The sequence below is a fragment of the Choloepus didactylus genome, chromosome 5, assembly GCF_015220235.1.
Source record: "Choloepus didactylus isolate mChoDid1 chromosome 5, mChoDid1.pri, whole genome shotgun sequence".
NCBI classification, from domain to species: domain Eukaryota; kingdom Metazoa; phylum Chordata; class Mammalia; order Pilosa; family Megalonychidae; genus Choloepus; species Choloepus didactylus.
In genome coordinates, this window is record NC_051311.1 from 152,766,874 (window position 1) to 153,232,024 (window position 465,151).

At 40.4% G+C, this 465,151-nt stretch overlaps 1 protein-coding gene across 3 annotated transcripts; it reads left to right on the top strand.

Moving 5' to 3' along the window:
• Positions 1-55,952: 55,952 nt before the first annotated feature.
• On the top strand, positions 55,953-458,421 carry HECW1 (HECT, C2 and WW domain containing E3 ubiquitin protein ligase 1). Of its 3 annotated transcripts, none has more exons than XM_037837142.1 (29): positions 55,953-56,121; positions 179,252-179,309; positions 241,439-241,763; positions 252,367-252,474; positions 273,383-273,477; positions 310,402-310,477; positions 317,571-317,740; positions 342,601-342,743; positions 346,284-346,384; positions 347,997-349,355; positions 353,299-353,400; positions 358,070-358,220; positions 363,155-363,309; positions 365,737-365,858; positions 367,781-367,966; positions 378,677-378,811; positions 386,916-387,021; positions 387,948-388,044; positions 395,209-395,292; positions 396,105-396,214; positions 398,795-398,915; positions 399,668-399,781; positions 400,581-400,733; positions 435,564-435,662; positions 441,070-441,199; positions 444,121-444,267; positions 445,371-445,485; positions 447,697-447,895; positions 454,505-458,421. In XM_037837142.1, exons 2-29 carry the CDS (start codon positions 179,283-179,285, stop codon positions 454,614-454,616), a joined length of 4,842 nt encoding a protein of 1,613 aa, XP_037693070.1. In that variant the 5' UTR covers positions 55,953-56,121; positions 179,252-179,282; the 3' UTR covers positions 454,617-458,421. The 3 variants fall into 3 exon arrangements, with proteins under 3 accessions (XP_037693070.1, XP_037693071.1, XP_037693072.1); XM_037837143.1 differs by having other exon boundaries at positions 55,955-56,121; positions 348,000-349,355; XM_037837144.1 differs by lacking the exons at positions 55,953-56,121; positions 179,252-179,309; positions 241,439-241,763; positions 252,367-252,474; positions 273,383-273,477 and adding an exon at positions 290,503-290,682.
• The last annotated feature ends 6,730 nt before the right edge of the window (positions 458,422-465,151 follow it).

Genomic DNA, 465,151 nt, shown 5'->3' on the forward strand with positions numbered 1-465,151 from the left:
GGAAAGAAATGTTAGATGATGGCCAATAAAACATATTTAATTGTTAATTCTGGGCTCAGGAAAAGAAAATGTACTAAGCAGGAAGAAATTAAATAAGGACTATTTCAAACAGGTTTCATGACAATCACTTGGAAACATAGTCATTTTCTAAATCAGTTCACATTTTCTCACCGCCACTAAGGACTCCACAACAAGGAAGCTTGGCAATTCTAGCAGCAAAGTCTGTAATTCTGCCGGCCTACCTTCTAGTCTTATTGGCAATATAGTTAGTTTGTAAAGCTGGAAAAGAATCTTCCCGCATAGCTGGCTAATTAACTGGACTCCAGGGTAAGCCTTAAAGAAGGGGGGGTGGGGGGGGTGGTGTTCATTTCCATGCACCCCTCTGTAAATAAACCTTTGATGCTGTTTTTCCTGCATCCAAGTGAAGAGTTCATATATCACAATAAGGTAGAGTCTCTGAAGACATATTCTTTTTCAGGAAACACAAATGCCTTTGGAGAATTTAGGCTATATACTATCCCACTAATGGTGCAATGCACAAAATAATTATGTGCACAAAATCATTACATTTATAAGATGTTTAAATATTTTGGAGATGAGGGCTTGTTTTGTTTTTTGGTTGCTTCAGGCACTATAATGATCACAACAGAAAGGAGTCTTGTGGCTTCACTATTTGTAGTTAAATCACTATTTTTTACTTCCAACGGGCTGATTACAATTTCATTAGTAAAGCATAATTAGATTCCATCTCTGCCAACCTCATGATTTTGACTAAATGGAAACAAACTGGCAGTTAGAGACCAGGGACTGTGCCACCCACCATTAGTAAGGTGGGCACATGGAGTTGTTTTGGTTGTGGCAGAAGGAGGTATGCACTGATATATCCGCATTTTCTTAATAATATTTAGCTGATGGCTGATTGCATTTGGGGTGTATATTATGGCTCATTCAGCCAGCATTTTAATCAATCAAACTCTTAATAGATATTCATTGAAGTATTTTACTAGGCACAAGAGGCATTCAGAACATAAAGAATAATTCCCACCTTCAATAAGATCATAATCTTACATTCTAACCAATGAAAAAGAAACTAAATACCCAGTTACCTTCTGATTCCAAGTCAGGTCACCAGTCTTGGAAAATTTAACCAGAATAGTGCTAGAAATGAGAAAGAGAAGCAGTTCAGTTCTAGACATGCTGATTTTGAAGTGAAGAGAGGTAGGAACATTTGAACGCTAATATCCTGGAAGCAGCTAAAAATATAGCATTGTATATATACATCCATGAGTAGTCAGGAAAGAAGTGATCAAAGGAAATAAGAAAGCAAATGAGGATCTTGAACAGCCAAGTGTAGTGAGAGACAAACAAATCCCTAGAGAAGAGCTGGGGTGACATGGGGTGGAGGCTATTCTTAGAGGATAGTGTGATGGTGAGGTTCATGTGTCAACTTGGCCAGGTGATGGTACCCAGGTGTCTTGTCAAGCAAGCACTGGCCTAACCATTGCTGCAGGGACATTTGTGGCTGGTTGATAAAACAACAGGCTGGTTTATTGAATCATAAGTCAATTGGCTGCAGCTGTGACTGATAACTCAATGAAGGGCCTGTCTTCCACAAGAGAATGCAGTTGGCTGGATTTAATCCAATCAACTGGCTGAAGACTTTTAAGTGAGACAGATAGATGACCTTCACTTCTTCTTTGGCTGACCAGCACAGCATTTCCTGGGGAATTCATCGAAGTTGCCAGTTCATTTCCTGAGGAGTTCATTGAAGTTGCCAGTTCGTTTCCTGAGGAGTTCATTGAACATCTTCATTGGAGTTGCCAGTTTGCTGCCTGCCCTACGGAATTTGGACTCGTGCATACCCACAGTTGCATGAGACACTTTTATAAATCTTATATTCATAGATACCTTTCATTGATTCTGTTTCCTTAGAGAACCCTAACTAATACAGATAGGAAAGAAGAAAAAACAAAAAACACATGAGAGAAGTTAACAAAAGAATAGTTTTTTCCAAGTTGAGATCCTAATTTCCCTTGAGTTTTAAATAGTTATAAACTACTGTCTCTACAGTTACACAAACAGTGCTTTAGTCTCAGAAGATCAAGGGCCAAGAAGTCACTTAATGAACTCAATTAACATGAGTGATGATGGGAACCAAATAAAGTCTGGTGAAACAAAATGACTGAGGACTTACTCACTTTGCCATGTAAAGCTGTGCATGTATAACACTAGTTATTGCCATGGCCAGAGGTCCTAATGACACCTTAATTATAGACTCCATCTCTGAAAGGGATGTTTATTGGCATTTTGTTTTCCAAGGTTTGAGTAATAAATAAAAAAGTAAATAAGTGAGTGTCACACCACTGGTCATATGTACTGCAAGAGTCAGATGAAGGAGCTTAGTTCAAATCCATTTCAATGAGAAAAAAATCCATTTCAGTAAAAAAAAAAAAAAAAAAACACCTCATGGTATATGTCCCTTTATAAAAGCCGATCCATTTCTGGTGTTTTTGCATTCCGACAGCATTAGCAAACTAGAACAGATGTTTAGCATGTTCACTTGAATTATAGGAAGAAAAGAGCCTTCTCTGAGGCAGGATGACTGTTTATTTTGGTGTCTGTAAACCACTAATGGAATCTTACAACTATACCTTTAAACCCTTCAGCAGCTCAGGTTTGAAGAAATTGTCAAATTGTCAACCTATCTACCTTCACTACATCCAAGGATATCAGACCACTGTTTCAGATTCCTAGGCTGCTCAAGGAAATACCATGAAATGGGTCAATTTAAACACTGGGAATTTTTTGGCTCACAGTTTTGAAATTAAAAGAAAGTCTGATCAAGGTGTCATCAAGGCACGCTTTCTCCATAAAGACCGTGGCTTCTGGGGCTGGCTGCTGGTGATCCTTGGTCCTTAGCTTGTCCCATGGCAAGGCACATGGTGTCATCTCCTGGTCTCTCCCTTCTTTTCTGAATTCTGTTGATCTTCAGCTTCTGGTTGCTCATCTGCAGCTTTTTCTGTCTGAATTTCATTCTGCTTATAAAGGACACCAGCAAGAGGATTAAGACCCACCCTGATTGAGGTGGGTCACACCTTAACTGAAGCAATCTCATCAAAAGGTCCTACTTACAACGGGTCCACACCCACAGGAATGGATTAGCTTTAAGAACATGCTTTTCTGAAGTACATACAGCTCTAAATATTTTCTGGGAGACTGTGGCATAATTTTGGTTAAGTCAGACAAAGTAAGTCGCAGAAGCTGTGGGTAGCTGACTAAGAAGGAGTATGGAAATGGGGAGAATCTGGCTAAATTCTACCACAGTTAAATACATGATGGAGCCAAGTACTCTCTGCAGGGCAGCCTGCTCTGGCTTTTATTCCACACAGTCCGGGCTCCTCCTGTGTAGACGATATGCTCAAGATCCCATGGCGAAGTCCTTCCCGTTGCTTGCTCAAATGCCCCCCAGTTGTATTTCACTTTTCTTATCTCATAAATATAACACACCTCGAGGATTTTACTAATTGGAAATAACCTTATTATAATTAGCCTGTAGGAAATTACCATTTCACAGACTGTATTTATCACTCTCAAAAGACTAAGCAAAATATTATTTTTAAAAATGGGCCCCACCAAGGAACAGTTCTCTGAAAGAAGAAAGTTTTCTTTCCACCCTGCACAAGAGTTCTGGAGTTGTTCTTCATGGTGCACATTTGTTTTGAGGATAAGTGAGGCTTTGGGGATAAAAAGCAAAAGGAATAAAACTAATATTTTAAAACTACACACCATGGCTAGATACTGGAGTAGATACTTTGAAGATATCTATGTTATTCCATTTGTGGGGAGCTTTCAAAATATTTGCAGTTGGCAGAAATTTCAATTTTCATCAGAGAAAATTGAAAAGGAAATGGGGATGAATGGAAGGGCACGGTGGCATTGAAAAAGATATTTTGAGCCAAGGTGCATTTGGCAAGTGACACAGAATTGATTTTGAGAGGGATCAGGGTCAACATCAACTGTCATCTAAGAGCAAGCTTGCTTTATGAAGAAGTCAATAGCAAAGGTTGGTGGGTGAATCATAATTAGACAAGAGGAAACACAATTTAACCTATATTAAAAAGGAAAGGTAAAGTAAGAAATTAAAGATGTAAAAGGGTGGGTTGTTTGCCAAATGATTACATAAAGATACACTCCTGCCCAATGTGAAGGAGAATATTTTTTCCCCAATATTACCATCACTTGATGTCACAAACTCAAAATTAATCTATGTTCTTAGAAGTCAGGATGACAGTTGCTTTGAGGATAGGGCAGTGACTGAGCCAGAGTCTAAGGAGGGATTTCAGGAAGCTGGTAAAGTTCTGTTTCGTCATCTGGCTGCTGGTTACACATGGGTCAGTGTTCAGTTTGGGGAAATTCATCAAGCTGTATCTACAATTATGAAATGTGTACTTTTCTGGATGCATATCATGCTTCAATAAAAAGTTTAAAAAGTTTGACACTGTAGATAAAGTATCCTGTTATTGTTTTAATTTGGGTTCTCCTGATTACTTCTGAGATTAACCGTCTTTCTTATTTTATCAGTCATCTGTATTTCCACTTTTGTGCTTTGATAAAAAGAAACCTGAATATATCAGGGTGGAATTTTGATTTTCAAAGTTAGCGAACTTGACCAAGTGTCCAGACCCCTCCCCAACAAATATAAAACACACACACACACACACACACACACACACACCCAAAGGAAAAACAAATTCTACTTCACTATGGCAAAAATCTCACCTAACTTATCCATAAAGGAAAATAAAACCAGGCTGGCTTCAGATTTCTCCTTCCCAAATTAAATGGCACAATAATGTAGCCTAAAGAAGGCATCAGAAATATTATCACATATGAAATAATTCTGAAATAAACCATATATGTAACTTTTAGGTAAGAATTTCTCAAAAGCATGTTCTAGAGAAATTAATAAAAAGATTAGGAAAACTGTGGTATAAATAAACTGCAGGTTAGCATTAACACTTAAGTATAGAATTTAAAACTAGAATACATCTCAAAAACCATTCTTATGGGCACACTTCAGGATGCTGACTCCTCATCCCAGAAAAAAATAGAACATAGAAAATGCATGACAAAAGATGGAAAACAAAATGAAATGAGAAAACAAAAATAAAAATGAAAAAACAAAACTAAGATAATAGAATTGGATTGTACATGTAATTGTGACAAGGTATAAATATATTAAATTCTCCTACTAAAAAATAAGGTAAAGCTTAAAATTACATGAAATAGTTTCAAAGAAGTCATCAGAATATTCCTTTCAGCAAGAAGCATTAACTCCTCCCTTCTCTCTTCATCTTGGTCTGAAACAATTGCTGGAATCTTTTTGACATCATTTTTTTTTTGACAGAGCCATAGCAATTCCCAAAACATCAGAAACGGAATTTTCTCCAAGTAATGATGAGCAAATAGGAAACATAAAGTCATGAAAAAATGCAGTAGTTTAAAGGAAGTAGCATGATTCTGGTTTATACAATGGATCTAACGTACATACATCTAATTTTATTCCTTCCCCAACTCCCACAAAAATTACATACAAAGGATATTTCCAAAGAACACATATATTCACAAGGACATGGGGAAAGGGGAGGAGACAGCAGCAGCACGCTTCTGGAAAATGGATGCACGGGCTGTTCATTGCATAAGGGTGCCCAATCAAGAGACTGAGCTGAGGCTGGAATCCCGGCCACACTCCTCCAGCCAAGCAATTCACCCTTGCCTGGGGCCACGTCTGCCCAGAAGAAGAGGTGACTTTGGTAATTCATATAAGGACCCCCTCTGCTCACCAAGCTGCTTCCACCCAGAAAGGTGCTCTTTTTTATTTTGCACAAAGGTGCATATAGTTATGGAGGCTTTGCTGAGAACACAACCTGATGTACACTATGAAGTCCTCAAAAGCTTAAGAGCCATCAGTATGAAACCCTCTGTCTCTGGGGGCAAATAAGGCTGCTAAAAGAAGGAGGCTCAGATAAGCTGGTGGGAAAGCACCTAGATCCCTAGACACCCTTCCTCATCCAATGCCACAGGGTAGCTGCTCCTCCTGGCTTCCTGGCCCCCACTCCCAGCAGATGTCTGGAGATTTTCCCCCTAGAAAGTAAAAACAGGTGTTCTGGACCAGGAACACCTGGTCTTTGGATAGGTGACTTTGGGCCTTATCAAAATCAGGGGAATTAAGTGAGTTCACGCTTCAGGATGCTGATGCCTCATCCCAGCCCTGTGCCTCTCTTTGCTCCCTGAAGACTTGCAAGCCAGATGTTTGCCTCCCAGCCAAGGGTTTTGGAGATTTCTCTCTGGGGAACGCGATCAGATCAAAAGAAGAGATCTGAAAGTACTGGCTTCAGGGGTTGCCCAACCAATGATAAATAAACTAAAATAACTTAAAGTGAATCTCAAAATTCCTAAAATAACTTAAAGTGAATCTCAAAATTGATGTGAACCTCTGCATCAGCACTGGTTTAGAGTTTTCACTTGGCTTTTATTGTCCCACTCTTAATCATCAAGAATTACCATCTATATGAAGAAAGCCTCTAACATGGAAGAATGAGAAACACTGTCCAGGGAGAAAGAAACATAAGAATAAAAGATAGCATTATAATATATTAAATCTACACAAGAAGAATAAGATGCCAAAAAAAGGAACAGTGAGAAAATTCAGAAATTAAAAATTATTACAGCAGAAATAATGTTATAACTTAATAGAAGTGTTAGAAAATAAAGTTAAGAAAATCTTCCAGAAGGAAAAAATTAAACAGAATGGAATAAAATGGTAAAATTATAGGCCAGTCTAGAGTGTCAAACATCCAAATAATTGGAATTCAGAAAGAGAGAACAGAGAAAATGGAGAAAAGATTATCATCAGTGCACAACTTCTCCAATAGAGAAGGATGTGAGCTTGGGTAAAATGGATTAGAATAGACCCAACCAAACACATCACTGAGGAATTTCTGAATACTGTGGACAATGAGAAGATCCTCATGGAGAGGAAGGAGGATGGGGTGAGAGAGAGAGAGAGAGAGAGAGAGAGAGAGAGAGAGAGAAAGAGAAATATGTTCCTAATTGAATGGTTACAATGAACCCATGAAGCGCTTAAACAAAAATTAGCAGTAGCCTCTGATCCCTTCAGATTTCAATACAGAAAACAAAAACAAAAATGAAAACTAAAAAATCTGTTGAGGAAGAGCCAATTAGATTTGGACAATTAAACTATTTCTGTACCATTAAACTATCTTTGGAATAACACACAGAAGTTGTTAACTAAAAACGGTTACCACTTCAGAATAAAACCGGGTCTGAGGGAGATGGACTTTTTGTTGTTTATCCCTTGGAATGTTGTACCACGTGGATGGAACACCTATTCAAAAATGGACATTGTAAAAATACAGTTTTTACAGAAATAAATTAATAAAAATAAAACAAAGGAACAACTTTGAAGAACCAAGCAAGAAGAGAAATGACTAAATAGACAAGAGAAATTACTAAAAGCCTATAATTTTTACTCCTGAGACTTGAGAAACATTAATTAAAGAAAAAATTTGTTATTAAAATATTAATTCATTCAACATTCTGTTCTAGTGATAAGGATTCAAGTGACTTCTGTAGACAAAGTCCCTGCCGTCATGTATAAATCCATCCTTGGTAGAATAAGTCTTATGAAGGAAAACAGAAGGGAAAAATGGGAGATAATTTCCTCATTAGGGTGGTATGAAAAGGCATCTCTGAGGAGGTGACTTTAGAATAAAGTCTTGAATGAAGTGATAAAAGGAATTATGAACTTATTTGGGGAAAGAGCTTCAGGCCAAGAATAGAGTGGAAATCCTAGATGAGCCGCTGCCTGGTGTGCCCAAGGAGCAGCTGGTTGGCCAGCGTCACTGGAGTCACGGAAGGAGAGTGAGACCAGAGGCGGCTGAGGGGGGAGTGTCCCTCAAGCCGGGGCACCTTGGACATGGTCAGCCATGACAAGGGACCTGAAGTTTTAAGTGTAATGTGAAGTCGTTGCAGGGTGTCTAGTAGGAGAGTGACATGACCAGATCCAGATTTTGGAAGGATCACCTGACACATGAGTGGAGAATGGACGGCAGAGAGGGCAGGAGTGGAAGGGGGGAGACTTCCGATTATAGAGTCTAGTTTAGGCTAGAGACGATGGTCACTTGGACTCGAGTCAACGTGTCAGAAGCAGTGAGTTGAGTGGTCAGATTTGGGTTTTATTCTGAAGGTAGTGCCAACTGAATTTGGCAATGGACTGGATGTGGGATTTGAAAGAAAGACGAGTCCAGGATGGCCTCAGGGTTTTTGTTGTTGTTGTTCTAAGTTCTTTGTTATAACAATTACATGTAGTCTCCCATTGAACAAATAGAGAGGAAGAATCGAAAAGTATTATTTATTGTCCCAACCTTCAGTAACTTCTGAATTAACTTAATGTTAATCTTTCCGGTGTAGCTGTGCTACATGAGTTTAAGGGTGAGGTTTATACTAATTATATCTACTTAAAGAACAAATACTTTGTTTCATTTCTTATTTTAACATATTAATGTTACTATGGAAAATTTGGAATTACTGAAATCTCTCCACATTTTACACTTTATTTTCTTATTGACCTTGTGTATGCATATGTATTTGTTTCTTTCTTTCTTTCTTTCTTTCTTTTTTTTTTTTTTTTTGAGATTGTTCACATACCATACAATTATCCAGAGATCCAAAGTGTACAATCAATTGCCCCCGGTATGATCATATAGCTGTACATCTGTCACCACAATTTTTTTCAATTTTTAGAACATTTTCATTACTCCAGAAAAGAAATACAGACAAAAAAAAAAAAAAAAAAAAGGAAACTCAAATCCTCCCACACCCCTAACCATCCCCCCTCCATTATTGATTCATAGTGTTGGCATAATACATTTGTTGCTGTTGATGAAAGAATGTTAAAATACTACTAACTGTAGTATAGAGTTTGCAATAGATATATATTTTTTCCTATATGCCCCTCTATTATTATCCTCTAGTTACAGTGTCATACATTTGTTCTAGTTCATGAGAGAGATTTCTAATATTTGTAGTTAGTCATGGCCATTGTCCACTACAAGATTCACTGTTTTATACATTCCCATCTTTTAACCTCCAACTTTCCTTCTGATGACATACATGACACTGAGCTTACCCTTTCCACCACATTTACACACCATTCAGCATTGCTAGTTATTCTCACAATGTACTACCTTCACCTTTGTCCATTTCCAAGCGTTTAAGTTCATGCTAGAGGAACATTCTGCTCATAATAAGTAACCACTCCCTATTCTTTAGTCTTGTTCTATATCCTGGTAACTTATATTTCATGTCTATGAGTTTAAACTTTATAACTAGTTCATATCAGTGAGACCCTGCAATATTTGTCCTTATGTGTCTGTCTTATTTCACTCAATATAGTGCCCTCAAAGTTACTTCACCAACCCATTTTTTTAAAAGAAGGTTTTGTTCACACACCATACATTCTGTCCTAAGTAAACAATCTATGGTTCCCTGTATAGTCATGTATTTGTGTATTCACCACTATCACCACTATCTATATAAGGATATCTCCATTTCTTCCATAAAGAAGGAGGAAGAGTCAAAGAAGGCAGAGAGACAAAAGAAAAAGAAAAAAGACAGAGAAAAAACTAAACAAAACAAAACATGACTGCTAGGAAGCAACAAAAGGAAAGACAGCATTAAACTAAAGTAGAATAAAGAGTCAGACAACATCACCAATGCCAAGAGTCCCACACCTTTCCGATATGTCACCCCCATATGCATTTAGCTTTGATATATTGCCTTTGTTATATTAAAGGAAGCATAATACAATGTTTCTGTTAATTATAATCTCTAGTTTGCATTGATTGTATTTTTCCCCCAATACCACCCTATTTTTAACACCTTTCAATGTTGACATTCATCTGTTCTTCCTCATGTAAAAACATATTTGTATCTTTTATCACAATCGTTGAGCACCCTAGGTTTCACTGAGTTATACAGTCCCAGTCTTTATCTTTCCTCTTTCCTTCTGGTGTCCCACATGCTCCTAACCTTCCTCTTTCAACCATACTCACAGTCATCCTTGTTCAGTGTACTTAACATTGCTGTGCTACTATCTCCCAAAATTGTGTTCCAAAGCTCTCATTCCTGTCTTTTCCTTTCTGTCTGCAGTGCTCCCTTTAGTGTTTCTTGTAGAGCACATATCTTGTTCACACACTCTCTAATTGTCTATTTGTCAGAGAATACTTTTTTAATTCAATTTTATTGAGATATATTCACATACCATGTAGTCATACAAAGCGTATGATCTATTTTTACAGTACCACCATATAGTTGTGCATCCATCACGAAAATTAATTTTTGAACATTTTCATTACCACACACACAAAAGTAACAAGAATAAAAATTAAAGTGAAAAAGAACAATTAAAGTAAAAAAGAACACTGGGTGTTATTTTTGTTTTTTTTTTTGGCTGTTGTTTTTGTACTCATCTATCCATACAGTGGACAAAGGGGAGTGTGATCCATATGGCTTTCCCAATCACATTGTCACCCCTCATAAGCTACATTGTTATACAATCGTCTTCAAAATTCAAGGGTTCTGGGTTGCAATTTGATAGTTTCAGGTATTTACTGCTAGCTATTCTAAGTCATTAGAACCTAAAAAGGGTTATTTATATTGTGCGTAAGAGTGCCCACCAGAGTGACCTCTTGACTCCTTTTGGAATCTCTCAGCCACTGAAACTTATTTCATTTCATGAAACGTCAGACATTTCATGAAATTTCAGAGAATATTTTAAGCTCTCCCTCATATTTGAAGGACAATTTTGCTGAGTATAGGATGCTCAATTGGTGGTTTTTCTCTTTCATTATCTTATATATTTTATCACCCCACTTCCTTCTTGCCTCCACTGTGTCTATTGAAAAAGCCTCACATAGTCTTACCAAGCTTCCTTTGTATGTAATGGATCGCTTTTCTCTTGCTGCTTTCAGGATTCTCTCTTTATCTTTGATGTTTGATAATCTGATTATTAAGTGTCTTGGCATAGGCCCTATTCAGATCTAGTCTGCTTGGGGTACACTATACTTTTTGGATCTGTAATTTTATGTCTTTCATAAGAGATTGGAAATTTTCATTGATTATTTCCTCTATTATTGCTTCTGCCCCTTTTCCCTTTTTTTTCCTTCTGGGACACCCATGACATGTACATTCTTGTGTTTCATGTTGTCATTCAATTCCCAGAGATGTTGCTCATATTTTTCCATCCTTTTCTCTATCTGTTCTTTTGTGTGTAGGCTTTCAGTTTTCTTGTTCTCCAGTTCCTGAGTGTTTTCTTCTGCCTCTTGAGATCTGCTGTTGTATGTCTCCATTGTGTCTTTCATCTCTTCTGTTGTGCCTTTCATTTCCATAGATTCTGCTGGTTGTTTTTTTGAACTTCCGATTTCTCTCTTACGTACACCCAGTGTTTTCAGTATATGCTTCCTCTCTTTTGCCATAGCTTCCCTAAACTTTTTGAATTGATTTAGCATTCATTGGTTAAATTCCTGTATCTCGGTTGAAGTGTAAGTTTGTTCCTTTGACTGGGCCATAACTTCGTTTTCTTAGTGTAGGTTGTAGTTTTCTGTTGTCTAGGCATCTGGTTTCCTTGGTTATCCCAATCAGGTTTTCCCAGACCAGAACAGGATCAGATCTCAGAAGGAGGCAGTAGTATCAGGTTTCCCCAAGGGTGTGTCTTAGAAGATTGGTGCACCCTGTAATACCTCAAGCCACTGTGTTTTTCTGCCCAGCAGGTGGTGCCTGTCAGCCTGTTACTCCAGATTGTTATAATGAGTTGTGGCCTATGGCTGTTTTCCCCCAGGCTCTGGGGTCTGGTTCTGAATGGTAGGCAGGTAGGAGAGATGGGCCCCACCTCTTTCCTTTTAGGGAAGATATACCCCCTAGGGAGATATCATTTGCATTTGAATAGTCTCTCTGACTCTGCTATCTACACCCTTGTCTGGGTCAGAGCACTGGGAAGTGAAAATGGCTGGGGCTTTCTCCACTGAGCCAAAAAAGGGACAGAAAGCTCTCCTTCAGGGCCAGTCCATGGCCACCCTCAGTTTCACCCACCAGCTAGAGACAGCACCTGGTCCTCTGGGCTCCCCCTCCCTCCCAGAGAGGTCCTCTTGCTCCCCAAGGTCAGTCATCACCAAAAGCCTCTGTCTGCTTGTTAGGGATTCATAGCTTGTATTGAGCAGTCAACATTAAAACCTCAGTTGGAGTTGGGCTGAAGTATATTTGCTTGTTCAGGAAATGCCACTATCTCAGCAAGGCTTTGCAGTTTGGGCTGCCATGGAGAGAGGGGACTTTTGGCTTGGGTCTGCAGTTTTTACTTACAGATTTTATGCTGTGATCTTGGGCATTCCTCCCAATTCAGGTTGCTGTATGATGTGTGGACCGTCACTTTTGCCCCTAGCAGTTATTCCAGATTATTTACTAGTTGTTCCTGGTAGTTTAGTAGTTGTTCCAGGGGGACTAACTAGCTTCCACTCTTCTCTATGCTCCCATCGTCTCTTTCTCCACCCCTCAGGGTTTTTGACCTGAGGAACTTGATAAATGTATGTGCCATTTCCTGTTAGTGGGATGACTGGGAGGAGCAGATTTGGAGAGAAAATATTAAATACACCTTTTAGTTTTCGATACATTAAAATATGGCTATTCTCAGATATCTAAGTGGAGATATCAAGTACATGATTGTTTATAAGATTCAGCTATTTTGGAGTAGATTTGTAGGCTGGAGCTAAAATTTAGGACACATCAACAAAGTCATGGGATTGGTTGAGTATATGTAGGGTAATTGTAGACTAAGAAAGAATAGATTGAATGGCTGGGCCCTAGTGCACCCCAAAATTTAGAGGAAGTTGAATATGATTCCACATGAGCCAGAGAAAGAACAGAGAATGAGGTCAGAGGAAAACCAAGAGTGGTATTCTTGAAGTCAGTATAGCAGCTGTGAAAAAATGTGATTGCCCACCTTTAAAAAAATTTTTTTTTTTAATTAGAGGAGTTGTAGGTTTACAGAAAACTCATGTAAAAAATACAGTGTTCCCATACACCCCATTTCAGTTTTGTTGCTTTCAGCTTCTGCAGGTGTTTCTCTCTTAGCATATCTGGGGCTTTTCTCTCTAAGCCCTCTCTAGTTGTTTCTGTCTTAGCTCTCTGGGCTTTTTCTGTCTTTTACCTTCATAGAGGACTCCAGTAAAAGATTAAGACCCACTTTGAATTGGCTGGGTTACATCTCAGTTGAAACAACCTAATCTAAAGGTCCCACCCACAATAGGTCTGCACCCACAGACATGGATTAAAAGAACATGGCCATATGAGAAAGTGGGGCTGTGTGTAATATACTTTTCTTGCTGGAGAGAAGGTAAGACCAGATAGGGATATTTGCAAATTAAAATTAAATTTGGCATCCAAATATCCTTAGGTTTACAGGTTTTGATCTGTTGATTAGCCATGCAAAAATATATTGCTGTTTCTTAATCTGATCATAGTTGCTTCTGCCACTGGAGTTATTTTTACCCCAAACTTTGATGTGATATATTTTATTTTTGAGTGCTCATTTCACAAAGATGAGCAAACAAAATAAGATTTCCACTTCCCTCCTCCATCAGCCATGTTTAGTTGGCTAACTTCAATGGAAAGAGATTACAGTGATTCATCCTTAAATAAAAAAAGAACATGGCCTTTTCTGGGGTACAAAACAGAATCAAACCAGCACACCCACCCTCCATCGTCAACGCTTCGCATTAGTGTGGTACCTTTGTTATAACTGATGAAAGAATATTAAAATAGCACTATTAACTATCATCTATAGCTTACATTAGGGTGAGTTTTTTTGTTATAATTCATGAAAGAACATTTTAAAAATTGTACTATTAACTATAGTCCATCATTTACATAGTTTTCATGTGTTGTACAGTTCTATGTTTAATCTTCTAATTTTTTTCTAGTAACATATATAAGACCTAAAATTTCTCCATTTAACCACATTCACATATATAATTCAGTGATGTAAGGACCCTCAGAATATTATGCCACTACCATCACAATTCATTTACAAAACTTTGCAATCAACCTAATAGAAATTCTGTACTAATTAAGCATTAACTTCCCGTTCCCTACCTAATTATAAATGCCAGTATTGCATTGCTTGGTATATAACTCCACTTCTTATTTCCCCCAGATGCTAAAATGTAAATGCCTAAAAAGCAGTAATAAGTATAGGTTTTTGGATAGGTAATGTATGAAGGTATAAGTGGTCACAAATATAAAAAAAAAAAAAGGTGGGGGATAGAGGGCTATAGGAAGAGTATATGTACATGCTCTTGAAGTTGAGATGGGATCAAACCAAATATAACTGTTATATATTTAGGATGTTAAATTTTAACCCTATGGTAACCACAAGGAAAATAGATGAAAAATATATCCAGATAGAAATGATAAGGCACTCAATACAGTACAACACAAGAAAGCAAATAAATATAAAGGTAGGCTTTAAGGGAAGTCAGGGACAAAAAAGGTAAAAGACTTACAAATAGCAAAATGTCAGGAGAAAGACCTGTATTATTAGTAGTGATTTAAAATGTAAATGGATTAAACTCTTCAGTCAAAAGGCAGAGATTGGCAGAATGGATTAAAAAAAAAAAAGCATGACTGAAGTATATGCTGTGTGCAAGAGACTCATCTTAAAGTCAAAAATACAAGAAGGTTGATGGTGAAAGGATGGAGAGAAATATACCATGCAAGTAGTAACCAAAAGAGAGCTGGAGGGGAGGGGTCTACTAAAATGGATAAAATAGTCTTTAAGTCAAAAACTGTTAAGAGAGATAAAAAATGGTCATTACATACTGATAAAGGGGACAATTCAACAGGAAGATGTCACAATTATAAATATATGCACACCTAACAGCAGAGGCCCAAAATAAATGAAGCAACTAATGACAGATTTGAAGGGAGAAATTGATGGTTCTACAGTAATAGAAGACTTTAACACATCACTCTCAATAATAGATAGAACATCTAGTTATGAGATGAATAAGGAAGTACAAGTCTTGAATGATACACTAAAGCTACCCAACAGAGATATATAGACTTGACAGAGATATATAGGATACAGCACTGAATGACAACAGAATACACTTTCTTCTTGAATCCACATGGATTATTCTTATTATTGAGGATAGTCCATATTTTGGGTCACAAAACAAGCCTCAATAAATTAAAAAATATTGAAGTCATACAGTTCATATTCTCCAATCACAATGGAATGAAGCTAGAAATCAATAACAGAGGGAGAAATGGAAAACCCACAAATATCTGGAATTAAACAATGTTCTTAAACAACCAATGAGTTAAAGAGGAAATCAGAAGCAAAATAAGTGAGATGAATGAAAACGAAAATACAACATACCAAAATTTGTATTTGTTGAGCGAAATTTGTAGCTCTAAATGCTTACATTAAGAAGGAAGACTTCAAATCAGAGACCTATCCTAAAAACTGAAAGAACTAGAAAATGAAGAGCAAATTAAATCCAAAGCATGCAGAAGGAAGGAAAACACAAAGATTAGAGTGGAGATAAATAAAATAGAAAAAATATAAATATAAATAGTACAATTATAAAAACAATATAAATATAAATAGTACAATTATAAAAACATTATAAATAATCAACAAAAGCAAAAGTTGGCTCTTTGAAAAGATCAATAAGATCAACAAGCCTTTAGCTAGACTGACAAAGAAAAAAAGGGAGAGGATAACAAAAATCAGAAATGAGAAGGAGGACATCACTACCAACATCACAGAAATAAAAAGGACTATAAGTGGATACTATGAACAACTGTATGCCAATAAATTAGATAACCTAGATGAAATTGACAAATTCTTAGAAACACACAAACTACCTACATTGATTCAAGAAGAAACAGAAGAGCTCAACAGCAATTGCTAGTAAAGAGATTGAATCAGTAATTAAAAACTTCCCAACAAAGAAAAGCCCAGGACCAGGTGGCTTAACAGGGCAATTCTACCAAACATTTCAGGAAGAATTAGCTCAATTCTGCACTAACTTTTCCAAAAAATTGAAGAGGAAGGAACTCTCCCTAACTTATTCTATGAGGCCAACATCATCCTCATATCAAAGCTATGTGAAGATACCACAAGAAAAGAAAACTACAGAACAATACCTCTTATGAATATTGATGCAAAAATTCCTCAACAAAATCCTAGAAAACTGAAACCAACAGCATATTAAAAGAATTATACACCATGATCAAGTGGGATTTATTCCTGGTATGCAAGGTTGGTTCAACTTAAGAAAATCAAATGTAACACACCATATTAACAATGAAGCAAGGAACACCATATTATCATCTAAATCAATGAAAAAAAGGCATTTGACAAAATACAGCACCCATTCTTGATAAAAAGAATTAGAACACTAGGAAAAGAAGGAAACGTCTGCAACATGATAAAGGGCATATATGAAAAGTCCACAGCTAACATCCTACTTAATGGTGCAAGACTGAAAGATTTCCTTCTTATTTCAGGAGTAAGACAAGATGCCCACTGTCATCACTGTTATTCTACATATACTAGAAGTTTTGCCTGAGCAATTAGGCAGGAAAAAGTAATAAAAAGCAGCCAAATTGGAAAGGAAGAAGTAAAACTTTTCTTATTTGCAGATGACATGATCCTATATACAGAAAATCCTGAAAAACCCAACAAAGCTCCTAGTGCTAATAAATAAATTCAGCAAAGTGGTGGGGTACAAGATCAACACCCCCAAATCAGTAGTGTTTCTATACACAAGCAATGAATAATCAGAAGGATAAATCAAGAAAAAATATCATTCACAATAGCAACGAAAAGAATCAAATATCAAGGAATACATCTAACCAAGAATGTAGAGGGTTCATACACAGAAAACTACAAAACATTGATAAAAGAAATTAAAGAAGACCTAAGAATGGAAGGATATTCTGTGTTCATGGATTGGAAGACTAAATATCATAAGATGTCAATATTACCCAAAGCAATTTATAGAGTCAATGCAAACCCAATCAAAATTCCGATAAACTTTTTTGCAGAAATGGAAGATCCAATCATCAAATTTATATGGAGGGTAAGGTGCCCCAAATTCTTGAAAAAAGAAGAATGAAGTTGGAAGACTCACACGTCCCAATCTTAAAACTTATCATAAAGCCACAGTAGTCAAAACAATTGACTGACACAAGCGCAGACATATAGAGCAATGGAAAACAACTGAAAGCTCAGAAATTAACCCTCACATTTATGGCCAACTGATTTTTGACAAAGTGGCAAACACCACTCAGTTGGGGTTGGGAAAACCCCATTTGGAAAAAAAAACAACTCAAAATGGATCAAAGGCCTAAATATAAGAGCTAGAAATAACACACTCCTAGAAGAAAATGAAGGGAAGCATTTTCAGGACATTGTGCTAGACAATAGCTTCTTAGATTTTACACCCAAAGCACAAGCAACAAAAGAAAATACAGATAAATGGGAGCTCATCAAAATGAAAAACTTTTGTTCCTCAATGGATTTTATCATGAAAGTAAAAAAATAAATAAAATAAAATAACAAGTGTTGGGAGGATGTGGAAAAATAGGAACACTCATTCATTGCTGGCAGCAATGTAAAATGGTGCAGCCACTGTGGAACACAGTTTGGCAGTGGCTCAGAAAGCTAAGTAAAGAGCTACCATATGAACTGACAATCCCACTACCAGGTATATAGCCAAAAAAATTGAAAGCAGGGACTCGAACAGATATTTTCACACCAATGTTCATAGCAGCATTATTTATAATTGCCAAAATATGGAACCACCCCAAGTGTCCATCAGTGGATGAATGGATAAATAAAATGTGGTATATACACACAGTGGAATATTATTCAGCTGTAAAAAGGAATGAAGTCCTGATATGTGTTACATCATAGATGAACCTTGAAGACAACATGTTGAGTGAAATAAACCAGACACAAAAGGACAGATATTGTAGGATATCACTGATTTGAAGCAATTAGAATAAGCAAACTCACAGTCAGAAACTAGAATATAGGTTACCAGTGTATGGGGTGGGGATAGGGAATGGGAAGTTAAGGCTTAAAATACACAGGGTTCCTATTTGGAATGATGGAAATGTTTTGGTAATGGATGGTGGTGATGGTAGCACAATATTGTGAACACAATTAATAGCACTGAAAAATGTATCTGAATATGATTAAAAGAGGAAATGTTAGATTGTATATACAGTAACAGAATAAATTCTAAAAATCTATGGAAGTACATTCAAGAAACAGTGAACTCTAAGTTAAACCATGGACTTTAATTAATAGTACAATTATAAAAATCTGCTATCGTCAATTGTAACAAATGTTCCACACCAATTCAAAGTGTTAATGGTGGGGTGGTATATGGAAAACCTGTATTTTGTGCATGATTGTTCTGTAAACCTATAACTTCCCTAATAAAGAAAACAAAGTTAAAAAAAATCAATTGGCCAAAGCTGTGAGGGTCTATTTCTAAACCCTCAATTTGATTCCATTAATCAATATATCTATCATTATGCCAGTGCCATGCTGTTTTGACTGCTGTAGATTTGTAATAAGCTTTAAAATCAAGAAGTGCGAGTCCTCCAACTTTGTTCTTCTTTTTCAAAATGTTTTTGGCTATTCAGGGCCCCTTACACTTCCAAATAAATTTGATAATTGGCTTTTCCCTCTTTGCAAAATAGGCTGTTGGGATTTGGATTGGGATTGCATCAAATCTATAAATAATTTTGGGTAGAATTGATGTCTTAACCATATTTAGTCTTCCAATATACGAGCATGGAATGTCCTTCCATTTATTTAGATATTCTTTGATTTCTTTTAGCAAAGTTTTTTAGTTTTCCACATATAAATCCTTTACATCCCTTATTAAATTTATTCCTAGATATTTGATTCTTTTAGTTGATATTTTAAATGGAACTTTTTTCTTGATTTCCTCCTCAGATTGCTCATTACTAGTGTATAGAAACACTACTAATTTTTGTGAGTTGGTCTTGTACCTTGCCACATTACTGAATTCATTTATCACCTCTAGTAACTTTGTTGTAGAGCCAATCTTTAATGTTTGTTAAAATTTGCACAGAAATACCTGGTCTCATACCACATTAAAAAAATAAACCGATATAGACAGTACAAAGTAAAAGTCCTCATTGTGTGCCAATCTTATTCTCTAGCACAGAGGTAACTTCCATTAACTATTCATTGTATATATATTAAAGTCCATTTCTGCAATTTTATGTGTGTGTTTATAATTTTATGTTGTACATAAATGAGATCATTTGTTTATATCACCATGAAATTTGATTTTATACTTAATGTATTTTGGGGTGGTTTTTTTTTTTATGTCAATATGTATAAATCCATGTCATTTTCCCTTAACTTCTACAGATTATATTACAGTATGGAGGTACCATAATCCATTCAAGCATATTCCTGTTTATAAATATGTATGTTGTTTCCAGGTTTTCACTAGTACAAACAATGCTGCAATGAAAATCTTTGCACATGTTTTCTGGGCACTTATTCTCAAGGACTGAGATCTAGGAGTGAAGTGTCACATTCAAGGATATTTACAGTACAGGCTTTTAAAATGTTGATAGATACTACCATATTGCCATTCCTCAACAATAACAAATATTACTGATTTTTGCATGTTGCCACTCTGATGATATATATTTGATATTATTTGCATTTCCCTAATTACTAGTGAAGCTGAGCATCTTTTCATGATTCTATTTTTATTTCTTTGGGAAACTACCTATACCTTTTCTTTAGATTTTTCTAAGAAATTGCTCCTCTTTTTTCTTATTAACGTTTTTCAGCAATCATCATTACATTTTCAGGATAGTCTTCTTAGTGGAGCTCCTTTTTGCTGAGAAAGACGTTACTGGAGCTCCCTTCCAGGCTCACCTTCTCGTCGCAAGAAGGAATTTAACGATGAGGCAGGTAGATATAATAAGTGAAAAGAGATTATTGAGGAAAGTGAAAGTACATGCCTTAAGGGGTAATTGTGGGGCGTGCTAAAGAGAGAGACTTACAGCACCTGGTTTGGCACAAGGGGTTTTTGTCAAATCAAACAAAGGGAGGTGGGGTTTGAGACATTGGTACATTTAGCACATTGTGGTTGGTGAGTAATCGTTCAAATTAAGTAGTGTAAGTAGGCTATCGTGATTGGTTGTCTATACATTCTTGTGACTGGTTAATAAACATGCAACCCAAGCTTTGTAAGTAAGGTATTGCAACAGGCTGAATAAACATTCAAACCAAGAATTGTGAACGGATTATTGTGATTGGTCCATGCTGCATGGTTGAACAATGTGTCTTGCTTTGTTCAACCTCCTCTGGTTTTTGAAGCCTGACTGTTCTCACCAAACTCCCTCCCTCCCTGCACAGAGTCCAAAGGTGCCTCGGAACTTGCAAGATGTTTTTCCCATGTCTACTCTGCCTCAGTCTTATCTGTTATATATTTTATAGTTAGTTTCTACTATGTCATTTGTCATTTTTTTTGGCATCTCCCAATACAAAGAAATTGCAAAGCTTTGTGTAGCATCCCTGTCTACCTTTGTGATGTCTGGGTTTTGGGTCTTACCTAAGATGACCTTATATAACCGGTGATTCTAAAACTGTTTAATGAGATTTTCTCCTAGTTCTTCTATAATTTTATTTTTCATTTTTAGGTTTTTAATCTTCTGGGAACTGATTTTACATATGATGTGATGAAGGCATCTCATGCTGTACTTTTTTTTTTGTTCAAACGCATAATGGATTTTTCTAACATTTCAATTGGCATCTCTGTACCTCCTCCCCTACTCACTTGGCTGCTAATGGCTCCTCTGGAATTGGAACAGGGCCAGGACTGAGCAGTAAGGGACAAGAAAGTTCTGTTGTTGGTTTCCTCTGGCCATGGCATGGTTTAACACGAAGTCTTTCTCCATGGTACTTTTGTGAGCTGATCAGAAATTCACCTGCTAGGCTCCTGCAAATCCCATGACCTGTGGCAGTACCTCACCTTTACAGGCCACTTACAAGTCACCCCACCTTTGCATCCAAAGTTGCATCTCTAAGCTCATCCAGATATGCACACGATTATCCTTCCAAAGAGTAACAGTGCCATCTCCAACATGACTTTTGAATGTCCCACCAAACATTCCTGTAATTGAAAAACCTGTTCATAATTATATAATTCTACAACATACTTCTGATTTACATAGATGTACAAAGTATTTTTGCATGCTTTTGAAAAACTGAATTATCTAGAAATGAAAACACTAAGTAAATCAAGAGAGTGTTGTGTTCAGCACCTTTCCAAGAGTTGTTTGACATTTCAAATATCATAGCATCAATGAGAAGGAGGAACAGGCAGGCCCTTGCTTTAAAGAGAGCAGCAAGGATTTTTTTTTAACAGTTACTTTTTAAATATTTTTCCTTTTAACATAAATACTACATGCTCTTCTGTGTAATTTTTCTGTAAACCTGCAAATGCTCTAAAAAAAAGAAAGTCTATTAGAAATGGTACATGTTTCTTTGCAGAAAATTAAGAAAATCCAGGCAAGAGTGATACATGTTACGAATAGGGAAGGTATTTTTTCTTTGCTCTTTCTTTGAAGAAGAAAGAAATGCTATGAGTGTCTCAATATAATTGCACAGTACTTACATACAATTAGGACATGATGCATAAGAAACCATTCTGAAATTGCTGCACCGTGTTCATTAAGTCACTGTAGGTTTTCTGAAAAGCAGCATGGATGATCCATTATTTTAATTAGATTACCCTAGGCTACTGAGAGTGGTAAGAGAGAAATTACTATACCTGGTAGTGGGAAATAGTGGAAGGAAATAAGACATTGGCAGTTAAACGATATCTCCTGGGAAGAGCAGTTTTTACTATCATTTTCTTTTCCCAAGAGGATTTGGCTTTTAGAGGCAAAGAACTGCAATTACTCCATGGCAACTGACTATTCGCACTGGCTTCATTTAGCTTCATTTAGTGATACCTAAGCTTTTATAGAAACACTTCCAATGAACAACAGTAGATGCAAAACTCAGCATTAGGTACCACCAGTACAAAGCAGCAGTCACTGAGGACTAGAGAAGAGTGGTAAAGAATTATCCCATTATTGCAAAGCACCTTAATTATCTGGCCTCAGGGTTTCAGTTCCAAACTGGGTCTCTGGTAAGGAGACAAGGACAGAGAGGCATCCCAAAGACAAGAGTGAAAACAGAGTAACAATCCTCTTAAATAATCAGGGTCAGTGGAGGAAAGAATCTGAGCAGGTGTTCCAGCCTCCTCTGCTGACATTTGCAGTTCTAGCAAGTCATTTATTTAATATGAACCATTTTTCAGGTTTAGGATACAGGGCACAGCTGCAAACTGTAACACTACTGAAAGGCCACGAGCTGTGAGAAGTTTTCTAAATTCTGCTGTGGAATTTGGGCATCCCAAGCGAGTCCCCATCTCTGAGTGTAGCAGTTGGAGACTCAGGCACAAAATGCAGGCAACCAAGGGAGTGAGCTCAATTAAAATGTCCCAGTGCGGGGGAAAACGTCCCAGAGAAATAAGCTATAAGTTGGACCCTTAACCCCCTTGGGTTGGTGGGCAGAAGAAAGGCAGGGCTCAAGCTGGGATTTGTACCAAATGTGTTTTTATAAAGAGAGCAGGCAAGATGGACTATGAGGCAGAGGAATCAAAAGCAGGATTCGAGAGATTTAGAGATGACACTTGGGGGCCAACCCGTTCATTCCCCTATGAATTAATGAATATGACCTTTTAACATTTTCACAGGGTGGCCCCAGAGGGGTCAAAAGGAACAAAAGCCACAAGACTTAAGGGCTCCTGAATCTGGGAAAGGCTCTCATTTCACAGAGGAGCCTGGGGATAGCACTGTGATTCCCAAGGGAGGGGAATGGAAACTCATTCTGTAATCCATTTTCTTTACTGCTGGGTTATTTCCATTCATGTTCTTGAAGCTATTTACAGTATTCCAAAAGCCACATGCAAGACCATTTATGGAGTTCCTGGCTAAAAGGTTAAAAACAAAAAACAAAAGCAACACCATGACTTTGCCTATTTTCCTACTGCCAAGAGTAGGAATCCCTGGCCAAGACGCTGCAAACATTTCATGGGGTGTGTGTTGGGGGAGATGGACCTAACAAAAGCTTCCAGGTGAAAAGGTTCTGGTCAGAGACTTCCAGGAGAAAAGGGAATGGCAAATGGCAGAAGACCACCCCAAGAAGGAACATGCAGACAGGTGAGGGCCTGGGTTAACCGTAGGAGAGAACTGTGGATGGAGGGCTGGGATATAATCCTTTATTGGGTGCAGCTCTGGGAAAGATGGGAAAAAAAAAAAGCAAACGATCAAAATTGTGCAAGATGATGTCTGAAAGTTCTGTTTACAGCAGTCTTATTATTCCAGCAGCCTAATCTAAATTATAAAGGAAGAAATTTTATCCAGGAAACCGGGGCTCATGTGCCACAAAGAAATGGATGTGGGGAGTCTGCAAACAGCCCCAGTATGTCAGGGATGTGGGTGCTGGAATTTGGAGTCCTCGGAGCCTTCATGCACCATCTCAGCAGCCTGGTGAGACGGCTAATGCCACGCACTTTCTCTCTGCCTCCTTCCCAACCTGGCTACCTTCCCAAACGCGCTGGAGAAGGAGAGTTAGAGGGAACCCAGAACACCAGTGAAGAAGACAGCAGGGTTGAAGTTACAGAATAAGAAAATTAAGAGTGAAGAAACAGAGCCAATGGATGGGGAAAAACACAAAGAAATAATAAAAGAAATTCTTGATACTTCTGCATTGAAGAGGTTTTCAGAATATTGTTTTTTTTTTTAACCTTAAAAATGAAAAGAGACTCATACCTAAACTGGAATTGATGAAATTTCAGACTTACAAAGACAAAAGAAAAATCTTAAAGGATGCAGGCAGCAAAACCAGATTAAGTGGTGTGAGTATACCATATATAGTCAAATACAATCGTGCCAAAAGACAGTAGAACACAATTCACAGAGTTCTGAGGGAAAAGGTGTGGCCTAAGAATTCTAAACCAAGCCAAGTGATCATCACGGCACTGGGAACTGATAAAAACATTCTGAGACATGCAAGGATTCAGAAAGTGAACCACCCATGTACATATATTAAAGAAGATAAGCAAAAATAGTGCTAACAATGAAACAAAATAAAGTATCACAGTGAATAACTGCTGTTTATATGGTTATGATATATAATTAAAATGCCAAAGTGGTTTTCAAAAAGAAATTATATAGTGACAAACCCAATTGTAACACCCTGATTTTAAAATCAGAGATAGTTCTAACAAAATCTGACAAGTGAAGAAAAAAGCTTAAAGCAAACAAAATCCCTCATCTTATATGAGGCATTGAGACTTTATTGTTACTATTGACAGAGAAGTAAAGGTTTGCATATATTTTATGAAAGATGCTCTCGAATAGACTGAGTAGAAAGCATGTCTTGTAAGTTAGAAAAAACATAAATGCCAATACACACAAAAAAATCAGGAAAATATGATAGTTAATTTCTTGCGTCAATTTGGCTGGGTTGTGGTGTCCAGTTGTTCAGTCAAGCAGTAGCCTTCTTGTTTCATGGATGTGATCTGCATCTATAAGCTGTTGACTGTATCTACAATCAACAAAGGAGATCACCATCAGCAATGTGAGGAGTCTCCTCATTCAATCAGTTGGAGGTCTTATAAGCTAGAACTGAGGATTTCTGAGGTCAAAAGAAGAATTTCTGCCTCTAATTTAGTATTGGCCTTTGCTGGAATTTCCATCTATCTAGCTTCCCCTTTATCCTAGTTTCCAGCTTGTGGCTTGCCCTACAGAGTTTGGACTTGCCAGCCCCCACAGTTGCATAAGCCAATTTCTTATAATAAATCTCCTTATTTATATACATATAATGCAATATTATATGTATAAAATGCCGTATTATATATATATATATATATATATATATATATATATCTCCTGTTGGTTCTGTTTCTCTGGAGAAAATAAAATAGCATTAACTAAGATAATGCAAACAGGTCAAACTCTACCTTTAAAAGATAATGTTTTTTAAATTGGGTGGGAAAAGCAAATCTAGCTAAATGTTGTTTTCAAGAAACAAATGAAACATATTGAAGTCCCCGAAAATTTTTAGAGATGGGCAAAGACACATCAGAAGAATGCAAGTAGAAAGCAGAAGTGACAATATTAATATTAGACCAACTAGAATTAAGGAAAAAGGAGTCATTAAGCAATAGGGGCTGTTTTATAAATAAAAGGCAGAATCCAAATTAAAGATATAATGTCATGAATAATTAAGAGACTAACAAAAGCACAGCACCAAAATATAATATATGAAGCCAGTTCTCATAGAAATCCACTTAGGATGAGCAAAACTAAATACACAGAGGGAGATTTAAATTACCTGCTCTGAAATTAAAGCAATTCATCATTTTGGTTTTTAAAAATATATTAATATGTAATACTATTTTCTTCCTTATAGTTTCTTATATTCATTTGTGACTTCTTATATTCATTTGTGACCTCTTGAAATCAAGCACTTGCCTATTGAAAGTGGCATTTTGGTTCTTTACTTATTGATTTAAAAGGCTAGAAATAATTCAAAGGAAGGAATAGTGCATTATAGTTTTACATTGTGGGAATTAAATCCCAGATACCAAAATATACTCTTGGAATACAAAATGAGAAAGTTTTCCCTCATGCAAGCACAGAAAAACTAATTTAGCTATTTGTAATATTCAAATTCTATTGTTTTGTATAAACCATCCATGAATTGACATTTTTAGAGCTCTATTAGGTCTCTTTCAGAAAGCAAAGCTGGAATCAATGTGATCTTCTGCTTCTCTATTCCCTTTCCCTGAAATGTGCCTTGGATTGCTGGGCCTGGTACAAAGTCCTTTGAAAAATATATAGCATTTCAAGGCAATAATTTTCCAGATCTAGCAACTAATAAATTGGAAAGATACTTCTGTATAGAAAACCAATTATTACATACATACAATTGATACTACATAAATGATTTCAGGTATAAATTGGAAAAATATATAAAGATAATACAGGAGAAATGTTGCTAAATAATTCCAGGGACTGTAAATGATAACTACAGCAATTAAAGAAATGAATAAATCTTTTCATATGATTTGTTGTACTCTAAGTTGTACTGTAATGTGGTTGTTTGGAATACAGAATGAACTTTCATTTAAGGAAAAACAAAACTTCCAAGCAAGCTCCAGAAACTCATTTAACCCATAATATTATTGAACCATGTTAATGCACTAATGAGAACATGTATCAGGATGTTTCGACAGGAGAATGTGCTTGAAGTTCTGTTCTAGATCACCGGACCACATGTCGTCCCCTGCAGGCCAGTCCAGGCAGGGGACACTCCCATCATCCCTCTGGCGTTTCCTTTGGTCTATGGTGGGCGTCTGTGGGCAGGGCCTGGGAAGGTACAAGTGGTTGCTCAGGGAGGCTGATTCTCTCTCGTGCCCTTTCTTGACCCAAAGGATTGGTACTCTGTTTCTTTTTCCTGTGCTCCTTCTTTATAGGGGATTTTCCATGACCAAAAGGTGGAAGCCACTTGAGATTAGCTACTCTCTTGATCCTTGTATTTTTTAGGGAAACACAGAAGCATTCTGAGTTTCTTAAATATGCGTGTGCACATCCATACATATATAATTTTGAATAGAAGTGCACCAAATGTTAAAATGTTGACATATATTTAGGCATATGAGGCGCATTTTTGAGAGCCCTTCCCACCTGGACATGTGGAAAAGTTTCCGAGGTACCTGCTTATTTTCAAGACGGTCCAAGGGACTGCTGCATCATGAGTTCACCTGAATAAATACATTTTCCCAATAACTTACTTAAAATGAGGCTAGATATGAGATAAAGGACCAGTAACATGCCTTCCTGAAAACCAATGTCACGTCAGTACTCATCTGGACCTTTTTCCCAGCTGCATTTCCCAAGTCAGTAGGAGACACATTTCCAATTCAAACCACACTCTCTCTCTCCAACATTCAAGCTATCATGTCTTTTCCCTCGAGTGTTCTCCTTTCTATATTAAATATTTCCACTTCCTCAGGGTCTGCATTGCAGGCCTCCAACCCATCAGCCTCTTCAGTGTACCAGGCTAACAAATATTTTGTGTCAAATGAAGCAGGGTGTTCATTCGCACTGCATCCTCCCTTGATGCTCTTTCATCTTTGAACTATGCACCCTGTTGTCTCTCTCCCGTTCATCAGTAACATCTGATGGAAAGGAATGTCTAAGACCACAGTGCCCAGGGAGAGAAGAGGTGATGGAAGGGGAATTCTGGCAGAAGTGTAGGTCATATACCCGACGCCTGGTGGCAAGCCAGAGCCATGCCCAGGGTGAGGATGTGACACTGTTTGCAGATCAGGCACACCTCCCTCCCACTTCTTCCACTCCCCAGCCCACAACAGCTCTGCAAGGAGACACTGGCGATAACAGAAGCCACGGGCTGGCTGGGAAGAGAGGAACGAAATCATTAGGGAGACTAAAATCAAGAAAATGGAAAGTAGTAGAAGAGAGGGGATGAGACAGTGACAGTGAAAGAAACCAAGGCCCCTTCTCTTTGTGCAAAATGGTGAACTTGGGGGGCAGACAAAATTCATGCTGAGGGAGCCATAACCAACAAAGTGAGAAAACTAAAGGTGGCAGAAGGGAGAGTGGGCCAGAAGGCTGCCGCAGCAGCAGGACGTCAGGATGGAAGCACCTCCTCCGTATTCAGTTGTCCCTCCCCAGAGACAACACTGTAGCGCACCGGGAGTGTGGCGGCCTTACGACAGAGACCTGCAAAGGCACTGACTTCATGTCATCCTCGATGATTTGTCTAAATTAAATGGACACAATTCTCTATAGTTAACAGTTAACATAGCCTTTGGCATACTTCATAGTCAAGAAGTAGGACTGTTAGTAAATTCCTATCAAGGTTTTTGCATCCGTCATCTTAGGAACGCATTTTACCAAAGTAAGAACTTTCTCACTCAAGGTTGATTGTTCTCCTTCTGATGAATGGAGTTTTCCCACTGCTGATCATGCAAGTCTAGTTGAAATTTGTTTTAGTTGTTGTTTAAAGTCATTTTGAAATTTGAAACCTATGATGATGATTTTACGGATTTTGAAAAATGGCATACTGCCTTTTATATTTTTAAGATGATATCTAAAACTTTTTCATCTTAAGTTTAAATAGTTGCAAAGGATATGATGTTGGGCATATTGTAAATACTGACATTTTAAAATAAAATGTCACTGTTACATCACGCTGATAAATATATACAGTGGGATATAAACACCTTTACAATTGGATATCCACTATCCATTTTTAAAATACCTGAACTTTCCTAACTGTTTTACATCATTCATTTGCCCTGTTAAAATAAATCTTATTTCCATATTACTTCCTCCATAGAATTGTATCTTAAAACATAAACAATTTTTGTTTAAATATCTTTCTTTATCCTACCAAAATTTTTAGAAAAATATACCTATAAATTAATATTTATTTTTCATTTCCTTTGATTACAAAACCCTAAAGTCAAAATTTAGATTTTAGATTGAGTAATTATTAATACAAAAATTTAAATTTGTTATTCATATAGGATAAATAAGAATATATTAAATAAATAATAAATTTTGATAAATAACTTTTAAACATTAAAAAAATTCATTATAAAAATAGCTCATAATAAGATGGTTCAGAGGAAGCTTATGAGGCCTTAATTAAAGTGACTTTCCTGAATGACACTGGCAATTATATCTTTGTTTGGAACCCAGAGATTTTCATATCTGGAGCCGCTGTACCAGACTTGGATTCCAGGTGGGCGACTCTTTTGTAAGGGGCATGAAAGAAAGTTCTGGTAGGGGATGTGAGAAAGCATTGCTGCTGCAGGTGAGTTCCCAGGCGGTTCAATATTAGAAGAGAAAGCATGTGAGAGTTGGGGATCTGAAAATGGATTCCCGTGGGAAGTCTTCACACAAGCCCAGGGGACACGGACCTCGATGAACACCACTGCTCTAGGGCAAGTGTCTCCAAGAGCAAGTGGGATGTAGCCCAGTGGTGTGTGAAAGGAAACTCTTGAATTTTTAAACTCACACTTCTAAATTTTCTATTTTTTCTATGTTATAGAATATTTTGAGCTTATTTTCTAATGCATTGGTAAAGTAAAAAGGGGGAAGGAATGTGAAAATCACTTTTCTGGAGCAAGACAAGTGCACATTATTGTAGAATCATATCACTCCATCTCAATTTGAAGAGATATTTAGCTTATGACTGGGCTTTGTGGGGCAGGATTTGGTAGGATTTGAGGTGATATATTCACAGATATATCACCAGGTTCTGTGAGTTCTCTGGCAGAGCACATAAATTATGTCCTCACTTCAATGACAACTTAGAAACAGTGTGAGTAGAGCAGGGTCTGGTCGTTCTGGATGATGGCTTTCTGCCCAAAAATTCTTGCAGGATTTCAGTGAACGTGTCCTCTGTGATTCTGAGGGCCCCGTGGAGTCTTGATCTTTGGTCCTCTTTTCTCTAGCTACATCTACTCCCTGGGCATCTCACTCATTCAATCCTTGGCTTTAAATTCCACCTATAGATTCACAAACTCCTTACCTTCTATCTCCAGCCCAGATCTATCTCTCAAACTCCAAACTCTTGTATCTAACACATACTACACTTGGATGTCTACCGGGTGTCCCAAAATTAATGTGTCAGAACTAAGCTCCTTATCTTCCCTGACCCCCGAACCTGCTCTACCTGCAGCTTCCCCTCCTCAGTGGAAGGCAGCTACCCACTTCCAGCATGACACTTCTAAACTGTAAATCAGATCATGCCCTGCCTCCGCTCAAAACCCTGCTCTGGCTCCGCACTTCACGCAGAGTAAAGGCCAAACTGCTTACCATGATCTCACAAAGTTTACATCATCTCCCACGACTCTCCGCCTAACTCCCTCCTGTGCAGTACACAGACTTCTGAGCTATTTCTTGAACACACCAGGCTCATTCCCACCTGGAGGCTTTGCCTAGCATTCCTTCTTGCCCTCAATAGCCACTTGGCGCCCTCCTTCACTTCTCCCAAACGGTTTTCTCCCTTCTCCCCTTTTGTACAACTCCTACTCTGACCACCCTATTTAATACTGCATTCTGCCCCCAGCCCCAGCCCTGGCACTTCCCGAACTTCAACTTCTCTTTTTTTTCTTCCTTCTTAGAAGCATTTATCTTTCTCTAATACACTAAAAGTTTACTTATTAATATTTTACCTCTTCTTTGATGCCTCCCTCTGCTGGAATGTGAGTTCCATGGAGCTGAGGGTCTTGTCTGATTGCTCACTCATTATGCAGTTGAATAAAATAATGCCTGGCCCTGGTGTACACTCACCAAGCACTTGATGAATAAACGAGTGAGTGAGTGGAATGCAGGCCAAGTTTTGGCATCACTCACCATTGAAAGTTTCACCATGCTTTAAATAGAGAACAGTGATAGAAGACTTGGGACCTCACACAGCACATGGTAGCAGGGGCTCATAAGACCCAAAAGGACCCACCCACCAGGTCAGCAATCTGCCCCCACTCACCTTTCAGGTGGTTGCATGGCACACAGCTCGGTCCACCTTGCTTTGTACTAACTTGCAACACTTCATTAGCAGCAAGGACAGGAATTCTATAACAAGGATGCTTTTCTATTTCTAATTCCATAACAAATTCTATTAGTTACTCATTTATGGTAGATGCCATAACATCACAATGCCATCCTTATTTTCAGAGGAACTGATCAGTTTTACAAGTCACTATGGGACATCTCTTCAAAATGGACATTTAAGGATTGCTTGCTGGCAGAATTGTGGTTAAATATGAGGTCTCTTTATCCTGACCTAAAAATGCCTTGAAGTTATTAATATCACTTTGCCCATCAAATGCATGCAAACAGTCTCTAAAATTAATATCAGTTAAGTTAAAAATAGAAATGGCTTAAAGATAGAAACGAAACTAAGCCGACACCTTTCTTTCATTAAACCCAGCTGGATGATTTTGTTTCACCAAAGCAACATCAACTATTCTATTACATTAATGCAGTTAATGAATTTTTTATGCCTGTACTTAATTCAAAATTTTGTTTTAGATTCATGGTTGTATTCATAGGGCTTTTATACCTGTTTCATGTTTGTCATGCCAACTGGGTCCCAACGTGGTTTCCACCCGTCATCTACCAGGGTTTGGGGCAAACTCCATGAGGAAATAAAGAAGGAATAGGCTTTACTGGGGAAAGGAAAAGTAAACGAAGCTGGATTAATAAAAGAGATGGCGGGGGTCTCCCATCTTCCCATCACCCCATGGAGAGGGTCAGGTCATCTGTTGGACATGTGATGTGGCCTGAGTCCTGGTGGAAGGAGCTTTCTCTACTGCGGCTCTTTCTCTTTATAGGACAAGTGTACTTGAACATAGTATCATCATTGGAGGAATAATCAGGGGCCTGTGAAATGCCCCAGGCCCTGCTGTCAGGGGAAGGGATTTGCTGGTCCCATGGGCCTGTTCCAGACCACCCAAAGTGTGCACAGGATGAGTCTGCTCCTTGCATTGCAATGTTTGTCATATTTTAAGTAACGCTATAATAAAAATAATTTAAATCAATAATAGGTGTCTGTTACTTTCTTTTAACAGTTTCTATATAATACCCAATACCCAAAGTGCTGCCATATTTAAAAATAGCCTCACCCCACCAACATATTTTAGTTTGCTATTGGCAAATATTTTAGGAGAGCTGACCACTAGGTAACACAAAATAAACCCTTCACTGCAGGCGAATTGCCTTTTAGGGAACAAGGACAAATGCATTGTGGATTTAAGTCCTTAGCTACTTTCTCCTTCATGACACAAATATTTTCCTTGGAGAATTCTTCTGAGGCTTTGAAGTTGTCCAAGGATCAAATTAATGCCCTTCCAGGACCTTCTCAGATAGGAGTTGACCCATTTTTAGCTTCAAATTCAAACATACCACATCCTGTGGTGCAGTCAGTAAAGAATGAATATTTTTTCCCTTGCCACAAGGCACTGCCATGAGCCCAACTAAAAACCAGACTTTTATACAACACCTGCTCTCTGACCATATAAGGGCAGTGAAATCGGTGAAACTGGCATTCTCTGAATTGTGCCTTTTTTAAAAAATAATTACCTTTCAAAAATGGCTTTCATTTATCTGACAGATGCAAATCTTAAAGGCTAAGTTTTCTCTCTTCTGTTTTCCAATTAGACATGTAAGGGACTATACTCCAATAGCTAGGACACTTCTAAAGTTAAGATGATCAATCGCAAGGCTAATTAATTGAAGGTACATTGGCCCTTGGGTTCCAGGAATTGGCACAACTATTGCTTTCCTGAACAAACAATTTCCCTCTCCATGGGGCATTTTCCACTTCTTTGTCCATTATTTTGGCACTGTCACATCAATGAAAATTGTGTGCAATTAACTAGCATTCATTTGAAGCCAATATATTCTGAGGAAGATCTTGTGGCAGGCTACACTTTATGATTACTTTGCACGTAAGCAAGAACTTTTTGATGAAGACTTCTAAGGATTTCCTCTCACCATACCTTTAAGAGTTTAGTGTGCTTTAGAATAATGTACCACAACTGAAAATGCAACCTAGCTGGCAGATACTCTCTCCGCTTCCAGCAGTGAAGTCCACCTCTGCTCTTTAGCTGACATCATCATCCCCAAGGGTGAGCATCAATCATGGAAAGAACTTGCTTTATTTGTAGAGCCCTTTGGCAGTTTACAAAGCACTTTCTCCTGTGACTTGATTTGTTCCTCCCAGCAGTGCTGGGAAGAATCTATTGCTATTTCCATCAAAACGTCATTAATCAAGACTCAGAGAAGTTGAAACTTAAGTGACAAATAAGGGCTCATGTATTCTATGTCAGGATGTAGGGTCTAGGGTGAGAGGCAGGCTTCCTAACAGCTTTTACACACACAATGGCTACGTGCTGATGGTGGCTCCCAATGGTGAGAATTGAAATGTCCCTTCAGCTATACCACCAGGCGAGAATCTCATGAACAAGGTAAGTAACACTCCACTTAAAATGCGTTTTAGAGTGAAAAATAGGGTCCTCATTTAAAAACACCCTGAAGGTTTACAGTGCTGAAATTCTATCTAAAAAAATCATTTTGTTTTCATTAGTAATTTATTCTGGTACTATTCAATTTCTCCCTGAAGGATTTCTGGTTGAGAAAAAGATTGATTTACAAAGCCAAAAAGTAAATCAAATGCAAATTAATAATAAATATTGTCATCACGCATCTTCTGATGTATGGTAGTTTTGTGGCCCTTGGGCCATGACCACCTTCTACAAGTAGACAAAAGATTCAGGAGAGCAAACTGAAAGATTAAAGGAAGCTAAATGAAAGGTCTGTAAATCCAGTGGCTCCCAATGGGGTAAGGACTATTTAAGGGGTGCAAAATTTAAGGGGGTGCCCAAAGACTCAGTAACAGAGATAAATATCATTTCAATGCAATATTTTGAAAAATAAAATGAAGGCAGAAAATCCATGATGAACCAAATATAAGAACTTTTAGATAAAGAGAGAACTGGATATTATTGACATTTCCTGTTGCCACAGGCTCCAATATCCTCTCTTTATTTAAAATTTTTACATTTTGTCCACAGTGGATTTTTTATTTGTGAGTTTTCAATAATACTGCATTAAAATATTTTTTATTTTCATTACTGAGTCTTTCATTAACATTTTCAATTTTGTGTCCTAAGTGATTACCCTTTTCAATTTTGTGTCCAAAGGGAGAGCCTGACTTGCCTCACCCTAGACCTGGCCCTGGATCTCAACATGCAAACCGTCTCCATCCCTGGATGCCTAGGTCAGTAATAAAAAATGAATTCTGTAAGTAATCAGGAACATGAAGGAGTTGCCACCTCTTCTGACACTTTGAAAGCCCTACTATTCACCTGGCCTCTCACAGCCATTGAGACTCTGTCTTGCCAGATATAAAAAGCTGAGGAACCAAACAAGTAGCAGGTGAGTAACAAATGCCATGTCCTTCAGACTCTCTACAGACCGAAGAGTGAGTAATTCGCATGCACCAAAAGCCATACTGTGGCTCAGTTATATGTTTCCATGGATCCATTAATGAGGATGCAAACAGATTTAGGACTAAATATCAACAAATGCTGCCCCTCTGCATATGCAACAAAAAGGGTTGGCTTTTTTGTTTTGTTTTTTTCTTTTTTTTGGTTGGTTGGTTGGTTTTAGTTCAGCAAAAGTTCTCAGTCTTTGGAGTCTCCCAGGTTATCTCCAACTCAAACAGTCTTGCAGAGACCAAACAACTGGCAGCAGAATCTCCCACAGGGAAGTGTGACGATCCCTGTGGAACTGAGCTGACGTCAAGATCAGGCCACACAGAACTGCACACAGCAGAGAAAGGAGAAGGGGCATTTACTGAGCTGCTGAGATGGAGTTACCTGGCACTGTTAGGACTCAGGTGTGGGGAATAGGGACACAATGCAGTGTTAATAGTGGGGTGAGCAAGATTTTCAGAGCAGGAGACAATGGCTGTGAGAGTCTCAGCTGAGGAGTCGCTTGGGGGAGAAGGTAAGTGAGAAACCAACAAGAAGAGCAGTCATGCCACATGATGACATGTTAAAATTATAGGCTCATGATGGGCATGAAATGGGGTAGCATTTGGCCCAGGTGCTGGACTTCAAGAGCACAGAAACACCCTGAGTGCCAAGGGGTTGGGCCCTGCCAGTTAAGGTGTCATGTGGCCAGTGGCTGAGGGGCTGTATTTGGCACATGGATAGCTTGGTTGGTTAAGCTGGGTATCTTCATGAATTCAGTGACCCCAAGGGAGATGGGGGCAGAAGGTTTCGGGGAGAACAACATCTTCATGGGGTGCCTCAGAGTCAACATGTGCATGCTGCCTCATTTCTTCCCCACAACCATCTAGAAGGTAGGAATTATTATCCCCAAGTTACAGAGGAGGAAGCAAGTTCAGAAAGGTTTAGCAGCTTGCCTAAAGTCATGAAACGAATTAGTGGCAGGGGTGAAATAAAAATGCAGTCTGTTTGACCCTGGTCTTTCCACCATATGACATAGCCTTCAAAACTTCTACTTCAGAAGTGCTTAAAATACAAACAAATATTTATAACCAGTAGGGCTAATTGAATATAGAGAATGATATGTATTAAAAGCAAGCAAAGGACAACAACAAAAACATCAAGTTCCAAACTGGCAAAATGTCAATAAAATTCAATGGCTCCAAATTAGACCAAATCATGAAGTAAAAGGTATCAAAAAGGCCCAGATATGCTTTGAATTCACAATAAACTTGATTTCAAGAAAGGAAAGATACCAACTAAGGATGTTTAGAAGAAATAAATGTAATAGTAAAATATCATTGAAGCTTTCCTTTAAAGTTTGTATTTTGCTTAGTATTTTGTTGTGAAAAGTTTAAAGCATTGCCCTGTTTCTGCAAACGCATTTCATTGCCTTCAGGTTGGAATCCAGCACCAAACTTACAAACCACAAATATGTTGAGATTTGGGATGGAAGAAAAATATTTATTGGGTGTTTCATGGATTTCACAGGAAGAATTCCAAAATTCAATTTGACAAAACAGAAAATCCACATTTTCAGTGAATAGAGCATGTGGCAGTAGTGAGTATATACTGTGCAGCCCCAAGAACAAGGAGCGTAATTGACAAGGACCCCCAGCTGCTTGTTCCGAAATTCACCGCCGTGTTTGAGAGTCAAGGCCACACTTCCCGTGGGCCATTTTTAGACAGTAATCAAGCACAGCAGGGAAACGCAGGCAGGCCCATTTCCGGGAGCCAAGGCAGCCTTCTGACGGGCTTTTAGGCTCCCTGACAGTCTTATGGAAACCTCCTTAGACCACCTGGCATCTAGGACTTTTCCCACCCAAGCTTCCTTCCCTGTCTCTCAGTGGTAATTAGGCTTGCAATGTGGTCTCCCAGCTGTTTCCAGCTGCCCCTCCATTTCCTCTCACAGGTGTCCCACCTAATAAAATCCTAGCACGTTTAGTCCTATTTTAGTGTCTGATTCTCAAAGGCCATGGACTGACACAGAGCATAAATGTGGGAGAAACCAGGATAGCTTACTTTATAAAAAATTGTATTTAATTATTTCTGAAGTATTAGAGCCCAGTGCAGTTCACTTTACACAGTGGGTATCCAGCCAAGTTTACAAGAGAACACATGAATCAATAAACACTGCAGTAAGAAATGAGTGGAATGTATGACTTCTAAATACTACTAAGCCTTGTGTATTTGTCATCTTTTCTTTCTTTCTTTTTTTGTCATCTTTCCTTTCTTATGCAGAGCCTAAGAGATATATCTAATGGAATCTTGGTCAATACAAATCGTTTCTAATACCTAACTGGAAATCAAATAATGTTTGGCATTAGATAAAAAAGTTGTTCAATTCGCCACTTCAGTATAGATGGATGGCAAGTTAATTTATATTACAAACAGGAAGTCCCAAGTATTTGTGTTATCTTATTCTTTCTTGTCAATTGTGATCTTATGTCCTAAATGGGTGACTCAAAACTCACCCTTCATTGTCCAGCAGAGCCCAGAAGTCAAATCTGTGTCTACCAATTGAGTGAGTGCCTCAAAAACCCTGTTGGAGCCTCTACTCTCCTGATAACCATCTTTTTCTTCTTTCTGGCAATTCTAGGATGATTGCAAAGAGCCACATATTATTACAGTTTAGCCTAAGCAGAAAATCAAAATCCCTTGAGTGCTTACCTTATGGTTTTTAATAAAGTGCTTTCTCACTTTCATACAAGCTAGACAGAGTTAATGAGCTTGGATATAAGAAGCTGTTCCCTGTCTTCTTTCCCCTTGAAGCACTAATTAATATTAATGAGTAAGGGGATAAAATTACTAAGTACTCCTATAATTGTACTAGTGGATCATTTCCATAGGATGATCCTGAAATCCTTATAAATGGGACTAAATGTGGACTATCAACCATGAGAGAGTTGACAGACCTTGGTATAGATGTCACTCAAAACCTTGATAAGAGGGTTATTCCCACCTTCAGGGATGGATTTAAGAGGATTATTGTATGGGAATGGATTGATTTACTAACAGGGATGTTCCCCCTTTCCCTTCCTTCTTATTGCTTTGATTTTTTTTTTCCTGTTTGGCAAGAAGCAGCACAGGATTTGATATTCAGCCATGCAAAGTGTTTTAACTCTTTCAGATGAAAAGACTTCAGGCTTTCATTCCTACTCTTCATGAAGCTGCGACAAAAGAGAGCACCACATTTTTTTTTTCAAGCTCTTGAAGAAGGATGCCAAAGAATGTGCTAAAACTGCTCGGGAAACCAAGCAACAGGATCAAGATTTTTAAAAAGCAAGGCCCAAGCTCATTTGGCTGCTCCTACAGGCAGCTGGAAGTCATCTTCTGCAAATGTCTGCCCACTTTGAGTTGAGAAGGTGTTTTCAGCATATTAATTAGGATGCTGAGCCTTAAGATGAAGGAAACCTACAGTCTCTAAGGAGTTGAATCATTCAATTTCCTGGCCACATTCACTTCCTACTTCTGGGACTGAAATGGGACACAGAGATATTTCATAAGGGTTAAACATTACTAGGTTACCACTGAATAATAAATTAAGGCATTTCTAGTGCTAGGTCTGAAAAATGAGAGTAAGTTGTAAGGAAATGAAGAGGTAGGCTTCTTTTTAAAAGTAAATCTATTGTGTTAGAATAAAAACAATAGTAATTTATAGTGAAATGTATAAATAATCATGAAAGCTACAATTATATTTAGTGAGAAGTCTTATAAAGAGTGGGAAAGTCTTCTGTGGATGTATGTCCTTGGAGGGTTTTAAGTATCTCGGTCATCAAAACAAATAGAAAGAATGCATATAATTGACTGGAAGAAATGGAGAAAAGATGTCTCAGATATATTTACAATAAGGATATAGCTAGATTTCATCCACATGGGAAAAATTCTCCACCATATTTGAGGTTTGCATGTCTCTCTCATGACCGTGTTTATTACAGATACTGGCCTCACACTAATAATATATCAGGAAAGCCACACACAAATGAAGTGACCCTGCAAAAGGGCAGGGAGAGTCTGGGCAGGGTCTGAGGGATGACCTCAGGCGTTACATATACAAACAATGGAGTGAGGCTTGAACAACACAGATCGTAGACTATTACAGCAAATTGATGCCCACGTTGTCCTATGTTTCTCCTGGTGGCTATTGCTGCATGGAAAGAGACTTAGGACAAGAAGATGTCTGAGCTCTTCTTGTGCTCAGATGGCTTCTGTGAACTGTCTCTGCTAGGAATTTAGGGAGCCTCCTACTTTGATAGCTCTTCCTGTCCCTTGCTACGCCAAAAACAGCAACAGGTGGCCGGAGAAGTTAATGCATACCCCATTTTTCTTTTCTAACCACTTGAATTGCTATTCAGACAAGACTGAACTACAGATCACAAGAAGTCTTGCCCCAAACACTCTTAAAAGGAAGAGTCCAGGTAGAATAAGCATTTATTTACTATAAATGCTAATGATGCAACAGTCCTTTACTGAAGACTATTTTCTCCGCCATACTATAATAATTCTTGAGGTCAGGGTTAGCAGAATAAGTGATCAGAAAGAAGGCATAATTTCTGCAACTCTAGAAATTACTTCTTGTCCAATGACCTTTTATTCCACAATTAAAGACACAGTTTAAGAAGCAATTATTCCCAAGAGAGGGAAAATATTAAATTCATACAAAGTCAATGACATAAAATCTCCATGTTAAAAAATAAAAAGATGAAAAAGTTCTTAACTTGCTTTCGTGCCTTTATCCTTTTGTTGGAATTCCCTTCCCTTTTATTCTTTTCCTATTACAATCTCACTCTTGAATTTGACTGCCCTAACTGAAATCTACATTCAGTACACCCATTTGTTTCCGCTTCAACCCACTGCCATCTGGCTTTGCCATTAGTAAAATGCTCCTGTCAAAAGTTACCAACCATGTTCTAACTTCCAAGTCCAGCAACCATTTTCAGGACTCATTCAGTGGAAAGTTGGCTGCATTCGACATTGGACAGTCTCTCACAAATTATAAAATTCTGCCTTTCCTTAGTTTCTGCAACAGCACTTTCTCCTGCTTCCCGTCTGTGGTAGGTTGAATTATGTTCCCCAACAAATGTGTACTTAATCTTAGTCTGTGTCCTTATGGGTATAAACCCATTGTGAAGAGAACCTTTTGAAGATATTATTTTTAAAAGATGTGGCCAACTGAATCAGGGTGGGTCTTAATCCACATTACTGGAGGCCTTATAAAGAGAACCCAGAAGTCACAGAAGCTGGAAAGGAGAGGACATCACCATGTGATGGGAGGAGAAGGTGCAAGCCAAGGAACCCCAGGATGGTGGGCATCCAGCACCATGATGCTACAGACTCCATGAGTAAGCAAGTTTGTTGATATTTTGATTTTGGACTTCTAGCTTCAAAAAGATGAGCCAATACATTGTTTAGGTCAACCAATTGTGTTGTATTTGTCAAGACAGACTGGCAAACCAAGATACCATTCTATATTTGCGACAATATTTTTATATCAGAATCCCAACTCCAATACTCAGGTTTCTAATGGAAGGAAGAAAGGAACCCAAATGCAGTATCCTCAGTGCCATTCTTCCTTGGATGAAAGTAAGGAAGGCTGTGTGTGTGTGTGTGTGTGTGTGTGTGTGTGTGTGTGTACATAAGAAGGTGCTAATGCCAACTATTTCTCCCCATTTCCAAAGTGAGGGGAAAGTGAGACTGGAAAACCCTACCATTTCTCAAGGAGGTTCATACACGAATAGACCTATAGCTCCTAAAAGATGAGAATGTAGGGGTTGAGTGTTATACCTCTCCAACAGTCCTCATCCATCTCCATCCTCTGCCCTCCCAAAATATTTTTGCTAAGAATGTCAAGGAACCCAGTCTCTGCTGCATGGAAGTCCTAGACCTTGTCTCATAGCTAATCTGCCTACCTTATAGGTTGCTGTTGAAAGAAACACAGCAGCACACACATGATGAGCCTTCTTTTCCAGGCTGTCATATCCCAGAATAATCCTGGAAGATTATTGGCTCCTTGGAGTCGCAAGCATTTCAGTGACACCTGAGGTTCTCCTGGGACTTGGTGTGTGTGGCCAACAATCCTCATTACCACTTAGTCAGTTCTGTTGGGAGAGTTCAAAGGAGTGGGCGCTCCTAAGTAACACTTCAGTTCTCTCTGATGTTCTTTGATGGAATTGTTCATCTGAAGCCCCCATTCACCTTGAGCTCACCTGCCATTTACAGATGCACTTAACATACAGCAGAGTAATTTCCACCAAGTTCCCTTTTGTCCAGTATAGTGTCCTGGAAATTGTGAAAATCTTTCTGACTGAGAGTTCATACATACTTGCGCAAGAAAATGGTTTATGAGCAAATAATCACTGCAAGGAATTTTGGGCCCTCCTTAGGCATATTTCCAGTAGGCATCAGAGATGCTTGGGTCAGAGATATCGTGGAGGCAACAATCAAAGCAGCATAAAGGGTAAGAACCATGGAAGAGGACTGGATTCAAATCCTGGCTCCACCTCTTATTTGCTGGAAATAGAGCAAGAAGTTTTAGAAAGTGAAATTTCAGGGTTTTTGTAGGCTCCCAAGTCTTAGTAGATAAATAATACAATGATGGAAATCTTGGGATTTTTTGCTGGAAGTTGGAACATTTTGGTCTTCTGCTCATTCAAGATGACCTAACTTCATTATATTCACCTTTTAAATAGTGAAAAAATAGTGGAAATGTTATAAATGTTTGCTATATTATCATTACTATTATGGCAACCTATGCAATTAAACAATCACGGATTACACACAAATTCAGAAATATGTTATTGAAATATGCATTTGTCTATTTGAGTTCCAAGGATTTGGGTTGAAGCAGAATTTGAACGGCAAATTTTCGCCAAGTACTGAGGCCAAGGTATAAAACTGACAAATTTCCTGACACGATGGATCAAGGTGAGAGAGAAATAAAGGAACACAAATAAACAAAATTAAGAATGATAGGAATGAAAAGGAACATAAAACTATGAACAATTTTATGCCAACACACTCTAAATTGTAGACAAAATAAACACATTTTGAGAATAATATAACTTACCAAAACTAATTCAAGATGAAGTAGAAAGTCTGAATATTTCTATAACCATTAAAGAAACTGAAAGTTTTCCCACAAAAACATCAGTCTCAGGTAGTTTTCAGTCAAGTTCTACAAAACTTTCTTATAACTAGAACAGATTTTTTCAAACTTTTCCAGTGATTCCAAAGAGGGGATGCTTCCTAACTCATTTTGATACTGAGCCCAAAAATTGGCAAATGAGAAAGAAAAAATATAATGTAATAATTTGTAAACATAAATGCAAAAATCCTTACAACATAACAGTAAACAGAAGCCAGTGATGTACCAATATAGATACTACAATGAAACCAAGTTTAATAGTTATTTCAGTAATGCAAAGATGGTTTAACATTAAGCAATCTATAAATATTGTACAATATTCCTTGAAGAAGGAAATTTAAAAAGAAGAGATAATCATCTCAATTGGTTTTAAAAAAGCATTTGATAAAATTCTGCAGTCATTCATGATAAAAAATAGCAAATTATGAATATAAGTAAACTTTCTTAACATGACAAATATGTCCACAAATCTTATTATAAATTTCATAATTAAGGCTGAAACATTAGAAGTCCTTCCTTTAAAATCCAGAATGAAACAAAGATCCCTTCTACGGCTGCTTGTATCCCTTATTATAGTAGACATCTTACCCAGCAGAATAAGAGGGAAAAAAAAAAAAAAAAAGAAAAGAAGGCATAAGGATAGAAAAGAAGGAATGAAACTGTCATTATCTGTATAAGATATGATTGTTTACATAGAAAGTCCAAAAGAAACTGCATACAAACTACAAGAAATAATAAGAGAGTGTAGCAAAGTATGTGGATATAACATCAACAGACCTAGTCAATTGCACTTCTTTACACCAGTCAGAGGGGGCGCTGCTTGGCTGGTGCCCCAGGAATTTTGAAGATGGCACACACTGAAGGAGTCCCAGGCCTCTGTGAAGGGCCAGTAGTCAGGGGGTAATTATACATCTAAGGGAAGACCATAAATTTGGTCTGAGACCAAAGAAAAAGCTGAAACTGGAACCAACTATCCTGGAGCCAGCTGCTCCCGTCGTAGTAGAGATCCATTGCTAGGGTGACGCTGACGAGGACAGCTGGGGCAAAGATCAAGTCTTGTCTCCCTCTTCCTGTTTTCCACCCTCCTTGTACTGTCCCTACTGCAGAACCTCAGAGGTAGCCATCTAGCAAGGAGAAATACAGTTTTCAGAGGCCCCGTTCCAGCACTGCATAGCAAAATACACAAGGGTGGGCTTGGACGAGAGATGACAGTTTAATAATCCAACCCATCTTTATACAGAAAATTTTAATATTTACTTTCTAAAGAAGACAATCAAATGGAGAAAAGTACTATTTTCACAGATAAGATGTCACTTCCTCCAGATTTATCTCTAAATTCAGTGTAATTCCAATCAAAACCCCAACAGAATTTTTTTTGATGGAATTCATCAAAATAGGATTCTAAAATTTATACAGAAAAAGTAAAAGCCTGAGAATAATGAAGACATTACTGAAGAAATATAACAAAATGTGAAATTATTATTAAGCATTGGAAAGTTTTCTAAGTTAGTTTTACTGAGGTATAATTTATATATCTTTTTAATACAGTTCTGAGTTTTGACAAATGTATATAGTTCTACAACCATCCCCACAATTAAAATATAAAATATCTCCATTTCCTCCCTGCTCCACCCCCACAAATTCCTTTGTGTCCATCTGCATTAAATCCTTTGCCCAATTCCAAAGCCCTGGCAAACTCTGATCTGACTTCTGTCCCTATAGTTTTGCCTTTTCCATAATGGAAATTTTTCAAAAAAGTTTTTGATGGAGATTTAAACATATTGACCAAGGCAACAAAATCAAGAGCACAGAAACAGACCAATGTTTATAAGAAAACTTGGTATATGACACAGATGAATTGGCCTCTCAGTGGAGGAAGGATAAACCTTCCAGTAAATGATGCAGAGATAACTGATTTATCCACATGGAAAACATGAAAGTGGATTTCTGTCTATTACCATACACAAAATTTTAATGAATTGATGACTTAAATATAAAAGGAATATTTTTTAAACTTTAGAAGAAAGCATAGGACACTATTTTTCTGAACTAAAGGCAAAAAGACATTTCTTAAACAAGAAATTTTTCTTCAAAAGATACATAATGAAAATAAGATAAACCACAATCTGAGAGAAGATATTTGCAACACATATTATTGATGAAAGATTAAAATCCATAGTTATAAAGAAACCTTATGATTTAGTCAGAAAAAAGATAGGCAATTAAATGGGAAAATGGGCAAAGCACAAACAGGTACTTTACAGAAAAGAAAACAAAAATGGCTGACAGATTAGATAGACAGATAGATAGATAGATAGATAGATGACAGATAAAACAATGTTTAGTTGCTGGGGATATACAAAGCAAGAACATATTCTATCAAATGGGTAAAAACGTAAGAACTCTAATAAAATCAAGTATTATGAGAATGTAAAGCATGAAAACACGTATGCTGTTTGTAGGAGCATAAATTTGGCATTACTTGAAAAAGTTGAACACCCAAGTTTTCTGAAATCCAGAAACTCCACTCCCAGATACCTAACCAAGAGAAACTCTAGAATATGTTGTAGAAATCACGTACAGAAAAGCAGCATTATTTGACCTTTCAAATAACTGGAAACAACCCCAATGCTCACTGATAAGAGAATGAATAAATGTATCGTAGAATATTCACATGAAATACTATACAGTGGTGAAAATGAATATTGTGCAGCTAAATGGAACAAAATGGACAAATCTTAGAAATAATTACTCAGCTTAAAATATTGAGAAAATAAAAATCAAATTGCAGAGCCGTATAACATTGTTTTAAGGCTCAAAAACAAGTAAATGAGAACAACATATTGTTTGGAGAGCCATGCATACATGGAAAAGTATAAAGGAGGCTCCCTTAGGATAGCGTTAGGTGGTGGGACAGTTGAGTATCACACCAGTAACCAGTGATACTGCGAAGGTGTTAGTTCATAATTCGAGTAGAGGGTTCCCAGGTATTTATTTAATTATTATGCTGATAGCTTAAGTAAATGTTACATAGACTCAACTATTACATGAGAAAAGCAAGGCAGTGAGAAGCTTTATTTTCTAAAAGACGCCTGACTTTAAAAAGAATTTAATCTGTCAGTTCTAAAATATCTTGAGACAGAAAGATGTTAAACACCTGAAAATGAGATTTAAATTTGCATTGGATAGGACTAATTACTCATTTAAGTAGTCAATAATTTTACCTCTGAAACTCTGAGTGAACACCAGAGTGGCAGGAATCTGCAGAAGTGGTTTTCTTTTGAAATTGGATTACAGTGTGCTCTGAGGACACAGAGAACTTTCAAGAGGGCTATTGGCAGAACACGCCTTCCTTTTGATAGAATGTTAAATTTGCTGCATTAAAACTCTGGAAAAAGATCTTCTATATTCTCCTTTTGAATGCTTCGGGGACATAATTATAACTCCCCTTAAGAAAACAGCATTTCTTAAAATATGATTTTTTTTTCAATAAAGTTTACTTGTTGGCCCAAATCTGTCAAAACCTGGTTAAATATTCTTTTAAAATTCCTGTGATAAATGCCAGCACACAAATTCATTTCAGTGTCATATTACTCTATGGATCAATGAGTATAACAGATTTAAGTGTGAAATTAATATGAACTGCATTATCTTTGAGGTGTTTTTGGACATATTTTCACTTGCTGGGTAGCAAAAGACAAAAAACAACAACTTTAATTTGAATACAGTATAAAAATATAATTAAGATTATTATTAATACACTTTATATATATTTGACACATTTTTTTCCCAAGCATGTTCAGTGTTTTATTGAAACCAGCTGGCATCCCAATTCTCTGCCTTATTTTCCTTCTGCTTACCTAGTTATCTTTAAAATAATTGCATCTTGTTTATTGATACATATTTATATACATAAGTATCCTTACACCCCTTTTAAGAAGATATCAGGTCTAAATGAATAAAATGATAAATACACTATCCATACTGTAGATATCTTTTAAATCAGAAACTAAAAATAAGGAAAGGGAGCCTCTAACTCACTCCGGGGCAGATTCCAAATGAATTCCAAGGTGTTCTTGAGGAAAACAGAATGGCAAAGCAGCCCACTCCCAGATCCAAGAGAACCCAGTATATAAAATGATGAGACAGTCCCACCAATATAATTGGTGTACCTGCATAAATGTATGGTTACAAATGTCTGTTAAAATAAACATGGGAGAATATAAATGCTTAACAGCAAGTGATGACCTTAAAATAACAGTTGTCGCTGAGACCAACTGGAAGGAGAAAATCCTATAGAATACTGTTTGAGCATCATGTGTTGAGATCTACTGGTTGAACCTCCACTTTGTAACACATCCAATCTCTAATCTCCAAAACAACCCTCCAAGGTCAGGATTACAGCCCGGTTTTACAGATGTGGAAATTGAGATAAAAAACACAAAGTGATTTGCCTAAAGTTTCATAGCAAGATTAGTCTTAGGAATTTTACTCCATCATGCAGGATGTAGGAAATAATATTCTCTTAATATTTTCTAAATCAAATTTAATTGCAGCGCTGGCAGACGTTTCAGTCTCTGGCATTGCCCAAGCTTCTTGACTGAACCACACTCATGCAGAAGTATCCAATGGTGTTACGCTGCCCAAAATAGTCCACAGGATCCCGTGGTCTTTGGTTCATACTGAGAACGAGAGATGTGCTACTGTTCGCAGTCTCGTATTCTCTTGAAAGTAGCACAGCACTACAGGGTCCTTCCCCAGCCTGCGCACCCTGGTGCCCACTGATCATTATCCCCAACGTCCAACACGATACTCCCCTCCTGTCTCTAGCTCCCAGGTATTACATGGCAGGGAGCTCACTTCTGTTCCCTTCCCTCTTCTGCCGTTAGCTCCTTCCAACCCAAGTGGGGTTCTTCATATTCTACATGCATTCAGGAATCCAAGCCACAGAGAAATAGCAGTGCAGGAAACGGGAGTGACATGGAAGCAGGCTACATCCAGGTGGGTGTAGAGTATGCAAATTAAAAATGCTCTTTGAAAGTACTGCATGCTAGACCCTAGTTCTATATCTTAAATGACATTCTACCCAAATTCACTCTACCATAATCCTGGTGCATGGGTTTGAAGATTCAGAGCAAGAGAGTTTGGCAAAAATTATACCTTATTCCAACCAAGCCACCCCAGAAAAATGTCAATTGGACAAGGTAAAGTGCTGTACACTGGAAGGTGGGGATGTTTCATCAGAATCCATTAATGTACATTAATGTATCCAAAAGTACAATTTCAGGTATTTGGTATTTGATCTTTTTTGTCCAAGAAATGAGGGACTTACGGATAAGAGTTTTTGCTCACTATTTAGCCAATTCCTATTTGATACTTACAAATGTTCATATAAATAGTATGTATGTTCTTTTTCTTTAAAAAATGTGGTAACAACATACGTGGAGGATGAAAAGGATGAGAAAGCAAGTCAAATGAGAGGTCTGAAAATAGCCCCCTTTGGAGGATGAGTTCAAACCCTCATTAGGGAGGGGAAAACATATGTAGAATCAGGGAAATGGAAAAAGATCATAAAGTCCAAGAAGAAGACCATTTTAGTGAAACTTTCTGTTACTGAAACCAGGAGAACTTCTTTTAACTTCTGTATCCTCAAATTAAATTGAAGATATTATCTCTGAAATAAATCCATGACAGAATAGGCTAAGAAATCTTTAAAGATGCAGAATGAGATTGTTAAAACAGGAAAATCATGGAAGGAAAACCAAAATGCAATAGAAGAACTAAAGCACATAAGATTGAAAAAATATAAAGAACAAAAAATAGTACCACAGGGTAAGCGATATAAGGAATAAACCTGATTAAACCTCTCAAAGTACAGGGCAAAAGGGCAAAAATGCAGAAGTGGTGAGTGTAAAGTCTGTATATGATATGCAAGGAACAAAGATCAGGTCAAAGAATTAAGTTTCTCTTAAGTAACAAACCGGGTAAATGAAACAAGGCAATAATAACAATAATAAAAACATCATTCAAGAAAACTTTAAGACCTCCAGCCAGCAACCAGCACTGACTTGTCGTGCATATGAGGGAACTGTTGGGGATTGACTTGTGTCTCCCACAAAAGGCAAGTTCAGGTCCCAAACTTTGGTCCTGTGGGTGTGAATCCATTTGTAAACAGGACCTTTGAAGATGTTATGAGTTAAGGTGCCCAAACTGAATGAGGGTGGGCCTTCGTCAAATAAAACTGATGTCCTTACAAGCAAAGGGAATTGGGCACAGGAAAAGAAGCCCCCCAGGGAGCAGCCAGAAGCTGGAAGTCAATGGATCCCGGAGGAGAAAGAAGACACCCCTGGGTACATTGCCATGTGATGGAAAACCCCCAAGGCTGTCAGCCAGCCAGAAGATACTGAGTCCTGGAGGAAGAAAGCCTTCTAGCCTCAGAAACTGTGAGCCAATAAATTCCTGCTGTTAAGCCAACTCTTTGTACGGCATTTGTTTTAGGAGCTGGGAAAACAATACAGGAGCCACGCTGAAAGCAGAATATCCAGCCCCAGTCCAGCCTTCAGATAACTATGTGGGCAGACATATTAGTGTTGATTAGACTGGAATTCTGTGATTGAATGTTTCCATGGAGATGTGACTCAATCAACTGTGAGTGAAAATGTTTGATTAAATAATTTCCATGGAGGTGTTACCCTGCCCATTCAGGGTGGGTGTTAATTGGATCACTGGAGTCATATAAAGGAGTTCATAGACAGAAGGACCTCAGAGCAGCTGTTAGTGACATTTTAGAGAGCAACTGAGCAATATATTTTGAAGAGGAGCTGCAGCTAAGAGAGGACAAAACTCCCCAAGAGCAACATTTTGGAGAACGCCATTTTGAAATGCCACTTGGGAGCAAGTGGACGCCAGCCACGTACCTTCCCAGCTAACAGAGGTTTTCTGGATGCCAGTGGCCTTTCTCCAGTGAAGGTACCCTATTGTTGATGCCTTACCTTGGACACTTTATGGCTTTAAGACTGTAACTTTGTAACCAACTAAACCCCCTTTATAAAAGCCAATCCATTTCTGATGCTTTGCATAACAGCAGCATTAGCAAACTGGAACATTAGCCATGCAGCATTTGGAAGCCTATTAATTCTTTTCATAATTATAAAATAAAGGAGAAAACTGATTCAATAATTTCAACTATGGTGGAGAAGCTGTCTTTTTTGTTGGTCTTGGCATCAGAACCCTGTTCCAATGTTTGGGGATTTCTGTACCTTATGAGTATCAGCCGGAGCTCAAAAATGAAACCAGAAGTTACCTTATCTTCCAGCTTCTGCATGAGTCCAAGTCCTAGGATTGGCCAACCAGATGCAGCCACACCAGACTGGAATATAACAATAATTAAGCAAAGAAGTAGAGTCAGTTGTCAGTGGTCGTGTCCAGGTCAGAGGGACTGCAGGGTGGCTGTCAGAGGGGCAATCCAGGGTCATTGTGGGTTCAGAAGTGATCTCACTGCATGGTGACGGTGGCTGTCATCCTGGCAGATGTCTTGCCCTTCTTGGTGACTTTGCAAGCCTGGTTCTCCGTCTTCCCTGGCAATGACTGAGGCTACCCAGGATCCAGTCTATAAATTCCCTTTCTGTTTAAATCAGGCAGAGTCAGTTTCTTATACTTGGAACTGAGGTTCCTGAGTCATAGAGGCTGAAATAGCATTCTATAAAATTAATCATCCATTCCCGATTTTAAAAATAAATAAATAAATTCAAGTACACGCTTAGGAGGCCAAGAATAAAAAGTGGTCTGCTCAATGCAGTAAATATCTGTCTAAACCAAACAGCCTACATTTGTACGTAATGGTAAAACAATAAAAAAATTCCTATTAAAATCAGGACAAAGACCATGCCTACTATCACTGCAATTCACAACATATTTGAGAGATATTAACCAGAGCAATAAGAAAACAGAGGGAGAAATAATGTAAATACTGAAAAGGAGAAGATAATTATCATTATTTGCAGATGGTATGATTTTGTATTTGCAAAAGCCAACAGAATTAACTAAAAGCTATTAGATCAAACAGATAACAACATAAAGGGCCAGTTAAAAAGTAAATATTACAGAGTCAATAAAATTTCTTATATATCAGTAGTATCTGGTTAGACAATATAATGGAAAAATAATCCTTTGAAAATAATTCCTTGAAATAAGGTTAATGAGAAATCTCTAAGATCTATATTAAAATCTATAAATATTTATTTAGAAATACTATAAATAATTATTGAGAAATATTTAGTAAGAAATTTATTGAATAAAGAGGCATATCCTGCTCTCAGATGAGAAGACAATATTATAAACATGTCACAGCTTCTTAAACTAGTCTATATTTTTAATTCCATTCAGAACATGTTTTACATGAAATTTTTAAGAAAACCTGACAAAATTATTTTAAAGCTCATAGCTGTGAATGAATATTCTAAAAGAGGCAAGGAAATTCTATGCAATTACTTCATTCATTGAAGAGGGTCTTGACTTACAAGCAATTGAATCATGTTATAAAGTGAGGAAGAGTAAAACAAGGCTGGACTATTGCAGGGACCATCAGAAAAATAACAGAACCAAAAAGAAAGTCCAGAAAGAGAATCAAATATATGCAAGGATGTGGCCATTAAAAACAGTAAAAATAAAGGGATTTCTACTTTGGGACCAAGATATTAACTTATGTCATAGAAAATTTGTTAAATGCAGCTAAAACTGTGTGCAAATGAAATTTTATTGACTTAAAAGACCATATTAGAAAAGAAGAAAGTCTGGAAAACAATGATCTAAGCATTTATATAAAGAAATGTAAGAAAAAGAACAGCAAATGAAACCCAAAGAAAGCAGATAAAATGAAATAATGTAGCTAAGTGTAAATACTAATGACTTAAAAATAAAACCCAACTAAAAACAAATATAAAATAGAAAGGACCAATAATTCCAAAAATTGGTTCTTTGAAAATACTACTAAAATTTGTAAACTCCTGGTAAGGAGATCAAGAAAAAAACAGGGAGAAGGCATACATCACTCACAGCAAGAAGGAACATTACATATTCTGCAATTATTGAAGTGGTAAAAGAGAATATTATAAACACATTCACACACACAGAGAGAAATAATTTTAAAAACCCAAAATATTGGTATATATTAGTAATATATACAAAGGGTAATGCATCACTAACAAGTTGATTTATTCTGGGAAAGTAAGTTTGCTTTAACATTCAAAAATGTAAATGTAAATTAACAAATTAACAAGATAAAGGAAAAATTATATAATAATCTCAATGAATGTAGAGAAAGCATTTGATAAAATTCATCATCCATTCATCAAAAACAATAAAAATTCCCAAAATGAACTATCAGCAAACTAGGAAGAAAATTAATTCAACTTAGAGTATCTGCAAAAAACCTATAGCAAATCTCTGAATGGTAAAATGTGGGAAACTTTCTGAAATTGAGAATGAGATACAGATTCCTGCCCTCTTGACTTCTATTCAGTATTGTTCTGGAGTTCCTAGAAAGTATAATAAGAGAGCAAGAAAAAGAAATAAAAGGTTAAGAATTGGAAAGGAAGAAATAAAACTCTCACTATTCTCAAGTGGCATGATTGTGTATATAGAATTATCTATAATAATCTACTGATAAACCATTATAATCAATAAATGAATTAGCAAATTCTGTGGAAACCAGGTTGAAAAAAATATATTGTATTTTTATATATCCACAATAAACAATTAAATTGCAAAAAAAATTTAAATACCATTTACAATAATATCAAAAGCATTTAGTACTTAAGAATAAGCTTAACAAAAGATGTGCAAAAGTCCCTCACAGAATCTAAAATATTATGAAGAGAATTAAAACAACTTAAAAAGGAGAAATACACATATTCAATATGGTAAAAATGTCAGCGTGGCCTTAAATTGATGAATACATGCAATACAATGCCAATCAAAATTGCAGGAGGTTTGGGGGGAAATTAAGAAGATTCTATAATTTTCATGGAAATGGAAATGACCATAAATAGTCATGATGTTGTTGGGAAAGAAGAAAGAAAGCTTCCACTGCTGGATATGAAGACATATAAAGTTACAATAACTGAGACAGCATGGAAATGATTTAAGGACTGACAAGAGGACACATAGATAGTATTCTCAACAAATGATGCTGGAACAATTAAATATCCATATACTAAAACAAGCAAGCAAGAAAAAAAGCATGATCCATACCTCACACCTAAAAGATAATAATAATTCAAAATGAATCAAAGGCTTAAATTTAAAATATAAAATTATAAAATTTGTAAAACAAAACATAGGCCAAAACGTCTGTAACCTTAGAAATGATACCAAAAGCATGATTCATTGAAAAAAAAGCTGATAAACAATTCCATCAAACTTAGAAACTTGCTGTGTGAAAAAAATGATTAAGAGAATGAAAAACAAGCCACAGACAGGGAGAAAATATTTAGCAATCATATATCTGAGCTAAAACTTGTATACAGAACATAATTGAGAACTATCAAAACTTGACAATAAAAAAGCAAACAACCCAATAAAAAATAGGCAAAAGTTTTGAAAGACACGTCCTTAAAAATATATATACCAATAGAAAATAAGCACACCAGATACTTGGCATCATTATTTGTTAGGAAAATGCAAATTAAAGCTGCAATGAAATACTACTGCACACTTATATAACTGACCACATTTCAATCAGACTGAAATTTCCTTGAATATAATATGGACTTCTACCTGTCTTTTGACCTTGACATATTAATCTGATAGTCTCATTCACCTGCCCATTCCTGCTGCTCCTTTAAGACTCAAACTGGGCACCAGAAATCTGCCCTAAGTCTCCCTATCTCTCCCCACCCTCACTCTCCTCACTTGGGTCTGGATTAGAAGCCTCTGCAAGGTATGCTGATGGGCCCTCCATCCTACCCATCCTTGCACCTACCAAATGTACAGTGCTTGCTTATTTAATTAGCTTCAATACCCTCAACTTTAATCTCCATGAAGACAAGGACTCTATTTTCTTCAAGGTTAAATACCCAGAAGCTAGCACATTCACAAATAGTTTTGGTGAATGAATGAATGAATGAATGAATGAATACAAGAAAAGTCCCGGCTTCCTTCATACAACCTCTGCCACTGCTTACACCCTGATCCAACCTGCTAGGGCAGCCACTGCACACTGCCTAGCCACAGTCATGTATGGCCACTGTCTTAGCTTGTGATGACAAGTATCACTAATGGGGTGACTTAATTTATAGGCTCATGATTTTAGAGGCCAGAAGTTCAAATCAAAGTACTGGCTAGAAGACTTTTCTCCTCCTGGGGTTGGTAGCCTTCTGGTGCTGGCTGCCAGCAATCCTTGTGTTCCTTGGCTTTCCCCTCACATGGCAATGTCCTTTCCTTTCTCTTCTTGGCTCCACTGACTTCTGGATTTCAGCTCCTCTCCATGCCTTTCTCTTTATAAGGTCTCCAGTAGTAGTCTTAAGAACATCCCTGACTCAATTGGGCCACACTTTAACTAAAAATAGCATCTTCAAAAGATCCTATTTTATAATGGGTTCACACTCACAGGAATGGGATTAAGATTATGTTTTATTCTGGGGTACATAATTCAATCGATCACACTCAGCCTTCAAGTATGAAAAAAATACTTTTTGCCTCATCAGAGCAAGGGCTGGCTGGTTTTTCTAGGTAATTTGCTCGGCTGACTGAAGTCAGACAGGCTGCCCTCTGAGTTACTGACCCAAGGCTAGGCCCAGAGGTGTCCTCAAATGACAGTCTTGTACCACCGGTTCCAATTTGCCCTTCATGGAGAATCTGTGTCAGACATTACACCATGAAAGCAGCTCCAATGGCTTGATCTTTTTCCTATTTTACCTAGAAAGCATTCCCTTCTGACATTACCGTGAATGTCTGTTCCTGAAGATGAAACCCTTTAATCAGCCCAGGTCACAGCTTTATCAGCATTGTAGGGATAACTTGGGAATGGCCCTCTGTTTGCTTATCTTCGTCTGCATGTGACATGAGGTGAATCAGCCTGCCAGCCCTCCCTGGGTCCTACCTGGCCCTGAGTTATGACAAGTGGAGATACAAAGTAGCACTGACGTCATGACAACTTAAATGCAAGCATTTGTGTATGCTTCCCAAGATTCTTTCATCACCTGATAAGATTAGTATTGTTGGGGCACTGGGACTGTGACTTAGTATTTTTGAATTTAAAAGTATTTGGTGTATAATAGATGCTTGATAAATATGATTAATAAATGGATGACTAAAAGCAAGTCTTTAAAATTCACAGCAAGTCTTTTCATTTCTTCACCGAACTTTAAAATTCTTGCTTTAAGGTCAGGTCAACTGAGGTTATTTAACTCTAGGTTTGAGATCTTGTGCTTGCTATGAGACCTTAAGGAAGCTGTACAACCTACATAGTCTTGGTTTTTAGCTTTCTTTAAAAAAAAAAAAAAAAAAAAAAAAGAAGGATGCTGCTACCCAGACTGCAGAAAGGCTGTGAGGATTAAACAGTGCAATACATTTTGCCATTGTACCTGGCACATAGCATCTGCTTTAGAAAGAGTATCTTTATCTAGTGAAAAATTTTAAATTCAAAACTTTATGTAGTTGCACATTCATATCTTTTGTCTCCAGTATAAAATGAAACTCCTCAGGGGGCATAAAACACACCCCAGGATTGTTACCATGCCCTTATAAGAGAGGTTGACTTGTCAGGTCATTGCCAGGATAGATAAAACAGAGAAATATCCCTGAGCCACTTTGATGTGCATCCCTGAAAATAAGGAGATGAACACTGAGGTAAAGAATTTGCCTTCACTGTACTCTGGTGGCATGGCGATCATTCAGAATCCATGGATGCTGGCTTATGGCAGAGTTTTTGCTTTCTTTCAAGTCTCTGGTTGGAAAAATTCACAGGGTTGGTTAGCTAATGTTGTTTACTGCAGCAGGAGACTCAAGTCTATTCTGGGGATGGAGGCTGGGGGGTGGTTCTTCATACAGGAGTAAATACCATTTCAAGTGTAAAATATCCTGGAGAAACGTGTGTCCAGCTTGGTGCATGGATCCTAAGCTGTGTTTTGGGGAATCTGACAGCTGTCAGGTAAGGAGAAGGTGAGGGCCAAAACCTGGCCCCAGCCCCCACCCCTGTCCCCATTGGAATGAGGACAGGCACGGTGGATGACGTGTGCCTCCCGGGAGACAGGGGCACAGATGGTGAAGCAGCCTTCAGATCTTTCAAGGCCTTCAGTTTTGGAAAGTTCTGGTTGTGACAGAGAAATCAATGCCAAGAGCTGGGTCAAGGGAATGGGAGCCTGAGAAGCTGCCATACATTGCAGGGAGGGGGTTAGGAGACTAGGTTTGGGGAGGTCTGTGCTCAGCCCTTCAAAAAGGAGTTCTGGAGTCAGGATCAATCCTTCGTTTATTTCAGAGGAAGGATGGGTTTCCCGTACGATGAAGAAGGTAACTTAGGATGGGAAAAATTTCTTGTGTGGGGGAAATTGGGCAGGGAAAACGGCAAAAAAGAAATAAGTATTGTGAAGAACGCAGTTAGATCACAGAATCACAGACTATGGAGTTTATATGCACAAAACCACCGCATGGAATGTGAACTCAGAGGAGCCAAACCCTGACCAAATGCAGTATATTTACATTCACGGAGCAACCAACACCAGGGCTGACTGCAGGGCTTCCAACAAGTCACTTCTCTTCTTATCTGGGTTGGTGGTACAAGGAGGGCTTTAGACTTCACTTCTTCCAGTTCCCGCATTCTGACACTGTGTGCAGCTTAATATCAAACCAGGCTAAATCTGCCCAACAATAGATATTCCGGGGTGATTTTCATCCTTTGCATTTGTAATGACGATGTCTGTTTTGTGTCTTCGCGGTGCAGACAGGACCGTGCCCGGACCTGGGTTTGTGAGCGTTCATAACTGCGTGTAAGGCAAGTGGGGAAAGTGTGTAAGACAGAGGCCAAGAACACCTGTCATAGGGTGCATGCCTGGGGTGTCGGTACCGCATCCTTTCTGAACACGTTGTTTGCTCATACACAAAAGGGCTGATGGGCCAGGGCTGGTTCCGGATATGCCCAGTACCTGTGTGGGGCGCTGGAAGGACCGAGCCGGCGGTAACAAGAATCAATATATATTTATAGTGGCGGTGGTGTTGGGGGTTGTGCGCGGAGGCCTCAGGGCGGGGCAGCGCTAATGAGAGCGAGCCCCGCTTGTGGTTGGTTCGGAAGTCTGGTACCCACAGAAGAACAAGAAGGGAGGGAGAGGATGCGGGCGGGAGGATAAAGCGATGAAGAGTGCTGCGTTACCGCGCGTCAGGCGCCGTTGTTGGAGCCGGAAAACCGTGCGTCTCTGAGCAGGCCGGCCCCCTCCTCGCGCACACACTCGCCGAGCCGCGCTCGTCCCTTGGTGGTGGCCGTGGCTGTGGCTGCCGCTCGCTCGGGGCACCGGCGGCAGGAGCGCAGCGAGAGACGGCGGGCGCCCTGGGACTCCCCGGCAGGTTCTGGCGGCCAGCGCGCCATGCGGGGCACGTGCGCCCCCCGGCTCTAACCTGCGCGCTGACTGGAGCATGATCTGTGCCTAGGCCGGGGCTGCCAAGGTAAGCGGGCGCCGTGCGGAGACCCTGACTTCCGCCCTTTCCCCCGCCCTTCTCTGGGCGGCTTCTCCGTGGCTCTGGAGGCCAAGGCAGCGCCGTCCCTCCCCAGGGCCCGGGATCCACCCTCTGGCTTCTCCCGCGAGGTTCAATTGTCAGCCTGGGGCGCGGCGCTTCCCGGGCCAGGCAGGCACCCCTGGGTGGCGTCTCCTGCTCGGGTACAGCCGGCACACCGGACCCTCCTGTGAGGCACCGAGAGAAACAAAGAAGCCCCCAAGCGGGGTTGCGGCGCCTCCCCCACCCCCAGTGGCCGGGTAGTGTCAGGGAGGAGGAGAGACCTACGTAATCCCCCTTCCCAGCCCGCACCCACCCCTTGTAAACCAAAGCTCTGGACTTGGGTTTTGCTTTGGGCTTTTGGACAATTGTATATACTATGCAATGTCTGTGGTTAGCCGAGCTTGTGCCCGTAGCCTCTGCGCGAGCTCGCGGGTGCCCGCTCGGGAGGCTCACGGCCAGGTCGGATCCCTTGCTCCCCAGGGTGGTGAAGGGTTATGCGCGGTGTGAGCTCTCCCCCAACGCCTCCTGCCCGCGCCGGCTGTGCCGCTCAGTCGGGCCTGCCACCTGAGTTTTCGCGGGAGCAGCCGATCTGGTCGCCTACCTGCACACGGGCGGGGAGGGAGCCGCTGGGAAAAACGCGTGCGATCCATTGCTGACAGGAGGTGCGCTTCCTCCTACCCCTATGTTCCCGGACCGTGACAATGCAGCAAAATCCGAGGGCTCAAACAATGTGGTCTCTCCATCACCCTTTCCAATGCATGCTTTTGATTGCTCTGCCGTTTTGACATCCAGGCCACTTGGCCGATTTGGGGAGTGTGGATGCGTGGTCGGTCTGGATGTCTTACAAACACAGAGGCTGGGCACCATAAATTCTTCCCTGCCGGATTTCAGCGCGTGGGGGGAACTGGCAGGGACACAGGCTGCGGAGCTGCCCGGCTTCCTGTGGTTCCAGGCTCAGCGCGCCCCAGTCTGCATTGGGTTGACACCAGATAGCATGTGGGGATTTTCCTAGTTGCTGAAGATTCTATCTGACGTCGCTGTAGTTTTGTGCTCACTTCTCCTGGGATCTGCATTGGTGCAATCCGTCCCCCTTTTTCTCTCTTTGAAAAGATATCAGTGCTGTAATCAGCAGAAATGGATACAGAAAGAGCAGCAAAGTTAAAAGATTAAGGGAAGCATCATCTTCTTTTCCTGGGATTTATACGCTCTTTAGGAGAGCAGATGCTCTGCCCCAGAGGGCCAGCCTTTTAAAAACCCCAGCAGTGTTGTGGTCCAAGACATCTAAAGCAGGTGGCTAGATTAGGTTTCTGATCAGCGGACTCACTCCGGCTGTGGCTGTTACGGTAATTCATTCTAGATTAGGGATTCATTTTGAAAATGTGTGTTTTCCACTAAGAAGGGATTAGTGTCCACATGCCTACCCTTGTATAAATGTTTGTGCCTGTTTGGCGGAGAAATAGAGTGTGGCAGAATTCCCTGTTGCAGTTCTTTCTGTTTTCTACTTCCTGTGGAATCTGATGTTGGAAGAATGTTGCACTATTTTAATTCCTAGACCTACCTGCAGTTTAGGCTTTAGTGAATTTCATTTAATAAACCATGTTCTGACTAATTCTAGATTTCGAGTCTAGTGCAATTTGCTGCTTTATGGATGACAGTTCCCTTTTTGTCCAGGGTAGTGATTTCATGAAGGAGAATTGCCTAAATTTGTTCAGATTATGACAGTCTTGACTTGGTAGGGAAGCTACTTCCTGAGCCAGGGTGGCGTATCAGTGCATCACATCCAGGGACTGCAGCTGTGTTTGGAGCAGCATTTGGCTTGGTTCCTTTTACACTTTGGTTTTTAAAGATGGTTGCTTTAAGAGATCACTTTAAACTTTATCTTCTTCAGTACTAGCATCAGATATGACTACTGATGAGGGAAATACAGCAAGACTGGATGTGATCATGGGGATATGATCTTCAGTCTCTTTCTTTATCTGTAAAGTCAGTGCGGTGGATTAGCTGATTTCTCTGGTTCCTTCTAGTTCCAACATTCTATGATAACTGGGGGTGGAGTCAGAAAAGTTCCCCATTTAGGCAAGGCAAATAATTAACTCAAATCGTATCATCAAACTGGGGACTGATTACAGAATTTATGGTTTATTTTTACACCTTGCAAAAAATATTTTTACCTTTAGTATCTGCATTTTTCCCAAATATGATATTAGCCAACAACTCATACAGGTCATTTTATTACTTTTTGTCAATGATAGTAAAAGATCTGGTGTGTGTGAGGGGAGGGGAACAATAATGAATTGGATAACAGGTTTTGTTCTTATTTGTAGACTTAGTTATCTATTCCAGCCCTGACTTTTGTGGATAATCAAGAACGTAGTTCACTCTCTCCAATTTGTTGTTTTGTTTTGCTTCTAAGAAAAAATTCCATGTAGGTGTTTCATCCTGAGCAGTATAGGACAATAGTGTCAGACTTATTTTCCCTAATATAATTTGATACTGCACATGAAACTTGCTAGCACTGTTGCTTGTTATAAAAGCGAGTGAGGCACTGATTGCTCCAAACAGGCAAACAATGTGTTTTTGGCAATTTTTCCAGTTTAGAGATAGTTGAAATATTTGGCCATTGATTCATGTTTATCCACACAATTTTTTCACAAGAGTGCACTCATGTTTCGAAAGTTACTACCAAAATAGCTTCTAGAATAACAGTACTTGCCAGCCATAAGGGATCACATCCTTCTCCATTCTCCCATAGGCTTTTCATTCATACTGCTAAGGTGGCACTTATATTACCATTACCTGAGTTCTAAATCTGCCACATCCTCCTTGTTTTAACTGTGGTATGAGCTTCTTGTGGACAAGAACATTGTTATATTCATCCCTCTTCTCTCTAGCACCCAGCACCTTGCCTGGTATATGGAATATTCTCAGGAATGTTTACTGAGTGGATTTCAGGTCATTAAAAATATCGTCTAATTGCATAGGCAAGAGGTTGGTGGGATTTCTTAGCCTCATGAGTCAGAGAGGTTATATAAGATGCTTAGGGTATGGCAAACCTTTCACCATGCTGCTCTGAGAAAGGCTCCACCTCACCCTCTGTAAAGAAATGGTGTAGACAGCATGCTTGAACACTGTTGGAGTGGGTTATTTATTTTTCTACTTAGTGATCTAGATTGCCTGTTTTGACAAAAGTTATCTGGTATCTGTTTTGTCTTGATGTGGCCTTAGACGGAAACTTGTTTGGCCCAAATGCTTCATGCTTCATCCTTTAATCTACATTAAATCAGGAGGGGCGAGCCCCCTCTTCCTCCAGCTGCCCAGATCCTCTCCAATCCTGGTTCCATGCTCCCAGAGCTTGCTAGGTTGATGGGCTGTTCGTCTGGAATGCCACTGATGGCCCCGATACTTGTGCACATCACATTTAACTACCCTAAGCTGTGCTTCTGAAATGACCCAGCAGTTACCAGACAAGTTAAATGGCCCTTGTTCCTGGGCCAGCCTAACTTGACTGTGGCTTCTGTCTGGCAGTTTCTGTGCTAACGGGCGTAGTTTACAGATCAAGAGACCCCTGCTTCCTTCCCCATCAGCTCCCTTCTGTCCTGTCCCATCCTTAAAAGAAGGACAGGATGCCCTTAGGAAACCAGGAAGGTCAATACTCACATGTCCTTTTTGTAATGCATCCCTGGGTCCCTTTGAAGTCCGTGGGAAACTGGGGGAAATGTTCTGTGTGGCTTTTTTCAAGTCATTTTTCTTCTCTGAGATTTAGTTCCTTCCTCTTCAAAAGTGGGGAGTTGAACCAGGTAATCCCAACGTCCATTCTAAAACCGTGGTTCTGTGATTTTTTTTTTTTTGTAGGTTTATTCAATTGAGCAAGTTCAAGGGTGAAAAATATTACTGACAACTTAACTTTGCGATAAATGTAGCAGTAATACTCTAGGGTCTGTGTGTCAGCCTTTGGATTATGTAATAATCTCATTGAACTCTCAGTTAACTTGATTCCCTGTACAAAAATACGTTATCTATAGTAATTCTTTTTTATGTATAAAACTATATCTACTATATTAATGGAAAAATTTGTGGCATTTCCTGTTCCCAGTGAGCAGTGGGGAAAATGTATACAATTCCCAACTCTTATACAAACTGTTTAAAATTTTAGGATTTAATAGTCAAAGTTCCAAGACGTATAATACAATATTTTTGTTTTCACTGTTGAGTGTATTTCACAGCTGGATAACTCTTGCTGTCAAAAATACTCCTTGAGATTCATCCAACATTTTCCCTTTCCGTTTCTTTCTGGTTCCTCACTAAACTTTTTTGTTTTGTTTTCTTTTTGGCCACTTCTTTAGCCCCATCCCACCTCCTGTAATTCTTCACACATGCATAAATCTATGCCAGGCTGCTAGCACTGCCTACTCCTTTTATCCTTCACTGTCAAACCCAGGGCTCAGAGTCTTATCACTTTTCTCCTTGTCACTCTCTTTTCTATTTCCTGAGATTTATTCATAAGCATTGCCTCTTCAGGGTAAGATACTATGAGGCATAGCAGCAGACCGAATCTTCTGAGGATCTCTTTCATTGTTTATTTATATTTCTCATACTGTTTGTGACCACTGTTTGAAACCTAAACTCCATGCATTTGTGTTGTAGAGCCTCCTTAAGTACTTTAGGAAACAAGACGGTATATCGGTAACTTTATATGTTTCCTACCATCATGTTTGGATGTGTGAGTTTTGGTAAGTGGCTGTCCTGTTCTGTGGCATGGGTGCTTTCGGGAACATATTAAGTAGTCTGGTTGACAATAATGTCACTACTTACCAGCAAGATATCACAAAGATCACTAAGCCCCCAGGTCACTGAATACAACATCTGAATTCCCTGTGCAACAAGTGATGGTCATGTCATTAGCACAGAACCCACACTTTCCTGGTTTTAGTGACCCAAAGCTTAATGGACATGGAGGACTAAAATACAAGGAGATAGTGAACAAGCAGGCTCTTCTGGTGTTATTAAACCTCTGTTGCATCGTTAACATTTTTTAGGGGAAATTTGGCAGATGAAACATAAGCCGGCATGGGTGGGAGAGCTGGAAAAGGACACCATCTGTGCTCATGATGACAAATGCTCTCATGGAGGCTTCATTTGGGGTCCCTTTTATATATTTAGTAGAGCAGATTTTTCATTTCACACTTTCTAGATATATTTGTATTGCACAGATGTCAGGGAAATCGTGTGTGTGTGATTGTGGGGGGGGGGGGGGTGTGGGGAGACCAAAATTCACATTCATGGCCAGGGATTGTAATTCAATCACTTTGTCCCTAAATTGACACCCGTTTAACTGCTTTTACTCTTGGCGGTTTAAATCAGAACAGTTAGAGAAACAGAAACTTCAGTCTTACACATTACTTAAATTCAGAGATTTGGGTTAAGAAAAAAATAAGGTGAGGAGACTAGAATTAAACATATAAGATTCTGTTTCCATGCTGTCAATTCCAGAGCAAATGGAACCCATCAGTGATTTGCCATCTTCCTTCTTGTAAATATGCTGACCGGCTGAAAAAAAAAAAAAAAAGCAAAACTACAAGATGCAATGAATATATTTTTTTCCTAAAAGGACTTAGTTTTTTTACTGTTATTCATAATTTCTTTTACCATAAAAAATTTAAAACCACTCGATGAACACTTTTTTCCCCTCTATTTTGAGCACACCGTATTTTCATGGAAATTTCCTTGGTAGTTAAGATGGGAAAAAAATAGTTTTGAGTAGTTTTTGCTGGCATGATTCCACCTGCTCCACACCTGTCCTTAGTAGCCCCCCCTGTTCTGGTTTGCTAATGCTGCTGTTATGCAAAATACCAGAAATGGATTGGCTTTTATAAACGGGGTTTATTTGGTTACAAAGTTACAGTCTTAAGGCCATAAAGCGTCCAAGATAAGGCATCAAGAAAAGGTACCTTCACTGGAGAAAGGCCACTGGGGTCCGGAAAACCTCTGTTAGCTCAGAAGGCACGTGGCTGGCATCTGCTTGCTCCCAGGTTGCATTTCAAAATGGCATTCTCCAAAATGTTGCTCTTGGGGCATTTTGTCCTCTCAGCTGCAGTTCCTCTTCAAAATGTCACTCTAGGCTGCTTTGAGGTCCTTCTGTCTGTGAACTCCTTTATAGGACTCCAGTGATGCAATTAACACCCACCCTGAATGGGTGGGGTAACACCTCCATGGAAATTACCCAATCAAACGTTTCACTCACGGTTGATTGAGTCACATCTCCATGGCAACACTCAATCAACGGATTCCAATCTAATCAACACTGATACATCAGTCCCTGCAAAATTGCATCAAAGATAATGGCATTTTGGGGGACATAATACATCCAAACTGGCACATCTCCCATATATTGTCAGGCTCAGAACCGTGCAAGAAAAGGTGATGATGATAAGGGTAAAATTAGCATACAAACATACTTTATTATTTTTTTTATAGAACTTTGAAATATTCAAAGAACTTTTATTATTTTATGCCAGTTAAACTTCAGACTAATTCTATGAAGTGGTTATTACCAGCTCCCATGTAATAGTTAGAAGAGTGAATTTCATGAGTTTAAGTGTCCTAAGTTCTCACAGCTTGGAGTGGCCACAACTTCAATGGTGAGCCATCTAACTTATGATTCTGTGCTTTCTGCCCAGTAGCACCCCGGAACAGGCTCTGCTATCACAGTACAAGGAGCTCACATATTGGGGTAATCTGGAAGGCAACCCTAAATATCATCTCTCTTCTCACTCAACTTGCAGCTCAACTGGTGAGATAGAAGCCCTCTATCTTTTAAGCTATCCAAACATGCTTTAATATATTACCTTTTACAAAGTCCATTCCCTCTTTCCACATCCCCCACAATTGGATTTCTGTTTCTTGGTGTAGACTACGCCTCAAAAAAGTTGTCTACACTGGCTTTAACTTTCTCTCCTCCCAGCTACTCTTTGAAACACATTTTATTGTGTAACATTTGATTTATACAAAATACTATGTTTAAATATTTGTAAATTATGAAGCAAAATAAAACAAATGCCCACCATCGAATTTGAAAACCAGAATACCGATGGTTCATTGGAAGCTACCTCTGTGTTTCCACCTGATTTCCCTCCTTCTGCTGCCTCCTGAGACCACTGCAGGTGGGTCTTGTCCCATCACCCCTTCCTCTGCTCTCATCAAGGTTCCTAGTGGTCTCTAGGTCCCCCCCCCCGCCCCAGTTTTGCTGACCTCTTGGCAACATTTCACACTGTTGGCCGCTCTCTCTCTGTCCAGCCACTTGCTTCCAGGATACCAGAATCTCCTGGTTTTTCTGCTGTTTCCCTGGATCCCCTTTCTCAGGCTCTTTTGATGGTCCCTGAATTTTGACCTCCACAGACCTCTCCTCGATTTTGACTTCTGCATTCTGGAGTTCCCCAGGGCTTGGCTCTCAGACCCTTTCTCTTCTTAGCCATATTCCTTCCTTCGCTCTCAGTACCTTCTTCCTGTGGTTGATCCCAAGTTCATTTCACCAGCCCTGTTCCATTCCCAGGATGCCAGGCTTGCACATCTGACCATCCAGAATCCCCCTTGAATGCCAAGCAATCTTCTTAAACCTAATATGTGAAAACTCAACTCCCTATTTTCACTACCCAAACCTGCTGCTCCTCCGGTAATCTCCATCTCTGAAAGAGGAATGTCTACCCTTCCAGTTGCTTATGCCGAATTCCTTGGAGTCCCCTCCTGACTTCTTTCACTCTCTCAATCACATTCAGCAAACCTTTCCCCATTCCACCTCCCCCCCACCACCCAATCCATCCAGCATGACCACCCTGCTCTAGGCACCATGATTTCTAGACTTGCACTCACCTGTTGACGGACTTCTGACATTCCTTGCCCATGCCCAGTTTATTCGCTATGCAGCAGCCCAATTGATCTTTTAAAAATGTAAATGTATAATTCATTCATTCATTCAACAAATATTGCCTAAACACCTGCTGTGTGCCAGGCACCATTTTTGGTGCTGGGATGTAGTGTGAACACCACACAAACAGTCCAAAATCCCCATCCTCTTGGCATGTACATCGTGTTATTTCTTTGCTCACAGCCTTCCAGTGGTTCCATCCCACTCATATGGAAATCCAAACTCATTATTTTACCTACAAGGTCCTACGTAATGGGGCTTCTAGCTACTTGGCCCCCATTCTCCCCTTGTTGCTGCATCCTGGTCCCCCAATCTTCTTGTTCTTTCTAGAACATTCCAGGCACACTCTTATCTCACCTGTGGTCCTCTTGACTTGCAGGGATCTTCCCCCAGCTTCTTGCCCCTGTGTTACTCAAATATCACACCTTCAAAAGGTTTTTGCCTCACCACCCATTTGCAATGTGCTTTTTTCCATTTACCAGCTTTGGTTTTCTTCATACCACTTATCATCACGTAATTTATTATATATTGTCTTGCTTAAGCATTTATTGTCTTTCTCCCCTTATAACTTTTTAAATGCATTGGAGCAGGGACCTGTTTGTACCAGACACTTGATGACTGAATGGTACGAGGCGAGCTCCTTAACCGAAATTTCACTTCAAAATTTTCTCTGTATATACCTTATGCCAGATAAAATTCCTTTAGAATCTGCTGGATTTGCAGAAGATTCTGTCTCCTTCGAGAACACTCTTTTTCTTTTCCACAACCCCTATATGGTAGAGTTCAGGCGTCTTCAGTACCTGGGCATTTTGCTGGTGCTGAACCTCTGTGTTCACATTTATTCCATTTGCTTTCTCTAACAGCAAGGAGCAGTAGGTCACTCAATTACTGTTGAATTGAATCACTTATTTATTGCTATTATTGTGCTGAGACTTAATAAAACTGCTCTTTGCCTTCAGTCACTGCCTCCTCTGGGCTATTCTGACTTTGTCATCTTGAATGGGAGCATGCCATCCCTCTGTTCAAAACCTTTGGCAGCCTCCCATAGTCAAGAACCAACTTTGGCTGCATCGCAGACCCCTGTCTATGGTGGGTTTATGTCCCCAGTAGAATCCTCTGCTGCAGCCAAATGGATATGTATTTTTTCCATTTCTCCAAACATGCTCTGTGTTTTTTTATAGTTATCTTTTTTTTTTTTGTTATGCTTTTTCTTCTTCTGGATTCCCAACTCCTCTATAAATTCTGCCCATTTTGGGGGATCCAGTTAAATCTCAGCTCCTAGCAGAAGCCATCACCTGGTTTCCCAATAGGTTAGGATTTCTTCCCCCACTGAATTTCTCTTTGACAGCTTTTATAGTGTACTCTTTAAATTAGTGCTCCCATCTTTCTTCCTTCCTACTGAATGATGAGTGTACCAAGGTTAAGGATGTAGTCATATTTTTCTTAGTATTCCCCAAAATAATTACCCCAGTACCTTCTACAGCAGGGGCACTTCTCTGAATATTAAAAGAATGCATAATCCAAGGGGCAGCCTATGAGTAGAAAAGGTCTGTATTCCATTGCTTCTAGAATGATATTACATGCAGGATATGGATCTGAAATGTGTATCATAATGATGAGTAGAGGGTTAGAAGATGTAAACTGGAGGTGGTGGGGATTTTTATCTGCTTTGTTTCTTGATTCTCTTAAGTGTCAAGAACAGTGCTTTGCCCCTCAATAACTACTAAGTCTGAGTGAAGTCTATAGCTGGAAAGTATCTCAATTTCTCATCTCTCCCTTATATAAATGAGCAAGCCTGAGGACTGAAAAGGACAGGAGGTGATCACACAGGTAGAGATAAAACCTAGATTCCTGGAGAGTGAGTCCTCTTCTCTCTCCCTGCTCTGCATCGTGGCATGGCTAGTGTCAGACCTGAAGGAAGGCTGCCTTATAACATTATCCATGATGATGTTGACCTGTGTGACTTACTTCCCAGTATCTGAGTGACTTCCTTCTTTAGGGGAGACCTAATTCTTAGATCTTTTAAAACAAGTACCATGGTGGGAATTTCAGAGTTTCAAAGGACTTGGAGGCTGGCAATGTGAGACAACATTTACTTATTTCCGCACTGGTTTCTCCCTCTGCTGGTCTGGTTTGTTCTTGGAATTCCGGGCTATGGAGGGCAGTTTGAAGCAGTTTGGCTTCAAAATGTCAAAAGGGTGAAGTGGTCAATGCCTGTCAGAACCTCCCCATGATCACGTCCAGGGTTTATCAAGAACACTGCCATATTTAATGACAACTTCTAAAAGCAAGCTGCACAGTTTTGATGCTGTATCTCTCAGAGGAATTTTGCAAGTATTATCTGTCTTTTTGTTGCCGTAAATTAAGATTTCTCTTTCTTAGAAACAATACATTTACACTGTGGGGTGACATCCTTGAGGAAAATAGTTGAGAGTCACAAATTGTTATTTTCATCCTGTTCCCAGGATAGAAGAAAAATATTCTATGTGTATTGAAGGGCTTCAAGCTTCTAAAGGAAAATTTGACCAAGGGATCCTGGAACATAAACCAAAATAAAAACGCCTTGTATGTATGACCAATACACACAAACACACACATATATGCACATAAATACATGCATATGTATATACAAATGTATAGAAATATAGATATAATTTTTAAAAAATTCTGATTATTTTCAAGAACCAGTCATTGAATAAGATATGCATCAGAAAACATTATTTCTTGGGGTTTCTATTATGTGGCAAGCATTTATATTTGTTTGTGTGTGGAGTTTTTCCATCTAGACAAAAATCTAATAGTTTAAGGTGAAACTATCCAAAAGACAAAAAAGAATTAAACTAGATGGAAAAGCATCTAGTTTTAGAAATCAGTTGAAAAAGTTGTGAACTTCAAGAAAGATGATTTTATTGTTTACACTCTTTATGGATAATGCTTGCAAAGTTCCTTTATGTACCAGACATGGTGTGGGACCAGGGGTTTCTTTGATGAATACACAAACCTTGTCCTCACAGAAGTTAGAGTGATGTCCTCAAGTTTGCAATATTGTTTCCTGAGAAGCTACTCACACTGCCTTCATTAAACAGAACATTACCCTTGTCAGGGGCTCAGAAGCCAATGGTGATATTCTAGATTAAACTTAATATCATCAACATCGAAAGCATCTGCCATTGATCTTGGGCACTTTAGGGCTAAGGCCTGGGTCCTTTTCCTGAGAGCCCGCTGCTCTAGAAAAGTGCACCCTCATGGCTTGAAGCTTCACCACCAGTTGTCTTTATCCCACTGGCCCGGAGAATCTTTTGGAGCAGGAAGCACTTTTTTATCTAAATACTCCTTTTGGACTTTAGCCGACAGCTGTGCTCAAGGACATTCTGCAGCATAGGCTGGCCTGAAATTCAAACATCTGTGGTTTCGCTGCTTGGGACCCACAGACTTACCAGAAGTAGATGAAATGAATGGCCTGACTTGGTCCACCTTCTTAGCAGGTGGCTGAGGGTCACCGACTACAGGGGTCCCAGCCTGGCTCATGCTCCTTGTGCAGTGGAATGGTGATACCTTTCAAACAGGGTGGGTTGGGGTTGGAGTTGGGTGGGAGCAAGAAAAGGAAAGCCAGGCACATCTGTCCAGAGTTTGCTGCCCTGCTCTGGGTTAGATGGCATTTATGTTGGACTAGGATTTTTTTTTTTTTTTTTTTTTTCTTAGTTTCTTGCAAAACACCTTGAATGAACCACACCAGCCATAGAGAGAAATTTGAGGGTTTATGGCAAAAAATATGTAAATAAATAAAATAAAGCAAATCTAAGCTCAAATTGTATCTGTGGGTGTGGAGTGATGGGGCAAGAGTGCAGGAACGGGGTGAAAGAAGTGCCTGAGCTTGGAGATGGGAGACACACAGGGGTCCTCAACCCTCTCTTTTGTCTAGTGTTCATTTGTTTGTACTGAACAATGTAATCGATGCCCTGATTTTTTATAAAAAGCTTGAAGTTTGCAGTAGGCATGTTTTTCTTAATTGTTAGACCGCTTGCCTTTGAAATTTCATTTTAGAGGCAAAAGAGAGTAAACAGCTTTGTTTTTACATTTAGCACATCTTGGTATGAATTTGCAAATGGCCTTTGAGGGATCTGGGTATTTTATTTTCCAAATCTTTTTTTTTTTTTTTTACCAAAGTGCTATTAGCAGGTGGAACTCATGACTTCAGGCATTTTTCAGGCGCTGAGCTCAGTGAGATTTGAAAATTAGCTAAGCCATTTATAGATTCATAGAATGCTGGGTGGCTATCCTCAGTGACGTCCCACTTAACTCCTTCGTTTACCAGGTGATGAAACACATCCTGGCAGCAGTCGTCTCCCAGGGTCACAGAGCTCACGTTTTGTTAAACCTCGCATTTGTTAAACCTTCAGGAACCTGTCTCAGGACTCCTAGTCTACAACCCTGCAGCACTCTCTACTAGCTCATTTTAGGGCAGGGTGGGAAATGCAGGTTACAGGCAGATTATATAAATGAGCAGGTTTATGGGGGATCAGCATTGGTGTTTGGGGAATCTAGGAGTTTGTGCTCATCTCTACTTAGTTTGAAACCAATTGGTGACTCATAAGAATGTGAGCCAGTGCAGCTAAGTCTTCTAATTTTTCTAAGAAAACCAAAAGACTGGAGTTTTAAGAGAATGGTGGTGATTTTAAGACATTATTTGCTCATTGAATTTAATGATTTTACAATTCTCTGTGAACCAAAGCAGGCATAACTATAAAGCCTCCAATTTGCAATGTCCTCCTTAGAAAAACTGTGCTTATAAGATTTCCGTGGATGGAAACGAAAAAACTGTGATCATGGCTTCAAATAACTGAAAATCTGAAAGGTGCCAGAGGGACTTGGCACTTTTAACTTTCTCTGAGTCCAGAACTAGAATTAATGAGTAGAAGATTTTGATTCAAGAATATGAAACATTTTCTGTTACTTAGAATTATTCAAGAAGAGTGAGCTTGCCAGTGTGATATGGGGCAGAGGCTGTTGACTCTTTATTGGGGATGCTGGAAAGGTCTGTGCTGCAAGGGAGTCTTGGAGTATGTGGTCCTTTCCCACTCTTTTCCTGACCTCCTGGTCGAGAGGCTCCAAAAGACCTCGTAATCTATATAGTTTGCAATTGTCCAGAGGGCCTCCAGCTATCTCTACATGCCATGTGAAATCGTCCTAAAGCTCTAGGACAAAATCTGTTTAGATCAAAGGTATACATATATAGTTTGCTCTCATTCTTTCCTTTTTGAATAAAACTCTACCAACCAGAGTGTATTCTTTTCCTTCTTCTGTGATTCTATTTCCTGCTGTTCAAGGAGGAACATTGCACAAGGCTGCTTAAGCATCCTTCATCTTCTATTTTCCCATCCCACACTAGGAAAATTCCTCTCTTTTCTTGATTTTTTTTTATACCACCTAAAAATTATTTTTTAGATATAATATATATGCCATTCTCTATAGCCAGGGTCTGCAAAGTAGGGCAGGTTGGCTGTCTGTTTTTTTAAAGTTTTATTAGAACACAATCACGCCTGCTCATTTACATATGGGCCGTGGCTGTTTCAAGCTACAAGGGCTGAGTTGAGTAGTTATGACTGAAATCGTATGGTCTGCAAAGCCTAAAATATTTTCTAATTGGCCCTTTAAGAAAAGTTTACTGACCTCTGAGCTATGTGAAAGCAATTGCATCAAATTTGAAATTTGAGAACAAAAAAATGTATTAATGATAAAATAATAGTCACTTGAAATGCAATGAGCAGATGTGAGAACCATTGTATTTTCTCTAAGCACATAGGCATTATAACATTGAGATCACAACAGAAATACAATTTTGTGTCCTTGTTTTTATTTAACAATATATCAGATGTGTTTTCAAACATTTTTTTTTAGCTGTGGTTTTTTTTTAAATTCAGTTTTATTGAGATATATTCTCATATCATACCATCATCCTTGGTGTACATTCATCTGTTCACAGTACCATCATATAGTTGTGCATTCATCACCCCAATCTATTTTTTTGAACATTTTCCTTATACCAAAAAAAGTAAAAATAAGAATAAAAAACAAAAGTGAAAAAGAACACCCAGATCATCCCCCTCTCCCACCCTATTTTTCATTTAGTTTTTGTCCCCATTTTTCTACTCGTCCATCCATACACTGGATAAAGGGAGTATGAGCCACAAGGTTTTCACAATCACACTGTCACCCCTTGTAAGCTACATTGTTATACAATTGTCTTCAAGAGTCAAGGCAACTGGTTGCAGTTTGCTAGTTTCAGGTATTTATTTCTAGTTATTCCAGTACATTAAAACCTAAAAAGGGTTATCTATATAGTGCGTAAGAATGCCCGCCAGAGTGACCTCTCGACTCCATTTGGAATTTCTCAGCCACTGAAATTTTATTTTGTTTCATTTCCCATCCCTCTTTTGGTCAAGAAGATGTTCTTAATTCCACGATGTCGGGAGTCATGTCTTGCGTTGCCAGGGAGATTTACGCCCCTGGGAGTCAGGTCCCACATAGTGGGGAGGGAAGTGAGTTCACCTGCTGAGTTTCGTAAGCTAGAGAGAGAAGCCATGTCTGAGCAACAAAGAGGTACTCAGGGGGAGACTCTTAGGCACAGTTATAAGCAGGTTTAGCCCCTCGTTTGCAGTGACGAGCTTCATAAGGGCAAGTCCCAAGATACAGGTCTCAGTATACCAAACATCTGGTCCTCCATGTTTGTGAGAACATCATCAGCAATCCAGGTGAGGAAGTCAGTTCTTCTGCATTTTCCCCCTGGCTCCTTGGGGGTTCCTGCATATATATGTTTAGTCTCTGCCCAAATTACTTTGGGGTATGTGTGGCTATTTCACACTAATCTGTACAAACCTACCAGGTCTCACTTCCTATGCAAAGTTCCATGTAATTATGGTATTTCAACAAACTGTACGAGTTAAATTGTTTAGGAAATATATATCCTGCACCAAATAAACATCTCTTCCTTTGGTCTCACATGGAAATTGAAGTTTTAAAACACAGTCAGTATTGTCCTTTACTGTTTGGCCCAATTTGCCCTAGTCCTAACTAGATCTGCTTCATTCATATCTCTGGTTGAAGTCTGGACTCTTTTTCAGCTTTTTTAACAGTTGCTGTATGTGTACTATACTGACATTCATATCTGCCGAGCTCTGGCTCTGAATTTCAGGTGTCACACAGATATCCAAAGTTCCAGGGATCGATCAGGTTATACACAAAGGGATCAACATCTCGGAATCTGGAGATAGCCACTACAATTCAGGAATAGATGTGACTGCTGTAAGAGCTTACAATCTGGGGACCGTTTCAGTAAGTGTTCCCCTGATAAGCTGTGCTCTAAGATTCAATTCTGAGTTTACACATTTGTAGTTAGTCCATACTGGTGAGGAATTGTAGTGTTTGCCTTTGTTTCTGGCATAGTTCACTCAAAATGCTGTCTACAGGATCCATTCACCTCGTTGTCTTGTGTGTCTCACAGCTTCACTCCTTCTGGTAGTTGCTCAATATCCCATTGTATGCACACACCACAGTTCACCATCCTGTTCCTCAGTCGATGTACCCTTAGGCCACCTCCACCCATTGCAAATCATGGGTCATACAATTTTTTGATATGTACACATGCATTTTAATTGGCTATATTTTACTGTATATACTACTCCATATGTATATATGGATGTATGTATAATATATATGTAATCATGCTTTGATTCTTGATTGTGGCATATGCTAAATGTTTTATATTTAAATTTCTTTTAATCCCTCTAAGCTTGCTTGGGAAGAATTATTAACCCTGTTTTACAGATGGAGCACTGAGACCTTCTGTGTTTGAGGGACTGGCCCAGTTCCCACAGCTAAGCCATCTGACAACCACCCTGCATTCCCAGCCATTCACCAGGTGAAGCATGAATTGATGAATATCTATAAACACAAATTTTTGACTGGGTTTCTGATGATTTCACAGAAGAGATTCCCAGTTTCCTCATAGTCACTGAAGAGTTGTTTTTCAGAACACTTTCCGTCACCACCAACAGTCTGTGAGGGTGCCAGTCTCCAACCTGGCAGCACCAAGTCCTTCCATTTAAACTGTTTTATTTTTTGCTCTTCTGTCAAGTGAGGAGGGAAACTAGAGGCAGAGTCCTCTGCTGGTAGGTGTGGCCAGGAGATGAAACCAGAAATCTGCTGCGTTGTGGCTTCTGGGAAAGCTGCTGTTTTCCTCATAAAGAAGGACAGACTCAGTTGGCACAAGTGTTTGCTCCAGCCCTTCTGCTTCTTCCCGCTCTCTTGGGCCATGGGTTAAAGGCCACATGCTGAGGGTGGCAGAAGGGAAAAGTGTGCTGGGAACCCATGTCCACAAGGGATTATGTGAGAAAAATACCCCTGTTTAGTAAAAACTCTGTTACTGGGGTTTCTGATACCTGCAGGCAGGTGTAATACTCAACTGCTGCTGTTTTCTCTGCTAGTGAAGGGGCAGTGGTTGCCTATGTGTTTCTGCAAACTCTCTTCCTGTATTTTGCCTTTTCTTTCTCCTTTGTAGGGTGTTGCTGATTCTCTTACCAATTTGCTTGAAGTGTTCATATATTAAATAATTATCATATTTGATATGGTTTATAATGTATCTTTTAATTTTAATAGTGACCTCTTGGTCAGCTTGTGATCCTGAGGTGTCTCTATCCAAAGGTACATTTTTGTCTTCACAATTAATAATTTATGGGGTAGAACTCTGACACTGTGTATCTGATTCCCTAGTAACCTTTCACCTTTGGATCCTTCATCTTCCAATGTAACCTTCCCTCAATCCATTATTAAACTGGCATTGCAAAACAGTGACTTTCCACATTTATTAGCTGTCATTTTTCTGTGAAAAAAGAGCTTTCCTTTTCTCTTTCTCACTCTCCCTTTTTGGGAGGGGGCAGAAGATCGTTGTGTTCTCATAGATTTTTTGTATTCAGTGTGACAAAATCAATTACAGTCATTATTCTTTTTGATGCTCAAATTAACCCAAATTTGGCCAGTGGGCGCCTTTTACATTATCTCTAATGCAAGAAATTGTATGCTCATGTTTCTTTTCAATTTTTACCCTTTTTTCTTTCCTTTTCCTCCCTCTCTCCTTCCCACCTTGCCGTCCCTTTCTCTTTCTCTCTCTCTCTCTCTCTTTCTCTCTTTCACAGGAAGTGCTCACCACGATGGCTAAAACCAGAGCCATAGTAAGTGATAGTGGTGAAAGCAGGTCTTATCTTGCCCTTGTTCTTAAGTAAACTGGATTTAGTGTTTCAGTATTAAATGATAAGGCTGTTTATTTCAGTTTTTTAATTAAGGAAGTGACATTCTATTTCTAATTTAGTCAGTGTTTTATCATGTGTAAACATTGAATTTTGGAGGAAGTTACTGAAGTTAACCAGTATTTTTTCCTCCTTTGACATATGTAATGATCAATTACATTGATAAGCTTCCTATCACTTATCTGTTTTTATAGTCTTCAAATACATCCAACCTGAAATTTATTATTCTTTGAATACTGTGCTGATTCACTGTGTTTAGCAGTAAGTTATTTATGTATATATATATGAATGAAACCAGTCAGCTGTTTTATTATACTATGTATTTGATGTCGAGTTTATACTAAAGTTATTAAATGAATTGTTAAGCCTTTGTTTCAGTTCTCTGGAAAAATTAACATGTTGTCATGATTATTAGTCCCTGAAATTCAGAAAGTTTTTATCTGTAAAATCCCCTAGGGCTTTATGCCTTTTTCAGGATCAGTCTGATGAATCAATTCATTAAGCTCAGGATTATTGTAATATTTAGAGTTTCTACTTCTACCAGAGACAAATTATCTTTTCATAGAATATTATTTATTTGTCTAAATTAAAATTAGTGTCGACCATTATTTTGCAAATTTTAAGTTGCCTCCTAATCTGTAGTCCTTCTTCCTTTTGTTTTCTTACATTTTTGTTTCCCTCCCTCCATCCCTCCCTTTCTCTCTTCCCTTCTTTCTTCCCTTTCCCCCTTTTATCCTTCTTTCCTTCCGTAGTTCCTCTCTCTCTTCTTCTCTTTTTAAAGTAAGACTGGTTAGAGGTTTGTTTAATTTGTTGTTGTTATTTTTTTATTAGCATTCATTATTGTGAACCTTAACATATATATATGTATATATAACAGTGATATCTTTCAAAGTATGATTTTACAAGTATTAGAGAGCAAATATTCAAAGAATGTCATGGGTCACAGTTCCAAAACTTCATACATACAGAAAGGTGTTAACTTTCAGTGTACAGCTCAACAAGCAGTCATATAGGTAATTTAAAAAATTGTTATGGGTTACAGTTCCACAGTTTCAGTTCTTTCCCTATTATTCAATACAAGGCATAGGCAGAAAGGTGAAGACCTTCAAGGCACAATTCAATGAGCAGCTACAGAGCAAATCCTAAGGGAAGCTATAGGCTATAGGAAAATGCTATGCTATTTACCTCCTTCCAGCCATTCCAACACCCCAGCATCCAAATACATATATATATATAATTATATAAAGTTTCAGTATTTATAGACATTTATTAAATCTTACCTTGTTTGTTGCTGCTCCTTCCTCTCAGTTAATCTCTTTCTCCATCTTCAGTGGTGTCTAGGCAGTGAGCACCCTAACTTGTTCATATTGAAACCAGGTACTGACAGTATGGGGAAAGGGGCCACATCTGATAGTTGATCTTAAAGAGGCTGTTGCCTCTGGATTTTAGGACTTGTCTGGTATAGGAACACTCTGGTGGATTTAAGTGTCTGAGAGATAAAACTTAGTGAGTGCATCTTTTATAGAATCTCAGGTAGGGACCTAGGTAGTTGGGGACTACTTTTGGTAAGGGCATGGCATACTGCGACCATTTGGGATGTCTAGCTGGAGTTTGCCTAAGAGAAACCTCCAGGATAGCCTCTTGACTCTATTTGGGATATTTCAGCCACTGTAACCTCAGCTTTCTTTTTTCCCCTTTTGGTAAAAGAGGTATTTTCAATCCCTCGCTGCCAGGGCCAGGCTCATTCCTGGGAATCATGTCCCGCGTTGCCAGGGAAATTCATTCCCCTGGGAGTCATGTCCATTGTTGGGGGTTGGTTCATGAATTCATTTGCTGAGTTGGGCTTAGAGAGAAAAAAGCCACATCGGAGCAACAAAAGAGGTTCCCTGGAGGTGCCTCTTAGGCATAATTATAGGAGGGCTCAACCTCTTAGTTACAACCCCAAATTTCACAAGAGCAAGGCTCAAGTCAAGGGCTTGATTTATTAAGTAGTGTGTTCCTAACTTCACTTAATATATATTCTATTCCAAGATAAATGGTCAGTTTCTTACATCATCTTCACTTAGTTATACAATCATCATCACTCTCAACTTTAAACAATTGTCATAACATAATACATCCCAGAGCTCTTATTAGCTGCCAGTTATTCATCCCTAGTATTAGTGTGGTGTTGGTAAGATATTCCTATTAAATACAGTCTTTAATATGTAATGGATAGTTTTTCCGTACACTACTCTGTTGCTAACCCTCTGCACCACTGTCATACCTCATAAGTATATCATGCTAATGCTTATTTAGATTTGTGGTGCTACTCTGTGGGTTACGTGCCTTTAAACAGCCATTTATAAACATGTTCGCCTTCAATCATACTTATAATTCCATTAATGAACCATAGTCACACCTGACCATTCCCACACCATTAAGATTACTCTCATTATCATTTCTGTACATCACAACAACCATTTTATTATCTTTCATGGTTGCTTGGGGTCCGGCATTCCGGGAGGCTCTGACTGGGACTCTCTCACTGCAGTCAGGAGACAGCTGGATCTGGGGTAGCAGGGTGGTGCAGGCGGGGCTGGAGCAGCGAGGTGAGGCTGGGGGGCTTCTCTCTCTCTTCCCGGAGTGCCAGAGCTGCTTGCTGCATGTGATCTCTCTACAGTGGGCCAGCATGGACTACCTCCCAGCCTGGAGGCCCCAGGGCAGTCTGACTGCTGGGTGTTCCAAGTTCAACTATTGCAGCGAACAAAGTGGAAGCTGCATTGTCCTTGAGGATGTGGCCTCAGAAGTCACATAGTATCACTTCTGCAGCACTCTGTGGGTTGAAAGAGTGACAAGAGTTCACCCACTTTCAAGGGAAGGGGACATAGACCCCACTTCTTCATGGGAAGATTATCAAAGGCACATACATTGTCATGTGGGGATAGAAGACACCCTTGTATCCATCTTTGGAAAATAAAATTGGCTACAAGACCTCTGATATGTCTAAATTTATCCAAGTTATAGTCTTTTGTTCTCCTAAGTAGCCCATTCTTAAATTTTTATTTTGGGAAAAATCTGCCTTTAAGTAATTTTTTTTTTTTTAACCCTACCTCTAGCCACAAAGATACGAGGAATATCTTGAGGACATGTATGTAATGGGTTGTATCCACTTAGCTACATAGAAAGGGTGAGCTTTCTGTCTTTGTAAACTTCTTAGCAGATTGCCTGTAATGCATCACATTCTGGTTTAATGCTTATTCAATAATAAAATCATTTTTCTTTCTCTTCTACCTTTGTAGAGAGGTTTTCTGGGTTGAGAGCAGATTTGGTTTTAATTATATTTCCCCAACAATTTCTAGGAGTGTAATTACTGGGTTGTATGGCAACTCTATGTTTAAACTTTTGAAGAGCAGCCAAACTGTTTTCCAGAGAGGCTGCACCCTTTTACATTCCCACTAAATAAGTTTTTTTTTTTAATTAAATTCAGTTTTATTGAAATATATTCACATACCATACAGTCATCCGTGGTGTACTATCAACTGTTCACAGTACCATTATATAGTTATGCATTCATCACCACAATCTATTTCTGAACATTTTCCTTACATCAGAAAGAATCAGAATAAGAAAAAAAAAAAAGTAAAAAAGAACATTCAAATCATCCCCCCCCCCAAATCCCACCCTATTTTTCATTTAGTTTTTGTCCCCATTTTTCTACTCATCCATCCATACACTAGATAAAGGGAGTGTGATCCACGACGTTTTCACAATCACACTGTCACCCCTTGTAATCTACATTATTATATGATTGTCTTCAGGAGTCCAGACTGCTGGGTTGGAGTTTGATAGTTTCAAGTATTTACTTCTAGCTATTCCAGTACATTAAAACCTAAGAGGTGTTATCTATATAGTGCATAAGAATGTCCACCAGAGTGACCTCTCAACCCATTTGAAATCTCTCAGCCACTGAAGCTTTATTTCATTTCATTTTGCATCCCCCTTTTGGTCACGAAGATGTTCTCAATCCCACGATGCTGGGTCCAGGTTCATCCCTGGGAGTCATATCCTGTGTTGCCAGGGAGATTTACACCCCCTGGGAGTCAGGTTCCACGTAGAGGGGAAGGCAGTGAGTTCACCCGCAGAGTTGGCTTAGCTAGCGAGAGAGGCCACATTTGAGCAACAAAGAGGTACTTAGGGGTGACTCTTAGGCACAATCATAAGAAGGTTTAGCCTCTCCTTTGCAGTAACGAGCCTCATAAGGGCAAGTCCCATGGTAGAGGGTTCAGCACATCAAACCACCAGTTCTAATGTTTGTGACAACATCAGCGTCAGTCCAGGTGAGGAAGTCCAACACTTCTGCACTTTCCCCCAGGTCCTCAGGGGGGCCCTGCAAATATATTTTTATTCTCTGCCCAAATTACTTTGGGATGTGTTGCTATTTCACTCTAACCTATACTAACTGAATAGTAAGTGAGATATGGCAAGTAAGTTTTTAAGTGGTATATTTTATGACTCTTTTGATGTATGGGGGATATTTTTCTCTTATTTTCATTAACAGTGTTTTGATTGATACTTTTATCTTTATCTCATAACTTTTTCTCCAAAACTCTTGAGATATTATTTTCTTATCCTCCACCTTTGGGGATTATGAAGAAGTCTGAGGATGGCCTAAGTTTAAGTTTTTTGTAGATAATGTTTGGATACTTTTAGGATTTTTTTTTTGGTGGCGGAGCATTTCGATAAGATATAGGTTTTTGTTGTTGCTTTTATTGGCCTTTGTCAGGAACATGCTGGTTACTATATCCTGCATACATCCGACTTCCATGCTCAGTATGGGAAAATCTTTACCTACTCTACATTTGCATATTGCTTCTGCTCCTTTGTTATTGTATTCATCTCAGGAATTTTGTTATAGGCTGCTAGTTATCTACCAATATTTCTTGCCTTTTTCCTTATTAAGGGAACCCTAACTTAATTTGGGAATGATCCCAGCTTTTATTTCCCAGTCTCCCTTGCAGGTGGGCATTATCATACTTGAGGCCGATAAGAAATATTTGGAAGCTGCTGGGGTAGCTTCTGGGAAAGCTCTTTAGGGGGTGCTGGCTCATGTGGCGTGCTGCATTTACTCCTTACTCTTCCTTCATATGCTCTATGGAATGCGGTCCTGCTGGCTGGAAGGTCAGCAGCCATCTTGTCAGCTGGGGAAGAGGGTCACCCACTGAAGATGGTGGAACAATAGCTAAAATATGTGTAGATCCCCGATGACATCATGTACCTGCTTTGCCAGCTTAGGTCTATCTCTGGGCTTCTTGGCCACTTAAGCCACTGTTAATGGCTTGTTTTGTTTTGGTATTATTGTTGGATGAAATTCCTCTTTGATAAATACCCCTTTCCTAAAGGTGAATGATCTGTCCAGAATAATTGTCATTTCACTCGTTTTTCTCTCAGACCCATTCTTTTCTGTTCTTAGAGAGCTTTTTATTTATTTTCTACATCTCTGATTTGATTTTCCTCTCCAAAGCAGACTTTGTTTCTATTATCGTCTTTTAATTTTTCATGATCTATTCCCCTATTTAAGCCATATGCTTTTTCATTTTAACTTACATTTCACCAGCCAGAGATTTCTTTTGATCTCTGAATTTATGTTTCTTCTTTTTCTCCTCATCTCTTATCTGGCTTCACAAGGTCTTTTGTGCATTTATACTATTATATTCAGAATGCAAAATAGGTACAGTTCATCCTTTTCTTCTATTTGCTAGTAATTCCTTTCAAAGTGTGCTTCTTCCCGACTCATTAAGGTTGTGCTACCCTCATCTGCTTGTTATAATTTTATTTTTTAGTCTATTAACCTTTGGACAGGTAAGTCATCCAGGCCTCATATCTATCAAAAGATTAGAGATGCATACCCCTGTCTGTTTTCCTTGGTTTGTGTGCGCCCTGCTAGAATTAAAAGAGATTGGATGTTAATTAGAGGGTTAATTAGAGGGAGCTAGAGGTGTCTAACTCGAGCCAAATTTTAATGCCTAATTGGCGTCTATCTACTGGTGTTTATCTCCTGGGCTTACTTTGGATTTGCAGCATCCCAAGGTTGTTGTGTGTGGTTCTCTGATCTTAGGAATCTGTTTCCTTTTAATAATATAAGGGAATGGACTCTCAGGGCTCTTTCCCTCTCCATTACCAGGGGAGGCTGATTGAAGCTACAGTGCAGAGAACATCCCTCTTCCTCAGCTGAGTTGAACTATAGGTTGATGCTCTCATTTCCCAGCCTACACAGGAGACACACTTAGGAAAGCGAGATGGCAAAGACAGGTCCCTTGAGGAAGCAGTGCCTCGTGAGTGGAGGAGAGCTGTTCTGGCTGGATATGTACTTGCCTGCATAATATATATAACTCCCCTACAGTTTTCTGGCAGGATAGGGCCAGAAATAGACTGATATGTAAGGGGTGGAAGCTTCCACCTCCCTGCCTTCTTGAAAGTCACCCCATCAGCAGCCCACCATTTTTTTGCAATCCAGCCCATTCACACAGTAGCTATGAGAAATTACTCCTAAGAAGCTGAAAAATATTGATCAGAATTATCAATTTTCAGTGCTGTGCTTTCAGGAGCACTGCAGCAGATGAAAGCCCACTCTCACATGGCACAGAGGGTTTTTTTTTTTTTTTTTAATTCAGTTTTATTGAAATATATTCACAAACCATACAGTCATCCATGGTATACAATCAACTGTTCACAGTATGATCATATAGTTATGCGTTCATCACCACAATCTATTTCTGAACATTTTCCTTACATCAGAAAGAATCAGAATAAGAATAAAAAATAAAAGTGAAAAGAGAATACCCAAACCATCCCCCCATCCCACCCTATTTGTCATTTAGTTTTTACTCCCATTTTTCTACTGATTTTTTTTCAATTTTTTAACTTTGTTTATCAAAAAATTAAAAACAAACAGGCAAACAACAACCAAAAAACCCCACAACATTTCAAACAAAGCAATGGATTAAGGAAAACAAATAACCTAAAATAACTACTTTGCTTCCAATATGTTCCTACCATACCCCAAGAAAATTAGTAAACCATGTCCAAACAGAGGAGTAAGAAAAACAAATAATCTAAAATAACTACATTGCTTCCAACATGTTCCTACCATACCCCAAGAAAATTAACAACCCCTAAGAAAACAAAGGAATAAGAGAAAAAAAAACCTAAAATAACTCTATTGCTTCCAACATGATCTTACTATATCCAAGAAAGTTTACAAACCATAATCATTCCTGAGCATTCCCATAACATTGAGATTACCCTCCATAGTTTATCTGTTCTTATTAGATTATCATTCCCCCTCCACTAATTGGTATCTCTAGGTCCCCTACATTCTACAGTATAAAACATTGTACATTTTTCACAGAATTCACATTAGTGGTAACATACAATATCTCTCTTTTTAGCACAGAGGTTTTGATGATGGCCAAATCTAACCCAGGATTTTCCTGACCTAAGTCTGGTCCCACTGAGGTTTTAAGGTTTAATATGTCTAAACCCAAATTTATAACTTCTCTTGGTAATGACATAATTCTCTTAGACCTTAAAGCTCATAGTTAAGCAAGCAGACCCATATCCAAGTTAACAGATTGGAGTTAAGCAACCAGACACAATAAGTAACAAATAAATTCTAACTATTCTTGAGGTTATTCCAGAATCCCACGTTCTCTCCTTTCCATTTTCCTTGCTGCCACTATTAATGCAGGATTTATTCACTTCATGTATGAATCTAAAAGGAACTCATTTCCTACTTTCAATCTCTCCTCCCCTCCCTCTCAACATGCACTGTCAATTCCAAGTTAATCTTCTGCACAAAACCTCAGTCATGCAAGACTTTGCTCAGGAACTGACATCTCCTCCCTGTTATCTGTGGTGTCAGGTTCAGAGACCTTGACCTAACGTTAAAGGGCTTTCAAAGTTTTATTCCACACTCACATACCCATCCAATATTGCTTTCCCTTTTCTGCAAAACGGAGAGTCCTCTCATCTGTTACTGCTTCATTATTAGATTCCACCCATGCCATTCAATGCCCATCCTCAGCTTTTGCATTTTATGTAGGGTATTTTTTTCCACCTGGAATGCTTTCCACATTTTTTACCACCACTTTAACTCCTACTCATTCCTGCTCAAACCGTGTTGTCAGATTGTTCTAACATGATACTATTTTATTTTATTGTGTCTATTTTATTTTTGTTTTAAAGATTCTGGCTGTCATAAACTGAACAAGAGTTATATAGTTTGGAAAGTATGTCATTGGATTTATATGTAATTTCTTTTATGTCACTCTCATCTAAGCATCTTGTTTGTGAGTTTTCTCTAAAGAATGTGCAATAAATAGATGCTTTTTTCCTCCATCTATAAAAGCCAGAATAATAACCATCCATCTTTGGGAGGGAATGTAAGAAGGTATGTTATTGTTCTCTGTAGCTTCTCTGTAGCTGCTTCCTGGCTGCAGCTCCGATTGGCATAATCCAGTTGTACAGGGACTGTTGAAATACTGGGTAAAAACATCGTTTCACGTGTCACACTTTCATGGCATATGTAGTCAGTGGTTTAATCTGTTCAGATTATGAAATATATTTTTATTGGAAACAGTTTTTCTCTTTTTTTGTTTGGTTTGGTTTGGTTCCTAAAGAACAGATTGTTCTATCATTGCCAATAAATTCATCATGAAGTACAAGGAGTTTAGGATTACTTTGGTGGAGTTCATTTATCATGTCCTTTATACATTTCTTATTCCTGAATTGTTGTTGTAAAGGGTCTGACTTTTCTGCCTGAATGTATACTTGCCCGCATGATATACTTACCTCCCCCAAAATCATTATCTTCCTAACGTATGCCTATAATACTTGCTTTTAAACATATTGGATGATTCGGATAATGGTCTTTACCATAATAAAAGACTGTCTCTTAGACCAAGTGACCTGAAACCTCAAACAACATTGTTAGAACAGTGTTTTCCCAACTGCTTTCCATAGGACTTAGCAATTATTCAAGAAAAAGGTGGGTGGCATTTCCAAAGTCATCTAGGAACAAGACAAGATGGCTTGAACAAAGTGAAATGGGATAAGAATACTGCAGGACTTTTCAGTGCCTTTGGCATGCTGGCGTTTGCTAGAAAGCTCACCCAGGGCATGGGCCGGGGCTCTAACTGCATGGCTCTGATTGAAAGGCCCCTCAGGAGGAGGGCAGTACTGGACTCCTGTAGCCTTCCCAGAACCATCTGAATTGAAGCTCTTTGTATCCAAAGAATATCTTTCGGGGTAGTGTTTAATGGGAAACACCATGCACAACCCTCAACCTGGGCTCTTGCAAATCCTGTAATCAAGGTAAAATTAGAGTTTGCGATACTGTTTGGCTCAGAAGTACTCAAAAGACCCCTTGATAGTGTATGGGAGTGTAAGATGCCCTTGTTAGTCCTTTGTGTGGCTCTTGGGTCCTCTGCTTAGGATAAGCTCTGCCACAGGGAACCAACTGCCTACTCAGAGACCCCTGCTTATCTACTTTACTAATGTTACATTTTCTGTTTTAACACACTTCGTATTTCGGCATAGTCTTAATAAATAAGGTATTTTCATGCAATTTATGCCGTTTTACTTTTGTAAAATTTATGCCGTTTTACTTTTGTTTACTCCTCCTTTTTATTATATATCTTATTTGCAATATTTCTGTTTTTAAAAAATATTTTCCTTCATTAAAAAAGTTAACATACTCTTTTTTCCTTATATTTCTGATCTTTTAATTCATTTTCTTAATTCAGCCATGGTTCAATTTTATCTTAATTGCTTTCTTTCATTATTAACTTTGATGTTTTCAGGTTTGGAAAAAAAAAGTACAGCAGGCTTTGGGATTCGATGTGATCAAACTTTTTTTTTTATTATTAACTTTCTATTTGGAAATACTTTCAAATTTATGGGATAGTTACAAAAATAACACAAACCCCATACAGAGAACTCCAAGATACCCACATTCACCAATATTAACACTTTGCCATGTTTGCCATATCATTCTATCTACCCATCACTCTATCAATCTATCTATCTGTATATGTATCTGATGAATCCATTTTGGAACACTTAAGTGTACATTGCATGCACCATTCTCTGTGAACACTTCATACTGCCATGTACATTTCCTAAGAATAAGGTTATTCACCTATGTATCATTTTGGTTTCCTAGGCAGCTCAAGAAAATGCCATGAAATGGGTTGGGATGAATGGGATTTTGTTTGTTCATGGTTTTGAGGCTAAAAGAAAGTCCAAATCAAGGCATCATCAAGGTGATGCTTTCTCCCTGAAGACTGTGGCGTTCTGGGTCTGGCTGCTGGTGATCCTTGGTCCTTAGCTTCTCACATGGGAATGCATGTGGTGGTCTCTCCATTCTCTTCTGGATTTCCTTGATTTCAGCTTCTTACTTGCTGTGGCTTTCTCTCTGTCTGAGTTTCACTCTGCTTATAAAGGACTCCAGTAACAGGATTAAAACTCATCCTGATTGGCCTGGGCCACACCTTAACTCAGTAACCATCCAAAGTCCTACTTACAATGGGTTCACACCCGCAGGAATGGATTGAATTTAAGAACATGTTTTTCTGGTCTACATACAGCTTCAAACCACATGTTTATACCTTTAAGTGCAGTTATCAAGGTCAGGAAGGTGAAATTTAACATTGATATAAAGCCTACAGTCTGCATTCCAGTGTTTTCATATGTTCTAATAATATCCTTTAGAGTCTCCTTTCCTCCCTTGTTAGATCCTGTCCAGGATCATGCATTGCCTGTAATTGTCATTGTCCCTTTAGTTGCCTTTCTTTTCTTTTCTTTTTTTTTATTGTGGGGACATGCATACTACATGAACTTTTCCATCTCAGCCACACCCAAGCACACCATTCAGTGGGATTAATCATGTTCATAATATTGCAGTACCCTAACCACTTTCCATTACTAAAACATTCCCATCTCTCAAAACAGAAATCTTGCACCCATTTTTTGTTAACTCCCCATTGCCCCTGCTTGCCTGCCTTTGGCAACCAGTTTTCTGAATTCTGTTCTCTATAAGCTTGCATATTCTCTGATATTTTCTTTGTAGTTATCTTGGGGCTTAAATTTAACACCTTAAAACTTCAGCAATCTTGTTTGCTTTGATATCAACTTAACTTTAATAATATACACAAACTATGCTTCTATACTGCTCTGTCCCCCAACCTTTCGGTAGTTTTTGTTAAAATTACTTGTTTATACATTATGAGTTCCAAGCCACTGGTTTCTCATTACATTTTATGCATTTGCCTTTCAGTTCCTGCAGGAAATAAAAAATGGAGTTACAAAGCAAAAATACAATAGTACTGGCATTTACATGTACCCCGTCATTACCAGAGAGCTCTATTTCTTCATGTGGCTTTGATCTGTTTTCTAATGTCCTTTCCTTTCAACCCGTGGAACTCTTTTTCGAATCTCTTGTATAGCTGGTTTAGTGGTGACAAATTCCCTCAACATTTGCTTATCTGGAAATTTCTTAATCTCTCCTTCATTTTTGAAAAGTTTTACCAGATATAGACTTCCTAGTTGGCAGTTTTTTGCTTTCAGCACTTTAAGTATTTCATCTCACTGCCTTCTTGCCTTCATAATTTCCAATAAGAAATTGTCACATAATTTTATTGAATCTCCTCTGTATGTGACATGTTGCTTCTCTCTTGTGGCTTTCAGAATTCTCTATCTTTGGCATTTAGCAGTTTGATTACAAGAAGTCATTGTGTGGGTTTATTTGGGTTTATCCTGCTTGGAGTTTGTTGAGCATCTTGGATGTTTATCTTCATATCTTTTGTTAAATTTGGTAAGTTTTCAGCCATTATTTCTTCAAATATTCTCTCTTCCCCTTTCTAACTTACTTCTCCATCTGGGACTCCCACAATGCATATATTGGTACACTTGATGTATCCCACAGGTTCCTCAGGCTGTGTTCATTTTTCTTCCTTCTGATCCTCAGATTGGATGATTTCAGTTGTCTTATCTTCAGGTTCACTGATTCTTTCTTCTACCAGCTCCAATCTGCCATTGAAAACCTTTAGGGAATTTTTAACTTCTGTTATTGTGGTCTTCAGCTCTGTTGGTTACTTTACATAATTTCCATCTCTCCACTGGTATTCTCTTTGTGTTCATCCATCATTTTCTTTATTTCCTTTAGTTCTTTGTCCTTGTTTTCCTTTAGCTCTTTCAGCATATTTTTTCGAAAGTCTTTGAATGGTATGTCCCAGGTCTGGTCTTCCTCATTGAGGAGGGTCAAACTACTTAACTTACACTGCCCTTGCTACTGCAGTGAGGTTCCCAAGGCAAGTGGCTGTGTTCTTTGGAGCCAGTGGTTCCCCAGCATGGGCCTGTCTTTGAATATAGCTGAGAGTGTTGAGTTTTACCTAGTAAAATCATTTTTACTATGATTTTAATATCATAGCCTTGTGAGAGATTTGGAGTGTAGAAAACTAAATTCTATGTATGCAAGGAACTTTTCCATTGAAGAAATAAAAACCTTTGGTATTAGTAGGGTTTATGGCCCCTTGGTTATGTCAGCCCCAGTGGTAGCACAGCCAGACTCCCTAAATCCTACAACAGGATTTTTATCTCTGGTCCAAATCAGCCTCTGACCATTTGGATGAAATTCACTTCAATGTTTTATACCTACTGAAAACATGAAGGCAATATGGTTGGACTGGCATCATTTTTAAAAAATCGCCTTTATATCCCATTTTTTCTGTGATGGAAAAAATTCTTTTGCGATCTGAATACTAGGATTGATTAACATTGGATTCTGATTGAGGAGTGGGGTGACTACCTTTGTCTCTTAAAGTGTGGCAGGGAGATCCTGCATTGGAATTGCTTTGGGGAGCTAATTAAAATGCAGATTTTGGGCCCCTGGGATGGGGCTCTATATGTCCTGCCATGAGAATTGGGCAACACTATATGGCCTAAAATCAGAATTTTAAAACTCCTAGGGTGTATTAGTTAGGGTTCTCTAGGGAAACAGAATCAAAGAGAGAGATCTATAAATATAAGATTTATAAAAGTGTCTCACGCAACTGTGGGTATGCAGGAGTCCAAATTCCTTAGGGCAGGCAGCAAACTGGCAACTCCAGTGAAGATGTTCAATGAACTCCTCAGACAGCGAACTGGCAACTTTGACGAATGTGTTCAATGAACTCCTCAGGCAACTTCAACGAACTCCTCAGGAAACACTTTGCAGGTCAGCCGAAGAAGATGTGAAGGTCCTCTGTCTGTCTCATTTAAAAGTCTTCAACTGATTGGATTAAATCCAGCTGACTGCATTCTCTTATTGTGGAAGACAAGCCTTTTGTTGATGTCATCAGTCACAGCTGCAGCCAATTGACTGATGATTTAACAAATTAGCCTTCTGGTTTATTAAGCAGCCACAAATGTCCTTGCAGTAACAGTCAGGCCAGTGCTTGCTTGACCAGATACCTGGGTACCATCACCTGGCAAAGTTGACACATGAACCCAACCATCACATAGGGTAAGTCTCAATACACATTAAAGTGTGCCTCCAAGGCAGCTTTGTCACTCAAACAGAAAATCCTTAGAAATATATTTCTAACCAGAGTCTAATAGCACTGAAGCGTAGCACCAGCGACCAACCTGGGGGAGACTTAACTCCACCATGTTGCTTTGAGGAATCCACACTGTCTCACTCTTGCTCAGCAAACTCTATGTAACAAGCCAGTGCACCATCATAATTTCAGCTCAGGAGTAATAGCACGCCTGCCCCTTAGCTTCCCATATCCCTTCATCCCCATGCCTGGCTTCTCTGCACATCATCGGTGGTTTCTTTCTTTTCTTTTTTTAACTCTTGGAATTTGACAACACAGTTTGGAGGTGATCTACCAAGCTTAAAATGGCTCTTTTAGAAACCAAATTTCAGAAACCACTTTATATCATGTGTTCCAGCTCAGATGTGAAGCATCCCAGCTTGTCTTGTACCCAGCTCCCATCTGTTGGGGAAGCAAGTGAGATAAGATCCATCAGTCTCGGCGCTTACAGCCCACTCAAGGTGACAGATGCTGGGTTGGCTATACTTTTGACTCCACAACTGGAAGGTGGAATTGCAATGTTAGATGCTAGCTCTCAGCCCTGGGTCGAAGCCGCAGGTGTGATTGCAGAAGCTTAGCCCTGCACCCCATGCAGGTGCTCCTTCAACTCCATGAAGAACTTTCCAGAAAATCTTCCTGGCCACCAACTGCTAGCTCAACCTGCAAAAAACTTCATGGCTGTTCCCAGTACCTTTCCTGGGGGGACTGAGTTATGTGCCTCATTGGATCACTACTTTTGGTGAGTAATAGATATTGATTGGGTTATGAGCTTTTTGCAGCTAGCCATCTGTAGAGGGAACTAGGTAGTCTTTCTTATCATACTAAAGAGCACACCTCGCAACCTTCTTGGCCAAGATTTGGTCAGTGTCTTGACCAGGATCCTTTTGGTTGGGTAATGGGGGCAGGCTGCTCCAAGTTCTACCTTATTGTCAGTACCTGAAACAGAATGGATTGCACTCTTGGCCAATCTTTGAAGGCCTTGGAAGGGTCTTATGAGATTAATTGGTGAGGGCACCTAGAGCTCTTGCTTTATGCTACCTCTTCTCTCCTCACCGTAATGTGATATGCCTGGGCGTTTTTCCCACAAATATCTGGCACATGGAGAGAGTATCACTTATCCACACCCAGAGACTTGCCCAGACCCCTCATTACACAACCAAGAGACAGAAGGCCACATCCTTAGAGCTTAGAGCAATGGGCACTAGTTTCTAGTTTGAGTCCACAAAAGATTTCAGGATATTATGCCGTTTTTAGCCAAGCACTGGTTTGACCTGCCCACCTCCCCAGCTGAACCAAACCTGCCTTTTTGGATGTGGATGCAACTGATGAATGAGCCCCATTTAGTGGTCCATGGTGCCATCCTTCCAAATCAGGCATCCAGAGGGAGGTGGGGCTATAACTCATTGCCCAGGTTTTCCTTAATCCTCAACTCCACCCTTGCCTGGAAGACCCATGCCCTCTGCCATATCTCAGTGTTGCCACTTGTTATCACTAAATGGTGGCTCTTGTTATCACAGCTGGTGTGGATTCCCTCCACAGCACCAAGATACCACCTCTGGTGGATGTGCTAACTCCACCAGTTCCCCAGTGCTGATCCTGAAGAAGAGAAATGAGGAGCTTTACCTTGGTTAGGACCGGCTGCCAATTCTGATGACCCAGGGATGCTCGTCTTCATGGATCTGGGTCTTGAGAATGTCTAGATCCTTGTATCAGGGAGGCCTCGTGTGACCCTCTCACATCTGCCCTGCCCTCAGCTAGCTCCGACACCTGCAGCATTGGGAGGAAATGGGAGCCCATGGGCAGTGTGCACTGGAGCCTCTCTCTCCTTGCTGGTCTCAGGGGCCTGAGAAGAGTGGACTCTCTGCTCCGTTTCAGCCCCTTATATGCAGTAAGCGTGAAGTCCAGAAAGTGCCCCTTGGGAAATGTGGAGCTGTACTCTGGATTGGCTCTGGTTTCCTCTCTGCTGTCTCGGCTGTACCACCCGTTGACTTGAATGTTGATGTATCAGCGCCCATCTTTTCAGTAGTCTTTCTATGAATGTCCTTCTTTTCAGACCTTCTTTCTTCCCCTTGGGTCCTTCCCCTTTGAGCCTACCCACGGGATCACCCACCACCTGCCCTGCATTGCTTCTTGGTTGTGGGAGTCAGTCTTTGTGCAGCCTTTGCCTGTCACAGGTCACAGATTTCTCAGAGCTATTACAATATACAGGAGTGTAACGTGCTTTCATAAAGCGGAATAGCATGGCGGGAGAGAGCCTCGGCTGGAGTGAGACAGACCTGCCCATTTTAGCCGTGGGCCTTGGCCAAGTTTAACACTTCAGTTCCTTTATTAGCAAACTTGGAATAATTATTGCCCTCATTTCATAGGGTCGTTATGTGGTTTAAATGAGAAAATATGTATAATATGATTAGCATAGTGGCTGGGCTATAGTTAATAAATATTAGTAGTTGGTGTCACCATTATGAGTATAACCTACACACAGGCTTCCTGGCTTAGAAGAAAGAGTAGGAACAAGAATCTTCCAGATTCAGTTGGAGACATTTCACTCTCTGAAGAGCTCTTAAAGCTTAAGCTGGGGACCTCAGCTTTTATCTCTTAATAATTGAAGGTTTATCCACTCCGCTTTGAGACAGACTGGATGCTTTATCTTCTAATTCCTAATTTGAGGACTATTGATGAGCTAATGCATGCCCAGGCACACACACACACAAATACACACACGCCTCACCCACCCACACCCACACCCAGAACCAATGACCAGGTTAGTGATAGGGTGTCTGAATCAGAAGTTGAAAAGGGGACCACTATTTCCAAGCAAATTTATATCTTTCTTAAAACTTCCTGTCACTTTCAAAAACCATGAAATAAGCATGAGTATATGGGAGATGCTGGTTTTTGGCTAATAGCAGTATGGCTCATGGCAAACCTAAATTTGGGTTGATCCCTGGATAGTTTAACTTTTTATTTTTTTTAAATCAGCTCTAACTCAAGGAAAACACTTCTGATTAAAAAAATTTTTATCAGCATTCTAACTGAAGGAAATCTCGTTGCTTTGAATATTGTAGACCTCTGATCCCTTCCCGATTAAATATTAGTAGCATGGCCTTACCTAGCCCAGTTTTTTAGAAAGCTAGGAGACAAATAGAGGACCATAGGAAGACACCTTCCACAAGCAGTGCTCAAGAGTAATCTGAGGGCCAGTTCACTTATCCTTGTTATGATGAGTTGAATTATGTACGCCAGAAAAAAAACATGTTCTTAATCTCATTCCTGTGAGTGTGAATCCAATGCAAAGAGGACCTTTTGAAGGTGTTATTTTTAGTTAAGGTGGGGCCCAACTGAATGAGGGAGGGTCTTAATCAGATTACTGGAGCCCTTTATAAGCAAAAGGAATTCAGACATAGTCAGAGAAGGCCACGGGGAGGAGCTGGAAACCAGAAGTCTGCAGGGACCTGGGAGAGAAAGGAGAGGACATCCCCATGTGAAAGCCAGGGAACCCATTTTTTAAGCCGACCCATTATGTGGTATGTGTCATTAACTCCAAAAAGGAAAGGTTTGCGGAGTATATCCTCTTCCATTTTTTTTCAAAGGACGCTCCTCTGCTCCCCTATGCATCCAGTCATTGATTTGCTCAATATGCCACCCAAATGGTTTGCCACTTAATGCTTAACACATTTCAAGCCTGTTTCCGCAGCTGGAGCTCAGTTTTAGGAGCAGGAAGGCCTCAGGAAGACTTTATCACTGGGTGGAAAAAAATTGTCAGGATAATATAATATTGATTAAAGCTTTTGTTATTTTCAAGTAATACTTTTCTCCACATAGAGATAGTTCCATATTCGTTACACAAAATTTGGAAAAAGATATCACAGTGTTTTCTCTGTTACCATATGAATACACACATATATTTCAATTGTGCAGACCTTTATGTAACTTGTTTTTTCCCCACAATTCATGTGGTAACATCTCCAAATAATTAAAGTTTATTTGGACTCCATTGCCTGTTTATTTAATTAAGTCCTTATTGTTGGATATTTAGGTTCTTAACAATTTTCACTATTTTAAGAATGATACAGTAAACTTCCTTCTAGATAAATCTTTGTACCCGTCCATTATTAAATATTTAGGGTAAATTCCTAGAAATGGAATGAATGGATCAAAGTATTTAAGTATTTTGGAAGCTGGCCATTGCAGCTTACCACATTTCCCTCCAGAAAATTGCACAATTTTTTTTCCACTAGCAGCGTGGGAGCATGGCTGTTCTCCCACACCCTCAAAAGGATGTGTGAGCGTCTGGTGAAATCTTTGATGATTTTCTAGACAGATGTTAAATCATGTTTTGGTTTTACTTCACTTTTCTTTGATTACTAATGGAGTTGCATATATTTTATATACTCATTTGCTATTTGTAAATTGACCCTTGTATGTCCTTTGCCCATTTTTGAATTGGAGTATTCATGTTTGTCTTCTTATTTTAAAGAGCTATTGATTTGTTATAAATGCTAGTCTCTGGTCATGTGTGTTGAGTGTTGCAGATATTTTTCTGATTTGCTTGCCTTTTCCTTCTGTGGTATTTTAAAAATAAACTTTTTTTTTTAAGAACAGTTTTAGATTTATGGAAAAATTGAAAATGTAGTACAGAAAATTCCAAAGTACCCCACACCTAGCTTCCCCTATTTTTAATATCTAACATTAGCATGTACATTTGCTACATTAATGAACCAATATTCATTTATTTATTATTACTAACTAGAGCCTAGACTTTACTCATATTTCCTTAGTTTTTAATTAGTGTACTTTTTCTCTTCCAGGATCCCTCCAGGATTCCACATTGCATTTAATTTTCATGTTTCCTTTGGTTTTTCTTAGCTGTGACAGTTTTTCAGACTTCCCTTGTTTTTTGGTGACCTTCACAGTTTTAAGGAGTGCAGGTTGGGTTTTTTGTAGAATGTCCCTCTACTGGGATTTGTCTGATGTTTTTCTCATGATTAGACTGAAGTTATGGGTTTTGGAGAAGACGACCACAGAGGAAAAATCTCATTATGTCACATCAGTGTTACCTGCTATCCACACGCCATCTCTGTTGATGTTGACCTCAATCACTTGGTGGAGGTAGTGTTTGCCAGGTTTCCCCACTACAGTTACTTGTTTTCCTCCTTTCCCTACTGTACCCTTTGGAAGGAAGTCACTTTGCACAGCCCACACTTCAGAAGTGGGGAGCTATGCTTCTGCTCCTTGAGTGTGAAATGTCCACACAAATTATTTGGAATTCTTCTATATGGGAGATTTGCCTCTTCTCCCCTATTTGCTTATTTACTCAATCATTTATGTCCCTATGGACTCATGGATATTTGTTTATACTTTGAGCTATAATCTATTGCTACTTCATTTATTTTGTTGTACAAATTGTTTCATATGAGAGCTCTTTCATTAGGCTTCTTATCTTTTGACATATCCCATCATTGGAGGTCTTTTTTTTTTTTTTCTTTTTCTGGTATTACAAGATGCTCCAGGCTTATCTTGTATACTTCCTGCCCCAGTCCTAGTATCAATCAGCCATTTTCTACAAGGATCCCTGATTCCTTTTATCAGAGAATGGTATTAGAAACCAAGATCTGGGTGGTAGGTCTTATGACATTCCTGATGTTCGGAAAACATATACAATTAAATTTCATGTAGTAAAATCTATCAACGAGTACTTAGCATTTTGTTGCTCTGCTTTTTCCCTTAAAATGCCTGCTCCTTCCTGAGGGTGGATAGGTGGATAACTATATGAATTGAGACATAAATAATCAGTACATATGTCCTTTTAATTATTGCCTGGTTTTATTTTTTAACACTGAATCTTTTAGTGCATGGTATAAAGTGGGTATTTTACATTTTTTTCCAACATAAATTACCAGTTCTCTCAACAGGATTTATTTTATACTTTTTAAGTAATTTTCCCTTGGCCTTTGAATCTTGAAATACCGATTCACTGGATTATGGCTTAAGCTGTATGAATTCAGTCTAGTCTGTATGGTGCTTTAATTCAGTTTAGAGAGTGTGTGTCACTGGTACAATCAGATTTGTTCTGTCCTTCTCCTTTTTCTTTACATCTTAATGGACAGTTTCTGTCTATTAGGAGGCAGTGGATTTGGGTTCCCCTTCTGGAGAAGTCTAGGGAATATGCTTCTGCCCTTAATTGAAAGCCTGTCTGCTATAATTAATTTTCAAGGAGATTGCAAATTCTCTGCTGCCCAAGTGTTACCCAGAATGTAGTTGTGAGAACAGGGTAAATGAAGCACTTTCTGAAGGATATGTAAGTCTATGTGACACTGTGTATAATCTGTGTTACCTCCAGTGAAGAAAGAGCAGAACAGAACATAGCAGAAGTTGACTTGGATCTAGTCATTTTGATCCTTTGTAGAATTGCCCTTTGGAGTTGCATTTGTTTTTTGCCCATTCCTTGCGTTGAGGTGTGCAGTTGAGAAGCAGCCACACTGAGAACACACTAGGATTTATCATTTAGGTCCTTTATGATGAAAGATGAGGTCCTCTCCATCACCCTGTGTCTCATTGGTGCTAAGCCTGGGAGGAATTCCTATCAGGCTTGCTGGCCAGGAGGTACTTCCCCAAGGTATTTGCTGCTTAGTTTTGAATTCATGGTCACTGTGTCTCCTCCAACTTATGGTGCTCCCCAATTTAGTTTTGCTGATCAGAGCCAAATCTGAGGCCCATTTACAGTACAACGTTTGCCTCCAACTGAATTTTACTATTTGTTGGAGATTGAATCATGTCGCCCACAAAAGGCATGTTCAGATCCAATCCCTGGTCCTGTGGGTGTGATCCCATTGTAAATAGGACCTTTGAAGATGTTATGAGTTAAAGTGTGCCCAAACTGAATGAGGATAGCCTTCATCCAACATGGCTGAAGCAAAGGAAATAAGCAAAGGAAATTGGACATAGGAAGAGAAGCCACAGGGAGCACCCAGGGAGCACCCAGAAGCTGGAAGTCAATGGAACCTGGAAGAGAAAGAAGACTCCGCCATGTGCATTGCCTTGAAAAAGAAAAGCCAAAGACCAAGGATTGCTGACAGCTGGCTTCTGAATGCCAGAGTCTTGGAGGAGACAGCATTACTTTGCTGATGCCTTGATTTTAGACTTCTAAACTCAAAACCATTAACTAATACATTCCCATTGTTTAAGCCAACCCGTTGCATGGTATTTGTTTTAGCAGCTGGAAAACTAAAACACTAACCTACCTTTAAGTTTCCCTTTCCACTTTAATTTCTATTATTGGATTCAAGATTTCTCATCCTCAACCTTGGCAAGACTGACATTATGTACTGGATAAGTATTTGTTGTGGGAGGGCTGTCCTGTGTCTTGTAGGATGTTTAGCAACATCCTTGGCCTCTGCCCTCTAGTAGCACCCCTAATTAAGACAACCAAAAATGTCTCCAAAATTGCTGAATGTCCCCTGAGGGGCAAATCACTTCAGAACCACTGAATTATATGTATTTATGCCATCATTAAATTTTTTATGGTTACAACACAATGTATACATTTTTTAAAATTTATAAGAAATAATGAAATGAATAATCCTCAACAGACAAAAAAGATGGGAGAAGAAGAACATTTCTATTTGGGTCTATGAATTAAAGCCTTATTAAGTTCTCTGATTAAAAATGAATACTGCACAAGCATCATGGTAAAAGTTCTGAAATACTGGGAGTCTATGCACCTGGTTGTTCTGAAGCGGGATGTGGCCCATGGAGGGTATCATGTTTGCAAAGATAGAAGCTTCTAAAGAGGAGACAAGCGTTTTTGGGTTATGCCCACTGCACTTGTTTACAGTTAACGAAAACGAGCTGGGAGTTTCAGTAGTCAGTGATGGGAGAGCACAGACCAAGTCGTGTGTCTATTCACAGACTGCTAGTGAATGGCACATAATTCAGATCATGTGAGCACGTTATTATGAAGACGGAGAACAGGTGCAATTCGGGGAGGTCATCAAATTGGAACACAAGAACAAGTTCATCTGGAACCTTTGGGGGCCTTATAAGCTTTTGAAGACTATTTTAAGTCTGCTTTATGTGCTGTGCCTCTGGATTCTTGCCTCTGGCCAGCCGTGGATAATGGAGATTTTCTACTTTAAAATTTTTGGTGAAAGACCATTGAAGTTGTCTATCATCCAAGGAAACTTTTACTAGGCTTTCAAAGCCAGAGGTAAAGAATATGAAGTAGCACCCAGGCAAACATTTTAATGTGCCTGTTCTGATTTTTCTAATGGAAATACAGATTTAATCATGAAAGAATGTGTTTTTTTTTTTTAAACAACACTCCAGGCTAAGAGATCTTTCATCAGAGTAAATATTCACAATATTTCAGCCTATTGAAATAGCGACACAGAGTGCATTTTGCCCTTTGCTTGAAGAAACATGAATCCACTGGGCTTTCGGGGCACATTCCTTTGCAGTGGGAGCATAATGTGGTTTTTCTTTTGTTAGGGCAGAGTAGCTGCAATAACGGTGGAGAGAATATTTAAGAAGTACTTTTAAAAGCAGAGCTATAAAACTCAGTTCCACATTCTTGATGACTTGTATATCCAGGACTTGCTCACACTTACTTGTGGACATTTTTTGGGGGTAAGCAAAGAGTACATTTTTAAGGAAACAGTTTTTCTTTAGATTAGAATTAGGTCGTGTGTTTTTGCTGTTGTTATTGTTAAAAGGAAGTTATGATCCTCTATCTCCGGTGATAGCCCTTGATGCAGCTCTTTCAGATGTGCACATTTGGAGAAGTTGTGCTGAGAAGGCACTGACCACTTTCACAGTGTTCTTGAGAAATGGTGTCTTGTTGAACTGCACAATTTTGTTTAATTTTCAGTTTTCTCTACAAGATAGCAAGCCGTGTTTTGCCACACTCTGTATCCCTAGTTATGCCAGGGAGTTAACACATATTTGGGTTAACTCATACTTAGTGATTGTGGATGATTGCAGAGGTTAGTCCCACAAGTCATAGCAGGCACACTCATAAAAATTGATCCCAGTTGTTGAGAACCTATTTGGCGTCCTGTCAAAGTTTGGGGTCTCCAGGAATGGAGTTTGGAGTTCAGGATGTTGAGTAGGAAGTGCCCTTGAGGTCAGTACCTGTGAGGGGAGGGAGATGTTGAGCTGAGAGCCATCCAACAGCCTCAGCCCACCACCTGGGAGAGTGCTGTGGAGCTGAGATGTTCCAGCAGGTTGGTCCCATGTCTGAGCCTTTATATCCCTGCCTCTATCAGCCTTTGGATGGGCGTCACCAATGGGAGAGCATGGCCTTGCCAAGGCAGCTCTCTGCCTTGGGGGCTCACCTTGCAGGGGCTGAGAGCTGAAGGTTCTGCTCCGACAGCTGGGGCCACAGGTCCTTCCCGGAAGGGGGATGCATGGTGCACATCTTGATGTCCACTTGGCTGGCTCTGCTGCCAGGTGCTCTCTGTGCATTCTCTTCTCTAAGCTGTTTTCCTTAGAGTTAGTTAATATTTACCCCAATTTTCAGATGAGGAAACTGAGGTTCAGAGACTTAATAGTTGGCCTAAGTGTGGTGAAATGAGAGCACCAACTTATGGTTCAACCCAGCTGAGGAAGAAGCATCCGAGGGATGTTCTCTGCACAGGAATTGCGTTCAGCCTCCCTTGGTCATGGAGAGGGAAAGAACCCTGAGAGTCCATTCCCTTATATTATTGAAAGGGAACAGATTCCTGTGGTCAGAGAACCACACACAACAACCTTGGGATGATGCAAATCCAAAGTAAGCCCAGGAGATAAACACCCGTAGATAGGTGCCAATTAGACCTTAAAATTTGGCACACACACACACACACATACATATATCTATGTTTGTGAGTGTATATATAACCCTGTATAAACCTATATAAATCTATATTTAAATTAAATATTAAAATGTGTTAAATATTTAAATTCAGGTCTGAGCCCAAAGCCTGTATGCTTTGGACTTGTTAGGGAATAGATTAACTGAGTAAGACATGGGGGATAGAGAGGGGAGTATTGAACTGGGGTCAGGAGACCCAGGTGTTGTCTGCTCTGCTGCTAACTCCAAATATGACCCCAGTTGGTGAAGTCCCCTAATAAATGTGGAAGTAAAATGACCTCTGAAGGACAAATATCACTTGGGGCACTTGTTAAAATGCACAGTCTGTTAAGGTAGGTGTGGGGTGGGGCTTGAGTTTCTGCATTTCTCACCAACTCCCAGGTAATTCTGATATGCTGGCATCTAAAGTCTCAAAAGTCCCAAGTCTTTTCCAGCTCTGAAATTCAGTGGGTCTTGAAAATGGAGGCCTGGCTCCTCTTTATAGAAGAATTCCTGTTGATAAATATATAAAAAAAAAATTAAGGAAATAGGAAATCACCAGTGGAACACCTTAGTAATATTCTTTCAGGAAAGATCTGATAAATTAGGTGCTGAAATTTTATGGTGAAATTTTCTGTGGTATTCTTGCCAAAAAATGGATAACCTCAGTATAATCATGAGAAAACACCAGACAAACCCAAATTGAGATACATTCCACAAAATACCTGACCAGAACTTCTTAAAGTATCAAGATCGTGAAAGAGAATGAAAGATTGAGAAATTATCACAGATTGGAGGAGAACAAGAAGACATGAACAATACACTATGAAATACTGAATTGGATCTAGAAACAGGAAAAGGGCCTTTATAAAATGTGCAAATAAAGTCTATACTTTAATTAAGAGTATTGTATCAATAATCGTGTCTTAGTTTTGACCAGCGTATCATGGTAATGTAAGGGGAAGCTTGGTAGAAGATAAACAGAAGTTCTCTGTACTATTTTTGTAATTTTTCTCTAAGTCTAAAATTATTTAAAAGCAAACAGATTTTAAAAAGCACAAAAAGATCTATAGACATATTTTATTTATTCATTCATAGGTTCATGAACACTTAGGTTGCTTCTATCTTTTGGAATAATGCTGCTGTGAACATCAGTGTGCAAATAATCTGTTTGAGTCCCTGCTTTCAATTCTTTTGGGTATATACCTAGTAGTGGGATTGCCAGTCATATGGTAGCTCTATACTTAGCTTTCTGAGGAACTACCAATCTGTCTTCCACAGCGGCTACACCATTTTACATTGCCACCAGCAATAAATGAGTGTTCCTACTTCTCTGCACCCTCTCCAACACTTGTTGTTTTCTGTTTCTGTTTTTTTTTTTTTTTTAAATAGCAGCCATTCTAATAGGTGTGAAATGGTATCTCATTGTGGTTTTGATTTGCATTTGCCTGATGGCTAATGATGTTGTGCATCTTTTCATGTGCTTTCTATTTGTATAGCTTCTTTGGAGAGACATCTGTTTAAGTGTTTTGCCCATTTTTTAATTGGATTGTCTTTTTGTTGTTAAGTTGAAGGATTTCTTTATACTTATCAGATATTAATCCTTTATCAGATATGTGGTTTCCAAATATGTTCTCCCATTGTGTGGGTTATATTTTTTACTTTCATGATAAAGTTCTCTGAGGAACAAAAGTTTTTTTATTTTGACGAGGTCCCATTTTTCTATTTTTTCTTTTGTTGTTTGTGCTTTGGGTATAAAGTCTAGGAAACCATTGCCTAACACAAGGTCCTGAAGATGCTTCCCTTCATTTTCTTCTAGGAGTTTGATATTTTGAGCTTCTCTATTTAGGTCTTTGACCCATTTTGAGTTGATTTTTGTATATGGTGCAAGGTAGGGATCCCCCCCCCCCTTTTTTTTAATGGAGATCCAGTTTTCTCAGCACCATTTATTGAAGAGACTATTCTTTCCAAATTGAGTGGTCTTTGCTAACTTTTCAAAAATCAGGTGGCCATAAATGTGAGGGTTATTTTCTGAGCTTTCAGTTCTATTCTATTGGTCTGTATGTCTTTCCCTGTGCCGGTACCATTATTTTGCTTACTGTGGTTTTGTAATAAGATTGGGAAGTGTGAGTCCTCCACTTTCATTCTTTGTCAAGATGGCTTTAGCTATTCAGGGCTCCTTACTCTTCCATATAAATTTGATGATTGGATTTTCCATTTCTGCAAAGAAGGTTGTTAGAATTTTGATTGGGATTACATTGAATCTATAAATTGCTTTTGGTAGTATTGACATTTTAATGATATTAAGCCCTCCAGTCAATGAACATAGAATATCCTTCCATTTATTTAGGTCTTCTTTAATTTCTTTTAGCAATGTTTCGTAGTTTTCTGTGCACAAGTCCTTTACATTCTTGGTTAGATTTTTCCCAGATATTTGATTCTTTTAGTTGTTATTGTGAATGGAATTTTCTTCTTGATTTCTTCTTCTAATTGTTAATTGCTTGTGTATATAAACACTACTGATTTTGGGGTGTGATCTTGTACCCCACTACTTTGCCAAATTATTTATAAACTCTAGGAGCTTTATTTTGTATTTTTCCAGGATTTTCTGTTTAGGATCATATCTTCTGTAAATAGAGAAAGTTTTACTTCTTCCTTTCAAATTGTATGTCTTTTATTTATTTTTCTTACCTAATTGCTCTGGGAAGAACTTCCAGTACAATGTTGAATAACCGTGGTGACAGTTGGCATCCTTATCTTGTTTCTGATCTTAGAGGTAAAGTTTTCAGTCTTTCACCATTTAGTAGGATACTATCTGTAGGCTTTTCATATAAGCCCTTTATCATGTTGAGGAAGTTTCCTTCCATTCCTAGTGTTCTAATTGTTTTTATCAAGAAAGTGTGCTGTATTTTATCAAATGCCTTTTTTTTTTTGCACCAATCAAGATGATCATGTGGTTCTTTCCCTTCATTCTGTTAACATGGTATATCACATTAATTGATTTTCTTACGTTGAATCAACTTTGCATACCAAGGATAAATCCCACTTGATCATGGTGTATAATTCTTTTAATATGCTGTTGGATTCAGTTTGATAGTGTTTTCTTGAGGATTTTAGCATCCATATTCATAAGAGATATTGGTCTGTAGTTTTCTTTCTTGTGATATCTTTACCAGCTTTGGTATGAGGATGATGTTAGCCTCATAGAATGAGTTAAGGAGTGTTCCCTTCTCTTCAGTTTTTTGGAAGAGTTTGAGAAGAGTTGGAGTTAAGTCTTCCTGGAAGGTTTGTTTGAATTCTACTGGGAAGCCATCTGCTCTGGGCTTGTCTTTGTTGGGAGGTTTTTGATTACTGAGTCAGTCTCTTTACTAGTAATTGGTTTGTTGAGAACTTCTATTTCTTCTTGAGTCAGTGTAGGTAGTTAATATGTTTCCAAGAATTTGTCCATTTCATGGAAGTTATCTAATTTATTGGCACACAGTTGTTCATAGCATCCTCTTACAGGCCCCTTTTGTTTCAATGGGATCAGTAGTAATGTCCCCCTTTTTCATTTCTGATTTTTGTTATTTTTATCCTCTCTCTTTTTTTCTTTGTAAGTGTAGCTAAAGGGTTGTCAATTTTATTGATCTTGTCAAAGAACCAAGTTTTGGTTTTGTTAATTATTTCTACTTTTCTTTTTTTGATTGTATTTCATTTATTTCTGCTCTAATCTTTGTTATTTCCTTCCTTCTGCTTGCTTTGGGTTTAGTTTGCTCTTCTTTTTCTAGTTCTTCCAGTTTTGAGGCTAAGTCTCTGAATAAAATTCTTTCTTCATTTTTAATATAAGCATTTAGAGTTCTAACTTTCCCTCTCAGCACTGCCTTTGCTGCACTTAGAAAAGTAGGACTAGAAGGAGACTTCCTCAACATGATAAAGGGCACATGTGAAAAACCCACTACTAACATCATGCTACTCTTTGGTGAGAGATGGAAAGCTTTCCCTCTAAGTATGCCCAAGTGTCCATCAGGTGATGAATGGATAAACAAAATGTGGTATATTCACACAAGGGACTATGATTCAGCTGTAGCAACTGATGAAGTTTTGATACATACAAAAACATGTATGAAACTTGGAGGCATCATGTTGAGTGAAATAAGCCATATACAAAAAGATAAATATTGCATGATCTTACTGATACAAAATAATTAGAATAAGCAAACTCATAGAGTCATAACCTAGAATACGGTTTTCCAGGGGATGGAGTGGGGACAGGAAATATGGAGTTAATGCTTAAATTGTACAGAGTTTCTGTTTGGGATGATGAGAAAGTTTTAGCGGTGGATGGTGGTGGTGATAGCACAGCAGTGTGAACATAACAGCACTGAATTATATATTTGAATGTGATTAAAAGGGAAATTTTTAGGTTGTGTATCTATTACTAGAATAAAAATTAAAAAAAAAATCCACAGGAATGTTCAACTTAAATAGTGAACCCTAAGGTAAACCATGGACTATAATTAATAGTATAATTATTAAAAAGTGCTTTCATTGGTTGTAACAAATGTACCAAACCAATGCAAGGTATAAATAATAGGGTGTTATATGGGGACCCTGTATTTTATACATGATTTTTCTGTAAATCCACAACTTCTCTAATTAAAAAAAATTAAATTAAATTAAAATATTTTACATTAGAAAAAAACACACTAGGAAACATTTAAATATATCTTGATTAGTGATCTCAAGGGGATTTAAGTGGTGGGGATATTGTGTCAAAAATGTAGACTGTTTGAGAAAGGAAACTCAGTATTGTTTTGCAGAATGAACCTTGCCAGTACTGGCAACAAATACCAGTTAAACAGTGCTAAAAATTTAATTAAGGATTTAGACACTAATGAGGAATTTTCATGAAACTTAGAGTGAAAATAAAAATAAGTGGAAATCATGAAAGATAAGTGACAGAGAGGACAGATTTAATGTATCCAAAGTGTTTATTTTCCTTATCAGAGACTCTAATTGGTTTAGATAGAGAAGTAGTAACATTTAAAGATATATAAAAAGAAAATTTACCTGAGCTAAGTAAAGACTCAAAATTATAGGTGAAAAATTCCTCCCAAGGCCACAAAGGATATTGAAAAAGGCATACAAATATATACATCCTAACAATATGTTGTAATTTCATGGATAAAGAGAAAAATTCTGTAAATCTCTAAAGTGAAAAAAGAAAAAAAAAAGGTGAAAGAGTCCAAAAGTGTTACCAATCAACTGATTTGCCACACTAAATGTTCTTATAACAAAGGAGCAAGATTTACCAAGGTTGTGAGCCTAGAGTACTTTATGTAGACAAACCAGTATTTGCATAATCACAAAAGAAATATACTTTGAGGCATGAAAATTTGTAGTAAATATTCTAACAATACATTATTTCAGGGTAAAGTCCTCCAGGAAGTATACCACTCAAATCGAAATCCACCAGAACGCAGAACCAACAAAAGGGAAAGATAGTATGTATATGAAACAGTGATTAGCATTGAAACTGGGAATCTCATAGATAAGCCAAAATACTTTTTGAAAATACATCTTTTGTAGAATTTTAATACAACTGTGAACAAAAATCCCAAAGTAAGAAGCATAAATTAACAACATCATAATAACAACGTGGAACTAAAATTCCAACTTTTTAAAAAAATTTGTATGGTGGGAAGAAGTATTCTATTATTAATACCTGAAAGCCTTTTATTGCTCTACTGTTCTTTTTTCTATAATCCTCTTCTTGTTTCATGTGTGAACTCTCACATATAAGGGTATAACATTACTTTCTTTTTGTTCTTCTTAGTTTTCTTCTGCTCCCTGATGTGCATCTTTCTTCCACATTTTTATCTCCTTGTTTATTTGTTTAGCTCTCCATATTTCCTGGTGGACGCTTTCTTCAAAGGCTTGGTGATCCTTGCTGTTTGGTCATGTTTAAGAGTGAGATGATATATCATTTGGTGGACTTCACTTCATTGGAAGTGCCCTGCAATCCTAGTACCTGTTGGTGTTTCCCCTTGGGCTGGTCATCTAGTTCAAGCTTGACTGGAGTGTTCTGGGAAAGGGGCTGGGGTCAGAGTATCTCTGTTTGGTCATATACTTCATCCCTCCTCTATGCCTGGTGCCCTTCATCTGGAGCTTGTTGTTTTCAATTCCCTGCCCTGAGAATAAACTTCCTATTCATTTCTCTGTTGGAGATGAGCATGTGGAAACCAACTTTCCGTATATCCACATTCAACCACTTTTCTTTTGGTCTCTCTTCTCTCCCCACCAGTTCAGATCCTTCTGGGATTCTGTGATTTGAAATTGTTTGCATCATGTTGACCACCTTTCTTTGGGCTAGCTCTCTGTTATGCTGTGGTTTTTTTTTTTTTGTTTGTTTGTTTTTGCCACTTATCCCCATGCTGTCCATTGTTCAAAAGTGCACCATATCTCTTACCCATTCATTTTTGTGTGCTTAAGGATTTATGGTTCCATCAATGTTTGAGTGGGGAAGCAGAAATAAGCAGGTGTAGTCATTCCCTGTTAATGCATACCAGCAAACTTTGGGGTAACATTTCCAACATTTGGAGGGTAAAGTACCCCCAAAACAGTCCCATTAGGATTTTGGTTGGTGTAACATTAAATTTGTACATTATTTTGAGACAAAGAAAGACATTTCAGTATCCAGTTTTTCCATATGGGTATATAGATGAGTATACTTAATTCAAGTTTCCTTTCTCTAGCATTTTTCAGTATGGGTCATGTGTCTAATCAATAGATAGTGTGGAGTGGAAAGACTTTGAAGAGACTTTGCAGACAGACAACAAGCTCCAAGTTCAACTCTGCCCCGAGCTGCATGACATCTGTCAACTTAATTGTTCTGACCTCATTTCCCTCAGGTCTAAATGGGACATTAGTACCCACATGGTGGGGTTGTTGTGAGAATCAGAAAGAATCCATGTAAGGCATACAAAATTGGGATAATAAGAGTTCTTATTTTCTGTTTCATTGTTACAAGGTACATGCCTGTGTATTTTGTTTTGTGTTGTTAAGGTAAATGGGATGTTTACATTCAAAATTTTATTTGCATTTTGATAGCTTTTAGAAAAGCAATTTCTTTTTGGACATGTGTCTTAAATTCTGATATGTTAACACAAGTTCCATATCAATTCTAACAGATTTTTAAAACGAATTCTCAGGTTTTCAAACAAAGATTGATCATCTCCTTATTTTCTTAAGACTCTCTAATCACAGTTTTGATTTTCTTTGTGGTAAAATACTTATTTAGGAAAGTTAAAAGCCTTTCCATGTAGTTGTGTGTTTGTATCTAAAATTTTATTAATAATTTCTAGTATTTCTACATGGTGATCCAATGATGTGGTTTATCAAATATATTGACACATTTGAGCATATTCCATTTACAAAGAAGACGTTTTTCCTGTTTACTGAGTATAAATTTGGTATTTAACTCTATTTTATCCTTATTAAATAACAAAAGACTTTGTGATTTTTAAATTTTTGATTAATTAATTAATTAATTAAATTTTACCTACTTGAAAAGAAAGACCCACTGTCTTTTCCAATCAAAGACAGAATGAATTATGGTAAAAGCTCCTCAGACAATTTTGTTTCTATTATTTCCCCCTTGCATTTCCAGAGTAGTGGAAGTTTGTCCTGGCATTTTTATAGGGTATTTCATGTCATTATTCTTCTCTCCATCCTAGATGTATTTGTTTGGGGTGGTGCATAGTGTCTATCAGGAAATGTTAGTAATGAAATGTTCACCCCGTCTTAGTTTGCTAGGGCTGCTATAAAAAATACCACAGGCTGGCTGGCTTAAATAACAGGCATTTATTAGCTCACACTTTAGAGGCTAGAAGCCCACATCAAGGTATCTCTAGGCCATGCTTTCTTCTGGAGTCTGTAGCGTTCAGCAATTCTTGGGGTTCTGTTTTAGCTTCCTAAGCTGCTCAAAGCAAATGCCATGAAATGGTTTGGCTTAAACAATGCGAATTTACTCACTCACAGTTTTGAAGACACATAAAATGTCCAAACCCAGGCATCATCAAGGTGATGGTTTCTTTCCTAAAATCGGCTACTGGCAATTCTTGGCTCCTCTGTCACATGACAAGGCACAAGGGGGTGTCTGCTGATTACTCCCTTCTCTTTCAGGTTTAGTTGCTTTCAGCTTCTTGCTTCCATGGCTTTCTCTCTCTTTGTCTAAATTTCATTCTCTTATAAAGGACTCCAGTAATTGGAGTAAGACCCATCCTGTTGAGATTGGACACATCTTAACTGAATAACCTCATCAAAAGGTCTACACCCACGGGAATGGATTAGATTTAAGAACATATTTTTTTCTGGGTACACACAGCTCAAACCACCACAGGTTCCTTGGCTTGTAAATACATCTCTGCCCCCAGCACATGGTGGTCTCTCTCTCCTTCTCTGGCTTCTGCCCCTCCTCAGTCGTCTCTTTCTCCGTCTGGATTTCCTCTCCTTGTAAGGAGTCCAGTACATGGAATTAGGTCTGTCCTGACTGAGTTTGACCTCATCCAACTAGAACCTTTGAAGAACCTGCTCATGAGGGAATCCACACCCACAGGACAAGAGGTTAGGCTTGACCATGTCTTTTGTGAGAGACGTGATTCAACCCCCAACACACCCCTAGCATTTAAAAGAGGAAATTGCAAGAAATCCCTATATTCAGTGCAAGAAAGAGGGCTGTTTAAGCCATGCTGTGGAGTTTGTTAATCGAGGGCCAGATCAGAGTCCTGCTATAGAGGACTCTCTCTGCTCTTACAGCATCTGTCTTTGGTAGGTTCCAAAATGCACTTAGAATAATGTTTCCTACATGGTGGAACAAAAATAATGTTCTGTGCAAATGTTATGGCTTATCCTTTTGTTATCCTTTTTGAAATACGAAATATTTGATCCATATAAAGAGGAAATGTCACCTCAGAATCAGATCATTCTTAACACTGAGTGGACCTGGCCACTCCTTCCTGGCTCCATCCCCGCCCCCCGCCCCCCCAGCTGCCTTCGTGGAGATAGACACCATCTGAATTTTGTCTTTGACATTGCCTACAATTCCACGGTGTGGCTGGCTGTACTTAACCAGTACCTCTTGAAGAACACCCCAAGTGGCTGGCAAACTTATAAGCTTCAAAATAACAAACCTGTGCTTTGCTCTACCAAATAAAATAACATATAGGAAGGTTCTTGGAAATTAGGAAATTGCACATAAATGGAAATATTCTTATGAAGATGCAATCTACTGACACCAAATGTAACAACTCTATAATTTCCTCAAGGAAATAAAATTGTTTCAAATAAACAGTGAACAAAGAATAGACGAGGAGAGCTAGGGCCCATGGCAATTGGAAGTGAGAGGGGAAAAAAGAGACTTTGGGGAGAAAGAGGTTCAAAAACATTTTTTGGATAAAACAGAATGTGAGAAAAGGAACACACAAAGAAAAGTATGGAGTGCAACTAGTGAACAGGGAAATATAGATATACAGTATAAGAAATTTGAGTTCAGATTAAAAATGAATATGCAGTGTTTGTAGCGTATTTTACTGTAGCAAAATAACTTTAAATATTATTTAAATGCTTTGTGTATTAAACATGAAGAGAGCTATTAAAAATGCCATTTGATAGATTTATCTGGTATGAATTCCAGTAGTTACTGAGTATCAAATTATTGTTTTGCTCTTTTCTACAATAATTGTATTGTTTACAAGATAATAAAAACTGGTGGGCATTTGTCATGGGATACCAATGAACACCTACTTTGTGAAACTGATTTGGTAGGAACTCTTGGAGCTTGTTTGCTTGCTGCACCCAGGTAGACCCTGTCAACTTCCTGTTTTCAGGGCCATTTCACGGGTGTAATGGTTAGTGAATTTATGAATGAACGTGAGAGGTGTATGTTCAGTAAGGCCTTTTATTCAAGCGTGAAGCCACTTGAACTGGCAATACTCTACATTTCGCTTGTCCTCTTGTTTAGGTGTGTAAAGCAATATATCCAGAATGAATCCTATGATAGCTAGGCAGGAAGAAAATTAGCCACTGCAATTAGAATATTTAATTGGGGAAATATTAAATTATATCAATTTTAAATTCTGATGAAAAGAATAGATAATTATAATATTTTTAAAAATCTTTTTAATAAAATTATAAAAACAGCATGTGATAAAGCAAATGTAATACATGAAAGACTGGAATATAAAGAAACAAAGGTTTTCATTGTAAATGGGCTAAAATTTTGGAGCCTTTTTTCAGTTTTCTCCCCAAGAATGAAAATGTTTTTGAATGAGCAATTTTATGCTGTTTACAGGGTATATTTTTAAATTAATATTATGTCATAAGCATATTTCCATAACATTAACATAGATATTTGTAAAATAGGGTTCAAAAACTGCTTTTATTTTGGCAAGTCAAGGACACACAGATAATCCAGAAGAATGTGTAAATGGGCTTTCAGATGACCAGAGAAATTATAGTTTATTTAATTGTTCTTTGATATTGAAGAACTATTTAATGTCATCTTATTTTACCATAAAAGACTTTGTAATTTTATTTCTCAGCATACTCAGGAATTCTTGGAAATAAATAAGAATCCAATTTATAAGTTGTTTTCAAATAAATGAAACTTTCACGAATATTGAATTTAACAATTATGAAGGCAATGATATTACATCTTATTAAATATTTAATTGAAGTGTTTATTTTTATTTTTAATTGGCATAGCTCTTTCTCTTTTCTTATTTGGAGCCAATATTTTTAAGATTGCAAATATTTCATGGGCTCTTGAAAACCTGTTTTAGGTTTAATGGTTGAAACTGCTGTGAGAGTATCGACCTTTCTCAAATGTTAATTGTAATCGCCTGGACTGCCTATAATTCATAGCTCTGTGCTTGGTTTTTATCTTACCTATGGGTCCTGAGTGAATTTCATGGTTCTTAGAGTTTGCATTAGTTTAACTTCAAGTTTACAACTTGATAATGAATTTCACAGTCATACCTCCAATGAAGTTGTGTTTGAGTCCTAGTACCACTTCCTGGGAAACAAGTAAACTAGAGTATATACTGGCAGGTTCTTGGAGATGGGATCTATATCTTAGTCTCTTCATATTCTCCAGGTCTCTCAGTATTTGGGCCAGACTTGGCCCTTAAAACACGTTCACTGAATTGAATGAATGAATTATGTTGTGCCCTCAAATTATTCTTTCTTCTCTCACCTTTCTTATTGGCCATTTTTAATCAATAGTTATTTAATTATTTCTTTTATCTGAGTGCCTTTGGAAAGATGAAATGGATGAATAAATGTGTAATTAATATGAATTTTGCTAAACATAATTAAAGAAAATCAAGAAATTAATAGATAATTAATCGTAATACAACCTCAACCTCAAGAAGATATATGAAACTATCCATTTCAATGCTTGGCTAAATTAGTATCAAAGAAGATAAATTGACATTGTAGACCATAAGCACTGAGTAAATGAATTAGTGAGTATAGTACTAATTATTAAATTCATGATTCATTCCCCAAATCTTTTGTGCTAGCCCTTAATACTGCTTATCAAATATTTCTGCCTCTCCGTCTTCCAGACACATGATAGGATTCCATGTGAAGTTAGATGTAGCCATATAACTTGCACTGGCCTATGACATATGAGTGGAAGTGATATGTGTCACTTCTAGGTTGAAGTTTATAGAGCCACTCACCACTTTCTGTTTCCACATCTAAGGTGACTGTGTCAAGCTGAAGCTTCCATCAATGTCTGTTCCTATTAAGCATACCTTCCCTATCAAATCTGGTTGGTCATGTGATATGATTGAGAAAAGAAACTTTTGTTGGATAAAGTCAGTAAGGTTTGGGGGGTTATTTGTTACCACAGCATACCATTGCCTATCCTGACTGATACACGCTCATTCACAAACTTGTGCATTATGCTAGGCATAGGAGAAACTAATACTAATAAAATCTGAGTCTTTACTTCAAAGAGTTTGAATCACTCAAATAGTGGATGCAATGTGTACAAAAAAGTACCACAGAGCCTATATGCACAATAAGGAAAATATTTATAGGATGATTAAGTTTGTGGGAAGTATTAATTCAGGTACTTGAATTTCAAAACCTTCAATCAACTCCAGAGATTTCATAGTTGAAAATTCTTTCTAGTAGCTTCTATCAAACAGAAATTTTCTTATTGATAGCTTTATTCCTCTGATGGTATTATTTAAGACTAGAGTAAGAAAAATTAAATTTTTTTCATATTTGATATATTAAATTTTCTCTGAGTAGAATATTAAAATAGTAATTGTGACTGTGACATTAAAGTTCATATGAAAACCATTACTCTACTCTTCGAGTAAATGAACTACTGAGTGAAATTTTGCAGCAAATTACTCTGTCATGGAGTTTAACTTTATGAAGCTAGAATCGATACGTTCTTCTCAAATCAAATTCACTCACATCCACTGAAATGTCGAGCACAGATTTTGGCCTTAGTTCTGATCTGAGTTCTTGTTTTCCTTTTGACTAGATGTGACAACTTAGGTTTTGACTTCATGTATCTGAGCTTTAGTTTCTTTATCTGTATAATGGAAGTAATAAAGTTCCTATCTTTTAAGCTTCTTGCAAGCATTGATTGTGTAAGTCATGCAGGATTTTGTGCACAGTTCTTTATTCGGAATAGTTACTCAATAAATGTTTATTAAACAGCACCAATTTTTTATTCTTCACTACATCTTTTTCTTTCTACATTCACATTGTTTCCAAAATTTTTTAACATAAAAGGCAATGAATGTCTACCAATATAGATGACTATTGTTCATAAACAATAACAAATTAAGATATTAGGAAAACATACCAGAACCATACCAGTTTCCTAATCTTTACTGGAATTCTTTCATTGGTGATTTTGTGTAAGTGAATGCCTACAATTTTTTTCTTCCATGTTTATTGTAAAAATTTTAGAAAGTGTAAGACTAGCAAAAGGAATCTAGTAATGAGAACTCACTCATTATCTCAATTATCTAGAAATAGCTACTATTAATATTCTGATTTATATTATCCTAGAAGTATATTTTTCATGTATATGCGTGTAGGTGTATATAAAATATGCATAATCTTTTTAAATGAAAAAGGGATCAAGTACCACTCTTTAAAAATTTAATAATGTTTTATGAACACTTTCCTTATGGATATTCTCCTGCACAATCATTTTAAAGGGCTTCATGTACTGCATGGCTTCCTCTTGCCCCTCCAAATCCATCCTCTGCCTTTTCATCCTGCTTGGTAGCCAGGACACTGGTGCGGATGGTAGCAGTAGGCTGCCTTGCTCATTAAGTTCAACCACTGGAGAGCACAAGCAAGGGACTGGATGGGAAGGAAAGCGAGGTGGGAGTGTTTATTCCATTGGTTCTTGGGGGTTGACTGAACCCCCCAACTCAGATCACGGTTCCAGCAAATCGTCGCCACCCAGCTCCCTCTCTCTGGGTTCTAGTTACCATTCCCTCTCAAGATGATACTGGAGCCCCACTGCCACCAGCCTTAGGATCCTGTACTACACCTTGTGGATTACTTACCTTCCTAAATAGTCCTTTTGAGTTCCCTTGGGATCCAGATTAGTACACTTAGAGTAGTTCTCAAACTTTAGCATCTATCAGAATCCCCTGGAAGGCTAGTTAAAACAAGTCCTCTGAATTTCTGATTCAGTAGGTCTGGGAAGAGCCAGCAATTTGCATTTTTTGACAAGGTCCTAAGCGATGCTGAAACTACTGGTCCAGGTGCCACATTTTGAGAACCACTGCACTGACACTCAATTCCACTGCACGAATATGACAGTTTATTTAACCAAACACTTCTCATGTCTCTTTGATATTTGTATCCTTTTAGCTAAGTCTTTATACACAGACACATTAGTTACCTTAAAAAAAACCTAAAAGTAGCAGTTGTGTCCATGTATACACAAAATTTTAAAGTGTTTGACCTTTATTACCATATTGCCCATCAGAAAGTTTTCATGAATTTATAATCTACAACATATATGAAAGTAGGCATTTCCTTGTATCTTAGTGACACAGTATGGTTTCTTTAATCATTTATTAAAATCTTTGCAATTGATAAAGGAGAAAATTAAGCTATTGTTTTACTTTAAGTTATTCTAATAACTAGTGAGCTTAAACAGTTCTGCACAGGCTTTGGTTCATCTGTAATTATCAATTTGTGGGTTGCATCTTCATGAGCTTTGCTCATTTTCCTGTGGATCTGTTTGTCTTTGTTTCATAATTGAAGATACCCTTTATTTGTTAAGAATACCAACCTTTGCCTTTTATACATGTGTCCAGTATTTCCCCCCAGTTGGTTTTTGGCCTTTGCATTTTGTTTATTTCATACAAAGAATTTTTTTTCTTATGCATGGTAGTCAGAGCTCTGATTCTTGTTCTTTATGGTATCAGGTTTTGGCCTCAGGCTAAAAAGGAAAAAGCCTTCTTCGCTGCCAAGATGATATAAATATTCACCTAAAATTTTCTACCAATACTTTCATGATTTTGTTTTTACATTTAAAATGTTTAGACTTTACTTTGATGAGCTAGAGATAATAACTTTTTTCCGTCCATAAGAAGGCTACCCCGTTGTCCTAGGACCTCTTGATGAGTAATGCATCCATTCTCCATGGGTTGGAAATGCCACTTTCATTAATAGCAAAGCCTTAAATTTACCGGGGGTTGTTTTGAAATTTCATTTTGTTCCATTGTTCTGCCAATTCTTGTGCAAGGCCTGCATGGTTAATTATTTCAGTTTATAATACTTTTAATACATCTCCTTACTTTTCTTCAGAATTTCTTTAGCAATTGTAAAGATTTACTACTTCCAAGTAAAATGTTATTTTGTCTAGTTCTTTCAGTAAGCTCAATAAAATTGTGTCAAATTTACCTCAAAAGCAAGCTCTTTGTTTTCATGAGTTTCAATACTTGTTCTTTGTAGTTCTCGGTTGTGTACCTCTTAACATTGATCACATTTGATTTGTTTATCATATTCAATTTATTTACCTTATTTAATTTATATGCCTCATCTCTCTTTTGTTTCTATGACTTATTTCTCCTTTTAAATTGTGAGCTTTCTTGAAGGGGCTCTGGGCTCCAGGTGTGTGTGTCCCCTGGGCCCTGTGAGGTGAGGGAAGGTGGAGGGAGGGTGGGCCCCTCTTGCTCAGGTCCAAAGATGGAATTATATGTGGACATTGATTGGAAATAAAGAGTTGCAAGAAAATTTGATATAGTGTTACTTTACCAAAAGGGCTCCATTTAGCATTTGTCATTCACTTCTATGATACTGTTTTTGAGGTTCATGGTTGTTTTTTTTTAACAACCATTATTTTCTCACTAATCTGTTAATAACATCCTAACATCTGGATAAGTAACATCTTAGACTTGGCCTGGGGTAAGAAGTCGTGGTGGAGGGAAGTTAGGATGGTGCCCTCAGATATATTGTGGGCCAACATGGGGGACGTGGGGAAATATTCAGCACAACTTTCCTTGTACTTCTCTCCAGTTCATTCTTCCCTCCACCAGACTCTGTCCTATTTAAAATTAACCCCTCCACCTCTATGACACCTAGAATGAACTAATGCAAGAATGTCTTATAGTTTTAAAAGCAGAACCAGCACCAGTGGACTGCCTGATACAGGCAGACATATTTTATCTTTCTTCGGCTAAGAAAGATAGGTCAAATAAAGCCTTCAGATAATGCAGGCTTGTGAGGTGGACTTCCCTTCCTGAAGATACTCCAAGCAGAGGCTGAATAACAGCTGTTGCTGTGTTTTGTGGAGGTGATTGCTTTCGTTCTCTTTGGAGTGTGAACTAACGAGTTCTAAGATCCCTTGTGTTACTAAGATTCAGTGATTCTGTTATTCCTGGCTAATTACTCCTGTGTTTTTAATTTTTCCTCTTCATTTTTATTCTTCTGCTCATCCTTTTTATTCACTTCTCTGCAAAGTTTGTTTCTGTAAATGGCTTGTGCACATTTGTGACCCCCTAAATGCTGGCTGCAGCTATAATCTGTCTCCTGTTAATTCAACCGGAAATGGGGCTTTTCATCTGCCTGCACCTTTAGCCACCCGTTTGTCTTTGTTGACTGTGCACATGGGATGGAAGCATCTGTCACTTGCTCTGTGATCTGTCTTTTCACATAAATGATGGAAGGAAAAATGATTCCACATTATTAAACACCATAAGCAATTGGATAGGTACTTCACTGTGCATCCAAGTTTGTTGATGAGCAAGTTTACCTAGCCAACTATCTAATCCCTCCAGGATAATTTTTGTTTTATTTTGTTTTTAAAAAAGAAATGCGAGATAATTTTTAAAACTTGTCAGTGCATTTGTTTCCTATGGCTGCCGTAACAAATTAGCACAAACTTAGTGGTTGAGCCACCAAGCAGAAATTTATTCTTTCACAGATCTGGAGGCCAGAAGTGTGACATCAAGGTGTGGCTGGGTCCGGGCTCCCTCCAGAGGCTTAGGGGACAGTTGGTTCCTTACATCTTCCAGCTTCTGATGGCCCCAGGCACTCCTTGGCTTGTGACTGAGTCACTCCAGTCTCTGCTTCTGTCACCAACTGCCTCCTCCTCTTTTCTGTGTGTCTCTCCTTTCTGTGTTCATTTAAGGACACTTGCCAGTGTATTTACAACCCACCCAAATAATCCAGAAGGATCTATGATCTCAAGATCTTTAACTTAATTGTATCTGCAAAGACCCTTTTTCTAAACAAGATAGTGTCCACAGATCCTGGGAACTAGCACATGGACATATCTTTTGGAGGTTACTTTCAACCCGCTGTAGTAAAAATGCCAGGATGTCTTGCAGGGAGATAAAAACCAAACAGTGTGACATCCCATTTAGAGATGCTGGGTGTTGGAGGTTGACTCACGTATCCCCACAAACTGGACTGTCCCTTTGGTGCAGGAGGAGAGAGAAGACAAGATGGAGCAGCAGGAGAGACGGGTGGGAGAGGGGGAGTGAGGAGAAGGCCGTGTCATGGAATCCGGTTTCCGGGACTGACAGTACGTGGGTGGTGAGTCAGTGCGGGCAGCAAGTGCAGGCTCTTCTCCACAGGATTAAAAAAGGAAATGCTGAGAGGGGAAGAGCGCATACATTTTGCATTATTTAGGATATTTGTCATGCCCTCTGCAGGTCGTTTCAGTATAAACTCATTGATCAGGGAGTGTCCTAGGAGGGAAGCGTTGCGGTTGAAGGCAGAAGGAAGGATGACTAATTCTGAAGGTCCCGTCCCCTTGGAGTCAGGGGGTGTGCTTTTTGTCTTTTATTTATCTGCTTGCATGTTTCAAAACTTTTCTTCTTTTTGAAAAATGCTGTAAGTGAGTCTGGCTTGAGGCAGTTTCAATATTGAGTGCCTCTCAGTCCTCAATAATGAAATAATGAAAATAATGAAGAGTTATTTTAATTTTTCACTGGCACATATTGCAACTGTGACTTTGCTTAACTGTCTGTTATGTTTGTTGTGTGTATACATTTCTCTTGGTTCATTCCTGTTTTATAAAGATCCATGCGTTCACAGTTGGGGATTTCAGTTATGTGAAATTCCTAGTTTTAGACACTGTGTATGAATTATCTTTGAGTACATTGTGAGGTTAGAAAAATAGAAAATAATACACAGGAAACTGAGATTTTAAGTGTCTGTGTCTGTCTGACAGCCAGGCCTCTTTTACTCATCATAGGTTATTATTAACAACTCAGTAAAAGATTTCTTCTGCAAAGTTGAGGTTATTTTGAGGACACAGAGTGTTTTTGTTTGCTCTTTGTGCATTTGAAAAAGTCATGGCTATCCTATGTAGAGGTTTTTCATTTCTTTGGGTTTTTTTTAATCCACAGACAGGCACAGTGATCCCAGTCTAATCATTTATTCTTTGTTGGTAATGGTTTCACTGCCAGTCAGTGATTCCAGGAGGTATCAAAACATGCCATGAGCTTTCGATTCAGACAAATAAAACTGAGAGACTATATCTCTGAGAGAAATAAAGAATTTCCTTTGTATTTCTTTTATCAATATATCATACTGGAAGGTATGCAGACATGCTCTGACCCACAAGCAGGTGTTGAGATTTTGAGACTCAAACCAAATTTTAAAAGGGAACAACTCCCTCCCTTCTGCTCCATGCCCCTTTCCTCATTCATTCATCTATGTATTCATTAAATTATTCAGCCAAGGCCCATGAGCACTCATATAGTTCAGGCACAGTCCGAGTTACTGGGTTCCAAAGATGAATGGATGCTAAGGGTGATCCTGGGAGGATCCCATTTAATGCTTAAACAGTCTAGGGTGGCAGGTGCTATCATGATGACCCCCATTTTAAAGATGAAAAAACAGAGAGGTTAAATAACTTACTAGTAAATAAATGCCAGAGCTTGGATTTGAATCACACTCCAAAGCCAACACTCTTGAAGACTCATGAACACAAGTCACTTGCTACATCAACCCCCACCCTCCACCTGCCCAATTGAAACTCTTTCTCCTTTCTTTGAACCCCCATAGCATGCAGTCTCTATTTCTCTTTTGGCCTTTGTCCATTTCTAACTAGCTCATTTTTTTATGAATAGATTCGGGGACATGTCTTGAGGATCTGGGGTGTGTTTCATTTGTGCAGGTGCCTTCGAGTATCTTTCTTCATGCTTTGCACAAAGATCATGCTCATAAGTGTTCACTGAATAAGAATGATATCATTAATACAAACCACAATGATATGTGCAGCCTGTGCTAAGATAGACAAGGGAGCACACAATTATTCACCAGTATGTTGTATGCTGGTATAGAGGTATGGATGGGGGCCTTGGGATGTACTTAGGTCAGGCTGGGGGGGGCTAGAGAAGGGCAGATTCCTGACATGAGGCCTGAGCTGCATCTGAAAGCAGGGATGGCTAGAGGAGCATCCCAGACAGAGAGGGCAGGTGGGCACTGAGGAAATGTGGGTTCTTTTGGGGCCCCTGCAGGGAGCTAAGTATGGCTGGAAGGAGGCCAGGGACAAGCTTGGGCAGGTTGGCATTGGCAAAACCTCCAGAAGCTTTTCTGCCATTAAGAGGAATCTGACCTTTATCAGGAGAAAACACCTGAAACATTTTGAAGAGGAGAGTAAAAGAATCCAACTCAGATTTTGGAGAGACCCCTCAGGAGCACAGGGAGGATGGTTTTCAGGGATCCGGGCTGGAGACAGGGAGATCAGTTGAAAGGCAGCTGTGTCTTCTAGGAGGAAAATGTGGGTGATGGGAAGCAAGGTGGAGACAGCGCAGGTGAAGAGGAAGGGAGAGAAGTGGTCATGATTAGAAGGTAGAATCAAGAGAACTTGGCGACAGATGGCAAATGGCAGGGTGGTGGAAGGGAAGGGTCAGGGATGACTTCCATTGTCTGCTTCAGGAGAGCATTTTAGCTGAAGGAAAGTTAATGGTTTGGGACCTGGTGGGTTTGTGGCTCCTCCAGGTGTAGATGTCTGAGAGATGGCTGGGTTTTGGGGTCTCGCATCCTGGGCCCCCTGTCATGGGTTCCATGCATTGCAGGAGCTGTTTGGAGAGTAGTGTTCTGAGAGAAGGAAGGAGCCTTAGAAATCGCCAAGCTGGGAAGACTTTAAAGAAAACAATGAAAGCTATACTTTTAAGGGAAACAGTTGGCAAATTTGACTCCATCAGTTTCAAAAACTTCTGTATGAAAGAGGACAACATAAACAAAAAGAAAAGACAAGTGAGGAGCTGGGAGAATCTGCTGACAACGTATAATTGCCAAAGGATTTATGTGCTAATCAATGGGGATAAGGAACACATTTATATACTGATTCAAATGAGCAAAGGAAATGATAGGCAATTCTCAGAGAGGAAGTAAAAATAGTCGATAGATACATAAAAAGATACTCAATTTCACCTGTAATTAGAAACACACAAGTTAAAACAACAACAGGATATTATTTTACTCCCACCATATCGGCAAAATAAAAGGTTGAAGTGGGGCAGAAAATTTGTCTGCTTTGTTCACCACAGAAAAATACACACCAAACAGAATAAACCGGTGTGGTTACTTCTGAGGACAGAGGGAGAGAGCCGGTACTAGGGAGATTCTACCTTTATCTGCAATGTTTAATTTTATTTTTATCAGGAGAATGTGTTCAAGCATTACTTGTGCATTTGAAATTAATAAAGAAAGAAATCATATGCTTCTCCTCATTTTACATTTTTGGGTAATTACACAAAATCATGAGATGCAAAGTTCCCGGCTGTTTTCCAAGTATTACAGCAGAAGGAGAGACTTGGGCCTTCAAATACCAATTCTGTCATCTTTCTGGCATGTTTGTTTTTTTTAATGCAATTTTATTAAGATATAATCACACAACATACGATCAAAGTGTACAATCAGTTGTTCACAGTATCATCATATAGTTGTGCTTTCATCACCACAATCAAACTTTGAACATTTTCATTACTTCAAAAAATAAAATGAAAATTAAAATAGAAAAGAACATGCAAAACATCCCACTCCCCTACACCCCCCATTGTTCATTTACTTTTTAAAGACATTTTAATTGAGATATAGTCACACACCCTTCAGTCATCCGCAGTGTACAATTCAATCATAGCACTATCATAGCTGTGTGTTCAAGTTTTGAACCTTTTCCTTACTCCAAAATAAAAATAAAAGCAAAAAAGAACACCTGAATATTTCTATCCCCTCCATTCCACTCTATTCTTCATCTAATTTTTGTCCCCCTTTGCCCACTCATCTGTACATATGCTGGATAAAGGGAGTGGGAGCCACAAGTTTTCACAATCACACAGTCACACTGTGCAAGCTACATAGTTATACAATCATCTTCAAGAATCAAGGTCACTGGGTTGCAGTTTGACATCTTCAGGTATTTCCCTCTAGCCATTCCAACACACTAAAGACTAAAAGGTGATACCTATATAGCGCATAGGAACACCCTCCAGAGTGACCTCTCGACTCCATTTGAAATCTCTCACCCACTGGAGCCCTACTTTGCTTAATATTTCTTCCCCCCTTTGGTCAAGAAGATCCTCTCAATCCCACAATTCTGGGTCCAGGCTCATCCCCGGGAATCATTTCCCACATTGCCAGGGGGATTTACAGTCCTGGGAGTCACATCCCACGTAGGGTAGTGAGCTCACTTATCAAGTGGGCTTAGAGAGAGAGGGGACAACATCTGAGAACAAAGAGGCACTCAGGGGGAGATTCCCCAGCACAATTATAAGTGGGCATAGCTTCTCCCTTGCAGCAACTAGCCTCACAGGGGAAAGACCCCAGATCGAGGCCTCGGCCCACTAAATTGGCAGTCCTTGGTATTTGCGAGAAAATCAGCAAGAGCCCAGGTGGGGAGGTCCAACACTTCCACATTTCTCCCCAGCTCCTTGGGAGGATTCTCTTTCCATCACATTTTAATGATTAGTGAGTTGACATCTGGAAGTAAAGGAAATACTTTAGTAAAGGAAATGTAGAGTCTTCAGCAGGGTTTTGCAAGAGTGACACTATTGATGTTTGGGGCCAGATAATTTCTGGTTGCAGGAAACTCTCCTCTGCATTGTAGGATGTTTAGCAGGATTCCTGGACTCTGCACACTAGGTGCTAGTAGCCCCAGTAGCCCAGTTGTGAAAACCCAAAATATCTCCAGACATTGCCAAATGTCCTGTAGTGGACAAAATCATACCCTTCCCCCACGGTGAAATACTGTGTAGGAAAAGCCCAGTTCCACTTCTGCGAGAGAAAGAAGAATGGACTTCATTATTATGTGTGAACGCTGTGCTATGACCTACGCTATGGCCACTGTTATAAATTTCTCGACAAAATCAAATTTTATTGCTACACCCTCCCCTTCCTTCCCATGTTGCCCCTCGCCCTCAGTCAGGGGCCACCCCACCTGGCCAGGCTCCCTGGCTTTTGGCCCTTGAGGGTAGCCTCGAGCTGTGCAAGTACAGAGAGTTTGTGGTCATTTTGTCTGCAGAACATTACCTGTACTTCTGACCCACTGGACAGAAGATCATTATCGTTTCAGGGCATATGTTTGGTTTCCAGTTAGTATTACAGGAGTTAGGCTCTTTTTTGTAATAGAAATCCACACAAAACTAGCTTAAGTCAAAAGAGGGTCAGTTGCCACAAGATTTCAGCCTGTGAAAAGGCAAAGATCAGAGTGGCTTGAAAACAAAGCCCTAGTGGTGGCAGGGTTGTGTCTTGAAAAGCCTTGCCCATGGTGTTAGGGAATGCACTTTGTTAGTCCAGAGTAGGGAAACCTGTGGAGGGGTCCCCAGGCCTGGAGGACAGGGTGGGGAGCAGGAGCTGGGGTGGGAGGGATCTGTTAAGAGGATGCCCCTGTTTGGGAGAGTTGAATGTGGCCCAGCTGACCCTGTTGACAGTGGAGACAGAGCGAGTCCACAGATCCTAAGGAAATTGGACAGTCAGTTCAACTGAAAATAGAGATGGAGCAGATCATGTGTCCTGCTGAACACAAATGAGGAAAGGAAAAATGTTTATGCAAAACGTGGTGTGCTGGCTTGTATATATATTGTGTCCCCCAGAAAAGACCATGTTCTTTGATGCGATCTTGTGGGGGCAGATTGATTAATCTTTTTGATTAGGGTGTGACCTCTTGATTGGATGTTGTCGTGGAGATGTGACCCACCCACCTGCGGGTAATAACCTTTAATTGAATTATTTCCATGGAGATATGGACCCTGCCCATTCAGGGTGGGTTTTGATTTAATCACTGGAGTTGCATAAAAGAGTTCACAGACAGAAGGAGCTCAGAGCAGCTGCAGCTTAGAGAGACATTTTGGAGAATGCCATTTTGAAATGCAACCTAAGAGCAAGCAGACCCTAACAGAGGTTTTCCACACACCACTGGTGTTCTTCAGTGAAGGTATCCTATGGTTGATGCCTTTGTTTGGACGTATGCATGGCCATAAGACTGTAACTTTGTGACCAAATAAACCCCTGTGCTGGTTTGAATGTATTATGTCCCCCAAACGCCATTATCTTTGATGTAATCTTGTGGGCAGACCTATCAGTGTTAATCAGTTTGTAATTCTTTGAGTGTTTCTGTGGAGATGTGACTCACCCAGCTGTGGGTGATGACTCTGATTGGATAATTTCCATGGAGGTGTTGGACTGCCCATTCAGGGTGGGTCTAAATTAAATCACTGGAACCATATAAATGAGCTGACAAACAAAAGGAACTCAGTGCAGCTGTGAGTGACATTCTGAAGAGGAGCTACAGCCAAGAGGGACACTTGGAAGAAAGCACAGGAGCTGCAGATAAGAGAGAGTTTGAAAAGTTTGAAAGCAGACTTTTGCTCTGGAGAAGTCAAGAGAGGACAAATACCCCAAGTGCAACTAAGAATGACATTTTTGAGGAACTGCAGTCTAGAGAGGAACGTCCTGGGAGAAAACCATTTTGAAACCAGATCTTTGGAGCAGACGCCAGCCTTCCCAGCTAACAGAGGTTTTCCGGACACCATGGGCCATCCTCCAGTGAAGGTACCTGATTGCTGATGTATTACCTTGGACACTTTATGGCCTTAGGACTGTAACTGTGTAACCGAATAAAACCCCTTTTATAAAAGCCAATCCATCTCTGGTGTTTTGCATTCCAGCAGCATTAGCAAACTAGAACAACCCCCTTTATAAAAGCCAATCCATTTCTGGTATTTTGCATAACAGCAGCATTAGGAAACAGGAGGCTAAGCAAAAATATGAATGAATTGGGTGTCCTTTAACTTAGAGGAAATGTTCCCACTTTGGCTTGGTGCACATTTCATTACTTACAAACGGTCAACAATGGGGCTCTGTGGTTGGCTAGGTGGGGTGCCCATGCAGGAAGACCCAGGGGTTTGTGTATTTGATCCTTCTTTTCTTCAAATTTTAATTTTTAAGTTAAAGCAAATGAAAATAAGTTTGTGATTTTTTATATGTAAAAAAGTGCCTTAGTTTTCTGCATGTATTGAAGATTGAGACTCTGCAAGAAGGGCATTTCCAAACCATTCTGAGTGATGGGAAGTACAATCCCACCAAATTTTGAGCGTCTCCAAGTGACTAAAGATGCACACATACACACACAGACACACACACACACTTATGTGGTTAAGTTACAGTTTGCTGTTTTTATAAAATCTCATTTTTCACAGTCATATTTATCACCCTATGAATCTGGTATTTCTTTAGGTCTTTCTCAAAGTTTTTATGAACATTTAGATATTTAAGCACCATGCTTTCAGTAAATCCACTGTATGCTGGCCATGGCTAGGTCATTTATGAGTTCTGTGTCATCGATCTAGTGGGAACCAACAGTCTGATAAAAAATATTGTCAATGCAATGGGCAATAACAGACAGGTGAGAGGCAATGGAAGGAAAAAGGCTCAAGTTTTAGCTCATGTACTAGAAAAATCTACAATCCTGAAATTTTGAAGAATTGTCTGTGTATGATAAAGTATCAGACTTGAAAGGTCCTCAAAGGATTGGCCATTATTATCCCTTGTCCCTGTTTCCTCCTACATTGCAGTTCTTTTTCAGTACAATGATGCTTGTAGATAATAAAAGTAAAATGCCTTTTTGGGTATTTCACTTGACAACTTAGAGAGTAGTTTAATGTCACTTGTGAGCTGTGAGCTTTAAGTTCTAATGAGTTGACTCTTCAAGCACATGCAAGTTTTTTTTTTTGTTTTTTTTTGTTTTTTTTTTTTACGGTTACTGGGTGTTATTTATTTCCATTATAAGTAAGAGGCGAAATCAAAACCAAACACCACTCTGCATCTCTTAGTATTTTTAACATTGGACTTAGAGACTCTTTTTTCATAAATTCTTTCATACATATCTGCATTTTTATACCATATACATGTACGCACACTTAGAGACATGTTTAAATTATACTTATGTTTACTATTTAAAGAATCATTATGTACATTGAAAAACAATGTGTTGCTTAATGTTTAATGCCACTTTTTATAAACATGATCTAAGCTGGGGGAAAATAAACAATCGAAAGAAACACAAGGCGTCAAGGGTTCAGCCCTTTCTACCCTATATCTTTTCCCCAGAACTCAGAATCCTCTTAATTGGCACATCTCTCTGTAGGGAACCAACGTGACAATTAGATGTCTGCCCTCATTATCAGAGACTCCTAGGCATGCATTGTGTTGGGAAATACTCTTATTTTCCGAAAAGCGTTATAAGTAACCCTTGGGCACAGCATGCACAGGCTCTATGGAAAGCCATGGGCATGGCCAAAGGGACTCTTTTCAACTAAGAATGGAACAGGGAAGTCACTGGAATGACACGAACAACTAGACTATTTCGTGCCCCCCTGGCTTGTTTGATTTGCCATTGCCGCAGCCTTAACGGTGCTTTTGAGCACCTGCTGTTTATGGTTCCTTACCTGGATTCCTTCCAAAGTAGTGGCTTTCATTCTGTATTCACAGAAGCCTGAGGTTCTGGGGGAGAATCTAGACATTGTACCCCCTACACCTAGATGTGCTTCTGATTCTCTATTTTATGTATTCTGGTTTGTTGTAAAATTTAATCAAACTGGGATCCTCTGGGATAAGGAAAACACACATCACAAATACAACAGACCCCGGCTTTCAGATGAGTGAGAACATAAGTGGCCATATAAGTGAGAACATAAGGGCTACCTGGGAAGGTTTGCAGGTGTGGGGTAAGAGAGGCATGGAGTGGAGACACCTCCTCAGTGAATAAGGCAGTATATCTCAGGACTAAGAAGAAGATATCAGCTTTCTAATTCTCAGGGGATGGGATGTGGTGGGCAGAAGCAGGGAGAGGCTTAGGCTCTAGGATTAGATAAATCCAGTCCCCTTTTACCCCTGCAGGAAGGTAAGATAAAAAGAAAGCCAGAGGAAAATTAAATGGCCACTCTGCATGGCCAAGCAGGACAAAAAGGTTTTGCTATCTGCTTTCTGGAAAGAAAGGTTCCTTTCAGGGCCAAATATAAAGTTTCCAAATAGGTTGTTTCTCCCTTGGCACCCAGTGGATATCCATTCCTAACCATGGGTTAGGAAAACAACCTGATTAAATCAAGTTATCTAAGGTATGAGGAACTCACAGTATACCCACTGCCACTTAGATGCCTGACAAGGTGGGATTTCATGTATTATTGAGAAGATATAAGTATCCTACTACATATGGAAAGGGACTGTCTCCCAGGTTCTGACAAATCCAGTATCTGAAGCATCGACCTTGGCAATGGAGGTTCCAAAGACATCCCTTTTAGGGAAGCTGGAACTTTATCAACCTGGGTTTCCTGGGTTATGCATAGGAGATCCCCTCTCCCCAGCCAACCTCCCAAATGATGTTTCTTTCTCAGCTTTTACAGCTGTTCCCCTCCTTGATTCAAACTTGTGTCTTTGTTCTGCTTCATGATGCTGGGACTCAGAGATAACCCTAATTATTTCTCGGCTAACTCTCTCAATGTCAGCTTCTACCAAGAAATAACTGATTCAGCCCTGGACCAGGGTCCTTACCTCTTAGGAGCTAGAATTAACTCAGAGGAACGCCTCCATCACCACATCAAACCTCCCCAAGTCACTGATTTCTCTCCTTTGCACTCAGTCTTGGTTGCTTTTGGTGCTCATGTAACAAGATCGCCAGCTCTCAATAATAAAAACACCTCTAGGGAAGGTTGTTTCTGATAAAATCACAGGATGTACAAAATTATTTCAAGCAACTCATTGACACATTGGGGAGTGTTATCACAATGTCACTTCTGTGCTGTCCATGGATAGTAAGCAAAGGAGAATGGTTTAAAATAATTGACATTTTGCTCCACCCCTAAAACAACTTAAGTGGAATATACTTAATTACCTTGAGGTCAATCATCTCATTTTTGTTCTAGTTAAAAATTTTATTGTGTAATACTGAATAAAAAGGAATATATCCTATATGCATATGTAAGTGATGAGGCATATTAATAAAAGACACCCATCTCCCCACTTAAGAACTAGAGCAGATGAAATGAGCCATGTAGCTCCTCCATCCCATCCCCTGCTTTCCTGATCATTATTTCCCCAACATTTTATAATGAAAATCTTCAAACATGCAAGAAGGTTAAGTGAATTTTATTATGAACACTATTTTTTAAAAATAAACATTTCTTTTGCAATTTTTGAAAACTAAATTTTAGTAACATAATACTCCATCAATGCTGGCTGGTTCTTCTTCACATTGGTAGTTAGGAATTTCCTTCACTTTGCAGGTTGTGAATTTTCAAATGAAAGGCTCTTTATGAGCACAACAAATCACTGCCTAAAATGCAACTGATTGGAAAGCAAGGAGAGGAAATGTAATATTTGCTAGAACTTGTCCATGGATGTAAGATGAAGTATTTTGGGAAGAGCATTAAGTCTTTTATGTAATAAAAAAGTGATGGAGGTGCCAGTGAAGCATTTTACTAAACTCTTTGCACCAGCTGCCTCACTTTGATAAATGCAGATCTTTCTTGGCTGGTTTTTGATATTCTAGTCACTTTTCCTTCTCACAGGCGCACCTTATTTTCATGCTTTCTCCGTTTGCTACCTTTTTAATATCTAATTAAGTCTCAAGTCTTTTCCTCCTTGCCCATTAGAGAACACTTCTTCCTAATGTTTACGGTGTCTAATGGCCTGCTTACATTCGAGTCATCTTTTAGGTAATTCTGCACAGTGAGCCACATGGTATTTTCTCAGCATAATGTTTACCTATTTTGCAAGCACTACTTGGAGAGGAAAAATGGATTACCTGATAGAGTAGACAGCATTTGCGGATAAAGAGTGGCAAATGTGGGTAATTATTGAGAAATGACTGTGAATTGCAGGTAGCCCTGCATTGGAGCATGGAGTCCATTACTGTGTTCAAAGTGCCTTGGAGTTCTGTAAAAGAGGGCCCTGACCTCTCGTTTTGCTGTGCCATTTTTTTTATTTTCCCAGAAAGAAGAAAGAGACAAATTTTAGCCAGAAGAAGTATAAAATGGAGGTGTGGTGAGGGGCAGTCCTAACTTTGCATTTGGGGGCTATTTTTAGTAGATGTGTGTGATGCTCAAGAAGAAGGATTCTCACTCTGGGAATTGGGGACCCCCTAGGTCAGAGTTTCTGGAAGCTTGAGGCAACCTGCAAAAGAATCACCTGGCAGTACCTGTTAAGGTGCAGATTCCTGGGCCTCACCTCTAGATTTCCTGGATTACTCTTTGGGGGCCGGAATGTGGGAATCTACATTTTAAACAAGCTCTTCTGACTATGCGTCTACGTACATTACAGTTTGAGAACCTCTTCCCTGCAGCTTCAGGGTTGGAAATTTCCTGAAATCATATGCAGATATTTCGGGAGTGTGTTGAGGAGAGGGTCTGAAAGTTTCATCAATTTCTCAAAAGGGCCCAAAACAGTCAAAGTATTTGGAACTACTGCTTTAGCAAATAGAACTCTAGGATCCTGAAAAAATTACTCCTATCAGCTTACAGATCTGGGACTGTGTGGGAAGGGCACTCAGCAAGTGGTAGTGGCTGGGAGAAGTGCTCCAGCTGAGCCACACCCCACCACTGCCTTCTCTAGTCCGTCTGATGGGGTTTTCACAGGTCCTTTACCAGTACCCAGTTCTGATCCTGCCACTCCCACCACCTAACGACTAACACCCTGAGGTCTTAGCCTGATGTCAAGCAGTCAGGGCTGGGCTGGTGCCTCACCTAGTTTTTCAGTATCCTCCCCACTGTTCTCCTTCCTGTACTCCACCTTCCAGCCAGAGTGAGCCACTCAACCGTTTTATTCCCTGTGTATTGTGGTTAAAAAATGCTACAGTTGCAAAGCAGAGGCTAAGCCTACTCATAATTATGCCTGAGAGTCACCCCCAGAGGGCCTCCTTTGTTGCTCAGATGTGGTCTTTCTCTCTGAGCCCACTCAGCAGGTGAACTCACTGCCCTTCCCTCTACATGGGACATGACTCTCAGGGGTATAAATCTCCCTGGCAACGTGGAACTTGACTTCTGGAGATGAGCCTGAACCATGCATTGTGTGATTGAGAAAGCCTTCTTGACCAAAAGGGGGAAGAGAATTGAAACAAAATTAAGTTTTAGGGGCCGAGAGATTGCAAATGGAGTTGAGAGGTCATTCTGTAGGTAACTCTTATGTGTTATATAGATATCCCTTTTTAGTTTTTAGTTTATTAGAATAGTTAGAAGGAAATAATGAAACTTTTGAACTGCAAACCAGTATCTTTGATTTTTGAAGGCAACTGTATAACTATATAGCTTAAATGGTGTGACCGTGTGATTGTGAAAACCTTATGGCTCACGCTCCCTTTCCCAGGGTATGGACAAATGAGTAGAAAAATGGGGACAAACAGTAAATGAATAATAGGGAGGGGGAGAGGTATGGGACATTTTGGGTCTTCTTTTTACTTTTATTTCTATTCTTAGAAATATTGTTATTTTTGTAGTAATGAAAATGTTCAAAAATTGGTTGTGGTGATGAATGCACAGCTATATGATGATACTGTGAACAATTGTGTTGCACTTTGGATGATTGTTTGTATGTGAATATATTTCAATTAAAAACAATTAAAAAAAAATGCTACAGTCACATAAGACAAACCTGAGCTCCAGCACTGGCACTTATCGACTGTGTGATTTTATGTAAGTGACTCCATCACTATGAACCACAGTTTCATCCTTAATAATATGAAAATAATGGCACCCGTCCCAGAGAGTCTTTGGGAAGAGTAAGTGAGTCATTGCAGATATGGGTCTTATCACAGTGCTGGGCACATAGCAAAGAGCCCAGATGCTTTTTTGGGTACCACTCCCCATCCCTCTGTCTTCCTCCTCTACAAGTCCCAGTGCTCTCCATCTCCTTCTGGAAGTTTCTTGGATGTCCCCATTTCTCCAGTGTGGGAGGCACTCTCTCCCTCTTCTCAAATTTTGTACTGTTGGATTCTTATCTTTCTTTAGCACTTACCACTCTTCACATTATGCAATTTTTTAGGTACCTGTCTTATTGCTCCTGCTTCCTGTGGAAGGACTCATGTCAGCAGATCCTCATGTACCTAGATGAAAGTCTTTGCCTAGAGAACGGGCCAACTGGGGCTTGGTTTCAATGCTATTCACAGAGAGGAATTTTGTGTAATATGTCTCCCAAATTGCCCAGGAATTTACAAGGATTAAGTAAGGGACTTTGTAATATGGAAGAAAGTAGCAAATATCAAATGGTTCTACAGCCAGAACTCCAGACCGCTTTCTACCAAGCTGCTGCTTTATACAATAGCTGACATTCACTGAGCTATTTGATGTTTTATGTGCATTACGCAGACACTGTGTGAAGCGCTGTCTCATTTAATTCTCACAATAGCCCTTTGACTTGGGTTCTCTTTACCCGTAATTTAAAGGTAAGAAAAGGGAGGCTGAAAGAGGTCATGAAAATTTGCCCAATGCCCCAAAGTTAGAGGCTGTGCAGCCCAAGGAGAATTTATACCTTGAACCATTCATTGCTTTGATGCTTCCCCACTCAAGCCCACTTTTTCTTTTAAGTCTTACAGAGGTCCTTTCCTTGCATGCTATTTAAATTAGGGAGGATTCCGTGAACTTCTGGAAAACTCAATTTCAAAAATGCATTTTTTTCCCCTGAAAATATCTTTCTTATAGATGATAGTACCAGTTTTAAAAGACCTAAAACTCTGAGAACAATATTGTCTGGAGGATAAGGCCTTGGAGAACATGAGCCACTTTCTTGGAAGTGCCAGACCCTTCACAAATATCACGGAATAAAAAGAAAACCTTTTCTCTAGAATAATTCGTTCTCTTTGTTTTTTCTGCCATGAGAAACCATCAAAGTCTTTGACACTCAAAAGAGACTGAGATTGCTGCTTTCCACAGGAAATAAAAAATGGAAAATAGTCATGCTAGGATGCTGGAGAGAGTGGCTGACAGCTCTGCCCAAGGCTTCTGGTTTGAATCAAGCTACACTATTTGTGTGACATCAAAAATGAAGCTGAAATCTATTGCATTGAGGCAAAGGAGATTGTAACATAAGGCTCTTACTCCAAAAGATGCTGATGCCAACCCCTGCCTGGGTTATGCTGGGTGCAGTAGAAGTTCCTTGTGTTTAAGAGCCCAGATGTGGTATGAAAATTGCAGACTTTACATTTTATTGCTAGTTCAACCCCCTAGCATGGTTACGTTCACCCATCAATATGAAGACCAGCAGTTGTGTGTGGGGAATCATATTTGCTTTATTTTTTGCTAAGACATAAAGTACATTTAAATGCAAAAACAACACTTCTGGTTTTAAGAATAGATGATGTTAAACATATTTAGTATTTTATATTGTCTGTGTTAAATACTGTGGCAAAGACTAAGGCTACCCTACTTAAACCCTAGGGGAGTTTAAATAACATCTGGATTTTGTTAATCAGAAGGCCATACATCAAGGATTATGCAGAAGATCCTAATCAACTGTTTACTGTCCAGAGTATGGCCAAGCTTTATCGCCACTGAGTTCAGACCATAAGGGTTCAGTAATTATCACAAGGGATGGTAGAAAGAATTTCTCATTGGTGAAATGAGTGAAGGTTCAACTTGGCCAGCAGTGTTCTACGGGCACCTTTGCCTTTGTGAGAAAAGGGTTAAATTATCAGACGTACACAGCAACCTCGGGTCTAGAACTTTGGTCCTGGGCTCCCACTGTGCAGAGAAGTCTCTCAGTAGCCAACCAGAAGTTGACCTGATCCCACCATCAGCAGAGTTGTTAAGATTATCTTGAAATGAAGCATATAATATTATAAGATTTTTTTTTTAATTCAGTTTTATTGAAGTATATTCACAAACCATACAGTCATCCATGGTATACAATCAACTGTTCACAGTATGATCATATAGTTATGCGTTCATCACCACAATCTATTTCTGAACATTTTCCTTACATTAGAAAGAATCAGAATAAGAATAAAAAATAAAAGTGAAAAGAGAATACCCAAACCATCCCCCCATCCCACCCTATTTGTCATTTAGTTTTTACTCCCATTTTTCTACTGATTTTTTTTCAATTTTTTAACTTTGTTTATCAAAAAATTAAAAACAAACAGGCAAACAACAACCAAAAAAAACCCCACAACATTTCAAACAAAGCAATGGATTAAGGAAAACAAATAACCTAAAATAACTACTTTGCTTCCAATATGTTCCTACCGTACCCCAAGAAAATTAATAAACCATGTCCAAACAGAGGAGTAAGAAAAACAAATAATCTAAAATAACTACATTGCTTTCAACATGTTCCTACCATACCCCAAGAAAATTAACAACCCCTAAGAAAACAAAGGAATAAGAGAAAAAAAAAACCTAAAATAACTCTATTGCTTCCAACATGATCTTACTATATCCAAGAAAGTTTACAAACCATAATCATTCTTGAGCATTCCCATAACATTGAGATTACCCCCCATAGTTTATCTGTTCTTATTAGATTATCATTCCCCCTCCACTAATTGGTATCTCTAGGTCCCCTACATTCTACAGTATAAAACATTGTACATTTTTCACAGAATTCACATTAGTGGTAACATACAATATCTCTCTTTTTGTGCCTGGCTTATTTTGCTCAGCATTATGTCTTTTTTTTTTTTTTTTTTTTTTAATCTTCATTTTATTGACATATATTCATATACCACACAGTCATACAAAACAAATCGTACTTTCGATTGTTCACAGTACCATTACATAGTTGTACATTCATCACCCAAATCAATCCCTGACACCTTCATTAGCACACACACAAGAATAACAAGAATAATAATTAGAGTGAAAAAGAGCAACTGAAGTAAAAAAGAACACTGGGTACCTTTGTCTGTTTGTTTCCTTCCCCTATTTTTCTACTCATCCATCCATAAACTAGACAAAGTGGAGTGTGGTCCTTATGGCTTTCCCAATCCCCTTGTCACCCCTCATAAGCTACATTTTTATACAACTGTCTTCGAGATTCATGGGTTCTGGGTTGTAGTTTGATAGTTTCAGGTATCCACCACCAGCTACCCCAATTCTTTAGAACCTAAAAAGGGTTGTCTAAAGTGTGCATAAGAGTGCCCACCAGAGTGACCTCCCGGCTCGTTTTGGAATCTCTCTGCCACTGAAGCTTATTTCATTTCCTTTCACATCCCCCTTTTGGTCAAGAAGATGTTCTCTGTCCCACGATGCCAGGTCTACATTCCTCCCCAGGAGTCATATTCCACGTTGCCAGGGAGATTCACTCCCCTGGGTGTCTGATCCCACGTAGGGGGGAGGGCAGTGATTTCACCTTTCAAGTTGGCTTAGCTAGAGAGACAGGGCCACATCTGAGCAACAAAGAGGCATTCGGGAGGAGGCTCTTAGGCACAACCATAGGGAGGCCTAGCCTCTCCTTTGCAGCAACTGTCTTCCCAAGGGTAAAACCTGTGGTAGAGGGCTCAACCCATCAAACCACCAGTCCCCTATGTCTGTGGTCATGTTAGCAACCATGGAGGTGGGGTAGGCGAATACCCCTGCATTCTCCACAGGCTCCTCAAAGGGGCACTGCATCTTTTTTTTTTTCTTGTTTTTTTTTTTTTTTTTTAACTTTCCCTTCTTTTTTAAATCAACTGTATGAAAAAAAAGTTAAAAAGAAAACAAACATACAATAAAAGAACATTTCAAAGAGACCATAACAAGGGAGTAAGAAAAAGACAACTAACCTAAGATAACTGCTTAACTTCCAACATGTTCCTACTTTACCACAAGAAAGTTACCTAATATAGCAACATTTCTGTGAACTTGCTCCTACTATATCCATCAGAAATTAACAGACCATAGTCATTCCTGGGCATCCCCAGAACGTTAAATAGCTTATCTGTTCTTCTTGGATTATTGTTCCCCCTTCCTTAATTGCTCTCTATTGCTAGTTCCCCTACATTCTACATTATAAGCCATTTGTTTTACATTTTTCAAAGTTCACATTGGTGGTAGCATATAATATTTCTCTTTTTGTGCCTGGCTTATTTCGCTCAGCATTATGTCTTCAAGGTTCATCCATGTTGTCATATGTTTCATGAGATCGTTCCTTCTTACTGCCGCGTAGTATTCCATCGTGTGTATATACCACATTTTATTTATCCACTCATCTGTTGAAGGACATTTGGGTTGTTTCCATCTTTTGGCAATTGTGAATAATGCTGCTATGAACATTGGCGTGCAGATATCTGTTTGTGTCACTGCTTTCCGATCTTCCGGGTATATACCGAGAAGTGCAATCGCTGGATCGAATGGTAACTCTATATCTAGTTTTCTAAGGAACTGCCAGACTGACTTCCAGAGTGGCTGAACCATTATACAGTCCCACCAACAGTGAATAAGAGTTCCAATTTCTCCACATCCCCTCCAGCATTTGTAGTTTCCTGTTTGTTTAATGGCAGCCATTCTAACCGGTGTTAGATGGTATCTCATTGTGGTCTTAATTTGCATCTCTCTAATAGCTAGTGAAGCTGAACATTTTTTCATGTGTTTCTTGGCCATTTGTATTTCCTCTTCAGAGAACTGTCTTTTCATATCTTTTGCCCATTTTATAATTGGGCCGACTGTTCTATTGTCATTGAGTTGTAGGATTTCTTTATATATGCAAGATATCAGTCTTTTGTCAGATACATGGTTTCCAAAAATTTTTTCCCATTGAGTTGGCTGCCTCTTTACCTTTTTGAGAAATTCCTTTGAGGTGCAGAAACTTCTAAGCTTGAGGAGTTCCCATTTATCTATTTTCTCTTTTGTTGCTTGTGCTTTGGGTGTAAAGTCTAGGAAGTGGCCGCCTAATACAAGGTCTTGAAGATGTTTTCCTACATTATCTTCTAGGAGTTTTATGGTACTTTCTTTTATATCGAGATCTTTGGTCCATTTTGAGTTAATTTTTGTGTAGGGGGTGAGGTAGGGGTCCTCTTTCATTCTTTTGGATATGGATATCCAACTCTCCCAGCCCCATTTGTTGAAAAGACCATTATGACTCAGTTCAGTGACTTTGGGGGCCTTATCAAAGATCACTCGGCCATAGATCTGAGGGTTTATCTCCGAATTCTCAATTCGATTCCATTGATCTATATTTCTGTCTTTGTGCCAGTACCATGCTGTTTTGGCAACTGTGGCTTTATAATAAGCTTCAAAGTCAGGGAGTGTAAGTCCTCCCACTTCGTTTTTCTTTTTTAGAGTGTCTTTAGCAATTCGAGGCATCTTCCCTTTCCAAATAAATTTGATAACTAGCTTTTCCAAGTCTGCAAAGTAGGTTGTTGGAATTTTGATTGGGATTGCATTGAATCTGTAGATGAGTTTGGGTAGAATTGACATCTTAACGACATTTAGCCTTCCTATCCATGAACATGGAATATTTTTCCATCTTTTAAGGTCCCCTTCTATTTCTTTTAGTAGAGTTATGTAGTTTTCTTTGTATAGGTCTTTTACATCTTTGGTTAAGTTTATTCCTAGGTACTTGATTTTTTTAGTTGCTATTGAAAATGGTATCTTTTTCTTGAGTGTCTCTTCAGTTTGTTCATTTCTAGCATATAGAAACATTACTGACTTGTGTGCATTGACCTTGTATCCCGCTACTTTGCTAAATTTGTTTATTAGCTCTAGTAGGTGTATCGTTGATTTCTCAGGGTTTTCTAGATATAAGATCATATCATCTGCAAACAATGACAGTTTTAGTTCTTCTTTTCCAATTTGGATGCCTTTTCTTTCTTTGTCTTGCCAGATTGCCCTGGCTAGCACTTCCAGCACAATGTTGAATAACAGTGGTGATAGCGGGCATCCCTGTCTTGTTCCTGATCTTAGAGGGAAGGCTTTCAGTCTCTCACCATTGAGTACTATGCTGGCTGTGGGTTTTTCATATATACTCTTTATCATGTTGAGGAAGTTTCCTTCAATTCCTACCTTTTGAAGTGTTTTTATCAAAAAGGGATGTTGGATTTTGTCAAATGCTTTTTCAGCATCTATTGAGATGATCAATTGATTTTTCCCTTTTGATTTGTTAATGTGTTGTAATACATTGATTGATTTTCTTATGTTGAACCATCCTTGCATGCCTGGAATAAACCCCACTTGGTCATGGTGTATGATTTTTTTAATGTGTCTTTGGATTCTATTTGCAAGTATTTTGTTGAGGATTTTTGCATCTATATTCATTAGGGAGATTGGCCGGTAGTTTTCCTTTTTTGTAACATCTTTGCCTGGTTTTGGTATTAAATTGATGTTAGCTTCATAAAATGAGTTAGGTAGTGTTCCATTTTCTTCAATGTTTTGAAAGAGTTTGAGTAAGATTGGTGTCAGTTCTTTCTGGAAAGTTTGGTAGAATTCCCCTGTGAAGCCATCTGGCCCTGGGCATTTATTTGTGGGAAGATTTTTGATGACTGATTGGATCTCTTTGCTTGTGATGGGTTGGTTGAGGTCTTCTATGTCTTCTCTGGTCAGTCTAGGTTGTTCATATGTGTCCATTTCTTCTACATTATCCAGTTTGTTGCCATACAGTTGTTCATAATATCCTCTTATAATTTTTTAAATTTCTTCAGGATCTGCAGTTATGACACCTTTTTCATTCATTATTTTGTTTATATGGGTCTTCTCTCTTTTTGATTTTGTCAGTCTAGCTAGGGGCTTGTCAATCTTGTTGATCTTCTCAAAGAACCAACTTTTGGTGATATTTATCCTCTCTATTGTTTTTTTGTTCTCTATGTCATTTATTTCTGCTTTAATCCTTGTTATTTCTTTTCTTCTACTTGGTTTAGGATTGGTTTGCTGTTCATTTTCTAGCTTCTTCAGTTGATCCATTAGTTCTTTGATTTTGGCTCTTTCTTCCTTTTTAACATATGCGTTTAGTGCTATAAATTTCCCCCTTAGCACTGCTTTTGCTGCATCCCATAGGTTTTGGTATGTTGTGTTCTCATTTTCATTCGTCTCTATATATTTAGCAATTTCTCTTGCTATTTCTTCTTTAACCCACTGATTGTTTAGGAGTGTGTTGTTTAACCTCCAGGTATTTGTGAATTTTCTAAGTCTCTGATGGTTATTGACTTCTAATTGTATTCCATTGTGGTCAGAGAATGTGCTTTGAATAATTTCAATCTTTTTAAATTTATTGAGGCTTGTTTTATGTCCCAGCATATGATCTATTCTGGAGAAAGTTCCATGAGCACTAGAAAAGTATGTGTATCCTGGTGATTTGGGATGTAATGTCCTGTATATGTCTGTTAAATCTAATTCATTTATCAGATTGTTTAGGTTTTCAATTTCCTTATTGGTCTTCTGTCTGGTTGATCTATCTATAGGAGAGAGTGATGTGTTGAAGTCTCCCACAATTATTGTGGAAACATCAATTGCTTCCTTTAGTTTTGCCAGTGTTTCTCTCATGTATTTTGTGGCACCTTGGTTGGGTGCATAGACATTTACGATTGTTATTTCTTCTTGCTGAATTGCCCCTTTTATTAGTACGTAGTGGCCTTCTTTGTCTCTCAAAACATCCCTGCATTTGAAGTCTATTTTATCTGAGATTAATATTGCTACACCTGCTTTCTTTTGGCTGTAGCTTGCATGAAATATTTTTTTCCATCCTTTCACTTTCAGTTTCTTTGTGTCCCTGTGTCTAAGATGAGTCTCTTGTATGCAACATATTGATGGTTCATTTTTTTTGATCCATTCTGCGAATCTATATCTTTTAATTGGGGAGTTTAATCCATTTACATTCAACGTTATAACCGTGAAGGCATTTCTTGAATCAGCCATCTTATCCTTTGGTTTATGTTTGTCATCTTTTTCCCCTCTGTCTATTAATATCCTTTATTGTACCCATACCGAATCTCTTTAGTACTGAACCTTTCTCCAAGTCTCTCTGTCCTTTCTTTGTTTCTCTGTCTGTAGGGCTCCCTTGAGTATCTCCAGTAGGGCACGTCTCGTGTTAGCAAATTCTCTCAGCATTTGTTTGTCTGTGAAAAATTTAAGCTCTCCCTCAAATTTGAAGGAGAGCTTTGCTGGATAATGTATTCTTGGCTGGAAATTTTTCTCACTCAGAATTTTAAATATATCTTGCCACTGCCTTCTCACCTCCATGGTGGCTGCTGAGTAGTCACTACTTAGTCTAATGCTGTTTCCTTTGTATGTGGTGAATTGCTTTTCTCTTGCTGCTTTCAGAACTTGTTCCTTCTCTTCTGTGTTTGATAGTGTGATCAGTATATGTCTCGCAGTGGGTTTATTTGGATTTATTCTATTTGGAGTTCGCTGAGCATTTATGATTTGTGTATTTATGTTGTTTAGAAGATTTGGGAAGTTTTCCCCAACAATTTCTTTGAATACTCTTCCTAGACCTTTACCCTTTTCTTCCCCTTCTGGGACACCAATGAGTCTTATATTTGGACGTTTCATATTATCTATCATATCCCTGAGGTCCATTTCGATTTTTCAATTTTTTTCCCCATTCTTTCTTTTATGCTTTCATTTTCCATTCTGTCATCTTCTAGGTCGCTGATTCGTTGTTCAACTTCCTCTAGTCTTGTACTATGAGTGTCCAGAATCTTTTTAATTTGGTCAACAGTTTCTTTAATTTCCATAAGATCATCCATTTTTTTATTTAGTCTTGCAATGTCTTCTTTATGCTCTTCTAGGGTCTTCTTGATTTCCTTTATCTCCCGTACTATGGTCTCATTGTTCATCTTTAGTTCTTTGAGTAGCTGCTCTAGGTGCTGTGTCTCTTCTGGTCTTTTGATTTGGGTGCTTGGGCTTGGGTTATCCATATCGTCTGGTTTTTTCATATGCTTTATAATTTTCTGTTGTTTTTGGCCTCGTGGCATTTGCTGAACTTGATAGGGTTCTTTTAGGATTTGTAGACCAATTGAAGTCCTTATCTCTAATTTATCAGATCTACAGCTTCGTGGAGTACACTTTCTCTAACTAACCAGCAGGTGGCGTCCACGAGCCACCTGTTCTCCACAAGCCAGTTCTCCCCTGCTTAGCCTTTTTGGTGAGTGGGGAAGTGAGTCTTGTGGGGTCCAATTGGTGTACCAAGCTTGCGTGTGTAGTTGGTGTTGCCCGCCCTGTATATGGGGCGTGTTTCTGGGCAGTCAGGGAGGGGGGTGTGGCTCTAACAATTAGATCTCCCTGGTGATCCTAGAGTTTTAAAGCTGCTGCAATAGTCTAATCCTTCAGTTCAGTCCTGCCACAGTTTGTCTCTGCCACTGACCCACAAGTCCTTGGTATTGGCGTATGGCTCCTGAGACTTGCAAGTGGGCCCCTCTTCCAGGCCGTGCACCCCGGGTCCTCTGTTGAGGGATGACTGTGCTATGTCACAGGTGAGTGCCGTCCCCCCAGGGCAGTTCTGGGCTGCTGGGCTGTGTAGGGAGGCTCCCAGTCTGCTGAAATGATGGCTGAATGGGGCTTTGTTAATTCACACTGCTCTACCTTCCCAACTCTGGGACAATCAGCTGAGGTTGCAGGGAAGGCTAATGTCCACGCCCAGTTTTGTGGTGTGTGCCTGTTATTTGAAGCACTTCCGTCACACTGGGTTGTCTGGGGCAGTTCTGGGCTATGGGGCTGGCGATGGGCAGGAGTGTTTCCTGTCCACCAGGATGATGGCTGTGAGCGGACACCCCCCTTTTCTTGGGAAGTTGTGGTGTTTAGTGAATTTTCTCAGCCACTGGATTATTGCCTTTTGTCTCAGAGCTCTCCTAGTTCTGCTCTTGACTTGACCTGCCCAAATAGCAAGTCTTTGAAGCTTTCTGTATTGGGCTTCTTAGAGTAATTGTTTTAGAAAAAGAAAAAAGGATTAAAAAAAAAAAAAAAAAAAACGGGCCCTCCTCAGAGATCTAATGGGTTATTGAAATGCTAAGAGACAAAGCAACCAGGGCCATTAAGGAAAGGTCCACAGGGCAGAGAGATCAGCTTTTCTTCGGGATTTGCATATGCGCCTCAGGGCCCTTCCCCTTTCTATGTTCACCAGAACTCCAAAAATCCTCCGCTTTTATTTTGGAGTTTTTCGTGTTGTTTTTTTTCTATGCCTGTCTCCTCTCTGCTGGGCTGGCTGCTCTCAGATTCTCTGGTGTCTGGTCTCAGTCTATCTATGGTTGGAGTTTGAATCAGTAGAATGAGTTTCCGATAAGGGCTGCCACTGCAGTTCTCCCTTCTCCTTCCTGGAGCTGACAGCCCCTCCTCCCCCGGGACTGAGCCTGGCAGGGAGGGGCGCGGGTCCCCTGGCCGCAAAAACTTACAGATTTCGCTGATCTCATCAGTTCCACGTTTTCATGAGTGTTGTATGAAGTATGCCCAAAGTCAGATTGCTCTGTGGTGTCCAGTCCACGCAGTTCCTGGCTTTCTACCTACTTTCCTGGAGGAGTAACTAAAACATACAGCTCACCAGTCTGCCATCTTGCCCCGCCTCCCCTATAAGATTTTAAAATAGGAATTGTACATGACTCGTGGGTTGTGTCATGTAGGGTAGGCTGTAAGCTGGGAACTCTGATGAAGGTATCGATGAATTCCCCAGAAGCCGGCTGGCTGAAGTAGAGATGGAAATTCTCTCTTCTGGCTGCTGAAATCATCACTTCTCCTTTTAAGGCCTTCACATGATTGGATGAGCCATCTCTCCTTGTTGAAGGAATCTCCTGTTGATTGCAGACATCATCAGCCATAACTGCAGTCTACTTACTGATGATTTAAGAGCATGAAGCATACTGACCATAACAATCAGGCTGCTTGACCTGACAGCTGGACATCTTCAACTGGCCAACTTGACACCTAAACTTAACCATCACAATAACTGTGGACAACCATAGATTAAAAATCTTTGTAGGCCAATAATGATTCTCCCTTTGTAGAACACTCATTTGAATCATTGAAGATTTATTATTTGCTATGTCTCATACCTTTATCTCCTAAATTCCATAACATAGACAAATTTCAGCGAGCTATTCACTAAAAGTAGTAGCATTGTCTCAGTCAGGATAGACTATGTTCTGCTGCAAAAACCAAGAATCTCGGGGGCTTAAGATGTCACAGGTGTTTCCTTGCTCCCCCTCCAGGCATCCAGGCCCAGGCTGACCAAGAAGCGGGCACCTCTGATATTGTTGTTCTCTGGGGAGCTCACACTACAAATTAAATGTTCGGGCAGAAACAGCACAGGTCAGTTGTGCTCATTGGCTAGAACGAGCTTCATTTCCCCATGCAGCCAGGAGGGGCTCGGAAAGAGCAGTCCTGCAGCTGCCCCAGCGTGGGAGGACTGGAGGTCCTGGGGGAAGTGGAAATGGGGAGAACGGCATAGTGCCTACCGCAGATGATCTTGCAATGCCATCGTTAGGGTGAAGGACAATTCATGGAAAGTCATCTGTGCGTACTAATTGTCTCTGCAGTCCTGGTTCTTTTAACCATTTAAGCAACTCGTGGATCAATAGAAGCTCTCTCTGCCCACTATAAAACACCCGAGTGATGCCCAGAGCTTGGTGAGCACTCGGTGAATCCCGTGCTCAGTCGCCTCCCTTCTCACTGGCTGAGTTGAATGCTCGCGAAGAGTCGGTTGAACATTTTCCTGAACTCGTTTATGCCAGTTATATTTATTTTTAATTGCATAATATAGTTAAATATTAATGTTAAATATAACATAACGTTATGCAATATGAGAACAGAACAAATAATTGATCTCTCTAGAAACTGCTACTGAATTAGGTATGGGCCAGATCAGTGTTTCTTAAATTTTAATGTGCACACAAATCACCCAGAGATCCTGTTAAAATGTAAATTCTGACTCTGTAGGCCTGAGAAGGGGCTTGAGGTTCTGCATTTCTAAAGAGCTCCCAAGTCGTGGCAAAGATGCTGGGCCACAGATCAGACTTTAAATAGCAGCATATGAGACAGTTACAAAGGCTTACTGGAAAACCATTTATTGGGAAGGATGTTGCCTTCCCATTGTAGTGCTAGTGCTTTACATTCTCCAGGATCTTGCTCTGTTCTGAAGGAGCTAAACCCAGGAATTATAGAAATGCATTAGAAAGGTGGCTCTCATGATAAAGATGGTATCAATTCCAGTCAGTAGAAGCGTAGTCAAGTAAGACCACCCTCTTTTGAAAAACAAGTGTTTGGCGCTAGAAGGAAAAGTTTAAGGGTTTCAGTTATCTTTATTAAGTGATTCCCTCCTTTAATTACTTTTTCTGTAAATTGACCAATCACATTGGAGAGGAAGATTCTACCTTACTGTATTCAAAGAAGGATTCTTTCAGAAGTTAGCCAAGGTTTAAGTAGATGCTTCTGGCGATATCTCAGTCAGAGCCACATCATTGCCCAATCCCATTAGTGCCTTTTACATAGCTGCAGTAGTGACGTATCGTGAAACTTGGGGCTGTTTGTGTATTGTTTTGTTTTTTAAAACAGGAAGATTATTAACTATGGTAGATATTCAACCCTTCAGATTAATCTGGGGAGAGAGGGAGACTTGCTGAGTGGATTCAAGGTGAAGAAATGCTCTACATTCTGACATTCCCTTTGCACACCCACCCACAGTCACAGCTGAGGAAATGTATCTTATAGCCATGGGAAGAAAAGGAAGGGATAATGTATTTCTTCATTATACAATAAATCCTGATAAGCTTGAGAAATTTTCAAAGGAATAATGACAATGAAATACATTGGTAGAGAAGAGCCATGGCCCAAGAAATAATTTAGTTGATTATGGATGTATTTACAACGAGAATAATTTCAATCCTCATCATCCTACAGTCTGTGCAAGGATAAGAGAGTGTGCCACTATGGAATAAATGTTGAGAAATGGCCCCTCTTCTAGCTTTCCTAAGTGGGGCAGTCTTAAGGTTTGTAAGCAAATTCATCTGAAAGTAGACCTTTTCCCACGAGGCTCTACCTTCCATATTTTAAACTCCCTTTCCACCTTGTTCAGTTGCTCTAAGTTTGAAAAAGATTATATGACACAAACAATTTATTCCTTCCTGATTTAGGTTCAGTCTTGGTTTTTGACTGTTGCTAGTTCATTGTGTGAGTCCATATCAAATCCCAACTCTGGGTCTGTCTCAAGTACTGTTTTGAAAAGGGTTAGAATTGTTGTGTCAGGAATGATCTTGAGGCTGACAGATACCAGGCAAACCATCCCAGAAGCTCACAAGTCAAATTAAGATGCTTGCATCCCACTGTTAATTAAATCAATTTAAACCACATGCAAGGGGAAATGATTGGGATGCATTTACATACTCTAGAAGGGATGTATGTAGGTGGAAGGGCCCTTCCACCTGAATCCTGGGCTAGTAGAGTCCATCTGTCCTATCTGCCACATCAGCCATTCACAGGACAATACCTTTAAGAGGACCAGAGTTGGGGTTTAAGTAAAGGGACCTACAGATAGAAGGTGCCTGAGGCCAGTGACCCCCACTTGCACTATCAGAGAGACATGGGGACAGGTGTGGCTGGTCCATTGCTGTAGCTTGTCAGCTAGCTGCTAAATAGCCATAGTTTTAATTGCATTTCTTGGGCAAAGCTCCAGTGAAGCCGGAGTTGGGGTATCCTGATTGTCGCCAATGGGTGATCGAGCCAGGAGTGACCCAGCATCAGCTCACGGGCAGCATGCTCAGGATTTGGTCTGTCCATCCCTTTCTAGTTCTAAGTAATACATTTGTGCTGTCACATATGCCATTTTCCATCTATTTTTAACATTCCAGGTTTCTAACTTACTGTCAGTCTGTAGCACATTATGAATTCTGCCCATGCCTTGCAAGCCGCTAGCTTATTCATTATCTGTGCTTAACACATACTATGAGGTTCTCCAATGGTTCACGAGCCACCTGCTAACTTACCATTCATGCTTTACACTGCTTGTGCTTTTCAACCATTTTATTTGATTTTCTTGTCTTGTATTGCAGAATTGTGTATTATCAAATAATATAGTAAACTCACATTATGCAATTGAATAGGAGAACATGGATTGAAAAATACATTTTTGATAGCTTAGCCAATAATTGCCACTGCTCTCAAAAATGGTACATTACTGAAGACTCTTTTTAAAGAAGTTCTTCAATTAGCCTAATTATAAGGTACACATATACATTTTAGAAAATAGGAAAATGCAGAAAAGTATAAAAAATTGTCTTTAATGCCACTACCTTGTAGCAATCAATGTCACCATTTTGGTGTATTTTTTTAAGTCTTAGTTATAGATATCTTTCCTCAACTGCAAAGATTATACATGTATTTCTGTATTCTGACCTTTTTACTAAATATTATAGCATCTGCATCTTTCAATCTTGCTATAAACTCTTAATAAATACCTTATAGTAGTGTAAATATTCTTTCTTAGATTTGTAATTTAACAAATCATATCTTTTTTTCTGACCTATTGGCTGTTTTGAGTTTACCATGGTATATGTAAGTGCATGAATAGATTTTTGCATAAGGATCTTTTTCTGTTCCATATTACTTATATAGAATGACAGTGGAATTAATATGGGAAGGGGCATGAATATTTTTAAGAAAGATCTATATTTAAAAATTAAGTTTGAAAAGCATCATTACAATTTACATACCCACGTAAGAGTGTCTGAATTTAGAAACATCCACTGAGGATGTAGTCTAATTTCTTTACTTAGTGGACACTTAATCTTGTGTGATTAATGATGAACTAAAGTGAGATTTTCTCTCTAGTCTTTAAGAATCTGAGATAATTTGTAATTCTTCTCTGATCAGATGCAGTATGTGAAAAACCAAACCCTGGTGTGTGTGCCTCTGGTCATCCTTCATTCTTTCCATAAAACTTGGCCAAATTCAGAGATGACTATCTTTTCTTAGCTAGGCCTTTTTTTTAATTCCTTAATACAAACAGGCTTTACTTGGGCACAACCAGGTAAAGCCACCAAGCTGGGATGTGTTCTTAACCTTTTATTACCTTGCCTGAGCCAAAAAATGTGGGCTCCGGGAACCAGCGTTCAGAGCTCTGCTCCCTTGTTGGAGGCAGAGTCACTGAGAAAGCTTTCTTTAAAGGAGACATTAAAAAGAGCAAACAAGAGATTTCTCCCGGGAGTTTAACAATCATTGGATTCCCCCTACTTCTTGCAGTATGGTTAATTTATTTTCTAGATAGAGAGCATCTGGATCTGAACAGTTACTTAAGAACAATAGATAACTGTCACATTTTGCTAATTCCATGTATTTCTCAAGAAAAAGAAAGCATCATTATGGCATGGTTGATTATTACCAGGACTTCAAGCCCATGAGAGTGAATTTAACTTGGATCTCCCAAAATGACATAGCGGTTATACCGTGCTTTCTGCAAGAAGGTTAGAGTGTCTGGGACGCATTGTGTTGCTTCCTGCTGGGTCTCATGAAGGAGCTTCAAATGCACAAGCAAAGGTGTCTCCAAGGCCCGGATGTGGGCAAGACTGGCTGTCCCAGAATGCAAGGTCCAGACGGTCACTGAGCTGCCGATCAGCCTGGTCTGAGTTTGGGAAGGCACCCGGCTGGGCCAAGCCTTTTCCTCCTTCCTCTCTTGCCACGCTTCATAATATTTCTGCTTCAGATGGAAAGCCCTGAGACGCATCGGTTATGTTTTTTCAGGCCAGAACCTTCAGTACTGTGGTTAGTGCAAATCCCTCCTAAAGGCAAATGACTGTTTCCCTTCCTTTCCACTTCTATTAGGGGGAAATTCTTTTTCCCTTTGTTTCTTAATTTTGACATTTTATGGTGTCTTAGTTCCCTGGGGCTGTCGTATAAAAGTGCCACAAATTGGGTGGCTTAAAACAGCAGAACTTTACTGCCTCTGAGTTCTGGAGGCTGGAAATCTGAAATCAGGATGTCAGCAGGGCCCTGTCCCCTCTGAAGTCTGTAGAGAAGAATTTGCCCTCTGCCTCTCTTCTGGCTTCCATCAGGTAGCGGCCATCCTTGGTGGCTCTTGGTTTGTGGCAGCATAACTCAAATCTCTGACTCCATCGTCACATGGCCGTCTTTTCTCTCTGTGTCTGTCTGTCCTCTCCCCTTCTCATAAGGACCCCAGTCATATCGGATTAAGGGCTCACCCTACTCCAGTTTGACCTCATTTCAATTTGCTTGATTCCATTTATAACAACCTTATTTCCAAATAAGGTCACATTCTGAGATACTTAAGATTAGGAATCTGACATTTGTTTTGGTGGGACACTAACCCATACCATATGGGATTTAAATGTTTCGCTTTCAAAAAAATTTTACATTTGATGGGTATTTTAGTTTAAAACACTGACAGGGCCTCCATTTTTACCTGATGTTATCTTAATCCAAATGAATCTGGTTATTTCTAGGACAATTAGTTTGTTAAAATATCTGGGACCTGGACGTGACTCTTCAGTTGTTTGGCTTTGCTTGGAGTGATTCGTGCTCTGATGATAAACAGCCGGCACTTCTCTGACTGTCTATTTCAGCATTTTTGTCCTAGGTAGTGGCTTGCTCCATGCTCTGGCTCAGTGTTGGCTCTGGCTCTCAGGAAGGAATTACATGTGCGTGAAATCTCCTGCCCCACTGATTTTACAGCCTCAGCTGTGAGGTTGTGTGATTTTGAGAGAGTGCAGTGGGACAGCTGTCTCTGAATGCTTATGGGTCACATGCTTCCTGAGCTGGAGAGAGACTCCAAGGATATGTTTTTTAATGGTTTCTTTTACTGTACAGAATTACTAAAAAGTCGTTCTGCAAGTTTGGAATTAAATTTTGGAGATAGGTTGCATGTCTTTATTAAATTAAAACCTATAGTAGTTTTAAAACTCAAATGAAGACTAATTTGTCATCTTTTACATTTATGCACATCAGTGAGTAAGAAAAAATTAAACAACATTTAAAAGAAAGAGTTTTATTTTTTCCTTTCTATTTGAGTATGGTTTTTTAAAACATATATACATGTGAGTAAGTGAGTGATGGAGTGTGTGTGTTTATTTTATAAACTGCTCCTTGTACGATGCCAGAGAGCTAGTTGGAGGACAGGTTCATATCCCTTGAACCCATTCATATCATCTAAGAAATTCAATTTTTAACAAAAAGAAAAGAAACAAAAAAGCATCTCAATTCCTGATCCATACACCTTTCTCTAAGGTGGTGTTGTCACAAGTAGACATTTTAGGAAAATATTTCTTATTCTGTGAATATATACAGGGAATTAGGAAATAACAGAAAGGAGGAAAGAAGAGAAAAGAAAATCATTTATAGCAATACCACTTAGTGACATCACCATTCACGGTCTACCTTGGGGTATACGAGAAGGCTGAGTGGGGTATACAAGAAGGCTGAATGTCTCACCATAGCAGACATGCACTGAGGACCCCTCTCCCCAATTCATACAACATTTGGCTTATCTACATAATCTTTTACGAAGGTGCTGCCTCCTCAGAATGCTTAAGTTATGGGAAGGCAGTGATAACACCTATTCACAGCTATCATGCCTACTCAGGGAATGGCTCCTGGAGGTGTGCACAGCTCATCTTGCACAACTGTTAAGCAGCGGCTCTGAAGAGAGGACCACAGTATTAAGGCACAGGCCAATTGCTACCTCTTCTATACAACCTTTCCCAATTTCCCAACCCTGAGCAATTTCTCCCTTTTCTGAGCTTCCAGTTCAGTAGAGGGCCCTGCTGAGTGAAGAAAGCTGATACACTTCATAAAAGAATAACCAACAGGACTTGGTGATCCGTGGGAGATGGTGGGTGAACATGGGTGGCAGGACCAACTATATAATTGGCATATCCCAGTGCAAATTGAAAATGTGGGGCACCTTGTTCAAAAGGTCTTAAGAACCTCAAGACAGCGGCTGCAAGCTCTAAACCAAGTGTGGGTCCACCTAAGTGTGGTTGCTGTGTGGCCACACAGTCACATGCCCGTGAGCTGGCCCTGACCCCTTCTTCTCCTTTTCAGCTGCCAATGCCTAGTTCACCGAGCAATGAAAACCCACACCTGCCGTGGTTCTACCCTAGGCCATCCTCAGTGCACACGCATGCACACGCACACACACGCACACACAGACCTCCCAACATTACTGTGGGCCAATCGTTTTATTTTCTCTGAGCCCCCGTGTCATCATTTGTAAAATTCAGCATTTTTGCTGTGAGGATTACTTTCCTCCCTGGTTCCAAAGCCTTGAATGACTCCATAATGCCTCTCTAACCAAGTCCAAATATTCTACTTCAACTCACAAAATTTTCTAGAATCTCATGCCATGCTCCCTCTCTCCACTCTCTTCTCCAGGCAAGGAAAACTGCCTGTCATTCAGGGAATATCATCTGTGATCCTTGAAATGTTCTGACACAATTAAGGTTTGCCTGCCCATCTCTATCGTTTCCTTGGGCTCATGAGTTTCTTCAGACCACACTCTGTATCTTGTTCTCTTTAGATTCTCTACAGCAGTGGTCTTCACACTTTTTTACATGTCTGCCCTAAAAGAATTTTTAAAAGTTGTATACCCTTTTGTACATCTTGAAGCTGATATAAAAATGTTTTTCATAAGTCTAAATAGCAAAGTGTATAATTTCTTACACAATTAAATACTGACATTTTACGGTAAAACTCTTACATTGCTTTAAAATATATATCCAATGGAATCTAAATATTATAGTACTTTTATAGTCATCATCATCCATTTTATAAAAGTGCAGGTAAAGCTTTTCTTTAATAGTTGGAAATTTTGCATTGTTCTTTGTCTTCTGGATCTCATATATTCATTTCATTGTCCAGACTGAATTTTATACTAATGGAATATATTTTTATGCTGGGAAATCTTATTGATCACTATGTCATACTTGCCTGCAATAAAAATTTCTATGTAAATGGAAATTAAAGTGCTTAAATTTAATTTAACATAAAATTAACAAAATCTAATTGAACATAAAGTTCTTCTATGTGTTAAAAATATCTAGATTGTTATATTGCTACAATTATGATTAAAAATGATTGATCACAACATAAATGCCTTAAATTTTTATCAGTAAAAATGTAAAACTTTATTAGAAATATATCTCTTAATGAGTAGGATGAGGTGTTTACTTCTCAAATATTTATGTAGCCATGGATGAATATTACTGCTAGAATAAGACAGTTTTCAGCATCAATTATGTATAAGTTTTCTTTTTTTAAAAAATGTCCATAGGTGTAAATAGTGAAGGCAATTTTCAGCTTCAGTTCTGTTCACATGGAGGGGGTTATGGTTATAATCAGTGAATAATTGAATAAGAATGGAAGAAGTTACTCTGTGTCACTCAATTTTTTGGACTCCTTTCTAGGACTTATTCCAAAATTCACAAAAATTATTTTTAAGTCTCTATCATCTGACAATTTGATTAGATTGTCTCTCAACTTAGTTTTGAAAGAATTAGAAATCATCTGACTTTTGAAAAGACTTGATTGGTCCGGTTATTAGAATCATTTATTTTCTCTGTTTCTGGGACATACAAGTAAAAGCCTTTCCCACATGGCTATTAATTATACGTGATACTCTTTTATTTGAAGCACCTTTTTTAAACTCAATCAATTTACTTAGAAAGGATAAGGTTGAAATGTTGTTACTTTAGTATACCTGCAACAGTGCGATGAAAATTTTTTTATCCTATTTTTTTTAATGTTTTTGTCAACAATTTGAGAGTTGAAAATTTTAATTTATCTGTGTCATTCAATTAGTAAAATGGTCACCTTCTAACCAAATTTGCAAAGCCGGTCCTCTTTGGCAGATGTGCTGTCTGTCAGAAAAGCATAGCTTCATGTTGTTGAGATTCCACTAGTGCCTGTTGCTGGGTTGGCCATCTCACTCCTGAGTGCTCAGTCTAAGATAATTACACAAATAAGACGTGACGCTTGGCCACGCATCTCATATGTGATGAAATAAGGCTCTTCTGCTGCCAATATTTCTGACTGGGTTCTGCTTTGCTCTCATGGGAGTCTCCCTCACGAGCCATGTGTTATTTGACATCAGTTGAGAAATAGAAGAAGCAAGGTCTTTCAAAATTATTACTACTTTTGCCTCCCCGTTTGATAATGGGTCTTATCACCAAACATAGCAACATGTGCCAACATACCTGCTTCAACTCTATGTTTCCAAGCTCTACCTTAAAAGAAAATAATTAGACAGGGACGACCTTAAACCCTACCCAAATGCCTCCATTGAAGGAAGCTTCACAAAAGAAATTCTCAAATTAACCCTTTCTTTGGTTCCCAGGAGGCTTTTATATCTAGGGGAAATTTAAACTTCATAATGGGGAAGAGATACACCTTGGTTTTAATTTTGGAAAGTGGAAGAAGGGCAGTTCTGAAAGGGGAGGTATGTGCATACCCCAGTTGGAAAACCATAGACATGAAGTAACAGCCTTACTCTAGGTTGGCACTCACATCCATCGCATGCTAGCTGTGCCGATTTGGATGTATTATGTCCTCCAAAACACCATGTTCTTTAAAGCAATTTTGTGGGGGCAGACATATTAGTGTGATTAGGTTGTTTCCATGGAGATGTGACCCACCCAACTGTGGGTAATACCTTTGATTAGATTATTTCCATGGAGGTGTGGCCCCTGCCCATTCAGCATGCATCTTAATTAAATCACTGGAGCCCAATAAGAGCTCAGAGAAGGAGCTCAGTGCTGCAGCCAAGAGAGACATTTTGGAGATGACCATTGAATGTAGACTTTTGCTACCCCAGAGTTTGCCTGGGAGAAACTAAGAGAACAACTCCCAGCGCCTAGAGAGAACCGTCATGGGAGAAAGCCATTTTGAAACCAGAACCTCGGGGCAGATGCCAGCCACATGCCTGTGCCTTCCCAGCTGACGGAGGTCTTCCGGACGCCATCAGCGTTCTTCAGTGAAGGTAGTGTGCCGGTTTGAATGTATTATGTCCCCCCAAAACACCATTAACTTTGATGTCATCTTGTGTGGGCAGATCTATCAGTGTTAATTAGATTGTAATTCTTTGAGTGTTTCCATGGAGATGTGCCCCACCCAGCTGTGGGTGATGACTCGGATTGGATAATTTCCATGGAGGTGTTGGCCTGCCCATTCAGGGTGGGTCTGAAGTAAATTGCTGGACTACTATACAGGATCAGACAGAAGAAGTGAGCTTGCTATAGCCAAGAGGGACACTTTGAAGAAAGCACAGGAGCTGCAGATGAGAGACAGTTTAAAGACAGCCGTTGAAATCAGACTCTTGCTCTGGAGAAGCTGAGAGAGGACAAATACCCCAAGTGCAACTAAGGGTGACATTTTTGAGGAACTGCAGCCTAGAGAGGAACATCCTGGGAGAAAGCCACTTTGAAACCAGAACTTTGGAGCAGACACCAGCTACGTGCCTTCCCAGCTAACAGAGGTTTTCCAGACACCATTGGCCATCCTCCAGTGAGGGTACCCGATTACTGATGTGTTACCTTGGACACTTTATGACCTTAAGACTGTAACTGTGTAACCAAATAAAGCCTCTTTTATAAAAACCAATCCATGTCTGGTGTTTTGCATTCTGGCAGCATCAGCAATCTAGAACAGGTAGCCTACTGTTGATGCCTTTGTTTAGACACTTTTTTGGCTTTAGGGCTATAATCTGTAACCAAATAAACCCCCTTTATAAAAGCCAATCCATTTCTGGTATTTTGCATAAGAGCAGCATTAGCAAACTGAAACACTAACCCTAGTGTTCCTCTACATCAAAATCAGCCTTAACAGCCCTGCTGAGCCCCCCATGCTACCTGGTGGGGTATAACACAGTGTGTTAAACAATCCAATTGGAAAAAGCAGTCACAGTCAGCTGAAGTGTGTGTGTGGGGGGGGGTGGCGTGTGGGTGGAGGTGGGTGGCTCAGAAGCTAGAAATGCAGACTTCTGAGTCTCTCTCATAGAGATGATAGCAGAGACCGTGGAAGTCCAGGAGGCGATCGAGGGGAGATGTGAGGGAGGGGAACTTTGTAGTGTCTATAGCAAAGGGTGCTTTGTTACCACCAGGGAGGAAAGGAACATGGACGCTGAACTGAGAGTCCACACTTTTTGTGATGGCAGGGGCTCTTTCTGTGATGTTGTTAGATAATATTGTTAGGATAATTATTATAAGAAAAATAATAGTGGTTAACATGAATTCATCTTTTCATCTCCCATGGTTGATATAAATCAAGGTGTGTGATTGGTTCTAGTTACTGTTTGCTTCACAATCACACTTTCCAAGTCTTCTCAAAGTCCCCAAGAAACTCAGCCATACTAGGGTGCAGCATCTCTGTTGATTAATTTGGCTGCTATGATGTATGTGTGGAGAATGGTCTCATGTAGAGAGAGAATTCTTGCTATTAAATGAAAAATTACATTCCTGAAGAGTTCATTAGCATTATAACTTGAAAGTTAAAAGAAAACACTTAAATGTCCAATATCCATATAAGGGACTAACTACATTATGGTGCATGTGAAATGAGTGTAAACTATGGTTCTGGAGTAGAATTGAAGTTCATTTTATTTATGAGCACTTGAGAGAAATTTGTAAGGAGGAGGCTTTTATGTAAAAAGGTTCTTTGATGATAAAAAAATAACCTTTAGCTAACATTGAACTACTCATTATATTCCAGATACTGGTCTAAGTGCTTGCTCATTTAATCCTCACAGTAACCCTGTAAAGTAGAAATAGGTATGATACTATTCCCATTTTATAGATGAGGAGGCTGAGGCACAGGGTGGTAAAGTCACTTGCCAAAGTATATCTAGGTAATTAGCTAGTCAGTGGCAGAACCACCATTTGAACCCTTAAAGACTAGTTCTAGTGCCTGTACTGAAAACACTGCCTTGGTGGGTTTCTAACATGTTTTGGTCAAAACCTGCACTCTACAGGATCTGTCTCTCATCTTTAAAAAATTGTGCATGAACTTTTTGTTTTTTGCACTAAAAGCTATAGCAATAAAAGCACTAATTACAGAATTAAAAGGAAAAGTATCTTTGCTTTTCTATATTCCCTTTCAAGCCTATATGTACTCATAATTATTATAAGATGATAATAATAGGATAGATAAAAGTTTTTCTCCTGCTTTTTCTACTTATCAGCATTTTTCAAACCTTTTTATATTGCTACACTATCTTTATACTATTTGAACAGTTACATAATATCCCAATAGGTTAGTATTCCATAATTTATTGAGATAGTCTTTTGGTATTTTCCTCATTTGTTTGATGTTGCAAATAACATTTCAGTGAACATCCCCGTAAACTATTTCTTTTTATTCTGGGTTATTTCTTAAAGATAAATCCCCAGGAGTGATATTGCGGGACAAAGGATAAGAATATTTTTGTTGCTTGTAGAGTCATCTTACTTTTCTAATGGGTGTTGTATGTGGTCATCAGTAACATGAAAAGGTAGCCATTCCTCCATAATTTCCCAAGTATTGGCTTATTTTAATTTTAAAATCCTTTTGCAAATTGTATCCCAACTTTTCTAAGTGACATGTGTTTAATAACTAACATGTCTGGCTATTATGCAATGCCTTTTATCCATTGTGTTTAAGTGTGTATTGCTGAAAAAAGCACAAATTGAATTATAAATGAATTCTCTTTTTCTCATCCAAAGGGTTTATTTTGAAGTTATAATAACAGATGAAATTTCATCTAACAAGAGTGCTGATTTTGGCTATTAAACTCAGAATATGAGTAATTCCTGCAGTTCTTGGCAGCATATGGTTAGAATTTTTTTACCCTGCACCATGATAAATGAATGCTTGCTTTCTTCAACAGTGAGTGTCAAAGCAGCTAATTTTGTTGCTCCATTATTGTACAAGTTCATTCTGATCATGAAGAAATCTCAGAAAGCTGCTTAGAACATTTTGCATGACTTATGTAAATAAGTTTGTCGATTAAATAATTAAGGAAATCCAAGTCACTTAAATCACTTACTTTCTTAATTTACAATAGATTTTGTTCAAGTAATCCTAAGAATCATTTTCTTTGTGGATTAGTTTATCCAGGCTTGTATTTTTTTGCAAGGTCAAAGTTAAAGGAAGCAATTCAATATCAGAGTGTAAATCAAATGAAAACATCTTATACTCATTTATTCATTCCACAAATATCTACTGAGTGCCTTCACTCTGCTAGTGGCTAATTATACAAGACAGACATGGCCATGCCCTCATAGAGCTTATGACTCAGCAAGGGCAACAGGCAATTAAAATACAGCTCATTGTGTCAACAGAGTATCACCAGGTATGATGCGCAGGTTGCGCACTGCACAGTTCTATGGGGGTCATTAACTTCTAGTCTATGTGAATGACTTCCCCTAATTGTGCAGTATACAACCTGCTTTGTGACTGCAGCTGGCACAACTGGCTGAGAAGTTCCCAGTTGGTTCTCTTCAGTTCCGTCTTGGTAAATGGGCAAGGTTCCTTTTGTCCCACCCCCCACATGGTGTATAAGTTCCTCACTCTCAGTTGAGGGGAGTTTGTAAGTGCCCTGGCTCATTGCACAGTTTACGGTCCTCAGTGCTGGGTGGGTGGGAAAGAGGTCCATACACCAAGCACAGCTCAGGCCCACCTCCATTCCGTTCTCCCTTTGGTCCTGCATGAGAAGGTCCTACCCCATCTTCTCCTTGGAGACTAAAAAAATTCTATGAGCAAACATTTGAATCTGCCTGGCGCCTAAGGCTATGGATTTTTTCAGCATTTATTTCCCATTTGCAATGGTCTGTGGGGAAAATCTTGTAACCAAGTTAGGATTTAGGGAATGATTGTGATTACTGAATCAATATATAGATTTTGCTTTTTACTTTCTGGTATATTAGAGTAGACAGAGGGAAATATCTGAAACCTGAACTGTAATCCATCTGCCTTGATCTCTGGTAATGATTGTAAAGCCTTTCTTTTGTGCCATTGTGATTGTGAAAACCTTGTGACTGACCCTCACCTTGTACCCATTTTCACTGTTTTTTGACTCTAGAGTTTTATGATCAGTAAAGACAGCCCCTAATGTTTATTAATGAAGTGTCTTGGGTCAGCCCAGAACTAACCCACCCCAAGTCCAAAGTTATCTTGGTCACTAAAGCTGGATCTAAACAAAATGGGCCCACCTGACATGCGCAGTAGCTTAGACTTTAACCTATAAGTGACTTGCACCTCATTATAATACTAAAAATCACGTCCATCATCATATTAAGGCTGCCATTTTCTTACGTACATTCTGTGACTAAGCATGTAATCAATCTGCGCATGCTCAATAATTAGTTCACCTCTAATTACATCATCTGGAGCCATTGTGCTCATTATCCTAAAACTTCCCATCTTTTGATACTATAAAACTATCAGAATTTCTGCAGTTCCGAGAGACAGATATTTGGGCCAATAGGCCATCTGCTTTCCTGCTTCGTGGCTAGCAGTAAACTCTTTCTCGCTTTGAAACCCCGGTGTGTCAGGAATTGGTCATTTGAGCACTTTGGGCAAAGAATCCCCTGCTTTTGTCTGGACTCTTTGAAACCAGAAAGCAAATTAAAGAACACAGGAAACACATAGATGAATATTTCTGGATAAGCCTCTGCCACGAGCACTTACAAGGAAGGGTTTTAAGGATTCTGATGGGAAAGCACAGGGACCTTTAGGAGCAGATAGGTAACAAGAGTCCAAGGTGGAGTCAGAGCCATCTCCAGAATGCATCAATGCCTTTGTAACTCAAAGAGTGGGGAGGCAGATGAGAGGAAAATGGAGTGTGAAGGAAGGGTTGGGAGTGCTGGTGGTCAGTAGAAAACTGGAGAGGTGGAAGATTTCTAAGGACCTGAAGTCTTGACAGTGAGTTTGAACTTGATCCCAAGGCCAGAAGAGTTTTGAGCTGGGGTGGGGCATAATCAGACACCATGGTCAGTGGTTGAGGTGGGATGGGGACATTGGAAGGGAACTGAAAAATTAGGGTGCAGGGAAAGGAGGTTTTGAAGTTTCACCCAGGTCTCTAGTCAATGAGAATTGGGCAGGCAGGAAGAAAAGTACGTTTGCAGGGTGAATTTATGGAGAAATACTAAATCTAGTTTTAGAATTGTTGAATCTGAGAAGCCAAGTGAAAATGTGGAAAGACTTTGTGATATGAAGGTTTCAATGAATTAATTTTATTTATTAAATGAACGATTACCGAGCACCTACTTGTGCCAGGCACAGATTTAGATTATGGATTTGAGAGTGAGTGTATACTGTTGACACTATGGGAATGGAGGAAGTAGGCCAGAGAGTGTGTTTAGAGGGAACAAAGAAAGGAGGGAAGAGGGACTTTCTTTAAAGGCTTGGCAGTGAGGAGAAGCCCGAGGGGATTTGGAAGGAGAAGCCCCAGAGTAGGAGGGAATTAGGAAGATGAGTTTCAAGGGGAAAGTGGTCCCCAAAGGGTTAAATCCTACAGAAAACCAAGTGTGATGAAAACCAAACTCTGTTTTTTGGTTATCATTTTTCTCCTCTTTCCCCAAGCCTTTGCTGGTTTCTAAATGTCGTATTGCAGTTCTTTTAGTGACTAACTTTAAATTTTCAGAAGCATATTTAACTTCACAAAGAAGAAAGTTATAATGAATCTGTGGATTGTCCTTTAGCAACAGGAAGGCCTTAAAACTCACAAGTCCTCTCCTCCCCCTCCCATTCCTGAGATTCCTTTTATATCCCTCTTGTAAACTTCCAGGTTTGGTCATTCATCATATTTTACAGTCAGTTTAGATGAACCAAAATATTTGAAGTTTCATTGCTATGTAACGCTTCTTAAATCCAGTTCCTTCTTTCTGAACTCCATATCCTTTGTGCTGAAACACTCTTTCAGCTGTTTAGAATGGGAAAATATCTCTCAATCTTTATTAATATCTAATAGTTAACACTTATTCTTGAAGTATGGGTTTGCTAAATATATAATTCTAGGCTAGCTGTTTTATTTCTCCTTGGTACGTTGAAGATACAGCATTATCTTCTGGAGTCTGTGTTGCTCTGGAAATGTGTGCTTTTGTTTATTTGTTACTCTTTTATAGATACTCTGTTTTTCCTTTTGCTAATTTTTAAGGTACTTTCTCTCTTGTTGGGTTTGGCAGATTCACTCAGCTGTAACTATGTGTAGATGTATTAATTTCTTGTGATTGGGACTTGCTGTGCTGCTTCAATCTCGGGAGTTAAGTCATTCATATCTGGAAACTTCTCCACCACCATCTCTTCAAACATGAGCCCTCTTGCATTTTCCCTCTCTCTCTTTGTATATGTTAATATATGTGTTAATGTGTGGGGCACTTTCATTGTTCCTCCGTATTACCTGAAAGCTCATATTTTCCAGATCTTTGTGTGTTAGTGCTGCCTTCCAGGTGATTTGCTTATATATTTCTCCCTACAGACTAATTCCTTGATTAGTTGTATCTGGTCTACTCATCAATCAGTCTATTGATTTTTTTCTCCATTTCAGACGCTACATATTTCATTTGTACAATTTCTTTGCTTCTTTTGCAAATCAATTGTTCCTTTCCCATGAGGTTCTGTAATACTCTTATGTTGTCTATTTTCTTCCTTTATCTCTTTGAATAATTTAAAGTGATATTTTTATTTTAAAAGGTCTCTCAGATCAAGTGGTGGGAGAATGAAGAGACTGTATTAAATTTAGCAATTAAGAGGTCATTGCTTGTCTTTGAGAAGGCAATTTCAAAACTTTAAAGAGCAGAAATTGACTAAAGCTACTATCCAGTGTGAATGGGGGAGAGGAAGTGGAGTGGAGAGTATAGAAGACTTCCCAGAAGTTAGGTCATAAATGGAAAAAGATAGATTGAATGGTAGAAGAAAGGTTGAAGGAAGAAAAATACCACTTACCATTTTTCCCTGTTACAAAATAACATCGTTTTATTGTTTAAAATATAGAAATCAGAAACAAAAGAAAATTAAAAGCAACCATTAAATCACCACTAGGTATAATGTTCAATTTGCAAGAACGATTTTTCTGGGATAGATTTAAGCTAAAATATAAGTGAAAGGGAAGAAATTAGTAAAGAAAACTATGTTTAACATTAGAGAGACACACAACATTACGAGGAGACAAGGCTTGGAGTCAGAGGACCTGAGCTCAAATCTTCGCTATGCTGTTTATTAGCTGAATGACCTTGAGCAGAGCAAGCAAACTCTAAGGACCTCCTTAAACTGATCTTCAAAGCTGTGTTGGTAATAGCCATGTAAAAACTTAAATGCATATGAAAATACATATTCAACTGTATAGCGAAACAAAGGTTCTCTCGGATTGTTTGATTCTTTTTAATTATTGGGGTTCAAAGTCTCCCGTTTTTCACCTGCTGACTCTCTCATGATGGTTTCCTTTCATTGAGAGGATACTTTCACATTTTTCTCTTCTGGTTCTCATAGGATTCACTCATTCCGGATAACTTTTCCTGTTGATTTTTGGCTGGGAGCTTCTCTTCTGCACCTACAGAGTATGAGTACTGACTCCACTTCTGATTGGGGCACCAGTTTCTCTTGGATAGTTCTGTCACTCTTGGCTTTGCTGGAGACATGGTTTCCCTGGCTGGTGGGCAGGGTTTGTCTGTTCTTCATATAAAGGATGAAGCAGCCCTCCAAGTCTTCTAGCTTCCAGCATGGAATCTGGAGTCTGGTTACATCCCCCTGCAAGTGCATCAAAAGCCAAGATCCCAGAGGTATAAGGCCCATGTCCAGTTCTGAAATGCTTGCACCTAGCTTTGGCTTCAACTTTAGCTCATTGCTCCAGTCTTTAGTTTTCTCTTCATTCCCAGCACCTCTTTTGTTATTGAACTTGAAGGCATACAGACACATATGCATGAACAAACTCACATAAGCACGTACAGACGCACTAAATATTATCTTTTATTCCCCATGTCTGTGTATTTGGAGCAGGTAGGGAAGAGTTAGGGGTGGTAGGCTTTCATGTCAGCTCAGCTTGCCCTACTGTATAAGGCCCCAGATTGTTTTATGCGGCCAGCCTAACATGGATATCAAAACTGCTGAGCCTTCCTAACGATAGTTCCCATGAAGGTAGAGTGATAAGTGGTTTCAAAATGTCACTCCGCACGCTGGACCACTGACGATGGATGGTTGTCTGTTGGTCCTGCTGACTCAGAAGCAGATACAGGCCACATAGGACAGTTAGAGATGAGGGGCTGTGAGGTTCTCCAGACACAAGAGGCATCTCTGTTTCCTGAGCTGCACATTCTGGACTTGGGTTCTAGGTCTTCTTCAGGCTTAGGATTTTTTTCTCTCTCAAGGAAATCTCAGGGGTCCTGCCTCCTCTATCATGTACTTGTAATATTTGTGAGGGGCCTTCTCTCTCCTGTTCCTCGCAGATTGGAATTAGCAAGAGGGAAGTCCTTTTTACCTCTGTGAGATGGGCTTCAGTTGGAGACTGAGCTTGCAGCCAGGATGAAATAGCATAAGGAGTCATGGTGAACTGGAATATAAATGTCTTTCCAGAAGTCTGCTGAGAAGGGAAGAAGAAAGATGGGTTATTAGAGTGAGAGGAATGTGGGAAGGGAGTGAACACATTTGCATGCTGATGGGAAGGAGCCAGAAGGAAATAAGAGGTTGGAGGGGTAATTAATAGAGCAGTGTCGCTGTGAAGGGACAGGACGCTGATGTCCTGCCACAGGTTTATCTGACATACACAATCCAACCATGTATCTGTTACGTTGATGTATTGAATCTGTCAGAGGGAGAGAATTATCTAAAGGAACAGTGGCACAGCTTTACATTTTGGGTTCTTTCCCAAAGCCTGGGGTGGACGTGATTGAGAGAGATTTCAATTCAACTGTACTTGATTTTTGACTTGAGGGGAGCCGGCCACTTGTGGAATTTGAACGAGGGGCAGGAGATCTGCCTTCCTCGACAGAGATAGTCCTGTGGTCTGTGGAACTGCCTGTTGCGGGAGTCTTTGATAGACAATGAATCTTTCAACTGGAGGAGTTTCAAAGAAGTTGATTTAGTCTCAGTGTCCAGGGTCACTTCACAAAAAGAACTTGCGGGAGATGGGTCCTTGAATAAATACGTTGTGATGGGGCGAGAAGAAGAAAACTTTCAGAGATTGAGGTCCTGGGTTGGCTATGGTGGAATATTACTGAGAGGGTCTCAGACTATCCAGAAAGTTGCGTGTGTGCATGGTTGGGGGAAGCTGATAGAGGACTCAGAAGAGTTAAGTAGAAGTGCCTATGTGTGTGTGTATGCATGGGTGTGTGCATGGGTGCATGTGTGCATGTGTGTGCATTTCTCTCTCTTTCTGTGTGTGCGTGATAGGGAGGCAAGTCCTAAAAATCAGAATGAAAAATATAACCTTTGCAACTATACATAAATACAACTTGCTTTTGGCTTTTTTTTTTTTTTTTTTTGTAAAGTGAACAGATTGTGCAGACTCCAAAGTTCAGTTTTTCCCCCTACAATTTATTGAGATAAATTCACATACCATACAATCATCCTCAGTGTACAATCAATTGTTCACAGTATCAACATATAGTTTTACATTCATCATCACAATCAGTTTTGGCTTATTTTTAACAGTTACCTTCTTTTATGTCCTATCTTTAATGCCACCTTTCTCTTCTATGAATGAATAAACTAATTCACTCAACAAACGTTTACTTGATTTTCTTGTGCCGGACACCATGACAGTAATGGGGGATGTTGGGATAGATGAGATTGTCTCAGTCCTCCAGAAACTCAGTCCTCAAACTGGGGTGCATAGTTCCTTGGGGGTAAAAGAAGGCTTTCCAAGGGTACTCAAGTTTGAATGTTTTACAGAACTCTTTTCTTAAACTCCCAACTTCCATCCTCTTTTTTCTGAAATTAATCTGCTAAAATAAACCTGTGTTCACAATAACTCTATTCCCACATCACAAAAATCTTCCCAGGTGCATTAATCCCAGAATATAAAATATCCTGGGCATCAAAGAGAATACCTTTTTTTAAAATAAGAATGAAGGATGGTGTTGGAAAGGGGATGCTCTGGCCTGTATGTTTCAGTTATTCCAATATATGATATGTGGAATAATGACAGTTTTCATTTTAGTGACTTTGCCTTTCTTAGAGGAGGTTTTCTGTAGAGCATTGGTAAGAAATAACATTAAAAAACAGCTTTCCCTCTGCCTGTCCCCCATATTTAACTGTAAGCAAATTTTTAAACCTATTCTCAGTGCCTGTCCCGTCAGAGAGACAAAAAAGTATAGAATTTTGCTACTGATTCTTGCAAATGCAATTCGGATGTTTCTTTGAACTACCAACATTTTCAAGACATATTAGATAAAGTGAATGCATGAAGTTCTACCTACTTTCTCTCCAATTAGGAATGTATTATTAAGACAATCAAAGCCTAGTTTAGCAAATAATATCATAAAATGTTCATTCTATGTAGTCATTCATCATCTTAAAAATATTTGACATATTCTTCCTACTATTAATACAAAATAAAATTTTATGCTAGCAGCTAGTCTGATTATTTTTAGCAATATGTTCTCTTTTTCTAAATATATAGGAAAAGTTGATCATTCTGTCTTGAAAAGTTTTTGGTGTTATTTCTGATTGTTACACATGAGACTCATTTATCTGTCTCTCAGAACCAAATCATATACACACAATTACAGAAGGAATGCTAGCTTATCATCATGCTCCTCTTGTCTTAAGTAACTGATAATTTTAGCTGGAAGTTACATTGATTATAACAAATGAAGTAATGAGAATGGTTTATTATCTTGTTTATATAACCTACTTAAAATGGATAAATATATTAGATCTACATCATTTTAATCTTGCTTGAATATTTTTAGTAATATCACTTAAAAATGCAGCTCTTTATTCTTAGTTATTTTTATAATATGCTGTGAAATGTTCATTAACACATTTATTTGAATTGAAAAATGAGGTCAGACTTTTTCAAACAAAAAATCAAATTTGGCTAATTGGTTTGACAAAAAGGACTCACTTTGTCATTTACATTATATGGTAGATATTTTCCATAAGTATGATGTTTAAATCTGCAGCTCTAAGAATATAATAAAAATATATTTAAAGCATGAGATCATTTAAAATCACTTTATCAAAAATATTGCATTGGCAAAAGTGTAATGAAATTAAAAAGCTAAGGAATGAAAGTGTAATACTATTAATAAATTAATTATTTAATAATTAAATATTCTACATTCTGAAATATGGAAAGTATATAAGAATTATCAATTCCTTGAATTTATGAGAAAAACTTTTGGCAAGCAGAAGACAAACTTTTAAAATTGTTCTGAATTCTTTCCATATTTATAGGTTTCCTGATTAATTCTTTTTCTTCCAAAGTCAATTTTAAAAGAAGTTAACCTTTCATTAGGATTTTAGAATTTATTATATTAAAACTTTAGATAGCTTTCTTTTGTTCTTTAAAAGCTATTTGCCCTCTCAGTGATAGTTATATTCTCCTTTCTTATTACTAATGTTGTTTATTTTTCCTTCTAGTTTTTATTTTCTAGTTTTTCATATATAGGAATATATACACATCTATACATGAATATATAAACATATACATGGATATAAATAAACATATACACGTATAATTTATAGTTTCCAATTTTTCTTTTTCTAAGTTTTCAAATGTATTTGTTATCAAATTTCTCTTTTCTAATTTTGTATATATATACATACATATATATGTAAAATAAGAGAGAAAAAAGCAAGTGAACTGCATTAATAATATGAAAGGAGATGATAACTACCAATGATAGGGAAAATAGCCTTTAAAGAATAAAAGAAAGTTACCTGAAAGTCTGTGGTAATAAATTTCATAAATAAATAATTTGTTCAGGAAAGAAGATATCCAAATGTATATATCAAATAGATTTCCTGAGTGCGTATGCATATATGTGAAAAACTGGAGAAAGAAAATCTAAACAGAAATATACATCTGCATATGCATCTTTGCCAAAAAAAAGAAACAAAAACAGCTGTTTAGTATACATATCAATTCTGCTTTCCCCCGCCCATGTTTTCTTTTCCATTATTTTTTGTTACTGTTAGTTCTGTTAGTGTATCAGTCAGCATCCCATCAGGAAACAGGTGACAGTTCCAAGTGGGCAGTTAGAGGAGAGTTGGATAAAGGACTGCTTACAAATGCATCCGCAGTGTGTAGGAAACCAAGAGGTAGCCAGACAAGGCACGAAGGCTATGCCGGGAAGATGCTGTCCCTGATCCAGAGGTGAATGGAAAGGAGACCTTGGACCAGGAATGTGGCCAGCTCATAGCCCACAAGGAGGGGACAGACGGAGGAATAAATCCTTTGACCTCCCCCTTCTCCCTCTTTCCAGTCGCCCATGGTGCTCAATGTTGGCTGAACCCAACTGGAAGCCAGAAATCAAGGGAGCCCGTTAAAGCCTCCATCCAGGTCAGCCTCTTAGGACCCACGATAGAAAGAGCTGGTGGGACAGGGCAAGCAGACTGACTGTATCTAGCAATTTGAGGTCTTTATTAATTTATTCCTCCTGCTTTCTTTGCTGTTACTTTGATCTTCTTTCTAATTAAGAAATTTAAGGATTTACTTCTCCATTCCTTTATTTACATTTTTCTTCTTTAATAATGTATGCCTTTAAACTATACAATATTTAATTACCAACCCTGCCTAGGCATTGACTGATCAGAATGGACCCTGCCCTTGTAGAGACCCCTTGCTGGGCCAGGCTTAACCCTTCAGCTGCTGCAGCTTGGGAGGGTTGACTTTCCCAGGAAAGAGGCTGGGATGACTGGTATCACCAGTCCTTGCAGGAGTGTTTCCATTTTTTAAATAGTCAGCATGGCCGAATGGCAGTCCTATTTAACACTACAGGTTCTTCTCTGAGTATAGTTTTGTTTGTATTCCTTTTGTGGCATTCTCATTGCCATTCATTTCTTAATAATCTGTAATTGCAATTTAAAATTCCCTTTAACCAAAAGCTACTTGGGCTCTTAATTTTAAATTGGTTAAGGTATTTTTGAACTTCAAACTTGTACCATTAGTATCTAGCCTAGTTGCTTTACTGTCAGAGAGTCATCCATACTCTTTCTGCACATTTTAATTTATTGAGGTTTTCTTTATGGCCCTTGTATAATCAATTTTTGTAAATGGTCAGTGGATATTAGAAAGCAAAGTGTATTCTTTGATTGTAAAGATTTGGATAGGTATTTACTACACTGATCTTATTATTTGAGTCTGATTTTCTGTATACTACCAATGTTTATTGACTGGGACTGTCAAACATTGAAAGAGCTGTGCTAACATCTTCCACCACATCTGTGTTTTCAATAGCTTTGTTCTGGGCATTGTGGTCTCTCAAAGGATATGTAAGGAGAGTGTCATGGAGGAGATCCGGGCAGGAGATGGGGCAGACAGAAATAACTCTAGTTTCTTCAAAGTGCTGACCCTCTACAAAGGAGAGATGCTTGTTCAGTTTTCTTAGGGAGGTGGACTCTTGCTTTCCAAGTCAGAGAGAAGACAGAAGAGGACGTCGTATGTGCCTAACTGCTGTTTCACGTGGACTCTGCCTTATGAGGGAAATCTGAGTCTGGTGAGATAAAGCAGGTTCTTAAGACATGCCTGCTATTTCTTAATAGCAGCAGGCAGTCCTTCCAAATTTAGTCTTCAGCACTGCTGGATTTTTTGTTTTTCTCATGCCACAGTAATCTGAAGAAGTTAGCTGGGTATTGCTCTCCAGATGCTGTGTTAACCTGGAGGCAAAGGTCTCCTTCTAGAACACATCCCTCTTGCCTTTAGCAGAATGACAAACGGAGTGCCATCTCGAAGCATCCTTGCTCTGGCCTTCAAGGAGAACATTGTTCAGAGTCTAGTTATAATGGCTTTAGATCCTTTGTTGCCCCATTTTAATAGCTCCTTCTCTTAAACTCCCAGTATAGTGTTCATGTCATTCTCATATCACACTCTCTCATTTGTGTCTTCCTCCTAGAACAGCCACACTTTTTAGTATCAACAGTTTAATACCAATTACACTTTCGAATTGGCCCTTTATCTAATAAAAAATCTTTTTTAAAATACTAGACAGATTTTGTAGATTCAACTTTATCATCTTTCTAGTTTTTGTTGCCTAGACAATTTATACCTGGATTCTGATCCTGAACCTAGAATTATAAATTTTAATCAAATCTCAGTTGGATACGTAAAATGCATTTTTGGCTCCAACTAAATGAAGCCCCTGCAGGGAATGCAGATAAGAAATAAGGAACCTTTTTCTCCCTACTTAAAATGCATGAGTTCTGTTAAATAGGTTAGGTGTTGGACTATAGTTGAATGTCTACATCAAATTAATGACCTATAGTGGAACTTCTTTCAGTTTCTAGATGAGTTGAAGGATCCTAGAAAGAAAGGATTGCCTTACTCCATTCAGAATCACTGGTTGCAAGGAAGAGAAACCTATTAAAGCTAATTTAAATGATTAAAACAGGGTGGAGGTAGAGAAGGAGCAGTGTTGTAAAATTAAATGACAGATCCATTTGCAAAATCACAAGGGGCTTAGGTTTCTCTCCACTTCTAGGCTGCATTCCTTTGCTTGCCCATGAACTTACATGGCTATTGGCCTGAGATTGGCCATGACCTTACAGAACTAACACCACCACTCAACGCCCCTTGGAATCATCAGGAAAGGAGCTCGTTTTGGTCACTGACCAGGCAATTAGTTGACCACTTGGATAGCCATGCCCATCTCAGGCGGTTGGGTTTGACCAGAGTGGTGCCTTAGGATCAACATGGTGGGCAGCAACTGCTCCTTACAGGGCTGGAGAGCCAAGAATTTCCCAGAAAATGCAATTCTGAGCTGGTAAGACAGGCAGTGAGACTTTGTCTGGTACACAGGAGGGAGTGGAGCAGAGTCTCACCTCAATATTAGGAAGAATTTTTTACTCCCCTTTGAAGAAGAGCTGTAATAATGTACTGACAGAGTCTGTGTCATAAAAGATTTTGAAACTTGAGAAATGTAGGTGAAAACGGATAGCACCTCTTATATTTTTAACTTTAAAAATCAATATCACAATGCCGGACAGTTGAACGTAAGGTATAGTTAGATCACGGGTGGCATTTGTGTTCCTGAGGGGCAACCTGATCTGAGAGGACAGTGAGAGGAGCCAAGAGGCCTCAGCTCTTTCTCACCCAGAGGCACCGGGTCACCTTCAGAGTCCTGTTTCTAACCTCACCAGATCTCAGGTTGCTTTGTCCAAATAAAGGATAAGGCGTATCATGGATTCAAGAAAGGCAAGTGAGAAATAGTGACTCAGGGTATCTTCTCTTAGATGGAAGGCCTTATCTTAGAAGCAGTCAGAACCTGGCAGCATGTTTGGGTGGGTGTTCAAGTTTGCTAGAGCTGCTGTTATGCAAAATACCAGAAAAGGATTGGCTTTTACAAAGGGGATTTATTAGATTTATTTATTACAAATTTATAGTTCTAAGGCCATAAAAGTGTCCAAACTAAGGCATCAGCACAAGGAGATCTTCACTAAAGGAAGGCCACTAAAGGAAGGAACACCTCTGTCAGCTGGAAAAGCACATGGCTGGCGTCTGCTGGTTCTTTGCTCCTGGGTTGTGTTTCAAAATGACTTTCTCCAGAATGTCTCTGGGTGTCTGTCTTCACTCCTCTCTCTCAGCTCCTGTGCATCGTTGCTCCTTTCTCCCAGAACGTTTCTCTCTAATTGTCTGGGGACCTCTCTTAACTTCTCTGGGGCGAACTCTGGGCTTCATTTTTAAACATCTCCAAACGACCTTCTGTCTGCATTTCCAAGCGTCTTTCAGCCTCTCTGTCTGCTCGAGATTTGCTTCTCTCTCTCTTCCTGAGCCTCTTAAAGAACTCCAGGGATCTAGTTAAGACCCACCTTGAATGGGCAGAGCCACAACTCCATGGAAATAATCTAATCAAAAGGTTTCATCCACAATTGGGTGAGTTGCATCTCCATGGAATTAAGGTAATCCAGATATCCCACAACATTGGATTAAAATAACATGTCTTTCGTGGGGGGCATAATATATCAAAACTGGCACAGTGAGTAAGGGAAGGATGCGGGGAATGGGGCATGGCTGGGCTCAGGGATTAAAGCTACCTGCAGTGTACTGTGACCCATAGTATGAATCACAATAGGGGTCTGGCACACCGGGCCTTAGTCAGCATGTATATCTTCGGCGTTTTATGGGTAGGTTATTGAAGCCGTAGGAATATCCTGGATTGATGATGCTCAATGGATTGAGCAAAATCCAAGGAAAGAGACAATGTCACTTATTAAGAGGTTCATTGGTTTGGCACAAATCTCCAACCAGATTGAGGAGATATGTAAAGTTCTTTGGGGGCAGGAAATTGACATAGTCTCAGCTAATTGGGCAAGGCAGGAAACTGAGATAGTCTTCTAATCCTCTTTTGGCTGAGCAGGCATATGAAGGAATATGCTGAAATGCAGAAGCCCAGGCTGATCCCAGGCGAACAGGATACAAGCAAGGCTTGTGCTCCCATCTCCTCCCTCCTCCAACCCAGGGGACCAGTTCCTGATGCTCTTTCCATTATGGCGCCCCTAGGTCTGAAATTGGGCGGGGTGGGGCCAGAAATTCACAGGCTTCTCTGAGCACAACCTAAGGGTGAGTGGTGTCACAGAAAGAAGCTATTTAAAATGCATATTCGTAGGCGTGATTCCTGCTGCTATAGAAGTACCACTTGGGAGCAGTGTTTATTGCCTACCTATGCAAGACTCTGTTGGCTTGCTGAATGTTCTAAAGATTTTTCTTCCAAGGATCTGGAAGCACGTTGAGTACTGTTTGATAAGGTGACCATATAGCATCATACTTCTGTCACTTTCCTAGGTCCCTTATCAAATGGTGGAGTTAGCTGTTTATTACATGAGCTTTAAGGCTGAGAAAAATCTCCTTTCAAGCGACCAGTGTTTATTCAATCTAAATCTCTTGGGAGAAAAGCATCTTCCTTTTCTATTTTCCTAGTTAGTAAATATCTCACTTTAGAAAAATAAACCGTACTTTGGAAGAAAATGAAAGATTTGGGGAGTTTAGATTGGCAGCTGAGTCTACCGTTGACAGGGAACGGACCTGTTTGATGTGCACCACGCTGGAGAATTAGGGAGATTCTGTGGTTTATGAAGCAAGTTCCCCGGATCGTTTTATATTTTGATCTAGTTAGGCCAAAGATGATGTATGTGTTGGTCAATCAGAGAAGACATTTGAATTGAAGCCAATTTTCCATTCCTAACCTTGGTCAGAATCATAACTATTTTTTTCCTTTTACCATATCCGTTGAAGTCTCTCATTGCTGAGCCTTATGCATAATAAGTGCCCAATAAATATTTGCTAAGTGAAATGTCTGGAGAAGTAGCTTTTGATAGGTGAATTGAATGCATTTAATCATCATAAATAGTGATGCCAAGTGACTTTCATAGGGAATTTGTGTAGTGTGTTTGCATAGTGGAGATCTTTGCTCCTCAAAATGTGGTCCTTGGTTCAGAGCTATGGTATTATCTGGGGGCTGGTTAGAAAGCACAACCCTCAAGCCCACATTCCAGACCTACTGATTCAATATCTGCATTTTATCAAGGTCCTCAGGTGATTTCTTTGCACTGTAAAGCTTGAGAAGCCTGCTATGCACAGAGTTTCTCAACCCTAGATGCACATTAGAATCCCAGACTAATTTCTTTGAGTGGAAGCCAGGCATCAATATTTTTTAGAGATCTCCAGATTATGTATATGTTCAACTAAGGTTACAAACCACTTGGGTAGAGCTTTGCAAATAAAGGATAAAGCAGCCTCACCCGCTCAGGCAATCTCTTTCTTCCTCTGAAAATCAGATGCCCAACAGCCTTTCCGATAAAGCTTAGTTTCATCTCTGTACCTTGCACAGCTTTCAAAGTTTACAGAATACTCCATATCCACAAGGTTCTTGGTGTGAGAGAGATGTTGTCAGGAGCATGCTTAAGGTAGGATCAGATATTTTCAGAATATTGACTTTGAATTGGGTGGTTGAAGTACCTTGAGGGATAGCACAAAAAATTTGCAGTGCTTCTTTCTGGGGTCAAATCTTTTGATAATGTTTTCATTTGTTGCTACTGCTGAATTAGAGTCTGGAGAAATTGTTTTTTCTTCCATAAAGAGCCAGTTTCCGGAGGGAGCAGGCTGCCACCACAGATGCTTCCATTTATGAAATTAATCTGGACACCTGATCTGTATGAGATTTATAACTTGCAGTTTATCTTCCTGTAGCCACAGGATAGCATTCACTGCTATATTGACTCATATATTATCTTTGCAGTTTCTTCCTCCTTTTCCTGAACTCTTAGCATCCAAGTGTCTCAGGGCCCAGGTCTCTGACCGCTTCTCTCCACTCACTGCCCTGACAATCTCATCCCATTTAAGACTCTCTATTTCACCTATGTACCGATGTCTCACAAAATTTTATTTCCATCCCACGTCTCTGCCCCGAATGGCAAGATTGTTTTTTCATCTTCCCTTGGATGTCTAATAAGCATTTTATTATGTCCAAAACTGAACTTCCATTTTTCTCCCCCAAACCTACTCCACCCCCTTCCCCATCTCAGCTAATGGCAAATCTATCCTTCCAGTTTTCTCAGATCAAAAAACTTGGCGTCATCCTTCTTTTTTGCTTACACTTGACATCCAATCCATCAGCAATTCCTTTGGTTCTGTCTTCACAGTATATCTAGAATCCAACAGCATTTTGCCACCATCCTGGTCCAAACCACTGTGATTTCTCACTGGGATTATTGCACTCGTCTCCTAGCTTCTTTCTTTGGCCATCTTTGGTCTACTTGCAATACCGCTGGAGGATTCTGTTGAAATACACATCAAATCGCATCGCTTTCTCTGCTCAAAGCCCTTCTGTGACTTCTAAGGTGCTAGCTAATGTGCCCTCTCCCCACTCTTAGCTCTTCCATGCACCACCCACCTTCCTCTTCAGCTTCTCTGCCCCAGCCATTCTGGCCCCTAGCTCCCTCCAACAAGCAGGCATGCTGCCACCTCAGGACGTGTGCTCATGCTCTTCCTTATGATACCCACCTATTCACTTCCTCCCCTCCTTGAAATCTGCACAGGTATCACTTTCTACCTCCTTTGATGTCCCTTAAAAAAATCCATTCCTCTCATAACATTCCCTCATCCCATATTCCATATCCTACTTCCCTGCTTTAATTTTCTCCCACTCAACATAACTCAATTATCTTTGTTGATTATCCATCTTTCTGCACTAGATTGTAAGCCACGTGGTGGTAAAAAAGGGAATTTTTTTGTTTTTTCATTGCCGTATTACCAGCATTTAGAATAGACACATAAAACGAATGAATGGATGTATTTGCTCTCCCAAAGAAGACTGAATTCCATTTAATATAAAACAGCATTTACTTATCACCCAGTGCTACCAGAACCCATGCCATGGACCAGGTAAAATCCCTGAATCTAAGAGCTCACAGCCCAGCAGGAGGGTCTGTGTGCAAAGAGGCCCGATACAGTAAGATTTATGTACTTATAGTTAAATGTCAAATGTTCTGGGATCTCTGAAGGACACTTGAGTTAGGGAAGGTGGCATCTGAACTTGGCGTAGAGTGGGATTCCCCAAGCAAAGAAAGGGAAAGCATCTCAGGCAAAGTCAAAAGCATGTACAAAGGGCCACAGATAAGAGATGTTTCTAGAATCATTGGACAGCAGGATGGAGTGTGAGTATATGCGAGGAAGTGGCTGGGATGAGGCTGGAAAGAGAAGGGATGAAGCTGGCCTGTGGAGGGCGAGTTTTCCATGCTGGAAAATTTGGAATCCATCCTGTAGACCATGGGGAAAATTAATGGATGATGGAGAATGAAAGTTGGCTGCTGGGATGATGGTTGGGAGTTGGTCTAGGGCTGGGCAGTGGAATGAGGAGGAATTTCAGAGATACCTTTTATATCTCTGAAATTAAGGGAATTTCAGAGATACAAGAGGCAACTGCCCTATCTTTATAAGTTGAAGCCATGATGGGAACAAAGTCGTAGAAACTAATCATAAGAGAAATATAAATTAAGCCCACAATGATGTGCCATTTCATACCCATCAGGTTAAAAACAAGGAAAGATGACAATAGTAAGCACTGGCAAGATAGTAGAAACGTGGGAGCTGCCCCAACAGTGGGGAGCAAAGTGGTTCAGCCCCTATTGGGGGGCACTGTGGAAAGTGGAGGAGGCATTTATATATTGGACCAGCAAATCTACATGTGTGCACACTGTAGGAAATTTCTCATACATGTCCACAATGAGACATAGGCAAGAAAGCAATATTGCTTATAATTGAAAAAAAAAAAAAAAAAAAAACAAAACAAAGAAAAACAGGAATCAACCTAAATGCTCATCAATAGGAGAATGGATAAATAAATTTTGGGATATGTATGAATGAAATATTATAGAGTGGTTAAACTGGAAATCTAGGGCTACATGATTTGATGTAGGTAAATATCCCAAATGTAATGTTGTTATTTCTAGAGTGTGAGGAACTTTTTTATATTAAAATGAAATAACTCATGGTACCAAAAATGTTAGTTAATAACCATGAGTAATATAAGAAAATGCTGCCAATTTTCTATGAGCTTGGTATAAGAAAATGCACAGGATATATATATTGATTACTAAAGGAACAGAACATTGCTTTGCATTATTAGATTATTTTTAGATACAGACATGAAAAGTCATTATGCATTAGATACCATATTTTCTTTTGTAAACCAAATTATAATAAAAACATGTTTTATATGAATTTAGAGAGCATTGGCATTAAATTAAAAAGAATTTTGAACAGAAATTCAAAAGATGTAGCTCTGGCTTTGGCTCTGTAACCTTGATCAAGACAACTTCTCTGAGACTTCTGATGTTTGCAGTTTGTTTAAAACTAAGGTCCAGAATGCCTGCCTTGGTCATCCAATGGTGTGATGGTGAAGGTTAGATGAGACAGAGTCCAGGAACGACAGTGTACCTGCAGTGCATGTGGCTAGTCATCCACTGCTCAAATTCTTTACTTTTTGCATGCTATTAAAGTAACAGATTTCAAAATAACATTGCCCTTTAACTGACATGTCTGAGAGGACAATAATATGGCCTGAATTTTCTATTGACTGACCAAAACGGTCAGTGTCTGTGTTAGTTTGGGTCCTGATGCTGAAATGGGGTTAGATGTGAGAGATTATCTGTGAGGGAAATGGGAAAGGAGCTGGGAGAGCTGGGAGGGCTGGAAGGCAATACAGGACTGACTCTAGTGAAGGAGAGAGGGAAGGCGGGAAGGTTGGGTGGAACCATCTTAAGCTGCAGTGTAGCTCCAAAAATGTGGCCCTTCAGGAGAGTCTGGCCTCTTCCAGGTGTGTGCCTACTAGGCGCACACAGTCATGTGTGGGAGGCCTGGCCAGGGGGTGTGGTGGTGACAGACTTCAGAGCACAGTGCTGGAGCCATCTTCAGCCACTGGATATCTGAATTTTCATGGCCTCCACAGCATCATAAGACCAGCCTACCATTTTGACATTTTGGTGAACATTATCACCAGTATTCTTAGCATAGTGACTTACTAGTGAAATATGTTCAAGTAGAGAATATAATATAGAAATTATGTCTATGTCAAAACAGAGACCAGTACCCTGCCTTATGTTCAGTGCACTCCAGTCACTGTCAGAAACAATACAAAATTGGCCACCGTTTTTAGGGATTTGTTATCATTGATCTTGAAGTTCTGGTTAATGCAATGACATGAAACAGATTACAGGGACAGTTTTGTAAAGAGGAGAACAAAATGATAACTACTTTTAGGGATGTGATTGTATACTTGTAAAATACAAGAGATATATAATAGCTAGTTTTTGATCTAATAAGATAGTTTGCAAAGTTGACAATATGCAGAACATAAAATAAAAGAGCAATTGAAAAAATATCCAATTCATAGCAGTAATAAAAACATAAAATACCCATACTTAATCGTTAAGTGCAAAAACTTTTGTAAATAGAACTTCAAAACCTTATTAAGAGACAGAAAAGATTTATTTTCATTAATAGATATTCCAGGTTCTTTCATGACGAGACTGAATACTGTAAAGTCATTGATTTTTTTACAGTAGTTCATAGGTAGGTTATAATGCTATGAATAAAAATCCCCTGCAAATTTCTGCCATGAAGTTAATAAAATTATTCCAAAATATTTCTAAAGGAGAAGTACAGACATTTCCAAAAGGCACAAGAAGAGGAATGAAGTGAGGTTACCATGACCACTTTAAAGCTTCAATAATGAATACAGTGTGGCCCTGACTTCAGAAAGGACAATAAATCATGAAACTGCAAACTCAGGAGAGATTCTAGTACATGGAAAACACTGATAAATGGCAAAAGGGGCAGCCAGTGTCAGTGAGGAACGTATTATTCAAATATACCCAAGTAAATTACAAACGACTTTAAGAGCAGAGTTTTTCAAAATAGTTCTGTAGCTTATGAGATGGGTGCAGATATAATATTTATCCTTATCTGTGGGGGTGGGGAGGATGGAGGCTTTTATAAGGTTAAAATGTTAGAAGGAATGAGAAAGAAGAGGTTTTGACTACATAAACGTGGAGATTTTCCATTAATAACCAAATAAAATCAGAAACAAATCCTCTGGAAAAATATTTGCAACAAGTATGATGACAAAAGTTTAGTATTTTAATGTGCTCAGAATGCATTTACTTAATTAAAAAAATAATACCAAGCTATAGTAGATAAGCATTTAAGAACAACATCAGAGAGTTCACAAAAGGGCAACACGAATGGCTAAGAAAATTTTCAAAATGTATAGAGTCAGGAAATACCAAGAGAATATGCAGTGTCACTGAGTTTGTGGTGAGAAGAACACTCCTATGAATTGCTCCTTGGGGTATAAATTTGGTGTGGCCTTTTTGTAAGGCATTTTGGTAATATGTATCCACATCCTTTAACTTAACCACAGTCATTCAAACATACTATTTCCTAAGGAAACAAAGCAAATTGCAGAAAATATTTTTTGCTTGTGTGCAAAGATGTTTGTCCAATCATTATTGAATACCAGAAATATAAACAACCTAAGTGTCCAAAATAGGGAACAATGAGCTAAATTATGATGTTTATAAAAGGTATCCATTAAAACTGTATTTGTGAAAAACTATTAATAACATTGGAAAACCTTTTATTTTATTGAAGAAAGTAGAATACAAAATTGTATGTGTAATATGTCATAGTACAAAAGAAAAGGGAGAAAAGAATAAGGAATATACTAAATTGGCTAATAGTGGTGGATTCTGGATCCTGGATATCTTTTTTTCTTCTGTTTCCTGCTTTTTATAGCTTTCATATTTTCTACAGTAAGAATGAGTTACTTTTATAATTAAAAAAATAAGAAAGTGCTGACAATGCTAATACCAACCAAACACAGTTGGTTCTCTGCCTGATGCGCTCAAATGACCAATTCCTGACACCCAGGGGTTTCAAAGAGAGAAAGTTTATTGCTAGGCATGAAGCAGGAGACCAGATGGCCTACTGGCCTAAAAATCTATCTCCCTGAACTGCAGTAATACTGATAGTTTTATGGTATCAAAAGATGGGCAGCTTTTAGGATACTGAGCACATCGGCTCTAGATGATGTAGGTAGATGATGCTCTAATTACTGAGCATGCACATATTGATTACATGCTTTGTCACAGAATGTATGTAAGGAAATGGTGGCCTTAATATGATGATGGGTGTGATTTTTAGTATTATAATGAAGTGTAGGTCACTTATAAGTTAAAGTCTAAGCTACTGCACATGTCAGGCAGGCCCGTTTTGGTTAGATCCAACTCTGTCTAACAACATAGTTTTGGAATTGGGATGGGTTATTTCTGGGCTGACTCAAAGGGACCCATTAAATCATTAGGGGTTGTCTTTAGTGATCATAAGACTAAAGTTGAAAAACAGGATAAGGGGGTACAAGTGGGGATCAGCCACAGGTGTTTTACAATCACAAGATAAAGGCTATATAGCTATACAATCATTATCAAAGATCAAGACAGCTGGATTACAGTTCAGTAATTTTGGGTATTTCCCTCTGGCTATTCTAATATACAAGAAAGTAAAAGGAAATATCTATATAATGACTCAGTAATCATAATCATTTGTTAAATCCTAGCTTCTTGGCTTCAATGCTAAAAGCTGAAAATGCTTAATTGAAGTCTTTGCAACCAGCCCTAAAAGCCCTAAAATATTGGGTTCTGATTAGGGAAAATTAAGCAGAGACCTATTTCATTAAGTCTGTACATCTGAGATCCTTTTAAGTTTTTTCACATAATATGAGCATATTATCCAGAAATAAGCTTCTTTGCAGGTAGCAAGCATCCCTCCTCCATCTGGTAGAGCTGCATATGAAGTAGGTGGTTGCCAAACAAGCAAAAGGTTAGCTGGAGGCTTTACAATTTAGACGCAACACAGCCTTTCCATAGTCTGCTCTCTTAGATCTACAATTTTGACCAAATTCTCACTATCCCCCCTGCTCCCACCCTGTTCACGCCACTGTTATGTCCAGCCTGGATTCTTTCCAAGTCTCCCAACTTCCTCTTTTGCCTTTCCTTCGGTGTGTTCTCAAACCATCAGCCAAAGAGATACTGTTCAACACAAATTAGATCAAGTCATACCCCTACTCAAAGATCTCCAGTGACTCCCCATCTGGCTACATCAGATCCCTCCAGGGCACTAGGGAGCCCAAGGCCATCCGGCCCCTCCTCGCTCCTTCAGCTTCATTTCCTACCATCCTCCGCTGTGTTCCCTTCTCTCTAGCCACGCTGGCCTCCCTGCTGTTTCTCCGACAACCCAGACATTCTCCCCCCTTGGCACTAGCTACTCCCTCTGATTACAGGGCTCCTTTTCTGGGCATCCACAGGGCCACCTCCTTTCCCTCTTTCAGGTCTTAACTCAAAATCACCTTATCTTTGAAGCATTCCTTGGAAACCTTGTACCTACATCTCAACATTTCATTTTTCATTTACTGTTTCTTCTTAAAAATTTCCACCATCTAGGTGTGCATTTTACTTCTTTATTGTGCCTGTCAGTCTCCCTGAATCATGGGGTAGGTGGTCATTAAAAGTTGAATGACTATGACTCTGCTTGGCTTATACAGTGCCCTCAAAGATAACTGATGACAGATTTTGAAAACAGAAGCAGAAATGTAGCTCACCACACTTTTATTTTATTTTGTTTTATTTTGCCACTTGAAGCATGAAAGGCTACTGAATCAGCCAAAGTCTGTTCCCGTATCCATGATGCAGAAGTTAAATGAGCTCCTGAAACCAATGGGGGCGAAGCACTTGTTGCTGAGGGCCAAGTTTAAGCCCATATGTTTTGAGTAATACCGCCCCATCAGACTGCTTATTGTACAAGGAAAATGTTTTGATAGTCTGTCACTGAAATCTGTTTTTAATGAGAATACCCTGAGATCAGCTATTACTCTTAGAAGATAACATTGTTGGAGAGTTCTTCAAGTATGGGGTTCTATTATGAATGTTTCCCTATCACAGATGTATTGTGAATGGGACTTGAAAGTTGGGAAAAAGCAACTGGCCCTGGGCTGAGCAGCAAGAAATCACCACCTTCGGAGGTGTGGACATGGTGGGGAGGCCCCAGTTTGTGAACACGAGCACTGACCCAGCATGCGTGCTGGCTGTCAGCTGCCCCCAGCCCCAGCCTCAGCACTGCTCCAGGGCTTGGCTCTACTTCTCAAACTGACTTTGTCACTTTGCTGCTCAGAGTAGGAACCTGAAGAATAAGGTACTGGGGAGGAGAAGACTGGCACCCACAGGCGATCTTCTCTATTTTGCCTAGTTATGGGTGAACTTGGCATTGGAACCACTTAGAGGGACAAACTGGTCATCTCTGGAACCATCTTTCCTAGTACCAGGATGGGTCCAGAGGAGATCAGGTGGGGAAGAAAATGTCAAGTGAGAAAACTGGGAAACTAGAGAGTTCAAGACATCTTTATTTGACCTTCATGCATCATTATTAGCAGAGATTTAGTCATGGATATGTTGAAGAACTGGAGAAAGATTACAGACCACTGGCCATGCCATCAAGTCCATGCTCTTCAAGTACAAACTGGCCTGTGGTCAAAGCCAATTTTTTCACTAAAAAGAGATGATAGATGACAGTAGAGGAGCCTGAGACTTTGGAAGGCATCCATAAGTCTTTATTGCCGGGAAGTGCTGTTAGTGGATATTGGATCACGATGAGACATCTTCCCAGGAAAATGAAAAAATGGTATCATCCCAAGGTTACTGAATAGTAAATTTTTATCTCCTGAATATTTAAAAAAAGATCAGGACTCAAAGCTGAAATAAATTACCTTTGGACAAAACAAAACCAGTCAAATCCCAAGTCACTTCGATAGATCTGTGGTCACAAAATTGAAAACAGGACTTCAACACCAGGACCAGATTGGTGGGTTTTTTTTTCCCAATGTGGTATCTGTACTGACTGTCAGCTGATGTAAATCAACATGACACCAAGAAGAGGGAGAAGATTTCCTGAAAACACTGTGAGTAATAAAGAGTTTGTGGGAATCTCTCAACAAAACAAGTTTTATTAAGTTAAGTGTAATTTTCTGATCTCTAAGAAGAAATATGTTTTTTAAAACTTCATTCAAAACATATACAATTGAGCTTAGTTTGTTCTTCCAAGGAGGGCTGGTGTGGTGTGTTTAGAATTGTCAATGTGTATGGGAAGGTATGTGTGGGTTACTCCTTCCACTGATTCATTCATCTAATCAGTAAATATCAGACAGCAGGCAGGGTGCTGGGCTACCTCAGATGAGAAAGAGGCGGGTCCTGAATCTTCTTTAGGGTTTGGAGCCATGGAAACCGAAACTGTATGCTTTACATGCCTCTGTACCTTGATACCTCCATCTGGAACCCAACAGATCCTAGATGTCATTGGCCACACAGGACAAATTAGAAAAGCGGTAGTTGCAATTCTAGTTTTGTGAAGGGTGATTGCTTCAGCTCACGTCCTGTCTGGGGGAGTATAAATAATGTAAATTATTTTTTAGCCCCTTTGAGGGCCAGCAAGTCTGTGCTTCTTTCCCGTGAGGCACCCTCCTTCCCTCCCCAGGCAGGGAAATCTGCTGACCAGAAAGCAGCAGCTTCCTGGGGATTCCCTCAAGCCACTCTAGAAATGAGAGACTTGATCAGGACCTCTGCTTTCTTTAGGGGACGGGGTGAGGAGTGACGTTTTCATCTTATTATCTGAATGGGCTTGGCTTCTTTTAACAGCAAATGTACATTGTTTCTATAGTTGGAAAAAAGGTTATAAAAGACCTGTCCTCTTTTATTGCTAGCTTTTATCCTCTCCACCCACAAATGATCTCAAATATCCTTCACTTATCGGAAAGTAGATCAAATAGAAGAGGAAGAAAGTAAAATCCCCCCCCCCCCCCCCCCCCCGCAAATAGGTGTGTTTTTTTTAGCACATGCTAAATCACGGTATAATCTGAGGACCAGTGCCATGCTTTATACTTTTTTCTTTTGTTTAGTTTTTTAACTTGAGTTTGTTTTGAATAGGGACAAGATCTGTTTGGCCCAGAAATAATAACTTATGTGATTCATTTGATTTTTCAATATTGTAACATCTACCCGGGTGACCTAGTAGCAGAGGCAGAACAGGTCATGGAGGTGGGATGTTGACTGATAGTAACAGGCTGATTTACAGGGCACGAGAGGGGATGCTGGGGTTTGGAGAGCTGAAGTGGGCAGGTGGCAGCCAGGACTCCACCCACCAGGACTTGTTGTCAAGGAGCAGCCTAGCAAAGCGCTGTGCCTTGGCTGGCCCTGCTCTCTGTCGCTGTGCATTAGGGCTCCTGCTGCGGCTCTGCTGAAATATCATTCAGAGGCCTCCTTCCCACTTGACTTCCCTACTGCCTGGGACAGTGGGATGCAAGTGTGTTTTCTCAAGGCTCTTGAGTCAAGGAGAGGAACCAGATAGAGTTACATGTAAATCACTTGGGCATTTGAAGGAAGAATTGTCTAATCTCGGGTGATTTACAAGGTAAAACTTTGTCAACCCCTAATTTACTGTCATTTCTTGTAGGGTTTTCCTCTGCTTGATTTCTTCACGCCCCTTCACCATTATCAGTTTAGGTTCCCATATGCCAGAAATGAAGAGCAAATGCAGATATGTGAAGCTGAAGAAAGGCTGAAAGAAGGGGACAGAAAATTTATCTGGTTGCTTTCATTGTAGACAGCTCTCTTGGTCCCCTCCTTTATTCCTTAATTTCCTTGAGCTCTGGTTTATTCCCCCTAGAAAAGAGTTCCTTCTAGACCTTCCTTCTTGGTAGGCTGGTGTGAGGGTTCTTTTTAATCCCTGTTCACTTCCCTGGTAAAGTCTCCACTTCTGCTCTCACTCCTCTTTCCAAAGGATGCCTATTTCGGTTAGCTAGAGCTGCCGAAATGCAATATACTAGAAATTGCTTGGCTTTTACAATGGGGATTTATTAGGTTACAAATTTGCAGTTCTAAGGCCATAAAAATGTCCAAATTAAGGCATCAACAGGAGGCATCCGGGACAACTCTGTCACATGGGAAGGCACATGGCTGGTGTCTGCTGGTCCTTCATTCCTCGGTTTTGTTGCTTTCAGTTTCTGGCTTCAGTGGCTCTTTGACTTTCTGTGGGTCCTTGCTTGTTTCTCCAGGGCTTTTCTCTCTAAACTCTGGGTGTTTCTCTCTTTATCCTCATAAAGGACTCCAATAAACAGGATTAAGACCCACCTTGAATGGGCTGGGTTACACCTCAATTAAAATAAGCTAAACAAAAGTTCGTATGCACAATAGGTCTATACCCATAGGAAAGGATCAAAAGAACACAGCCTTTTCTGGGATACATAATAGCTCCAAACTAGCACAGTGCCTTTTCTTTTCCAGTGTCAATTCCTGCAGTTAACACAATTAGTAAAACTGTAAAAAAAAAAAAACCAATTACTTTGTCAAAGTGAAATAAACCAGCATCCCCAGTGTTAAATGCCACAGGAATAGTTAGTTACTATTCTGCTTACTCCCCTAATGTGTGTGTGTGTGTTTGATTAGTTGGATCAACATTTGGCTTACAACAAGTGAGGCAAAAGTCTCCTTTTCACTCCTCTAAAATCTGGACTCTTTGAGTTCCTCAAGGATTTAGACAATCGCTGGTCATTCATTCATTCACTCATTCATTCGTCAAGTGCTTATCAAGCATGCCCCTTTGATACTGTGTTAAGAGCTGGGATACAGTACTGAAGATGAAACCCCCAGACCACAGAGTGCTCTGGACTGACATTGAATGACAGATGTTAAATAATTATGTAAACAGTTCATTGAGAATTACCCTAAAACCTGCAGAAAATAAGTACAGGGTGCTGCTCCCTGGGTCTGTGTTCTGGCCTGGGGTTGGGAGTGGGTGCATGGGGAGGAAGACTAAAGACTCAGGCTGTGCAGGAAGAAATGGGTAAAGAAAGGACTGGGCAAACCGCATTTGAGGTGGGGGGACAGGCATATTGAAGTCTTCAAGGAAGGAGAAGCAAGGGCCTCTGGAGAGCTGCAAAAGTCCCCAAGTGGTCAGAATATCAGGGTGGGGAGGTTGAGGTAGGGCACAGGGCCGAGGAGGAGCAGGGCCACATGGCTCCAGCTCGGCATACATTTTGCATGTTTGGAAGAAATGGGTCTCCAACTGGTATTGAGGACTTTGTCCTAAAGGAAATGTGAAGCCACTAAAGCAAAGAAGTGCATGATCAGATTTTCCTTTTCTTTAGATCATTCTGCCTGTTGTAGAGAATGTATTTGAGAGGGAGGCAAGAATGGAGGTGGGAAAACTGGTTAGAGCCAATTGGAGTGTTTTGGGATGGAGAGGACGTTGACTTGGACCACCATGGATGTAGTAGAAATGGTGGGAAGCAGAAGGATTCTAGAACCATTAGGAGGTAAGACCAAATGGACTCAGTGCTTGGTGGGATGAATGGGGGGGGCGGGGTGGAGAAATCAGGGGTGAAGTGGCTTCCCAAGTTCCTGACGGGGAGATCTAGCTAGGGGGAAGGAAACCATTACAAGTTTGGACTTTCGGAGAGAGGAAGAGATTTGAGGACAAAGGTCCTGAGTTCTTTTTGTTCGGTATTGGGGAGGCTCTGAGATGTCCCAGTGTGAATTGGTTTGGAGTTCAGATGAGAGCACTGAGCTGTAATAGAAATTTGGGGGTTGTTGATGTTCAGATCAAATTGCAACCAAGGAAGGCACATGGGGCCCTGCAACAAGGAAAATGTGAGGGAGGAAAGGCCTGAGGTGGAGCCGAGCTGGAGCAGCTTCCCAAGCAGTTGGGAAGCCAGGGCCACGGCAGGGAAAGAGGCCTCAAAGAAGGAGTGCTCGCCAGTGTCCCCCGCTGCTGAGAAGTCAGGTAGCCCAGCACGAGGTCAGCAGAGAGTGCGATTGTCATAAATGGACGTCAGATTCTCTCTCTCTCTCTTATTCAAATGTGCTCAAACCAGGGATGCGAACATAATCCATGCCCCCAGGATGCAAGCTTGCTACTTGTTTCTTACACGAACTCATTTGTCAGCAGAGCTTCAGGTTTCACTGGGGTTTTGGAATGCTGACCTCATATATTGCTTTCTTCTGGAATAAGACCATACTGACTACTTTTGTGGTGGCTTTAACTTCAGCGGAAGGTGAGAGTATAAGAGAACAAAGGTTCATGAACCAAAGTGATGCATGGATTAAGGGGGTCCTGATAGTGTGCCACCAGCAACTTCCCTGTGCCCAGCGTCTCTCTGTTCAAGTCCTTTAGGCTAATTTTTGACATTGTTTCTCTATTCTAAGCTGCTGATGGGGGTAACCGGTGATGACAAGCCAGCTGCCATTGGGGGGATAGAAACTTTATTGGACACATACGGGGACAGCACTACCTCTTGAAACTTTCAAGTTCAATAAATGCCTCAGCGAGTACAGTCTCTGAGGCGAAGTCAGTCCTATATTCCGCAGTTTTAATTGTAGTTGTGGTTCCCTTTTGGTTGAGGGGATCTTATGCATAGAGCATGTCTGAGGATGCTTTCCGGTAGTTATTCTTAGCGTGCCAGGGAAACAGAATTTCCTTTCCCATCTCTGTATCCCATGCCAAATCCTTCAGTTTCCTAAAAAGAAAAAAAAAAAATTTTTCCTGGGCTCATGATTTTCACTATTTAAAGTGTAAATTTGAAATTCCAAATCAAATTATCCATGGCATAAAATAATGTTGCTCGCTGCATGTCAGCCACTTAATCAAAATGTGTAGGATCTGTGGGCGTCTTTACTTTTTACGAGTAGGTGGGCCAAGTGCCTTGGAGGGGGTGGGGTGGGGGTTGCTTGCTGTGTGGGGAAATGTCACTGATTCTGCTTGCTTGGGATACACGCTGAGTTAACCTCATTGGCCTTTTCCCCAGGAATCGATGCGCGTACACGTGGTGGGTCATTATGCTGCTGCACCTGTGTAGCGTGAAGGTCAGTGTGCTTTTCTGATTATAAGAAACCATCCATGCCATTCCATTATAAACCCACCCCACTCATAATGGAATGTACCTCAGCCCGGCGCCCCACGCACTTGCCCTGGCCCGGGAACGGGTGTCATGTGCAGCCCTGACATTCGAGATCCATCCGCCCGTCCCCTCCCCACCACCTGCATCCACCCCAGAAATCAACTCTGTTCCATTTTGAGACACTGTTCTTTGCATGTCTGGTCCTCTTGTGTTATGTGAACGTGCGGTTGTTCCAAGTGAATTTGTACCTGGAAACAAAACACTGTATGAGGATTCTTCCAAAATTAAGGCAGAGAGCTCCGCCGGCTATGGGTAATTAATCACAGTTAATATGGACGCACCGAAACAAGTCTGAAGACAAGAGCAACGATCTCCCCTCCTGATTCACATGACATCTCGGAGTCAGGCTGGGCATTTTGGAGGGTTTGCTGATTCATTTGTAATTGGGCCAGCTTTCCCCCACACCCTCAAGGCTACCCACCAAGTGATGTCCTTCCTATAGTTCACAGATTTGCAAGGTTAGGTAGCAGCCCTGGTTTACAAAAATCGTAGCTAACGAATACTGAACACCAACTATGTGTCATGACTTGTGCTCAGTGCTTTCTGTGGGTGAGTTCCTTTCTATCACAAGAGTCCTCAGAGGTAGGTACAATCCTTTTCCCATTTTGCATAGGAGGGTCCTGGGCCATCGAGGATTAAGTATCTGCCCCAAAGTCTTCTAGTAGGTAAGTAAGACACAGGGATCCAAGCTGAGGTCTGCCTTTTTGGAGCTGGAGTCTGGGCTCTAGTCTGCCCTGCCACTACTCATCTGCAATCTGCAGAGGCGGCTTTTGTTTAAAGAAAACGAATAAAAGCTCACATTTGCATAGCACTTTGCAAATCTACTATGCACATCCACATAGCATATTCAGCTAATCCTTGAAATAACCCTGCAATAAGGAAATCTAAGCCGGAGATACCACGTTAGCATCTCGATTTTTGCTGGCTGGCACGTGAATGAGGCAACTGTAAACTCGGGTCCCTGCTTCTGCACGCCATTGCTTCCAAGTTATGCGGAAGGCAGCTTTCTGAGTTAGTAAATTCTGAGTAACACTTAGAAGATGAGCATGTTTTGTGCTGTATTCAGGGAAGCATTCCCACTTAATCATGAGCTGTCAAATGCCCAGAGTCCATCAGTACAGTAACTGCAAGTCCCCTTTTACTTGCTGAGTATCTCCAGTTTGTTCTGCAGTCACAGCCACTTCTCCTGTCATTTTCTCACATCTTTGGACCTCAGCGAGTGTTTTGTCTCTAAATTTACTCTGCTGCTTCAACCTCTGATCTTCTCCATTTGGGGAAGGCTTAACTCTTAGGAGGAGAAACTTACTTTTTTCCAATGCACAGCATTCTTTTTTTGTTTACATCCCTTTTGGACTTCTGTATTTTCTCCCTGGCTATGAAGATACAGTCAGAAGTTATTTAAAAATGCTACGTAGTTCCTTTTGGGAACATTTGAGTAGCACCTTCACCCTCCCACCACCCCCCTTCTTTCTTTCCAGGTATAGTGTCGGGGGAAGTTAGGGCTTCCCTCACACATCTTCAGATACAAGCTCTGCCTTGAAACAAAACTCCTTGAATCTAATGGCAAAGGTAACACATGGATGATCCTAGGGATTTTATTCAGTGATCCAGGAAGCACAATGGCTGAATATTCACCTTGACGTGGACATGAGTAGCCTCCCACTGGATAGCAGGCGCGAGAGACTTGGATGACAACCGATGAGTCCTAAGAACTTTATTTTGTGAAATATGAGCATAACAATTACAGGTGAAACCTGAAAGGGCAGGATACAACACATGTATTTCCATGTTCCATGGAAGGTAAATGTTAAGTAATTTGGGACCAGACTTTCCACAATATTTCCCAAGAAGATTCCCCACACTCTGAAATGAGACTGCAGCAATACTGGCTGAATTTATGAAAGTATCTGGAGATGAAATAGGGATCATTTCATTGATTGTTTAATGCATGCCCACTTTTCAGCTTTTGAAATGCTTTTCAGCTTCTGTAATGCTCTTACGCTGGGGTACATCTCCAGCCACCAATGATAGCTTTGCATGTGGGGCCTGGGTATTTGCATATTGAAAAAGGCCTGGAGTGATTCTTACAGGAACCCGTGGTTGAGAACCACTGACTAAGAATAATGGGAACTAAGCCTCTATGTGAGTAAGAAAATGGAAAAGAAATCCATGCTGCAGATCTTCATGCTACAAAGGCAAGAATCTTGTTGCTCAAAGATAAGTTTCCCAAAGCCTGTCAGAAGTCTATTTTGGAAAAAAAAATAATTAGGGCTTAACCATTAGAATGGTCAGCATCTCTGCATTTGCTGGGTCCTCTGGAAAGCAGATGCTGGGAGTCCAAAAGGGAAGTAATGCCCATGAAAGAAAAAGGGAGGAACGAGAATTGTGCAGAAGGATGCAGTCAGGCGGAGCTGCTTCTAGCCCAGTGGGGCACTTGGGAGCAAAGCTTGCCTGTAAGAGAGACCCTGATGTTTGGGAATGGCCAGGCCCTCAGTCATCGGCTGGGACACCCTCAGAAGACCATGACCTCACCTCAAAAGCTGAGGCAGATCTGAGGCAAGACAGCTGGGAGCCATCTGCCAAGCACCCTCCTCGCAGCTGAGGAAAGAGTCCTTTCCCAAAGGAAGATCTGAGCAGCGTCTTTCCGTGTCTGCTGCAATCTCTTTGAAGACCTTTGAAAGTCGGTTCTTCTGGGCCTTTCTGAGTTTGGTCAGAAGCAACAGGAGTCAGGAGGTGGTGCCAAGAGGTGATCCTTGATTGGAATTCACTGCTGTAGGTGGAAGCAAGGAAGGGAATGGAAGAAACAGGGAGATATCGAGGCTCATTTGATTACTTTCTGTATCAGGGCATGTTTTAGGAGGCGGTATGTGGAAGAATAGGGCATTGCTATTTGAGGGATCATAAAAAGCCTCTGACATAGGAAGTGAAGCCCAGAGAGGTTGAGTTTTCCCTGAGATTGCCCGGGAGCGACAGGACTCAGGTTGAGCCTCGGCTCAGCATCCCGCCACACACTCCACTCATTTTCAGGTTTGCCTGTGACTGCCCACCACCTCTCCTGGCACACAATGGACCTGTCAGTTCATTCTTCTGGCCCCCAAAACTACACATGATAGAGGAAATCATATTGCTCCACACAACTTTTGAGTTTCTGCTTAAATCTTCCAAACTGAAAATGATCCCCAGGTTTCCCACTCCTTACCCCAGCCCACCCCCTCCTCATCCTTGATAGTGGGCTCTGTATCTACAATGCATTAGTAGACAACAGGACAGAGCCCTGGGTGTCTAAAGCCCATAGCCGGCTTTTCTAAACATACCCTACAGTTCTGCCTTGCTTTTAGGGTATACCGTCATCCAGGCATCACACGACCAAATCATCAGAAGCCTTTACTTCAACGTCACAGTGTGTCATTCTGACACTCATTGGCACAGCATTAAGTATCTGCATTTATTGAGATGGGAGCTCAATTGAAATGCTGACTGTTGTCTTCCTCCTCATAGTTTTTGGGTTCTGGAGTCCTAAGCCACCATATTGCAATAGTTACTGAAGGGAAAGTGGTGAATTTGATGGTGCATGAGGCCCCAGACCTGCACCCCACTAGTAAGGAGCAGCATGGTGGCCCCTCTAGCTCTGCTCCAGTCCCTGCCTCCAGCTCAGCACTACTGGGATATGGGAGATGGATAGTATGGCCCAGCACTGCCAGTGGGTGCTGAGTTATGCCCTTCGGAGGTCAAGGAGACCTTTAACCTTGGGTGAATCTGGAAGGGGTCTTCCCTAGAAATGATGCCTCCTTCAGAGACCCCAGCAGGTGGAAGGTGCTACCCTCTCCCCATTTCTCTCAGACACGAATCATCTGGGGAGCCTTTGCTGCTCCCCATGCCTGGTGGTAACTCCACCACCAATATTTTCCCACTGGGAAGCAGCAATCTCAGCACGGAAATAAAATCATCCTGCTGACTTGGTTGCAGCCTGTCCCAGTAATTGTTCCAGAGTGTCATCTTGACACAGACCCTTACCCAAACCTTCCCCCCTCCTCACGACCAGGCCATGCAGGCTGCAACCCTTTCACTTAACCCTGCTCAGCAGGATCAGCACCACAGAGCACAAATCAAGACCATGGCCACTGAACAACTTCTGAGTCCTCTCAACGAAGGTGCTCTTTGCTTTGACTCCGTCTCGTTAGTTCAAAGTAAGTGCTTTTATAAAGGGCCTGGACTGTCATTTAAACATATTTTTTTCCTCACTTAAAGGTAAATTTATTTCTAGTCCCTTTAAACTCAACCCTGGAGAGGGAGATCAGGAAAGGAAAGAGACTTTTGTGCAGAGTTCAAGGATTGGTTTAAACTAGGGCATGCACACAGCATAGCTCTTTTCTCCAGACCGCATATGGCAAAAAAAAAAAAAAAAACACGCACGTATAGCTAAGAGCTTTGAGCTTTGCTTATTTTAAGTACTGGAGATTGTGGGATTTTACTTGAGCAAAGTAGTACTAGCTTTATGTGCAGCCGCAGAAACTGCTCTTGCTTGGTAGTAGTGGATTTAGAGCTCAAAATTTTCTTTTGCAGCAAGAACTTATTCAGCATTGCTTTCTTCCCCCACTTCTGCCCATTTACATTGTACAGAATTCTTAGGGAACACGGCATTGCTAATATTCTGCAGCATTCTTGGCATAGTGCTGTAAATCAGCATATATGGGTGCCTGGGTCTGTTTGCTGAGCTCTGCTTGCTTAATGAAGGTTCTTGCTTTACACGATTTCAACCAGTAAGTCAGTATTTTTATGATCACAGCTAAATTTACACCACAAGTGGATATGTATTTTTCTTTCCCACTTGCAGATATATGTTTCTGAAAATATCATCCAGAAAGAGAAAATAGAAGTAGGATTTGGGAATATTTTATTCTTAAAATTTTTGGATAGAAATTATCCTGGGTCATTCTGGCCCAAAGCAGCCTTGTAAATTAATAGGAATTAAATGCCAAGCTCAAGGGCCCTATTACACAAGCTCAGCTGGGCTAGGATGTTTGAGATGGAGACATGGACCCAATCATTCATTTGTTCACTCTGCAATTATTTATTGAGCACCAGCTATGTACCAGGTATTGGGGATACAGTCGTGAACAAAACAGACTGATCCCTGTACTTCGTGAGGGTTAGTCAGAAAATGATCAACACAAATATGTATATAGCATGATTTCAGGAATGAGGAAGTGCTAAGAAGAAGAGAGAGCAGAGTAAGGATAGTTGGAGAAAAGAGAGCCAGGGACATGCTGTTTTTACCTGTTCTGCCATTTCACCCCGAAAGTCTGGGTGCTACCTCCAGAAACCCATGCAGTCTCTGTGAACCTGCATCAAAATACACACCAGAGGTTGTTTTATTTGGGCTGGTTATTTTTGAAGGGGGCTGCCCAGGGTTTTTTCATTTTGTTTTGTTTTGTTTTAAGATTTTATTTCATGGATGACTTTATAAAAAAAGTAAACAGTTTCACATGCAAATTCAGAATTGTAGCTTCTCTTGAAAAGAAATCAAAAGCTCTTGTACCACTAGACCCACATCCTGCTTGGAAGCAATGGACAGGAGCTGAGTGAGGGGGTCCCTGTCAGGTCAGGGGGGGCGTGTGATCTTCAGAGTGTCCTAGTTCTCAGTTAGCTCTCTTCCCTGGTGGTCTCTGTGGGCAGCCCTTGTTTTATGCTATTTTGTTGCTAGCTCCACAGCCCTACATTTCCTCTGTGAGGGCAGTGATGCTTCCAGTATTAAGGAACCTCTGGGTGGGCACTGTGGATGCTTTCTTATCTTCCTCTCTCTAAATCACTTGATTAAGGTTTGACTCTCCTTGATGGCTGCAAGGGGTTGCCAAGATGCCAAACCATCACAGTCCCAAGCTAAGTTGCCAAAGCCATCTTAGGTCCAAGAATAAGCTCTAACCCTTTGCAGTCTTGGATTGCTCTCCCCTAGCTGGTGAAACAGGGGAGGCAATGTGGATTCAAAATCATCTAGTTTATCTTCACTCACCACTATCCCAGGTCTAAATGACTGATATGCTGTTGGAGTTATGGAATCATTACACTCCTGCTTCGTTAGAACTCGGGCTCATTCTCTGGTTAGTCAATTTTTATCCCCTATTCAATTCCACCCACCAGACTTAACTTCCCCCAAAATAGAGTTAGCTGCAACAGATGTTATTTTGCCCCCATGACCATGTACATCATTTCTATGTGGCTTTGCAGAGTATAATGCCATTACTCTGCAAAGGCACAGGGAGGGAGGGGTTTGGCCACAGCAACTGCAAGTGGCAATGCTATCTGAGCTGGGCCCATTGCTCTATGGGGTACATTCCAGTGGGGTCATTGGCTCACTTGGCAAGAATGTCAGTATTTGGCAGTGTCCCCCTCTTTATCTCAGCTGGTTCAACCAATGTTGGCCTAGAAGTCACTTAAATAAATGTGTACATAGAACATTTCCAACATAACTTGACTATCATAACATACATTTTGAAGCTCTCTAATCAATTAAACTAATAACCTTCCCTTACTCCATTGCAGTAGATTCTGTGCTGGGAAACGCCCTCCCTCCTGCTACATGTGTCTGTCTTTATTTCAGAAGCACACCTCCGAGTCTCCTGCACAGCCTTTTGCCCCAGCCAGTATTCCCCATTAGTGAAGACAAGTCTGATCCTACAATATGCTTTTTCCCCACTTCCCAGACATGTGCTTATTCTTCTGAGAGTGGATCTCTTTATAGCTGCCCTAAGGCTGCAAATCACCTCTGTTCAAGAACCACCAGCTTTAGCATCCCCTGAGAGCTTAGAAATGCAGAGTTCCAGGTCCACCCTAGAGCTACTAAATCTATATCTGCATTTTAATAAGATTTGTGAAATTCATGGGGACATATAAGTTAGAAAAGCACTGACTTCTACCAAGGCCAAATCTGTGAACAGGCTTCTACCACGTCATCAGTGCTCAACCCCTCCCGTGTGATCCCACTACCTCTCATGCAAAACTTCCTCCCACAATGTATAGGCTTTCTCCGATAGTTGATTATTAATTCTCACCATCAAACACAGTTCTGTGCATTTTGTGATTTTACTTTTGGATTGTTTGTATATTCAGCTATTGGTAAATGCTACCGTATCATTAGCAGTTGGATCCAATACAAAATATCCTTGGAAGCTGAGTCATTCACCATAAATACCTAAGTGGTCATTCGGGGGAAAGTAATCTTACAGTGCAGTGCAACAGTGAATGTAGAGTGTGGGCAAAAAATAATTAAAGTCACTAAAACGAAGTTGTTAAATTAAACAGACTGTTATCGCCAGTCAAGCAAGATAGAAAAGTGGTTAGGAGCTGACACCGGCAGTCTGACAGCCAGTCTGGGTTAGAATACAGCTTTGCTGCCAACTGTGTGACGTTGGGTAGGTTGCTTAGCCCAGTAGTTTGCAGGCCCAGCTGCTCACTAAAATCATCCTTGGAGCTTAAAAATAAATTTGCAACTCCTGGGACCTGCCAACAGAGACCCTGATTCATAGGCTCTCTGGTGAAGCCAGGCATTGCCATTAAAAAAAAAAAAATCCTTGGATCATGTTCCTGCACTGCCAGGTTTGGGAACCACTGACAATGCCTCTGAGCCTCTGACTCCTCATTTCTAGAATGAAGATATTAACAGAGCAGCCTCATGGGGTTTTTGAGAGAATTAAATGGTAAAAGTTAGGGAAAGATCCAGCCATATGCCTGACACAGGAGTTGCTCAACCATTGATAGAGATGGTGGTGGTGGTGGTGATGATGGTGATGACTATGGTTGTGATGATGATGATGACGCAGGTTCCATTTACACACCAATTAGCTAAGTTCAAATCTAAAGTGCTTTTTTCTGAAATATCAGCTTTACTTCATACAGAAGTCTGTTCAGAAGCCCACAAACAAAATTGTCAGAGTAAACCAGGTTATTTTATTACAGTTGCTGCTATCTCTGCACTGGGCTTGATAACAGCCTTTTAAATAATTCTCTTATGCCTGTTCAGCACTTTTCAGTTTTCCAAGTGCTTTTACATGCATCCCCTCACTCGATTGGCATACCCCCAACATCAGGAGGTACACAGAGCTGTGACATAATCTTAAACCTCATTTTTTAAAAATTCAGTTTTAGTGAGATATAGTCACATACCATATAACCATCCATGGTGTACAATCAACCGTTCACAGTATCATCATATAGTTGTGAATTCATCACCCCAATATATTTTTGAACATTTTCCTTATACCAGAAAGAATCAGAATAAGAATAAAAAATAAAAGTAAAAAAGAACACCCAAATCACCCCCCCCATCCTATTTTTCGTTTAGGTTTTATCCCCATTTTTCTACTCATCCATCCATATACTGGACAAAGGGGAGTGTGGTCCACATGGCTTTCCCAATCACATTATCACCCGTCATAAGCTACATTTTTATACAATCATCTTCAAGATTCAAGGGTTCTGGTTTGTAGTTTATAGTTTCAGGTATTTACTGCTAGCTCTTCCAATTCATTAGAACCTAAAAAGGGTTGTCTACATTGTGCATGCCAGTGCCCATCAGAGTGACCTCTTGGCTCCTTCTGGAATCTCTCTGCCACTGAAGCTTATTTCATTTCCTTTCACATCCCCCTTTTGGTCAAGAAGATGTTCTCCATCCCATGATGTCGGGTCCAGATTCATCCCTGGGAGTCATGTCCTGTGTTGCCAGGGAGATTTACACCCCTGGGAGTCAGGTCCCATGCAGAGGGGAGGGCAGTGAGATCACCTAAATTTCATTTTTTAAACTGAGGACACAGACTTAGAGAAGCAAGGAGACTTGTTTAAAGCTGCCCCCTGGACGATCTAGAATGGAGTTCAGGTCTTTGTACCTTGAGTCTGTGCTGACTGATATATTTCTACCAAAAGTTCATACTAAGAGGAATTTCCCAGGCAAATCTTCTTGACTGACTGTTAATGAATTCCCCAGGTTTGATTAACAGTTGACTGGGAAACATTGTTGTTTCCTGGATCAGACTCCAATTTAGTCTTATCTTCAGGTCTCTCTCAAATCTGAGGAGACCAAACCCAGAGGATCTTTTTTTTCAATGGAGAATCAATGGCCATTGACGGCAAAACAATGAAGGCCCACATAAATTTTTAAAAAATTACACAATGTAGGTATTTGTTAGAGAGAAGAAAATATGACATGGTCCACTAATCCTGTATTGTAGCACTTGTATCTGCAATTTTTCATGAATTCCCTCAGGTAATTAGTTTCATGAAATACTGCCAGGTGGCAATTTTATGCTTTCCCAGCTCTCCTCGAAATATCTGAAATATTAGACAAGCACTCTTACTGGAACATTGCGTCAAGTAGTTTAGGAGAATGTGCAATGCAAGACAGTATCAAACATTAAGTTTATATGCAACCTACTGACACCATACACATGGGAACCTCTACAAAAACCTCCTTGCCTCCCTCACCACAGTTTTTTTTTTTTTTTTTCTCAGTTTGAGGAGTTTTTGAGGAGCCAAGAATTCCCTCTCAGTTCCACCTCAGTCAAATTATCATCTCTCCTCTCCTCTCTTCCAGCACTGGTCCTGTCTCCCAGAGAAATGGCCACTCTCTACTTTCTTGAAAACCATGGAACCAACTGTGATTGTTACCTATCTAAACTTTCCCCAAGTTTATTTATAGCCCTAAAGCCCTTTGGTGTCACTTGAAGGAGAAATGTTTAATTACTTTCTCTAGTGGTCACCATCTTGTTTCTCTCCTTCCCATCCTGTTTCCTATATTGACAAAGGATCACTCTGTCCTTCTCACTCATCTGCTTATTTGCCCAATAACTACTCTATACACTCATTAGTCCAATAATCCATGTCCTATTTCTTTCTTACATTCGTGCATGAAAAGGTACAATTACAAGTTGAGAAGTGGAAACATCAATCAATACAATAAATTAAAAATTAGAACTCCAATTCTATATTATTTAACAATTTAAGCATCTTAAAACTCAACAGGTGTGCCCAGTGTAATCCAAGGAGCTACCCTATTCATACTGATTTTTCAAACTGGAATCCTACTTCCAAGCAAAAGAGTTTGGAATAGCAGTTGAGGAATTGAGTATTGTTTCAGGTGCTACATTAACTTATTTTGAGAACTTTAAAGCAAGTTTCATTCTACAAATATGCATTATTTAACATAAATTATTTATTCATGAATGTTTGTGGAGTGACTACTCTAGGCCAGACACTGTGTGAGGTGTAGGAGATGAAATGGCAAGCAAAACCAGCCCTGATCCCTGCCTTTCCAGAGCTCACAGTCCAATCAATGTGAAAAGTCACTCAAATCATAGCTGATGTTCTGAGCATGCATGACATGGGAGCTTTAACCAGACTGGGTTTCAGGGAGGTGTCCCTAAGGAAGGGACACTTGGGACTGAAATGTTTGTTGTATTTAATTAAATAAAGGAGAAAGATTTCTTTCCTTTCTCCTAAAAAACTAAGTCATCTACACCAAGAAAGTCTGCCTACATTATTTAAGAGGTATGAAAAAGAAAACAAGCTAATACTTTTATATTGCCTTTTCTAGAATTGTCCTTTTAATCTTTAAAGTGTACTTCTCATTCCCGTGAACATCATTTCCTTTTATTAGAAAGATGGGTTTGGACTCCTTTCTCTGGCCAATTGCTCTAGGGGTTTTAGTGTACTGTAGGTCCATTACAGGCTTTCATAAGTGTTTTGAGAGTCTTCAAGGAAATGAATAATGATAGCTATTTGCTTTATCATGCACCCAAAATAATTAATGTGAAAAGTTAGTGTGTTGGTCATAAAGCTATGTTCGATGTAAGAAATCTGCCTGAGCGCTGTGAAAAGGAAGAATTATGGTACAAGCCAAGTAGAGACACAGTAGAGTAAAAAATGAATGCCAAAGTAATTTCTCCTAATAATACCAAGATGAAATACAGGAATAATTAATAAGTAATACATTAGCCTAATGTGTATCAAGGGAGTGGTTAGTTAAGTACAAGCTACTGCACTAAAAGCAACATTTCCTATAGCAGAGCCTTGTTCTCTTTATTCCCCTTCTCTGCATATGACTTTATTCCCCCCCCCCAAAAAAAAAACAGAAAGAAATATATGTAGACAATGTATTGAAAATCATTTGTTTGGTTCCATTTATACTCAATTAAGGCTTAATTTCAACTTGAGATCTAAATTTTTTAATATAATTGATACAGAAATCAGGAAACATGAAAGAAAACGCCTATTCTCTTCCCATTCCAGAATTAACAGTGTCACAACAATTGTTATTGGGTATTTTCTCATCCTTCCCACCACATTCATTCATTCTATGACCCTTAACTCCTCGTGTCAGGGCTGTGGAGCCATAGAAATGAACAAGACAGCAGATATTCACATAAATATCATGTACGTGTTAGTATTTCAAAGTGTGTTATTAGTAGATTGTGCCGGTTTGAGTGTATTGTGTCCCCCAAATGCCATTATCTTTGTGGTCTTGTGTGGGGCAGAAGTTTTGGTGCTGGTTAGATTTGCTTGGAGTGTGCCCCACCCAGCTGTGGGCAATGATTCTGATGAGATGTTCTCATGGAGGCGTGGCCCCACCCATTCGGGGTGGGCCTTTATCAGTGGAGCTACATAAATGAGCTGACTCGGGGGGAAAAAGAGAGTGCAGCTGGGAGTGATATTTTGAAGAGAAGCAAGCTTGCTAGAAAGGAACGTCCTGGGAGAAAGCCGTTTTGAGGCCGGAGCTTTGGAGCAGATGCCAGCTGCCTTCCCAGCTAACAGAGGTTTTCTGGACGCTTTGTGGCCTTAAGACTGTAATTGTGTAGTGAAATAAACCCCCGTTTTATAAAAGCCTATCCATCTCTGGTGTTGTGCATTCTGCAGCATTAGCAAACTAAGACAGATTTTGGTACCAGAGAAGTGGGGTGCTTTTGCTGCTGAGTTTGCAAATACCAAACATGTTGGAACGGCTTTTTAAATGGATAAGGGGGAATTTCTGGAAGAGTTGTGAGGAGCTTGATAGAAAAGGCCAAAACTGCTTTAAAGAGACTGTTTGTGGAAATATGGACTCTAAAGATACTTCTGATGAGGACTTGAACAGAAATGATGAATGTGTTGTAAACTGGAAGAAAGGCGATCCTTGTTTTAAAGTGGCAGAGAATTTGGCAAAATTGAGTCCTGGTGTCAGATGGAAGGAAGAATCTGGAAGCAACAACTTGGAATACTTAGTTGAGGAGATCTCCAGACTACGTGTGGAGGACGTATCCTGGCTTCTCCTTGCAGCTTATAGTAAAATGCGAGCAGAGAGAGATAAACTTAGAACTGAACTTTTGGGTTCAAAGAAACCAGAAGTTGATGGCTTGGAAAATTACGGGCTTCCAGTGGGTAGAATCCCAGAAGCTACAGCCCAACCTGAGGACAAGCCAAGATTGGATAAGGAGTTAAGCAGAAAGGATTTGTGGAAACTCCTATTGTCTGATGGCTTTGACCCCTGCATGCTTCATGCAAAGCCAACAGAATTTTTGCGAGATCTTTATAGACGGAGCCATTGCCGGTCTGGACTGGAGGAGACAGACAAGGAAAAAATTAAAGGAAAAATCTCTTCAAAGACAGAGCCATGGAGGTTGAGGTCGGGAGTCAAGAGGTTTAGGGCTGGGAGAGCGGAGCAGCCCACATGCATGGAAAGGGTGAGTTTGCCCTGGAGGTCGAGGGCGGGCTTTCCGCCTCGATGCTCTGGAAGAGTTTTGGCACCTCAGGTCCCAAAGAGGGTGTAGCACATTTCCAGGGAATTGGGGAGAGCCTGGCTGCCACCACATTGTTCTGAAGGGGTTGAGCATGTGACCCGGAGATGGAAGGGAATCCGGGAGCTGCCCCGATGTTTGAGGAGGGTGGGGCTGAGAAGGTGGTCTCCCCAATGTGTGGAAATGTTGGAGCACTCACCTAAGTGTTTGGAGAGGAACGGGCTGCAGAAAAGGCCCTTGGGAAGGGTTAGGCTCCCACTCTCTCAAGCCCCAAGGATGCAACATTGTTCTGTAAATGACTCTCGGACTTGAAATCTAATGGACTTTGTCCTGTGGGTTTTAGGAACTGTTTTGCTCCTGTTAACCCTGTTTTCCTTACTGTTCCTCCTTATGGCAATGTAAATGTTTATCCTATGAATGTCTCTCCTTTGTATATTGGAAGCACATAACTTGTTCTAGGTTCACAGATCCACAGCTAGAGGGGAATTATGCCTTAGAACTGACCAAGCCTAAACTGATTTTGATGGGATTTTGTACTTAACTTTTGTTACTGAAATGATTTAAGTTTTTGTGATATTGTGATGGAATGAATATATTTTGTATTTGGAAAGATAATGTCATTTTGGGGTTCAGGGGGTGGAATGTGCCGGTTTGAGTGTATTGTGTCCCCCAAATGCCATTATCTTTGTGGTCTTGTGTGGGGCAGAAGTTTTGGTGCTGGTTAGATTTGCTTGGAGTGTGCCCCACCCAGCTGTGGGCAATGATTCTGATGAGATGTTCTCATGGAGGCGTGGCCCCACCCATTCGGGGTGGGCCTTTATCAGTGGAGCTACATAAATGAGCTGACTCGGGGGGAAAAAGAGAGTGCAGCTGGGAGTGATATTTTGAAGAGAAGCAAGCTTGCTAGAAAGGAACGTCCTGGGAGAAAGCCGTTTTGAGGCCGGAGCTTTGGAGCAGATGCCAGCTGCCTTCCCAGCTAACAGAGGTTTTCTGGATGCTTTGTGGCCTTAAGACTGTAATTGTGTAGTGAAATAAACCCCCGTTTTATAAAAGCCTATCCATCTCTGGTGTTGTGCATTCTGCAGCATTAGCAAACTAAAACATAGATGTTCAAAAAAGTTTCTGTGGTCAAATAAGGATGGGAAACACTGAGTTAAACAAACCTAATCAGCTTTCTTTGCTACAGAATGTCACAGAATGTGAGGGGGACTTCAAAATGCAATATTGACAACAACAAAAATTTTTAACCTATCATCTACTGACTCATGGATCCTTGGGTATACCCTGGGAATTGCTAATCTAAGCATTTAGAACAGGGTTCTGCCTCCAAGGAAGAAGGCTGATATTAGCAGAGCAGATTAGAGCCCCAAACAAGAAGTGTGGGGTTCAGGACATGGTTTTAACTCTGGGGTAGAGAAGGCAGCAAACCTCTAGTGGAGGAGTGTGGGAAGCCAGCACAGAGCTCAGTTGTATACACCAAACTATTTATTTTATTTGCATTTATTTATTTATTTTATTTATTTGCATTATTAATTATAATAGTATTATTAGTAATAAAAGCACTGTGCTGAAGTGCCAGGGATTTTAGCACAATGGATAAAGAGTATAGGCTCTGGCCTCAGATTTCTTGGGTTTATATCTACATTTTACCACTGCTGATATATGACCCAAGGAACATTACTTTACCTCTCCAAGCCCCCAAATTTTCATATGTAAATGCAACTAATAATAGAAGTAATAGTAATAATAATGCTTACTACAAGGAATATTCTGAGGATCAAATGAGATATCATGGGTGAAGCACTTAGAACAATACCTGGCACATAACAACTGTTCATTAAATGCTCATTGATTATTAAATGCTCATTAACCTTCCCAATCCTGTGAGGCAAATATTGCCATCTCTATTCTACAGATGACAAAACTGAGATTCCAAAAGGTTAATGAGGCACCAGGGTTTAGACATGTCAAACGTAATGGAGCCAGCATTCAAACCTAGGTAACCCAACTTCTATGCCATCGTAGAGTAGCGTGCCAATGCTGAAGACCAGTGTCATACAGATACCAGCTTCTCAGACTAGTGATAGACTTCATTTACAAATAGATCTCTGTCAGGAATGGCTCCAAAACTGGACTAAGCTACTGTAATTGAATGGTAATGTAGACAGGACAGACTCAGACTCTTTTCGATGTACTGTTCTAAGAAAGCTAGACTCACTCTACCTGATCTTGGAAAATTAAGCGGGGTTGGAAGTGGCACATTTACTTGCTAAACTATTTATGTTCCTAGGTACATAGGTCATTAGATGTGCAATAACTTGTTGGCAAAAGGAAATACATTTTTGACTGTGGGAACCAGCAGATACAAATTTCATGAGCTGGGCAGCAGTTAAATTTCTGGAGGTGGGGAATGGCTCCTGTAGGGTGAAAGCCATGATAGAAAACCATTATATTTAGCAATGGGTGTTGTAGCCTAGTTCCAGACCAACTCAACTCTTGGTCAAATGTAAATGATCACTTCCTTACCTTAGCCACCATACATAGGAAAGAGGTAACATTATCCAGGAAAACAAAGCAAAACAAAAATATACTTTAGTCTGCACTGTTCTGTAAACAATGTCCAATATGCAATTTAAAAATTATTATAAAGCATGCAAAGAAGCAAGAAACTCTATCCACAATGAATGGAAAAATATGGAAGCAGGATCACAAATGACCTGGATATTGGGACTAGCAAAGATTTTAAAATATTTTTTGTAAATATGTTCAAGGATTTTTAGAAAATGATAATCAGAATGGATGAAAAGATGATGAATCTCAGCAAAGAAGACATAAAAATTCTAGAGTGAAAATTAATACCTGAAATTTTAAAAGATACTGTATGAACTTATGACTAGAAAAGAAACTGCAAAAGAAAAGATCAGTGAACTTAAAGACTGGTTATTAGAAACTGTTCAAAGTAAATCACAGAGTGAAAAGATATTGAAAAATACTTTACAAATCATCGTGGCTTGACAAGTGGTCTAAAATAATTGTAATTGGAATTTTGGAATGAAAAAAGAGAGAAAATGTGCCAGAAATCATATTTGAATAAATAATGGATGAAATTTTTCAAATTTTATGGGAAAGCATCACTGTACAGAGCCAAGAAGCCCAGTAAATTCCAAGTAATAGAAATACAAAGAAAACCACACCTATGCATGTGAAAAATCAAACTTGTGAAAAGCAATGATAAAGAAAATATCATAAAAGCAACCACAGGAAAAAAGGACACATTACATACAGAGGAACAGTGATGAAGAAAAATGATGGCTGACTTCTTATCAGGAACAGTTTAAGTCAGAACACAACAGAGAGCATCTTAAATTGAGAAAGGTTCTGTAGAGGAAGAATACACCAAGTTCTGAGGACAGAGGTTGTGACTTGTCAAGTAGTCAAGAAAGGCTTTCTTAATGAAGTGCCATCTGAGCTGAAAACTATGGATAAGATCTTAGGAAGGCATAGAGAAGGGAAGATGATCCAGGTATGTGTAAGGCCCCTGTAGTTAAGATAAAGCATGTCATCTGGAAAAACGAAGGGCCCTGAGTAGGATGTTTTAATTTCCTTGGCTATTCAAGCAACCACTGTGTAATAGTTTGGCTTAAACAATGGGCATTTATTTGCTCACAGTTTTGAGGCTAAGAGAAAGTCCAAATCAAGGCATCATCAAGGAGATTCTTTCTCCCCAGATACTGGTGTTCTGGGGCTGACTGCTCATGTTCTTTTGCCCTTAGTTTGTGTAACGCAAGGCACCTGGCAGTGTCTCCTGGTCTCTCCCTTCTCTTCTGGGTTCTGTTGATGTTCAGCTTCTGGTTACTCCCTTTGTGGCTTTCTCTCTGTGTGTATGAATTTCATTCCTTTATGAAGGACTCCAATAATAGGACTAAGACCCATCCTGATTGAGGTGGGTCACACCTCAACTGAAGGAGCCTCTTCAAAAGGCCCTACTTACAGTGGGTTCACACCCACAGGAATAGATTAGGTTTAAGAACATGTTTTTCTGGGGTGCACACAGCTCTAAATCACCACAGTGGAACCTAGAGATCAAGGAAAAGTTAACAGACAGTCTATGCATGATAGGCCCCAACATGGATTTTGTTTCATTCTAAGAAAAGTGGGATGATTTTCAAGAATAAACAGCAGGGATCATTTAAACAGATTTATATTTAGAAAAAACTCTTAAAACTCTGGATAAAGTGGAGGGACACTAGAGTAGTTGGGGAGATGCTAGGATGCTAGAAGTCGTCCCGCTGAGAAATGATGGTGACTTGGACTAAGACGATAGCAGTGAAGATGGAGAGAGGTAGACAGATTCAGCATCTGGGAAACAGAAGTGAGAGGGCTTGTTACTGCTTGCGTATGGGAGATGAGTGACACAGAGTTACCAAGAATGACATGTAGGTTTCTCCCAGCTTGAGTAACTAAGTGAAGGTGCCATTTACCGATGAAGGAAACTGATGGGGAACAAGAGTTACTTACTTTTAGTTGCAGGCACTTACAATGTGTCTTTTTTGTGCTAAGCACTGTCCTGAGAAATGTACAAACATTAACCCCTTTCACAACAAGAGGGAGGGATTGATGCTAATTTTGTCCCAATTTTACAGATGAATCTGAACCCAGAGGTTAAGTAACTGGTCCAAAGTCATGGTTGGTTAGCACTGAACTGAATTTGAACCCAGGCAGTCTGGCTCCAGGGAATATGCTGTTGATCACTATACAAGTTACCCATGGGGAAATATAAATATAACGGGCTTCAGGAGACTGAAAAATTCAAGTGGATATAGGAATCTGGAGCTCAGAAGGAATATTTGAGCCAGATATGAAAATTTGGAAGTTATTGTCATAGAGAAGGTAGAGTAAGTCTTGGATGTAGATAAAGTTGCCTTTTTTTTTTTTCCTTAAAAAGAAGCCTTACATTTAGAGTACTAGTTCTGCAGTAATGCTCTGCATAGCATCCCAAGTACGTTCGTTGAATGGCAAAGGAGCTTTTCTCTGAGGAACATTACTTGAATGTTTTTTGTCGTCAGATTTGTTCTCTTCTGTTTGCGTTCCCCATCTGCGTGCTGCCCCGGGTGACCTTTGGAAGTCCTGCCCCACATGCAGTGGGGTTTAGCCCCTGGTGGGTAAGATGCAGTGGTCCAGGGTGACGGGGCTTCCGGGCCTGGCAGCTCTGTGGCTCCTGGAACTCAGGGCACAGGTTACAGGCTCCACCCTAATTGCATGGTACTTTAAGTAATGCATGGATGTCCAACACCCCCCAACAGGGAGACAAAGCAAGAAAGCATTTTATTTCATGCCAAGGATGTGTTTTTTAGCAATGGCTGTTGACTGAATTAAGATTCAGATCTCAGCAGGGCCTGAATCTTGACCATACTAATTATATATTTACTGTGACAGTGAGGGGCCCATCACTAGTGCTTTTGCTTCATAAAAAATGAGTAACTGGTAGATTTTTATTTTTCAGTGTAATTTGCTTATTCCTTGCCTGAGCCAATTAGCCAGTAAAAATCCACAAGCCTAAAGTCATTGATAAATATTGGAGGCTAAAAGGAAGGAAGAAGCTAAACAACAGCTATCTTCTATTGTATGACATTTACAGCTACTTCATGTATTTTATCTGATTTAATATTCACAGTGGCCTGCAAGGCATCAATGATATTATTTCACATATGAGAAAGTTGAAGTTCAGCTACATCATTGAGCCTTTACAATAGTCCATAGCTATTGGAGCGGAGGCAAGACTGATATCCAGGATTTGTGACTCCAAGGCTTATGTTATTATGTTTTCAAATGAATCTATAATTACTAATTCAACAATTGCCATCTGGCCAGAACTAAATTATGACAAGTATAAGGCATGGTTTCCTTCTCCAAAGGGTCTGCACTCCAGTAATATCTATTCTTCAGGGGAAACTATTGAAAATAACTTTACAGTTAAAATGCCATTTCAAATCTCCTTTGTTTCCTTTGAATAGCTACTATAAATAGAACACCTTCCTGGGACAAGAGAGTATATAAATAAAATAGCCTTTGGAGTTACGCAGGACTGTTATCTTTGTGCATATTTGTATCTACCTTCTCCCAATTTCCTAGACCCCAGCTCCTCCTGTCATATATCCACATCCACTGACACGTGATGATTTGTATATGGTTGGCCTTAGTAAGAGGCAGTTACCATCCATCCATCGACAAATATTCACATTACATGCTTGTTGAAAAGAGCGGTTTACACATCTGTGTGTAAAAGTTGCACTGAAAAGGCTAGATCCAAAATGGCAAGAGTGGTTATTGATGGATGGTAAGATAGTGAATAATTTTTTTTTTCTCATCTCTATTTTCTAACTTACTTAAGCAATAAAAAGCAAAAATACAATTTAATTTCCCCATTCTATAGAGGAAAAAAATGGTTATTCATCTCAGAGAGGAAATAGTAATTTTGCTGAAGCATCTCAAAACTTGAGAGACTGCTCCTCTTATAGACATATCCATGAGGCTTTTCATTAATTTACTGGTAAACACAAACAATTATGAAAAAAATTTGAAGATTCCTTTCAATCTTGGTTCTGTAGAAGAAGCCTTCTAATTGCCAAAATGCTCTGATCTCTGTTATCAGTAATGAAAACATAAAGAGAATAAATACTAAGGAACTGAAGAAGGAAAGGAGGAAGGAAAGTGGGGAGAAAGGAAGTAACAAAGGAGGGGAGGAAGAAAGAAGAAAAAGCAATTCTATGGCTTGTTTTATTCCTTGTAGCTTAATTATTTTTAACTTAAGTTCATGTTTCCCCATCCCTTACATTTTTTTCATTATTTACCATTCACAAAGCACAAATGAATGACAAAATGCATAAATTCCTACATTTTGTTCTCAAACTTTCTCTTCTTAAATAGGAAATCTGCTCTTTAGTAAGAAATAAGTATTACTGTCAAGAAATTCATGGCTCTGAAGTCTGCTTTCCTTTCCAAAATGTATGAAGATAATTAGCCTAAATGATGCAGTATATTTCTTTTAATTTACCATGATAACATGAGCTCATGGAGGCAAAAATATATTGTTCATATAGTAAAGAAATTGGGAAAACAAAGTGAACAGGAAGTATGCCAGAATACAATAAGTTATACTGAGGTGACCAGAAACTTGTCAAGAATCTCAGTGGTGTACACAAGTGATTATTTTTGCTCCTTGTATTGTCCATGGGTTGGCGGGACAGCTCTGCTCATTGTAGTCACTCTGGGTCCTGGGTCACAAACAGCCACCATCGCCACCATTGCCACTTGCTGTCTCAGAGGGGGAGAGAATTCCGAAGGGTTTTGCGTTGCCATTTAAAAGTGGCATGGGGTGACATGCATCAATTCTGCTTACAAATCCTTGGCCGCAATTGGTCCCATGGCCCCTCCTAAACACATGGGGGCCGTGGGGTACCATCCACCCTTGAGCTTGGGCAGCAGAGAGCAGAAATACTTGGAAAGAAGCACACAAAGTGAAAGCATATGAAATAGAAATCGTAATGTCAGATAATATACATTTTATGTTGAAACATGGAATTGCTAATATTCTACCATTTTGACCTATAGAAATGGCAGTTTCATGAGGTTCATCCTAAAAACACCTTTTTTTTATAAACAAATATAAATAAATATCCCCTATGAACAGAAAAAATTTCCCAAATTGACCAAACTACAAAATTCATCTGTGGTCTATTTAATGGAGTAACTTAAAAATAAGTGACTAAAAGCAAATAGCTTGCTATAAAATTTTAAAAACAAATAAAATAGAAGTCAGCATAAAATCAAATCAGTAATGTTTGATGTCCTTAATGAGACAGAGATGATAAGTCTGTATTGATAAAGTTATAATCCACATCAGAAAAGGACCCTGAACCCTTATGCACCTAATAATGTAGCACTGAAATAGGTAAAGCAAAAACTGCCAGAAGTGAGGAAAAATGAAAAAATTTAATTCTATATTTAATGTTAATTAATATTGGGAATTTTAGCTCATTATTTGGCATTTGAATAAGAGATAATGTTACAAAGAAATAAAATAGTATATAAAATTAAAAATTATATGACTGTTTTACCATGAAACAGAATATATCTCCATTGCAAGCATCTATAGAACATCTACACAGACTAGTAATATACTACTGGGCCATGAGGATTACCTCAATAAATTCCAAAAAGGAGAGATTATTGAGGTTACATTTTCTGATCACAATATGTTAATGTTTTAAAAAATTCTGAACATCTTGAAATTGAAAAATAAATATTGACCAAAGAAAAAATTTAAGGTGCATTTGTGACTATTTAGAAAATAATGACAATATGACTATTATGCCTTAAAACTTACCAGATGTAGCTAAAACTGTTTACAGAGAAAAATGCACTTTTATATGTTTTCATTACTTAAAATCAAAGACAGGAAAATAAGCATTCAAATTAAGAAATCAGAAAACTTTCAACTAAACAAACCTAAAGAAACTAAGAAAAAAAGACTTAACTGAAATATAAGAAAAAATGAATTCATTAAAACAAACACACAGGCAAACAGTGATATTGGTAAATAAATCTAAAAGTGTTTATTGGGCCAACAAAATAGTTAAAATTCTGGGATATCTAATTAAGAGAAAACAAACGTCGATGGCTAGAATCAGAAAAGGTATGTAAAATTACATACAGTTCAAAGAGAAATTGTCATGGGCTGAATTGCATCCCCCAAAAAAGATACACTGATGTCCTAATCCCCATTACTTCAGAATTGACTTTATTTGGAAATAGAGCTTTTACAGATGGAATCAGGAGAGTTAAAATGAGGTAACGCTGGAATAGGATGGGCACTTAATCCCACATGACTGGCGTCCTTTCAAGAGAGAGAGGGGGGCACAGACAGACACAGAGAAAGAAGACGGCCACGTGATGATGGAGTCAGACTGAGTTAGGCCTCACCCCAAGAAACCCCAAGGACGGTCAGCCACTGCCAGAAGCCAGGAGAGAGGTGTGAGAAAGTGCCTTCACTGCAGACCTCAGAGGGAGTCTGGCCCACCGACTCCCTGATTTACACCTTCTAGCTTCCAGGACTGTGGGACAATAAATTTCTGTGGGTTAAACCATCCAGTTTGTGGTATTTTGTTACAGCAGCCCTAGGAAACTAAAACAGAAATAGTAACAGAAAACTTTATGTTCAGAATTTTAATTATGTATTTTTGAAACCCAGTGAATTAATTTCCTTAGAAAAAGGAAAATTACCATACTTGAGAAGTAGAAAATCTCAAAACACCCAAGTTATGAAAGAAATTGTAAAACTTGCCAAAGAATTCCTAGTGAAGGCTCTGAAACCACCCTGTTTTACAGATGAATATTTACAAACTTTCAAGGAATACACAATTCACATGATAATTCTTGGAGACAAGTAAAAATAGAACTCTTGCCACTTCATTTTCTGAAATTATCCTGATCAGAGTATCCAAATCTGACAAGTACATCACAAAGAAAACTACAGACCTCTATCGTTCATAAATACAAATGTTAAAGTCCCATTAAAGTATTTGTAAATCAAATTCAACAATATTTAATTCACTCATTTGCTTTAAAAGTATTTATTGGATCTCTCTAGTGTGTGAGACATCCTGCCAAGCACCCTCTGCACAGGGTCTCTGCCCTCAGGGAGCTTATGTCCCAGAGAGGAAAACAGACTTACACAACTAAGTACAGAATTAATTACCTGATGGTGATAAATGCTAGAAGGAGACACGTAATATGCTGTGACAGTGTGTGACAAGGAGCCCTCATCCACAGGGCTCTGTGGTTAAGAGCTGTAGTTCAGAGGCAGACCACCAGGTTTTGAATCAAAGACCTGCTGCTTTATTAACTATGAAGACTTTAATCCAGGGATTCTCGACAGGGATGTCATTTAGCAATGTCTGGAGAAGTTGTTTGTCATAACTCAAGGCAACAGGTTCTATTGGCATCTAAGCGGATAGAACCAGGGATACTGGTAAACCATCCCACATTGCACAAGACAGCCACCTGCAACAGAGAACTATCCTACCCAAAATGTCAGCAGTGCTGGGGTTAAGAAACCCTAGTCTATATGATGACGAATCCCAAATCTGTTTCTCTAATGGAGGCCCCTTCTGAGGTTCTAGGAGCCACTAGAATTTTCCACTAGATATTTCCCAGGCACATAACAATCAAAAGTCCTATTGTAAACCATGAACTATAGTTAGTAGCTCAATTATTAAAATGTTCTTTCATGAATTGCAACAAATGTACCACACTGATGCAAGGTGTTCATAATAGGGTGATATCTGGGAACTCTGTATTTTATGCCTGGTTGTTCTGTAAACCTACAACTTCTCTAATTAAAAAGAAAAAAAAGCCCAACCCAATTGTGTCCTCTTCCCCTGATAAACTGCCTCCTCCTGTGTTCATTTTTTTAGTAAGGGGCTCCACCACTGTGTGTCACCCTTGATTCATCCTTTCCCTCAGCCTTGAAACATTATCTTCAATAAATCTCTGACCGTGGGCCCCTCCAATAACTCTTGAATCCGTCTATCTCTCTCCTTGATCTCGTTGCTATTTACTTCTCCAACACTAAACATTGTACAACTGGAACGTGCCATGCTTCCCCTGGCCAGAGAAGCCCTGCATACTCTTTTCTCTTTGCAGCAGTTTGGATTTGCCTACCATGTCTTTTCCGGAACACACACTCCACTTGATAGACTCACTCAGGTCTCTTGAGGATGTCGTTTCCTCCCGGGCATCCCCTAATGCTTTCCCTTGGCCTCCTGTCCTTCCCTAACATAGGATGGACAACACAGTTGTAAATGGGTACCAGGAAGAATCACACCTGAAATTCAAACTTGAACAGATTTGGGTTAGAAAGAGTGGAGGAAGGTAGAAGGCAGACTTGGAGAGCTAAAGGAAATGAATGAACAGAAAGGATGAGACCCCCATCCCCACCCCCATCTGTGACTTCATCACCTTCTTAGCCTTAAGACTAAGGAATAACTGGTAAACAGAGAACTGAGGCATTTCCAGAGCACGTATAGTGATCATCAGAAGTCTAGCCTGTAAGCCACCTTGGCAGGTGAACTCACTGCCCTCCCCACTATGTGGGACCTGACTCCCGGGGTATAAATCTCCCTGGCAATGCAGGATATGACTCCCGGGGATGAATCTGGACCCGGCATCATGGGATTGAGAACATCTTCTTGACCAAAAGGGGGATATGAAATGAAATGAAATAAAGCTTCAGTGGCTGAGAGATTGCAAATGGAGTCGAAAGGTCACTCTGGTGGACATTCTTATCCACTGTATAGATATTCCTTTTTAGGTCTTAGTGTATCAAAATAGCTAGAAGGAAATACCTGAAACTATCAAACTGCAACCCAGTAGCCTTGATTCTCTAAGATGATTGCATAACAATGTAGCTTATAAGGGGTGACAGTGTGATTGTGAAAACCTTGTGGCTCACACTCCCTTTATCCAGTGTGTGGATGGATGAGTAGAAAATGGGGACAAAAACTAAATGAAAAATAGGGTGGAATGGGGGGTGTGATTTGGGTGTTCTTTTTTACTTTTATTTTTTATTCTTATTTTTATTCTTTCTGGTGTAAGTTTCAAAAATAGATTGGGGTGATGAATGTACAACTATAAGATGGTACTGTGAACAGTTAATTGTACACCATGGATGATTGTATGGTTTGTGAATATAGCTCAGTAAAACTGAATTTTAAAAAAAAGTCTAGCCTGTTTAGAAACATACAATTTTTCTAATTTACCCAAGAAAACAAAACAGTGGTTCTCAACTGGGGTGGAGATGGGAGATTTTTGCCCCCCCCCCCAGAAGCTAATTGGCAATGTCTGGAGACAGTTTTGCTTGTCACAGTTGGGTGGTGCCATTGACATCAAGTAGGTGGTTGCCGGTGATGCTGCTTAACAGCCCACAACACACAGGACAGCACCCCCACAACGAAGAATTACCCAGCCCAAATGCAGAGCCAACATCGAAAACCCCTGCTTTCACGTATCATCTCTCAACTGCGATAGCTCCATCTATAAAACTAAAGCACCTGCATCGCGTTTGTTGTAAGCACTGCATGAAATAATGTATGTAAATACCTAGCACTGTTACTAGCACACAGGAAGTACTCAGTCATAGTTGGGTGTTCTTTACCTGTGTTCTTTTGAAATGATACTAGCTTTCTAGGGCCGCATAATAAATCATCCTCCAAACTTAGTGACCCCACACAGCAAGAGTTAGTAATCTCTCATGGTTTCTGTGGGTCAGGAATTTGGGAGCAGCCTGTCTGGGGGCGTTGGGCTCAGGATCTCTCATGAGGTTGAAGTCAGATGTCAGCTGGGACTGCAGGCTGGGCTGGAGGGGTTTCCACGGTGGCTCCCACACAGGACAGGGAGTATGTGAGGCTGCTGGATGGAGGCATTGGCCAACCGACTGCAGCTGCGTTCCCCCAGAGTGAGTGATCCATGGACCAAGGAGAAGCCGCAACGCCTTCACAACTTAGAGAAGCCGCAGGCTCTCACTCCTGCCATATTCTGTTGGTCACCCAGACCTGCCCTGACTCAGTGTGGGAGGGGGCTGCACCACATTGGTGAACACCAGCAAGAGAGGATCGTGGCACCATCTTGGGGGCTGGTTAAAATCTACCAAAACAAGCCTAGATATTGGAAGAAATCAGTATAACACTTGTAGATGACCAGTATGAAACAACAACAACAACAAAAAAAACCTCTAGTGAGTCAACTGAAATGTTATTAGAATTAAAAAAGAATTAATTAATGTGGCAGGACACAAAATAAATATAATAGATATCAACAGATTTAATCTAAACTGGTGATACCCAGTTGGAAAATATAAAGGAAAAAAGTACTGTTTATAAAATAGCTGTGGGTAACTTCAAAAAGAAGTACCTGTATGTAAAAACTCTGCAGAAAAATATAAAATTTCACTAAAGGATATAAAATAATGGAATACATTGAGAAGTACATATATTTGAAAACATAAAATGTTAAACTTTATATAATTTGAAAAATAATACCATAAACAAACTGCAACGGCAAACAAAAATTGAGAAAATTTGATCATATTTACAGAAAATTGTAGATATCCTTAATATGTAAGAGAAACAGTAAAATACACTTTTATAATAAGAAAAGCAGTAAAACCCTAGACAGAAAAGGCACAAGCCATCCCTCCATCATTTGTTCATCCATTCCGTAGGAATTTATTCAGCAGCTATGTTGTACCAGCCACTGTGATAGGAGTGAGTTACAGAGAAGACATGGACATGATTATTAAGTCAATGACATGTTTAGGCTCACTAGAAAGCAAAACACAAGTTAGAGGGAAATAGCATGCCATTATTCCTTTCAAATTTTTAAACTATGCTACTCAATGCTATTGATGACACACTCGGAAATAACAGGCACTCGGAAATAACAACAACAAAATATCTAGTACTTACGCCTTAGAAGCAGTTTAGCAATAAATATCAATAGTTTTACTAAGTTATTGGGTTCCTGAGAGACTAAAACAACAAAATACTCAGAAATTGGCACAAAGAATCAGCTTTAAGTGTTTATTTGCAGCATTATTTTACAATAGTGAAAAACTGGAAATATCTTACTGAATTCTAACAAAAAGATTGCTTAATATATACTATTTATTCCATAATATGGAATCATATGTAGCCACTGTAAAACAGATATCCTAAAAATAGTTAAAAACAATAAAAATTTCTCATGACATAATTAATGTTAAATAAGTAAAGCACAATATTAATGATATATGCAGCCCAATATTTTTTGACTGAAAAATACCTGTGCATGCATAGAAAATAGATAGGAAGGAAATCACTAATGTATTGATAGGGCTGGAGGCGGCTTCTGTTTCTCTCTTTGTGCTTTTGTTCATTTTATAAGCCATCTGTAATTAGTTGGTATTGCATTTATCATAAAACATCGGAGAAATAATATTGAGTTTTGTAAAAGGTAAGTGGAGGAAGGGATGACATGGATGCCAGGGGCAGCCAACAGGAAGCATCTCCCCAAATTATGGAGCTGCTTTGCAGTGTGGTCATTCATTCGTCCATCCATCTCCTTCATCCACTTAGATGCCAAAAATCCTGTTCTCACGCACGCAATCACACACACCTGCAACAAACCCAATAATTGTTGTTTTGCTGGACATGTGGCTTTAGGTTTATGAAATTAATTGCTTTATAGTGTTTCTGCCAATATCTTGCTAATTGATCCACTGGGCCATTTCCCCTGGTGATTTATGGTATTTTACTGTGTCAGCTCTTATTGAATTTCTCTACTAGATTTTTGTTGTTAGAATTGTTTCATAAATTGAGATCTGTTAGAGGGGATGGCTTTCAATACTGGTGCTAGGGGGAGGCGGGGAGTAGGGAAAAGGCGTGACATTTAAAAAATCAATTGTGCAGAAGCCCCTTCTCCAAGGGCCCAAGACTAGCCTCCGTTGGTGATGGCCCAGTGGAAAGAAATGACCCTTTTATTTGTTTTCTACTGTAAAAGACTGGAAAATGTGGGAAATCACATTACCTTAAACTCACGCAATGGACAATTTGTTTTGTATCAATCTAACAGGCTGACTTACAGCCTAGCCTATTCTTTAGCGTCATCTAAAGGCCAGTGACATTGATTTCCACGTCAAGACTCCTAAACTCCTGTGTTTACAGATACCCTCTGAATTCCCTCTTCTGTCCCAGGCACGTTTCTAGAGACTTTCTCCTGTGTCAGGTGTCCTCAGTTTATCATTGATTTTTTTAAAAAATTAAAGCATCTTACACAGCGATTTGAAGGATTGACATGAAGATTAAATGTCGTTTTTTTTTTTTAAATTTCAAGTTGTTAGGTACTATTCCAAATTAAAAGTAGGTAGAAATTCACATTAAGATTTTTTTGAAATAGTTGTGACAAGTAGCCCTTTTGACTCCTGTATTAAAGGGGATTCCATCATTGTAAATTATTAGTAATCCTGATAAAATGTATTTGTTTCATTTCTTTGATGTTACTATTTATTTTTACACAACTTTATTGCTTAAGCCAAATGCAGTCCTTGCTCTCTGCTAGCACAGTCTAGGTTCTAAAAAAGACTTTAAACCCAAAGCCTATTAATGTTTCACAGTATGTACAAAATTAGCTCGGCCTTGCCGTCTCCCGAGGAGCAGTTTAATTATTTGGAACATGCTCCAGCTTTTTCTATTTCCTTAGTTCTGCTTTTCTGAAAATGAAGTCAAGTACCCGATTCACACAGGTGTGCACCATAACCCTCCTTTCTCCATGAAACAGGGAGTGCAAGTGGCAGAAATGCAAATGCCTTTTATCCCACTTTGCCAGGTGGTATCTGTCACTCAGAAAATGCTAGTTTGATCTAGTAAATGTTGAGTGGAAGCCTCATTTGGGCTTTCTTCCTGGGTCATCAGGATGCCCAGAGCTTTTCCTTCTCTTCCGACTAGTCCTGCTCGGCTTCTTTTTCCACCTAATCTAAGAACAGATTTTATAATATATGTGAAAGAAAAATCAATCCATTAAATAATTAAAATATAATGATGAATAAACCTCCATCATCTCCTTCCCATCCTCCTACTCGGGTGACAGATGAGCTGCTCCACACTTTGTGTTGAGTCGACTGGAAGGATCAGAACAGAATATCCACGAACCCCCATCGCCACACGTCTCTGTGACTCTGCTTTCCCGCCTTTTGTGACCTATCACAGTCCTCTCTAAAGTGACTTCCCACTGGGCCTTGCCATCTGTCACCTACTGAGGACACGACTCCAGCAATTCCGTGCTCCTTCTCTCTTAGATAATTCCATACTCATATAAGCATCGGTTATTTCTCCTACATCTTATCCCCTCACGGTGCTCTCCATTGACTACACATTTCCTTCTTCTGCTTACAGCAGTGTCTCTAGATAGAAGTATGTGGACTTTGTCCAAATTCTCTCCTTCTGTTCTCCTTTAAACCCACTCCAGTCATGCATCCTTCCCCTCCTTAGCTGCAGCTGTTCTTGTTAAAGTCACCAATGGCCTCTACTTTGGAAAAGCCATTGGTCAATTTTTAGTTCCCATCTTAACGAGCTTGAGAATGTTGACCATACCTTCCATGAAACACTGCTCTTGCAGCCTTCAGGAAAGCGGCCTTTCCTAGTTCTCTCTTACATCACCAGCTGCTCCTTCTGTTCTCTTTCCCAGCTTCCCCCGAAATCTTTTAAAGGTGGGATACTCAGAGCTCAGACCTCAGCCCTCTTCTCCCTTGGTGATTTCATCCACTCTCATGACTTGAAAGAACTTCCATATGCCAGTGGCTCCCAAATGCTTATGATTATTTCAGACCTTTCCCCTGAACACCAAACCTGAATATTCAGCATCCTGCTTAATATCTTCAGTGGCATGCGTTGTAAACCCTGCAAACATAAAATGTCCAAAGTGACATCCTTATCTGCTCACCCACCTACTCCACTCACTGTCTCCCCAGGACAGTTAAAGCCAACTCCATCCCTCCTGTTTCTCAGGCCAAAAACCGTGGCATATCCTTGACTCATTCTTTTTTTCACACCCCACATCCAAACCTCCATCCTCAGAAATATAGCCAGAATTGGACCAGTTTTCAGAACGTGCAGGGGCACCACCCTCCTTACTATAGTGGCCTCCTAACTGCCCTTGGCACATGTGGTCTGTTCCCAACACATCTGCCAGCATCATGTGGCTCCCAAAGCCTGTGCATTGGCCTCCAAGGCCCTACGTGAACTCAACCCCCTCTTGCCTCTCAAACCTCTTTCCCTAGGTTTCTCCTCTGCTCCTGCCACTGGGCTCCCTTGCTGCTCCGCAGGCACTCCAGGAACACTCTTTTTTGGGGATGTTGTGCTTCGTCATCCCTCTGCTTCTGATGCTCTTTTCCTGGAGCCCACCTGGCCTGTACCCTCTGTTCCTACAAATATCACCACTTGGGGTGTTCCCTGAGCTCCCTATTTAAAACTGCAACCACCCCTACCCCCCATTCCCTGTTTTGATTGCCTCCTCTTCACCCTGATGGAGAGGGAGGAATTTCCTCCCCACAGTTATGGGGATGACTGAATGCACCCAACCCTGGATGTATGAGATCGACCGCAACTTATTCGTTGCAGCGCTGGAGAGGAGCTGCAGGCCACCAGGGTGCTTATTGGCCGAATGCAGTTCATGGACAGGCCCAGCACCTTAGCAAACAGCAAGGAGGAGCAGGAAAGGCAGGCAGTGTGGCGAGATGTATGCACATGCTCCAGGAAAGGCCCTGCGATGCATTTTTTCTGGCTGACTACACCAACCTGCTGACAGAAAACTCAGCCCTTCCCTATATGCAAACAGGACAGCAGAAAGCTGGCTGGAAGGGTCTGTTCTGTCATCCTGAAATGTACTTTCTTTCCCCAGTGATGTGTTCTTTTCCTGGTGTTTAGTGCTCATGGGCAGTCCCATGGTGGGTATGTGGGAGGCCCACATACCACATGATGAATATTTGGAAGTCTTAAAGCAAGCTATAAACTGTTAAAATAAAATAATATCATTAAGTATGAGTTTAAAACTTAAATACATTAAATAAATGCCAAACTGTTAAAATAAAATATGATTAAGTATGAGTTTAAAACTTAAATACATTAAATAAATACCAAATTTAAATCAAAGTTACCTAAATTAAGTGGATTATTTTTACTTTTAAAAAATTAACTACCTATCATTAATTATTGTTATAAAACTATGTGCAATTCTAGCATTTAAAGGTCATCTAATTGCCAAAGTAAAGAATCATCAGTAAGATGTTTTATGCATATTTTATCTAGACCAGAAATTCTCGGAGTATGGTCTAGCAACCCCTGGGGGTCTCCAAGAGCCTTTTACGTGGTCTTTGAGGTCAAATTATTTTCATAAATAATATTAAGATTTTATTTGCCTTTTTAACTCTCACTCTGTCATTACTGAACACTGGAGTTTTTCAGAAACTCCAGGACATGTAATATTAACAGAAGAACTAAGAATACAGAAGATATGAGAGTCCAGCTATCTTCTATTTAAGCCAGACTTTAAAGAGATTCACAAAACTGGTAAACAATGCCACAATTCTCACTATCAGTTTTTTTTATTTTGGAAAATATAGTTATTTTATATAAAATATTTGTGCATATTAATATGCTATGGGTTTATTACTCTTGTTTTTAAGTGAATTAATAAATATATTTAAAATTTTTTTCTCAGTTTTTATGTCTAAGGTGTTAAATACTGACAAATATAACCCTCATCATTAAAAGTTCTTTAGATCTTCAATAATTTTTAAGAGTACAGAGGGATCCTGAAACCAAAAAGCTCAAGAGCCACTGTTTGAGACCTACACGTATATCAATTAAGGAGTAATAGCTATTGTTCAACACTGTGAAATGTCCTTTAGCCTCTCCATCACTAAGTCATGAGTACCTCAAGGACCACAAACTGGAACAGAGGAGAAGCAAGAGCTTGACATCATTGTGCAATGATTTTTTTTTTTTTTTAAGGCAAGCTTCTATTTCAAATTCATGCTTTCTGAGAGAATCTTTTGACAAGTTAATTAATTTTCTCCTACCTGAGCATTTCTGTTGCTCACACCCTCCCCAAAACAGTGTCTGTCTCCATTGTGAGCAGTGAAGCAGCCACAGATGTTAATGGCACTCGGCCCCGGCTGCCCCTGGATTCAAGGACCCGGGGGAGAGAGGTGGAACTGTGAGTCCTGGGGCCTGCGTGATGTCAGCAGGATCTTCCTGAGTTTGTCATGTGCCACTTCTTGAAAGCAGGGTCCTGTGGCCAGGGTGTCTCAGCCAGGCCTGCGGGCTGCCCCAGTCACAGGTCATCTTCTTTTAAGAAATGGAAGGACTGCTTTTCCTGGACCTGAAATAGTTTTATTCTATTCTGCATAAAATCATAACTTTATAAAATACATTCCCAAGCACTATTCCAATTTCTTCCCAAAGTATTTGCATTTGATCTTACAAACGAGGAAACTGAGGAGGAAAGAGATTTAAGAGACTAGCTGAAGATTGCACTTCTACCAAATGGCAGACCCGGGACTTCACCCAGGTCTTATGATTCGAAATCCCAAAGGGCTCTGATTTTATTCATTTTGTGTCCTTCTGGCAGATTTGTTTTTTGTTTTGTTTTGTTTTTGTTTTTGTTTTTTGCTTTAAGGGTCTAATTTATATTTAAATTTATTAAATTTAGTGTGATTTTTGTGTAAAACAGGCTGGTTGTTTTTGAAAAGAGCTGGTCTGACTATAATTGAGAATTGCTGGAAGAATAATTGTAGATATAGTCTAATTCTCCTAAAAATTTTTTGCAGCTCAGGGCCAAGGGCAAAAAGTATAATGGTAACAGTCAGTTGTGAGTATTTCCTGGGATTATGGTTTAGACAGACTGGATCAGGGCCTCAACCTTTGCCCGAGGGAGGAGTATTTAAAAATCCCAATGTTCAAACCATACCATGTGCCAACCAAATCAGAATCTTTGGAAGTGGGACACCCAGGCCTGGGAGTTTTATGAAGCGACTCAGCCAGTACAAGTATGCATCCCAGGTTGACAGGTCCTGGACTAGATAAATTAAGAAAAAGACAAATCATGAGACATGCATTACTTAGATTCTAATTATCTATTAGGAGCACATAATCAGGGATGAACTTGCCTAAAGTCATAAAAAATTAAAAACCTGGGCTTAGGCTTAAACAACAAAAAAGCGACTGTCTAGATGCCCAGCTTTAATCTCTTTAATCTCAGGGGAATGCTTAGACAAGGAAGAAAGGTCAGACTGAAAGCTCTTAGAATCCAAATTTGAGCACAGGCTCCGTGGTCTAAACACGGGAACCAGCCTGAGCCCTGTGAGTCTATGGTGAGTCCCAGGACTTATGCCCTGAAAGTAAATGAGAGACAGATATCTGTTCAAGAGGGAGAGAACAGGTGTGAAGGCAAGTGCATCACTGCCTTGCTTCCAGCAGAGCTCAGGACCCTGGGTAGGCAGAGCATGGAGGACAGGTAGAGAAATGGACAGAGGGGGTGCAAGAAAGCAGCACATTCCAAACAGCCCTTTCCGTTAATGGAGACAGACAGCAGCAGGCCACGGGGACCAACCATTGGGACAGAGTGAAGCACAAAGCATAAAGCTCAGTGATAATGCTACCAAGACTGGTCAATGCTGATGCCCTCTCCTCACTTTTGAGACAGGATCGGGAATCTCAGCTTTCAGTGATGTGGCACCAGAAGGAAGGCTGCTGCATCTTCTGCTCTCTTTTCCTTTACCCTGATCCTTCAGTTGCAAAAAAGTTAATTTAATGTCAGTTTTGTTATTTTAAATGTTTAAAAGGATTTTTTAGCAAAAGTATTGGCAAATAGTAGATCCTCAAACAGGGAAGTTATTAATTTTTCTTTGCTAATCCTATTGGTAAATGCACAGAATTTCTGTTTGCCACTTTTAAATTGTTGTTGTGTCCAACAGATGTCCAAACTGCAATAATACCCTAGGGGGCTTGGGAGGAGGGACCTCTCCAATCAAGGCCTTACCCTGAATCATCCCTAATAACTCTGCTGGGAATTCATGGCCCCCAGGCAACTTTAAAGTACAATTTGCAAGTCCACATCATGGACAGAGTTCAGTAAGCTCCATAATGCTACATCAAAGTTGCCCTGAGTATTGAAGTCCCTGACTCCATGGGATAATCATTTAACTTCTCCAAACTAGTTAAATGAGAAAGCCATTTAATACATACATTCATTTATTCATCCACCCAAAATTAATGGAGTGGTCTGCTGTGTCTTTGGCACCGTTTAGGTGTTGGGGATACAGAGGTGAACAGCAGACAAAGTTCTGGCTGTGATGAAACCAACCTTGTAATGGGAGAAGATAGCATAAACAAACTCAATAGACAAATGAATGTGTATTTGTTAGTAGTTTTAACTATTATAAAGAAAATAACACAGGGGATAGGAGTCAACATGGGGAAAGAAGGCTAATTTTTACAGGATGGTTAAAAAAGTTCACTCTCATAAGTAGAAGCTGGAGCAGAGCCTGAAGAAAGTGAGGGAGAGGGCCCCGTAGACCTTGGGGAAGAGCATCTCTGCAGAGGGAATGGTTAGTGCAAAGGCTCTGAGGCATGGCCGTGATGGGTGGGCTGGAGGAATCTCTTGATGCCAGGGCTGCTGGGGCCAATGGAGGAGGAGGCAAATGGTGGGAGGTGAAGTCAGGGAGGTGAAGACAGGAGGATAGATCACAGAAGCTTTGAAGCCATGGCAAAGGCTCTGTATTTACCCTGAATGAGAAGGAGGTCATGGAGTGTTTGGCAGAGGGGAATATGGTCTGATTTACATTTTTAAAAGGTTGCTCTGACAGTTGAGTAGAGAATAGAATATAGAGTAGAAGTATGGAGAACTGTTAGTCTGGAGGAAATACTGGTGGCTGCAATGGAGGAGCTGAGAAGTTGTTGGAGTCAAGCTATATTTTGCTATAGCATTGTCTGGATTAGTGCTGGATTAGCTCTGAGGTATAAGAGAAGAGTCAAGGATGTCTGAGCTTCTGAAAGAATGGCATTGTGTCTACTGAAGTGGGAAAGAGCAGATTTGGGGCAGGGTGGCCTGGAACTTGGTTTTGGATGTGCTGTGCTTGAGATGGCTATTAGATAGTTCTGGAGACATAGAGAGGTGAAAAACAAACAAACAGAAATCGAACACCAGCACTCACCATACAATTTTCTGCATGTTGTAGATGGAGGACGTATTCCCCATGCCTTTTCCAGCAAGAGTGCTATATTAACATCTCCTTATGCAGGGCTTACACAGTTGAACACAGAGCTCAACCCCCTGAGAGTCATCTTTCTCAATGAGGAGAGGAGGGAGATGAGCTGGACATGCTGCAGTGAAGGCTGATCCAGAGGGAACTCTTGCAAATTGGATGCATCAAGATGATACCGTCAGAATTTGGGGGTAAAGGAGGAAGGAAGGAAGAGGGTGCATAGAAGCATTTTGAAAAAATCTCCCGGCAATTTAGAGAGTAGTCCTCTCTCTTGACTTGAATAAAATTTTCCAGATTTTTAAATGGGGAATTCTTCTTGGAGAGAAAACATGCAATGTGTTTGGAGTAAAATATACAGACTAGAAGACTAGGTGTCCCAAGACTTATATCTGAGGCCCCACTTTGCTGCTCCTAGCGCCGTGACCCCAGGCAAGTCCCTCACTCATACCCCTGGCTCCTAAATGGAAAGAGAGCTAATTAGTATGTGTCACCCCGAGCCACATACTAGATCACATGAGATGATAGCTGGGGACACTTGGTGTAAATCAGAGACTGCCCTGCAAGGTGTCTTGTTATTATTAACCCATCCACTTTTGTCAGGCTTGTTTTCCTAAAAGTCTATTTTCATCCTGTTACTCTCCACCCTTCTTGAATAATGTGCACTGGCTTATGCTCACCCACTGGGATGATTAATCCCAAAGATAAATTGCTGTGCTTACATTCAAGGCTTCCCCCAAACCCTGCCCTAGCTTTCCTCTCCCACCTTATCCTTGCATTCCAGTTAGGTCGATATCCAGACTCACTATCCCTGATCAAATGCAAGCTTCACATTCAGCAGGATCTGTCTTCTGTCTCTTTAACTCACCATCTTATCCCATTGCCCAGAACAGGGCCTGACCAATTGCAGACATGCAGTCAACATTTGTTCAATGAAACAGCAGAAGTACAGCCTTTTCAGTACTTGTTAATGTAATTATATCTCCACCCCTTTGAATCCTTCCGGACTAGAGCTGGGTTCTAGCTCTTTTATGAGACTCACCCATCAGAAGGGCATCTTGGAGTTCAAGAGATTCTTGACTAGAGCAGGTCTGAAGAAGCCAGGCCCGGAAGACAGTTCTTAAACCACTGTTACTGGATCTGATACATGCAGAATCAACCTGACCTAGAGGTGGCACGAGGGAGACAGGGAAGAAGGACATAATGTCCAGAGCCCAGAGTGGCAAGGGCAGGTGATAGTCCAAGCAGACAGAGAGGGTCCATGGAGTCTGACAAGAAGTAACTCATGTGATTGCCCCAGCAGTGGGAGTCAGGGTGGGGTGACATTTGGGGTCCAGGCTGGCAATTGAGATAGAGATCTGGTCGCTGATGATAGGACTGAGCTTCAGGGGCAGTTCTCAATCTGGGGAGAATGGCAAGGACAAGACGGGCACCCAGACTCAGCAAGCTCGGATAAAGATGAGGTGTCTATCAAGACAAGACTATTCATGTAAGAATACTCATAGTAGTAATCTGTGCTGCTGCCAGGTGCCTGCCTGGGTTCATGCACCATACCTCAATTCTCTTTAACTTTTACAGCCATCCGGAATAGGTATTCACCTGATGAAACTAAGGCTCAGAGACCACAGCATGAGACCACACTGCTACTAAGTTGCACAGCCCATGTGTGTGCACAGGTGTGTTCACATCCAAGCAAGTGCTTTCTCCGCTGTCATGCTGCCCAGGCAGCCAGCCCCTGTAACAAAGCGGGGATACAGTTACAAAAAAAACAAAGCTTAGTTAATAACTAGGGTCATAAGGAAATGACAGAATAGAAGCAAATTGGATTTCATGCTGATTCTCCAAAAATTCCCCAAGAAGGACAAAGCATGGGGATGGTTCAGAGTCTAAAGTTGTAAGAGCAGTTCATGTGTACAGTGTGTGGGGAGATGGTGTCATCCTTTGGGGTCAGCTGAAATGCCACCAAAAAGGATTTGGAGTATGGGTCTTGGTATGTTTATTTTCTTGTTGGATGGACACCATTCTCCCTAGCGGGAATACCCACCCACTTTATCCTGTATTTATCTGCTTCTTCCTAAAAATATGTAGTGTGGCAGTTGGGTGCAAAAGATCCACAGAGTGTCTTGGATTTTTTGCAGGAGTGTATCTTGACTTTCCAGGCAGATGCCAATGCCTTTGCTCCATTTCATTTTCCAGAGGGCATGTGCAGTGTTTGGCATATGCTTTTGTTGACTGAATGAATAAATAAATGAAGACTGGCTGGGAACTGTACCCTGAGCAGACATTTAAAGCCATTCTGACATGAGGCTCTTACTCCCTTCGTGCGGTATTAACAAAGCAATAGTAAAATGCCAGCCTCCGACTGTGGATCATAATTGAGGCATTGACATGGAGCACTTTGTCTTCGGTGACTGTTAGGGATTATGTGTGTCCTTTGCAAGGAACAAAGCTGATGTCTTGGGATATGCATGCACTTAAGACTCATTAGCATGTACCTATGGTTCCTGCTTCCTCAAAACTAATGTTTCATCTTGAACAGCCTTTCAAAAATCTAAATTACTTCCATTTTCTCATTTGCCTTCTAATAGTGCTCTCTCCTGGGGCTTTGCGAAAAAGCCTAATGAGCAGTGTGAATGGCAACCCTCCATGATGAGAAAGTCTTTGTCACTATCACTTTCCAAGATTTGAGGGCTGAGTCTGCGTCTCCTAGATCCCATCAGCCCCTTTTACAGCAGTTATTCTCTGGAAGAATATACAAACTTTAATCTCAGCTGTTTTCTACATGCAAGGTAAAATGGAAAAAAGAATAATTAACTCAAACCACAAATGAACAAAAAATTCTCTAAAATAATCCAGATTGTTGAGACTTCTGAGTTTCCACTTGTCTGGATAGACCCAGCTTGTCTTGTCGCTAATTGAAATGGCAATGAGTGTTCTTGAATATATTACAGTATTATTGAGACTTATAAGACATCAGTTTAAGATTGAAAAATGTCTCAATGAGACAGTAATCATCTATTCTGCTTTCTGATGATTGCTATAGAGAGTCAAGGAGATAGTACCAATTAAATTGTATTCTCATTGAATTTAATGAAAACCTATATCATACTATTGAGCAAAAATTACCCATGGCCAGAAATTGGTGGGAAAAGCATTGGGGCTTGTAAATTTATTGATATAGCTGCATCTTTTGTGTATTGTAGACAAGGGGATGGTTGCAGGCATCCAAGGGATATGGAACAGACTACATGAAAATCATTCCTTCTTTCTATTCTGAAAAAAGGAAGACTGTCCAGAATTCCACAGCAGGCTGTAGCTTTTCTCCATGAGTTCAAATGTTCCAAGCTGCCTCAATTGTGTCCCTTCCCATTAGTTCTGAAATCAAATAGTTAGTGTGTTTGAAAAATGTCAGAAAGGACCTTCTGTTAAATGTGTGCTTTAGTTTTCTAGCTACTAAAACAAATACCACACAGTGTGTTGGCTTAAACAATGAGTTCTTATCAACTTGCAGTTTTTTTTTTTTTTTTTAATCATCATTTTATTGAGATATATTCACATACCACGCAGTCATACAAAACAAATTGTACTTTCAATTGTTTACAGTACCATTACATAGTTGTACATTCATCACCTAAATCAATCCCTGACACCTTCATTAGCACACACACAAAAATAACAAGAATAATAATTAGAGTGAAAAAGAGCAATTGAAGTAAAAAAGAACACTGGGTACCTTTGTCTGTTTGTTTGCTTCCCCTACTTTTCTACACATCCATCCATAAACTAGACAAAGTGGAGTTTGGTCCTTATGGCATTCCCAATCCCACTGTCACCCCTCATAAGCTACATTTTTATACAACTGTCTTTGAGATTCATGGGTTCTGGGTTGTAGTTTAATAGTTTCAGGTATCCACCACCAGCTACCCCAATTCTTTAGAACCTAAAAAAGGTTGTCTAAAGTGTGCGTAAGAGTGCCCACCAGAGTGATCTCTCGGCTCGTTTTGGAATCTCTCTGCCACTGAAGCTTATTTCATTTCCTTTCACATCCCCCTTTTGGTCAAGAAGATGTTCTCCATCCCACGATGCCGGGTCTACATTCCTCCCCGGGAGTCATATTCCACGTTGCCAGGGAGATTCACTTCCCTGGGTGTCTGATCCCACGTAGGGGGGAGGGCAGTGATTTCACCTTTCAAGTTGGCTTAGCCAGAGAGAGAGGGCCACATCTGAGCAACAAAGAGGCATTCAGGAGGAGACTCTTAGGCACAAATACAGGGAGGCCTAGCCTCTCCTTTGCAGCAACCGTCTTCCCAAGGGTAAAACTTATGGTAGAGGGCTCAACCCATCAAACCACCAGTCCCCTATGTCTGTGGTCATGTTAGCAACCATGGAGGTGGGGTAGGCGAATACCCCTGCATTCTCCACAGGCTCCTCAAGGGGGCACTACATCTTTTTTTTTTTTCCTTGTTTTTCTTTTTTTTTTTTTTTTAACTTTTCCTTCTTTTTTAAATCAACTGTATGAAAAAAAAAGTTAAAAAGAAAAAAAACATACAATAAAATAACATTTTAAAGAGACCATAACAAAGGAGTAAGAAAAAGACAACTAACCTAAGATAACTGCTTAACTTCCAACATGTTCCTACTTTACCCCAAGAAAGTTACATAATATAGCAACATTTCTGTGAACTTGTTCCTACTATATCCATCAGAAATTAACAGACCATAGTCATTCCTGGGCATCCCCAGAACGTTAAATAGCTTATCTGTTCTTCTTGGATTATTGTTCCCCCTTCCTTAATTGCTCTCTACTGCTAGTTCCCCTACATTCTACATTATAAACCATTTGTTTTACATTTTTCAAAGTTCACATTAGTGGTAGCATATAATATTTCTCTTTTTGTGCCTGGCTTATTTCGCTCAGCATTATGTCTTCAAGGTTCATCCATGTTGTCATATGTTTCACCAGATCGTTCCTTCTTACTGCCGCGTAGTATTCCATCGTGTGTATATACCACATTTTATTTATCCACTCATCTGTTGAAGGACATTTGGGTTGTTTCCATCTCTTGGCAATTGTGAATAATGCTGCTATGAACATTGGCGTGCAGATATCTGTTCGTGTCGCTGCTTTCCGATCTTCCGGGTATATACCGAGAAGTGCAATCGCTGGATCGAATGGTAGCTCTATATCTAGTTTTCTAAGGAACTGCCAGACTGACTTCCAGAGTGGCTGAACCATTATACAGTCCCACCAACAGTGAATAAGAGTTCCAATTTCTCCACATCCCTTCCAGCATTTGTAGTTTCCTGTTTGTTTAATGGCAGCCATTCTAACCGGTGTTAGATGGTATCTCATTGTGGTCTTAATTTGCATCTCTCTAATAGCTAGTGAAGCTGAACATTTTTTCATGTGTTTCTTGGCCATTTGTATTTCCTCTTCAGAGAACTGTCTTTTCATATCTTTTGCCCATTTTATAATTGGGCTGTCTGTACTATTGTCATTGAGTTGTAGGATTTCTTTGTATATGCAAGATATCAGTCTTTTGTCAGATACATGGTTTCCAAAAATTTTTTCCCATTGAGTTGGCTGCCTCTTTACCTTTTTGAGAAATTCCTTTGAGGTGCAGAAACTTCTAAGCTTGAGGAATTCCCATTTATCTATTTTCTCTTTTGTTGCTTGTGCTTTGGGTGTAAAGTCTAGGAAGTGGCCTCCTAATACAAGGTCTTGAAGATGTTTTCCTACATTATCTTCTAGGAGTTTTATGGTACTTTCTTTTATATTGAGATCTTTGGTCCATTTTGAGTTAATTTTTGTGTAGGGGGTGAGGTAGGGGTCCTCTTTCATTCTTTTGGATATGGATATCCAACTCTCCCAGCCCCATTTGTTGAAAAGACCATTATGGCTCAGTTCGGTGACTTTGGGGGCCTTATCAAAGATCAGTCGGCCATAGATCTGAGGGTCTATCTCTGAATTCTCAATTCGATTCCATTGATCTATATGTCTATCTTTGTGCCAGTACCATGCTGTTTTGGCAACTGTGGCTTTATAATAAGCTTCAAAGTCAGGGAGTGTAAGTCCTCCCACTTCGTTTTTCTTTTTTAGAGTGTCTTTAGCAATTCGAGGCATCTTCCCTTTCCAAATAAATTTGATAACTAGCTTTTCCAAGTCTGCAAAGTAGGTTGTTGGAATTTTGATTGGGATTGCATTGAATCTGTAGATGAGTTTGGGTAGAATTGACATCTTATGACATTTAGCCTTCCTATCCATGAACATGGAATATTTTTCCATCTTTTAAGGTCCCCTTCTATTTCTTTTAGTAGAGTTATGTAGTTTTCTTTGTATAGGTCTTTTACATCTTTGGTTAAGTTTATTCCTAGGTACTTGATTTTTTTAGTTGCTATTGAAAATGGTATCTTTTTCTTGAGTGTCTCTTCAGTTTGTTCATTTCTAGCATATAGAAACATTACTGACTTATGTGCATTAATCTTGTATCCCGCTACTTTGCTAAATTTGTTTATTAGCTCTAGTAGGTGTATCGTTGATTTCTCAGGGTTTTCTAGATATAAGATCATATCATCTGCAAACAATGACAGTTTTATTTCTTCTTTTCCAATTTGGATGCCTTTTATTTCTTTGTCTTGCCGGATTGCCCTGGCTAGCACTTCCAGCACAATGTTGAATAACAGTGGTGACAGCGGGCATCCTTGTCTTGTTCCTGATCTTAGAGGGAAGGCTTTCAGTCTCTCACCATTGAGTACTATGCTGGCTGTGGGTTTTTCATATATGCTCTTTATCATGTTGAGGAAGTTTCCTTCAATTCCTACCTTTTGAAGTGTTTTTATCAAAAAGGGATGTTGGATTTTGTCAAATGCTTTTTCAGCATCTATTGAGATGATCAGTTGATTTTTCCCTTTCAAGTTTTTAATGTGTTGTAATACATTGATTGTTTTTCTTATGTTGAACCATCCTTGCATGCCTGGAATGAACCCCACTTGGTCATGTGTATGATTTTTTTAATGTGTTTTTGGATTCGATTTGCAAGTATTTTGTTGAGGATTTTTGCATCTATATTCATTAGGGAGATTGGCCGGTAGTTTTCCTTTTTTGTAGCATCTTTGCCTGGTTTTGGTATTAGATTGATGTTAGCTTCATAAAATGAGTTAGGTAGTGTTCCATTTTTTTCAATGTTTTGAAAGAGTTTGAGTAAGATTGGTGTCAGTTCTTTCTGGAAAGTTTGGTAGAATTCCCCTGTGAAGCCATCTGGCCCTGGGCATTTATTTGTGGGAAGATTTTTGATGACTGATTGGATCTCTTTGTTTGTGATGGGTTGGTTGAGGTCTTCTATTTCTTCTCTGGTCAGTCTAGGTTGTTCATATGTTTCCAGGAAATTGTCCATTTCTTCTACATTATCCACTTTGTTGCCATACAGTTGTTCATAATATCCTCTTATAATTTTTTTAGTTTCTTCAGGATCTGCAGTTATGTCACCTTTTTCATTCATTATTTTGTTTATATGGGTCTTCTCTCTTTTTGATTTTGTCAGTCTAGCTAGGGGCTTGTCAATCTTGTTGATCTTCTCAAAGAACCAACTTTTGGTGATATTTATCCTTTCTATTGTTTTTTTGTTCTCTATGTCATTTATTTCTGCTTTAATCCTTGTTATTTCTTTTCTTGTACTTGGTTTAGGATTGGTTTGCTGTTCATTTTCTAGCTTCTTCAGTTGATCCATTAGTTCTTTGATTTTGGCTCTTTCTTCCTTTTTAATATATGCATTTAGTGCTATAAATTTCCCCCTTAGCACTGCTTTTGCTGCATCCCATAGGTTTTGGTATGTTGTGTTCTCATTTTCATTCGTCTCTATATATTTAGCAATTTCTCTTGCTATTTCTTCTTTAACCCACTGATTGTTTAGGAGTGTGTTGTTTAACCTCCAGGTATTTGTGAATTTTCTAAGTCTCTGATGGTTATTGACTTCTAATTGTATTCCATTGTGGTCAGAGAATGTGCTTTGAATAATTTCAATCTTTTTAAATTTATTGAGGCTTGTTTTATGTCCCAGCATATGATCTATTCTGGAGAAAGTTCCGTGAGCACTAGAAAAGTATGTGTATCCTGGTGATTTGGGATGTAATGTCCTGTAGATGTCTGTTAAATCTAATTCATTTATCAGATTGTTTAGGTTTTCAATTTCCTTATTGGTCTTCTGTCTGGTTGATCTATCTATAGGAGAGAGTGATGTGTTGAAGTCTCCCACAATTATTGTGGAAACATCAATTGCTTCCTTTAGTTTTGCCAATGTTTCTCTCATGTATTTTGTGGCACCTTGATTGGGTGCATAGACATTTACGATTGTTATTTCTTCTTGCTGAATTGCCCCTTTTATTAGTATGTAGTGGCCTTCTTTGTCTCTCAAAACATCCCTGCATTTGAAGTCTATTTTATCTGAGATTAATATTGCTACACCTGCTTTCTTTTGGCTGTAGCTTGCATGAAATATTTTTTTCCATCCTTTCACTTTCAGTTTCTTTGTGTCCCTGTGTCTAAGATGAGTCTCTTGTATGCAACATATTGATGGTTCATTTTTTTTGATCCATTCTGCGAATCTATATCTTTTAATTGGGGAGTTTAATCCATTTACATTCAACGTTAAAACCGTGAAGGCATTTCTTGAATCGGCCATCTTATCCTTTGGATTATGTTTGCCATATTTTTCCCTCTCTCTATTAATATCCTTTATTGTACCCATACCGAATCTCTTTAGTACTGAACCTTTCTCCAAGTCTCTCTGTCCTGTCTTTGTTTCTCTGTCTGTAGGGCTCCCTTTAGTATCTCCAGTAGGGCAGGTCTCTTGTTAGCAAATTCTCTCAGCATTTCTTTGTCTGTGAAAAATTTAAGCTCTCCCTCAAATTTGAAGGAGAGCTTTGCTGGATAGAGTATTCTTGGCTGGAAATTCCTCTCACTCAGAATTTTAAAGATATCGTGCCACTGCCTTCTCGCCTCCATGGTGGCTGCTGAGTAGTCACTACTTAGTCTTATGCTGTTTCCTTTGTATGTGGTGAATTGCTTTTCTCTTGCTGCTTTCAGAACTTGCTCCTTCTCTTCTATGTTTGACAGTGTGATCAGTATATGTCTCGGAGTGGGTTTTTTTGGATTTATTCTATTTGGAGTTCGCTGAGCATTTATGATTTGTGTATTTATGTTGTTTAGAAGATTTGGGAAGTTTTCCCCAACAATTTCTTTGAATACTCTTCCTAGACCTTTACCCTTTTCTTCCCCTTCTGGGACACCAATGAGTCTTATATTCGGACGTTTCGTATTATCTATCATATCCCTGAGGTCCATTTCGAGTTTTTCAATTTTTTTCCCCATTCTTTCTTTTATGCTTTCATTTTCCAATCTGTCTTCTTCCAGGTCACTGATTCGTTGTTCAACTTCCTCTAGTCTTGTACTATGAGTGTCCAGAATCTTTTTAATTTGGTCAACAGTTTCTTTAATTTCCATAAGATCATCCATTTTTTTATTTAGTCTTGCAATGTCTTCTTTATGCTCTTCTAGGGTCTTCTTGATTTCCTTCATATCCCGTACTATGGTCTCATTGTTCATCTTTAGTTCTTTGAGTAGCTGCTCTAGGTGCTGTGTCTCTTCTGGTCTTTTGATTTGGGTGCTTGGGCTTGGGTTATCCATATCGTCTGGTTTTTTCATATGCTTTATAATTTGCTGTTGTTTTTGGCCTCGTGGCATTTGCTGACCTTGATAGGGTTCTTTTAGGGTTTGTAGACCAGTTGAAGTCCTTATCTCTAATTTATCAGATCTACAGCTTCGTGGAGTACACTTTCTCTAACTAACCAGCAGGTGGCGTCCACGAGCCACCTGTTCTCCACAAGCCAGATCTCCCCTGCTTAGCCTTTTTGGTGAGTGGGGGAGTGAGTCTTGTGGGGCCCAATTGGTGTACTAAGCTTGCGTGTGTAGTTGGTGTTGCCTGCCCTGTATGTGGGGCGTGTTTCTGGGCAGTCGGGGAGGGGGGGTGGCCCTAACAATCAAATCTCCCTGATGATCCTAGAGTTTTAAAGCTGCTGCAATAGTCTAATCCTTCAGTTCAGTCCTGCCACAGTTTGTCTCTGCCACTGACCCACAAGTCTTTGGTATTGGCGTATGGCTCCTGAGACTTGCAAGTGGGCCCCTCTTCCAGGCTGTGCACCCCGGGTCCTCTGTTGAGGGATGACTGTGCTATGTCACAGGTGAGTGCCGTCCCCCCAGGGCATTTCTGGGCTGCTGGGCTGTGTTGGGAGGCTCCCAGTCTGCTCAAATGATGGCTGAATGGGGCTCTGTTAATTCACACTGCTCCCCCTTCCCAGCTCTGGGACATTCAGCTGAGGTTGCAGGGAAGGCTAATGTCCACGCCCAGTTTTGTGGTGTGTGCCTGTTATTTGAAGCACTTCCGTCACACTGGGTTGTCTGGGGCAGCTCTGGGCTATGGGGCTGGCGATGGGCAGGAGTGTTTCCTGTCCACCAGGATGGTGGCTGTGAGCGGACACCCCCCTTTTCTTGGGAAGTTGTGTTGTTTAGTGAATTTTCTCAGCCACTGGATTATTGCCTTTTGTCTCAGAGCTCTCTTAGTTCTGCTCTTGACTTGACGTGCCCAAATTTCAATTCTTTGAAGCTTTCTGTATTGAGCTTCTTAGAGTAATTGTTTTAGAAAAAGCAAAAAGGATTTAAAAAAAAAAAACAAAAAAAAAACGGCCCTCCTCAGAGATCTAATGGGTTATTGAAATGCTAATAGACAAAGCAACCAGGGCCATTAAGGAAAGGTGCACAGGGCAGAGAGATCAGCTTTGCTTCGGGATTTGCATATGCGCCTCAAGGCCTGATCTCCGCCCTTCCCCTTTCTGTGTTCACCAGAACTCCAAAAATCCTCTGCTTTTATTTTGGAGTTTTTCGTGTTGTTTTCCTTCTATGCCCGTCTCCTCTCTGCTGGGCTGGCTGCTCTCAGAGTCTCTGGTGTCTGGCCTCAGTCTATCTATGGTTGGAGTTTGAATCAGTAGAATGAGTTTCCGATAAGAGCAGCCACTGCAATTCTCCCTTCTCCTTCCCGGAGCTGACAGCCCCTCCTCCCCCGGGACTGAGCCTGGCAGGGAGGGGCGCGGGTCCCCTGGCCGCAAAAACTTACAGATTTCGCTGATCTCAGCAGTTCCACGTTTTCATGAGTGTTGTATGAAGTATGCCCAAAGACAGATTGCTCTGTGGTGTCCAGTCCACGCAGTTCCTGGCTTTTTACCTACTTTCCTGGAGGAGTAACTAAAACATACAGCTCACCAGTCTCCAAGTCATAAGTCCAACTTGCAGTTTTGAGGCTAGAAGTCTGACATCAAGGCATCAGCAAGACAATGCTTTCTCCTGGATGGAATATTATGGCATTCTGGCACTGGCTGCCAGTGATCCTTGGTCCTTGGCTTTTCTGTCATGTAGCAAGGCACATGGCCGCGTCTTCTTTCTCTTCTGGGTTCTCTTCCAGCTTCTGGCTGCTCCCAATGGCTTCTCTCCATCTGACTTTCACTCTGCCTGTAAAGTACTCCAGTAATCTGTGTTAAAGCCCAGCAAGATTCAGTTGGGCCACACCTTAACTGCAGTAACATCTTGAACTGATATTTCTTAACACCTACCAGAATGCAAACCAAGAACAAAAACATATCCGAACTGGAACACACAATTTAATCCACATCAGTATGTTAAGGAGTTTCAGTACTAAGTGCCAGGTAAGACATGTTTTAAAAGTAGTAGATAAATGTTTGTTTTCGCTTAATTTTCTTTTAGAACCAAGCAAAATTTTGAAGGGAGGTGGCTCCTATACATGGGAAGTCAAGGAGGAAATCAAGAGGTCAGGCTAACCAAAGCCAGGATGCTCACTTCCAATATACATTTCTTAGGGATAATTTCCCCTGTGCCTTCAGTGTTGAATAACAAATCTTAGCTTTTGTTTCCAAAATAGTATTCTTTCTTCTTTTACCATGCCCGTGAATCAATGATAATAAAGTAATATGGCACCCATCTAGGTCACCTGATTTGCTTATTTTGACCATGGGGATATCTTGATGCTGTCTGGATTTTCCACAAGGGGCTCTTCTCCATTTAGCTATAGTTCATTTGAAAAGCATTGTATTTGCATTTGTGTCTCTTCTTAGCTGTTAGGATTTTGATGGAGAATCTGGTGGGTTAATTTTTCTCTGCATCATTTCAACAGTCCCAATCATTTTATCCTAAATAGCTAAACATAGGTGTGTCTGTGTGTGTGTGTGTGTGTGTGTAAACAAAGTTCTTTTTCATTTCCTCCTTATTCCAGAGGATTCTCTTGATATAAACCATCTCTGCTACCTCTCATATTATAGCCTGTGTGCTAAGATTGTACAACAGGGTATGGCTAGGGGAATGAGTTACAGCTAGAATTAGAATTGAGTGACATAGACTAGAATTATCACAGGACAGGACACTGTGATGAGAAGGAACTCATTAGCTGTGACTCCATCTGGGATGTGTGCTGGCTTTGTTACTTTTGTGTCTCTACTCACTTCTCAAGGGATCTATAGAGCTAGCTACAAACGGAAAGAGGAGAGAGAAACCAAATGCCTTCATGTTGCCAAGTGCTATTTATGCTGTGTGCTTCATCATTGCTCTAAGTTGCCTCCCCAAAATGGTCTTGGGTATCAACGATGAACTTAGAGTAGATATGGATATGTTCATTCGGGGCAATTTGGTAACAAAAGGAAAGTGCTGCTGCTGCAAGTTCAGCTCCAATGTGTGCTGTTGACGTATTCCTGATGACTGGTGCCTTTATTAGAGCTGCCGTCCAAGGGGATGCCTTCCTCTGGCCTGAGAGGTGATCTGAAAGAGCAGGTGCTGACAACTCCCCGAAGGACCCAGGTGAGGGAGCTGTGGAATACCCGTCGCTTCCCCCCAGAGCTTCAGTAGAAACTTCCACCGAGTTGCTCCTGAAGGAGGCTGCTCAGCAGCACAACGCTGTTGAAAGCACAGTATAGATGAGTTCACCACCAGATGTCTCCCCATCTTTACAAGGACTCCCTCACCCCGAACATAAATGCCCTTCTCCTTACCTCAGCACACTTGGCCAAAAATGTGATCTTGTTTCTGTTCCAGTCTCCTTCCTCCCTCTTCCCACCCCCCTGCCCCAGGCAACCCTCTGCTTCAGATGCACTGCTCTTTTTACTCTCCCCTGAACATGTGGTGTTTACTGCCCCCATGCTATTGTACCTGCTTCTTCTGCCTAACGTAGATTTTCTCTGCTTCTCCCTGAAGTCTTATTTCCTTTCCCATCAGAAAAAATAAGTGGCACTTCCTCTGACCTCTACATCCCCCTAAAATTTTTTGTTTGTCACCTTATAGTGTAATTATCTGCTTATGTATCTTTCCCACCCACTGGACAGAGTCCAGCTCACAACATATAACCTCACCACCTAGTGTGGTATGGAGCATGGCACACATGTTTGTAAGTATTTAATCTATAGGTTAATTAACTGTTGTACACCAATTACTTTGCTATACAACAATGGTGGTACCTTTGTACCACCATTCTGTTCAAGATAAGATTACAAATACATTATATTCCGGAATGTTAGTCCAGTTCAGTCCTTATGAATCAATGTGGCCAAGCTTTGCAAATATAAGGATTCAAAAATGCCAAAATTTACTTCCCTAGTTACTTCTGAGGAGCAAGGTATGGTGGGACACATGCTATTAAGTGATGCAGACTCCTTTCAAATTAAAATTACGTGCAAGTAACATTTGCCTTGGAATGCTCTCCAAGATGCTCAGCTCATCGCAGTGTCACTGCATGAGCTCAGCAGCTGTGAGAGCCCCATAATAACAGGCCATATGTGTTGACATCTCCTGGACCCTGTGACCACTACTGGATCTTCCTTTATTAACATATCTCTTAAAGGATCCAGTCCATGCCTCATTAATTTGCCTCTCTTCCTCCCACAACATGTTGGCATTAGACCTGTGTGTTTAGACTTAAGGGACCATCTGATGGATAAGGCTTCTCCTTGTATGTAGACCTTGACTTTTGAAGAGCTGTTGTATGGGCTCCCCAAGACGTACCAGGCTCCTGGCTTCTTGCTCTTCTCCCCATTGCTACGGTGTGATGTTTCTAAAATGAATGGATTTTATCACTTCTCAGGCTCCCCTTTCCCCAGAAGGGGAACCTTATTCCTTGGAGTGACATGGAAAATCTTCCTCCCACACTTCCAGCTGCCCCACCTGATCCTCTCTGGCAGGCAGCTAACAGAAGCTCCCATGACGGGGAAGCGCACCATGCTTTTTCCTAATGTGCCTTTGCACATGGAGTTCTTTCTGCTCAGATTGGATTTCCCAGATGACAACCTTCCTACTGTTCCCTCCACATGCAGATTCAATGTTTCCCCATCCCCGGCCTCGCCCTCCCTCCCCCAGGACCTTGCCCACCACTCCTTCCTGTCATCGTGCTCCTCTTTGTGTTGGACTTTAAGGCCAAATGTCTGTCTCTGTAGTAGACTTGTTGAGGGTCTGAGCACTGTTTAATCCAGTATTTAGCACAATGTCTAGCACATACTCAACACTCAATAAACATTTGCCAATTGAATGGGCAAAAGGAAGAAAGAAGAAAACCACAGACTGAGTCTACTTAAAAATCCACCCAAACTTTAATGGGTTCAACCTCCCAGGAGTTGTAAAAATTTAAAAGACAGCATCTAATCAGTACCCTAAACTTCTATAAAAACAATAACATGCTTTCGAGCATTAGCTTGAATATGTTTGCAAGCTTAGCACCTCATTTGAAATGTTACTAAAGGGAACTTCTTAGAACTATATTAACTGGTTGGCCACTTTACCTGTTAGTTTTCAGACATATGTGAGCACAGTGATGCATAAAGTTGGAGAACACACTGTGGCTCACATTCTCAACAAGTGTGATGCTTCCCTCCTAAGCGAGGAGCTCGGACAGTGGCGAAGGGAGGCTCGGATCCCTGTCATGGCTCTACTAATTTGCTTGGGGTCAGGGTATGTTATTGCACTTCTGGCTTCAGCTTCGTTTTGAGTAGAAGAAGGGTCTGGACTGGAACCTTCCCACATCTCTCATCCTGGGCTTCTATGTGATTCAAGGTCTTATATAACGATTTTGGGTAATTGGACTGTGGCCAGGCATGGAGCTGTCCCTGGTGATGAGAAGAGATGTAGTCACTCCATCCGGCACAGCATAGCCCTGCCGAGCTTGGGGAGGAGTGGGAGCTGAGGTGGTCATGGGATGCACCTCGCAAATCCCCCACAGATGGACGGCCCCAGGGGGATGATGCAGCAAATGTGCAGCCAGCCCCGCTGCCCATTGCCCCCACCAACCAGGCTCATAGTGGTCATCAGGGTCCCCTGGAACATCACTGGGGTTCTGGGAGATGAAAGTCTATCCTTTCCTCCTACAGGTATCAACAGGTGAAAAAGGAATGTTTCCAACTTCTGTCAGGATAGTGAGTGCCCTCCTGAGGAAGAAATGGACCTGTAGAGAGGACATGATCCCTTTCACTTCCATGCACTCCCATTCTCTCTCTCTTTCTCTCTCTCACACACACACACGCACGCACACATGCACACACACACACACACACAGAGGAGTACCACTTCTAATGATCTCTCTTTTCTTTGTAGATCAGAAGGAGGGGCTGGGTATAGAGAATTTCCCCAAAACTACATGGAGAGACCCTCCTGCCCCCCACTTTCCCTTCTCCCCTGCACCTACAGCCCCTGCCCATTGTTCTGGCCACACGAACCACCCAGATCACGACAACCTCATCGTCGAGCACCTCCAAGGATAAACCTCCCAAGTGGCCCAGAGCTGCCCCAGGAAATTCCAGATTTGACAAAAAGGCAGCAAAAGGCACTGTTATGGATTGAATCACGTCCTCCACGAAGGCATGTTCAGTGGATGTGAACCCATTTGCAAATAGGGTCTTTGAAGATGTTATTATTAAGATGAGGCCCTAATCCAATATGACCAGGGTCATTATACGCAGAAAAAATTTGACCTAGTCAGTAGGAGACAGACAGGAGCAAGACGTCATGTGACGGAGGCAGACTGAGTTATGGACAGCCAGCAAGTCACCACCAGGACATTAAAGTCTTCAGAGAAGGCCTGGCCCTCCTGACACCTTAGTGTTGGGTTTCTAGCCTCCAAAACTGGGGGTCAGTAAAGTCCTGTTTTAAGCCAACCAGTCTGTAGTATTTGTCGCAGAAGCCCTGGCCAACTAAGGGAGCTACACAGTGCAGCCCAGCCCCCACGTCCTGCCTGCTCTTAAGGGCGAGGAGTGAGAACAGCATCTGAAGAACAAGAGCCACGTCCTCCCCTCTGCTGCCAGCGATGGGAGCTCCAGAGGGAAAGCAGGGCAGGGCCCTTCAACTCTCCCAACCTACTGTTGGCTTTGTTTTGTCATGATAAGGCTTTATTTGTTCCTAAAATAATGTGTTTCACTATCATTTTTTAACAAGCCTCTTTCCTTTTAAACCATGACTTCCTATGTGGACATTCTTTGGCTCGCCTTGATTTGCTTATTAAAATTTTCAATGCCTAATGTTCCCCTTCAGCCAGCAATGGGTGGGCTTTGATTTCTTCAAAGAGAAGGAGCCCACACAGCTTAGTTTACATAAGTCTATGATATTCTTTGGCACATGGGCCAACACAAAAGCAAAGCTTTTTCAGCATGTGACTTTGATGCTGAAAACACAGTTTTGAGATACAAATTTCAGAAACTGTTGGGTGCCCTGGAGCTGAAAAAAGAGAGGGAGGTGATGTAATTGGCAGCGGTGCAGATTCCTGCTTAAGTCCAAAGAAATACCACCACCATCTCTCCCGTCCTCTAAGCCCCTCACACCGATCTCCATCCTACAACCTCATTCATACACAGCGGTTTCCAAACAGACTCAGGAATGCACAGCCGGGACTCAAATCTCAGGATATCATATTTAACCCAATCCCCAAGCTTCCCTTCTTATTTGTCTGATGAGGAAAGTGACTGCCAGGGAGATGGAAGCCTTCCTTTTCAACCTAACAGATTGTTTCCCTCATCAATGATGGTGCAGAGGAAATATGTCGGCACCATGATTTTTATGCTCTCTTGCGCCCTGCCTGGAAGGATGTGGCATTGGATCTGATGGGAAGTTTCTGCTTTTAGACTGATGGGGCCTGTAGGACCCCACAGGTGGGCTTTGGATAAAGCTGTCCTGGCCTTGTTCTGGTACCACCAGACCCAGACCTCCCCACTGTGCCTGCACCACCCCCAAGGGGTATTTGCCATCCAGACACCTGATCCATACCAGTGAAGTAAGGAAACAGCCAGTACCTCAGGATTCTGGTACCCAGCCTGGAGCTCACAGCAAAATATGCACCCAGCAGTGTTCCTGACTTGAGAAATGGAGCATCACGTAGTGACTCTGAGACTCAGGAGGCAGGTGCACCTCTGTCCACACATCACATACTCATTCATTCATTTATTCATTCCTTCAGCAAAATATTTGCTGAGCATCCACTACATTTTTGCCAGGCATTATTTTAGCTGGAAATGCAGACCCAAAGGAGCTAGACAAGGGCCCTCTCCTTTTGGCTTCTATCTTCTAGTAGAGGAAGACTGATAGAAAAGGACAAGGACACCAATTTTAGGTGGAACATGTCTTTCAGGCTTTGGCTGTATCTGCAACAAGGACAGAAGGGAAGACGTGGGATTGAGAATAGGCCGTGCATTGGAGCGGGGAGCAGGGATTCATGAAGGATGGAACAGTTTAGAGGGCTTGTGAATGTGGCTTGAGGGCAACACAGCAAAACCAGGTTGGTTCGGCACCTAGCGAACCCTCTTCAGTTTTTACTGAAGACTGGAACAAGAAATCTGCCACTATATTCTTGATTTTTAAAAAATCCTTTTGAGATATTGTCTACCACATTGCATGGGGTTCTCTACATACAGTCCAAGATGAAGGATCTTTGTTTTGTAGGCTTAATTTTTTTTTATTAGAGCAATTGTAGACTTACAGAAAAATCATACAGAAAGTATAGAGTTCCCATATACCCTCCCTCTCACACACATGGTTTTCCCTATTATTAACATTTTGTATTAGTATATTTTAAAAATTGATGAAGCAATATTATAATTATGCTATTAACTTTAGCCTACTGTTACATTAGGTTTCATTCTTTCTGTTTTACAGTTCTGTGGGGGCTTTTTTGTGGTAACTTATATACAACATCAAATTTCCCTTTTATCTATTTTCAAATATACCATTAAGTAATATTAATTTCATTCCCAAAATTGTGCTTCCATCCGTCATGCAATGACAAAACTTTCCCATCATCCCAAAGAGAAACTCCATATAAATTAAACATTAACTCCCCACTCCCTATCCCTGCCCCAGCCTCTGGAAACCTGCATTCTAGTTTCTGATTTTATGAACTTTCATATTCTGCTTGTTTTATACAAGTGAGAATATTCTGGCTTATTTCACTCAACATGATGTCTTCAGGGTTCCTCTGTGTTGTTGCATGCATCAGTACTTCCTTTTTATGGGCAAATAATATTCCATTGTATGTCTATACCACACTTTATTTATCCATTCCTCTGTTGATGGACACTTAAGGTGCTCCCACATTTTGGCAATTGTGAATAATGCCACCATGAACATTGGTGTGCAAATTTCAGTTCTTTGGGGTATATACCTAGGAGTGGGATTGCCAGGCCGTGTAATAATTTTGTACTTAAAATTTCTGAGGAGTTAGCAAACTGTTTCCACAGTAACTGCACCATTTTATATTCCCATCAACAATGTATGAGTATGCCTATTTTTCTACATCCTCTCTGACACCTTTACTTTCTATTTTTTAATACTAGCCATTCTAGTGTGTGTAAGATTATATCTCATTGTGTTTTTAATTTTTATTTCCCTGATGGCTAATGATGTTGAGTATCATGTACTTATTGGCCATTTGTATATCTTCTTTGGAATAATGTCTATGCAAGTCATTTTCCCATTTTTTAATTGGGTTGTTTTGTTGTTGAGTTGAAGTTCTTTATATATTCTGGATATTAAACCCTTATCAGATATATGGTTTTCAAGTATTTTCTCCCATTCTGTAGGTTGTCCTTCTAATTGCTTGATAGTCCTTTGATATACAAAAGTTTGTAATTTTGATCTGATAACATTTATCTATATGTTTCTTTTGCTGCTTGTTATTTTGATGTAAAGCCTAAGAAACCACTGACCACACAAGGTCCTAAAGATGTTTCCCTGTTTTCTTAGAGGAGTTTTATAATTTTAGTTCTTCTATTTAGGTCTTTGATCCATTTTGAGTTAATTTTTGTATATGGTGTGTGGTAGAGGTCCCTCTTCATTTTTTTTACGTATGACTATCCAGTTCTCCCAGCACCATTTGTTGGAGAGAAATTGGCACTTACTCTTATTGAGGATCCCTTGTATGTGATGAATCACTTTTCTTGTGCTCATTTCAGAATTCTCTCTTTGTCTCTGGCATAAAACAGTTTGATTAATATGTGCCTTGGAGTAGGTCTCTTAGAGTTTATCCTGTCTGGAATTCGTTGAGCTTCTTGGACATGTATATTTATGTCTTCCATAAGATTTGGGAAATTTTCAGCCCTTATTTTCTCAAATATTCTTTCTGCCTCCTTTTCTTTCTCCTCTCCTTCTGGGACTTCCATAATGCATATGTTGCTAAATTTCATGTCCCACAGGTCCTTTAGGCTCTGCTCATTTTTTTTCATTGTATTTTCTACCTGCTTTTCCTATTGCACATTTTGATTGTCCTGTCTTCTTGTTTGCTGATTCTTTCTTCTGCCTGTTCATGTCTGCTGTTGAATGCCTCTTTGTATTTTTAATTTCCATTATTGTGTCTTTTGTCACCATAGGTACTGTTATGTTCCTTTTTAAACTTCTAGTTCTTCTTTTTCTTCATCCATTTTCTTCTTCATTTCCTTTAGTTGTGTACCTATATTTGGTTTCTTTCTATCTATATTTTCCTTTAACTCCTCAAATTGATTTAGGAGTTCCTATTGAATATCTTTGACTAGTTGTTCCACTGTCTGTACTTCTTTTAAAGTTTTAATTTGTCCCTTGAATGATCCACTTCTTCCTGTTTTTTTGTATGGCTTATGATCTCTTTTTGGGGCATATGGTCATTTTGCTGTGCTTACTCTGAAAGTCAGTTTCTCCCGCTTGTCTAGGGTTTTAGTGAGATTGGCTGTGCATTAATCTTCTTCATTGCTTGGTCCAGTTTATACTGAACCCAGAGCAGCCCATATCTAACAGTTGGGATGTTCTCAGGTCTTTCTGCACCTGCCTCTTGCCCGGGTCCTGTGCAGTGACTTTTCAGATTATCCTGTGTGCCTCTTTCTTTTCTGGAAAAGGATTTCCTTCCTCTGTTCCTCCTCCAGGAGTTCTGGGCTGTCCTCTTTGTTTTTATACAAATATTCCAACTCAGAAGCTCTGATGTGCTCAACTCCTCTCCTGCTCTGGGCTGCATTTCCACTCCAGCTTTCAGCCCTGGGTCCACCCTGCCTTACAGCTACTCACTTTCCTCTTTTCTTGTGGCTTTTTCTGCCTTCTGTAACTTGCACATTAGGAGACCCAGACCCGTAGAATTAGATGGGGTCAGTGTTCACAAATGTCTGTTTTTGTTGTTGTTCTTTAGGTACACCAGCAATTAGGGACCAGGCTGGGAATGTGCACAGCTTGCCAATAGTTCCACCACAGGTCCCTCTGTTTTTCGGGTGTTTTTCGCCAACCCCTAGATCCCCGCCTGGGTCTGTGTGGCCCTGGGTCCCATGTGCATGGGACACTAAGCCCCTTCTGTGAGTGGCTCTGTAGTTGGCAACCACAGTAGGAGGGGCCCAGGCCAGGCCCTGTGGGACCAGGTGTGGGGGAGGGGTCTGGACTGGCAAGTCCCTACAGCTTTCCCAGCTCTTTTTCATTTTCGGTGGGTTTTTCTCCCCTTTGATTCAACGTTTGTGGAATCTTTATAATACTCCAGGGGAAGTCAAACCTGCCTTTTTATTTAACTCTCTCCAAGGGGGAATATGCCTTATGCTGCCATTTTTATGATGTCACCTCCCCCACCAAGATGAAGCATCTTATTAAGAACTTGGAGAGTTGCTCTGATCGTGAGAACTAACCTTTCCTTTTATCTGTTTAGCTGCTAAGATGCTCAGAAGAATATCTGGATCTCAGTTACTGCAGCACATCAGTCCACGGTTATAATTTGGAGGGAGTGTTTAAGAGTGTTGGAGTGCTCACTTATTATCACACAGACTTGGGTTCAATTCCCCTTCTCCTGCTGGAAGATGTGTGATGTAGGGAATGTGTAGTAGCCCTTCTGAACTGGTTTTCTCGCTGATAGGGAAGAGTAATACTTGATGGGGTTTTAATGAGATAATATATTAAGTAATCTGCATAGAGTAAATGCTCAGTAATTATTAGTGTCCTTTTTTTATTGCTACTTCCTGATTTCTATCTGTTTCATGTTTCCTTATTCCATTACACATTTTTTTGTTGTAAATTTTTCAAATCCTTTGTGGAAAAAGACAAGTCATATGTTAATCTTTTTTAACAAGATCTGTTACTCCTGGTTAGAATAACCACAGCTGAGTGTAGGATTAAAAAAAAAAAGTGTCAGTCATCCATTTGCTCCACATAAAATCTTCTCTTGGACTGAAAATCTATTATGCTTCTCCCAACTAAATAAAGTTTGTTTCTATACCTCATCTCATATGCTTTAATAAAATTTCCTTCAGAACCTATGTTTTTTACTTCCAATTTTTTATTTCTTAATGTAGAGGCAATTTTTAAGAATCATGTTCTCTCCTATAAATATGCCTTTTGTCTGCTCTCTTTTCATTTCAATATGGCACTCTCTTACAGCTTTATATTTCAAAACAGAAAAGCTAGTAATGACTTTGTCAGATAGAAATTGACACAGCATAATCTTTTTTCTCCCTATTTCCTTAAAAAAGAACCCACACATAATAACACATTCCTTCCCTAGAATTGAAGGTTTTCTGCTTTTATGATTCTATTTCCTTACAGAAGAGGTTTTGTTTTTGATAATATGCTGTACTGCCTAAGAGTGTCTTAAAACATATTAGGCATGCAAAGCCTGGATTTTTTAAAAGTCCAAGAACATATCACTTAATTCAACACATGTCAACAATTACAATGTTTTTTAAGTTGAAAAATAAAACAAATAAGCAAAAATCATTGATGGAAGCTCCGTTACAAATGGGGACTAAAACAGCAGTTGGCATCTTACTGTCTATAAAGCGGGGCTCTTTGCACAATGTAATTAGATGCTTTCAGGGGCTCTCTCTTTGGACCCATATTTTCAAGGGTCAATTAACATTGATGCTTAACAGAGCCCATAATCATTGGCCAATTACAACTAGTAATTGGAAAATTGCAATGTTACTGAAGTTCTCGTGGTCTTATCAGTGTGATAGTGTCTATAACTGTAGGTCAGAGAAGGCAAATGACACTGAATTACTTGGTGGGATGGAGACAAAGCTGGGAGCAATTTAGTGGTACTCACTGCCTTTCTGTTCATACAGAGAATGGAGGGAGCCACTCCTCCCCTTTGCAGACAGTAAGAGAGGGGTCTTCTGTCCAGCAGTATTTGCCGTAGAGGTTAAGAACAATTGTGGTGTTGTAAAACATTGGGATCCTTGTATAGGAAGAGAGCAATCTTTTACCCAGGTCTGTTTTAAAACTGGGCAGATCCTCATCTATCTCCCACGGTTCAGATGTGAAGGAAGAATGATTATATTACTTCCTCCAGCTGATGATTCTATAGCTTCAGCTAAGAACACTCATGAATCCGGTGGCCACCAAGACTCAACCATGGGGCAATCAACTCTAGCCACCTGCTGCAATCCCACCAGGAAGCAATTCTTGGGCATCTTTTAACAGACCTGCTCAGGATGTGATGACAGTGGGATACAGTTTAATGTGAGCTTCCTTGCATACTTTTTTGTCCCCATCTTTATCTTCTCTCTTTGCAATATATACTACTAAATTACCACGTCTCTGTAGTTTATCTATTTTTATGAGCTGCCTTAAGCCCTTTATGGACCAAGATGGGATATAGTTGGAAAAAACTAGTTCTATTAATTAGAGTTTGGAGGGCCTTTTATGTGCCAGGAATTATGCCCAGTACATGGAATATTAAAAAGAAAAGCAGAGGCCTTGCAAGCACAGCAGCTTCTCAGCTTCCTAACCGTGTATTTCCGGACAAGTTACTTTATCTGGGTTTCATTTCCACATCTGTAAAATGGGGTTGTTTTCAGAATTTAATGAGATAAGTCAAGTGCCCAGGGCTAAGCATGGGCAGGTTAACTGGCAATAATATCGTAAAAGAATCCCCACAGGAGGATGGGATTCCTGTGGAACGTAGAGCAGAAAGCCCCAGTGTCTTGGGAATGGGGAAGGACACAAGTCGAGGTTCTAGCAGAGTTGGTGCTTGAGCATGATCTAGAAGAAGTAAAATCCTTCCTACAAGTATGTTTGATGGAGGATACGTGCAAAGACCTGGAGGCTGAGCAAGTACCGTGTCCAAGAAGGAGTTTCGAGACCAGCCTTCTTCTTCCAAGCAAATGTCACTATTCCCATCTATTAAATTACCAACAAAGTCTTTCTTTGCTATTTAACTAAAATAAATTGAGATAATTGTAGATTCACTTGCAGTTCTAAGAAATACTGCAGAAACATCACTTATACACTTTGACCAGATTCCCCCCGATGGAAACATCTTGCAAAACTACAATACAACATCCCAACGAGGATATTGACCTTGATACAATCTGCTGATCTTATTCAGATTTTCTCAGTTCTACTTGCACTCATTTGTGTGTGTATTAAATTCTTTAGCATTTTATCATCTATATCGGGTCACGTATTCACAACCACAGCTGAGATACAGAACAGTTCCACCAAGACAAGGACCCCTCGGCTTGCCTTTTACAATTCCTTGCCTCTTGCCTACACCCCTGCCCTTGCCCCTGGCAACCACTAATCTATTCTCTAATTCTAATTTTTTTTTCATTTCAAAAATGTTATATAAATGGAGCTATACCATTTGTAACTTTTTAAGATTGACTTTTTTTGACCTACCACATTTTTCTTCCTTTTTTTCTAGATAATTTTACTTGCAAACATTCCATATCCACCAAACATATACTTCCTTTCCCCCTTTCCCTGTCACCTAATAACCTCTAATCTACTTTCTGTCTCTATGGATTTGCTATTTCTAGACATCTCTTATAAGTGACATTGTACAATATCTGTCCTTGTGTGTCTGCTTATTCCACTGAGCACAATGTTTTCAAGCTTCCTCCATGTTGTAATATATCTCAGAACTTTGTTCTTTCATATGGAGAATAATATTCCATTGTGTATATGGACTACATTTTGTTTAGCTACCTATTTGTTGATGGAGCAAACTTCCTTCTTGACTGAAGTTTCCTTCAACGTCTTTGTTCTCACTGTGTGGAGGGTAATGCCTGGTGTAATTTGACGAGCAGCTTCAGGAGAGTTGCCTGGCTTCCAGGGAATTATAGTAAAACAACTGTTTTTGTCCTTGACCAAAGAGAAATACCCTGTGCCAGTTTGGAAATATTATGTCCCTCAAGAAAAAGCCATGATCTTTTAATGCAATTGCATGGGATATCAGGATTAGGTTGTTTCCATGGAGATATGACCCACCCAACTGTGAGTGACAACTTTGATTAGGGTGTGACCTCTTGATTGAATGTTTCCATGGAAGTGTGGCTTCACCCATTTAGTCTGGGTCTTGATTAGTTTACCTGAGCACTGTAAGAGCTCAGACAGAAGTAGCTCAGAGCAGCTGCAGCCAAGAGAGGCATTTTGAAGACAGCCATTGAAAGTTGATGCTGACATTTTGGTGAACACCATTTTGAAATGCAACCTGGGAGCAAGCAGACACCAGTGACGTGCATTCGCAGCTAACAGAGGTTTTCCAGATGCCAATGGCCTTTCTCCAGTGAAGGCACCCTATTACTGATGCCTTACCTTGGACACTTTCTGGCTTTAAGAGCATAAATTTGTAACCAAATAACCCCTCTTTATAAAGCCAATCCATTTCTGGTATTTTGCATAACGGCAGCATTAGCAAACCAGAACACACTCCATAATCCTTTCGAAGCCCTGACGGAAATCACATAGATAAAAATCTGTCTCTTGGCTTCATCAACTTGAATTCAAAAATAGACTATCAAGCACAAAGCTTACAGATACAGGGATACCTGTGAATACTTGCATATTGGGCCCCTTTACAAAATCTCTAGGCTGTTTAACATTTGCAGTTTCGACTTTGTAAGGAAACCGGAAGGGCCATGGCTGGGAATGATCTGTGGGTCCATAACAGAAAGAATTTTAAATGTAAGGACCCTGGGTGATGGGAAGTTCCACTTTGTCAGTGAGCCTGGCTCACTCCTGGGACCTATGTTTCAGTGAGCTTCATTACGAAAAGCAGTAATGGTAGTAATGAGTTTACCAAGAACTTACTATGCTCAGTGCTTGACTTATCTCGTTAAATTCTGAAAACAACCCCATTTTACAGATGAGGAAACTGAAACCCAGATAAAGTAACTTGCCCAGAAACACATGGTTGGGAAGCTGGAAAGCTGCTGTACCAGCATTGATCATGGTTTGGACCAACTCCAAAGCTAAAACTCATAATGATATACTTGGCAGTTTCATCTAATTCTAAGTAGTTTTTAATCCTCATCGTAGTACTGTGCGATGCTATTAGTCCCACAAGTATGAAGACATTGTATGCTCTAGCAGCGGCCTTTTTATTTTGGAGATTTTGCAAAGATTGCAGGACGAAGGTCCCTAGAGATGGTTAGTTTACAGAGATCCTCCCCAAACTGCCCAGAGCAGCCACCGTGCCGAGAGGAAGGGGGTGGTTCAGACTCCCTGTGGCTCAGGTGCTTTGTCTGCCTCCCTGCAAGAACTGGTTTCCAGGCAACACCATGGTCAATCTATTTTCAAACTGTCACAGTGACAATTTTTTTTTTTTTTAATAGGACCTACGGCCCCAGTAGTGTAATGAGTTGCTCTCTGGAGCCTGGCATTTTTGCCCATAGTGGTTCCACGGTTACCATCAGTGGGGCTAGAGGAATCCCTAACAAGGGATACAGTGAATGAAAATGCCCCGTGACCACCAGGGATGCCCGTATAACATTTTATCAGACTAATGGACTTTTTATAAGTGCCCTGGTCTTGGAAGATGGAAAAGGTACAGATCTAAATTACTTCAAAATAGATTTATATCATTTAAAGAAGACACTGGCGCTGGTGCTGGTCTGGTCCTCTCGCTGGCAAACACAAAGTCAATAGCTGGCTGGCATTTGATTGATGTGTATAATAAGTTACAGCCCCTGAGGTCTCAATTTTTTCTGGCCTTAATTTTCTCTTCTTGAAAACACAAGTATCATTAGTTGTAGAATATCATGTATTTTTATAGGCAGGAGCCATAAAAATTTAAATCCCCGTTTGGGTTTACTTTGATGAAGTCATTGTCACCCTTGCTTGTTTCCAAAATGAATCCCGTCTACAAGTTCTATGTAATACCCTTTCTTCAATTTATTTCCCTGAATCAGCTCAGCTCATTTTAAGTGCTCACTGTTGTAATCAATAAATAATTTTTTACAACATGCATTTTTTTCTCAAGTGCAATGTTTACAATAATATTGGTTCCAGGGGAGACACACCCCTCTGAGATTGGAGTTTACTGAAAATTTTGGTGTTCAGTAAAGATCGCTAGGATGTCTGAAATCCTTACTAGAAATCTGAGACTGCCCAGAAACATTCTGTAGTGTGAGAGGGTTCTAAATGGAAAAGGACCACCTTACCGAACAGGGACCTCCTCTAATTCTGGGCTATGTAAAGGGACTTGAACACTAAGATGATCAGTGTTCATAACCATCGTTACCCTAAAGGAGGATCCAAGTGGATCCAATTGGATCTACTTTGGGGAAATCAAGAGTAGCACTTTGTTTGGGGGGCAGTCACATCTGCAGGGCCATTCTGCACACATCCCAGGCCTTCTAGTCTCAAGTAGGTTAGAGGGGGCTACAGCAGAGCATGGGAATATAAGGCCCCTTGGTGAGCTTAGGTTTCTCTTCCTGCCTTCCCTGTGGGAACCCAAGCTATAGAATGTGTCATGAGGAAGATGCTCTATGTCATGTCCCAAATCTGCCTGAGAGGACAGCTCGTGCACGGCTCGTTTCTTCCAGCACGCCTTTTGGTGCCTGTGAAGACAGCAGCCGAGCTGCCAACCTCTCCTGACCCTGCTGGTTGTCTCTTTGTCCCCACAGAACCTGTACCAGAACAGGTTTTTAGGCCTGGCCGCCATGGCATCTCCATCCAGGAACTCCCAGAGCCGTCGCCGGTGCAAGGAGCCTCTGCGGTACAGCTACAACCCCGACCAGTTCCACAACGTGGACCTCAGGGACGGCCCCCTCGGCGCTGTCACCATCCCCCGCTCCACCAGTGACACCGACCTGGTCACCTCAGACAGCCGCTCCACGCTGATGGTCAGCAGCTCCTACTACTCCATCGGGCACTCGCAGGACCTGGTCATCCACTGGGATATCAAAGAGGAAGTGGACGCCGGAGACTGGATTGGCATGTACCTCATCGGTAAGCGGAATATCCTTTGCCAGCCCAGCTTGACTGGCTCACTGACTTAGGTAGACCAGATAACAATGGCCCTCTGAAATACTGTCCCGTGGGTGTGGTTTTAGATACAATAAGTATGTTTATTCACACTCCACCCATATGTATGCATGAATATTTTAATAAACTCTCTTAATTTAATTAAAATGCACAAACATGTTATCTACCAGATCTTTTTTTAATGCAATTTTACTGAGATATACTCACACACCATATAATCCAGCCAAAGTATACAATCAATGGCACACAGTATCATCATATATATAGTCGTGCATTCATTACCACAATCAATTTTCAAGTATTTTCATTACTCCAAAATAAAGAAAAGAATACAATCAAACAAACAACATGTAAACAACCAATATACACACAGCATATGGATGTAATTTCAGTTTGGTCTCCAACATAATCATAGGTCTCTTTTCACTGGCTCTTTGGACATTCTTACTGCTTTTGTACTCAAAACACAATGGCATTATACACCGAGTCAGAACCAGCACCCCACAGACGAAGGCACAATGTGATGGTGGCAAGGAAAATGCCAGTGTGTCCGTGGTGATGGAGAAAGTTGACTTGACTTTAGCTATAGCTTGATTCAAAATTTTGAGATTTCTGAAGTCAAAAGTTCATTAGAAGAGCAGATATCTCTCTATGCAATTTTTCTGAAGTCTATGCAAATGAACCAAAATATGCAAATAAATTGGGCACCCAGGAAACTAACTTTATAAGTTTTACTGTTCTCATTGAATGGTTTGGAAAATAAATCCTATAGTTTTCAAGATATGAAAATAAATTTACATGAAGAAATGGATTTCATCTAATTTACTTATTGGAACAGGGGTAGTGGAAATTGACAAGCTCACACTGTTGGCAAGTAATTGTGTAATTAATTGCTAGATAACACAAGAGAGTTACACACCAGGTTCAATTGAATTTGGTCCTTCTACAGTCAGTCTGTGCAATGCACTGCTAACTCGTTCAGACACAATGTCAGATTTAACATCATCAGCTATCACAGGAAGTAATGGATTGTTATGAGTATTTTACAACCTGGACCCTTTTTCTGATAGAATAAAGGGGATCTTATCTGGCTACTAGCTGTCAGGGAAATATCTTTGGACTCTCACAGGTTTTGCAAACAGCTTAGTTTACATATTTACAATAAATACATTTTTGTAAAGAGGGAGAAACATAATTTTTGAAATTTTTGATAGTGTTTGCTTGCTAAATTGGATTTCCATACAGATAAAAATGAATTGCTTTAAAAAAACAGTTCTTGAATAAAAGTGTTTGAAAATCATCAATTCAGAACAGAGATTGCAAAAGAACAGCCTACCAAGCATATTTTGTTTAATTCACATTGTTTTGTTTTAAATATGATTAATTACCGACATTTAAAAATGTCGAGATTTCACATAGCAATCCAAATTTCCAGTCTCTCTCACACACAAAAAAGCCTCAGTTTGGCAAACTGAGCCTGTAAATTCTGCTTGACTATAATCAGCTGGAGTAAACATTAGCTGCCCCTGGCCTGCATCCTTCATTTCGCTTTTTTCCCCTTTCTCCCACCCCCACTTTAATTATGAATGTTGCATATTTATTTAGCACCTTAAACGCTTAGGTATTTGATCTCAGATCTAGTTTTGAGTCAACTCTTTACTGCTGTACCTTCCTGCAGCTGGTGGGTGTTGATGCAATTCCCAGTTAGGGAATAATGGGGAGGGGGGCATATTTGGGGAGAAGGTGATGAATTCAATGATGAACATCCTGAGTCTGGGGTACCCAAGGGACTTTCATCCATGGTGAATGAATGGGTGGGTCTGAGGCTTAGCCCAAGATCCACACTGGGGGGGGGGGGTGCATATTTTGGGCTCACCAGCCCCTGAAGTGGTAAGTTCACCTATGGATTTGTGTGTAGAAAGAGAGCAACAGAAAGGCCTGTCCAAGAGAGAGGAACTCAAAAAGCAGATGGAAGAGTGATCAAAGGGCAGGACAAAAGCTAGGAGAACACATCATAGAAGACAAGAGAAGAGGGTGTCAGACAAAGGAAGGGGCAGTAAGCAGTATCCAATGTCAAGAAATTCCCTGAGTGAATGATGAGATCTTCAGTTAACATGACATTTTGTCAGAGACCAAAGGAAACACAGCTCATGGTCTTAGAATCTTAATTCAACAGTTTGTTATTCTCGTAGTGGCAGCACATATATAGCTGTGAAGTTGTTTAATGCAAAATGCCAATACTTTCAACAGCATAGCATTTCAAAAATAATGTCCAAATCCAGAAATATCTGCTGATCTTGAAAGTTCACACCTTGTATATCCTTAGTAACTTATTTTCCAGTATTTGCAGTACCTTGCCAAAGATCACATCATAGATCCAGCCCTAGAATTTTAGAGGTAGTGTCTTAGTTTCCTAGAGCTACTGTGACAAGGTACGAGAAACTGGGTGTCTCGAAACAACAGGAATTTATAATCTCAGTTCTGGAGACTGGAAGTCCAAAATGAAGGTGTTAGTGGGCCATATCTCCTGCAAGGAAGAATCCTCCCTTGTTTCCTCCTAGCTTCTGGCGTTGGCTGGCAATCCTTGGTGTTCCTTGGCTTGCAACTGCAGCACTTCAGTCTCTGCCTGTGTCATCAAATGGCCTTCTTCCCATGTCTGTGTGTCTTGTGGCCAAATTTCCTCTTCTTATAAAGACATACCGGGTTAGGGTTCACCCAAATACAGTTTGGCCTTATCTTAACTAATCATATCTTCAAAGACCCTATTTGCAAACAAGGTCACATTCCCAGGACTTGAATATGTCTTTGTGAGGGACACAATTCAACCTTTAACATGTGGCAGTTTCACCTAATCTGTCATTTCCCAAATGAGGAAATGCTGATCCCAAGGCCACGCAGCCACCTACCTTGGTGGTGGAACTTACACTTCTAGCAGCATCTCGGGCTCATTCTTGCGCAGTGTCAGGCATGGGCCATGTCATTGGGCCACGTGGATGTACAAGTGCATCCCGGTTTGGATGCCTCCTGCATCTTAGGACTTCTAGAGCTTTCGAGGCAAACATACCTTTTCTTCCACTGCACACAGTGGGAGTCTTGGATGTGGGGTGCACTGTGTGTCCCTGCTCACTGACCCTCTCACTAATGCTGTCCTTAAACAAGAACACAGGAACCCAGTGATGGGGCAATAGCAATAACATTGCTGTTGTCATAAAAATGAAACAACATTTTGTTGCCCTTACATTTGGAGTGGTTTATGATGCACTAGACAAGAGTGATGAGTGGGTCTCTCTGTAGCATGGGATGGAGAATGTTCATGTGGTTTGTGACAGGTAGAACAGGTTTAAGATTATGCTCTGTTACTGGTCAGATGCATGGCTTCAAAATAGAGGGAAAAAATGCAACCTTCTTTATAGGGTTATGGAGAAGGATTGATGGGATAATGTGCATATACTGCCTGGCAATCAATAAGCGGTTGCTTCTTGATTTACCTTGTCAGGTAGCTTTATTTTCTGGATGCATCATGGCAAATTACCCTAATTTCCAGACTTCATTCAGTCTACACTTGGCCCTTAGATGTAGACTCAATTGTTTTAGTTGTACATAATAGACAAAGGCTTCTTACCAAACCAGCAGGGAACTGGAAAGAGATTCTAAATATCAGAAAAATGGGCAGAAAGAAGCTTAATGATTTGGTAAAAACAAAAACAAAGTCAAGTAAATAGAGGCAGATTGGTTAGAAATCAGTATTTTCAGGAAATGGCTTTTAATTATTCATTCAGCAATTGCAACTTGACTGACAAATAAAATCTAATTGTTTATTTGTTCTCTACTTAAAGAATCAGTAATGACCATGACTTATTCACACTACAGGAACAGCTTTGAACCATTGGTTAGGATATATACTTTGAATAATATTATTAGTGCCTCTAATTGTTAAATACTAAATTGAGAAGATATCTATACAAATATTTTTCGCCTCTTCATTTTACATGTCAATATTAAAATAACATTTAATATCTCAAAATACTATGTAGGATTATCATTGTTTAAAAATAGACATTCATTTGACTTTTTGGGAAGCAACGTTTATTAAAGCTTCTTAACTATGAAATAAATATGCAGTTAAAATCATGAACATATAACTGAACAGGTAAAGTAGGCATAATACACTCATAAGTTGTAAAACTAGCTTTCTTATTAATTTAGAGTTTTAATGAATCATATGTATTATCATACCATGTTATACCATGATATCCCTACACCACTCTAGAATTTGCCCAGGAATTTAAAACACAATGAGATTAGAATACATTCATGTATTCAAAATCAACAAATCAAGAGATGATAACTCAGAACAACATTAAAATTTAAAATTCTCTGAAGTGGAATCTTTGAAGCCTGGTGCCTGGAGACATACGTTCTCTTCCATAACTTCTAGTTTGCTCCACCTGAGTGTAGTTAGAGATTATGATCTGTTTCAAATTGTTATTTGGAATTTTTTGAGGCTTCTTTGTGACCTGCACCTGCTTAATTTTTGTAAATATCCCATGAATAGTCAAAAAGAATTTATATTCTTTGTTCTGAATTCTCTCTCTCTCTCTCTCCTTTCTCTCTCTCTGTCTCTCTGTCTCTTGCTATCTTTTGCTTTCTCTCTGTGTATGCTTGCATATATATATATACACACACACATATATGTGTGTATATTTGCATATGAAAGTTTAATCTTAATTTAAAAATTCATATATGTTCTTTGATCTCTATTCTTCCAGTTTTTGAATGGGGTATGTTAAAATCGCTGGCAAAAACATTTAATTTATCTCTATCTTCATTTCTGTAAGTTTTATATTTTGTAGTTATTGACACCTTATTTTAGGTGCATAAATGTCCATGATATTTATATCTTTTTTTCACTATTGTTTGTTTTACAGAGCTGTCTGTGTCCGTTATGTTATTCTTTGCCTTGAATTCTATTTTATTAGCTTTTAAGATTGTTACTTCAGTTTTCTTCTGCTTCCTTTTTGACTAGTGCATCTTTTTTCTTCCTTTATTTTCAATTGTTCTCTGTTTTTTTTTTGAAGTGTTGTTCTTTGTGGTGTTTATTCTGATCGGAGACTCTGACTTTTCATTGACAAGTACACTATATTTATATTTATTGTACTTACTGTTACATTAGGATTTATTTTTTACCATCTTTATTCTCTTTTATTTACAGGATTTTCTTTTTTGGTTCTTTTTTTTTTTTTTTTTTTTCTGCTTTCTATTGGATAGGCCTGTTGATTTAAAAGTTATGCATTCTCTTACTTTTCTTGTTGCAAATGCTTTTAGCCATAGACCAGTCGTTCTCAACCAAGGGGAATTTTGTCCCACAGTGCACATTTCACAATGTCTGGAGACATTTTGGTTGTCAAAATTGGGGTGACACATGCTAGTGTCCTCTAGTGGGTGGAGGCCAAGGATGCCACTAAACAGCCCACAATGCACAGGCCAGTCTCCACCACAAAGAATCACCTAGATCAGGATACCAAATTGCTGAGGCTTAGAAACCCCTATATGGATTCAAACTAATTTTTATTTTTCACTATTGATTCTTAATCCTATCAATATCTCTGCTTCCGGCACACTAGAACCTCAGCCAGCATGCTTTCATATTCCTTTCATCTTCTGCAAAATTGACTTTAATTTTGCAGACATGGGCACTTTCTTTGATCCTTTATATTTTTTAGCCTGCCTTTTTTATTTTCTGCAAATAGTAGTATAAAAGCAATGATAGATGAAGGCATACATATCTTGGCCACATGAGTAGCACTCATGGACTGTATCCTAAACATTAATTTCAGTGGAATTCAGTTAGCATTCCATGGGGAAAGAATTCTATGGTTAAATAAGAATGAAAAACCCTGCCTACATTACCCCATGATTGGAGATCCAAAATAATTATTAATGGGTTTGAGGAGTCCCAGAGCAGAGCAACCCACCTCACTTTATTTAACCCAGCAGTCCCTATATTTCTTGAGCAAGAAACACTTTCTTAATTACCACAATTTATCCTGAAGTGTTCCAGTTTGGGAAACAACACACTTGGAGTTCTGGGAATTTATAAAGTATGGAAACTCAACTCTTTCCCTTAGGAAACATTTCATGTGCAGAGCTTCACATTTTAATATTCAGGGCAAAAGCTGAAATCATGTCTTTGGCTAGATGCCTGCACACAGAAACTCCCAGAATGCTTCCAATGGCCAGCAAATGTTGAAGAACTGAAATTTTCCCTTTACATCAGACACACTATCAGAATATCTAGAGAAGGAGCTGAAGGTGTACTTCCTAGTTACAGCACAACCAGATACAGTAACTTGTGTTCACTGAAACAATCTGAGAAAGAAGCCACAGAGGAGGAGAAAGGGGCAATGATTTTTAGGGCCTCCCTTCCACTTAATCCCTGGGATCTCTTCTTGGTACAAGAGAGCAGAGCTGCTACATACCTGGCTTAGTAGTGAGAGAGGTGTGTTGATTCTCTCCCTCTCATGGGCTACTATTTAGTATAGCCGTAGTCCAGCCAATGTGGCAGAATCCTTGGAAAATTTTCCAATATTTGGTTATCAGATGGCATGACTTACTCTGAGAAACGGAAACCACATTGTATTTTTTTCTTAGGCTTAGAAGATCTGGGCAGCAGGTTCTCCTTTTCAATCAATTCTGGGCCTTCTTTGTATATATTCAGTTATTTTTATTATGCATTCAACATGAATTAATCATCTTACTGTAAATTCTTCTATTATAGAATAGGGTGTGGAAACCATAAATACAGTTTTAATTTTGAAGGCAAGAGAAAATATATTCCTTGACTTCTCAGGGATGCTTGTGTCTGTAAACTGCACTAAAGCTTTCTGACTCAAATAACCGCAAAGTTCTTTCCTCTATAATAAACTATGGAGCAGGAGGTAGAATTCTACATACTAGAAGAAACAAACTTCATCCAGCAAATACAGTCTATCATTTTTTGAGGAACTTAGTACATCTCTATGTATTCTATTCAGAATGACTTATGGTAAAAGTTTAAATGGTGCTGGCCTAAACAAATGTTCCAGGTTATTATTAATGGTTTTGCACAGTAAGTGTCATGGACCCTCTTTTTAGCCCTGACTGTAAATGGAAATAGCTGCTTCTAAGATGTCTGACACTGTTCTAAGACCGTTAAATGTATTGGCTCATTTAATCCTCACAACAAAATTTTGACATTGGTAACTATATGATCCCATTTTGTAGTGGAAAAATGAAGACCCAGGGGGATTAAATAAGTGTCTAAGATCACACAGCTAGTAATGGTAGATGCAACCTTCCTGCCTCAGGGGAGCTGTAAATATCCCTCTAGTCAGTATAGAGAGTACAACCATGACAAATAATCCAGAAAAAAAAAAAAAAAAAACTCACTGGGTAGAAGGCTAGTAGCTGCCAGCATCACAAAACCATTGCTTCTCTTCTTGTGTGCCTTCCTCTAGTATTGAATCTGGGTGGCTAAAAATTACATACCCCAGCTCCTCTGCAACCATGTTCTCCATGCACATTTGGTCCCTTCCCTTGGAGGCACCAGTGCAAGATTTGGAAGGTGGAATTGAGATGTGGGGATCTACTGCTGTTTAAAAGCCTGTGGCTGCTGCAAGTGCAGCCTTTGAGAAACTGAGCTTTTCTGCAGCAGTCCTCCACTGTCCACTCATGAGCTGCATCGGTGTCAAGAGTCCATTGCGTGGTGGTGGCTGTGACTTGCTTGGCTTGCCACTGGCTAGTCACTATGTCTGTGAGTTGCAAGGCAGTTGCAAGGCAGTTGCTGCAGACTGGACAGCAGCCTCCTGCTCTCCAGATTGCAACTCCTGCACTGTACTGTTGTGTCCTCAGAGGTCCCACGGTAGCCTTTCTGAGTGAGGCAGAGGCAGCAGCCTTGCCTGAGAGCCAGTTAGGCAGTGTTTTTCTGGGGGCTATGTCCCAGAGGCTCAGCCTAGAGTTCATTTCTCCAGTACCTACTTCCTTGCATTAAATCCCTTTCTGCTTAAAATATTGAGAGCATTTTTCTGCCTCTGCCTCTGCAAATGCATTTGGATTCATAGGCAAAGACTAGTAACTGTTCTAACGATTGGTGTTAAATGCCTTTGGGGAAGGAGTTGACCTCTGAGCATGGATGGCACAGGCAAGAATAGAGATGAAGCTATTTTCCCTTGTGAGATTTGTTATTAAGTGTTATTATTAGTGTAAGGGAATGGGACAGTTATCAGGACCAATTGCCAATCCCCTAAAATGTATTGGGTTTAAATGTGCATAGTGAAATACATCTCGTTTTCTGTAAAATGTGTGTTATTTTGCCATTCTCGTCAACCTTTCCTGATTCTTCTCACCCCCCCCCAACATTTTCTCTTGTGAGCCCCTATGGTTCTCTGAAACTTACCCATCCTTATACTTATTATAATTGCCTGTTTTCTTGACTGAATCCCCAAAAGCTTATAAACTCTCTGAGAACAAAGACCAGGTCTTGTTCCACCAGTGCATCTCCAAGGTTTAGCACAATGCTTGGAACGGAAAAAAGCAATCAATATATACTAATGCGTCAATGAACATGGCCCTTCTAGCTGTTATCGTATATGGGTCCCTGACCACGACTATTAACATGAATACTCTGGTGAATGGAGTGGATAAATTCAGATAAATACCACCCCGTGGAGAATTGCCATAATGAGGCATATTTCTGTCTGGGTGTGAGACTGGTTATATCTGTACTGAAGTCCTGGGGAGCTAGGAAAATATTATGCCTTTTTTCAGAAATGAGGCAATTACTGTAAAAGGCGTATTATGCAATCATCTTAGTAACCCAAACAGCTCTGCACACACACTGTGAATATAAAGACAGGCAAATTTTGCAAACAAGGGATTTTCCAAGGGAATCAAACTGTTCTTGCCGTTAATGAGGCAGAGGCGTCCTTGCTTTGCCCAATAATCTCTGTTAAAGGAGGGCCAGCCAAAAGCATATCATCAACCTGGCAGGTAACAAATACACTTGCCAATTATCTTATTTAATCCTCCTCCAAGAGGTTGCAATTTATTACTAGTCCCACTTTGCAGATGAGGAATCTGAATCTATAAAAGTGACACTCTTGGGAAATGGCACAAAAAACCCTCCAGAGCTGGGTCCTTTGCTACAAGTCCAGCCCTCTTTGCACCTCATCACCACCTGTTTTCTCAGTCCAGCCAGACAGAGGATGGGGACTTCGGGGCAGGGTGGGGACCCCTCAGTGCGAAGCAGGACTCTGGGCCAGCCCTCAGGAGCCTTGTGTTCTCATTGTCTCTCCAGCCCAGGTGGTGGATCTGGACTCTCAGAGCATGTTATTTTTTTCCCACAGTGTCAGATCCATGTATCTCAGATGGTTATTTTCTAGTAAAGTTGGAACTGCAAGGGCCCCATAGAAGATAATGTTCAAATTCATATCCCTGTCTTAGTTTGCATTGAAAGTGTAGTGTCTGCAACCAAGGAGGTAAGAGTCAGCTCCAAGAAGGCTGCATTCCTTTCAGGGCACTGGCTTTAAAAAGGACATCAGTGGGTTGAAATGTAATGAGTGGAGAAGGAGCAGGAGAGGGAAAAGCTCACAATCATCTAGCAACTCCTCTTCATGTCTCCATGCAGGAGTCTGTACCTGCCTTGGCCCTTGAACTCCAAGCCTGGGTGCTACCCCACCTGCCGCAGGCTCACCCTTGGTCTCCACCAGTGGCTTCATCTCAACCCTCAGGGCTCCCCTGACCACCTGGTGGCCTCCTCCTTGGTATCCTCTGTCAGAAAGCCCTGTTCTTTCCTTAATATCCCTTTTTGCAAGATATAATCATTTATTTCTTTGTTCAGTGTTTCATGACTGTATCTTCAGTCATTTGTAAGCTCTACTTCAGAAGAGATCCATATGGATTTTGCCCAATCCCATATTTCCTGCACCTTACCAGCATCTGGAAAAGATAGTTAGATCTCAATAAGTATCTCTTGAATGAACAAATAAATGCATGAGTATGTGAAGGAAAAGATGAATAAATTCATGAATGAGTCTCATATTTAGGATGATGATGGGTGTCCAGGCTGGAGAAGAGATGATATGAGTGGGGCCCCTGAGAACTGTCTTCAAAAGAAATTATGATTGTGTGTTTTCTTATGTCTTGTCCTCAACTCCAAAAGGAGGTCAGCTAATGGAAAATTTAGGAGGAGAATTTTGACCCTGAGATTTCACACAAGTTAGAGCTATTCAAAAGTGAAATGAATTACCAAAGAAGTAACTGTTTCTATGTTTCTGGAGGTGTTCAGGAACCAGCTAGATGGTCACTTGCCAATGGTGTTGTGGGGTAGGGAGGAGAGCCCTGCATTAAAAGGGGTTGGTCTGTACAGTGTCTGAGGATGCTTCCAGCTCTCTAATTCTATGCTACCAGGAGCTTTTCTTTCTGCTGAGCTGGAAGTGGCATGACTAACCTTTGGTCTTTGTCCTTGGTTTCTCAATATGCTGTTGACTGATCTATTTCCCTCCTCTGCTTTCTTCTTCTGGGGATATAGATGAGGTCCTGTCTGAAAACTTCCTGGACTATAAGAACCGTGGAGTCAATGGTTCTCATCGGGGCCAGATCATCTGGAAGATTGATGCCAGCTCTTACTTCGTGGAACGTAAGTACATCAAGGAAGTGGAATTCAACTGCTCTGTTCTTTGTTCTGTTGCATTGCCTCCACTTCTTAGAAATGCTTAAAAATATTTTTAGTAGCAAGTTGTGAGCTCTAGAACAGACGGATAACAGCTATCCAAACCAGCACAGAGGGCCACTTCTTTAATACCAAGGAAAGGTTTGGTTCATGCTCATAAGCCTTTGGACTCGGTACTCTTTGGTTCGTATCCTCAGATTTTCATTCCATGGTCTGCCACCACGTCTCCAGTGTTGCTGTAATTTCCCCTTCTGAATCGTGTCTTCTAGTTTTGCCTTTGCTTGACCCAGGCTTTGAAGGCTCCTTGCTTATGGCTCCTCTATGCTGGTGATATTCCACACCTTCCTGACCTTTGGTCCTGGCCACAGCTCCCCAGGATGGCGGTGACATTAATATCACCAGCCTGTTTGATCCCTGATCTACTGACAATTCTGATGTGTAAACTTGTCGTCATGCATTTTATTGAGATATTTTCCAAAATTTTCTTCTATCTTCAAATAAAGCCATTTTCAGAGTTAGGGAAGGATGTTTTCATGGGTCCCACCGATATTGGTACATTGTCATTGCATAAGAAAATAGCTATGTGGACCTCGTATTTGCCAGCTGAGGAATGCTCAAATTAACCCTAAGCCACAGCTTCTTTCCTTCACAATCCCGTCATCCACTTTCTGGTTCTTCATAGGGATTCTTTCCCTACAGCACTTGTGAAAGGAAATGGAATATTCTATTGTTCCAATTGCCCTGTTCTCAGAGGAAAAGATACATGGCCAAGAATCTGAAGTTGTTTATTGTTATTGGACATGGTCCAAGAAAAACTATATCTCTTAGCATGTTCTGCTCCCACATCTCTTCATTTTCATTCATTCACTTAATAAACATTTTGCAAGGCCTATTCCAAGGATTATTGATTTAGAATATAAAAAGCATGGTGTCTGCCCTCCCAAAGCTTATGATGTCTTTGCTACTAGCAAGGACATAAATTCCTTTTTCACATTGGCTCGTGCTGAAGGAGTAGACTGAGTCAGGAGATTTTATACCGTTTACGTGTAGTGGGAACACAGCTTTGTGGGAAGTGGTTGCCGGTCCCTTTGATTTGAGCATATTGAAACTCCCAACAAGATTCTCCCTTTTCCCTTAATACTTTTCCCCTGACTCTAGCATTTCTCCTCTCTAATCCATCCTTCACATTGATCAGGACAAAATACCATAGACCCAATTCTGCCACATTGCCCCAAAGTTCAGGGTTCCTCCTTCTTCTGAATCAGCTGAAACCTCTCTGCCCAGCTGCCAAGCCACACCCTCATCCCTCAGCCCTACTTCTCGATCCTCCCCAGTGGACACCATCTGCCTCAGTCCTACTAATGTCTTCCACTATCCCAGAACAAATGGCATCATTTAGCACAAGGAACATGGGCTCCATATGTGGAAAGAGATGGTCCCAGCCAGTGTATGTAGCATGACCTCCCACATTTTGATAAGAATAAAAAGATTTAAAACTTGCATTAGCAATGAATATGAGACATAATCATTGACTCTATGCCCCAATCTGCATGGTAAGTTTGGTGGGAGAGTCCTCACTTCTTCATTTTCTTCCTTTAGGTTCTATCTAACTAATTTAGAAATAGACATAAGAATCCGTCCATTTTAGGATCAAAGTACTATATCAGGTATCAGTGGTCCAGATAAGAGCAAACCTTGTGCTTATCTTTTTAGAGTCAGGAAAATAAATGTTAAGAAAAAGGAAATCTTTTGTGGGGAATTTTGATAAGGCTAACTGAAAGTGAAAGACCAGCAACCACATCCCATAAACTATGTCCCCTCTACACTCTGATTACGAAATTTCCTGACTCTCTCTCTACTTATTCTGCATGAGCCAATGAGAAAAAGGGGAATTTGTGTTATCAATTAATCCAGCAAAAATGCCATTCCCTTCAAGGCAGTTTTTAAAAATTTCTGTGACATATGGACTGTTTCCTGTATTTATCTCAAATAACAAACAATTTAATATAATTGTCTTCAAGAGCAGTATGAAAACAAACTTTAAATATGTTGTAGTATGGAATCAACCCTTTAAAATACACAAAATATTGTCATAATTGAATGAAAGCTTATTCAAACTTGATCAAATAGCAGGGTCCTATAGAAAACAAATGGCTTTCAAAGGGTGTATTCAAAATAACTGAAAGTTGAGCACTTCAGAAAAATGAGATTTTACAATATTCTGATGTAAACTTGAAAAGATCCTTGTGTTGATTATACCTGTTGGACTAAAAGTGTTTCCGTGCTTTGGGAAAATGAATGAAGGTGAAGTTGAAAAGATGGATATTCGCATATTCTAAATATAATCAGTGTTGAATATATTACGAATGCATTAATCTGTATAAATGTAACATAATTTGTCAAAAAATAAAAATTTATCTAGACAAATCTTAGTTGGGTTTTCGAAAGATTTCAGTATTAACCCACATTACATAAATAATAAGATAAATCAAAATGGTAGAATGAATTATAGCTTTAGGAGACTCACTGCATTACAATTGTATACAATATGCTGTATAAATTAATTTTTAATGTGAAATAATTTGCATTTTAAAAAACGTATGATTGGAAAAGTGCCACATCAGCAGGAAGGAAGAGATTGGATGTTCAAAATGTTCTAATATGACTATTCTTCATTAAATCATCAAAGCATCATATCAAAGATCCTGCTCGATAATAAAAATGTAGAATCTAGGCTATTATCCAGAAAGTTACATCAGTTGATATTATAAACCAAAAATAGGATTCTTTGTGGCCTCTAGGTAGTAATAAACACATTAATCTAATTGGTAAATCATGCTCTCTTAAAATTAAAAGTAATTTTGCAAACTTTGAAAATTGGCCAGATTTTAAACGTTGAAGTACAGTAGAAGATCAACCTTTCCACCTGGAAATTAATTTAAAATAATGAAATAGAATGAGGTTTGCCTTTTATTTTATTTATTCTTTTCCCCTTTATTTTTCCGTTGTATTATTTCCTTTTATGAAAGTAGAGGTATATTGCTGGTTACCTGGAATGTCCTAATAGCACATTTCTTTGGGGATTATGGTTCAATTTAGAATGAGGTAATTGCTATTGATTTATAGGGTTTTTTTAGATGGTCTGACTAAATCAAATTTTGAAAATCCCACCAAATAGGAGTATTCTAAACAGTACTTTTCTGGCCTCCCTAAGGAGTTCTATACATGACAGAATACAAAGGAAAATAAAGACGGAATCATTTTCTTTTCTGTGGCATATTTTCCCTACTGGGCACCTGGCTGTTTACAAGACTGGAGTTATAATTGCTGAAATATAAGAACTGTAAAGATGCACATTGTGCCGGTTTGAATGTATTGTGTTCCCCAAACGCCATTATCTTTGTGGTCTTGTGGGACAGACGTTTTGGTGCTGGTTAGATTTGCTTGGAATATGCCCCACCCAGCTGTGGGTGGTGACTTCGGTGGGATACTCCTATGGAGGTGTGACCCCACCCATTCAGGGTGGGCCTTGATCAGTGGAGCCATATAAAAATGCTGACTCAAAGAGACTGGAGGGAGTGCAGCTGTGAGTGACGTTTTTAAGAGGAGCAAGCTTGCTAGAGAGGAACATCCCGGGAGAAAGCCATTTTGAAACCAGAACTTTGGAGCAGATGCCAGCCATGTGCCTTCGCAGCTAACATGCTCTAGGGTGGGGAGCAAGCCCCACCCTAGAGCATGGTTTTCCGGACGCCTTTGGCCATCTCCAGTGAAGGTACCCGATTACTGATGTGTTACCTTGGACATTTTGTGGCCTTAAGACTGTAACTGTGTAGTGAAATAAACCCCCATTTTATAAAAGCCTATCCATCTCTGGTGTTTTGCATTCTGCAGCATTAGCAAACTAGAACACACATTTTAAGTCTGACAAAAGGAAGAGCTAGTGAAATTTTAACTTTATCCATCCTAATAAAATCTTACAATGCTATATTGCTATAGTATCTCAATTATTAATTTTTGATAGGAGCAGTTAGGCTCAGCCATACAACTATAGTTGTAGTTACCATAGATCTTGTTGATTATCGACTCTGATCAGAAGGGCTTGGATGGACAGGAACACTAATGAAACCAGGAGGTTCTGAAGGGAAGGCGTCTTCATCTTGATCTTTGGTCCCAATCTGGTATGTGGATTTCCCCTATTCATCCTATAGCAGGAATAATAAAGTAGTACACTTGGAGCTGCCATAGGTGACAACCAGAGGAGTTTCTCCTTTCTCCACCCTTTGCCTGTGATATTCTCACTCCCCTGGTCTCTGCCCTCCAGCTTCTGCAGCGCAGACACCTGGAGTTCAGTTTAACTTCTTGGCCGTGCCTTAGTTTCCTGCCCCGAGTCAACACCACCAGTCACTACATCCTGCCTGGTCTCCCATTTCAGGACCTCTGGGATTCAGCCTCACTTCCCAGTCCCCACCCTGCTTTCCTAGTATGGAAATCCTGCCCAGATTCACACCTGCATGGCTGCCTGCCGTGATCTCACCACTCTCTGCCTTGTCAGAAGAACCTTCCTCAAACCTCTTGTCTGAGTTTCCCAGCAATGACCACAAATACCACCAAATGGGTCAGCTTAAACGACAGGAATTTATCAACTCATGATTTTGAGGCTGGGAGATATCTGAAACCGAGACATCAGCGAGGTGATACTTTCTCCCAGAAGACTGGCATTCTGGGGCTGGCTGCCAGCGATCCTTGGTCCTTGGCTTTTCCACCACGTGGCAGTGTCTTCCCCTTTCTCTTCTGGGTTCTATTGACTTCCAGTTTCTGCTCCTCTCAAGGCTTTTTCTCCATAAAACCTCCAGTAAAAGGATGAAGACCTACCCTCATTCAGGTGGGCCACACCTTAACTAAACACAACTCCAAAAGGTCCTCTTTACAATGGATTCACACCTTCAGGAATGGATTAAGAACATGTTTTTTTGTTTTGTTTTGTTTTTCCTGGGGGACATGATTTTACCTACCCCACCATTTTTTTTCATCAAATTTCCAAATTCATTTCCATCATATCATTCCAAATTAAAAAAAAAAAAGTTTAATAGAGAAATCTAAGCAACTGGTCCTGCTGTAAGTTTTTAATGATAGCTCCATTGAATGTGGTGAGGTAAAAGTTATCAGAGTGGAGGAGTCAGAATTTGTGTCCTCACTCCAAGCTTCAAGCAGGCAGCCTCCAAGTGAGATGAAGTGTGATTACTACATGGGCATGTGGACTCGGGAACACTGAGATTCTGCTTCATCTATAAAATGAAGGCAACATCACGCCCCTCACCAGGTGACCCCAGGAAGATTCAATGAAAAAGCACACGCCAAGTGACCAACTATGTGGCTGCGATGCAAATGCCCCGTAGAAACCAGGTTCTACAGCCCAAATCAGAAGGCTTCGAATTAGGGGTTGTCCTGTGTTGCCCTGAGATGGGGCAGGGTGGGAATCTGCATTCAGCTCTACATGCCTGCTCTGCAGATGGGCGCATTTGTGTTTTGATGATAGCTGTGCATCAAGTAGCTTTATTCTGAGAGTTTTCTGTGGGGAAATCCTTTGTAGCCAAAGTTAGAAACCAGGTGATCTGGTTGTGCTGTCAGCACAAGGAAAGACTACAGGGATGTTAGAGACACAGGACACAGATGAAAGTTTGGTAGACTGAGTTCTGTGAGTCAGAAGACAACAGGATCCAGAGGACAGATTGTGAGATGAGCCTTTCCTAGAAGCTCTTGACCAGTGGAATGTGATGGCACGAATTAGAGTGGGGGGGCGGGGAGGAGAGAAGAAGAAGTGGTTTTATGCTGACCACTCTGCAGTGCCCCTTTTCCTAACCACAGACAGGGCATACGAAGAGGAAACTGGAGGAACTCAGGAGTGGTTTTCACCTATAGGGTTGTGACAGAGGAAAATAAGAACTGCAGAAAGAGAGAGAGAAAAAGAGAGAGAGACAAACAGAGAGAAGAAAGAGAGAAAGAAATTCTCTCCATCCCTCTCAAAGCCACCCTAAACACAAAATGGATTGTTTTTACACAAAATCATAGACACAGGGAGCCAGAAAATCCCAGGCAGGTTTGCTATGGCCTGAAAACCTCTGCCTCCAGAGAGGGCTTTAACACATACGGAGGGAGTGCTATGACCGTTTTCATCTTTCCCGAAGGTCTGTGGCAGGTGAGGGAGGAGAGAGGCCAAATCTGGCAGCAGAGTATGTGGGGCAGGCCGAGGAAACTGACCTAACTAAGACTCTGCGTCTGGACGTGTGGCCAGGCGGGTGAGACAATGTCCACAGGGCAGGGCAAGCTCAGTGGGGACTGTAATGTCACTCATCTCCCCGGTTTCCGGTTAGGCAGATGGGTGCAACAGATGGGAGGGAAGGCGGCTGTGGTTTCTTACAGGGGTGGGCTTGCTCCCCACCCTAGAGCATGGCTAACAGGATCCCGACCCCTGGGCTGTCCTTTGGGCACGGCTGCTGTCCCACATAGGGGAGTAATAAGAATGACAGCTACAGTTCTCAGTGCCCTCGCTGTGTGCCAGGCACCACGCTAAGTGCCTTACACATATTATCCCATTTAATCTTCATTACAATCCTAGGGGGAGAGACATTAATTTTTCATTTTATTGATGAGGAGGGTGAGGCATGGGAAGTTAATGCAATTGTGGTGGGTTGAGTCACACCCCCACGAAGCATAAGTTCATGATCTTACCCCGTGTCCTGAGGGTCTGGACTCATTTCTCAGTAGGATCTTTGGAGATGTCATTAGTTACGGTGAGACCAAACTGAAGCTGAGTGGGCCTTAATCCCATATGCCTGGACTCTTTTACAAAGAGGTAATTTGGATAGGGACTCGGATGTCTGAACAGGAGAGGTAGAAACTGTGAAGGAGACAGAAGGAGACAGATCACCATGTGGCGGAGGCAGAGGTTGAGTTTCCGGTCCCTGGCAAACCACCACCCGAAGGCAGGTTACCGACTGCAGAGAAGGCATGGCCTGCGACACCTTCACACTGGACTTCCAGCCTCCAGAACTGTGAGACAATAAGTTCCCATTGTTTAAAGCAACCTTTGCACTATTTTGTTATAGCAGTGCTGGCAAGCTGAGACAACAGGCAACAAACAAACAATGGCACACTGGATTTACACCCTGGCAGCCCCCTGACTGCAGAGCCGGCTCTTTCAACCATCGTGATGTTGCCACATGATTCTGAGTGGGATGCTCAGTACACTCCACCATGAGAAGCTGTGGAGAAAGTCAAATTAAAAGACAAAGGCTTCTCAAAATTTCAGTCACCTTCTCACACATAAATCCAGACTCTCTTCTGTTTCTGTGTACATAGAAAAGTATGTATGCCCTTTGTGGAAGGCATTTATAAAAGTGTTACCTATTCCCTGCAGGAAATTTGAGGAAAAGATTAAAGTAAAAATCATCCATAATTTCAACTCCTAGATAAATTTTAAAGATTTGGTTATTGCTACCAAGACTCCCTTTTTAGTAGCAACAAGGTCCCAGAATTTCCTGGCATCAGTGAAGACAGCTCTCTAAGTCAACTCCAAGGCAATTTTCAAATTATGCCAGCTCCCTTGTCCCCACCAGCTTTGGACAGCCAGGAAAGAGTTCAGAGTATAATACAAAAATGTACAAACCAGCGACAAAGTGAACCTCCTCCCGATGTCTTAACGATCCATCCCTCAGTTGCTCATGTATCCCACCTTCCCCAAATTCCAGAGGGTCAGTAGAGTACCAGGAATATTTGCAGGGCCCACCAGTAGCCACAAAATGTAGAAAACACAACTCTCCATCCTTGCAAACGTGTTCGCCTCTCCCCCTCCCAAACCAGAGTTCACAGGACCTGGTCCATTTTTAGACCTCCGTTGATATCACCAGCTGTGTTATCTGAGGGCAGACAAAAAGCAGATTGGAAAAGGAAGACAATAATCTTTGGTTCAGCTTCAACAGAATGAGCTCCATGTTGCTCACAGGCTCTTTGTTTAAAATTCAAACCGAAGAATTCTTCTTCTAAGAGAATAATCATGTCATGAAATCTCCCTGTCCTTGGAAGGAAACACAGGTATCATTACTGTATCATCTAATAAAGTATGGTACATATGCAACAACTGTCTTTACACCAAGTCTAGGAATTTGAACCTAAAGACTATCACAGTCTTTTCTTGGGATTTATATCCCTTGTATTTAAACTTCTTAATCTCTCTCTTTCTCCATTAGTACTACCCCTGAAAAAAAGAGGCCTATTTTATGGGTTGCTATTTTTCTAACAGAGAACGTGAATTTCTAGTGAGAATAAAACTTTTAAGGCCTGGCTGATTCTTTGAGAAAAGGAAAAGATAAGGATTAAAAGAATATGAAGAAATTTTCAGAGTGGGAAGATTATGTCTATCCTTTTTAAAAATCAGTAATAAAAGGAAAAAAAATATCGGAAAATGGAAAAGAGATAACAATCAAAATATTCTACCATTAGGCCTCGCCTTTGCTAGTAACCCAGTCACAGATAGTTCCCAAACTGCAGAAAAATACATTTCAGGCAAACCTAATATAATATGATCATTAAGACTTCAGAACAAGTTAAATGGATGTGCTGGCCACTTAACATGCCTAGAAGTGATCAGAGTGACCTGCCAACCACACAGAGCAAATTCTTGCAAGATTTGGACTCTTGGAAGAAAATCCAGCTTGACTCCTTCCCAGGGCTTCGTACAGGGAAGATTTTGTCTTTGCTCACCAACTCCACTCCTGGCTGGGGCTGTCTGGTGGGATTTTCTTCTGTGCAGCCTCTGCTTTGCCCTCTGACAGCATGTTCCCTATGGCATCAGTTTGTTAGCAGAACTCTAAGACCCACTAGAACTAGAAGAGTATAAAGAAAAGAGTGATTAACCCTGCTGCTGCCAGTGACTGAGGGCAGGGACACATCTAAACCATCAGGAAAGATGTCCCAGGAAACCCTTTCTACAAAATGGAAATTTGCACAGATCTTGAGCACCCAGGAGGGAGTAGATTGTGAAGCTTACAGCAAGCTTCTCACCCACCTGTGGGCCCCAAGCTAAACCAAATGCATGGTAGGAAGGATTTAATAATGCCTGTCATTCCTGCTAATGAGAAGAAGTGTATAAGTAAGAAATAATGAACACTGGGGTGCTGGCATCTGATCAGAACTGTTTTCTGGTTACGTGTACTTCTCTTGCTTGTAACGAACCCAAGGAGAGCCTGGATTCAGTGTGCCCAGTGTCTTCTCACGCTCCTACCCTGTCATCCGGGACAGCTCTTATTCACTGAGAATAGTCTTGTCTCTGAGCCTACCCCAGAAAAGAGATGTTTGTGTTTGAGAGTCCCAAGGTGAAGTCTCCAGTTCAGCCAAGTGTCCTGCAGGATGTTAGACAACGCATTGTTGAACAGGAGGCTCTCCCAGCTGACCAAAGGCCTCATGGTATTTCCAGGCTTCTACAGGACGGAATGTGAGCTTCATTCATCACTCTGTATCTCTAGCAGCCTTGACACTAACCTATTCCAGAAGGGGACAGGCACTGTGTGATGTCAGAGGCCACAACTGCATCTCACTGTCTGCTGACTCTCTCCATTGACGGCCACCCCAACTCAGCCAGATTAGCAAGGCTGATGCCTCCACCTGAGAAATGTTACACCCAAGAGGCAACAAGTCCAACAAATTTCAAGCCTGCAGATAGTTTTTCATGAAATCCCACACTATTGGAGTGTAATCCCCCTTTTTACGGAAAAGGTCTTGCTTATGGTAAAGGCTGCTTTTTTTAATGCATCAGAGGTTCCATAGAAGGAACCAGCACCCTGTTACCCTAGGCCTGAGTCTATTACAACTGGGAAAAGCAGCAAATTCAATATGCAGTATGCCAGATGACCTGGCATTTTTATAAGTGCTTTGAGTTACTGTGTGTTACGTTCCAGGGGACCAAAATGGATGGTTGGGCTCCCCTGAGGCTGGGAACCACAGGTGCCAGTGTTCCCAGCCTGGAAAATTCTCCTCCCAGAAGCTGTGGTCATTCAGCCCCACCTGCACTGACCAGGTTAGTCCTGACTGAGCATCAAGTAGATGAGAATGTTCAGCAGTAACTCCCAGAAGTCAAGGTGAAAGTGGGCAGGGGGAAGAGTAGGGGCACCCCAACGGAGAGGAAAGAATAATCAACTCATAGAGTAGCCTTTTTTACTAGGGTGGTGTTCTAGTTTGCTAATGCTGCAGAATGCAAAACACCAGAGATGGATAGGCTTTTATAAAATGGGGGTTTATTTCACTACACAGTTACAGTCTTAAGGCCACAAAGCATCCAAGGTAACACCTCAGCAATCGGGTACCTTCACCGGAGGACGGCCAGTGGTGTCCGGAAAACCTCTGTTAGCTAGGAAGGCAGCTGGCGTCTGCTCCAAAGCTCCGGCCTCAAAACGGCTTTCTCCCAGGACGTTCCTTTCTAGCAAGCTTGCTTCTCTTCAAAACATCACTCCCAGCTGCACTCTCTTTTCTCTCTTTGAGTCAGCTCATTTATATAGCTCCACCAATCAAGGCCCACCCCGAATGGGTGGGGCCACGCCTCCATGGGAACATCTCATCAAAATTATCTCCCACAGCTGGGTGGGGCACATTCCAAGCAAATCCAACCAGCACCAAAAACGTTTGCCCCACACAAGACCACAAAGATAATGGCATTTGGGGAACACAATACACTCAAACCGGCACATTCCACCCCCCTGGACCCCAAAATGACATTATCTTTCCAAATACAAGATATATTCATTCCATCACAATATCACAAAAACTAAATCATTTCAGTAACAAAAGTTAAGTACAAAATCCCATCAAAATCAATTTAGCTCCACCAATCAAGGCCCACCCTGAATGGGCGGGCCATGCCTCCATGAGAACATCTCATCAGAATCATTGCCCACAGCTGGGTGGGGCACATTCCAAGCAAATCTAACCAGCACCAAAAATGTCTGCCCCACACAAGACCACAAAGATAATGGCATTTGGGGGACACAATACACTCAAACCGGCACAGGTGGTTACCTGTAAGTTTTTACCAGGGAAACCCACCCTTAGGAATTGCACCTGTCATGCATCCCATCAGCAGCCCCAGTGGCCCATTCACAAGATTCAAGCACAGTTCTTTACGTCACGTAGCTCCAGGAAGCTGTTCACGTAGACTTCCGTGGAAACAGTGCCCCTGGAGTTGGTAATGCATCAGCTTGTTAAATAAGATCCACAGGAATGTTTAGTGGAACCATATCAGAAATGAGACCCTGCCTTATGCCACCACCCTAACATTTGTGCTGAGTCAAGGACATGCTCAGAGAGTTCAAAGGATGATTGTAGCCTTCCAGCTCTCCCAAATAGCCTTAATATCAGCCCTGATCTTCTTCTGCAGGATAGTGCATTGCTTCTCAAGCCCCATGTCATGAAACCCGTTCATCAATTAGATCTTCTGAAATAGCTGCCTGATTTTAATTTGCTTTGATCCAGTTTTAGAAGGCAATTTCCGAAGTCCTCTCCTGGACAATAATACTGTTCATTTAAAAGATCATGCTGAGATTGCCTACACACACACTCTCTCTCTCTCTCACTCAAGACTACTGCCCTTCATATATCTATACCATTGCCCCTAATATATCCTTGCACCCCTAATCTTTAAAAAAGCTAGGTAATATTGAAGTACATACTTCCTATAACATCCTCTGGTAGGTCAAGAGTTGACTCAAGGCATTCATAAACAGCACAGGCTCTGGGAGAGATCTCCATCTGGCCCTTCCCCCTTGATGCCCAAGCTGTACATCTACCTTCTGGAGCTCTGCAAGCTAATAGAATAGGTTGGTCCTGGCCTCTGGTTTAGGTGTCCTTTTTCAATTCCAGGCAACTTAGACCTCTGTCACTCTGGTCCCATCTGATCAGCCAACTTGGACGGAAATGCAGAGACCTACAGAATTAGGGACAAAAAGTGTGACGCGGAAGATACTAGACTTTGTGGTGGTGTCAGTGTCACTCCTGTGCTTGGCAAGAGTGAGAATAAACCTGAAGGAGCAGGTGGGATCCCCTAGCTCCGGGCTGAATGTTCCGGGGAGGCTTAGAGACAACCTAGCAGGCTCTTTCAGGAGGGAGGGGCTGCAAAGGACACTATCATCTGTGTGACGTCCCTTTTTCATTTCTGATATTGGTTATTTAGCCAGTAACTATCCTTCACCAAGGATTTTTCTATTAGTCTTTTCAAAGAACCAATTTTTGCTCTCTCTTGATCCTTTGTATATGTCTGTTTTCTGTTTAATTTCTGCTCTTATGTTTATTTTTTTAAATCATTTCCTTCTTTCTACTTTCCTTGGGTTTAGTTTGCTGTTCTTTTTCTAATTTCTTGAGACAGCTGGTTAGCTCTTTGGTTGGTTTTGAGCCATTCATCTTTTCTAATATATGCATTTAAGACCATATATTTTCCTCTAACCATAGCTATCGTTTTACTTTGTTTTAGTAAAATTCTTATTGAGGCACAACACACACATAGTGCATAAATTTAAGTACAGAGCTTATGAGTTTTCAGAAAGCAAACACTTCCATGTAAACAGCACCCAATTTGGGAAGTGAGTTTTACTGATGTTCTAACCCATTCTGCTTTCTCTGCATTCCTTCTTGCACATCTGTTTCTGCCTGGGATTGTTTTCCATCTGCCTAAGAGCTCCTGTTAATCTTACTTTTAGTGCAGATCTATGATGATAAAATCCTCTGTTTTGATTTTTCTGAAAACATCATTATTTCGCTTTTACTTATGAAGAATAATGTCACTGGATACATAGAATTCTGGGTTAGCAGTTCTTTTCTTGAGCACTTAAGAATGTCATTTCTCTGTTGTCTGGCTTCTGAAAAAATGATTGTTAGTCCTTTTGTCATTCTTTTGAGGATAATGTGCCATTTTTTCTACTCTCTTTCTCTCTCTCTCTGACTGCTTTTAAGACTTTTCTCTTGGTCTTTGGATTTCTGCAGTTTAGCTATGATGTGCCTAGGAGTGTTTTCTTTGTTTTTATCCTGAGACTTGATGTTTGTCTCAACCATCTCCCACTTTTGCTGTGATACCATATTTAAAGCATTAAATACCTGGGATTTATGCTTCTATTAGAAATTAGCTAACCAATATACAGTTTTCATGTTAAGAAAGTTATGTCACTTATGACAATTACTTCAAAATGAAATTGAAATTAAACATCTTTCATTCAAATAATCTGGCAGTTCATGCTTTAGCAATTAAAGAATGATTTTATAACATGGCAATTTTATAAGTTATACAAATGGGAAATGCTTAAGGATGTGCTCACCTCTTTTTATTCCAAAAAGTGCGACTTTTTTTCCAGTTATTTTAAAATTACAAAATGAATATAATGAGCCAATAATATAGCATTCTAAATCATAAAGACTTTTGAAAGTGCAAATCCAAGTAAGATAATAGCTTTACCAAATAGTAACATTTTGTCAAATCAATACAATATTCCATAATAAAATAAGATTATTTTTTCTGTTGGAGTCGTACGTTAGTTTAACAAGAGTTTTTCTGCAACAATATCATTTGAACAGTCTCTCACCCTGCCCCCCAAAAAACCCGCTATGTTATTTTCGGGCCATTTACAGCAGAGCAGGGGGCTTTTCGGACAATTTAATAAGGCTTTTAAAATTATATAATTTTCTTCTTTTGTATGAGCCTTTCCATGACTGTTGAAATTAAATGCAACATGACAAATACGTATAGAAGGTGGGTTCTGCTTCATTCTGGTGTTGGTCTAAAACCAGTGTCATGTTGTCTTAATATAAATAGTGGAATCTTCCATGATAGATACCTTGTCAAATTAGTAGTAATTTCATTTAGTCCCATTTATTGGAAGCCCTTCACCCTTCCTTTTGTTGTTTTATTTGTTTGTTTGTTTGTTTTTAATTCAGTTTTATTGAGAAATATTCACATACCATACAATCATCTATGGTGTACAATCAGCTGTTCACAGTACCATCTTATAGTTGTGCGTTCATCACCCCACTCTACTTTTGAACATTTTCCTTACACCAGAAAGAATTAGAATCAGAATAAAAAATAAAAATAAAAAAACAACACCCAGATCACTCCCCCCATTCCACCCTATTTTTCGTTTAGTTTTTGTCCCCATTTTTCTAGTCATCCATCCATACCCTGGATAAAGGGAGTGCGATCCACAGGGTTTTCACAATCACACTGTCACCCCTTGTAAGCTACATTGTTATACAGTCATCTTCAAGAGTCAAGGCTACTGGGTTGGAGTTTGGTGGTTTCAGGTGTTTACTTCTAGCTATTCCAATATTTTAAAACTTCAAAAGTGTTATCTATATAGTGTGTAAGAATGTCCACCAGAGTGACCTCTAGACTCCATTTGAAATCTCTCAGTCACTGAAGCTTTATTTTGTTTCATTCCACATCCTCCTTTTGGTCAAGAAGATGTTCTCAGTCCCATGATGCTGGGTTCAGATTCATCCCCGGGAGTCATAGCACGTGTTGCCAGGGAGATTTATACCCCTGGGAGTCAGGTTCCACATAGAGGGGAGGGCAGTGAGTTCACCTGCCAAGGTGGCTTAGTTAGAGAGAGAGGCCACATCTGAGCAACAAAGAGGCACTCAGGGGGAGACTCTTAGGCACAATTATAAGACGGTTTAGCCTCTCCTCTGCAGTAACAAGCTTCATAGGGGTCAGCCCCAAGACAGAGGGCTCAGCACATCAAGCCGTCAGTCCCCAATGTTTGTGAGAACATCAGCAACAATCCAGGTGAGGAAATCCAACACCTCTGCATTCTCCCGCAGCTCTTCAGGGGGGCCCTAAATATATATTTTTATTTTCCACCCAAATTACTGTAGGATGTGTTGCTATTTCATCATAATCTATACAGACTTACCATAGCTCACTTCCTATTCAAAGTTCCATGTAATTGTAGTGTTTGAACAAACTGACTGTAGAAGTTATATTGTTTAGAAAATATAGATCCTACACCAAATAAACATCTCTTCCCTTGGTCTCACATGGAAGTTGAAGTTTGAAAACAGTCAGTTTCAACATTTATTCTTTGGCCTGATTTGCTCTAGTCATAACCAGATCTGCTTTATTCATATCTCTAATTGAAGTCTGGGCTTTTATTTCAGCTTTTTTTTTTAAAAAACAGTTGCTGTATGCATAAATCTGATATTCATATCTGCCAAGCTCTAGCTCTGAGTTTCAGGTGTCACACAGATACCCAATGTTCCAGAGACCAATCAGGATATACATTAAGGGATCAATGTCTCAGAGTTTGAAGATAGCCATTACAATTCAGGAATGGATTTGACTGTTGTAAGAGCTTACAATCTAGGGACCATTACAATAATCATTTACCTGTTAGGCTGTACTCTAAGATTTAATTCTGAGTTTATACATTGTATTTAGTCCATATTGGTGAGGCATTATAGTGTTTGCCTTGGTTTCTGGCGTACTTCAGTCAACATGCTGTCTACAGGATCCATTCACCTTGTTGTGTGTCTCACAACTTCACCCCTTATCGTGGTTGCTCAGTATTCCACTGTATGCATACACCACACTTCACCATTCTGTTCCTCAGTCTGTGCACCCTTAGGCTACCTCCACCCATTGTATATCATGAACACTGCCTCCACAAACACCAGTGTGCAAATGTCCACCCATGTCTCCGCTCCCAGATCCTCCAAATACACACCCCACAATGAGGTTGCAGGACCCCATGGCCCCACATACTCAGCTTTGTGTGGAGCCACCACAGTGACCTCCAGAAAGGCTACACCATTCTGCCTCCTCATCAACAGTAAATAGGTACATCCCTCTCTCCATGTTTTTTCCAGCACTCTTACCTCTATTATATTTTTTCCTACAATCTTATAGAGATATATTCACATAACATACAACCACCCACAGTGTGCAATCAGTTGTTCTTCCTTTTGTTTTGATTTAAAAAATCCATAGCTTTCCTCCAAGCTGCTTAGTTTTTTTAAAATCCATTTAATTTATAGTTGTTTTTATAAAAAAATACAAATAAAAATATTGTAAAGTAGGTAAATCAGAAGGACCTAATGTTTTACACCATAAATGTTGATCATTTCTCTGAAAGTTCAGCTTTTGCTATTTCCTCTTACTGAGGCTAAAATCTTCAGACTAAGAATTTAATTTATATCTTATTATTCCATTGCTTCTTCATCTTTTTGAGCATTTGAAGATATCGTACTTTCCATTAATCCTTCCAGATAACTATTGAGGCTGACTCACGGTAATTATAACTCCTTGAGTTAAAATGGCTTTTCCTGAGTTTAGAGGATGTGGTTTGTATTTGTCTCACATCTATTTTGTAAATGAAGTATTCATAGATATTAAGTGTCGGTGTTCTTACTACAGAATGTTATTGCACGGATAATTTGGTTCTCACTGAACTAGTAAGTGATTTCACAATAGAAAGCATTTCCCCACTGTGCTGATCTGTTGATGTCTTACTAATGCATCAACTCTGATCGCTCTTTGTTTCATAAGACGTGGGCATTTCTACATTGCAGACTTTGTAACACATGGGTGGTTAAAGACTTGCTCTGAAGTTCAGATATTCATGGTCCTGGCTACCAGTTCACTGTCTGGGCAGCAATAAGAGACGATCGCCATGATCTTAACAAATATTTTTACCAGCTCCGGAATCCTAGGTTGATAGTTATTTTCTATCAGCACTCTGAAGCTGTCATTCTTTTGCCTTCTCTGCTTTCTGTTCCTGTTAAGAAGTTTTCTGTCAGTCTAATTGGTGGTCCATTGAGGGTAATCTAGTGCCTTTCTTCATTGGCTGCTGGTGAGATTTTTCTCTTCTTTGCAAAGTTTTACCATGCTCTCTGGGTGCTGCATTCTTTTAAATTATTCCGTTTGGATTCTTAGGGCTTTTTGAATATATAGCTTGATGACTCTCATCACTTATGGAGAATGTTTAACTTTACAGCAACTGACCCTCTCCTCTGAGTTTCCAATTGTGCATATTTTAAACCACTCCCAGTACCCCACAAGTCTCTTATTCTCTCTTCTCGTTTTCCATCCATTTTCTCTGTGTGCTTCATTCTGGATTTTTTTTTCTTAACCTATGATCCAGCTCCCTGGATTCTCCTTTCTGTTTTGTTTAATGTGCTATTAACCTCATCATTGAGTTTACTAGGTCAGTTATTGTAGTTTTACAGACCCAGAATTTCTGTTTGGTTCTTGCATATACACTTTATCCTTTGCTGAAAATTTTCAATTTTATCTCATTTCCTTGAGCATAATAAGTGTATGTTCAGTAAAGTCTGCCTGATAACTGTATGTCTGGTAGCCCTATAGATCTACTTACATTGCCTGCTGGTTCTCTGTGTACATTTTTACATTGCCTTGTCTGCCTGTGCCTGGTTGCTTTAAGTTGAGAACTGGACACTGGAATGAAAACTTGTAGAAATAGTTTGAGGCTTAGAATGATGCTATTTTCCTCCTGAGAGAACTTTCATTTCCTTCTGACCTAGGTCTAGCAATCCAGAATCACTTCGATCAAATTTCAAAGCTTGAGATGATTTGGAAAGCTGGGGCTGCTGTGTTTCTTAACAGTGGCTCTGTTCAGCTATTCAGGGAGATTACAGGGTCCTCCTCCTTGGCAGGCCCTGGATCCTAGCAGTATCCCTCTAATCCTGCAAGTCTGCCAAAGTACTTTTCTGCGTCCCAGTCCCTCAACTGCTTCTTTTTGGAATCACTACAGGCACCCCTAGGGAACAGCAACCCCAATTCCTGGGCCCATCTCTGAGCTTTTTCCTTCTAGATCTTGACCTCATTATCTTTTCACTACCTTGCTAGGTCTCTGATGCCTTCAGGTGAGGGTTGCCAGATTTAACAAAAAAAGAGAAAAAAAAAAGAAAAAGGAATTACAGGACACCTAATTAAATTGAATTCCAGATAAACAACCAATAATTTTTTATTGTAAGTATGTCCCATGAAATATTTGGATCATACTTATATTAAAAATGTATTCTTATTTATCTGAAATTCAAATTTAACTGGGTTTCCTGTATTTTATCTGACAACCCTACTTCAGGCAGAATTATGTGTACATTTTCTAGCTTTCCTAGCTGTTCTGTACATTACTGGTACACCATTCCATAAGTGGAAGTTTGCTTTTGCTATCTAATCCACAAACTTGAGTTATTAAAAAATTATTGGGAGACATCACCAAATGAATTAAATATGTTTGCTTAAATCCTAGCTCTGCTACAAATTACATGTGTGACCTTGAATAAGTAGCCTTCAGTTTTGGCCTCATTTCCCTTAGATGTAAAATAAGAATGATGGGTAACATTTATTGAGGGCTTATTAGATACCAATCATTGTGCTAAGCACTTGAAGAGAAAACGGGTAATAATAATTACTTTTACTTCATAGGGTTCTTTTGAGGTTTAATTAGAAAATAGTAGGAATGGTCTGGTACATTTTAAGTGCTAATTAACAGTTAATACCAATTTAAGTGATAACTTTTAAATTTAATTGACCTTTGCCAGCAATTTCTCAGAAGGTTACCACACTTTCATGGTTTCTGTGGCTCATTATATTAATAGATGGATGGCTCTCTGCTTTATTCTGGTTCCTTCCATGATCCCCAACCGACCTACAGGAAAGCTGCCTCTAGCTGAGGCAGTATTGAAATCAGGGTGTATAGATTTAGCATGAGGACGGGGGTAGGTGCCTTGAAGAATGTGAAACTCGAATGAGGAATCTTGTCCTCCAAGAGCTTGAAAAGATGGTCATTGTAGATATGCAAAATCACTTTAGGGAAAGAACAACTCCTGAAGGAAACTGATGGGAGGTATCTAAAGGTAGATCGGGAAGTTTCTAAAGGTAGATCCTGCGCATGAGAGCAGAGATTGATCAGCAATGGAAACAATAAAATTCTTAACAATAATAACTCAGTTGAGTTGCAAATGACTAATGAATATCTGATGAAAAAAAGGTTTAGTCTCACTAATAATCAAATAAATGAAGTAAAAATGATAATGAGATCCTATTTTAAGCTTATTTTTCATTGATAATGCTCACTGTTTGAAAGGGTTCTATGAGATAAGAGTTAAATTCTTTGGGTGAAGTGCAAAGTGGTTTTTGGAGAGCAGTTTGGCCCCATGAAGGAAGAATTCTTAAAATATTCATATCTTCTAACCTAAGGAAGAATCTTGCGATATTCATATCTTCTAGGAATTTTTCCAAATCTGTTAGATTTAAGTTTAGTGACATATAACAGAAATCCCAAAATAAAAATGGTGAACAATACAGATGTTATCTGCAACAGAGGCTACAAAATGCAATCCTTTAGCATTGCCATCCAAAATAAAATTAAGATTCTATTATTAAAGAAGGAAGAGAGAATGGATGATGAGTAGATAACTAGCAATTTTTGCTCCATTATTCTGGAGAACAAATTTGAACTTCAATAATTTGCAAAAAGTCATTCATTTTTAGGGAAACCCCCTAAAATTTTAAAAATAGGGGAATATTTGCAAGTTATTAATTTATTCAAAAATAGGGGAATATATGTAAGTTCTGATTGCATAGCAAGGAATAATATTATCTACAAAGTTTTAAGTAACATTTGAGTTTTCTTATTTAATAACGTTAATTTCAAAAAATAGCACAATCCATTATAATATAGTATATACTCTCAAGCATGCAAAAACACTCAGATTTTTATTTTATTTATATTTTTCTATCTTTTCATATTTTCTATAATCATATTTAAAATGTATGTTAAGAAAATTGTAAGCATTATTTTTTAAAACTTTAAAATTCAAGACAAACTCTCAGATTTGAGAAACAGATCCCAAATTGGAGATTCCTCATATCGTTCCAAACAAGATTAATGTGAGGAGTCAAGACATTGCCTGGTAACGTTTTCAAACTATGGGAAAAGCAGGTCACCATCAAATAAACTAAACTCAGGTTGGCACCGATTTTGTACTCTACGGATCTGAATGCCAGAAGACAATGGGACCACAACATCATCATCATCATCATCATCATCATTTTCATCACTATTATCAGCACCACTATTGCTGATATTTACTGAGTACTTAATTGAGCTCTAAATACTTTTCTCCTAACTCTTACTTAACCAGCATCTTATGAGGTAGGTATCATTAGTCCCATTTTACATATAAGTAATGGTGGGCACTGGAGGTGACATGATTTGTTCATTTGTCAGTGATGGAGCTAGATTCAAACCCAGGCGGTGTCGACTCCCAAGGCCACCCCTTTTGTATCTACTATCTATAGCACTTTGACAAAAAAGAAAATTGTGATGCAGAAATTTTGTATGCAGATAAGTTGTCATTGATTTGCATAGGAGTTTGTAAAATATGCCAACCATCCGTGTATTTCAATAATTTCTCAAAGTCTTGCTTAAAATTACCAAGATACTCATCACAATGAATTGTTAAGTACAGGAAATTAATTAATTGAATTAATTAATTGTTAACAGGAAATTACAGAAGAGACAGACTGGTAAAATCTTTGAGCTGTGGGTTTAAAAGCAATAACCTCTAATGGGGACAGGATGGATGGTGAGAAGCCTAAGTTGGCTTTAACTTGGGTACAAAAATGCTCAGGCCAAAACCCTTCTTCTTGACATATTTTTAGAAAGAAATCAGCCCTGTCTGGGAGATCATTTGCAGACCAACCTTGCCAGGCACAGACTGGCTGGCTCCTGCAGGGAATCAGATTGCAGTTCCTGGAGGTGTCCTCCTCTAAACATGGATGTCTCCTCCTCAGTTCCACTGTTTTTTTGTCTTTCAGCGGAAACAAAGATCTGCTTCAAATACTACCACGGAGTGAGTGGAGCCCTGCGAGCAACCACCCCCAGTGTCACAGTCAAGAACTCGGCTGCTCCTGTAAGTCCTGCTTTCTCCTCTCTGGTCACACTTCACTGTGGTGTTTCTTTGCTTTCCCATTTTGTTCTTATGTTTGAGTGTGTGTGTGCATGTGTGTGTACGTGTGTATACTATATACACATATGAAAATAGATCAACAGATAAATAAGAGATAATGGATAAACAGACAGACAGATACACAACTCAACACAGTGAAGGGTAATGATATCTGGAAGCCGCGTTATTAGGGCATTCCTCTTGTTCATTAGAAAAATGCCAAGCTTCAATATTTTTCCTCATCAGCCAGATGTCTCTGATGGAGATGTGCCATTTTTAATAGAAGTGAGTAATATGTCTTTCCATGGGACACATTTTGTACGTCCTTGGTGTTTAAAATTGATTTTTTTTTTATGTTTTAATTTCTTTTATGTTTTATAAATAAATTTCTGAAAGAAAATGTATAGTTTCAGACTGATTTAATTCACAGAATTATAAAATAATAGACCCAGAAAAGACTAGAAATCCTGGTTTTTTTTTGTTTTTTTTTTTTTTTTAAATAAATGAGGGAGCTGTGCCCAAAGAGCTTAAGTCATTTACCTAAGGTCACAAATGTTAGCTAACTGTAGAATCTAGGATTTACGTCAGGTCTTTTGTTCTCAGCTTGGTTGCTTTGCTCAGTACCATGCAATTAGATGCCATCTTTTCCTAAATTACAATCTGGTTTTTATATATATGGTGCCTCTTACCTTAGTTCTGAATGCATCTGCTTAGGCTAGTCGAAATTGGATTAGAAATGGAGCTACTTTTTCACATAAATTTAAAATTACTAAGGAGGCTGAATGAAAATCAATTTGGACTTTGTCGGGCTAGTGTAAATTTTTTTTAAAAAAGAGAGATAAATATTTAAAGTGAAATATGAATGATTCAGAAGGTCCTTCTGGGTCTAAAAAGATACCGCTTTGCTGTTTCACAAGTCAGTTCTTCAGTGTCCTGAGGATTACTAATTGAGTCCTTGGGGATAAGCAGTAGGATAAGTAGATTTCTGTCCTGAAGTCAGGAAGCCTGAACGCTGGACCAAAGAGGACAGGCCTTACCATGACGAACACACAGTACAGGGGCAGGGAGAAGGGACGGAGGGGCTGTTGCACCTTAGACGGGCTTTACCATATTTCCCTGCACTTACTTTGCAGATTCCAACATGGTGTCTGTCCCTTCACTGGGTGGGACAAGAGTTTTTGCCAGGCCCCTTGTTCCAGGCCCTTTTGTACTGGCAGTCTTCAAAAGAGGGCACCTGCAAGGCTGCATAGCTTGCAGTATGTGTTGGGCAATCCTTAAGGTTGGAGGCTCAGCTAAGTCGAGGCACCAAAGTTGAGGCAAGATGGACAAAGTGGAAGGCAGAGAAGGAATGAGGTCTGGTGGTGGAGTCGAGTCAGTTCAGGAAAGGCCTTACACACACAGACTTGGCTGGCTTTTACACTGCATAGCTAGTCATACAGAGGACAGTTGCTCACCAGATTCGCTGATCCCTCAGCCAGGAGGGGCATTGGACCAGGGGGCCTCGCCCATTTATGGGAGACTACCTGTTGACTCAAAGCTGGAAGAGGAGTGCAGCATTTCTTGCCTTTTCAGGAGTGATATTGTGAGTGAGTGGGGGCCAGCCCTGGAGTTCAGGCAGACCCTTATCCTCAGTGGGCACTTTCAACTTGCAGAAAGCTCCCTGGAGCATTTGACCTCTATGAACTCAGCCCCCTAAGGGACTCTGAATGTTTTCCTACTTCTCAGACCAATGCAAAGAATGGTGTCCAACATCACAGTGCTGTGCAATGGAACCCCCAAAGAAAGCAAGAAGCCAGCCACCCAGAAAACCACCTGGAAATGCACTGCAAGCAGGCACTCGAAGCGGGCTGTCTGCTGGGGATTGAATTATGTCCCCCATAAAGACATGTTCCAGTCTTAATCCATGTTCCTGTGGAACATGGACCTTTGAAAATGTTATTATTAGCTAAGGTGGGGACTCATTTGTGAATAGGATCTTTGAGGATCCTATTTCAATGAGATGACAAACAGGCTTTGCAGGAGCTGCTGTCCTCAGAAACAAGGGCTTACGTCTTAGAAGAGGAACCATTGCTATGAGATGCTCCAATTATGTTATTTGACATAAAAGTTCAAGACATTGCACTGATTTTGTTTCAGCCTTGACTTCATCTCTTTCATCCTGTGCGCCACATGATTCTTACTTAAAACTCAGACATCTTGAAATATTTTGACATTGCTATTGCCCCAGTTATCATCGCCATAATGATTTTCTCTCACATAAGTCACCAGACACGTACATTGACATTTTAATGTACATTCTACAGACAACTTTTGCTTCTCTTTTTAATCACCGCACTCAGGAGAACTTGATCAGGACACTCATGTGATGACAGCGGCAGAGGGAGACACCCTCAGCCCCCACCACTGCCTTGGAGATAAGTGCGTGGAGTCCCCTGGTGGAAGGGAGCATGCATTTTCCTGCAAGACAGTATTTTAATTTGCAGTTGGGTTTTATAGCAGTTAAACTATTAGTGGTCCCTAATTGTTCTATAGCATGATGCATTTTTCAAAGTAGTTCCACTTGCATTACTCTTGCTTCACAGAGAACATCTGTGAGTCAGGCAGTGTCTTCATTTGCCTGGGCTATTATGACAAATGCCACCCAACAGGTTGTCATGAACAATGGGAATTTATCGTCTCCTGGTTTTGGAGGTAGAAGTACAAAATCAAAGCCTTCAGTAGGTCATTATTTCTCCCAGAGTCTGTAGCGTTCTGGTGCTGGCTTGCCGCAATCCTTGGGGTTTCTTGGCGTGCATCTCTGCATCTGTCACGTGCAGATCTCTCTCCTTGTGCCTTTCCCCTCATTTCCACTGACTTCTGGCTTCCGACTTCCATCTCCAATTTCCTTGGCTTATAAGGACTTCAGTCATATGGATTAAGGCCTACCCTGATTCAATGTCATCTCATCGAAATAGGATCCTCAAAGATCCTATTCACAAATGAGTCCCCACCTTAGCTAAAAATAACATTTTCAAGGGTCCATGTTCCACAGGAACATGGATTAAGACTGGAACATGTCTTTATGGGGGACATAATTCAATCCCCAGCAGACAGGAAGTATCATGTTGATTAAGTGATCATTTTTGGTTATACGGTGATGGAGCTATAACCAAACCCAGCTGGTGTATTTTTTTCCAATCCAGTTATTGGTAGAATCTAGCAACCTTCTGAGTTAAATAAGCCTTTGCCGTCTGGTCTTGGAACTTAAACACATTTTTTCTAAGGGGAAATGCTCTCAAATTTTCCAAAATTAATTTGCCAATGAAGTTTGGGTTTCCATTTGTAAATTGAGGATTTCAGATGAGGAGTTGACTATCTCTGCCCATTATGTTGTGTCCCAAACATCACTAAGAGTTAGTTTGTGATCATACCCTTCTCTTTGAAAAGGAAGAGTCAAATTATCCTTTAGTATAGTCAGTATGTTAATGCTCTGATCATAATAGATTCTCAATATGTGTTAGTTCTTTTTCTCTTTTCCCTCTTATCTTTTATCTTTGTTCCACCGACAAATGTTGAGGGCCCTATTATAAAACGACGTTGTCATTTCCTCTTATCCTTTTGGGACTCTCATGTATTTATTATTATTAATTATGTGTCAGAAACTATGATGGGTAGGGGATTACAGAGATAAAAATACGTAAACCTCTGTATGTTCATGAGTCCCCAAGACCACTCTCAGGTTCAGTGATTTACCAGAAGTACTTACAGAACTCTGCAAACCATGGTTACACTTGAGGTTACAGTTTATTACAGTAAAGGGATGCAGATTAAAATCAACCACAAATCCAGGTGCACAGGGAAGGGTCCAGGAGAGACCAGGTGAGCTCCCACTTGTCCTCTCCCAGTGGAGTTATACAATCAGTGCTTTTTTCTCCCAGCAATGGTGTATGACAGCGCATATGAGGTATTTCCAACCAGGGCAGCTTGCTTGAGTCTTGATGTCCAGGATTTTTATTGAGGGCTAGTCATGTAGCCATGGACAACCAACCAATGTGGCTGACCTTAGCCTCCAGCCTCTCCAGAGGTCAAGCTGATACCCAGTAGCTCAAGGCCCCCACCATAAACGACACTGTTAGCATAAACCATCTGGCATGGCCCAAGGTGTCAGATCAAACAAAGACATACTCAACATGTCCAATATTCCAAGGGTTTAGAGCATGACTCTCAGGAGCAGGCAAGGGTCAAACCTTCCTTTGGGATGTGTAGGGTTTGGACCAGGCAGACCAGCTTAATTCACCCTTAAGTGCACATCTGACATTGAGAACTCATAGTTATTCTATTGTGGGGGACAGATAGATAAAAATGGTAAATTATAATTCTATCTAAGATGTCCTGTATTGAGCGGGCAAACCCATTGTGCTAATGTGTAAAGAAAGGAGTGACAAGGTGCCTGGAATCACAGGATAGGATTTTCAGAGAAGGTAGCACCTGAGCTGAGTCATACACGATGGATAGGACTTTGCCAGGCCTGGAAGGGAGGTTAAGCAAGGCTGGCAGAAGAGAGAACATGTGCAAAGTACAAGCACGTGAAATGGAAGAGGCCTGCTAGGAAAGGAGACCTAAGTTGTGTTGAGCCTAAAGAACATATGACTTGCTTAATTTTTTCCATGTATCCCTTTGCACTTTGTTTTCGTGCCTTCTGTATCTTATTGCAAGCAAAAAGTAAAAGTTTTATGCTTTTTTTTCAGTATTCTGCAGAAAATAATTTTTAAAGATAAGCTCTTGTGTTCATGCCCATACTGTTTTCTCCATGTGTGTTACAAGATCTTTTAATGATCCCCCTTAACATTTTTTTTCTTTCCCCATTTATGTACCAAAGAAGAGAAATGTATTCCTGTCTACCACTTGGCAAAAGACAAAGGGGGTAAATCGTCCTTAGCTTACCCACTATACACAGAACTTGTAAGCTTCCCCTGTCAGGTCTGTGCCTCTGCAGGGGATCTTTACACACAGCCCCAACTAGTTTCTAAGTTCTCCACAGCCCTGGAGATTCAGGCCCAACCTGTCATTGTTATTGGGATGTGTCTAGAAAGTAACAACTAAAGCCCCGAGCACACTCTACTCCCCATGCTCAGCTCACAGGACTTTACCTGATAACCACATCCATTTGTTCAGGGCAGTGGGCCGCCACCTGTTTGCTCCCCCAGCCACGCTGAGGCCTGGTTGCTATAGCCTCTGGATGCAGGAAATAGATAGCTGTTGGAGGAATGACTCTGGCGGGCTCAGAAGGCAGGGCCAAGCAGTTGGAGATGACCACAAGAGTGAAGGACAAGCAGAGGATGTTATTTAAAATTAATTGTTCCATCTTATTTGGTCCTATCCACCCTACTGTAGAGGATTCCCCCAGTTTTAGAGGCTGGATCATGAATAGTCCGAGAATGTATTTCTTACAGTCTTCATCAACATTGCAATATGTGGAAATCCCATCAGGATTTTGTCATTCTGGATTGTTCTTATCTTTACTTTGCATACTATTGCGAGGTTTTTGTTGTGTTTGGTGTACCTTTTTTTTTTTTTTTTTTTTTTTTTTGTATTTCAATAGCTATTTTAATGAGAAATTAAAAGTGAACATATTATGTTCTGCTCCTGCCTCCACCATTTAAATCCAGTGTCTGTTCTGCAACTGAGCATTTGATAACTGATCATTATAAAATTCAAAGTTAAGTTCTTTGCCAAAACTTCAAAGTTCATGTTCACATTTGTATTTGCTTTGCCAATCCCCTAAGCAGAGGTAGGGCTGAGTCTCCCTAACTTAGCAGCTCTATATGTCTGTTCCCCAGGAACATAGCCTAAATTAGTACTCTAGGATAGAGTCAAGGCATTCCTCCACAAACAGTTCTGGGGTTTCCTGCAGTGGATAAATAGGTGATTAATACCTACAAAATTCTGAATATGTAATACTGGTCTTGAAATTTTTAAAAGCGTATGTTTCAAAAAAACTTTTTTTAATCATAATAAAGCAACCATGGAACAGCTACTTAAAAGTTATGAAACTTCCTGGGAAATAGTCCAACCAAATTAGTTACAAAATTAATTCACAGGTAGCTGACTGCTGTGACCAGCTATCCAGAATTGTTAGACATAAGCCAATTAATTTGGAAGGCACCATGGTTTTATGATAAATGATCTTGTGCCATTGTATTTGGCAGAGATTAAGTGGCAAGACGAGCTGCCTATTGAAACTCTTCCTGATAAGCATCAATTACAGTGTTTCAACAATATTGGGGTGAAGGTCTCCAAAGTTACCATATGTCGCCTTCATCCGGTGTATCCAGGAGTCTCACCTTCACCCCAGCAGTTGGTGAAAAAATGAGTCCCCATAAAACCAATAGAGGAGCAGAGGCTTTTGCCTGTTTTTAAATGGGATAAACTCTCCTCCTTCTAACCAGGCACTGGCCCTTGCTTTTAGCCTCTAAGAGAGACCAGTTGACCTTTTCACAGCCCACAATCAGAACAGGGCTTAAACAAACCTTGGGACAGGGGGATTGCCCAATATGCTATTTTTTATTTTATTTTTTTTTTAATTAGTTGTGCTAGATGAAAAATTGTCTTCACATAATCAAACAGGGACTTGGAGAAAGTTCAAGTTGATTTTTCCTTAAACTGTAAGAAAATGAGGCCTTCTAAAGATTTAGTTGGAGTTTGGGTTTTCATGATCTTACCAGATTCTTGTCACCACAACCATATTCTTCATTCTGCCCTCATTTCCAGTCCTGATTCTGGAAACCTAGCCCTGTGGTGTTTGGGGAAGGTCACATGATGTTTATTTTATGATTTGGATTTTTACAGTAGACATAGGAGTATTTTGTGAATTAATTCCATTTTACCTGTAACACATTCGTAATTTATTTTTTTAGCATGTCATCAGTACTTAAAAACAGGCACTGAAAAGGAACTTCATCAACAATCCCAGAAAGACACAAAAATTCCAAGACTTAGGCCATGGTATTCCAAAAATCAGTTTCTAAATGAAATAATCCAAGTTATTAATATGAAAAATCCCCATCCTCATGTGGTCACCCATCTGGGATGGGGTCAGTAGTGAAGGGAGATGGACGAGTAAACAGGCAATATCCACACACTACTCTAAGCTTGGAAGTAGGGACAGTTAGGGCACTTTGGGAGGACTAAGCACAGGCAGGCCCAGGGCATCATGGGAGGCTTTCCAGATGGACTAAACCAAACCATGGGCACACCATAACCATGGTTTCAAATCATCAACAGGACAATACCCTCTTCCTGAAGAAAGGCTGCTGGTGACCCACACTCCTCTGTCACATGGCCAGACACGTGGCCATGTCTGCTGGTCCTTCTCTCCTGAGTTTCATTGTTTTCAGCTTCTGGCTTCTGCATCTGTGGCTTCCTCTCTCAGCTTCTGCGTCTTTTTCTCTCTTTTAGCTTCTGTCTCTCTTAGCTTTTCTGGGGACTTTTTTTCCGTGTGTGTGTTTTATCCTCTTATAAAGGACTGCAGTAAGAGGATTAAAACTTACCTTGAATGAGGTGGGTCACATCTCAATTGAAATAACCTCATCCAAAGGTCCTGTGCTGGTTTGGGTATATTATGTCCCCCATAAAAGCTATAATCTTTACATCCAATTTTGTTGGATGGAAACTTTTTATTTAGTGTTTCCATGGAGATGTGACCCACTTAACTGTGGGTGAAACTCTGATTGAATTATTTCCGTGGAGGTTTGGACCCCACCCATTCAGGGTGGGTCTTGATTAGTTCATTGGACTACTAAGAGAGCTCAAGAGCCAACACAAATGCTGATTCTTGGAGATGCTTGGAGATGTTTGGAGATGCTAGCCCAGAGTTTGCCCCAGAGAAGCTAAGAGAGGACCCCCAGATGTGTAGAGAGAAACGCCCTGGGAAAACAAGCAAGAATGCACAGGAGCTGACAGAGAGAAGCTGAGCGAGGACCCCCAGACCCTTAGGTGCCAGGAGCTGAAGAAGCTAAGAGAGACAAGCCCAGAAACAATTTGGAGAAAGCCATTTTGAAACCAGAACTCAGGAGCAAAGGATCAGCAGACACCAGAGGTGTTCTAATCGCCACTAGCCTTCCTTAAGTGAAGGTATCCTCTTATTGATGCCTTAGTTTGGATGCTTTTATGGCCTTAGAAATGTAATTTGTAACCTAATAAATCCCTTTATAAAAGCCAATCCATTTCTGGTATTTTGCATAACGGCAGCATTAGCAAACCAGAACAGGACCCACCTACAATAGGTCTGCACCCACAGGAATGGGTTAAAAGAACATGATCTTTTTGTGGGATACGTAATACCTTCAAACCATCACAAAGTCCTTTATTTTTTCTGTGCTAATGTAACCCAAAATGTTTAGGGGCCTGTTATTCTCATGGACATCTTTAGCAAAAGTCCTTTGAGGTTTTGATTAGAGTGAAGCAGAGGGACATTTGGAGAGATGTTTCTTGGTCAACCCGTAAGATGGAATCATTATCTAAGTGAAGGGAAGTCCAAGCCAAATCAGCCATACTCTCTCTAGAGAATTTCCCCAGGCGTGCTCACCATTGCGTCTTTCTAAGAGGCCTGCCAGAAGTTTAGATTCTACCATGGCCCCAACATTCAGGAATTTGTTCAGTTTTAGGGAAAGAGGTCCACAGCACGTCGTATAGTGGCGTTTCAGGGTCTTGAGGCTGGAAGTGGTGTTTCCTGACAAGGTTTCCCCACTAGCCAGGTTTCTCCTGCTTTAGCACGGAAATGGTTTCCATCTTTTCTTTCTGGGGTCTATGAAGTGAGACAGCAGTTCACTTTCTGTGATTGCCAATGGTTAGTTTTAAACTGTCTCCTCAAGTTGCATATTCTATAGAAACCACATTTAAAAATTAAAAAAAAAAATCTCTTATGGAAAATAGAAATCCTTCTATGTGTGTGAGAGCAGCCTCCTTCTTAATTTAGGGTTCAGGGCTATCTGTGAAGCCCTGATGTTATATGCGTATGTTTGTGCAGGTTCCTGGGGAATAGACCCAAGGCCTTCATCAGATTCTGAAGCGGATTGAGGGTCTCGGAAAGTTTATGGTCCACTCTCATAGAAAACACCAGTGTCACTTTTCACTGTTATGGATACCTGACTTAGCAGGCTTTGTACTGTTGAAACTCTCCCTGTGCTTTTATTAGAGAAACACTCTAGTTTTTGCAGCATTATGTAAGCCAGAAATGTTCTTAATGAAAGGAGACAGGCAATAAATACCTAGGTAAGAGTCCCAGACCTAGCAGACAGATGAATCTTAACATGAATACATCAGTGCAGCAGCTACAGAAGATGTGAAAACTAAACGAAGGCATCTTAAACAGAAGGCCTTTTGTCCTTTTACTGCAGGAGGATCCAAATGTTGACTTCTCAGGGGTTAGAAGCAAGGAGACTGGTACAGAGTAGACAAATTCAAAAATGTTTACTTTCCCTAAAGTGAAATGGATGAATTCACAAGTGATTGAACTTTAGATAAATCTGATATTATTTAAATTTTCTGAAGCAAAAAGAAAGAAGGAAAGCTTCTAGTTTTCCTTAGCCACCATAACACTGTAACAAAAGACAGCACTAAAATAGAAAACTATAGACCAGTTTAAATATGTATATATATATACCTTAAATTAATTATAAGCAAATGGATTTCAAAAGTACCATAAAATAACTTGACTACGTGAGGTTTATACCCTGATTGTAAGGTTACCTCAATATTTGGAAAGCTATTATAATAATAAACTATGTTAGTAGAAAAACCACACGATACTCTCCATAGATTCAAAAAGGCACCTGACAAACTCACTGTCCATTCCTAATTCCTGCTGTAGTAAAATATGAATTATTTCCTTAACCCTACAATATATGTATATGTATTTCTGGAGCCAAATACCAATATCATGTTTCCTGGTGAAGTACTAGAAGTGGTTTCATTAAAATTGGGAACAAGACAGAGGCCCATGACACCACTATTATTTAACATTGTTCAGGAAGCAGAAGCCAATGACGTTAGATAAGGGAAAGAAATGAGGATGCAATATTGGAAAGAAGATGAAATTGAAAGCATTTATGGATAACTTGATTGTGTTTTTATAAAACCTGAAATAATTGATTGGAACTATTAGAAACAATTATTACTTATAGTATGCAAAATCAGTAACTACTATAAGCAAAGAATAAGCAATTAGAAAATATAATTGCAAAAAGACTTCAGTTTCAATAGCAACAAAGAAAAATTAAATATTTTAATAAGAAATATGAAGAAAAACTTTAAAACCCTTCTGAAGAATATAGAAGATTTGAGTATGCAAAAAGATAAAATATACCCATTTCACAAAGATCAGTATTTAAATTACATAAATTCTCCCTAAATTAACTTATGAATACAACACAATTGCAATTAAAATACAAGTAGGATGACAGAGTAGTTCTAGGTTCATCAGAACAAACGTGAGAAAATCCAGGATATTTTTTGGAAATGGGAATAATGAAGGAAGACTAGTCTTCAAAGCATAAAAACATATTATGAGGCAAAGAATTAAAACGTATTATGAGGCTGTAATAATTAAAATAGTTGGAGAAGAAATAGACTGAAAGAACATGAGAAAAGCAGGGTCAAAAAATAGACCCAAGTAACTGGGAACTTTAGTTAATAATTAAGGTAAGATTTCAAATCAGTGCAGGAAAGAGAGATTTTATGGTAAATGGCATCATGGCAACCAAGCAAATAATTGGAAGTATATATATAAAAGAAACCATTACTTATATTATATTACAGATGATTAGAAGATTTAAATATAAAAACCATAAAGATTCTAGAAACAAGGCATGGGTAATTAATTTATATCCCTGAAAAGAGATAGTACCTTATAAGCAGAACACAAACCAAGAAGCTATAAAGGAAGAGTACCAATAAGTTGCATAACGTAACAAACACACACACACACACACACACACCTCTGAATAGAAAAGAAGTACCTAAAAAGTAAAAGTAAAAATCTCCTAAAAGTGAAAAGTGGAAAGCAAACTGATTCTACATATAAAAAATATCAGTCACAGGGCTGATTTATGTAGATCTCGTTTATATTGTTAAAGAAGAGACAATCAAACATTTGAGAAATGAGCAAAGGATTTGAAGTCAGCTTTTAGGGAAAAGAAGTACGGTATACATGAAAAGATGCTCCAAACAGGAAAACAGTTTAAAGTCTGATGGTTCCTAGGGGTGGTGAGGGTGCGGAAGGACAGGCAGGTGTATATGCTGTTGGGTCTGTTTTTCTCGAGGCAGTTTGGCAACAGTTATGAAAATTTCCCTTGGGCATATTTGCAAAAGATCATTGAGCTATACATTCCAGAGTATTCATTGCTGCATTGTGGGGATAGCAACAGAGGGAAAAACCAAAGTATCCACAATAAGGAGCCTAGATGAGTGGATGATGGTATATCCACAGAGTAAAAGAATGAGGGGGCTCAAGGGTGGTTATATTTTGTTAAGAGAAAAGCAAGGTGTAGAGCAGTGTTTGAAATATTATCCCATTTATGTAAATTTTTGGTTAATAGCTAAAAAGAGAAATATAAAATTATTCTCAGCAAAGAATAATAAGAATTGAATAACAATTGCCAACTTTGGGAAAAGAGATTTGGTGAGGCAGTAAACATCCACATGGGCAGGCTTTCACTTATCATTTTGTGCCATTTTTTATCTGATTATATGTTCTTGAATTACTTTTGTTTTTTACCTTTTTTTTTTTAACAACATGTTACTTTTTTAAAAAATCTATTGGAGGAATCAAAATCATGGGATGTGGCATTTTGTGTTTCCTTCCCTGTTGTTTCACTATTTTAAAAAGCAGTAATATTTTTTTTAAGGCCAGTTACATCTTTACTCTCCTCCCTTCCCATTTCCTTTCCAGGCCTGATGTGAACTAGATCTGGGTGCTTAAAAACTTGAATTGTCACAATTTAATCCACAGTGCAAAGGGATAAAATGTCTCCTGGCAGTTGCTGACGTAGGAGCACTAAGACCAATTTCCAGAAAAGGGAAAACCTGTTCCAGAGCAGAGATCAATTGTCAGGCACCCACTTTACCCACCCACTCCCTCCTCCACTCCCATGGGAATGGTGAACAGGAAAAAAAACAACCATGATCAAAACCATGGTCAATCATAAAACCATGGAAGGAGGGAGTATTCCAGCCAGAAACCAAGAGGAACTTCTGATGGTTGACAGTATCACTGGGACACCCCACACTTGGAGAGGGAGGGGCTAGAGACGAGCCAGGGTGGAGGTGCTGTCACACCCCGTGTTTGCTCCTGTTGCCCTTTGGGGTAACTGTTCCTTTGGATGACTCCATTAGTAATTTGGGCAGGAAAACTCTTTATTGTGCGGGACTCTCTCCCTTCCTTGAAGGCAGATGTTACTGTTCCTCATTATCTATAAAAATATTCCCTGGTTCAAATTTAAGATGACTCCTTCTGAAATAAATTCAATGCTATAAACAGAAGGAAATTCTAGAAAAATTCACTTGAGTGTTTTCAACATGGTTCAAGAGAACATTGTATTTTGAAATTTCCTAAGCCATCGTTAAAGGAGAGTGATGATATTGGAGGAGAAAATGCCCAAAGGGCACCGTTGGGATAATTGAAGAAAATGGAATATAGACTATATTCTCTAAATTGATGTTAGATTTTCTGTACTTGATAACTGTACTTAATGAGGTTACATAAGTGAATACCCTTATTCTTAGGAAATACACATGGAAGTGTTGGGTGTTCAAGGAGCATGATGTATGAATGTGCAACCTACTCTCAAATATTTAGAAAATGATAGAGATAGGTAGTTAGGTAAGTACTTAGGTAGGCAGGCCAATCAATCAATAGGTGATAGAGAGATAGAAGATAGATTTGTGGAGAAGTGTTAAAAGTTGGTAAATCTCAGTATGGGGCATTTTGGAATTCTCTGTATTGGTTTTGCATTATTTTTGCAACTGTCCTATAAATTTGAAATTATTTCCAAACAAATGAAAATATATAAACCGAAATTTTACATATATTTAAAAGCCAACTTGTCACTCACTACCAGTCTAAGCAACTGCCTTACAAGTGGCCCAGTGACCTTCTGTCTGAGTGTCTGCCTGTCTGTGAGGCAGCCTGGAGACCCCAGAAGATGCCAAGTAGATGCGTGGCTGACATCTGTACAGCTGTGATGTGTCCACAGAGTTAACAGTTTGTGCTGGGAGAACTGGGCTCCTTGCCCAGCAGCATCAGTCTGTCCCCCTTTCTAGAACATGTTCTGTACCCAGCAGGGACCCGCCATCATGGCAGTCTGGATGCTGGTGGAAATTGTAGCCCTGAGCCCCAGGGCTGATGTGACACTTTCATAAATGGAACCGCCATCCCTGACACCCTACTGCGATCCCAGTGGGGGAAAACTGATGGAAGCATTAAACTCTAACTGCAGCTGCCGAGTGCTCCATCCATGAAGCCTGTCAACAGCCCCCCTCGAGCCCATATGGTGCCTTTTCTGAGAATTAGGAAAAGCTGCCCATTCCTCAGACACATTTTACTGCCATCTGCTGGAATACTGTCGATAAATATACAAATTTAAAAAAACAAACAAGGAAAGGGTGCGATGACAGCTAAGGAAGGACTGTAAGAAGATGATGGGAGATGTCTTTAGACCAGCTGTCACAGGTGCCTAAGAAGGAGACCACAGAAAACAGAATGACTGAATTAGAGGCACCCTAAGGAAAGTCTCCCCACAGCCAGTGGATATAGGAGATGAAATGGAGGGAGAATATAAAAACCTAGAGAGCCAATCTATGAATGATGGAAATTTCCAAAAGAGAATATTTAGAGAAAAAAGTAGTAACCCATTTTCTTAGTTTCCTAGGGCTGCTGTAACAGAAGACCACAATCTTGGTGGGTTAAAACAACAGACATTTATTCTCTCACAGTTCTGGAGACTGTGAGTCCAAACCCAAAGTTCACAGAGCCGGGTTCCCTCTGAAACCTACAGAGGAGACTCTTTCCCTGTCTTGTCCTAGCTTCTGGTGGGTACCGGTGATCCTTGGCCATCCTTGGTGATCCTTGCGATTCTTGGTGATCCTTGGCCATCCTTGGTGAATCTTCGCCATTCTTCATGATGCTTGATCATCCTTGGTGATCCTTGGTGATCCTTAGTGATCCTTGGCCATCCTTGACGATCCTTGATAATCCTTGGTGATTCTTGTCCTTCCTTGGTGCTCTTTGGCGATTCTTGGCTTGCAGCAGTGTCACTCCCACCCTGCCTGTGTCACCAGGTGGCCTTGCCACTGTGTCTGTCAGTGTTCAGTTCTCCCCTAGATTCTGGATTAAGAACCCACCCTACTCTGGTATGACCTCACTTTGACTTCACTAATTCCATCTGCAATGACTTTATTTCCAAATCAGTTGTGGGACACATGGTTAGGACGTGAACCTGCCTTTTGGTGGGACACATTTCCACCCCTGACAGAATATGAAAGCATATTCTGATCTTAGAAAAGGAAACACTTCAGACAAAAATAGAAGGCCCTTTTCATAATTTCGGATAGCAGGAATTTATGTAATAAAATACACACACATATTCATGGTGGAAAATTCAGTAAACACATATAGGTAAGAAGAAAAATTACTAATAATCCAACACTCAACAAGCCTCTAGAACTACAGAGTCAAGTATTTCTGGAAGAATGTCCAAAAAATCCTATAAGCAGGCAGGTGAAGCTGTCAGGCTACCTGGAAAACAACAAAATCCAAGAAATTTTGAATGTGCCCTTCACAGCACTAAGCTTGGTAAGATAATGAAGTTATTGGAGACTACTTGACGGAAAAACTTCACTCTGTGTTCTACCGGGTTGTCGGGGGCAGCAACAGAAGACAGATGTTATCAAATATGAAAGAAACGACAGTTATCCACCCATCAAAGAGTCCAGGTTTGAGGAACTTGCAGGTGGAAGAAACTAAATGAATAATAAGACTAGTTAAGTATATAAAGATAAGGTTAGACAATAGCAAGCATGCTTTATTATTTAAAAATATGTTATATAAATTATTATACCACTCAGTTAAAAAATATTGTCACTTCAATAAACAAAAAGACATCTTTCAAAACACTTTAAAAGTGAGGACTTGCCACAGTAAGGAATATTTCTTTGAGCCAAGAGGGTAATGTGAAGCTTGTTGCACAGAGGGGTTCTATGGAGTCCTTACTTACAAGGAACCTCGCAGGAGCAGGTGTCCACAGTCTGTGGATCGTGTATCTTAGATATGATCTGTTCATGTTGAAGATTATCTTATTAGGCTGCATGCATTGGAATGTGGGATGAACCACAGAGACCCACTGTCTCCTCATGCTGACTTGGCAGAGTTCCCTGCAGCTGTCTGCTGCTCTGTCTGTGCCTAGGAATAACCATATAAAGAAAGCTAAAGCATGTGTGATTGTATTCACAAGGGGCTGATCACCTGCACACAATCCAATAACTCAAGACACTCATTCATTACAGTACTTAACCATGAAACACTAGTGGTCTTTAAAATTAAGATCAGGACAAAAATAAGCATACTGGATGTCACCTTTTAACATTTAAAAATTACATATATAGTACACACTTCCGGGAAACGGTTATAAACAAAAAGAAAAATATCACTCATGATCCCACCATCCAAGGAGCCTCAGGAGGACGGAAATGGAAGGTTTTTGATGGTCTCTCGTCCTCGACCCAATGTTTGGAACAAGTTTAACAAGTCTCCTGGGGAAAGGGGTGATACGCTGGCACCTGGGTTACGTTGATGGCCACGACCCTCTGACACAGGGCCTTTTAAATAGTAGGTGCCAAATAAATGCTCATTGTTCTGGTAAAAGTCTAGCTATGAGGATTCTGGCTTTTAAATCTCAAATGTCCTATCTATAAAAACTCTTTCTTTTACATTGAATTAAGGGATAAGAAATTTCAAATATAAAGAGCCCAATTCTAGATTTGCAACTTCAAGTTCTAATGTTCGACTTAGTGGTCACTCTGCGGGATTAAAAAAACAAAACAAAACAAAGAAAAAAAAAATTTCCTTCAAGGAAAAAGACTTTAGAGAATGTACATTCTTAATTACTGAGGATCTCACAGAGCTGACGTAAGTACACTAAATGTGCAGCTGTAAGTGGGGTGAATAGAATATAGTAGAGGAAGGATTCTGGTAGACCAGTAGCACCCGGACTTGGAAGCGACTGTTAAATCTACCCACCTAGAGCTGAAAATGTCCCCTGGCCCACACATGGGACATGTAAAATGCAAGCTGAAGGGAAAGATAGCCCTGGCTCATCATCTCCCTGTGCCCACAAAATCCACCCTTCCCTTACTCAACAATATTTTCAAACATAACAGCACTTCAGCAACAGGTATTATAGGCTGAACTGCTGTCAATGCTTTCTGCCTTTCTTGCTCTGTAAGGCAAGTGAAGTTCAGGTTGATTAACAAATGTATTAACTCTGAGCTAGTCATTTCTTTGCTTCAAAACACCCAGCAAGACTGACCCAAGGAGCGAGGCCCTCAAGATGTGCTTACTCAAAAGGTTATTGTTCATTCTGCAACCCCACCCTGCCCACTCACAGTAATTAATCTCATGTTCTGGTAGATCATTAGATCCCACTTCCTTTAAATGCATGAGCTGTGCTGCGGTGGCATTCCTGGATTTAAGGTGCTGTGGCTGCCCCGTGAGTCAGAATAGTGCTTTTGGATAAGTTTTCTTCTCCACTGTTGTTTCTTTAAAAAGTCTCAAAAAATTTTAATCAAATTCTTGCATTTTAATACACAGAGGTAACAGTTGTTTTTTTTTTTTTCCTTTCTATTTTTGAATTTTCTTATGTTACTTCAAGCAAAGATAGTAAAAACCCTTAAATCAGTAAATTCCTCAGGCACTTTGCCAGGGTGTAAAGGCCCCTATCCCTGCTCATCCCAAAGGGAAGGCAGAATTATCCGCCAGCCTTAGGATCAAAGACGGAAATCTGATCCTTGGGGATTTTCTTAATACCTCTCCCAGAGCTACTGATAATTTTCCCTGCCTGTCTTCTTGACTGCAACTATTTTTTATGAAAAATGGCTACACTGTCAGAACCTGAAGATGACTGCATTTCAGAGGAGGTTAGTAGAAACTGAGCGTTAAAGATTCAATTTATGAGTATAATGCATCATACATCCAAATAGATCCATTTGCACAGTCACTAACAAGCCGTTGTTAAAGAGTTCCTTGAGATGAATTGCAGACTACTTAATTTCATCAGCCATGAATATAATACTTGTATCTGTGTCTTACACTTTCAGATTTAGAAAAAGTTGCTTGCTTAAAATTGTCAATATTAACCTAAGATTTTTTCTAGCTATTTGAAATCATTTTTATTTTTCTTTCTAGACCTTCATTCCTAATAATTTCTAAGTCTCATCAATTTGCCTTTCACTGTGGCCTTTATTAGCAAGTATGAGGTGACATTGCTTTCCTGTGTGCACAGTGTCCCTGTGTGCAAGGACAGGGAGAGGATGGGTCAGAATTAGTCTTATTAAAGAGCTACTTATCACCTGGAACAGTTGAAGACTTGCCTTCTTTCACTGAAAAAAAAATGAAAGCAATCTGAGCGCAACCAACTTGCCTCCCCACCAACAAACCTACCAGCCTACCTGCATGTGGTCTCACAGGCTCTTTCTTGCCTTCCTTCCCATTACTACGTCTTAGGTCAATCTCTCCACTTGTGTACCAGATCCTATCACATCTTGCCTTCTGTTTTAGTTTGCTTTGGCTGCTCAAGCAAATACCATGAAGTGGGTTGGTTTAAACAATGGGAATTTATTAGCTCACGGTTTCGAGGCTAAAATAGAAGTTCAAATCAAGGCATCGTCAAGGCAAAGCTTTCTCCCCCAAGATGGCAGCATTCTGGGGCCGGCTGCTGGTGATCCTTGGTCCTTAGCTTGTCACATAGCAAGGCACATGGCGGCATCTCCTGGTCTCTCCCTTCTCTTCCAGATTCTGTTGAAGTTCAGCTTCTGGCTGCTCCCTCTGGCTGCTCCTCTCTCTCGTATCTGAATTTCATACTGCTTATAAAGGACTTCAGAAAGAGGATTAAGACCCATCCTGATTGAGGTGGGCCACACCTCAACTGTAGTAACCTAATCAAAAGGTCCTACTTTCAATGGGTCCACATCCACAGGAATGGATTAAGTTTAAGATCATGTTTTTCCAGGGTACATACAGCTCCCAACCACCACACTTTCTGAAATTAACCTAACTTTCCAACAGCTTCCATTCATACAGAATTCTTTCCACAACCTTCAGGGTCTGGAGGGTCTACCATTCCTCCTTGTCCTCGCCAGACCCTCAAATATTCCAGGCTGGTTCTGCTCCTCAGGGCCTTTGCACTTCAGGTTTCTCTGCTTGGAACATTTCCCCCAGATATCTAAGTGATTCACTCCCTCCCTTCTTTTAGTTTTTTTTTGTCAAATGTCACCTCCTCAGAGAGGCCTTCCATTGCCACCCTATCTAAAAGATTCCTCACACACCTACCTTACTCTCCATTCTCATATCATGAGTCACTGTATTCCTGGTGCCATTGCAGTGTTTGTGTTTGTTCCCCATGTTAACCCACAGCTTCTGCAGGGTCACTCTTCCTCAGACTGTTTCCCAATTTCTGGCACACTGCGGGTGCTTCGTACCCTTCGTACAAATGGACTTGGGTCCAAGCCCTGGCACTGCCATTTAATAACTTGTCAGCCTGGAAAAGTTATTTAACTATTTGCAACCTCCATTTCTGAATCTCTATACTAATAATCACATCAGAGAACTGTTGGAAGATTAAGGATATCAGCAGGTGGAATAATGCCTGTGAGGCTCTCATGACGAGCGTAAATATGCAGTAAAAGTTCATTAGTATTATGCGTTTCCTTCAGCTGATTCTATAACTGTTTCTCTGTGGAGCTATTCCAACTCTCTGGTTTCAGAATACATAGATTTCAATATCTGTTTAACATAAAGAAGCTAAGTGGAGTATTTGGACACTATACTGAAAGCTTGAATGTGGAATATTTGGACAATATACTGAATGTTTGTAATTAAAGGGCTTAATTCCTATATTCAAGATATTTTCTTTCAAGTAATCCACTGCTGTTTCCACAGCTCCTAGAATTGTATGTGGGAAGTGAATGTATGAGGTGAATGAGTGACCAAGTGGCTGGCTGGCTGGATGGATGGATAGATGGCTGGCTGGCTGGCTAAGGAGTGGTTCAGAATGATGGCTGAACTGTAGACTTTATTTTAACAAATATTTGTGAGAAAAGCATTTGATCAGAATTACCACTGATTACTTCTGTAGCACAAGTGAGTCTTGCACTTTAAAGACCTTCTCTTTGAAGGTCTTAGGCATCCAGTGAGTGGGCCTCAACTTCCCCCAAAGCCCATGGAAATGAGGAAGGGATTGGGTGTTGACAGTATGTAATGAAAGATTGACAACTTCCCTGCCATATGTAACAGAAGGAGATGCACCCACTCACCACAGATCCAGCAACTCTGGTAGCAGGAAAATCCCCAACCCCATGACGCCCCTGGAGGGTACCTATTTCTGCAGGGGGACATGGGTCCCTGAGGGGGTAGTTTGCCTTGAAGCTAACAGTTGACTTTTTCTATTGTTTCTCAAGAAAAAAGTATTATTCCTGTGGTACAAAATGGAAAATGAGAGACTGCTTTAGCAAAAACAAAACACATTTTTGTTCAGAGCTTAAAAAAAAAACACACTTTTGTCTAGAACTTAAAGATGTTTTTCCGTGAGAATACAGCTTATAAATTTTAAAGTGTGTCAGTGAGGGGCAGATGGTTTGTGTGAAAACAAACTCATTTTATAGGCATCTTTTCAGAAACTTTTCATTTAGTGAGGAGTAAATATTATCACATCTTCACCATTACACTTAAATGAAGACAACAGGCACATCCTTCTTTGGCTTATCCCTCAGACGTGCTGATCTGTTCTGTCAGAGAAGGAGGGTGACTGGGTAGAAGTCTATACAAAGAGTAGCCTCTATTTTTCCATCAAACCACTATTGTATCAAAGTGAAATAACCACGGTCATTCTTATGATTTGATTTACCCAAAGGTTTTGCAGTGAATTCATTTGACAGCAGTTTTAAAAGCAGAATTGAAGAATTTTTTCCTTCCCAGCTTGTAATCTTGGACGTTGTGCTGGTTTGAATGTATTATGTTCCCCAGAAAAAGCCATGTTCTTTGATGCAATCTTGTGGGGCAGACATATTAGTGGGGATTAGTTGGAATGTTTGGATTAGGTTGTTTGCTTGGAAATGTGCCCCACCCAACATAGGTGGTAACTCTGATGAGATATTTCCATGGAGGTGTGGCCCCACCTGTTCAGGGTGGGCCTTGATCAGTGGAGCCATATAAATGAGCTGACAAGCAGAAGGAACTCAGTGCAGTGCAGCTGTGAGTGACATTTTGAAGAGGAGCTACAGCCAAGAGGGACACTTTGAAGAAAGCACAGGAGCTGCAGATGAGAGACAGTTTGAAGACAACTGTTGAAAGTAGACTCTTGCTCCAGAGAAGCTAAGAGAGGACAAAGGCCCCAAAAGCAACTAAGAGTGACATTTTTGAGGAACTGCAGCCTAGAGAGGAACGTCCTGGGAGAAAGCCATTTTGAAACCAGAACTTTGCAGCAGATACCAGCCACGTGCCTTCCCAGCTAACTGAGGTTTTCCAGACATCATTGGCCATCCTCCAGTGAAGGTACCTGATTGTTGATGTGTTACCTTGGACACTTTATGGCCTTAAGACTATAACTGTGTAACCAAATAACCCCCCTTTTATAAAAGTCAATCCATCTCTGGTGTTTTGCATTCCAGCAGCATTAGCAAACTAAAACAGATATCAAAGCTAAATCTTGTCACTCCTGCATCCTTAGCTGGATGTGGAGGTAAAGGACAAAACACATCTGAAAGGACAATGATTTTGAGGAATGTGATAATCTGTAAGAAAGAGATTCTGAATTCAAAGAGGATACAAAGTGAGGGATTCAGTAAAATGAACTTCTATCCATCTCAAAGTTCTACCCATTCTATGGCTTGCTAGCCTCAGGCTCCCTCTCCTCTCCATCCTCCTTCTCTTGTCGAGGTCCTCCTCTTCACCCACCTGGACCATTGCAACCATCTCCAAATTAGTCCCTGTGCCTCCCCTTCTGCCCTCTGATGGAGTTGTTTTCAACCTGGAGTGTGCACTGGAATTGCCTGTAGAACTTTAAAAGTGAGCTGCCTGGGTGCTGCCCCCAGAGGGCCTGACTTGGCTGGCCTACAGGGGGTGGTGGGGGCTGAGTGCTGCTAAAGTCAAGACCCCCCACCCTGGCCCACCATCCCCAGGTCAGCGGAGCTATCCTTAGGAGCACTTAGCCATCACCTGCCCCATCCCAAAGCACTCCCAATCTTCTGTGCCAGGTATGTATTACTTTTTGAAGTAAATTTTACAATTTAAATTAAAATTCCTGAACATGGCCCCAAAAGGTTCCGTTCCCTGTCCCCTGCAGAGCCCCACGGCTGCCACAAATTCCAGCCCAGGGATATGGCCGTGCTCAGGCTCCGTATGTGCCCAAAGGTTTGGATTTCTCTGCCTTTTCTGCTGTGATTTCTGCAGTCGAACATCCTTCCTCTTCTGCCTTGACTGGCTCATTCTTTCTCAGCCTGAAATAGTCACCTCAGGAATCTCCATCTGGACACCTTTGGCGATCACTACCAGTTCATCCCCACCCACCCCTTTGGCTGAGCCGAATTCCCATCCCCTTGGCTCCCATGGCCTCCTGAGCAGAGCATCCTTCTTGCATTGGATTGAAACATCGGATACCCGCTGTCAGCAGCATCTTGGGGGCAGAGACCATGTCCCACACTGCACTCCCAGTGCCTAGGCAGAGCTGGCGGTGGGTGAGCCCCACTCCCTGACACACAGCAGCCCAAGCCCACGCCCCCCCCCCCACTCCATCCCCGTGTCTCTAACCGCCGCCCCCCATCATGCACTTCTGTGGCACCCTCTCCCCAACTTCTCTCCACCCGTCCCCAGCCGTCAGAGTGAATTCAGGTCATGGCTTGACTTTTTTATTTTTTTAATTACTCTATTTATCAAATGAAAAAACATTTCCAAACCAAACAAAGCAAAGCAATGGAAAAAACAAATATCCTGGAATAACCTAATTCCTTCCAATATACTCCTTCCATACCAAAAGAAAAATTAATGAACCATAGTCACACCTGAGCATTCCCATATCATTAAGGTCTTAATAAAAGTATCAGCTCACAGCATTTAAGCATATAAAAATGGTTGCAGAGGCCATAAAAGAATTGTCACTTGAGTGTGGCTAACCTTCAAGGGGTGGATTTTTTACAAATGCATATAACATATTATCCTTTATAATGTGTTACTTATACACATACATGATATTCAAAAGGTTGGGAAACAGAATGAATTTATTTTTAAATCATTAACATTTTCAAATAACATGCTTAATGTACTTTTCAACCACTAAACAACCTTCCCCATTTAAAGCAGTGGGTCCAATTGTTAATACTAAACTACCAATTTCTTGTACTCCTAGAGAGTGTCCCCAAAGTCTGGAAACATGGGGAAAATAGTGTGTTTGTGTGTGAGTGTGTGCACGTGCATGCATGTGGGAGCCCTGCCTTGCTCCTAAAGGGATTTCAGGCTGCTGACAACATCCATGAGTGTGCACTTGTAGGCAGTAAAGATTGTGCATCGGGGCAAGATGGCAGGTGCACGTGTTCCGGGGACTGGGGAGAGGGTTAGTCTCTGCTTTCAAACATCCCTCGCTGAAGGAGTAGCATTGCCAGTTATGTAGTTCATGGTTTCCAGGGGATGAGAACTGGCAGGAGAAATATGACTATTGGTGGTGCTAAGATCAGGCAGATATTTCTCCCAAGGCAAAAGGATGATATATGGGAAATGAGCTCTGTAATAAAGGAAATCGATTGAAGAAGGCTGTATTCATTTTCTATCGTTGCATAACAAACCACCACAACACTGGATGTCTAAACCAACCTGTATGAGCTCACAGTTCTGTAGGTCAGAATTCTTGCCCACTGTTTCAGGGTTCTTTCTGCTCAGGGTCCCGTAAGGGAAATGCCTGAAATTAAGATGTCGGCCAGGCCAGGTTCTCACCTAGAAAGTTCAGGGGGCAAATCTGCTTTCAGTCTCATGCTTCTTGTTTGCAGAATTCAACTCCTTGTGGTTGTAGGACTTAGGTCTTTTCCTTGCTTGCTCTTGGCCATGGACCATTTTTAGCTCCTACAGGCTGCCCACATTCCTTGCCTCAGAGCCGCTTCCATCTTCCAGTCAACAGTGGCACATAAATCCCAACTCATCCCAGCTGCTCACTATCCCCATTTTGTAGAAACCCATAGCCAGCGATGGGCAGCACCCCTGAAGGAGCAGTGTCACCCTGGCTCACACAGCTTGCTTCTCCCATCAGCTGCCCAGGTCTTTGCTCTAAGTCCAGCCTGATCCCAAATTAAATTAGGTAGAGCTCAAAACTCCGTGCATGTTTCTCTGATCGTCTAACGATAATTCTGTCCAGAATTCTTCCACCCCCACTTCCAGAAATTCTATCCACCCCACTTCTCCACGGCAGCCCTGTTTATCCCTAATCCAGGGCTGCAGTGACCTGTGATCCCTCATCCTTAGTCTCACTGGCTCTAAGACCAGCTCCAAGACAAGGGAGGCACATCCATCAGCTCTCTCATCTATGACTCCTGGAGGCTATAAAAGCAAACATAAGTTCTCCGTGCTGTTGCTTTTATTTATTTATTTTTTATTTCATTAAGGCCAGGTTTTGTTTTCAGTTTGACATTAATTTATCGGAAAACTGGGGATGGAAAAATCTGGACAAGACTGCAAGCATATTAAATGCTTCCGGATGAGTGTGGCACTCCAGATAATGCATTGTGTGTGTGTGTTCATAATAGACCCTGACTGTCCAGAAACATGATCCAGCCATATAGAAGCCCCCAAGGCAGCTTCCAAGACCACCTTTTGGTCACATCTCTTCCTCACTGCCCTTTTTTCTTGTAATTAAGCCATGAGTCCTCGCGCTCTCTCTTGGCCCCTCCCCTAGACTACTCTGCCTCTCTCCCAGCCTCCACCCAGCCTCCGCCCTCGGGCTGGCATTGGGTGGAGCAAGGTCGTGGATGCTGGCTCATGACTCTTCCCATCCTACCTTGCTCTGAGTCTTGCAAGAAGGAGGTACTTCTCTATGCTCTCTCTTCACGAGAGCTACTACAGATCTTAGTGTCTTTCTGGCTAAGACATCTCTGAGGTTCCTCAAATTTGAAGGAGAAAGTAAATTTTAAATACTTTAACCATGGAACCGTTCTGTCTTGTTTCTGCTTATATATTTCCCTCATTCCACAACCAATCAGAATAGTAGGGTCATCTTCAGATTGTTCACAGACTTGTGGATGTGCAGAAAACATTAGCAGCAAGCTATTTAAGTAGAAATCTTTTTTTTAAAAGGGTACATATATACCATGCAGATAACTCATAGGCATTAGACATACATCAGTGGTCAGAGGTTAAAAAACAAATAACAATATAAATAACAACATTGGCTAAATTTGGAGCCATTGGACTGAGTGTCTTACACTCACTATCTCATTCAGTTCTCAGGAAAACTCTGTGGGGTAGGTTCTAATCAGGCCTCCATTTGACAGAAAAGAAAAATGGGAATTAGAGCAATTGATGGCCTGGCCTCAGAGCTCTCAATACCATATTATACACCTGCCTGTGAGAACCTCGATAAAGGCCCCCAAACCACCCATCCAATCCAGATTCAGAAAATTCAACAGCCATTCCTTAACGTGTAATCTCTTTGTAAAGAAGAAATAAAATATGTTTATTTTGCTATATAAAATCTACCTTAAACCAATGGCCAATGGGAAATTTTTTGGTTGACTTCCAGAGCAAGGATTGCAAGTCCAGAGCTTTTGGGGACAGGGCTGGTATCACATTTCCTCAAATGTAAGGTGCCATGGTTTGTTTGTTTTTTTCATTGAGATTGTTCACATACCATACAATTATCCAAAGATCCAAAGTGTACAATCAGTTGCCCACAGTACCATCATACAGCTGTGCATCCATCACCACAATTAATTTTTTTTTCAATTTTTAGAACGTTTTCATTACTCCAGAAAAGAAATAAAGACAAAAGAAGGAAACTCAAATCCTCCCATAACCCTAACCATCCCCTCCTCCATTATTGTATCATAGTATTGGTATGGTACATTTGTTACTGTTGATGAAAGAATGTTAAAATACTACTAACTGTAGTGTATACTTTGCAATAGGTATATTTTTTTCCTATATGCCCCTCTATTATTAACTAATAGTTATAATGTCATACATTTGCTCTAGTTCATGAGAGAGATTTCTAATATTTGTACAGTTAATCACAGACATTGTCCACCACAAGATTCACTGTTTTATACATTCCCATCTTTTAACCTCTGTTCTAGTTTGCTGATGCTGCTGGAATGCAAAACACCAGAAATGGATTGGCTTTTATAAAAGGGGTTTTATTTGGTTACACAGTTACAGTCTTAAGGACATAATATATACAAAACCAGTACAACCTCCAACTTTCATCCTGGTGACATACATGACTCTGAACTTACCCTCTCCACCACATTCACACACCATTCAGCACTGTTATTTTCACAATGTTCTACTGTCATCTCTGTCCATTTCCAAACATTTAAGTTCACCCTAGTTGAACATTCTGCTCATAAAAGCAACCGCTCCCCATTCTTAAGCCCTGTTCTATATCCTGGTAACTTATATTTTATTTCTATGAGTTAACATATTATAATTAGTTCACATCAGTGAGACACTGCAATATTTGTCCTTACGTGTCTGTCTTATCTCACTCAATGTAGTGCCTTCAAGGTTTCTTCATCAACCCATTTTTTTAAGAGGGTTTTGTTCATGCACCATACATTCCATCCTAAGTAAACAATCGATGGTTCCCTGTACAGTCACATATTTATGTATTCACCACCATCACCACTGTCTATATAAGGACATTTCCATGTCTTCCACAAAGAAGGAAGAAGGATCAAAGAAGGTAGAGAGACAAAAGAAAAAAAAGACAGAGGGGAAAAAAAAACATGACAGCTAGGAAGTGATAAAAGGAAATGTCCTAGTTTGCTAATGCTGCAGAATGCAAAACACCAGAGATGGATTGGCTTTTATAAAAAGGGGGTTTATTTGGCTATACAGTTACAGTCTTAAGGCCATAAAGTGTCCAAGGTAACACATCAGTAATCAGGTACCTTCACTGGAGGATGGCAAATGGCGTCCGGAAAACCTCTGTTAGCTGGGAAGGCACGTGGCTGGCGTCTGCTCCAAAGTTCTGGTTTCAAAATGGCTTTCTCCCAGGACGTTCCTCTCTAGCAAGCTTGCTCTTCTTCAAAACGTCACTCACAGCTGCACTCTGTTCAGTCTCTTTGAGTCAGCATGTTTTATATGGCTCCACTGATCAAGGCCCACCCTGAATGGGTGGGGTCACACCTCCATAGGAGTATCCCACCGAAGTCACCACCCACAGCTAGGTGGGGCACATTCCAAGCAAATCTAACCAGCACCAAAACGTCTGTCCCACAAGACCACAAAGATAATGGCATTTGGGGACACAATACATTCAAACTGGCACAGGAAAGATAGCATTAAACCAAAGTAGAATAAAGAGTCAGACAACATCACCAATGCCAAGAGTCCCATACCCCTCCCCTATGTCCCCCACCACCACCATATACATATAGCTTTGGTATATGACCTTTGTTACATTAAAGGAAGAATAACACAATGTTTCTGTTAATTATAGTCTCTAGTTTGCATTGATTATATTTTTCCCCAAATCCCACCCCATTTTCAACACCCTGCAATGTTGCATTCATTTGTTCTCCCTCATGTAAAAACATACTTGTACCTTTTATCACAATCATTGAGCACCCTAGGTTTCACTGAGTTATACAGTCTCAGTCTTTATCTTATGTCTTCTGTTCTTGTGTCCCACATGCTCCTAACCTTCCCCTTTCAACCACACTCACAGTAGTCTTTGTTCAGTGTACTTACATTGCTGTGCTACTATCTCCCAAAATTGTGTTCAAAACCTCTCACTCCTGTCTTTTCCTTTCTGTCTGTAGTGCTCCCTTTAGTGTTTCCTGTAGAGCAGGTATCTTGTTCACAAACTGTCATTGTCTGTTTGTCAGAGAATATTTTAAGTGCTCCCTCGTATTTGAAGGGCAGTTTTGCTGGATATAGGATTCTTGGTTGGTGGTTTTTCTCTTTCAGTATCTTAAATATATCACACCACTTCCTTCTTGCTTCCATGATTTCTTTTGAGAAATCAGCACATAGTCTTATCAAGCTTCCTTTGTATGTGATGAATCACTTTTCTCTTGCTGCTTTCAGGATTCTCTCTTTATCTTTGATGTTTGATAATCTGATTATTAAGTTTCTTGGCATAGGCCTATTCAGATCTATTCTGTTTGGGGTACACTGTGCTTCTTGGATCTGTAATTTTGTGTCTTTCATAAGAGATGGGAAATTTTCATTGATTATTTCCTCTATTATTGCTTCTGCCCCCTTTCCCTTCTCTTCTCCTTCTGGGACACCCATGACATGTACATTCCTGAGTTTTCTGTTGTCATTCAATTCCCAGAGATGTTGCTCATATTTTTCCATTCTTTTCCCTGTCTGTTCTTTTGTGTATAGGCTTTCAGGTGTCTTGCTCTCCAGTTCCTGAGTATTTTCTTCTGCATCTTGAGATCTGCTGTTTTATGTCTCTATTGTGTCTTTCATCTCTTGTGTTGTGCTTTTCATTTCCATATATTCTGTCAGTTGTTTTCTCGAACTCTCAATTTCTACCTTATGTACACCCAGTGTTTTCATTATACATTTCATCTCATTTGCCATATCTTCCCTAAGGTTTTTGAATTGATTTAGCATTAGTTGTTTCAATTCCTGTATATCAGTTGAAGTGGAAGTGTGTTCCTTTGACTGGGCCATAACATCATTTTTCTTAGTGTAGGTTGTTGTTTTCTATTGTCCATGTATCTGGTTTCCTTGGTTACCCCAATCAGGTTTTCCCAGACCAGAACAGGCTCAGGTCTTGGAAGGAGGCAATAGTATCATGTATCCCTGAGGGTGTGTCTTGGAATATTGATACACCCGTGGAGGCCTCAAGCCACTGTGATTTTCTGCCCAGCAGGTGGCACCTGTCAGCCTGTCATACAAGACTAGTGTAAGGAGGTGTGGCCCATGACTGTTTTTCCCCAGGCTTTGGAGTCTGGTTCTGAATGGAAGGTGGTAGTAGAGCTTGGCTCCACATCTTTCCTCTTAGAAAAGATACACCCCCTAGGGAGATATCATTTGCATTTGAATAGTCTCTCTGACTCTGCTACCTCCACCCTTGTCTGAGTCAGAGCACTGGGGACTGAAAATGGCTGAGGCTTTCTCCACTGAGCTGAAAAAGGGACAGAAAGCCCCCCTTCAGGGCCAGTCTGCGGCCACTCTCAGTTTCACCCATCAGCCAGAGATAGCACCCAATCCTCTAGGCTCCCCCTCCCTCCCAGAGAGGTCCTCTGGCTCTCCAAGGTCAGTTGTCACCAAAAGCCTCTGTCAGCTTTTTGGGGATTCATAGCTTGTATTGAGCAGTCAACATTTGTTAATTAAAACATCAGTTGGAGCTAGGCTGAGGTATATTCACTTGTTCAGAGAGTGCTGCTCTCTAGCACCGCCAAGCTTTGCAGTTTGGGCTGCCACAGGGGTGGGGCTCCCAGTCTGGATCCACAGTTTTTACTTACAAATTTTATGCTGTGATCTCAGACATTCCTCCCCATCCAGGCTGGTGTATGATGTGTGGACAGTCAAGTTTGTCCCCCCACAGTTATTCCAGATTATTTACTTGTTGTTCCTGGTTGTTTATTAGTTGTTCCAGGGGGGCTAACCAGCTTCCACTCCTCTCTATGCCACCATCTTCCCCTCCTCTCTCACCTGCCATGGGTTTTAAGGCACATCAGATTGTATTTGTACATCGTTAGAAAATTTTTCCAAGTGTAATTGCAGGACACCTTCCATCGTTAGCTGCATCCTGATTTTAGAGTTGTTAAAATGAGATGCAACAGGGTCTTAGAATTGGTGAAATATAGACATGGAGATGAGGCCTGGGAAGGGAGGCTGCTTCTATAAAAGATTGTTGCTTCTTGACTCCAGCTGCTTGTTGCGGGATATTCTGATTTTGTATAAACATCTGAAATCTACATTTTAAGTAAATTGGCTGTTAATTTTGTGGGTTTTTTGTTTGTTTTTTTTTTTTTAAGTGTTGGCAACTAATTTTTTAAAAAAATCGCAGAAGGAATTTGGGACAAACCAAAAATGTCAGTGGGTCCTGCAACACACAGCTCGCCTGTGCCCACGGAGTATTTTGGGGCAGGTAAGAATGAAAGATCCACGGAGAGTGGGTTGGAGACACCTTTAGGACCAAGAGTCCAGCTGGCAGGATACTAGCAGCTCAGGAAGCAAGGAAAGGGAGCAAGGATGCAAACAAGCAGTTCTATCCTTTGTCCCCGATGGGAAGTGCTGGCCCGAGTGCTGGGAGCAGGGGCCTGCATGAACCAGAGGGTTGGCAGAACCTGAGCTGATCCTCAGAGCCAGGCTGAAGACAGTTGAGGTTTGGTGATATTTATTTAGAGACAATATTAAGGCTTCACTCAGTTACATTTAAGAGAAGTAGAAACTTGAAGCCATTGGTTCTCAAAGTGTGATGCCCAAACCAGCAGCCTCGGCATCACCTAGGAACATGTTGGACATGCAGATTTTTAGGTCCTCCCCAGACCTACTGAATCAGAAACTCAAAAGATGGGGCTCACTGATGTGTATTAACAAATTCCTCAGGTGATTCTGATGCCCCTTCACATTGGAGAACCACTGGGCTAGAGTAAATAACGACGCATATATTTCTTAGGATACGGTAGAGTTTGCCATGTCCCCATTTTTTGGAATAATTTGTGTAATACAAGAAGCTATGTTTTAAAAACTAGCTGTAATCATCTGGGAAAATACAATATTTGCTTGCTTCCAGCCAGCACTCTCATTAGCACAGCTCTTACAACACATTCTCAACACCTTCTTTAATAAGCCAAACACCAAGCCTCTCAAACACAGCAGTCCCTTTGCCTGAAGCAGATGAACTCCTGGTGCTAGTACCTACAATCATGTGTAGCCAAAAGCATCAGAGGGAAGAAAATCATCCCTAATCAATTAATGCAGAATATCCAGTTCTTGAAGCTGCAGGAGAAACGCCTCCCTATTTCCAGCCCTCTCTCTTTCCTCATAGTGATTAGCAGAAGAGCCCTGAAATTGGGAAGCAGCCCCCTTGCCTTCATGGCAATAAAGGAAGCAGGAGCAGCAAAGATGCTGGAAGCTGGCTGGGTTTTACCATCATCAGAGAGGAAAGGGGAGCAAGCTGATGTCAACTCTTGAGTCTGTTGAAGGGACAAAAGGGAGCCCAGCAGCCAGGCTGGTTCTGAAGAAATGGCTCCAGGAGTTAACAGAACCTGTGGGGATTCCTGACTCTTGTTTTATTTGAGTCAGATAGAGCAGAGACTGATTCCTGGCCTCACCACTCGCCAGCTGGGCAAATTTGGGGAAGTCACTGAATCGTTTTGAGCTCAGCTTTCACTTTTGTAAACGGGATGAGCAGGGAGGAGGTGAACAATGCTTACTTTGCGAACAGTTCAACAAAATAGTGTGTCCAGAAGCACTGGTGCTCTGCTTGGCACATAATCAGTGGGCATCCATGCTACTGCTCTTCCTGCCCCTTTGATGAACCTTCTTCTATGTCTTCCATCACAGGTGTCCCTGAGGTTGGGGTGCAGTTTTCTGTCTGAGTTTTATGTTGCATTTTTTAGGTCCCCAAAGATGACCACCATCCATTACCAAAACTTATTCTTTAACCCAAACAGAAACTCTATACCCATTAAGCAGTTTCTGGTGTTTCAGGCGAAGAACTCAGGTGACCTGTCTTACCACCTTGTAGTCATATTATGAGCCTCCAATGGAGGAATATACTCAAAAGTGCTCTGTAAACATGTTTAAGGTGTGCTATTTGTTTATCGTTGTGTGCTTTAGCATTTCAGAGATTTGGAGGTTGAGGTGGAACTCGGGCCTCATATGGGTTTGGTTTTCATTTGTTTTTTTAAGGTGCCTTTGAGGGTTATCAGATTATTTAATAGACTCTATCTTAGAGAAAGGAGATATTGAACCTTAGGGAAACCACTACTCTGATCTAACATGGGATCCCTCATTCCCCACTTTGGTCTGCTGAAAGAATAAATGATAAGCCATGGCTTGGGTAATCTTATCCTTTATATGCAATGCTACTTTGCACCTGATTTTTAGATTTGAATTATCATTCATGGAGCCTGCACTTTTCATGTCAAAGCAAATCACAGTTACCTGGTGTATTAGTTAGGGTTCTCTAGGGAAACAGAATCAACAAGAGATATCTGTAAATATAAGACTTTATAAAAGTGTCTCACACTACTGTGGGGATGCATGAGTCCAAATTCTGTAGGGCAGGCAGCAAACTGGCAACCCTAATGAAGGTGTTTGATGAACTCCTCAGGAAATGCTTTGCTGGCTAGCCGAAGAAGAAGTGAAGATCCTCTCTCTCTCTTCCTTAAAAGTCGTCAGCTAATTGGATTAAATCCAGCTGATTGAATTCTCTCATTGCAAAAGATATGCCCTTCGTTGATGTAATCAGTCATAGGTGCAATCAACTGACCGATGATTTAATAAACCAGCCTTCTGGTTCATCAACCAGCCATAAATGTTCTTGCAGTAATGGTTAGCAGAGTACTTGCTCAACCAGACACCTGGGCACCATCACCTGGCCAAGCTGACACATAAACCTAACCATCACACCTGGGTCAGGTGAATTCTGTCTACAAAGGCTCAGTGAAGTCATTAATTTCTATCTCTGGCAGCACTGTTTATTGAATTCTTCTGCAACTAAGCACAGGAGCTTGTCAGCTTTTTTCAGGGAAAGAAGCCATTCTACCACATTTGAGAACAATTACGATCATGTAAATGGAGTCATGTCAGAATTGAGCATAACATGGCAAACATGCCTGTTTTAAATGCCTCATGTACCTATGGGGAGCTTCTCCAGCTTTCTCCCAGAGGGGGTAAACTGAGGGCTGGGCCATTTGGGGACACGGCTCAGAGTGGCCTTTCTCATGCAAATGAGTTCTTTAAAGTCTCTGGTTTTACCTTCAAAATTCATGCACATTTTGCTTTCAGTTTGAAACCTCTTCATGTTTTTTTTAAAAAAACTTATGGCAGTAACATAAATATATATAACATAAAATTTGCTGTTTTAAACACTTTAAGTGTATGATTCAGTGGCATTAATTACATTCACAATGTTTTGCTACCATCACCAGCATCCATTACCAAAACTTATTCATTAACCCCAAACAGAAACTCTGTACCCATTAAGCAATAACTCCCCATTCCCTCTGCTCCCCAGCCCCTCTACTTTGTCTCTATGGATTTATGTATTCTAGTTAATTCATGTAAGTGAGGTCACACAGTATTTGTCCTTTTGTGTCTGACTGATTTCACTCAATGTAATGTCTTCAGGGTTCATCCATGTTGCCATTATGTATCAGAACTTCATTCCTGTCAGTGGCTGAATAATATTCCAGTGTATGGATCTACCACATTTTGTTTATCCATTCATCTGTTGATGGACATTTGAGTTGCTCCATCCTTTTGGCAGTCAGGAATGATATGTGATGAACATTGTTGTGCAAGTGTCTGTCTGAGTTCCTGTTTTCAGTTCCTTTGGGTACATACATAGGAGTGGAATTTCCAGGTCATGGAAAATCTGTTTTTCTTCATATTTGTTTGTAAAATCAAAACAGTGTTACCCAAATTTTGGGGCAAACTTGATGCTGCAGGACCAATCCCTGGCCCCTGGACACACCACTATTTACCTGCTTACTTCTCGAATGAGCGTGCACCTGTCTGAGGAGCCCTAGTGTCCTGGGAGATGGAAAGACAGAATATATAGGTCACCTACATATGTGGCCATGCAGTTGGAGACAGTGTTGTGTATTTTTAGCAAACAGCTTCATCCTTCCTGAGGTGATACTGTGTAAAGGAAGGGTGGAGTTTGACTAACATGGAAAAGAGCAAAGGAGAAGGAGCCTTTTCAACCAAGCCATGCTTTTCCTTACTGCTAAAAGAGAACTCCTCCTACAGGAGAAAAGAGAGCTGATTTTCACTCTGTTTTTATTTTTTGCTGATTGCATCTTTAGGGTGTGCAACAGTGGTGTGAATCCATCCTTACAATTTTTCAAAAAGCATCTCCACTGAAAAGATGAGAATGGGGGTTGGAGACAGACATCTTGAATTAGCCCCAAAGAACCTTCTCGATAGCCTCCACAGTCTTCTGCACACACAAACGGACAGCTTTGAATCTGCTGAGCCATTTGCCACGTAGGTTTGTTGTGCAAACGTGTACAAAACATACAAAATGAAACTGGCAGAGCTGTGTCTGAGAGGGATGTGGGGGGATGTCACCCCAGTGCTGAGTGGTTAGAATAATCGGCATCAAAGCCACAGAGCAAAGAGAACATGTCCGACCTGAGGAGACAAACCTGTTCCCCTCGGCCTCAGGTTGTTGCAGGGTGGGACTCTTTGGCTGTGCCTTCCTATCGTTTTCATGGTCAGTAAACCATAGAGGGTCTGTCTGTGCTTGAAACATGCCTTGGCAACATTGTAATAAGAAGCCAGGACATAAAGCCTTCCCAAGATGAAGGAAATGTTTTTATTTCCTGGTGCATGTTTATCACCGCTGCAGTTGCCCCCACTTTCATATAATCAGTCCAGTGCTTAGATGACTCTATAATTAATTTTAGTGGAAAGCCTTAAATTTAGGAAGAATTTTATAGAGTTTTGAATTATGTGTGTCTCTCTTCTGAGCTTGACAGCTCAGGAAAATATACATTTTTTGGTCGACCACTACTGTTTCATACAGTAGCAATGAAGAACCTTCTTGGTAAATAACTCTGAATAGCCAGCCAAGGAATGTCAAAATATGAAGAGTCAATATAGGTTTACTTAAGGTGGGAAGGAACAAATGCACTCTTCTTGGCGATCTTTCCATGCTTAAACTTATTTTAGCATCGTATGAAATGTGCACCCCACCTTTTAAAAAAGATAAATTGAAATGCACCCACTCTATACTTAAAATTGTACATGACACTATTAAAATTATAGTTTTTTGTTGTACACAAAAGAACTCATATTCTATGAAGGAGACAAGCTAGATGTTTGTCTATTTAAACTAGGATTATGAGTAAGAGACCAGCAGTTGGTTTTAATTGTCCAAATTGGGCACGTACAGCACTGTATGGGGTCTGTGGTCACCTCCTGAAGTTCTCCTGACAGTCTTTGGCCAGGCATAGGTTTGAAAAAGAAGAAAAGTCCACAATGTTAAGGAATTCTGAAGTACTGATCAGGCCCTTGAGGACTGACCATTTCAGGTTTAGAGAGCGGTCCACATAGAGGATGCATGTCTGGGGGTTTGTTGCCTTCCACTTCTCTGTGTCAGCCAATCGATTTTCAGAACAGACACAAATGAGGACTCTACGGTGTGAAGAAACCAATGCCTCAGGACCCACCAATGAAAGGGCATCTTCACCATACAAGCCTCAGGCCATGTGTTAACTTTGACTCTTTACTGTCAAATGAGACGCCAAGAGACAGAGGCTTGTCAACAGGTTTCACAGTCTCTTTTCTCAATGATGCTAAGCCCTGTTCCAGAGGCCACCCCCCCACCATTGGTCCCCCTCCTGAGCGCCCCATGGCCCCTGAGATGGCCCCAGGCACTTGGACCTAAGTGCCCAGAGATTTGTCCATGTTCTAGTTTGCTAATGCTGCTGGAATGCAAAACACTGGAGACGGATTGGCTTTTATAAAAGGGGGTTTATTTGGTTACACAGTTACAGTCTTAAGGCCATAAAGTGTCCAAGGTAACACATCAGCAATTGGATACCATCACTGGAGGATGGCCAATGGTGTCCAGAAAACCTCTGTCAGCTGGGAAGGCATGTGGCTGTCATCTGCTCCAGAGTTCTGGTTTCAAAATGGCTTTCTCCCAGGATGTTCCTCTCTAGTCTGCAGTTCCTCAAAAATGTCACTCTTAGTTGCTCTTGGGGTTTTTGTCCTCTCTTAGCTTCTCCGGAGCAAGAATCTACTTTCAACGGCCGTCTTCAAACTGTCTCTCATCTGCAGCTACTCTCTCAGCTTCTGTGCATTCTTCAGAGTGTCCCTCTTGGCTGTAGCTCCTCTTCAAAATGTCACTCTCAGCTGCACTGAGTTCCTTCTGTTTGTCAGCTCATTTATATGGCTCCACTGATCAAGAAGCACCCTGAATGGGCGTGGCCACGCCTCCATGGAAATCATCCAACCAGAGCCATCACCTACAGCCAGGTGGGGCGCATCCCCACAGAAACACCCAAAGAACTACAATCTAATCAACACAGCGATACCTCTGCCCACACAAGCCTACATCAAAGATGATGGTGTTTGGGGGGGCATAATACATTCAGACTGGCACAGCCCACAATCCACAGCCAAGTCCCTGGGCCCAGCAGGGGCACCTGCTCAAAGGCAAGGAGGTGTTCTAAGAATCCCCTTTTTACTCCCCTTGGGCTGAAGCTGAGCGTCCTAGTAATGTCCAGTCCTATACACCCTACTGAGAGGCAGGTTTATGGTAACATCCAATCACATCTCTTATGGAATTAAGAATACTGAGAGGCAGAAGAAAACAAGAGAGAACAGGCCCCTCCAATCTACAGAGATTTTAAGGAAGAAATCCTGAATTTCTACTTTTTCTTCCTTCAGTACCGATTATCTTTTAAGAAATGGACCTGGTGTATGTGTTTGCTTCATAGTCAGATTTTTTAAATTATTTTCTGCAGTTATGCAATGCACAAAAAGTAACTACAAAGAGTTTTTCTGTCTTCAATTAATTACTCAGAAACATTTCTAAGTAAAACCTTCCTAGAAGAGAATGGAAGCAAGGACTACCCATTTTGATCAATCTGTTAATAGATATATATTGAGCAGTGATGGAATATAAAACATTTTAGCAACCTGGTTTACCAATGCACACTAGACTAGACAGTCAATGTAACAACAATGTTCTGAAATTTCCCAGGAAGGCAATTAAATAAAAGAGACCTCAGAATAGCTTCTTCATGCCATGCTCAGGATTCTTCCTAATAAACAGTCTTCTGGAAATCCCAAGATAATAATACAGATCACAAGAAATAGAGATACAACAGCTTAACCCTATACTTTGCTAATTGGAAACACTATAATTACAACAGTAAACATCTATTGATCTATCATTCTACTGCCTTGGATCCTGCTTTAATAAATACTTACATTTTGCAAATTTGAATGTGAAAAGTAGTTACAAAGGGCTGATGATATGACAGTAATTGTCCTTGCTGAATCCCATTTTTCTGAAAACTACCTCACCACCCCCACTGGCAGACACTCTATAACTGGGAAAGGCATTAGGTTGCTAGAAGCTTGTTTTAATCGATAGTGGCTTAATGGATTCACATCACTGCTGTCTTTTTGACTGTAGCTGGAGGAATAACTGATTAAGCGTGTCTGTGTTAGAGCATGAGTATCAATTTCAAGCTTGCTTTGCTTGTCTCCTGTTTTCCTTCTTACAGATTTTTAAAAGCATTTGCACCGAGGAGACCGCTCAAGGGCAAGGAAGCCGGAGGCTGATCAGCTTTACTCTCTCAGGTATGTTTTGCTCACCTGGAGGCCTGGTGGATAGAATGTCAGAGTCAGGAGACCTGGCTTCAGGTTCCAGCTTTGACTCTATCTGACCCTTACTACACAAGCTACTTGACTGCTCTGTGCCTCGGTTTCTCTGTCCGTAAAGCAAAACACACACACACACACACACACACACACGCACACGCACACATGCAATTCCCCTTGACCTCTTATCAGGAAGATTCAAAAGCAATACATGTGAAAGCACTTTGAGATGATGTGAAAATAGGTGGTGTACTCCTTTCCCTCCGTTGCCAGGTAGCAGTAAATGCGAGTTTAAAAAGCGGAAGTAGGGGAAGCATGGGGACAAAAGCAGTTATGGAACTTTTTGTCCAAATAAAATTCACATGAAGTCCACTTTGTAAAACAGATAAAAACTGAGCTGCTCAGAAACAGACACTCATGGAAGAACCAGTGGAATGCAAATAAAGCCTGTACTTATTAGTATTGTATGCACGTTAATTTTTAAGTTTTGATAAATGTCCCATGGTCCTGTCAGGTGTGAACTTTGGGGCATGCTGGGTGAAGGGTACACAGGAGATCTCTGTACTATCTTTGCAACTCTCCTGTAAATCTAAAATTATCTCAAAGTGAACAGTTTAAAAGCGACACTGAGCTGCTCTGGCTGAAATGATGTGTGAAGTCAGAGCCCACCCCTTAAATCCACCACACATGGTCTTTGAGGGGATGCAATGGCCTGAAGCCCTAGGCTCTTGAGCTCAATCTGGAAAACTGCTCTGTTAGCCCACAGCAGACCAAAAAATGCTGCAGGTTGTGAATGCCAGAGATTCCCAGAAAGGAACTCCAGAGCCTCCTTGTAAGATGGACGGTCAACTGTAGCTTTTCAAGTCTCCATGAGCAACAGTCAGGAGACGTGTGTCTAAAGATCCATTGGAAATATTAGCAAGTTTCTGTATAAGGTAATGAGGGGCAAAAAGGAAATAAGTGCATTCATTTTGTATTACTGGAGCTGAAAGCTCATGACTCCTTATTTGCCGTTCTCATATTCCTATTAAAATGCTTGAGGAAAAAAAAACAGTGCAAACCACAACTACTACTCAACTACCTGCCAGAAACAAAGAGGAATTTTCACTAACCAAAACTCAAGTGAAGTCCTAGAGCAGAAGAGAGATGCCATGCAGAATAGAGGTAGGGAAGAAGGAAAAAAATCTCTGTTCATTGGTCTCCATTTTGCCTCCACCATGCAGATATGAAATCACAGATCCACCAAAGGAAAAGAAGCCCCTCTACCCCCAACAAAGTAGGGTACATCTCCTACAGTCCCCTGATATATCACTTTTGTTCCACTTATTCCAAAACTACAATTCCCAGCCATTGATAAAACATGACTGGAGATGGCTGTCAAGTTTGCAGCTATATGAGTATGCCTGCAGGGGCCATGGAAGTACAATACTCAGTAGCTGAATCTGTATATGTGTGTTTGAAAAATCACTGTGTCAGCCTAGCAAAATAAGTAAATACTGCTTTAGACTATCAGAATGAATTCCATGTCTCAAAGAGAGAGAAGAAAAAAATACCAGCAAATCTACAACTAAACAAAAGCCCCCGAAGTATCAAAAAGTTGGCTGGATGCTGGTCACATCTGTCCCCTCTGAGTGTAAAAGCAAGTTTGAGGATTCCAACATAACCAGCTGGACAGCCAGATTATCTGTAGATGGACAAATACCAAATCTGCAAAGCCAATTCATAAATAAACAACAGAAGGTTTTACTTGAAGAATGAGTGGAGGAAAGGTCTATCGTATTAAAAAAAAAGTTTGAGGAATATAGCATTCAAAAGAAAAAGAAAGTATTCTGTTGTCAAATATGTGCTAAAGAGAAGTAAAGTTTATCACAAATCTGCTTGTACTTTCAATAAAATACAGGATAGCATGGACCCTATTAAGTAAACAACCAAAGGTGAGAATAGAGGATAAAGGAGTTCTTTGAGGCTGGAAAACTAAAAACCTAGAAGTTCAAGTGCATTCGTTTCCCATTGCTGCTATAACAAATTGCCACAAGCTTAGTGGCTTAAGACAATACAAATGCATTACCTTACAGCCCTGGAGGTCAGATGTCCAAAGTGAGTCTTAAGGGACTAAAACCAAGGTCGGCAGGGCTGGCTCCTTCTGGAGGTTCCAGGGGAGAATCTCTTTGTTCTAGTTTGCTAATGCTGCAGAATGCAAAACACCAGAGATGAACTGGCTTTTATAAAAAGGGGGTTTGTTTGGCTACACAGTTACAGTCTTAAGGCCATAAAGTGTCCAAGGTAACACATCAGTCATCGGGTACCTTCACTGGAGGATGGCCAATGGCGTCCGGAAAACCTCTGTTAGCTGGGAAGGCACGTGGCTGGCGTCTGCTCCAAAGTTCTGGTTTCAAAATGACTTTCTCCCAGGACGTTTCTGTCTAGCAAGCTTGCTCCTCTTCAAAACATCACTCTCAGCTGCACTGAGTTGCTTCTGCTTATGTCAGCTCATTTACATGTTTCCACTGATCAACTTAGACCCACCCCAAATGGGTGGAGCAACATCTCCATGGAAATTATCCAATCAGAGTCATCACCCACAGCTGGGTGGGGCGCATTCCAAAAAAACACTCAAAGAAGTCTAATCAAAACTGATAACGTCTGCCCACACAAGATTACATCAAAGATAATGGCATTTGGGGGACACAATATATATTCAAACTGGTACACTCTTCCTTGCCTTTTCCAGCTTCTAGGGGTTGTGGCATTCCTTGGCTCCCAGCTCCATCACTTCACTCTCTGCTTCTGTCCTCATATCCCCTTCTCCTCACTTTGCCCCTCCTGCCTTTGTCTTATAAGGGCCCTTGTGACTTACAGTGGGCCCACCTAGATAATCCAGGATGATCTCCTCGTCTCAAAATGCCTCATTTAATTACATCTGCCAAGTCTCTTACCACGTAAGATAGCACATTCACAAATTCTGAGGATTGGATGTAGACATCTTTGGAAGGCCATTCTTCAGTCTTCCCTGGTCAAGGAGAGATTTAAAATAAATGCTAAAAAGTGCAATCACAATTAAAAGTTAGCTTTAGAAAGTAGTAAAGAGCACAATCACCACTACAGAATATCAATGATATGGTAGACACTTGAAAGGCTCTCCTAGAATCCATAGTTGAAGGGCAGAAAAAAAAAAAAAAAAGATGGACAACACATAGTGAGCCAACACACAGATCACTGGTGTTTTTGATGAAGAGGTTAGAACAAATAGAACAGAAACAATTACAGAAGAAAACTTTCCTGAGTTGAAGATAACTGAGTCTTCTAATTAAAGAAGACCATCAGGTACTAAGGGAAAACGAATGTAAAGAAACGAACAACCTAGATATATCTGAATACTTATTTCTAACTTCCAAATATGCCCATGAAGACATCTGGGATGACAAAGCTTGCTACTTTCAAAAGAATAAACATCATGCTAATCTCAGACTTTGCTTCAGTAGTAGGAAATGTAAAAACAATGAAGCAAAGTCTACAGAATTTTGTGGATAGTGTGATTTAACTGAAGATTTTTATCCCTACCAAGTTATCATTCTTTTGGGAAGGCAACAGAAACACATTCTCAGGTTTGCAAGGGTTCAAAGAACACTAGCCTTGCATCTTACCTGAAAGTAACATGTGAACGTCTATTCCAGCATCCAGAAAGGTAGAGCCAAGAAAACATAATGGAGAAATTATGATATAAAAGAATTGATTTTCATTTTAGATTTTAAAATGAGAAATAACCAGAAAAGAAGATTATGGAATTGCTTTCTCTGGGAGGCTTCAAGAGTAAGGCAAACATATCAAAGCAAGATTGTTTATGCAAATACTTCACTTCTTAAGTCTATTTGTATTTTCTGTTTATATCATGTATTGAAGGTAATGAGTTTTCTGGGTAAGTATTATCCCGTTAATTTTCAATAATGTATACTGTAAAAAATTAGCCAGAAATGCTGATAAAGATTTATTCACAAATATATTGGAGACAATTTAAATATTCAAAATTAGGGACTGGTGAAATACATTACAATAGAGCCAAATGATGAAATATTATAAACTCTTAAGAATAATATGTACAAAATGCTCTAAAGGCATGTGAATATTCTTATGATAATATGCTAAGCAAAAGAAGAAATGTAGAATGCAATATTGTATATAGAGCATGAGCTCAGCTATGCCAAGAAAAATACCGGAAGGAAATATGCAAAAAGTTTGGCAATGGCTGCCACTAGAGGAATATAGATTGAAATAACCTTAAATTCTGCTTTTTCTTCTCTATTTAAAAATGTTACAGTAACTGCATATGATGTTTACCATCCAAAGAAAAAGCTAATAAAGGCAGAAAATTGGAAAAGTTAACTATTCTCCCATAATGTGTCATTTCCTTTTGGAAAATCGTAAAACTCTCTGGGTTCTTTTAGACATCCATCCCAACAATGTCAGAGTTGAAGAAACTGAAACCTGAAAGCATTAAGTTCACTTACTCAATTTAACAAAGTTCAATAGTGAGTGATCCCGAACTATAATCTGGGTATGCTGACTTGCAATCCACAGCACTTTTTATTAAACTCCCTATTGAAGAAGTTTTAAAACATTTTTATTCTATAAAACATATAGTTTAGAAACACTCCAGATTGAACTTAAATATTTAAGCCCTTTAAAGTATAAACAGCTACTGAAGAGCATGAAAGGAGACTTGAATAAATAAACAAACAAATGTTCTTGAGTGGGAAGTCTTGGTGTGATGAAACTACCAGTGCTCCCCAAACTCTTCTGTACATGCGATGCAATTCCAATCAAAACCCCAACTTTTTGGAGGGGGAGTTATTTAAAAATTGACAATGTTTATATGGAAGAATAAAAGCATGAGTGGCAAAGCAAGATGTTTTCTTTTTGAAAAAACAAAACAATGATGAGTGACTTGATTCACCAGGTATCAAACATTTGATAAAACATATTGGTGCAGATATGGACAAGTTGTTTGATGGAACAGAATAGAGTATAGAAAAAGACCCATTTAGATTTGAGAATTTAATATGTGCCAAAGTTGGCACTTTTCTAAAAAGGCAATATAGCTTATTGGTTAAAAAACACAGACTTTAGAATCAAAGACACAGGTTCAGATCTCATCTCTGATGTTGCCCAGTTCTGAAGACCTGGGAAGGTTACTCAGCTGTAAGCATCTATTTTCTCTTCCTCAAAGTAAGGGTATAATATCTACCTTGTAGAGTCTGTGGTTTGGATTAAATCAGATAATGTATTTGAAGTGCATAGAATGGTTCCCAGGACTTAGAAACTAGCCCATAAATGGTAGGTGGTGATGGTGGATGTGATAGAGATGGAGGTAGTCGTGTTATTTTATGATGAATGAAGTCTATATGCCTGTCACACTCTGGGTGGGGAGTCCCCAGGACAACCCCAGATTCAACGTTGTCCTCGGCCACACATATGACAGCACATGTGAAATGTCCACCAAGGAAGCTCCTTAGAGACTCAGTGCCCAGGGTTTTCACTGGGACAGGCCACATAGTCACCCTCTGCCTGGCCCAAACCAAAATTCCCAACTCCCAGAAGAAAAGCAGAGGCTCAGCATAAATCATATGGTTTGAACAGTTTGGGCACAGCAAGGCACAGCACACTTACCAGTTCTCTGAAGATGGGACCCCTCCTGAAATCCAAGTTCTCAGAGACTAGCCAAGGACCACCCTATAAGCAGACCTTTCTAGGGATAGAAGAGTCAGTTGCCACGTGAACTCTTTTCTGCATACACTCCCATGGGTGTAACCTGAGTTTTGCAAATTTCCGGTATGCCTGTACTTTCTACCCTTTTTCCCCTCATGACAGTATATTGTAATGCAAGACAGTAAGAATAATTTCATTATGGAGATAACCTTGAATCAACTCAAAAATGCTTTTGAATAAATTCCCATGAATACTTCTGTGCTTTTGCATCAGTAGCAAATTACTTAAACATCTCACAAATTCTACCATGACTAAGAATTGCTGATTCAATGTTTCCTTTCCTCCATTTCTTTCACTTATAAAAGAGAATAATGTTTTGAGGGGAAATATTTCAATAATAGAAAAGTTTTTTTAAAAGTTTATTTCTTGACATCATAAATATATTTCCAATAAATATAATATAATGATTTAAATGATCCCCAAACACCTATAAACTGTTGTCACAAACTATCTTGATCTCTCTCTTTGTTTTTAATAGCATGAAGCTTATACATGATCAGACATCTTAAATTAAGTGGGACACTTTGATTTTCAAAGACTTGCTCTCTCTGACAACATGGTTTCTCAAAACTCTCCTCAGAGATGTGCACTTTGCTTGATCGAGACCATTTTGAGACTTTTCTTTTTAATTTCCTCCACTGTCCATGCTTTTTTGCTCTTTTAACCGTCCCCTCTCTCCTTATTTCTCCGAATTTGCTCTCTCCTTGCTTGGTGAAAATCAAGTCTATCATGCAACAACAGTGCTTGTTCTTCTTACATCCTCACTTTGCAGGGGAATTTTACACCTAGACCCATCAAGCTCACAAAGTTGAGTTTCCGCTTTCTGTGTGCACCCCCGTTTCCTGGGGGGACTCTCAGCCCCTAACCCCTGGTTCCATTATGTTAACCTGTCTGAGGAACACCCAAAGCCCAGGGAGGGCCAGCGGTCCTTTCATGAAGAGTGTGGTGGACCTGAGGCCAGTTGGATTGATTCAGTACTGGATCAGAATCTGCATCTCTAAGCAGGACACCCTTATCTCTGGAGAAGGAAAAGAAGTGTTTCCATCTGGGCATTGCAATTTCTCCATAGCTCTTCCCAGTACAGTACAAGGCTTTCTCAAGAAGACACAATTTAAAACATGCCAGAAAATGTTCCATAGAGTGGGTTCTGTAGACACATTAGTCCTTATTTGTAAGAAGGTGGAAAGTAGTCTATAGATCAAAAAGATTTTTCTGTGTTTTAGATGGGCTATTCTCCTTGCATAAGGCCTCACCTGATCTTTTAACCTTTCTCGAATATATTTAAATGAAAATATCCTTTATTTTATAGATTTCCAGGCCATGGGGCTGAAGAAAGGGATGTTTTTCAACCCAGACCCTTATCTAAAGATTTCCATTCAACCTGGGAAGCACAGCATCTTCCCTGCCCTCCCTCACCATGGGCAGGAAAGGAGATCCAAGATCATTGGCAACACTGTCAACCCCATCTGGCAGGCTGAGGTGAGTGTCGTGGGCCTTGAAAAGTAATCTCGGGACTGTCCATGAACCAGCCCACATGTTCATCCCTCTTTTCACAGAGCCCCAAATTCCTCTGGTAAATCCATGATTCTCTTGGTCTCAGAAGGGAGCCTTCTTCTTTTTGGGTTGCAACTCTTAGGAATCATAATCGAGTCCCTCAGAGCAACTTCCAGGGAACTCTTCATAGTAGCTACTTTTAGTAGCCATAACAATAGGCTCTTCAGCTGGATCAGAATCTGCACCTCTAAGCAGGACACCCTTATCTCTGGAGAAGGAAGAGAAGTGTTTCCATCTGGGCATTGCAATTTCTCCATAGCTCTTCCCAGGTATGTGGTCCTTAAGCAAGAGCAACAAATTTTAAATGTGGCCCTCTGACCCCATTTTCCAGAGATCCTAAAACTGCCAGTTTTCTGGGACAGGTGCATCAACAAAGCCCCAAAATATTCTCCAGTTGGGTTGCATATTGTCAAGCTGTGTTTTCACCCCTAAGAGGAGCCGACCACCAGAGACGTGACTGCATTCAGGACAAAGTTTATTTGCAGAGACAAAGAACTGCCCGGGCAGCATGCAAAATGGCGTCTGTGCCGGCCGTGGCAGGGAGAATGCATTATATAGGCAGGTTCAGGTGTGTGGGAACTGGGTGGAGGGAGGAGAAGGAAGAAGAGTTTGTAGCAAAAAGTTTTTAGTTGATGCCGGTCCTCAATGGGGTTTAATCTCTTATTGTCACGGGCTGGTTTCCATCAAGGCCTCGGAGGCTGCTGTTATCTCTCTGCATTTCTTGAGGAGGCCGGACCTATCAATCCCCTCTTCGTGGTTCACACAGTGCTAGGCAGCTTGCTAGAGCTCCTCCATGCCTAAGTGGATCTCCTCCACCAGCCAGGAGCCAGGAGGATCCCAAGCACAATCCAAAGTCAGGCTCAGCCTCACGGTGACTGTATCCTCTCTTAGAGGACTCATGCAGAAGAAATGTCACATTTTCTTTAACTGCCTCTCATGCTTTACCTTGAGGATGTAAACCTACAAAGTGTGTGTGTTTGCAGGGCAGGCTTGGGGCAGGAGAGCGGAGTTCATATAATTAAAGGGTTAAAAGTACAGCTTTGCCGTCACACAAACTTTGGTTCAAATCTCAGCTTGGCCAGTTAGTAGCCGTGTAAATTTGAGAAGTCACTTATCCTCAATCTGAGCTTCAGCTTGTCCTCATCAGACTGTCAGTGATGGAAATATGTTTCTCCTACCCAAGGGTTCCGTCCTCTGTTATTCAGAATAATCAATAGCGTAGAACTTCAACACCCTTGACAAAAAAGCCTAATTAGATAATTTGGGGCATAGTTTTTCATTGTCTCTTAAATTACACCACCTGCTTCCTAGGTTTAATTAACTCTAGGCTTGATGGATGAACTCTGTTAGAGCTTTTAAGTGAACTTAAGGGAAATAGAGTTGTACTCAAACTGCCTACTAATTTTAGTTATCAATAGATTCAAAAGCTCTGATAGTATCTGTTCTAGTTTGCTAACGCTGCCAGAATGCAAAACACCAGAAGTGGATTGGCTTTTATAAAAGGGGGTTTATTTGGTTACACAGTTACAGTCTGAAGGCCATAAAGTGTCCAAGGTAACACATCACCAATTGGGTCCCTTCACTTGAGGATGACCAACAGTGTCCGGAAAACCTCTGTCAGCTGGGAAGGCACGTGGCTGACATCTGCTCCAAAGTTCTGGTTTCAAAATGGCTTTCTCCAGGACGTTCCTCTCTCAAGGCTGCAGTTCCTCAAAAATGTCACTCTTAGTTGCTCTTAGGGTATTTGTCCTCTCTTAGCTTCTCCAGAGCAAGAGTCTGCTTTCAACAGCCATCTTCAAACTGTCTCTCATCTGCAGCTACTCTCTCAGCTCCTGTACATTCTTCAAAGTGTCCCTCATGGCTGTAGCTCCTCTTCAAAATGTCACTCTCAGCTGCACTGAGTTCCTTTTGTTTGTCAATTCATTTATCTGGCTCCAGTGATTTAATTTAGACCCACCCTGAATGGGTGGGGTAACACCTCCATGGAAATTATCCAATCAGAGTCATCACCTGCAGTTGGGTGGGGCACATCTCCATGGAAACACTCAAAGAATTACAATCCAATTAACACTGATAGGTCTACCCACACAAGATTACATCAAAGATAATGGCATTTTGGGGGACATAATACATTCAAACCGCCACAGTATCTTAACATGAAATAATGAATCTTAAATTATTTGTTCCTTCAGTCCTGGCTAGTCTCACAAATTATTTCTGGACTCCTCACTGTGTTCGTGGGGATAATACAAGATGCCATGGGCATTCATAGTACATGAAGAACCCTCTCTTCTGAAAACCTTTAGAACAACTGCTCGAAGATATTCGGTCATAAATGCATCATACATCTCAGAGAATGTTTGTGAAGGCCAGCACAATCAGAATTTTTTTTGACTAATATTATCAACTAGAATCTGCTGTAAATTCTGAAATTATTTCTGAAACTTTAATTAAGATGCATTTTACTAGCAAGCTCTCACCAGTGTCCCGCTCTCTACCTCCTCCATTCCCTCCAGTGGGCTGTGGTTAGTTATTGTTCTAAAAGGGATCTCATCAGATCTCACCCTGATGAGGCTGAGATTGGAGATAATTGATTTCTCGGGTTTGCACAGCTAGTAACTGACTGAGCAGGGTTTGCACCAAAGTTTGTTTGCTGCAAAGCTTTTGTACTGCCAACTCCTAATTATTCTGTAGTGCCTATTACCCAAATGTCAAAGCCATACATCCTCTGCAGAGCACCCAAGGCCTCTGTGGTCTGGGCATTGCTTTCCACTTATATCAGTGAGGAATGGATTTGGCTTCAAGCAAGATGAAGCCTGGCCGGCTGATTAACTCCCACAAACCGGAATTCCAGAGGGAGGCAGAGCAGTAGCACAGCTACTGAGAGAAGCCACCAGGGACCTGGGGTTTCCCAGCCCTCCCACTACTCCATTCTTAGATTCTTAGCACGTGGCTGTCATCCTTCTGTGTTAAAACCTCAAGCCCAAGTTCCACGTGGGAAGAATGCAGGAAGGCCAAGGAAGCTTTCTTCTTGCAAAGTTTTGCTTTTCCAATGAGAAAAGCCCTTCCCAGCAGTCTCCCTGTTAACCTGTCACATGGCCTCACCTGGCTCAATAAGTGGCTGGGAAAACTGAGCACAGTTAATCCTCATCATTTGCAGATTCCAAATTTGTGCATTTGCCCACTCGCTAAAAATTTATGTGACCCCCAAAATCAATACTTGCAGTGCTTGCATAGTCATTTGCAGACATGCGTAATGGCAAAAAATATTGAGTTGCCCAGTGTGCATGTTTCCAGCTGTGGTTGAACAAAGTGCTCTGCCTTCTTATAATGGCTCTCATCCTGCAAACAAGTGTCCTTTTCACTGTGTATTTAGGGACCCGTTTTTCACATTTGGTGCTTTTAGTTGACCATTTTGCTATTTAAAATGATCCCCAAATGAAGTACTGAAGTTCTGTCCAGTGTTCCTAAGCGCAAGAGGGCTGTGATGAGCCTTACGGAGAAAACTGTGTTCAAAGCTCTTCATTCAGGCATGAGTTATAATGCTGCTGGCAATGAATTTAGTGTTAATGAATCAACAATGTATATTAAATAAGGTGCCTTTAAACTGAAACAGCATAAAATTGGTTGATGAAAATGCGACCAGACACTAGCAGGAACATCAACCTGTATTTCTCCTGGGAGCAGAGGTTCAGTATTCGCTAACTCAGTATTTATGGCAACTTTATAGAACATAACTACTATGAATGATGAGAACCAACTGTATTTCACTTTCCTGTCTCCATAGTAGATGAAGGCAGGGGAGAAAGTGGTTGAAACAGGGTTGAATAAGGCCGTTTATAGGCTCTGCCACATACTTCAGCTTCACTTCCACCACCTTCCAGCTCAAACCTTACGCTAAGGCCACTCGTGGTAGCTGCTATACTCAGATACCCCTCATGCTTTCACACGGCTGTGTCTTTGCATGTATTGTACCTTTGCTTGTATCTGCCTGAAATGTACATCCCCAACTAATCTACCAAGCAATTCCCACTCATCCCTCAGGTCTCAGCTAAAATAGCACCTTAAGTTGGGGCCTTCCTGACTTGCTTCCCCCACCCCACCCAGCCCAGCCCTCCAAATCAAATTGTTTCTTCCTCCAAGCTTTCTTGTAGAGACCTCTATCATAGCATTACCAAGCCGTCTTTTATTTGCACATCTGTCTTCCCTGCTAGATTATGCTTCTCAAGTAAAGAAATTGCATCGAATTCTTGGTATCTGCAGTTTCTGGAACAGAATAATAGTAGCAAATACTTACAAAGGGCGTACTATGCTTAGCAGTGTTCTAAATGCTTTACATAACACATTTAATCCCCACAACTGCCCTAGGAGATAAGTACTATTATTATCTTCATTTAAAGATGAAGAAACCAAGGCGTAGAGAAGTTAAGTAATTTCCCTGAGGTCACACAGCTGATAACTGGCAGAACCAGAATTTGAACCCAGTAGTCTGGCTCCAGAGCCTGTCCCATTGTCTCTAAGTTATGCTTCTTTTAGTAGGCACTCCATGAATACTTACTGCATGAAAAACTCTGAGTGATATATAAACACCAATAACTTCCATGGAAAACATCTGGATAGAATAAAGGTTCAAAGCTTCTGTCATTTATATAAATGATTAAATCAATCAAGGCCAGGGTTCTTAATCTGAGGGTCTTGGAAGGGTTTTAAGTGATTTCAAAAAAAAAAAAAAACCCTGAAACTGTAATCAGTTCTGTTTGTAGATGCTTATGACTAAATTCTGGAGACAGTATCCATTGTTTTTATCAGTACACAAAGTAATCATGAGCCACCCCACCCTCCTACTTCCAGAAAAAAAAAGTTAAAATCTACAGCATGGGGTAATAAGGCCAAAGACAGTTGTTGAGAAGCTTAAATTGGACTTGCCCCCTAATCATAGGAACCCCTACCTCTGGAGGTTATGTTTGAAGGATAAATGAGGATTTTGAAGAATGGGGAAAGCAAGGTGAAGGGTAGTCGATTTCTTATGGTTAGTTATTCATTCATTTAAGAGCTCTTTACTGAATGTCTACCTGGTAGTAGACATAGAAGCCAATGGAAGGACACAAAGATGGTTGACAGATAAAACCTCTCAGCCTAGTGGAAGGAGGCCAAACAATGAAATAAATGTTCTAATCAAGGTGTAAAGAGAACGCTACTGGAATTCTGAGGGGAGTGCCCCATTGGGCTGAGGGAAGACCTCACAGAGGACGTGCTACTAAACTTGGGTCTCAGAAAGGTAACTGGAAGTTAATCGGGTAGGGGAGGGGGGTAGCTGATCCAGGCAGAAGGAATAGAAAGTGGAAAGGTTCTAAAAGGAAGAGGAGTAACTATTCCAGGTAAGAGAAGGGTACCTACTCCACACGCAAAGCTACCAAGACATCACCCATAAAGTTCTTAAGGTACTGTTTGAAGTGTAATGTGGTTGGAGTTTATGGTGGACTTGTGTGTGGACAAGTGATGGGTGATTAAATTGGTCTTACTTCAATCATATATCCAATGTGGTTCCCTCATTACTGACAAATAGATTCCAGTATTGGTTTCTGGGTCTCACATTGCACCTTGATGAGTAAAAATGAAGACCCACTGCTCCTACAGGATTTCCACAAGCCCTTAAGTTTCTATGCAAGAAGGTAACTGAAAACCAATTCTCTTACTTTCTGTATTTAGTGACTAACATACAAAGGACATTCAATGAGAAATTAATTGCATTTACCTGCACGTAATAGCAAGACTATAATTTAATGTTTACTTTAAATGCTAAATTGATTTCTATAATTGATGTTGCTTTAAAGCCTTATGTGATTTTTGCAAATTTATGCAAGTTCAAACCTGAAATATAGTCTTTTGCTGATTTCAATGTGCTAAAATCTTAGAAATATGAAAGTTCCCATCACAGTTTTTTAAAGGTGAAGGGAAAATTAGGAGAAGTACATCTTAAAAATAATGAAACTAAAAAGAAAAAATAAAAGACATCCCTATTGATTTACCAATCCCCTCTTCTTTATTATTACTGTATTTTCACCCAGGGAACACTCTCCTTGGTTTTCGTGTCTGTTTACCTTCCTGAGTGGATATAATGAGCACCTACAAGATTATAGTTCCACAGAGAAGTTAACCAGAAACAGCAGCAACTAAAGAGGAGTCTTGGGTTATATATTCAAACTGCTCATATAGAGGATATACTTAGACTTCTAAATAAAATAAGGAACTCCTAAAAGCAGAATCCCAGAAATTTCAACTGAAATGAGCAAATATGAAAATCTCACTTGGGTCTTTGGTGTCTGTTCATCTCTACCTCATTGTTTCTTTCTCTGCCTTCCAACACTGCTAGATTAATTCCCACACGTGCACTGTCAGCCTGTTACAGTTCTGCTCTCAGGGTTAGAAAGAGTGGTAGTCTGAGTCTTTGGCTACATCTTCTAATAATTCAACTTTCACTAGTAAAGAGACATTGAAAAGACCTTGCCTTGTATAATCTGTATTCTAATATGAGGAAGCAAAACAGAAACAAAATAATAAATCAACAAGATGTTGTGGTTTGCTAAAGCTGCCGGAAGTGCAATATACCAGAAATGGATTGGCTTTTACAATGGGGGTTTATTAGTTCACAAATTTAAGTTCTAAGGCCATTGAAACTGTCCAAATTAAGGCATCAAGGGGTAGATACCTTCTCTGAGGAAAAGGCCGATGGCATCAGGAACACCTCTGTCAGCTTGGAAGGCAAATGGCTGGCATCTGCTGGTCCTTTGCTCCCGGGTTGTTTTGCTTTCAGCTTCTGATTCCAGTTGTTTTCTCTTTAAGTGTCTCTTAGCTTCTCTGGGGCAATCTCTGGACTTCATCTCTTAGCTCAGCATCTCCAAACGTCTGGGTCTGTGTGGGCTCTGGCTCTCTTTCTCTCCCTCAGTTCTCTTAAGGACTCCAGGAAACTAATTAAGACCCACCTTGAATGGGCAGGGTCACACCTCCATGGAAATAATTTAATCAAAAGGTCCCACCCACGATAAGTCTGCCCCCACAAGATTGCATTAAAGAACATGGCTTTTTATGGGGTATGTAAGTGTTTCAAACCAACATACGAGGTAATTTCAATGACAGATGAGTAACATTTAGGAAGTGTCACATTGTAATGACGTGTACGGTTGGGATGCCTTCCACAGCATGGTGGAGGAAGCCTTTCTCAGTCACTGCCACATGCACTGAGACCCAGGCAGAGAAAGACCTGATTGGATCTGGGTTTCAGCAGAGAAAGCAGCTGGTGTGAAGGACTGAGGTGGCGTGAGCTTAGCATGTTTAAACAGAAGGTCACTGTGAGCCTGGGGGTGTGGTGGGATGGTGTAAGATGAAGTTGGAGATAGTGGCAGGGGCCAGGACCTTGTAAGCTATGGAAAGGAGTGGGGCTTTTACTTTAACTGTTAGGAGGCCATTAAAGGAGTTTTAGTAAGGAAACATCATACTCTGCTTAAAATTTTATTAAAAACCTTCCCAACTGTTAAGTGTAGAATGGATTAGAAGGTGTCAAGTTTGAAAGCCGGGATTTCTGCTTCTGGCCATAATGGAGCAGCATGTGGCACACCAGCATGAGAACAACTAGAAAATCTGGATTAAATTTTAAAAATAAAAAAAAAAAGCTTTTGTGATAACATCAGAGAACATCAAGGCAATCAGAACTCATTAGGTCAAGATTCTGGAGAGAAAAGGAATTGCAACTGAGCTGACTTCCATCAGCTGCTTTTTATAAGGAGGCTAAGAAGCTAGGCAGAAAGCCACTGAAGATCGAAGAGGAGTTTGCTGCAATCTCACAGTGCTGAAGGGATGGAACTTGAAGTTCTGGATCCTCCAGAGGAGGCGGGCTGGGTGAACCCTGGGTTCCCAGTTGGACTTCTGCCTGGCTGCAGGGGTAAAAAGCTCCAAGTCAGTGCAGTCCCTTGTTAATTAAAAGGATCCAGACCTCAACATAATGTCCTCAAGGTTCATTCACCTCGTTGCATGCCTCACGACATCATTCCTTTCTGCAGCCGCACAATATTCCATCATATGTGTACACCACAGTTCCCACTTCCACTCTTCAGTCGATGGACCCTTGGGCCACCTCCATCCACTGGCTATCATGAATAATACCACCAGAAACATGAGTGTGCAAATGTCTATTCGTGTCCCTGCTTTCAGTTCTTCCAAGTATATTCCTTCTAACTGGATTGCAGGATCATATGGCAACCCAATACATAGCTTCCAGAGGAACTGCCACACTGCCCTCCAGAGGGGCTGCACCACTCTTCTTCCCAACCAACAGTAAATAGGTTTCTCTCTCTCTGCACATCTTCTCCAGCACTTGTATCTTTCTGTTTATTTTTTAAACAGTTCTAGTCACACACCATACAATCCATCCTAAGGATACAATCAGTGGCTCCTGGTATAATCACATAGTTATGCATTCACCACCACAATCTATATGAGAACATTTCCATTTCTTCTGCAAAGAAAGAAGAAAAAAGTAGGAAAAAAATAGCAATAAGTCATGAGAGAAAAAAAATCTTTTCACTATAGAAAATGCTGTAAAACTGCTGCCATATAAAGAAATCAAAGCATATATAGCTAAAAATTATAGGAATAAAGAATTACAGAGGTATCGGGGAGTTAAGTAAAAAATAATTTTATTACACTGGATTTTGTTGTATTTGTCATTTTTCCATGTTTAATTATAAATAAATATTAACTTTCTTGTATATATCTATGTGTATATATATTTTTTATATATATATGAAAGGATCCAACCCTAGTGACAATTAAAACATACCCATGAATGGCTTCTTAATGGAGTTATCAGATATAGATTTAAAATACTGTTTTATATGTTTTTAAACTTAAAAGGCTGGACATATATAGTAAAATGATAAATAGAAAACCCCTAACTGCCCAGAAAATTAAGGAAAATACTCCAAAAAAAAAAAAAAAAAAGAATCTGTGGGTCATAGAAAAAATCACAACAGAAATTAGAAAATATTCTAACTACATAATAATAAATATATGATATATCACAGTATGTGGTGAAAGTGTTATGTGTTCAAGGAACATGATGTATACAACCTACTTTCAAATGTTTAGCAAATTGATAGGTAGATAAATAGAATGATAGATAGATGATAGATTAGATTAGATTAGATAGACGGATGGATACATACATACATACATACATACATCATAGATAGAATGATACAGCACTTGTGGCAAAATCTTAAAATTGGCAGATCCAGGCAAGGGAATATGTTGATGTTTTCTGTATGAATTTTTTATTTTTGTAACTGTCCTGAAAGTTTGAAATTATTTCAAAATAAGAAGTTTAAGGAAAATAACATCTGGAACACAATTAAAGTAGTGGTTAGGAGGAACTTCATAGACTTAAATGCATATATTAGAAAAGAAGAAAGATTGAAAATCAGTGATCTGAGTTTGCATCTCAAGAAGTACAAAATTTACAGCAAAACAAACACAATGACAGCAGAGGAAAATACGCTATTATAATAGAGAAGATAAATGTAGAAATCAATGCAAATCAAAACAAATGCATAATAGAGAAAATCCACAAGCCAAAAAATGTGATCTTACAATATTAAAAAGATAAGAGAACATTATGAGCCAGTTTATGCTAATAAACTTGAAAGTGTAGATAAAATGGAAAATTCCTAGAACAACACAACTTAATAAAGCTGACACAAGAAATCTCTAGGCCCAGATGTCACTGTTGAATTCTTTCAAACATTTAATGAAAAAATAATAATCTTATATAAATTCTTCTAGAGAAAAGAAAAAGAGGGAATACTTCTCAACTTGTTTTATAAAGTCAGCAAAACTTTGATGCCAAAATCTGGCAGGGTCAGTGCAAGAAAGGAAAACTTTCTCCTTTCATGAAAATATAAGCCAATATCCTAAGTAAAATATTAGCTAATTGAATCTAACAAAATAAAAAGGCTTCACCAAATTATGTTTATGTCAAGAATGCAAGAGTGCTATTCAAAAATCATTCCATGAGCAGTTGCTCTTTGGCACCAGTGTGCCTGTCACTTGCTGAGCTCCAGCTGCCAAGGAAAGCTTGTAAGAAGTCCTCTATGCTATGCCTCTTACCAGGCAGACCAACCACAAATGTACCAAGAAGCAATGGACACACACCTTGCTCACAAGGGTGTGCCAACGTTACCAGCAAGTCCCAGGAATTCCAATTAATAAACTTCCTTTCCAGCATCTTGTGTTGATTACTGCTGAGGACAAATCTGCTCTTTCACTCTACTGACATTAGCTCTTTTCTTCAAAGACACTATGGTGGTTTGAAGCTGTGTGTACCCCAGAAAAACACGTCCTTAAGTCTAACCCTTCCTGTGGGTGTGAACCCATTGTAATAGGATCTTTTGATGAGGATGCTTCCATAAAGGTGTGACCCACCTCGTTCAGGATAGGACTTAATCCTGTTACTGGAGTCTTTATAAACCAAATGGATACAGAGAGGAAGCCATGGAAGCAAGAAGCTGAAAGCAAGGAAACCCAGAAGAAAAGACAGAGAACAGCAGATGCTGCCATGTGCCTTGCCATGTGTGAGAGGAGCCAAAGATAGCTGGCAGCCAGTCTTCAGGAAGAACGCATCACCTTGATGATGCTTTGATTTGGACATTTTCCCAATCTCTAAATGTAAGAGAATAATTTCCCATCATTTAATGGTATTTGGAGAAGCTTAGGAAACTAAGACACCAAGCTACGTGCTATGTACTACCCATACCACACATGTAACAATTGGTGATTATGAACATTAGTGATTTTTGCTTAAATACACAACTATAAATATTAAAATAGAGCACAGATTCAGGCATTGGTAATTTTTTTTTTTCTATTTTCAAACGTGATTTTTCTGGAGAGGTATAATACTCTATCTTTACTGAAGAATTATTTCCATAAAATAAACAGTATTCATTTAACATAATTGAAGAGCTTTAACAGTTTTATACAGCCATGAAACCACCACCACAACTGAGATACAAAACATTTCTATCACCCAGAAGATTCCCACTGCTTCTTTGCAGTTCAGAACTGATTCTACTTCTGGCCTCAGGCAACCTCTGAACTGTTTTCTGTCACTATAGATTAGTTTGCATTTTTAATCAATGGAATCCTACAGTATACACTCTTTTTTTATGGCTTATTTTGATCAGAATAATGGTTTTGAGATTCATCATGTTTTGCACGCATCAGTAGTTCATTCCTTTTACTGCTGGGTAGCATTCAATTGTATGGATATGCCAATATTGTTTATCAACACACCTGTTAATGGACACCTAGGTTGTTTTCAGGTTTGGGCTACTGTGAACAAAACTGCTGTGAATATTCATATACAAGTCTGATGTATTCATTTCTTTCAGTAAATATCTAGGAGTGGAATGGCTAGGTCTACGTTAGGTGAATACTTAAGAAACTACTGAAAAGTTTTCCAAAGTGGTTGCACCAATTTGTATTCCTGATAGCATTTAATGTGAGTTCTAGCTGCTCCAAGTCCTTGTCAACACTTGGTATTACCATTCCTTTTAATTTTATCCCTTCTATGATATGTGTAGTGGTAACTTATTGTGGTTTTATGTTGTATTTCCATGATGACAGATTTATAGAGCATCTTTTCAGGGACTTATTGGCCATTTATTTTGCTTCTTTTGAGAGACGTTTGTGAGTTTTTAACCCATAGATACCTGAGGATCTGTTTATATTTTCTCAAATTTTTTTCTCTCTATTGTTAAAAGTGGATAATTTCTATTATCTTCAAGTTCATTGGCTCTTTCCTCTGTCATATTCATTCTTCTATTATGTCCATTTAATAAATTTTTCAGACATTGGTCATTGTATTCTAAAATTGCCATTTGTTTTCTTTTTATGTTTTTATTTTGCTGCTGATGTTGCCTATCTATTTATTCATTATGGGTGAATTTTCCTTTACCTCACTGAGCAAAGTTATAATAACTGCTTTAAAGCCCTTTTTAGGTAATTTCAACATCTGGGTCATCTTGAAAATGGGTCACATTTTACTGATTCTTTTTATGTTGAGTAATTTTGGATACTGTCTCAAACAGTAGGAATGTTACATCAAGGAGGCCTTGGATTTTGTATTGACGTGTTTATTGTAGCAGGCAGATGATCTGCTTAGGTTCAGACTATCAGACGTGTGGTGGGCAGCACCTCATCTGAGTTCAGTTCTTTAAGCCTTAACTGCAAGCTGATCTTAGTTTTCGCTGTGCATGTGTGATTCTGACATAAGTCAGACACTTGGGCTGAGTTTATACATAGAATTTGGGTATCTAGAAACAGACACATATATCATCATTGTTTTAACACAGTGGTGAAACTGCAGTGCAGTAAGGAAAGGGTGATTTGTTCAAAACTTGGTGCCAAGTCAATTTGCTGTCAATAAAAAAAACAAATGAATTTGTTTCCACAACATACATAAAAATCCTTCCCAAAGAGGTTGTGAATCTAAATGTAAAAGGTAAAACAGTAAAACATCTAATCTGGAAGAAAGCACAGGAGACTATCATCATGACCCAGTGCCAAAAATTTTTAAATGGTACTCAAAAAACACTAACCAGGAAATAACAGATTGATTAATTGGGTGATGTTAAAATCAAGAATGCCTGTTCATTAAAATTTCACAGTAAGAGCAGAAAAAGGCAAGCCATGGAGTAGGGAAAGATATTGAGCTATATCTAAGGCAAAAATTAGTATCCAGAATACATAAGCCACCCCTAAAAATCAAAAAGAAAAGGGCAGAAACCAAAAGAAAAAAAACAGATGAAAGACTTGAATAGCACATCACAAAGGAGGATGTCCAAATGCCAACAAACCTATGAAAAGGTACCTGACTTCATGAGTCATCCAGGAATGAAAATTAAAAGTACAGAGTAGTACTGGTGGTACACACCCACCAGATTGGCTAAAATGAAGGAAATCAGCAGTAATAATGTCGGTGAAGTGTAGAACAAAAGAGACTTTTGCAGATAGGAAGGGAGGAAGAGAAACATCATTTAAGAGGCAGTTGCAGAAGCCAAGTGGGAGGTGAGCAAACTTGGACCAGTCTGGAGGCAGTGAATATGGAGAAATGTAAATGTAGATAAAATTAGCCATGAGGCTTCACTCTTGCCTGCTGGATCTCTTCAATGTCTCCAGCTCTTCTCTCTATATTGTACATAAAATAAGGCATTTGAGAGGAATGTCAAACTGCAGATAGCTTAGGGAAGCTTCAGGGCTAGTGGCCGGGAGTGGATTTTGGATACTGTTCTAGTTTGCTAATGCTGCCAGAATGCAAAACACCAGAAATGGATTGGCTTTTATAAAAGGGGGTTTATTTGGTTACACAATTACAGTCTTAAGGCCATATAGTGTCCAAGGTAACACATCAGCAACTGGGTACCTTCACTGGAGGATGGCCAATGGTGTCCAGAAAACCTCTGTTAGCTGGGAAGGCACGTGGCTGGCATCTGCTCCAAAGTTCTGGTTACAAAATGGCTTTCTCCCAGGACGTTCCTCTCTAGGCTGTAGTTCCTCAAAAATGTCGCTCTCAGTTGCTCTTGGAGTGTTTGTCCTCTCTTAGCTTCTCCAGACAAGAGTCTGCTTTCAACGGCCATCTTCAAACTGTCTCTCATCTGCAGCTACTCTCTCAGCTTCTGTGCATTCTTCAAAGTGTCCCTCTTGGCTGTAGCAAGTTCACTCCTTCTGTCTGATCTTATATAGTGCTCTAGTAAGATGCTGAATGGACAGGGCCACATCTCCATGGAAATCATCCAATCAGAGTCATCACCCACAGTTGGGTGTGGTGCATTTCCGTGGAAACAACCTAATCCAAATGTTCCAACTTAATCCCCACTAATATGTCCACCCCTACAAGATTGCATCAAAGAACATGGCTTTTTCTGGGGGACAGAATATATACAGACCGGTACAGATACCAATATTCAAAGCTGTATCCTACAATTAACCAAACCACTGCTCTAACAACCTAACAAGTAAAATGTAGACATAACTGCACACAGGTCAGGCTTGAGCCTAAACATTTAGAGTACACTTCTAGATGCCAAGCAATAGGAGATTTTTTACCAGAATTATCCCATCATGATTAAATAAGAATGAGACTTATTGGCAGGGAAATTGTGAATAGCTGATGAATGGAGCAGAGCCAGCAGGCCAGGTTAGGCTACAAGCCCTATCCCGAGAGATCAACAAAGGTGCCTGGGCCACCACCCATAGTTCCGGATGATAAGCCCAACTGTGATGATTGCTGTGTTCAGCCAGCCTGCAAGAGCTTTAACCAAACTCTGATTGGCTTAAAATAGTTTGTTAAATTTAGTCCTGATCAATTAGAAATAGATAGGTATATGTTTACCTCATGTCCACCCAAAGTGCAATTTAATTTCATAAAAACAAAAATCATGTTTATGGAAGACAAGCATTCTCTGGAAATGCAAAGCTGTTATCAGTGCCAGCTGCCTCAGGACAGCAATCAAAAGAAAGCATTTTGAAGTTGATGTAGACAACCATTAGCTAAGCATTGAATCAGTGCTTTTATTGGTTAAACCACCCACTGAACACTTCTGTGAAGGGAACTGATGAATGAAACACCAACATGGAAACATAAGGTCGCCTCTCCAGTTGCTCTGGGGGTAGGAGACCCTGAGATCATCCATGGAACGCTAGGGCTCAGAGGCACACAGTTTGATGTCCACTGGGCTATAGTGTTCCTGCTACTTGTCTGTTAGCAATATTTTGAGACCTCTGAGAAAATTAGAAGTGCTGGTTTTGAGGACGACAAGGAAGCCCAATGCCTGACCAGGACATACTCTTGTCAGAGTCATTCTTAATTGCCTGTGGAGCCCCAGAGAGAGCAAAGTGAGGGATTAATTTAGCAATTCCATCCATGGGGTCAACGGTGAGTTAGACACACTGTTTACTTGGGCTCACAGGAGCCAACGATGCACATCTCTTCCCAACTCCTCATTTAGTGAAGTCAGCCATGGCAGGAGTGTTTATACCAAGAAAAATTGGCAAACACTACAAATCAGAGCTAGCACTGGGTAGAGCCTCTTTGGTTGACTGGTTTTTTTAAGATAAAGGACCAACCTGTAGTGACATCCTGTAGGGCTGATACCAAACATCAAGATGTGACTAGAGTCGGGGAAGAGCAAAATCTAAGTGGATTTCAAAGCACAATGACTTGAGAAGAACAAGAATCAAGGACAGATGGAGATAAAGAGGAAGATCTAGGAACCAGGAAAAACAAGAATAAGAAATGGTGGAGCAGGCACGTGGGAGACGGCCCAAGGAATTTGAGAGCTGTTGTGCACAAACTGGCCACATTTACACAATATCTACACAGACTGACCAAATTTACTTTAAATATTGAAAAAAGAAATAGACAGTGGGGACTAAATCATAGAAACAGCCAAATCCTGAGTAACTCTTACTCTACTCATTCACCAAGAATTCCACTCCAACCAGGCCTTTCCCTAAATGCAGTTGCATCCCTTTGGGGCGCCTAGCAGCAAGTCCCCATCTTTTTCTCCATCAGGCTTGTCTTGCAGGAACCTTTAAGTGGCTATCCTCCCTGACAAATCTCAAGTAATGACAGGCTTTAATCCATTTAGCATCATCCGTTATTTTTAGTCCTTTGGGTTATTAGCCTGGAAAAAATTAAATTAAGAAATATGGACAAAAGGAAATATAAATAACAGTAATCATAAAATGTAAAATGATCCAGAAAAATCAATGGAGTCTTGTCATATTATCAATGACTTTCATTTTCAATTTTGTAACAACTGAATTACTGTGTTTAGGCTATTGATTTCATTTATTACAAAATTAATATTGTAGTAATTCCATGATTAATTAGCTAATCTTTTCCATTTTCCAGGGTTTTGTTTTCTTTTAAATAGGGAATAGAAGCAGAGAAGATATCATGTGTCTTGTAAAAGCTTCTGGTAAACCTGTAGATCATTAACTGCATCCATTCCTGGCTTAGGGATTATTTCATTTATGGGAGGCATTAATGAGTATGTGTATAACTTAGTGTATTTGTGAAAGATGCATACAGACGGAAGTAACACAATGTAAGTAGAGTGATTTACAGAGCAATAGAAAGGGCTATTTATACATCCCACACATAAGGTGAAATAGCAGAATAGCAAATCCATATTGATGTAGTTGGCAATAAGCTTTCAAACCCAGCTAGTATACCAAGAGAACATTTGATTAGAAGGGGATATTTAAATACCTACCAAGACACACACACGTATTTAGAGAGATGGATAGGTAGGTAGGAAGGTCGGTAGGTAGGTAAATAGGTAGATGGATAGATAGATAGTTAATAGATATCTGCTTAATTGAGCAGTCTCAATTAGATGGGATAATACCATGATCAGTTTTAATTTTTTCTAATCACTCCATTCAGCAGTGCTCAGCCATCTCTTAGCAATGTTTTGGGCACAATTATACTTTTGGGTCACTTTCAGTTATAAATAATCCAATCAAGTCTAATCTCATATTTGGTTTAAATCTCTTCTCTCCCCAATCTACTTCAGACTAGAATTGAGATTTGAACTTGGAGTGGAAATAGGACATAGTCTGCTCTTTCATTTCTTCCCACACTGCAGCACCTTGGAGAGAAAAATGAAGTTGGAAAGGGTCCTGGGGATCCCCCTTATGTTTTCTCTGTAAAGCTAATGCCCCCATTGTTAGGGACTAGTATGGGGTACGGAGGAGGCAGAGATTTTCTTACTTAATGGGCTGCCTGGTGGTGGAGGGAAGAGGAGGCTCCTGGCCCCAGTTATTGACCGTTCTCTTTAGCTCTGGGGTACTCAGTGACCCAGGTTTTCCTACAAGCACACAAGTGCCAAATGTGAAGCTACACCGCATCCGGTTACATATATCATATATGGATACCCTTTCAAATATACACACCCCCTCTTGTGCCTGCAAACATGGAAAAACAAAATACAGCAAGACAAAATAAATTTAAAAGCAGGTGAGAAAATTGAAACAAGATAAATTTTTGAGTAAAAACTAAGATGAAGCGAAGCTAGCACATGAAAAAGAATGTCGCCCTCTGGAAGAACATTCAGCACAACCGGAGAGGATAGGCCCCTGATCTTGGCAGGGCTCGCCCAGCTTAGCACTCAGCCTGGAAGATGTATTTTGGTGGTTTTCATACAAATGATGGTTTTGATTCACAGCTAATTTTATCTAGGATTTTTGAATCTATGTTAATAAGTAAGATGTCTTTAAAGTTTCTGTTCTTATAATATCCTTGTCCAGTTTGTAGCAAAGATGCCTTATCCTCAGAAAATAATTTGGGTAGCTGTCCCTGTTTTTTTATTTTCTTGAACAGTTTATACAAGATAGGAAATTTCTGTTCTAAGAAGTTTGAGTAAAATTTACTTGTAAAGTGATCTGGTAACAAGATGCTTGATTATCAATTCTTTAGTGGTTTTAGTGGTTATTGGTTTATTCAGGTTTTCTCTTTCCTCTTCACTTAATTTTAAAACTTGTTTCTAGAAAAGTACCCATTATATATATATATATATATATATATATATACACATATATTTTTTATAAAGTTTTTCATAAAAATATACATTAGATATCCCCCAAATATAGAAGCTATACCACCCAAATACATAAATATAACAACCATGATTTTTGATATCTCTACTATATCTCTCTTTATATTAATCTGATGCCTTGGTTTATAATTATAATTTATAAATTATAATTTTAAAAAAGAATTTATAGATGGCAAACTCTCCAACTCTTTGTATAATCAAAAATGTCTTTAATTTTGCTCTGGAATGAGAATTAAGTGGATATAAAATTCTAGGTTGACAGTTATTTGTCCCTTAGCACTTTGAGCTATAACTGGACACAACGTACCAGTTTCCCAAACTGTGATCTGCATACTGCCAGTCCACCATGCGATGCTACACACACACACACACACACACACACACACACACACACGCCACAAACGTGGAAACACTGCCTACCCCTACAGATTCAGATGCCCATTTGTGTATCTAAAGCCTTAGAGTTATCTAAAAGGAAAGAAATCTGTTTCACCTTGTAGAACCCAGAGCTTCTCATCAGAACTCTTTTCTCTTAGAACTGCGAACATCACATAGAAACCAGTTTGGGAGATGCTACAGTACACTAGTTTAAATATTAACCATCAGCAAATACCTTTGCATGCTTGTTCAGAAGGCATCCTAATCCTGCTGTTACCCTAATTTAGATTATTGTGTTACTATTGCTGTGCAAAAATTACCACAAATTTAGCAGCTTCTCACAATGGCCATCTGGTCTCAGCATAGGTAGAGACTGAAATCAAGGTACCGATTGAGCTGGGTCCTCATTCTTGCCTCAGGAACAAGACAAGAGGCTAGTCTTGTTCCAGGCTCATTCAGTTTGTTTGGAAGAATTCGAATCCTTGCTGGTTGTTGGCTGAATGTTGCTCTCAGCAACTAGAGGCTGCTGTCAGGTCCTTGTCACATGGCCCCTCTCCATCATCAATGCCAGTGATGGAGAATCTTCATTGCATCAAATCCCTCTCACACTTTCGATCTCTCTGATTTTAGAAGGGCCCCGTCCTTAGGTGAGGCCCACCCAGCTAATCTCCCATGGTTGCATCAAATGGTAGCCTAATCACCAGAGGGACATCCGTCATCTTCACAGGCCCTGCCCACACTCAAGATGAGCAGATTACATAGGATGTGTATAGGGGATAGGAATCTTGGTGGTCATAACAGAATTTGACCTACCACAATTATTATCCTTCAATGCCAGTCTGTGGGGGCAGGAGGTTAGAGATGGGAGGGGAACATCCCACACCCAACTGAGGACACCTGCAAAAAGAGCTTCACTTTGCTTTCTTTTCAGGAGAGTCCATCGCTATAATGTAATCCTTAGATTTTCTGCCACAACAGTATTGGGTTTTGGCTTGGGCACTGAATGTACAGTATATTTTAACTAACACATAACCTGGAATTGTATTCTGCTTTCTCTGCATGTATATCTGAAATGGAGTGGAATTACCTCAGGAAACAGCCATTCATTCATTCTCTCGTTTATTGATGTGTTCAATATACATGTAACATGTGGTTTCTGTGTACAAAGACTTCTACTAAAAAATATATTACATATACATCCTCATGAACCACAAGAGCATAAATAACATCATAAGAACTATAGAGGAGATATTAAAGCAGAAGAAAAAACAGCTGTATCTGTTGATGGTTGTGAAGTTGGAAAAGACAACACAGAAGAAATTTTATTTGAGTAGGGCTTTGAAGGATGAGTAGGATTTTGGCAAAGAAGTGGAGAAAGAACATTCTAGGCAAATAATAAGCGTGGGAAATGTATGAAAGAAAACGAGGTCTTCAAGGAGTGAGAGTAATGAATGAAACTAGAAAGAGAAGCAGGAACCAGAGATATTTAAGGAATTTAGATTTCACTGTATAAGTGGTAAGATTCCGGGGCATTTATTAGGCAAGATAATGAAATGATTGGATCTACATTTCAGATGTAATTTTTGGCACCTGGAAGGGGAGAAGCTGAAGACCTTGAGACCAATTAAGAGGTTATTACAAGGGCGAGGAATGATAAGGGCTGTGTCCAGAGCAGTACAGCATGAATGAGGAGGAGAGAATAGACTCCAGAGTGAGTAGGAGAGTTGGGGGACTCTGACTGATTAGGTAAGGGCTCCAGAAGATCAGAAAAGCACTCAGGGTTGACAAAATATACCAATGGGGAGTTACACAGATGAAGATGGCAATTTACCTAGAAAACATGCAGAAGGCAAAGCTGGAGTTGTGGTTCTTTTCTTTCTTCTCTTTCAGGGGCATGATAAAGTAGGCACAGAAAGGTAATTAAGTGGCTTTTTTTACTTGGCATTGTAAAACCAGCATTTTCTATCTTATTATAATTTAATGTATTATACTTATATATATTAATCAATATGTAAGGTGTTATAATTTATTGCAATTTAGAAAATTATTAACTATTCTATCATACATGAATACTACAATGTACATAACCGATTATTGGACATTGGGGTTAGAAGATCCATTATAATGCACTCCAGGATGGAATTACGAACCAGAGACATGCAAGACATAGAAGTTTAATGGACCCAGGACAGGTATCGGGGCTGGATTCTCACTCAGGCTGGACTTCTGAGAGCTGTACCTATTCTTGCATTTGATCCTTCATTTGGCATGTCCTTAAATTCAGCTTTTTCAGTAGTGGGAATGATTGGTTCTTAGGACTCATATAGGAGCAAACCAAAATGAATTTATAATGGAATTAGAACCACCGCATGGAGGGTGTAGAAATCATTAGGGCTGTTTGCCAAATATTTCTGTTCTCCGCCTCCTGGACACACTGTAAGACTGTACTTTCTGCTCCCTGTGGCTAGCTGGAGCACAGTTCTAGTTCTGACTTCAGAGTTGGGTTTGTAAAGGAGCATTTACTTGCAGAAGAAAGACCCTCTGAGAGGGCTCTTTTTTCCCTCTGTCACTGTGAACTAGCCATGTTTGAGAAGGTGGCCACTCCATCAGACTGGTTCCCTGAGCGACTGATGAGCAAAGCCCTTTTCCAGCCCACAATGGGCATGTGAGCAAGAAATAAAACTATTCTCCTAAGTCATTGAGAGTTGGAGGTTGGTTGTTACTGCAGCATACCCTCACCCATCCTTACTGTTACAGAGGAAAAACTAACATTAACATGCCCCCAACAAATTTTATCTCTGTAGATAGAAACCCACTAAAGCTCAGAGATTGTGTTAAAAATTAATCAGAATAAAAGAAAGTAATTATGTATTTCAGCTGTTTCATAGCCCGTGATTAAGACAGTCATCTTCACACTCAGGATAGCCTTGCTAATATTACTGTAATATTCAAGGTCAGTTAATGAAGACTTCCTCGCTGTGGATAGTCTGGGGTGGGCACAGCCAGCATTTGCCCACCTGAGTCTCCTTTTATACAAGTCATAGTCTTCCTTTAAGGAAGGAAGTCATAGTCTTTCTTTAAGGAAGGAAAAAGATCTGCTTTCTCCCCTCCCCTACCAATTCATCCCTTAGAGTGTAGTCCTGTAGGCATTATGTTTGTGGTTCAAAGAATGAATGGAATCCCACTCTTCATATTCTTCTACAAATTGCTTTTCTCATTTAATTTGTTGAGCATCTTTTCAAGTCAGTGCATGTTGATTTACCTCTCTCTTTTTAACAACTGCAGAGCTCTCTTTTTCATAGATTCACCATGCTTCATTTAACCAATGTCCTATGGATAGACACTGGTTAAATGATTAGTTGGTTCTTTCCTTTCTTTTGCTATTATTAATAATGCTCCAATGAACATTATTACAAAATACATCCTTTGTAAACTTGTGTTAGTCCAGAGGGAAAATTCCTAGAAGTAGAATTCTGGTTTTAACTGTATTTGCAGTTTCAAAATGATAAATAATATCAAATTCCCTTCCTAAAAGATAAAATCAATTTACATTTATATCAATACAATTTACTTCACTACAACGTGAGAGCCTTTATGGTCTCCCACCCTCACCGAGCCTCAAACTTTTATAAATCTCTGCCATCCTAATCATAAAAATAGGTATTGCATTGCTGATTTCAAGTGAGTCTGTGCTTGTCTTTTCTTTAAATATACTAGTACCCTTCATCAAGCATGGCTGAGGCTTGGGTAGTGTGCCAGTTTGAATGTATTATGTCCCCCAGAAAAAGCCATATTCTTTGATGCAATCTTGTGGGGCAGACATAATAGTAGGGATTAAGTTGGAATGTTTGGATTAGGTTGTTTGCATGGAGATGCACCCCACCCAACTGTAGTTGATAACTGATGGGATATTTCCATGGAGGCGTGGCCCCACCCATTCAGGGTGGGCCTTGATCAGTGGAGCCATATAAATGAGCTGACTCAAAGAGAAGGACTCAGTGCAGCTGTGAGTGATGTTTTGAAGAGGAACAAGCTTGCTAGAGAGGAACATCCTGGGAGAAAGCCATTTTGAAACCAGAATTTAGGAGCAGATACCAGCCACGTGCCTTCCCAGCTAACAGAGGTTTTCCAGGCACCATTGGCCATCCTCCAGTGAAGGTACCTGATTACTGATGTGTTACCTTGGACACTTTATGGCCTTAAGACTGTAACTGTGTAGCCAAATAAACCCCCTTTTTATAAAAGCCAGTCCATCTCTGGTGTTTTGCATTCTGCAGCATTAGCAAACTAGAACAGATTTTGGTACCAGAGAAGTGGGGTGCTTTTGCTGCTGAATTTGCAAATACCAAACATGATGGAATGGCTTTTTAACTGGATAAGAGGAAGGTTCTGGAAGAATTGTGAGGAGCTTGATAGAAAAGGCCAAAACTGCTTTAAAGAGACTGTTTATGGAAATATGGACTCTAAAGATACTTCTGATGAGGACTTGAGCAGAAATGATGAATGTGTTGTTGCAAACTGGAAGAAAGGCGATCTTTGTTTTAAAGTGGCAGAGAATTTGGCAAAATTGAGTCCTGGTGTCAGATGGAAGGAAGAATTTGAAAGTGACAACCTGGAATACTTAGCTGAGGAGATCTCCAGACTACATGTGGAGGAGGTACCCTGGCTTCTTCTTGCAGCTTATAGTAAAATGCGAGCGGAGAGAGATAAACTTAGAACTGAACTCTTGGGTTCAAAAGAAACCAGAAACTGAAGGCTTGGAAAATTACAAGCTTCCAGGGGGTGGAATCCCAGAAGCTACAGCCCAATGTGAGGATGTAACCAAACATGGAACCCAGCTGCCATTTCAGTACAAGCCAAGATTGGAGATGGAATTATCCAGAAAGGATTTGTGGAAAGTCCTATTGTCTGATGGCTTTTACCCCTGTGTGCTTCATGCAAAGCCAATAGAATTTTTGCGAGCTCTTTACAGACAGAGCCACTGCCAGTTGAGACTGGAGGAGAAAGACAAGGAACAAATTGAAGGAAAAATTTCTTCAAAGACAGAGCCATGGAAGTTGAAGTCTGGAGTCAAGCGGCCTTGGGCTGGGAGAGTGGAGCAGCCCACAGGCATGGAAAGGGTGAGTTTGCCCAGGAAGTTGAGGGTGGGCATTTCACCTCCATGCTCTGGAAGAGTTTTGCCACCCGAGCTCCCAAAGAGGGTGGAGCACATTTCCAGGGAATTGGGGAGAGCCTGGCTGCCACCACAGTGTTCTGAAGGGGTTGAGCATGTGCCCCGGAGATGGACGGGAATCTGGAGCTGCCCCGATGTTTGAGGAGGGTGGGGCCAAGAAGGTGGTCTCTCCAATGTGTGGATATGTTGGAGCACTCACCCAAGTGTTTGGAGAGGAAAGGGCTGCCAAAAAGGCCCTTAGGAAGGGTTAGACTCCTGCTCTCTCAAGCCCCAAGGATGCAACCTCGTTCTCTAAATGAGTCTCAGACTCTGAAATCTAATGGAGTTTGTCCTGCAGGTTTTAGGAACTGTTTTGGTCCTGTTAACCCTGTTTTGCTTACTCTTTCTCCTTATGGCAATGGGAATGTTTATCCTATGAATGTCCCTCCTTTGTATATTGGAAGCATATAACTTGTTCTAAGTCCATAGATCCAAAGCTAAAGGAGAATTATGCCTTAGGACCCACCATGCCTGTAATTGATTTTGATAGGATCTTGTACTTAACTTTTGTTACTGAAATGATTTAAGTTTTTGTGATATTGTGATGGAATGAGTGTATTTTGTATTTGGAAGAATAATGTCATTTTGGGGTCCAGAGGGTGGAATGTGCCAGTTTGAATGTATTATGTCCCCCAAACGCCATTATCTTTGATTTAATCTTGTGTGGGCAGAGGTTATCAGTTTTGATTAGATTTCTCTGAGTGTTTCTTTGGAGCTGCACCCCACCCAACTGTAGGTGTTAACTCTGATGAGATAATTTCCATGGAGGTGTGGCCTCACCCATTTAGGGTGGGCCTTGATCAGTGGAACCATATAAATGAGCTGTTGGGCAGAGGCAACTTAGTGCAGCTGTGAGTAATGTTTTGAAGAGGAGCTACAGCCAAGAGAGACACTTGAAGAAAGCACAGGAGCTGCAGATGAGAGACATTTGGCAGATGGCTGTTGAAAGCAGACTCTTGCTCCAGAGAAGCTGAGAGAGGACAAATATCCCAAGTGCAACTAAGAGTGACATTTTTGAGGAACTGCAGCCTAGATAGGAACGTGTTGGGAGAAAGCCATTTTGAAACCAGAACTTGGAGCAGATGCCAGCCACGTGCCTTCCCAGCTAACAGAGGTTTTCCGGACACCATTGGCCATCCTCCAGTGAAGGTACCCAATTGTTGATGTGTTACCTTGGACACTTTATGGCCTTAAGACTGTAACTCTGTAACCAAATAAACCCCCTTTATAAAAGCCAATCCATTTCTGGTGTTTTGCATTCCAGCAGCACTAGCAAACTAGAACAGGTAGCATTCTTTTTCTTTAAGGTATATTGATTTTATTGAGTCTCAGAATAATCTAATGTCTAAGTACAATGTTGCCCCTCATTTACTGAATCACCAGGGGCCATGCCGTTTCTAGGACCTTGGTAATTCCCACAGCTGGTGTGTTCTCCACATCACCCGACGCAGATGGATGGGGACTTGCCAGCCCTCGCACCTCGCAGTTTATTGATGTGCCATATTCTTTCATTGCAGCAATTCAGCTTTGTGTCCTTGCCCACTGATGTGCTGGAAATTGAGGTGAAGGACAAGTTTGCCAAGAGCCGCCCCATCATCAAGCGCTTCTTGGGAAAGCTGTCGATGCCCGTTCAGAGACTCCTGGAGAGACACGCCATAGGGTAAATCTGTGACCGATCTCAGCATCACTGGGCTTCAGCCACACAGCCAGGCCTGGGGGAGCCCTGAAGGCTGGGATCACATAGTCTCAGAGATATTCAATCTTAACAGCGTCGCCGTATTTCTTTGGCTTCTCCCCATACATTAGGTTGCTCAAGTTACAACGTTCATTTAAACAATGAAACAGCCCCTTGTTTATCTTCACTCCAGAAAGTTTACACAAGGCAGTGTTTCCATGGGATGTTAACAGGTGTTATGCAGGGGGAGGAAACTGTAAATTCAAAGCCCAGAGGCCCCTCCCCTTTGTGTATCATTGGTTACTTATACAGAAGGTAAAAAAGCCCAAGACACAGTATTAATATTCTATGCAGACTTTTTCTGTATAGGTAGAAAATAAAGCTTTCTTTACTATGAAAAATATTATTTCATTCCTATACCTGTCTTATGTATGGGATTAATCATTTGTCACATTACCATAACAACAGGAAACGCTGGATGACTAGGGTAGTGTTTCTTAGAAAATGCTAGTACTTATCAAAAATGCTAGATAATGTGTATGGAAACTAAAAAAGCATTGTCGTCTCAGGGGACGATAGTAATTACGGTACACACCAAATTCAATTGTGCATGACAACACGTTTCTGTGTTTTGTATCTTTAATGTTCATGTCCACTCATGGTTCTCATTAAAGTGAACTATGATCAGATAAAATCATTTTGTGTAATATATATCTCCCTAGGTAGCAGCAACTATATTTGAAGAAAGTAAGTACAGTTCTCTGGCCACAAACATGTGCTTCAATACAATGTAATCCTTAGAAGGGTATCAAAGGAAAGGGAAATAAATATTCCAAATTTCCAACTGTCTTACCTGAAACTCTCTGGATTTTCAGAGAGACTTTGGGATCAGGGACAGTTATCATAAGGACAAGTATTTAGAACCTTATAGCATGTGTGCAGCTGTGTGCACACATGAATGGGCTACAAAATCTCACAGGGAACTGACAATTATGGAGCATCAGTTGTGTGTCAAACACAGTGAGAAGCACTTTCTATTCATGGTTGTGAAGCATTAACAAACAAATGTATATTCACACATATACACATACACATAAATATACACATACACATACAGATACATACACACAGAAAGAATCTAACACAGGCCCTAGCACATTGGGGACCAGTACTAAAATGAAATGGTATTCCTTGTGATTTTTATTTCATTTAGTCTTCGTGATATTTTGTGACAAGCAGTATCACCATTCTACGTGAGGAAGAGGAGGCTTAGAAAGACAAATCAGTCCCTAAGAGCTCAAATCTTATAAGTGGCAGAAATGCCACAACTGCCTCTCTCCAAAGCCCAAGCACCATCCCCTACGACAGGCTTCTCACAGGATCCCTGGGACTAAGTCTCTCGTTTAATATTGCCCACTCTTGTCATTTCTCTTCTTCTCTGCCTTGCTGCCTGCCCTCATAGCTGTTAACCTCTCTGCCGTGGGTGGCCTGGAGGGCAAAAGAGGGGCTGGGTGGGATTTTTGTTACCCCACCACCTGGCAAACTGCTGAGCAGGCACTGGGGTGTTGGACATGGGCTCAGTGGCCAGGCACATGGATGACAAAAGCAAATCCACCTCCCCCCCATCAGCTTCCCTCTGTCCTCAGCAAATACACTCCCAAGAAATCCTCCTGCACCCGTTGCTTTGAAAACCTTTGGCTCCAGCCGTACCAGCCATCTCCTGTGCCCTCTGATATTTGTTCCTCTCCTTTATAGACACCCACGCACCTCATTTCCAATGCTCCCTCAATTCTTTCCCCTTATCCCCATAACATCCATCCCTCAGCTGGTTCTCTGCCTCCCCTGACATCCTCTAACCCCGTCCTTTTCATCTTCCCGTTGGAAATACCACCGGCTGCCTTGAACTATTATCTCGTGGTCCTGCGTAATCCCCTCAGCTGGATGTGAGCTATATAAAGGCAGGGGCAAAGCATAACTCTTGGCATGGCAGGTGCTCAAAAAAATGTGTTGATTAAGTGGGTGAAAAGCAAAGGAAAGAAAAGCCTGGAAAGCAAACACAAAGTATAATCAAGTTTTGTCTCATGGTCTGATTATCTTTGCCCCTCCCCCCCAAATTTCATTTAGGTTTGGGGGTGCAGGATGTCTTTCTTATGGTCATAGAAGACCTACTTCATAATATTGACTAAAGCTTTTTGTATGTAAACAAAATACTGTGGCTCTACTTTTCCTGTATACAATAGCTTCATTTAATAGCCTTCCAAGGAGCTCCAAACACTAACCCATGGCTTATCAAAGGAAAATATTCAGTCAGTGGATCATAGGGATATATGTTGTTTGTTTCATAATGCCAGTATTTTCTAAAAAGAAACATGAAAGCACTACCAGCCACTGATTTTTTTTTTTTCTTTTCATTTGAAAATCACAAATGAATAAATAGAATGAATGCAGAACCTTCTGAATCACGGTTGGTTTTGGAATATACCTTTTCTGTTATTGGATGCACTGAATTTGTTAATTCCTGAATATTCCAAGGTAGCCACTTCTATTTAGGCCAAGGCAGGGCACAGTTTACTCTGCAGAAGCTACACTGTGAATGAAAATATAACAGTAAAGATTCAGGTGGATTCCCTCTGGATTGTTTGCTTTTCAGTCATTTCTTAATGTCTTGAGTGGGCAGAGGGGATGGTACCAGAGACCAGGGTGGCGTTTCATGGTCTCTAGATGTGGGAGCCCTAGAATTGGTATAAATTGGAATTGCTGGCCTGAAGCTAGCCTGGAGTTGTGCTTCACCGTACCCTGCAGCTGGTTCCATTCCATGGCACCCCCAGGCTCTCCAGTAACCATAATGCATCCTTTCTTGGGCATTTTGTATCAAAGGATGCCCACATCTACTGGTGCTGTCCATCATCAGGAGTCATAGCTGACAAATGGAAACCTGCACAGCAAAAGCAGGCAAAAGATATCTGTGTCTTTTTTGCCTGAGAACATGCATTGGCAACTTTTTCAGTAAAGGGCCACATAGTAAATATTTTAAGCTTTGTGGGCCATTTGTTCTCTGTCACAACCACACTCTGCCATTGTAGTGCACAAGCAGCCACGAGTAATATCTAAATGAATGAGCATGGCCGTGTGCCGATAACGAATGGAATTTGAATTTCACGTCATTTTTATGTCACAAACATTATTCTTCTTTTGATGTTTCTCAATTATTTAAAAATGCAAAAAGCATTCTTAGCTCACAGCTGGAATGGTGGGCTGGATCTAGTCCGTGGGCCATGGTTTGTAGACTCCTGCTTTAGAATATTAGGTAAAGATTTCCTGGAAGATTTTCATTGCTACTGAGCAGATGTCCTTTCCCATCTTTGCCTTAGTATCATCTCCTATGAACCTGAGCCATCCATGCACCTCCCATTAGGAGGCCTTCCCTGGGCTTGCCTGCCTCACGCACTGGGTAAAGAGGACACTGTATGGTCTTTAGGAAGAGATGTGGAGACCAGATCAATGATGGTGCCTATTTCCTTCTAGGGATAGGGTGGTCAGCTACACACTTGGCCGCAGGCTTCCAACAGATCATGTGAGTGGACAGCTGCAGTTCCGATTTGAGATCACTTCCTCCATCCACCCAGGTATTTTCAGCACAAACTTCATGTCTTGTCCTAGGCTAGTGGCATAGTGTGGTTCCTTTCTCTAAAATACAATAACCATGGTTCTCTCCAGAAATGTCCTAGGTTTTGTGGTTCTCTATCTTCTCCATTTGAAACCCAGAAGCCAGTGATCTGTTCTGGAAACCAGGTTGCTGTCCCCTTGCTTGAGAGGTTCCTCTTCATTCTGATGACCCAAAGGTAGTGGGTTAGACAGTGGAGCGGGGGTTGACATGAAGCCAGCATGGGGATGGAGCCACATCTAATTTCTCAGTTTACTCCCAGCACCCACCATAGTACCTGGCACACAGGAGATGCCCAATAGATGTTTAATAATTGTATACATGAATGAATGAATGAATGAGAAATATCTTTTCCATTCTAGTAACAAGGTATGAACCAACCAGTAGCTGAAGCATGTCATACTGTTAAAGGAATATATTGTAAGGTAGATTTTTCAAATATCACAGGGACATTGAAAAAACATCAGTTGGACAGAAAACTTCAGAATCATCCAGTGTTGAGTTTTTTAGCCAACATGCATTTCTGAATAAGAATTCTTAGATGCCTCAAAATTCCACTTTGGCTCCTCTCCCACAACCCCCATTTTAAGTGTAGATCATGCTGAGAATTGTTGGTTCCTCCTGGACCAGATTTATGAGTAGCTGTTAAAGGTAATAGAGCTTTTGAGAAATCAAAGTCTGGAGTTTATCACTACCCACTCATTAAACTCCTCTTCTATATCCAATACACAACTCAAATCATAAGGAAACAACCTGAGTGTTGTGTTCCTTCAAATTCAGCCTTCCTATATTCTGAGAATTAAATGGGCTTTTCCTGTGATATAGCAGGAAGGATGACTTTACAGCTCACCAGAGAGATTGTTTATCTTCAAGGAGTGAATCTCACTAGTGCATTTGAGATGAGGAAGTTCACATCTGGCAGGGGGCCGATAGAGCCCCTGGGGGAAGGTAGAGTTAAACAGCAGTTGACTATTTCTTGGATGGTTTCTAGGTGTGGAGACCTTGTTTATTTTTCTACTGCAATAAGCTCTACATGTTGGAAGCTTTCCAGACTTACCTATTCAATGACTTTGGTGGCTCCCAGCAATCATCTAGCCCTTTTCTTCTCTCTAGTTGCCTGAGAACCTGGCATATCCATTCTGCCACCATGCAGGACCCAGTCATAGGAAATACTCTAAGCAAGTATAATTAACCTTTCCAAGGATCATCAAGGAATTACAAATGCCTCCCCCCACCCCATTGCTGGAAATCGTTCCATGTAGCAAACATTTCTTGAGCATCTACTATGTGCCAAGCATTGGGGTAGGTGCTAGGCTTTGGCATTTTAACCAAAAAAGTAATTCCCTTGAAGCAGAATTCCAAAATACATCCAGTACTGCAATTTGTCCTTAACATAATGATAATTAATTCTTACAGAATTTGTTAGGAGAAATCTGGCCAATGACAAACCCTCATCAACCCCTACATCCAATACCTCATGTAGAAACCCCTTAGCTATGGCTTACATATCCAGTAGCATATAGTAACGCTGCAATGCTCTTTTCTGGAAGGCATGACAGTTTTGTTCTTGCCAGCAGATGATGAGGAGATTTCCCTGAGTACCGAACCTGAGTCCGCAGAAATTCAGGATCGTCCCATGAACAACGTGGTGGAAGGCAGACCACGGGAACCTCTGTATGATGCACCACAGCCCACAGAAAGCATGAAGCCAGAGCAGCCTGGTGAGGGCAGTGCCATGGATGGCTTGGGAAGCCAGAGTCTGGAGCTTGCCCAGCCACTGGAGGAAGCAGCAGGCACCGAGGCAGGAGACGATGGCATGTTCTCTGTGGGACCCAAAGCCGTTGAGGAGCTTCAGGCCCTGGGACAAGAGGGTACCCAGCCTGTCCTGAGTGCGGAAGAGCTCGCTGAGGGGTTGGACCTGGGTGAGGAGATGCCACTGCCAATGCTGGTGGAAGCTGGCCAATCCCCAGGCCATGCAGAGGAGCCGATGGTGGAGGAAACCATGACAGAGGGCTCAGCCAGAAGGGAGGATGAAAAGGAGCAGGAGCTGGAGGAGGAGGAGGAGGAGGAGATGTCTGTCCTGGAGCAGGGAGAGGACAGGCTGCAGCTGCGGGCCTCCACGAAGAGGAAAAGCCGGCCCTGCTCCTTACCTGTGTCTGAGCTGGAGACGGTCATCGCGTCGACCTGCGGGGACCCGGAGACCCCTCGGACGCACTACATCCGTATCCACACCCTGCTGCACAGTATGCCCTCCGCGCAGCGTGGCAACATCGGGGAGGAAGCGGAGGGTCCCGAGGAGGAGTCAACACTCAAGGACTCCTCGGAGAAGGACGGGCTCAGCGAGTTGGACACGGTAGTTGCTGACCTGCCTGCCCTGGAGGAAGATGGAGAGGAGGGGGCGACCCCGGGCATGGCACCCCATAGCCACTCCGGGGACCCCTTCTCCGGCCTGGCCAACGGCTCGGGGCTGGACGGCGAGACGCACCCCAGCACGGGCAGCGAGAGCGACTCGAGCCCGCGGCAGGGCGGGGACCACAGCTGCGAGGGCTGCGACGCGTCCTGCTGCAGCCCCTCCTGCTACAGCTCCTCATGCTACAGCACGTCCTGCTACAGCAGCTCCTGCTACAGCGCCTCCTGCTACAGCCCCTCCTGCTACAACGGCCACAGCAGGTTCGCCAGCCACACCCGCTTCTCCTCCGTGGACAGTGCCAAGATCTCCGAGAGCACGGTCTTCTCCTCCCAGGACGACGAGGAGGACGAGAACAGCGCGTTCGAGTCCGTGCCCGACTCGGTGCAGAGCCCGGAGCTGGACCGCGAGTCCGCCAACGGCGCCGGGCCGTGGCAGGACGAGCTGGGCGCCCCCGGAGGGGACGAGGTGACCCCAGCGGAAAGGCTGGAGTCCCCTGTGGCAGGTCCAAGCCATCGGAGAGAAGGTTAGACCTCAAACCTGATCAGAGTGAGAATAGAACCACCAGGGGGACGCAGGTCTCAGCAACATGAGTTAAAAAAAAAAAAGAAAAGAAAAAGAAACAAGGGTGGGGTCAATCTCCAATCGGGGTTCGGGGAATTTATGCCTGTCTTGTACATGTATGTGTGCATGAGTATATGTGTATATATGTATATATGAATAGGAGTCACTGACAGCCCACCTTACCCCTGATATACAACAAGAATTGCAACTAGCTGAATGTGAGCGTGCTCTTGGGTGTGTGCTCTTCTGTTTATTTGAACTAGTCACCAGAACTGGTTAGCGTCTGTGTTAACCCTTCTAGTCATGGCAGAAAGCAGAATGCCCAGCCTAGTATCAAATGATAAAAGCAGGAAATAATGTATCACCAAGTTAGGTGGATACTGTTTAAACAGAACTTCTGATTTCTTAAAGCACACGGAAGTGTAGCAATAAATGTTAACATCATTTGGAGGACACTGATGTTACCTGTTTCAGAATTGAACTATCCTGTGTACATATGGATATGTCTAGCCTACATGTATTTGTCACTATTCCTGTCTGCTCCACTCTTGTTTTTTGCTCGTTTGTTTGGTTGTTTTCTGTTTTCTGTTTTTTGCCTAATAGAAGGGAGGAATGACATCAATACGTAAATCAATTTCCTTCAAATAAGATTTCAATCCAGAAGCTGCCACCTTTCGTTTTAAATTGTATTCTGTATTTTAACCAAAGACTTTCCTTCCTAGTTGTGCCTGTGGATTCATATATTAAATAATTTGGTAGTTCCTTAACCAGGAGGGAACAATCTTCCAGTCAAGTGGCAGTGACATGGGGGGGGGGGAGGGGGGATAAATTGGAAAAGCCACATAATTTTATGAAATAATTTAGTTGTTTTAAAAGAGAAAAATATATTCTTTGCTAGTTTGCTGTTCCACTGTTCAGACTAGCATCCAAACAAAATGTGGTGGTATCGTCTCCAGATTGTAAGCTCATCGAGGGCCAGAATTGTGTCTTTTTCACATTTGGATCCCCCAGCATTTAAGCCAATACCTGGCACCTACAGATTTTTGGAATGGGAATGAAATTGAATGTAAAAAAAAATAATTTTTAAGTGTTCAACAATGCCTGATTCTACATTCTAGAGAAAGGAGTGAGTGAGAGTGGCACATGTTATAAGCAGAAGCACAAGGAACTTGGTAGAGAAAGAAAAACACAAGGGAGAAGATTAAAATGTTCATATGGAAAATATAGAGAGCCTTCCATGGGGAGTAAGAATGGGACAGAAAATTCCTTTATTTAGCAAGGATGTTCTGAGTACCTTTTGGTTCTAGGCCTGATGCTTTGTGCTGCATGCAGGAAGGTGATCGGCATCAGCTTACGTATGGAAGGTACTTGATAAGCCTTAAACCTGTCTGCTCTCCTCATGGAATCCATGATCTGGGGGGGCAGCACAAGTCATTAATACATAATTACAATACAAGGACATAATTACAATACAAGGACATTTGGTGATTCACACAGAAAAGGGCGCAGGTAGGAGCAGGCAGGATGTTTTAGACCAGGAGTTGGCAACTTTTTCCCATAAGGGGTCACATAATAAATATTTTCATTTTTGTGGGCCAGGAGGCAAAATCAAGCAACTCTTCTCACCAAAAGGCCCACTGCTATTAGCTTTTTTATCTTTCTAATGGGCTTTTCTAGACACATAAGCACTGTGGCTTTTAAAGTTGTATAATATAGCATTTATCCAAAACGATCTTATGAATTTACGTTTTCTGCACTGTTATTCAAGGAAAAAAATTCTTGTTGTTGGGCGTAGATCCCTTTGCTTCCAATATGATGAGAGGAGGCCTGTGTTTCTCTCTCTGCAGTTTGGTCAGATTATTTATAAACAGAATGGAATTTAAAAGGACTACACTTATTTGTAGACTGAGGAATCGGTTTCCTTTTCAAATGTTCCAGCAGGGCTGCACACCTGCTTTGTGTCGGGGGCAAGGCGTTATTGTGTGAAACCAGGTCCTTGTGAAAACATAATTGCTTGCTTTTTTCAGCATGCTGCATCCATTCAGTCTGCTGAGCTGTGTCAGTCACACCATTGCATTTGCTTGGGTTTCACAAGCAGGTGGGGTCAGCTCCATTAACCCCAGGCAAGCGGCAATATTATGTTTCCACTAGCTTGGAGGAGTAATTAACCTCATTGGTTGAATTAATTACGAGGTAAGTTTGGGTTTTGTTTTGTTTTGTTTTTTAAGAAACTAAACTAAAAATGCAGCAGCTAGTGACATAACAGCTGTTCTACTGTTTTTGAAATTTCTAACACTGCTGAACACATGAAAACAAACCACACACGAGCGCAGTATTCCCTTAACCACAGAACCCATATTTGAAGCAAGAGTCTGTTCCCGTGAGCTGTGTGCTGGCCTGAGGAGTACCTTTCTTGATTTTCCTTAGAGTCTTAAAGGACTCCAAGAATTTAACCTAGAGATAATTTCAAGTATTTATCATTCAAAAGGGCCCCTTGCTCTTGAATACATCTACATGTTCCATTTGCCAGTCAGGTCTAGGAATTAAGCTGCTAAATTGAGCCCACCTAACTTCCTTCCTTATTAGTTTATTTTTATTTTTGATCAGTTCTATGGATCTAGGGTTTTACCCTGAGAAACAGAATGAGAAGAAAAAAAAAATCATCCTTTCCGCATAGGGACATTGTGGGAAAGATTCTGAATTTGAGCTCCCACAAAGCTCCACCACTGTTTTCGCAGTTTCTCTCCGGGATAAGGAACACCTGCTATTTACATTCCTCTTGGAGGTAGGAGGGAGGGAGAAGACCTGATCTTGGTAGTTTTCCCAGGAGGGAACTATTACGAGAAAACTAAGATAGTGCGACAAGGCTGGGACGAAACCACTCTGAATGGAGGCTGTTTCATGGCCAGGACCCTTCTAATTCTCCAAAGGTGATGAGCAGTTTCTTCTGATTATGTGACTTCCAAACCAGAAGGCTACCTGACACGTGCTGCTTTACCAGGACATGATGATGGCAGAAAATAGGAACACAGTTTTAGAGCATTTGGTTCATGATGTCTTAACTGCCAACAATATAAGCTGTCTGTATAATCATTTAAGTCCTGCATTTGGTGAATGAAATGCTTATTCCTAAAATTTCTCCCTGTCTGTCTTTCTTCCTCCTTCTATCCCATGTCTGTGTTTCAAGTTTCCCTGTCTTGGTCTTCTGGCCTTTTATCTATATCTTTGTCTCTTGTCCTTTCCTCTTTTCAGAGCACCCTGGCTTCTCTGATTCCTCCTCAGAATAATCCAGAACAGTCACTGTATCCCATACACCTTGGTACCCTATCCTATCCCCTAGCTTCCATATTAAAGGAATTTTACATTCTTGGCACACCAGCTCCTTGACTCTGTCTTGGAAAAGCACCAGCTGAGAGTTTCATTAAAAAACTAGGAAGCTACAAAACAACCTCCTGGTAGCCTTTTGATGACACCTACCCAGAAACAGGAGCTGTAATTTTGTACAAGCCAACCGAGCATTTACGAGACCTTATGAAAAATGCGGCACTTCATTCAAACTGGCCTCTCCTTTGCTAGGCTAAAATCAGGTTCTGCTAATTTTCTCTTGTGTTCCTTTCTGATGCCACTTTCCCATGAAGAAAATTCAGGTGATACAAAATCAGACTCTGTTCCTACATATTGATTGGTCTGTGTGGCCCAGATCATCAGTCGTAAAGTGTTTGGAAATTTTTTAAATTTTTTTTCCTTTAATAATTCCCTTACTCATGAATGACTGTGAAGGTAGCAAACTGACACAGAAATAGATTGCCCACTCTTTGGGGGTCGTTTGTTTTGCAGTCATGCTTTGTTGATGACGTTGCCACAGCAATGAATGAGTCTGAATGTCTTGACTGTCTTGTCCGTAGGTCACTGTCCTAGACTCCATAATTCTCAGCCAGTAAGCCAGCTGCCTTCCTTGAGGCCTGAGCATCACCACTACCCAACAATCGATGAGCCTCTTCCACCAAGTAAGCTTTAGTTTTTAAAATCGATGTCTTAACTCTTCCTATCAAGCCTAAACAGGTCAGTATGAATCTGTATTTAAACATCCAAACTCTTCCCCAACTCTATACCTTGCACTGACTGGTAACAGAAACAATATGGCACCTACTATATAAATTACTTTTTGATTAGTGGTTTCAGTAGTACATGGTCTAGAAAAGATACCCAGTATTTTCAGTGTCCCCCAACTTTTGAAATGGAGAGCATTTCTTTTCAAGACTTGGCTAATCCTTGCCAAGCCACTGTTCATGACCCTCAGGTTCCAAATTTTACTATTTTATATTTTAAAAATTTGCAGTTCAAGTTAGAATAATCCTATTGTTCTCCACTGGATCTGTTAGGGTCTCCGTATAGTAAAATAACTTCAACCCATCAGGACATATGACCTTGCATTTTTCCTGGTCACATCCTCAAATTTCTTCTGTAGTTCTTAGGGGTTGCCAGACAAAACATCATCTTTAAGTACTGAATTCAATAGCATTTTCTCCCCATGACTTTAGTGTGTAATAAATAATTATCTAGCTAGTCGTCTGAACTTTGGAAAAATCAATTAATTGCATGAGGACTCAGTTTTCTCATTTGTAAAGTAAAGCTTTAATTTTCCTCATCTGCTAAATGCTAGGTTTGGATGAGGTGATCTCTAATTTCCTTCCAGTTTAACCTTCTAATACTCTACTACAAAAAACATTTTAAGAGAGAACTGACATCCCAGGCATTGTGCATTCACTTAGCATCACATATGTTCACGAATCCTAGAATATTCCCTGTTTTGGTTTAGGCTTATTTTTCAAGCAAAGATAACCTTTGCGATTTGATAAATTGTATAACTGCACTCTTCCCAGGATGCAAGGGACCAATGTTTCCCTACGTTCTCTCCTCCTGTGCTTACATTAAGCAGTTACAGTTTTCAAAAAGAAAAATGCTTATTTCTTAAGTCATCTGTTCTTGGTAACATGGGGTATTTTTCATGAACACCGCTCTTTTCTCTATTCAGTTGCAATTTATCAGTAGAAAACTATGAATGCCTTTAATCACCGTGGATGATTTCATTGCTGATAGTCATTCATTCAACAAATACTTAACTATTTGTGCTAGGTACTGTTTTCGGTGAGCCAAATGAACAAAGACCCCTGCACTCCATGGAGCTTACACTCCAATATGGGGGAGACAGATAATAAATCATAAAAATAAATCAGTGGGTGATCTGATTTATTAAATGGTGATAAGTGCAAAGGAAAGATGGAAGAAGAGCAGGGGAAGGGGGTATCTGGAACCTGTGGTGGTAGGTCATTTGCAATTTTAAGTAGGGGTTCAGAGTAGGCTTCATGGGGAAGGCAACATTTGATACAAGACTTAAAGTAGCAAAGGGAGGTAGTTCCCAGGCAAAGGATGGCCATTGCCGAGCCCAGGTGGAAATATCCTGGTGGGTTTGAGGTACAGAGAGGATATGGATGTGGCCAAAGCAGATTAAGGAAGGGAGAAAGCAGCAGGCAATGAAGTCAGGGAGATAAGATAACGGGTTCAGATTAGGTAGGATCTTGTAGCCCATCTAAGGGCTCTGACATTTACTATGGATGAAAGGGGATGTTGTAGGGTTTTAAGCAGAGAAATGGCATTGTCTGACTTAGATTTTGAAAGATTTGCTCTGGATTTTTTATTGGGACAAATCGTAAGGAGGAAGGATAGCAGCAGGGGCCCCAGATAAAAAATGATGGGCCAGGGTGGGAACAGTGATGGTGGGTGAGAAGGTGTCAGAGACTGGACACATATGTTGAAGGCAGATTTGCTGACAGATGTGATGTGAGTGTGAGAGGAAGTTAGGACACAAGAATGACTTCAAGAGGTTTAAAACCTAGAAGGGTGGGGTTGTCTTCCACTGAGATAGGCAAGCTACATGTAGAATAGGTTTTGGGGCGGGGGGGGGGGGGAGCCAAAGCTTAGTATTGATCATATTACATGTGAGATGTCATGGAGGTGGTGATATCAAGAAGGCAATTGGATATGGGACTCTGAAGTTCAAGAGAAAAGTCTAAATGGGGGATTTTTAAAAAATCTGCCACAAACATGGTATTGCATTTTGTTAAAGTAAAAAGGTACAATTTTATAGGCTTTCTTTGGTATAATTAAGGAGGATGCATTATTAGGCCTTACATTGTTTATACAGACTTCACGGAAAACATATAATTTCGTGTTCAATAGGCCCTTCAGTCACAAATGAATGGACATGGCACGTACCACAGTAACTTGCCCCCAGCACTGAAAAGGTGCCGTTTTCAAGTGTCTTTTTAGGAAATTCATGGCTTCGCAGTGTCTAGCACATCAGGACATGCAGAGTCCCTTCGTTCCATTTGGAATTTTTTTTCTTAAACACATGTTCACGTTCAGTTTATAAAATATGTGAAACTAAATTATTTACAAAGCAACCCAAAAAAACACACCCAGAATCTCAGATTCCACTTAGCTATCATTTCCTGAATATTTATAAGATTATATAAATTAGCACTATGTATACCAGATATTTAGTGTACTGATAAAAGAGCTTTTCTGTCTGGCCTAACACCCTTTTCTAATAATGATCTGGAAATCTTGAAACTCATGGAGAGAAATTACCATGATCGTTGTCCCACTCTCTAGGTTTCTTCCTTAGAGAATTTTTGAGACCCCAGGCTTTGTGTTTGAAAGAATCCTTCCTTTACTGTGGGGACCTAAAGGGAAGGGAAGCCTCTTCTTAGCTCTGTACCCTTGGGAACTGACAGAGTCCCTAGTTCATCATAAGTGCTAAAAGGAGTTTGTTCAGTTGAACTGAATAGCACGATTCTCTTCTAAGATTAATGCTTATGTTTGAATATTCTTTGTGGGATGACAGTCCCATCAGAGCCAAGAAAAACTACTGTCTGATTGCTTTCACTGATAATAGTTTGGGAAGCTTTAAAATTTCAAAAATTCTGGATCAAGGTTAAGTATCTAGTAGTCAAGCACATACACACATTTCAACAATGACCTAAATAACTTTTACAATTAATGGTTGACAGCTGACTATCTAATTGTCAGTTTTAATCAAAACCCCCTAGAACATGTTTACACATTCTAAATACATTTTTTCTTCAATATATTTTATAAGTTAAATTTGTCATTTTCCAGTGTTTGGGATTTCACTGAGCATTATTTGGCAATCCCTTGGGTAAATATTAGATATAAGTCAGAATGTTCACAGAGAGCTATACCGTGTGTACATAAAACCACAAATATACCAAATGTATTGGGTTTTTCATTTTAAAGAATTGAGAGTTGCTATGTCATTACCTGAATGGTCATTTTTCAACAGAATTTTAAATAACTAACCTACTCCCCAAAGCTATGGCTTTTCTCACTTAAAAGGCTGAATGGGTTTATTTTCCCTTTTGCAGTAATTTTTGCTTTTTCTTCTTTAATCCAATGCATTTTTCAGTATAACTTTCTCATGATGCTGTTATTTTCACCCCATTTTTACAAGTGGACTCTAAAAGCTTTGCCCATTTCCCAAAGCAGACATTACTCTCTGTATTCAGCTCGGACATACCTACATTTCTTGCAGCCTCAGTTTCAAAGGCTTTTCCATCCACTCCCCTCCCAGCCCCTACGTAGATCATGTGGTGCACCATCAGCTTCCACCTTTTAATTTTTTTTTTTTTTTTTTAATTTGGGAAGTAAAAGAACTTATGTTTATCTTGGGCTCCCTCTACTGTTTGAGATGGTTATTTATCAACAAAGAGGTTATTTAAAAGTTTGATGATTGCTAATAGTCACTAAGAAGAGTTTAAAAGTTTGATCATTGTTAATAGAAGATATTTGTTCTGTTTTATTTTGGTCATGAGATCTATGGCAGCAACAGATGGGTTGATCCTTTGGAATATGCACTGGAAATTTCCAATGTATCCAAAGGATTGTTCAGATGCCTCGTTCAAATCCTTCCATTTACCTTCTCAAGACACGTGGCAATCAATTACAGCTGTTAAGTTTTAGATGGAGGTCATCCAAAGTTGCCTGTACAGCATTTTAGAAAGAACTTCCAAATAGTTTAATCTGAGTACCTCCATGGAACCCTGGAACATCTAATTGTCCTTGATTAGATTTAGCAAACAAAGGATTCTCCAGCAAATACAATTGTCAGTTCTCACTGGAGAACTTTTCCCATCTTCCAGCTGTCATCTGAGTAGCCAAGAAGATTGACAGCTAAGGTGTAAGTTGTAAGAAAGCAAAAAATGAAACATTGGACTTTCCCTTTAGACATTATTAGAATTTGAATGTCAGTCCTATTTGAGGCACTGCAATTATAGTTAAAAGGGGCCCAGCAGAGAATCTGTTCCGGGTGCCCTTTTCTCTGGAATGTCTGATTCCAAGCTGAAGTCTCAGGAGTCACGGCAGGCGCTTTGGGTGGTGTCTGAAGGCAATTTCAGCAGCTCACTAAGGGGCACCAGCAGGGGCCGGCTGCTCAGCCATGCCTCTGGCTGGAGCAAGGCCCTTCCTTGCCTCCCCCAGGATCGAAGGGAGCAACAGGTAGGTTCTGCCTGCAGAAGACCTGGAAGAGGCCTCTGTTTCACGCGGGTCAGGTGTTGGTTCTTGATTTTTCTTTTTTGCCTTTTTATTAAACACTAGACTGGGAAGCTCGAATTGACAGTCACGGCCGGGTCTTCTACGTGGACCACGTGAACCGGACGACCACCTGGCAGCGTCCGACGGCGGCACCCGCCCCTGACGGCATGCGGCGGTCGGGGTCCAGCCAGCAGATGGAGCAGCTCAACAGGCGGTTGGTGATCGATAGGCGCTGGGCCCCTTGAGGCGCCTGGGGAGGAGATTAGCATCTAAAGACGCTCCCTCTTACATTTTTCTGCTCAGGTTTAGGAGACTGGGAAGGAAATAATTCTCTTAAGAAACGCATTCGTAATAAGTCCTTGGAAAGCTGGGCAGGAATTAGCCTCTAGGTCTGTCATTCTAGAACAGATAAACTAAAGTTGTTTAGCAGATCATCGGGCTGTGTCTATGAGAAGTGCTGCTAGAAAACTAAAACAAAACAAAAAAATCTGAACTAGAAGAAAGTGCCTTGCCCATGGCATAAAAATCTGTGAAAGTTTAGGGTGTTTAGGTTGTATAATATAAAAATTAGGCCAAATCCATCCTGAATCAGGATTTGAAAGAGGTTTTGCAGCTTTTGAACATGCTGGGAGAGGCAGCTGGACTTTGCTGAATAGGAAGTTGCATTTGCTACATCCGTCTGGACAGATAAAAAGAAAAGGAATTTAGCTTATTTCTTGTGAGACAGCCTACGTAGGGAAGGTCAGAAAACCTTCAGATAAGTATCTGAAGGCTTTCCAATACTTATCTTAACCTATGGCTTTCAAGCATTTAAAGTTTCTCAGTGATTTGACGTGATAACTGCAGTCACAGAAAGTACAAGACCCGTCTTTGATCAGTCTCAGAAGGGATCACACACGGGTCATTTTTTGATAACCTGTGGTTATCAGGGGAAATTCTGTCTCACAGAAATATGGAAATATTTCTCAGGCTTGTGAGGAGGGGTTTCCCTTGACTCCTGACTGGGTGATGGTGAAGATCAAATGTGTTTGTGCAAGGATAGGCACACTGACAACTTCCAATTGCACAGCAGCAGTGTGTGAGCTATTGTATCTGCTGTGGTGACCATGCTCAAACTCAGCCACTCCCCAAACTGCCCATTCCTTCCAGCTTTTTTTTGTTTTGCAACATGCTCCTGTTGCAGGGACGCCTCTCACTGCCTGCCTTCCACCTGGTTCCCTTCTCCTCGTCCCCCAAGGCCTGACACAATCATTGCTCTGTAAACCTTCCCAGAGTCCTCCAAACGGAGTCAGCAACTTATATAACCCCCTAATCAGTTGCATGCCTTTGTTATTGTTGTCGTTTCTTTATTCATCTTCGTACGCCCCAGTGCCTGCATGGTGCTAGAAGTTTGATAAGACTCAGTACAAGACTGTTTCTTGCATAAACCCTACACTTTCAGACTATCCAGAATGAATTAACTGTGCTTTCATGAATATTAATTGAGCAAGAAAATATAAATATGCCTTCTTGTTTTAAATTGTCAGCTAAAATTTGATATTCTAATTATTTGGATGAAAATGTTTATGATGTTAAGAGAAACTGAATTTCTAAAATAGAAAAATGTTATAATACAACCCCACCACCCTCAAGGATTTAGGGTTTTTTTTCCTTTTAATTTATCCATGTCAATTTCTATAAGCATAAATAATTCCTAGATAGTAATATAAAGTTAATATTCATTTTTTCCTTGCTACACTATAATCATTTTCATCTTGCTTAAAATCTTCGTTTAATAATTAAGGTTGCATAGCATACCATTGAAGGTATGTAATTCAGTTAACTTAATTTCTCATATTTTGAATGTTTTGTTTATTGCTTTTTATCACTATTTTTTTTTAATAAGACCACCATGGGCCTGTTAAATATTAAGTTTGCCTTATAGTAGAGTATTCCCTTAGAGTTAAATTCCCCAAAGAACAGGTCAAAGGAGATGAACATGGTATTTTGGTATTTTGGTATTTGATATTGATACTATCTAGGAATTGTTTATGCTTATAGAAATTGAGATGGAGAAATTAAAAGGAAAAAAAAACCCTAAATCCTTGAGGGCAGTGGGGTTGTATTATAATATTTTTCTATTTTAGAAAATCAATTTGATATTTGATATCAATGCCAAAATGTTTTCTAAAATTGTTATACGGACTCACTGCCAACAGCGACAGTGTCACCTCCGTCTCACCTTTTGATTTGTTTTTACTGATTTTAGAGGTCCTTCTGGTATTTTGGTGCTGCTTATGCTTCACTTCTTGGGGAGAAAGACAACTTATTTTTCTATTAGATTTTCTTTTACTAAATGTAATTCCTCCCAACCAAATTGTCTGTTGTTGGGCTCTTTTCTGATTTGTTTTGGTTTGGCTTGTTTGGGCTTGGTTTTGGAGTCTGGTTTTGTTGTCATTTCATAGTGTATTTATGTGTCCATTTACAAATTAGGAATTCCAGCCAATTTCTTACCAAGTTTTGTCCCTAGTCCTTGACATGCCCCCATCCTCCCCCAGGTCAAGGTTATACACTTAGGCCCCTTGGCTCTGGCTGGCCCTGCCTCTCTGACCAGGGCTACACTCCCTGATTCCCAGGTCAGAGAGAACAACCCAGAGGACCCTCCTCCACCCTCTCCTCGGCCTCCCCACCGCAGACACATGGACGCAGTAAATAAACACCGTAATTCCATTATTGCTCTGCTTGTTCCGCCCTTTCACATTTTCCTAGACCAGCCCTACTCAGAAAATGCCTCACGGTAACTGCTGCAGGCAAAGGTCTCTTCTGGGAGGTGTCTGTAGTGAGTGGCTGAGTCTTTCTGGATAAAACAAAACTTAAGGTGCCTAGACCTGAGATGTGTAAAGTTAGATGTAAACAATTCCTCCTGGAGAACTTGTTAGAAATGCAGATTTCAATTTTGCTTCAATTTCTGGAATTTTAACAAGCACCCAAATGACTCTCTTGCAAGAATCATGATTGCAAGAAGTCTGAAGACAGCACTTGAGAAACACTTTGCCACAGTGAAATCTCATGAGTGGATTTCTGTGCCCCTTTCACTCCTGCCTTGTATTGCACTTGGAAACCTGGTTATGTGGAGCTACTCCAACTCTCACCCTCTACTCCATATCTCCTCCCTGAGCACAAGCCCCATATAAACGGCTTTATCCTGGCTACTTTCACTCACATGACCTTAATGACATCCAAGTCAACCTGTCCAAATCCACACCAATGCTCCCCATCTGCTCTCCTCCTACGGGCTCTTTCAGCCTTGGCGCCTCCACCCCTCTGGTCTAAGCAGGAGCCTGAACTTCCCCATTGTCTCTCCCCTCTTCTTCAGCCACCTTCTCCAGTCAGCCCAAGTCAAACTATTAAAATTCTGCCCCTTCTCCTCTCCCTGCCCTGCCTTGATGGAAAGGGAGGCCAAATCATGTCGCCTTGGTAGGCTGAGAGAGCCTATGGGGACGGGGGACAGGGAAATGGGGGAACTCGGAGTCAGAGAAGTAGGGCAAGCAGAGAGGAGCAAGACAACTGCATGTCTGCCTACAAAAGAAGACGGGAAATAGGCAGAGCAGCTGTCAAGGGCAGGGAGCTGGAGGAAATTACTGTGAATATTTTCCTGGCAGATATAGCTGTATTTTCTTAGTATCCCTATGGTATGTGCGGCAGTTCTCCCCACAGATCCGCCTTCTCTGTCACGGAGTTGGGGGGTGGGGTGGGGGGGGTGCTTTAGCACCTCCAGGCTAGGCTGTTCCAACTACTTCCCAACTACTCTCCTGCCTCCAGGCCCTTCCCTCCCATTCTTTCTCTGCACCACCACTAGGTGCTAGGTGATCATTCTCAGTGCATGCCTGGCCCTGCATCTCTTTTTCATCGGCTACCCATCACCCAGGGCAGTGGTACTCAAAGTGGGTCCTGGGCCGGCAGCATCAGCATCACCTGGGAACTTGTTCGACGTGCAGATTCTCATACCCCATCCCCAGAGTTTCTGAATCAGAAACTCTGGGAAGGGACCCCCCCCCTCCCCAGCCACCTGTGTTTTGACAAGCCCTGCAGGTAACTCTGATGCAGGCTTAAGTTGAAGAACCTCTGGCCTGGCGAATAACATTCAAAGCTGCCGGCTGGGAATCCTTGGGGCATCTGCCTCTTTCTCCTGTTTGTCTCCTACCACTGCCCTATGCCTACACACGTACTGCCATCCCACCAGCAGACTTCCTAGGGTTCCCCAAGCATGCTCTCCTTTTGCACATTTATTTTCTCCACTGAGAAGGCTCTTATCCCTATAAGCTCCTTGGCAAATTCATACTTTGACTTCAAAATTATTCATGCTAAACAGCTATCTGAGCCCTCCTGGGGAAATGAGGGGTTTCCTGGTCTGTGTTCCCACCACACCTCTTCCACGTCCAGGATGGCCTTTTTGCTTTGCTTGAGTTATGGTTTACCTGCCTTTCCCCTCTTTGCTCCACCTTGACTGAGTGTGTTCAAAGGTAGATAGCCCATGTTGTTCTTCCTCTGATCTGAAAGTCCGCACAGAGCCTGTGCGTATTGTTAAGGGGGTTAGTAAATATTTAGCAAATGCCTGCCTGGGTGACTGACTGACTAAATCCCCAACTTGGGAAGAAAAATAAAATGAGTCTTCAGAAATGCAAAAAAAAAAAAAAAAAAAAAAGTTTGTCTGCCAACATGCTTTTATCATGTAATGTTTCCACAACCTCTCCCCAACCATATCAATGATCTGTCAAATAGAAATGAGTGAATAGTGCCATTATTCTAGTTTGTAGACTTACTATAATAATGTAGAGGTCATTTGATATTTAGTTGTAACATTTTAACTTGCTTTCTACACCCTTATTTTAGACTTAGCCCCATTTTGTTTAATACAGGGCCCAGGCTATTTTGTATGATTAGTTACTATTTGTGTTGATTTTTTAAAAATCACCGTACTTGAAACTCATCATAGCAAAAAGAAAGCAAAGCATCTAGAGGCACTTGTCTTGCTAATTGTTTGGGCTGTCTCTTGGGAATTTTTAACATTTCTTTCTAGATTTCTCCAGTTGTCTGATTCAGAGCATCAACCCCAAACAAACAAACAAATAAAAGTTAACTCTTGTCTTTCCACCTTCTGGTGTAAAGGTACCAAAATATTCAGCGAACCATCGCAACGGAGAGGCCTGAAGAGGATTCTGGCAGCCCGAGTTGTGAGCAGCTCCCAGCAGGAGGCGGCGGAAGCGGCGGGGGTGGAGGTGGCGGAAGTGACTCAGAGGCAGAATCTTCTCAGTCAACCTTAGGTATTGGATGAGCGGGAGGTCCCCAGAAACCCAGGCTGCCACCAGTGGCTGCACAGCAGAAGTGTGCCTGCCCCTCACTCTGCCTCTTGGGATAGACACACACCCTGGGGCAAAAAGAGCCATGGATGGGGCAGGTGGAGAACAAGAAGGCATGACTCTAACAGGGGTAAGCACACAGAACAGAGCTTCCCACCAGGAAACTTAAAAGGAGAAATGGATTCGCAGTGAAGCAAGAGAAAGCCACCGCCTTGCTGGAGGCTGGAGACAGGGAGGCAGATGGATTCAGGGGACTGGGACTGGGTTTGCTTCAGCACTTGTGCATCAAGGCAGCTTTTTCGGTGGCTTAATCATTTCTGGTTATTTGTGGGTGTCCTAAGGATTTTCCACTTATCAATGAAAAATGCAATAAAAATTGTCTACTTCAAAGGAACCACATGACAGCACTAGGAGTAATTACTTGTTTGCATTTAGAATAAAATGTCATTCCCCTTGAGGGTGGAACCTGGAAGGGGAGAGGTTTTCCAGGAGGCTTACGTTTGTGCACACCATCCGAGAATTTTTTTTTTTTTTTTTTACCTAATATAGTAGTCGTCCCCCAGGGGCCTTGTTTTCATTTCCTTGAATCTGCCTGAGTGGTGCTCAGACAAAAATTTCCAGCTAGCATAGAAGACTTGCTTCTGCTTTTTGTGCCTGTAATGCTGTAAGATCATCACAGTGACATCCTAGTAGTCCACTGTCTTTTAAACTGAGTTAAATGATGTAAGATTTATTTGCAGGAAGAAGGCTCAGAGAACACAATTTCAGCAATCAGGCAGTGTAATTCCAAAACTGTCAGGTCTCAGCTATCTGTGGCAATGCAGAATATTGTATGTTATCATATAATATCTTAAATGTACACACATAGTCCCACCAGCAATTTTAATTACCTTCATTCTATTCATTTTATAAGATATACAACTGAACTTCCCAGTTTAGGTTTTTCTATTATTACTTTCTGTGTTCTGCCTTCTGAAAGAGATGCAATAAAATGGTCAAGTAATTAGAAGTATGAGGAAAAAGGAACAGAAAATTTATTTCCAGGTTTGTTGTTGGACCAGTTGGCCTTTGCTGCGTAACCAACCATCCCAAAAGTTAGTGGCTTAAAATAACAAGTCTACAGGTTGGCAGTTTGAGGTGAGCTCAGCTGGGTGGTCTCAGCTGGGCTCACTCATGGATCTTAGGTCAGCTGTCAGTTTGGCCATGGGCTGGCTTGTCACTGCTCCACATGGCCTCTCGTTTCCAGCAGATTGGCCCATGCTTTTTCCCACAGTGGTGGCACGGTTCTAGAGAAAGCAGAAACGCACAGGCCTCTGGAGGCCGTGGCTCAGAACTGACCTGCCATCACTCTACCACATTCTGTTGGTTAAAGCACGATACAAGGCCAGCCTCTATTCAAGACGGGGAGGAGTTGCAAAGTCACATTGCAAATGGGTGTGGATACAGGAAGGGGAAGAATGATGGCCATTTGAACAAACAATCTATCATAGCTACTGTAAGCAACTTGTCAAGAAAATTGAAAAAAAAAAAGGAATTGAAACAAAGGGGAAGAAATGTTATCAGACTTGAGCCGAATTGAAGTTATGCAGGAACCCTACAAGGAAATACAGTTGATCTTCATTATTTACGGATTCCATATTTGTGAATTCACCTGCTGACTAAAATCTGTTTGTAACCCCCAAATCAACACTCACGGCACTTTCACAGTCACTCACAGACACGTGCAGAGGGTCAAAAAACTTGACTCGCCTGATGCGTACGTCCCCAGCAAAGGCCCAACAAAGCAATGCTCTTGTAAACAAGTGTCCGCCTCATGAGATATTTTGTGCTGCATTTTTTGTATTGTTCTTTTTCTTCATCATTTTTCTGTTTAAAATGGCCTCTGAGCATAGTGCTGAGGTGCTGTCTAGTGTTCCTAAGCATAAGAAGGCCTCAATGTGCCTTGCAGGGAAAATATATGTTAGATGAGCTTCGTTCAGGCACAAGTTACAGTGCTGTTGGCCATGAGTTCAATGTTAATGAATCAGCCATACACTAAATAAGCTGTCTTCAAATAGAAACACACATAAAACAAGATTATGTACTAATCAGCTGGCAAAAGTGTTGTGAGCTGAGGATCCTGAGACTCTCACCCCATATTTCCCCTAGGACTGATGGTTCCGTATTCACTAATTCAGTATCTGTGGTGACTTTATAGGCCATAACTACCACACATAATGAGAATCAATGGCAATTATTTTTAACTGACATACATAAAGTATATGAAACCATATGACTATTGAAAGCCAGCGGCCAGTTCTGACTGTGGGGGAAAGCATGTGTGCTGCTGGTGCGAAGAGAGAAATTCTGTGCTTGAATGTTTTCTGTTGCTTTGCTTCACTTTTTTTCCAGATCTGAGGAGAGAAGGGTCGCTTTCTCCAGTGACTTCACAGAAAATCACCTTGCTGCTGCAGTCCCCGGCTGTGAAGTTCATCACCAACCCTGAATTCTTCACCGTTCTGCATGCCAATTACGTGAGTCCCCAGCACTCAGAGGCAGCCTGGCCTGGTGCCCTCACAACTCAAACCACAGCTTTGGAAATCCATCTGGTAGATCAAACAGGGTAACATTTCACCTCACACAAGAAAAAAAACACAGCTCAGCCTACTCATTTTACTATCTGTGACTCCACTAAAAAGGGAAAAGGCCCCTTTTGGAAATGCTGTTGCCTCATCAGGTTTTTATTAGGATCAAGGAGTTAATGTCATTGAAAATGCTTTGGAAACAAATACTAATTTATTATTATCAAAATTTAGTTTTTCCAGTTCATGTAAATTTGTTGGTATTTTCAAGGAAGCAGTGACATGTCGCCATGTTCATTAATTCTTTCCTTTGAAAAAGATTTCTTGCAATTGAGGCACAGATCTATGTGTTGGAGTCATAAAGACAGAGGAGGGAGACACCGAAACAGTAGAATCTCCATGTTGAGGAGTGACAGACATGTATAAAGATTAATATACCACGGCAGGATATGTCTGATCTGAGGTAGGAACAAAATGTTATGAAGGTGTGTCTACTGGGAACATTCCTGAGGAGGTGACTATGAATTCACTCTTGAGGGTTCAAAGGGGGCAGGGAAGAAATTCTAGGCAGTGGGTCTAGTACATTAAAAATGACAGAGCTGTGAAAGATCCTGGGGGTCTGGGGGAAGTTGATTCCTGGAGAGATGTCCTGTGGAGCTGGAGTATGGTGGCAGGTCCAAGGTGGGGAGACAGGCTGGAGAATAAGTTGCAAGTACCTTCTAAGTCATGAAAAGGCGTCTGGATGTGCTTTGATAGGCAACAAGGAGCCAACAGAAATCGGAGTTACGTGATCAGGTTTGTTTCGTGAGGCCTGTTCTCTGGCAGAGGGGTGAAGGAGGAGAGACTGAGGAGCTAAGACCACAGGCTGATTCAACCGTTCAGGTGGGAGATGACCAAAGCCTGACTGAAGGAGGTGGCTGGGTACCTGGAGAGGCTCCATTCAGGAGAGATTTCTGAGGGGGAATCCGTGGTGTCAAGAGCACTGTGACGTAGGGGTGGACAGAAGACGAGGACTCGAGAAAGAATCAGGAGTTTCTCTTTGGGGTCCCTGAGTTTAGGTGGTGATTCCATTATCCAGGAGTGCTGAGTTTGATTAGGTGGCAGAAGGTTGTGGGTGGGGGAACAGAGCTCAGTTGTAAGCAGATTATGTTTGAGAAGCCTCTAGAACATCTCGGGATTAGACCCAGACCAGCACCTGGCGCAGTGGTCCAGGCGTGAGCTACGGGGGTAACAAGCATGTCAGATATGGACACCCTCATTGCTGGTTGCCCAGTGACTGGGTTAGCCCTCTCTGGTGACTGTCTGTCCTTCCACCAGACCCCTGTCCACACCCCGTGGACCACAAAAATGTCACTTGGCACAATTAAGAACTCCCAAAACTTTCTTGATTTATTCCCATCCCCCAACCCATTGACACAAACCAGTTTTTGCAGCTGAGTCGCAAAAGTGACAACCTCTGAAATTCAGCCTCAAATCCTCGGTACCCGAAATTAATATTCCCCGTTTTAGTTAAATAAGAGGACCAAGGACAGACCACGGCAGGCTTCAAGAAAGGAACGGTGGAAGGGATATGGAGGGAGGCTTGAGAGAGCCTAGTGCCCTGACAGGAGGAGGAAAGCACTGGAGATAGCAGGCAGGGGCCCATGTCCCGGCTGCAGAGCGGTCACCTGGAATGGGGGTGGAGCTCGGGTCCAGGTGTGTCTCCCTTGCGGGTTTACCTCTTGAGCAAGATGGCTCTGCTTCTGAGGCCTCCTCCTCGAGGCTCACAGCCAGGAGGCGCGCGGCGATCACGGTGCGTCCTGTTAAACCGCTCCAAGTGCAGTTGGTGTCTGTGTGTTTCTCCTCGTCCTGCAATCCTCCGGGCCGGGCCTCAGAGTGCCTACCGCGTCTTCACCAGTAGCACCTGCCTGAAGCACATGATCCTCAAGGTCCGCCGCGATGCTCGCAACTTTGAACGCTACCAGCACAACCGGGACTTGGTGAACTTCATCAACATGTTCGCCGACACGCGGCTGGAACTGCCCCGGGGCTGGGAGATCAAAACGGACCAGCAGGGCAAGGTGAGCGCCACTGATGTGATGGGCGGGGCTTTCCTCAAAGGGCTGTTCCCCAGAAGAAGACAGGTGAGCGAGTGAGGAGAAGGTTGGTGGGGAGAGGTAAGGCTGTGTGCCTCTGCCAGGAAGGGGAGCGATAACTCAACCTCAGGGTTTCTGTCCCGCAGCCCTATTGGTGGAGGTTCGTCTTGCTCATTGTAGGATGTAGAGCAGCATCCCTGGCTTCTCCCCACTAAAGATGCAAGTAGCATCCCATCCCCCTCTCATTGTGACAACTAAAAATGTCTCCAGACATTGCTCCATGCTGGGGGAGGGGAGTGAGTGTCAAATCGCCCCCAGTGGAGAACCACTCTTTTAAAATTTAAGTTTGTAACTAGACACCAGATTCTGTTCAATGACCTCTCTATTGTTTTGCCGCCTTAGTTAATTCTCAGAGGAAAATATTATTAGATGGAGGTGACATTATGTGATTACTGGTTGTTATTTCCCTAGTAACTCATCAGTTCTCATTAGAATAGGCTTGCAAACAGGGACGGCATGTCTTGGGTCTGTTCTGGGTGACTGGCTAGCAATTTTTGCCTCTGCAGTGGTCTTAACCAAATTTAGTTCTTCTCAGCAATGCTTTAAAAACTTAGCTAGGATGCCAGATAAGCCCTGAAACTTAGAGGGACCAGTCTCTCCCAGAACATCAACCAGTGGCATTCCCCTACCCCATAATGTCGACACTCCTTTTCAGCATGAAGAAGTTAGAATGGTCATTGCCCACATATCCCTGAAGAATGAGAGAATGATCCAGTGAGAGGGAAGAGTTGTAACAGAGAAGTTAGGATTTAACAGATAATTATAACAACTGAATCATTATATAGATATTTCTTTTTAGTTTCTAGTGTATTAGAACAGCCAGAAGGAAATACCTGAAATTGTGGAACTGTAACCTATACTATACTTAGAAATTTGCTCTATAACTACTTGTTAAACTGTACTTTGAAATCTATCTCTTTTCTGCATATAAGTTATATTTCACAGTTAAAAATGTTAAAAAAAAAAACAGCTAGGTTGGAAAACTGAGAATTCTTTTTTCTTAACCATTATTAATCATCTCAATACACTCATAGAACAGGCTGAACAGAAACTTTGCCCACAGAAAGGTCTCTGAAAGTGAAAATCACATTAGCACAGCTCTCTGAAAGCAGAACCGCTGTCTTCGGTGGCTGTGAACACGCAAAGCCAAAGGATCTGTCAGTTCCCTGAAATGAGATGCCAAGTGTGTCATCATCCTTTGGGTGCCGTGGATCCCCACCCCACACGTGCCTTAGCCTCAGATCCGGGGCTCTCTGGAGCATGAGGGAGAGAAATGTGTCCACTAATTCAAGTCAGTAAAGTCAATCTCTGTGACCAACCCCTCTGGTATAGGGGATGAACTGGGCAGCCTGTGTAGTAGAAAAGCCACTCTGGCCAGAACCTGCTCCCTGGGACTTCTAGTTTTCTGCATGTGGTGTGGCAATGAGTAAGTGATTTCATGCCACTGGCTGTCAACTTCCTCATTAAAAATAATAATAAAGAGGGCAAATGTACCATGAGGTATGGCTGATGTGTTAAGGTTGGAAATAAAGCCTGAGCCAGAACAGAAAGTAAAGGAGCATCTTATCAAAGCTGGGCAGTACTCACCTCTTGGCAGAGGTCTAGGGGCCATGTTTAGATTTACAGCCTAACCAAGATGCCAAGAGCACACCACTGTGAAGCAATGAGCCCAAAGGCAGTGCTCATTATACAAATAGTGCATGCTAACATCAACAGCTTACCTAGCCTTGGCTTTCCATGCCTAACTCTTGGACCGGGATATAAACGTCAGGACTGCCTATTCATAGAGGGCACCTTGGATGCAATGACAGGGAGGCCTCCAGATGGGCCGACTTTGGTTCTCCCTAGTACAAAAGCAGTGGAGAAACCCAGTGGCTTCACTATGCACTGAAAGTTTTATTCCGTTTTGGAATCCATTTTACGGAATTCATGGCAAGAGATTTTGCTTAGTGAGGTAGTATCTTATACAAGAAAGAAAAGAAATCTGAATTAGAAATGAGAAGACTTGAGGTCTACTTTGAGATATGACACAAACCAGCTGAGTGACTATATGGGAAAAAAAAAGGTCACTCTGATTCTTTATTGATTGAACACACACACACACACACACATACAAACACACAAGTGCAAGAAAAAATATCTAAAAGGCACATCATGTACTGAATGGCTGGCAGATAGCAGCATTAAATTTTAAATATATTATCACAATCCATAGGATGGACAGAGAGGAACAGTGGAGGATAGTGGAAAAAATTAGGGGTGGAAGGACATGTTTGGGACTGGCCCATCTCTCAATAAACATGTGACCTTGAGCAAATTCTTTAACTTCTCTGAGCCCCACTTTAGTAGATTGAATTATGTACCCCAACAAGAACATGTTCTTAATCTTAGTCCACCTTCCTGTGAGTATGAATCTATTTGTAAATAGTTTTTGAGTATGTAAAGGTGAATCGGGGTATGGATTCATTTGTGAAGAGGGTCTTCTAAGATATGATTTAGGTATAGCCAGGTTGAATCAGGGTGGGTCTTAATCCACTTTACTGGAAGCCTTAAAAAGAGAAAAGACCCACAGGCTAGAGTGAGAGAAAGCCATAGGGAAGAGCCAGAAGCCAGAAGTCAGTGGAAACCAGAAGAGCAGATGCCAGGAGAAAGAGCTCATCATGTGACGGAAGGCAGAGATGCAAGCCAAGAATCTCAAGGAATGCAGGAGCCAGCACGGAAACACTACTGCCTCTGGGAGAAAACACAGACTTGCTTATGCCTTGATTTTGGACTTCTAGCCTCTAAAGCTATGGGGCAATAAATGCTCGTTTTTAAAGCCAAACCATTGTGTGGTATTTGTTATAGCCGTCTGGCAAACCAAGACGCTCACCTCATTTTTTGCAATGTAGCAATAATGACACCTGCCTTGCCTTCCTGATTTTATAACTGATATAAAGAGTAGATAAGTTGATGTGGGAATGCAGGGTAATAGGATGGAGTATAGTAGTATCTGCTATTCTTCTTCTTAAAATCATACTAAATGCCCATCAAAACATCCAAGATTGAAACTGGCAACTAAAGAGAAAATAAAAGAATGCATAATTGCCAAAGCCCACTGAGGATGGGAACAGATTGAGAGAGACATTTTTAGACGATATTCTATACGCTCAACCCCCTAACCCAGAAAGAAAGATTGAGGAGCAGCCCATTCTGGGATTTAGGAAAGCCATTTATGGAAAAATGGTTTGATGATGCCTCACCCTGAAAAGACTACCTTCATAGCTGACCAAAGCGAATTCCAGAATCCCAGAATGATCTCCTTGCCCTTCATCCTACTTCTTGCTTTTCCTACCCATTCAGAGATGGGCAACTTTGACTTTTAGTGGTAGGAAGTAGAAGGGCTGGGGTGTAGCTTTGAATGTATAGTCATCTACCCAAAAGGGGAACAAAGACAAAGAGATGTGGGAATTGTGCCACTAGTAGGCCTGGAGCAGAGAACAGAAGGCATCTTACTCAGCAGTGTTCACTTGAAAGGCTGAGGAAGGGAGGAGAGCCTCCAGCCAGACAGCTGATTTCAGGTCTTTTATGGGTTGACTTGTGTCCCCCACAGAGTCATGTTCAAGTCCTAGACCCCATTCCTGTGGATGTGAACCCGTTTGACAATAGGGTCTTTGAAGATGTTATTACTTAAGACGAGGCCAAACTGAACCAGGAGGTCCTTAATCCAATATGACTGGAGTCCTCACAAACAGGAAATTGGGACCCAGTGGGAGACAGACTGGAGAGACAGCTATGTGATGGTGGCAGAGATGAGTTATGGATGGAGGCATGGCCTGCTGACACCTTGATTTTGGACATCTAGCCTCCAAAACTGCAAGACAGTAAATTCCTGTCATTTAAGCCAACAAGTCTGTGGACTTTATCATAGCAGCCCTGGCAGATGAAGACACAATCTGAGCTGAGGGGAATGGTTTCCATCCTGACAGGTGATGGGGCTCTGAGAATCCCACAGCTCCTGTCTTCTGGCAGGTGTGAAACCGAGTCAGCTCCATGAGGAAATGAATAAATAACAATAAAAATGGGAAGGCACCCATGAAGAGATACTACTTCCTGAAGAAACAGAATCTTGAACTAAAAAAAAAAAAAAAAAAAAAAAAAAAATGGAGAAACTGTATTTCTTCTAGTATAGTTTTCTTCAGAAAATAGAAAGAAATTTAAAAGACACCTGCTAGTAGTCCACAAAATAGTATGGAACATATGGCTTTTATGAAGCAAGAGAAAGAATCACAACAGAAAACAAGATGGGACAAAGGCAGAAATAACCTGGGTAGGAAAAAAAATGTTTTCAGTTGCAATGAAAAGCAGAATGTAATAGCACAGAGATAAATAGAACAGAACTGATGCTACATAAATTCAATCCACTAATATAGATACAAACGTGGAAACTGCTCCCAATGCAAAGGAGAAGAACCAAATTTGAATTGATGAAGGAAAAGGTTAAAAAAAAAAAAAAAGATGCAAAATCAAAAAAGAAAAAAAGAAAAGAACGTATCTCACCTTCTCAGTAAGCCCTATCCTAACCACCCAATTTAATACCAAAATCTTCTCTGGCTTCCAGCCTTGCTCACAACCCAGAACCCTGGCCCCTGTGCTCCACTAAATAGTTTATGTATCTGTTATGTGTCCTGTGTATTATCTGTTTCTCCCTGCAGGATTTTAAGCCCCCTGAGGGCAAAGATCTGTGTTTTGCTAACTGATGAAACCCCAAGGTTTCAGTAGATGTTCACTAGAGCAGTCCTAGCACATAGTTGGCACTTAATAAAATTCTATTGAATGAAGAACTTATAGATTTTATTGAAGAAGAACCCAGAATGCAGCAACATTAATTAAATATATAAGAGTAAAACTTTGCTGATCCAAAATATAATAAAACAAATTATTCAGATGAACTCACTGAGTTATAGTAAAATTAATTAAAATAAATTTGTTATCTACACATTCTGAAATTTTCTAAATAGAGATTTAAAAATCATATTAATATGCAGACATAGTTCAAAAGTTACTTACAAAAGAAAAAAATCAGAGAAGCTTCAAATTTTTCATCCATAAAACTAACCCATAGAAATCTATTGAGCAACTACTATAGGATATTGATGAGAAAAGGCTTTGTGGCACAATAATTCTATATCCAGACAAACTGTTGGCATTCATGGCTAAAGACAATAGAAAAACAAACTCATGTGCAAGATATCAGAGCTTACCCTACTCTTCTACCCACCTTGAAAAAACATCAAAAGCTAGCCTCCAGATGGATCACAAATGAAGTGGAACAAGAACTCAATAATAGGAAAATCATAGTATAAAATGACTAGTGGTGAGTATTTAAATCAATTAAACACATAAATATAAGTAATTTCTATTAAAATGCTTTAAAATATATTGGGAAAGCCTAAATAGAATATGGAAAAATATGTATGATAAACATTGAATGGTTGTGTAATAATAATCTGGGTCAATATCCCCAAATTAGAATAAGGCAAGCAAGAGAAGGAAAATTTTGCTAAATTCCTAGTAGGGTGTAAGGGGAGTTAAAGTAGATAATTTGAAATATAAATTCCAAATATAATCTTTGACAAAGTTAAAAGGCAACCATTTGTACTATACTGTTTAAAACAAGATTTTTCTCTTCCAAATTCCTACCAAAGATAAAATCTAACAAAGTATAGTGTGTCTAGCAAAAACATAAATATCCACAAGGAAGCAAAGCAAATAGAATAATAAAAACAAGATAAAAGTAAAGCCAAACCTGACAGTTATGGCAATAAGTGGAATTAGGATAATCTACTATCTACCAAAAGGAAAACACTTTCAGATTTGCTAACAAACAGATCCAGTTTATACAAAGATGTGCCTAAGAAATGATTCAGAACATTTAAAAATAAAAGAATAAATGTTAACATGGTATGAAAATAATAACAGAAAAATTCGGGTTGGCATATTAGCATCATACAGAGGAAAGTTTAAATCCAGAAGCATTAAATGGGATCAGAGAAAGATTTTGCATTAATGAATGGCACCACTAAAATGAAAAGGCAATAACCATATACCTTATGAGCCAAATAACACCATATCATATTATATAAAGAAAAATCAAGGAAAAATACGAAAGAAAATGAAAGAAATGCAGTAACAGTAAGAAAACATATTTTATACCCATGAGGTTAACAGGTTAAATAAACAAAATATTAGGATTTTAATAATATTATTTGAGTTAATGGAACATATATTAATGCTTTTTGTTATAAAAATAGAGCTTACAGCTCCTTTTTGAGATCCTATGAATTTTTTTTTTAAATAGCATTCTATACCACAAAGAAGACAAAAAAAAAAAAAAAAAAAAAAAAAAAACAGTATTGGGCCACATTTCATGGTCACAAAGTAAAAAAGCTAAATTTTTAATAACAAATTTAAACACAACCATGAAAACAAAATCTTTGCCAATTGGATATTCAAAACAATTATCTGGATGGAACTACTGAATTTAAAATAAGGTTTTTTATAAAGACTTAGAAACCATTGAGAAATCATTGAAAAATGTAAGCAATACTTAATAAAGCATGGAATATGGGAAAGCTATACTCAAAGTTTTAGTAGCCTTAATTTTTTTTACTATCAAAAAAGAAAATAAATACAAAATATAAGCTTCCAAATCAAGAAATTAGAGAAAATGTCATGAAAACAACAGTAATTAAATCAGAGATTTATTTCAAAACCCATTAGAAAATAATCAAAACTCAGAATTGTGTGAAGCAGAAGACAATATAAGAAATAAATGTAAGAACTGCTTTAGCTGGGATTTTATTTAATTGCTGATATCTATCTAAGGAAAACTATAAATAACACCCAGAAAGGAAAAAGGAGATAAAACAGACACAGGAGGATTTTTAAGGAAATGGATACATAGTTATATAGATGTTTGAAATAAATTTTAGAAAATCTGAATGAAATGGCTGACTTTTAAATAGATATATTATTAAATAATTGTATCATTTATTATTAAACTTCCATATATGATAAAAATTTACCCAGGAAATATAAAAAATTAAATAGACCTGTGGTCATGGAAGAAATTGAAAAAATGATTCAATTAATTACTTAACCCAGACCCACATATCTGTTATGATCTACTCCAGAACATATGAAAAAAATAACAAGTTGCATAGTTTGTTTTATGTAACTATCATGACTTCTCTAACAAAACCACAAAATCATGAACAAAAACTAGAGGCACAGAATAAGGTATATCCATACCATGGAATACTAATCAGCAATAAAAAAAAGAATATTAATATATGCAACAACTTGGATGTATCTCAAAGGAATTAAGCTAAGTGAAGAAAACCAATTTCAAAAGATTGCCTACTGTATATACATTTATGTAACCTCCTTGAAATGATAAAATTATAACAGTAGAGAACAGATTAGTAGTTGGCCAAGTTTTAGGGATGGGATAGGGTTGGAGGGATAAGACAAAATGATGAGTGGGATTAAAAAAAGGTTACTTGAAGAATCCTTGTTGTAATGAAACTTTTTTGTGTCTTGACTGCAATGTTGGAGACAAACATATACATGTGATAAAATTGCATGGAACTAAATACACACATACAAGTGAGTACAAAACTAGGGAATCTGAATTTTTTAATTAAAAAAAAAAAACTATTGGCAAAACTCACTTCAGTTCCAAAAGCCCATATTAAAAAATAAACTAGACTGTATATTAAAAAAATGGCCAACCACATTTGATTAGATTTTCTCCCAAAGATGCAGGAGTCATTTACTACTAGGAAATTTATTTTCACTAGTATTATAACCAATAATTTATATGAGGAATTTCAGTTGATCATTATAAGAAATACTGAAGATATACTTGATTAAAATAAAATGTCCATTTATATTTTAAAAACAAAAATCACTCAGTAAACTAAGAACATAAATACAGTTTCATGACCATGACATAAGGGCTCTCTTAAAACACATTTTATATTCCGACTGTAGCAGTTTTCCCATTAAAATTAGGATCAAGAAAAGATTGCAGCTGCCACCTCTTATTTAACATTGTTTTAGAAGTTCTCTCCAATACTACAAAGTAGGAAGTAAAAATAAGAGAGCCCTTGTAAAAGAGGAAGCAAAATTATTATTTGCTAGTTAAAATCCAAGAGAATATACTTAGAGTCATTTATTCTATAGAAGCATTTAATATGAGGAGCAGATACAAAATAAATACACAAATAGTAGCCTTCCTAGATACCGGCAGTGACGGGTTACAAAACCTCATAGAAAAAGAACTCAAAATACAAACAGACGATAATAAGTACCTATCAACTATCTTAAAAAAGATAACTACAAAACTTCACTGGGAACAAAAACTCTTGAATAGGCAGTCCATTCCCTGTTCAGAAATGGGAAATGATTGTACTGGCTATCATAAAGAATGAATTCTCTCCAAAATAATGTGTATCTTAGGAGGATTCTAAGCAATATCCCAGTAAGAACTATTTTGGAACTTAATAAAAATTAATCTCAGTGCATCTGGAAAAATAAAAATAGGTAGCCAAGAATATCTGAGAAAATTTGGGGAAAGATAAATAATGAGAGGACACTTGCTCTACAGGCATTAAAATTGAAGTGGTGAAAAGTCCACAGACCATTGGAACATATAAAATAATCCGAAAACAGACCACAGTATTTATACGAAATTTATATGTAACAAAACAATGGGAAATAGTTTGGAAAAATTGCCTCTTGAAAAAAAAATCAAATTAGAACTTCACATCATACCCAAAAATAAGTTTCAGAAAGATTAAAGATTTGATGTTAACAGTGAACCCACCAAAAGTGAAGCTGGAAACATAAAAACATTTTACTGACCCCTAGATAGAAATAATTTATAGATTTGTGTACATAGAAATTCAACATTTCTGTGTATTAGATAACATGGTAAACAAAAACCAAAGGCAAATAAGTAACAATCAAATTTACAAATGAATAAGAAAACTGTAACCTTCCAAGGGGAAGAAAAGAGAACCAACATGGCAGAGAACACTCCAAGAAAGAAACTGACCAATAAGTCTACGAGAAAATGTGTGGCCTCCTTTGTAATCTATAACTCACCTTATCTACCATTCATCATTTCTAAGAGTTCTTTAAAATTTACTCACCATTATAAAAAGGAGGGTTCCTGGACTTAAGGTAGATGATAAATATGTGTACAACTTTTGTGAATGTAGCTTGTAAATATGAATCAATAGCCATAAACAATTTACTAATTTATAATCCAGTAATTCAACCTTTAGGAATTTATACTGTTACCACATATGCACAAATATAAGGATTCCATTTAATTTTAACTTAAAAATTCTAGACATGTACTTGAATAGTAAAAAATCTGCTTTTAATATGTTTTAATTCAGCGTATACTTGTGTGTTTAAAATCTTACGTGAACTGTTGAGAAATGTTGGAGCTTTTTCCACTATCACTCCAGTCTTATTCAGATCTCTTACTTATATTTTTGACATCCCCGGTGTCACTTTTTGAGTCATCTAATACTGGCTTTCAGAACACAGCATCTTCAGTTCCATCCAAGTTGCTGGACTTAACAGCCCTTTGGAATCTGTGTGGAATGCTGTCCTGGAAAAGTTTATCACAAGCACACCATGTTTTGTTCAAAAAAGAGTAATTGAGAGAGTGCCCTATAGTGCAAAGGTTTTGTAAGAAACATAAAAATTTTCTCTTTTATAATTGGTAATTTTAGATTTAAAGAATAACTTTTGCCATGCATTGGAACATACATAGTAATCAGACATACTACAAAGATTTATGTACAAGAGTGTTTATTGGAGCATTAATTTAACACAGTAAAAAATCCCAATGTCTAACAGTATAGGGTACTGCAATTATTTATAATACACCCATCAAACTGAATACCATATATTCATTAAAAGTCTGTATTAAAAGAATATTTAATAACTTATGGAATGCTCATAAAATAATAAGTGAAAAAATCATATTACAAAATTTTAGATCTTGATGTGTAAGAAAATAAGTGGGTGTGTGTGTGTGTGTGTGTATCTTTATAAGAAAAGAAAAGATTGGGGAAACAAACTCACCAAAAAGTTTTGGTGATTATTTTTAAGTTGTCACATCTGGAGTGACTTTGGTTACGTTCTTCCTAAATTTTAATCCTTTTAACATTTTTTCTCAGCTAGAATTTGGTAATTCTGTAATAAAAAAGAATTTATTTCAAATATAAATTAAATTGCTCTACAAATTACTAATTACTAGTGGTATTATAATCCATAAAAGTCTCTATTTCTCTTATTTCCCATGTTGAAGTGTTACAATCAGTACTCTATAAACTTCACCAGCAATGTAAAGCGTTCATCAATAACTAATATTGCTTGTTCAACTGCTAAGCAAACTGATGGGCAGTGCCCCAGTCCCCCATCTAGCTAGATGAGTTTTGAATGGATACAAAAGGAGGAGTTGGGGAGGGAAAGGAGCATGATGATTGAGCCCCATAGTGATCCATTATATTACTGATGCATTTTGGCTCCTCCTCACGCCGTGTGCTTTTCTCTCTGCTCTATCGGCAGTCTTTCTTTGTGGACCACAACAGTCGAGCCACCACTTTCATTGACCCCCGAATCCCTCTTCAAAACGGCCGTCTCCCCAATCATCTGACTCATCGACAACACCTCCAAAGGCTCCGGAGTTACAGTGCTGGAGAGGTAACACCCCCGCCGTCCCTCTCACTATACCCTCCACCTGTTCACAGGTGCACAGTCGCTTCCTCTCCTTGTGGGGCCAGAACCGTTTCTTAGTGGCTGGGCTCTAGGGCTTCCCGCTCATCAAGGGACTAAGCCATGTCCATACTGCTTGGTGTACAAGAATGAATCATGACCCCTGGGACACCCACTTAACCCCCTGGACCTGTCATCAGATTCCCTTCCTTCTGCCTTACTTGTTTTCCAACGCAATGACCACTACTAAGTATCTGTCTAGTGCAATGAAAATTGAAAATGCAGTATCCGTGGATCCCTATACTTAGGGCTGGAGCCATGGTTCATTAAGGTCTACTGCTCACATGTGTATTCTTACATGTGAAGACCATGGAGCTGCTACATGCAGTGTACCACTGACTTTAAACTTCTACCTCCCCATCAGATCCTGGAGAAGACTTCAATGACGTATATGGGCTAAAAACTGGGAGGAAGTCAACAGGGCTACAGGAATATTCCCATCCTACCAGGAGCTCATCCCTGGTTCTAAGTCTTCTCTCCCTACCCATGGTTACTGCTGACCCCTCAAAGCTGCCATCTTCAGCAGTCACTTGCATTAGCTTTCTGAATTACTATCTTTATATCCTCTCTGCTTTCCTGTCCTCCATTCTCAAACCAAAACAAAATAGCTCTTGTCCACTTCTGATGAGTTCCTGATGATGTTATTAACAAAGCCCCTTTTCTGTCCCAAGTATCTGTGTCTCCTTTTCATAGAAACCATCAGCATCTTAGGAGATTTGGGCTTTGAGAACAGTTTTCCACAAAACAGCTTTCAGAATTGGAATTCAATTAGGTATAAAGTGAAAACAGTGGTGTAGGAAAAAATGGTGTGTGTGTGTGTGTGTGTGTGTGTATAAAATATATATATATAAATATAATATATAAATATAAATATATAAATATATAAATATAATATATTAATATATATATAAATATATATATAATATATATATATATAAAATATTCCCCGCAGGGAGCCATTCTAGGAGGAGCCACAATTAATGTCTCAGGAGAAGCTGAAAAAGTAGCAAGCTTTGCCTGACAGCAGTCTCCTCCAGATGGCAAACATAAGTCTCAAGGGAAGAATCTATTGTTGATGCTTCGGTATCAAGTTTTATGAAAGCCTAGCATACGAACCATTTCTTTACCACTTTTTCAGGAGTAGTGCTGTGTATAACCTGAGAGACAAATATTTGCAACCAAGGACCCTCGTGCTAGAAATGCCACTGCAATCAATTGAATTTTCTTTCAGGGGTCATCTTAGTTATCATTGGTTTATGATACACTAAAAGCATGTTAAATCCTCCCTTCTGCATGTACATAAAGTGCAAGATGTCTTGGTGAGCAGATGTAACCATGCAGAGAGGGAGCACTATATATTCCCAGCAGTGTATACGTGTAAGGACCCTCCAGAATCCAGCCACTCAGCCAGCAGATGCACCCATAAACCACAGACAACAATGCCACAACCTCCCAGCTCACAGGTGGAGTCCTCTCTCTGGTGGCGCTTTCGTGACATTTCAGAAAGAACAAGGTATATTGTTTTGAGATGGTAGTGGATAAATTGACAACTCTCAATCCACTTGAATATGGCATTTTAATTTATTTCAAATGTCTAAACTCTTCAGTATTATGACAACTTCATTGTTAATCTAGGATAACAGCATTTGGTCAAAGAAGCTCAGTACTGCAGGCAGATTCACTGTCAATGAACTAAAAATGCTGATTAGCCAATACAAGACGAACCCCCTGAAGATATCAATTCCTTATAATTATAAGGGTTAATATGAAAATATAAATACTGGAAACATTTCTAATTGAAAGAACAAGATTAAGACCATGGGTACCATGTTTTGCATTATCTGTTGCAAAACATTTATTTGATATTATAGAATAGCCCAAACACAATTATATTTAATATCAACATTAAGGGCAAAATGCTATCTGCATCAGTCTAAAGCTGATTGAAAGACTTTAACACCTAATAATGAAAGGACACGAATGCGCTTCAGCCATCTGATACTTCCCAATTCATCCACCCTCCAACTCTGTTCATCAGGTTTTCACCCGCTCCCATCTGTCTCTCATCCCTTCTCTGCTGGTGGCTTTAGACCAACACAACAAAAAACAAGAAAAGCCACACGGATAGAAGCTGGGAGGCAGAAGATATTTAATGCAGAGGCAGCACCCCAGAGGAACAAAGATCCTGTCTCTAAGAAAACAAATATATGGTTTCTCATACTGTGAGAGCACTCAGCCTAGGGAATGACGGGGACCAGAGGGACCCCGATGTACAAACAGCGGTGAGAAATGTTAATCGTGCTTGCTGCGACATGATTTTGCTCAACAAACATGGATGAAGCTTGCTGTGAGCCCTGTGGAATGCAAAGAAGTATGAGTCATGCTCCCTGCCCGGGAGAAGTTTGCATTCTACGTTTTTGAAGCTGGGCCAAAAAAAAAAAAATTCTGATTGAGTTCCATGGTTAGAATGCATGCCATGGGAATTCAGAAGAGGCCATGGAGAGGTATCTTTAAGGTATTTGAACTAGACCTTGAAAATTGGTAGAATCTGGCTAGGTACAAAGGAGAAGAAGGGCAGTCACAAAAGCAGCACAGCTTCAGCAACGGTGCACAGGTAGGACTGGGACAGGTCCCTGGAGAGGCAGCAGATAGTTCAGTATGACTAGAATAGTAAGTCCCCATTCGCTGTGTCTTAGTCTTTGGAAAGCTTCGAATGCCACACAGAAGGCCTTTACAAGCCCACTGAATGAGTTTGAGGGAAGAAGTTATATGATGGTTTTTATGTAAAAATGAGCTCTAGAGATTATTTTGCTTATTGCTTTCAAGTGAGAAGACTTTTGGGATTTGGGCAGGACAGTGCTCTACTCTGTGGAATCACCCCACACCATCACGGCACCTTCTGCTTTCCGGCCCTGCTCATGAAGTGACAGTGATGACCCAATGTCACCTGTCATTGTGCAGCAACAGCCAGACAGCCCCAGGTGTTTCCAAACAGCCCTAGGGGGTAGAACCATCTCAGTTGATGGTATTTCCCAGTTAAGTGAACCGAAAGATCAAGAACTTAAATCACACAGGGAGTTCATGACCGCGGCTCAGATATCCTAACTCCCAGGCCAAGGTAAACTCAGATTTTAAAAAGGAGAGTGTGGAGACAAAGAACAGCCTTTGGATTATGGCCAAGAGGGATTTGAGGAGAGAGGCTCCTTGGGAAGCCATGGTGACAATCTAGTTGTAAAACGAGTAGGCTCTAAGTAGGGGTGGCAGAGAGACAGAAAATAAAGCAGATCTGTGGAAGAAGGAGAACCCCAGGCCGAAGCGGATTGGAGTCCCAGCTCCAGCTTTGCCACAGAGGAGCTGTGCCTTGTGCTCCTTCCCTTCTGGGGCTGCGTCTGCAAATGGCTACAAGGGCACAGGATGACCGCGAAGGTCTGTCTAGCTCTGTGGTTCCCACTCTGTAAGACTCGACTGATTTCAGGTTTTCAGGACCATGTAACTAAGAACATCAAAACCCCATTAATGTAGGAAAATCAAAGTCCCATTAATGACACACAAGTTAGGTGAGCAGGAAAGCCAGTTTGGAGGAAGGTCAAGCTTGTCTTTAGCTGCATTGATAATGAAGGTGAAAACAACAGGATAGCCAATGAGCAATGATGGTTAAGCAGATGGCAGATATGAAATTCAGGAATAATCAGTGAATTATTTCCATAATCCACTATTTTTCTGTGTCACAGGCAATGGAGAATGAACTATATAGATGTTTCTTAGACAACAACCTTAGGGATCAATATTTTCCATTCACTTTCATGAGCCAGACTCTTGAGTGTTGTTCAGCAGGTGACTTTCTGTAACTTGCACTTAAAGACAGAATTTAAATCAGTTTCTATATTCAGGATCCTAAATGGATGATCCTAAAATTTTTCCTCAGAAGCCCGGTGGTAGGTTTTTTAACAGAACTGCTGCTAAACATCTTTTGGATTAGCCTGTACTTCACCTGGAAAATTTTCAGGCAGATTCCTGAAAAAGTTTTCAAGAATTTACGAAAGATCATTATTTGACATTGTGACTTGCATTTGAATGCAGTGGCATCTCTGTCTTCAATGTATTTAGGTACCAACAAGCAGGCCTTATCTCTTTCCATGAGTGTGCTAAAAATGGAATTGGGCATTGATAAATGGATAAGGCATATAGGACTATGAATTGGCTCTCATGTCCCTATCAGTAAGGAAATCACTGAAGGTTAACAAATTTGTCTTGTTTGTAGTGCAATTAGCAATATAAATTAACATTAATAAAAAGGATAACTGGAACACATAATTTTCATTTCTTTTACCACCTTATCTTGGTCAGGTTAGAAAATCACTAGTCACGGAAAAAATTTTGGAAGGGCACACACCCATAAAAAAAAAACTTAACAGTGATTGCCTCAGAAAAGAGTGAATCTGGCAAGGAATAGAAATTACTTTTCACTTTAAAAGCAGAAGTCGCGCTTAGTCATTCTCTGCAGTGAGCTTCTTTGATGGTAAAAGTCATTTCAGAGGCTCTGTTGCTGCAGAAGAATGTAAAATTCTCCACATTCAGGAAGTTGGCTTTTGGGAGAGTAATTTCTATACTCCTTCTTAAAATTGCTAATTTTCCTCATGATTCCTTGTAACCTATACTTGATTGCAGGTTTGGTTGGAAGTTTGTAAAATTCTGATCCATTTAAAAATAAACATTTAAATTATAAACAATACATATGAGTGCAGAAAACACAGACACAGAAGGAAAAGTTAAAGGGCAATCAAAATCCCCCACCTAGAGACACCTCTTGGTACACATAAAAGTAAAAAAGGGTCATTGTCGATAATTCTATATCCTTCTTAACCATGACATGATCTTGTAGACAGTTTCCATGCCATTAAAATTCTTCTATGTTTTATCAGATGGATCTACCCTCAACTTAACTCATGCCTTTTTTTTGTACAATGTTTGTTGCCCACTTTTTACTATTATAAAAATTTTGAACTCACCCATAGATCTCCTCTGTTGCTTAAGATAATTCTGAAAACTTTGTAAATGATTTATGTTTAGAAGAATGCAAAAGGAATCTAGAGATAATCAAGACTAGTTTGTTTATCCTCAGGTCTCCAGGGCTTTCAGGGAGAGCGTTAGCTGGCTATTGATCCCAATGCAGTGTAAAACCTGCAATTTTCAATCAGAGATTAAAAAAATCCGTTTACGTTTCCAAATTGCAACGCAGAAGAGAAGCTTGTTTACCCGTCACTGACATCTACTTTCTGAGCATATCTGTTTTGTTTTGTCTGGAGAGATAAGTGATTGATATTTTGACATTTACAATTAAAGTTATCAACATCAAAAAAAAAAAAAAAAAGATAAATCCTGAAAATAGTCCCTATTACAAACTGGGTTCTGCTTAGTCCTGGAAGAGTAGTCTTGGTGTATGTGGGCAGAGGCAGGCCCCTGAGGGAAAACTCACACCCACACACACACGTACATACACATAAGCACACATACCTGAGATCCTCAGTAAGACAATAGGGCCAAACGTCAGGAAGTTCACCGAGTCACGGTAATTTTGGTGTTCAATGGGAAATCCATTCTTCTAGTCATTTTCAGTAGTTAGAAAAGCTATGTTAGCCTCATGTTTGCAGTAAAATCCAAATCAGTCACTCAGTTATCAGATGAAACACTCCTCAGAGTGGGTCATTTAGTACCACTTCAGGTCCGGAAGACACTGAGTGCACACTAAATTATTGCCCAATCTTAGAATCTCAGCATCTTTTTTAGCCCTGCTGGAAATTGTCTCCATGCCTGTACTTTCCTGGGCTCCAAGTTGGAGAAGGATTTTCCTGTCTAACCTCCCCATCCTCCAGATCCCAGCAAGTACCAACTTGGCAATCACCTCCTTTGCCCTTGGCAGGCACTTCTGCGGTTCAGGGACCCCACAATCCCACCTCTCCCCTGGCTTAGTTCACCTGAAACATATTCACCGCTCAGTGATCTAGCTTCGGGGTAACCAGCCTTCATCTGGTTTCTGAAGCCTTTCTGTGTGCCGGTGAGCAGGGAACTGCCTCGGTAGTAGGTACCCTCTTTCCCCCGGGCACATCTGCCACTCATGAATTCCTAGGACCACCAGGGATAGAAGTGAGCCTCTTCCCATTCCAAATGACACAAGGGTGTGCTCTCAGTTCGGTGCACAGTCAAGCCTTCTTGGGTTCAGTTATTGGATCTACCTGCTTCCCCAGCTTCCCTCTGTAACTCATCACTTAGATAATATGCAGTCCAGTGGTCTTTGAGAATCCTGTCTTTATAGCATCAAAAATATGTTTTCTTCACACACGAAGGTGAACTGACATAATTCACTCTGAGAAGAAGAGGAGCATTTTCTCCCATAGCAACATCATTTCAGTCCCACAAAGGCTTTGCATATTTATTAATTTATGGAGGAAAGAAGAGAAACCTAGGGACACAATACTAGATAGTTTAATAATCAGCAAACCTTTGTTTCATCACCTTGTATTGCAGACATTTCATTGAGACTGGAAGGTGCTCCTGCAGAAATACCAGTCGCCAAATCTTTGAGTCTGGGCACAGCTAGGTGCTAATGACTTCAAAGTGAGAAGTCCAATTGCACGGGGACCAAATCTATTGCCTTGTCCTCCAGGTGAGCCTTGGACAGTGAGGCAGAGCAGAAGAAGCAGCTGGATCTGCATCCCTGCTACTTCCAAAAGGGCAGCTTAAAGACTGTCTACAAAGGGGTCTTCTGTGTGGAGTAAAGAAATAGGACCCAAAGGAAAACCACCAATTGCCTTGTCTTTTATAGGAAAATCCTTCATTGTCAGAGGCAATACCACACTTCATCCAGTCTTTAAAGTGCCCACTTTGGGATTGACTTATTAACCCTTCTAGACCTTGCAGCGTAAGATCTCATCACTCCTCCTGAATTCATATATGAGTGAATTTTATACTGCTCTCCGGGAGTTTTCTTTCCCTTTTTTATCTGAATGTTTGAGCTTTTATAGGTATCTTCATAATCTTAAAATAATTTTAAAGCCTATTTTTGCATACTTCACCAAATTATCACAGAATGAGTTGCACTCTACACTAAATCCCCTGCATCTGGCGAAGGTACTGTAATATGGAATACGTCAAGTGCCTTGGTTTTAATAGTTTACTCTGCAAGGGACTTTAAGGGGCAAAATGCATCTGATCAAGGTAGAAAGTTCATTGTCATGCTCTAGAGTTTAGGGGATCTATTCAAATTTGAAATTCAGTTAAATTAGTTTAAAGTGAATCATCACAGATATCAGTGTTAAACTAAGCAAATTACTTTATACAGTGAAGTTTCGACCAAATGCCCAACTGAAACCATGACATTGGATGCAGACCAATAGCACTGTAGGAGTACATGAATGCTCAGCAGTCGGGAATGAGTTAGAGCTCTGGCTCCATCTCTTAATAAAGTTGAAAATTTTGGAACAACTTATTAAATTCTCTGGTTCTCAGTTTCCCCATTTGTAAACTGGGAGATGCTCTGTGAAAAGCAGCCAGCACAACGAATGGAATAATAATGGATGCTCAACAAAGGATGGCCATTTGACTGTAATAAATACTATTTAAAATAGCAAGTCTACTCCACATTGGTTTTTCAAGTTCAATGCTACTTCTTGGAAAGGAAGATAATAAACCTACATTTACTGATAATAATTTGACTAGAATTTATTTATTCCCCCTTTACCATATTTATGAAGAGGAATGTTATTTTGTCTTTTCACTGCCAAAAATTTAGTTAGCATTCATGACCTTTGGCACAATCACTTTCTTAAAAACTATAATATAATACATCAGTCACTCTCATTTTTTTTTTAAAAAAAAACTTGCCTACTTACCATTCCTTTGGGGGACTGTGACTTTTATTATTTTTCAGCTTAGGTGATGGCAGAGTTTATTACCCCTCATATTGAGCAACTACTATTGAAAAGACCATCTGAAACTGAGATTTCCAATGCTTCCCTTTTATTTTGAAATTTAGGCCTCAGAAGTCTCTAGAAACAGAGGAGCCTCTTTACTGGCCAGGCCGGGACACAGCCTAGTAGCTGCTATTCGAAGCCAACATCAACATGAGTCATTGCCACTGGGTATGTATCATGTGCTTGGAACTCCCAGGTCCCCAGTACTTAGCCTTGTTTTTCTCATCACGAATCCTTTAATATTCAAGATTATGTGTTTACTCGCCACTCTTTACTGCTGTGTCTACTCTCCCAATCCTTTGCTTCCGTCCTCCTCTTTGTCTTTCCCCTTCCTATTCACTTCATCCTTTTCTCTTCCTTTCCCTCTCTCTTCTCTGCTCTTCCCAACCCTCATGCCCCTTCCTCTTTATCCTGTTCAGTGATTTGTTAACTCAGTACAGGAGAACACAGTTTAACTGACATGGGAGATTTCATTGTTGCTAGATGCAGTTTTTCCTTCATACTTCTCTTTTCCACACGTGTATGAAAAAGAGTTTGTATAGCCTCCATTCCCAACCTCAACTACCTCTTTCCAAAACACATGCCAATGGGATCAAGGGAAATGAGGTGAGAGAGTCTAAATGGATTTGGATATTTCCATTATCACTACTGGGGAGTCAAGGCATTGCAGGATAGTCAGTGTCAAGGGCTCGGGAAAGGATTTCTTTGACTCAGAAAGAATCTTTTGCCATGAGGATGATGGCAAAATGCCCAAGAGGAGTTAGGAAGAGAAGAGAACTGTCCTTCTCATTAGAGGGCCATTTTACCCTCCTACACTTGTTCAAGCAGAATGAGTTAACACCCAGTAAAGTTCCTGGAATATTAAGGATGATTGACTTAGAGCTGGTTCACTTTTAGTTTAAAAGTACTAATCCCATTATGTCACATGGAAAATAAAACCTCAACAGCTTTTATTTTTGTGATGAGTATGCTACCTGCCTTTCAAACTCCTATGTTAATCGTGGTATCATGTCAAACAACCATTTTCCAGTCATCAGAGAAATTATCTCTGGGCTGCAGACTCAACCACAACTCTGCACTTTTGTCTGTTTCAGCATATAATGACAAGATTGTGGCATTTCTTCGCCAGCCAAACATTTTTGAAATGCTGCAAGAGCGTCAGCCAAGCTTGGCAAGAAACCACGCACTCAGGTAGGGGCTCATCCCTCATCCCTGTAACTCCAGGACTCTCCAGATGTTAATCCAGGTGGGAAAACACCTCTGTGGAGAGAGAGAACCAATGGTTATGGTACATTTTATTTGTGCATTTAAATTGTAACTTGAATCCTCGAAATGAAGGATCCAGGGGGTTCTAGTGTTTTGGGAAGTGACACAATAAGAGAGAGTAATATTGTGAGGTTACATATTATTGGTATGATGCTAACATAAGTTCCATTGATTTGGAATGGGCACAAAAAAGGAAGCAAAATAACTTTTATGAAAGTTAGTTATGTAAAGCATCATATAAATTTTTACTTTTGAAATAATAATTGTTTAATGCTAAACCCAACATTTGGGTGACCATATCCGAAAGTAAGCAAACAGGTAGACAAAAAGTATCACGTGTGTCCTAAGTACTTAAATCCTATTGTCCATTAGGGTCATTCTTGAGTGAGTAGCTTGGAAACTCAGAATCACTTTGTATGGAGCAGAAATAGCCAGTCAAAGTGATAAAAAAGGAAAATATCCCCTGAACTTAATCCTGCCCTCTTAGTTTCCTAGGGCTGCTGTAACAAAGCACCATGAACTGGGTGGCTTTCAGCAACAGAAGTTTATTGTCTTACAGTTCTGGAGGCTGGAATCTAAAATCTGTAGGGGAGAATCCTTCCTTGCCTCTCCAGCTTTCGGTGGTTTGCTGGCAAACCTTGGGCTTCCATCTTGGCCTCAGTGACCACATGGTGTTCTCCCCTCTATCTGTGTCTTTATGTGAATTTCCTCCTCTTATGTCTGCCATCCTGGGTAAGGCCCACCCTAATCCAGTTTTGCTTCATCTTAACTAATCACATCTTCAAAGAACCTATTTCCAAAAAGGTTGGACTGGGGATTAGGACTTGAACATGTCTCTTTGGGAGATGGAATTCAGCCTGTAACACCTTCTTTCCCACCAAGATATTTAGGCATCTCTCTCTTTCAGTTTACTACCGAATGTTTCAAAAGCTAGAGATGAATGGTTGTTGTTTTAGTTTGCTAGACTGCTGAAAGCAGATACCATGAAATGGGTTGGCTTAACTATGGGAATTTATTTGCTTTCAGTTTTGAGGCTGAGAAAAATACCCAAATCAAGGCATATCAAGGTGATGTTTTCTTCCTAAAGACTGGCTTCCGGTGACCCTTGGCTCCTCTGCCACATGGCAAATCACATGGTGGCATCTGCTGGTCTCTCCCTTCTCTTCTGTGTTTCGTTGCTTTCAGCTTCTTGCTTCCATGACTTTCTCTGTATTCGTTCCATTATAAAGGACTCCAGTAACAGGATTAAGACCCATTCTGAATGAGGTGAGCCACCCCTTAACTGAAGTAGCCTCTTCAAAAGGTCCTACTTAACAATAGATTTACCGCACAAGAATGGATTAGATTTAAGAACATGCCTTTCTTGGGTACATAGAGCTTCAAACCACCACATTGGTTAAGAGTGTGTCCCTTGGAGTTTGAATTCTTGCTCCACTACTTGTTCAGTCCTCTCCCCTTAGTCTCCTCATCACTGAAATGGGGACATGGTGTGGATATGGTAGAGATGCTTCAATGCAGATGTGTGTAAGGGATGAGAATCCAGTCAGTGACGACCTCACTTCCCGTTTGGTACAGTCTTTGGCTTCTGGCTTATTGTGTAATACTCCATTTTAATTTCCTCATTGAACCACCAACACCTTAAAATAGCCTCTTGTGCTATTCAAATACCTGCTAACCTCTCAGGATGAACAGTTCACTCTTCTTCTCCTCCACAGCCCCTTCATCAACACCTCTTTCCCCTATGTTCTTACTCTTTGTATATTAAAACCAACGTCCCCCAACTACCCATCATCCCAACTCCTCCCTCTTCCCTCTCCTTCACCTCTAAGCATTTACCTCCTCACTTTCTCTCTTCCAGCCCTTCTTTTCCTTCTTCCTGCTACACCCAAGTCTGGGCCTTCATCATCTCTGTTCCTGACCTTGTAAGGATCTTGTAGAAGATATCCTCTCCCCACCATACTATAATCAGAGTTACTTTCTTATAGCACAAGTCAAATCATGTTACCTCCTTCTTTCAAAGAAGCTTCCATAGCTCCCAAAGTCAGAATTTCTAAGGGCAGTTTTCAAGGTCTCTAAAGTCTGGCCCTAACGCAACTCTCCATCTTGCCTCTCATTTTTTCATCCAGTGTCTTCAACTCCACCAAACTGGTTGTTTATCCTCCTGCCTCCACCCTTCCTGGATGCCTTCTCTCATAGGGGCACCTCATTCTGTTTTCAAGGCTCAGATCCTATGTTCCCTCCATTGCAAAAGCTGGTGATCCACGCAGACTTCAGTGTTTCATTTTCCTTGCTTTCATAGCGTTCTGTTTGTATCCCCAAGATATTGTCCCCATTACCTCTTGTATTATGTCATTTACTTATATCTCTCTACCTCTCTGTAAGCTAGTTAGAGTGTAACCTATATCTTCTTGTCTTTCTGCCTACTCTACCTCCTCAGAACCTGGCCCTCTACTTTGACCGCAGGAAACACTTACTACTTTTAGGGTGAATGAAGGGTCTTTCGCATAAACAGATAAACGTTAGCATGGGTAATTGTCACTTCCACTTATGTTAACTCTTAAGAAATCTCTGTGCGAGCTTCATGACGTGTCAAGGAAAGCAGTGTCATTGTCAGTCATAGAGGCCTTTCATTCGTCAGCTGCTCTTTGACTCACAGTACTAAAATCTTAAAGGAATTTACAGAGGTGTTATATTACTGAAGAGTTTCTGACATATTGCTGCTCTAGGATGTTTTTTTATGTTACTGATTCCACACTAAGTAACAAGTTCACTGCTTACTTTTGGGGGGAGTTTGAACCACCAGAGGCACTAGAGTCACATTTAAGTCATTTTTTTAAAAAGTGATCTCCTTTGTAAAAGACAGGAATATATTTCCAAGGTAAAGTAAACTTTTCATACAGCTCTATTGTATGCTGTCTATCACATTATAACAAAATCCAAGAAAACTTAAAGGTTTTGTTGCAGTGTGGAATTGTACAACTATGATTCTCCAGAGCTGGGGGAACTTGGCATGTTGGAATTGGAAGAATCTTGGAAATTACCTTGTATAGAAAGTAATAACCTTGGTAGGGACATGGACCCTTTGAGGCTCTGATGAAAGCTGTTGTAGACCCTCGCCCACATATAAACATAAACTTTTGCACAGTTTCCAATTTTAATGGACCCAAGGGAACTGTAGACCCTTAGTTAAGGACCCAAATATCTCATCAGAACCACAGGGCACCTCAGTAACTATCAGAAACTGATGGTGAGACCATGGAGATAAAAAGGCAGAAAGAGAAGGGCAAGAACTTGCTTTTCAGGGTCAAGCTCAAGGGAACCAGGAGACCAGGCCCAGCTGGCTTTGACAGAGCCTCTACGTGTCCCCTGAACTATGGCGTGAGGGTGACTCAGCTCTGCTTTAAAGGGCCCAGAGATGGAAAGAAAACCACCTCTCCCCATGATGACACCCAGAGGAAGAACTTACTGCTTCTTCTGTGGTCCCCGAGAGGAAAGGTGGCTCTCGAGACCCTTGTTCAGGCCATCACCATGGACTCTCCATCTAGGGCCTCAGGGTCACTTGCTGGGCTCAAGGGTGGCAGATGCGTTCTCAGCAAACAGTGTTCAGCAGACAGCTGTGAGTGATCAGGAGGCCACACATGGAGGGGAGGATGGAGCCAGAAAACCCAGGGGCTAAGGACATCTGTAAGCATTAAGGGGCATGATAGTGGTCCTCATCCTTGCCTTCGATTAGTGTTTTCACTGTGCAACTATTCTGAACCAGAACTGTGCAGCCACAAGCAAAACAGACAGGCCCTGCTCTCATGGGACATAAAATTTATTCAGGGAGGTAGATAATAGACATGTTTTGGTTTTGTTTTGTTTTTTTTAAGCCAAATATATAACTCCTATTTTAAGCACCATAAAGTGCTGTGAAGAACATGATCAGAATCCAGTGATAGAGGATCATGTGCTGGTGCAGAAGAAAGGGATTCACCTCCTATCCAGAAGGCAGGAAAGGCTTTTTGGAGTAGGTAGTAATGAACCCGAAGGATGAGAAGGGGTCCCTGAGACACAAGGAGGGGGTGGGGAGAGAGGAGGCAAAGGCTCAAGGCCGGGAAAGGCTGATGATGTAACTGAAGAATGAAAGAAAGGGCAGAGGGCAAGCAGGAGGAGGGACCTCAGTGAAGTTGGAGAGGGAGGCCTTATCAGCCATGGTACAGGGTTGGGATTTTATATGAGGTGCAATGGGAAGCAACTGAAGAGATTACAGAAGGAAAGAAGAATGATTGCATTTGTGTTTTTTAAATGAACACTCCGACTGCTCTGTGGAGAATAGACAGGTGGTGGCAGGTGCATCAAAGTGGAGCAGGGGTGCTTGGAAGAAACTGTCACATGAATCTGTGGGAAAGATGTTGGTCATGAGATGATGACAGAATATGGGTAGAGGAGAGGGAGCAGCTGGCAGTGATCTTTGGATGCAAAACATCACCACCTGATACTAACCTGGAGTGGAGGGTGGAATACAGTGGCATTAGGAACAGCAGCCAGGTGTGAGGGTCTGATTTACCAGGATCCAGAAGAGTGAGCAAGACACCGGCATGAGTCTGTGGAGGAAAGTTAAGGATTGCATTTTGGATGTTAAGTTTTAGAGATCTTTGAGGGCAGATGTCAAGGACATCTGTGGGAGGCTATACTAGTGTGAGCTCTGAAGAGAGTTCAGACTGGAGTTTTCCAGATGAGCAAAGGCATCTATGCAGGGGAGAGAGATGGTGTTCTCACACTCAGATACCTTCCTCAGTGCAGAGGGCCTTTGAGATGGAGTCCCAGGGGCATTCAGAAGTTGGGAGTTGTCTGCTGGGGTTGTACAAGATGTTCATAGACATGATGGAGGATGCAGGGGCCTATGGGGAGCCACCCAAACTCCAGGGAACCGTGTGTAGGGTTCTGCTACTCTGGGAAGCTGATCTCTGGGACTGAGATGGACACTGTTGTCCTAAAAGATGTGGCCATCTCCGCACTTTTCTTCCCCAGGGACCCTGGAATCAAAGGGAACCCCTAGAATATGCTCACTCTTTCTCCCTCAGACAGGAAGGCTGGGCCTTACTTAGAGGTGAGCTCCTTGGGGCAGCAGGATGGTCTCCTCCCCAGGCATTGTCCTTGGGAGACCAAATAAGTTCAAGTGTCGTTCGTGGGGCTGAAGTTGATAAACTAGAGGAGCAGATCCAAGAGGGTCTTCCGCCAAGAGGGCTGTGAGAAGTATCAGGATTTGGAGGGCAATTCCACAGACATGAAGCCAAGGATACAAAGGCAGGAGCAGGTGGTGGAGGAGGCCTGGTGGTTGGATCTTTGCCTTTGCTTCCACCTGCTCCTTGCAGAATGGTGTCTGGAGAGGTTGGCTCTATTTTTGCATCACAACCAGAGTAGCGGCTCTGAACATCCCACGAGTGGAGGGAATAAAATTTCCTGCACTGGGACTTCACATCTGAGAGCTTGGATCACAATGCATTGCTCAGTTTAATCCCAATCTGTGTATATTCATAGAGGCCAAAAAGTTTCCCTTGTCTGTTTAAAAAAATTCACATGCTGTTCCAGTTTGCTAATGCTGCCAGAATGCAAAATACCAGAGATGGACTGACTTTTACAAAAGAGAGTTTATTTGGTTACATAGTACAGTCTGAAGGCCATAAAGTGTCCAAGGTAATGCATCGGCAATCAGGTACCTTCGCTGGAGGATGGCCAATGGCGTCCAGAAAACCTCTGATATCTGGGAAGGCACATGTCTGGCGTCTGCTTGCCCCCAGGTTGCATTTCAAAACGGCGTTGTCCAAACTGTCTGCATCACCTTCCAACAGCTGTCTTCAAAACATCTGTCTCAGCTACAGCAGTGAGCTCCTTATGTCTGAGCTTATATAGGGCTCTAATAAACTAATCAAGGCCCACGCTGAATGGGCAGGGCCACATGTCTATGGAAATTATCCAATCAGAGTTATCACCTGCAGTTGGGTGGGTCACATCCTAATCCAAAGGTTCCAACTTAATAAACACTAATATGTCTGCCTCTGCAAGAATGCATTAAAGAATATGGGTTTTTCTGGGGGACATACTATATACAAACTGGCACACATGCCAAAGGGCAAGTTGATTAAATTTTTGCCTGAAAATATGCTATTTATGATGAAGAACTGGAATCATGTTATTACAGCCAGGGAGAAGAACACATCGTGTCTGCAGAATTTATGAAAATAGATTTTTTAAATATCCTTATGTAACCATTGGGGGAAACTAAGTGAAGGGTTTATGGGCTCTTTCTCTGTATTATTTCTTACAACTACATGTTTCTCTAGAATTAACTCAAAATAAGAAAGAAATAAAAATGTTAAAATATTTTTTTAATTCATTCCTTAAATCTTCCCAGATTTCTGCTGCATTTCTTTAAGAAGGGCAAAAAATTCACCTCCTTTGGAGCATACATAAAATGGAATGATTCCTGGCTATGGTGTTTGTAACATTTGAATAATGTCAAGGAGGTGCAAATTAAAAAGTTAAATCGCTAAAAACAAATGCTATTTATTCACGAACTTACTTGGAAAAATTTCCCGCATTGTAGTTGGAGGTTGTGAAAAGGGGTCAGAATATCTGGGTTGTATCTAAACAGAGAAATATGGAAGCTGGGCCTCAGACTGACTGGGGAGATTGAGTGTCGTCTCTTCTGGGCCATGCCATCCTGTGCCCAGTGGGGAAGATCACAAATTTTCTATCAGGCATCAGATTTCTCAAGACACTCCCCGCTCACCCTTCATCACATGAATAGTCCCTCAGCTGTGCCATCTTCTTCCAGCTCCACTCCTGTCTTATCCAACCCAGGACCTAACTTCATTGTGTTGCTCAGCTTCTGTACCTGTGTGAGCCCAAGAAGAGGTGATCTCTTGTAAAACATCACGTGAACATGCGGTACAAGTTGAAAATACCATTGAAATAGACGGGATGTTAGGACATTGCTTGTCCAGCTACATTGGAAGAGGCGGGGAAAATGGGGTCAGGAAAGGATTTATTTCTTAGCGTATGTGTTTGTGTGTAATCCTCATTTTCTTTGCCACATCATTCTAGGGAGAAAATCCATTATATTCGGACGGAGGGTAGTCATGGGCTTGAAAAGTTGTCCTGTGATGCAGATCTCGTAATTTTGCTGAGGTAAGGGGCTTAAAAGACAATTCTGAAAAAGCTTCTGAAGAAGCATCTTCACCAGGTGGATCTCCTCCAGTACAGCCAAAGTGAAAGGGACGGGGACTGAAACGCTCACTGTCCTAGATGATTCTAATGGCCATGATGGAAGTAGGGTTCCCACCCTTGTACCCCTGTCCATCTTCTTCACATTTAAAGCTGGGGTGTTCCGTAATGTCGACACCCCTTTTCAGCATGAAGAAGGTAGAATGGTCATTGCCCAGATATCCCCGAAGATGATCAAATGAGAATGATCAAATGAGAGGGAGGAATTATAATGGAGGAGTTAGGATTTAACAGATGATTGACTACTGAATCATTATATAGATATTTCTTTTTAGTTTCTAGCATATTAGAATAGCCAGAAGGAAACACCTGAAATTGTTGAACTGTAACCCAGTAGCCTTGATCTTTAATGACTGTATAACTATATAACTTCCATCTTGAGCGTGTGATTGTAAAACCTTGTGATTTGACACCCCCTTTATCCAGTGTATGAGTAGATGAGTAATAAAATAAAGACATATGGAAAAAAAAACTGGGCTATCAAAAGCTACATATAGAACTTAATGGAAATTTTGTTGTAGGATTAATCAAGGTTTTTTTTTAAAAAAAGCACTGAATATTTGCAAGGTAAGATATACCTATCTTTTCATACTATACCTGAATCTGACCGATTTTGTCACTTTGTGAGAACTTAATTCCTATTACCCCAGTTCATGATCTCTTTTTCCTGGACAGAAAACTAACTTTTGTGGGTTTTTTTTTTTTTTACTTTGCAGTCTCTTTGAAGAAGAGATTATGTCCTACGTCCCCCTGCAGGCTGCCTTCCACCCTGGTTACAGCTTCTCTCCCCGCTGCTCCCCCTGTTCGTCACCTCAGAACTCCCCAGGTAACTTGGGTCTCAGGCGTTTTACCTCCTGTGGGGTGAAGGTGGAATGAAGGGGAGCTGTATGTGTGTCCTCTCTCCTTTTCTCCTCCTTCTCTCACTTTCCTGGTCAAAGGCCCACTGTCTAAACTCAAGATCAACAGACGGCCACTGGAGTTGTTGTACTACCCATGGGCTAAGAATGTTTTTTAAAAGTTTTAATGGTTGAAAAAAATTTAAAAAAATCAAAATATCTCATGAAACATGAAAATTATATAAAATTCAAATTTCGTGTCCGTAAAGTTTTATTGGCACCCAGCCATGCCTGCCCATTTACATATTGTCTTTGGCTGCAGAGGTGAGCAGTAGCAAAGCCTAAAGAATTAATAATCTGGCCCTTTAGTCTGCCGACCCCTGCTCTAAATTGTGACTGTGTTCCAAAAGTGCCCTCCAAGCATTTAAAAGGGAAGAACCTTTTATGAAATATTCTGCCTAATGACTCAGGGTTTTATTTGATCCCAATTTTGGTAACTTTTTCTTAAGTTGTAAAGGGAAATACACGTGGTTACTAGGGACCATCATTATGTCCCCACAAAGATTCCAACAATCTTTCTTGCATTACCTGAAATTGATCCCTGTAAGTGTTCTTTATGTATTGGAATGGATTACTCATGCTACAAAAATTCTTTTGTAGGTATTTTCTATTCTAAATGGGGGAATATGTTGAACAATCTAGGGGGCAAAGGAGATATTATTCCCTGGATACATCAAGATAATTAACTTAGGTCAAATCCACACCTCCAAACAGAATCCAGATATTGGCATGTTTTTCCCCATTGTTTGGCTTCCATTATCACATTGTTGTAAGTCTCTATGGTAAATCCAAATTTCTTTTTATAACTAGAGCTTAAAATGTTTAAAGTGAAAGAGTTAGTCTGAAAAATCTAGTAACTCCCTGTTCTGGTTTGCTAAGCTGCCGAAAGGCAATATACCAGAAATGGATTGGCTTTTATAAAGTGGATTTATTCACAAATTTATCGTTCTAAGGCCATGAAAATGTCCCAATTGAAGGATCAATAGGACGATGGCTTCTCCAAAGAAAGGCGGATGGCATCTGGGGTTCCTCTTTCACATGGAAAGGCACATGGCTGGAGTCTGCTGGGCCTCTCCTGGGGTTAGCTTCTGGTTTCTGTTGCTTTCTCCTAAATGTCTCTGGGCTTCTGTCTTAGCTTCTCTCTCTCAGCTCCTGTGCATCCTTCCTTGTTCTCCCTGGGCATTTCTCTCTAAGCATGTAGGTGTCCTCTCTTAGCTTCTCTGGGGCAAACTCTGGATTTCATCTCTTAGCTTGGCATCTCCAGATGTCTTCCTGTCTGCATCTCCAAGCATCTGTGTCTGTGTCGGCCCCTTAGCTCTTCTACAGACTCCACTAAACTAATCAAGACCCACCTTGAATGCGTGGGGCCACATCTCCATGGAAATAATCTAATCAAAATGTCCCACCCACAGTAAGTCTGCACCCACAAGATTGGATTAAAAGAACATGACTTTTGAGGGGTACATAACAAATTCAAACCAGCACACTCCCTATCTCACAACCGCTAGAGTCAGGTCCAAGCCTGGATTTTTTTATTATTATTATTTAGTAATTTTTATTTTGAAATAAATTCAAACTTACAGGAACAGTTGCAAAAACAGTACAAACCCCATACATAGAACTCCAGCATACCCTGTCCCCCCTCCCCCGATACCCTGATCCACCACCTTTAACATCCTGTCACACCGCTGTCTCTTTCTTTCCCTCCCTGTCTCCCTCCCTCCCTCCCTCCCTGTCTATCATCCATCATCTATTGCTCTGTCCACTGAACATATGAGAGCAAGCTGCACATATCTTTGAACAAACAATATAATTTACATATACCTTTCCCATGGACAAGAACATTCTTTTATGCAATCCCATTAAGCAAGCCTGGATTTTGAAACCAGTGGGGATATCATAAGCATAAAGCATTTACAAAGCACCTTAAGCTCTACAAAAACTCTCCTCTGTGTACAGTCAACAAATTATTATTATTGTTGTAAATTTTGCGTTTATGTTGCAAGATAATCTAATATAAATCTCTAAATGCTGTGGGCCCTATTGGACAGGTATGGTTATTTTAGTATCAGTATCAACATAATTACAGAAATAAAGCATATATTACAGTTCTAGTGGCTTCCTTATAGTTACAATCACTTCTTATATTTATAGCAAATTAGAAGAAAACTTAGTCTCATTTGATTTCCTTTGTTTTAGAGTACCTAAGTACAATGGAATCAAGAAAAATGCTCATTAAGCCATTTTTAAGAGAAATACAGCTTGCGGTAATTGGAGTGGAAGACATAAATATTTGTTCCCATCAGAATTCATTTTCCCTTTATTGCATTACTTCTAGTTATTGTAAAAGTAACTGAGGAAGTGATGGAAATCATGGGACACTTCTTCAAGAAGAAAAACATGAAGACACAGCAGTGTGCCTCTCGTCGGCTCTTCCTCCTACCCTCACTCCACTGATTTGTTCTTCGATAAACTGTGATGACCCTCAGAGCCATGTGCTTTCTCTGCAGGTTTACAGAGAGCCAGTGCAAGGGCCCCTTCACCGTACCGCAGAGACTTTGAGGCCAAGCTCCGAAATTTCTACAGAAAACTGGAAGCCAAAGGATTTGGTCAGGGTCCAGGAAAAATTAAGTGAGTGCTCTAATGCTTGGCACTGAATTCACATGGTGGCTTTTTCTGTCCGTGTCTCCCCTCTACCTTTATGGTATTTTTTGGAGATTGGATAGGCTGGTGTGGTAACCACTGTTTCCCTAGAAGGGAGGCAGGAAGGAAATTAGGAAGTTAGAAAGTTGGAAGGAAAGAAGAAAGGAAGTTAAGAAATTAGAAGGGAGGTAGGAGGGGCAGGGAAGAGAGGGGAGGGAGAGAGAGAAATAACAGTGGTGTCAGCAAATGCATATAGTAAATCATTGGTATACCTTTTCAGAAAGCAAGGACTCATGAACCACATAAAAAATATCTTTTATTTCCCTTGACTTATTCTTGGGACAAAATTTAACTCATTTGTCAAATTCATGGAGTCTTTGTAACTTTGTAATTGGATTCCAAATATAAAGTTGTTAATTGTTTCTCTTCTGAGTTTATTGTTCTCATCTTGAAAAGCTAAACCCAAAGCCAGTCATCCAGGTTAGGAAACATTCCTATGAGTGGATCAGAAAGAAACCCTAAGGCCAGGTAGTCCAAAATGATGGAATCTGTCCAATTGTAAAAGTGCACATGTTTTTCTTGTGGTCCCAGGGTCTTAAAAAGTTTGTTGAAATAAGTCCTTTGCAGTCTGGGACTTTGCCTTCTCATTACTCCTTGGAGAGGCTGGGGGGGTCCTTCCTGCTCACAAAGCACTTGGCCAAAAGTCCGGAGCCTCACGCCTCCTGTTGGTTCTTCTTCAGGCTCATTATTCGTCGGGACCACTTGTTGGAGGGAACCTTCAATCAGGTGATGGCCTATTCCCGTAAAGAGCTCCAGCGAAACAAGCTCTACGTCACCTTTGTTGGAGAGGAGGGGTGAGGCACCCACAGCTTTATGCAGATGCCCAACCATGGGCGGACGAGGGCCTGAGGTTCATGGGTGATTTTCTCAAGCAGAAACAGGGTTGGCCCCAAGCCATTGCCCAAAGCAATTCTGATCATGCTCTCCTAGGAGGTCCTTCTCTCTCCAGGTATTGCCAAGCTTTATGTTTCATGTTCTTCAGAAACCTAAGCTCTGAAGTGCTGGGATCTGCGAAACTACAGCCCTGAGTTATGGGATTTTTACTTTTTCAGGTGGTGTGCCCTTCCAAGTATCTAATCAAAAACCTCTTCCTTCTAAAATGCATATCTACAACTATATACCAAATTTTTCTTATAATGTCAGTGATTTCATGGAAAAATCTTCTCAACCATGGAGGGCAAGCTGTCCTAGGAGGGCATATAGGAATGAACTTGTAAGCTTTTTCAATTCTCACACACACACTCGCATGCATTATCATGGGAAATTCTTTTATTCACCCCCCCCCCCCCAATCAAATCCCTGTTTCTGATGGGCCAGCTGTGTGTTTTATGGTTGGAAAAAAAGGTGAGGGAACAGTGACCTAAGAGTTCATTCCTGGACATCCAAGTAAAGAAACATCCTCAAACCAGTTACTGCATCCTTATTCTCTACAACAAATTGACACTTCCATTGGGCTCCAGTCTAAAAAGCTAAGGCTGCTCTTTGCATTTCCCAGTGGCCTACTCTGAAAGAGCACACTAGAGCCTGCACAGACACAGGTCTCCCCACCTCCGGGCACATTCTGAGCTTCCTGGGCCTCTGCTTCCTTTGCAGCCTAGATTACAGCGGTCCCTCGCGAGAGTTCTTCTTCCTTTTGTCTCAGGAGCTCTTCAACCCTTACTATGGACTCTTTGAGTATTCTGCAAATGACACTTACACGGTGCAGATCAGCCCCATGTCTGCATTTGTCGAGAATCATCTTGAATGGTAAGACCTTTAATTTTTTGCTTTCTCGTGTTTGGAAGTTCTAGTCTCTCTTAGAAGTCAGCAGCATTTTCTCAAGGACCACTATGTTTGCAGCATTGGGCCAGAATATTATGAGTGGTGATGAGAGTAAATAACAAAGCTCTAGAAGGGAGATTCACTATTAGTCTTCACCAAGAATACAAAAGAACTTACTAAACATGCCGATGATATATCAACTGCAAGTTGATGTTAACAGAATAATTGCCTAAATGACAGGACATAAGTCATAAATGTTGACAATTCTGCTAAAATCATAAGCAACCCCAGCGGAGGTTTCTTGGGGTATTCAGGAATGTGAAATTCTTTGACCTTGGATCAATGTCTTTAGCACTGCGGACAGCAGCTTCTACCTCTTACTGTAAAATAAGACTGTTGGATCAGATGATCACTAAGCATCCTTCTGACTCTAAAATCCAGCATCTCTTTGGTCCTCTCGCACTGAGGCACTCTGTTACTACTTACTGATCTGTCTGAGGAGGTATGTTTTCGGTCAATTCCATGCAGTTTCATGGACAGCATACCTCAGATGTAGGTATTAGAGATCTCCAGAAAGCTGCACAGAACATCTAAGATGCATGTACTTTTTGATTGCACCTGATTTGAAAGTTACCCTGCTTTCCACTGGAGAGGCTCCTTACAATGAGTCCTGGAGACCACTTTTGTGATTCTTATCTGACAGTGTTTATGTATAAGGTGTTGCACTGGCTACTGGTGAAGGGAGTTTCGGGGGCAATCACTGGGGCCTGCTGGGCTTGGGGCCCACATGCCTGCATTGTGCTTTTGTAGTATCGGCATAACACACCCCTGCCTAATGCTTCCAGCAGCTGGACACGCCCCTCTCTCCAAACACACTCTAGGCTCCAGAGTTCTCAAGCTGAGGCAGGAGGGTACATACATCAAGTGTTTGGCACAAATGATGAAACCAAAGTCACCGTTTGTCTCTCCTTTTCCCATAATTTATCAGCAAATGAGTGGTGTTGCCTAAGAGGCAGAAGCACACAAGAAGTGGGCAGGTGGGGCAGGCAGGTGGCCATGAGGGGATTTATGATCCTGAGAATTGAACGTCATTCCAACAGAAGAACGTGCTCTGACCTGTGACACAAGAATATCTCTGCACGCAGGCTGTATGTAGTGCAGTCCCTCAATTCTCTCTCAATTCGTGAGAACTTTAAGATGGTGTCTTGGAGGTTGTCAGTTGGATTCAGCAGCCAATAGAGAAATACTTCCATCAAATACCATACCATATAGGACCATGCTAGGTGTTGGGGAGAGTGTCTTTGATAATTTAACAATTATCTATTAAGTACATGCTGTGTGCTAGAAGGATACAAAGATGAAATGAGCAAGGTCCCTTCCCTCAAGGAGCAGCCATGGGAGGTACCTGTGAGTAAAGCAACAATTACCATACAATTATTTAAACGCTGAATTATGCATACGTACATACACACACATATGCCTGAGATGTGTATATAAAGAAAGATCTCACTCAGCCCAAGATGGGGGTGGGGGGTGGGAGGTGGGGAGCAGGGAATGGAGCCAACAAATCTTATAATAAAAAAAAATAGAGGATGTTTGTACCCAGTCTTGAGGGATAGTTGAGTAGGCGTTTCAGCAGAGAAAGGAAGAAAAGACCTGTCAGGGCGCTAAAAATGGAAGGAAGAATATAAAGCCGTGAGAGGAAATGGAGCCTTCAGCAGACACTGAAGACTCATCAGAGCAGAGAATGAGGTTATGGTGGGAAGTGAGGCTGGAGTTGTAGGTGGGAACCAGGTTGTAAATATCCTGTATAGAGAATATTTTATTTAGAGTTATCTTTTTCAAAATTAAATCTTGCCACAGAATGGAGAATACATTTGAGAAGGTAAGACTGGAAGTAGCAAGGCCAGTTGCAAGACAGTATGTCAAGGGGAGAAATAATGAGGGACAAAACTAAGACAGAGGTCATGTCAATGGAGAGGAAGGGACAGATTGGGGGATATGTCAGAGGGAGAAGTGATTGAACCAGTGGGTTCCCTGGCTGATTGTGGAGGTGAGTGAGAGAGAAGAATATAGAATAAAGCAGAGGTTTCTGGTTGCATAGATGGGTGACTTGATACTCTTAACTGTGATAGAAGTTATGTGAAGTCGATGTGAGACAGAAGAGGAAGAATTCACTCTTCGACATGTTGAGTGTGCAGTTTCTGAGATATCTTCTTGTGGAACTGGAAATATGGACATGGTGAGCAGGAGAGAGGCTGAGCTGGAAGCTGAGATTTGGGAGACACCAACATAGACCAAGTGAATCAAGTCATGGAAGGAGATGAGGTCACCCAGAGCTTGTGCAGATGGTGAGAAGAGCTGGGGCCCTAGAAAAGTGCTGGACAACCCTGAAATATAAGGGGTGGGCAGAGTGAAGGAATCCCTGAGGAAAGCTAAGAAGGAGTGGCCAGAGAGAGAGAGGACTGTGATGAGAGAGTGACCCAGGCTGACAGCAGCGCCGTGTCCTTTGGAGAAGACCTGCTCTTGCTGACGGGGAAGGCAGTCTGTGAAAAGGTGGTGGCTAGGTAGAGTGTGTAGGCAGTAGAATGGGGTCTTCAAAGATTGAGAGGATGGAGCTGTTATGGGTTGAATGTGCCCCCCAAAGAGATATGTTGACGTCCTATCCCCCAGGACTTAAGAATGTGACCTTATTTGAAAATAGGGCCACTGCAGTGGGAATTAGTTAAATTAAGATGAGCTCATACTGTTATGGAAGTGTTAAGTGTTAGAGGAGCATGATGTATGCAGCCTGCTTTCAAATATTTAGAAGATAGATGGATAGATAGATGGATGATTCAATAGAGGAAGGGAGATAGATTACATAGATTGATACATAGATACAGATACTTAGATATAGATAGATGATAGAGAGATGATAGATGATGATGCTAGATACATAAATACAGATAGATAAAATGACATAACAAATGTGGCAAAATGCCAACAGTTGGTAAATCTGGTTTTCCAAGTGGGGGGTGGTGGTATGTTGGAATTCTATGTATTTTTTTTTTTGTATTATTTTTGCCAATTTCCTGTTAAGTTTGGGATCATTACAAAATTAAAAGTTTTAAAATTAGAACCAAAAAATAGATGAGGTCATCTACTCCAAGATGACTGGTGTCCTTCTAAAAAGAGACAGACAAGACACAAAAGAGAAAGACGGTCACACAATGGCAGAGGCTGAGACTGGAGTGAGGCAGCTGCACGCCACCGAAAGCCAGGCAGCACCAGCCAACCACTGGAAGCCAGAAGAGGCAAAGAAGGATCCTGCCTTACAGGTTTCAGAGAGAACATGGTCCTCCTGACACCCTGATTTCAGACTTCTAGTCTCCAGAACTCTAAGACCATAAATTCCAGAACTTCATGCCACCTAGTCTGTTTTGTTATGGCAGCCCTAGGGAATGAAGACAGAAGCTTGGGCCATCAGTGGAGTGGTCAAGAGGACTGATGGCCAAGGGAGCTGCATTTTGGTGGACTTGACTCTCCAAAGGAAACCTTGGAGTGAAGAACATTTCAGTGCAGACACAAAATAAGGCCATAGCAATGTCTGAGATTAACTGTACAGATATTAGAATTCTCTTTCATGAACCAGAGCAAATGTGTGACACTACAACTGGAAGTTAGTGATGGAGGGGCATATAGGAAAAAAATATATATCTGTTGCAAACTGTATACTACTGTTAGTAGTATTTCAACGTTCTTTCATCAACAGTAACAAATGTACTATACCAGTACTACGAGTCAGCAATGGAGGGGGGGTGGTTGGGGATATGGGAGGATTTGAGTTTCCTTTTCTTTTCTTTTTTTTTTTTTCTTCTTCTTAGTCTTTATTTCTTTTCTGGATTAATGAAAATGTTATAAAAACTGAACAAAAATTAATTGTGGTGATGGATGCACAGCTGTATGATGGTACCAGGGGCAACTGATTGTACACTTTGGATCTTTGGATAATTGTATGGTATGTGAACAATCACAATAAAAAAAATTTTTTTAAATATATTATAAGGCCATAGGTGAAGGCCTAATGAAAAGGCACAGAAGACACTGGATTTACAGGCTTCGTGGTCCCTCACTTTTCCTGAGGAGTGAGTTTAGCCAGCTGCCTTGCATGCGCCTTCAACTGGGAGCCCCCATGGCTAGCATCAAGGTGCTGAAGAGGCTTTGTAAATACATGAATTCAACTTTTTTGCACTGGGGAAGGAAACTATGTGATACAGGGACACTGTGAGTGTAAGACTTGGTTAGCAGAACTCTCTGGATGGATTCCTTATACACATCAGGGGCTCATGTGTGCCTGCCCACACAGTGCTAGTTAATTACCATCTTTCTATTGCTTGAGGACATCACCCTTCTTGTCAGCACTCAGACTGTCATCCCCTGACGTGCCTGCTCCTGTTGAGGGTATTTGCTGTCGATCCCTTACACAAATTGCAAGTCAATTTCTTAACCAACTAGGAAGTGAAACAGCATGTGTAGATGAGTTTCCTTTCACTGATGGGCAAGGGAACTTCCCCACTGGCTGGAGGCTCCAACTCTGAGCAGCTGAGTTTCCCACAGTCGTGGGCTGGTGGAAAGCCTGGGAATGCAGAGCAAGCCCAGGCATCTCTGCTGTGACTGATCAGCATCGCAGGGGATCAGGAACCTCCACAAGGAGTGGATTGCCCTTTTATCAACACCTGAGAGCTCCTGAGAGGCGGGAGCTGCTTTTTTTTTGACCATTGTCACCACGGCAGCATGAACTTGAGGCCGCCTGTGCAGACCTTTCTTTAGCTTTGAACAGGAAGACCTTATGGGGTTTGGGGTGTCTTCACCAGACAGCAAAGCTGCTGGAATTATTCTGCTGTTTTATTTCCCTACTATGAACCTTCTTTGTGCCTTGTGGCAAATGGTTTACAAAGAAAGGTCACAGGTCTCACATTTCCTGTGCCCATGTGTACCTGTTAAGCTCTTTTGCCAGCATTTAAGTGATGGGCACATAGCTGGGCTCCGACCCATATAAAGTCCCCTTTGTGTCTTGTACAAAATTTCCGTAGCAAGTGGGCGCGGTGCTGGCTGCCAGAAGATCCCATCATTTGCTCCTGACACCAGGAGGTTGATGACACTGAGGAAACCGGAATCACAAGTCCTCAGATCTGATTTCCCACGTACTTTGGCTGCACCAGATGCCATTTCGCCGCCAGCGGGGTGGGCTTGGCTGTAAACAGTCTCTGATCACGTGTGCCCAGCGACCCACCCCCATCACACCACAGGACACTTTATCACACCATTCACATGGGTGGGGAGGAAGATGACGATTATCATTACCTGTATATCACTAATAAGAGAACAGAGGGGCTAAAAGATTAAAGTGCTTATCGTGGTCACAGCCTTGACGTTGTAAAGCTGGGAAGTTAAGAACTGCAGGGATCCCTCAACCACAGGACAAGCCAGGACAAGATTCAGGCTGGGAGGAGGCACGAGATGGGCTCACTGACACCCACTCCCTGCCCACCCCTTCTCTGCACTGAGGAAACCGGCACCTCAGACCCAAAAGGAACATCAGACAAACTGGTCAGCTTTAAAGGCTCAAACCTTCCTCTGGATGGAAACATTACTCGGATGTGGCTGAAGAAGGGATCTTTGTGCTGGTCGTTTTTATCATATTTTATTATTCTGGTTCTTTTATCTTTCACGGACCTTCTTTTGTGTTCCTTACTCTTACTTGTCTGACTTCCCTCCAGGAAATAAGCTCTATGAGAACAGAGACTGCTCTGCCTTACTTTACTGCATCCAGCACAATGCCGGGCACTTCTTAGGTGTTCAAACATATTTTTTTAAATTACATATTGGATGCATAAATGAGTATTCTTCCACAAGTCATGCCTTTGGGTTGTTAAGATAAACTGAGTGCTCATTCCTTCCATCTGCAATAAATTTCTCAATGTTCACACTTTTATTTATTGCCTGTGCTTCCAAAGTTCTTGTATCATTAGTGATAAATGCATGTGTCTCCCAGGAGCTCTGCCCTCTCAGGGACTGGCTTATCTTAATGCCCAAATGGAGAGTCCTCCATCTCCTTCTCAAGGCTTACTTGAGCTGCTTCTGCTATGACAGCCTCTTCCTGGCTGGGCACTAGCTGAGGAAGTGAGTGGAGAGGCCTCTGATACCACATCCTTCCCCTAAAAGCTTCCCTTGGCTGAAGCCACTTGAGATTCTCTCTCTACTGCATGTTTGCTGTGTGGCAGCTACATAGTCATTGGGACAGTGACAGCTAAATCAAAAGCTCTGTGTAACAGGGCACAGCAATTCCACCTACTTCTCCTTTTTTCCAGTCAAGTGTTGAGAGACACCAATATGAGTAAATATAGCGAAGATTCTGTATTACACATGTCAAGCAAGCTGGAAAAAGAAAAGCCAATTTTTTGCCTTTGGTATGAAGGGACTGTTTTATTTTCCTGGCTGCTAAAATACATACCATGCAATGGGTTGCCTTAAACAACAGGAATTTACTGACTCACAGCTGTGAAACTAGAAGAATCCAAAATCGAGGTGTCATCAAGGCACTGCTTTCTCCCAGAAGACTGGCGTTTGGGGGCTGGCTGCCAGCGATCCTGGCTCCTTGGCTTTTCTGTCACATCACAATGCACATGGCGGCCTCTCCCTGCTTCTCTTCTGGGTTCCTTGGCTTCGGCTCCTGGTTGCTCCCTGTGGCTTTCTCTCTCTCTCTCTGAATTTCATTATACTTATATAGGACTCCAGTTATAGGACTAATAGCCATCCTGGTTTCATTTGGACCATACCTTAACTGAACTAACCTCTTCAAAAGGTCCTATTTACATTGGGTTCACAACCAGAGGGATGGATCAAGTTTAAGAGCATATCTTTCTGGGATCCATAACTCCATGCCCCTACAGGAACTTCCTCTAGAGTTCTGTGATTGCTGCTTCATGACATCTATGCCACTGACTTTCCACAGTTATAATGACCCTGTCAGCGTCAGCAGTGGTAAGACAAGAAATAATAAGAGAGGACATGGTTAGGCAAGCTGGGTGGGAACTGAATGTGTAAGGGGCTCCCAGCAGGCACTGTCCTCATGGATGGACACAGCCTCACCAGAAACCTGACCACAGGCAGAGACGCACTGGGGGAAGTGCACTCTCAACACTCTTTGTCCACCCTCCATTCTCCCATTGACCAAACCCAACCATAAACCAGGATCTCTGGATATTATAACCCACAGCTGCTCGTCCCCGAGGTGACAAAGCGTAGCAGAGGAAGGTGGAAAATCCACTTGGGGCTGGGGTAGAGGCTGTAAATAACCAGAAAAACCTATAAAATTCAGGGCTTTCAACCCATCCACTGGAAATATGAACCATTTGTTAAACTGTATGGGTCTCTTAAATGTCTTTGGCTACAGATGTATCAAAATCACTTCCCAAATTTCATTTCTTCGTTCTTTGATTATGACCATGTCATTTGTTAATAAGGAAACTAAATAATAAAGCATCCATTGAAGATTTACTAAATATACCAGGTGCTGTTCTCGACACTTTGGTCTAGTAATAGTGAATTATCCTGCCTTCACTGATGAGGGAAAGGAGGCGTTGAGTAAATAACCAGGGTCACAGACATAGTCTTGGACCAAGACCTGGTTGAAGCCCAGGTATGGGCTCCAGCATCAGGCTCTAGCTTCCATGGTAAGGCAAAGTCAGATATAGAATTGCACAGATTACAATACAATGTGATGAACGCCATACGTACCTTTACTGCAGCACTCACCATGTGAATGGTAACCAGCATTAGGTGCCAGGAGCCTTGAAGGATGAGTGGAGTCTCTGGGTAGAGACTTCTGGGCAGAGAAGGGGAGAAGAGACTTCTGTGTAGAGGGCCCAGCAGCCCCAGCAGGGTGGAGGTGTGAACATATGAGGTGTCGGTTTGATGTGGTTACAAAATAGAGAGGGAGAAAGAGGCTAGAAAGGCCTCCTGGTGTCAGATAGGGATGGGCATTGGATGGCATGCCAGGGAGTTTGGGTTTCATCGTGGTGATGATGATAGGGAGTCAGTGACGTTTTTAGAGTAGAGGGATGTCCTGATCAGATTGGTGTTTTAGAAAGTCAACTCTGGTAGCTAAAGGAAGATGAATTGGAGTGGATAATGGAGTGTCATTTAAGAGGCTATTGAAATAGTTCTTGGAAGAGAGAATATGGAATTAAAAGAAGGCAGAAGCAGTAAGAATGGAAAGATATTTCGGAAAGAGCATGGACAAATGAACAAAACTTGGTGATAGACTATAGACAATGGGATTATAGACAATAGAATATGAAAAATGAAATATCTTACACGGATACTAGTAACCAGCTGAAATTCTATCAAAATATTTATCAGTGCAAAGAATTTTTTTATCAATCTACCATCCTTCTTTTTGTAATTCCCTCTATTTTGAATGACATTTCTTTTAATCTATGTGAGCCAGATTGTAGCAGCCACAGCCACAGATGCTGTGAGATTTGTCATGTTAACATTTTTAATATTTACTAAAACTTTCTGCCATTGGAGAGTTTCCACTTGCTATGAAATGATGTATAAAAAATACCAGGTGAAAGTTCTTATATAGATCCTGAATGCAAGCATAAACAAGAAAACTATAAATGAAATGTGAAAATCTCCAAACTTATTTTATGAAAAGTGCAAAATGCATGTATTTTTAAGTTATTATGAAACAGCCCCATTTAATATAAAATAGCCCATCATTAAAAACTCCTCAACTTAAGGCTCTAATTTATTAGAGTGATAGAATTTATCACTATCTGAAATAGTGTTTATATATTTATATCGTATGTTTATAACTTATCATTGTTTGTCTTTTCCTCTGGAACGTAAGCCCTAGGGGATAGATAGGGTCTTGCCTGTCGCTTTCCTAATCACAAACCTGGTACTCAAAAAAGAAGAAAGGGAGGGACAGAGGGAGAACTGAGGAAGGGAGGGAGGATGGATGGATAGATGGAATACTCTTCAATTAAAACTCCTTGGTTATGATAGCTTTCAATCTTTGAGTTCAGAATGTTTAGGATTCAGAAAAAAACAGTGCTCACTGCTGAGTGTCATATAAGTTCCCACCAGCTGTCCTCTCAGTAATCACCACTGAAGATTCTTTTTCTCCTCTCAATCATTCTGAATACCTCTTTGCCCAGGGCAAATATGAGATGCGCTCAAATATAAACAATTCAATTAGATGAGTTTCTTCCTTTTTTCTAGGAAGAATGCCCGAGTGTCAGATATACTCTGTTGTAATTTTAAGAAGTTACTGGGTTGGGAGTCACTTTTTACAAAAATGTCAGCATAGAACAGTTTTCAGAAGCTGGTTTCAAATCTGATGCTGTTAATCAGTTTCTCTGCAACCACCGGAAGGCACATGCGTTCATTTTGTGTCGATGATCGGGACAAATCTAACTTGACCAGAGTCACAACCCCTCAAACCACAGTCTCCGAGATGGGCCCTTGGCTGTTTCCTGACTCCAAAATAAATTGACGGCTTCCCCAACCTCCTGGCCCTGCTTCGACCTCTCTCCCTTTGCAAGCAGACACTGCTTGGTGGTAAATGTCTTCTGTTTTCAGGTCTTTAGCAAGGGGAGTGAGGGGAGGAGCGGGGCTATTTGAGCATGTTTAGAGAGTTTGGACAAGTGGGAATTAAGTGTAATTGCAGAATTTTACAGAACCTAAGAAGACCTGGATAACACACTTTAAATATCCATTGCTACATCTGCAGTCTTGAATTAGTAGGTGGAAATCACAAAATTTTGAGATCCCACTGGATGTCTCATGGCCTTTCAACCTTTAAGGGCCCCCGCTGACCGGAGAGCTCAGGGATAATACATTCTTTTGATTTGAGTCAAAGACCAGATAAGTTCCCCACCATCAGCCACCCCAAAAGCAGCCTTTGGGTTCTCTCCTAGAAACCTACAATAGCTTTGTGGCCTCATTTCTGGCTGCATCTGAGTAATCTTCCTAGTAATGACCTAGAAAAGCTGTGAGGCATAAATTCATCAAGAAATGACCAAAAATGAGCGTGATCAATTGTGACTATGTCCTTCCTGTAATTTCTTAATCCCTTTTTCTTCAGAATTTATGACACACTCCCAGTACAGGTTTCAAAACCATTAGAGAGAGCACTGTTTTTGAATATTTGCATCTTCAGATGAGAGGTTTTTGTCAGTAAACAATAATAAAAAAATACATAATAAAAATGGATAATATTTAAAGCTAATGCTTTTAAACACTGTGCTAAGCATTTAACATGCATAGTTTTTACCTAAAAGAGTCTTAAGCAAATTAGATTCTATGTACAAGGGACCCTGTATTTCTATAATATAACAAGTTAATAAATTCTCTTGGGAGGTAGTTGTTGAATAAATTAGTAAAGCCAACAAGGAGCCAGGATTGTCTTACCACATTTATTCAACACCCATGAATATCTCTTATACTGAACAGTCTCTGATTACACTTTGTGATAAATTTAAACAAACTCTGACTTTCCTTAGTAATAAATGTGATTTATTGTTTGTCTACAGAGGACATCACAACTTGTAATTGCTTTTTATTAAAGGATATAAAATATTGACTTAGGCAGAAAGATCAAAGAAGCCAAATATTGCAAACCTGGATGATGACAGAAGAGATGGGGCTTGGTAAAGATAGCATGATATCAGAAATCTGTCATATCTTGAGCACTATGTCATAAAAATCTCTGTGATATAAATCTATTAATAGGAGAGCTAAAAGTTTCTCTCTTTCCTTATGTTTATCTGGAAAATTCATGAAATTAAAGTAAAAATAAACAAGAAGCTTTGGCAAAACAATTTGACATACATACAAAAAATAGTTTTTCTCCATTCTAGCAGTAAGTGTGCCTAGAAAAAGAAATTGTGTTCACAAAGCTGACAAAAGTATAAAATACTTAGAAATTAATTTAGCAAGAAAGGCAAAGGACTTAAATGAGTAAAACCTATAAAATCTTTTTGAATGTATAAAGCAAAGTCAAAAAACAAATACCATGTTTATAATGTGAAGACAATAGCCTAGAAATGTCATTTGTCTTCAAAAATATTATATACATATAATATTTCTAATTAAAATTCCATCCATGTTTGTCATATGGAAGAATAAAAGACTGAAAATAACCAAGAATTTTTTTTAATGAGGTGACAGGGTGGAGACATTTCGACTTTCTTACATGTAATTAAATCAAAATGGTAATGAAGTAGGATTTGTGAAAAAGCAAATCAAGAAACAGATCTGAGTATTATGAGAATTTAGTATTTGACAAAGATGATAGTTAATTTAGTTGGAAAAGGATGAACTATTTTGCTAATGATGACAACACAACTGGCTATGCAACCAAAAGAAAATTAAATTGGATTCCTCTCCAATTTAAGAACACATGTAAAAACATAAAAGTAAAATTTCCTCAGGAAAATCAAGGTGATGTTATGTACACTCTAGAACATAAACACTATTGAGACCATAAAATAAGCTTAAGAAACTTTCAGTGGTAGAAATCTTCTTAATCAAGATTGGAACCCTATAATCTACAAAAGAAAAGAAAGACATATTTGAATACATAAATTAAAACACTTTTTATGGTGAAAATACAAAAACAACTTCAAAAGAGGAACTTTACATTTTGAAAAATAATCTTTGCAGCTTAGGAAATTCAGAGGGTGAAAAATCTGTACTATACAGAAAGCTCTTACAATTTGTAAAAAAAAGTAGAAGGAAAAAAACCTAGAAAGATGGGCAAAAACAGGTAAAGGAAGCAATTCAGAGAAGAGCAAATGCAAATGATAAACAAACCAATAAAAAGAGTTTCAAACTTACTAGTGGTTGGAGAATGCAAATTAAAGTAACTGATTGCTTCATAACATCAATCTGGCAAAAAATGACAAAGAATTATATTTATCTGTTTTCAGAGAAGACCTGAGTAAAAGGATACACTCATGCATTGCTGGTAGAGACATAAATTATTTTAGCCTTTTTGGGGGGGATTCAATCCCAGTATATACTAAAATTTAAAAATCCATACGTTCTTTGGCCCATGAATTCATCACTTAGAAAGAAAAGCATTAGGGTTTATAATAGTTGCTGATATTTATTGAGCACTTATTATGGGCCAGGTATCTTTGTAAAGGCCACACATGAGTTACACATTTTATTATGACCTCCATATTTTACAAATGAGGAAACTGATTGTTCTAGTTTGTTAATGCTGCCAGAATGCAAAACACCAGAAATGGAAGAGCTTTTATAAAAGGGGGTTTATTTGGTTACATAGTTACAGTCTTAAGGCCATAAAGTGTCCAAGGTAACACATCAACAATCAGGTACCTTCACTGGAGGATGGCCAGTGGTGTCCGGAAAACCTCCGTTAGCTGGGAAGGCACGTGGCTGGCGTCTGCTCCAAAGTTTTGGTTTCAAAATGACTTTCTCCCAGGACATTCTTCTCTAGGCTGCAGTTCCTCAAAAATATCACTTAGTTGCTCTTGGGGCATTTTTTCTCTCTGAGCTTCTCTGGAACAAAAGTCTGCTTTCACCTGCCATCTTCAAACTGTCTCTCATCTGCAGCTACTCTCTCAGCTTCTGTGCATTCTTCCAAGTGTCCCTCTTGGCTGTAGCAAGATTTCTCCTTTGGTCTGAGCTTATATAGTGCTCCAGTAAACTAATCAAGGCCCATGCTGAATGGGCTGAGCCACACCTCCATGGAAATTATCCAATGAAAGATCTCGCCCACAGTTGAGTGTTCACAACTCCACGGAAACATCCAATCAAAAGTCTCCAACCTAATCAACACCAATACATTTCCTGCCCACACAAGACTGCATCAAAGATGATGGCGTTTTTGGTGCCATAAGACATCCAAACCATCACACTGATGCACAGAGAGGTTAAAAACTTGTCCAAGGGAACACAGCTAGTAAGTGACAGAGTCAGGACTCAAACCCAGGCAGTCTGGCTCTAGAGCATGGACTTTTAAAAGCTTTGATAGGCTGCCTAACAAAACAGAAAGGGATGCTTATTTCAGCATCAATTTTAAAGGCACAAAACCTAAAAGCAATGCAGATGTCCCTCAGGGGGGAATGGCTACATTCATTAAGGGCAGATCCACACTGCACAGCAAGATAAGGCATAAAAGGACTGAACTGGTGCCTTACCAGGTGCTGGAGGGATTTTCACATGATGTTCCAAGTGAGCAAAGAAGCAGGAAAGTGTGAATGATATAATTCAAAAATTGAGAAATAATGACCCAAAACCTGGATGGATGGATGGATGGATGGGTGGATGGGTAGATGGATAGATATAGATATCAAGATCAATATAAATATAGGTATATACATTAGTATATGATTCAGATGAAAAAATACACTAAGGTTACATCTTGGATCATCAACCTGGGTCACAGGAGATGAAGTGAGATGAGGAGCCAACCAAACAAGACAACACAAAAAAGATGTGTCTTAGTTTGCCAGGGCTACTGTAACAAAGTACTAAACCCAGCTGGTTTAAACAACAGGAATTAATTATTTCACAATTTTGAAGCCTAGAAGTCTAAAATCAGGGTGTCAGCAGGCCATGCTTTCTCTGAAGTCTGTTGCTTTCTAGTGGTAGCTTACCAGCAATCTGTAACTTACTCCCTGCCTCTGTCACATGGCCATCCGTCTCCTTCTGCCTCCTCCTCTGCTTAGAAGGCCTCCAGCTGCACTGGATTCAGGCCCACCCTGAATCAGTTTGGCTGCACCTTAACTCATAACATCTTCAAAGATCCTGCTTGCAAATGGTTCCACACCAGGGAACCAGGGATTAGGACTTGAACATGCCTTCATGGAGGACATGGTTCAACCCATAACAGATTTGTGTATAATCACATTTATGAATTTATGTAAAGATTATATGTGTGTGGGTGTCTTTTTTTTTTTTTTTTTAATTAACCAGTAACAGCTAAAATGTCATTGGGTCCAAATGTCTTAACTTTATTATTATTATTTTTTTTTTTGGCTTTTAGCAATGATGATTTATTAAGTTACAAGTTAAAATTCTAAGGCTGTGAAAATGTCCAAATTAAGGCATCAACAGGAGGATATCTTCTCTGAAGAAAGGTTGCTGGCATCCTCCGTCACATGGGAAGGCACATGGCTGGCATCTGCTGTTCTCTGCTCCTAGGTTTCATTGCTTTCGACTTCTGATTCCAGTGGCTTCCTCTCTGAGTGTCTGTGGGTCCTCTCTTAGCATCTCCCAGGGCATTTCTCTCTCTCTCTCAGCGCTCTCCAAGCTCTCTCCAAATGTCTCTGCCTTTTATCCTCTCATAAAGGATCCCAGTAAAGGATTAAGACCTTGAGTGGGCTGGGTCACATCTCATTTGAAACAACCTAATCAAAATGTCCCACCCACAAGAAGTCTACTCCCGCAAGAATGGATTAAAAGAACATGGCCTTTTCTGGGGTACATAACATTAGTTTTATTATTAAAGGGGGACAAATGTCTTCGCTATGAATTCACCAATGCACGGTTATATTCCTGAGGGCTTGGTGCTGGGTGCTGGGTTATACAAATCGTTCTGCACATGTGAGCTTCTGGTAGATGATACATGCTGTGTGTCATGGTACCACTCTGCTCACCCTACCTCCGGTCACTTCCATTCTCCATCCAGTTTTGCCATAACTTTCCCCCTTTCCTGGGCACAAAAATCTGTAATCACGCCTACTGTCTACAAAATGAAGTCCAAATTCCTCAGACTCTGGGAACGCCCAAGCACCAAGATTGCCTGCCTGGAGACGTCACCTCCCAGTCCTGCCTGCCTCCCACCCACCCTCTGTTCTCTGTGCTTCCGTCAGGCCCACGCTCCCCTCCCTGTTAGCCCCCTCTCTCATTCACACAGGCCCAAATCCCACCCACCCTTTAAAGCCCCTTAAATTACTGTATAGCTCCTTCACAACTTCTTTCCTGAAGCTTCTTCTGAAGATAAATAAGTTCATCTTTTCTTGAGTCCTCTCAGAAACCCAAGTTTTCCAACACTTTTATTTGGAACCACATTTTCAGTCAAAATTTGCATTTAATCCCAATACACAGAAGAGGTATAGGTGGAGCCGGCTTCCTCCAGGGAGCAAGGGTGGCTGGTCAGCTGTCCACTGGCACTCTTCTCCCTCCTCCCCATCTCTTTGCTCCTGTGCAAAAACAGTTTGAAAAAACACTGCTCTGGTCCATCATCTGTATTTCTCATTCCATCTCTCCCTGGCTACTTCTCATTATAAGGATTTGTGTTAGCTTTGAACCTGGACCAGGGCAGAGTTGTTTTGTCTTGGTTTGCATGGCTTCTGGCCGTCTCTGGAGAGGGCTAGGCACCCTGCAGTCCTGACACAGGGAGGGTATCTCACAGCACAAGGTGATGGCTTCGGGGCCAGGTAAGCTGGGTTTAAATACCTGTCCCAACCCTGTGGTGCTGCGTGCCCTGGGCAGGTTTCTTAATCCATCTGAGTCTCAGCCTCCTTGCTTGTAAAAAGGAGATGACACTATTCTGCATGGTGGTTGCAAAGATACAGAAAAAGTGACTGGCCCCCTAGTAGGTGTTATGCAACCGGCAGGTGTACTTATTCTTGCCTTGAATGTGTGCGTATAATTTATGGGGATATCTGAAGGTGCTAGGGAGTGATACATTGCTTCCTTCAAACCAGGGTTTCTCAACCTCTGCGCAGCTGCTATTTGTGACCAAATAATTCCTTTGTTGGGGCAGGGGCGGGGCCTGTCCTGTGCAGTGTAGGTTATTCTGCAGCTTCCTTGCCCTCTGCCCACTAGATGCCAGTAGCATCCTCTTCCCCCAAATTGTACCAACCAAAACTGTCTTCAGGGAGACAAAATCGCTCCCCATTGCAAACCACTGCCTTCATCTATTCATATGAGGAAAGAGGTTGGAAGGAGAAGAGGGTCACATTCAGGAGCAAGACCACCAGAATTTTTTGCAGGATAAAGGATATTTCTGTGGGCCTATGATTTTGTAAAAACATTTTCAACTTTGGAATAAATCAAGTGTATTAGGCATCCCTGGTTATCGGATCAGTATTTCCGGGCTTCCAAGTTGGGGCCAGATGAGTGCATTGGTGCAGCCGTGCTGCGGAGTTCTGGCTGTGATTCCTGTCTTTTCCATCCAGAAGAGAATCGCCAGTTGCTTTCATGTGGCTTCCCGTGAAAATTGATTCCTGGACTCTACTGGAGAGAGAAGCTGAGGGAGAGGTCACACCTCTGAAGGAATCGGGATGCTGCAAGGCTTTCTCAGGAACGGAGTTGCCCTGGGGTTTTCAAGCCGGCCATCCTTCCAGGCCGGGGAGGTGACCTTGGTCTGGGGAGCCCTGGAGCTGGCCACAGCTCCCAGGCTCGGGGTCCCGCCCTCCGGCACAGCTGCAGGCTGCTGCCAGCGAGAACAATTACAGAGCCCGCTGCTAGGGGGATTGCCAGGGCAGAAGCCTAAACCATGCATTAGCTGTGCAGAGAGGAAGCCTGGCCCAAGGCAAGCCTGGAGCAAAACTCTGAACTCAGCCCACAGGCGTGTCGGGAGGAGTGGGAATGAAAACAGGGTGGGGCAGTAGAGCTAGAGCAGCCAGGAGAGGTGATTCCAGGAGGAGGATCCTGAGTTGCAAATCATCAAAACACCAGTTCCTTGAATATTGATTCCCAAACAGCTCCACCGTGGGGGTGATGATTTTGTTGGTGCTTGCTCTGGTTGTTTGTGCTATGCGTTTCCCAAGTGAGTTCTGCTCGTACTGATTTACACTGGCAATAAATAGCCCTAAAATGGCTTTTTCTAGCAGCTCCACTGTGAAAGGAAGCAGTGGGGTAGCTAGAAGGGTGTAAGATTTCTGAGGAGACAGTGTCTGAAGAGAGGAAAAGACTTGAATTATATGAGAAAGAGTAGAAAATTGATGGAACATGAGCCCCGAGGAGGCAGGAGAGAAAAGAATTTACAGCACATGTAGAGGAAGGCGGTTTGATAAATGGGGGTTGGGAGGCAGCCCCTTCTTCCTCTGGAGCTGAGGGAATTGACCTGTGGAGATTGAGGGTGCATTTGTAATAAGGGAAAGGTGGGATGCTGAGAGCAAAGAAGGAGGACGTGGGGGAGAGGCTGTGACACAAGAAGGGGATTGCTTTGGACAAAAACACCCCTCCTCTGCTTAGTGGGGCAGAAGGAGGTGAGATGCTTGTGGGTGCCCATAAGAAGGGGTGAACACTTCAGATCCTTGGCTTTTAGAGGAAAGCGAATCTTCATACTCCATTCCTTCTGCTGATGTCCATGCATAAAATTCAGTGGCTTTGCAACTGGCTATGCAACCCCAAGAAAATAAAATTAGATTTGTCTCCAATTTAAAAACACATGAAAAAATATAAAAGTCAAATTTCCTCAGGAAAATCGAGGTGATTTTATGTACACTGTTGAACATAAACACTATTGAGAACATAAAACAAACCCAAGGAACTTTCCATGGTAGAAATTCTTAATCGCAATTGGAACCTCAGGAACTCTAAAAGAAAATAAAGATATATTCAACGAGAAAATTTCTCTTCTGACGTTCTTACCATTTTGTTGTTGTTGTTTGTAATAGACTTTATTTTTTAGAGCAGTTTTAGGTTTACAGAAAACTTGCGCCAAAAGTACAAGAGTTCCCATACCCCCACCCTCCCACCCACAATGCAATGTCCCTTATTATTAACATCTTGCTTTAGTGTGGTACATTTGTTACAATTTGTGAACCAATATTGAGATGTGTCTTAGTTTGCCAGGCTGCTATGACAGATACCACACAGTGGGTTGGTTAGAGCAACAAGCATTTATTGGCTAAAAGTTTTAAGGCTAGAAGAAGTCCAAAATGAAGATATAGACAAGATTTGCTTTCTCCCATAGTCTGTACGTTCTGGTGCTGGCTGCTAGCAACCCTTGGGGTCCTTGGCTTCTATCCCTGACTCCCATCACATGGTGATGTCCTCTCCTTTCTTCAGCTCTCCCGGTTTCCACCTACTTCCAGCTTCTTCTTGTGTGGCCTTCTCCAACTTCTGGCTTCCAGTTTCTTCTCTTCGTAAGTCCGCCAGTGAAATGGATCTAGACCCACCCTCATTCAGTTGGGCCACATCTTAACTAAGAAATTCTGTCTTCAATGGGTCCTTTTACAATGGCTTCATGTGCACAGGGGTGCAGATTAAGATTAAGAACATTTATTTGTTGGGGTTGATGACTCAGTCTACCACAATACACCATTATTAACTGGAATCCATAGTTTACTTTAGGTTTCACCTTTGTGTTGTACAGTACTATGGGTTTTGACAAATGCAGAATGTCATGTATCCACCATTATGGTATCCTATGGAATATTTTCACTGTTCTAAAAGTGCCCACTAATCCTGCTCATTCTTTCCTCACCCTGAACCTGTGGCAACCACTGATCTTTTTTTTTTTTTTTTAACTGTCTCTATAGTTTAGCCTGACCTTTTTTTTTTTCTTTCCCTTGTGTTAAAATAGGGGACTGGGTCAGTGGTTCTCAAACTTTAGTCAATAACAACAGAACTTGTTTTAGATTTCTAGGGCCTTCCTCACAGAGTGACTGATCTCCAGGCACCTTTATTTTACAAGCACCGCAGGGATTCACATGTCAATGGAAAGGTCACCCACCTCTGAGAAACGCTGCCTTAGACACTGGCAGTTTGGGCAATTCTCTAAAGAGTGTGAGAAGTTGTTCAGGCAATTTTCACACTCAGAAATGAAATTTACCCTAGGCAGAGACAACTTATATTTTCACCCAATTTTCAAACATATGAGAAGTTAGAAGACATAAAGAATAAAAAGTCCAAAAAAGAAGGCTATAGTGTTGGATAAAGATGGGAAACATACGTTGCGTGGGAACTTCAGGAAGGTTTTATGCACTTAAATGACAGGGTTGAAAAAGGATAATTATTTTTAATTAATCAAAGTTATGAGGATAAGGAAAGACGAGCATCTTTGAGATGGATTTCTTTTAATATTATAGAACTTAGCAATTATGAAATGCTTTTCATCTTCAAAGAACCTATTAACATTAAATTACTCTTCATTTTAATTCTCCTGTGAGATAGATAAACAAATATGAACATTATTATCTCTCATTTTTAGATGGGAAGAGAGGAATAGAGAGGCTGTGATTTCTCCATGCAGACCTAATGTTGAAAGGATTTTTTTTTTTTAGTTTCCACCATAGAGTGTGGGATCTGGGTCTTCTGGCTATAATTGTACCTTTAGTTTGCCTATATGCTTATAATATTGGAAAAGAAGTTACAGCTAAGTTTGCATAAGCAACCATTGGCAGGAGTAGAAGGACCTTCTGTCCTGCACAGGAAAGAAAGATACTATTTACTTATCTCTGAATTTTCCTAGTATATTAGGAATTAAACTAAGAAAGGGTTTCCAAAGAATCAGAGTTAATTAACTTGAGCAGAATGTTACATTACCCTGCTTCAGTAACCTATCATATAAAATGGGGATGAGAAGTTATGCTTTGATTAGCTGGCTCAAACTCTCAGTTTGCCTCATCTGCTATGACAAGTATCACACAATGGATTGGCTTAAACATCAGGGATTTATTTTCTCATGGTTTTGGAGGCTAGAAGTCCAAAATGAAAGTCTTCAATAGGCCATGCTTTCTCCTGGAGTCTGTAGCATTCTGGTGCTGGCTTGACATACTCCTGGGGTTCCTTAGTTTGCATCTCTATCTCCATTACATGGTGATCTCTCTCTCCTTGTGCCTGCTGTCCAGTTTCCAATGACATCTGGTTTCCACTGACTTCTGGCTTTTTCTGACCATCTACTTCTGTGTCCAACTTCTTTGCTTATAAAGACTTCAGCCATATGGATCAAGGCCCACCCTAATTTGATTTGGCCTCATATAAATGGGATCTGCAAAGATCCAATTTATAAACAGAGTCCACATCATAACTAATAATAACATCTTCATAGGTCCTGTGTACAAATGGGTTCACGCCCACAGGAATGCGGATTAAGCCTTGGACATGTCTACAGAGGACATGATTCAATCCCCAACAAACTCTGCTTTGAAATACATTATGGTTTGATTAAATAAATGGAAATTGATGCTACCTACATTTAGGAAGTTGCTATGAGGACAAAGCAAAATGAAAGCTCTCTAGTAACAAGATCAAGCCCAAGATAAGTTAGCATATGTGGTCAATATCATGTCTGAGAAATCCTTGTGCATGACTCTTTCTAAGTATAAAAATTAAAGAAATGAGTACTATTGTTTAAGTCTCTGAAAGATGCGATTTCATGAAATTGTGTTCATTTTTTAATTTGTTGAAATAGCAAATTGAATTAACAAAGTCAACAACATCTTGTCTTCAAGACTTTTTATTATATTGGGAGAGGTTTTAAAAACTATAACTTATGTAAAAATGTAAAGGTTTTTTTGGAAATTTATATTCAGAGGAGTGGGAAAAATGAAGAGTTTGACAGCAACAGAAACTGGAATGACTAGATGGTTGGGGCCACTGTAAACTATCTGCAATTTTTTTTGTTTTTTGTTTTTTTTAAATTAAGAGCTTTCTGAGAAAAGTGTTGAAAATGGCATTGGCAGAGGTGGACCGGGGATAGCAATGTGGGTTAGGAATTTTACTCTATCATCAAGTTGAGAATAGGATCCTGGGTATCCGAGTCATCACAGCAGCTGAGAAAGGGGATGATTGGTAGAGATGTTTCAATATAAGATCAGGAGTATTGTTGAGGAATATAAATGGGAATCAGTCTAAACTTCTAGGAAGGTATGTGATATAATCCAGGTGATAGATCGCCCAGCCTGGGCTGGGAACAGCCAGATGACTGCCTCGGATCTTTGGGCGTGCAAAGGGCAAGACTCCAAAATTGGCTTCCCCTAGCTATCCAGGCTCCCAGAGACCTTCTCTGTAGATCCTAATCTCAAAGAATATGAGCTAATTCCATTATCTAAAGAAAAATATCATTAGTAGATATATCTTCAAGGCAACAAAGCTACTTGGAACATAGTCCCAAAGCTCAATATCAAGTTGTTTATTATATCATTTGTCCCATGCATTCCATATTTCCCCTCCGTTAATGCAATTAATTCCAAGCCATTATTTAAACACCTTCAAGTATTCCTGGTATCCCAGCTGTATCCGTACATAAACCTTTGTTTAGCTCGGGAACTTGATGTTGTCAGACCATTATTATTTTGCCAATCATGAAAATTATCAAATGCCATTATAGCTGAGCTTTAGGTAGGATTTAAATAATTCTCATATTTTCCTGAAGCACGGTGTCATGAGACTGTACGTTTCATGGGAGCTGGAGGTCTTGTCTGTCATGTTCACTAGATATACCAGCAACTAGCTCAGAGCCTCACAGAGGGAGGTACTTCATTGTTATTTGTTGAATGAATGAAATACCTAAGAGTGCTTTACTTACTTCAAGTTGATTATTGTTTAGCCAGACTCTGAGATTAAGCAAAATACCATGCATTGCTCAATGAGGCACAGGCAGGAGTGGGACGTAATACTGAAGAGGTCAGTAAGACCTACGGGTTCTGCCTTGAGCACCATGACATTGTTGTTTTTGCCTTCCCTGGTCTATGTGGCTCAAATCAAGTCCTTCTAAACCTCCACCTTCCTGGGTTGCCTGGTCAAATGAGGGTATAGCAGGTTTCAGAGCATGTTAGTTATCCAGACAAGCAGCCTTTATTGGTCAAATTTCCTATATAATTCAGAGCATGAAGCCAGACTCCATGTCTCATTCTAAAATTAAATACATTCCCCTCTTGCATGAGATTAAATGTATGAAAGTGGATCAAGTTACAAACTGCATGAGATTATGCTTAGTAAGAAGAGTTCCAGAGAACCAAGTAGGAGGGGTAGACTTTTGGTTGGGTTCTGTATTAGTCAGAGTACTCCAGGGAAACAGAACCAATGGGATCTATCTAGGTACATGTATACCATATAGATGATTTATTTTAAGGAGTTGGCTCGCACGAGTTTGGAGGCCAGCAAGTCCAAGATCTGTAGGCAGACTGGATATTCTGGTAAAGGTAATATTGCAATCTTGAGGCAGAATTTCTTTTTCCAGCTGATTGGATGAAGCCCACCCATATAATTGAGGGTAATCTCCTTAAAGTCAACTGATTGTAGATGCTAATCCCATCTACAAAATGTCTTCCCAGTAACATCCAAGCCAGTGTGTGACCAAACAACTGATCACCATAACCTAGCCAAGTTGACACATAAAATTAACCAACACAGGTACCCATTCTCACACCTTTTATTACAAAAGCCTCCAATTTTAGTAATGCATTATTACATCTCATTCTGAACCATGTTTTTAGAGATAACTCACCAATTCCTGCAGCCCCCAGAGGCCTATAAGTAGAAAAATCAGTGTTATTCCCTTCAAGGCAAACAGGAAAACTGAAGGGAATAAAATTTTAACAGTTTGCCTGAACTCATAAAGTATATCTTGAAGGAGTCAACTTGGAAGAATTAATGAGTGAGGCTCAAACAACAGTAAAAGAGCTAGAAAATTAAGTGGCTTCCAAAGAGCTTTCTCTTCAAAGTTAAACTAAGAGCTGTGCTATTTGGATCCACCAACTGACTTCTTTGGTTGATTGTGTCCAACAAATAGTCCAATGATTTGACTAAATTAATGAATATACACATCCTTTTTGTGATTTGTAGATATAATCTCAGGTAGGAGCTTCCATTGTATTGGCAAAACAAGATATTAGAACCCTCCCAATAAAGAATGCCTGGAGATTAAAAGTATAATACCCATTAGAGGTCACTGAAAGCATCTGTGGGTCTTTATTATTACTATTACTATTTTCTGACCAAGGTTGTAGTGATGACATATCTGGACATATTTGAACACACTGGGAATAAAAGATGAGGGGCCATATTCTCTATATTTATGATAATGTCTATTTACCTAGACCTTCATTTCTCAGCATCTTTCCACATTAACTCAAGCCAGTCATAATGTGTCAAAATATTCCTGACACATTTGATAATTAACCCAGGCTAACCAGAATGATAGGTCAAAAAAATATTGACATTTTCAAATGATCACCTTCACTGTTGGACTGTCTTTCCATTTGAATGGGATTTTTCAAGACAAATGGGTGCTAAGCATAAGATATTTGTAATCTACATATTGTCATGGGGTATGTTATAGTCTGCATAAAATACTTCCAGAAGAGTTTTCTCTAACAGGAAGTTGTGCATTTGGCCCACACTGTGAGGAATGAGCAGTCCTGTCTCCCGCTCCTCTGCACCCTGCAGGGGGGATATGAATGGGGGGGACTTGGCAGGCATCAGGGCCAGACATTCATTTCCGTTGCTAACTAGCAATCAGAAGATAATATACTGTCATTATGTTATGTTAGCAGAGTCTCTTTCAAAGCAAATGAAGAAAACTTCAAGTTTTTTCTCAGCTAATTTGCAAAACTGATTCCGCAAACAGGCAAACTATGAAAAACAAATATAAACCATGCCCTGGTATCTGCAATATTTAAACGATTTGTGGGGGTGTGGGGGAGGGAATACTTGACACATTCCCCAAAATTATCTGAATAAAGGTGGGTGTTGTGAATAGATGGAACTTACCTCCCCCAATGGCCTTGACCTACATTTTACTCTAGCCAACACTTCCCACCTCATTATTACCCAGAACTGCACCCTATCAGGAACTGTAAACTCTACAAGTCCACTACCAATCACTTTCCATCCAGTTTTCTCACATACTGTGCCCTCCCAGCCTGCTCCCTAAGTTCATTCACACTTTGACTCTCTGTATCCTCCTAGTTGGGCACAGTCTCCTCCACCCCAGAAGGCCTCCCTGTTGCCCCCTTCCCCTGCACGCACGGTTCCCAACCCTATCCCAATGCCATGATTGCACTCTATCTGATGGGCAGAATGCTACTGTGGACCAATATCATAATCTACTCTCCCATAGTCAATGCCTCAGCTTTATCTCTAGCACATAGAGAGCATGAAATCATCTTGAGAACTGGTATAACTCTAAACCACGATCTCTGACCTCAGAAGATTCTAGTGCAAAGCTCACAAGTCCCTTTACTTGTGATTTTCCATTTCACTGTCCAGAAATCTCTCTCCTACCAACTTCTTTACTTTGAAACACTGAGGTGATCACCTCAATTTCCCACCCCAACTACAAACACCTGCCCAACCCTAACCCAGTCCCTGAAGACTCCCTCCTCCCATTCAAGCAGACCCATCACTTAGGTTTCTGTATCCATGACCTTGCCCCAGCAGCTGTCCCTTCCTTGTCCATCTTAACACTTTACACTCACTCCCTGCCAATGGCTCCTTTGCCTTGTTCACTCCTCCCCCTACTGAAATCTGATTTCTGTGCTCATCAGAAGTTTTGTGGTAAAAACTTCTCTTACCATGACAAACCCAGTGACATATTATCACCCCTTATCTTAATGAACACTTCATTGCAGTAGCTTTGGACTCCTACTTGAAACCCGAAGCCCAAAATAAATGCTGTTAATATTTTGTCTTAAGTCCTTCCATGCTATCTTATGATGGTTGGATAGATGGATGTTTTATGAAAGTCTTTCCATGTCAGAATATGAATTATAAATATATATTTTCAGCCTTGACCTCTCTGGTGAGCTTCAGACTCTTTTATTCAAATACCTACTACACATCTCCGTCATGACCCTCCTCCAACTTAGCATGTCCTCCTCTCCCTCACTGAGCCACTTCTACCTGTCACCCTTCTCTTCTGCTGCTGTTCACATAATCAAGCTCCCCATTCTGCCAATTTTACTGCCAAAACATTACTCACTATCACCTGAACATATGTAATACCCTTCAGTCTGCCCCTCGCTTCTCAGTTCTACCCTCCACATGGCTGTAAATTGATTTACCTAAAGTGCCAAACCTAGTATGTCTCTCCTTTGCTTAAGCCCTTTAATGGCTCTCCATCTTCTACAGCTTCAGGGATGAATTTGTTGGAATGAAAATTAAGACCTTCTAGGATCTCTCTGCTTCTTCTCTCTTCATGCAGCCTGATCCCACATCTTGCCCCTCTTCACAATTTACGCTCCAGTAATGGAAATCACATGTTGCTCTAAGCACGTTCCATCCTACTTCCTGCCTCTTTCCTCATATATTTTATGTGCTGGGAAAGTCTTTCCGTCTTCTTGAGCAGACTGATTTCTTCTATTCATTCTTTAAGACTCACGTCAGATGCCACATCCTCCAGGAAGCCTCCCCAGATTTAATTCCTCCCAAACTGGCTTAGTCTCCCTCCTCTGGGTTCTCTCACATTTAAAAAACAAAAACAAAAAAACTCCTTTGATGTCACACCCTCCTCCACCCAATTCACCACTACCATTTAAAGGAACATTCCTAGAAAGAGTTTTCTGCACTCACTTTCCCCTTTACTCCTCTCCCTTTCTCTCCAGTCAGCCTTTGATCCCCTCCACCACACTGAAACAGTTCTCATTGGGGTCATCAACTCTGTCCTCCTAGTACTTGATCTCAAAAACACTTGACAGATTTGATCTCTTCCTCTTTCCTGAAACACCATCTCCATGTCCCTCGTTTCCTCTCCTACCTCACTGCCTGTTTCTTCTGTTTACTTTATTGCCACCACCTCATCTTCCAGATCCCTGGACACTGCATAGCTTAGGGCTCAGCCTTGGTCTGCCCCTCCATCTACACTCAAGTCCTTGGGGATTCCATCTAGCTGCATGGCTTTAAGTGTCCTCTACATCCTGCCAACTTCCACCTTCACATCTGCAGCCTTGACCTGTTCCCTGAAGTACTGGCTCACAGGTGCAACTGCCTACTCAGCATCTCCTGGGATATTTAATGTCTGAAAGATGCTCAACTTTCACCCCCAAACCTTCTCTTCTCATATTTCCCATCTCAGTAAGCGGCACCACAATTTACACAATTGTTCTGACTCAAAACCATGGACTGTCCTTGGTTCCTCTTTTTCTCATACTTCCCATCCAATCCATAAGCAAATCCCTTTGGCTGTACCATAAAAATACATCCCGAATCTGTCCTCTTCTCTTTGCCTCCACTGTCACCACCCCTAGTGGAAGCCACCACCATCATCTTCCCTCTAGATTACTGCAGTAGCCTCTAAATTGGCCTCCCTGAGTCTACTCTTGCCAACTTCACCTGTCTCCACCCAGCATCCAAAGGGATCATTTTAACATATCACAGATCCTATTTGAACCTTCCAATGGTTTCCCATTTATCCCAATAAATAAAATCCAAATTCCTTCTTATCATGGCCTAAGAAGCCCTGCGTGATCTCTCCTGCGGGTCTCTCTCCAAACTCATGTTCTACCATTCTCCCCTTCCTTCTCTGGGTTCCAACCCCACTGGTCCCTTTGATGTTGCTTAGACACCCCATACATTTCCCACCTTGAGAGTTGCTCTCCCCCAGCTTGGAATGCTCATTTTCCAAGAGGCGTGCCCCTTTTCTTCAAGCAGAGCTCTCAGAAAGGATGACATACTTGCACAGTCTATTTCCCTTAGGGAGAAATCCCTCTTCCCTCTCATTCCTTCTGCATGGGAAACCCAAATTCTGAGTGGGAGACTAAAATGATATTTGTTGGAGGAGGAAGTCATGCTTAGAATGCCAGGGGATGGTGAAAGGCTACCCAGACGGCCGTAGGTGGAGCCATTTTCTGACCTCCATGGCCCCAGGGGATCCAGACAGCCTTCCTCATGTTTTGGGGAGAGGTGAATGGTTTCAGTGGGTCAGTTAGGACAATATAATTGTCTACTCAGATATCTTTCTCCCATGTTCTATGAGCTATTCCAGTGGTTCTCAAGAAATGGTCCCAGGGGACCTTTATTTGGCAATGTCTGGAGATGATATTTTTGGTTTTCACAGCTGGGGGTGGGCAGGTGCTGTGCTACTGATCTCCAGTGGGTAGAGGCCAGGATGCTGCAGAATACCCTACAATGTCTAGGACAGCCTCCACAACAAAGACGACTCTGGCCCAAAACATCAGTAGTGCCAAGGTTGAGAACCCCTGCTCTATTCTTTTGAGGACCTCAAAGGACCTCTTAAAGGAACTTAGCTCCTGCAGATCCTGGTCCATTGTCAAGGAAGTAGTGATTTGGGAAGATCCAGGAAGTAGCAGGAATGGAAAACAAGTTTGCTTTAGCAAGATTCCTCTCTCAAACTCAATTGACACGAGCCAGCTGGCTGCCATCTGCAGGCGATAGGCAATGGAGACAGGAGGGTGTAGTCACTGTCCCAGTCACTTTCTTGGAGGTAGGCATCTGTGATGGGATCCCGGAGGCCTTCAGAGTTGGTGCAGTTTTAGCAGTCCTCTAGCCTCATTCATTGCCTAGGCAAAATGTTTTTAAGCCCCCTTGTTTAGCCAGTGCAGTGCTAGTTCTGATAGATGTTTGTGCCCTAGAAAGTGCCATGGCATTTGGTAGTGCCTTCATCATCTGCAGACTGTGTGCAGGGTTACGAGCAGACCTCAGTGTCCTGCCAGGTGTTCCTGCATGTCTCAACCACCCACCACCATCACCACCACCAATCTCCCCATCCAAAGCAGCATCAACCAAGCACATTATGCCACCAATTGTCCAGCCTCTTTAGGGCTCTCCAGTATGCTTCTAGTCCCCTCTCCAGGCAGGAAGGCCAGGATACACGGCCAGATTTGCATCTCTCAAGGCTGATAGTGGTGTAGGCAATGTCTGTCATGCTGAGCTGTGATGTACCAAAACATCCAGAAGCCAGGAGCCAAGCAGAGAGAGATGGAGGCTTATAGGTCAAGGTGAAGAGCCTGAGAAGGACACCCAAACCAGGAGGCATCTTGAGATGATGATTAGGAATCTGCGTTTAATCCCAGGGACTCGAACTGCCAGTAACACTATAGCAGAAATGCTATACTTAACATATTGCCTCGGGCACTGAACTGAGGGGTTTATTCTATTTTTATATCACTCTCATATACGGTGATTAACTAGAAGCCTATTAAAGGTGTTTTGTTTGACTATCCAAAATGTTCCTTCCAGAGTATTTTTGGGTCTTTTTTTTTCTTGTCTTGGCAAACCATCTTGCTAACCCTTCCATTCATACTTGCCTGCAGATGAGAAATCTTTCTGCCAAACTTCTCAAATGCATTTTTTGCTATTAAACAAATAGCTTTTATTTAAGGAATCCATTGAAAAGTACAATGTGAAACCATTATATACTAATTCCTGCCAAAACATGTTCCTATGCAAAGTTTCACTAGAGAACGAAGAGGGGAAAAAAGGGAGAGAGAAACCAATAATTGCAGCCTCTTGGTATAAAACATTTGTCACGCCTTTCCATACATTGATTCAATCATCTAAACTCTCCTCTGCAGTCTGGCCTTTCTGATCATCTTCCTGTACTGATATTGAAAATTTGAGGAATTAGCCAGTTTAACAGTCTTCAGATGGTGTGTGATGTTTCAGAAATTTTCAGTAATGTGTAGTTGTGCTCCACTAGGATGAAAACAAATGATCCTTTTCAATGTAATTCAATTCACCAAGTCTTGGATGAGCTCTTACCTGTGCCAGGTGCTGTGATCAATGAATGCCCTCTATAAGCAGGGCCGAGGTTTCCAGCACTGTGACAGCTGGTCCCATCCACATTTTACCCCCTCGTCTGGATCTGTGTTTAGGCCTAGGGGCTTAGCCTGGTGTAAGAGAATAGCACTCTTCAGATAGTATTTATAAACATCCAGGTGAACTGTCAGTAGTACCTGTGCAAATTAGTAATTATCCTATACTGTAGGCACCATTGTAGTCTTCAGCTTGCTGGAGAGTAAACCGAGACTCATATATGTTAAGCAGCTTGCCCGAGTCACACAATCAGAAGATTCAAACCAAGGCTGCCTGATGTCAGAGCCTGCGGTGTTCTCCACACCACACTGCCTTCCTTGGCTCATTGGCAAACAGCCCAAAGAGGAATCAAATCCACAAACAGGAATATACTGGGCGGGGGTGGGGGGAGCGGGGGCAGTATCTGTTGGGCCTTTAAATCACATGGGAAGATCTGCTGGAAATGTGTGAAACTCCACTGCCTTTTGAACTCTCAACATAATGTGCAAAACCCAGATAGAGCAGAGATAAATCCTTGCCAAGAACTCTGGCTGCTTTCAGATCTCCTGCCATAATCACCTTCAATGTCTCTATAAAAGGTCAAAATGTCTATGGTTATTTTCATCAGAGGCAAATGAAGTTCAGTTTGCAGACATCTGGTGAGGTGTGGATGAGGACACTGGGAGAGGGTCCATTTCAAGAGTTCTCGGACGGTCGCGGAGCTGCACGCTGAGTGTGTTCTGGAGACCGGCCTTCCCCCAGTAACTAAGAACAGTCTGGTCAAATGATAACTACTTAGCTCTCCATTGGTGGGAGAGTGTTAGACATAAGTATAAAACATTCATAAAATGAAATACTTTACAGCTTAGTGAAAGGATGATGATAACCTATACCCACAGGTATCCGAGAGTCTACATGCTGTATAGTGAAATGAGAAGTGGAAGTTGCAAAGGAACGCGTGTGCCGTAATGTCATTTGCATAATTTACATAAATGTGTCTGTGCTCTCACCAACAGATGCTCAGAAGGGGAGTCCCTCCATGGTAACCTCTGGGTGATAGAATCAACGGATTTTTACTTGGTATTTTCTATGTTGCTTATGTTTTCTTTATGGCAAAAAATATACCCAATTCTGTTATTTTGCTATGGTGGGGGCAGAGGAGGGGTCATGACACCAAAAACCACGGATACGAAAGAACTTAGGATTTGAAAACAACTAGCAGAGTCCAAGGGACGTTTCCACAAACTACAGCGTCATTAGGGTTAGGGTAAAATATCTAATCATGAGGTGCCCCCATTCCTACCCCTGAATGCAAACAAAGCATGCCTTCTAGCTGATGAGGCCAGCATTTGACCGACTTTCAATAGAGAGGACTTTTTTTTCTGTCAAATGTGGGGTCCTTGTGTAGCTTGCTGTACGGATTATCTTGTCATATCTTAGGTCCAAAGGTGGAAACACATCCCTTATCAGTAAATAAATAAGTGGAACAAATGTGATTTATGTGTTTTAAAAGCCAGGACTACCTCTTGTGATGGCATATCAGAGCCAGCTGGGGGACTTTTCAAACTATACCCAGGCCAGAGCCAGAGGGCCAGACTCTTTCCTTCCCCTACTTGAGGATTACTAGCCCGGGGAGCACGGTCCTGAGCCATCCATGTGCCACATCCCTCCTTGGGCTGGGGGGACCCATCAGTTTGTTGGCTGGAGAGAAGGCTCCTGCGGGACCAGGCTTGGCAGAGCTGGCACGTGGGTCTACACATGCTGGTTGGGGTGCTATCAAGCACCCTGCCTTGTCCCCTCTTCCCCTCGCCCCCTCCATGTCATGTGCATTTGCATCTGTGGATTTACCTGGAGAGGGAGGAGAAGTTGAACCATGCCGATTGTTGGAATTCAGACACATATGGGCAAGTCTGTTGTACTTGCAAGGGGGGAACTAACAGAAAGGATCTGGGGCCCTGAGGTATGATACGGCCCAAGAGAAGCAGAAGAAGGGCACTAGGGAGCCAGGGCGGGCACCAAAGCCTGGGGCTTAGATGAGAATGAGTGCTAGTAGCTGCTCCCTAAACCCATTAAGACCTTGCCACCCTAGGGATTACAGGACAGTGAGGAGACTGAAAAATCCTTCCCTGAAACTCGCAGGGTCCAAGCAGCTCTGCTGTGAGGACCCACTCCCGGAGCAGGACAAAGCGGAGCAGCCATCTTCCTACCTGCAAGATCACAGCCAGCACCGGCCGCTTGGAGTTGCTGATACTGAGCAGCAGCCTGAGGCCTGGGGCCGGGGCACGTCACCCACCTCAGCAATGTGCTGGGAACACAGGCTGAGATGACAGAAGCTGAGTGCAAGCCTGGCTTCAAGACTGGCAGCCCAGAAAAAAGAGGGGTGCAGGGCCATGCCCCAGGAGCAGGACGGACCCACAAGTCCAGATGAGGCTCCGGGACTCCCAGAGAGGAGAGAGGGACACCCTGCAAGTCCACACATGGGGCTCTCAAACTGGAAAAGCTGGGGCCTGGCTATCAGAGTTACCCGTGCACACTAGCAGGGGAGATTGGCCACTTCTGTAGAGTCTTCTTATTTTAATTTTTCTTAACAAGTCTTTATACCAAGTTAGTTAGATCTAAACAGAAACTTTGCTTTTTTTTTTTCTTAAATGATCTGGATGGTTTCTTCACTTATCTTAATACTATGCATGTGGGCACACTATTTATTGGACACACTATTTTAGACCATCCAGAGACTAAAGAACATTATTTTCTTATGTCTCCTAATTCCTGCATATCTGTAACCTATTTTAACAGCAAGTAGAATCAATTTTCCCGCAAGTAGTTGTTCAGGCTAAGTGAGATAAATAAGAGAGGTAAAGAAAGTACACAATTACTAGAAGGGGTTTTCTCATTTGTATGCCATGGCAATTCGTCAAAAATTTTCTGTTCTAATCTATGCTTTTTGAGCTATTGCTTTGGATTTGAACTGTACAGTCCCTGAATTGTGCTTTATACAATCATAGTTCATCTTTCTGGCATGTATTTTGCTGCATATATTGGGCTGGCTAATAGCCATCCTGTCTATGTTTACGTAAAGCCAGAGCTTGCTTACATAGCTACGAAAAAACATCTAGCCTGCTAGCTGCCCACATCAGCCTGTGAAAACAGTATAATTTTGTCTTTAGCAATTCCGTGTTCTGGTTTGCCCCATTCAAAGCAAATGAACAATTACAGTGCTTTATCGGTGGTCTGCGCTGCACTCTCCTGGGCTAGCAACGACTTCCTTGCCGCACTCCATCTGGTCCTATCCCCTGGCTGCTAGTGACTGGCTGAGAGGCAGGCAACAGCGGTCCCGCTTGCACAGTGCTGAGTGAGGCCCCAGACTCTGACATTTCCTCCCCAGACCCTGCTCCTGTGGTCCTGGTTGAGCCATCCAACCTCATTTGGGACAATCAGGAAATTTTGCTAGGAATTTGGACCTAGGTCAGAGAGAGTCAAGTTGGTTTCTCTAGGTGCTTGGACTCCAGGATGTAAAACCTGGGAGGGGTTGGCAGTGGGAGAGAAGGAAGGAGCAGGTATATAGAGAGGAGTCACGGGGAGAGACAGGGCCCTTGTGTTCCTGAGGCCCAACTGCATTCCTGACCCTGAATTCAGCGAGGCACTGCCATGACCTTATGATTGATTACCGCTGTTGGCTTCAGCTGGTTGGAGGTTACTTGAGTCAAAATATTTCTAATTAATAGGAATGGTTGTTGGGAGCCAACATAAAATAATAAAAGTTATTTCTGATCTGTTTCTAATTTGCCATTTATAATTAGCTGCAGTGACTACAATTGAGGGACCCTTGCGAAGACTAGTGAGAACCAGCAGCCTTCTATATTTTAACTGTTAGAATGCTTAGGTAGATGTATGTGTTAAGGAAGGATTCTTCTATTCCTGGTTTACTACAGAGTTGTTTGAGTAGTTTTTGGTTTTTGACAGAAATTGATGATGGATATTATCAAGTACCTTTACAGCTACTAACAAAAAAAAAGTCATATAAATTTTCTCTTTTTACCTTATAATTACTTTTAATAATATAATTCATAATATTAAATTGTCTTTAGATTACTAAAATCAAACATCCTTAATCACTTTGTATTGTTCTGGGAATGAATGTGGTAGGTTAAATTCTCTTGCATTTTGTTTAGGACTTTTTGGTGTGTGAGTGAGATGTCCTTAGTTTTCTTTTTGTGCTATCTTTGTCAGGTTCCATTTTGTGGTTATGCTAGCTTATTATTATGAATTAAGCCGTTTTCCACCCTTTTCTGATTTCTGGAATGATTTAAATATCAGGGAGATTATCTACCCTGTGTTTAAAAAATATATACCCAATCCCAGCATCAACTTCGGAAATAGTACTTTTTCCTCAACCTTCTCAGTTTGCACTATGATTATTGATCTATTTAAATTTTCTACTTCTTCTTTAGTAGGTTTGAATAATTAATAATTATATTTTGCTAGAAAATGTGGAATTCATCCAGATATTCAATTTTTTAATATAGACTTCAAAATAGTACTCTTGTTTAATGCTTTCATCTATTTCCTGTCTTCCATAGCTGTGCATACTTACTCCCCCTCCACCCCACCCTGCCTAGGTCACCAATTCTCTGTTCTGGACCCTTAAGGCCACCTCTAGGTGAGGAGTCACCTCTCTGTGCTGGCATTTGCCTGCTTCTCAGTTTGGATGCCTCAGTCATCTACACCTGGATGGCCACAACTCTACCATCATGTTAGAGCATCAGTTTTAATACCTTAGAAGCCAGTCAGGGTGAGCCAGTCTTGGGGCAGTGGTGAACCATGGTTTTATACACAGGATTGTGGTGGCCATGGCTGGGAACCAGGCAAGACCTCTCTTGGGGTGGTCAGTTGTTGGGATGGTCAGGAAAGAACACTGAGGGGTAAAGCACTGGTTGAGCACCCGGGCCTCAAGAACGCTTAAATGCTCTTGATTGTCCCACAGGCCTCCCATCCATGAGCTCCCATAGAACTTTGCTGACATTCTCATTGCCTCTAGTCTCTTCAGAGTCAGTAATATGGGTATCATTTCACGGAAAAAGATTCCACTACTTCAAGAATGCCAATTGAAAGTGTTGTTATTTATAATTCTGCTTATTGGATGGAATCAGATACTCTATCCATTTTAACAAGTGTTTAGCAATTACAGGGTAGGGAATCTTTTGAAGCATAAAATAACCTCTAAAGGCAGTGGAGATGGGTTAGCTGAAAATTCTAAAGGGAAAGACCTAAGAAAAGTCATGGCAAGTCCATGCTTAGGTGAAGACTTAAATAGGAGGAAAGTGGAGAGACCCATTTATGGAGGTAAGTGTGAGAGATGGATGGGGTTACCACGGAGTGCTGACAGGCAGGCAAGAAGATGCTTTAGAGCCAAAGACAGGATCAAGCTGCAGGGAGAACCAGCACTCAACCAGCTAAGCAAGTTACCAGCACAATTTCTGGGAAGCTAATTGCCCCCATGAGGAATTAAATCAGATAAGACCCTTCCATCTGGAGGTAACCACTTTTCACCCTTGTTCTTTGTATGTGACCAGCATCACTAGAGATGCTTTCTTGGTTTCTCTTTCCACATTGTGACTCCATATAACTTCCCCACTCAACTGTGAGCACAACTGCTCTGTTATTCATACTCAAACTCTATACCTCCCAGCACGGTGTCTGGCCCACATTAGGGACAATATTTAAGGAATGCCTAAATGGATAAGGCTGCACTGTCCAGAATTCTCCTAGACCTTGGGTTCAGGTCTTCCTCAGGTTCAATGTAGGCTATTTATTTATGGTTCCTGAATCCCCTTCACCAGGGCTTTCCTCCCCTTGGTCTTCATTCTCCCAGGTCTGAAAAAAGGATTCTGGCAAAATGACCCTCATCTGGTACTTGAGGGAGGTACTTCAGCACTTACCAAGCACATGGCATTGTTTCTGGTGAAGAATAAGGAGAAATGGCCTCCTCCCCTGGTCATCAATTGGCAAATTCCTTAAAGGGCTTCAGATGAATACTTTAAAGACACACATCAGATAAAAATACAAATTAAAGTATTTAACCATGTAAATCCCCACCTGCCCTTAGATTTTTCTGCCTTGTCTGTGTTTCAGGTTCAGGTTCAGTGGGCGTATCCTAGGCCTGGCTCTGATCCACCAGTACCTTCTCGACGCTTTCTTCACGAGGCCCTTCTACAAGGCGCTCCTGAGACTGTAAGTGTATTGCAGATGGCAGTTCCACCCCGGCCTATCCGCAGGACAACAGAAGCTGGTCTTGGTGGAACCTCTGGCTTCTTGTCTCTGTTTTGCCCCAACTGTTCCTGTTGGATTATGGCAATTCACTGCTTTGAGTGCTTAGGTGGCACATATACCTCTTAGTACCATAAAAAGGCACTTGCAGATTTTATGTAAGCAGAGGGGAAGACTCTACCATGATAATGTCATTTAATGATATGAATCCATTTATATAACTAATTATAATAATATTACAAACATTGCATTAATCTACTCAATAGAGGAGAACCTAAGATGGCAGCTAGGAGAGACAGGGCAAAAAAACACCTCCGTGAAAAATACTAGATAAAAGCCAGAAAGTGACCCAGAACACCAGTTCCAGCGATGCACCAGCTGGACAAGGTCTGCTAAATCCACAGGGACTGTACACTTGGTGAAACCAGGAGTCTGCGATCTGAAACGAGTGAATAAGCTGGCTGAATATCTGGCAGCCACACTACGGTGTAGGGAAACCGTGGGTTGGCGTTTGGAGGTGGACTAGTTCTTTTTTAAAAAACCCAAAAGCAGCTGCAGATACGGCAGCGAGAACCACACAGTGTAGTGTGGCAGGAATGGGCTGTGCAAACGCTTCAATATCTGGCATGGAAGATAGCCTTTCGCACACTGCCACTAATCGTCTCAGAGTGAGGAAGGCAGAGGTGAGCCAAAAGGGGAAAAAAAAACACATCCCTTGCAACCATCTTCCTAACAGGCTGGGAACACTCCTGCCCAGCACAGGTGCCACAGCCCAGAGCTGCACCAAAAAACCCAGTGTGACATGAAGTGTTTCCAGCAATACATGCACATGCCACAATATCAGGCATGGACAATAGCCTTTCGCACACCCACAGCTAATTGTCCTGGAGCTGGGAAGGCAGAGCTGTGTGAAAAGGGGGAAATTAACACGCCCCATTCAGCCATCCTTACAGCAGGCTGGGAACACTCCTCTACATGGCCCAGCGGTCCAGAACTTCCCTTGAGGAATGGCGCACACTTGTGACATAGCACAGCCTTCCCTCAGCAGAGGCCCTAGAAGGACACGGCTTGGAAGAGGGACCCACTCAGAAATCCTGCCAATACCAAGGACTTGTCGGTCAGTGCCAGAGACAATCTGTGGCGAGACTGAAATGAAGGTTGAGACTCTTGCAGCAGCCTTAACTCTACAGGAACGCCTAGGAGGTTTGATTATTAAAGCTGTCCTCCCTCCCTAACTGCTCAGACACACACCCCACATTTAGGGTGGACAGCACCAACAACACACCGAAACTTGGTGCACCAGTTGAACCCCACAAGAATCAGATCCCCACACACCACAAAGACAAAGTTGGGGAGAACTGACTTTAGGGGAATAGGTGACTTGCGGACACCATCATCAGCTGGTTAGAGAAAGTGTACGCCACCAAGCTGTAGATCTGACAAATTACAGATTAGTCTTTGAATAATTCTACATATCCTAAAAGAAACCTATCAAGTAAAACAAATGCCAAGAGGCCAAAACAACAAAAAATTTTAAAGCATATGAAAAAGCATATGAAGAAACCAAATGATATGGATAACCCAAACCCAAACACCCAAATCAAAAGATCAGAGGAGACACAGTATTTGGAGCAATTAGTCAAAGAACTAAAGACGGGCAATGAGAGCATGGCACAAGATATAAGGACATGAAGAAGAGCATGGCACAGTATATAAAGGACATCAAGAAGACCCTAGAAGAGCATAAAGAAGAAATTGAAAGAGTAAATAAAAAAATAGATGATCTTATGGAAATAAAAGAAACTGCTGACCAAATTAAAAAGATTCTGGATACTCATAGAACAACAAATCAGTAACCTCAAGGACCACAGTACAGAAAATGAAAGAACAAAAGAAAGAATGGGGAAAAAATTGGAAAAATTGAAATGGACCTCAGAGATACAATAGATAAAATAAAACGTCCGAATATAAGACTCACTGGTGTCCCAGAAGGGGAAGAGAAGGGTAAAGGTCTAGAAAGAGCATTCAAAGAAATTGTTGGGGAAAACTTCCCAAGCCTTCTACACAATATAAATACACAAAGCATAAATGCCCAGCAAACTCCAAATAGAATAAATCCAAATAAACCCACTCCAAGACATTTTCTGATCAGACTGTCGAATACTGAAGAGAAGGAGCAAGTCCTGAAAGCAGCAAGAGAAAAGCAACTCAACACATACAAAGGAAACAACATAAGACTAAGTAGTGACTACTCAGCAGCCACCATGGAGGCAAGAAGGCAGTGGCTTGAGATATTTAAAATTCTGAGAGAAAAAAATTTGTAACCAAGAATACTTTATCCAGCAAAGCTCTCCTTCAGATTTGAGGGAGAGCTTAAATTTTTCACAGACAAACAAATGCTGAGAGATTTTGCTAATAAAAGACCTGCCCTACTTCAGATACTAAAGGGAGTCCTACCGACAGAGAAACAGAGAAAGGAGAGACAGATACAGAGAAAGGTTCAGTACTAAAGAGATTCAATATTGGTTCCTTAAAGGACAATAAGAGAGAGAGGGGAAAAAATATATCTGACAAACATAAACCAAAGGATAAGATGGCTGATTCAAGAAATGCATTCACAGTAATGATGTTGAGTGTAAATGGATTAAACTCCCCAATTAAAAGATATAGATTGGCAGAATGGATCAAAAAATATGAACCATCAATATGTTGCATACAAGAGACTCATCGTAGACACAGGGACACAAAGAAATTGAAAGTGAAAGGATGGAAAAAATATTTCATGCCAGCTACAGCCAAAAGAAAGCAGGAGTAGCAATATTAATCTCAGATAAAATAGACTTTAAATGCAAGGATGTTATGAGAGACAAAGAAGGCCACTACGTACTAATAAAAGGGGCAATTCAACAAGAAGAAATGACAATCATAAATGTCTATGCACCCAATCAAGGTGCCACAAAATACATGAGAGAAACACTGGCAAAACTAAAGGAAGCAATGGATGTTTCCACAATAATTGTGGGAGACTTCAACACATCACTCTCCCCTATAGACAGATCAACCAGACAGAAGACCAATAAGGAAACTGAAAACCTAAACAATCAGATAAATGAATGGGATTTAACAGACACATATGGAACATTACATCCCAAATCACCAGGATACACATTCTTCTCTAGTGATCATGGAACTTTCTCCAGAATAGACCATATGCTGGGACATAAAACAAGCCTCAATAAATTTAAAAAAAAAAAAAAAATTGAAATTGTTCAAAGCGCATTCACTGACCACAGTGGAATACAATTAGAAGTCAATAACCATCAGAGACTTAGAAAATTCACAAACACCTGGAGGTTAAAAATGAGGGGGAGATGAAAACATTCCTGGATAATCAAACACTGAGGGACTTCATCACCAGTAGGTCAGTCCGATAAGAAATGCTAAAGGGAATTGTGCAGGCTGAAAGAAAGGGACACTAAGCAATTGACTGAAACCACATGAAGAAACAAAGATTTCCAGTAAAGATCACATGGTAAATATAAATACCAATACTACCATATTTTTGATTTGTAACTCCACTATTTACTTCATACAGGATCTAAAATACATAAAGTGTAATGATGAATCAGTGGTTTTGGACTCAATGTAAAATATGTAATTTTTGACAAGAACTACAAAAAGGTGGGGGAATGGAGGAGTATAGGAACAAAGTTTATGTGTCCTATTGAAGTTAAATTGGTATCAAAGAAAACAAGACTGTTATAGATTTAGGATGTTAAATTTAAGGCCCACAGTAAACACAAAGAAAGTATCAGAGAATATGATCATAGAGATGAAAAGGAGAGAATGGGTTACGAGAAGTGGGGGAAGGGGCAATGGGGAGTTAATAAGAAATGAGTTTGGGTTTCTGTTTGAGGTGAAGGGAAATTTCTAGTAATGGATGGTGGGAAGGTGATGGCGTTTCAACATTGTGAATGTGATTAATCCCACTAATGAAATGCTTGGGAGGGGTTGGAATGGGGAGATTTATGCTGTATATATGTTTCCACAATTGAAAAAACAGACAGTCTAAATAGATAATGACAAATGCCATAGATGATCCTGGATGAGATCTAAGAATACAGGAGAAAAGGCTCAAAAGGACACAATTGGGACATAAAAAAAAAAATGAAATGTAGAATGTAAGCTTTATATCAATGTTAAATTTCTTGAATTTCTTAACTACACTTAATGTGATTATCTAAATGCATATTCTTGTTCATAGGAAATGTATATGTGAATTATATTATTTGTTCAAGGATGTGTGCAATTTGCTCTCATATGTTCAGAAGACAGAGCAATAGATGATGGATGATAGATAGGGAGGGAGGGAAAGAAATAAATGGTAAAGTGACAAAATATTAAAGTTGGTAGATCTGGGTATCAGTGGAGGGGTTGGTTTAGGCTGGAGTTCTGTGTATGGGGTTTGTATTATTTTTACAACTGTCCTGTAAGTTTGAATTTATTTCAAAATAAAAAGTAAACAAAAAAAAAAAAGTCCTGTAGGACTCCAGAAGGAAAAAGATTGCTTATAGTTGGAGTAATTATAGAAGATTGTAAAGGAAATCGCTTTTAAGTGACCATAAAGAATGAGTTAGACCAGTAGATGGGGTTCAAAGTGTGTCTTTGCATATTGGGGAACAGTGGGGAAGAGTTGAGGAAGGAGGGATATCAGTCAGATAGGATAGCATGAGCAAGAGGTGGAGGATAAAATAAAACATACCTAAAAAATAGCAAGCTACTTGGCTGAAATGTGGGGATGAGGGAAGAGGGAGTTTGTAAAGAACAAGGGAAAAGGAAGCAAAGAAGACAGACAAGATCAAAATTCCGGAAGCCTTGAAATTCAGGCTAAATGTGTAAGGTTTTCAGACAAGGAAATGTAGTCAAGTTTTTTAAACCTAAATCTATCAATGAACTGCAGAACAGTTACTGCATCAAGACAACAGAAGAAGGAAAGCCAGTTAAGAGATCATTACAAAAATTCAAGTGTGTGGTAAATAAAATTCTGACGTTTCTGTTAAAAAAAAAGTATCTATTCAATAGAATTGATCCGTTTATAACTTAGCTGTTTTAAAATGATACTTCACTCCAGTTGCCATGGAAAGAGTCCATGAGTCAATAATTTTAATGGTATTGTTGTAAAATATTTTAGTATTTGCTTTTCAAAGGGAAATTATTGAACAAACCAAAAAGAATCATCCTATTATTTGAAAGTAACAAGTTGTTGGAAAAAGCATGTGTTTTAGTCGGGCATGGCATGGCCACGTTCTGGAAGGCAATCTGGGAGGCCATCTGAGTGATTCTGCCTGCTCTCTCCCTTTTGATTCACCAGGCCGTGTGATTTAAGTGATCTGGAGTATCTGGATGAGGAATTCCACCAGAGCTTGCAGTGGATGAAGGACAACATCATTACAGATATCCTGGATCTCACTTTCACCGTTAACGAAGAGGTTTTTGGACAGGTTCGTGCAATGTGGGGCTTGGAAAGGGATTTTGTTTTTAAAATAGAAAAATGAGGACTCTCATTCACTCAAAATATGATTCTTTGGGCACTATGTGTTTTAATAAAGCAATACATGTCCTCTTCCTTCTTTTTCCTGTTATGACATGGATCGACTTTATGGAATTTTCAAAAATCAAAAGCACTTTTTAAATTGTGCAATACATATGTTAGGTATTACTGTTATCTGTGCCACTATAAAAAGAATTCTTTACTTCACTAGCATCCAGGTATTTACTCCACCAAAATGCACTTATTTCAGTCCTTCTTAATAATTAAGTTAAAGCTTCCCATTTGTATTCTTCTAGTATTTACATAATTTTTTAATCTTCTGGTCAAATGGGTTACACTTTTATCAGAATGTACCTGTAGCCTGAGTAGATTTGACAATCGAGGTTTTGAGAATAGCATTTACAAGAGAACCCCAAACCCTTGATATGTAGTCATTTTTAATAGTGGTGGTGTGAGAATTAAGTTAGAATATTTTATGAAACCTTGAATGAATGTGGATGGCATGTTGCATCTGTGTGTGAGAGATCCTGAAAAAAAGATATAAAGCACTCAATGCCCAGCAGCAGAGCACTCGGTAATAGCACATGCACTCAGGGGAACCGTGGGATTGCGTGTGGCCATCCAAAAGTGTAAGATTCAGGGGAACCGTGGGATTGCGTGTGGCCATCCAAAAGTGTAAGATGCCGTAGCCCATCAATTTACTTATAAATCACAAACAATAAACAGGATATACTAACAATTACATAGAAAGACTATAGCAGGCCTAAATTGGTATAGATTGATTTGCAAGATCTATTTTTATATGAAAAAAGTGTGAGGGATGGTGTGTATAATATGCTACTCTTTATGTGGGGGGGGGGGGATATGATATATGCATATTCCCTAATGTATGCATAGAATCTCCCTGGAAGGGTACAAAAGGTAAGTGAGTAAGGGTGACTCTCTCCAGGGAGGGGAATTGTGTGGCTGGGAGATGGGATGGGAGAGAGACTTACTTTTCATTTTATCATCTGTTATACCATTTGAATTTTATTCCAAGGACATGGATTGCCTGTGTCAATAAAATGAAGTAAATTACAGACACCTAAATACATAAATTTAAGGGGGAAATAAGATTGAAAATATGAAAAAGCAATCTTCATCTGGGTCTAGTGTAGAAACTAAGCAACTGAGAAAAGTTTAAATGTCCTCCATGATAAAAATACCAATGTGTTCCAGATCTAAAATAATATCCATTTAAAGCTCATCCTGTTTCTCTTCAAAAGGAGGTCACCAAGAACAATGACTTTGGTTTTATAAAATTAAGGTGCAGCCCTACTTTTGGCTAGTTCTTAGATGGTAAAGAGCAGATAGATGCGAATAAAGGAAACCACAGGCTTGTCCTGGGTGTATTAGTTAGGACTGGGTTCAGCTGCTAGTGAAGAAACCCAAAATACCAGAAGGTTCCTTTTCTCTCACATAAAAGTCCGGAGGCAGGCAACCCGAGGCTGGTTTTGAAGTTCTTCCTGATGAAATCCCTGGGGACCAGGCTCCTTCCAGCTCTCACCACTGCCATCCTCAAGATGGTGCCTGGCCCTCATGGGCCCAGCTGACGGTGGCATCCCACCATCACAGCCATGTCCAGGCTGGCAGGACAGAGGAAGGCACAGCCCCTCCCTTGAGGGAGATCTCCCAAAAGTACCATAAGAACACTTCTGCTTATGCCTTATCGGCTAGAATTTAGTTACATGCCGTAGTTGGCTGGGAAGTGAAGTCTTTAACTGATCAGCTTGGTGATCAGCTGAAAATCAGAGATTCTAAGGAATATGGATGGTGGATGGCAACTGATATTTCATAAGTAGCCAATATTTTATAGTTAGCAGTAGTCACCTAAAGAAGAAAAGTTAGCTATCAGACTTCTTGTAGACTGTTTTGTTTAGGTACCTATGCCCATGAGTGCCGGATCTAAACATAGAGATAGAGATATGGAGATGTAGATACAGATACAGATGTAAATATATAGATAAAGATAAAAATATAGATACAGATACAGTTGCAGATATAAAGATACAGATACTGATATAAAGGTATAGATACAGATATATAGTTATAAATACAACAGCTAAGCGTAATACTGCCTCATTTGTCTTGTAGCATTGAACAATGAGATGAAGCACATAAGTAAATTTCAAGTTGACTGACGCTTACCTCCTTCAAACACCAAAACTTTGATAAACATCTAATACATTATATATACAGATTTATATATATATACACACGTGTGTATGTGTCTATATACCTTCTTGCCTTTGAAGAAAGAGAGCACTGATCGAACTTTTCTTGATGACTCAAACTTGTCATAGCAGACATGCATTGCCATTCTAAGTGGTGATGTCACTCTCTGTGTGCTTCTAAGATTTTGTTTCCTTTCTCAAGGTCAGGCTGTCATTCTTCAGCCACTATTACACCTATTGTATAAACCATCTTCCCACCCTCTGCTATTTTGCTGCTTCTGACCTGCTATGAGTGGGAAAGCTGGTAGTTATTCAGAATTTTGCTCTAACTGAGATTTGGGGGAATCAAGCATGTGGGTGAAGTATAGGGACATTCTGCTTTATTACTAAGGACAGACAAGGGTATTTTCCTTCTATTTCCTTTATGCCTCTTAGTTAGGAAACATGCTTCCTCTCTATAAAATGAAAGCCATAGCTCTTCCAAGGTACTCAATAATCTGCTTATAGCAAACAGAGCCTTTTTAGCGACCTCCAAGAAAGGCAAAATATCTAAGGAGGTAGTACTTTTGACATATAGTTCATCTTCCTAAAAGTTTTACGTCTGATGGGGAGATAAGCTGAATGGAGCAGCCATCTTGACCTTTCTGTTCTCTACTAGGTGACGGAAAGGGAGTTGAAATCTGGAGGTGCCAACACCCAGGTGACAGAGAAGAACAAGAAAGAGTACATTGAGAGGATGGTGAAGTGGCGCGTGGAGCGCGGCGTGGTGCAGCAGACTGAGGCGCTGGTGCGGGGCTTCTATGAGGTGAGGCCCGGGTCATATGGAGGAAGGCGAGCTGCAGCCCAGGGGTTCTTCATCATTGGGCCTCTGCTCCCCGGGCTCTCTGTGGGGACCCACATCCAATTTTGGATGAGAGGAGGGGAGGAACCAAGACCGGCCAAGAGCTCTGCTCTGATCGCAGGAGTGCAGAGAGCATCCACTTGGGGTGGATGGATGAGGGACCAGAGTGAAAGCATCTCGCACCTTCTTTAAAGATGCGTGCAGGTGGTGCTTCCTTTTGTTCAGTGAAACAAAAATAGGTGATGTGAAGGCACTGGAGGGTACTGCCCTCTCTTGCTACATTTTATTTTGTTACTTCATGCTACATAATCCCTGCTAGGGTGGGAAATCAAGAGGACATGACAGCCACTAGCCTTCCTGTGCGCAAAAAACAACCTCCTTAAACATTTTCAGATTGCGAAACAAGAGGCTATAAACGTTTTCTCCGGGAATGGTTCTTGGAGGGTTTTCTTTCCCTGCCATAATGGAGAACAGCCTCGGTCACCGGTGTGTCCACCAGTGGTTCGATGGAAGAACGGTCCCCACCACACATGTCCAATTGTGCCTGGTACATTTGGCAACAAGAGCCCCTAACAAACACAGGAGGTCCTCATAGATCTTTGAAGGAGGGAGGAAAGAAGTAAGAGAGAGAAGGGAGGGAAAATACAGATGTTTTAATATATAATGCCCTACCCTAGGAAATGAGTCATCATTCTATGTGAAAGAATAAATTTTCAGTGAAATGGTAATATTAATAACTATTAAGTAGCTAAATATCTAAAGCAATGTGGGCAAAGTCTTCAAAGTTGGTAACTTGGAAACTTAAATGTGGCTCCAGAAAGCAGAGTCAGGCTGTTCATAATCATCCTGAGAGGGAGCATCATAGGTAGTGAAAAGCGTAGGACCTTTTCTCGGTTCCCAGTGGGATGTGTTCTAAAATGTTCATGTCAGAGGTTTTGAACTTAAACATGATGGCTCGCTGAAAAAAGAAAAGTTATAAATGACTGTTTCCCAACTTAACCCCCCCAGAAATTAACGATTAGCTCCTGTGTTTGGACCTGTAAGCTGAAGCCTAATTTGTATTTCAGGTCGTCGACTCCAGGCTGGTGTCCGTGTTTGATGCTCGGGAGCTGGAGCTGGTGATCGCTGGCACTGCCGAAATAGACCTGAATGACTGGCGGAATAACACGGAGTACCGGGGAGGTGAGCAGGGATTTGTGATAACACGGCTCCCGCTGATAGAATTCATCACTGTTTGAAGATCACAAAGAACTTTGTCTTATTCCAATGCATGTGCAAAGCAGGTGTTTCTATGCACCTTCCTCCAACTTCCAACCTGAACCTCCAACTGCAGGTTGAACTTCCAGCCTGTAGATGACAGTGGTCCCTGTTTGTAGCATCTCTAGCCTAACTTGATTTAGGTGCATTATAGAGAACACCCATCCACGGGTCAGCTCCCAAGCTAGGTTGTGTGCTGGCAGAGGTGTGGTCTGCTTCCTTTGAATTTAGAGCCCTCTTCACCTCACCCCAATCCTGGGTGGCCAAAGCATTGATCTAACTGTGGCAGCACTGTCCCATGGTCTCTCCAGATCTAATTTCTAACCCTCCTAGCTATTCACTTTGCACGCTGTCAAACTCATCTTCCTGAAACACTATTTTCAACGTGCTACTTCCCTATTGACAGAACAAGTTCTTTATACTATAGAAGAGGTTTTGAAAGTTTTGTAGCCTCAAAACCTCTTCCTCATATAAAATGAGAAACTCCAATCAATCCAATATAGAATGAGAGCTGGATGTGCCACCTCAGCTCTCCTCTCGCCCCCACACACTCAGCCGTAAGAACACTCTGGGGAACCTCTAGAGCCTTCCTGCACGGACATATTCTGAGGTAATGTGTCAAGTCAGAATGCCTCACACCGACTGTTAAGACCCCCTGAGGCCGCCAGTAGCCTTCCTTTCAGCCCTCACCAGATCCCCCTTCTGCAATAGTTGGCTTGCTGTTCCCTGCATATGTTTTGCTCCTGCTTAATCCTTATTTCCCCTGCCAGAAATGTCCTCCACCTTTCTTCCACTCACACAAACCCTTCACGAGCTTCATTCACACCCCACTTCCTTTATGAAGTTTTCTCTATTTCTGTCCAGCCCGCATAGATTTCTCCACTCTTTGAATTCCTAGTGCATTTGTGATCAGAGGAATCATTACACCTTACTTGTTTGATCCAAGTTTGGTCTCCCAACCAGGTTATGGGAGGGGCCTGAATACTTCTTCTGTGGGCCACTGTTCTGGTTTGCTAACGCTGCCATTTTGCAAAATACCAGAAATGGATTGGAGTTTATAAAGGGGGGGGTATTTGATACAAAGTTACAGTCTTAAGGCCATAAAGTATCCAAGAAAAGGCATCAATGGTAGGGAACCTTCACTGAAGGAAGGCCAATGGCATCCGGAAAACCTCTGGTCACTGGGAAGGCATGTGGCTGGCATCTGCTTGCTCCCAGATTGTGTTTCAAAATGGCATTCTCCAAAATGTTGCTCTTGGGGCATTTTGTCTCTCTTAGCTGCAGCTCCTCTTCAAAATGTCACTCTCAGTTGCTCTGTGTCTGGGCCTGTGTGGCTCTTCCTAAAGTACTCCAGTGATCCAATAAAGACCCACCCTGAATGGGTGGGGCAATGCCTCCATAGAGATAATCCAATGAAAGGCCCCATCCACAGTTAATTGAGTCACATCTCCATGGAAACACTGAACCAATAGGTTCCAACCTAATCAACACTAATACCTCTGCCCCCACAAGATTGCATCAAAGAACATGGAGTTTTGGGGGACACAATACATCCAAACTGGCACAGCCACCAAATCTTAACTTCGGGCTGGCCTCATAGCAGCTGCTCCAGGGACTCATGGCAGTGGCCACCAAGAGCCTGGCCTCGTCTGTTCCCCAAGTTGGCCGTTGGCCTTTCTTAAGTTTTAGAATCTCCCATGGCATATGGTTGCCAAAAGCTAAGACATCACAACAAAACAAATATGACATAATACCGTATTCCTAGAGGGTTTGTCTAGGAATCCCCAAGCTCTCTACCAAGACTAGCATCTCCTTGTCTGCACTATAGGCAGGGGAATGACTAGTGGAACCCCAATTGTTTGAATAAAAAGCAAACCTCTCTCAAGAATGTATCCCTCAGAACATTTTTAATAAATTGGCTGTTTTCTGGATCTGCTTTTGTTTGAAATCTTGACCTAAGTTATGCAAACTGGTTTAGCTCTGTCTAAGATCATCCTTATGGAGCAGGTCAGAAGCAGCTGCTCCATTCTCATCCTACTGATGTGTATTTCTTCCTTCTCTCCCCTCCACCCCTTCCTCCTCTCTCCGCATCCTCTCTTCCTTCCTCCCTCCCTCTCCTGCCTTTCCTCCGTTTAGGTTACCATGATGGGCATCTTGTGATCCGCTGGTTCTGGGCTGCAGTGGAGCGGTTCAATAATGAGCAGAGACTACGTTTGCTTCAGTTTGTCACAGGAACATCGAGTGTGCCCTACGAAGGCTTCGCAGCCCTCCGAGGAAGCAATGGGCTTCGGCGTTTCTGCATCGAGAAATGGGGGAAAATTACATCTCTTCCCAGGTACGGAGCCCCTGCCAGCCTTCAGAAGACCCACTGCACAGGGGAAAGTACTTGAGTTTGGGTGGTCATCCTTTGGGATGGAATCCTTTCTTGTCACCCAAAGTATTGTTACTTGAATCGTTAGAGAACTCATAAATGAGCAGTCTGTGGGAGTGAAATTTAGACCATATTCTTAGTGATTTTTTTTTTTTTTGATGATTGACAGTATTTTTGTGCTATAGGTATTTTGGTCCATATGTCAGTCAACGGAAAGCTTTTCAATCTGTACATAGTCCAGCTTGATTGAAAGAGGGATGTCTCTCCCTGGGAGTGCGGGGTGTGTGTATGTTGGGGGATAAGAACATTAGTGTAAAGACTGGAAGCCCCAAGTAACCTCTCCAGTACCTTATCTGGGCTTCTCCTATAGGATATCACTTAATACTTAGTAGATAGTTATTCATGTAGATGGTCATATTTTCCCTAAAATGTGTGAGGATGAGACCACGTGTATCTCTGTGACTTCTGTATAATAAGAAATCAAGGAATTATTATGGGATAAATTCAGAAAAAGATGCAATGGGGCTCCAGGCTTTTCAACAGAATGAATTCCCCATGCTGTGAGTTTTAATCCCAACACTTCCTGGGTCTCTCTTTGCCACTTTGGGTAACATTTTCCTGATCAATGAAATAAGAACTAAAAAGATACTTCTGTGTGGGTACTGTACTAGTAAATACTGCTTTGATAAACAGAAGAAAAGATTGATCTGTATTATTTTCTTTTAATATGGTATTTTCTAACTATAAAAGAAGATTTGCATTTAAGTTAGCTCTGCTTCTCCATTGCCACACAAATATCTTTGCTAACTCCTTATTGCAGAAGGATTTGCAGGACTATAATTTTCATCCAGTCTTCCCAAATTTCCAGTGTCCTAAAGACGATTCACCTGATGTGCGTGAGCATTATTGAGCCCAGGAAGCAGAACACACACCCAGCTGGTTAATAACACCTTAAAGCCATGGTGTAGTTTTCAGTCCCGGTTTTACCCACTTTATTCAACAATCTCTCAACAAAAAGGTCAGTGTCTCTCTGCATGGTTCTGCCAACGGCTGAACCTACTGAATTAAGTCTGGCGAAAAAGTAAGACTAGAAAGGCAGGATTCCCATCTGTCTAGTCTAATGATAGATTTGGAGGCTGAGGTTATTTGGAAATGTTCTGCTTTTATTTTAGAGAAATGCAGTTTGGCTCATCATCTGGTGAGAGCGTATCCCTGTGGTAGGCCCCTCGGGGAGGGGCCGAAGTACACAACCCACCTGTCCACAGCAGCTCACAGTCTAGGGGGGACGCAGCCCTGTAGTAATTAATTACAAAACAAGGTAGAAGGAGAGAAGCTTAGCACAGGGAGGTAAAAGCTGTGAGGATGTTGAACAGAGACCAAATCCTCCTTGAGTTGACCGGAGAAGACGCCACGGAGAACTTGGCATTTGGCAAGCTTTGGGAGGCAAGGACAGGGAAAAGGGAATTCCAGGCTGAAGGAGCAGCAGGAGCGAAGGCCCAGGGATGGGAAATGGCCACATGTGTTCAGGAAGGAAATTCAAGCCAGCGTGGAGGATAAGCTGTCCAGAGCAATATCACAGGGGAGGCAGTTGAGAAGATGAGTTTGCTGGGCCCAGAGAAAATACCCTGCTGAGAAGTCTCAGCTTCATTCTTTAGGAAGTGAGTCACTGCTTTAGTCACTTGGGGTCACAGATTAAGCCTAATTTACATATTTGCTTTGGGAAACTCTGAAATATACATTAATACTATTAACCCTCACAGAGACATTGTGAGGCAGACGCTGGGCTTAAAAACGGGTTCTTCATGTCTGGGCCAAGGCACCCCTAAAAAGGCTGCTCCTGAGAAAGGGTTCCTCAGGAAAGCAGGGACTTCATCCTTGTGTGGGAAAGTGTCAAGATGCTCCTGAGAGGACAGTGAAAACAACTGTCCCTGAACAGTTTCTGAAGGTGAAGAACCTAAAAATGTCAGACAAGGGGCCCCAGGTTCCCAGGGACTGAGAGCTACACACATTCTGCCCATACACGCGGAGGAGAGATGATCTGAGCTTCTTTCTCCTCAGAAAGAAGGACCCCTGGACCCCTGGATGAGTGTCGATGGTGTCACAGCAAAACCTGGCTTGTAGCTCATGCTGAGGGGAACCTGTATACCCATCCAAGTCCTTGCCTTCTGAAAAATGCGTGAGGGTTAGGAAAAGGACTTGGAGGGGGAGGCGTTGCAGGATATAATTTTACATTTCCTGGTGAAGAAACTTTATATGCCACCACAGCTGAAGTCTGTGAGAGAGGAGACGGTCAACTGGGTTGAGGAGGGCAAGGAGCTGGGTGGCCGGGGTATTGAGTGGGACATCCACGTGGACACAGCGGCTACACAGTCTGGGAAGAGGACCCGAAACGGAAAGGGAGATTTAAGCCAAGTACCAGAGATTTTAATAAATGTAATTAGCCAAAAGGTCAGAAGGAAAGGAAGGTAAAACTAGATCACTGAATTTCCAACTTTTTAAACCATGACCACAGAAAGAAAAAAGGCCCTTTACATTATAACCCAGTACATGCGTATGTAGTGTATGTGTGTGTGTTTGTGTGTGTGTGAGTATCTGGAACACAAGTTCCTCAGAACACTTTTCCCTTATTACCTGCAATACACCGTTTTCTACTCTATTTCACTAAAATGAAATACCAGACAAAGCTTGTAGTTTGAAAAAAAAAATCTAAATGGCACGAGATTCAAAGGAACAGAAATTTTTGCTCAAGTGTCAGAATGCGATCATGTGAAATTGACAGTGGGTAGTGAGAAGCACACTTGTCCTCATTACAGAAATGGGGCAGTGCAGGAAAATGGGCCTTAAACAGGAGGTGGGAGAGTTTGCTTATTAAGGAACAAGGGGTTTAGACGGAACAGAGGGAAGGTTTGGAAGGAAAGAGAAGACCGGAATCTAGGTCAGAGGTGAAGTAGCACAGGGCAGTGTGGAGGATGAAATGAAGGAGAGGATGGAACTTGGAAGGTTTACATGTTGGGCAGACACCAAGAATAACAAAGCTGTGAGTCCTGGATGGATTAACTGGCCTAAAAGTTGCAAACAGAATTCTATCATGAGCATGCCTCACTGCCCAGGTACACTGACCCAGGCCCAAGGTGGAGTTGGAGACCTGCTAAAGTTAGTAGTTGGCTTACTCTATAATAGGTTTTTATGAAGGGGAGATACCTCTCTCCCCAGAGGACATTTGGCAAGGCCTGGAGAAATTTTTGGTTGTTACGATGGAGGACAGAGAGTGTGCTTCTGACATCTAGCAGGTAGAGCCCAGGGATCCTGCTAAACACCCCACAATGCACCAGACAGCCCCCACAACCAAGAGTTATCCAGCCCCAAGTGTAAGCAGTGCCAAGGGTGAGAAAGCCTGCTTTATAGGTGCAGGCTCAAAGAGAACGTATAAAGGAGGCTCGAGGGAGCCATCAGAGAGAGCCACTGAGAGGTGTGCAAGAGGAAGAGCTTCAAATTCTTCTAAAGAGCTTCAGGAAGATGGGGATTGGGAGTGGGGCTCTGGATTTGGGGATCAGGAGGTTATGAACAAACTTTAAAGAGAGTAGATTCAGTGGTGATGAAAGCAAGAACTTGTCTGAAAAGAATGTAGCCTTAGTTAGGTAGTAGAAGAAATGTCTTTAAGAAGATTGGCAGGAAGGGTAGGCAAAATCTACAAAACTAGCATCAGAACTGACTGAACAACCAGGTGCAAAGAGTCTGCAGTGATAGTTGCTTCTTTTTCTGTGTTGTGTTTTGTTTTTAAATTAACCTTAATGTGGTTTCTATTGGAGAAGAGCAAAATTTTCTTTGGTTAACATTTTAATCAATAACTTGGAAAAAAAAAAGGCATCAGGGAGATCAAGTGACACAAATTAGAAGGATAAATAACACAGTGAATGGCAAAATCCAAAATGATCTCAAAATGCTGGAATCCTAAGTTAAAGCCAACAGGGTGAAATTTAACAGGGCATGATTGAAAAGATCCACGTGGAGTTACAAAATATTAATTCCATAGTGTGAGACGAGAGTGACTTATTTGCCAGTAGTTCATGTGAGAAGGACTAGGGTCTGAAGTTACCATAACGTGACCCAACTCCTAAAATCGCCATTGTAGTCATGGTTGCATTAAGAGAGTCTTATGTGTGACTGATGAGTCACAGTTTACAGAAGCCATTTATGTGTGTTCTGTCACTGATCCCCACAACAATCCTCTAAGGTAAACAGAGCATGTATTATTATCCCATTTTACAAGTGAGAAAACTGAGGCTCAGGAAGATTAATTGATTTTCCAAAGGTTATAAAGTTAGCTAAGTGGCTAGACTGTGATCCAAATTTAGGTCTTCAGATCCCTGGTTCCATGCTTTCTCACCATCCCCCACCACCTTGCAGTCCAGACAGCAGGAAACGATGTAATCAGATGCCCTACGCTGCTAGGACCACACCTGGAGGGTGGCTTGCATTTAGGAATGCTGAACTGAATCGTGATTTGATTGCACTGATATAATTGTGTTCATCATTCTAGATTACAAACTAGAATTTATTTAAGGGAGTTAACCAAGGCTCTAGATATATGTCATAAAGCAACTATTGAAGAAACTGTGGGTGTTCAGATAAGGGAAGTGGTACCATTTGCTAATGATTTCTATTCATTCCCTGAAATTATCTTTTACAGAATTAATTTGGTTCTATTTTGTAAATATGAGTTTTTTTTTCTACAGTATTTCCAATCATGAGTGTGCATTAAAAAGACCAGAGGAAGAAAACAAGAAGATGAGGACTGCACATTTCTCATTCTAGGCTAATTCTGCTAGTTCCAACAGCATACTTGGGATTTTTCTGCTCCGCTGAACTTGGTTAGCCATAGCCCAGTATATGTCCTAGATTCAATCTTTCTAAAGATAGAGAAGGACCACTGTAATTGTCTTCCTCCTCAGTTTACTGAGTTCCTTTCCACTCCCACTCAAAGACTCATATTTAGGGTAAAATATTCCAACTGTTTAAGTCAACATGGGCCTGTTTGAGTCTTGGATAATAATCTAATAACTGCTAATCTCTGTTTTTGTATTTCACCCCAGTTAAGTCCTTAGGGTCCATGGCCAGATATTCGACTGTCCTGTGTCCTGAGCCCACCCTTGGGGCTGAAGGGAGGGTCAGGGGAGGGCTGGGGATAGTTCCCCACAGACAGTGAAGGAGGTGCCAATAGGAGGAAGAGGAATGGACGCTGGGCAGGCAAAAACAACAGCATCCTCCTCAGATTCTCCTTGGGCAGGAGAACCCATCTTCCCCTACCTCTCCCGTCTTCCCACCCTTCCTTGTCCCCAGAATAATCTCCCCCATGCCCTGAGTGCTGCATGAGCCTATGTGGTGATACTCTGATTTATGTAATTCAAAACAAAGGTGTAAATCATACACAACTGCCCTGGGGATCTTGTAATTAAAAGAAGAGTTTAAGGTCTTAAATGCACTTCAGATGAACACAAAATGGATTTCTGGTTTGGTTTTTTTGTTTGGTTTTGTTAGACCCTAGGTTTGTTTTGTGATTTTAACTTAATTTATTTATTTATTATTCATTTATTTGTAATTTGAGTGCCCTTTTCTGTACTACTTGGCTTCTCAAAACACCATTTCCATGCATTAAAGGAGTACAAGGCTTTACATTTGCAGCTGCACCCAGTCACCTCTCGCCCTAACTTTCAAACATGAGACAGCATCAACAAAAGATTCCATAAAAACACAAAAGTACTGACAGGGAAAAGATAGTGAGCCAGCACAGGTAGCCAGGCAATCTGAGGTTTCGTGGGAGGAATCTGTGTGTGCCCAGTCCCCTTGTCCTCACTTACTGAGACCCACATGGAGGAGGCAGAATCCTACCTGGCTTTGCACTTTAGCAATGAGGCACGGGAAGACGTTCCTTGTCTAGGTCCAGCACATGGGCCTGCAGGATGAAGCACACCATGAATAAGGCAGAACCCAGGGCAGGTGATACAGGGTCTGTCCAAACACTATCGCTTGATGCCACCCGGAGAGGACTGTCCAACAGACAAGCTCAGCTTTTCTTGGAAATCCAGCACTTATGCTTCAAGTTATGTGTGTTCCCTTGGTCTAGAGGACATGTCTCCAGGCACACCTGACTTGAACGGAGACTGGGGTCTCAGGGTTCCAGGGTGTTTCCTGGCACTCCAAGGGGATGCATTTGGTTTACAGAAGCCCCAAAATCAGAGCTGGACAAGGGAGGTCCTTCACTAACCACATCCAAGTTCATATCTTGATTGTAAAATATAGCTGATACCAAAGAGTCTGCAGTGGGTTTGCTAGTGTAGTTCTAAAGGGGTTTTCTTTACAAATGCAAGCCACCCATTTCTATTTCTTCCCCTCCCTCCAACTGACCTCATCATGCCTCGAAGGCTATGGTTCTTGGTTTGGGGGATTTTATGGTGGTCCTGAGGGGTGGTGCTGCTCAATTTTGAATCAGCTTCAGATTGAGTCATGGTTACATCGAAAATCAGTTCTATCTTTGAAACAAACACCCTCACCTATCTTTTCTTCTCTATTTAGGGCACACACATGCTTCAACCGACTGGATCTTCCACCCTATCCATCGTACTCCATGTTGTATGAAAAGCTGTTAACAGCAGTTGAAGAAACCAGCACCTTTGGGCTTGAGTGAGGAAGTGTAAACTCATCTGATGGTTTTCTGGCCAGTGACATCACTCTTTCTGGGATGATGCTCCTTTCCCTTTCCCTTAATCAACTCCTTTGATTTTGGTATTCCATGATTTTTATTTTCAAACCAAATCAAGATTGACTAAAGCTGTGCATGAAGAACTGCCTTCTGAAATCCAACCTTCAGGCGTATAGCCTCTGTTTTCAATGAACTGCTAGCCTTTATGCAATATTAAAAAAACAGCTGTCTCAAGGTCTGTGTATATCTCCACATACCTCCATTACTAACAATGAAATATGAATGCAAGTTACGCTACACTTGACCAAATGGTAATTAATGTTTACTTCCATTTATATCATTTAAGGGAAATTATGAGCATCAAGCATTCCAAGCTTTTATATGCCCATGCCTTCTGAGCAGAGCCACCATTTTTTTTTTATTACTTCTAACAAGCAACTCCAGAACTAGATGCTGACCAACTTTTCCTTTTCCTCCTGTTCTACTATTCCCTGTGCATATTATGCATCCAAAGGACAGCAGTGACAAAACCAAAATTTTTATACATTCAATCCATGATTCATATGTGGCATCAGTCCCATCAGCTGGAACTAACATAGACACAAGGTGCAAATATGACGCTTTCCAACAAATAACAACAGCAAGAAATGCTGATGCGATGCTGTGCGTATCAGTGGTTGTGGGGATTGTGGCCTCAACTTGAGTTCAGAGAAATCTAGGAAGGGAAGCACCTCTAGTGAATACTCACCACACAAGAAGCACAAACTTGTGCACGTGTCCAAGAAAGAAATCTCATTATGTAAAATAGAGGATGAGGCTTCGACCCCCATTGTATTGTATAGAAGGCGATGAAGAAAACAGGATAAAGGGAAGGACACATCATGTTGGCTTGAATACCTGAGTTATGTTTCATTTTGTTACATTTTCTTTTTTAATCTAAGCTACAGTTCTCCTTCACAAAGAGAAAAAATTTAGAGGTAATATCATGACTTTTGTTAAAGCCAGGTATGATTTGCTTGGCAGACAGACTTTTTTTTTTTTTAACTTTGATTTTTTTTTTTGCACATGCTTCTTTTTAAATCATGGTGTTCAAATCTCTTCATATCTGACTGTCCACAGGGACCACACTACATAAGAAGTTGCAGAGAATGATGGTGCTTGTAAGGGATCAAGGGCAATATAGTTCTTCTCCTTCCCCCATAGCAATCCTCCTGGAGCAGAAACCTAACACCCCAAAGGCACATTGATCTGTGTCAAAATAAATACCCAGTTTCTGTTAGCATTTGTAAAAGGAGATCTCAGAAAACATAGTGTTTTCAGAAAAACAGTTGCAGACTCCAAAACAGCCTAACCTCTCTATTACCTTTGAAATAAACCAAACCATGATGGTCAATTGCTATTTTTCTATCCTTGTTCTCCATGTTGTCTAAAATCGTCATAAATGAAAGTGTTTTTCTTAACTGGGAAAAGAAGAACTACAGGGGCCCCATGACTTAAATGCTGCACTGTGGCTTTCAATGAACAAAGGCAAGGGGGAAATGTGAGAAATATAAGAAGAAATTAATTTCATATGAAACCATGCCTGGCACTCATTTCACCAGTTTGTGTGTGGACAATGTATTATTTGTGTTCCTAGCACCCCAAACTAAAATGTTCTTCTGGTAGGAATTATTTACAATGCCCAGTACCCCTTGCTGCTGTGTATCTGTTGTCAATCAGGGAGTATATGTTATAGGAAATCAGCCTTCTATTGTCTTAAACGAATATTTATCATAATGAGATGGAATGTGTACATTATATGATATAGAGTTTGAGAGTCCTGTAAAATTCAATATATAGTTCAACATCTGAAAAGCAATGGATTCTGCTGGAGCTATTATTTATTAAATCAGAACACAAAGATTATGCAAATAATTCCACCATATCCTTATTCTCATTTTTTGAACTGCATGTATAACAAGAGGGAGCATCTTAGATATAATACTCATCAATTCAAGTATTCAGCATTTATTTTTAGTATTTATATTATTTGTTAGGCATTGGCAAGGAAGAGAGTTGTTCAAGAGATGGAACCTGCTCTCAGGGAGCTTTACATTTTGCACAAGTGTCATATTAATGAGCCCTATTCTACCCATATATAGAAGGAACAAGGTAGCTTAGAAATAGAGAGAGATAACTTGGACATAAATGCTTTTCCACCTAACTTTCCTTATTCCACACCAATGCCATGGCTCTAGATATATTACACAAAGCGTAACAGGAAGGAGTAATGTACAAAACTCCATAAGGAAATACTGGTATCATCGTCAACTGAAAGAACACTAAGCTTGCTTAGCGGGGCCCCAGTATTCCATTACAAGTTTGCATAGAATCTTTAAGGAAGGAAAACAAAAAGAAGAAAAGCGAAGAAATAAGTTATAGAATGATCCTTTTTATCTATGACCACAATGGTGTTTCTTTGGCTGATAATCCCTCTTTCATGAGGCTAATTTAAAAATTATATATAACGTTTACATATATCGATAGATATAGATATATAACCATCTACTGAACTGAATTATTTCATTAATTTCCCCAGGTGGAAAGGGGTAAACCATGTAATCATGTAATTTATCAGTAAGGCTGATCTGTTTGTTACCACCTGTAATTTTTTTTTTTTTTAATTTAAAGCATGAGTTTTCTCCATGAAGGCAAATTGCAAAATTAATGACCTACATGCCAAAACCCACTTTTACATCTAGGGTTAGTAAGAGTGGAATACCCTTAACTGGGAGATAAACAAGAACAATAAATAGGAGCAAATTTATGAGTTACGATTTTGAAAAATGCTCTTAAAATTCCATAAAGTATAAAAAATAACTTCATAGCTATCACAAATACTGTATTGTATAATATAAAGATGATCCTACCCATAGAAATTAACTCTGCAGGGCCAGGGAAAGTATTCTAAATCTATTAATTCTTTACAGCTTCTTGCATCCATAAGTTGACAGTTATGAAAACTTTTTATAACCATCACTATTGTAGCACAAAAATTGCTCGGAGGGTGGTGAGAAAATTAAGAAAGGGAGATATGTGATATTTTTGGCAGGCTTTAAATATGCAAGATCTAAATCCTTTTTTCTTTTAATACATGACCATGCATCCTTTAATAGTAAGTACATTTATGTGTCACACCAGCAATCTGGATTTCCCAGAATGTTTCTAAGAGTACATCTATCGCATCATCAGTCCATGTATCAAACCATAAGTCCCAAATTTGAGTTCAGAATATTTCTCAATTGCCACAAATGTTTTCCCAGTCAAGATGAAACACTTTCAAATGAAAGTAGTTAGAACTTTACACAACGAATGTGGTGCTTTATTATTTATTATTATTATTATTATTGTTATGTACTTTAGTGTTCATTATTAAAATTACTGCAATATTATATTATAAAATTCTGGGTTGGATGTTCCAGCCATTATAAGGTCCAAAAGAGAAAATGTTGTTTTCCTGTTAGTGACATTGTAGTTCCTTTATTCTAGTAGATAAAAAGGTGCCTAGAGGCAGTATACAGAGTAAATATTGTTCCATTAGCCTACTTCCTGCAGCTTCCAATTTTTCTAAAGAAATGTCTATAATAATTTTGTTAAAAGTCTTTGTTCTAGTCAATAGCAGGAAAAGTCCACATTATTGGACTGATTTTGCTTACCTTGACAAGAGAAATGTCACGTGATACTCAGGCCACGCTTTCTCTTCCATCACACCACCATCAAGGAATGTCAATAAATTCTCTTTGGTATGGCATCGTGTGGGCTCCTTATTGCAAAACAGCATAATGATTTTGTAGTTCTCATATCGTGCCTATGCTCTCACTGGGTGTAAGCAATAAAACAACATAGAAGGCCACCAGCTGATAAGGTGGTCAACCCCCTGAAAAAAATATTTTTCAAAAAAGCATTGTGTGGACCCACAGATGGATCATAAAGGAATGGCTATCGTAACAGCTTATGCCCATTAGAACTGCACACAAATCACATGGGCTACATTTTGTGGTCATCCTTTATGTCGAAATAGGCATTCAGTGTCTTATGTGAGTTTCTACCTGTTGAAATGTGTCCACAACACAACTCGGCCATGGCTAACACCCCCTATGAGCCTGGGATGAAGGCTAGCAATATGCAAAAAAAGCTGTGTCCACTAGAAGTTATTCCAGCTCCCAATATCACAATGGCGTTGCCTCCTCCCAAGCCTCTAAAAGACAAACCATGTGTCTCTCACCAGGAGATCAGAACTGACTTATTCTTTGAGGAAGAAAATATTTTAGCATGAGAAAAAAGTGTGGGTAGAATCAAGAGAAGGAAAAACTGGAGGGATAGATTTGGAGACAGTAAGAAATCTCAATGTTTCCTTTTTATTCACAGGCTGGATTTACTCTAGACTCTCACTAATGGAAAAAAATTTTTACGATTGAAGAGAAAAATTACCCCAGATAATAATTTACAGAGGGGAGTAGACAATATTATTTTGTGTTTTAATCTTAGTGTTTCTGAAGTCAAGATTAGATTTCAGATCTCCTGATTTCTATGGCCATATTTTTCCAATATGCTTTGCTGAGAACTCATTAATTGTATAAGAAATATGACACCTATAAAGTATATTCAAAAAACAGTTTAAATGTGCTTATAGAGCACAGTTCCCTAATAAAATAAATGAATGGAATTAGAGAGGGTCAGGCTTCTCCTCAACCCTCATTAGTACTGCAGGAAGCATCACATTTAGAGCTGGGAATAGACACTTGGGTACTCTTGTCCAACTAGTTTATCTGGGAGAGGAGGAAACTGACTTGCTCAAGGCCACCAAGCTTTATCTTGGAGGCTAAAGGTATGCCCTGTCACAAAATATTCCTTGGGGTCCCAGGCCCCTGGGCCTGGCATAATCATTAGGATATTTTCCAAGAGGGTGAGGTGTGGAAGATATGGAAGCCAAGGGTGTGACATAGGCAACTCCAGGAACTCAGAGCCAATGTGTCTTCACCAGAGAAGGACATGGGCTACTTACAACCATGGCCCTTCTTTCCCATCACCTGTAAGAGCTGGCATCAGCCCCACCCAATAGCAGTAGTAGCATTAACGGCAGTAATAGCGGACGTGTTTTCCACGTGTCACCCTGTGAATCACCTTTTCTATCTCCATCTTAAGCTGAAAGAACTGAGACACAGAGAAGTTAATTAACTTGCCCAAAGTCACAAAGCTAGTTAATGGTCTAACCCAGATTTGAGCCCAAGGAGTCTGGCTCCAGGGCCCATGCACTCAACTTCTACCCAACACTGCCTTCATTCCATGAACCATTTATATGCTGGGTCCTGTGTCCAAATGATGGTCTTTGCCAAAGGGGAGTTCATGGTCTAGTAATGTAATAATGCTTTCTCCTCCCTCATTTGAGATTTCACCCCTCATTTTAATAAGTTCCTGTTATGAGTATGCCATCAAAAAATAATAATAAGTAAAGAGCTATGGGTAAAAGGGAATAGCAGTAATTTACTCCACTATAGAGGAAGGATGGATAGGATATGTTCATATGGAGACAGAATTTGAACATGTATACAATTGGGAAAAATAATTTAGATTAATCAACAAGAGGGAAATAACATCGTTCTTGAAACAGTAAACAGAGAAGGATGCGATGCTTAGTAATTGTGACTAAATCACCTAAGAGAAACCTTCATAGCCTGACAGCTGTGAAAAAAGCAGTTACAAAGAGGTCCTTTTTTTTTTTTTTAAATGTCCAGAAGTTCTGAGTGAGTTAGTGTTAGAACTTACTCAAATTGGGCATTGAGACACTTATATATGCCCAAGAACTTGTATTTCTTTCTGGTTTAGGGAAGCATGCATGGCTCATAGTTTCCATGTACTTTTTCAGGCAGGCAGGCAATAGAGGTATGTGATGGTTGGGTTCATGTGTCAACTTGGGCAGGTGATAGTACCCAGCTGTCTGGTCAAACAAACACTGGCCTAACAATTGCTGCAAGGATGTTTGAGGCTGGTTAATAAACCAACAGGCTGGTTTACTAAATCATCAGTCAATTGGCTGCAGCTGTGACTGATGACTCACCTAAGGGTGTGTCTTCCACAATGAGAGAATGCAATTGGCTGGATTTAATCCAATTAATCAATTGAAGACTTATAAGGGAGACAGATAGAGGACCTTCATCTTCTTCGGCTGCCCAGCGAAGCATTTCCTGAGGAATTCGTCAAAGTTGCTGGTTCATTTCCTGAGGAGTTCATTGGACATCTTCCTTGGAGTTGACAATTTACTGACTGCTCTACAGAATTTGGACTCGTGCATACCCACAGTTGCGTGAGTCACTTTTATAAATTTTATAGTCATAGACACCTCTCATTGTTTCCCTAGAGAACCCTAATACTAATTAATACAAGGTAGAAGGCATTACTACCCCCAGTTCTGTAGAGCTTCACATACATGAATGCTCAGCAGACTCAGCAATTAGGCTAAGAGCTGTGCCTCTCCACCTGCTGCCCCAGTGGAGACCTGGGTAGGTACAGCAGCATCAAATGAACTGGACATGGAGTCAAAAAAACATACATGCACCACTCCTTAGCAAAACCTAGACCTAATTTACTCACTGAAGGACAAGTAATTCTAGGACCTCTGAAAAATATCACAGATCAAGGGAAAGGAAAAGCCACTGAAGACTAAAAAAGGTAGAGTTTACTGCTGAAAATTACTGACTAGAGGAAATGACTGAAATTCTTAGAAAATTTCTAATTAGCAAGAATATATGACTCCTAAGAAACAGAAGCAGAAAACATTAGAAGAGAGATGAACTGATTAAAAAATAAATAACACAACAACAAAAAAGCAGTAGCAGAGATATTCTCACAAACATTGAGGACTGACAATTTAGTATGCTGAGCCCTCTATCTTGGGGCTTGATCTTATGAAGCTTGTTACTGCAAAGGAGAGGCTAAACCTGCTTATAATTGTGCCTAAGAGTCTCCCCCTGAGAACCTCTTTGTTGCACAGATGTGGCCTCTCTCTTTAGCTAAGCCACCTCAGTGGGTGAACTCACTGCCCTCCCCCCTACATGGGACCTGACTCCCACGGGTGTAAATCTCCCTGGCAATGCAGGATATGACTCCCAGGGATGAATCTGGACCTGACATCGTGTGGTTGAGAGCATCTTCTTGACCAGTATGGGGGGATGCCAAGTGGGGCAAAGTGGAGTTTCCGTGGCTGAGGGATTCCAGGTGGAGTTGAGAGGTCACTCTGGTGGGCGTTCTTGTGCACTATACAGATGACCCTTTTTAGGTTTTGATGCATTGGAGTGCTAGAGGTAAGTGTCTGGGGCTGTCAGACTGCAGCCCAGTGGCCTTGGCTCTTGAAGATGATCATATAGTAATGTAGCTTGCAGGGGGTGGCAGTGTGGTTGTGGAGGCCTTGTGGATCACTCTCCCTTTGTCCAGTGTGTGGATGGATGGGTGGAAAAATGGGGACAGAAAACTACATGAAGAATAGGGTGGGAGGGGGGATGATTTGGGTTTTCTTTTTTGCCTTTATTTTTTATTCTTGTTTTTACTTTTTCTGCTACAAGGAAGGTGTTCAAAAGATGGATGCGCAGCTGTGTGGTGGGGCTGTGGGCAGATGACTGTGTGGTGTGTGAATGTATCTCAGTAAAACTGAAGTAAAAAAAAAAAAAAAAGCAGAATTCCAATCAAGATGGAGAACTAACTTGACTTGGGAACCACCACCATCCTCATGCTTGAAATGTCTTAAAAAGATAGAAAAAGGATTATTTATTTTTAATGTAATACGTATCTGAGCTCAAAAACTAGAAACGAAAACGGTACCTGTCGCAGCCCAAGAGGGCCATGCCAGTCCAAAGGCCAAAGAAGACAATGAGCATTTTCTGATACATAAACTTTTATTCAGGGCTTACTTACAGGGTGAGAAGTCGTGGAGAGATCATGACGGCTCTCTCAGGCCAGGCAGGCATCGTGTTCACAGGCAAAATGACCAAGCAACGCAAAAAGGGCAAGACAGTCTTTTATAAGGGTTTAAGACAAAGGCCCTCCTAAGGGTGGGGGGAGCATAGATGCAGGAACAGGTTACTTTGACCTAGGGGTGGTGCAGGAAGGACTAGAATAGCACTTAAACTTACATTTTGCTCTTTTTGTGAGACTAAGAGCCTCTCACTTACTGTCTGCTTGCATAAAGTTACATTTTAAGGTCAATTTACCCTTTTTCTCTTTACTGGCTTAGAAAGACAATAGGTTAAACATTTAGCTGCCTAGGTCATGCAGACTGCTGTGCACCAAAGATCTGCAGGCCTGTTTTGCTCAGGCCACAGGTTGCCACAGCACCCATAGGTACAGTGGTGAGTGGAGGTGAGTAAATATTTTAAGGGCAGGGGTTTTGACTCCTGTGTCAAGACACGAGCCCTCATTCTTGCATAGCAAGAAACTGATAATGGGCTCCTTGCATTGAATCCAAAACTGGGCAAGTGCTAAGCTTCCCTGAAGGGGGTGTAAAACTCACCACCTGTTAGTGCAGGGTCATGACAGGAAGTAAGTCACTTGTTTCAGAATGTGGAGGAAGCAGAGTTAACCACAGATCCTGAACCTGACCTCGTGGTTCCTAACAGTGTAAAGCCCAAATTGACACTATCCAAATGGTCCAGGCCCCCCAGGCTCCTTTGAGAAATTAACTATAAAATCTATTTCCAAGTCAATGAATCCTAGAGTCAGGGCAGAGACAACTCGGAAACCACCTCATAGAGAAATGCTCTCCCAACTCAGGCCCCGCTAGGAACACCTCAGAAGAAAACTACAGTTAAAATTAAGCTCATCAACAAAAAATTATAAAATATATGAAGAATTCCACTGTCAAGAGAGAATCCACAGATTGAATGAACAGGAGGAACTTGAAATAGTGTTGCAATCTCAAAGAACTATAAAATAAGTACTTTAAAATGTTCAAACAGACAAAGAAGGAATGGAATACATAAATCAGTAACAGATTTACAGAAAGGCAGGTTTGAAAAGAATAGTACTTGATTTTTTCCTTTTCTTTACTGGGCTTGAGATCTATAAGTATTTAACTTTAATGAAAATGTGTATCAGCTTATAGCCCATGAAAGCTATACCTTCTAAAATAAATAAATCTATATGTTTCAAATATGTATTTTACAAAATGCAGTTTTGATGTAATTGTATGTTAAAGACAAATTCTGCTCAGTTGTTTTATTATTATTATTAGCGTTTATCAGGCTGAGCCAAGAAAGCTGAACTTCTACCTTAAAAAATTATTTTCAAAAAATTGATGTGTGGGTACTTAATAAATATGTCAAATCAAATTTGATTGTCATGGAATGATAATTTTCCCATTGGCATAGCAACATTAATATTTTTATATGCACATAAATATAATTTGGTTTGCTAATAATTGTTATAATTTTTGTCAACTTTATAAATAACTTTTAAATAAACATTCTTTGAATTTGTAATTCAGTAATACATATCTTGCATCTGTGTTACTCAGTGCATGCAAGTTAATGATTTTTATGTCCCCTTGGTGACTTGTTTCTTTTACAGATATGTAATGGCCTTTTTAATCCCCAGACATGTTCACCTAAAATTCTATTTTCTTAGTTGTTCAGGGTTATTAAGGGGTTTATGGGTACCTACACAATATATATCCACAAAACTCCATACCTGGATAAGGAGTATGGGAGGATTAGGGTTCTCTTTTCTATTTTTATTTCTTTTCTGAAGTAATGAAAATGTTCTAAATTTGACCATGGGACTGTATGCTCAACCATGTGATGATACTGTGAACCAGTGATTGTATACTTCAGATGGTTTCTATGCTGTGTGAATATATCTCAATAAAATTGCATAATAAAAAAACCATACCCAACAAACAGAGAATATACATTCTTTCCAAGTACAGGTTTGTTTAAAAAAAAAAAAATCATATGTCAAGACACAATGTCTCTATAAATGCCAAAGAACTGATAACCCACAGAATCTATTCTCTTATCACAACACAATAAAATTAGAAACCAATAATTTTAAAAAGTATTTACCAGAATAGTAACAAAATACGATTTATCCAAAAGTCATAGATTCAACTAAAGCAGCCCTTAGACTTACATTTCAACTGCCCAATGAACACCTCTATTCAGTGGACCACTGGACATATCACTTGTATCAGGGTTTGATCAGGAAGTAGAGCCACTCTGAATGATATGGAATAAGGGATTTGTTATAGTGACAGACTTTACAGTTGTGGGAGCTGGTGAAGAAGACTCTGGAAGTCTTTGATTTGCTTGTGGGCCTTAATAAGGAATAGATGCCAGATATAAAACAAGGGAGAACTAGGATAAGTGAAACTCACAAAGATAAACTGAAACCTACGAGAACAAACTAGAAGCCACATCTATTTCTCACTGCCTCCAACCTCAAAAAAATGGGTGAAAAAGCTGGCTCCTTTGGTCATGAAGCTGCACACATAC

Bases quoted from the DNA above. Each gene is read 5' to 3' on its own strand.
- HECW1 (XM_037837142.1), top strand. From the start codon at position 179,283: ATGCTGCTGCACCTGTGTAGCGTGAAG. The intron at 367,967-378,676 runs GTGAGCGCCACT...CTCTATCGGCAG, and splicing joins AAACGGACCAGCAGGGCAAG to TCTTTCTTTGTGGACCACAA. The intron at 445,486-447,696 runs GTGAGCAGGGAT...TCCTCCGTTTAG, and splicing joins TAACACGGAGTACCGGGGAG to GTTACCATGATGGGCATCTT.